Source organism: Schistocerca cancellata, chromosome 4 (assembly GCF_023864275.1).
Source record: "Schistocerca cancellata isolate TAMUIC-IGC-003103 chromosome 4, iqSchCanc2.1, whole genome shotgun sequence".
Taxonomy (NCBI): domain Eukaryota; kingdom Metazoa; phylum Arthropoda; class Insecta; order Orthoptera; family Acrididae; genus Schistocerca; species Schistocerca cancellata.
Genome location: NC_064629.1, coordinates 167611563 through 168075236, shown reverse-complemented (window position 1 = coordinate 168075236; position 463674 = coordinate 167611563). Strand labels below are relative to the sequence as shown.

Genomic DNA, 463674 nt, shown 5'->3' with positions numbered 1-463674 from the left:
CATTAATATAGGTGCACCTGAAGCAGCAGGTATAGAAGGCTGTACTCTTCTTGGTATTTACCTACCTGAAAATCTATGATGGATACATCGTACCTATTTTATATGTACCAAAATCAGTCGTTCACTACACGTAAGGCAAATGCAAAATGGCATTATGAGAACACTTTTGCCGAAAATTAATTAAATCACGAAGTTTTTACCATATTTATTTTTTTAGATATCTGAATACTATAATCATTAAATGATAAATTTTAACCAAATAACATGAAAAAATGATTGAACATCAATTACATCACAGATTTTCAGCTGCATGTTGTAAATAATAAAATGCTTTCACATGAAAAATTTAATTAAATTTTTTATTTGGTTATTTAACTGATTTCAATAATTGCGAATTATACTTAGTTTTTGATTAACAAATAATTAAAATTTCCCACCCATCTCTAGTGAGATAAAAAATTTCAGTTTAAAAATTCTATATCATATTTCTACATAATATTCATGAAATTCATCAAGTAAATTCTATACTGTAAATATCACTATCTTCATAGTAATTCATTCCTTTATATTTTAGTTTCATATGAATTTCCTCAAGATAATTAAAACCATATCAATTAATAAATTTCATTATTCTGTTTAGGCTATTAATTTTAGAATCGTTATTAATCTCTATACAAATTTTCTGCCCACATGTAGTATTTAAGTATTCACAACCAGTCATGTTATATACAGATTTAATTTTTTTGACAGATGTAGACTTCTTGAACTTCTTAACAAATGATTCAACTTACATAAAAGATTTAAAAACTGTAAGCTTTAAAAATACAGACCAAATAAAAGTTTTTAACTCTGTTTATCATTATTAAAAATCTAATAAATTTTTATCTTCTAAATTAGGACAAATAAAATCTAAATAATGCATGTGCCAAATTTAAATTTAACACAAAAATTTTTGTTGAAGAACCCAGAGAATAACAAGTTAAATGTAATATTTGCAAAAATTGTTTTAAACATTCTATTATTATAGAACATATGTGAAGTTTAAAACAGAATAATAGTATTTTAATAACAAATAGCTTGATGGGGATGAACGTCACGATCTTTAAAATTATGAATGAAAAGAATATTGAATTTACCAAAAAATAATAAAAGATTAGATATATGTTTATACAACATTTTCAAAAGTTTCAAACATGAAAACCAAAAATTTTTCTCTTAATTCAGAAATTCTCAGTTAATATTCTGTGCTGAACATCATAAATTAAATTCTTTTTTCAATAAAAAACTTATAAGCTTAAGTATCATTAAAAGTAGTGCATAACTTCATAGTAGTTTTTTGTAATGCAACAACAATTTTCTTCGATTTATATTTATAACATTAATATGACAATCTGCAATAAAACTATATTTATTATATTAAAATGCCTTTTAATTGTGTTAATTTTTTAAAACTAGAAATGAGTTACAAGCTTTTGAAAAGTTGTTTGGTAGATATAAATTAAAGATTTCTTGAGGAAAATTCCATTACCCCTATTTTTTTGATAAATATTTTTCACTTTAACACTATCAAATAATGATGGATTAACTAACAGATAATTTTTCTTTTTTTTTAAACAAAAAATGAAAAGAGACATATCAGACTGTAATCAATTAAAACTATTTCTTATATCTAATACAAAATTATTTTTAGTACACAAACCAGTGATTTCAATAATTTGTAATTCATGGGAAACTACTGGTATTTTAGGATTTTTAATCTTTATTGCTCTAATTCACATTCATATTTTGGTTCATATTTAGCAATAGGAACTGGTATTTCCATATTTTCAATAGCAATTTTACTATATTTGCACAAAGTATCTTTTATTTTGACTCCAAAATTAATTTAATCGGACCATAAAAAATAGCATAATTTGAACTCTCCCACATTATTTCCACATAATTTTTTAAAAAAAGTTTCATATTTCTAAAGGCTAAGGAACTTAATTATTTGTTTTTCAATTTACAATTATTGTGTATATTTTCTCCCATAGCTATTTCATCAGCAAGAGATGAAGTCGATCATATAAAAACAAATGAAGAAATAAAGATGTTCTATTATTGATGTAATTTGGTTTCATTTTTTATAGGTACAAAAACAAATAATTCTCCCAATAAGTTATCAATTAATATTTTTTAAGTTTACCAACATATATAGGGTAATCTACGCCATGACAACCTATAATTTCAAAACTTACATGTAAATTCGCATGAGTAAGATGATCCCATCTATCACCAACATTTATATTGGTCTCTGCGTCCTTTTAAACACATTATTTTTATACTCGCCATTGACTGCAAAGAATAAAGTTGATGGTTCTCAATTTTGTTCATATAGAAATATTTTAATTTATTAAACTTTTATTTTAAACTAATACATTATTTGATTTTAATTATTTTAATACAAATTCATTAAAAGTAATTAATCTGTGAGTATCAACTAAAGCAGACTGTAAACTATGACTACTTCATTTCTAAATTAACTGTTACAGTAGCACCATTAAAATCGAACAAGGTACCATTTGCATTACCAATATTTAGTTCCAAATCCTGAAGTTGTATATCATGAACTGGAAGAAATAAGGGATATATTGGTTTATAAATTACAGGATCATTAAGTTTTCAATAACGTTTAGAAGAAGTTTCTTGTAGAAAATATTTATCTTTTTCTACAAACCTCCCATCAGTTAAATTAAATTTTCAACTAGTTAACTGGAACTGAACAAATTTCAGTAAGTTATTGCTGATGGTTTTTTTTTTGGCTTAAATAATTTGATTGTTAGGCCTAAAAATTCCTTAATACTTTCTTTTATATCTATATATAATTTAACTTCATTGTCAATGATAGCTCTGTTTAAAATTTCGTCTTCTTATAAATTTTTCTACATTTTTAAGCTATAATCACCAATATAAATAATTATAGATTCTCCATCACAATACAGTTTATTGCTTTTTCCATTAACATTTCACATTAAAAGAGTTGAATCAAAACCAACTGCTGCAACATTTTTGTAACAACCTCCTGTAGAAAATGATAATCGTTTTTGAGAACTGATAATTACTTTTTAATTGAAGTAAGTAGCTGATTTTATATCAATAAACTTTATTTAATTGTATGTAAACTGTTTGGAAACCAAAAATTAGAATTCCAGAAATGAAATAAAAAATGCACATGGTAAACGTTTACCAAATAGTAGTGGATGTGCTATAATTGCACCAAGGTACTGTGGGAAAACAACATTAATGATTGATAATTACACTTTAGCTCTGGTATCGTTAAATCAGAATAAAATAATCATTTATTTATACATTGTAAAATTCTAGATCAACCCAAATATCTAGAATTTATAATAATGTATAAAGGAAAAGAAAAAGGGTAATGTTAGTATTATTGAAAATAATGATGAAATTATACCACTGGGGTAATTTTAAAATTTGCTTTGCTATCTGTCATATAGTTTATGTTATTGGACAAATGATTTATGTTGCTAGCTCTTTCCTTAGCCACCCACAGGTTTAATAATGGGTAATAAAGGTTATTTTTCTCTCAAGTATTGTAGGTATGGATCTCACTGTTCTTGTCAAATTGTGATGTGTTATTTATGATGAATTTCATTATCAAAAATATGTATCGTTATATCACAGTAAAATGCCTAGCTTGTTGAAGAGGTAACTGAATGACATTCATGTGTGAACAGCACATACTATTCTTACTGCTCGCTTTTGTTCGATCACTACTTTCTCTCTAAGTGGTGAGATAACCCCAGAAAATTTTTCCATAAGACTTTATTGAAAGGAAATAAAAAAATATCTCATAAGATTACTTCGTTTGTTTCCATGTTTAACAATAATATGAAGAGCATAAGTAGCTGAATTTACTTGTTTGAGAACCTCAGTAATACGCTTCTACCAGTTCAAGATTTCATCAACTTGTGCATCCACAAATTTGGACCATTCTACCCTTTTTACTTACATTTACTTATGTGCTGCATGAATTGTTGACATGACTCTATTCTTTGTACAGAGCTAAGAATAGTGTGTATTCTCAAAATTTAAGAAAGAGTTCATTTTCTGAGAACCATTTAATAATTCTGTGGAAAAATCATTTACAATTTCTTCTGTTGCTTTCTCTCTAATACAGTCTGCAAAATGTCCATTTCTGCTTGTTGAATGTTAAGTTTAAGGTCATTCACATTTATGGAAGGAATAGGGGGAACACAAAATTTAACCCTGTGGGACTCTCTTTGTGATTTCTCTCTAGTCACAAATATTTTCTACCTTTTCAACACTATTTGACTTATTCACTATAACTTTTTGCGTTGTACTTGTCTAGTATTATTCAAAGCAGGTGCTTGTATATCCATCAGTACCATAAAATGTGAGCTTTTCTAAGAGAGTAACATGATCTACATATTCAAGTGCCACATGGGATGTGGGTCACCCACAATGACATAGATGTAGTTCACAGTTTTCATGGTGCTATTGATTACCACAACAGGTCCCATGAAAGCTTAGGTACATGTCCCCAATACCAAATTGTTTACATCATCCTGCATCTATGGTGTGGAGCATGCTTTGGCATATCTAGATATGACTATTGGCCTGGTGTAACAATAAACTTAGTTCTTATGACTGGGGGGGCACATTACCTTGATCCATGGTCTTCTCACACAGGAAGTGATGAGTTTTATAGTTAGGAAGTCTTAAATCATTTCATATTTCTAGATTTCCAGAAGGTTTTTTACATTGTTCCATACAAACTGCCTCTCATCATATTGTGTGATTTTCAAGTATCCTCCCAGTTGGATTTGTGGTTTGCTACCAGAAACGTCACAATTGTTAATAATTCACTGGAATAGACAGAAGAGATACCTGGCTTTCCCCAAGGAAGTGTTACAGTCCACTGCAGTTCGTGTTCTAAATGGTATAAACGATTTAGGAGGAAACTGAAGCAACCCACATAAGTTGTTTGCAAATCATACTGTGGTTTGTTGTCTATTAAAATCATCAGAAGATCAATAATAATTGTAAAATGAGTAAGTTTAGATATATGTACACCGTGTAAAGTTATAATTGACCCTAAACAATAAAATGTGTGTGGTCCACCAGACAAGTATTTAAAGAAATCCTTTCAATTTCGGTTACAGGACAAATCACACGAATTTTAGGGTTGTCGATTCAACTAAATACCTAGAGATTACAATTACGAACTATATAAACAGGAGCCATCCCACAGCAAACGTTGTAGGGAAAATGTAGCAGAATATGTAGCAGATGCAACAAATCTGCTAAAGAAACTACTTGCATCATGCTTGTGCGTCCTCTTTGGGAGTATAGCTGCGCAGTTCAAAGAAGATCAGCGTGTTTTTTATTGTCGTGAAATAAAGGAGAATGTGTCACAGATATGATATGCAAGGTGGCATGGCAGTCATTAAAACAAAGACTTTCTTCGTTGTTGTGAGATCGTTTCACGAAATTTCAATCACCAACTTTCTCCACTGAATGTGCAGATATTTTGTAGAGCCCCACCTACACAGGGAGAAATGACAATCGTAATAAAATATGAGAAATCAGAGTTCACACATAAATATTTAGGTGTTCATTTTTCTCATGTGCTGTTCAATAGTGGAACAGCTGAGAAATACTGTGAAAGTGATCCGCACTTAAGTGTGAACTGCAGAGTAGTCATGCAGATGAAGATGCAGAATGATTCCCCAAGCATCTCTCCTTCGCTGATATACCTTACTTGCTGATCATGTGCCTGCAACACCACATGGTGGCAATAAGTCTCACACTGGGCAGTGGTAATAATGTCTTAGCTCACCATACGAGATATTTACCGACACACTGAGATGTGTTACTGACAGACTCCTTTAGAAGAAAAGCAGTAAGAAAGATATTAACAATTACTGACCAGTCAAACATGCTCCAAAACATCAAAAGGTAGGTGGTATCACCGATCCAGATGCAGCTTGTGCTAAAATTTCAAAATAATGGCATCTATTCATCTACATCCATACTCCGCAAGCCACCTGACGGTGTGTGGCGGAGGGTACCTTGAGTACCTCTATCGGTTCTCCCTTCTATTCCACTCTCGTATTGTTCATGGAAAGAAGGATTGTCGGTATGCCTCTGTGTGGGCTCTAATCTCTCTGATTTTATCCTCATGGTCTCTTCGCGAGATATACGTAGGAGGGAGCAATATACTGCTTGACTCTTCGGTGAAGGTATGTTCTCGAAACTTTGACAAAAGCCCGTACCGAGCTACTGAGCATCTCTCCTGCAGAGTCTTCCACTGGAGTTTATCTATCATCTCCGTAACGCTTTCGCGATTACTGAATGATCCTGTAACGAAGCGCTCTCCGTTGGATCTTCTCTATATCTTCTATCAACCCTATCTGGTACGGATCCCACACTGCTGAGCAGTATTCAAGCAGTGGGCGAACAAGCGTACTGTAACCTACTTCCTTTGTTTTCGGATTGCATTTCCTTAGGATTCTTCCAATGAATCTCAGTCTGGCATCTACTTTACTGACGCTCAACATTATATGATCATTCCATTTTAAATCACTCCTAATGCGTACTCCCAGATAATTTATGGTATTAACTGCTTCCAGTTGCTGACCTGCTATTATGTAGCTAAATGATAAAGGATCTATCTTTCTGTGTATTCGCAGCACATTACACTTGTCTACATTGAGATTCAATTGCCATTCCCTGCACCATGCGTCATTTCGTTGCAGATCCTCCTGCATTTCAGTACAATTTTCCATTGTTACAACCTCTCGATACACCACAGCATCATCTGCAAAAAGCCTCAGTGAACTTCCGATGTCATCCACCAGGTCATTTATGTATATTGTGAATAGCAACGGTCCTATGACACTCCCCTGCGGCACACCTGAAATCACTCTTACTTCGGAGGACTTCTCTCCATTGAGAATGACATGCTGCGTCCTGTTATCTAGGAACTCCTCAATCCAATCACACAATTAGTCTGATAGTCCATATGTTCTTACTTTGTTCATTAAACGACTGTGGGGAACTGTATCGAACGCCTTGCGGAAGTCAAGAAACACGGCATCTACCTGTGAACCCGTGTCTATGGCCCTCTGAGTCTCGTGGACGAATAGTGCGAGCTGGGTTTCACATGACCGTCTTTTTCGAAACCCATGCTGATTCCTACAGAGTAGATTTCTAGTCTCCAGAAAAGTCATTATACTCGAACAAAATACGTGTTCCAAAATTCTACAACTGATCGACGTTAGAGAGATAGGTCTATAGTTCAGTACATCTGTTCGACGTCCCTTCTTGAAAATGGGGATGACCTGTGCCCTTTTCCAATCCTTTGGACAAAGTATGCGAATCAACAGGTTATAACATCTAACATCATTATTCAATAATGTATATAGCTTATGGGTGATTCTATGTGCGTGGTTGTAACCAACATTCATATCAGTCCCAAAAATGTTTAGCTTGTCTCAGAATTTATGGTTAGTTTGATGTCTAATTTTACTGCAGACCACACATACCTGAATTTATAAGTCAGTCAGTTCAGTTTTTGAAATGGTATTGGGACATGTGAGTAATGTTTCTCGTTAAGTTTTCGGTTCAGTGGTGCAAGAATGTGAATGTGGATGCTTACAACTGCTTCATAAATTAGGAAAAGATCTTTGTCTATCTCAAGCATGAAAATCTAAGAGAGATTCTTTGACACCACAATGATCTGCACATAATCACTACCCTTTGCTTTAATCAGATAACAGGTGTCAAAACTGACCAATGACCTCATTCATGAAAGATCTTCAAAGGTGTTTATAATATTCTCTTTTGTCCAAAATTTAATCTGAGGCAGTCTTGAAGGAAGCGTTGACAGAAGATTTTGGAGGGATCACAATAAACAGAAAGGTTATTGACATCAGATATTCAAACACTACTGACGCCATAGCGGACTTTGTATTTGCCCTTCAATGGATAGAAAACCACCCAGTTCAGTGCAGTGAAAATTTCATTCTTTTTACTGACTTCTCCTGGACAAGCACCATGATGTTCTGTAAACAGGAAAACCAAACAAATATGGCAGTGAAAGGTAATACCTTTGAACAAGTGACCTCCCATAAGTACTTAGGTGGAATTTCGGATCAACAACATGACATCAAGCGAGAAACAAAATCCAGACTTCAACAGGTCAAGAAAAAATCGTCAAAATTAGAACTATCATCAAGAGGGCAGACCTCAATTTTTAACAGAAAACTAAAATGATTCGGCACTAGAAATTTTTCCGTTTTTCTTTTTCAGTTTGCAAGACGGACCTTGGATTCAAGTACTTAAAAACGATTTGAGACTGTTGGATGTATTTCTATTATCACGTTGTGTGTATCCTCAAGGTAATCGTAATATCAGATTTTTAGGTCTTTGTTTGGACGAAAAAGCAACAGAACTGCTTCATACAATAAAACAAAGAAAAAGTAAACAAGGAAAGATACATGATGAAATGTCGATTGGGGTGAAGAAGCTTGTAGCTGAAAGGCATTTGAGCATTATATGGTTGTTCAACAGAAGAAGCTCTTCATATATTCTGTCAAGATCAGAGTTAGTTACATGGAACACTAATCTCAACTGGAAAATGACATATTCAGGAAGCAGGAGTCTCATTACTTATCCTCTTTGTCGAAAGTACTGGAGAAGATTTTACATGCAAGAAGAGTGGGACAAACTGTGGTTTGAGCCTCTTTGTTAGTTCAGGTTGCAATAATTCAGGGGCAAGCATACATTCTGGGGAAAACTAGATTGATTTATAACCTTAACCTCTTGTTCTGCTGAGAAACCCCCCACCGCCACCCTCTCCTCCTCCCCCTCTACTCTGGGAAATACGTAGCACCACCCCCTCATCAATACAAGCACACTTTTGATATAATATTAATTGACTAATTAATTAAATCGATCGATTAATTAACCCATTCCCCTCTGGGAAACCCCCCCAGCCCTCCTCTCCCATCTATCAATCCCCCTCCCCTCGTCATCTGGAAACTGGTGGGAAAAGCACTCAGTCTGAGTTGCAGAGGAAGGATCTGATGATATGAAATTGAAATCAATGTCAATTACATATCATGGATTATACTGTTTATTTATAAATTCAATTTTCAGGTGTTGGATCTTCTTATTTTATGGGAAAAGCTCACATCCAGCAACTGCATGTCCTAATTACATAATTACACTTCTGCAGATTGGAAGTGTTGTCCTGTCAGAAGATTTCCCTGTATTTCCTCAGCTTGACATGCAGGGAACGACTGAGTTCGCGTACAGTGCCTCCACCAGAGTATATCCCACCACTCACCACTCGTCCCCTCCCGCGACAACACTCCCAGAAAAATTGGAGGGAAAAAGACTCAGTCTGTGTTAGAGAGGAAGGAACTGACGACAAAAAATCCAAATCTGTGTCAATAATATATCGATGCATGTTCTTTTAATCAGTTTGCGGGAGACAGGGCTGCCCCACTTGGGTAGAGCTCGTCTGCACCCTCTGCCCCGCTCCCACTTGCCGTAACATAATAACTGTAAATACCAGGGAATGGAATGAAGTGCGGTATAATGACCACCGTTTGGGGTCTCCCGCGCATGTGTCTATGGTTCGGGTGCCGCCACAGAGGTAAAAAACTGTCCAATGTCCTAAATAGAGATCATGATACTAAATGCCACTGACCATGGAACTGATATCTGGCCTCTTCGTCTCTCCTCAGAATACTGTGTTCTTATTGGTTAATGCTGGGGACAATGGGAGAGTTGATGCAATTTCGATATCAAAAACAGAGGGAAACAGTCCATTTGCACCACCCTAGCAAGTTAATTGTTTAACAATTTACAGATCTTAAATAGAACGCTTAAAACACTCACCACCACCTTACGATCTTCCTTCTTCATAACAAAAACATATTTTCAACATTTGATTATCACACACAAACATTATACAAATCGAGTAATTAAATTTCCGCCACATATAGATCGTAGTGCTAAATATCTCTGAGTTCTTGTACGTAATGACATTTGAGAACACAAGCACCCTCCTCCACCGCAACGTTTCCACTAAACGTATCATTTGAAAAAATCAAACTGCTCACACACTTGCGATCGTGAAGAGCGCCGGTGAGGAGCGAACTGCACATGTATGGACTTGCCGGCAGTTGCCGCCCATCCCCCGGCATCCACATGTCGGCACTACCGAAGTCGGAGAGCACTGTCACCAAGCAGTCAACCGATCAATTTACATGAATCATCGTCCAGCGCAGACACCCGTGGTTTTGAATCTTCTCACGCAACACACATGTCCACTTCTGTCTCCGCTCACCCAGCACACTGGTCACTTCGCTAGCCCGCGCTGCCACGGGCAAGAGCACACAGGTCAGCGCATTCTTTGTACCCAACCACCCATCACAGGCTAAGGTAATCAGTGACTTCCGGTCACCGACTCCTCGTGACCACTCCTGCCACCTGCCGCAGCACACTGCGAGACAAGCAGTAGCAACTTGGATGTATACAATAGTTCTAAGCAACCTCACACCTCCATAGACATACCATTTAAAAACAAAAAACTCTTTTCCAATCCGAGACAAGGATGTTGTTGACCACACATCTCGAATTCATCGCGCGAAATGTAGATTTCTCCATTTTGTACGACTTATTTTCGAAGACAAAAGAAATCGGGGGGTACACGCGTTTTCACATCGCTTAAGGGGCTCCGGAACGCCCTATACTTGCAATGTTAAAATAACGCTTATAAATTACATCTTTCCTCACAAAGTATTTGAGGTAGGAAGTTGAACTTTTTACAGATTATTTATTGGAATATGGGCTACAACTTAACACAGGGATTTTACAAAATTTTAGTTCAGTTATTAAAGATGATTTTTTTCAATTGTAATGAAAATTCACAACATTTTTTTGCAATTTTTTATTTATATATTCAAAAATATACAGTTTTTTGGAAAAAGGCTGTGTTAAATTATGCAGTAGGTACTGTGTAACATTTACTGAAAGTTTGAAACAAATATGTTTGGAAGATCCTTAGAAAACATGTAATTAGTATGAGAAAATAAAAGTTTTGGGAATCGAGCGACAAAGATTGGATTAACTTTTTAGTGCATTCCAGGTCCATAGGATGGATTATCTTCATCCTCTGCAAACTCCTCCTCCAGCTTCCTCTTGTTCCTCCTCCTGTTTACTCTTGCTTGTATTTCTAGACTCTTTACAGCCCTGTCTGCAGCCCGAAGGCGTTCCTTGTCTAAAGCAAGCATCGCTCGTACCATGTTAGAACCTATCTTCATTCCCATATTTCTAAATACCTTGCACCTTACAATGTTGCCATCATTGAAAGTCGCAACAGCATCATACACACCAAAGTGAAGTGTTTCTATTCCAACAAATACAGTCTTGGAGATTCTCGACCATATAAACACTATTTACACTTTCATTGGGGTTTTGAGTTTTTCCGTGAATAAACTTTTTCAACGGTTCCGGTGCTGCTAAGTCTCTGAAAATAGGTTTTATCACCTCCATTATTGCATGAGGCAGACTATGCTTATGAGTGTACACTTCACCAGTTAGCAATCCTTTGTTATATTTACACCAACTGTCTTCTTCTTTGGGACACAAGCTATGTTGGGGATTTTCATCGGTTGAAGAAGTATGAAAAAAAAGAGCCCAAACAGCCTTCTTCATTTCGTCGACACTTTGTGTATTTTGCGTAATAGCCATTCCATAATAGTTCTGTATTTTGTCAATTACACTGTCAGTTAACCTTCCCTTCCCATCCAAACCTTTACCATCACTGAGCTTTTGTTTTTTGTATGAAGCTTTCAGTCGCCGAAGTCTTGTTCCCATTCGCTTCTGTATGTGTCCAATACACTCAAATTTCTGCACTACAACATCATCACCATAGGGCTTCAGTCCTTGAACATGTTTAAAACTTTTAGAATCACCGTCACCAAGGTAATTAACATATCGCACTTTATCACACGCCTCAGAACACCAGCCACTTCCATTCCTCCACTACTGCCACTATAGTTAGCTTTGCAATTATTTTCATGTGTACCTTTATATTTTTGTGGACATCTACAATACTTTGATATTACTGCTACATCTAAAACTTTCCCTGTATACATACTGGTGGCAGGTACTACACCATGAAGAGATGTGTGTCCCCGTTTATGCCAGGTACCATCGAATGCTGCAGTCAAATCTATGTTACCATTATTTTCCATTACTGCCTCTTCCACAGCGTTCTTCATAGATTCTATACAGACATCTTCTACTTTAGACCCTATTAATTTATTATAGGTCGTAAACTTGGTTGGGGGATTTGGAAGATTCACGATGCCACAGAAAATTGCACCTGCAGTAGCACCCTTACCAACTGAAGGCAAGGAATAAACAAATCTAACGTTGTGTTTGTAGATTTTGGTACCATTTTCTTCAGTTGCAGTTACTGCAACACTGTTCCAAAAGGTGGTCATGTATGAACACTTATCACATTTCAGTTGTATTTCACTAGCAAGTCCTACGTGCTTTATTATGGAGAGTTCCAGACCAACTTCAATACAATGAATACATCTTACACAGTTTGAAAAAATTCCTTTGAGAACCGACATATCAAATATTTCATTCACATCCGATTCGCCCATAAAACATTCATAGTTTTCACTCATTGAACCAAGCTTCTTCTGTGAAGTATTTTCTTTCCCACTTTGACTGCTATGGGCAGGTGTACTTGAGAGGTTAGGTTCACTCACTTGGTTATCGTCTTTATTGTTTACAGTAATAACACATACCTTTGGCTTTCCAACATTTCTCCTTTTCTTAAAAGCCTTCAAAGGATTTCTAATAACTTTACTTTTACTCATTATTATACTTCAACAAAACAGAGACTCAAGAAACAGAATTAATTACGAATATTTTCGAGATAACGACAGAGTAAATAAACATGAAACAATCGACAATCACACCAGCGATATATATTGAACCATCACAGGTTAGCCACAACACATACTTTATCTCACATCACTAAAATGTACCTGATGAACACGGACGTTAATAATAACACCATTTGACAGCAGTTTAACAGCGCCACAGTGGGTCACACCCATGTAGAACACATTTCAAAAAAAAAATTAAAAATAGTTATAGTCTTCGGAATTGAATAAATTATATATCTATTAAAAGGTAATAGTCTGCAGATTCAGAAAACGCAAAAAAGTAAAAATTGAACTTTTCATGATTTTGAGCCTTTCCGGAGCCCCGTAAGTATCGTTACTTGTAGTAAAAATACTGTAGCAGTATGGCATAGGCTATATTTCCTCTGAGAATTCTCTCATTTGGTAAAAAAAATCTGTTCTTATTAGCTTGATGCTTGTTACGTCCTGCATCACAGGACTAGAATATTAAACTCATTTTTGGCTCATGACGGAGTGCTAAGATCTACCTCTGTCACAGGATGCTCCTCACTTTCGAACTCCTCAAAGTAACCAAATGCTTGGCCACATATGAAGTCTCTTAGGGTAACAACACAGAAGTTGTAAATATGATGTTTATACTACTAACCACTTTATAAATTCGATAATGAATCTGACTTGATTACGATGGTCATCTCTCCCTGTGCAGGCGCGAGATTGAAATTTCGTTCAAAGATATCGCCGCAATGAAAAAACTCCTGATTATCGCTTCATTTCTCGAGTCATAAAAAATGGTTCAAATGGCTGTAATCACTATGGGACTTAACATCTGAGGTCATCAGTCCCCTACACTTAGAACTACTTAAACCTAAGTAACCTAAGGACATCACACACATCCATGCCCGAGGCAGGATTCGAACCTGCGACCGCAGCAGCAGCAGCGCGGTTTCGGACTGAAGCGCCTAGAACCGTTCGGTCACAACGGCCGGCCTCGAATCGTATCCCTGGTACCCTAGCCATTGATTCCATCGGCCAGGTGGCACGTCATTGATTCAAACTGATAGGTTAATTAATTACACTGATGATGAGAGTCACTTTGCATGAGGAGTAATTTATTTATTTATTTCCTTATTTTTAGCACTCGCCAGGTAGCACAAGTGGGAATCCTTGGAGGGAAGACGACGTTCTTTTTGAGGTACACTATTGAGAAGGACATTTGAAGCTGACCTAAAAAGGATTCTGCTGCGACCAACATACATTTCGCACAGGGACCACGAAGACACGATAAAAGAAACTGGTGCTCATAGGGAGGTATATGGGCAGTCTTCTTTCCTCTCTCTGTTTGCGAGTGGAATACGAAATGGAATGATTAATAGTGGTACAGGGTACTCTCCACCACACGCTGTACGATGGCTTACGAAATAAGCATGTAGATGTAAATGTAAATTTAGTCTACCTATTAAGAAGTCAGTCCATCCATTTACAGGCACACAAAACTCACAGAAGAATGTTGTCTCTTATTTAAGGGGCTCCGGAACGCCCTATACTTGCAATGTTAAAATAACGCTTATAAATTACATCTTTCCTCACAAAGTATTTGAGGTAGGAAGTTGAACTTTTTACAGATTATTTATTGGAATATGGGCTACAACTTAACACAGGGATTTTACAAAATTTTAGTTCAGTTATTAAAGATGATTTTTTTTCAATTGTAATGAAAATTCACAACATTTTTTTGCAATTTTTTATTTATATATTCAAAAGTATACAGTTTTTTGGAAAAAGGCTGTGTTAAATTATGCAGTAGGTACTGTGTAACATTTACTGAAAGTTTGAAACAAATATGTTTGGAAGATCCTTAGAAAACATGTAATTAGTATGAGAAAATAAAAGTTTTGGGAATCGAGTGACAAAGATTGGATTAACTTTTTAGTGCATTCCAGGTCCATAGGATGGATTATCTTCATCCTCTGCAAACTCCTCCTCCAGCTTCCTCTTGTTCCTCCTCCTGTTTACTCTTGCTTGTATTTCTAGACTCTTTACAGCCCTGTCTGCAGCCCGAAGGCGTTCCTTGTCTAAAGCAAGCATCGCTCGTACCATGTTAGAACCTATCTTCATTCCCATATTTCTAAATACCTTGCACCTTACAATGTTGCCATCATTGAAAGTCGCAACAGCATCATACACACCAAAGTGAAGTGTTTCTATTCCAACAAATACAGTCTTGGGGATTCTCGACCATATTACAATATCTACACTTTCATTGGGGTATTGAGTTTTTCCGTGAATACACTTATTCAACAGTTCCGGTGCTGCTTAGTCTCTGAAAATAGGTTAGCCACAACACATACTTTATCTCACATCACTAAAATGTACCTGATGAACACGGACGTTAATAATAACACCATTTGACAGCAGTTTAACAGCGCCACAGTGGGTCACGCCCATGTAGAACACATTTCAAAAAAAATTTAAAAATAGTTGTAGTCTGCGGAATTGAATAATTTTTATATCTATTAAAAGGTAATAGTCTGCAGATTCAGAAAACGCAAAAAAGTAAAAATTGAACTTGTCGTGATTTTGAGCCTTTCCGGAGCCCCTTAACGAGAAAACAAAAGACGGAACTTGTGCTGCTGCTGTCTGTCGGTAAAAATCTTCGTATTAGCTCCTAATTTTCTCGTTGCAGTCACTTCGCGAAATGTATGTGAGAGGTTGTGATATTTTTGCCCTCAACACTTAGAAGATGCGGTATAGAGCTCACCGCTCAACTCCCCTTCCATCAGAGTATCGCTTACCTACCGTATTCTCATGAACCTTCCAGTCTTCGATATATAGCATTTGAATCCACATCAGTTCCACGAGTAGGACATGTCCCCTTCCAAGTCAAAGACCGCTGCTAATTCTCTCGAAATCCCGTCACGTTTCCACAGCACTGTTTTATTAGTTAGAAGAGTGACAGGTAGAAAGCTATCACAGCGCACTAACGTACAGGAGGAAATTGATGACCATGCTGCCCCTGACTTGACAAAGAAATTCAGAAGGGTAACACCTACAATTCATCGAAGTCGAATGACTGTCTATAGACATCACTCTGTACATGTCCAAATCTCCTTTACTGTGTTTCAGTGATTACGACGCTAGAAATACGACGTGTAACGGTGTCCAAGTCCTCGTTGACAGCACAGTTTATCTCAGTCTCTCTCTTCTCGTTATTTTTGTAACATCCAACAGAGTAAAATTACAAACTATAAAAACTTCGCTATCCTCACCTGGTAGAGAACTCAATAAGATTTTACCCCGTCTCTCTCTTCCGATACGTCGGGAAACAAATACCGTCTGTGTGTTGACATTGACCATATGTGGTGGTCCCATTAAATATATATGTATTGGTCCATTGGAGCAAGCGACCAGTGATCTAAGTCGCTTCCACAGACACGTGTGAAGTTTTTTCCACTTCTGGAGGAAGACCATATCGACTATCAGTGACAAGGAGACGGTTCTTATGTTGTTGTTTCATAAGTAGTTTGATACATTGTATTTTGCTGTAACACATCGAAGCAGTGTACAATTTATACACCTGCGTACATAGCCATACTTTTTTTTCTATCATGAGCTCGAGGTCTGTCTCAGGTGCTAAACTGCCACTAACACGAACAATGCTACTTCCAAAACACACAGGATGGTTGAAATAAAAGACAGAGGAGGTATTTTTAATTGAGAAAAACGTGGAAGGCATCGCAACATATGGAAACTGGACGAATTTGCAGCATTGTGGAGCTTTTCCAAACAGGTGCCCAAAGGCAGGCATTTAATCTCATCTTCCATAGTGATACGGCAGTAGATATCTTGGGGGTCCCGTTTCAAAGAGACCAAGATCATTGATTCCTCATATTGCAGCCATCTACACAATCACTGATTCGGGGCTGGCTGTACCTGGAAGGTGTTGCTCCCGTCAAGACTCTCTCCTTCTGAAACAAGTGGCGTCAGTCAATCATTATGTGGTAATCAACAGCGTATCAGTGGACAGGTGGGATGGAAAAGACACCATCAATATGGGTCGATGCACTGTAATAAGCACCACAGCTTATAGTGCGATCAATTTTAGTAACTGTACCATTTTTTCCGTACAATGGCAGCATGCTTCCCAATTTCTGCATCGTCGCCAAACAACCACTCAACTGCTTTGCGAGTATCATACTAGACTGCGAATGCATATAAATGACTGTACATTACATCCATTCATGGTTAATTATTGGACATATATACCAAAGTATAACAGACAGCGTCCTATGCCGATGCAGTTAAGTAATCTACATATTTCTAGCACTTCGATCATAGTGTGTAATTTACGATTACGATTGGCCATCTTTCCCTATGTGGATGGAAGTCATAGAGTATTCTCGGATTCATAGAATAAAGTTGGGGATTGAAAGATCTCCCCACACTGTCTTCCACCAACCCTCCCTGCAACAGTGTCGTCAATTTAATTTGCAACTGACCTGAAGCAGGAGGGTATTATACCCACTACACTCCATGTCTTGGGAGCGAACAAAGCAAGCTGTGTCCATAACTGCTGTTCAGTGCAGACTTTCTTCTTCATTACTTCCAAAAGTATTTGTGTAACATGTTGGCTAGCTAACTGCTACCATCTGTTATTTTATTTTTCTGTAATAACAGTCATCACATTCCTTAAACAATTTCTTGTCTTATCTTTTATCTAACGCCCATATATGAAGGGCTTATTTCAATAGTAGTTCAAGTCCATTTTTGTTCCTATTGAGATACAGATTCCTAAAGTTAAATGAGCACTGAAAAATCTGCAGTTGGGATAACATAAATATTCAAACATATGGCTTCTTGCTAGAGATGAACCTTTCTTTCTATTTCTTTGGCTCATTTGTTTCAGAAGCATTATAAACAGAAAAGTGGAGGTAATGGACTTGTACCACTATTGAAATAAGCCCTTCATATATTCAAATTTACTTTATGAATTATTAATTTCATTTATTATACAGACGTTTTCAGACTTTTCAACACCTTCTTTAAGAGAACACAGTGTTTCTTGTAATACAAGATCAGTCTTACTTCTCTGTTTGTCCTATCTACACTCCTGGAAATTGAAATAAGAACACCGTGAATTCATTGTCCCAGGAAGGGGAAACTTTATTGACACATTCCTGGGGTCAGATACATCACATGATCACACTGACAGAACCACAGGCACATAGACACAGGCAACAGAGCATGCACAATGTCGGCACTAGTACAGTGTATATCCACCTTTCGCAGCAATGCAGGCTGCTATTCTCCCATGGAGACGATCGTAGAGATGCTGGATGTAGTCCTGTGGAACGGCTTGCCATGCCATTTCCACCTGGCGCCTCAGTTGGACCAGCGTTCGTGCTGGACGTGCAGGCCGCGTGAGACGACGCTTCATCCAGTCCCAAACATGCTCAATGGGGGACAGATCCGGAGATCTTGCTGGCCAGGGTAGTTGACTTACACCTTCTAGAGCACGTTGGGTGGCACGGGATACATGCGGACGTGCATTGTCCTGTTGGAACAGCAAGTTCCCTTGCCGGTCTAGGAATGGTAGAACGATGGGTTCGATGACGGTTTGGATGTACCGTGCAGTATTCAGTGTCCCCTCGACGATCACCAGTGGTGTACGGCCAGTGTAGGAGATCGCTCCCCACACCATGATGCCGGGTGTTGGCCCTGTGTGCCTCGGTCGTATGCAGTCCTGATTGTGGCCCTCACCTGCACGGCGCCAAACACGCATACGACCATCATTGGCACCAAGGCAGAAGCGACTCTCATCGCTGAAGACGACACGTCTCCATTCGTCCCTCCATTCACGCCTGTCGCGACACCACTGGAGGCGGGCTGCACGATGTTGGGGCGTGAGCGGAAGACGGCCTAACGGTGTGCGGGACCGTAGCCCAGCTTCATGGAGACGGTTGCGAATGGTCCTCGCCGATACCCCAGGAGCAACAGTGTCCCTAATTTGCTGGGAAGTGGCGGTGCGGTCCCCTACGGCACTGCGTAGGATCCTACAGTCTTGGCGTGCATCCGTGCGTCGCTGCGGTCCGGTCCCAGGTCGACGGGCATGTGCACCTTTCGCCGACCACTGGCGACAACATCGATGTACTGTGGAGACCTCACGCCCCACGTGTTGAGCAATTCGGCGGTACGTCCACCCGGCCTCCCGCATGCCCACTATATGCCCTCGCTCAAAGTCCGTCAACTGCACATACGGTTCACGTCCACGCTGTCGCGGCATGCTACCAGTGTTAAAGACTGCGATGGAGCTCCGTATGCCACGGCAAACTGGCTGACACTGACGGCGGCGGTGCACAAATGCTGCGCAGCTAGCGCCATTCGACGGCCAACACCGCGGTTCCTGGTGTGTCCGCTGTGCCGTGCGTGTGATCATTGCTTGTACAGCCCTCTCGCAGTGTCCGGAGCAAGTATGGTGGGTCTGACACACCGGTGTCACTGTGTTCTTTTTTCCATTTCCAGGAGTGTATTTCGTAGAGTTGTCTTTTCTTTGTAATTGGTATTCTGATTCCTTGTGTACCCCAAGATTTGTTTGATGTCCTATTAGTGTCATACTCTACTTTCTCATCGGAAACCATCTATTAAAAGATGGATAGAAATGCACCTATAAATACGTTATACACCTCCCTATAGTCAGCTGTCTGTAAGGCTGTCTTGAAATTTTCTGTTGTGTGTTGATTAATTACTTTAAGTGTTTTTCAGAGTATCACTTTATTATAATCATGAAAGTTATTGGTTATGGGTAGTTGTTCATCATGCTCACAGAGACCATTCACTACTGAATAAATATTTATTTCATTTTCAGATGTACAAAGCATGACAAGATGTTTTCAGACCTAACTGACATTGATAGATATTGTGATTACTAACGTTCCCCAAAGTAGTCGAACAGTGCAAGTAATAAATGCTGCAATCTCAGATCATTATTTAAAAATAGTTGAAATACAAGGAATCAGTTTTTGCTGTGAAAAAATGTTGCTATAATTTACACAGCTGTAGCCAGAAAATTTAAGCAGATTACAAATGTTACTAAATGGATAAGACTACTTGGAAATTTACTCACCTAATGAAATAGAGGAGAGGTGGGATTATTTTTGCTCAAAATCAGGTTACTACATAAATATTGTTTCCCCACTGTATATAAAAATCCAAATATAGGGAATATTATGAGATGCATCGCATCAAACATTATAAAATCAAGTGATGAACTAATGATGACATATGAAAATTGCCCAATAAACAAACTACAGCCAGAACTGACACATATAAGGACAAGAAGAGATCTTAATTTCGAATAGTATGAGAAAGTAAGTCCAGTTTTTATTAAACTTAAATTTCTATTTGCAAAAAATTTCTGAGACTGTATGGACCCACATAAATGAGTATAGGAAAGGTTTTGGTAGGAAAGATAGCAGTAATGTAATTTCAGAGAAAGATGGGATAGAAGGCAGAGATCCAAATTAAGTCAGCGAAATTTTTAATTAGCATTATGTTGCAGTAGCGGAGAAACTTATAAAAATACCAATAACTCTAAAGGCTCAAGGAATATGAAGAACAACTACAATGTCCCAGATGTATTTTTCTGTTGCTATCAAATGAATCAGAGATAACAAAAATAATACATACTCTAAAGCCTAAAATCACTTAAGGTCTTGATTGAATAGCTAAATCTTTAGCAAAGTACTATGCTTATTGGTTGTTAAGATCTCTGACTAATTTAAAAAGCTCACCTATGGAAAATAAAACACTTCCTAGATGCTTGCAAAAGAGTAAGGTTGGCTCATTTATAAGAGTGGTGATACGAGAGATCATGCAAACTACAGGCCAAGTACTATCACACCTGTCTTATCTAAAATTGTGGAAATTGTTTTGAAAGACAGATATTACATTTTATAGAGAATAACAACATACTCATTGAGTTACAGCATGGCTCTAGAAAATGTAGGTCTACCACCACAGCCACAGCTAGCTTTGTAGCTGATGTAATTTCGGTTGTAGATGAGCAAAGAAAAGTCTATTCATTTATTGTTCAGATTTCAAATGCTTCTGATTGGGTATGTCGCAACAGACTAATGCAGAAACTAACCTGGTATGGCATCAGGGGCAAAACAGATGATATCATAAAATCATTTGTGGAAAATAGGTAGCAGTATAACATTGCTTGTATCACTCTTTATTCCCCACTTGAGGACTTAAATGTTTTCAGACTATTACTCAATATTTACATTTTATTTGACAATTTACATACATGTGTATTCCATTTTAAGTTCTACGACACACATAAGAACAAAAAGTCATGTCATGAGATTTTTCAGAACTTTTGATCAATGACAGAATTCAAAGTGGAGATACGTCCACACCAACTGAATTATTACTCTAATATTTTTATTTCAGTCTCTTGTCTTTGTCTTGTGAGGACTAATGGTTTCTTTCAAATTTTGAATGCCTACAGATCTATTAAAACAAATAAAACAAGTGCTAAGTTTGATCTTACAGCACTAATCTGGCACACATACATATGGTAAATATGCTCTAAGACAAAAAAAAGACGTACCACGTAGAAATTATTCGAATGGGACGGAAACTGGTAAAATGTGATGTATATGTACAGATGAGCAAGTGTTTAGAATTTCAGAAAAACTGGGTGAATTGTTCAAGGGAAATAGCTTCACGAATTGACCAAGTCAATAACGTGTTGGTCCACCTCTGGACCTTACGCAAGCAGTTATTCAGCTTGGTATGGATTGATAGAGTTTTTGGATGTCCTGATTGGCATGTTATGCTGTAAAAATCCCGTGGTGGTTGGAGAGCCCTGCACTTAATACTCAAAACGTTCTCAGTTGGAGAGAGAGCCAGTGACCTTGTTGGCCATGGTAGGGTTTGGAAAACATAAAGACAAGCAGTAGAAACTCTCGGTGTGTGTGGGAGGGCATTATTTTCCTGAAATGTAAGCCTAGGATAGCTTGCCATGAAGGGCAACGAAATGGGGCGTAGAATATCGTCAATGTACTACTGCAATGTAAGCGACCTGCATATGTCAACCAAAGGAGTCCTGCTATAAAAAAAATGGTACACCAGACTATCACTCCTGTTTGTTGGACTGTATGGTGGGTAAAAGTCAGGTTGGTATCCCAGCACTTTCTGGGGTGTCTCCAGACACGTCTTCAGCCTAGTATCTCATTGACTGGAGTAGACTTGTCTTCAGTGATAAGTCCTGCTTCGAACTGACCCCAGTGACCAGCAAAGAAATGTCTGAAGATGTTCCAGACAGCGGTGCAACACCAAACTGACTGTGCCTACCACACAGCCTGACAACGAAGAGTGATGGTCTGGGTGTATGGTCCAAACATGAGTGTTGCTTGGCATTGGATGACAGTGTTTTGGGAGAAAGGGAAACAGTTGTTTGGTCTAAGTTTTCTTCAGTCTTGCATGTTAATGTAGTTCTTTAGCTTATATTAGTAGCATGATAAATAGACTTTTAAAATTTCTCTTGACCAAACTCGAAAAGTAGCGCGAATTAGCCATCAAAGAGCTAGCCTTGGCGAGAAATGATATCAAAACATGTGACATAACCAAAATGTGTAATAATTAAAAATAAAATGCGACAACTTCCAAGCAACAAACCCATACACAGCAAGAGCACGAAGTGTATACTGTAACACATATAGAGGGAACATATCACAAAAACAGCAAGATTTTTTTCTAAAGCAGTCAGGATAGAATTTCATACACAAACTTCCATTAAAACAGACAACAACCAACAGATAATATCGACGACTAGACAGGAAAATTGAGTAGAGCAGTAGTATCTCTCAGTCTTCTTCTCTATATTTATGCATACGTGTTATGCGATAAATTGAAGTCCCCCACCGCAGTTCCTGTCTGTATTTTCAGGCTAATCTCAGAAACTATTGTAGGGATTTTGACATAGTTTTCACTAATAGACAGACTGATTCACTAAGAAGGTTTGTGCATGTTGTCACGTAGAGAAAGGTGTATGTAGATGAATGACGAACACTAACTTCAGTTAACGAAGGTTTAGTCAGCATTTGCACATACAAGAGCGCGGAGCGAACTGCCTCTGACCAGAACACATATGGTATATATATACAGCTACAGAACCTTCCAGTGCAATGCTTCTTGAAATTTGTGGATACTTCTAGAATGTACTCGAACGGAATGTAGAAATTAAAAATGTACAGTTCAGGTGAGTTGTGAACTCACGACCTTCCATGCAACAGTTTAGTATCACACCCCCTACACCATGGTGCGACTTAGCTTCTTCTGAGACATTGCTCCTTCCTTAAGCGAACAGCGCCTCGGTGTTACGTCGTCCTAGTCCGGGAACGAGTCATCGGTCCTGTATACTCCGACTCCCGATGACTGATGCACTCTCTGGCGGTGATCTTTTCAGAACCTCTTTTGTCGCTATGCTCTTCGTCACCTTTTCGTTTGTTGTCGGTTGCTGGAGCTTCGAATTTACCCTGGGTTGCAGGATCCTTATAGGGCTTCATTCGGAGGACGTGGACCGTATCTCTGATCTTTCGTCGTCTTGTGTCGGGATCAAAATCTTCAACTTCATAAGTAACATCAGACAACTGTCTTACAACCTTATAAGGTTCAAAGTAGCGCCTGAGGAGCTTCTCAGAGAGACCAACCTTCCGAACAGGAGTGAAGACCCATACGAGGTCACCAGGCTGGTAAACAACAGGGCAGTGGCTCGCGTCATACCTTCGGCGATCATTTTCCTGAACCTGAAACGTGCGGAGTCGGGTTAACTGCCGAGCTTCCTCAGCTCTGGTGAACACCTGGCCGATGAAGACGTCGTCCACGTTATCAGGATGTAACAGAAACACATTGTCCGTCGTCGTCGCCGCATCATGCCCATGCACCAGGAAAAGTGGCGTAAATCCTGTGGTGTCTTGTTTGGCGGTGTTGTAGGCAAACGTCACGAAAGGTAGCACCTCATCCCAGTTGCTCTGCTCAACATTGACGAACATTGATAGCATGTCGGTCAAGGTCTTATTAAGACGTTCAGTAAGCCTGTTAGTTTGCGTATGGTAGGCAGTAGTCATGTCAGGAGTAGTTTTGGACCGACGGTTTATCTCTGTCACAAGATTCAATTGAAAAACTTTCCCTCAATCCCTAATTAACGACCTTGGGGCACCGTGTTTTAATACAATGTCTTCTAAGATGAATTTAGCTACCTCGAATGCTTCGGCTGTTTTCACGGCTTTTGTAATGGCATAGCGCGTCAGATAATCAGTGCAAACAATAATCCATCTATTGCCACTAGCAGACGTTGAAAACGTCCGAGGAGGTCAATCCCAACATGGTGGACAGGCGTTTCGGCTGGTGGAATTGGTATGAGTCGGCCAGGTGGTTTCTGAGGAGATGCCATTCTTCTCTGTCACTCTCGACAGTGCGACACATAGTGATGGACACGCCTAAATAAACCTGGCCAGAAAAATGTCTTGCGGATTCTATCGTATATCTTAATAAATCCTAAATGTCTGGCCTCAGGTGTGTCATGGTATTTCTGTAGAACATCTAAGCGCATGTGTTTAGGAATCACTGGTAGCCACCTCTTTCCAAACGGACCAAAGATTTTCTTGCAAAGTAATCCATCAACTACCTTATATTGTCCTTTCACATCCTCTGACTGATTTAAGGTAAGCATAATTTGAGATATCTTGGCGTCCTTCTTCTGCTCAGCAGAGAGATCCTGGAGTGCAGCGAGACAGTCACTATCTTCACCAAAGTCTTGATGGTCTTGCACAGGGTTTCTGGAGAGACAGTCGTAATCTTGGCGTTTTCTTTCACTTTTGTATACTATGGTAATGTCATACTCTTGAAGACGTAGTGCCCACCTGTCGAGTCGTCCTGCTGGATCCTTAAGACCTGTCAACCAACAAAGTGAATGATGATCTGTAACAACTGTGAATGGCCTTCCATAGAGACACTGTCGAAATTTTACATGGTCCAGACCACAGCAAGACATTCTCTTTCTGTAGTTGAGTAGTTTCTCTTGGCTTTTGTAAGTGTCCTAGAAGCATAGGCTATAACCTTTTCTTTTCAATCCGAAATTTGCACCAGAACAGCACAGATCCACTGGCATCTCTGTGTAGTTCTGTAGGTGCTCTCTCATCAAGTACAGGGTCAGTCGTCAGCTTCTCGCATCACAGCGAAAGAATCTTGTTGAGCACCATTCCAGATAAATTTAGCATCGGATTTTAACAACTCTTGGAGTGGCCTGGCTTTGATACAAAAGTCTTTGATAAAACGACGGTAATAAGAACACAATCTGAGGAAGCTGCTCGCATCTCTAATAGTTTTAGGAATAGGAAATTCCGTTATAACTCTCACCTTTTCTGGGTCTGGCCGCACACCTTTGTTTGACACAAGGTGCCCAAGTATTTTGATTTCTTTTGTTCCAAAGAGACACTTCCTTGGGTTAAGTTTCAGTCTGACTTATTGGAGACACTTAAGAACGGCCCTCAGTCTTTTTACTAGTTCATCAAATGTCTCTGAGAACACTATAATGTCATCCAAATAACAAAGACACATCGTCCACCTCAGGCGCCTTAGAAGATTATCCATCATTCGTTCAAAAGTTGCTGGTGCATTACATAAACCAAATGTCATTACCTTAAACTCATACACGTCCTCAGGGGTTATGAATGTAGTTTTCCCACGATCAGCTTCATCTACTTCGATCTGCCAGTATCCTGAGTACATGTCCATGGTTGAGAAAAACTTAGCCCCCTTCACACAATCTAGTGTATCGTCAGTTCGTGGAAAAGGGTGAACATCCTTTCTACTTATCTTATTAAGCTTCCTGTAATTAAAACAAAAGCGCCTACTGCCATCCTTCGTCCTTCTGAGAACCACTGGTGACGATCATGGGTTCTGCGAAGGCTGAATGATGTCCTTCTTCATCATTTTCTCTACCTCGTGGCGAATTATTCGACGTTCCGTTGCTCTGTGGCTTATTGGTTGATGGTCTCCAGTGCTAATCTGGTGCTTCACCACCGATTAGTCTAATTTGCTCTTCACCTGTGGATTGAAGCATTCAGAGAACTCTTGAAGAATGACAAGTAGCTTCTTTTGTTGTTCCTTAGTGAGATCTGGTGATAGTCGAGCTAGAAGATCTTGTCTCGTAGTGGTAGCGCTAATTTCGCCCACAGACTCAGCATGGGAGGTTTTTATGATGCCCAGCTGTTCTGCAATTAACGACTCAGCGTTTGCTATACACATGCGTCTTGGAAGAATCTGCGGTTCTCGGCGACAGTTAACTATCCACTATTCACCGAATCCGTTCTTCAACGAGACGACAGAGGCTGGGATGACCAAGTTATTCTCCAGTGGTATGTTTCTCTTACATTCCAGCACAAGATCCATGGGTCGATGCAAGGCATGATACATGACAACTACCTTTCTAGTGCTGCCTGCAGGAATGAACACTTCATCCAGCATACTCGGATGCGCATCTTCCTGTCCATAGTATCTCATCTCGTCTAGCATAATCTTCGAGCGACCACAATCTATAACTGCTTTAGAAACTTTCAAAAAGTCCCATCCGAGATTGACGTCATGACTACACTCTTGTAAGACTTTGAATTCTAAGGGCTGTGTATGGCCACTTATACCCACATGAATGACACATCTTCCTGTAGGTTTTACATATTTCCCATTAGCCATCTTCAGCAGAGATGTCTTGTTGTCGAGGAATATGACTTTCTGCAAATGGCGACGGTACTTCTCCGAAAAGACTTAATATAATGCTCCAGAGTCCACAAGAGCTTGGGCTGTGTGGCAATGGCAGTGGATTCTTCTCTTCAGCGGCCTCACCTCCAAGGAAGGTCGCACCCTTTAGTTTTCCAGGTTGCGGCGGCTAGGTGATCGGCTGGAGCTTCTAAATGGCGATGGAGACCTTGATCGGCGTGTTGGGGAGCGTCCTCTCCAGCGCCTAGCTTGCAGCGATGGTGACCTACGTCGTCCTGCAAGCACACCTTCTTGTTCATCTTCGTCGTCCCGGAGTTGGGTTGGGCTACGATCGGTCTGCTGTCTTCTAGCTCGGGCGTCATCAAATATCCGCCGTCTTTCTCGACAATAGTGTACCACATGTCCCGGTCGTCCGCAGTGGAAACGTACTGGTTGGTTATCCTGGGCCCTCCAGACATCAGTCTTCCTTGGTGCCCAAACAGGTTCCTCATGTGCCATTGTAGGAACGTAACTTCGCCTGGGTCTCGACTTTTTTACCGTTTTAAGCGGAAATGAAAGACGAGAGATTGGGTTCAATTTCTGTTCCACTTCCTCCCTTATGACCTCTTGAAGCGTCTCGGTTTTTTGCTCGTCGTGCAATCCAAGTGCCTTCTGAACTTCCTCTCTCACTATCTGACGAAGAACACTTGTGAAATCAGTTTCTTCCTCCATCGCAGACATCGATACGACCTTTGGAAGCCGTTCAAACTTCTTGCGTGTAATTCTTTTTTGATGCATTGTCTCGATACACTGGCACTATTTTATGAAGTCGTCTGCTGTCGAAACCTCCTTCAGGTGTAGGGCTTGATACATGTCCTCAGCAACACCCTTCCTGAGGTGTGCAACCTTACCTTCCTCCTTCATTCGAGGATCTACTATTTTACACAGCTCCAAGACGTCGTGAATGTGGGATGTTGTCGTTTCTCCTGGGCGCTGTGACCTGCACTTTAATTTATCTTCAGCCTTGCACTTCTGTCGTTGTGTGGCGCCGAAATACTTGCCCATTTCCGCCTGGAATACTTCCCAGCTTGTGAACTTCTCCTCGATGTTCTCATACCATTGGATGGCAGTGCCCTCCAAGTAGAAAAATACGTTAGTCAAACACACAGCATCATCCCATTTGTTAAATTTTGCTGTACGCTCATATAGCTTCAGCCACTTGTTTGGATCTTGGCTATCGTCACAGAGAACCTGGAAGGATATGTCAAGGGGTGGCACTCAGTTGCTGTCATCGTGACGTCATCTTCTTCTTCCGTCTCCGACGTATTGCGATCTGTTGAATATGGTTCGAACTCAGGTTTCTCGCCACGTAAACGGCGACTCTGTCGTGGCCTGATGGGAGCCACTGTGTAGTCGATAATGTGCGGTATCACAAGTTCCAATGCCCAGCGTCTCCACCAGAATAATGTCACGTAGAGGAAGGTGTAAGCAGATGAATGACGAACACTAACTTCTCTTAACGAAGGTGTATTCAGCACTTGCACATACAAGAACGAAGAGCGAATTACCTCCGACCATAACACATATGGTACATATACAGCTACAGAACATTCCAGTACAATGATTCTTGCCATTTGTGGATACTTCTAGAATGTACTCGAACTGAATATAGAAATTAAAATGTCTCAGTTTAGGTGTGTTTTGAACTCAAGACCCTCCATGCAACAATCTAGTTTCGATTTATTGATTGATTTATTGATCCATTTTCATCTACAGCTGCACAGTGTCCAAGAGATGTGTTGGATTTTTACGTTAATATCAACAATTTTACATATAATATACCTTAGTACATAATAACACACATTAATATACCAATTAATGATGAATACTTAAAAAAATGTTGTTATGCTGTATACAGAGAGATAAAATACAAATGTTCTTCTGAATGAGACTACATTGGGTTAACATAGGAAAATTTAGTTTTGTAGGTATTCATTTACTGTGTAAAAGCAGTGATCAACAAAGAACTACTTCAATTTAGATTTGAAGTGTCCAATGTTTTGTATCTGTTTAATGGTATCTGGTAAGGCATTGTATAGTTTGATACTAGGATGGATAAGGCCATTTTGAAATAATTTTGTGTTGGCGCTTTGAACTTGTACATCCAATTTTTGTCTTGTATCATAGCTGTGTATTGTGTGATTTTGAGTGTTGAGTGGTCTTTTTGTATGTAAATTTTGCTTTATATACATTATATTTTCAACTATGTATACATGCAAGGAAGTGGCAGGATCATCCTTTTTTGAAACAATGGTCTACATGCCTTGCGATTATCTATCCCTTCCATTACGCTTATAATTTTTTTTTTTTTAATTTTGAATGTTTTGATGGCATCTCCAGAATTTCCCCAGAACACAATCACATACCAGAGGTGTGAGTGTACAAATGCATAATATACACACTGAAGGGTGTTGTAGCTGGTACAATTTTTAATGTATGTTACACAAAACAAGAAGTACTTAATTTCTTGTTCATTTGCTCAATGTGTGCTTTCCACTTCAAGTTGTCTTGTAGATGAAGTCCAAGAAATTTGGTGGAGCTGCTTTGGCAATTGTCTGTCCATATGGCTCTAGATTGGGTGATATCAGATTTTTTGTTTGTGCTGTGTGTATATACATAGCTACAGTTTTTCAGTGTTTGTTATTAAGTCATTGTCATCAAAGTAACATGTTATCCTGTCAGTGGCTTCTTTTATGTTTTTTACAAGAGTTTCTTCTGAGTTCCCTGTAATTAGAACACTTATATCATCAACAAATTGAAATATTTGCTGGCATTGCTTATGTTTAGATAATTTACATAGAGTAAGAACAGAACAGGACCCATTACTGATCCTTGTGGCACTCCATATTTAACAGTCAGTAGCTTGGAATTATATTTCCAAATGACATTGTCCCTTTCTTGATCTATTTCCACATATTGTTCCCTGTTCTTAAGATAAGAGCTGAGCCAGTTGTTAGTTGTTCCTCTAATGCCAACATTTTCTAGCTTGTGTAGCAATTTGTCATGATTTATGGTGAAAATGCCTTTGACAAATCTAAAAATATGTCCATGGTAAGTTTTTTGTTCTCTGATGCTATCAGCGCCTCTAATAGAAAGGAGTGAACTGCTGATTTGGTTAAACAGTTTGCTCTAAATCCATGTTGAGATTCTGACATAATGCCATTAGCCTCTAAGAAGTCTGTTAGCCTCTTATTGAAAAGCCTTTCTAATATTTTTGAGAAAACAGACTTAAGTGTCAGTGGTCTGTAGTTGGAAAGATCATCTTTGTTTCCTTTCTTGTATAATCGCTTTACTTTTGCTATTTTCAAACATGAAGGAAAACTTCCTGTAGCAAAACATAGGTTACATAGGTGGGTTAAGGGCTCAGTAATCAAGTCCCCACACTTCTTTATAATGAAATCAGGTATATCACCTACACCGGCAGAGTGTTTCATTTTGAGACTTTTTATTGTAACCTGTACTTCTTCTACATTTTTGGGTACAGAAACATTGATCTGCTTGTGACTTTTTTCCCTGTTTCTGTATGCTGTTTTCTATTAGAGATCTGTTGTAATAGTTTCTCTGTTACATGTATAAAATAGTTATTAAACATATTAGCTACTTCCTGTGGGTTATCAATGTTTTCCAAGCCAGCCTTTAATACTATATTATTAACTCTATTTTTCTAAGATTTGATTTCTTTCCTTGGAACCTGCCAGATTGCTTTAGTTCTGTTTGAAGAATCTTCTATGTAATTGTCATTGTCTCGTTTCTTTGCCTCTATTATTTTATTTAAGATATATTTATATTTTTTAAAGTAACTATCAAACTCCTGAGTTGTGTGTAGCTTCTTGCAATATTGTGAAGGTACTGTTTTCTAGCACAAGATTCCCTTATACCACTAGTAATCCACATGTTGCTCTTAGTGATTTGGGTTTCAATGGAAAAACAAGATCTAAATAATATTTAAAAATATTCATGAATGTCTGAAACTTATCAGAAATATTTTCTGTACTATACACTAGCTCCCATGATTCTTGTTGGCGATAATTCTGGAATGTCTGTACTGCAGTATTACTCAAAGTTCTGCCCATGTGTGTAGTCTTCCTCATATAATCATAGGATTAATTACTGTTTACACAAATGCTTATAGCCTGTGCATGATGGTCTGCCCGTCCAGCTTTAATTACAAATGATTTATATTTTGTTTTGGAGCTAATTATCATTTGGTCTATAGTAGTACTAGAATGATTCGTTTCACATGTAGGGGAGTGGATTATAGTCTCCAAATTATTGGCTATTAATATGTTCATTAGCTCAGCTTTTGAATTGCTTCGCTTATTAAAGTCTACATTTAGGTCTCTACATATAAGAACTGTTTTTCGATTTGTTACTACTTTATTTAGTGAAGTATCAAGCCGAGTGTTGAATTTTTTTAGTTGGGTATCTGGAGATCTATATAAACACATTACAATTAACTTGAATGCAGGAATTTCTATGCCTGATATTTCAAAATCTTTCTCAGTGTTTAAGGATTCAACATTGTCTAAGTTATTGAATTTGATATCTTTCTTTATTTATATGCAGTTCCCTCAATGTGTAAACTGATTTCTACAAGTTTGTGCTGCTAACATGTAATCAGTTATTTTCACTGTCTTTAACTCATTTTCTTTTAGCCAGTGTTCAGTTAAGCAAAGTATATTAACATATCTGAGTTCACTTGATAGCAAGATTTCAAGCTCTCTTACTTTATTGCTAAGTGACTGTATACTCTGATGAAGAAGAGTGACCTGGTGAGATTTTAGTTTTGTTCTGATTGTACTTGGTTGACCACTCACCTTTATTCCTGAATCTAAATTATGTGGGAAATCTTCATTCTCATCTAGAAGCGTGAGTTGGTTTTTTCCTTTGGTCATAAGAAAATGTCCTGATGGGAAAAGGGGCAGTTTTCCATCTCTCTGGTCATTTTACTTGTGTGGTCGATGTTGAGGTGGTTTCTGTTTTTGCTGCAAGGACTGCTACTGGAGGTGGTGTTGATAGATACACTAGTTATCCTAATTGGGTCTTGAGGCTTTTTGGGAATAAAAAATCTTGTAGATGACATGGTCGCCTTACATTTCTTCTCACTGGAATTGCTGAACTTCCTCCTGTTGCGGGGGTGGTAGTAGTTTGATTATTGGTGTTCACTGATACATGTAAAATTAGATGTCCTTGATGATACTTTTGAGACTGGATCTGCTGATGTCCTTAGTGGGTCTCCTGTGGGTACTGCTTCTGGTTTCCAGTGCCCAGTTCTTCTTGTTGTATCTTGAATATCTTCGTGTGTGGAACTTGGTTCTGCTGCTTTTTTTGGGTTATATGCTTTTGCTGGTATCACAGCCTGGTTTAGTCGATGGTAGTTCTGTTTCGCTGTGTCTTCTTTGAGTGATGAAGGTGTCGTACAATTCTTTTTTGCCGCTCCTCGTTTATCTTTCATAACTATCGAGTTGGATAAGTCCGTTTTTGCTGCTGATTTTTCTTGTGTTTTCAGTGTCATATGTTCTGAAAGGTCTTCACATTGTATGTACCGGTATGTTAGAGCTGGTATTTGCAGATTGGCACCTACTGCTAGCTGTAAATGTCTACATAATTTCTCTTTGCCTTCTATTCGCAAGTGAAGTCCATGCTTTGTATAATCACTTCTACTAAGGAATGTATTGACGTCCATTACCATTAGATGCTCACAATTTTTTGCAGTACTCATTGAGACTTCGTTTGCAGCGTAGATTCTGTTGTTCAGTTTTGGTACATCGTATCTCTACCGAATTGTGCACAAAATAACTTTTTTGTGGCTTGTCTTATGAAGATAATTTGCACATTTGAAATACTGAAATTTCTATGGGATGTCGTTTGTCCCACCTAGAATGACGACACTGTCATTTTCTGTACATTCTTTCGTCTTCCCGTCTATGTTACAAACCACGTCCTTTAACTGTGCGTTAGGTTTTATTACAGAAGCGATGTAGTGTTTCTGCTTTTGAGAACTGATCATAATTTTTGCACAGTGACGACCATGACTGTCAGAAAGAATTAATATGTTCTGTCTCTTGTTTTCCCTGTGTATCATTTTTTGGGGCACTGGTCGATCGCTTTTTTTACAGTTTTCATTTGTATTAACGGTGTTGGTTTTATCAGGGCACTTCATAACACAAGCACTTGAGTATTCGCTGTAGTATTTTTGCTTCTGATCCATTCATTCTGCTTTTCTTTCTCACTGTTTACAGTTTTTGTAGGTTTTGTTTTGATTGGTGCACTCGATTTCAGATAACCTAACAGTTCAGTGTTTTCATTTCGAAGTTTCGTTAGATCATTGTTTAAGGGGCTCCGGAACGCCCTATACTTGCAATGTTAAAATAACGCTTATAAATTACATCTTTTCTCACAAAGTATTTGAGGTAGGAAGTTGAACTTTTTACAGATTATTTATTGGAATATGGGCTACAACTTAACACAGGGATTTTACAAAATTTTAGTTCAGTTATTAAATATGATTTTTTTTTCAATTGTAATGAAAATTCACAACATTTTTTGCAATTTTTTATTTATATATTCAAAAAAATACAGTTTTTTTGGAAAATTATGCACAAGGTACTGTGTAACATTCACTGAAAGTTTGAAACAAATATGTTTGGAAGATCCTTAGAAAACATGTAATTAGTATGAGAAAATAAAAGTTTTGGGAATTGAGTGACAAAGATTGGATTAACTTTTTAGTGCATTCCAGGTCCATAGGATGGATTATCTTCATCCTCTGCAAACTCCTCCTCCAGCTTCCTCTTGTTCCTCCTCCTGTTTACTCTTGCTTGTATTTCGAGACTCTTTACAGCCCTGTCTGCAGCCCGAAGGCGTTCCTTGTCTAAAGCAAGCATCGCTCGTACCATGTTAGAATGTTATTATTTACAGTAATAACACATACCTTTGGCTTTCCAACATTTCTCCTTTTCTTAAAAGCCTTCAGAGGATTTCTAATAACTTTACTTTTACTCATTATTATACTTCAACAAAACAGAGACTCAAGAAACAGAATTAATTACGAATATTTTCGAGATAACGACAGAGTAAATAAACATGAAACAATCGACAATCACACCAGCGATATGTATTGAACCATCACAGGTTAGCCACAACACATACTTTATCTCACATCACTAAAATGTACCTGATGAACACGGACGTTAATAATAACACCATTTGACAGCAGTTTAACAGCGCCACAGTGGGTCACGCCCATGTAGAACACATTTCAAAAAAAAAATTAAAAATAGTTGTAGTCTTCGGAATTGAATAAATTATATATCTATTAAAAGGTAATAGTCTGCAGATTCAGAAAACGCAAAAAAGTAAAAATTGAACTTTTCATGATTTTGAGCCTTTCCAGAGCCCCTTAAAGCGTTAATCGCTGCTTGCATACTTATGATACACTCTCATAAATGTTCAATATCTGTCATAACCATTACACTACGGCGACTGCGCTGCTGACATTTGGAGTGATATCAGCTAGAAAGGAGGCGGGTATATGACTGGAAAAGCAGTAAAGTAAAAGCCAGAGCAAATGCAGAGAGCAGCAAAGCTGACAAGAATATACATACACCTGTGTTATAGAAGAAATCACTCTCGCCACATTTTTCTTTTAGTATGTGAAGGTTTATCTCAGGAACCACGGTAGGGATGTTTATACCGATTTTACTAACATATAGACTGACTAACAAGGAAGATTTGTGTATATTACTATATATTATAAACAATTATTCTGGTGCAAATGCTTAGAGCTACTTGTGTAAAGCTGGTATAGGTTACCAGTATAAAATAAAACGTTCAGAAGGTGATCAGTTTTACATAGGACATAGAGGGCCTAAGTTTCATACACAATTCAAGCACCATGTAGACAGTAATAATAAAACATTTTTTGCTACACACATAAACTGTGTGTAGCGTAAGACACAAAATACAGAAGAACGTTTGGAAGTAATACATACAGCCTCAAAGAATCGTTTCCTTTACATACTGGAGGAATTTGAAATATTCATTCATCACTTGAACTAGTGAGACATACTGCTCTGTGAACAAGTAACTTGTTAAATAAAATCTGAATATTTTACAGTGGTCCAAAAATATAAAATTCCATAAGAAGGTAATAAAGAGTCTCACATGTAAAATTCAATTTACTGTTTCACTATTTTATCATTTTTCTGGGAAAATGCTACCAGTAGCTTAAATGTATGCATGTGCAGAAATTTAGACCAAGGTAATTACTGAATCATGTATAGAGATTAAGAAAATATAGAAGACTGGAAGTTTCCTTACCTGGGAGACCAGAAATTGTCAAAAATGCACACATTTCTCTAAGGTCATTCAGATTATCATTATTTAGCACTACCCAATCGGCTAATGCTACTTTCTATATGTTATGTGACTATCACACACTTTCCCTCCCTTAATTGGTAGGTGTATGTTTAAACAGCTCAGAAAGTTATAAGTTGCAGTATAATATATGTTACTCCATAACCAGTGGAGTAAAAAATGGCGTCAAACACTATCTGCTTTGAACAAATTAAAAAAAAATTCTGAAATGTGTCCGCACACCAGAAAATGTGGCTGCAGCTCACCAGAAAATGCTTCAGGGTCCTATCAAATCAACCCATCGCCTGTCACAAGAGATTGGCATATCACGTCGATCATGCAGATGAATGCTCCACACGGAAGCGCACAAGCATCCCTACCGGGTGTCTGTTGCTCATGCGTTAAAACCAGCAGATGCTCCTAAGTGCCTCCATTTTTATTAGTGGCTGTTCACTGAGACAACATTGAATGCCCTATTCATGGATCCGTTCTTTACGTCTGATGAAGCCTGGCTTCACCTGAGTGATTCTGTCAACTCACAGAATCACAGGTAATCGGCAGCAAAGTATCTGCATAAGTTCCGTGAAACACGAATGTGTGATCAGAAAGTTGGGGTTGGTGTGCAGTATCTGCAAGCCGCATTATTGGTCCCATTTTCTTTCATCAGATGCTGACTTCTGTGTATTACATTGCCAACATTTTGAAACCATTTGTGGAAGCTTTAACGCAGAAGGGAAAGACCTACAGTTACTTCCAATAGCGTGGAGAAATTGCCCATACAACTGGCCGAATCTTGGAGCACATTTATACAATTTTCACTCCTGACAGAGTTGCTAGCAGAGGTCAGTATAATCGTGGGCGTAGCTGGCCACCCAGGTCACCTGATCTGTCAGTGTGCAATTACGTTGTGTGGGGAGCTGTCAAGTCTAATGTGTATCTCGACAACCCCCAAAAACCCTCAAGAGCTGCAGCGGAACATTTAGAATGAGACTGCAGCAATTCCAACAGCCCAACTTCAATTTGCCTTCAGAAACTTGCTGACCAGGGTCCAAAAGATCCAAGAGATGAATGGTAGTCACTTTCAACACCTGCTATAGTCAGGTTAGTACTACATTTCCTTTCCTCTGCCACTGTTCTTTCTACCCTGGAACTCTGTTCTCCAGGCCACTTCCAGTTGCCCTCCCTTGTTCATCACACAAGGATTCCCAGCTCTTTTCTACACTGTCCCCTATATACGTATCACCTGACTTTTGTGCTCAAAAAGACTTTCTAGTCTACTCAAATTTTCAAGTTTAGATTGCCTAGATTCAGTCAATATGCTGTCCTCACTTTTATATTATCTTGCAGTTCAGTTGTTTTTCCAAAATAGTCTGCAACAACAACAGTATTCACAACCAAACTTTTCGTCTGTCTGTAGGTATATCTGACAGAACATGGTCTTTCTGACACTCTCATATCTCGAAACGAGTCACCTTTTTTGAAGCAATCTGCCACAGTAAAATTTTAGATAGTACCTATGCATCTTGCTACTGCACATCAGACTCTGTGCTACCACCCTGCAGCTTTGCGCATGGGATCATTCCAGTTTAAGGTGGAACTGAGCAGAAGTTGGAGAGAGCTGTATCCACCTCATTCTGCCGGCCGTTTAGATACAGGCTAAGCTGAGTTAGTTGATAGGACCGTGTTTTGACCATTCAGTGGAAATGGGAACGTGTTTTCATAGCTCCTCCAACAGTGTATGATGTGTAAGGTCAGCGCCAAAGGAAACCCGCTCCTGCAACATGAAGTAGTACAAAGACAGTACGCACAGTTAGGGTGGTATTTCTTATTGGGGAAAATTAGTAAGACTCAACATCATACAGGTACTGCAGTCTGAAGCAGACCTGTGTACCTCAGGGTCCATTCACGTCTACCACCCCAACATTCTATCATCGTTATTCTGTACCATCCAACGGAGAAAAAGAAGAACTATAAAATCTCAGTTAACTTCATCCGATAGAGAACTCGACAACATTTTTACCACATCCCTCTCTTCCAATATGTCGAAAACAAATACCATCTGTGTGCTGGCATCGAGCACATGTTGCGATCCTATTAAATATACTGGTATTGATCCATTGCAGCAGGCGGCCAGTGATCGAAGTCGCTTGCACAAACCAGAGTAAAGTGTCAACGTCCGTACTGTAGGAGGATGACCATTTCCCTCATACTATCAGTCGCAGGAAAGGCTCCCTGTGTAGTTGTTTGAAACATTGTTTTTTTCTGCTGTAACACGCTTTGTGCAGTGCCATACATCTTGGTTTTACTGCCACGACTTCGAGGTCTGCGTCAGGTTCTAAACTGACATTAACATGTTCTGATCCATTGCCTCTCACAGAAAACTAATGTCGCGTGGTGTAAATCATGTTGTTGCTGCTGCTACCACAACACACTCACACACACACACACACACACACACACACACACACACACACACACTGAGTGGATGATTTTAAATGAAAGGCAGTCACAACATAAGGAAACTGAAAGAGTTTTGTGGTGTTGTGGAGCGTTTCCAAACTGCTGTCCGAAGGTGATTGACGACCTCTACATTTAAACTCATCTGCCACAGTGACGGGATAGCTGATGACTCTATGTTCTGTTGCGATTGATTCCCCATATTGAAGTCATGTATGTGATCACTGTTTCAGTGCTAGCCAGCCCCAGAAGGTGTTTCCCCTCCACCAAGACTATTTCTCCATCTGAAACAAGCGATGTCAGCCGATCATTATGTGCCTATCAACAGCATACCAGTGGACGGATAGGATGGGAAAGACGCCATCGATGTACTGCAATAATAAGCATAACAGTTGATAGTGCGAATAATTTTAGCAATTTTACAGTAATTTCAACACCAACCAATGATGCTTCCCAATTGCAGTACCTCCTCGACATGTGTGCATCTGGAGAAATCCTGTGCACTTGGATGAGTGCAGACTCGACAAACTCTATTGATTCACGAGACGAGGAATGTAGCGGTCTACTCCTGGTCAGCTGTAGATTAAATCGGTAATGGCGCTGCTGGGCGGGTTGGTCAAAGACAGTGCGAGGGGGTCTTTCAGTCTCTAATTTTATCCTAAGAATGCGAGAATGCCATGTGACTCTCATCCACATGGATACCGATCGTAAATAAGACACTATGCTCGAGGTGTTAGAAATATGTAGATCGCTGTCTGGTATACTTTGATAATGTATATGTTCGAGAATTAACAATGAATGGACGTACTGCACAGACATCTATCTAAAATCGCAGTGACACTCGCAAAGTAGAGGAGAGACAGTTTAGTGATGATACTGCAATTGGGAAGCATCCTGTCGCATCATTGGTTGGTGTTGAAATTACTGTAAAATTGCTAAAATTATTCGCACTATCAGCTGTTATGCTTGTTATTACAGTACAACGACGGTGTCTTTTCCATCCTATCCGTCCACTGGTATGCTGTTGATAGGCACATAATGATCGACTGACATCGCTTGTTTCAGATGGAGAAACAGTCTTGGTGGAGGGGAAACACCTTCGGGGGTGGCTAGCACCGAAACAGTGATCACATACATGACTGCAGTATGAGGAATCAATCAAAACGAAACACAGAGTCATCAGCTATCCCGTCACTGTGACAGAAGAGTTTAAACAGCAGTTTGGAAACGCTCCACAACACCACAAAACTCTTTCAGTTTCCTTATGTTGTGACTGCCTTTCATTTAAAATCATCCACTCAGTGTGTGTGTGTGTGTGTGTGTGTGTGTGTGTGTGTGTGTTGTGGTAGCAGCAGCAACAACATGATTTACACCACGCGACATTAGTTTTCTGTGAGAGGCAATGGATCAGAACATGTTAATGTCAGTTTAGAACCTGACGCAGATCTTGAAGTCGTGGCGGTGGAAACAAAATGTATGGCACTGTACAAAGCGTGTTACAGCAGAAAAAAACAATGTTTCAAACAATGACACTGGGAGCCTCTCTTGAGACTGACAGATAGTCTGAGGGATACGATCATCTTCCTATAGTACGAGCATTGACACTTTACTCTGGTCTGTGCAAGCACTTCTATCACTGGCCGCCTGCTCCAATGGATCTACATCTACATCTACATCTACATTTATACTCCGCAAGCCACCCAACGGTGTGTGGCGGAGGGCACTTTACGTGCCACTGTCATTATCTCCCTTTCCTGTTCCAGTCGCGTATGGTTCGCGGGAAGAACGACTGTCTGAAAGCCTCTGTGCGCGCTCTAATCTCTCTAATTTTACATTCGTGATCTCCTCGGGAGGTATAAGTAGGGGGAAGCAATATATTCGATACCTCATCCAGAAACGCACCCTCTCGAAACCTGGCGAGCAAGCTACACCGCGATGCAGAGCGCCTCTCTTGCAGGGTCTGCCACTTGAGTTTGTTAAACATCTCCGTAACGCTATCACGGTTACCAAATAACCCTGTGACGAAACGCGCCGCTCTTCTTTGGATCTTCTCTATCTCCTCCGTCAACCCGATCTGGTACGGATCCCACACTGATGAGCAATACTCAAGTATAGGTCGAACGAGTGTTTTGTAAGCCACCTCCTTTGTTGATGGACTACATTTTCTAAGGACTCTCCCAATGAATCTCAACCTGGTACCCGCCTTACCAACAATTAATTTTATATGATCATTCCACTTCAAATCGTTCCGCACGCATACTCCCAGATATTTTACAGAAGTAACTGCTACCAGTGTTTGTTCCGCTATCATATAATCATACAATAAAGGATCCTTCTTTCTATGTATTCGCAATACATTACATTTGTCTATGTTAAGGGTCAGTTGCCACTCCCTGCACCAAGTGCCTATCCGCTGCAGATCTTCCTGCATTTCGCTACAATTTTCTAATGCTGCAACTTCTCTGTATACTACAGCATCATCCGCGAAAAGCCGCATGGAACTTCCGACACTATCTACTAGGTCATTTATATATATTGTGAAAAGCAATGGTCCCATAACACTCCCCTGTGGCACGCCAGAGGTTACTTTAATGTCTGTAGATGTCTCTCCATTGAGAACAACATGCTGTGTTCTGTTTGCTAAAAACTCTTCAATCCAGCCACACAGCTGGTCTGATATTCCGTAGGCTCTTACTTTGTTTATCAGGCGACAGTGCGGAACTGTATCGAACGCCTTCCGGAAGTCAAGGAAAATGGCATCTACCTGGGAGCCTGTATCTAATATTTTCTGGGTCTCATGAACAAATAACGCGAGTTGGGTTTCACACGATCGCTGTTTCCGGAATCCATATACCTGTATATTTAATAGGACTGCCACATGTGCTCGATGCCAGCACACAGATGGTATTATTTTTAGATATATGGGAAGAGAGAGATGCGTTAAAAATGTTGTCGAGTTCTCTATCGGATGAAGTTAGCTGAGATTTTATAGTTCGTAAATTTTCTCCGTTGGATGGTATGGAATAACGATGATAGAATGTTGGGATGATAGACGTGAATGGACCCTGAGGGACGTGGATCTGCTTCAGACTGCAGTACCTGTATGATGATGAGTCTTCCTAATTTTCCCGACAAGAAATACCACCTTAACTGTGCGTACTGTCTTTATACTATTCCGTGTTCCAGGAGCGGGTTTCCTTTGGCGCTGATCTTACACATCATACAGTGTTGGCGTGGCTATGATATCTCCCCATTTCAATTGAATGGTCAGAACACGGTCCTATCCACTAACTCACCTTAGCCTGTTTCTAAACGGACTGCAGAATGAGGTGAATATAGCTCTCTCCAACTTCTACTCAGTTCCTACTTAAATTGGAATGATCCCATGGGCAAAGCTGCAGGGTGGCAGTGCAGAATCTGAGGTGCAGTTGCAAGATGCATAGGGACTATTTAAAATTTTACTGTAGCAGATAGGTTCGAAAAAGGTGACTCGTTTCAGGACATGAGTGTGCCAGAAAAATGATACACTAGTGGCTGTAATCATTAAAACACTTCTCCATAGGCTTCAACGCAGATATGTGGTTGGGTTTAAAGAGTTGATTCCAAATCAGAGAAAGCATTTCTACCGGAAAGTGTAGCACCAGAGATCTGAAAAGCTAGTGTACATTTCTTCTGATCTCAGTTAGCACACCATCTACTGTTTATGGTCCTTCTGAATCAACCATCATCTATAGCCCAATGGATATATCGCAGAACCTCTGACGTAGCATTGATACAGAATGCGTTACAAATAGTGGAGAATATGAAGTCCAGCTTGAGATAGTCGTAAATACTGGCTTCATACGGCGTTCCTTAGTCGAATCACTTTCTAAATTCGGTGATTTTATTACGAGCTTAAACGCGTCGGCGACGTGTAACCGCACTGTTGGTTTGATAATATACACTCTGGCGATCACCGTCTATATTCAGTGTTGCGGTATTTGTCTGTAAAAAACATCTCATATAGGTACGAAAAGGGGGCTGCTATACTTTTGACTACCTAGTTTCAACTACTTTCGATATCATCGATTTTTGAGAAAAACAAAAGGGCACATCCAGGAAAGCCACTTACAATCAGTCCTCAAACCATGATGTGTTTCTGTTCGGGCTTTTTCTTTAAAGTGTACAGATAGCTGAGAAAGGATAACCATTTCAAAAACTTTACTATAGATAGGGATAAGAGATACTGGGCGGTAGTCTGAAGCCTCTTATGTACCCCCTTCATATGCACTGACTTAATAACACTTTTTTGCCGACTACTAGGATAAACGTTTTCCCTAATACTATAGTTTATGACATAGGTTAGTGGTTTAGCTATTTTTTATACATTTATTTAACTACAGCATTTGACATCCCATCCAATCCAGCTGAGTGTTTGTTCTTTAATGTGAGGATTACCTTGCTTATTTAACTTTCATTAAACTCATCAGATTTAAAGTCCACTGTTTGACTGATGTGAGTCAGTATTTCTCGGTGCATGTCTGTAGTGCGTTTTGGATTTCCTGTTGATAGTGTGAAATACACTACTGGCCATTAAAATTGCTACACCACGAAGATGACGTGCTACAGACGCGAAATTTAACCGACAGGAAGAAGATGCTGTGATATGCAAATGATTAGCTTTTCAGAGCATTCACACCAGGTAGGCCCCGGTGGCGACACCTACAACGTGCTGACATGAGGGAAGTTGCCAACCGATTTCTCAAAAAAATGGCTCTGAGCACTATGCGACTTAACTTCTGAGGTCATCAGTCGCCTAGAACTTAGAACTAATTAAACCTAACTAACCTAAGGACATCACACACATCCATGCCCGAGGCAGGATTCGAACCTGCGACCGTAGCGGTCGCTCGGCTCCAGACTGTAGCGCCTAGAACCGCACGGCCACTCCGGCCGGCCCGATTTCTCATACACAAAAAGCAGTTGACCGGCGTTGCCTGGTGAAACGTTGTTGTGATGCCCGTGTAAGGACGACAAATGCGTACCATCACGTTTCCGACTTTGATAAAGGTCGGATTGTAGCCTATCGAGATTGCAGCCACGTCTCGATCCCTGAGTCAACAGATGGGGACGTTTGCAAGACAGCAACCATCTACACGAACAGTTCGACGACGCTTGCAGCAGCATGGACTATCAGCTCGGAGACCATGGCTGCGGTTACCCTTGACGCTGTATCACAGACACGAGCGCCTGCGATGGTGTACTCAACGACGAACCTGGGTGCACGAATGGCAAAACGTAATTTTTTCGGATGAATCCAAGTTCTGTTCACAGCATCATGATGGTCGCATCCGTGTTTGGCGACATCGCGGTGAACGCACATTAGAAGCGTGTATTCGTCATAGCCATACTGGCGTATGACCCGGCGTGATGGTATGGGGTGCCATTGGTTACACGTCTCAGTCACCTCTTGTTCGCATTAACGGCACTTTGAACATTGGACGTTACATTTCAGATGTGTTACGATCCGTGGCTCTACCCTTCATTCGATCTCTGCGACACCCTACATTTCGGCAGGATGATGCACGACCGTATGTTGCAGGTCCTGTACGGGCCTTTCTGGATACAGAAAATGTTCGACAGCTGCCCTGGCCAGCACATTCTCCAGATCTCTCACCAACTGAAAACGTCTGGTCAATGGTGGCCGAGCAACTGGCTCGTCACAAGACGCCAGTCACTACTCTTGATGAACTGTGGTATAGTGTTGAAGCTGCATGGACAGCTGTACCTGTACACGCCATCCAAGCTCTGTTTGACTCAATGCCCAGGCGTATCAAGGCCGTTATTACGGCCAGAGGTGGCTGTTCTGGGTACTGATTTCTCGGGATCTATGCACCCAAATTGCGTGAAAATGTAATCACATGTCAGTTCTAGTATAACATATTTGTCCAATGAATACCCGTTTATCATCTGCATTTCTTCTTGGCGTAGCAATTTTAATGGCCAGTAGTGTATTTATTAAATAGGCTGCATACTGCTTGTGGATCTTTTATAACATTACCATCCTGTGAAATGCATAACAGTTTGCTATCCTTAGTTGTAGAGGTTTTTCGATACTTATTCATCAGTTTCCATGAAACCTATCTTACATTAGTTGACAGTGATTTGACATTGCCTTGGACCTGTTTTCTGAGGTTTGCAAGGTCTGTTTTAAAGTTACCTTCTGCTGTGTTATATATATAAGTACTTTGAAAAGATGCAGCCTTGTTGATTTGTACATCTAGATCATGAATATTCTGGCCAAGTGTAACAAGGTTGGTTGGAAGTCTGACCTGCTATTTCTTCCAACCTAAGTGTGTTGGCCCTGTTTGCATTTCTTTAATTGAGCAGCAAGAGTCAAAGTGTTTCAGTAACATAGTGTTAAACTCATTCAGTTTGTTATCTCACCCTTCTGCGTAGTAGACTGCATCCCATCTTTTCTCAGTTAGTTTAATTTTAAGAGAGTTGATGTTACTGTTGTTCAAAGCTCCTTTCTTTTCAAAAGTTTTTATTATTCTTTTAGGAGCTGATTTTCTGTATTCTACATTTTTTGCAAGATGGCCGGAGTAATGAAAGACTATGTTACTATACTTAACAATATCTTCAGCAATTTTGTTAATAACTGCATAATCTATCGTCGTAGAACTTGGATCTGAGACCCTGGTGTCCATGGAAACTATTTTTCTAAGATTGTATGAAGTTGATATGTCTATAAGTTTCATATTAGCTATGCTACAGTAGTTTGCATCAGTGATAAGGTCTGCAAGTAAAGTAATGTCACTGGGACCAGACTGCCTAATCATGACACTGAAACTTTTGAGAAAATGGAGTATATCTGCACAGTATGTTCTATACAGTGTGAATCACCTAAAACTTATACCGCAAATATTGTGAAAATGAAAAGTGCTATCGGTGTGTAGTTTTCACAGAATGGATTGGTAGTCAGAGGCTTGTTCTATTAGGCAATCAACAGATTCTTATAAAACTTAGAAAGTGTTTTTTGTGCAAACATACACTTTTATAAATGGAACAATTCCTGTTGACATTAACAAACTAAAATTAGGGTAAATCAGAATGTCAGTGGTATTTGGTGCTGTATTTTAGTGTAAGTTGTTTACGTATTTTGAGAAGTTCCCGCACTGACACTTATACAGTACTTGTGGTGGCACACACTAAAGAACAAGACAAGTCCATATACTTAGCTATGTGGATTCTGACCATTAACGAGATAGCTGACCATCACAGATTGTGTTCAAAATGACCACCAGCAGTGGTAATATACACTTCCATTCTGTTATGGAACGACTGCTGCACATATGCTAGCATTTCAGTGGAGATGTCTGAGCAGGCTACAGTAATACATTGTGGCATATCATTGGGTGTAGTTGGTATGTCCTTGTAGACAGTATCTTACAGTTTCCCCACAGAAAAAAGTCTACAGGCGTCAGATTCAGGGAATGAGCCAGCCAAGGTACAGGTCCTCTACATCGAATCCAAATACTGAGAAACAATTGGCGAAGACATTCCGTAGTACTTCGTGCTCAATGTGCCAGACAGCCGTTGTGTTGGTACCACAGGTTCCTCCTAGTAAGCAGAGGAACGTCTTCTAGCATCTGTGAAAGATGGTCTGTTAGGAGACTGTAATACTTGTACGCATTCAGTGTTCTGCTTGTGAAGAAGGGGCCTATGAACTTTTGGTTCACTATACCACACCACATGTTTACACTCCATGGACACTGACATTCCATCTGATAAAGCCAATGGGGACTGTCGACAGGCCAATAGCGCATGTTTTGGCGATTTACTTGGCCAAGATTGGTAAATGCAGCTTCATCACTAAATAAGATACACGATATATCTGGAGTATCCTGTCTTAGTGCCAATGTACAGAAGTTAACACGATTCTCATAATCGTTTCCACACAGCTCTTGATGGAGAGAGATGTGATAGGGATGGAAACTATGTCGATGGAAAATGTGTAGGAGTCATGCCACTTCATCACGTGACTGCGCGGGAGCTAGCTTGCGAATCAACTGCAATGGCAGCAAGAACATTAATTTTCCCTTCTTCTGTCGTCACTTGTTGACTTCTGTTACGTTGTCTAGGTGTTACACTGTCACACTCACGTAACTGGTTGAAGAAATTGCTAAATAATCGCCAAGATGGTTGATGTCTATTGGGTTATCTTGCTACATACACTGTACAAGAACAAACTGCATTCTTCCTAGCCGGCCGGAGTGGCCGTGCGGTTCTAGGCGCTACAGTTTGGAACCGAGCGACCGCTACGGTCGCAGGTTCGAATCCTGCCTCGGGCATGGATGTGTGTGATGTCCTTAGGTCAGTTAGGTTTAATTAGTTCCAAGTTCTAGGCGACTGATGACCTCAGAAGTTAAGTCGCATAGTGCTCAGAGCCATTTGAACCATTTTTACATTCTTCCTACACTCTCCATATAAAACATAACAACGTCATATCTACCAAATACGCAGGTTGTAAGGCGCAAACAAGTGTCAGTGTGGAAACTTTTCAGAATACGATATCTCGTAAACGACTGGCACTAGAATCCTGCAACAGACATCACTGACACTCTAATTTACCCTACTTTTACTTTGTTAATGTCAACAGGCATTGTTACATTTAAAATGGTGTGTGTTTGTACAAAAAACACATTTTCTAAGTGTCAGTACAATCTGCTTATGGGATAACAATACAATCCCCTGACTAGCTATCTATTCCACGAAAACCGCACATCAATAGCACTTCCCATTTCCGTAATATTTGTGGTGCAAGATGTATATTCCTCTGCTATTTTATGTTTTCTATTTTGACTCCATGCTCTTTTACTTGGATGAAAATATCACTCAGTTCTAATCTTCCCTCTTCATTACACTGTTCCATAAGCGCAAGTCTCTTAAATTGAATATGTTCGCTGAGAAAGATTGTCACACCACCGCCCTTATGCTGTTTTCTACAATAACTGTTTGCCAGTACATAACCATCTGGCTTAGACTAGCTAATTTAATTATGTTTTGGTCCATGTTCAGTTAATACTATCTGCTACTTCACTTTGGAGTTCATCTTGCTCTCATTGAAACTCGTGATGCAGCTCCTTTACTTGTGCATGCAGCAGCAGAAGTATTTTCAAGCTCTTGAGGTGATTAACACAAGCTACTGCACAATTCCGTTAACAACACATTACCGATTTCTGCCAAACGATTTAGGTACCGACACAGGTATATGTGATGCCATTTTCCTTTGAAATAAATTATGGTTACTTGCCAGAAGTTATTGTCAATCACTGAATTGGTGAGTGATTTGCATTGCTATGTTCCTGTCTGCACCTAAAATAATAGATGACCCGTGCCTATTTAAACTGACTTTGTTTGTGACGCCTACATTGGGTTACTGTACAGGTAAGGTAACTCACACAGTGGCACATGAAAAATCTTTCTGAGTCACCAAGCTTAGAGATAAAGTGTGCCTGAAGCACCCATGATTTGGCTGTAATGAAGTACGATAAAATAAGATATTGTCAGCAAAGGCAACCATACAATAGTTTGTAGGGGGGAGGAGGATAAGCCTTGGAATGAAGAGAATTTTTAATATTTTTGAAGATGAATGGCGACTTGTAAGTAACTACAAAAAAGTTTCAGTTCTGACTCCATTAAAAACCTCCAAAATAATGACTTTTAAATAATTTTATTGAAAGAAAAAAATACCAGATTACATTATATTTTTAACTTTCCCTGAGAGTTAGGGAGGCCCACGGTCCCCTCTTTCCCCTTGGCATGGTCACACTTGGTGTCGTTCCTATCCTATACCTGCCACCCTAACCACCAGTACAATGTCTGACGACATTCCAGTCACTTGAAACACTGAACTGGTGTATTCCATTCGCTGTGGAAATAAGACACTTTCTTCTCAAGACAGTAGCTATCTTCATCATTGTAAAACACTGAGTACTTTTGCTAGGGTTACCATATTCTGAAACTCCAAAATAAGGACACCCTCAACAGGACTGACCAACAGGTTTTTAGGACGATTCTATTCTCGATCTCAATAAGACGGTGGAATAAGATAAACATTGCTGGTATCATATCGTACACTGCCTGGAAAGATGATGTCGATTTTGATCTGATGACAGCATATGCCATCTGGGGGATAGTGGATGTACTGATAATGGTTTCAACATCTTCCACTAACAGATAGAGTAGTGACACAACTGCCAGATTGCTGTTTGTATCTACCCTTTAATAGTGGATGCTCACAATCAGAAGGCTCAAAGTGGTGCAGGTGTGTGAAGCAAACAAGCAACCATGCCATGGAGATGCACTCATGTTTCTTACAGCCAAATGAGCGAGTTTGATAGCGATCAAAGTGTGGCCTTCCGAGTGGTGGTATGATCCTTTCGGAGCATTGCCACAGAAGTTGGACATGCTGCTTCACCTTTGCAATGATGCTGGTATCAATAGTCAAGTGGACTTTCTCAAACTGGTAGATGTGGTTACAGATGTCCATGCAGCACAGACGCCCGCCAGGATCGTGTCAAGGTAAACTGTTGTAAACCGGTTATTCGCGGCGGTGCTATGGGCATGCACCCCTCTAGCTCATCTTCCACTTATGCCACAGCACTGACGTGCACAGTTTGACTGCTTGCATCAGAGGATCACTTAGAAAATGGTATGGCACACCATGGTCTTCAGCAATGTCAGCAGATTCTGGTTGCAGGCAGGTGACGGTCATTTGTGCATACAGTGTAGACCTGGTGAGCATTGTCTTGTAGTGCATTTGTTCAAGATACGCTGGTCCCACCTTAGGCCATATGGTCTGGGGTACAATAAGCTACAACTCTCGTTCAATTTCGGTGTTTCTGGTGGGGACGCTAATCAGTGCTCGGTACATGCAGAATATTGTTACCCTGTTCTTTTGACATTCTTGCAACAGAAAGGTGATGTGTTGTTTCAACAGGATAATGCTCCCCAGACACTGCCCGTGAAACTCAACATGCTCTGTAAAAGGTGCAGATCTTCTCTGGTCAGAATCATCCCTGAACTTGTCTCCAATCGAGCATGTGTGGGATATGATTAGATGAGAAGTGACTTGTGCGAATTGTTAGCTAACAACTCTTACAGGGTTATGTGAACAGGTCGAGCAGGTGTGGCATAACATATCAGGGCAGTATTTGCGTCTGTATGATAATCTGGATGCCAGAATCGCCACTTGGATTGCTGCCCATGGAGGCTACACGATATACTAATATGAGTGTTTCAACATAGGTCGATACTTGTTACCACAGAACTGCTTGTGCCATTGATCTGTAAATGTAATCATTTCATGTACACTATATGCACTGCTGCAATAATTAATCTTAATTGAACTGGAAACCTCTAAAAGGGTGTACTATCTTTTTTACAGCAGGGTACATAGTGGTGCCAGAATGATTTTTTTTTGTTTTGCTTTAAATCAAAAGGTGTGATTGCCATAGCTCTTATCTGTAGCATAATGTAGCTAACTGGTACTACATTGCAATGTTTCTTGGTTTTAAATAGCGAAGTACGATTGTCATCAAACACTGACTGTCATCTTCATATAGAAATCGTGACTAATCCCTTTAGGACCGCACAGTGAAAGGTTATTAGCTCAATTTTATGTTGTCACATGACTATATTACATATGAAACAAACAAAATAAAAAATATTACACACATCACACATACTAACATTACTTTAGAACCAATGGGTAATGTGCATTTTTCACTGGATTAACACAGTCAAGGAATGTAGACATCATAGCAATATGTAAACAAAAAAGGTAGAAACACTGATTGTAAGCTTTATAAATCGATATTCTCAGTTCTACAAGCACAACAGATCGATTAAAATCAAATAAGAAATGATGCAAAGGCTAATTCACACTGGACGTCATAGCACCATGATGTCACATCGCAATCACTTCAAGGTGGATTCACACTGTCAGTCACGTCAAGCCAAGTTCGTGCGATCTTTGTAAGATTTTTTTTTTTTACGTGCCATGTACACATACACAATATGGTAGCTTATACACTCCTGGAAATTGAAATAAGAACACCGTGAATTCATTGTCCCAGGAAGGGGAAACTTTATTGACACATTCCTGGGGTCAGATACATCACATGATCACACTGACAGAACCACAGGCACATAGACACAGGCAACAGAGCATGCACAATGTCGGCACTAGTACAGTGTATATCCACCTTTCGCAGCAATGCAGGCTGCTATTCTCCCATGGAGACGATCGTAGAGATGCTGGATGTAGTCCTGTGGAACGGCTTGCCATGCCATTTCCACCTGGCGCCTCAGTTGGACCAGCGTTCGTGCTGGACGTGCAGACCGCGTGAGACGACGCTTCATCCAGTCCCAAACATGCTCAATGGGGGACAGATCCGGAGATCTTGCTGGCCAGGGTAGTTGACTTACACCTTCTAGAGCTCGTTGGGTGGCACGGGATACATGCGGACGTGCATTGTCCTGTTGGAACAGCAAGTTCCCTTGCCGGTCTAGGAATGATAGAACGATGGGTTCGATGACGGTTTGGATGTACCGTGCACTATTCAGTGTCCCCTCGACGATCACCAGTGGTGTACGGCCAGTGTAGGAGATCGCTCCCCACACCATGATGCCGGGTGTTGGCCCTGTGTGCCTCGGTCGTATGCAGTCCTGATTGTGGCGCTCACCTGCACGGCGCCAAACACGCATACGACCATCATTGGCACCAAGGCAGAAGCGACTCTCATCGCTGAAGACGACACGTCTCCATTCGTCCCTCCATTCACGCCTGTCGCGACACCACTGGAGGCGGGCTGCACGATGTTGGGGCGTGAGCGGAAGACGGCCTAACGGTGTGCGTGACCGTAGCCCAGCTTCATGGAGACGGTTGCGAATGGTCCTCGCCGATACCCCAGGAGCAACAGTGTCCCTAATTTGCTGGGAAGTGGCGGTGCGGTCCCCTACGGCACTGCGTAGGATCCTATGGTCTTGGCGTGCATCCGTGCGTCGCTGCGGTCCGGTCCCAGGTCGACGGGCACGTGCACTTTCCGCCGACCACTGGCGACAACATCGATGTACTGTGGAGACCTCACGCCCCACGTGTTGAGCAATTCTACGGTACGTCCACCCGGTCTCCCGCATGCCCACTATTCGCCCTCGCTCAAAGTCCGTCAACTGCACATACGGTTCACGTCCACGCTGTCGCGGCATGCTACCAGTGTTAAAGACTGCGATGGAGCTCCGTATGCCACGGCAAACTGGCTGACACTGACGGCGGCGGTGCACAAATGCTGCGCAGCTAGCGCCATTCTACGGCCAACACCGCGGTTCCTGGTGTGTCCGCTGTGCCGTGCGTGTGATCATTGCTTGTACAGCCCTCTCGCAGTGTCCGGAGCAAGTATGGTGGGTCTGACACACCGGTGTCAATGTGTTCTTTTTTCCATTTCCAGGAGTGTATATAGGGATGCTGGAGCTCACATTTGTACAAGAATGACAATAATCGCCTCAATGGTCTGCACTTGCAGGGTAGCTGGTGTATCAGAGAAGGAAGGCAGAAATGCAAAATAACCCAAAAAATAGTGTGATTCCGAGAAACGTCATTACATGGTGCAGAAGTGGAATTTCACACACTATACAACGAGCTTGAGGATGAGAACATGCATTTTATGTTTTAGAGTGTCAAAATACCAGTTTTTTTCATTTTTTATGTCAGATTGCACCCAGGATTGCTATAAGAAACAAGTGTTAAAAGTTGCCATAATATCCTGTGAAAATTTGGTTTGCTTAAGTTTAAGTTTAGTTGCCAATCAAATGCAGATTTTTGTGCAGTAACCATATCTTCCTCAGTGCCCTTCCTTTCAAGATTTATAGGTTGTCTTTACACCTCGTATCTGTTTTTTATTAGTTCAAGTGTCTCATTTGTATTGGGGTTAGCTAGTGAAATTACACTTTTTCTTGCAAAACTGTTTCATACATAATCCAGAGAGCTACTGAACGATAAATAAACCTGACAAAATGGATTTAAACAAACAAATCCAATACATTACTTATATATTTTACAAAAAAGCATTGTCACTGTTGCAATTTCTGTAGGTTTCAGTCCATTTCTTTATGGGACATTACAAATGCCTGACAACACACAAATAAATTCCACTTACTAATCATTCTGATTCTACTCACAGTACTTCTTTCACTTTAAGCTGTAGCCATATTGCAATCCAATACATTGTAAAATATTAAAAATTGTACTGGTATGTATAAAAACCTAATTTATAAATGTAATAGAGGGCAAATAATTTAGTACACTCATGTCATACGATTCAGATTGCTGCCTCACTACTCTAATTAATCTTTTATCATTTATTATAAATTTTAATAAAGGAAATAAGTAAACAAAAGAATATCTAACAAATAACAAACAATGATAACGATCATAAAAACCACGATGAAAAAAGTGGAGATGTGCACATAGCTGTATATCAGGTGGAGATTAGCTTGGGGGTCACATGACCAGCAACAGACGGGTGACATCAGCCATCAAAATTTTCTTCCCGAGAAACCTTGTATATCTGAGACGTGGTGTGACAGGATGACAAATGTGGATGGCATGATTTGAAATGCATTGTAGAATGTTTTGACATAATGTGGCATGACATGAGATGAAGACCAGTGTGAACTGGCGTTAATTCAATAACCAAAGTAAAAAGTATATATATGAATGGCTGATGATACAAGAGAAAAACAAAAATAAAAAGAAAATTTGGGCATTAGTAGAAAATATAAAAATGTATGTGTAAACTACATTTAATGTCAAAAATGTGGACATGTCTGTATAAATGCAGGTGTATGGTAACTGTGACATTAGCACGCTTCATATCTACATCTAATGTCTCTCAAAACAATAGTTTCGAAAGAAGTATTTTGCATATGATCAGACAGTGAATGGAATTCTTTCTCAGACTTTTTTTTACTGTGTGTTATTTCAGGTGTGACTACTTACTATGCTGAAATGATCTGAATTTATTCGATACTGTAGCCTAACTTTGTATATTACTACTGCCAATGTGGAGCACATTAATATGAATGCTTGTGCGGACCCTATTAGCTTGTACAAGGAACATTTTTAAACATATATTCGATTCAGACTGTGTTTGACATCTGAAGGTGGATCCACATCCAGCAATGTGTCAGTGCTGATACCTGTGCACATGCCTGTGCATGCAAGAAATCACCACAAATCTCGGGTGTCCACATGACACAGAATCAATCTCCTGCTGTCCTGCCATCTGCCAGTGCAGGAAAAAACTTTCACCAGCAGGCAGCTACATTCTTGCAAAAGATATTTCAGTTTAGAACAATCTAAATGACCTAGACAGTGGCTCCTTAGGCCACGGCACTTTTCATGTGTCAATTTACTTTGTGACTTACACAGCAAACCTGACGACTAAAAAATTATTTTCAAATGGGCTTGGAGACATATAAATATCTATTAACGCTGGTATGAGGAGAGTAACTTCCCTATATGCATGGCTTATAAAGACACTGCAAGTATGGTGGGTCTGACACACCGGTGTCAATGTGTTCTTTTTTCCATTTCCAGGAGTGTAGTTATTGCACATTCAGTTTACTTTTAACATTTATGATTATAATATCTCAGCTCTAATTTTTTTGGTTATTTTGTTTATACTTTGTTAAATTTGTCTTGTTCCATTTACCTACAATTATTTTGTCTACCATATGCACGAAATACGAGTAAATAAATAAAATAAACGAGAATCTCTAGATTGACCTAACAGCTGACCCAAACACATTTGGGGTCCAAATTTGTAGCGACCTGCTGTTCACACATTTCGATTTGTCTTCGAAGATGCTGTTTGCGGCCACAGATTTGAACCATTTTGCTCAAACGTCCAACTTTCAGGTTTTCGTACACGTGATATATGTGCGAATCTCCTATCCTCACGCTACGATTTGTCTGCCGAGATGTGCTGTTGCAGACATTTACGCAGACAAATCTTTGTGTGTGCACGTACCTAGGAATTCTTTACCCTTAGATTTATTTGGAGATGTTGGCAGTAGAGATGGGCAAACTGAAACACGTAACTGTTTCGAAACAAATGAAACCGTACAATGAAATGTTTCGATACGCTGTTTCGAAACAGTGAAACAGTTTCTGTTTTGTAATCTAATAAACCTACGCATTTTATCATCTTGAATGTCTATTGTATAAGTATGTCCATATAAACAAAAATGAGGTGCTAGAGCAATAATCATATCGCAGAAAGCTTGAAACTATCACTTAGGCGTCTTGGCAGTTTCGTATTTCCTGCAGCAAATGCGCTGCTTTCGTGTCGTGTGACTTTCATTCTTTTCAATTGGCTGAGGACAGCCATAGCTGAAGACAGAAGAACCACCACGAACGGAACTGGAGGTTGGAGCAAACTGCAGAAACAACGGATATGCTACTGGGATTCCCACATTCCGTTAGTATGGGTAATATACCCATCCTGCTAATTTCCATACGCACAAAGGGAATCATTGTGGATAATAGGCACAGTGACTACAGACTCACAAATAACGCCAAATAATTCGAATAAATAACAAAATATAACAGAAAAAAATTTGTCTTTCAAGGTGTTTCGAACCGTTACTATAAATTCACCATGCTTCCCAGTCCTTCCCGTTCACCATTACACTATCAGTAATATGTCAAACAGATTGCTTGCAGTTATACCTACATCAAATTTGTGTATGTGTCTAATAACTGCCACTCTACGCCTTTTTTTATTGAAAATGTTGTAGGCTTACTTGCGTTTCTTATTATGATTACTGTACATGAAAAGAGAAGCGTATGTTATAAAAAAAGTAATTTAACTGAATGATTTTCACATATTTGTTATTTTGAATGTGAATAGTATGCGTTGTTTTATTGTTTGGTTGGTGTTTATAATGCAGATTTACGCCATTTCGAAGTAGGACAGTCAGCTAGAAACGAAGCTTTATTTTCGGATATCTTAAGCTTCATGCTATTGCTTGTCAAAAATATTTTGACACTCTTGAAAGTGTTTCATGAAGTGGCATGTTGTGTTTCAGTACCTGTGCCGAGCCCGAATCTCGCCCGACACAGAGCGGAATGAAACACCACTGTTTCGAAACAGTGAACCACAGCCGTTGCGGAACACTGAAACAGTTCCACGTATCGATACACTGTATCGAAACATAGAAACAGTGGCCAAGTCTAGTTGGCAGTCCTGAAACAATTTTGGCGCCATAAAGTTGATTGTTGTGATGGTTAAGATTGCTAGTGGGTTTAAGGGAATTTTAAGGGAAAGAAAGGTAACTGCAATGCAGAGAAAAATTTCATTTGTTAAATTCCATCAAGTATTAACCTTAGCTCCAGAGTAGTGCTGACAAATTTAATACCAGTTCAAAAGGATTGGGTGCACATTACTGTAGTTGTAGATGGTATATTTTGTCCTTACTGATGTAAATATGGTACAATCTAAGACGTAATGTGGAACAGTAGAAAGCTCGATTACGTAAGTTTCATAGCGCAAATTACGGTTGTGCGAATATGTTGATTGGTGAAGCACATTTGGTTGTGTTGGAGCTTTAGCATTTGCGTACCGAAGTGTAACGATAGAAGCGATAGGTATCTACAGTTGGTTTTTTACCATTTACCAAGTTTTCAATTTTAGTGACATTATGCACAAATATTGTTGTGGTGCAACCGCTGGTGACTATTACTTCTGACAGATGGAAAATTTATTCCGTATTTTGCCAAGTCATATCTCCTACCATTCATGTCTAGAATCATGTAAATACTATAGTTTTAGATTGCATACGTTATGTAGCAATTAATATCAACACTAAGTAACGCTTCAGATTACAGTAACAGTGGTTGGTGCTGTAGCGTCTTGTTGATGGAGCCATCACAGCTCTTGGAGCTAGAATCATGTAAATACTATAGTTTTAGATTGCAGACGTTATGTAGGAATTAATATCAACAGTAAGTAACGCTTCAGATTTCACTAACAGTAGATGGTGCTGTAGTGTCTTGTTGATGGAGCCACCACAGCTCTTGTAGTCCTGTATGTTTTTTAGTGACATATAATAAAAAATATTATTACCATACTAGAGTACTTTTGGTCACACAACATATTTGCTATAACAGACGTGCACTGATTATTTAGCTTCACATTAATAAAAGAGATACTGACATCATAGAGGAGCATTGCTGAAGCGCCCGATTCCACCCGTCCGCTTTGCACCGTTGCACCAAGATGTCATCAGTGTGGTGGAAATGGCTAATTCCAGCATATATAAAATGTCGACAATGTCAATAAATGCGAATAAAAATAAAAATGACACGATAACATCTCACTCCAAAAATAAAATGAAACTAAAGGGACAAAAGCAGAGAATTAGGGGCTTAGGGTTGGGACAAGGTAAATATACAATAATATAAAAAAACACCGCACCATTCCAAAACAAATGTAAAAATTACCGAGGGAGGTGGTGCAGTGATTAGCATACTGGACTCGAATTCGGGAGGGCGACGGTTCAATCCTGCGTCTGGCCGTCCTGATTTAGGTTTTCTGTGATTTCCCTAAATCGCATCAGGCAAATGCAGTGATGGTTCCTTTGACAGGGCACGGCTGACTTTCTTCCCCATCCTTCCCTAATCTGATGAGACCGATGATCTCACTGTTTGGTCTCTTGCACAAAAATGCCGAACACACAAACAAAAAATAACCTTAATCTGTCATTGAAAACACGTCCACAATCCACTTTACCACACCAACTACCTAAACTCAAAATCACGTTAGCCCAATGACAGTCAAAACTCAAATGAACCCGACCACACAAGTGCAACCCATCACCTCCACATCCACCACCAAACACAACAACATGACATCTACAAACACAACCAGCTCAAAAACTCTGGGCCATAATTACGTCACACACCACAGCATTATGGAACCGAAGCAAACCTGTGGAATCAGACAGTTCCATTGACCCATAGAGGAAAGCATTTTAGTTTATTACATTTAGCATGTGAGTATTTATTACATGTATCATGTGAGTATGAAAAAAAGTATTTGCAGTGATCCAAATTTATCAGCCTGACTTTATGATTTTAATTGAGATTGTTTTTAGTAATAGCATGTTTCTAGGTGAAATTGACATTTGTATACAATATATGCCCATAATATCGATTTTCAATTATCTGGTGTTTGTGTTGCAAATTTACCCTTCAGTTTTAATTATTATGATGATAAATATGTCCAGTGTGGCAAAGTGTGTTTGTGTTTAAATATGGCATGGATTTAATCGTTAGCCTACGCTGCAGGTAATTCTGTTACTACAATCATCATCTGACTTACATTCCTTCACTGTGCCACCCGACAGTCAAATTACCACTTTTCAGCCTGGCCTGGACCTCAGACTATGCTATGGTTGGTTGGTTAGTTTTGTGTTCCATGGATCACTTTGCACGAAAGATTGTAATGGTGTGGAATGGCTCATTTTACTTTCACATCCCAAATTAAGTTTTACATATGGTCACACGTTTCTGAGGCTTTTTTTTTTTCCAAAAAGAAAAATAATGTGCTGATGTTGTGAGTTAGTAAGTCCTGCCCACAACCTTCTAAACATTACAGTAATAGAAATTTTTCCACAGAATGGAAGGAGTTGTCAAGGAGAAACTTTCTCAGTTTGTTTTCATATTTTACTTTGCTGTCTGCTAGACATTTTATATCACTGGTAAGTGATCAAAAATTTTTCTTGCAGCATTGTGCAACCCTTTTTGTGCTAAAGACTACCTAATGTGGAGTAATGAATGTCATTTTTCCATTTGGTATTCTAATTATGTACATCATTGTTCCTTCTGAACTGTAGTGGATTATTTATGCCAAACTTCATGAGGGAATAAATATACTGTGAAGCAGTATTCAGAATGCCAAACTCTATAAACAAATGTCTACAATATTATAGTGGGCGAGCACCACATATTATTCTTAAAGCACATTTTTTCGCAGTGAAACATTTCTTTCTTAACTAATTCCATATGACATTAATTCCTTGTGACATTATTGAATTAAAATATGCAAAATATATCAGTTCACTGATTTATCTCACCTGAAGATTTATGTGATTCTAAGTGTCAATTGTGGTAGAACTAAGTTGTTTTAGGAATTCCAAAATCTGACATTCTCATCAGTATGAACAGATAAGAGTTTTTAAGTTTTCACCCTATTTATTATTTGCTTGCAATATGTTACACTTATTATTGGTGTAGTAGCCCTATATGTGCAGAACTGAATATGTTTTGTCTTTTTAAAATTGGGGATGAAACCATTCATAGAAAACAACTCAATAATACTATCAAGAACTTTGCATACCATTTCTTCTGTTGCTGTATGTTTGCTTAGATTGATTGTCAGGTGCCTTAGATAGGTCTCAGAGAAAACTGACCAGTGCTATTTTATTATTTAATGCTTGTACAATCTGATGAGTGAACATGTTAATGGCATTCTCAGCAGAGCAACTCTTCTGATGCCAAAACTGTTATTTGCTGAGGGAATTGCATCATCAGCAGAACAAATGATTTTTATTTCTTCATCCCTCATTCTATAACTAGTATCATCTAATACCTCTTTATCACCTCATCCTCGACTATATTAAAAAGTAACGAGTTCAGAGAGTCGCCTGTCTAATACTGCCATCAACTGGAATACAGCTAGTTCTGGAACCAGAATTCAACTGGATGTAGTTCTTGGAGTAAATGTCATCAATGTTAGTATGTAGGAATGACTACCTCGATTGTAGAGCAGGCTTACCATGCCCCTTAACTAAATCCTATCGAAAGCTTTCAGTAAGTCAATAAAACAAAAGTAACCTGGTCTGTTGTGTTCAATGGACTTCTCTACATCCTTTGTAAGAATGAACACTGCATCTATGCATGCCCTACCAGATCTATAGGCTAACCAACTGCTCATCTGCAAGGGTTGTAAGGTTTTCTTATTTTATTACTTATTATTTTTTGTATAAATTTAAGAACTTAGTAGATTTATCCCTCTGCAACTGGATGGGCTTTTCTTATCTCCTCTTTTGTACTTGATAATGGTAATACTAGTTCTCCATTCATTTGTAATTTTGTTGTGAACTATATCATTGTTAACTAACTTGATGAATTGTTAAGTTATTGGATACTTCATTCTATCTTTCCACGCAGACTTCCTATTTTGTAACAGGCTTACAGCTTCTTGTACCTCTGTGTACAAAACAGTACCATCAACATTTACTTTTATGCTGATCTCTGAAATTGTTCCGATTTTTGGTAGATTTTTACCTTTAGATGACTTTATTAAATGTTCAACCCATTATTCCTGATTTATTTCATTCACTTTCAAAATTTCATTTAATTCATTCATCTGCTGACTTCTCATTTAAAAGTTTTGGAGTATCTTTTGTTGAATAAATAAACACTTCCAGTGCTAACCACAGCTTGTAGACCACAATTTTTGGGATCTTGATTTCATTTGTTGCTGCATGTGCCATATGAAAAATATTAAATGATTTCCTGTTTTCAGCTGACAACGAATCAGAGATCAGTGCAACATGTTTTACAATTACCAGTTACTGTGTTATGCCAAGAAGGGGAAATTCTCTGTCATATGGCTTGCAGGAAACCATAAAAAACTGTCTCAGAAACAGATTATGAGTGTGAATATTGAAGTATCATGGTAAATTACATTCTTTCTACAGATTTTTTTGTAGATAATTTTGTAGTGTTATGGCATAAATGTATGTTATCATAGAATGAACATTGTTAAACATTTTGTATCATAATGCTGTAATTTGTGGTTCCTTCTGCCTCACCTCCATGCATGGAGATAATATTATATTTTACCTAAATAAGTAAACACACCACTTTCAGACTACTGATCATAGTATTTTCAGACAACATTTTTGATTTCTTTTTTAAAAATTTTAAACTACATTTTGTTAAACAGATAAATGCTTCCAGTGATAACTACAGAAGTTACTGTTTTCCCAGCTGCTGTTGTTTGATATTGTATTGTGCTCAGTAAACCTTTGACTTCGATTGAAGACTCTGTCTCAATGTTCATCTAGTCAGTTACATATTATACTGATTATTTCCATGATGCAATGTAATGATTGGGAATGAGTCAGTTTGTATTCTATTAAACATAATTCACTCTATGCCCAAGAATTTACATTCATGTTCAGAAAAAAAACAAAACACCTTTAGGACTTTCATATTCACAGGACATGTACATTAGTATGTTCTGCAGAAATGATTAGCATTTTGGTCACCTCAGTTCAGCATGTGTCCTGTTGCTTAGTAGGCACAGGGTCCGCAATGGGCCCTGATAACTTGTTCCATGTATGATGGCATCGACGCGTATAAGATGCAAATGGCATCCTGTGGTATCCATCCTGCATCCATGCTGCATTCACCTGGTTCCAAAGTTCATCCGTGGTGGTTGTCGGAGACAAGTCTTCTGATCTGGCAGGTCAGGACAAAAGGCTGATGTCCTGTGACACCAAGAAGGCATGTGTTCGTGCAGCAACATGTGGTCATGCATTGCCTTGCTGAAAAATGGCATTTGGGTTGTTGTGCAGAAAGAGTATGACCATGGGTCACAGGATGTCATTCACTTAGGTCACACTGGTCACTGTGTCCTGGATACACACCAGCTGTGAATTGTGGTTGTACCCAATAGCACCCCACACCATAAGCCCTTGAGTTGGTGCTGTATGTCTTGTGCGAATGCAATCACTGTGATGCTGCTCCCCCTGCATAGGGAGAATCAAAATGCAGCCATCATTTTCAAACAAACAGAACTTGGATTCTTCCAAAAATACAGTCTGATTTCATTCCCATCCCCAGTGATGTCGTTCCATACACCGTTGCTGTCTAGCATGTTTCTGCACATTCATCAAAGGTAGGTGGAGAAGTGGATGACGTGCACTTAACCCATGCCATAATAAACGGTGATGGAGTGTCACCTCTGATACTGTACATGGTGTGTTCCACTATTGGGCCAGAGCTGAGAAGATCACAGAACCGTCCTGCAATGCCATTTGGATGAGGTGTCAGTCTACTAGGGGGGCGGGGGGGGGGGGGGGGTGGTCTGTGTGGTGTGCTCTGACCATTTTCGTCGTGTTCTATGGCCTTCTGTGAACCATTCTGCATACACCCATTGCACTGCCAAAACTCTTTGTCTCACATTAGCAGCAATTTCTTGGATGGATGCATCACATTCTCTCATGCCAATAACGCGCCCTCTTTTAGACTCACTGATTTGATGGTATGGTTTGTGCATACATCTGCGGGACACCCTACATATATGCTCAAGTCACACTGATCCATTACCTTTGCTTTGTAGCGACAACAAGAGCCACAGGCACATTTTACTGGTAGGTGGTGTTGCGCCGTGATATTGATGTTGACGTTGAATCCACAAGCTGACATGATTGAAATGCTAATCATTTCTTGAGAACATACTAAGGTACATGAACTGTGAATATGAACATCCTATCTCTTGTTTTTCAAGGTTCTGAACATTATAGTGTATATAGTGATGACAAGTACATCAATTTAATAATGGCAGTAGTGACTTTTGTGAATCACTTTTCTAAGCCAACATTTATTTGTTACACCTCAGTGAGTACACTGCAACATGAAACAAAAATCTGTAAGTTTACAATAAATTAAAATAACTGTCTTGAGCCACAAGAAAAGTAAAGGATTCATACCAGTAATTTATTGTACGTGCAGGTTAAACTGAATATAGGGCCATTGCTATATAATAACAAAGGTGTAGTGACTGATATATTGTGGTGGAAACCACTTATATTGTGGTGGCAACCACTGTATAGTTAGTTATCGTCTGTAGTTGTCGAAGCACAACTTCTATTACCTATTTCACAAATAGATGTTTTTGACGTGTAAAGTAGTAAAAGCAGAGAATGAGAGTGAGCTCATGGATGCTCTGGCTTAATTGGCTAGCTAGTTGCTCTCATTTAAATTGGCTAGCTGTTGGCTAGAGATGCATCGGTTTCCTTGCTGCCAGCACCCTCACCTGCCTGAGATGGAGTGAGACTTGTCAGTAATTCTGTATCTTCCATTGATATGTCTGGTGGGGTTATAAGGTCCCTCCCCTCTTTAATTGATGTAAAGGCTAGGAACAGGACGGACTGCTATGGGTGAGGATGGTGATGTGGCCATGGATGATTGCTTCAGGGAACCCCTGTTATCAATCTGGGGTGACGTTTTTGCCCCCAGATGATGGTGGACCTGGAACTAGAGGCTCCAGAGAACGCATGGGAGCTTCAGAAGCAGTCTGTGCAAATGCTGGGGCTTCTAGCCCTGGTGGTTCATCCTTTGGATTGATGTCCATGGGATCCCGTGTTGTAGGTGGAATGAAAGGACCAGACACCTGTCATCTGTGGTGAGCTGGTGAAATGGGTGGTGTGGGAGTCCTCTGTACAATGGAGAATCTGACTTGGGTCTCACAACCAAAGCTGACTGCGGCAGTTGTGCAGCATCGTGCATGCAGTAACCAGCAGAACCAGCTGTTGTCATTGTTGTGCTGCAGATACAGCTCGGGGTCAACCTGAAATTGAAATGGTGTTGTTTCCTCTTTGACTCACTCACACAGTGGGAAGAGAAGATCCAGCAGTGTCTGATGAGGATGCTCATCCAGTAATTCTGCTGGGCTATGACCATGTATGGGTGGCAACCTGTAAGAAGCTAAAAAAGACATTAAATGCTGAGTCTGATGTAGTTGACCCCAGAGCTTTTACCATAGGTGTTTCAAAAGTGGAAATGAAACATTTTGCTAAGATATTAGAACTGCATGAAAAGGCAGGTCATTAAAGGCTTAATGTTGTTGAGAGTGCAGAATCACTGGAACGTCATTGATTTCGTGAACTAAGGTCTGTTGTCCACAACTGAGGTGTTCCTTCAATGGCTAAAATTTTTGCGACATCCCAACCGCCATTGATGTTGTCTGCTGCCATCTGGCAACGTAAGGAAAATGCAAAAAATGAGTCTGCTACAATAAACCAAATTGTTCTAAGTAAGCAGCAGTCAAATTCCGTGTGGAGGTGGTCCCATGGCTGAGTGGGTGCCAGCCATTGAGTATAAGACTGTGTGTGTGTGCGTGTGTGCGTGCATGAGAGAGAGAGAGAGAGAGAGAGAGGGAGGGAGGAGGAGGAGGAGGAGGAGGGGCCCATTGATGTTCTTGGCCCCTCTGTACAGCATCTGTGTGTGACCTTCTTGCATTAGTAGCGGGATACCTTGATGAATTTGAAGTTGGTGATGTCGAATTAAGAAGCAGTGGAGGCCAGGTGGTACTGCAGGTGACATCTTGGTCATATTGGAGGACTCTCTAGAGAAGTGGGCCATTCCTGGATTCTGCTGCAACATCTCTGGAGTGGAGTGGAAAGCCTTCCAAGTATTGTTCTATTTGGGTGTCCATCTGGAGACAGACTATTTCCTGTGTGTCAGAGTATTGCTCTGGGCCCAAGATGACTGCATTTAAATGTAGAGTGGACAGACAGTGGTGTATGGAGTGCTGATAGTTGGATAAATACAAGGCCTACCAATGCAGGTGATGGATAATGCATTCTGGGAGCTTAGCCTTGAGCCTGAACATCAGTAATAATTGCTTGTGATCCATATTAAAGAGAACCTTTTTATTTTTTTTTGGGGGGGGGGGGGGGGGGAAGGTGGGACACCTAACTAACTAAGTTGTGCATGCTGAAAATGGTTGTCGGTGCCCTTTCTCAATTAGGGAGCAATGATACTGTGCCTGATTTAATGTTTTGGACACAAATGTTGTAAGGTTTTTAAATACCATTGGTAAGTTTATGAGACAGGATGGCCTCCAATGTCATCAGGTTAGGCATTCATAATCAGTCAGAGCTAATAGTAAATGAGGCTGATATGTTATTAACCAGGATTCAGTCTGAAATCATGATTCCATCTTTTGAAAAGCCTTCCATCAGTTGGTTGACCAAGGTAACGGATTACTCATTTGACATAATTCAATTGTTAGGTAAGGGAAGCCACTTGGGTTTTGTACTGCCACCAAAAGGAAAACCCATTGGTTAAAAGAGACAGGGGAAAGCACTAGTTGCTCTTACAATTTGTCTGGTGTGAATTAACTTCATCTTGGAGTGCCAGTGGAATTTGACACACTTTGAAAAAAGTAGCATAACAAAGGGGTCAACATTATGTATGTGGGCATGAAAGTTCAAAGGCTTCCTAACCCCTGTACCCACCCTTTGCTTGTATATAGTTGCCCTCTGTAGCAGCTCCTCTGCCGAAACTGGCTGAAAAGTTGGTGTTGTAATTAAGCTGTTGTCGAGAATACAGTCCACACCAAGATCACTGTTCAAACACTATAATTGCACTTTGATTTGCTGAATGAGCTAATGTTTATGGCTAGTTTGGATCTCATCTATTTTAATTGATGCGCAGATAAACAGATTGCCATGTACTACATTTGGGTGATGTCCTATAATATTGCTCGAGTGCAGTAACCTAACACTGAAGTAACTATTCACAAAAGTTCATGTATGACAAACATATAATTAATGCAGTCACTGTATGAAATTCTTAAAACACTGTTGTGAATGTAGAATGTAGTTTATTTGTCTCATAACATACAGTTACAAATCAAAGATTTTTGTACTGGAGACATGTCAGATTACTTTAAAAAAATAAGATTATATTAATTAACATATTTCAGCAGGCATTTCTGCATTTTTACACATGAATAATTTATCAAGAACATATATAACACTTATGGTCATTTTGCAGCTTGCAATACAATTTATACAATATATTATCAATTTATTATAGAATACATAATCTTAATTGTTTCTTTTCTTTTCAAATTGCCAAACTGTCCTGCATGAATTCTTCAATCGAGTAATAACATTTTTCCACTAGTGTATTAAATAACGATCTTTTTAGTGCATCAAACTCCATATTTAACGGATTTGTGTTATTATTTAATTTATTGTAAATTTTTAATCCCATTTACAGTGGTGTTTGAGCATAAAGTTTTAAATTATGAGAGGGAAGTTTGAAACAGTGTCTGTGATGAACCCTGTAATTGTGGTTAAAATGAAAATTCTCAGGTGAATTTTGATTTCTATATATGAAAATAAAAATTTCATAGATGTACAGAGTAGGAATGGTTAGTATTTTTAATTTTTTAGATAATGGGTGAAATGATTTTCTTTTTTGTACTAAACAGGAAGTAGCTGTGGTAGACTGTCTTCCTGGTGTCCATAAGGGTGGAACCAGATAAGACATTCATTGCATAAGCTAGGCTGTTTAGTTTGTTTGCTAAGAAGTCTACATGTGCCTCCCGATTTAAATTTTTGTCGAGATTTAGGCCTAAAAATTTTACATAAGTTGCTTCAGTCATTTCCTGATTGCCGTGCCGTGCTGATGGGAGATGCTGATGATGTTTTAGCACTGAACTGCACTAATTGTGTTTTTGTGACATTGAGTTTTAATCCATTTTGCTGAAACCATAATTCTAGGTTTCCCATTATATTTTCCACAGTATCATAAATTTGTTCTAAATTGTCATTTTCAGGTCTAACAGTCAAATTAGTATGAACTCTATGTGCACAGTAAGTAACTATTGGAAACAACACAGTTCTTGGCCTGATCCTATTGTCACAGTAAACATTAGCTGTTATTGAAGTTACTTATTTCTATATCTTCTTCATCTGTTCTATTAGGAAGTCAATAGGATATATGTTTACCGATGAATAAAGATAATGAAATCGGAAAGTACTCATATTTTGTAACTAACACAGCTACACAGAGTATACATCTAGTCCAGAGATGTTTTCTTCATGAGTCTGCAACTAACAGGGAAGGCAATGCTTGAGTAACTTGGTTGTGTTTGAAAGTTTCACGTGACCTAATACTTGGTCTCATGACCAAATTTTTATTTGGTTGTATTTGACTGAAAGTTTCACTTGGCCTAAAAGTGCAATCTTATGACATCCATATGCCAGTAATTTTTCATAATGTCCAGTAGTGGATCACCTATACAGAAATATTTGGACTGATCAAAACTGACTCACCAGTACCAAAGAAAAAGTCAGTGACACTTCCTGTAATTCTGCCTGTAACAGTATTCCTAGGCACTACTAGACGAACACTGTCTATAGTATTATTAATCTGAATTGGTGCAGGATGCCACCTGATACCTGTCACCTCTACAATATGCCCTTTACAAAAACACTGGGGTCATTCTGCTTTGTAATGAAGACATTAACAACATGCATGGAATATAAAATAGTCTAGACAGCTAGATAACAAATGCTAGAGAAACACTGCTACTGGTGCCTCAGAACTACAAGGGGCGGTATTGAACGGGGCTGGTGGTCAGCTGCTGGGGAAGATATGTTTATCAAATTAGGTTTTGACATGTAAATACATTTCACTGAGTCCGTTCTTGCCAGAGCCATAGTAGAAGTATCAAAATCAGAATAAAACATCAGCTGTACAGCCAGTGGGATATCAAAAGCTCATTATATGCATAACACTGCTGCTAGAGAATTGTACAGTTGTCATAAAGCCCGTAGCACATGTCTTTATCAGGGGCCAGATGGATTACCACATGTCAAATTAAAGTTTCAGGGTACGATTGTCAACATGTGCATGTAAAGTTGGACTTTCTTCTTAAACCTTGAAGATCAGTAATCCAGAGCATACTTTTCGGAATCTGATTTGCAATGATTCAAAAACTAAATGGGCTTTTGCTTCATGAGCTGTGGCAGAAAAATGTTCTAAACGTAAGGGAAAAAGTATCTGATGGGCAGCACCAATGGGTCCAGCAGTGAAGCAAACTTTTGCAGTAAGTAGTACGACTGAGGATTGGTTGACGACAAAATTGCCTGCAGATGGTCCGGACATTTCACATCACTTGTCTGAAAATGCATCGCTAACCATTTCTGGAACACTTTCAGGTCCTCAAGTACATCATTGAATGGTTGAAAGGCTGGAATAGCCGGCGATGGCTATGACCGTTGGACCATAAAAATTATCAAATGCTTTATGAGTTTCTGACGTTAATAGCGTAATAAGCGCCACAGTTCAAAAAAATACACATCCGTGGTACTCGGGTCTAGATATGAAAGTAACGCCCTTGTTGCCAATTTTGTTGCTTGCTTTTTTTAAGGCAATAGTTATTTGTTATACTGAGAGAGGTGCAATACAAAATGGAACAAAATTCCGTAAATTCTCAATAAAAGGAAATAATTGTCCAGAAACACAAGGAAAATGTAGAATTTACATAACTAATTTGCTGTACACACAGGTAAAACTGAATACAGGCCAGTGTCCCTATAGTAACACAGGTGTAGTGATACAGGTGCGGTACACTTCTTTACAAGGCAGAGTCCACAAATATACTGATGGTAGCACCCGGGAACTTCCAGAATGAGAGCAAGCATGTGGTCACTTGGGCTTAAATTGGCTAGCTAGCTGATCTTGTGATAGTTGACCAGAGATACTGCATTTTGCTTTCTGGCACCAATCTTGTCAATCATAGATGTAATGACACTTGTAGATAGTCCTAAGCCTTCCATTCAATGCCTGGGGCAGCTCTAAGATATGCTTTGTTCTTTAGCATGAAGTTGGAGTTATGATGGAAACAGAAAGTTTCTTTGGAGGGCATTGCAAGGATTTATGAAGTTTGGGTAGCCCACACAACAAATTCAGAACTTTTAGTTGAGTTGGAGTTGCGGTAACCCCTTGTTGCTGCAGGAAAAGACCACTTTTCATGAAATATGTGTTTCAAGGATACATTAAAATGCTGATCCCAACTGTATGGCATTCCAGATACACAGATATGTATTCAAAATAACATCCAAGAATACATTCTCAAGAAAATAGTTAAATTCTGTGACAAATGCCCATCTGCACACTTCATGTCATGGAGAGACTTTTATAGTCCCTTGGAAGTTAAGTTTTCACACAAAATGACTTTCACTTTTTTCCAAAGTTTAAAGAATACCTGAGTAGGTAGATGTACAGATGGTGAGATTCAAGAGGCAATGATAAAATGATTACAAGAATATATCATATATTTCTGCAACACTAGAATAAGATAACTGATATTCAGTCACTCAGAGTGTATGGGTTTTAGTGTTGATTATCTATTAAACCAACTACAGTGACATCTTGTTGTTTTTGCAGTCTTCAATCCAAAGACAGTTTGACCATCCCCCACTTCCCTCCAGCACTAAGTTGGTGATCCATTGTCTCAGAATGTGTTCCTATCACTTGATTCCTTCTTCTAGACGGGTTGTACCAACAGATTCCTTTTCTCCCCAGTTCTATTCAGTATCTCCTCATTAGTTGAGTGAGATACTCAGAACTCATCTGCTACTTTAAGTGTCTCATTTCCTAATCTTATTCCCTCAGCATCACCTGATTTAATTCAACTACACTCCATTATCCTTGTTCAGCTTTTGTTGGTATTCGTTTTATACCCCCCTTTCAAGACACTGTCCATTACATTCAACTGCTCTTCCAACTGCTGTCTGATTTCTGTACAAGTTGCAAAGCCTTTTGCTCCATATGTTTTACCCCTGCTGCCATCAGAACTTCAAAGATAGTATTCCAGTCAGTACTGTCAAAAGCTTTCTCTGAGTCTACAAATGCTATAAATGTAGGTTTGCCTTTGCTTAACGTATCTTTTAAGAAAAGTCATAGGGTTAGTACTGCCTTTCAAGCTTGTACATTTCTCTGCAATACATGCTGATCTTTCCTGAGATCAGCCTTTACCAGTTTTTCCATTCTTTGTAAAGAATTCATGTTAGTATTTTGCAGGTATGACTCATTAAACTGATAGTTAGGTAATATTCACACCTGCTTCCTTTGGAATTGGAATTATTATATTCTTCTTGAAGCCTGAGGGTATTTCACCATCCCATACATCTTGCACACCAAATGGAATAGCTTTGTCACACCTTTCTCTCCCAAGGTTATCAGTTGTTCTGACAGAATGTTGTCTACTCCTGGGACCTTGTTTCGACTTATGTTTTTCAGTGCTGTGTCAAATTCTTCTCTCAGTATCATATCTTCCATCTCATCTTCACCTAGTTCCTGTTCCCATTTCTGTAATATTGCCTGCAAGTACAATTCCTTTGTAGAGATCCTCTATATACTCCCTACACCTTTCAGCTTTCCCTTCTTTGTATAGGAGTGGTTTACCATCTGAGCTCTTTATATTCATACAGCTACTTCTCTTTTTTTCCAAAGGCCACTTTAATTTTCCTGTAGTTAGTATCTATCTTTCCCCTAGTGGTATGTGCTTCTAAATCTTTACATTTGTCCTCTAGCCATTCCTGCTTAAGAGGGGACGTAGAAGAAAATGGATATTTTTACATAATGTAACACAGTTGTTGATGTTTGAAAGATAATGGAACAAAATTTTGTACGCGAGGTAATTATGTTATGGGCTACATTCTGGAATTTTTTCAATTTTTTTTCTCAAAAAATTTGATCATGGCATTGTTAGAAATTTTCTTAACACATGCTGTCACACAAGGAACATTTTCACAAAAATTACGTTACTTACAACATTCATATTGTGGTAGGTGATTCTTAGTAAGCAGATAAGCAAACATGTGGAACAGTTTTTTAATATCAGTTTTAGAGCACCCAGAATTTATTTTAAAAATTTATGTGTATGAAACTTAGCAATTTCAATTTCACAGAAAATAAATAATTTTGACAGAAATACACTTAGAAAAAATTTGTACCACAGGAAGTTGTGTTATATTATGAACAAAGTCTGCAGAAAATTTCACTTTTCTATCTCCAATGATTCAGGGGAAAATGTTCCTTATACACTGAAAAATGAAAGTTTCGGCAAATGCACATAAAAGATTTTATAAGGATTTACACCATAAACTAGTACCTTAATGTTGACCATAACCATACATTTGGTCTTCTTGCTCTTCGTGTACCTGTTTCCTTTTTGTCTGATGTTTCTGGCATGCCCTTTTGGCTGTATCCTTCACAGACAGTTCAGGAAGTACAACACACACAGTACCTATCTTCTTCAATAGCTTCTCAGTCAAGCAACCTGCAACAAATCCTAGTCCAGGTATGGTACTTATTCTTCCAATGTTACCATCATTAAGCACCAGACATGCATCATATATGGCAATTTTAACAACAGTAGATGAGCTAAATGTTGTTTTTGGGCATCTCTTCCAAATGAGACTGTTGAAGCTCTCGTTTGGGTTTTGTGTTCCACCATGGGTACAAATCTGGATGAGCTAGAAATTGGAATGTTGGCTTTATGTTGTTTAAGACTGCCTCAGGAAGACTGTGTTTATGTGAATAGGTTTTGTTTTGTGCTTTCACCTGCTTATATTTGCTCCAGGATATATCACACAATTCATGTACTGGCTTCTCATCAGTTGACAACTTGTGAAAAAATATTTCCCACACGGTGTTCTGCATTGCCTTCAAATCTCCAGTGTTTTGCCTTATTGCTTTGCCATAATATATTTGCAATTTGTGGATCTCTTTGTCAGTCAGGCATTGTGGCCCACCCATTGGCTATCCATCTTTTAGTTTTACACCTTTTTGTTCTTGTTTCAGTTTCAGAAGTCTCTCGCCCATCCTCTTCTGAATGTGCCTCACACACACTAGCTTTCCAGTGTTAGATTCATTTCCATAGGGCTTGCTTTCTACAACAGATTTGAAAGCACTAGAGTCTCCATCACCAAGATAGTTCACATATCTAACTCCATGCTTCATTTCACTCTGATGAAAGATTAATGTCATTCCTGCTGGGTCCTGCCACCACTAGAACCATCATAATTCTTGCTGCAAATTATGTGTTTTGTTTGTCATTCTCTCTCTTCTTCCTCATTGTCTAACATCTTCCTCTGTGCACAAATAGAGCAGTATTTGGACATCACCTGCAAATCCAAAACTTTTCCTGTGTCAACACTTATAACTGATGAAACACCATGTAGGGAGGTGTGGTCCCTTCTCATCCATGTGCTATCACATGAAACACATAGATCTGTAGAAGGCAAAGTGTCATTTACTTCTGTCTGAATGTCTTTGTTGAATAAAACTGCCTCGTTCACTTCTGCTCAAAACTGCTATTGCATTCTGTTTCCAAGGTGTTCAGAAGATGATTGTTTAGTGTTGAATACGAGGCTGACGGAGATGGCATATTCATTATTGCGCAAAACAAATTGCTATTTTCCCTTCCAACACCAACACATCTCATCCCATAGCAGGATCTTATGTTGGCTTCATACACCCAATTCTTAGCAGTTGATGTTTTGAATTGAATGTCAGTTTGACAGCTGTCTCAAACAGGTGCATATTACACAAAATACTATGCCTTTCATTGCTGTCATATGATCTTAAAGACTTATTGCCACAGTTACCACATGCACATGAATTTCTAATTATAGAACACATAATTTCTAAATATATTATTTTAAAACCACTATTCACTTCGTCATTAGTGGACTGAAACTCTACACCAGTTCCAAGTGTCTTCTGTGAACTGCTCATCGTCTTAGTTTCACAATTATCTTCCGCTGAATTATGTTGACTCACATGTAGAAACTGTTTATTCACATGTAAATGGCGAACTTTAGCCACTTTCTTAAATACTTTACCACTATGTCTTGGCATTTTAAATGGTAAATCATACAAAAAAGCTTGAACACAATCATAATTTTCACACTAACAGCAGAACTGAAATGTTTATATTTCTGCACCACAGACCACACAATAACAGTTGCCAAAGATACCTAGTGGAAGGCAAAGATAACATAATGTAAACGGGTCCACAGCATTCTATACTCTTCCGAAGCTTTTATGACAGCATGAAGTAATAAAACATCGTAAAGAAGAGAGAGTGTTGTGTAGAAAAATGGGCACAGTCCTGTGCAGAGATTGAAACAATACAGCTTTTTTATCATTTGTAGTTCAAATTAATCTGTGAAAACTGGAGACAGTATTTCCGACATGCTACAGAACTACCTGACGTCAAAATTTTGTAAATCATTTTTGATCAATTTTGCCTATGTCCCCCCTTAACCATTTTGCACTTTCTGTTGGTCTCATTTTCCCTTGCGCCTGCTTCATTAATTGCATTTTTATGTTCTCTCATTTCAATAATTAAATTCAGTACCTTCTGTGCTATCCAAAGATTTCTACTAAGCCATGTCTTTTTATCTATTTTATCCTCTGATGCCTTCACTGTTTCATTGCTCAAAGCTACCCCTTCATCTTCTACTGCATACCTTTCCTCTTTTCTTGTCAATCGTTGCCTAATGCTCCCTCTGAAACTCTCAACAACCTCTGGTTCTTTCAAGCTATTCAAGTTCCATCTCATTGATTTCCTACCTTTTTTCAGTTTTTCAGTTTTAATCCACTGTTCATAACCAACAAATTGTGCTCAGAATTCACATCTGTCCCTGGAAATGTCTTGAAATTTTAAATCTAGTTTCAAAATCTCTGTCTTACCATTATACAGGGTGAGTCACAAACTATTGCCACCAAAAAAAACTTCAAAGGTATGATAGGAGCTGAAAAGTTTGTGGGGGAAAAAAGTTACACGGGACAACGTGGACCATAATATGTCATTTATTTGTTGCTAGGTGAGGTCGCGTCAGAGATATGAAGGTCAAACTTGTTTTTTTAAATGGGTTGCAATTGTTTGCTACTTATTTTCTGATAGCGGCTATCAAGGCAAATCCAATGATGTGTAACAGTAAGGTGTCAACAAAGGTCAAAAAGGTGGCATGGACATCCATTTACAGAAGATGTTCGAAGTGATGACCATTTGTATCAGTGCAGTGCTGCAATCTTCTTATCATGGACTGAGTGGTATTCCTTATCACATCGGCACTGATTGAAGCACATGCTCTGACAATTCTCTCTCGCATACCTTCAGGTGTAGTTGGATGTCTTTATAAACAACGTCTTTTATGGATCCCCACAAGAAAAAATCCAGAGGTATCAAGTCTGGCGAATGAGCCACTCACGACACATCTCCTCCACATCCAGTCCAACGATTTGGGAATTGTCTCTGCAACTCATTTCTAGCCATCAGCAAAAAATGTGCTGGACACCCATCATGTTGATACCACATTCTGTTCTTTGTTCCTAAAGGTATTTCTTCCAGTGACAGACCTAAAGTTTCTTGCAGGAGTGTGGTGAACTTCCTACCATTAAGATTTCCTTCGATGAAATAGAGGCCTATAATTCTGTCTTCCAGAATCCCACACCATACATTCACGAACCTCAGTTTTTGGTGTGCAACTTGCTGCAGCCAACATGGATTTTCAGTTGCCCAATTATGCTTGTTATGCAGATTAACATTTTCATGGTTCGTGAATGTAGCCTCGTCAGTAAATAAAACCAAATTAATATATGTGTCGTCCCTCTGAATCTGAAGTTGAGCCCATCGGCAGAATTCAATACAATGCATACAATCCATACCATTTAATTCTTGGTGGTGCCTGATATGGTAAGGATGATATTTATGGCAATGCAGAACACAAGCAACACTACTCTGGCTCAAGCCATATTCCCTTGCAATTTGACGTGAATTGACACAAGGATCTCGAACCACAGTGGCAAGAGTACCAATTTCAGTTTCCTCGTTAGTAAGTTTCCTTTGCCAGATATGTTTCTGATGCATTAAAGATCCAATTGTGTTCAATTTATCATGCAAATATTTGAATTTTATGACGTGTAGGGTGAGTACATTGAGGATATCTTTCAGTGTATAAGTCTCTAGGTCTCACTGAATTTCGTTGTCATTCTCCATAAATGGGAAGCATATCGGCTTCTTCTGCGAAGGAATACATCATTCACATTTCCTTGATTCAATGATACTAGTCTTACCATTCCTATTAGTGTTGTATTGCAAAACTGTCAAATGTTGTATACATGTCAATGGCACTTTAGATGGATATGCTGTATTCGGCGAATATTTACTATTTACATGATACACGGGAGAGAATTGTCAGAGCATATGCTTCGATAAGTGCCAAAGTGATAAGGAATACTACTCAATCCATGATAAGAAGATTGCACCACTGCACTGATACCAATGGTCATCACTTCGAACACCTTCTGTAAATGGACGTTGATGCCACCTTTTTGACCTTTGTTGACCTTCAAAGACCTTACTTGTACACATCATTGGATTCGTCTCGATAGCCACTGTCAGAAAATAATTATCAAACTATAGCATCCCATTTAAAAAAACAAAGTTGACCTTCATATCTCTGATGGGACCCCACCAAGCAACAAAAAACCAACATCATATTATGGCCCCCGTTGTCCCATGCAACATTTATCCCATAAAACTTTTCAGCTACTATCATACTTTGGAGTTTTTCTAGGTGGCAGTAGTTAGTGACTCACTCTGTATAATCAGTTTGAAACCTTCCAGTGTCTTTTCCACATGTACGGCCCTCTTTGATGAGTCTTAAACCAAGTGTTAGCATATGCTCTGTGTAAAATTCTACCAGGCAACTTATTTCATTCCTTTCCGCCAGTCCATATTAACCTATAGTTTTTTTTCTCTTCCTATTCCAAACGAAATTACAGCTGTAGTTTCCCCTTGGTTTCAGCTGTGTGCAGTACCAGCACATGACCGTTTTGTGTTGATGTTACAAAGCCAGATCAGTCAGTCATACAGATTGTAGCACCTGTAACTTCTGAAAAGGCTAATGCCCTCTTCAGGAGCAACATGTATGTCTAGCCTCTCAACAGATACCACTCCATTGCGGTTGCACGTATGGTATAGCTATTTGTATCGCTTAGACACACAAGCCTCCCACCAATGGCAAGGTCCATGAAAAATTTGAAAATATAACATTTCAGAAATATTTTGTCTACTGTGTTTAATGTCTGACTTGACCTTATTATTGTCTGTGGAACACCATATTCAGAAAATTTTGATCGTATGTTATGTAGTGGTGCAGTTTCCATGCTAAACTGTAGGTCGTCCTATAACAGTTCATCTGGCCGATTAAAGCAAGGGCATACCACTCTCAGTAACATTATGCCCACAAAGCACTTTGGTGTCGAACTAACCATTGTGAGACGTGCAGCTTCACTTTTTCTTTTCTTACAGAAATTTCTGTTTTAAGTTGACCTTGTAGCTACTTCATGTTTAAAATCAGTCATTCCAAATTGTGCCTTCTGTTTTTTTTCAGTGTGGAAATTATACAAACAGTGAAGACATCTAGTAGAAACAAAAATAAACGTTTTTCCTTATATTTGTCATCAGTTCTCATGAATGGCTTGTGCATAATAAAGAACAGACAATGTGAACTGCTCCTTGGTAATTAATTAGTTATCTTTCCTAGTCTCTCTGTAGTTACATGATTTATAGTTTGTGTTACTGATGTCCTAATTACTGACTATTCTTTTACAGACCAAGTGAAGGACTGGTTTATGTTTCAAGTGGCTGCAAAAACATTGCATGAAGAGTAAGTCAATGATTGATGTAAGCTTGTAAAATTAGACTGATAAAAGTGTAAGTGATTACAGATTTTGCTATAATTGAGGCATAACAGAGTTTAATAATTTTATTTTTGGTCTTACCTGTAAGGAAGAGTTTATGTATGTCATCTGGCACTTATTAATGAAAGTAAAATCACATGGATATCAAATGAAATTCATAACAAAAAAATATTTGTGGCAGGACTGGAGATTTCTTGGCAGGAAAGCATGTTATCTTGGGTGGAGAGTCATCAACAGATGTAGACATAACTTTAGGCATGCCGTGGGGTATTGTGTTGGGACCACAGCTGTTATACACTCATTAAGGATAATGCTGATAGATAGTGAAACAATGCTCTGGTGAACGGTTTGTGGGTTTAAATCACCTTGGGGTATGACCATGTGGTGCATTTGACCTGTGGTCATTGCACAGAGGCAGCAGTCCACAAATGCAGAGGCGTGTTGGTGCATGTCAGAGTACGGTGCAGCGAGTAAGTGTGCAGACATTTTCAGACGTGCTAATGGTGACTGTGTGTTGACAATGACTCAAAGAACACATATTGATGACGTTATGAAAGGTAGAATACTAGGGTGGCTGGAGGCTGGTCAAACACAGCAGGTCATAGCACGGCCCCTCCTTGTGCCACAAAGTGTGATCTCACTATTACGGCAATGATTCCAGCAGACAGGAAATGTGTCCAGGCACTACAGTGTGGGACATCCACAGTGTACAACACCACAAGAAGACCGATATCTTATCATTAGCGCCCGCAGACGGCCACGGAGCACACAGGTAGCCTTGCTCAGGACCTTGCCACAGCAACTGGAACAGTTGTCTCCAGACACACAATCTACAGATGACTGAACAAACGTGGTTTATTTGCCCGGAGACCTGCAAGGTGCATTCCACTGACCTCTGGTCACAGGAGATCCCATAAAGCCTGATGTCAAGAACACAGTACATGATCATTGGAACAGTGGTCCCAGGCTATGTTCACGGACGAGTCCAGGTATAATCTGAAGAGTGATTCTCGCCGCGTTTCCATCTGGAACCAGGAACCAGATACCGACCCCTTAATGTCCTTGAAAGGGACCTGTATGGAGGTTGTGGTTTGATGGTGTGGGGTAGGACTATGATTGGTGCACTTACACCCCTGCATGTCTTTGACAGAGGAACTGTAACAGGTCAGGTGTATCGGGATGTCATTTTGCACCAGTGCTTCCACCTTTTCAGGGGTGCAGTGGGTCCCACCTTCCTCCTGATGGGTGATAAAGCATGGCTCCACCAAGCTGCCATTGTGGAGGAGTACATTGAAACAGAAGATATCAGGCAAATGGAGTGGCCTGCCTGTTCTCCAGACCTAAACCCCACCGAGCACATCTGGGATGCCCTCGGTCAACGTATTGCTGCATGTCTTCGAACCCTTATGACACTTCAGGAGCTCCAACGGGACTGGTGGAAGAATGGGAGGCTATACCCCAGCAGCTGCTCGACCACCTGATCCAGAATATGCCAACCCGTTGTGCGGCCTGTGTACGTGTGCATGGTGATAATATCCCATATTGATGTCGGGGTTCATGTGCAGGAAACAGTGGCATTTTGTAGTACATGTGTTTCGGGACGGTGTTATCAACTTATCACCAATACTGTGGACTTAAAGATCTGTGTTGTGTGTGCTCCCTATGTGCCTATGCTATTAGCGCCAGTTTTGTGTTGTGCCACATTGTGTGGCACCACATTCTGCAATTATCCTTAATTTATGAGCATGAGTGTATATTAATGACTGGCAGACAAAGTTAACAGTAACCTCACATTTTTAGCAGATGGTGCCGTTATCTGTAATTAGGTACTGTTGTTGTGGTCTTCAGTCCTGAGACTGGTTTGATGCAGCTCTCCATGCTACTCTATCCTGTGCAAGCTTCTTCATCTCCCAGTATCTACTGCAACCTACATCCTTCTGAATCTGCTTAGTGTATTCATCTCTTGGTCTCCCTCTACGATTTTTACCCTCCACGCTGCCCTCCAATGCTAAATTTGTGATCCCTTGATGCCTCAAAACATGTCCTACCAACCGATCCCTTCTTCTAGTCAAGTTGTGCCAGAAACTTCTCTTCTTCCCAATCCTATTCAATACCTCCTCATTAGTTACGTGATCTACCCACCTTATCTTCAGCATTCTTCTGTAGCACCACATTTCGAAAGCTTCTATTCTCTTCTTGTCCAAACTAGTTATCGTCCATGTTTCACTTCCATACATGGCTACACTCCATACAAATACTTTCAGAAACGACTTCCTGACACTTAAATCTATACTCGATGTTAACAAATTCCTCTTCTTGAGAAACGCTTTCCTTGCCATTGCCAGTCTACATTTTATATCCTCTCTACTTCGACCATCATCGGTTATTTTACTCCCTAAATAGCAAAACTCCTTTACTACTTTAAGTGTCTCATTTCCTAATCTAATTCCCTCAGCATCACCTGACTTAATTTGACTACATTCCATTATCCTTGTTTTGCTTTTGTTGATGTTCATCTTATATCCTCCTTTCAAGACACTGTCCATTCCGTTCAACTGCTCTTCCAAGTCCTTTGCTGTCTCTGACAGAATTACAATGTCATCGGCGAACCTCAAAGTTTTTACTTCTTCTCCATGAATTTTAATACCTACTCCGAATTTTTCTTTTGTTTCCTTTACTGCTTGCTCAATATACAGATTGAATAACATTGGGGAGAGGCTACAACCCTGTCTTACTCCTTTCCCAACCACTGCTTCCCTTTCATGCCCCTCGACTCTTATAACTGCCATCTGGTTTCTGTACAAACTGTAAATAGCCTTTCGCTCCCTGTATTTTACCCCTGCCACCTTCAGAATTTGAAAGAGAGCATTCCAGTCAACATTGTCAAAAGCTTTCTCTAAGTCTACAAATGCTAGAAACGTAGGTTTGCCTTTTCTTAATCTTTCTTCTAAGATAAGTCGTAAGGTCAGTATTGCCTCACGTGTTCCAACATTTCTACGGAATCCAAACTGATCTTCCCCGAGGTTGGCTTCTACCAGTTTTTCCATTCGTCTGTAAAGAATTCGCGTTAGTATTTTGCAGCTGTGACTTATTAAACTGATAGTTCGGTAATTTTCACATCTGTCAACACCTGCTTTCTTTGGGATTGGAATTATTATATTCTTCTTGAAATCTGAGGGTATTTCGCCTGTCTCATACATTGTGCTCACCAGATGGTAGAGTTTTGTCATGACTGGCTCTCCCGAGGCCATCAGTAGTTCAAATGGAATGTTGTCTACTCCCGGGGCCTTGTTTCGACTCAGGTCTTTCAGTGCTCTGTCAAACTCTTCATGCAGTATCTTATCTCCCATTTCGTCTTCATCTACATCCTCTTCCATTTCCATAATATTGTCCTCAAGTACATCGCCCTTGTATAAACCCTCTATATACTCCTTCCACCTTTCTGCCTTCCCTTCTTTGCTTAGAACTGGGTTGCCATCTGAGCTCTTGATATTCATACAAGTGGTTCTCTTCTCTCCAAAGGTCTCTTTAATTTTCCTGTAGGCAGTATCTATCTTACCCCTAGTGAGACAAGCCTCTACATCCTTACATTTGTCCTCTAGCCATCCCTGCTTAGCCATTTTGCACTTCCTGTCGATATCATTTTTGAGACGTCTGTATTCCTTTTTGCCTGCTTCATTTACTGCATTTTTATATTTTCTCCTTTCATCAATTAAATTCAATATTTCTTCTGTTACCCAAGGATTTCTATTAGCCCTCGTCTTTTTACCTACTTGATCCTCTGCTGCCTTCACTACTTCATCCCTCAGAGCTACCCATTCTTCTTCTACTGTATTTCTTTCCCCCATTCTTGTCAATTGTTCCCTTATGCTCTCTCTGAAACTCTCTACAACCTCTGGTTCTTTCAGTTTATCCAGGTCCCATCTCCTTAAATTCCCACCTTTTTGCAGTTTCTTCAGTTTCAATCTGCAGTTCATAACCAATAAATTGTGGTCAGCATCCACATCTGCCCCAGGAAATGTCTTACAATTTAAAACCTGGTTCCTAATTCACTGTCTTACCATTATATAATCTATCTGATACCTACTAGTATCTCCAGGATTCTTCCAGGTATACAACCTTCTTTTATGATTCTTGAACCAAGTGTTGGCTATGATTAAGTTATGCTCTGTGCAAAATTCTACAAGGCGGCTTCCTCTTTCATTCCTTCCCCCCAATCCATATTCACCTACTATGTTTCCTTCTCTCCCTTTTCCTACTGACGAATTCCAGTCACCCATGACTATTAAATTTTCGTCTCCTTTCACTACCTGAATAATTTCTTTTATCTCGTCATACATTTCATCTATTTCTTCATCATCTGCAGAGGTAGTTGGCATATAAACTTGTACTACTGTAGTAGGCATGGGCTTTGTGTCTATCTTGGCCACAATAATGCGTTCACTATGCTGTTTGTAGTAGCTAACCCGCACTCCTATTTTTTTATTCATTATTAAACCTACTCCTGCATTACCCCTATTTGATTTTGTATTTATAACCCTGTAATCACCTGACCAAAAGTCTTGTTCCTCCTGCCACCGAACTTCACTAATTCCCACTATATCTAATTTTAACCTATCCATTTCCCTTTTTAAATTTTCTAACCTACCTGCCCGATTAAGGGATCTGACATTCCACGCTCCGATCCGTAGGACGCCAGTTTTCTTTCTCCTGATAACGATGTCCTCTTGAGTAGTCCCCGCCCGGAGATCCGAATGGGGGACTATTTTACCTCCGGAATATTTTACCCAAGAGGACGTCATCATCATTTAATCATACAGTAGAGCTGCATGTCCTCGGGAAAAATTACGGCTGTAGTTTCCCCTTGCTTTCAGCCGTTCGCAGTACCAGCACAGCAAGGCCGTTTTGGTTAATGTTACAAGGCCAGATCAGTCAATCATCCAGACTGTTGCCCCTGCAACTACTGAAAAGGCTGCTGCCCCTCTTCAGGAACCACATGTTTGTCTGGCCTCTCAACAGATACCCCTCCGTTGTGGTTGCACCTACGGTACGGCCATCTGTATCACTGAGGCACGCAAGCCTCCCCACCAGCGGCAAGGTCCATGGTTCATGGGGGGGAATTAGGTACTGCCTGAAAAAATTTGCACAAATATTCAATCAGATATTGATAAGATGTCAAAGTGGTGTGAATATGAGAAACTTGCTTTATAGGTACAGAGATGTAAAATTATGCACTTCACAAAATGAAAAAAATGTTGTATCCTATGATGACAGTATTGGTGAGTTGCAGTTGGAATCATTCAACTCATACAATTACCAAGGCTTGACAGTCTGGAGGAATATGAAATGGAAAGAGCACATATGCTCAGGCATAGATGAGCAGGTGGAGACTTCTGTTCATTGGTAGAATATTAGGTAAATGCGATCAGCCAATGAAATTGATTGTAGACAAGACACTCATGTGACCCATTCTGGAATATTGCATGAGTGTGTGAGACCAATACCAAGTAGAACTAATGGGATGTTTAATGTATACAGAGAAGGACAGTTGAAACAGTCACAAGTTTGTTTGACACTTGGCAGAGTGTCACAGAGATGCTCTAAAACTTGATCTGACAGATGCTTGGAAATAGACACCAACTATCCTGCCTATTTACAACATTTGAGGAACTAACCTTAAGTGAGGTATTTTAGTTGGATTGTGTTACAACCCCTCCATATCACTCCCATAGTTACTGCAAAGACAAGACAAGACCAATTACGGGGCACAGATTTTTGTTTAATAAGTCATTAATTAATTGTTTAATTAATTAATTGTTAAGTAATAAGTCATTAATTAGTTGAACAATGGCTAGTACACTCCGTCATGCACTTCAGTGGTTTGCAGACTATAGATGTACACTCCTGGAAATGGAAAAAAGAACACATTGACACCGGTGTGTCAGACCCACCATACTTGCTCCGGACACTGCGAGAGGGCTGTACAAGCAATGATCGCACGCACGGCACAGCGGACACACCAGGAACCGCGGTGTTGGCCGTCGAATGGCGCTAGCTGCGCAGCATTTGTGCACCGCCGCCGTCAGTGTCAGCCAGTTTGCCGTGGCATACGGAGCTCCATCGCAGTCTTTAACACTGGTAACATGCCACGACAGCGTGGACGTGAACCGTATGTGCAGTTGACGGACTTTGAGCGAGGGCGTATAGTGGGCATGCGGGAGGCCGGGTGGACGTACCGCCGAATTGCTCAACACGTGGGGCGTGAGGTCTCCACAGTACATCGATGTTGTCGCCAGTGGTCGGCGGAAGGTGCACGTGCCCGTCGACCTGGGACTGGACCGCAGCGACGCACGGATGCACGCCAAGACCATAGGATCCTACGCAGTGCCGTAGGGGACCGCACCGCCACTTCCCAGCAAATTAGGGACACTGTTGCTCCTGGGGTATCGGCGAGGACCATTCGCAACCGTCTCCATGAAGCTGGGCTACGGTCCCGCACACCGTTAGGCCGTCTTCCGCTCACGCCCCAACATCGTGCAGCCCGCCTCCAGTGGTGTCGCGACAGGCGTGAATGGAGGGACGAATGGAGACGTGTCGTCTTCAGCGATGAGAGTCGCTTCTGCCTTGGTGCCAATGATGGTCGTATGCGTGTTTGGCGCCGTGCAGGTGAGCGCCACAATCAGGACTGCATACGACCGAGGCACACAGGGCCAACACCCGGCATCATGGTGTGGGGAGCGATCTCCTACACTGGCCGTACACCACTGGTGATCGTCGAGGGGACACTGAATAGTGCACGGTACATCCAAACCGTCATCGAACCCATTGTTCTACCATTCCTAGACCGGCAAGGGAACTTGCTGTTCCAACAGGACAATGCACGTCCGCATGTATCCCGTGCCATCCAACGTGCTCTAGAAGGTGTAAGTCAACTACCCTGGCCAGCAAGATCTCCGGATCTGTCCCCCATTGAGCATGTTTGGGACTGGATGAAGCGTCGTCTCACGCGGTCTGCACGTCTAGCACGAACGCTGGTCCAACTGAGGCGCCAAGTGGAAATGGCATGGCAAGCCGTTCCACAGGACTACATCCAGCATCTGTACGATCGTCTCCATGGGAGAATAGCAGCCTGCATTGCTGCGAAAGGTGGATATACACTGTACTAGTGCCGACATTGTGCATGCTCTGTTGCCTGTGTCTATGTGCCTGTGGTTCTGTCAGTGTGATCATGTGATGTATCTGACCCCAGGAATGTGTCAATAAAGTTTCCCCTTCCTGGGACAATGAATTCACGGTGTTCTTATTTCAATTTCCAGGAGTGTAGATGTAAATATAGAATTGAAAAGTGGATATGGGAATTTGAGATAGACTGGAACTTTTTTTTGTTCTGTAAATTATGAATTGCAACATCACTACTAAATCAAAAGCATTGCTGTGCCCTATGCTGACTGCTGGCACTGCTAGAGCAGATACCAAATACGCTTAACCCATAGACACATGGAGTAAACCAACAAAAACGATGGCGTACAATGCCATCAGTGCTGCCAAACAAAGTGTGAGTACAGTTTTTGGTCTATCAGGGAACCATTCAAGATCCACCTGTGTGAAAAAAAACTCCTACAAATAATATGTGATAGTAAAGATATACAACGATGAATAGATGAATGCCTGAATGCCTGCTCTGATCATATGTACTATGCAATGGGTTTTTAATACTCCACTTTTTGTAATATGATCTGATTAAATATCCAGCTTTAGACTTAGTGGGATGCTTGTCTGGAAAATACACGTTTAAAATATGCTTGTTAGTGCTGTATATTGTGAAAGTATATGTTGATAAGTGATGCAAAGAAAAACAAAAATAGAGGAGTAAAAGGTATTAATTTTTCTCTGCGAAATTGTCATTTGACGCTCCCACTGCCTTCCATCACTATGGAAGCTACAAGAAAATAAATATGACAGATCCCAAACTCATATGAAGGAAGGAAGATTTGAGTTCACCATTCCATTAAGGCGAGATCATTACAGATGCATAGCCTGCCATGAGCAGCAGTATTGATTTAGTAATCAAGAAGCTCAATTGGCTGAAGGAAGAAGCCGAGGAAACAGGACTACAGATTTACTTTCACAAAACAAACTACATGTCTTATCCAGTGATGGCCCAGAATGATCACATATTATGGTAAAATTACTCAGGTTAATAAATCTAAATACTTAGGTGAGGTGATCCAGTAGATTAGGCTAGAATGAAAATGATCAGTAGTAGGAAACCAAAAGTAAATTTGACCTGTTATCTGACAAAATAATTCTGTGGTAAGAAGTTATTCAGTTTTGGAGCCAAGTTATCAAACCAGAAGGTCCCATACACATTAAATACATTGACATAATGCTTAGGAGCTAATCAGCCAGTTGATAAAAATGAGTATGCAGGATACTGGAAGATTACCATAATAATAATAATAAATTTCAAGAATACAAGAAAGAAAATGAATTTTTCGCTATTCAGTGTAATGTGTGGTGTTTTGAAACTTACTTGCAAATGAAAACTGGACTGAGACTTGAACCAAAAATCGTTCCTTTCACAGGCAATTTTCTTACTGACTGAGGTACCCAGGTACAATCTCTGACCTGCTCTCACTGCTCTTCTTCCACCAGTATCTTTCTCCTATCATCCAGACTTCACAGAAGTTCTCATACATACCTTGCAGGACTAGCTCTCTTGGAAGGAAAGATATTGTTGTTGTGACTCACCGATCATTGAAAGCGCCGCCGCACAATTACGCGCGTCCTCTACATGCGGCGCTGTCCGCCAGCCATGCAGCAGCTGTGCCACCTAAGCGGCCAGCCGAGCAGCCTCCGCTAGACTGGGACTCAGTGCTCATTCGAATGCTAACGTGTACACATGTCTTGCTTGTCAATTTACTCTGTGACTTATATGTGTTCTGTCGTTCTGAAATATATGTGTTAAACTTGATGTTATAACAATTGGCGACGAGGTAGTGGATTTTTCCTTTTCACTGTTGACCCACAGGGTTCCATGGCTACTGTTGAGCAACTATTGCAAAATCTCCTTGAACAGCAAATGCTTCCAACAGCGGCGATTCGCAATTTTGTCGCGGCGTCAAATGCGGGGCGTTTCTCGTCGTTGGCTATACCTCCTTTTCCTCCTTACGATGAGACGGCGGAAGACTGGTCTGATTATGAAAAACGTCTTCGACAGCACTTCTTGGCATTTCATGTCATGCACGAACAACCATGTAAGTCTCTGTTCCTTTCCTGGATTTCACCTCAAATGTATCGGTTGTTGTCGCAATTGGCTCCTTTGAAGGATCCTGCGTCTTTGTCCTTTGCTGAAATGTGCTCACTTCTGTCTGTCTATTTTCAAAAGCAAACGCATGTGGTAGCCTCTCGTGTTGCCTTTTATCGTTATCAAAAACAGCCACATCAATCCTATCGCGCTTGGGCTGCTGCACTTCACGGCCTCAGTCGAAAGTGAAAGTGACGTTCACAAAGAATCCTATGCCGATTCCATGGCACGGGATGCTATTATTCGGTCGGCGCCCGACGAAGAAGTTCAGCAACGTGCCCTTCAGTTGGCGAATCCGACTCTAGATGAAGTTCTCTCCATTGCGCAGTCTTTTGAAATTTCTCGCGCAAATAGAGGCATGGGGTGATGTCGAGGAAATACAACCTCTGTGCGCTGTTGATGACGCATGCGGCGCGTCCCCGCCGGCCGACGTGGCCGCAGTGCGCTCCCACTCGCAGCCTCGGCCTAGCCGTAAACAACCTGCTAAGAAACTGCAGCAAAAACCCCGGCAACTTCCTTCACGTCCGCGGTGTTTTACGAAACATTCACGCGTGGATTGTCCCCAACGTTTGGCCGTGTGTCACAATTGCAAAAAGAAAGGTCATGTGTCTTCCGTTTGCAAATCCGACCGCATACATGATGTTCATGAACATGACGCTGATTCTGATTCTGTGTTGTCTGTCAATTGCACTTCTTCCCTTTCAGGGAAGTTATTCCTCACTGTCCAAATCCTTGGTCGAGATGTTCGCATGCAAGTGGATACCGGTTGTGCTGCCACTATAATTAATTCTCAGACGTATCTTCAGTTGGGTTCTCCACTCCTGTCACTCGGCAATTACGGACGTACAATAAACAGAAGATTTCTCGCTTGGGACAGTTTAATGCTGAGGTATCTTACAAATCCGTCGTTCGCACTGTTCCCATATTTGTGGTCGACCATAGCAATGCAGAAAATCTTTTTGGTTTCGATGCCTTTCGCGTTTTTGGGTTCTCCATAGATGACTCTGTCAATATTGTCTCTGATGCTATTCCTTATGCTCAACTGGATTCCTTGTCGACGACATTTTCGTCCCTTTTTTCTCCTGGGTTAGGCCGTGCAAACGACTTTGAAGCTCATATCACGCTCAAACCCATTGCTCGGCCTAAGTTTTTTCGGGCTCGGCCCATTCCTGTGGCCCTTCGTGATCGGGTAAAACGGGAGTTGGATCGTCTCACTACTTCAGGGGTCTTGCTTCCTGTCACTTCCAGTGAGTGGTCCTCTCCTGTCGTCGTTGCTAAGCCAAATTGTGATATTCGTCTCTGTGGCGATTTCAAAGCCACTGTAAATGCTCAATGCCTCATCGACACTTACCCTATGCCCCGTCCTGAAGAACAGTTCACTAAACTTGCTGGAGGTCAGTATTTTTCTAAAATTGACCTGTCAGAAGCTTATCATCAACTTCCTCTCGATGCTGCTTCCCGGCAGTTTCTGGTCCTTAACACGCCTTTCGGCCTCTTATCAATACCAACGCTTGCCATTCGGGGTTGCTAGCGCCCCTGCTCTCTTTCAGCGATTCTTGGAACAATTATTGCTCACTGTCCCTGGGTGTATCAATTGCGTGGACGACATTGTTGTCACTGGCTCCACCACTGAAGAACATCTTCAAAATCTCCGCACACTTTTTCATGTCTTACAGACTGCCGGTCTTAAGTGTAATCTTCTGAAATCACAATTTTTTCAGGCATCTATCACATACTTGGGGTTTCAACTCTCTCAGGATGGTATTCGTCCGCTTCAGCAAACTGTCGCTGCGATCGATGCCCTTCCTCGCCCTACATCTGTTAAGGAACTGCAGGCCTTCTTGGGGAAAATAACATACTATCACAAGTTTTTACCGTCTGCGGCTTTGGTGGCTCAGCCATTGCATCACCTGTTGTATAAAAACGTGCCTTTTCACTGATCCGCGTCATGCAAAGCGGCTTTCCAGAAATTGAAGACTACGCTGAAACAGGCCCCGTGCCTGGCTACTTATCGACCTGGCCAACAATGTTCTTGCCACAGACGTCTCTCAATACAGGGTCGGTGCAGTCCTTGCGCACCGTTTTTCTGACGGTTCGGAACAACCCATTGCTTATGCCTTCAAAATGCTCACGGATGCCCAACAAAAGTATTCTCAAATTGAGAAAGAAGCTTTGGCCATTATTTATGCTCTTCATAAGTTTGGTGTTTTTCTCTATGGCTCAAAATTTCATCTTGTTACGGATCACAAACCACTTGTTTCCTTGTTTCATCCATCACCGTCACTTCCCAACCAGGTTGCACACCGCCTCCAGTGTTGGGCTCTTTACTTGTCTCGTTTCAATTATGAGATTCATTTCCGGCCAACGGCTCAACATGCAAATGCTGATGCTCTGTCTCGCCTTCCCATGGGTCCTGATCAGGCATTTGATAGGGACGAACTTTTGTGTTTCCACCTGGATGTTGCCGAGCAACGGGTTGTGGACGGGTACCCCATCACTGGGGACAGGCTGGCGGCTGCTACGGGTTCTGACCCTACCCTTTCCTGGGTTTTACGCTGTATTCAGAAGGGTTGGCCAGATCGCCCGTCCGCTAAGACTTCTGATCCATTGCAGAACTACTACACTTTGCGCTACCGCCTCACGGCTAGGGATGGTGTTATCCTCCTCTCCACTGACAATGCTTCGCCGCTTGTTGTGGTACCTGCGTCTTTGCGTGCTTTGGTCTTGTGCCTCCTTCACCAAGGGCACTGGGGTGTGTCCCGCACAAAATCTCTGGCGCGCCGTCATGTGTACTGGCCTGGCATCGACTCTGAAATAGCACACATGGTCGCTGCCTGCGGCCCTTGTGCGTCACAGGCCGCTGCCCCGAAGTCATCTTTGTCACCGTGGCCTTCGCCTGAGAAGCCCTGGGAGCGCATTCATGCCGACTTTGCGGGACCCTTTTTAGGTACTTATTGGCTCCTCGTAATTGACGCCTACTCTGACTTTCCTTTCATTGTCCGTTGCACGTCGCCTACCACCGCGGCAACCACCAGTGCTCTCGCCCGCATTTTTTCTTTGGAAGGCCTCCCCTCTAGTCTTGTTACTGATAATGGTTCGCAATTTGCCTCTTCCGAATTTGTGGATTTTTGTGCTTGTCACAGCGTTATGCATGTCACGGCCCTGCTATTCCATCCACAATCCAACGGTGAGGCTGAACGACTGGTCCCCACATTTAAGGCTCAGATGCAGAAACTTCTGCTGCTGATGTTGCTCTTCTCCAGTTTTTGGCGTCTTACTGTTTCACCCCCATGGGCGACCACAGCCCGGCTGAGCTCTTACATGGCCGACAGCCCCGCACGCTACTTCATCTTCTGTGGCCTTCCACCTCACGGCCGCGGGTGCCTTCACTTGGCCTGTTTACCGCCAATGACCTCGTCTGGGTACGGGGATATGGCAGGCGGCCAAAATGGAGCCCGGGCCGCATCTTAAGACACCGTGGCAGACGCCTGTATGAAATCAGACGGACACGGGTGTTGCAGTGCGTCATTCGGACCAGCTTCGGCCTCGTGTTCCAGCAACGCTTGTTCCGAATGCCGCTACACCACCTTTGGCTCTACCTGACGCTCGGGATCTTGGCATCTCTCAATACTCACAACGCAGCCCTCTCACTGTCATCGCAATGCCACCAGGAGACATGCCCATGCAGGAACCGGATGACCATCCTCTGTCAGAGCAAATCTACTCGCCTCCTCCTCCAACGGACGCCGACACATCGCCCATGTCTCCTGTCATATCAACTGGACTTGCCGCAACGGGCAGATTGGTGCATGGGGCCCCAGCAGATTCGACCCCTACGTCTCCTGTCATCTCGACCTGTTATCATTGGGGACACTTCCGTCCGTACGGGAAGCCTCCTCCTTGAGACTTTACGGCGAGTCAAACAACGCCTATGGAAGTTAGCCATCTCCAGGACACCTCCATCAAGACCAGTGCAAAAACTTCAAAGGGGGAAAAGTGTTGTGACTCGCCAATCATTCAAAGCGCTGCCACGCGATTACGCGCGTCCTCTACGTGTGGCGCTGTCTGCCAGCCATGCAGCATCTGCGCCATCTAAGCGGCCAGCCGAGCAGCATCCGCTAGACTGGGACTCAGTGCTCATTCGAATGCTAACGTGTACACATGTCTTGCTTGTCAATTTACTCTGTGTCTTATATGTGTTGTGTCGTTCTGAAATATATGTGTTAAACTTGACGTTATAACAGTTGTAGAGAAATGGTTTACCAGACTCTTGGAGATTATTTCCAGAATGAATTTTTGCGTCTACAGTGGAGTGTGCACTGTTTTGAAACTTCCTGTCTGCAGATTTTTTAGTCTCACATTGACAAACTGGGAAAATTACTATTTATTATCAGAAATGATACTAAATATACTGCAAAACCAGCTAAGGATCTCTGGAAACTACTGAACACAGATAGTTTGCAAGCACAAAAATTATGTTGTATCAGATTTGTTAGAAGATCTTCACATAATAAGGATCACTGAGCATAATGTAGTTATATCAGAAACGATCACCAAGGCATATAATACTACTACAAATAATTATAAAATTTACATGTTCCAAGAAATTCATAGACAGGCACAATGAATTGGAGCTCAAACATTTAATTGTGAGAGGGTTTAATGCAGAGACAAATGTTTGGCCATAAGTTTTTAGGGTATAGAGTTGTAATATCAAGCAAGTTAGCACATGAGTAAAGTATACAGGGCGTGCATAAAGTCCGGAAGCACTTTCAAATTATTTATTGCACAAGAACTAAACATTGTACAAATGTCATACATATTGCATTTTGAAGAGAACCTCTGAAAGTTTTTTTTACAAACATTTGATATGCGACTATGAGTGACCCGGCAGACGTCAATATGGTAATCAAATGTTTACCATATCCGTCCCAGCATAGCATCGTCAACTGTGGCAGTTGCTTCCCCTATTCTCTCCCGGAGCTCTGCTGCATCATATGGTAGAGGCGGTACATACACCAGATCTTTAATGTGTCCCCACAGAAAAAAAGTCACACGGAGTGAGACCTGGTGATCGGGGAGGCCATTTCATGAAACAGCTGTCCCCTTCTCTAACACAGCCGAGCCATCGATGTGGCAGCTCCATGTTCAGGTAACCACAAATTTCTTGATGAAAATGGGGTGGAGCCCCATCCTGCTGAAAGATGAATGGAGAGTCTGATTGCATTTGAGACATCAGCCACTGCTGCAACATGTCCAAGTAGGAATATCCAATGTCAGTGCTCTTGGTGAAGAAGAATGGCCAGTACAGTTTTCGATGTGATAAGGCACAAAAAACATTTACCTTTGGGGAATCATGCCCAAATTGAATGCATTCATGTGAATGCTTTGTACCCCAGATTCGACAATTGTGCCTGTTCACTTCCCCATTAGTGTGGAAAGTGGCTTCATCGCTAAAAATTAAGCAATTAACAATGCCATCCCCATCCTCATTCAATTGTTGCAACTGCAAACAGAACTAAAAATGCTCGTCTTTGTTGTCATCCTTGAGCTTCTGCACTAGCTCCAATTTGAATGGTTTCGTAGAAAGTTTCTGTTGCAGCACTTTCCACACTGTCATTGGAGCCATTTCGAGTACATGGGATGCATGACACACTGATTTCTTTGGGCTCCTTGTGAATGTCGCTTGTATGTGCTTCACATTCACTTCACTCACACTGGGACGTCCACTGCTCTTTCCCGGGCACAAGCAACCCGTCGTAAAGAATTTGTTGTGCCAGTGCTAAATGGCCTTCCTTGTTGGTGACTTCTTACTGTTCTTGGTTCTAAACATCCATTGAACAGCTGTAGCACACTTGTTTTTGACAAACTCAAACATACAGAAAGCTCACTCCGCACCTGAACTCACCATGTTTGTGACTAATGCTGACGATCATCAAATTACCAAATTACGCTGTTGTGGTATACATGAAAAAAAAACTTTCAGGGTTTCTCTTCAAAATGACACAGGTATGATATCTGTACAATGTTTGGTTCTTGTGCAATAATAACTGAAAGTCTTCCCGGACTATATGTACACCCTGTATTATTGAGCTTGGTAAAAATATCGTGTTTTGCAAAGGGAGTGGTCAATGTTTGCTATGTTCAATGCAATTTACTGAAGCTTGGTTGTGAAAGCTCTACCAAAGAGAATGTTTAAGGGGCCTACAAAGGCAGTTTTAAAAGGAAACAAAAACCTTAATACAAATTTTATAAGAAATTAAATCAGTTTTGATCCTTTCAGAGATGTTTAGTTTTCTGTAAGTCACTTTTTTTGGCTTTAAGAAGAGTATGTCTCTAAATTTATTTCCTCTTTTAATAATCTACTGTTCAGGAGTAACGGCCCAATTAATGTTAATTTCTGTTATGGTTCATGTCCATTGAAAACATCTTCTTGAACTTCTTCCTGTGTTCAGTTACTGAGTAGTCACCTTTGCTTCCAGCCTAAATCAAATGTTAAGTTTTCATAGTATAATTGCAGTAATGAGTTCTGAAACAAACTTGGCAAACTCTGTAGAAAACAGTGCGGCTGACTGCAAAGGTTTTTGTGATGACATTATCCAGTAAATTCTTTTTGGTTTATGAGGATTTTGCAGCTTTCAACAGGATACTGAAGTACATTTGTTTTCCAAGTTTTCAAGCAAATAAAATGCGTGTTGCACCATGCTGAAGACATTGCTGGCCTAAGGGTACCATGAAATAAAAATGTTCCCTGTGTTAGTGGCAATAAGGCAATAATTATGTGAAAACATACCATTTGTATGGTTTTAGAGCACGATAATGTCTCAATTAATATACTACATTAACTGGCTGATGATGTTCCCATTCAAGCAATGCCAAAATACTTGTGTTCATTTAAGAGGATATAAAATGTAAGACTGGCAATAGCAGGAATAACTTTGCTGAATAAGAGAAATGTCAGAAAATACATTGTTTTCAATAAATTTGATATAGTGTCTAATTTGCCCAGTCCACAACCACCAATCACAAATCTCCTACAACTGATCCCAGTCAGATACTAATGAATGAAACAGGAAATCACCTCAGTAGGACAAGGTTCGTGTGACGCCACTCTGCATTGTTGCCAAATTTATTCAAGATGGCGGCGATGACGTCATCCAAGATGGCGGCGTGTAGACTTGGCAACAGTGCATGACGTCATCCAAGATGATGGCTTTGGGCAGGAAAATAGGCCAATATGACTACGCCCACTATCCTAATCCCCAGAAAAAATAGCAGGAATCTTCCATTTTGCCGGAAAATAGGTCAATATGGCTACGTCCACTAACCAAACCCTCCAGAAAAAATTGGCGCCAAATTCAAATCCCAACACGATAATGGCTGCAAAAACCATACTCGTCTTTATTATTATTCATTATTATTTATTATCATTCATCATTTATTATTATTGGTCTACCTCCACTAGAAAATTGCACCAAGTTCAAATTCCAACACTATAATGTCTCAAAAACTGTACTTATAGTTTTTATTATTTATTATCTTTTATTATTATTTATTCAAGATGCCCGATTTTTGTGGCGAGAAAGCCATTTGCGTTGCATCCATAACAAAAATCTATCACATGTTCAAATCCCAACACCATAATCGATCACACGTACGAAATAGTCCACATCCTATAAACTTTCGCACTCACTTATCTTTTTTCACTGCTAACCTATCAAAATCACGTCAAATAATAAAGTGCACTTATAGTAACCTAAGTCACATCCTTTGATTTTGCAGGGGGAAAGGGACTGAAGTCTTTATTTCAAGCAGTACGGTCATCAGTTGTTCACCAACACAATCAGTACATATCTTCGAGATCGCAGCAACATCTGGTGCAGTCGCCACGACATCCGCACTCCAACTGAATTAGTTCAAATCGTTGCCACCCCCTGGCCCCACCGGCCAGTCCGTGGGCGGTTGCCATCAGTGGTCACGTAAGGCGGCTGCTCGCACGCTGGACTGACGGCGCGCTTGCGGCCAGCCTGCGCTAGCCACTAGACTAGTGATCGCTCCCACGTCGTAAACATGTTTTCACTGGACACGCTGGAACTTGCCGAGGTTGACGTTACAACGGTCCGTTGTCCGTTCACCACATGTATTCGTCACCTCTGCACGTTTCCCACTAAAATTGTTTGCATGGGAATGGAATCACACAACAGTCGGCCGTTCGGCTCAGCACGTGGTTTGACAAAGAATGCCCTGCCACACTTTTGGCACGAAAGTTGTTTTCCTGGACACGTTCAAACATGTCAATGCCGACCGTTCGCCATCCACCACGTGTCTTTGTGCGATCGAGAACGCCGTGCTACACTTTTGGCGCCAAAGTGCGCTTGAGAGTCGAATCCGCCATGACTATACAACAGCACGTTTGGCCGCCATGAGACGCCTCGCTAAGTTAATTGATCATGCGACTCTCACTATTCAATCCACATGATCACACTGCCTAATCGAAAATCGTCCCAAAAAACAAACGCCCATATACGTGAGCCATCACTCTCACCAATTTAATCTAACGCAAAGTTCTCAACTCAAATCCCTATTCAAACAAAAGTAAGAAATCACTCAATATAGTGCCCTCCTACCTGCAAGTGAATCTAACTCAAATTTCTCAACTCAAACCCATGTCTACAGAAAATAAGAACTCATCCAAATTCTATATTGGCCCTCAAATACTTAACATTCTCTTTATTCACACAAAATTCTCTCTTTACCAAGAAAAAAAAGTGCCAACAATATTCATCTCCAGACTTTCTAAATAATTTCCCTCAGCACTTACTAACGCCGTTCTTAATACTGTCAACCTCCAATTACACTTATATAACATACTTTTTAATAATAAATGCTGTCTAAAAGACATGTAGCTGTTAACATGTGATTGTTACACTGGCTGTGAAGCCGGTTTATTCGCTGTGTTTACAGACTGAAGATATGTGACTTCATCATGATGTTTACAGTCTTATTAATTGCTCCATTATTCCACTTTCAACTATGTCTAGAGTGATGTGATGTCCATATTGCATCATTAGTGGACTGTTTTGTAACCGTCACCACTTTATTAAGATCGTAAATGATGTCAAGATGTTGAAATTAAATGTTAGTTATGATGTGACAGCAGTTTGACAGTTCCATTCTTACGATGCTCTAGCGTCTGTGTGAGTGAGTGTGTGTGTGTGTGTGTGTGTGTGTGTGTGTGTGTGTGTGTGTGTGTGTGAGAGAGAGAGAGAGACAGAGAGAGAGACAGAGAGAGAGAGTGACAGTTGGTATTGCTCGAAAGAGCTGAAATATAAATTTATAAGTAATGATTCCCCCCCATGAACCATGGACCTTGCCGTTGGTGGGGAGGCCTGCGTGCCTCAACGATACAGATAGCCGTACCGTAGGTGCAACCACAACAGAGGGGTATCTGTTGAGAGGCCAGACAAACGTGTGGTTCCTGAAGAGGGGCAGCAGCCTTTTCAGTAGTTGCAGGGGCAACAGTCTGGATGATTGACGGACCTGGCCTTGTAACACTAAGCAAAACAGCCTTGCTGTGCTGGTACTGCGAACGGCTGAAAGCAAGGGGAAACTACAGCCGTAATTTTTCCCGAGGGCATGCAGGTTTACTGCATGATTAAATGATGATGGCGTCCTCTTGGGTAAAATATTCCAGAGGTAAAATAGTCCCCCATTCGGATCTCCGGGCGAGGACTACTCAAGAGGACATCGTTATCAGGAGAAAGAAAACTGGCGTTCTACAGATCGGAGCGTGGAATGTCAGATCCCTTAATCGGGCAGGTAGGTTAGAAAATTTAAAAAGGGAAATGGATAGGTTAAAGTTAGATATAGTGGGAATTAGTGAAGTTCGGTGGCAGGAGGAACAAGACTTTTGGTCAGGTGAATACAGGGTTATACATACAAAATCAAATAGGGGTAATGCAGGAGTAGGTTTAATAATGAATAAAAAAATAGAAGTGCGGGTAAGCTGCTACAAACAGCATAGTGAACGCATTATTGTGGCCAAGATAGACACGAAGCCCATGCCTACTACAGTAGTACAAGTTTATATGCCAACTAGCTCTGCAGATTATGAAGAAATTGATGAAATGTATGATGAGTAAAAGAAATTATTCAGGTAGTGAAGGGAGACGAAAATTTAATAGTCATGGGTGACTGGAGTTCGACAGTAGGAAAAGGAAGAGAAGGAAACATTGTAGGTGAATATGGATTTGGGGCTAAGAAACGCAAGAGGAAGCCGCCTGGTAGAATTTTGCACAGAGCAAAAATCATAGCTAACAATTGGTTCAAGAATCATGAAAGAAGGTTGTATACATGGAAGAACCCTGGAGATACTAAAAGGTTTCAGATAGATTATATAATGGTAAGACAGAGATTTAGGAACCGTATTTTAAATTGTAAGACATTTCCAGGGGCAGATGTGGACTCTGACCACAATCTATTGGTTATGAACTGTAGATTAAAACTGAAGAAATTGCAAAACGGTGGGAATTTAAGGATATGGGACCTGGATAAACTGAAAGAACCAGAGGTCGTACAGAGTTTCAGGGAGAGCATAAGGGAACAATTGACAGGAATGGGGGAAAGAAATACAGTAGAAGAAGAATGGGTAGCTTTGAGGAATGAAATAGTGAAGGCAGCAGAGGATCAATTAGGCAAAAAGACGAGGGCTAGTAGAAATCCTTAGGTAACAGAAGAAATATTGAATGTAATTGATGAAAGGAGAAAATACAAAAATGCACTAAATGAAGCAGGCAAAAAGGTATACAAACGTCTCAAAAATGAGGTCGACAGGAAGTGCAAAATGGCTAAGCAGGGATGGCTAGAGGACAAATGTAAGGATGTAGAGGCTTATCTCACGAGGGGTAGGATAGATACTGCCTACATGAAAATTAAAGAGACCTTTGGAGAAAAGAGTACCACTTGTATGAATATCAAGAGCTCAGATGGCAACCCAGTTCTAAGCAAAGAAGGGAAGGCAGAAAGGTGGAAGGAGTATATAGAGGGTCTATACAGGGGCGATGTTCTTGAGGACAATATTATGGAAATGGAAGAGGAGGTAGATGAAGATGAAATGGGAGATATGATTCTGCGTGAAGAGTTTGTCAGAGCACTGAAAGACCTAAGTCGAAACAAGGCCCCAGGAGTAGACAGCATTCCATTAGAACTACTGACAGCCTTGGGAGAGCCAGTCCTGACAAATCTCTACCATCTGGTGAGCACAATGTATGAGACAGGCGAAATACCCTCAGACTTCAAGAAGAATATAATAATTCCAATCCCAAAGAAAGCAGGTGTTGACAGATGTGAAAATTACCGAACTATCAGTTTAATAAGTCACAGCTGCAAAATACTAGTGCGAATTCTTTACAGACGAATGGAAAAACTGGTAGAAGCCGGCCTCGGGGAAGATCAGTTTGGATTCCGTAGAAATGTTTGAACACGTGAGGCAATACTGACCCTACGACTTATCTTAGAAGAAAGATTAAGGAAAGGCAAATCTATGTTTCTAGCATTTGTAGACTTAGAGAAAGCTTTTGAAAAAGTTTGATTGGAATACTCTCTTTCAAATTCTAAACGTGGCAGGGGTAAAATACAGGGAGCGAAAGGCTATTTACAATTTGTACAGAAACCAGATGGCAGTTTATAAGAGTCGAGGGGCATGAAAGGGAAGCAGTGGTTGGGAAGGGAGTGAGACAGGGTTGTAGCCTATCCCTGATGTTATTCAATCTGTATATTGAGCAAGCAGTAAAGGAAACAAAAGAAAAATTCGGTATAGGAATTAAAATCCATGGAGAAGAAATAAAAACTTTGAGGTTCGCTGATGACATTGTAATTCTGTGAGAGACAGCAAAGGACTTGGAAGAGCAGTTGAACGGAATGGACAGTGTCTTGAAAGGAGGGTATATGATGAACATCAACAAAAGCAAAACAAGGATAATGGAATGTAGTCGAATTAAGTCGGGTGATGCTGAGGGAATTAGATTTGGAAATGAGACACTTAAAGTAGTAAAGGAGTTTTGCTATTTGGGGGCCAAAATAACTGATGATGGTTGAAGTAGAGAGGATATAAAATGTAGACTGGCAATGGCAAGGGAAGCGTTTCTGAAGAAGAGAAATTTGTTAACTACAAGTATAGATTTAAGTGTCAGGATGTCATTTCTGAAAGTATTTGTATGTAATGTATCCATGTATGGAAGTGAAACATGGACGGTAAACAGTTTGGACAAGAAGAGAATAGAAGCTTTCGAAATGTGGTGCTACAGAAGAAAGCTGGAGATTAGATGGGTAGATCATATAACTAATGAGGAGATATTGAATAGAATTGGGGAGAAGAGGAGTTTGTGGCACAACTTGACCACAAGAAGGGATCGGTTGGTAGGACATGATCTGAGGCATCAAGGGATCACCAATTTAGTGCTGGAGGGCAGCGTGGAGGGTCAAAATCGTAGAGGGAGACCAAGAGATGAATACACTAAGCAGATTCAGAATGATGTAGGCTGCAGTAGGTACTGGGAGATGAGGAAGCTTGCACAGGATAGAGTAGCATGGAGAGCTGCATCAAACCAGTCTCAGGACTGAAGACCACAACAACAACAACAACAACAAATAATGATGGTGTCCTGGTATTACTAAAAACAAAAAAGAAAATAATTTCTTTCTAAAAATGACAAAAAATTAATAAAGCAACACCAAAATGAAAAGCCTCTTACATGTTGCTTCTCTCCATGTGCTGTTTTGCACACAGAATGGTAACTGAGGCACTTATTGGAAGAAGAACCCATCCAAACTAATGAACTAAAACGAGTTATACTTCCATGTGACACAGCTATTGCTGTAATAGAACTGCTGAGAAGGAGAACGCTAGTAGTTTACTCACATGGACAATGAACTGCATTGTAGTTTTCCAGGAACACAATTGAGGAAATTTTGAAGCTAGCTGTATAAGAGAAATTATGACTTATATGGAGGAATATAGGTACTCAGTTTTCCCTTGCTCCATTTGCACGTGAAACAGTAAGGGAAATGATTACTAGTGGTTCAACATGCCATTCGCCATGCACTGTATGGTGGCTTACAGTGTGTGTATGTAGAAACAGATAAAGAAGAACCAAGTAAAGAATCTGTACAGAGCCACTGAAATGAGGATTACAAGTTTCATAGATTGTACTTATCTAAATGAAATATTATTAGTAGGTCAGCATACACAGTGCATTGCTTAAGCATTCCAGTTTTAATTTTTATATACATGAGAGAAAAATGTTATAGTTTGAAAAAAAAAAAAAATTCCTAGCCTGTAAAAGGGAAAGGAAAGTGCCATAAGCTATGTGATGCAGTTTTCTATGTTAGATATCCTTCATGCCATGTTAGTTAAATAATCAAATACCAAGACAAAATATGCTATATCCTGTATATTAGGTGTTCTGCAGAAGTCTTAAGGCACAAAGTTGAGACATTTCTAAGTCTAACTTGAGGGTATTGATTGTGACCTGGACCTATAAACAGATGTTTAAGACACATATGTAGAGTGGAAAAGCTAACTGGGCCAAGTGTTAGAATTGGTTGGTTGGCGCTTTTTTTGCTATAGTAATCTGCATTCTGATGCCAGTACAGAACTATATGATTGAAGTAGAAAGTCATATCCATTTTCATCCTATAAGGCACCAAAAGATGGCGCCACCACTATGTGCAGAGGTACTTTACACTAACAAGATCTAAGTGCCACAGCATGAACAAATGCCAGATTTGGTATGAAATCCATCTTGCACTGTAATCTGGTTTTCTGCTCTTTAAGTTTATTGTTTTACTAAGATCTGTGTGTTTTGTAAGATGGATGTCGAAGCTTTTAGTTCATCATAAAGTGTGAAAAAGAAACAGAAAAGAAAGCTTGTACAAGAATTCAGAGTTGTTGTGAAATCCTACGTTACTTAAGAAACTGTCAATAAGAAAGTGGCAAAACGAGATGGCTTCCTGTCAGGAGTCCTGAATATCTTACACCTCACAAGTTAAAGCCATAACCTTTGTGTGTAGTGTGACAATTGCACAGTCAGTTGGAGACCAGAGTCATTTTGTTTTACATATTTGTCACTAATGGTTCCTTTGACACCATAAAACACAGGTTTCTTATGGGTGAATGCAGTGGTATAACTTTTGCTCTGATTAAGAAACATCCAAAATGTTCTGAAGTTCCAAATGTGGAAGGCCTTAAAAATATCATTATTTCTGCTAGGCCAGCTCGGCCACACAAGGTTATAAATATGGCAGGAAAAACTTCATGAATTTGGTAGTGCTTCAAGAAAATACATCTTGATGATTACTATTAACCCTGATTCATTGTTGTGTATCAGAGAAGGAAATCCAGGAGGCTATATGAAGAAAAGCTATAGTGACCTCCTGCAACGGGAGAAGTTCACTCTGATACAAGGGATCACTGTCCATCATGTGAGATCAACAGAATTTTTGTGCTTCTGTAATACAGTGGGGCGATACTGTACAAAGGAAAAGGATATTCACACTATGCTCCAATGTTTGAGCAAAGAGAAAAAGAAATTTTAATTCATTCAAAGTGCCTAACAACTTATTTAAGGGCTGAACTTAGATAACATTGGACAACTCAACATGGATGCAGATGTTAATTACTTTGAAAAATTATAAAAAGTTCCATTGGATCTAGTTATCTAAAAGTTGTTGCTGTACCTGACAAACATACAGACATATAAATATATGCAGATGTATTTAAGGAGGATAGGACAGGTGGTCTCCTTTGGCTGTGCTGAAGGTTTCATTTTGGTATTTTGAAAAACTATAAAAAATCAAAATCAGAATGGTCTTCCAATCCTGAGGCCAGTGTCATAACAAATGCACTACCACATTTGGTATATTACCTAGTGTACAATGCTGTATTATTTATACTGGCTTTATTGTATGTGTTATAAAATTAAAGAATTGTGGTCATAAGAAATACTTTTGAGACAGTAAACCCTCAAATAACTGGCATTTGTCTATTTATGAGGAAGAGATTTGACAGATGTAATAAAGTATGAGTAATTTGAAAATAAAACTGATGGGTATCAAACAAACATTCATCTAATTTTTTCATGTTTTGATGTCTACTACAACCACTCTGTATGTTCCTAATCTAGTATATTATTAATTAAATTATTATACGAATAGCAATGATGTTGTTATGAAAGCCAATGGCTTCTGAGATTGCATAATTTACTGATAATGCTTTTTTCAAATAGTAATGTAAGATAGTTTCTGAAGCTGTTGGTAATATTTATTCTTTGTGTTACAGCTTGTCTGTTCGTTGGACTGTTAGTAGGGATAAGAGGCGTAAGTAATTCAAGATTCTTCATTCATGGTTCACAGTTATGCAAGACTGTTATTCAGTATTTACACTTTTATTCTCTTCTCATCATTTTCTTAAAAAATTATTTTATCAGAAAGTAGTACTAGAATTTTATTTATTTTTTGTTTTGAAATATGGTTATAGCTATAATTTTTAAAAAAGAGAGCTGCATATAACTCCCACATCTCTTTGCGTCTAAGAAGACCGAAAATCGATTTTGCGGTTAATAAAACAAAAAAATACGACCAATGCTGTCTATCCTTCCAAGTATATCCATTATCTGGTCGTCGTGCACAGGACACTCCATGGAGTCGCCAATCAATAGAAATCCAGGTAGACAGACTTTTTAACAGTTTTAGTTATCTGCAAAATTTTCACAATGTATTACATTCCCAACAGTTGTTCAAAGTGGCGTCATTCGCCTTCTGTGCAGGCATGACACTGTTGTAATAGGTTATAGTGTCAGACTCGAACAGTGCTGGTGTTGTTTGAACAATGTCACAGGTAGTGAGAGTTATTGACAGTGGTTCTTCTTTAGCATAGTACACAAGACTTTTCATACGAGTTTACAAGAAGAAGTCAAATGGAGTCAGATCATGTGAAAAAGCTCACAATGAAACAGGACCTCCACATCTACTTCATCTTTCAGGGAATATCTGCTGAATAAGATGTTCAAAATAAGGTGGGGCTCCATCATGTTGGAGCCACATATATGTGTGATATCCTCCCACAATGTGAGGAATTTGTGTATCGGGAACCCAGAGTCTTCTGGTGCAGTTGACCACGGAGGAAGCAGATATGGGCCAACATTGACCATTGATTCCCTTATGTTCAATGACTTCTTTTCACAGTTGTGTTGTGGAGATGGCCAAATGATTTAGGCAAGATATATGTATGGTGCATAAAGTGGTGATTGACTCTATATAGTAAAATGTCAGGTCATCCACACGAGCACTATAAGGAATCTGTTAAATTTTGGCTGCATGATAAATCACACAAAGCTAAAGCCTACCAGTTCAGCTAAATATGTAGGTATTACAAATGCAAATGATTTAAGTCGAAACAGTCACACAGATAATGTTGTGGGGAAAGTGAACCAAAGGCTGTGTTTTGTTGGCAGAACATGTAGACGATGCTATAGGTCTGCTAAAGAGACTGTCTATATTATGCTTGTCCGTCTTTTCTGGAGTATTTCTGTATGGTGGAGGACATAGGAAAAGTTCGAAGAAGGACAGACCATTTTGTATTATCAGGAAATAGGAGAGAGAATGTCACACATATGATACACAAGCTGGGGTAATAATCATTAAAACCAAGACTTTTTTATTTGGTGTTTTATTTGGATATAAATATGTAACCAGTAACTTTTTTATTTTTTATATGATTTATTGTACCATTAATTAGTTTTCGAGCCACTGCAGTCCCATCATCAGATGGGGGTGTTAGAGGAACACTATCTGGACCTTGTGCAGCTAGATGCTGGGGTGGTGGCGGTGGCAAAAAATATGAAAATTTACATAGTTATTGATAATAAGAAGTTTATGAAAAGACTTTTTTTTAGTTGCTTACAGTGCACTGTTTGATAATATCCATGGCAAATCCGTTCCCATAATGCATGTGTAAGTGGACAGTGTACGTTATTGGAACATATTTACCATGGTGCCATGGATATCATGTAGCAGTGCACTATAAGTTGCCAAAACAGAACAGTGTTTTATTTCATAAACTTTTCATTATCAATAAGTATATAAATTTCCATCATTTTCGCCAGCACCATCACCACAGCGTTTCATTGCACATGGTCCAGATAATGTTCCTGTAACACCTCCATCTGGTGATGAGCCTTTAGTGGCTTTCAGACTAGTTAACAGTACAGTAAATGATATAAAAACCCAAAAAAGTGGCTGGCTGCATATTTATACCCAAATAAATCTCCAGTTTAAATCACAGTTGCAGTTCGTCATCCATAATGGATGTACTGAAAAAAAGGCATTTTTTATTGTAGTAAGATCTTTTCATGAAATTTCAATCACCAACTATCTCCTTCAAATGTGAACATATTTTGTTAACACCAACAGGGAGAAATGATCACCCTAATAAAATAAAAGAAATTGGAACTTACCCTGAAAGATTTAAATGTTCGTTTTTCCAATGCACTGTATGAGAATGAAATGGTAGAGAAATGGCGTGAAAGTGTTTTGATGAACCCTCTGCCAGGCACTTAAAAGTGTGTAATGCAGATGTAGATAGTAGATTCTCAGTGGCCTGTACATGACTGTTGTGACTATTTAGCATTCAGTATCTGCTGAAACAGATTTATCTGATAGAAAGGAAACTGGTGTTTCTATAGCATTGCAAAACTCATTGGCTCAACAGAAGTTAAAACTTGAACTTTCTCCAAATGGTCAAGATTTAGTTAGTGTTTGAGGCTGTGTATGACACCCATTTCTTACGAAATTGATCTAGTGCTGACAGAAGGTTCCTCATCCAAAGAACAAGCATGGCTTCAAAGTTGGTATGACATACAGTGGGCTGTCCTCTTTAATTTTAGTATTGTGATAACGCTTACCCTCTTTCCTGTAACTGCGTGAGCGGTTTTGGGAATATGGTGTGTGTTAAATGTCTCGTATGTGGATATTTGGCGAGATGCAACAAATGAGTTTTCCTACAGTTTCCATTTACTTGTCCATAAAAGAAAATAACACTTGCTATTTTCCTAACTATCTGTAATGCTGTTTTGAGAAGGCTAACCATTTTCACACTTCAACTCTTCAAATTGTAAACACTGACTGCAGTCCCAAAGACCCTTAGTTCTGGATTGGTTATTCAGTTTACACATCATTCCATATGAACTTCATCAGTGGAATTTCCTGGCCCCCATCCTTATGGTGTGTGCCTACATTTTGCAGAGATTTGCCTGCCCTGCAATATTAGCACTTAAGTACATAATAAATCAGTTTATCAAATAAAATAGGTGACACGTCATAGATTCTTTTATTCCACTGCAGAGCTATCCCACAACACATTCGGTTTAATGAGTTTTGATTCAGTTGTTTTCTGGCCATTGCATCTTAACTGAAACTGATACATTTGCCATTCATCACCACCCCTGAAAGTTTGTGGGGTCATCGCAAAATGGTTCCAATGGCTCTGAGCACTATGGGACTTAACATCTAAGGTCATCAGTCCCCTAGAACTTAGAACTACTTAAACCTAACTAACCTAAGGACATCACACACATCCCTGCCTGAGGCAGGATTCGAACCTGCGACCGTAGCAGACGCGCGGTTCCGGACTGAAGTGCCTAGAACTGCTCGGCCACCTTGGCCGGTGGGGTCACCACAGAAACGTGTGTGTGTGTGTGTGTGTGTGTGTGTGTGTGCGTGTGCGTGTGCGTGTGTGCGTGCGCGCGCATGTCTGTGCTTGCACATGCGCGCGTGCTGGTGCACATCAGTGCATGTATGAAAATGATAGTGTAAAACTTTCCAGCTATTGTAAATGGTGCCCCAAAGGACAGACTGAAGATAGTATTTCATGTCCAGAACCACAAACTAGTAATGCTACAAGCATAAAAACATGAGGGATAGAATCCCTACTGAAGTACCACATAACTTCCATAGATATTGTGACAATTAGTTGGTAACAATACATATTTGCAGAATGAGACAGTGTTCCTTTACGTAAAGGAAAGGAAATATAAATTATCTTCTGCAGTTTGTGACAAACTCGAAACAGATTTTAAGAAATGAGCTTTGTCTCATTACCCAGCACACCAGAAAGTATGCTCAATAGTTAAATATTTTAATGATGACACAAAACTTCACAACATAGCACAGGCATTCACAAGTACAAATCTGAAGTAGCACAACCGAAAACAGAGTTCAAGGTTACAGCAGTGTTCAGTTCAAGAGAGCAGAGTATTACTAAAGATCGTAACAGTACAAATGAGAGAGAATAAAATGCCGAGTCTACTCTGGGTTATATATTGGTGGTTGGTGTCTTAGTGAGCTGTGGCAGCATTGATAGGTGGTGGTGCATGCAAGCCTCGATGAGGCCTTGCCGCTGGCTTGGTGGTCCTGCCAGCTGGTGGACGGCCCCATGCTGAGCCTAGTGAATGCTGCAGCGGTGCCTGACAGGTGCGCCCTGTGGAAATGGAGGGATGTCCAGTGCTGGTCTGGTGGCTACCGGGCCAGCAATGTTGATTCGATTCATCCTTACACCATATGGGATAAAAGACCGACTGATTTACTACTGGCAGCAGAGGTGCCGGCCAGTGAAGGGTGGTAACATGGGTGTGTTACCACATTCCTCCTCCCTTGGGGAGGTGACAATTAGTCGGTGGAAGAAAGTCCACCATGAGGTGTGCGGCTTAGTTTCCCCTGGGAAGGTGATGTCCATGGCATTTGGGGCATAGGGCTCTGCTGAGTCTGCTATTGCTAGAAGCTCCCTGTTGGCAGAAACTGGAGTGTAAGGCTGAAGTGACCCTTGCAAAGGTGGATCTGCCTTGGTTAGAAGTGCTGCAGTTCAGTGGCAGCTGCTGGTTGTTCTGGTGTCAGGGCTGGAGTCATATGGACATTTGCCTCCCAGAAGGTGGCAACAGGAAAGTGCTGGGTGGCTCCAGCTGATGCTGTGGTTCCACTTCTTGTGGAAGGCCATCTGGATCCAGCTGAGGAAGATGGTTGTGAAGGGCTGGAAAAATCAGTTGATGAATGTTCTGTATGGGTGGGTGACTGCGCAGCATGAAGGACCAGAGGGATTCAGTGGTCAGGACGATTATTGGAGAGTTTCCAGTGCTTGGATCCAGCTGCTGGTGTGTTGATGCAGGTGCATGTGAGGAGGTGATAGTTGATCCCCCACACGGAGTTGTAGAAGGTGTTGGTGATGGGCCACTTGCCTGTTGCCCACCAGTAGTCTGAAGCTGCCATGACCTCACTGCTTGTTGATGACTGGGGATCCAGCTCTTCTACCAGCTGAAAGTGTGGGCCCATTCTAGGACACCTGGTTTAAGTCTCGGAGTGTCGGTGCTTGATGTTGGTCTGGGACTGTCATCAGTAGGTGCAGCAGGGTGCAAAGCTGGCAGCTTTGCAGCAACTCTGCTGAGCTCTTCTCTGCAATAGGTGTGTGGCTCTGTAAGTGCTAAGAAAAGAGTGTTAATGCATTCTCCACTGGAGTGCCCCCTATTAATTTTTTCATTTGAGTTCTGAATGTTTGTACTAGGTGTGTTGCCTCTTCATTTGATTGAGCATGAAACAGAGGTGCTCTTATGTATAGGACCCCATTCTTAGCACAGAAGTCTTTCAAAGTTTGAGATATGGACTGTGGCTCATTATCTGTGTCTAAGAGTGTGTGGAGTCTTTCAATCAAAAAGATCTTTGTGGCTGCTTATACAGTGTTCTCTGCTGTCGTGGAATGGTAGTAGATAATCTGCATCTACATTGATACTCTGCAATTCACCTTACGGTACGTGGCAGATGGTACCCTGTACAACTACAAGTCATTTCGGTTCCTTCCATTCAAAAATAGGGGAGGATAACGACTGTCTATATGCCCCTGTATGAGCCCTAATTTCTCATAACTTATATTCGTGGTCCTTATGTGCAATGTATGTTGGAGGCAACAGGATTGTTCTGCTGTCAGCTTCAAATGCTGGTTGTCTAAATTTTCTCAGTGTGTTCCTTGAAAAGAATGTTGCCTTTCCTCCAGGCATTTGAGTTCCTGAAGCATCTCCGTAACACTTGCGTGTTGTTTGGACCTACCAGTAACAAATCTAGCAGTTAGCAGTCCGCCTATGAATTGCTATGATGTCTTCCTTTAAATTGACCTGGTATGGATCCCAAACACTCAACCAGTACTCAAGAATAGGTCACATCCTATATGCTGTCTCCTTTACAGGTGAACCACAGATTCCCAAAATTTTCCCAATAAACCGAAGTTGACCAATCGCCTTCCCTACCATAATTGTCACGTGCTCATTCCATTTCATATCACTTTCCAAATGTTACACCCAGAGATTTAAATGATGTGACTGTGTCAGGCAGGGCACTACAAATGCTGTATCCAAACATTATAGGTTTGTTTTCCTACTCATCTGCATTAAGTTACATTTTCCTACATTTGAACTAGCTGCCTCTAATTACATCAACTAGAAGTTTTGTCTAAGTTATCTTGTATCCTCCTACAATCACTCAATGATGACACTTTATCATTCACCACAACATCATCAGTAAACAACCACAGACTGTTGCCCATCGTGTCCACCAAATCACTTATGCATATGGAGAACAACAGTGGTCCTATTGTACTTCCATATGGCACTCCTGTTGATACCCTTGTCTCTGATAAACATTCACCATTGATGAAAACATACTAGATTCTGTTACTTAAGAAGTCTTCGAGCCACTCATATATTTGTGAACCTCTTCCATATCTCCATATCTTCTTTTATTAGTCTGCAGTGGGACACCATGTAAAATGCTTTCTGGAAATCTTGAAATATGGAATCAGCCTGTTGCCCTTCATCCATAGTTCACAGTATATTATGTGAGAAAAGAGCAAGCTGAGTTTTGCACAATGCGATGTTTTCTTAAACCATGCTGATTCATAGACATAAACTTCTTGGTCTCAATAAAATGTATTATATTTGAACTGAGAATATTGTTGTGGGTTGGCAGGAGAGCCAACACTGTATTATTAGAGGAAGCCGAAAGGCACGCGTTTTAGCTCACGCAGGCTGGCGTGAGGTCTGGAACAGGACGAGGAAATTAGACTTTAGAAAAACGGACGTAGCTGGTGGAATACTTAACTTTAATCCATTAATGATGAGTGTCGCTCTTGACTGTACATGACTCAGTATCAATAGTAACTGGTAATGGCGCCTTGCTAGGTCGTAGCAATTGACGTAGCTGAAGGCTATGCTAACTATCGTCTCGGCAAATGAGAGCGTATTTTGTCAGTGAACCATCGCTAGCAAAGTCGGTTGTACAACTGGGGCGAGTGCTAGGAAGTCTCTCTAGACCTGCCGTGTGGCGGCGCTCGGTCTGCAATCACTGATAGTGACGACACGTGGGTCCGACGTATACTAACGGACCACGGCCAATTTAAAGGCTACCACCTAGTAAGTGTGGTGTCTGGCGGTGACACCACAAATATGTTCAAGGATTCTGAGCAAACCTATATTAGGGATATTGGTCTGCAATTTTGCTGGTCTATTCTTTTGCCCTTCGTGTACACAGTAGTCACCTGCACTTTCGTACAATCAGTTGGGATTTTGCACTGGATGAGAGATTTGCAATTAATTCAAACTAGGTAAGGGGCCAATGTCATAGAGTACTCTTCGTAAAACCAAACTGGGATTCCATCGGGATCTTGTGACTTATTTACTTTCTTATCTTTCAGGCATCTAGAAGTGAAAATTCTGCTAACAATAAGCATTAGGTATACTAATAACTGGTACAAACAACTTAGCTTTCAATGAAGGTCATGATGTAATACAAGTACCAAAAGAGAAATTCTTGGCACTTCATTGCACCAAGATATGTGTTGTGAACATCCACAAGAGACATGACTTGATCCCACAGCCCAGTGTAAATGAAACCTTCCCACAAACAAATTATAAACTAGCAAAGTCTTGCAAACTCTTTTGTAATAATTATGTTTTATTGTAAGCTATTTTAGTTGAGACTTGTTCACTAACCAAGGCATGCACCTAAGTAGGTCAGGAATAAGAGCATTAGATATGCTTATAAATAAAGCAATTATGGAAGAAGTCGACTATACAAAAAGCAGTGCACATAGATAGACTACATTAGACAAATGATTTCCAAAATCACAGGACAAGAACTCTTTCGTAGACAAAATTCTCTGGAAAGAATCAGTTGACGATGTCTCACCAGAATATTACAGGCTTGTATGGTATAATAAGCTAAATGGAACTATCAGTCAATATGCAAGGCGATGGAAGTATAGATCATGCCCTTGTACTACACTTCACTGAGCATCATGCTCAGCGGTGGAAGAACTACAAATACAAACTGATACTGGCCAAAAAACTTGCAGGTGAACATTACATAGAAGATGCTCCCAATATATGCAAATCAGCATGGGATTTAATCAAGAAAAGTCACAAATCCACAAAAAATGTCCAATGCTGGACCCAGAAGCAGATGGTTACTTTCTAATCTCAGTGAATAAGCTGAAAGACAAAATTAATCAAACTGGCAGCTTTAGATCGTCTTGGTACAGAACCACATAAGAGGCATGCCTTCCACTGGAATGTTGTCACCCCAAGGATATTATAAAAGCTGTGTTAGGGTTCTAAACTACAAAAGTATGTACTGCTATTGGTTCTCTAACTATAGAATTTAAAAAAAATAATACATCTCATCTGTCAGCCTCTTTCTATCATCTATAATATGTATTTAGAATCTGGAGCTTTCTCTGATGCACTAAAAATTGATAAAGTGATACCAGTCTTTAAAATGGACATAAGCATCTGCCACAAAACTACCAATCACTTTCTGTTGTTCTAATTTTCTCCAAAGTTTTTGAGAATCTAATGTACAAACACCTCAGTAACCATTTTGGAAAGCATGATCTCCTCTCCAACAGACAACGTGGATTCCAACATGATAAAAATACCACTATAGCTGTCACTGATGTTAACCAGGTGTTAACTGCATTTGAACATAAGAATCTTGTACCAGTAGTACTTTGTGATCTCAGCAAAGCTTTTGACAGTATACCATTTAACACCCTACTTGCAAAACTGGCATATTATGGCATACACAACCTATCTTTAGCTGTAATAAAGTCATATCTAAGTGACAGTTAGGTAGTTCGTATCAATTAAAAGTAGAAGCTCCTCTTTGAAGGAAGTTTGCACTAGAGTGCCACAGGGTTTAGTCCTAGGTCCCTTGCTGTGATCATTTCAGTTAACGATCTGCCTTACCATGTAGGAGCAGAGTCAGTAGTGTGATAGGCAGATGACACAACACTGCTCATTACCCACCATGACATGACAGAACTGCATCAGGCAACACAGAGAAAAAATTAGAACTGACACTGAATAGGTTTTCTTCCAATGAGCTATGTAATACTGATAAAACACAGGAACTAATTCTGGGTTTTCCTACAGTTGTGGGAAATAAATCAGTTAAATTGTTAGGCTTTCATACTGATTCAAAATTGAACTGGGAGGAGCATATAAGCCATGTCTGTAAGAGAATAGCAAGAGTATGCTATCTCATGTGGAAACTGAGAGATGCATTCCCTGGTGAGTATCTGAAGGTTGCATATTTTGGCCTATTTCCATTGCATGTTTCCTATGGCACACTGCTATGGTGATATTGCTGCTATGTCAGTGAAAAACAGTTAAATCTAAGGCACGCTGTCATTCCCTCTTTATCAAACTCCAGAGTGTTGTTTATCTGGACGTTTACACAGCATTGGTTTATGTCAAAAGCAAGGCATGTTGTCATTCCCTCTTTATCAAACTCCAGAGTGTTGTTTATTTGGACATTTACATACCATTGGTTTATGTCAAAAGCAATTTAAATGAGCTCAGTAACTGATAGATCAAGCCACAGACTCACAAAACTGCAAACACACACAAAATAACATGATTAAAACTTTTTAATAAACTTTCAATATCTGCTTGGACATTGCCCTATAATAATTCCAAAGTTAAGATATATGATTAGTTACTCAAACATCCATTTTACAAGATAGCCGAACTATTTGAAATACACGTGATTGGCATTTGCATGTAAGGATATTTCTAAATGCTATGGAACAAAACTGTAAAGCGTCTACTGTAAAAATTATTGTTAATTGTATATTTAATGTTCGAACCTCTTCTGCTGTAAGTGGCCAGTGTGAATAAACTGAGTACTGGGAAGACTTTTAATACCTGACCACAGTCTGATGCCTTCATATTGCAGGAAAGAAAGAAAAGGAGGAAGTGTAGTTATTTTTGTTAAGAACTGTGTCAAGTATAAAGCAGTTGATGTACACAGTTTTTGTTTAAAGCAACAATTTGAAGCATGTGCCACTGAGTGTTACATGAGTAATTATACCCTCTTAATTTTTGAAGTGGAATTTTTTGTGCCCATTTGACAGAGCAGTCCCAAATTAGTCTAGTGCGATGTTCATTTTGTTGATTTGTATTAACAGGGAGGGTAGAACACGAAAAGTAACCAATCCTGTAGCAGCGACAGTGTCACCCTGGTCTGCGTAGACTGCTACCGTCACACAGAAGTGCTGCAAGTCACTGCTGGAGTACTGGTTATTCTTCAGGTTTTGCTGTTTCTGTTAATATGCTTTGATAAAACAAATGATGTACTAGACTAACTTGGGACTGCTCTATTTATAGGATGCGTAAAATTCTTATTTAAAAACCATTTTGTTTGTAATAGGAAACAAACTGATGCATTCCATCAACGCTGGGTGTCATATGAAAGATGTGATGAGTAGGATTTGTTTGTACACATTGCAAAAACAAAATTGCAAATTTCTGCCAAAATTCCAGAGAAAATGCACCTGATGATTTATAGGAGAGACACCCGATATAGGGCAATATCAGGGAATGTCGACCTCTTTCTGAAGCAGCTCAGCTCACTTTTGCTGCACCAATTTAATTATAAAAGTCTTTCGTGATACTTGGAGATTTCAGTATCAACTTCCTAACACACAGTAGTGGGAAGACAGACCTGGAACATGTGATGTACACCTGTAACCTCATCCCAGTGGTCAATTTTCCCACCAGGGTAACTTGGTAACTTGAGATTTCAACACCCTAATTGACAACCTTTTTGTAGACGAAGGGAAACATGGCACTATCATCATTAGTAAAATATTAAAGTAAATGGTCTCTCTGATCATGATGGTGATGGATGTACTAGTAATAATATGAATGCTTGCAAGAGTAAAACTGAGCCTCAGTGGAAGACAGTAGGGCCCATAAATGGTAATGCCATTAAGGCCACCAAAATAAAAAAAAATTGTAGTCACATGTGTTCTAAAACAGATGTCAGTTCCAAATATAATCAGTTTAATAATGGAATTGCATCAATATTTGAAATTTCCTTTCCAAAAAACGTTTACAAGATTCAACCCAAAGGAATCACAAAAGAATCATGGATTTGAAAGGGCATAATACTATCTTGCAAAGAGAAATGCGAATTGTACATCACAGCAAAAAATGCAGGAAATCCCACCCAAGTAAATAATTATAAAAAGTACTACAAAGTATTAAGCAAAGTTAACTAACTAACAAAATTTGTATTTTAGCTGCTAAATCAGTCAGTTCTGTAGTAAAATCAAAACAATCAGGTACATAATAAGGAGTGGGACAGGTCTCAAATGTGCCGCTAAACGAATAAACTTTGTTTTAAATGTTGTTGAAAAATGTATGAGTAACCAGGAGATAATTGCAAAACCTTTCAATGGCCATTTCGTAATTGCTGTTGAGCAGATAGGCTGCAGTGGCACCTTAGAAAGTGCCATGGAAATACTGAAGCACCATTTTTCCAATCCTGTAAGTAAGGTAAGTGTATCTCTGTAAATATCACATGCTGAGTTGCAGATAGGCACAGTGAAAAAACTGTTACATGCTGAACTTTTGGCCAAAGCTTTCTTCAGAAAAGAAAAGAAAAAGAAATCCTCTCCCTTCGACCACTGCACTGTTACGTATACATGAGATGCACTTGCTTGAGTGAATGTGTGTGTGTTTTCATTTCTTTTTATTTATGAAGAAGGCTTTGGCTGGAAGCTCAGTGTACAACAGTCTTTTTGTTGTGCCTGTCTGCAACTCAGTGTGTCATCTTTACAGTGAGTAGCAATCTATCTTTTCATATATATTGTAACAATTATATATCTAAAAACAAAGATGATGCGACCTACCAACCGAAAGCGCTGGCAGGTCGATAGACACACAAACGAACACAAACACACACACAAAATTTAAGCCTTCGCAACAAACGGTCTTTCCCTCTCCTTCCCTCTTTCCTGATGAAGTGACCGTTTGTTGCAAAGGCTTGAATTTTGTGTGTGTGTTTGTGTTCGTTTGTGTGTCTATCGACCTGCCAGCGCTTTCGTTTGGTAGGTCGCATCATTTTTGTTTTTAGATATATTTTTCCCACGTGGAATGTTTCCCTCTATTATATTTGTAACAATTATATTGTTATATTACATCCTGGATTTTCCATTGTTTGTTTTCATAATACTGTTGATATTCCAACCTGGACTTTCCATTATTTGATAAGAGTATCTCTCATGACCAGAAATGAGGCAAAGAAAACCACTGCTTCACTAAAAAGCAGAGGATCATCAGGTGAAGATAATATTTCCAGTAAACTACTGAAAACCTGCTTTGATCAGGTACGCATAGTTTAGCCCACATATTTAATGCCTCTATGTATCAGGATGTTTTCTCAGATTGAGTGAAGCTTGTTATAGTGACGCTACATCACAAAAGATGTCCCACATTCTCAAAAGTCCTCAAGAAAGTGCTGCATTCCAGAATTGTGAGCCACCTCTAGTACTTTGACATTGTCAGTGATAGTTTTGGTTTCTGAAAAGGTATGTCCACATCATGAGATAAAAAAAGTGAAACCAGTTTTGATACTATGTGATCTTTCTAAGGCTTTGACTGTGTAGATCACAAAATACTTTTCATCAAAGCTTGCCACCATGACATCAGAGGGGTAGTGGAAAACTGGCTAAAATTCTACCTCAAAGATAGGTAGCAGAAGGTAGTTCTCCTTGAGAGTAGCAAAGCAGGTGAGGAGGTAGAGTCTACTTTTGCCATTAGGACAATCTCACAGCTTGGAGACATCATTGTCATAAAGTATACTTACTTTTGCTACTTCCACTCTTTCATGTGTCATGGAATTATCGTCTGGAGTAGTTCACCCACACCAAAGAAAATTTTCTTTAGTCCGAATAATGTGCAGAGTACTCCCAAGAGCCTCCTGCAGTAATCTCTTTAAGAAACTTGTATACTTTATACAATTTACAATTATATTTATTCAATTATTTACAAAGATACAAGCATATGGAATAGGTTCCCAGATATGAGCTGCTTGGGGGAACAAAATGGTAAGCACCAAATTCACAGTTTCGAGATACAGCGCATCTAAAGTTTCAATTGATCTGCAAATCTGAATAATTTTTTTTGAACAGTCCTTTTATTCTGTAGTGATTCTAACATCTATCCTTTACTATACAGACATAAATGAAAATCAGAACTGACTAAAACAAATGAAATATACAAAAATTATTACATTACCATATACTATTCCACCCAGTAAAAATAAAAGTTGCACTTCACTTCAATGTGACAGGGAAAATCCATTGTGGACAGGAGGTATGTAATTTAGGAGCGACAGGACGTCAGCAACTTTCTTCTTTTCGATATGTCTTGGCCCATTGTATTTAAGTCAAAGTGTAGGAACTGATCCTTGCCTTCCACGTTTCCTGAAGTTTATTTCATGCCAAATGTCATGACAAAATGTCTCGCTGATGAATAAAGATGATGGATATTCGGAGGTCACCTTCCACCTACATATTTTCCTTAGGTTGACATCATCAACTGTCTTCTTTCTGAACACAAATGCTTCTTTAGAGTGTCGTATTTGATAGAAATCCTCTCTTTTCATATTATATACAGGCCGACTTCTTGTTGATCTCGCACCACTGATCTGGACTGTACACATCTTGTACTTGTCGGCGAACGTAATTTTCAATTGTACTTCAGGAACATAATGGTATGTACATGCACTTACCATTATGTTCGTGAAATGTACTAAAGACAGTATATTTACAAAATAACATACCTCTGAGTCATCTGAATCATTAGGAATGTATTCTGGATCCCTCTCGAAGATATTAGTATCATTGGAAGTATATTTCTCGTCTTCTGCCATGTTCACTGTTGCCATAATCTTAGAGATGTTTTTACTTGCCGCCATTCCCTCTGTCACTTACCATTATGTTTCCGCAACAGACGGACAGTGGCGCTTACCATTAAGCTCCTCCCTGAAATCTGTTTAGTGAATTTGGAACTACTAGTAAGTTTACTGCATTGTGCATCCCACAGGTGGTGTCATTAGCCATCTACCGCAAAATACACGGCGATGGCGCTTACCATTGTGTTCCCCCGAGCAGCTCATATATGGATGGCTCGAAGACTTCTTAAGTAACAGAACCCAGTATGTTATCCTAGACAGTGAGTGTCCCACACACCTTGACTCCTGAACAAAAGCAACAGAATGTGGATGCCTGCTATGAGTTGATTGAAATGCAGAATGTGGACAATTATTTTCTGGAAAAAATCATCATGGGTGATGAGACTTGATGCCATTAATACAAACCTACCAAAAAATGACAGAATACATAAATTCACATGAAGATTAATGCTTTGACAACATAACTGATATTCAAGCCGATGTGATGTGTGAGTTGATCAACATTCTAAATAAGGACTTGTCTGATGGTTTCACATGGTTGTATGAATGTTTGTGTGTTGTACTCAAGTGGAGGGAGACTGTGTAGAACAAATGAAGCATTAAAATCATCATCTTAATGTTTCTCTAGTTCTTAGTAGTCCAGTCTTGAAACTTTTTGTGCTGATTGGGAATGGCCACCATAATAGATCAAATTGAGAAACTGTAATGTTTAAAGTAAGCTCATTTGTTATCATTTCCATTTCTATCTTTAATTCCTTTATCATCTCTTGCTATCACCCTTGCACACACATATTGTTTCTGTCATTTGTGTACCTTATCCTTGGCACCAAATGTTGTGAACTGCATTCCGTTTTTCTCACTGTGTACAAACGTTTGTGTTTAAAATAAGATTTCAGTTGTATGTGTCAGAAGTTACTGTGTAGTATTCATTAGATCTTAACTGAAATGTAGTAAATTGAGAAGAAACAAGTGTTTCTATGGTTTTATTGTGAAATCAGGACAGACTTTTCTTTCATTGTAAAATAAACATTTCCATTTTTTTATGTGTCAAAATATGGTTTCAAAGGGACCAAACGGAAGAAGAGAGAAATTGAGGAAGTAAGTGCGGACTTCGTAGCACAAGCACTTCTTGAACTACAGTCTTATCCTTCTCTATCTCCGTCACACTATCCTCAGCAAGTGGAACCAGAAATATCACTACAGCCAGAACGAACGCCAATAGTACCAACAGCACAGGTAACTACAGATGTTCCTTTCTATAATGTAATGAAAGCTTTGAAGTGTATGTCACAGAGCTTTATCTGGCATTTAGTGTGTTTCTAAGCTTTGTGGACTTGTTGACTTACGGGGATGCAGATGATTCCAAACACTGGAACAGCTAATGGGTAAATACTTGCTATTCCCATAGTCATGTATCCTAGAAGTATAACTTTTAATGCCACTGATCATATAAACCAATCTGATTCTGAACTTTATATAATTATTTGACAAGTATTAGCTTTAGGAAGCACATTCTTCTGAAACATTGGTTTCTGTTAAAGAGCTGAAACATTGGAGACATTGTTTCCTGTTTGTGAATGTAATTAGAGTATGTTTCTTTAAAGGAGTTTACAAAGATTTTCTTCAGTGCAAGTCATTTAACTTTTATAATATGCCTTGTAGTACACCATGCAGGTGCTCTGGCAATCCACTGAATGGATTGTCTAGTTGCTTTATATTTTCCTGTTGTATTTACTATGCAACACCATGAAACACCAAATGTTGTGTTATGAAAGTTGAACCACTGCCAAAGCAATCGAAAATACCAAAGAGCCTAAAGTCAGTTGATTATTCTGCAGGAAATTGTGTGTGTGTGTGTGTGTGTGTGTGTGTGTGTGTGTGTGTGTGTATTGTGGGAGTTTGCATGTACAGATCTGTCAGTTCATTGTGTTTCAGTGTATTCTGACCTTTGTGTGTAGGAATGTGTCATTTGATTTCGGTTCAAGATATTAATATTTCTTTCATTTTTTTATGTCTTAGATTAATCTGAGCTACCAGGATTGCTCAGCAGGCCTCCATAATGTACATCTACACATATAATTCACAAACCACTGTGAAGTGCATAACTGAGGGTACTTACAGTTGGACCACTTATTACATCTTGTTCGTGTCTCATTCGCGTATCGAGTGAGGGAAGAATGTTGTGTTTTGTATGACAGAGGCATGTCACATGTGAGGCTACTGCCGCCTGCTGTGTCTCGTTACTTGTCGTATCGCTCCTGCAGGAACATGAGCGTCGCATGGACAACCATCACGTCACGTGATCCGTATTGCAACATGTAAATCACATATCATATTGCCTCTATTGATGGATGTTCTGTAATGTTTTAGGGTGTTTTATTTAACAGGAAAGAGTCATTTGGTTAGTATGAGACATATATTTAATTGGAAGAGCTTCATTGAGCTGCTGGGCAACCAAGGTTTGTTACTTGCTTATTATCTTTACATTTACTGTAAGAATTTTGCAAAAGGCAATGCACAATAGAGTAGTTGCCTATTCTTCTGAGCAGCACCTATTAATCTGCTTAATTAGATGTGTCAAAGGACTTGATTTCCCTCATCTTGACAGTGTAAATAAATATTAACAGATACATTGATTTGTTTTAAAAATGAGTTATCTCATGACCTTGCAATGTATTCTACCCCGCATAGAATAGAGGAAGGCAACGATAAAAAACTGTAGACATAGATTATGTTTGGGAACTTACCAAAGACTTAACTGTTAAATGAATCATTGCATTATGGAATTGGAGATAAGACATCCCATTTGTTTTATAATTAGGTAGGAAGTGGGTTGGAGTAAATAGATCTACACTACTACATAACAGGAAATGAATTTGAACTCAAATTTAGGTCGTTGGAATGACGGGCGTGGGAGGGGAGATTTGAGGCGCCGTGCAGTAACACTGAGCATTTTTCAAGATACCATACTAATGCTACTTCTTTTTTTGACACACTATGACCTGCCTTCAACTGAAGGGCATAACTTGAAAGCAGTTTAGCTAGCAGGTGTTAAAAGCATATTTTGTTACAGAATGAGGTCAGTAACTGAATAATCTACCAGTTTGTATTCTAGAAAGAAGGAACACCTGCTTTATAGAAGTAATCGAACTCTTACTTTGGAATAAAAACCAGTACATTCATTTTCTCACACACAGTTCTGTATACACCAACAGTTAGCTCTCCTACTATGGTAGCATAACTAATGATAGTAAAGATACCAGACCTCTGGGACTAAGAAGACTAGCTGCTATTGTGGAAAATTCAATGCACAGTGGTCAAAATAATTTGTCATTTCCAGGAGACATTAACACTATTTAACACCACCTCTAGTCTTGCTAATAGCCTCAGTTTGATGAAGAAGAGAGTCCACCTAAGTTTCTTGAGGTATGCCACATCCAGCTGAAACCATTCATTGAAGATACTGTAGAACTACCATTTTGCAGGAATGTTGATTGCTACATTTCCTCTGATGTTCTAAATAGTCGTACGCATTTTCTATGCAATTTAGATAGTATGATTTAGTGGGCAAGTAAAGGTGTGATTGGGTGTTGAGCACTCGTCAGACCAGGAAATTATAGGTGCAGCTATGTGAACATGGCTGCTTTTATCTCAGAATACAGAATTGTCCACAGCAGGCGTTACAAGGACAACACTCTACTATCCTGTAATCCTCCGGGTCTCAGTTTCACTAGCTTTCTGTCCCACACACACCTCCATCCCTGACCCAGGACCCTAACTTTACTCATCTTGCACCCACACTCTCTTCCCTCCAGTCACTCTTCCTCTATTCTCTCCCCTCCCAATCCATTACTCCACGTCATCATCATTGTGCACTGCATGAACTCACTGGAACCACATTCTTATTCTGTGCACTTGATATCTCTCCCTCCCAGCCATCAACCACCTTCCCCAACCCTCCCTCCCACTCCTATCTTCTTTTTCTCCTCTCCCATCAGCCAGATGCAACCCTCACCCTAGTCGAGCTGCAGAATTGCATTTACAACACAGTTTAATTAGCTATGCAATACAGGTAGATATGTGTGTGTGTGTGTGTGTGTGTGTGTGTGTGTGTGTGTGTGTGTGTGTACTCACAAGTTCTCAGTCCCATGTGCCTTTAGATGACTCCATACCTATACTATTCAGTAAGCTGTTCGCTTTACCCGTTGAATTATTTACAAGCCACCAGGGTGTTCCATTCCATATTAATTAGTTATTCATATTCATCATACGTTGTGTCTGTAGTTTGTAGTTAGTTGTCATTTATATCACATTTTCAAAACCCCGTAATTGTGTCCCATTGCAATGCATAAGTTTGAAATTTGGCTCAAAGATGCCTACAATTAGCTGTAAGGTGGTTTAATGGTGTCACAGTGGCACCAACATTCAACTCAATTCTGCCCATGCCACCATGCACATACCACATCATGGGAAGGTTGTCACACCCCCTCTTACCCACATTTTACCACTCGTTTTGTCACCTCAGCAATGGAGGTCAGAACTGTGACACCCAGCAGTGGAAATACACGGTCTTCTTATGGGTGGCTGAGGAAAAATTTCAGACACGGCCTCTTGGAATCAACAGCAAAAGGCCACGGGACATTTAGTATGTCAATGAAAACACCTCTTTCCATAGATCGTTGATTCCCACACATTTTGCAGTTGCAAACGACATTTTGCAGTGGAATAAGTGAGAACACAATGTCCTTGCCAATGTTCGATTCTGCTGCCACCTGCAGGAAGTTTCAATGCTGCTTTGAGGACATTGTGCATTAAAACCCCACTGAATGTGATGTGACCACATTGAAGTGAAGTGCAACTTTATTTTTACTGGGTGGAACCTCTAGAGACTGTTGAAAACCATTCAATGAAATTGGAATGTGACTGAAACAGAAATATATTTTTATGCTTTTTCATTCCTCCTTTTTCACGCCCTACTATAGTGAGATCATGTGTTGGTGTAACATTAAGATGTGTGTGAATAAAATGGCAGAGGGTTCCTCAGTGCCACCCATGCAACTTAGTTAAACACCTGTCAGGAACTTGGACACACATTCTGCCTTGCAGCTGCTCTAGCACCTGAAGGCAGGAAAACACCACCTGACTGATGCTGAAGGGGTTGCCTAACCCTCAGGCATTAGAGCAGCCATGAGGCTGAATGTGTGTCAAAGTTTCTGACAGATACATTTGTAATATGCTCAACTAAGGTGCATCAGTGGCACGGAGGGTGTTGCCAAGCTAGGGGTGGGGCTTCGAGGGCTCTTTGCCATTTTATTCATGCACACCATGATGTTTCTCTCCCCTGTGACACACCATAGGAGGGCACAAAAAAAGGAAGGATGAAAAAGCATATGAACCCTTTGTTGCTTCAGATCACATTCATATTTCGTTGAATGGTTTTTAATGGTCCATAGTGATCCCAAGCTGTACAGCAGAGCAAAAATTGTGGTTGCACTACACTCCAAAGGGGTCAGATCACATTCAAGGGGGTTGCAGCCCAGTGATGTCCTTAAAATAAGGTTGAAATGCCCAGGGGGTGGCAACAGTGTCTAATTTTTTGAGGAATGTCATCCTGTTGCTCATTGCACTGTGAACTGTCGCTTTTGACTGCAAAATGTGTGAGAATACCTGAAGTGAAGGGGTGATTTCACTGATGCACTCTATGCCACCATCTGAGGCCTTTCCCTGGTGATTCTGAGTGGTGGTGTGTCTCAAATTTTTCCTTGGCCACCCATGAGGAAACTGTATGACATCAACTCTGGTTGTCACAGTTCTAACCTCCATTGCTGAGTCATCAACAAAAGTGATGAAATGTGGGTAAGAGGAGGTGTGATGACCTTCCTGTGCTGTGACATGTGCATGGTTGCACTAGGCAGAATTGTGGTGAAATTTAGTGTAAATGAGACATTATTAACCCATATTATAGCTCTCATGAACTTCTGAGATGTGCCCTTTTTTTTGCATTTGTTAAGGAGACCTTATTGTTTGAAGCGTCACCGAGACCGAGGGTGACGTTGCGGGGTGCCACGCTTTTGCACCATTACAGAGGATGATTGTAGGCTTCTTTGAGCCAAATTTCAGTGTTGGAGTGAGGGACAATTATAGGGTTTCTAAATATTACCAGAGCTTTTCTCCAGTCATCAGGAATTTTGCAGTGTTACCAGTGCATATTAAATAAGTGCAACACTCCTATTTCAGTAGTTCTGTTTTTATTATATGCAAAGCACATGCATTTCAGTTTTCCATGGTCTTAAGTTTATTTTATAGTTTTGTTGAATCTGTTTCTTCCAAAATGTTGTTATCAAACTATAACATTTCATAATACTCAATTCAATGGACCACCAGTATTAAATTTAGGTTTAACTGTTTCCTTTTCTTCTTCTTTGAAGTGATTCATTATTTTATGTGTTGCTGTTTATTGTTTACATACATCATTCTCTATTAGACTAAAAATTTGTCCCATGACTCCTCATGTATGATTCGTATAATATATTTTGAAAAATTCTGTTTTTGATTATATAGTAAACAAATGCAGTAAACAAATGAGGACATATTCCTCTGTTATTGTCCACGGAGCGAGCTCTTGTGATCTGTGGCACTCCACTGTATAATGAGTAACATTCTAAGTTCATTGCTCCTTTGAGCTTCTTTTTACTTAATGTCAATTCTTTTCCTTCTTCACATTTCTGCATAGTTTTGTTGCTTACGAGGAGAGGGAGCCAGCACTCCATGTAGCCAAATTTAAGGTTTCAGAAATATCAAGATACACATCCTTGTTTAATCTTGGCCTATTACCAATGGATCAGTCCAGTTTATTTTTCGTTTGTGACTTCTGATAATATGAAATATTGAGAGAACATCACCAGTGTCCTTTAAAGGGTAAGTCTACTACCTTGAGCCCCCAGTTTTGTCCAAGGTGTCTTTTTGGGAACCTGCTTCCTTGACTCTTCAGCACATAGTACTGTTGAGACATTATTCTTTTCTGTTGTTATGATTTTTGGCCTATTTTCCCTTAGTGAGTGCTAGTTTTCCCTTAGTGGGTGCTACCATGTGGAACCAGATGGACCCAGTTCTATGTTTAGTATTTTTAAATGATGCTGGTGCTTCTCATCCTATGCCTTCCTCATCTCTTGTGTAATGGGGTCCCAGCTTTGGACCTGCAGTGGCTCAGTTTTTCTCCTGAATATCCTGTATTTGACACTGTGTTTGCTTGTTCTTTTCACACCAGATGGTAATTCTCTACCTAGAAAGTCCCAGAGTCTTCATAGCTGCTCTGAAGAAGCTGCAAATGTTTCTAGTCATATGACCATTCTTTCATTATTTTTATTTAATTAAGAAGGAACATTTTTTCCCCAAATCAAAGCTGTGAAGACAGCTTTAGCATCTCAAGTACTGTCCCATGACTCCTCATGTACAATTTGTGTAATATATTTTGTAAAATTCCATTTTTGCATATACAGGTTATTAAAAAAAAGTATTCCATGTTTCGAGAGGCGGTAGTATGTACCAAAACAACACAAAAATTGCCAGTAAACATGGGCTCCAGAATGCATATGTTAAGAGATTTGAGCACTTGTTTATCTTGATTACTGTGAAACATGTTTTCTACTGCAAGCTCTTTGTTATTACGAACAACCTATAGAATGCAGTAAACAAATGAGGACACATTCCTCTGTTATTGTCCATGGATACAGGATGCAATAAACATCTGTTAATGTTATCTGGGTCTTATATGACTTTACAAGTGAGTACTGTTTGTGTGCTCTCTTTTATATTCTGGAGTGTACAATCTGCTTATTTTGCTGATGTACACCAATTTTGTCATATGGATGAAGAATACTATGATAAATCTTCCTGTTTTGATTCTAATTCAACAAGTAATTTATTTTCTGATAAGAGAAGGCGTTCAGTGCCTACCGTGGTGGCAGTGTTATAGTGGGGAAATGTTTATTTTTACTTTCTTGGCTCTTGCTGTTAAAGACTGTCTATCAAGTCGATTCAGCTAGACCCATTCACCAACATGTTAAGATTTTGTGACATAATTGGTTGCATTGGTCCCATAGTCCTTATCACAAATTTACATAATTGATTGCTGCATATCTGGTGTCCCATTTGGTTTGTGCTACCTCTGATGTCTATGTTACTTTTGTCTTTTCAAAAGCTGTTAGAGCACCTATGACTATAGGTTCTACAAGGAGTAACTAAAAGTGCTATAAGAAATACTAAGCAAAGTAGGTAAATATTTTTGCCTTGCAATACCACCTGTAAATTAATTATAGAGTATCTAAGCAGTCAACAACATGGAGGAGTTTACTGTTAAAATTCTGAGAGTATATGTTCCAAGAAGATTTGGACATAATATAACTTCCTCCCACATACGTGTCACGAAATGACGACAATGATGAGAAAATCTAACAAATTAGAGCTCGTACAGAGACTTATTGACAACCATTCTTCCCACAGGCCGTTTGAAAATGGAACAGGAAAGAGGGCAATGATTGAGGTACCAGAAACGTACTCCACCACACACACCCAAAGGTGGATTGAGGAGTGTGAATGAAGATCTACAAGTAGGATATCTGTAATCCTTTATGTTTATCCATGTCCTTCAGAACATCAGTGTGTTCTGTCATCATGGGTATTTCATTCACAAATGCTTAGCAGTCTATTACCAATCGGTTCTATTTAGTGCCGGTGCCCAATGATTTTAAACAGAACCCTTGTTTTTTTAACATCCTGTGCCATTTGCCATTCCTTCTTTTTTGCATCGCTATGCCCAAATAGGGGAAGTAATTTCACATATTTAAGGGGAGGTTTACTATCTTTTGGTTAAAAAATTTGATTTTTTTAAAATTGTATTTTTGGATCCATCAAAGTGTTTAGAATCCACCCCTGAAACGGGTTGTCTGAATACGGAACGGAAATGTTTGTTATTCACAGTTGAACAGAAAAATGCACCTGCATGAAATTGGCCTTTTCCTCCACCAGTTGTTTTCTTTTGGGGGACGAATTTTTGTACTGGTGCTTGGGAGGAAACACACAAAATTCCATGTGTGTTTGGAAATTAGCCCCCAAGCATTTGCATTCTGTTGCGAAGACTGTGGAGATTGCGACTTTTTTGGCAGTGAGCAGCTTCAACGAAGGGTATTCAGCAATTATGAAGACCATGACAATGATGGACGTCATCCTGGGACTCTATTCAACACAGTTTGCCAAGCATTCGGATGACAACCGGATTCAAGTGGCCGAAAACCGCTTGTTACCGGCCGTATGAAAGGCTCTGGAGCAGCGCAGGATGGATCAGATCAAGCAGAACGCCCTCTGTGAGTAAGAGGAAGGATTAGTTTATGGACCCGGAATAGCTTATTGAATGTAAGTTGCATAATATTGCATTTATATTTAGTCAAAACTTCTAACGCGTTTTTCTTGAAATGATTTTTTTTTATCCTGCGGTATAGTAACTTCAAATCTACTAAACCGATTGTCATGATTCTTTGTTTCTGACGAAGCTAACTAAATTGTCTAGGAGTTTTACCACTTTTATTCCGATCCATCAACTATAAATATTTTTACTTGGCCAACAAAGTCGAAAAATCGATGAAAAAAACCCTTTTTTTTTAAATGGGCGCCATTTTGTTTCCTGTGGTCCAAATAACTTAAACGAGGTACAACGCCAAAAGAATTTTATATACTCCGCTAACATCAACTCAATTTTTATTCCAGACGAGCCGGCTGATCTGTGGCGTACCGCGTGTGGAGCTCTACATCGAAATTTTGTTTCGTTCCAACAGCACTTCTGCCTTTGCTCTTCGACATTTCCAGTTGAAAAAATTCTAGTTTGTAGAGGATATATCAATAAACATTTTGACCAAATTTGACACTAATATCTATCACACATCCCGAGACAAAAATTCTCAAAGAACATGCTTTTTTCGGGCCAAAGATAGTAATCCTCCCCTTAACTGATGACTTTGTTCTCTTCTGTTCCCAAACCCTCTCCATCTTCTTTCGTTCTTCTGTCCAGATTCTGATGGGTCTCGATTTGTTTGCATATTGATAATTCTTAACGAATACAGATCTATCCAGTACTGTATCACCTATGATGCCAAGTTACTAAAGATCTCTTGCGTTTCAAGCAACAGAGGTTCTTAATTCTCATTGTGATAACAATACTGAGAATTCCATTAGTCAGCCTGGTACAATTAATTCTGTGAATGTGACAGAAAAATTGTAATCATTTCTTCCTGAAAATGTTGGGGATTTTTTCAGTATGGTATTATAATTCATGAGATTTCTTTTTCATTCAGATTCTACATATTCAGACTGGACCAAATTCTTCCCTTAGAATTTTTCTATCTTTCTTTTTTGTGTGTCTTGATTAGTGATCTGTCTCCAATTAACTAGGGTAGGGGGTGCATATACTGCTTGTGGTTTGATTATTGTGTTTTAACGTATTAGTTTTTCCTTGATGATGATACTGATTTTTATTATATCTGTTCCATGTGCTTCTGTAGGCTTCTGTAATTTTAGAGAGTAACACTCTGTCTGCTTGTGATTTAACCCTGATGGTTTGATGATTTGCTCCTGGTATCTGAATTTAAGAGGCTACTTTGCTGCATTGGTTTACATAGGTTGTCCATTATTATTTTAATTATGGAATTTCATTGTTGAACATTGTATTTTTCTTTGAAAATAATTCTGGATCTATTATGCTATCTTTACTGATCTTATGTCACTAGCACACAGATCCATCTGAATAAAAATTAAATAAACAAATAAAACCTATCAGTCTATCTTTTTAGACGCAAATGCTATACGAACCAGGCTAAAACTGTGACAGTTTGACTCTAGGAACACTTTGAAGAAATCACATATCTTGACTGGACTACAATGAAAATCTTTGGGACAGATGGAGACAAGGCTGACAACATCCATGCAAAATGGCTGACCTAAATAAATTTTTTATGAATGGTGTCTCTTACAAAAGTAACTTTTCCTAGGCCATTCTGTAAAAAAAAATTATATGTGTTATCAAAGTTGTTAGGAAGGTTACTATGCTATAATCAAAGTGTGGTGGCTCACTGGACTACCACCTAGGCATCAGGCAGCTGGTAGGTGGAGTCAGGGCAGATGAGTGACAGCGCATGGTGACTGCGTGGGTGCATTCAGTGGCACCTCCCACACGCATCTTTGTAGGCAACCGCCACACGGTGCTCACTCTCATTCAGCTCTGGCTCTGTGTACAATTCATTTCATCACTGAACTGTTTGTAACTGTTCTTGCCTTGTGGCATGCTGAACATAGTACTCATTCAACCTTATACTAATGATAAAAAAATCCACTTGTTCCAGCAGTGACGGTGTGATTTTATGTTGTGAGTTGCAACATTATCGGCAATTATTGTGAGCATTTTTCATATTTGTTTTGCAACTAATGGACCCTGCGCCTCAGGGTACCTTGCTTGGTGTGTTGATGGAAGTCATGCTCCAAAAATTTCTTCAACAGCAGTTAGAGGGACAGAAATGGCTGTAAGCCTTGCAGTAAGAGACACAAATGGCAAGAGGCCTTGTCCAAACTACTCTCTTGGGAGTCAGCTGCGAATTCATTACTGCTCTCACCATACGACCACCCAGTGGAACAGTGGGAGGCATATGAGAAATGCCTCCAACAGCATTTTGCTGTGTTCCAGGCAATGGACCCAGCTGTAGTCAAATCCCTTTTTCTGTGCAAATTGACCCCTCTCACGGAAGCAGCGCACATGACCTTTGATAAATTTGTGTTCCTTGTTATGTACCAATTTTTGCCACCACTGCCATGTCATTGCATTCCATGTGGAGTTTTGTCAGTGTTGTAAACAATCTAACCAACCATATTGCGCCTCGACAGCTGAACTGCAGGGCTCAGTAGGAAATGCCGTTTTGTGATTCCTGTACATAAGGAATTGTATGCTGAAATCATGGTTTGGAACACAGTTATTTGGGGGGCTCCGAATAAGGAAGTGCATCAGAAAGCTCTACAATTTGAAGACCCTTCTTTGGACATTCTACAGTTAGCCCAAGGCACGAGCCATTGGTCAGATTTTGGAGGCAAGGTGGTGACCATCGCTTCAAACCTGGAAGAGGAATTTGACCTAGCAAACCATAAAGAGCAAACACTGCTGCCCTCTGGCTCAGTCTCTTAAAAAAGGAAAGCAGTCTAGACTCCCCAACTGGCACTTGTTTCTGTCATGCCAAAAATGTTTTTGAAAACATGTCAGAGATGACTGCCTGCTAAGTGGGTACAGTGCAAGGCATTCTGGAAGGAAGGACATCTCACGTCAGTCTGTCATGCTCGACATAAACAACATGCACCATGTCAGAACTGACTGAGCATTAATGTGATTTTGTCAGAATCCTCCAACCTAGGCATGTCCCCTCAGAAACTACTCATGACAGTCACTCTTTAAGATAAACAAGTTCAGCTACAGGTCGATATGGGCACCTATGCACCTCTGTTAAAGTTTCAAACATACCTCCAGCTGGGAGCACCTCCCCTGCAATCCACAGCTCACTGCTTGGTGGTATATAACAACCAAAACAACACACTTGAAGGACAAATCATGATCGTGCAATCATACAAACAGGTCATATGCCACCTCACCTTACTTGTGGTTCACAACATGGATACAGAGAATCTTTTCAGCCTCGAGGCTTTTTCAGCTTTTGGATTTGTCATCAAGGACTCCACCGACCTAGTCTCGGAATGAATGCTGTTTCAAGAATTGGACGACTTCAGAGATTGATGCGTATTCCATTCTGAAAATGTATGAACTTTTCTCTGCACTTGAGGGGGTTGGGAGTGGGGGAGGGGCAGAATTATTGTACTAAGATATGCACCTCTTCTTCCAAAGCAAATCGATGACCACAAATGTCTTTCTTTAGGGCAGCAAATGCATGGACATGGAACTTTATGGAGGATGTGTAAGGGCTTTCCAATGAAACTTCTACAGTGGGTCCACATGTTACCAAAGTTGTTTCAACTACATCGCAAAAGTTTCATTGGGGAGCCCTTACACGTCCTCCATACAGCACCAATCTCTCCCCATGTGATTTCCAAATTTTTTTGTGCCCTGAAGAAAGTCACTCAGACATTCATGACAGTTGATTTGCTTTGGACAAAGAGGTGCACACCTGGATTCAATCATGGCTCCATAAACAACTGCAAACATTTTCTATGGAGGCACTTACCATCTTGTCTCATAGTGGGATAAAAGTATTAACAATTATGGCAATTTGTTTCCATTTTGTTTTGTTTCCATTTGACTGCTCCTTATAAAAAACTGAGTAATGCACAATGTACCTCCTTAATGTACTTTTTATGTTTCTGGTATGATTAAGTGCATATTGGATAATACAGTAGGCCAGAGTGTAATTCAGAAGTCGATTTCAGTTAAATTTATTTTTCTTATGCTAAATTTTTAATAATGTATTTTCAGGACATTACATATTTTCTTACATATTATACAGATTTTCATTTCATAAATATGTAATATTTTATGTGTTGTTATTACAAAACGTTTTTGTTTAGTAGTAGTAGTAGTAAAATTCTGAAGGTGGCAGGGGTAAAATACAGGGAGTGAAAGGCTATTTACAATTTGTACAGAAAACAGATGGCAGTTATAAAAGTTGAGGGGTATGAAAGGGAAGCAGTGGTTGGGAAGGGAGTGAGACAGGGTTGTAGCCTATCCCCGATGTTATTCAATCTGTATATTGAGCAAGCAATAAAGGAAACGAAAGAAAAGTTCGGAGTATGTGTTAAAATCCATGGAGAAGAAATAAAAACTTTGAGGTTCGCCGATGACATTGTAATTCTGTGAGAGACAGCAAAGAACTTGGAAGAGCAGTTGAACGGAATGGACAGTGGCTTGAAAGGAGGGTATAAGATGAAAATCAACAAAAGCAAAACGAGGATAATGGAATGTAGTTGAATTAAGTCGGGTGATGCTGAGGGAATTAGATTAGGAAATGAGACACTTAAAGTAGTAAAGGAGTTTTGCTATTTGAGGAGCAAAATAACTGATGATGGTCGAAGTAGAGAGGATGTAAAATGTATACTGGCAATGGCAAGGAAAGCGTTTCTGAAGAAGAAAAATTTGTTAACATTGAGTATAGATTTAAATGTCAGGGAGTCGTTTCTTAAAGTTTTTGTATGGAGTGTAGCCATGTATGGAAGTGAATCTTGGACGGTAAATAGTTTAGACAAGAAGAGAATAGAAGCTTTCGAAATGTGGTGCTACAGAAGAATGCTGAAGATTAGATGGCTAGATCACATAACTAATGAGGAGGTATTGAATAGAATTGGGGAGAAGAAGAGCTTGTGGCACAACTTGACTAGAAGAAGGGATCGGTTGGTAGGACATGTTCTGAGACATCGAGGGATCAACAATTTAGTATTGGAGGGCAGTGTGGAGGGTAAAAATCGTATAGGGAGACCAAGAGATGAATACACTAAGCAGATTCAGAAGGATGTAGGCTGCAGTAGGTACTGGGAGATGAAGAAGCTTGCACAGGATAGAGTAGCATGGAGAGCTGCATCAAACCAGTCTCAGGACTGAAGACCACAACAACAACAGTAGAAAGTCAGCTTCACATAAGATATCATTCAACTTTCAATTCCATTTTTAACCATCTTTGGTGTAAACAAAAATAGATACTTCACATGGTCTAGCACTTACAAAATTCATGTAATTTCTAGAGTAAAATCAAATTAGAAACTCCATTTCCATCTCCTGGGGAAGAAAGAAACAGCATGGGTTTTGCAAGAAGTCAGATTCATTCTTTAATAATATTTGTAGAAGTTACAGGTATAATTGCTGCAGACATATTAAGTAAATCACACTATGTATTGAAAGAATTCTCTACTCTTCTCATGTTTTTTCTGTTGGTTTTTGACCCGTTTCCTTTGAAACTATACTTTCTTAAAGCTTTGTGTGCACTCCTAGCTCTTGATTTCGTGCTTAATTGTTTGGGAGCTATGTATTAGTTCAGCTTGTTTCTACTTCACTAATCTTACAATCTCACTCTCAGCAGACGACAAATCTGTTGCTTTCTGGTTCCAACATGTACAAATAGGTGTTTGTCCTTTTAAATGAGGCATAACATGAGCTTCTCATAAACAGTGTGAATGACATACACTGTCCATAATATTTCCTTATACACAGAATGTAGATGATATTACTTCTACCTACTTTGTGCAAGCGTGCTGAAATGGTAATCATTTCCATATCCAACCATGATGTGTATTTCATGTCAGTTTGATGTGTGTTGCGTACCACATTCAGAATGTTGTAATTTTAGTGACCAGCAGGGTATTTATCAGTCCATAACCTTCTGTTACTTGTGTGTTTAAAAACACTGACAAGTTACTGCACCATCAAAACAGTACCAGAAAATCAATAATTTTCCTAGTTACGAGTCACAGTTATGTATAATTGTCTAACTGATAAATCATTCAGCATTCGACTGGTACTTTATTTCCTTTTGTGAACTACTGCAGTTTCAGCTTAGTAGTGATTTTCAAGTGATTCATTACTATCCTTTCAAAATTAGTTAAATTGTAAGCCATAAAACACATCAAGAACACAGGACTCTAACTTCAGTGCGACCTGTATGGTGTCTCAGGTCTCCAAAGTCAACATCAATCCAACTTTCACATCTGGTAAAGTTACACACATCTCATTGCTGACACAGGACTTTGATACCATGTTTTTCACACTTACTCATGTGCACTGTTATGTGATGCGCATGAAAAATAGAGTTTTTATTTTTGTTAAATTCTAATTCTTCTACACTTGTTGCAGACCCAGGAAAAGGCTATATTAATGAGCCTTGTGCATGAAGATGATGATGAAATTATACAGAAATTAGACAAAATATTTGCCCAGCAAGAAGCTACAGAAGAGGAACAGAGGTAATAGTTTCCAGGATAATCTGAGAATATAGATTGTATACAGTCTCTGCACATTCTCTACATTTCTCATGTATATTTTTTTTTTATAAATATCAGATGAGAAAGATTTAGGAGGGAATAAATGATTTTTACAGTCTGGAACTTGTTTGACCAGTAACTTTTTTTAAAAAAAAATAGTGTCTCACAGAGAAACTGTGTAGTAGCACAAAACCACTGGAAGAAATATGATCGCCGGCCGGAGTGGCCGAGCGGTTCTAGACGCTACAGTCTGGAACCGCGCGACCGCTATGGTCGCAGGTTCGAATCCTGCCTCTGGCATGGATGTGTGTGATGTCCTTAGGTTAGTTAGGTTTAAGTAGTTCTAAGCTCTAGGGGACTGATGACCTCAGAAGATAAGTCCCATAGTGCTCAGAGCCATTTGAACCATTTGAACAAATAGGATCATGGAGGGGCTGTGATTGAGACATTGGGCAATCATATTCTGATTTAGTTGACCTAAACTACTTCAAGGCAGTGTCCAGATGCTTCCATAATCATTAAATGTTCATTTGAGCTAGTGCTTGATTGATTAGTCACAGAGAGTACGAGTGCATTAATCTCGAAATTTTGTTCCATTTTTCCTTTAAGCTTTGGAAAGATAATGAAAAATAGGCAACAAGAGAGTCCCATAAGTGATATTCATAATTTTTTTTCCAAAAATCATGTATTAATCAAACTCCGCCACTTGTCTTCACTACATTTCATGTTATTAGTTCCACTGAACACTTGTGGAATCTATTGTTGAGTACTGCTTGAATATTGTGGAACCCAACAGGTGAGATTAAAGGAAGACATCAACACCATTTAAAGAGGCATGCTGTGAGATTTGTTATCAGTAGTTTCAATCAACACAAGTGTGCTATGGATATGCTCAATGAGCTCATATGGGACTCTGTGGATGGAAGGTGTTCTTTTCATCAAACACTATTTAGGAAGTTTATCCCTTTCCACACCAGCCTACACAATTCTGTGGGTTTGGTTTTATTTTTGTTTGCCGACATGTTTTCCCAGACATGCTTCCAACTGGCCTGAAGTGGTAGTGGAAGTCTCATGATACACACTTTGCTTATTTTTGTTTCAGGTCAGAGCCAATAGATGGGAGACGGTATGTTCAAACTGTATAGAGTCAAATGCATCATGTATTTGTCAGATTAGTAGCTAATATTTTCTGTTATTTACATTCTTTTAACCTGTAGTTGCAGGCGTGTGTTTGATATTATATATACAGTGAACAGCTGATGATAAAAATCATAATCTAATGTTCTTGTGTAACATGAGTCTCTACTGATCATGTGCTTACAAACTGATTTTGCTCGTTTTACTTCTCGCTTTCATACAATAATAAGTCCTGATGTACATTAGTGGTTTGTATATACGGGTTTAACAAACAGTCAGATTCATTCTCTGTTGGAGGATTTGAACCTGAGTGGAATGTCGTCAGACAAAAATCAAGAGTTTGCTTCCTCTTCAACAAAAAAATTGTACAATTTGAAGATGAAAGTAATGATGATTTCATCTCTGATGAAATGTGTGAGGTACAGAACACCACAAATTGTCTAGAAACAAAATCCAGACCAGTGATCTATCGAGAAACAAATTTTACATGCACAGACACCACAAATATATTACATTTTTGTGTAGATCACTAGCAGATAAGTGTGATTTGAATTATCCACTCCACTTCTCATTTACAGCCTATCTTAGCATCATGCTCTTTATTTCAGAAAGCTTTGTCAGTTCAGAGTCCTGCTCAGTATTTCTCTGAATATTTCAGTGAAACGTTCTTTGAAGTTGTTGCAAAGGGCACAGACATGTACTGCTTGGCAAAGAAGGGCAACTCATTAGATGCAACAGCTGGAAAAATTAAACTCTTTTTGGAAATTAATTTAATTATGTGTTGCATAAGATATCCTAGGCTACCCATGCACTGGCAAAAGTTTATTTCTTTTGGTGTAATTAGTGACAGTATGTCTGGAGACGACTTCCTAGCCCTGAGATACAACATATATTTTGTAGGACTGTAGCACCACTTCAGGAGGCCCAAATGAATAGACTGAAAAATTCAGCCAGTAACTGACACAGTAAGAAAGAGAGACCACTCTTTGCCCTGCACCATCAATTATTACATTGTACATGAGCAATTGATACAATTTACAGGTCGCATTTGAGGCCAAGTGTAGAACGATTATACTGCCACCAACGTACATTATGCATGAGGACCATGAAGGCAAGTTATGAGAAATTATGGATCGTGTGGAGTCCTAGCTGGGCAATGGATCCACTTTCTTCAGTGTGGATTTACAAATACATCCGATCTCCTGTGGGAGTATCAGGGAACGAACATGGAGGGAAATGGACAGGGACTGTAGTTAGGTGGCTCTTGATGGGAGTGTGGATCAGCCATGAGGCATGCTGAGATAGTCCGTGTAGCTGCGATAATACTGTGTCCCAGATGGTGCGGTGGTTGATGTACCTGCCTAGTATGCAGGAGATCCTGGGTTGAAATCCTGGTCCAGTACATATTTTCACTCGTCGCTGCTGATTCTGTGTAACGTCCTGATTTAGCTGACAGAGCAGTGATCCTCTCCCTTTCCTTTCCTTTCTCCCCCTCTACACCTCCAATTTACATATCGTGTAGAGGCGTATAGACTGTCATTTTTCCTTTGCTCTAAATTTCTGCGATAGTTCTTCTAAAAAAGAGTCCTATCTTCCCTCCAGTGATTCATATTTAAGTTCACAAAAAGTATTCATAATATCTGATTGAATCTATTGGTAACAAATCTAACAGCATACCCCAGAATTGCTTCGATGTCTTCCTTAAACTGACCTGTTGGGCATCCCAACCACTCAAGCAGTTCTCAAGAATAGGTCACACCAGCTTTGCAACATTATGCGTAGATATTTATTCAACATGACTGTGTTAAACAGCACAGTACTAATACTGTATACAAATATTATGGGATTTTTTTCCCCTACTCATCTACATTAACTTACATTTTTCTACTTTTAGAGCAAGCTATCATTCATCACACGAACTAAAAATTCTGTCTAAGTCATCTTGTTCCCTCCTACAATCACTTGACGGTGCCACCTTCCTGTACACCACAATGTTACCAGCAAATAGGCATAAATTGCTAGTCACCCTGTCCATCAGATCATTTATGTATAGAGGTGATAAGAGAGGTCCTGCAGATGAGTCTCTTGTTTCTGATGAATACTCACAGTTGCAGACAGCATCCTGGGTTTTAGTACTTAAAAGGTCTTGCATGTTTGTTGATATTTGGTTGCCTCTGTCTCCTAATTGACCTATTAATGTGGGTTCATTTTTCTGATATAACCCAGCAGTACAGCTGAACCCAGAGGCATATGGTGATGACGATTATTTATTTAGCTATGGATGTCTGAATATAGCATGGAAACTGCAGAGAGCTCATTTTTTGCTGATACGCTGTTGGTTGTGTCACATAATTGGCTTATTAACTTAATTCCGTCTGAACAGGTTTCAATGGCCCAATGGTACTGCCTGACAGCCACATTATCCTCAGCCCATAGGCATCACTGGATGCGGATGTGGAGGAGCACGTGGGAAGCACACTGCTCTCCCAGCAGTTGCCAGTTTTTGTGACCAGAGCTGCTACTTCTCAATGAAGTAGCTCCTCAGTTGGTCTTACAAGTGCTGTGTGCATGCTGCATGCCAATAACACTCTGCGGACCAGGACGGTCACCCGTCAGAGTGCTAGCCAACACCAACAGCACTTAACTTTGATGATCTGACGGGAACCAGTGTGACCACTGTATCAAGGCCATTGACTATTGGCTTGTTAATCAGTGTTAATTTTTTCATACAGAACACTAGACATCCACTAATATAGGTATAGTAAGTGGCATGTGGCAATGGTAAATATTTATTTAGTTCTTAATGACGAAAGAGCTCTGATTCTGTAAAACATGCAATTAAATTACCTGTACCTCATTATTGAGGGGTTCTCTGGAATGAAGACATAACTGAAATGCATTGAGATACAGAGCATCCGATGTTTTAAATTTTTTAAAATCATTTATAACTTCATACATGGACTAAATTTCAGTCAAATGTAAATGACATGGTGTTGTTTTAAAACATGTGACATGATAGTTCCATATTTAAGAATTACTGACTGATTTGAATATTAGTTAAGTTGTCGTTCCAGAGAATGCCTCTATTGTTTATGTATGATGCTTCTGACTATTAATCTTTATTAATTGCTTTTTTCATTACTGGTTATAGAGCGCTACAATTTTCCATAAAATGTGTAGTTTTTGAGTGGTCTTATGACTCTTAACAGTTTCTTTTCCGGTGTGTATTGATAGTCACATAAGGAGGGGAAGGGGGGGGGGGGGACTGTAGAGTTCAATAGCTCAAAGAAGCAGCATGTGTGTGACTGTGTCCTCTGCGGAGTGAGGTAGGGCATTGGACAGCCTCCAGTGGGATTAAGCTGTGACAGCCTTATGTGACCTAGCCAGATTTCAGTAGTATGCTCCTGTGACAGTTTGCCCAATACAAGCATAGTCTGTTAACTCTGGGCTGTGCAGTCTTGGGGGGGGGGGGGGGGACAGAATAGTTGTGTACAAGATGTTGAAAAACCAATCCATGACTAGTATTCACTGTGTCTACTATCACTGTGAGTGTGATACACTGGTCTGGAGCACCAGGTTATCCACTTCTCTTGCAGCTCCCATGTCTTCACACAGAGATTCCACCACTTTGGTCTTAGACCTTCAGATGTGTTTGGTCACACTGGAATTGTCAGTACCACCTAACCATGTGTTTTATAATGGTACATTGTTGTTACACACTTTCACCAATTCAGATTGTCATGAAATGTATTTGCAATTGATAATGTGGACTACCATCAGCTGTATAATGGAATGATGACTGTGAAAATTTATGCTGGACCAGGACTCAAACCTGTATTTTATTGTGAGTGGTTGCCTTATCATTTGGCTATCCAAGCATGACACATGGCCACACCGAAACTTCCATATATAGTCACCCTTGTGTCCACAACCTGTACTCATACATCCATTGTTTATATTCCCGTAAAGGGGAGACATTTTACTTGAATGTCTCTTGCCCAGTGTCGGAGGATAAATACATTATTGCAGTGCCTGTGTTATTCCGAATAACAATGTAAAGTTCCTTCAGATATGCATACATCTCCAACAGAACAGGTGCTGCGGTGACTACAGCCACTATGAAAAACATGAAATTTATTCACTATTGTGAATATGGAATACCATCAGCTGCATAGTGGAATGATGACAATGAAAATTTGTGCCAGACGAGGACTTGAACCCAGATTCCCCACTTATCATGAGCAGTCACATTACCATTTGGCTATCTGAGCATGACCCATGGCCAGATCCAAACTTCCATATGTCATCAACCATGTGTCCACAAGCTGCACTTGTACATCCATTCTTCTCTTACAAGGAAGAAATTTTACTTGAAAGTTGCTTGTCTGGTGTCTGTGGATAAATACATTATTGCAGTGCCTTTGTTATTCCAAATTATGATGAGCATCTACATCTGAATAGATACTCCACAAGCCACCATACAGTGCATTGCAGAGGGTACCCTGTACCACTGCTAGTCATTTCCTTCCCCGTTCCACTCCCAAATAGAGTGAGTGAAAAATGACTGCCTATATGCCTCTGTATGAGTCATAATTTCTCGATTTTATCTTCATGGCCCTTATGTGCATTGTATGTTGGCCGCAGTAGGATCGTTCGGTAACCAGCTTGAAATGCCGGTTCTCTAAATTTTCACAGTAATACTTCTCGAAGAGAATGTTACCTTCCCCCCAGGGATTCCTATATGAGTTCCCAGATCATCTCCGTAACACTTATGTGTTGTTTGATCCTTCTGGTGACAAATCTAGCAGCCCACCTCTGAACTGCTTCAATGTCTTCCTTGAATCGTACCTGGTACTACGGATCCCAAATACTTGAGCAGTACCCAAGAATAGTTTGCAACAGCGTCCTATATCCAATCTCCTTTACAGATGAACCACTCATTCCTAAAATACTCCCAATAAACTGAAGGTGACCATTTGCCTTCCCTACCACAGTTCTCACATGCTTGTTCTATTTCATATCACTTTGCAGCATTACACTCAGGTATTTAAACGTCTTGAGTATGTCAAACAACTTGGCTATGTCAAGCAGTGCACTAGTAACACTGTAACCGATTGTTACAGGTTTGTGCTTCCTACTGACCCACATTAACTTACATTTTTCCACATTTAGAGTTAGTTGCCATTCATCACACCAACTAGAAATTTTGTTTATGTCATCTTATATCCTCCTTCAGTCACTCAACAATGACAACTTTCCGTACACCACAGCATCATCAGCAAACAAACACAGATTGCTACACACCCTGTCCACCAAATCATGTATCTATATAGAGAACAACAGTGGTACTCTCACACTTACCTGGGGCACTCCTGATGATACCCTTGTCTCTGATGAACATTCACCATCGAGGACAACATATCTGTGAACTTAGTCCGTATGGTAGTACCTTTGTTAACAACCTGCAATGGGGCACCGTGTCAAATGCTCTCCGGAAATCTAGAAATATGGAATCTGCCTGTTGCCCTTCATCCATACTTCACAGTATCTCATGTGATAAAAGGGCAAGCTGAGTTTCGCATGATGTGATGCTTTCCAAAACCATTCTGATTCGTGGTCATAAGCTTCTCAATCTCAAGAAAGTTTATTATATTCAAACTGAGAATATGCTCAAGGATTCTGCAGAAAACTGAAGTTAGGGTTATTGGTCTATGATTGTGTGGAACTTGGTGCTGGGCGAGAGATTCACGATAAATGCAAGCTAGGTAAGGGGTCAATGCCGTAGAGTATTCTTTGTAGAACCAAACTGGGATTTCATCTGGAGCTGGTGATTTATTCGCATTCAGATTTTTCAGTTGTTTGTGTATGCCAGGTATGCTTATTACTATGTTATCCATATGAGTGTCTGTCCAATGATCAAATGAAGGTATGTTTGTATGGTTCTCCTATGTGTATGATTTTGTGAAGGTGAAATTTAAAACTTCAGCTTTTGTTTTGCTAACTTCAGCCGCCACACCAGAATGGTCAACAAGGTACTGAATGGAAGCCTTAGATCCACTTCGCAATTTTACATAGGCCCAGAATTTTCTTGGGTTCTCTGCCAGAATTTTTGCTAACCTGTATGGTTAGCACAATTTACAGTCTGCTTAAACTTTACCCCTAATTCGTCTGTCACCCTCTACTGGAACTAAATGATATCAATTCATTGGCTAAGTGTGATGCTAACAACTGCTTCTTTGTTCTCTCTAGCAGAAACACTTGACTGATTTATTAACTTTCATAACCAACGACATCGTGATCGCTAATCTCCATTTCTGTACTGACATTGTTGATAAGTTCTGTCCTATTTGTAGCTACTGCATCTAAAATATTTCCATTGCTTGTGAAGTGCCAAGGAAGCTGCTCAAGAGAGTTTTCAGACATTGCGTTCAAAAGTATTTCACATGACTGTCGGTCTGCACCCCCTGCAGTGAATCTGTACACGCCCCAGTGTATACTAGGTAGGTTAAAGTCACCTGCAACTAGTACTGCACGATCTGGGTAATTCCATGCTATTGATAATAGACTTCCTTTGACTGACTATAGAACTGTCACAGAGGAGTCTGATGGCTAGTAAAAACATCCAACTATTAACTTGGTTTCACCTACATCTGTTATACATGACCAGTTAACTTCACTGTCACACTCAACTTCGACCTCAATAGAGACAATATTTTTGTCAACTGCAATGAACACTCTTCCTCGTGTGGCCTCTAATCTGTCTTCCCAATACACAGTCCATGACTTGCTAAATATCTCAGAGATTTCCACTTTGGGTTTCAGCCAGATCTCTGTCCCAAGAATAATTTTAGCATGAGAATACACATTCCATGACTCGCTAAATATCTCAGAGATTTCCATTTTGGGTTTCTTAGTCCTAAGAATAATTTGAGCATGAGAACTTTACTGGAGAACAGTAAATTCAGGAACTTTGTTACAAATACTTCGACAACTACTGATAAAATTTTGGCAAAGTGTCTTTGCTCTGAACACGATCTGACTGCCCTGGCTGTGTAAAGACTGGTGAGTGTTCATCAGAGTACTTCAAACTACTGCCTAGTCTAAAAAACCATCATGTGCACTCCACAAGTACTCTGCTGCCCAAGTAGCTGCTTTCTTTGTGTAGTGCACCCCTGACCTATCGACGGGAGTCCTACAAACCCCCGAGCGATAATGCAGCACTACAAATCTACTGCCAAAACCGTCACAGATTCGACGAAGCCTATAGTCGAGACCCTCCACTCAGCTAAAAAGCCAAAGCATTCTGATCAACTCTGGAAACAATGCTGCAAATTGCGAGCTTTGCTGCACCCCACACGCAAATCTAGCAGTTTTCACCACCTCTGCCACCTGCCTGTTTGAACTGGGGATGACCCCAGAAACCATGTGACAGGCGCCGTTTGTGCCGACATGAGTCACAACTTGCAGACAACTGCATCCTGCATACTTGATAGCCACAGGCAAGTTTGCCTCCACATCTTGGATGAGGGCCCCAGCAGACATACTGAGTGTGCATTGACTTTCTTTCCAGCCCTGAATGCTTTCAGCATAAGGGGCTCAATAACACACCTAATGTTGGAGCTCCTGATGACTGGTGAACCCCTTCCCCTGTGTGCCTGCTCAGACCCTGCTGAAGGAGGGGAACCGCTGCAGTCTCAGAGGGAATGGGTGAGGCCAACTGGCCAGTCTCCACGTTGACCATCGGCCTTGAGTGATGCGAACTCATTACCACCTGCCCGTCACCCTTCTGTGAGGGCAGATCTACTGCATCGGGTGCACTCAGAAGTAGAGCCAGTGGGCAAAACAAGTGACACCTGAGGTGCCCCATGTGACGTGCAGGATCTTCGCCACTTCTACGCCCTGAGGCAGCAGCCTGAAGGTGACTAACCGTAGCCAAAAGTGCATTCAGCTGTTCGTGAATCGCAGCCAGCTCCTCTGCATCTGTACTCAGCATGCACACACCTAGTATCAAAACTAACTGAAGAAGCAAACTATGAAAACAGTTAGAGTGGTAGATATGCAACTTGCTACCCTCCTGACTTGTCATCAATGGACACTGATGTGTCATTGAGCTATTTAGCTGGTTGTTCAGTGAGCAACTAATGCAATGCAGACTGAATGAATTCATTCTTAAAAAATGCAAGATTAAACCTCTTAAACAGAGAAACAGGCATGAAATTTAGTAAATATACTACAAGGAAAACACAGAGAAAGATAAACACTTAACTGGCCACTCTTTAGATGTATATGAGCCGAGAGCAGGAGCCTGACTGACCCTGTAAAGTTCCTTCCGATGTGCATCCATGTCCGAAGGAACAGGCACTGTGGCGACTACTGCTGTTATGAAAGACATGAAATATATTCACAATTTCAAATATGGACTACTTTCAGCAGTATAATGGAATGACGACAATGAAAACTTATGCTGGACCGGGACTCAAAGCCGGATTTCCTGCTCACATGTCTTGAAGTACCATTACATTGTAATTCAGAATAACACAGGCACAGCAATAACGTATTTAGCCACTGACACTGGGCAAGCAACTTTCAAGTAAAATATTTCCACTGTACAGTAATATCTACAATGGATGTACGAGTACAGGTGGTGGGCACACGGGTAACGAAATACAGAAGTTTGGGTCTGGCTGTGGGTTGTGCTCAGATAGCCAAATGGTAAGGTGACTGCTTACGATAAGCAGCAAATGTGGATTCGAGTCCCAGTCAGGCAGAAATTTTCATTGTCATCGTTTCATTATACAGCTAATGGTATTCCATATTCACAATTGCGAGTACATTTCATGTCTTTCATAATGCCTGTAGTCACCAAAATGCCTGTTCATGGATGACGACATGTGGAAGTTTGGGTCTGGCTAAGGGTTGTGCTTGGATGGCCAAATGGTAAGGCAATTGCTCACAATAACTGGGAAATCCAGGTTGGAGTTCCAGTCTGCCACGAATGTTCATTGTTGTCATTCCATTATATGGCTGATGGTAGTCCATATTCGCAACTGCAAATACATTCAATTTCTTTCATAATGGCTGTAGTCACCGCTGTGACAGTTTACATCATAATACATAATAATGCAGGCACTGCAATAATGTAACTGAGAATATGTTTTCTAGCTTTGATTGCTTTCAGTGCAGAAAATGGATTAATGCACAATACTTCACTTTATCAATGTGCTGCATCATATTGGTTGGCTTACTCTGGTGGCATGCAACAGTAATGTGGCATGAGAATTTCATTGTGTGCCAAGACTGCAGACATGTAATAGCAAACAAAAAATTAATGATGTAATTTATTTTTCAAGGTGACACACACACACAAACCTGTGTCCCTAAATTGTGTCAGCTGGATGCACAATGCTGGGATTGCATATTGGCAGGTGGTGTGGGGAATGTGTCTGGTGGGGTGGGTTGAGGGAGAGAGAAGTGGCATCACTGCTTTACTTCCACCTCATACTTACCAAACTTCAAAGATGTTCTTCTGTATGAGTTTTGTAAGGTAAGAAAAGAGGTGCTGATGGAAGTGAAGCTGTTAGAGCAAGTTATGAGTCGTGCTCGAATAGCTCAGTTGTTCTAACACTCTCTTGTGAAAGGCAAAAGGTTATGGTTCGAGTCCCAGGCTGCCATACAGTTTTAAGCTGCCAGGAAGCTGTAGACCACATTAATGTTGTACATATTATGTGAACTGTTAACCTTGCTAATGTCCCTATCCTAATGTATCTGGCTTGGAAAGAGGAAACTGTTCATTGATGTCAAATGTTACTGGGTTCTCTTTGTTCTAAGAAGAGGTGTAGCAGCATTTCTTTTAGTACTGGTATGGTAGACAGTTATTATTTGGATGCGTCATTGAATGGAGCATTGGAGAAATGGTCGATGTGCTTCTCTGGTATGTTGAAGTGATGTTTAATGCATCAGCTGGATGTCTTCAACAAGCCAAACAATTTCCAATCCAACATTTTCTTGTTGTTTGTGCACTCATGAATGTTAGTAGGTGCTCTGCAGAAAAAAAAGTTTGTGTAGGCACAAGGATGTTGACCATACATACATCACACATAGTGTATTGGTATAAATTGTGGTGCAGTTTATGCTAAGATAGTGTGCTTGTGCAACACAATTACCTGTCCATTCGGAGTGTAATGAGGAGCTTGAAAGTCAAATTAGGTTGGAATGGGTTGGAGAGTTTACTGTTCATTGCCATACAACACTTCACTAAACAAGGTGTTTTTGACATCCACACTGTGCATATATGGGCACCCATCATCCCATGTTCACATTTATAATGGGAATCTAACTTTCAACAAACATCTTTGCTTAACATTTGGCTGACAATTGTCAATGACTTCGAAATGGGCCACACGTAGTTGTATGTAGTGAGTTCCACCACTTTGGACAATCACTTGGCATTGTTTCTTGAAGATATTTCAGTTGATACATGCAGTGAAATGTTGGCATGGACATCGGTGTGGTGCCTCAGCTCACTTATGTCACACATTGAGGCTGTATGTGAATGTGCACCTCTTGGGGGGAGTGGGTGGGTTGAGGTAGGCCAGTAGCTTGCGCCAGATATCCAGACTTCAACCCAGTTGACTATTACTTGAAGGAACAATTATATTTAAAATTCTACAATGTAAATGTAAAGGAGTCTCTGGCAACAAAGTGTTCAAGCCAATTCTAAGATGCTATGGTGTTTGCACCACTCTTATTGTTGGTGTATTTGACCATATGTACAAATGAGTGGCTCATGCTGTAACAGCATAAACTCATATTAAAAACAGAACAAATAATGTATTGATATTGGAAATCAGTATTACTTCTTTTGGTCTACCTCACACTGTCACTGTTTAGTAAAGTGCGCATCATTTATGACGGCCGAGTTTAGGTTCGTTCTGCGCATCTGACGTCACAATACACAGTCAGCCAATGAACAGAGAACGATGTTGCCAGAGCTCGACTGCAGTGCAGAGCACGGACGAGTGTCTTCAGTTTTAGAAACGTTCAGTCATAAATAAAGTAATTGAACAAAAGCAATGTCTTGATAGCAGACTCTCTTATAGAAAGTTTGGAAAAAACGTTCTTTATACCAATTGCTTCATATTCTATTAATTAATTAAACCAAACAAGCAATAAGCCTCCTAATTTAGGCAATAGCAAGGAAAGGTGTTTGTATCATTCTCACTAACCGCTTTTTCGCAATAAAGAACATCGGTAATTGTTTATTTCCTATTGTACTTCGACGAAATGGGAGTAATTCATAATCATACCAACAGTGTTTGTCGGTATTTTGTGTGACATTTTACAGTCCTCCAGGAGATATATTGAATCACAAGCTGCGTTAACGTAATGGTTAAAGTCTATGGCTGCTAAGCGAAAGGTTCTGAATTCGAACCTTGATCGGTGCTTAAAACTTTCTTTGTTTAAAAACAATATCGAAGTGTCTTACTTACTGAATTTTATTCGTTTGAATGTAATTTTTTGAAATTTCTAGTGGCAACTAAAATCGACCATATGGAAAGTATACGCTATGGACTTTTACCTCTGCAAACTCTTCAAAATTTCGTGCAATGGTTTACTACATCTAATTCTGCACCATAACTGCGTTGAACATTGAAACAAAATTAAGTCATTTATGGGGGGAAGGTATCAGTCAAGAAGATGTGTAAAAATCAAATTTTTGGGCCAAATAATTTTTGTGAAATTGAATCATAAAGTGTGTCAAAGCAGTCGAAACACCACGTGTCTGCACAGGCGAGCAGTGCAATGATGACAAAATCACGCACATCGCGGAATGCGGGGAGCACGTCTCTGTAGCAGCGAAAGGGTTAATGCGGCCGTGGTAGCTTTACTTCATAAACTGCGTGCTCCCCGCTAAACGTAAGTTTGCGAGCTATACTATGGCGCTGCTTCTCTTGGCGCGTACAACTGGCAACGCAGCAATCTCCCGCGTCTGGGCGAGCATGCGCGAACCGCCAAGATAAAATAATTGAACTATAGTACCAAAACATGAATCAGGTTGTTGGGTTCGTTATCACTTTTGTGCATTGAATGGTACAGACTCCCAGGATACTAGTTCACATGCTATGCATGACATTAGCCGAGCTGTCTAACGGCAAACCTTATATTTGCTTTCCACCTAATATAAATGTGATTTCAGTAGTAATGATGAGGATGAACACTTGCTAGAAAGGGTATCATTTCTATAGTGTTTTGCTTATCTCATAAAATTGCTTCAAGTCCATAGTAAAAAAGTTCTAGCAATTTCAGGTTTCAATCATCTGTTCACTACATGAAAAGCTTTAGTCTCCATAATATAGGTATGTCTGATAATGTGTCTTGTTATAGAGATCATTTTTGTTGGCTCACAAATATGGCTGTTGCTAAGATGGTGATTATGACAATTTTGTTTTCCTGCATGCTAATTTTTGTTGCATTTTTGTAAGCAGTTCTGAGTTGGCCACTACCTTATGGGGCTCTTAGCTCGTCACACAAAAACCACTTAAACCCTATGTTATATATATTTCCCCATATTTATTGCCTCACGATGTCTGCTCATGCATTGTTAATTATAATAAAACATCCTAATGATCTATGTTCTCTTTTGAATGTGCAGTACAGGTGTCTCTTCATTTACTATTGTTTTGTTACTAACTATTCATAACTTATTTGACTCCTCATTTATCATCTTCATCATCATTTATCCAGCACCTGTTGGACAATATATTTAAATGAATGCCATGTTTTTAATACTATCACATTGACTTTTAAATCCTGTTCATTTTTCAGGTACAGTGTTTGTTATTTTTTATGTAATTATCAAATATTAAATTCTCCCAAACTTCTTGGATAACTGTTAAGGCTTTTGTAACTGACACTGCTATGAAATGAGAAGGGAAAGACTCACAAAGGAATTGTATTCAGAGAGAGTGAGAATTTAGTTTTCCAAGTGAATAACAAAAGAATACAAGTACTGAAAATGCTGTTGTTTCTTTACGTAACTAAGTGATACACTAGATGAGATGCATTCATTATAAGATTGTTTCCAACAGTGTTTTCTTTTCATAAACTGCTGGAAGTGTCAGAGGAAGGTACTAAAAAATGGTGCACCGAAACACAACTTATGATTAAATATTAAAAGTTCATGCGTTTTATGAGATGCTCTAACTGACAACAAGATTTATGATTTGTTTGTAGATTACTGTTTCAAGGAAATGGTTCCTACACTAACAAGGGGAGTGCACTTGATGGGTCTCAACAATTTGGCTCAAACTGTGCGAGTAGAAGCAGGCAGATGATCCTTTCATGTTCGTAGAATATCTTGCCTGAGTGGGCCAAAGGGAAAGAGAAAATGTACTTTAAGGATTTTTGAGTAGAGTTTGAGCCAATGCCATAGTGCAGTAGTTAAGTGCACTGCTAAAGTGCACCGATTGCCAATTTGCTGGCTCAAGTTTGATTCTGGTTTTATCTTTACACTGTTGAACAATCACTTATAAAATTTAAATTTATTTAAACTGTTCAATTCATATACATAAAATAATATTTCAATTTTGTTACAATTACTTAAACTTAGCTAATTTATTTAAACAGTTAATTTACCTAAATGTGTGAAGTTTTTAATGAAAGTAAAAGTTCCAAAAATTTGAGCAATTAATTATGTGCTTTTGATTTATTATGAGAAGTCACATTATATTTTTCAGTGTGATAAACATTGAAGAAATATTTGAAACATAAATATGGTTCACAGAATCCACATTTTATGAAAGCATTTTTTGAGTAAAAACATTTTTCTGAAATATGCTTCAGTGGAAAGCATACTTCATTGAAATTTTTAAATGAAGGTCTTTCCTCTGTCAATTTTTATCCTTACCAAGCGTACAGAATCAGTGGGATGAAAATAGGAGCACTGAATTGATACTTCACGATTGAATGTAGTTTAATTGTATCTTCTCCTGATGATAATTATCTCTGTTGCTGTAACAATTCAGGAGCACTTTATACTCATTTAATTACATTTTTGACTTGGCATTAGAAATATACATCCCAGGGTTGAGCAAGAGGAGTACATGTGGGTGGAATGATCTTCAGAGTACACATCACTTTGCCTTACTCATTATTGAATGTCTCACCATACAATGTCAAATCTGGTAGGCCACACCACAAACCCACAGTTGAAGGAATTTGATGTTAGCAAAGTATCATTTTATTGTTTCCAAGAATTTTGCATAAAGTTCTTTTGCTAGTTTCATTGACTTGAGAGTAAGTAACAGCAACATCTAATTTCTTGATGATTCCAGCAACTGTAGGACCGAATATATTACAAACCTCTTGCGGCGTAAAAATACAAGGGATGACAGTTTCCTAGAAGCAGTTAAACTGTACTGCACTGTGCAAGAGTAGATGGTTTTGATGAGATTGAGTTTTTTCTTCAAAACGGTCTTTGCACCCTTGTAATCCAGTGTCCTGTCATACATTGAGTTGTACTGGCATGCAGACTGATCAGTGTTCATTATGCAATCAAGGCGGAAGTTCGGCATTATATGTCTTGTGTGTATACAGAATTTCTCTGCTGCTTTGATCATTTCGTCCAAAGTTGCAACACCATTTTTGCTGATGAATTTGGTAATTTTTTGCTATCTTATTGAATGTTTATAATTTTTTACTCACATATCATTAGCAATAAAGTGAAATTTATCTGACAAATATATGAATGTGACTGCCATTGCCCACAGTTGTAAAGTTCTTGTTTTCATTTGTTCATAACCAGCTTCTGCATCCTGAATTCTTTCCTATGTTTTGGAGTTGATGAATGCAGTTTAGTCATTTCTTGTGCCACCTTCTTCTATTTGTTTCCTCAAAATTTGAAGATAATTATCTTCTTCAAGATTGGGAATTGTGATTTTAAGGATGGGAGCTCCTATTTTTGATCAGCATTAGCTAATTAATGACTTTCTTCTTATCAGACAAGGGTACAAAAGTATGAGAGGAATATTCATTAGGAGTGTAATCATCATCATTCACATCTGTTTTTGAAGAAGTAACCTGTTACAAATAAAGTAGTATTGCATGCAGTAGAAGTGTGTGTGTGTGTGTGTGTGTGTGTGTGTGTGAGTGTGTGTGTGTGAGAGAGAGAGAGAGAGAGAGAGAGAGAGAGAGAGAGAGAGAATCCACATCAAATCTCCATCATCTGCTATGACATTTTTATTCATAATTTCAATAACCTGCTCTGCAATTGCTTGACCCATAGCTATTGCTACACTGTCCACAGATGATCGAGGATTGCCAGTGATCATACCTTTTTCTTTAAAAAGTACAAGAGTGCAATGAGGAGCATTGTGATTTTTTTTTTCAAATTTTCATTAAGAGTTGCTGTTTTGATGTTTTCTCTACTTACTTCACAGGTAGAAAATTCTCTTGTATTTCCATTTTACAAAACAATAAAAAGTTTTTGTGAAAAAATCACTACAGACATGGCCAGACACTGTTCACAACTGTAGAGACCATTTCAATATCTCGGAAAATAGCTGAAATCATAATGGGTCTAAAATGTATCATTTAAAATAATTCCTGTTTAAATCTATTAATTAATTTAACTAAAGAATCATAACAAAATTGAATATATTAATTTTACGTATATAAATTGAACTGTTTAAATGTATTTAAAATACCTAAATTTTATAGTTGATAGTTTAATGTTGCAAGGATTTAAAAAAGAGAGTGGTGGGGTGGGGTGGGGTGGAGTGGAGTGGGGTAGGACAAATGGGGGAGGGTGGGGGGCAGGATGCTGAGAGAATCAAACCTGACCTGGTGAATTGGCAATCAGTGCACTAGACCATTGCACTACAGCAGTGATATGTACATTGTTGTTTAAAATACCTTACACTCTGTCTAAAATCCTTAAAAAGTCTTTACTCTTCTGCTCTGGCCCTCCTCAGGTGAGATATTGTAGGAACTTGGAAGGCTCATCTACCTCCTTCTGCTCACACAGTTTGAGCCAAATTGGTGAGACCTGTCCTGTGTTCTCCTCTTGTTAGTTTTGATGATTTCCATAATAGTACTGAATTATCTGGTTGGTATTGGAAATTTTGGAGAAGAAGGTTCTACATGACAGGAATAGCAAGACAAGGACATAAAATCTTGTCCACTGCATGGGAAAATATTGGTGCGTTGAGGAGAAGCTGACTGACTTGTGAACTTCCACCATAATCTTTCAGGGATGATGAAAAAGGGTAAATGTATGAACTTGAGGCAAGGAACCCCTTTCTGGAAACAACCGAGTCAAATGTTATAAGTGAAAAGCATTTTGACACCTCTTGACTCTGGAATATACATACTGGTACTGTTGTTGTTAAGATTGTAGGGTAGACAACTTTCAAAGGTGGTAGTATGGACAAAAAAAAGTCTAGTAAACATGGATTCATCTTCAATAATGTAAAAAACATTTTTTGATTGCAAGCTCTTTGGTTTCCATGTTCTTCTTTTTTTAGTATGGACAAAAATAAGAAAAAAAAGTCCAGTGTATGTAGGCCCTACAATGCATACTTTAAGAACTATGAGCATTTGTTCTTCTTTTTTTCTGTGAAACACATTTCTCCTACCGAACAAGTGCTCATAGCCCTTATGGCATGCATTTTAGAGGCCATGTTTACCAGATATTTTTTCTTGGATGGTCCATACTACCACCTATGAAAGTTGGCTACCCTACAATTTTAGCAACAACAGTACTGGTACATGTATCCCACTGTCATAGGTATCAGAATGAGTTTTGCTTATAACTTTTGATCAGTTGTTTCTGGACAACGGTCTGTTACCTTCATCTTCACTGAAAGTTTGTAACATCATCATGGAATCACTCTGTAGAGGCATTTTTGCTATTCTACAGGATTAATATAAAATTAAATGAAGAGTGGTTACATGACACCTAAATTTATGAAAAATAGGTAATGGTGTGTTTTATAGCACTATTCTGAGTTCAAATACCAAGTGTTTTAGCACTTGATGATGAGAATATGTGAGTTTGCTCACTGTAGAATTTATTATTCTCTACAATACAACCTTTAGAACTAGGGAAAGGCCTTCCATTGCTATGTTACGCTTGAGATACAGCTGTTGCAAACTGAGATGAGAACATTTCTGTTTGAGGGTTTGTTATGAAATCGGAATGAATTTTAGAGAGGTCCAGTGCTGGAGAATCTGTCTCTATAATTTTATGGGTTATTAGCCTTTCACTGCCAAAAGATTTTGTTGATTCAACTTATCTGAACAGAAAAGATACTGGCTAGAAAATAAAAGTAAATATATGTACCCATAAAAAGTGTTACCAAAGAAACAACATTTTTGTTTTGGAGAATTTTGTAAAAGTGACCTAGACTCAAAACTAAAAGAGATTCTCTCTGGTTTATTTGACAAATTGAGATGTGTGACAGGATAATCCTCAGAGTAGTGCAAGCTGTCTTTAAGTAAACAATTCAACCAAAGTCCAGTTCTTGCAGTATCAGAATGCAGCCAGAGTCCAAAGAGTAAATACCCGCAAATGATGTCCATAGCAAGAACAAAACCAAAAGGTCAAGTGGTGCAAATTTCCATATCATCATCACTGCTGTCAAGTTATCACTGTTCAGATCAGCCCTGGGCCAGTCAATGTGCAGCATTCATAAGAGGGTGTTCCTGGTGACAAGCATCTGAATAGTGGTCCCACAGTGCCAGATAATAGTATTGTACCAGGTAATTGACTTCCATAGCGATATCGTCCAGCGCCACTACTGAAAATGATGTAACAACATGCCTGCTGCAGCTTCCAGTGCTTCTCATGTTCTCTAGTGACTAGATCACCAACTGTCTGTAAGCTCTTGCATTAGAGTCCTCGTATTAGAACTTTGAAGTTGATGGGTAGTTCACCCCTTAACTCAGGAATGGACAGTGCTGGATTTAAAAATTTTGCGCCCTTAGGCACACCATATTATATGCGCCTCAACCCCCCCCCCCTCCCCCAAAACATGTTTTAAATAATAACTATTACCCAATCACTTTACAATTGCCGTTTCGGTTGGGAGCGCTGTGAGCTGTTTCCATACTCTGCTATTCGTTGTTCCGAAGGATGCGTCAGTAGCCTAGTCGCGCTCAATCAAAATCTAGTATGGTTCCTGAACTGTACTTAGTGTATGGCAGCTGATAAAACAAACTTAAAAGTGCATTGTTTTAACACTCTCTTCTGTTGAAAGACAACAGAAATGAACACAAGGAAAATAACTTTTCTTTTATGGCCTAAAAATTCAGCAGACCGTGTAGGAGACAACGGATTTTTGTTATACATTCACTTTTAATATGTTCTTTTAAACGAAACCATTGAAAATGAAAATAAAAAAGTTGTTTTACAATCTAAAAATTGAAGCAAATGTGTCATATATTAGAAATTAATACATACTTTACCAGAGATGCATTCAAAATTAAAATTAAACTGTCGTTTTACTATCTAATAACTTGAATGTGCAGCAGAAAAAAAGAAAAAAAGAAAAAAAAAAACACATTAGGTATTAATACGTGTATCTGTAGGAAAGCGTAATAAATGAAAATGAAATAGAGATTTCAGTGCATGAACTAATAACTAAATACAGACTAACAAACACAGAACTAATTAACTTTTCATAACTGGGATTCACTGTCGTGAAATTTCTTGAAAGACATCATGTTTACACCAGTGACTGTTAAACTTTGTATTTCCATTATTGCAATTTCGGCCTTAAGCCATTATCAAGTGCAGTTGTTTTGGCTTTAAGCCATGTCTATTTTATACAAGCTGACACATTTATATGTCGTTGTCATTTGCTGTTAACAGCACAGTCTGTACATACATATGTTCGTTCCGCCATCACTAGTAACTTTTGCACTAAACTACAGCAGTGAACTACTGTTTTCAGGCTAATGGTACCCATTTTGGCATGCAAACGGATTATTGGATTTGCAATTACATAATTTTACAGACTAGTGTGGAAAAATAAAATTTGTTTTATAATCTAATAGTTAACGTGTAAAGCATTGGGGTCTGTGTAGCTAGATGCTGCATAATAAGTGTACACAATACCTTTAATCCATGTAAGGGCTGAACAGTTTTGTACTGCAGCTACTGGTCTCACCATAGCTCTTTCTAAAGGTATTAGCAGAGCTTTTATATATTTATCGACAGAACTGAGCTTTGTTATTTATTAACACTTTTTCATCTGAGGGTACTCTCTGATTACATGTATTTTTGCGATAACTATACATTTCAGCAGATGCATAATACACATCAAATAAACAATTTTTTCAGCCTTCAGTTGCAAGGTAATTTTACTCGTTTACCTAGGTTTCAATTCCAGTAATGGAATCTTCTTCAGAACAAAAAAATTAAATTATTTTGTGAGCCAAACACTCGCCAAGTCACAGATTAAAAATTAAAACAATAAAGACACATAATCATAAGATTATGTCAGTCAAAATTAAAACCATTAAGGCGAACATAGACGGAGCTACGCCGGCCAGAAATCAGGACCACACGTAAGCGGCTCGAAAACTTCTTGTATTGTTTAGTATTGTAGGGCGCCTTCGGTCACGTCTGCATGTAAACGAGGTTTAGTTCGCGTTCTGCCATTGGCAATTGTAAAATAAACAGGTAATATGTAGTTTGTAAATCCAATGAATGTGCTCTGAGTTATAATAAAATTCACATTATAATCTTAAATTTTTAAAACTAATATGAATAAATAAACAAACTCACCAGTCTGCAAAGTTTGCATCTGGCTTTGATGGCAGAAAACTCAGTGATCATATCTTCATATTTCAGATGGTAATCGGTTAGGATCTCAGCTTTGATGTGAAGAATGGACAAGGCGTTCAATCTCTCCTCATACAACGTAGAACGTAGGTACGATTTCAGTCTTTTTAAGAGCCAAAAATGAGTGTTCTGCTGAACAATTTGTAAGTGTCATACATAGAAATATTCTAAGGGCAATGTCAACATGTGGAAACACGGACTGTAACCTCTCTTTTCATAAAAATGTACTCATTTCAACTGGTATATCACTGATCTCAGAAGATTTCAAAAGTCCCGCAAAATGTACACATTAACTAGGGAAGGCAGGCTCTAAATTTGTGTCATATGACACTTGGAATTTTGCTGCATGTTCAGCAAAGGTTCTTAAGGTTACTGAAACCTGTGTAGGAGTGCAACAATGTTCTATAGCTTTCCTTTCTCCTCACTAATTAGGCATACAAGTTGTCGAGGACTGGCAGAAATGTTTCGACTCTAAATTTTTCCCTTCCAGTCAGAAAAACTTCAGAGTCCGCTTCTTCGTCATCCTGAATTTAGTGTTTTTGTGACCTATTATAGTTGCATTCATAGTCTATATCAGTCACAATCTCCATGGATCTATTTTCATAATAGCCAAACATGCCATGTATAGATGCAAAAATCCTACAAGTGATTCATATAATTCATGCACTATTTTAGTATCAATATTTACACTTTGCAATTTCAGATTTACACTATTAAATCTCTGGAGTATGTCCTTCCAAACTGTCATCTTGAATACTCTTTCTAGTCTGCTCAGTTGAGTCAATAAAGCTGAAGGCTCATTTTGCATAAGTCGTTTTTCAAACGTATTATTGGCAATATGTGTGAGGGCGTTGATAACACCCTCACAGTTTTCGTATAGACTTACACACGCTTCCTCTCTGGCTGACCAATGTGTTTTTGATAAACTTTTTACCATTTTACTTACTGGTTTCATGAAAGAAAGAAGTTTATCCCAGTGCTGTGTAGAAGCAGAGAAAAAATTATAAAGGTTTTGCACTGTGTTGAAAAATGAACATTCCTACCAACACCAGCTTGCAGCACTAGTGCTGACTAAATTCAAAGAATGTGCCGCACAAAGCACATAATGCACTTTCAGATTTTGTTCTTTAATGCATGCCTGCAAACCAGTGTAGGTTCCTGAAATATTGCTTGCGTTGTCATATGACTGGCCTCTACAGTTAGTAATATCAATAATTTGTAGACAGGACTTTTAGTATGACCTCAGCTAAGTTTTCGGACTTGTGTCCCAGGTTTGGTAAAAACCTGAAGGAAACTTTCAACAGGTTCACCATTCTCATTCACATATCTTACTTAATATGAAAGATAATTGATCAATATGTGAAATGTCTGCAGTAGAATCTACTATTATCGAGAAATATTTGGCCTGTTTTATTTCACTTATAATAATTTTTTTTTTCATTCAGAAAGAAGCTCTATTATTTCATCACAGACTGTTGAAGAAAGATAATTTGTATGCCATTGCCCTGGATTTCCATATCGTTCAATGTGCTGTGCGAGAAAAGGACCAGACTTGGCTATAAGTTCAAGAAACATCATAAACTGACCATTATCTAATGAATGGAATCTTTCAACATATTCACTTAGGGGAAGTCCATGACTTGTTAGCTTGTTCACTACTGCAAACACCCTTTTCAACACACTGCGCCAGTACATTTTTTCTGTCTCAACGCATGACTCAAAATGGTTATACGAGGGCAGTTCAATAAGTAATGCAACACATTTTTTTTCTCGGCCAATTTTGGTTGAAAAAACCGGAAATTTCTTGTGGAATATTGTCAAACATTCCCGCTTCGTCTCGTATAGTTTCATTGACTTCCGACAGGTGGCAGCGCTGTACGGAGCTGTTAAAATGGCGTCTGTAATGGATGTGCGTTGCAAACAACGGGCAGTGATCGAGTTTCTTTTGGCGGAAAACCAGGGCACCTCAGATATTCATAGGCGCTAGCAGAATGTCTACGGTGATCTGGCAGTGGACAAAAGCACGGTGAGTCGTTGGGCAAAGCGTGTGCCATCATCGCCGCAGGGTCAAGCAAGACCGTCTGATCTCCCGCGTGCAGGCCGGCCGTGCACAGCTGTGAATCCTGCAATGGCGGAGCGTGCGAACACACTCGTTCGAGATGATCGACGGATCACCATCAAACAACTCAGTGCTCAACTTGACATCTCTGTTGGTAGTGCTGTCACAATGGTTCACCAGTTGGGATATTCAAAGGTTTGTTCCCGCTGGGTCCCTCGTTGTCTAACCGAACACCATAAAGAGCAAAGGAGAACCATCTGTGCGGAATTGCTTGCTCGTCATGTGGCTGAGGGTGACAATTTCTTGTCAAAGATTGTTACAGGCGATGAAACATGGGTTCATCACTTCGAACCTGAAACAAAACGGCAATCACTGGAGTGGCGCCACACCCACTCCCATACCAAGAAAAAGTTTAAAGCCATACTCTCAGCCGGTAAAGTCATGGTTACAGTCTTCTGGGACGCTGAAGGGGTTATTCTGTTCGATGTCCTTCCCCATGGTCAAACGATCAACTCTGAAGTGTATTGTGCTACTCTTCAGAAATTGAAGAAACGACTTCAGCATGTTCGTAGGCACAAAAATCTGAACGAACTTCTCCTTCTTCATGACAACACAAGACCTCACACAAGTCTTCGCACACGAGAGGAGCTCACAAAACTTCAGTGGACTGTTCTTCCTCATGCGCCCTACAGCCCCGATCTCGCACCGTCGGATTTCCATATCTTTGGCCCAATGAAGGACGCAATCCGTTGGAGGCACTACACGGATGATGAAGAAGTTATTGATGCAGTAGGACGTTGGCTCCAACATCGACCAGTGGAATGGTACCGTGCAGGCATACAGGCCCTCATTTCAAGGTGGCGTGAGGCCGTAGCATTGAATGGAGATTACATTGAAAAATAGTGTTGTGTAGCTAAAAGATTGGGGAATAACCTGGTGTATTTCAATGCTGAATAAAAAAACCCCTATTTCAGAAAAAAAATGTGTTGCATTACTTATTGAACTGCCCTCGTACATTGTTCGAAGTGACTTTTTTCTTGTTAAGAGTGATAACTCAGAATTTTTGTATTAAAGTGAATCCTCATGATGAGATAAAATTTTAGAAATATTTTTCCAGTCTGCAGTACTCCAAACGATTTACATGGTGCACAAAAAACAGCACCGGTGCTACAGGAGTATACTAGAAAATCATGCAAAGTTGATTCACCATTTAAAAGTTTACAGTTAAATTCATTTTTGTTCAAATATAGGGTTTTGTCGCCTATTGATATACTTGAATTAGAAAAATCACTGTTACAATTTTGATTAACACCATGTTCTAAGAGAATGTTGATTGTTGATTCACTGACACGCTATTCTGCAGGATCATCGCAAACGAGGTTATTTATTTTTGTAATGTCTGGCTCGACACTTAGTTTTTCGTGAAACTCGAAATCAGCAATAATTCTTTTCTTCATTTTTAACTTTTGTTTCGTCTGTATTTACTTCTTTTACAACAGCTGCAGCGCCAGAAATATCATCCATACTACTTGAACTCGAAGCCGAACCAGTAACATTTTTTGGGAAAAATTTATCTACTCTCCCAAGCGATTTTAGGTCATTGGATTCTTGTTGTTGCCTTTCCTTCAGTAATTTCTGAAATGCTACCCCACTTAATTTTGCACGTTTGCTTTTTTCACTGTTATTCATGTTAACACACAAAATTGTCAACCAACAGTCAAAACAAAAGAAAAAAAAATTGTAAAAGGAAAGAAAGAAAGATTGTATCCAGTTTCAATTGTACTACAGTGCACATGAGCACAAAGCTTTTTAGTTTAAACATTAAGATTAAACATTAAGATTTTTCCTTTAAACATGGAGTGATGAACAGACTAACTCGGTTACTCGAAGTAACGGTGCTGTGTAAGAACGACAATGCAGAATAATTTAATTTCATTGTCGCCTGTCCCTCTGTTGTCAGTGAACAGTAGAAGCACAACTGCTGGCTGGAATTCGTCTCATAAAAAAAGGGACAGGCTTCTGTTTCCCGCATCGCCGGAATTTTAGCTGGGATGCAAATATGTTCTGAATATTCTTGACACTGTCTTTCTAATTTAAAAAGCAAATAATTTTTGCAGTATCTTGCAGTGAGGTGTGCTGGATTGTCTCTTATCCCACTTATTCTTATAACATTTTAGTGGTTTCTGTGGGTAGAGAAGACAGACTACAAAGTTTAAGCAGTCTTGTTGGCAGTTGATGTGATGTGTTATCATTTGTGTTAACACTGCTGTTATCAGAATGAGAGTTTCACTCTGCAGTGGAGTCTGCACTGATATGAAACTTCCTGGCAGATTAAAACTGTGTGCCGGACCGAGACTTGAACTCGGGACCTACATGCAAATGCACCTTTTGCTCCAACACAAAATAAAAATAACCTTTCTTTGAAGAAAATAAGCTCAGTTAAGAAGTTAAATAAATCAATTTACAGTGCCCCATACTATTTGATCGCACAGAGTGGGGACTTTGATATCGTGCAGGCTGGAGCACAAAAAATGAGACAAACGAAAGTTGGTTTCTTCTTTTTTTGCTAAAAAAAGTAACTAAGTAAATAAATAAAATTTTTAAACTGTTGTGAAGTGTATTTCACACATATTCTGCTTATGTTTTTTTTGTATAAACATGTGTTTAAAAATGTAAAACATTCCCAGTATTAACATGTTTTGTTAAACGGGTGTCATTAAATCAAAGTTCACATATTGAAAACCACAGAGCTTTCACATTAATTACAGTAATGGTGGGTTGACTTAATACTTCCCTGCAATCTCTACAAGAAATTTAAGTAGAGTCGAGTTTTAAGGTGCCGCCTCTAGGCCCATGCTTATTTGGCCTATATGTAAATCTGTCACTGGTAATGGGAGGCTCAGTATATGGAGTTTTGTCAATAAATACTTACTGGGTTAAATTTTGGCAGCTTAGAATCATTATTCAACACCATAACATGTGGCAAAATGAAGTTGAACCTGTTTGACATAACGGAGAGGTGTAGTTCTGTCTCTATATCTCCCTTGCAATGTTGATTCAAGAAAATGAAAGCATTGAAGGATCATGGTGAAAGGAATGGTGTGCATTTTCAGTTTGCACAATCACACTTGAAGAAGGTGGGACAGCAACTGCAGATCATTATGCTGGAGCATGCTTCTTAAGACTCCTGATAGAATCTAAAAGAAGCAGCCAAAGTTGGGGCTTCGTGGCATGTCTTCCACCACAATAATGCACCTGATCAGTGGGTAGTTAGGACATTCATGTTTCTGGAGAATCCCCAAGTTATATCATTCATGTACTCCTTATGGGTGTTATCCATGTCACTTTCCAGAAGTGGAATCTATCTCTTGCAGCTATTGTTTTCAGCCTTGAAAGCAGCTGCACTTGCATCTGAAGTATGAAGTATTACAGAACAGCCTTCTTCTTCTTCTTCTTCTTCTTCTTCCTGCGTTACGGCCTCTGTAGGACCATGGGTAGCCCCTTCATGGACTGCATTTTTCTCTTCTTTTCCCAGAACCTCTTCATTCTTTCTCTTCTTCTCTCCCACTCTTCTTCCGAGATCTTCAGTTTCCATTTCTCCTGTTGGCTCCATTGGTGACACTCTAATCTTTTCCTGTATTCTTCTGTCATTGATCTCCGGTATATTGGTCGGTTTATATTTGTTCTTCCAATTTTCCTTTCCTTTGACCTTGATCTCCAATTCCAACCAGTCCTTCTGAAGTTCAACAACGCACTTGGTTCCTGTCTTTCCCCTTGTCCTTCCTGTTGTTTCCCACACTCTCTTCATCATTCTGTCCATACTCATCCTAACTACATGTCCAGCAAACCTTGCCCTTTTGCGTCTGATTTCCCCGGATATTGTTCTCATGTTCCGGTACAATTCTTCCGTAGGTCTTCGCCTCCACCTCTCTCCACTTCTTTTGGGACCTAGTATTTTTCTCAGTATTTTTCTATCTTCTTTCTCTAGTTGTTCTGCCCCATTTCTTCCTAGTGTCATCATTTCAGCAGCATATAATACTGCTTTCCTCACTGTTGCCTTGTAGTGCCTTGTCTTTGCCTCTGTGGATATATTCTTTTTATTGTATATCTCTCTTGTGATGCAGAAGGCTGACCTCATCTTCTTATGTAGAAAGCTTGTCTTCAGGATTACAGTTATGGTTTGAAAAGATATACAAACATGGGTTGAAGGAAGATAATTTTGAAATAACATGAAGCTATGTTCATGAAAAAGCAGCAACCCATTGTAGTTTCCCAATACTTGCAGTATGACCGTTATGTTATGAGTGCACTCCTATTATAGCTGAGACAGTGTATGAATGAAAATAAAAGTGTTGTCCAAGAAGAAGTGAATGGTGTCTGCCATTTTTATAATAGAAAAGGCAGTGAAAAAAATGGAATGTTCTAGGTGATGTTTAAAGTTATAGCCATAAAATGAGGAAATATGTAAACTATTCCTTTAATTGTAGGAGAATTGATAAAATAGGAAGAAATAAGAAGTAATTTTTTATAAAATTTCCTAATGTGACTGCATTACATTTTTTATCCATTGTGCTAAATGGAACTCTTGAGTATTCAGCTGTATTTATTAATGATATATTTTAGACATGTGCCGGTCAACTGTCTCTATTTTTAATGTTTATATGTACAGAATGTTATCAGCTTCACAGTTAGGTAATTCTGATTCAAATGGTTCAAATGGCTCTGAGCACTATGCGACTTAACTTCTGAGGTCATCAGTCGCCTAGAACTTAGAACTAATTAAACCTAACTAACCTAAGGACATCACACACATCCATACCCGAGGCAGGATTCGAACCTGCGACCGTAGCGGTCATGCGGTTCCAGACTGAAGCGCCTTTAACCGCACGGCCACACCGGCCGGCGGTAATTGTGAAATTTATAACAAATCATACATCTTAACAGCAGAAACAAAGACAGCTGATTGGAATATGTCATACATATGTTATAATTAACATCATTAGGCATCACAAATACACTAATTAGGAAGTATAAAATCTTACTTTCTTGTTTACCTGATAACTGTAATGACTCCAGTCTAGTATCGTCTATGTTACTATAATTTCAGTATCTTTCTTTTTCTTTTCTGATCAGATTACCAGTTGGCGAAGGCTTGCTTGTTCCACGTGAAACAGATACTGCAGCAGACCTAGAAGCCCAGGTAAGGACTGCCTTGAAGTATTTTATGATTTTAGTTGATTGTCACAACGAGCATATGGAGTGTGACATACAATGATTGCAGCAGAGTGACAGAGAAAAACTTACAAAATTTTAAACTTCCATTTTAACTATGTTCCACTGATTTAAGGTTCATAAAGAAGAGATACCTTATAAACTTCTTTGACTTTTTTCGTGTTCCCTTTTTTTCCCTTTCATTTCTCCATATCATATATTTATCCACACTTACATCAAGGGAAATTCTGGCAGAATTTGCCTTTTGGTTTTAGAAAATTTAGTATTATAATGATATTCTCAGTTGAATGTTTTAACTTTCTCTGAATGTATTACAATCTTCCTCATCTGTTTTGACTGACCACTAATTTGTGAAATTAAGTCATATGTATTAGCAGATGCGGCATATGTTTTTCATCATTTTTTAAAATGTTTCACAAGAAGAGACTTATCATTTACCAGCAAGGTCATGAGTATTATGTGAATGTGTTGGGTAACATTTGTAACTAGTTTATGATTTTTTTGTTTGTTTGTCCCAAACTAATGTGGACAAATCGTATCTTGTGACATACAGAAAAGTCAAAATTAAAAGCATTGGGGGGAGTAACCAATTACTGTATGGTGGAAGTTTTTAGCAATAGACAGGCATGTAAACAAGACCGAGCATGTAGTTATTATGTGGCAGAACAAACTGCAGACCTGGCCAGGGCTCCAGCATCGTCGTGTTTATGCCTAAGAAACAGGAAGGGAAGTAATAGCATACATTTCAATAGTCATACAAGATGAGTGCTGTCTCATGCTAATGCTGTACATAACACAAAAATTAAACATTGATTGGCACTTTTGTTTGAAAATATACTAGGGCACAGCAGATTTCTAGCCAAGAAACTTAAGTTTATATGGATACCAACAAAGAGTAGGAAAAAATGAGTCCTGCTGCTAGGTAGTAGGTCACAAGTATTGTGAAGTCAAGTGCTAGTCTTAGCCAGAGGACAGAGGGAATCTGTGTGAAGATGTTGACAAGACGACCAACATATCATAGTAGATGGAGCAGGGAACAGCTTACCTAAAGACAGAAATTATAGCATTAGGATGCAGTTAAACATACAAGTGTGAGTTTTGTGGAGGTTCTGCAGTGCCATGACCAGCCTTTGGTTAACACTGCTGTGAGCCGTGTGAACAAAAGAGTTGAGCACAATGCTGCTGACTGAAGTGAAATTGAACATGAGTGCAGTGCCTATTGCTACAGTTCGGAGGTGGGTATATACTAAACAAGGCCTTCACATGAATAACATCAATCTGCTACAATATTTTTGAAAATATTCTCAGTTCGAATGTTATGGATTTCTTTGAGACAGAAAAGGTTCTGTTCACAATTCAGCATGATTTAGAAAGCATTGCTCGTGTGAAACTCAGCTGCCCCTTTCTCTCGTGATATACTGTGAACTATAGGGGAAGAGCAATAGGCAGATTCCGTATTTCTAGATTTCTGGAAAGCATTTAACAGGATGCCCCATTGTTTGCTGATGATACAAACATTTCAATAAATAGCAAATCAAGTGTAGTCTTAGAAAGATCAGCTAATAAAGTATTTGTGGACATTAATCACTGGTTCCTAGCCAATTCTTTGTCTCTAAACTTTGAAAAAACACACTACATGCAGTTCGGAACTTGTAAGGGGTGTCCCACGAGTATATGTCTAACATACGATGACAAGAAGATAGAAGAAATGCAGTGTTAAATTCTTGGGATTACGGCTTGATAATAAATTCAACTGGGAGGAGCACACCACAGAACTGCTGAAGCATCTTAACAAATATCTGTTTGCAATGCGAATTTTGTCAGACATAGGGGATATAAAAATGAAAAAGCTGGCATACTATGCTTACTTTCATTCCATAATGTCATATGGGATTATTTTTTGGGGTAATTCATCAAGCCAAGCTAAAGTTTTCAGGGCACAAAAACGTGTAGTAAGAGTTATATGTGGTGTGAACTCAAGAACATCCTGCAGAAGCCTGTTTAGGGAACTAGGGATACTAACTACTGCTTCCCAATATATTTATTCCTTAATGAAATTTGTCATTAAAAATATATCACTTTTTCAAACCAACAGCTCAATTCATGGAATCAATACTAGAAATAAGAATAATCTTCACAAGGATTTAAAGTCACTTAGTCTTGTACAAAAAGGTGTGCATCATTCAGGAACACACATTTTCAATAACTTGCCAGCAGCTATAAAAAGCTTAACAACCAATGAAATTCAGTTTAAGAGAAGCCTAAAGGATTTATTGGCAGCCAACTCCTTCTACTCCATTGATGAATTTCTCAGTAAAACCAACTGATTTGTATCTTCTGCACAATTTCAGTGCAGCAATGTGTTCATTGTAAACGTGTGTGTGTGTGTGTGTGTGTGTGTGTGTGTGGTGTGGTGTGTGTGTGTGTGTGTGTGTGTAAGTACAATCTAACTTCTGCATCATTTCAGTGCAGTAATGTGTTCATTGGATATAAGTATTATAGTAGTTGTATTACATGTTTATTACCTTATAAATAAATAAAAAACTTTTTTATTTTAAATTCAGTGCATTAGTATTTGTAAAGTGACTCTTTCATATAGTGTTCATTAAAAAATGACAATCATTCCACTTGGGACCTGTGGAATGGTACATTAGCTTATTTGTTTTAGTTTACGGATCTATTGGAATGAAGTAAATCTAATAATAAAAATAATAATAATAACTAATAAAAAGGCTGTTAATGAAGATGTGAGTGTATGGAGTAGGTTCACAGTTATGTGAGTGGCTCGAAGACTTCTTAAGTTATAGAATCCAGTATGTTGTCCTCGATGTTGAATGTTCATAACAGGCTAGGGAATCATCAGGCGTGCCGTAGGGCAGCAATTTGTGGTTATTCACTGGTGATGCTGTGATGTATGGTAAGGTATTGAAGTTCAGTGACAGTAGGAGAATACAAGATGACTTACACAAAATTTCTAGTTGGTGTGATGAATTGCAGCTAGCTCTAAATGGGGGAAAATGTAAGTTAATGAGGATGAGTAGGAAAAAGAAACTCATAATGTTCGCATACAGCATTAGTAAGGCACTGCCTGACACAGTCACATTGTTTAAATATCTAGGCATAATGTTGCAAAGTGATATGAAATGGAACAAGCGTGTGAGGTCTGTGGTAGGGAAGGCAAATGGTCGACTTGAGTTTATTGGGAGAATTTTAGAAAAGTGTGGTTCATCTGTAAACGAGACTGCATATAGGATGCTGCTGTGACCAATCTTGAGTACTGCTTGAATGTTTAGGATCTGCAACAGCTTGGATTAAAGGAAGACATCACAGCAATTCAGAGAGAGGTTGCTGGATTTGCTACTGCTACGTTTGAACAATAAGTAGTTATTACAGAGATGTTTTGTGAATCCAAATCAGAATCCCTGGTGAGAAGGCGGCGTTCCTTGCGAGGAACACTACTGAGAAAATCTGCAGAACTGGTCTTTGAAGCTGACTGCAGAATGACTGTCCTGCCGCTAACATACATTTCACGTAAGGACCATGAATGTAAGATAAAAGAAATTAGGGCTCGTGGAGAGAGCTTGTCTTCTCCGTATTTGCTAGTCGAACAGGGAAGGAAATGACTAGTAGTGGTACAGTGTACCCTGTGCTATGCAGCTTTCAGTGGCTTGCTGAGTATGTATATAGGCTACCCTCACACAGAGCGAGATCCCTGTGCTTACTGGTTTCCGAGATGTACTTTTTTATGTCAGAGTCAAGATTCAGGCACATTGATGTGAAATAAGTTAAGATAACAGAATATCCCCACAAAGAATAAACAGAAAAGTAATGTTAGCATATTTAATCATAATATTAGAGGACTGAGTAACAAAATGGTTCAAATGGCTCTGAGCAATATGGGACTTAACTTCTAAGGTCATCAGTCCCCTAGAACTTAGAACTACTTAAACTTAACTAACCTAAGGACATCACACACATCCATGCCCAAGGCAGGATTCAAACCTGCGACTGTAGTGGTCACGCGGTTTCAGACTGTAGTGCCTAGAACCGCTCGGCCACCCCGGCCGGCGACTGAGTAACAAAGTGAAAGAGTTTCTTGTGTGCTTAGAAAATTTGGAGAGCTCTGAAAAGATAGACATCCTGTGGCTATCCAAGAACCGTATAACCACAGTGTTAGAAAAGTTAAATATAAAGAATTATGCTGTAGCATCTTACTCATGTAGAACTAATATGGAAAAAGGTGGAGTTATTATGTACATTGAGACAGAACACAAGTTCAGAAACAGTGAGAGAAGTAGATTTTGTAGAGATCAGCATGTACAAGTGTATGCTTGTGGATTAATACTGAAAAATAGTTTATTTCTAATTGTAACTTAATAGATCTCCACTGGGAAATTCTGAACTGTTTATGAAAAATTTGGATTCCTTACTATGCTGTATGTAAGACAACAGCAAGCAATTAATTGTCTGTGGTGATTTCAATGTAGATTTTCTAAAGGATTTTGATAGGAAAAGTGATCTGGAAGCCTAATTTGTATCCTACAATTTAATCTCAGTAATTAACTTTCCAACATAGGTGGTTAAGGACATTGGGCCCCTGGTTGATGATGTTTACTTTGCTGAATCTCAGAGCAAGAAAATAACTGTATTACTAGTAACAAATGCTCTCTCTTATTATGATGCACAGTTAGGATAAATAAGATGGTGCCTTACAGTATTAATAGTCCTGAGTGAATAGCAGGATAATTAGTGACTCCAAAACAAATGTTTTTTAAAATAGTTTACAAGAGGATGAAATTTGTAATAAGCGAAATGCTGACACAAAATTTAATCTGTTCCATAATAAATTCATATCATTATTTGAAAATAGCTATCCAAATAAACTAAACAGCCATCTAAAAATCATGGGTCACTAGAGGTATTAAAGTATCTTGTGAAAGGAGAAGGGAAATGTATCTTTTGGTAGCAACAAGTAAAGATCCTGCAATAATTGCACACTACAAAAACTATTCAAAATTATTAAGAAAGTTTATTGCAGAACCAAGGAACATTCTTATTATATCAGAAATCAGTATATGGAATGTAGCGATATGAGAAGACAACTGTTGAAAGAACACGATAACATCTCTACCGAATTAAATGGAAGGGCTATAAATGGTGAGTCACAGGTAGCCAATGTGTTTAATTATCATTTCTTAAATCTAGTAGAAAATACAGGAACAAATAGCTCCAGAGAAATATCACAGCATTATGTCGAAAAATCAACTCTTGTAAACTACAGTCAGTGATGTATCACCAACATCTCCGTCTGAATTGAACGAAATAAATATTCTGTCAAAACTAAAAGTTCATATTGAATTGATTGTGTTTCCAACAGAGCAATATAATAATCCTTGTCTTATCTGAAATACACAATGCAACACTTAGTAAGGAATTTCTCCAGAGAGACTGAAATATTCAATTTCTAAACCCTTCTACAAGAAAGGTGATAGGAGAGGTGCCAATAACTAATGACCTCCAGAATGAGTTTTTCACTCTGCAATGGAGTGTGCACTGATATGAAACTTCCTGGCAGGTTAAAACTGTGTGCTGGACTGTGACTCGAACTCAGGAACTTTGCCTTTTGCAGGCTAGTGCTCTACCATCTGAGCTACCCAAGCATGACTCATGACCCGTCCTCACATCTTCAATTCTGCCAGTACCTCGTCTCCTACCTTCCAAACTTCACAGAAGCTCTTCTGCGAACCTAGGCAGAACTGAAGCTGTGAGGATGGGTCATGAGTCATGCTTGGGTAGCTCAGATGGTAGAGCGCTTGCCCGTGAAAGGCAAAGTTCCCGAATTCGAGTTTCTGTCTGGCACACAGTTTTATTCTGCCAGGAAGTTTCACATCAGTGCACACTCCACTGCAGAGTGAAAATCTCATTCTGGAAACATCCCCCAGGCTGTGGCTAAGCCATGTCTCTGCACTATCCTTTCTTCCAGGAGTGCTAGTTCTGAAGCTGTGAGGACGAGTTGTGAGTTGTGCTTGGGTAGCTCATATGGTAGAGTGCTTGCCTGCGAAAGGCAAAGTTTCCAAGTTCGAGTCTCGGTCCGGCACACAGTTTTAATCTTCCAGGAAGTTTCAGCTAGTGACATGTTTCACTACTTTCCAAAATTTTTGAGAATGCGATGTTTTCTAGAATAGTATCTCATCTGATTTGGATTTAAGAAGATTTTATCTGCTGAGAATGCCATGTACATGTTCACTCACCAAATTTTAAAAACATAAATAACAAAATAGCACCAGTTGGTATTTTCTGTTATTATCTAAGGTATTTGACTGTGTGAATCACAATATCCTCCTAGAGAAACTGAGGTTTTAAGGAATTGATGGTATAGCCAAGCAGTGGATAATGTTATATTTAACCAAAAGAATGCAGAAAACTGTACCTAGTAAATCAACCAATGTAATTGAGGTAGATGCTTATGACTGGGGAGAAATCACATGTGGTTTTCCAAAAGGTTCATCCGTGTTAGCTCTTCCATTGTTCCTTACATGTGTAAAGACACTAGGTACTGTAATCAATCCAGGCCCCAGCTCTCAGCTGATACACTGCTATTGAGCGGCAAGTTAATTGTTTATCTTTTCCTGTGTTTTCCTGATAGTGTATTTCTTAAACTGTGTGCATGTTTTTCTGTTTAAGAGGTTTAATCTCATATTTTTGTAAGTGTCAATTCATTTAGTCTGTAGCGCAGTTTTCATTTCTTCTGAACAGCCAGTTACATAGCTCGTTAACACATCAGCATTCATTGATGACACAGCAATAGGGTGGCAAGTTGCATATCTAGGATTCTGTCTACCTTAACAGTTTACTTCTCCAGTTAGACTTGCTATGATGAGTAGGATGTGTGCGTGCTGTGTGCGGATGCAGGAGGAAGTGGCTGCAGTTTGTGAACAGCTGAAAGCACTTTTGGCTATGGTCAGTCACCTTCAGGCTGCTGCCTTGGGGTGTAGTAGGGGCAGAAAATCTGGCACGTTGCACGGTTGTTGGTTGATATGTGCATGGGCTCTGCTACCAGACATCTGGTGGTGGATCTTGTGGTGGATCTGCCCTTACAGCAGCATGAGTGGCGAGTGGTAACGCATTCCGGTCACTCGAGGCAGAGGGCAAATGTAGAGACTGGCCATCTGGCCTGGCCCATTCACCCTGTGAGTGGAAATGTGGCCACTGCTTTATCAGGGTTTGAGCAGGCACATGAGCAGCTCCAATGTTCAGCACATTATGGAGCCTGGTAGACAGATAGCATTCAGGGCTGGAAAGAAAGCCAATGTGCACTTGGTATGTCTGTCGGAGGGCCTCATATAAGATGTGGAGGGAGCCCTGCCTGCAGTTATCGAGTATGCAGGGTACAGTTCTGCAAGTTGTGGCTCACGTTGGTACTGACAACATCTGTCGCATGGGTTCTAAGGCCATCCTCAGTTCATACAGGTGACTGGTGGAGGTGGTGTAGGCTGCTGTCGTTGCATGTGGGGGACAAGCAGAGCTTGCAATTTACAGCATTGTTCCTAGAGTTGATTGGGGTCGTTTGGTTTGGAGCTGAGTGAAGGGTCTCAACAAAACACTTTGTTGACTCTGTGATGGTCTTGGCTACAGATTTCAAGACCTGCTTTATCGAGTGGGGATTTTTAGGACTCCCCTTGTTATGTCGGAGGTGCATTACATAAAGGAAGCAGCTGCTTGGGTAGCAGAGTATGTGTGGATTGGACATGAAGGTTTTTTAGGCTCCGCGGTAGTTTGAGGTACTCTGATGAACACTCACCAGTTACTCCACAGCAAGGGAAGTCAGACTGCATCCAGAGTAAAGACACTTTGAGTTGCAAAATTTTATCGGTAAATTGTTGAAGTATCCGTAACAAAGTTCTTGATGAAACCCAAAGTGGAAATCTCAGAGATATTTAGCGAGTCATGGAATGTGTATTGCAAAGACAGATTATAGGCCATAGGAGGTGGAGTGTTCATTGCATATGATAAAAATATTTTCTCTATTGAGGTCGAAGTTGAGTATGACAGTAAAGGTGTCTGGTCGCGTATAACAGATGTAAGCTACTGATTAAAGATTGGAAAGTCTGTGAATTCATTGTGGGGGTACAGACAGACAGTCAAGTGAATTGAACATGTGTTCTGAAAAAACTGACTTGAACAGCTAGTTCAGCAGCCTACACACAGTGGAGATAGCTTTGACCTTGTAGTTACAAATAGGTCTGACTTTATCTATAACATCTATTTAGAAACAGGGATTAGCGATAATGATGTCATTATAGCAACTGTGGTTATTAAAGTTAGGAAAATGCTGAGGAAGCAGAGGCTGTTGCACTCTTGGTCCAAAGGAGAATGCACACATAACGGCTAGCAAAGATAAGTAGAGATTCATGTGTGTGTGAAAAGATGTGCGCGAAGCATGCAACAACTGACACCGTCATACCTTAGCGAAAGATCTTGCAGAGAACTTGAGAAAATGCAGGTCCTATATAAAATCACTAAGTGAGTCTAAGGCTTCTATTGATTCCCTTGTTGCCAGTCTCGTGTGGCACTTGAAGATAACAAAATGAAAGTCAAAGTTTTAAATTCTATGTTCAATAAATTGCTCACACAGACAAATTGTACAAACATACCATCATTTGACCATTGGACTGACTCGCGTATTGAAGACATAGTAATAAGCATCCCTGACATAGAGAAACAACTAAAAGACGTGAAAGCAAATAAGTCACCAGGTCTGGATGGAATCCCAGTTTGGTTTTACAAAGAGTAGCTTGCATTTATCGCGAATCACTCACCCAGTACCAAGTTCCAAGTGATTGTAAAAAGGCGCAGGTGATTCCTGTGTATATGAAGGGTAAAAGAACAAACCCGCAAAATTACAGACCAATATCCCTAATGTGGGTTTGCTGCAGAATCCTTGAACATATTCTTAGTTTGAATGTAATAAATTTTCTTGAGATTGAGAAGCTTATGTCCATAAATCAGCATGGTTTTAGAAAGCATTGCATGTGTGAAATTCGACTTGCCCTTTTCTCACATGATATACTATGAACTATGAATGAAGCGCAATAGCAGCACTCCGGGACCATCTGACCACTGTGTCATCCTCAGCTGAGGATGGGGATAGGAGAGGCGTGTGGTCAGCACACTGCTCTCCTGATCATTATGATGGTTTTCTTTGACCGGAGCTGCTACTATTTGGTCGAGTAGCTCCTCAGTTGGCATCACGAGGCTGAGTGCACCCCGAAAAGGGCAATAGGCAGATGCCATATTTCAAGATTTCCAGAAAGCGTTTGATACAGTGCCCCACTGCAGCCTGTTAACGAAGGTACGAGCATGTGGAATAGGTTCACAGGTATGTGAATGGCTCAGAGACTTCTTAAGTAATATTTTTCATATGTTTATTTATTAGCTGTTAACATGTTTACCATGCAGTTAGCTTTGTCAAAATACATTTTATATATTCATAAAACTGTAGTTGTTATTAAATTTTACATTATACATTATGCCTACATATACGTACATCTTTTTAGTAGTTAGTAATTTGTACATTCTACACGCATCATCATTTTACATTTACATAAATACATATAAATACATAAACTTCTTACTGAGCAGACGACTTCAGTAATAATCAAATGGTTCAAATGGCTCTGAGCACTATGGGACTCAACTGCTGTGGTCATAAGTCCCCTAGAACTTAGAACTACTTAAACCTAACTAACCTGCCTGAGGCAGGATTCGAACCTGCGACCGTAGTGGTCGTGCGGTTCCAGACTGTAGCGCCTTTAACCGCTCGGCCACTCTGGCCGGCTCAGTAATAATCATTATACAGTTTACATTCAATAATTAATTATAGAGTTTTACACATTTAGTTAATGATGTTGTCCTCAATGGTGAATGTTCATCATAGATGAGGATATCATCAGGAGTGACCCAGGGAAACATGATAGGATTGCTGTTATTCTGTATACATAAATGATTTGGCGGACCGGGTGGGCAGCAATCTGCGGTTGTTTGCTGATGTTTCTGTGGTCAGCAGTAAGTTGTTGTCATAGAGTGAATGTAGGGGAATAGAAGATGACTTACACAAAATTTCTAGTTGGTATGATGAATGGCAGCTAGCTCTAAATGTAGAAAAATGTTAGTTAATGCAGATGAGTAGGAAAAAGAAATCCATAATATTTGTATATAGCATAAGTAGTGCCCTGCTTCACACATTTACGTCGTTTACATATCTATAGATAATTATGCAAAGTGATTTGAAATGGAACGAGCATGTGAGGATTGTGGTAGGGAAGGTGTGACTTGTTCTTTAGTACTGCTCGACTGTTTGGGATTCGTACCAGGTTGGATTGAAGGAAGACATCAAAACAATTCAGAGGCCGGCTGCTAGATTTGTTACTGATCTGTTCGAACAACATGTAAGTGTTATGAAGATGCTTTGGGAACTCAAATGGGAATTCCTGGAGGGAAGGTGATACTCTTTTCAAGTAACACAGTTGAGAAAATTTAGAGAACTGGCCCTTGAAGCTGACTGCTGAACGATTCTACTGCTGCCAACATACACTTTGCATAAAGACCGTGAAGATAAGATACGAGAAATTAGGGCCCATGTGGAGGCAATAGACAATCATTTTTCCATTGCTTCATTTGCCAATGGAACAGGAAAGGAAATTACTAGTAGTGGTACAGAGTACCCTCCACCATGTGCCGTACTGTAATTTGCAGAGTACCTATGTAAATGTAGACAAACAGCAACAGAAGAAACAGTGTTGTTGGCTGATTTACTGTGAATGATGTCACTCAAATTTAAAAAGACATGACTTATTCAGTTCTGCACATCTAGTGGTGCAGCACCAATAATAAGTGTAACTCATTGGTTTACTGTGAATGATGCCACATAATTTTAGAAAGACATGACATATTTAGTTCTGCACGTGTAGAGGTATGGCACCAATGATAAGTGTAACTCATGGTGAGGAAATAATAAATAATAAATAGGGTGGAAACTCCAAAAATTTTAGGTATCCTTATTGATGAGAATTTAAGCTGGAAAAACACATTGTGGAACTCCTAAAACAACTTATTTCAGCCACATTTGCACTTTGAACCATTGCAAATCTTGGCAAGAGCCAAGAATCATTGCAAATCTTTGTGAGAGAGAAACAAGATAGATGGAAAAAGTAAGTAAACTGTTTATTACTTCAAAAGTAACCACCACAGTGGTTAATACATTTATTTCACAGTGAGACAAGACAGTCAGCGTCTTCAAGGGAAAATGTTTGCAGTTACCTATGGAACCATGATTGTACGCAGGTGTGCACTTTTTCTTTCAAAGCAAATTGATGACCAGGAATGTCGTGCGTTCAAGCTCAGATACCCAGAACTGTTGGCAGGTGGCTTCATTCTGTTGCAGGATAAAGCCTGCCCACATGTTTCTGGGGTTGTTCTGACTGTTGCAGAAGTTTCAGTGGGAAGCCCTTACACATCCTCCATACAGTCCCAATTTCTCTCCATGCAATTTCCATATTATTAGAATCCTGAAAAAAAAAGTGGCTGTCAATTTGATTTGGATGAAGGGGTGCATGAATCGATACGACCACTGTGCTGTAGGCAACTAGAAATATTTGACCATCTTGTCTCAGAGTGGGATAAATTTACTAACAGTTATGTCAATTACTTTTGAAATAATAATCAATTTACTTACTTATTTCCTTCATTCTCTTTTACATTTATTTAACTGACCCTTATATTTTGCATATTTTCATTCAATGATGTCATTTGGACTAGTGTTTGAGAGCAACTCATCTTTAAGAAATAAAGTCTTCATTGCTCAAAAATGTGCTGTAAGGATTCTGCCATATATAAACAATTATAAGATGAGGGTTTTACCCAATTTGTCATTCAAAAAATACAGGGTCATCTTACATTTGCAGACTGAACATTCTAACATTGTTTAATAGAGTATTTATGGGGTCATCATATATTTACCAATGAAGCTTTGGCTATTGGGGTCACATGCAAATGTATTTTGAAGGATTCAGAAGGCCAGGCATGGGCAGATGATACAGTCATTCTAATGGGCTTAAGATTTTCTGATACACTGAAGCGTGCGATACAATATAGATTTTGCTCGACCAATCATGTGACGTTTGACTTGCGTGTTACTGGTGCCAGAGATAAGCAAGAAACTTTGGACTAGCCACTGCAACAATCTATTGATCTACTTAAAATTTGACAATTTTGTGAAACACAGGAGGAAATACCATAAAATTATACCACTTTACAAACTCTTGTTGTATTTGAACAGGTTTGCAATAAAAGTTCTCGTACATGTATGGATACCATATGCAAACATTTATTTATTGTATTTTTTTGCATGGAGACACCAACTGGTGTCTTTTGCAAACATCATAGCATTTTTTTTACAAGGTTAGTGATTACACATACATGATATGTGATATATGATACAAATGTACCATTATACCTAATAAGGCACAATATTGGGTGTTACATCGTACCTATTACAAATATTCAGATTTTACACACACCTAAAAAAAAAAAAAAAAAAAAAAAAAAAAAAAAAAAAAAAAAAAAAAAAAAAAAAAAAAAAATAAAATAAATAAATAAATAAATATAAAAAAAACAAAGATGATGTGACTTACCAAACGAAAGTGCTGGCATGTTGATAGACACACAAACAAACACAAACATACACACAAAATTCAAGCTTTCGCAACCAACGGTTGCTTTGTCAGGAAAGAGGGAAGGAGAGGGAAAGACGAAAGGATGTGGGTTTTAAGGGAGAGGGTAAGGAGTCATTCCAATCCCGGAAGTGGAAAGACTTACCTTAGGACAGGTATACACTCGCGCACACACACACATATCCATCTGCACATAAACAGACACAAGCAGCAATTGCTTTAATTTTATTATCAGAGTTACTGATCTCAGACATGATACACATGCTTCTGGACTTTTTAATAACTTTTCTTAGTACCGCACAATAGTTTTTATAATATTGAACAATTTCGGGGTCAGTACTCCCTCTTGCTGTTAGATACAGTTCTCTTTTACGAATGCAAGATATTCTTATTCCTTTAGTTAATCAAGGTTTTTTATATGTTTTCTTGGAATTATGTTTAACTATTTTCTTGGGAAAACTATTTTTAAATACCCTTAAAAATGTATTGTGAAATAAGTTATATTTCAAGTTTGCATTGGGATCCTTATACACTTCATCCCACTCTAGCTGCTGTAGGCTTTCCCTAAAGTTTGCAATATTTATATTGTTAATTGAACGCACTGCTTTGAAAGTCTGATTTTCTTATTTTGTTTCTTATTCCTTGGGGTTTGGACAGGAATCCCATTCCACTCAGCGTTGTATCCCTACTGCTGTAATACGCACACCATTGGTTTACTCAACTTATAACACTTTACGTGTCACCTTTCTCTTTCTCACTGTCAATAACTTTAATCTCATTAACAGCAAGCTGCCATTGCTTTCAAGAAGGCATTTTCCACTGTCACTTTTTATGGACTGTGAGAAAACAACACCCACTACCTTGAACTGGGAAGATGGGGAAGGGCAAGGAGGATTGAAGGACATGAGATTGAGGGCTGGGGGAAATAGGGGTACCAAGTGAATGATGTAAATGTGGCTCCAGCTGTCCCACCCTGGTGCAGGTAGGAGACGTTGCATGTGGTACACAGCAAAATAAACAGCTTGTGTTAAGGGAGGGGGAACAAAGGGGATCGTGATGTTTTACTAAATGTATTTTCTGAAATTTGAAGCAGTTTGTGAGATACTTTATCAGCCAGAAAAATATATTGGGCCTGCTGTTAATGAACAGAACTGAAATTTTCAGATTCAGTGAATCAAGAGGGAGGAATCAGTAACTACAAAGTTACTATAGTATCACTGATAACTAGTGTCAAGTGAAGAGCTGAGAAAGGTAGTAACATAGTATTGATTAAGAAGTGTGATTCGAAAGTCGTTATAACCAATGAGAGTAGTTAGCAGCAACCATTCAGCTCTGGAAAGTAGAATGTAGAGTATCTCTGGCATTAATTCAGATTTATTATAGGCAATATGCTGGATTAATTTATGATTGGTAGTCGCATACAATATTCAGTATCTGACTTTGAGACATGTATTAAAAGAAATATTCTGATACTTTTGAAAGATTTGCAATGAAGTTGTCATTTCACATGATTTTGGAGACTTCTGACCTGCCAGCTATGAAGCCAAGTTCAGATTTTATTACTGTTCATACCACATTCAATTTATTTGTGTGGGTCAGAATGAATTTTTTGTGTACCATCTCTTTTACTTCCTTTATAATCTTCATGAATACAGCGTTATATTATTTATTTTAAGTTCTCAAAGTATACATTTGTACTTCCGCAGTTCATTGTGACCAGTATGTTCTGGTACTCAACATTTTTATACCACCAGTAATTTGTTATTTTTTATGGCAGATGGAAGGGGAAATATGTCATTAAAAACATGCAAACATTTCCAAGAAATCGGTCAGTCATTTTAGAAATTGTAGTGCAATGCTTCACTGGCCAATTTACAATAGAATAAGTTCATAGTTTCTTTACTGAACTGTTGTTTGAGGCATACATTTCTAATTCCTTGTTCATTTCTTCTTGGTATACCGAAAACAGTGATGAATGATCAGAAATTCCTAAATCAAAGTAGAACTTCGTTTTATCATCAAAAGTATATTCAAAATTATATTCTTAAACCAGCTCAGTAAATTCGTCTTATTCACTGCATCCATTTATTACAGTTTTTTTAAAATGGGCAGCTATCACAACTCTCATCTTTTCATCCTGCTATTTAAACTCCAGAGCCTGTTAAAGGCTGTGTGCCGTATATTTGACCTTTATGCTTGTTTGTCTACAAATATACTCTGTAGTAGAGTGTATGCTGATTTGAAACTTCCTGGAAGATTAAATCTATGTGCTGGACTAAGACTTGAACTCAGGACCTTTGCCTTTTGCGTGCAGGTGCTCTACTGACTAAGATACCCAAGCAGTACTCATGACCTGTCCTCACAGCTGTACTTCCACCAATACCTCATATCATACCTTCCAGACTCGACAGAAGCTTTCCTGTGAACCTTGCAGGACTAGCATGCCTGGAAGAAAGGATATTGTGGAGACATGGCTTAGCCACAGCCTGGGCTCTTCATTCACTCTGCAGCAGTGTGTGTGCTGGAAACTTCCTGTGAGGTTCGCAGGAGAACTTCTACGAAGCTTGTAATGTAGGAAGTGGAGTACTGGCAGATGTTAAAGCTGTTGAGGATGGGTCTTGAGGCATGCTTGGGCAGCTCAGTCAGTAGAGCACATGCCCACAAAAGGCAAGGGTTCTGAGTTTTGATTCTTTATTTTAATCTGCCAGGGAGTTTCATACTTGTTCGTTGGCTTTGCATGCTATGTATTATGTACAATATTGACTGCCATGACAGATTCTGTCATTGTAATGAAATTTGTAATAATGTATGCACCCACATTTTTGTGGTTACGTTTCATAATTATATCTGTATTTTCATCAGCACATAGATCTACTATGGAACTTCGATTTTCCGTTCTCTGATTTTACATTTTTCTCGATTCTACACCATGAATTTGTAGGCCTTGTGAAAAACACATAAGATCAATGCTCAAAGTACCCTGTTTTTACATTTGTTTCTAGTATTGTTTACTCGATTCTGTGTTCTTACTCGATGTCTCACTGAACTTTGTTCCGGTTTCTTCCTATTGACTGAATGAATAATAAGTGGCACAAAAGACAGATGGTTTGTGCCATGGCTGATGGCAGAGTTAAGGGAATATTTCTAGTTGTTGCGGAGAGGGGAGCCAAGGGAAAGGAAATACTGATGTAATCCACGATCGATATTGCCAACACAATGTGCCACGTTTAGCTTCACCGCTCAATGATGATGGGTCGAGTACAGTTCACAGGAACAGTTTGCAGGAACTGATGTAATCATGATGTGGTAGCACTGTAAAGGCAACCAGGAACAAAGATATCAATTTGTCAATTGTCATAGCATCAATTTGATATTTATGGGTGTGTTACTGACAGGAAAATCTCAGTTGTAGAAAGAACTCTTTGGGGAATATGTTTGTAGTTGTGTAATGTGGAAAATGTTTGTGACAAGGAAGAATATGAATGTTATTGCTCATTGTTTCACTTGCAGCAATTTAAGCTTTCCTCTTAGGTTCCTGCCTAACCACACACTCGGAAATTGCCACATGTTCGGAAATAAACAGCGGAGTATTTGTGACAAGGAGCAATATGAATTTTATTGCTGCTTGTTTCACTTGCATGAATGCAAGCTGTCCTCTTAGGCTTGTGCCTAACCACACTCTTGGAAATCACAACACATTTGGAAATAAACAGGAAAATATTTATTTCATCATTTGTTGTCTAACGAGACATAAATGTTCAACAACATTGAATATTGCAGAACATGTTGTATTACGATCATAACGAAGGTGATAACTAGGCTAAGTTGAAAAACATATTGGCATTTAGTGAGTTGCAGACGTATAACCTCTAATGCAGCTACCCATGATTTTAGCCATTACACTACAGCTTACGCACCTGAATTTTGTATTGTGCATCAGTTATCATAAATTCTCTTGAAGCCTTACATCGTTGATGCTACATTAATTGACATTTAATGATAATTGTGATGTATTTGTGGTATGGTACTTTCAATGCACCGTTGCTGTAAAACAGCAAACTGCACTCTTATGTCACACACTACGAAGGAAATAAATAGTCGAACTACACACAGGGGGCATTCGCAAGCACTCACAAAAGTTGGTAGTCGAAAGCCCACTAGTGACCTCACCACAGCAAAAAGTAATGAGAAGTGGGATCAGCAAAAACTAGTGTGAAGTGGCGTCCACACTGCCACTGGAAATATGTTTCTATTGGAAACATTATTTCCTACAGTGTTTCACCTCTATTTCTGACTTTGTTTGTTGTCTCTGTTTCTGTCCACACTGGCAGCAAACATTTTTCAGTGTATTTACATTATCGGCAACACTGTTTGTTGTATTGTTTTTGTATTATCTGACACATCATGTCTAGAGATGAGAAAACTGTAATATGTGCTGCTGCATTATTATTTCTTGAAAGTTCCAGCAAAAAAAATGCAAGACATCATCATTGTCACTCATTCTTTTTTATTTATTTATCGTGGCTTGTGATGTAAAGGTCATAACTACCTCTCAGCGTGGTTCATAGTTTTACAGAATAAAGTTGCATTTATCAAAGAATTTCATAATTGGTTTTAATACTGTGATATTATTTTGATGGAGAGTGTGAATAGTAGTTAGTAATGGTTGATAAAATCAGATTAGTTGTTGCATGAAATCGATTTGTTGGTTTCCATACAGTTGTCATTTTTGGTGAGTGAAAACATACTATAGAAAGACTGGTGGGAAAAACTTGTTACATATTGGAACTGATTGTGGAAGACAGCTCTAGTTTCTGTAAATTCACTTGGGTATCATCTAATGATTTTGAATTTCTGGAAAATATATCATCACTGTTCCTTAAAAAAATATACAAATTTCAGGAAAGCAGTTACAACCCTTAAAAATCTAGTGGTAAAAGCTCTTTCAATACGCTTGGTTGGATATGTTGCATTGGTAACCTGCTGGTGTGACTGTTTACCCCGTAACTTTGGTGGTACTGATCAATCACGTCTTCTACAAAACTGCCTGGCCAACAAATCCTCCAAGCAATTGTATTTTCATATCCTCTAATATACTCTTTTAACCATATTGTCAAAATTTATGTGGTCTTGCAATTTTGTGACACATTTCTTGTACCCCATAACTTTGGTGGTACTGATCAATCACGTCTTCCACAAATCTCCCTGGCCAACAAATCCTCCAAGCATCTGTATTTTCATGGGTTGTCCTGAATAGAATCCTATTATATATTATATAAAACTTCAGCAATGTATCATTTATTTTTGCCCCCAGTTTTTTATTTATTGATTTCCATACATTATCTCCATTTTGGTGTCTTCTCATATTCTTATTGACTGACCCAAGTGCAACAGGCATGAAACTCCATCCCACAAACTGACATCCGGCACCTGTACAACACAATGTATGCACATCTGCATCTGTGCATTCAACATTTTGGTGGTTACACAGGTTATTAATGGACCGGCATTTCACATTTGGAATGGTTTATCTCATGCTTACATTAACATGTGAACTTGCAGTGTTAATCACTTAAATATTCTACCTAGATAAATGTACTCCAGAAATTTCATTATACAACATTAATTATTTTTCTTGCAATTTTTCTGTCAGTGCATTTAGAATGTTTTATTATAATAATAATTAATTGTTTGGTTATAATTGTATAATAAATTGTTCATTCAGTGAATAGTACAGTGCTTTAGGATAAAGTTCAAGAATTTGCAATTATTAAATATATTTTAAAAAGGCATACATCCGAAAATCTGAGAAGTTCATGTGTTTGCAGTTAATTGAAGAACTATAATAGCAGAAAACTCTGATAGTTTTGATAACGTCCTCTCTCTCTCTCACACTCTCGCTCCCCCCCCCCCCCCTCACTCTCTCTCTCTCTCTCTCTCTCTCTCTCACTGTCTTGCTGGTTCTGTTTGTGGATTTACAAACCATGTTGTATTTGTTGTTGATATCAGGTGCAGTCCGTTTGTGTATGGGTGCCTTTATGTGGCTGGAATGTTACTGGTCTGGCTGGAAACTCATCCACCATCCACATGGTCAAACCTACACAGAAACAGTTGAAAAGTATCCTGAGTTAAGAGTTGAGAAAGTAGGGACTATGTGAAAATGTAAACATTTCTGAAAATATTTTGGGGAGTATTCATGACGTGTGCGTGCCCCAATCCCCCCTTGCATCCACAACTGATTGCTTCCAATTGATTAATGAATTGTTGAATATGCATGAAGCATCTCCTTATGTGTAGTAACTTTGCATATTATTTGTAATGAATAGTGAATTTGATTAATGATGCTAAAATTAATATTGATGTGCAGATAGAAGTGTTATGCTTAGATTTCTGTTACACAGGGATTGCCAAGAAGGACAACAGATGAGGCACTGAGTATGGAAGTTGTTCGGCACACGGAAACACCACCAGCAGTAGCAATATTTACTGATGTGCAGCAGCCATTAATGACAGAAGATCAGAGGTCTTCTTCCATATCATTAGTTCAGCCACCAGCACCACTTCTACAAATACCTGAAGCCGAAGAACATTTAGCCATCCAGTCTCTTGAAGAATCAGTTCCAGCACCAGCTGATGTTGCCCTTGCTGTAAGTTGTGATGACTTATACAATTTATGGCTTTGTAGTTTACAGATATGCTGTAACAAACTTTTTTGCTAAAAAAAAATAATTTCCAGTTGTGTGTAATCAAGATGTTACGGTTACATTTAATAAATGCCATTACTATTGAATTTTGGATGTTGAAAAGCACTAGTTTGAGTTAGTGAGTAGAAAGTGTTTGTTTGTTAACATTTAAGGACTCATTGGTATGACGAAGTGTGTGAGTCACTGAATTTTGTATTTGGGAGTCTAAAATTCCAGGCTGACTGACACGATTGAAGTTTTCTATAGCTCCCTTAAATTATACCTGCCAAATTTGACTTCCTTCCTCCAGTATTTGGGAAGTGAATACATTGATGGATGCTAATAAAGTGGAACATTGCCAAAAATGAATATTGTTTATACTTAGTTGACCAGATGTCCTGAGCTGCTTTTATCCCATTTGAGGTAATGACACCTTTTTGTAGGTCATTTTGCAGTGTTAAATATTATTTATTCTACTAATTTTGCTTTATTTGTTTGACTTTCATTGAAACACTATTCTGTGGTTTACTTTATAATTTAACTTGCATAAGATCATAAGTCTACAAGAAATCATGTATATTTTGAAATTCTCATTTGTTTTGTTCTCCACTGGATGTTGATTTCAGATCAGCAATGGAGTAAACAGGAAACATACTTTCAGTTTTGATATAAAACTTAGATTTGCTCTTTAACATTATCTCTAGTCATTATCTCATCCTAATTTTGAAGTGAATCATTATTGTGTGATCCCACTAATTTTAACTATTGTGTGTGTGAGTTTTGTTTGCATGAGTGTGTGTGTTGTGTGTGTGTGTGTGTGTGTGTGTGTGTGTGTGTGTGTGTGTGTGTGTGTGTGTATGTGTGTGTCTGTTGCATATTTTTGACAAAGGTCTTGTTGGCCATAAGCTTATTCTGTGACTGTCTTTTTGTTGTGCCTATCTTGACTCAGCATCTCTACTGTATGGTGAGTAGCAACACCTAACCTAGTGCTGTTTTCCGTTGTTACTATTTTGTAATGCATTACTATGTTCAATGTCCGCCCTCCTTTCCCTTCTTTCCTGTGTTTCTCTTGTTGCCTTACAAACCACACTGCATACTCTAGTTATGAGCCACACTGTATCAACCACCTCAGCCACACACAAGAGATGGCTACAAGACCATGCTAATTGTTGGTGCGGCATCTTCTGTCCCACATTACTCCCTGTGATATCATTAAGCCTATACCTTCAAACTGATCACTCTCCCTGCTTAATTCTTCCATATTTTCGTGTGTTATTTCCCCACCTTTCTGTTGCCACATGACCTCGTATCTCACGCTACGACTCCCCCCCTCTTTCTTCATTCTATTCCAGTTCACACCCATTAATTTCACTTCATCCAGTCACATCTGCTGTCCCCCTTCTTCACACCTATGCAACCTCAGACCTGATACCCACAGTGAAATATACATTTTTTGTATAATTTATACCCTTCATTTGATCTTATTGTAACTTCACACTTCACACCAATTGTAACGAGTTTTCGCCTTTCGCTATCATCAACTCTTTTGTTTCACAAGAATCCAGAACCTAAATAGATATAGAACACTGTCATGAAACTTTCCTCCAAAAATAGTTCACATGACTGTGAGCACAATGGGACTTAACATCTGAGGTCATCAGTCCCCTAGAACTTAGAACTACTTAAACCTAACTAACCTAAGGACATCACACACATCCATGCCTGTGGCAGGATTCGTACCTGTGACTGTATCGGTCATGCGGTTCCAGACTGAAGCACCTAGAACCGCTCGGCCACACCGGCTGGCAAACTTTCCTCCAGAAGCCTTAGCCCCACAGAAATATCAGTCCTTTCCAAAGGCCTCACCTTTTGCTGCACTCCCAAATTCAACCATCCAGGACTTTTTAAAGAGCTTCTCTCCTTCTCATGGTCCCTACAGTGGAAACACTTTTTAGCCACCAACCCTACCAATCAGACTCAATCAGGGAACATGTTGAACTCTGCCTGACCCAGTTCACCCTCCATCCAACCGTAATCCACCCCAACTGCCCCCAAATCACCCCCTGTTAACTTTCTATCCTTCAGCTTGTAAACTAACAGAAAGAATTGAAGTCCACCATCTGAAAACTGGTCCCAACCTTATAATCCTACCTGCGGACAAAGGCTCCACCACTGCTGTTTTGAACCGCAAGGATTACCTAGTAGTAGGACTCCACCAGCTGTTAGATACATCCACATACCAACCTTGCCACGGTGACCCCATTCCAGAAATCCAGCAGGATCAACAGTCTATCCTCAAATCCTTAGGCCCATCCCTGAATGTCTCCCCAGAATCCATCTCTCTGATCACTCCTACCACTCCCTGCACTCGTACATAAACCTAACCATCCCATTGTGGCCATTTACTGTGCCCCCACTGAGAGAATCTCTGCTGTCATAGACAAACACCTTCAGCCTATTACCCAGAACCTAACCTCCTGTATAAAATATACCAGCCGTTTCCTCCACCGACTCTCCACAGTTCCTGTCCGTTTACCACACGGTGCCCTGCTTGCCACTATTGACGCCACCTCCCTTTTCACTAACATCCCTAATACCCATGGCCTTACTGCTATTGAACACTACCTTTCCCAACACCCGACAGATTCCAAACCAACAACCTGATTCCTAGTCACCGTGACCAACTATATCCTCATGTACAATTACGTCTCCTTTGAAGGCATTACCTACAAACAAATCTGGGGTATGGCTATGGGCACCCGCATGGCACTGTCCTATGCCAACCCTTTCATGGGTCATCTAGAGGAATCTTTCCTAAACCCCAGAATCCTAAACCCCTCACCTGGTTCAGATTCATTGATGACATCTTTGCGATATCGATCGAGGGTGAGGACACCCTATCCACATTCCTCCAGAACCTCTAGAGCTTCTCCCCCATTTGCTTCACCTGGTCCCACTCAACCCAACAGACCACCTTCCTAGATGTTGAGCTCCACCTCAAGGATGGCTATATCAGTACCTCTGTCCATATGAAATGAACTAACCATGAGCAATACCTCCACTTCGACAGCTGCCACCCATTCCATACCAAGAAGTCCCTTCCATGCAGCCTAGCCACCCGTGGTTGTCGCATGTGCAGTGATGAGCAGTCCCTCTCGAAATATACCATGGGTCTCACTGAGGCCTTCACAGACCATAATTATCTTCCCATCCTTGTACAGAAACAAATCTCTCATGCCTTATCTTTCCAGTCTCCCATAATTTCCCAAAGTCTCACCGTCATACACAGAGGAGCAGTCCTCTTGTAACCCAAGACTGGAGCAGCTGAATTACATTCTCTGCCAGGGTTTCGACTAACTCTCATCCTGCATGCTATCCTTCCCACACCTCTCACAGTGGTATTCTGCCATTTGCAAACCTACACAATATACTCGTCCATCCCTACCTAACCCCTGCTCCCAACCCCTTATCTCACGGCTCATATCCCTGTAATAGACCTAGATGCAAGACCTGTCCCATAAATCCTCCCACCACCACCTACTCCAATTCAGTCACAAACATAACCTATCCCATCGAAGGCAGCGCTACATGTGAAACCAATCATGTGATCTACAGCCTAAGCTGCAACCACTGTGCTGCATTAAATGTGGGCATGACAACCAACAAGTAGTCTATCCACATGAATGGTCACTGACAAACTGTGGCCTAGAAACAAATGGACCACCCTGCTGCTGAGCACATTGCCCAACATGACATCCTTCATTTCAATGACTGCTTCACAGCCTGTGCCATATGGACCACCAGTTTTCTGAATTGTGCAGGTGGGAACTATCCCTGCAATATATCCTATGCTCCCATAACCCTCCTGGCGTCAACCTTTGTTAGCCATTGTCCTTACCCACCCAGCCCCTTCCCTGTTCCCATCCCAGCACTACACAGCCTTCATTCCACCATTGCACCCAGTCTTTTTACTTCTCCCCTTTTCTGCTACCCCCCCCCCCCCCACCTCCCCCCTGCCCACTGTCTAACCTCCCGACTGCATCTAGGTGCCCTACTCTCTTTCCACCTCGTCCCTGCCTGCTCCCCAGCAGCACTTCACTGTCCCTCACCACTACCTTGCTATGCCTCTGTCTTCCCACACCAGCCTCCTCCCAGTTGCCACTTCAGTTATGCACTGCTGCTGCTGCTTGCAGCATGGCTTCAGCTGCCAGAGACTGCAGTCATGTGTGTGAGTTGCATTTGCGTGAATATGTGTGTGTGTGTGTGTGTGTGTGTGTGTGTGTGTGTGTGTGTGTGTGTCGTTTATTTTTGACAAAGGCCTTGTTGGCCGAAAGCGTATTCTGTGACAGTCTTTTTGTTGTGCCTGTCATGACTAAGCATCTCTGCTGTGTAGTGAGTAGCAACTTTCCTTTTCATAATATTATTACATTCCATTGTTTAGAAGGATCTTAAAACAAGAAAGTATCTTTAAATAAAGTATCTGTGACCTGTAAGAAACCAAGCAAAAGCTAGACCTACATGTACAAATAATAAGCACTAGTATTTGCAAAAGGGGACCATTAGCTGTGATGTACTGAAGCATTGCTGCCTCATATTTAGATGATTTTAACCATCATCAGGAACACACAGAAGTATGTATGGTCTATCATGATTGTCTTGCAGCTTCAGTTCTAATTTGAGTTCCTTATAGTTTAGGATATGTGCAATTTCTCATACCTGTGGGACTGTCCATGTTGTTAACCTCATTACAAATCTGCCACTTCTGTCACAGGGTGTCATTCATTAATGTTCAAAGACAATAATCCCTTTTGCCTTTATTTATCAGCCTTATAGCCATGTTACATGTGCTGGAAAAGACAAATACCGATTTGCATATCACTGTAGGTACATGACACAGACATTAGGTCTCACATGACAGATGATTTGTTTTCTGTCTGAAAAAACATACTTGTGTTTTGCTGTAAACAATACTACTTTTATTAGTGAAAAATAAGTTGCCCTGTTTTATTGTCAGTGAATGAGTGAAGAGAAAACACACTGTTCTTTTTGCGTTATTGTGTTAAAAAGTTTCAAAATTATTACCCAAGTGATTCAAGTAGTTGTATAATGGCTAAAGAAGTTTTACACTCTCTGGTGATAGGATGTGGCATCAAGCAGAGTGAGTCACTTCATCATTTTGAGTTGCAACTCAGTGGTAGAGGAAAATTCTCTACTTAGTATATGATTTTTCTTTTCCTTTTGGATAGAACACTGAGGTGCCAAGTCTGGAAATAATTACCAGTGTCTTGTGTGCACCATGTCCCTTAGGATGCTGGCAACAACAGACTGCATTATTTTGTAACAGTCGCATGAGTTGTGTAAACAAACCACAAGTGTCGTGAAATGCAGCAACATGTATGCGCAAAGAGACAGTTCCATCATCTTTCCCGTGGTCACAGTTGTATTAACAAATTTTATGTTTTGGTAATTTGATATGTTTGCATTTCAAGTTTTGTCTTTAGGTCATGGATTTAAAGAAGTGCAACCACATCTGATTGTTTGTAATGATTACTAACAACAGCAACACAATGCCCTGATTTCTGCAGCACCTTAACTGTATCCTCCTACACTATTTATTTGATGCTATTGACAGTCTGTTATTGGTTGATGGCCACTGTGCTTTTTGTATTACACATCTGTTGCCTCTCTTCAGGTCCTTCACAACATAATTCAGTGTTTTTAAGATACATACTACTTCACCATCTAAAAGTTTGTTGGCATACTTCCAAGAAAGGCATATCATACCAACAACCAGGGTATTCTGTTATTTCAGCAGCATCCAGTAAGTAGTGGAAGGACTTCCGGAGTTGTGTTACAACCAGCATTCAGTAACCGTCGGAGTTAAAAATTGGTGCATTTATGACTAATGATTTTTTAAGATTTCAAAGAATAAATCAGTGCATTTATCCTCTGGTGACTGGTATTGGATTAGTTTCTGTCAGTTAAAAAAGATTTGCAGCCAGTGAGTCTCTCTCTCTTGAGATCAACAGGTGACTGATAACGTTAATACAGGCAAGCCAAAATTAATATTAAACATTTAACTGGTGAAGTGCAGTAGTTATGTCAGTACAACCAAGAGACAAATCATCAGTAATACATTTGGTGTTTTTCTCAGTGACGCTTATTTAACCGAAATAGCAGTGAAAAGACCAATGTGTGGCCAAAATAATGATATGCACTTTATTATGTGCAAGAGAACACATCACCACAAACACATGTGAAGCTTGTAAGATGGTAAATGCAGACAGAAATGCTGACATAAACCTATCAAAGCTTTTAAAAGTAATCTAGAGGTAGTAGCTCAAGGCAAATCTAAGTGGGAGCTTGTAACAACACTACAATGTACCTGCTTACAAACCAACCCAAGTACACGCATTTCTTGAGGTTTTATAAATCCAGACTTTTGTATTGTGGCCAAGAGAGCCATGCCAACTAATGTATATTTACACTCATAAGATGAATACAACAACAAAGCTATTTGGACTTGGATCCGAAGTACCTGGTTCCAACACACCGATATTCACTGATGTTGCACGTGACAGAGTTTTCACAAGGATGGTGTCATTGTAGCCATATTGGTGGTGAGTGGTTGTGTTTGAGGACAGTCAAGAAGAGAGGTCTCAGCAAGATAGAACCATGATGGGCCATTGGTGTAGCCAACATTGGCCCAGCATAGACAACTTGGACAAGATACAGCCGACATGTTCCCAAGATTGTTTTGAATGTGCTGCAGAAGTTTCAGAATGTGCTGCAGAGGTTTCAGTGAGAAGCCCTTATACATCCTGCACACACTCCTGATCTCTCTCAGTACAATTTCCATAGGAAGACAGAAGTGGTTATTGATTTGCTTCAGATAAAGAGGTGTACACCTGGGTGAAATCACATTTTCGTACTCTAAAGCCACCACTAGTGGTGAACATTGTTAATGATCACTTGTGATGAAGAATTATTAACATTGTGTGTTATATGTAAACCACATTTATTGTGATGACGTGAAAATTATAACAGTAGCAGTGGTAGAGAACAGAAAAAGATAATTTCAATTTCACTTTGTTGCAGTATCAGTGTCAAGGGGCAGTTAAATTTTGTTCAGATACTCTGTAAGTGATGTCCAGCGTTTTTACAGAATGAGCGAAACACTAATTTTCTTTCACTGTAGCTGATTAATCTCTGGCTACCTTGAATTCGGACATAATACTTGTCAAACTTTTCATCACATAGTTTCTTCCAACCAGATTCAATACTTTTAACATTCAACATTCTTTCACAAAACAGGCCACGCTATAACCATAGCTTAACACAGACTTTCTTGCCACATGGTTACAACATACAACCAAAGACTGACCTATGTTGAAAATGATTTTTTCAAAGAAGTTACAGTCATAGATTCTGTGACATTAATTTTGTACGTTAGCAAAATAGAGTCTCGTGTATTATTGTAAAATATAAATTCTGTTGACATTAATAATTATTTTTACCTGATTTTGTTTAAGTTGAACATAAAAATAGCTGGATGGCAATTTTTTTTAATGCTCATATTTTCATATAGGAAGCATACTGAATATATCCATAATTATCTAGTAGGATAAAGATATAGAAAAAATGAATAAATAAAATAAAATTCAGCATCACAGCGAAAACTGAGAATTATGTATCAACAAAAAGTGGCATTGAGAGATTCATTAACAGCAAGACCAGCATTGATAAGAGTCAATTTTGAAGAGAGAAAATTACCCTTGGATTGTTACAGTAGGCAACCTCAAACATTCTTCCATGAAGGCATTGAGTGTCTTTTCTCACAATGTGATAAATGTATTAACAGCAATAGTGATTACTTTTGAAATAATAAACATTTTACTTACCTTTTTCCATCTGATTTTCATTTGTCTGCCCCTTATTTATGAACACAGATAAAATTAAAACTTCACTGAGCAGACTCAAATAGATATGAGGCAATGTTGCAAACAATGTATGTCCAAAAACAAATTTTCAGTGTGTAGTTAAAAATTCGATGTTTTCACTTATAGGATTACACTCCTGTGGAAACATACTGAAAATGATGGTTGCTGGATACAGCACACTTTTTGAGTAATACTTAAAAATGTAACAATGAAGTCAAACAATGGAAAATCAAGAATGGAATAACAATATGAAAAAGATAGGTAGCTACTCATTTTGAACAGATATATTTTAACAATAATTAACTACACGACAGAATAAATATTTTGTAATGTCAGTGGGAGAATTTTCAGTTCCTATATCAAAAGTCTACAGAAAGTTTATAGAGAGGTCTATTTGCATAGAAATATACAGTGGTGGCTGCTGTGTAAGGGGACAAGAGCACGTGAGCAGTCTGACTTTCGACACCTTGCGGATTTATTGGTTATTTTTCTTTGAGTGCTGTTGAATGTAACGTAGATGCCGCAGGCTGAAAGATACGGCACTTAAATCTAGCATGCTACTGCTCTTCTAGACTCTGTGAAACTTGGACTTTAGGGTTGCAAGCACACCTTCAGTTGTGTACACCTTAAGGAGCTTTCGCCCACACACAACTTGCGTGAAGTAATTGCGTTATGGGCCAAATGCATATGGATTTGGTAAACAATGTGCATGGTTGTCGATGTGCACTGCTAGCCCTTGCCACTCAACTAGAAGTTTACGTCAGTGCCACCAGGTGGTAGCACACTGCGGCAGACTTTTATCCCCATTCACTCGGCATACATCTTGCTACATGATAGCATACTCCTCAGATATGTTAATTCACTCACTGTGTACTGTAGTAAAATTAGATCAGACATCAGTATATGTTAAAGTTGTACTGTATGTTGAAGTTGTACTGACAGTAAACTATTTTGTGGGTTTCTGAAAGAGTTATAGGATCCACAAAAACAATTCTTTCTTTTGTCAGATAAGCTATGCATCTTATTATTATTACCATTCTTATTGTTATTGGCAGTGGCTGTAAGTGTAACTGTTATATAGCAGGTGCTATTAATTTCACACTCTCAAATTTATCTGAATCTAAAAATTTGTTAACATCCAAATTGTATACTCATAAGCTGCCACTGGAAATATGGCTGTTAAAGTTCATTTTCTCTGAGAAGTATGTGTGGATATGGCTTTAATCTCCTTCAGATTTAAGCATATAATCATGTGTATTAAAATGTAACAGAAAAATAAGCCAGAATATTTGTGTTCCTACAAACATCTGAGTGTAATTTTCTTTGATAAATCTTTGAACTGCTGAAGTTAGTGCAAGGGGTACAGCAGCATGTTTATGGCTCAGGAGTTAACATTAGGTGTCCTTATTGTATGCAGTGATGAAAAGCAAGAGTATATTGCACATCATAACTTACACTGAAGAGCCAAAGAATTGACACCATGAATCCTGCAAAGCTGTCCATAAATCCATAAGAGTACGAGGGGATGGAGATCTCTTATGAACAGAATTTTGCATGGCATCCCATATATGGTCAATAATGTTCATGTCTGGGGAGTTTGGTGGCCAACAGAAGTGTTTAAACTCAGAAAAGTGTTCCTGGAGCTACTGTCTAGCAATTATGAACTTGTGGGATGTTGCACTGTCCTGCTGGAACTGCCCATATTTGTTGGAATGCACAATGGATATGAATGGATGCAGGTGATCAGACAGGATGCTTACATATGTGTCACCTGTCAGAGTCATATCTTGACATATCAGGGGTTCCATATCACTCCAACTGCACATGCCCCACACCATTACAGAGCCTCCACCAGCTTGAACAGTCTCCTGCTGACATGCAGGGTCCATGCATTCATGAGGTTGTCTCCATTTCTGTAGACGTCCATCCACTCAATACAATTTGAAATGAGACTCACCTGACTAGGCAACATGTTTCCAACCATCAACAGTCCAATGTCAGTGTTGATGGGCCCAGGCAAGAGGTGTAAAGCTTTGGGTCGTGCAGTCACCAAGGTACACGACTGAGCCTTTGGCTCCGAAAGCTCCTATAGGTAATGTTTTGTTGAATGGTTCGCATGCTGATACTTGTTGATGGCCCAGCATTGAAATCTGCAGCAGTTTGCAGTAGGGTTGCAATTCTGTCACATTAAACAATTCTTTTCAGTCGTCTTTGGTCCCGTTCTTCCAGGATCTTTTTCTGGCCGGAGTGATGTTGAAGATTGATATTTTACTTGATTCCTGATATTCATGGTACACTCATGAAATGGTCATATGGGAAAATCCCCACTTCATTGCTGCGTAGGAGATGCTATGTCCCATCGCTCGTGTACCGACTATAACACCACATTCAAATCACTTAAATCTTGGTAACCTGCCATTGTAGCAGCTGTAACCGATCTAACAACTGCGTCACACACTTGTTGTCTTATATAGGCATTGCCGACCACAGTGCCATATTCTGTCATTACGTACCTCTGTATTCGATTACACGTGCCTATACCAGTTTCTTTGGCTCTTCAGTGTACCTGAATCTAGTTGTGTGTAAATGAAAGAACATAGTGAAATAGGGACCAACCGAAAGATGCAATGCGGTTGGGGCGCTGACCTCATATTCTTGAGAATGGAGTTCACCCTGTCTGGCCATCCTTAGTGGTTTTCTGTGGTTTTTATGTATCATTTCAGGCAAATGATGGGCTGATTCCTTTATTTAGGCCATGGCCGACCTATTCTCACAAACAAATAGTTATATATTCTGTGTGTATTTATATTTTAAGCTTTTTTTATTACAATGAAAAATCAGGTATCATTGTAAGATGATCCCTAGATGAATAAATAAGTGAACAAAAAGGTCATCTGTTGTTGACAAAGATCTTGATGGCTGAAAGCTTATTTTGTGACAGTCTATTTGTTGTACCTATCTGCGTCTCAGCATCTCCGCTATATGGTGGAGTAGCAACTATCTTTTTCATAATACTATTAAATGCTTGGACAGGTACATTTCATCATTGATGGATACTATCATTTGTCTTGGTTTTTATTCCCAGACTAAGGTGTAGTTTCCACTTGCTTAGAAATTTGAATTACCATTGTTTTCCTTTTTGCATGTTGATTGGCTATGGAATTGTTATTAGTGTAGACGCTACCAAAATACCTGCACATCATATTAAATTGTGCACTGTCATCTTCGGTAGATTGCCACAATGACTTAGTTGTGTTATTATTTATCAAGAAAAGTTTCATCATCCATTAGGTAGTAAGCATTTAATAGGGTGTAGCTGATAATCAGAATAACTTCAACCATAATTTGAATTAACATGCTAAATAAGAAGAAAGTTCACCAGCGGGCAAAAATTATGAATGAACTTCATATGTTAATGTATTATGTGGCTACAGTGAATAAATTTTCGCATTAGACTATCTGATGCTCTGTATTCGAATAATGCTAGTGCCTCTAGTAGCAACTGCTGATGCTAACTTTGGGGTAGGGCCATTTGAAATCGTCAGAAACTGAAAATTGAGCTTTTTGAAACATTTAATTACATTGCTTTAAGTTATTGCTTGACTGAAGAGCAAAGAGCAGCTGCAAGTAAAATACAAGACAGTTATAGAAGAGTGGATGACCATCAGAGCTTATGATTCACTCCTTACGAGAATGTTACTAATGCTGCCTAAGTTGGTTAACTCAGACACAACATTTCAGTTATGACTTTCAGACACTTGTGTTATGTACAGAGTATAAACACTGGCAGTCTTGGTCTTCATCATTATGCTGAGGAAAGGCACTTTTTTCTCTGGTCAGATGATCACCTGCTACATTAGCTATGGCCAGACTATGACTTACCCCTCGCCTCTTACAGTAGTATTGGAGATTACAAAAAGGAGCAAATGACTCGTCAACTCAAAGTTACTAGTCAGTTTATTGGATCTGCTGACCAGGTCTCATTTTTATATACCATCAACCATGTGAAATCCACTGCTGGGTGAACTCCTGTTCTTGACAACTAAGTTGTCAGGAAAAAATATAAACGGAAGGCTAAACTGGGTTGGTCTGCTGTTGATAAAAATAAATAGAGTTTTCTGAACTAAGAAACTTCTAATGTGTTTCAAATGGAAAGTTTACAAATACTGTGTGTCACCAGATTTGGCTTATTGTAATGAGACAACAAATGAAAAACTGTGGGCTGCTCATTGTGGAATGAAGAGATGCATATAAGGAACTCTCTGTTCCAAGAGATTTGAAACTAGTTAAGAGTGTCAGGTAAAAGAATGAAGTGGAAAACATAATCAGGATTACAATGAAAATGATGTGGACAGGATGTGTAGCGAGACAAATTGATGGTAGCTGAACCAAGGAAGTTCTTTGCTTGCTGGAGACCTTTCATTAGTCTTCAACCATACACTGAGGTGACAAGTGATGGGATACCTACTAATGTAGTGTTGGATGTCGTTTTCTGTGGCATAGTGCATGAACTCAACTTGGCATGTACTCGACAAGTTGTTTTAAGTCCCCTGCAGAAATATTGAGTCATACTGCTTCTGTAGCCACTCATAATTGAGCAAGTATTGTCGTAGGATTTTGTGCATGAACTGACATCTTGATTATGGCCCATAAATGTTCAATGGGATTCATGTCGGGCAATCTGGATGACCAAACCAATTTTCTTGAATTGTCCAGAATGTTCTTCAAACCAGTCACCTGTGGCCCGGTGGCATGGCACATTGGTTTTTGTGAACATGAAGTCCACGAATGGCTGAAAATGGTCTCCAAGCAGCTGAACATAACCATTTCCAGTCAATGATTGGTTCAGTTGGACCAGAGGACCCAGTACATTGCATTTAAACATTTAGCCTAACATAACCAGAGGTCCCAGTTCATTCCATGTAAATACAGCCCACACCATCATGGAGCCACCAATACCTTCACAACTGGGTTCCATGGCTTCGTGGGGTCTGCACCACACTTAACTCCTACCATCAGCTCTTACCAACTGAAATCAGACTCATCTGACCAGGCCATTGTTTTCTCGTTGTCTAGGGTCCAACAAAATGATCCTGAGCCCAGGAGAGGCTCTGCAGGTGATGTTGTACAGTTAGCAAAGGCACTCGTGTTGGTTGCTGCTGCCATTGCCCATTAATGCCAAATTTCGCCACACTGTCCTAATACTTGTGTTTGTCATACATCCCACATTGATTATTGTGATTATTTCACGCAGTGTTGCTTGTCTGTTAGCATTGACAACTCTACACAAACGCCACTGCTCTCAGTTAAGTGAAGGCTGTCAGCCACTGCATTGTCCATGGTGAGGGGTAATGGCTGAGATGTAGTTTTCTTGGCACACTCTTCACACTGTTGATCCCGGAATATTGAATTCCCCAACAATTTCCAAAATGGGATGTCCCATGCGTCTAGCTCCAACTACCATTCCATGTTTAAAGTCTGTCAGTTCCTGTTGTGCGACCATATTCACGTCGGAAAACTTTTCACATAAATCAACTGAGTACAAATGACAGCTCCTCCAGTGCACTGCCCTATTATACCTCATGTGCACAATACTACCGCCATTTGTATATTTGCATATTGCTATACAACCTCAGTGTATGCGTCCATGTTGGTCCTCCACATTTTCTAATGTCATCTACCTATCTGCCACTAGGTCATCATATTGGTCTTTCCTTATCTCTTGGAATCTAGTACAGTATTTTCTTGGTCTAACTAGTATCAATTTAATTATTTTACCCTTGGTGGCCTGAGAACTTTGGGGCAGATTTTGAAAATATCACTAGGGAAGAAAACTGCAACCAAGCATATGAGGGAAAGTTTTACGTTATATAAAACATAGAGGTCTGCTTCATTGACATGTGACATGTTGAACCTTCATCTAGACTGAGGACAACATTGCAAGCACATGTTTATGTTTCTTAAGTTCACATCTGTACCAAACAGCAAGTTGGTGCAGTGATGAAGTACTTCTACAGCTATTGTGTGTTCGACTGCAAAATGCAGTTACGAGGTCTGTTCAAAAAATCTACACTTATCTTTTACTTGTTGTGCATGGTCTCCTTCAAAATACTCTCCTCCACAATTGATACTCTGCTTCCAACACCATTTCCACTTCCAGGAGCAGTCTTGGTACGCCTCTTTCTGGAGGGTATGAAGTGCCATGTGCGAATTTTCTTTTATCTCATCTATGATTGCAAATCTTCATCCTATCAACGGGGTTTTCAACTCCGGAAATAAAAAAAAAAGTCTGCAGTTGCCAGGTCTGGAGAGTATGGAGGATGAGCAGCACAGTGATTTCTGTTTTTGTGCAATAGTCACACACCAACAGGGATGAATGTGTGGGTGTGTTATCATGGAGCAAGAGCCACGTATTGTTTCGCCACATTTCAGCCCATTTCCTTCTCACAATTTCTTGCAGGTGGTGAACACGTCTCGATAGTACTATTTATTAAAAGTTTGTTTCTGTGGCACGAATTCATGATGTACTAATTCTTCAAAGTCATAGAAAACTATCAGTATGGCTTTGACATGTGACCTGATATTTTTGGTCTTGGGAAACCTTTCCCGACCCATTGTGAAGATTGAACCTTGGTCTCAACATCATAACCATAGACCCACGTCATATCGCCAGTTCTGATTCTTTAAAGGAACATTTTATTCTTATGTGCATGATCCAAAAGCTCTTCACACATGACGAGGTGAAGTTTTTTATGGTCTTAACTTATGAACTGTGAGATGAATGTGGCGGCAGCATGATGCATTCCGAGAAGCTGTCAGGATTTTATGACATGATCCAACTGAAATGTTACATTATTTTGCAAGCTCTCGGACAGTCAGTCTTCGATTGGCATGCACAATTTCATTAACATTCCTGACATGAGCATCGTTGGTAGTTGTTGAAGGGCATTCTGAATGAGGGTCATCTTTAACTTCTGTCCGGCCATTTTTAAACCATGTGAACCATTCATAACACCAAGTACAGCTTAAGCACTCATCACCGTAGACTTTATGCATCATTTTGTGTGTGTCTGTAAAAGTTTTCTTGAGTTTCACACCAAATTTAGTGCAGAAGCATTACTTATCTAACTATGCCATCTCGAGATTTGCAAACTGTGCGACACAATGTTCTACTCAATACAGCACTGAATAATAACTAACAGACATACAACAATGAAACTGCTGGCAGTTATACATTAAGCACAGGCATGTGCAGGGATGCCAACCACATTTCACTCCAACACACCATTGGCGCGAAATTACAGATTTTTTGAACAGTCTGCGTATTTCTATTCTTAGGACACAGACAATGCAATGGCGTTTGTGTAGAGTAGTAAGTGCTAACAGACAAACAACACTGCATGAAATAACTGCAGAAATCAATGTGGGACATATGATGAACATATGTGTTAGGACAGTGTGGCGAAATTTGGCATTAATGGACTATTCCAGCAGGAGACTGACATGAGTGCCTTTTCTAAAAGCACAATGTCACCTGCAGTGCATTTCCTGGGGTCATGACGATGTTGGTTGGACACTAGATTACTGGAAAATAGTGTGCTGGTCAGATGAGTCCTGGTGTCAGTTGTTAAGAGCTGATGGTAGAGTTTGAGTGTGGTGCAGACCCCACGAAGCCACGGACCCATGTTGTTAACAACAAGGGACTGTGAAAGCTGGTGGTGGCTGCATAATGGTGTGGGCTGTATTTACATGGAATGTACTGGGACCTCTGGTTATGTTAGGCTATTTGGAGACCATTTGCAGCCATTCATGGGCTTCATATTCCCAAACAATGATGGAATTTTTATGGATGACAATGCGCCATGTCACCGGGCCACAGTTGTTAATGATTGGTCTGGAGAACATTCTGGACATTTCGAACCAATGATTGGTCACCAGATCATCTGACATGAACATTTGTGGGACATAACAGAGACGTCAGTTCATGCACAAAATACTGCACTGGTAACACTTTCGCAATTATGGACATCTGTAGAGGCCACATGGTTCAGTGTTTCTGTTGTGGACTTCCAAAGACTTGTTGAGTCCATGCCACATTGAGTTGCTGCACTATGTCAGGCAATAGGAGGTCCGACATGATGTTAGTGGTAGCCCATGACTATTGTCACCCCAGTGTAAAATGCATCCAGTCATGTTGGTACCTATTAAAGAAAAACAAGTACCTACATTTGTAACAGTAGAGGCCTGACTGCTGTGAATGCTGCTACTTTAATGCAGCTAATAGAAGTCTTCAATCCTTGAATCAAGATAATCAAATAATGTATAGATGAAATGGCTATCAGGCACATTTTAAATTTTGTTTTGAATTTCTATGGATTCAGTATCTCTTACCTTATTTCCTATGGGTGCTTGTTGAAGCTGTGCTCAATAATACAGAACCACATACTGAACTACTGACCAAGTGGTAAAACCTACATGTAAAATAACACCTCAGCTGAAACTCATTTTCATTGTTAACAACAAATAACATTAAGAAGTAAATGCACTGCGAAGTGTGTGCAGGAATTGCAAACCCTTTGAATAGTTTCAGTTAGACCAACAGTCTTCAGACTTCAAATACAAACTTCTAAAGATCTCAAGATTTTTGAAAAATAGCCTAATTTTGATTATAAATAGAGTACACATTTAACTTGCATGAGTTTCATGAAGTCAAAAAGCAGTTGTTTAATTTCACAAGACAGCTATCCAAACATTAATTTCAGTTTAGATGTTTGATAATAAGTCTAAGTTGTAACTTAAATTTCTGACCATTAAAAGTACAGCTCCACGAAGGCAGCATGCAGCAAATGTGAAATTGGCAGAAAGTGTACTACATTTTCGGATATGGAAATTATTAGCGATTCAGTGCAATGACATGAGGTAGGTAGGAGTAATGCCATTTATATCTGTTTTTAAGGAAGGACTATGCAGTAGGTTTTTTTCTGGAATTCACATTTGAATTTTTTTGTGAGGGGAGAGAAGGTAGTGTTATTCTTCATGTAAGAAGAACTAATGTCTTTCAGAATGAGTCAGAATTCGACAGTGGCAAGAACTTTGCCTGCAGAGATCACTCTCTGTTGCCCTACAGCATTGCTGTCTGTGCTGGTCAGTGTCCAATGACTGTTGCATGAATTTGGAATCAGTGGGTCAAGAAGGCCATACTCAGTGCCATGCCAGGTATCAGTACCCTTGCAGGACTAGCAAGAGATGACATGCTTATTGTTTTCTCAATCGTGCAGGATCGTTATCTACCTTGAATCAGGAAATGGCATTATTTGCAATAACACAAGTATCCACACAGAGAGTGCAACAATGTCTGGAGCACCATGAACTGTCAGCATGGCTACCATTGTTGAAGCTTCAATTTGTATGTCAGCAGAGTCGTGCTAACAGTGGTAGGAGTAGTATGGCAGTGTCTTTTCAAATGAGTCCTGGTTTTATATAAAGGACGATGATGGAGGCCCTGAGGAGAACAAGCATTCATATTAGTAGTAAGGACTCAGCACCTGCTGCAATGATATGGGGTGCCATTGGCTACACAACTCAATATCCTTCAGTTCACATAACTGCTGATTTCGACTGCAGGCATAAGATGTGTACACACTACTCATGCTCACCAGACTTGTGTTCGTCAGACTCATCTATCAGGAGTCTTATGTAACTTGTCTGACTCACACTTGTGTTGCTTCTGTCTTTGTCCATGGTACCCCAGTTGCTTGCCAGGCTGTGATTCATGGTGATCCATTCTGTACTTGCAGTCATGACCAGTACCAGCTTCCTAATTTAAAAATGGACAAAGTGGTTATAGTAAGTGCCAGCTTCCTTGTGACATTCCTGTTAGTTCAGGAACAAGATAGAAGGAGACCCAACAAAGACCCAAGGAAACACAGGTGGTGGATGACTACAGTTTTCAGAAGCAGAAAAAGATGTAGTGGGAGTGATTTAATGGATGACTTGGATGTTGAAAACAAACATTTCTAGACATTTTGCCGTATGTCTGCATCTGATAAATTTGGTAGGACTGAAGATAGCAAAGGCTGACAGCAAACTTCGGAAAGCTATACCAGTTACTGAGCAGTTGGCACTTATGCTCAGATACCTAGTAATTGGCGATACCTACTGCAGCCTCGTTTTTTATTTAAAGTCTTCAAACAGGTGATATCAAACATTGTTCTTGGTTCCTGGAGTGTATGCAGCTCTTGCTTGCTTAGCTTTTTTTTATTTTGTTTGTGGTAGTTGTGGATATTGTTCATAAGTATTTGTGAATGTGATAGTAAAATCATTGGTTCACTCCATTTTAAAAGAAAAACCGGTGTCCATAATACAGAAAATTAAAAAAAAAAAATGAAGACCAAACTGGACGAGTGCAGAGAACTGACTGATCTAGGCTTGTCTCCATCCATACCACTAACGCAACTTGCCATGCATCCCTTTGATGTATTGACAACAGGCGGAGCCAGACAAGCCATAGGCACTGGCAGCTTGTGAACCCATCTCGTGGATAGTCCTCGGAGCCTGTAAGGCTCGCGAATCTGACAAGCACACGAGTCACATGAGTAGTGTGGACACACCTTTATGAATCTGAAATGTTAAGGCTGGTGGGTGTAACCTATTTTTGAGGTCTGTGTGTAATTACATTCCAGCAAGATGATGAAAAATCACATCTTGCTCGTGCTGTTCTGATCTATCTCAATACAGAGGGTGTTCAACTGTTGCCCAGGCCAACACATTCTTCAGATATCTCCCATTTGAATGTGTCCGGTCATGGGTTGCTGAGATACTGGCATGCCACCACTTGCAAGCCACTATGATTGTAAAACTCAGGTATGAAGTTACAGCAGCATGGAATGTCACCCAAACTCAGTTTTGCAATGTCCAGCTGGTGTTGCTGCCAGAAGTGGCAGCTCTGTATATTAAATTTTGTACCCTGTACACCCCTAAATAACCTACAAAGTTAATCACATATTCTTCCTGCTTACCTTAAATGTGCAGTAAGAAAAATTTCGTTATTTAGTGTTGTTCCTGGTGTTGCAATTTTAATTGCAGGCAGTGTACTTTGCCTCATTTGGTTTGGGAAACGAGTATTGAGTAGGACCAGATTGGAGAAAAACACTGAGGCAGTGTGTCTTGTGTACAGTACTAAAGAAATATACATAGAAAGAAACTGAAGGAAATATTCCTTGAGATGAGACGAGAATGTTGATAATTTAGACTTAATGACAACTATCACATTTTAGTATCGTACCAGTAAACCCCAGCTTCTTTAAAGAATTGAACTCCCCTGTATAAAACAGCTTCAAACATGTGATTACTTTACAAATTATTTAATGTGCTAAATACACTCCTGGAAATGGAAAAAAGAACACATTGACACCGGTGTGTCAGACCCACCATACTTGCTCTGGACACTGCGAGAGGGCTGTACAAGCAATGATCACACGCACGGCACAGCGGACACACCAGGAACCGCGGTGTTGGCCGTCGAATGGCGCTAGCTGCGCAGCATTTGTGCACCGCCGCCGTCAGTGTCAGCCAGTTTGCCGTGGCATACGGAGCTCCATCGCAGTCTTTAACACTGGTAGCATGCCGCGACAGCGTGGACGTGAACCGTATGTGCAGTTGACGGACTTTGAGCGAGGGCGTATAGTGGGCATGCGGGAGGCCGGGTGGACGTACCGCCGAATTGCTCAACACGTGGGGCGTGAGGTCTCCACAGTACATCGATGTTGTCGCCAGTGGTCGGCGAAAGGTGCACATGCCCGTCGACCTGGGACCGGACCGCAGCGACGCACGGATGCACGCCAAGACTGTAGGATCCTACGCAGTGCCGTAGGGGACCGCACCGCCACTTCCCAGCAAATTAGGGACACTGTTGCTCCTGGGGTATCGGCGAGGACCATTCGCAACCGTCTCCATGAAGCTGGGCTACGGTCCCGCACACCGTTAGGCCGTCTTCCGCTCACGCCCCAACATCGTGCAGCCCGCCTCCAGTGGTGTCGCGACAGGCGTGAATGGAGGGACGAATGGAGATGTGTCGTCTTCAGCGATGAGAGTCGATTCTGCCTTGGTGCCAATGATGGTCGTATGCGTGTTTGGCGCCGTGCAGGTGAGCGCCACAATCAGGACTGCATACGACCAAGGCACACAGGGCCAACACCCGGCATCATGGTGTGGGGAGCGATCTCCTACACTGGCCGTACACCACTGGTGATCGTCGAGGGGACACTGAATAGTGCACGGTACATCCAAACCGTCATCGAACCCATCGTTCTACCATTCCTAGACCGGCAAGGGAACTTGCTGTTCCAACAGGACAATGCACGTCCGCATGTATCCCGTGCCACCCAACGTGCTCTAGAAGGTGTAAGTCAACTACCCTGGCCAGCAAGATCTCCGGATCTGTCCCCCATTGAGCATGTTTGGGACTGGATGAAGCGTCGTCTCACGTGGTCTGCACGTCCAGCACGAACGCTGGTCCAACTGAGGCGCCAGGTGGAAATGGCATGGCAAGCCGTTCCACAGGACTACATCCAGCATCTCTACGATCGTCTCCATGGGAGAATAGCAGCCTGCATTGCTGCGAAAGGTGGATATACACTGTACTAGTGCCGACATTGTGCATGCTCTGTTGCCTGTGTCTATGTGCCTGTGGTTCTGTCAGTGTGATCATGTGATGTATCTGACCCCAGGAATGTGTCAATAAAGTTTCCCCTTCCTGGGACGATGAATTCATGGTGTTCTTATTTCAATTTCCAGGAGTGTATGTGACGTTCAGCATGTAAGTGAGAAATGTTTAGATAGGGTTTGAAATTATACTTGAAGTTTGGTGGAAGTCACTAAATGCTCTTATGCTCAAATACTGGACGGATAAAGTCTGTACATTTGCATGTCATCAGTTATGCTGCATCAGAAGATTGGGTTGTTTGGGGGAAGAGACCAAACAGCTAGGTCATTGGTCTCATTGGATTAGGGAAGGACTGGGAAGGAAGTCAGCCGTGCCCTTTCAAAGGAACCATCCCAGCATTTGTCTGGAGCGATCTAGGGAAATCATGGAAAACATAAATCAGGATGGCCGGACGCGGGCTTGAACCGTCGTCCTCCTGAATGCGAGTCCAGTGTGCTAACCACTGCACCACCTCGCTCGGTCTGCCTCAGAAGAAATTCGGTTTCTAATTGTAATACTTGCCTTACTGTGTTAAGCTTTTGGCATAAGATTATACCTCTTAATGAGTAAAATATGACATGCATTTTTAATTTTTAAATTCAGCCACTTATTACACAGAGTATTGAAAATCAAATTCTTGTTGCCCCTGGAAACTGTTAGATAGGCAACATACAACTGGTAATAAACAGCATACATCAGTAGTAACAAAATTTCATTTTTAAATGGTTAATACATGTTATTTAAACTGGCTACTCATTTCAGTTGTTGTTTGTTGCAGTGCATTGAATGTCTGACATAGTCATTATGCTCACTTATTGAGTACATCTCTTTGTTCTTTGTCGTTGTAAAGTCTGTGTATTATTTACTCTTACTTTCAACAGTTATAATGGCAGTACAAATCACTCAAAGATAGTGTTGAAGGAAGAGTGACATACAGGAGTCAATGATAAGTAGCAAGATAATCAGAAAGAAAACTATAAAATTGCCATAAAAAATGTGATAGTGGAAATTGATGGCCTTTTGAGAGGAACTGTAAGCAAAAAAAGTAGTATGATGCTGGTTTCAGAAAGTCAACGTCATTGGGTAAGATGGAATTTTTAAACATCCCATTGCCAAAAATGCTACTACTGTGAAGGACAGGCAATATTTTGATTATAAAACATTCAGTCTTGCATTTGTGTCAGCGCAGTGCATGTAAAATTAGGGAAGACTTAAGAGTCTTGCACTCTGAATTGTCTGTTTTTTGTAGTGAGGTACTGAGACATAGTATCACATTGTAATGTCAACTACATACCTGAAAGCAGAGGCGTCAATGAAATACAACACTTAGCACTGGAAGCACATTTATAACAAACACCATTGTATAGCCAGCACAGAACTGAACCACCGAATGGAGAGTGCTGCTATTGAATATTCCAGAATAACAAACATTAGAACTTTCTAGAGTCTTCCAGAAATGATAAATATTACATAACAAATAAGTGGTGGTGGTTGAGTTTGAACTGGTGACCTGCAGCATGCCAGCCAGTGACGATAAGGACAAGGTAAGCAGGACAGTTTGTGTCATTGCTCCCTCTGTTGGAGAAATGGTGACGTGCTGTTTCAGAAGTTCTCATTGGAGTCAACTACATCACCCTGTGTCTGGATCTTGTCAATGGCCACTTATTGAGTGCATCTCTTTGTTCTTTGTTGTTGTAAAGTTTGTGTATTATTTACTCTTACTTTCAACAGTTATAAAGGCAGTACAAATCATTCGAAGATAGTGTTGAAGGAAGAGTGATATATAGGAATAAATGATAAGTAGCAGTATAATCAGAAAAAAACTATAAAATTGCCATCGAAAATGTGATAGTGGAAATTGATGGCCTTTTGAGAGAAACTGTGTGGCTGCACTAGTGAATCCTCTGTTCAAGTCATCACATTCTCTTCACTATGATGAGTTTCGCAGTTAGGTCCTTCTCTCAAAGTTTTGTGATTGTCGAGTGGGTCATAAGTTTCCTTAAATGAGAATTCCCCATTGTTAATTTGCTTCTAAGGACTTTAGAAGGGTTTCATACATGGACTTGAGCGACATCTCCTCACTTTTATTTTCTTGATGAGGGGTCATAATCCTTGACTTCATATGTGACGTCTGGCGAGTGATTAATGACATCATATGGCCAGAGAAGTGCTTCAGTACAAAAACTCGAGGCTGTATTTCCTGGCTGGTGCTCGGTGTTACAGTATTTTTGGACTTTTTCCTGGGCATCGAGAGTCTGTATTTGAGCCAGCTGTCTTTCTTCTTTCATCTTAGTGATGAGGTGTTTCATGTACTCATCCTGCGTAACATCCAGTTGAAATGGGAACGGTATATCCATTGTCATTTCCCTCTTGTAACCATGGAGCAGAAAGAGCAACATGTAGTCTGTGGTGTCTAGGTGCACAGTGTTACATGCAATGGTCATGACAGTCAGTATTGTATCTCCATCTGTCTGTCGACACCAACGTTCATCGAGAGCATACCTGCAAATATCTTATTAAAGCCTTCTGTGAGGGCTTTCGTTTGTGGGTGGTAGGCAGTTTTGCTATATCCATGAGTAGCTGGGTATCAGTGAAAGTGTTAGAACCAAGCAGAGAAATAGGTGAAACTGCAAGGCGGAAGGGCTGCCTGTAAAAGAGAACACGTTAACAAACTCGAACTACTTGTGTATTTGGACTGAAATAACTTGCTGCCCATAGATCTCCATTACCATCACTGGTGTTCAAGGCTCGGTACTCTTGTAGGAACAGGCCCACACAGCTGTGCTGGATGCATAACACTGGGAGGGACAGGAGTGAGGCTCTTACAAGGGCGGCATCAGAAGATAAAGGAGGATCCACATTTGCTGCCCGTGGAGTAGCTTGACAGAACTGCAATTGTCAGTTAGTGTGGTTTGATAAGTGCTCAGAAGTGTGGTGAAAATTGACATAGTGGCAGAGGATTCAAAAGCTTTTTTCATTTGTTTTTTAAAAATCTGATTGAGATTTTCCACTTCATTATTTAACGAAGAATCCAATGGAGCATTGCAGAAATATTTTATGCCAGTAGCCTTACGAAAACCTTTGAGGTGGATGCCATGAATTGTGTCCCATTGTCAGAGACCAATGTGCAAGGCAATGCTTCGATCGCTGAAACCAGGGCCAAGGCTATGAGGCTGTAAGGGTGGGGCTGGTCTCAGTGGACATCATTTGTACATGTGGGTACTTTGAGTAAGCATCCACGGCGAGCAAGCTCATTGATCCCAAAAATGGGCCAGTAAAATCAAGATGGATGTGACCCCATGGGAGGTGGGGGTAGGCCAGGGGCCAAAAGATTATGGAGATGCTGTCTGGTGCCAGGTGCATGCCATACAGCCACGGGATTTCCTTGAAATGTTACCATTGATTCCCACTCAGTACAAATGTTGGTGAGGTAAATCCATCAAGTGGGACATCCTCCAATGTCCCCAGCGCAGCAAGCTCAATACCCATTGTTGCAGTTCTACCAGGATGACGACCTGGTACATGTCAGTCTCATTCAAAAGAAAGACATCATCTACAAATGAGAACCTGTGAGAAACATGTTCTCAGGAACTGAGCTCAGTCACCAACCAGTGGGTCAGGTAATATGGCCAACTATGGGTGATATAGTGAAGGATCTGCCGCAAGGTGGGGTCCCAGCATATGGCAACGACAGCACAAGTGGTGGTAATGGGGAAATCGTCCAATATATGTTCCCGCGTGTTATTGATGTGAAGTAGAGGAACTTCTGTCGGCTGAAATCAGGGTCTGTACCAGTGGGTAGATGTGACAATGTGTCAGCATTGGAATGCTGTGCCGTGGGCTTATACAGGATGGTGTAATTGTATGCATTCAGGAACAATGCCCGGCACTGGAGGCATTGAGCTGTCTCCCCCGGGAGGCTGGAACAGGATCCAAATAATGCCTCCACTGGCTTCCGATCTGTAATTAGAGTTAACTGCACCCTAAAAAGATAGACATGAAATTTTTTGATGGCAAACAGGTCACCAGTGCCTCTTTCTCGATCTGGGAATAGTTTTCCTGTTTGGGGTTATTGTCTTGGACGCATATGCCATTTGCTGTTCGGAGCCTGCTGCATTCCTCTGTGCTAAGACTGCCCTGATGGCATCGGCAGATGCGTTGGCTGCCAAAACCGATAGGTGACTGGAAGAGAATGATGTGAGGTAAGAAGTGGCTTTGGGAATGGTTTTCTTTTGAATAAAAGCCCAGTCACAAGCAGTGACCTATTTGTAAGGCACACCCTTATTACGTCACTCATTGAGGGTTGCACAGTGTGAACCACATGGGATGAGAAATTGGAATAATAGTTGATTTTGCCCAAAAACACTTGCAATTCAGGAAAATTTGTCAGGCAGGGTATGGAATCTATTGTGGCAACATTCCAATCAGTGGGCCTGATTCCCTCTTTGTTCAGTCAGTGGCCCAACTACTCTACTTCTGGCTGAAAAAAGCTGCATTTCTCCAAAAAACAATGCAGGTTGCATCCAAGAGAGTCATAAAAAGGCAGTGGAGGTATTGCAGATGCTCCTGGTGGGAATGTCTTGTAACAATGGTATCATCCAAGTAATTCACGCAAGCCAGAATATGCAGCATCAGCTGTTCCAGAAATCTTTGGAAATTGTAGTGGTTGAGGCAATGCTAGATGGGAGTCACTTGTACTTATGTAATCCAAAAGGTGTGTTAATGGACAACAGCGTTCTGGGATTTCTCGTCTAAGGGTGACTGGAGGTAAGCATCATTGAGGTCATTCTTGGGGTAGTATTCACCTCCAGGAAGTTTTGTGAAGAGGTCTCCCGGCCAGGAGATAGGATAAGTTTCCATCTGTGATTGGTCATTGATGGTAGCCTTGAAATCTCCACAGTCAGAGAGCACCATTGGGCTTTCTGATGATGGCGAGTGGAGTGGCCCATGTAATGGAAAACCCAATCAACATAAAGGTCTTGAAACCAGAATTGTTGGTAGCGGATGGGAGGTTAATGATAAATAACGTAATTAGCCTCGTAACACATTTATAGGCCACAGTGATCCATAAACTGTCCCTGAAGAGGAACAGAACTATCCTCCTAAGCCACTAAATGCCATAAGGGCAAGGACAACTCGGTAAACTGTAGTTGTGCATACATTGGCTGCTTTATCAAAGAAATGGTGGTCTTTGTGTCCACCAGGAAAAGGGCATCATGACAAAGAATGTGAAACGTGAGAAATAATTTCTGCATGAAGGGGTTGGCTGGAGGGACTACTGACTGCAGCACATGTACGTTGTCCAGTGCACTCATGGGGTGGGATGGGTTGCACGGCTTTGGCAGACTGAATGGAGATGCCCCTCTTTGCCACAACTTGTGCAGGACCCCCAGCGATTTGGACAGTCTGGTCAGGAGTGGGCATAAAAACACAAACACTGTGGACATGAAGGGAGCATCACCCATGACCATCTTTGAGGGTCAGCTGGAGGCTCCTGATGCCATAGAGATGTCAGACAATGACAAATCACAACATTATTGCAACCTGGGAGTTGTCCGATGTCTGTGATGCAGGGATGGAATGTGTGGTGGTGCATTAACTGACACAACTTGTGGCCTTGCTGTGAGTTGTTCATTAGGTGCCTGTGCAATTTCAAACAAAAGAGTGATGCGCAAAATGTCCTCCAATGATGGCTTATCCAGTTTCAATGCTTCTGTGCGGACCTCTGGATTGGTTGCCACTTGATCCATGAAATCATGAATCAAGGTGTCAAGCCTTGCAGTCTTGATTGGCAAAAATGAAATAACATTTGCAGCTGAGGCCCTGCAAGTCAGTGACCCAGAAATGGAATGATTGTCTGGGTTGTTTATGGTAGTGATGAAACTCGAGTCTGGAAGCAACGCAGGGAATAATAAGTAGTCAACAGAACTTTCCCTAACTACAATCATCTCTACCTTGTTTCATGGTTTTGTCGTCTACGCTGAAGTGTTTTTATAGAATAAACGAAAAAATGATTTAAATTGGCTTATTTCATACAGTTTAAGCAAATATAATTTAAGTTCGTAACATAATTGACACATATTTCCTAGTATCTCTCAGAAATTCATATGAGTTTTTATTATTAATTAAGTAAGTGTAAGTCTTAGGAGTAGAATTTAAGCAGTGTTCATTATTCCGTCTTTATGTAAAAAATGAACTCTTTAAATTTAATAACTTTCTAATTGCTGCCTATTAGGCTAAATCAGACATTTTTATAGTCAGGAAACTTGGTACTTTAAGTCAGTATAAATCAGTATCCAAGCAAAAGTTTATTAGTGCAGTCAAAATGTTTAGAGCACAGAATACAACAAAATTTTAAGCATCCAGGTCTTCTGTAAAATAAAATTTTTTCAACAGAACTAAATTTAAAATTAATGTCTGAATAATAAGGATTTAGAGTACATAGCTGGTAAAGTAATTTTGATATTTATTAGGTAATTGTTGTCTAAAAGTGAACTGCAAAAAGGAAAAGAGCTAGCATTTATTTACTTTCGGAGTGAACCCAGAGCAAATGGAGATGTTCTGGTTTGTTACATATCAGATTATGTAAGATTTTATACTACAAGCACAGTATCTACTTTTTCTCAGGTTTAGGATGTTATTTATTAAGCTGTTAATGAAAAACGATGTCTTTAAAATCTGACATAATTATTGTTCCACCTTGTTAAATGTTTGCAGCATAGACCTGAAGATGTAGATGTTACTCGGCCAAGAAAAAGAATGAAGCGTTCCTTGCCAAGAGAAAGAGTGATGCATCACGTACCAATTATAGACAGACGAACAGAATTGACTTTTACAAGACAGAATCTGTATGTAGATGTGCACAAAGAGTATGAGGTATGTCAATTTATGTAACTGCATTGTCAGATCAGATATATTTATCTCAAAAAAATTTGATTCTTGATTGTGTTTCCTGTCAGCAAAATTAATGACTCTCATTAGGGAAGGAATTTTAATTTAAATGTTTCAATTTAGTGTCTCCAGAAAACCAACATAGATTCTTTTAGTCACTCGTGATTTAGTATGAAACATAGATTTATAGTCTGTTTATTCTTCAAAAAAATAAGTGTTAACAAATACATGCAGGTCCTATGATAAATTAATTGTCAGCTCATGATATGCAGATACATCTTCTCCAGTTTTCACCTGAGTTGTAGCATCATCGTGAAGTAATGTTTCTACGATTTCTGAACCTGTCATTTCTGGGACTTGATGGAACTTGTTTGTAATGTGATGTGCATACTGATGAGTACTTACACACTCTCAGTTAAAACCTTACAATATATGAGAACACAGTTTTATTGGCAAATTTTACTAATGAAATCTTCCCAGGTTATCAGCTGAGTTGAAATATTGTGTTGAAGCAATTTTTCAACAAGTTTTCAACCTGTCATTTCAGGGAACTTGTTGAAAGTAATGCTGCCACTCATCCAGAATAATCAATTATAAAATTAGAGGATAATCAATTATCAGTTATATTTTAAAAATGGTATACATATAGAGATTACCTCGTATTTGTCAATACCAGTGTGTGTAACATTAACTTGGTTTGGTTAAACACAACATATGTGATGATGATCATCACAAATCACAAGGCCACATCTTTTCAATGTCGTATTGGAAACATCATCATCTATTTGCAACAACTTTTCATTCTTGGGGAAATTGGTGGTTTTTCAATGTTTAAAATGAGAATGTGGGATAAACTTCATGATTTTCCTTACTTCAAATAAGAATGTGGGAATACTCTTTATTTCAATAAATTTTCATATGTTACTTCTTCAGTCTACCACATCACTCTTTTTAAATAATAGAACCAATCTCTTCTCCCATATTTCAAAACTAACCACATATAATATTTCAGATAAATTCACAATTGTGAATAAGGACTACCATCAGCTGTAGAATGGAATGATGACTATGAAAATTTGTGCCGGACCAGTACTTGAACCCAGATTTCTGCTTATCACTAGTGGGCACCTTACCATGTGGCTATCCGTGCACACTCAGAGCCAGACCCAAACTTCTGTATGTTGTCGATATGCGTCTATGACTTGTACTTATACATTCATTATGTATGTTCTCATACAGGTCACGTTGTACTTGAAAGTCGCATGTCCACTTGATTGCAATATTGAATTTATCTACTGATACCGGGCAAGTGCCTTTCAAGTTCATCTGACCTGTATGGGAATATACATAATGGATTAACAAGTACAGATTGTAGATGCATAATTAACGACATATGGAAGTTTGGATCTGGTCGTGAATCGTGCATGGATAGCCAAATGGTAAGGTGACTGCTTGCAATAAGTGGGTAATCCGGGTTTGAGCCCTGTCCGGCACAAATTTTCATTATTGTCATTCCATTCTACAGCTATAGATAGTCCTTATTAGCAATTGTGAATTTATTTGATATGTTTTGTATTGGCTGTGCTCGCCGCAGTGCTCATGTCCAAAGGAACTTTGCACCGTAATCAGAATAACACAGGCACTGCAATATCGTATTTATCTGCTGAAACTGGGCAAGCAACTTTAAGGTATAATGTCTGACCTTTATGGGAATATACACAATGGATGTATGAGTACAGGTCATTGACACATTGTTGATGACATGTGGAAGTTTGGGTCTGGCCGTGAGTCATGTACGAACAGCCAAATGGTAAGGTGACCGCTCGTGATAAGCAGAAATCCGGGTTTGAGTCATGGTCCCGCACAAACTTTCATTGTTGTCATTCCATTCTACAGCTAATGATAGTCCTTATTCACAATTGGGAATTTATTTTAAGTATTATGTATGGTTAGTTTTGAAATATGAGAGAAGAGATTGGCTCTATTATTTAAAAAGAGTGAAGTGGCAGACTGAAGAAGCAATACATGGAAATTTGTTGAAATAAAGAGTATTCCCACATTCTTTTTTAAAGTAAGGAAAATCATGAAGTTCATCCCACATTCTCTTTTTAAATATTGGAAAACTACCAATTCATTCAAAAATGAAAAGTTGTTGGAAACAGCTGATGATGTTTCTAATAATACACTGAGATGATCTTCATCATATATGTTGTGCTTAACCAAACTAAGTTAATGTTACAGACACAGGTATCAACAAATATGAGGTAATCTCTATGTGTATATCATTTTAAAAATATAACTGATAATAGATTATCCTCTAATTTTATAATTGATCATTTTGGATGAAATATAACATGTAGTATGAGAAAAGACAACCATACACTGTATAGAAAGGTAATGAGCGGTGGGTAGCAACATAGGTAAGTTGTTCATGACTGCAGTTCAGCTATCAAACTTTCATTCACTTTAGAGCTCTCTCCCTCTCACACAAACGCACACACACAGAACAGTTGTGTATTGTGACGGTGAGGTCAGTTGTGTAGTCATGAGAATTTTTGTTCATTCTCACTCTGTGTGTGTGCGTGTGGGGGGTGGGGGGTGGGGGGTGTAGAGAGAGAGAGAGAGAGAGAGAGAGAGAGAGAGAGAGAGATATGATAATGCTTTCAAGGATTGTTACCCACTTGTGCAATCATGGGAAATGTAGCAACTCAAAAGCTTAACTTTGGAAATTCAGGATTTTTTACTTTCAGTGACTTTTTAACACAGGTGTAAAGTGCTAAAATGACTTACCCTTGCATTTGACTGTCAGATGTAACACAGTGTTAAAGATGCTATGTTTCCATAGAATTGAAAGGAATTTATAGTTAAACGTATATCACATTTATTAATGATATTATATTTTTATATGAGATACTAATTGTTTAAGAAACAGGATATAGAAATTTATAGAATATAGTTCAAGTAATTTGCAAAGGGATGACCAGTCACTTCACGGGAAAAAATTTAAAAGGAAAATTCCATAACTGTGAGTCCTTTCCTCTTCTTACTGTAAATGTAATTATCTTATGTAAATGTATCTTAACTAAACTTTTTTAAGACACAATGCTGACTTTGTTTTTTTTTTCATATTTATATGAGTGTTACAAAAATTATTGCGTAACATGATGAAGATATGAAGCGTAACATGTTCCAAACAACCCTACATACTATAAACCACCACAAATTTATTTCTTTGCATAACTGCAAAATCGTGCTTGCACTGTATGTGTACACTTGCCAACTTTTTCAATTCTTGAATAATTTTAGATTCTTATTTTTGTGGTCATAAAGTTCTCAATCATGATACTGTGATTCAATTAATTTTGTGTAACATTAATTAGTTCTTGAGATATCATGATTTTAAAATTTTGTAAGTTCATTACTGTGCAAAAATTTAAAAGCAAAGTTTTAATGAATTTGAGTGAAATTTTTTTTTTTTTTTTTTTTTGTGGTTCCCCCCCCCCCCCCCCCCCCCCAATTAGCATTAAACCCGTGAACAGTTCCATACCTGCTGTACCACAAGTATGTTATTTTGGAATTTCAGTTTACAGTTTTAGTGGACCACAAATGAAAGAATACATTAAGGAATGGAAATATTTCAGATGCTTTTCTGGAGAAAATTATAAATGATATATTTCTGAAAATTAATTACATGTTTCATAAATTATAATTATATAGCCTTCAGATTTCAATAGATGCTCGTATCCAGTTTTTGTACTGTAAAAATTATAACATAATTTATAAACATTCTATACCAACAGGAATCTACTATAATAATAACCAAAAGAGAGAGAGAGAGAGAATAGAAAGTTGAAAGTGCAGTGAGGACAGACATTCACATGCATGTCAACTAGAAAAATCATATTGGTGGTCTGATAAAGTGATTGCTTTAAGCATGCAAACAAACAAACAAACAAACAAAAGATGTTTCCTTGCTTTGTATCTTAGTGTACTGCAGCGTGGAAGTGTGGCTGAGTCACATGTTATTATTGCTTTCACAACTATACTTATAATAGAAATTGACATGTTTGATTGGTTAACCAGCTCTTCTGACAAGACATTTATAGTAGATCTTGCATGCATATCACAATGAATTTGCCGTTACATGAGAGTGAAAGTTTCCAAAAAGTTTAAAATTGACAGTAGGATATCAGTAATTTAAATGTCCATGCTTATATATCACCTGAGATGGACATGCCTGTTACCAGTCTTATAAATAAAGATACTCATTAATGCAGCTTAATATCTACCAACAATATGTCTTATACAATGTATGTAAGCTGTGAAGCCCCCGACACATAAGATTTTTGAGAACAAAGAAGTCAATTAATATAAGTTCATGTATTTTCAGTATTGTTATTTAGTCCTATGCTAACTCTTCAGATGTACAAAATGTATTCACTGTATAAAAGAGAATAATTCGAAAAATGTAGTCTACTTTTACATCTGCGTCTCTGCTCTGTTATCCACTATAAAGTACAGTTAGTAAGTTACATGTTCCATAGATAGTATTCACAATAAATGATATGATATGAAACATGTCAACTGAATAAATATAGAATGCACATTAATGAAAATATTAATGTGGCTACATGCTGACCATTTACTTTTTTTTCTGTATACATGCTTGATAATTATTACTCAGGAATTTCTATATAGTGCAGGAATTAATATGGAGACTGAAGTGATTGTCAATGAGTTTTGTAGCTGTATATATGTGCCAAAGTTAGATTCATTAAAGGGCAGTGCAGATTATTTTTTCCTTCTAGTGATGTGAATATCTCTCTTACTCTTGAACTCAGATGGATTGTTGGTAATAAATTGCTGAGGCTGTGATAAATATTGCCATCTACTTAAATAGATGCCTGCAAGATGTAAGTGTGTAAACCCCACACCTAATTTCAGTTACTTTCTTTTGTGCAATGGATACATTTACCTAAGTCAAATGTTAACCATGATGAGAGAATTGTAAAAGACAGTTTATGTATAGCAGATACTATTAATAATTACTTTTTAAAACTATCCAAGATAATTAGCTGAACTAGTTCAGTAGAGACAGCAAAACAATACACTGAAAAAGCAATGCAGATGACATTTAGTGAAATAAAAAATTAATTTCCCATTAACACTTCAAATACAAATTTGTTCTGTACAATATATAATGTTCTTAGTCACTTGGGTAATACCTCATTAATTCAGAGTGTTTTCCCAGACTGATCAAAATGTACCATATTTGACCATCAGTAAAAGAGTGAGTCCACAGATGTCAATGACAGCTCTCCAGTGTCATTCCTTACATCTATTTTTGAGCAGGTAATGTACTCAAGGATTGTCAGCCACTGTCCAGTAATGGGATACTTAGCCAGTCACAGGTTGGATTTTTAAAGGATTACTCTGTAGAAGCAGCTATTTACTCATTAACTGAACACATAATAAAACCTTTAAATGATAAAATATGACCAGTTGGGATCTTCTGTAACTGGAGGAGGAGACTAGTGTTTAACGTCCCATTGACAACGAGGTGATTAGAGATGGAGCACAAGCTCAGATTAGAGAAAGATGGAGAAGAAAATTGCTGTGCCCTTTCAAAGGACTGTCCCAGCATTTGCCTGAAATGGTTTAGGGAAATCACAGAAAACCTCAATCAGGATATCTGGACGTGTGTTTGAACTGTCGTCCTCCCGAATGCAAGTCCTGTGTGCTAACCAATGCGCCACATTGCTCGGTGATATTCTGTAACATATCAAAGGCATTGGATAGTGCCATTTGTATTATTCTATTACAGAAGTTAAGTTTTTATTGAATATGTAGTTCAGCACATGCCTGGTATAGCTTTTATTTAAGAAACAGTATGAGGACAGTTACCCTAGGCTGTTTGAGTAATACAAAGAGGGACACCACGTCATTAGTGTGGGGAGAAATTGCAATGGGAGTCCCATGGGCTTGGGTCATTGGTCCACTACCATTCTTGTTTTATGTTCATGGTGTCTTGTTTTATTTGAATCTGGAAGCAGACTTGGTCATGTTTGTAGATTATACAAGCATTGTTGTGAAGCTGAGAAAAGAAGCAGCAACAGAGAAAATAGTAAATGGTGTATTTGTGAAAGTTGTTGACTAGATTTGCATGAATGGGCTAACTATAAATGTTGAAAAAGGAAAGCTCATCCAGTTTTGTATTGTAAAAAATATCCAACCACCTATTAACCTACTATATCAGCAAGAAGTAATAAACAAAGTAGAAAGTTCGATTAGGTATGCTTACTGATGACAACTTAAAACAGGAAAAACCATATAGTAGACACTTTAAAATGTTTAGGTTCAGCTGTTGTTATGACCTTCAGCTTGAAGACTGGTTTGATGCAGCTCTTCATGTTGCTAGATCCTGTGCAAATCGCTTCATCTCTGAGTAACTACAGCAACCTACATCTTTCTGAATCTGCTTACTGTATTCATCTGTTGGTCTTCTTCTGTAGTTTTTACCCCCTCATCTGATCCCTTCTTTTGGTTGAGTTGTGCCACAGTCTGAAGACTGGTTTGGTTCTGTTCAGTACTTCCCCATTGGTTATGTGATCAACCCATATGATCTTCAGCATTCTTCTGTAACGCCACCTTTTGAAAGCTTCTGTTGTCTTTTTATCTAAACTGTTTCACTTCCAAATGTGGCTACACTCCAGGAAAGATTTCCTAGCACTTGAATCTATATTCATTATTAATAAATTGCTCTTCTTCAGAAATGTTTCTCTTACCATTGTCAGTCTACATTTTATATCCTCTCTGCTTCAGCCATCAGCAGTTATTTTGCTGCCCAAATAGTAAAACTCATCTACTACTTCAAATGTCTCATCTCCTAATCTGATTTCCTAATCGATTTAATTCGACCACATTCCATTATCGTTGTTTTGCTTTTGTTGATGTTCATCTTATATCCTCCTTTCAATAAACTGTCCATTCTGTTCAGCTGCTCTTCCAAGTTCTTTGCTGTCTCTGACAGAATTACGATGTCATCAGCAAACCTCAACAGTCTTTATTTCTTCTCCTGAACTTTAATTCCTGCCCCAGATTTTCCCTTGGTTGGCTTTACTGCTTGTTCAATGTACTTATTGAATAATATCAGGGATAGGCTACAACCCTATGTTACACTCTATTCAACTACTGCCTCCTTTTTGTGCTCCTCAACTCTTATAACTGCCATTACCCCTACTACCTAGTGTATTTCAAATTTCCAGTCAACATTGTCAAAAGCTTTCTCTAAGTCTACAAATGCTATAAATGAAGGTTTGCCTTTCCTTAACCTATCTTCTAAGATAAACTGTAGGGTCAGTATTGCCTCACGTGTTGCTACATTTCCCTGGAATCCATACTGATCTTCCCTGAGGTTGGCTTCTACCAGTTTTACCAATCATCTGTAAAGAATTCATGTTAGTACTTTCCAACCATGACTTATTAAACTGATACTTCAGTAATTTTCACACCTGTCAGCAACTCCTTTCTTTGTAATAGGGATTACTACATGCTTTTTGAAGTCTGAGAATATTTCACCTGTGTCATACATCTTGCAGACTAGGTGGAAGAGTTTCGTCAAGGCTGGCTCTCCCAAGGCTATAATTAATTCTGACGGAATATCATCTACCCCTGGGGCCTTGTTTTAACTTAGATTTTTCAGAGCTTTGTTAAATTCTTCTTGCAGTGTCATATCTCCCATCTCATCTTCATTTACGTCCACTTCCCTTTCTATAATATTGATTTAAAGTTAATCTTCCTTGTAAAGACCCTCTATATACTCCTTTCAGCTTTCCCTTCTCTGACTAGGACTGGTTTGCCATCTTGAGTTCTTGATATTCATACAGCTGCTTCTCCTTTCTCTAAAGATCTCTTTAATTTTCCTTTGCGGTATCTATCTTTGCTTATGTGAAATGTGCTTCTAACTCTTCCATTTTTTCAGTAGCCATTCCTGCTTAGCAATTTTTCACTTTCTGTCAATCTTTGCTTTCTGCAAAGTTCTACCAAGTGTCTTCCTATTTCATTCCATTTCCCCAGTCCATATTCACCTCCAATTTTTCTTTCTGTTCCTTTTCCTACTGTCGAATTCCAGTGCTCCATCACAACTAAATTTTCACCTCCTTTAACTATCTGTATAATTTCTTTTATCTCATCATACATTTCTTCAGTCTCTTCATCATCTGTGGAGCTAGTTGGCATGTTAACTTGTACTACTGTGGGATGCGTGGGCTTCAAGTGTATCTTGGCTATGGTAATGTGTTCACTATGCTGTTCATAATAGCTTACCCACATTCCTGTTTTCTTATTCATTATTAAACCCACTCCTGCATTACCTCTATTTGACTTTGTATTTATAATCCTGTATTTACCTGACCAGAAGTCATGTTCCTCCTGCCACCAAACTTCACTAATTCCCACTATATCTAACTTCAGTCTATCCGTTTTCCTTTTTAAATTTTCTAACCTGCCCGATTAAGGGACCTAACATTCCGTTCTGTAGAATCCCAGTTTTGTTTCTCCTGATGACGATGTCCTCCTGAGTAGTCCCTGCCAAGAAATCCGAATGGGGGACTATTTTACCCAAGAGGACACCATCATCATTTAACCATAGAGTAGAGCTGCATGTCCTCGGGAAACATTACGGGTGTAGTTTCTCCTTACTTTCAGCCGGCACACAAGGTTGTTTTGGTTGATGTTACAAGGCCAAATTAGTCAATCATCCAGACTGTTGCCACTGCAACTACTGAAAAGGCTGCTGCCCCTATTCAGGAACCACCCTTTTGCCTGTCCTCTCAACAGATACCACTCTGTTGTGGTTGCACCTACAGTATGGCTGTCTGTATCATTCAGGCATGCAAGCCATCTCACTGATGGCAAGTTCCATGGTCCATGAGTGGGAGGTTCAGCTGTTTTGCATATTTTCATTCACTGATATTTTATGAGGTAAATAGCAGAGGGCAATTTTTATTATTCCATTCATGGAAGGCATGTGGGAGGTAGAATTATAACACCTCTCTGAATGCTATTATTAGTCGCAATTTTATTTTCAAGGTCTCTAGGAGAGCAATATGAAAGTGTCTGAAGAATATTCATAGATTCCATCTTTGAGGCCAGTTTTTGAAATTGTCTAAGTAAGTTCTTGTGAAGCAGTTGACAATGCAGAGATCTATGTAGCCTTTACTGCCAGCCTGCCAGAGAGGTATACACACACAAATGCTTATAACAAAAGAACTCAGCATTTTATGTTGTTGGGTAAATACACAATCAATCCTCACCATTTCATGAACAGCACTGAATTGTATGGTGCAGCAGCCAAATGTTTCCTGTGCAGCAGGAAGACATAATCTGGACAATCAACACATGGACACCACAAGGAAAGGTGCAATGTGTGCAATGGTTAGCAAAGTTTATATCAGTAACACATGTTCAGCAATGTGCAAGAAGAGAATGGAACATGGTTCCTCCCAGACATCCATTTATCAATGGGACAGATCTCTTTGAGAAATGGGCCATTTCATTTCAGATGCTGAAAAACATCGTAAAATGCTTGGAAATGAGGAGACCATGGAATTTGTATGCGAAGCATTCGATAGAAGCTCACGTAAATCCATTAAACAACATATTTGGGAACTAGCTGTCCCCCATTCGACGGTACATGACATTGTGCACAAACGTCTCCAGTTGCGTGATTACAACCTCCAGCTTAACATCACATTAAGCTGGAGGATCATCACAGGTGATGTGATTTTTTTGTTGAAATGTTGCATCGTATAGATGTCAGCAATGACTACCTCAGTGCAGTGCTGTCAGTTATGAATGTACCTTCCACATCTTTGACAAAGGTAACTGACATAATGGTCGAATATGGGGAAGTGAGACTCTAGGAGAAGTGACTGAGCATGAAAGGGACACACTAAAAGTTAATTTGTGGTTGGGACTATGTAAACATGGTCTTGACGTGTTGGCAAACTATGCTGTTCCACAGATGCCTCCCGACATAATTTTCCAGCAAGATAGTGCTCCACTCCACTATCATGGGGATGTTACCACATTTCTCCATGAGATGTTTCCTGAGTGTGGGATGGGAAGGGGGGGGGCTCCCATTGTCTGGCTCCCTCACCTCACCTCTCCTGATATGACTCCACTAGATTTTCTGGATTTCAGTGCAAGAGGATTTAACGGAAATTGTTTGCAGAACAAAGGTTCAAGATCTGGTAGATTTAAGACAACAGATCTAAGCCACAGTAGAGGCCATAACACCTGTTATACTTATCAACATGTGGGGAGCATTGGACTACCATTTTGATATCTGTCGAGCTACAAATGGTGCCCACATTGAGCTGTACCAACACACATTAAGTGTTTGAGCTCCTGTGTATAGTGTTGGACAAATACAGCTATAAACCTTAATAGTTACTGATATAAAACAAATGTTTTTGTATACCTCTAACCTGGGCACTATGCATGTGCTTGATGTCCCCTTTTGTTCCAATATTTTGTAAAGATCTGACAGTTTGTATCTTATAACACTTCCTCATAGATAACTGCATTGTCTTTAAATGTTTAGAGATTGCTGATCATATTACTTGCTTAGTTATTTACATATAACATGAATAGTAACTGCCCTGGAGCACCCTAGAAAACATATACTAGTCTGTGGATGGCCCTCCATTCAGGATAATGTACTGCATTTTGAACCATTAGGAATATTAACATCAGATTCAATAAATTTTTCCTTGGGTGATATTTAATTTCAGTAATGTAGTTTAATTTGGGAATAATAATCATATACTGAAATACCATATTAAAAGGGTAAATGTCATCATTCTAGTGCAGTGAATCTAACTTTTCTTCTAAGAAATGAATGAAATGCAAAACTACAGCATAATGATTTACCCATGGATATGAAACGTCTTGACAGCCAATAAAATCATACTTACAAGCAGTTTGAATTTGTGAATATTTTATGGTATGTGTTACCAACAACTGAAGCAAATATGTTTTCAAATTTACAGGATGTTTTCAGCAGCCTCATGGAGCTTCTTCCTCCTATGGAAGAGCCTGTCAAGAATTTTTTACCTCTTAGTCAAGATGAAATGGTAGGTAACCTATATATAACTCCTACTCATCTGCAAACATACTTTTATGTAAAGAGCCAAGAGGGACCTCATTGTCCTCATTGTAAAAATTTAAGTAAAGACCTCATGTAACTAGGAAAGAAGGATGTTGAAAAATGTAGAAATTTTGTGGTGCATGGGCCACAAGAGTAAATTATAGACATTAATTTCTTGAGAACTAGTGGTAGTTCAATCTGTGTTATGTCAGCAGCCATAACATACTGTATATAAATTTTAAGATTATTGAGACTGCCAGGTAAAGTTGTAAAAAAAATGACTAAGATGGAAAGCAGTGGGCCTTACAGTTCTCTCATTTGGTGATAAATTTTCTTTAAATGAATATGACACATATTTCACAAAATGGAAAAATATTCTTTCCCTAAGTATATAATATTGTATAAAAATGGTAAGGCTGTGTAGGAAAAGATCTTGGTAAAGAAGATATTGTAATTGGGGCTGCAGGTAACAGTACATATAATTTTGAAGAGTACAATGGTCCATGGACCTCTCCTGCAGTGCAGAGTGAGTTACAGTTTCAAGACTGACTTTACCTTGTGATTTCTTGAAACCCCCCCCCCCCCCCCTCCCTTTTTTGTGATAGCCACAGTTGGGACTTGTATTTATTTGTGGTGTGGTGAATAGTCGGGACTTGCATTTGTTTGCAGTTTAGCGAATAGTTGGGACTTCCATTTATTTGTGGATTGTCGGAGACAGTGATTTAATTTGAACATTACTGCCCAAGACTTAGAAACTTTGGTGTTGTCTACTCTGTATAGGGGGTACAAGTGTCAGTCTAAGGACTTCAGTTTTTTAGGGGGCTTGGCACTGTACTTTGCTGATAGTGACAAGGTAGTATCCAATTTATGTTCACAGTTTGCTCAAACAGCAAATACTTGGGATATTTATTTTAATAAAGTCAGTTATTTTATTGCAAACAGTTCTTCTTAGCTCAGTGATCTGAACTAGCTTGTCCCATCATCATCTTAACACTTACTTATTATGCACCTTCAGGAAATTGGATGAAGTATCCTACTTATTGAACTGACAGCAATGGATGTGACCATCACCTAGACAACAGTAAGCTCAGGGCAGTTAACTTGCTTGAATTTTAGTTCAGAGTCCTTCTCCTTGAATGAACTGGAATCTGCCGTCTTTACTTTGAAATTTTATAAAGCTCTTGCCATGAATGATCTCAGAGTAGAACAGCTCAAGAAGTTTGGATGGATCACCCTGCAGTGGCTGCTTAAGTTCATGAATGAGTGTGTAGCTATGCTGTATATTCCCAGGCTCTGAAGGAGCATGAGTGATTGTATTGCTTAAACCTTGTAAGGAGCCTAAAAGCTTTTGTCCAGTATCATTGTTGTGCCACTGTGTGAAGACCTTCAGACACTTGTTCTTAACTGAATTTACAGTATAATTAAAAGAAATCTATTTCTCAACAAGCTGGTTTTCAATCTGGAAAATTGTGCTGCAGTCATATGAAGAACCCCACTCAGCTCATTGAATGGGGTAAGATAACTGAAGTTGTGTCTGTTGAACTAACAGCTACCTATGCCATTATCAATCACAGAAAGATGCTGAAGAAAATTTACCAGCTCACCATTGATTAACAGCTAACATCCTTCCCATGCATAATCAGGGTGTATTCGACCCGGGACAACCGGGAGATCCGGGAAAAACCTGGGATTTTTTTTCATCCGGGAGAAAACCGGGAAAAACCCGGGATATTTTTAGAATTCCGGGAATTTTTCATTGTTTTAGTTTTCAGTAACATTTTTGTAATTATGACTGGTAAGAACCGATACTCTAACACAGGATATTACTGTATCCCACTACTGCAAAATAATACTTCAACAATAAAACATAAACGAGAGAAAAAATGAAAATAACTTAAATTGCAAAGGAAATGCGCCATATACAACAACGACACACAGTGCTCATGCATGCGTTGGCCAATTGAAAATGTGTCAGAGGCTTTAGGAAGACTATGCAGTGCTTCATAACAACAAATTGCCTCCAATGAGCGTGAAGTCGCAACTGTTTACATTCGATTTGTTTTAGCAGTTACACGCGGGCTCATGCGCATGCGCAGTTGAGTCACGTTTGAGTAGTAGATTCTCCCGCTTCTGGCTACAGGAATGTGGCTGTTGGCTGTGCAAGCAGTCGCAGCAAGCAGCTAGATGGTACCGGGAAAAGGGGGCGCCAAATTCATGTACTTGAGGAAAAAAACTTGTTTCACAAAGCACCAGCATCTAGCGCACGTTTGCCTATCTATTATTCTTGATTTTGAAACATTTCCCTGTTGGTTTCTGAACATTTGTGAACACATTTTAAGTTGATTTCTGAATTAATCATAAGTTGATTTTTGAATGCGTGCACAGTGTACGTGAGGTCACTGTCAGGGGAATCCTCGTCGCATCTATAAATAAACTTTCCGCACACAAAAGGGCACGGGGCTATACGAGCTGAGGGAGTAAAGCCGAACGGATGAATGCCAATCGCTGTCTGATTATGTGGTAGATTGGGTTTGGGAATGATCAGCGTTGTAATAATTATTAGTGAAATCCATAGATTCAGACTATCATAATGGAAATAAACGACTGACAGGAATAACAGGTGAGAAAGATTACGTATTATCTTCTAGGTGTATCCAAGAAAATGAAATTTCGACAGAAAATTTTTGGTCAGATCGCTACACTAGTAAGGACCAGTAGTACAGTCCCCAGCTAGCAGCCGCGTAAGTTCTATTCTGGAAGTAACGGGGAAAACGTGTTGTTCGAACACGTAATAACGCCTAACCGGAAATAATCGCGGGATAACTAAACCTGTGATTCTGGCAGGGTTAGTGAAGTTAATTGGCGAACAAATTTTGACAGTGGCAGCAATAGCTACAGAATTGGTGATGACAAGATTGTTTGTTAGAACGAGGAAGGAGAAGAAACGGGGACATCACACAAATTATGGAAGAATTAGACGATTCCAAAGTTATATAAAAATTTCGTAATACTACTTTTCGATTTCATGCCTGAGAAGCTGGTGCTTATGAATGAAATAACATAAAGCTTTTTGCTTGTAGTAGGCCTAATAGGCATTTGATATTGGTACTTATTGGATTATATTCTGTCGTGTTATGAAAATGGCCATTTGTGCCAAAACAGTCTTGTTTATTTGGCGTGTTACAAAATTGCTGCCATATTAGAAAGGCCTACTTTGTTTTATCTAGCAGACAGTGACAAAATAGACGTAATCAGATCGAGAAACCGCACCAGTCTTGGGTATTATTTGTATTAACAGCTTTTTCAGTATTAGATAACGACATTTCGACTTTTCATTTAGCAAAATGTTTGACGAACTTTGATGAGGTAATAGATTCTTTCGCAGAAAGGAAAGCTGTAGCAAGATTAGAGAGGAAAAAATACTAGGACCTAAGGTTTGAAGAAATGTGTAATTTCTTGCTTATCTCTTGTCGGTATTGGTTTTATATATCCCATATTTAATTTTATGTCACACAAAACAGCAAGTAATTAACTAATAGGCAATGAAGAGTTCAGATTTTGTGCAGAGTTCTTGTTCTCTCGATTACCGATAATCCCATCCGCTATTAATTGCGAGATTTTTTTAAAGAGGGGTAGGCTGTCAAACCGGCCGACTGGAAGCAGGAGAGGCAGCACAGGACATTTCAATTTCCACTCTCCTGAATATAGTTTGGACGTGCGGTAGAAAAATGCTGTATGAAGAGGCGTGTCACTACACTTTGGCATACGTAACACCAAATAATATATCTTACATTCCCTCGAATACATTTGTTTTATGTTTCAGACTTTTCAGAAAGATGTGCGCTACAAGGTGAACATATTTTGAAAATTCGATTTTTTTTAGTATTTACCCGGTTCGCAAATGTCGTAGATCCGGGGCTGATGCTCAGAGCAATCTGAACTGTAGCGGGTAGTCTCCACGTGACCCGTGTTTACGTTTAGTGATTTTGCTGTTTCCCCTTCGTTTACTCTCATGTCAAATGAAAACAAAATGGATATCTGTGGCCGGGAGCTATCAAGTGAATTAAAACACATTCACATAATTACGGAAGCCTGAAATATGTCATTAGTTTCAGATTTTATTTTATTTCCACCTTTCTGACAGTCAAGCATTAATCACCTTGCGGAACAATGATGTTATTTTTGTCTGTTTGCTAAAGAAATTTGACTTATGTTAACCTTTGCCGCAGAGGCAGTCAATGTATTTGAAACGAAATGTTTAATTCCACAGTACTGGCTAGTTTCAACTGTTCGCTGCATTTCAAGTGCACGTTTTCATTTTCTAGCACGTATGGCATTATGCCATAATAAAGAACCAAACATGATATAATACAGTACTGGTGCTCCAAGAAAATTTACATCCCGAAAACCACACTGAAAAGCTTAATATTAGGTCGAGGTCTACTTCATTGGGAATCTGGACATACGAATGTGCCCCTTAAGTATGCACTTTAAATGTGCACACTTTAATATGGTTCACGAAATTCCTATGCTCTTGCATCTTGCTCCTCTGATGTCTTCTTTCTTTTATGGCATAATTTATGATCTTTAAATGTTTTGCACGTACGTACATACGGGCTTCCTACGTCATGATAGCTACCTAAGCACGGTGACGCCTGTTATCTGCGCTCTCTGACAACTGCTGAAACGAATCTATTTCTAACAGGTCACGGGAAAATATTGCGAATGGTGGTTTGAAAAGCGTGCTATGTGCAAAAATGTACCATGAATTTATTAAATCACAGAGCGTTTGACTCTCATTTAAAAATCAACTCTTTGATGACGAGCCATTTAGAAGAATTTCGAACCCTAAAGATCAGACATTTATGTCATTATTAAAAATTTTACTAGCACATTTGTGTGATATATCTTAAAGTGCAACACATGCAAAAAAGATCAACAGTATATGCGAAAGCTTAGCTTCTCTTGCACCTTGAGACCAATATTATATGTGAAAGCTTTGCTTTTCTTGTAACAACACTATGTAAATTAATTTAAACTATTAAGTTTACCTGTTGTGTGTTTGTGTTACGTAACAGTGATGTTGCTGTTGGCTGACTACATCACGCGTCCTCTGAATATCCGCTGTCATTGGCTGGCGAGATCACGTGACATGAGCTACGAACGGCTTACAAAAGCGCATCGAAATCTCGATTTCAGTGATTCGGAAAGTAACATTCGGTGTTTGGTGGAATTCCGATGTATACTTTCGTTATACGAAAATACGCAGCGTACATGTTGCTGTGCATCAAAGATATTTCCAAAACGTGTCTTTTTCCCTGAGTTTCGTTTTCTAAAGTGCCGGGAAATTGTATGCCCGTGTATAAAGCCATAACCATTCAAATAATTGATAAGAGAAAATATGCTGTAACACGGGAGAAAGTGTATTTTTAACCGGGAAATCCGGGAAAAATCCGGGAATTTTTTTTCCTTGTCCACGTATACACCCTGATAATATAAGATGTTGGGTCTTTCTCCAGAGTAAGAAGATCAGATGGTGCATACAAAAGCATGGCCTACCTCAAGGCATTGTGCTCACTCCTGCACTTTTTAATATTTACACCAGTGATCAGTCCATTTTGTAACACTCCTGGCATTTCATCTATGTTGACATTACAGCAGTGGCAGCCCAAGGGAAGATGTTTGAAGAGATGGAAGAAAAGTTAAGTTCATCGTTGGATACAGTTGGCCTTTAGAGGTGTCACCCAAGGCCAGACCCCAGTGAAACTCAGGTGCATACATTGTACTTATAGAATGGAGAAGACCAGTACAAATTGGACATCACATTGCAAGGCAGACAACTACAACATTGCCCAACATCTCATTATTTGGCTGTAATTATTGACCGTTCACTGTACTATAAGAAAAATTGCCATAACACTAGGCTGAAGGTCAGTGCAACGAATAATATTTTGAAGAAGTGCACAGCCACCTCATGGGGAGCTAGTCAACATGTCCTGTGTTGCTTAGTGCGTATCAGCTGCAGAGTACACCTCACATTTATGGAGGGTAGTGCAGCCTGTGACTCTGTCTGTTTGAATCTTGTTGGGATGTTGAAAGCCAAGTACGAATGCCAAACTGTCTAGATAGTTTGAATACACCCCCAACCCCTGTTCGTGAAAAGCCAACAGCGCAGTCGTTGCTGACGTGGAGCAAATAAAGTAGAGTAATGATTTCCATCATCCAGTGTATAATCATCAAGCTGTAGTTCTGTTGATTGAAATCTAGAAAGAGCTTCATCACTAGGACTCAACCACTTGGGAGGGGGGGGGGGGGGGGGGAGGTTGACACATCAGGGTCTAACTGCATCACCAGATGGAAGAGGTAATGAGCTATTTCTGGAATTAGAGGTGTGATGCATTTTTCCTAACGGACATAAATATGCAATAGTGCACTTACAAGGGGTGTAAGACCCATTTAACTACTTCCAATCTTTTCTAAACTTGAGGAAGTTGCATAAATTAGAAAACCATTTGTTTTTCATAATACAGTTTGTTAACTTCCTCCCACTTTAACTTTTGCTAAGGTTTCTCTGTAGAGAAAGCCATAATAATTTCCTATATGAAGTCCTAAAACAGCAAAGCAAAAAACATTGTCCTGTTGGTATTGTGTCATGAGATAGGCTTCATCTAACCAGACATGCTGGAATGAAAAATAGAAGCACCTCAGCATCTGCCAAACCTAACATGTCCTTAGCCTGGACATCCACTGGGGCCATATTCATCCGAGTAACATGTTATCCATATTGTCATACGACTACGGCTGACTGCTGAAGCTCAACCACTGCAGCCGAGTAAAATCCGACACACGGCTAGCCGCCAGTGAGTTCATGAGACAACTGAACTTCTTTGGTGGAAAATGGATAGTGATTGATTGGTACATTCCAGAAAATGCATACCTCGTGATACAAAGAAACAACTGAAGTAGAAGGGATATTGGGTTAGTCTTATACTAAGCAAATGCAATTGACGAGAAGAATTTCACCACTACCATGCAGAACTGAAGACAGAGACAAGGAAAAATTTTTCAGCTACTACATGATGAATATGGAAGCATTTCAGTGTATTCTTACAGCTATTCAGCTTGCAATTACAAAATGATGGATGTACAGGGAAACTATACAACCTGAGGAATGTTTTGGTTTAGGATAGAGGTAACTTGCACATGCATTTAATGATCACAAATTAAAAAAACTGTACAGTCTTTTAAACAATATTCCCAAACTTTATTACAAAGTAGTTTGCAAAAAAAATGTAGAACAATTGATAGCTCATTGTAGTACCTACACACATTGTGTACACAATAGATAAAACATTTTATTTAAGAGTCTGTGATGTTGTCTGAGAGATTTGACAGGTAGGTGGACACATAGGCATATGGACCACTTAATTTGCGTCAAGTTAGTGAGCAACTGTAGCATTTTTATCACTGTATCATCAAGTAGACTGTTTTTCTTAAAAAATAAAAATAATAAAGTTACTTCCAGTCAGTGTGTATGTATGACATGCACTGCTCAGTGATTGAGAAGATATAATGTACCATATGACATTGGTAAGCACAGCAGGTGGTTCTTCACCTAGAAGAGCTTGTTGCAGTTTATGATGAACTGCAAGTTTTTTGTGGATAGGTGTGTTCTTTAAAATTGTTGCAAGCTCATTAAAAACATGTAATCGTTTATTCCTTCAAAGCAGCATTGCTGCAAATGATTTCAACTTTTCCTGCTCTATTGCCAGAAATGAGTCATCATATATATCTGGCTGTGGTTTGAGTTAGTTGCTGACATTTCATGTGGACGGGTTATGCAGAGCTTCCACACTTCTTGGCACAAAAATTGATGACAAAACAATACATTGGCTACAAACCATGAGCGAGCTGTTGGAATGATGGAATATTGCTTGTTGAAGATGCATATGATGTAGCAGATGCAAGTTCTCCTTGTGATATATCAGATACAATATTGCTTTCTACTTCAAAGTCAGCATTGCATGATATCACTTTCTTGGAAGGAGAAACAACACCATGGAGCTTTCTATGTTCAATAGTGTCCTTCAGGAATAGCATAGTTTCGAAGTGTGGCCATGAGGTAATCTCCTCTACAAATGTCTTGTCTCCACTCCTTGTAGAAATTTGTTGTATTCTATGCTAAAAACATCCCTTAAGCATTGCCTTTTCTTCTCTGCCACAACAGCTGAAATAAACGAAAGTGAAATAAGTTATAGCTAGACAAGAAATTTAAAACAATACAAATAATAAGTGTCACCCAGTCACAAATAACATCAACAAGTAATAGTGTGTTACATTATTTAGCCATATCATTATTATAGAGATTGTTGGGTGTTGCATTATATGGTGTCACTGAAACTATGTAATGTTTCCATGGGCTTCTGCAGGTGATCTTCAGACAATGATGTTGGTAGTGACCTTCATCTTGTGAAGGTCATAAGGAGGTGCTCCATGAAAATATTGCATACTGTTAGTGTTACCATTCAACACAAATTGCTACAATCTCAAAAATATTTACTACACTGGGAAAAAGTCAGACAGCATATGCCTTTGTTTGTTGCAGGTACCTGGCAAACAATCCTTCTTTCAGAACACCATTATATTAATTTACAATATCAGACTTTATGGTTAGGAGAATAGTGAAGGAAACAGAACAAGTGATTTGAGATAATATGGGCATTTTCACATCTCTCTCTCTCTCTCTCTCTCTCCAAAGAAGCCAACGTCAAGCCAATAGTAATTGGTTTTTGTGAGAAATGACTGTTTATTCAATATATGTCATGTATATCAGTACCAGGGTCTAGTAAAAATTTGTCATGTACTCAGTAAATATGATCACACAATATTATGTTTTTCGCAAAGTTATGATTAGTATTTCCACTTACCTTGCATCTTCATTTCGTCTGCAACTTTCAGACCAGTTTCCTCCATAAGCTGTGGTGGTGATACCTCTAGAATTCCATATCCCACAGTGGCCTGTTCTCATTCACATTATTAACTTCTCTATGTCTGTAGCTGATGACTAAGTACAAAACATACACAGACACAGGCAGAGTTTCAAAGATGTTTTAAATTATGTGTAAAGTTTGTTGGGAGTTGCAAGATTATATTGCTTAATGAGTAGGCTAAGACAGCATTTTAAATTTTTAAATTTGGACAATAACTTCACAAAATATTCAAAATCAGAATTTTGTTTCCTCCTGTAAGAATTTAGATAGGCAACCTGCAAATGGATCTGGGTACTGTGCCCCAGGTTTTGGAATACTTGTTTAGCAATATAGATGCTGTATGTGCCTTGGGAAAAATGAATAAAATAAAACAAAAATATATCCAGTAATTGAAAGAAAGCACAGTTCACACCCACCCACAAGAAGATTACTGCAAGTAGTCCACAAAACCAACATCAAATGTCATTGACATCTCTTAGCTGCACTAGTTCTCAGCTCACATGCCTTGAGGTATCTTGAACCTGCTTACCAACATGGAAGTCATGTAAAACCCTACTGTTGCTTTTCTCATATCACATCCTGAAAGCCATGATCAAGGTAATCAGGTAAATGCTGAAAAGCACTTGACTTAGTACTACATCAGGTACAATCATATGGGGGCGCCCATACAATAGTTTGTGGTGTGTGTGTGGGGGGGGGGGGCATGGAGGGGGGGGGGGTAGGACTAGATTAGGGGCTATGGAGTATTTTTAATATTTTGGAAGACGAGTGGCAACTTCTAAGTAACCATAAATAAGTTCCATTTGCGACCCTGGTAAAAACCTGCATAATACCGACTTGTAAATCATTTTCTTGGAAGAAAAACATCTGACTACACTATATTTTTTCCTGTCCCTGAGAGCTGGGGGAGATTCTCCCTTGCCCCTGGTTATGGATGCCCTTGTACCGGGTATCAAAGAAAATTTGTGACTGGATTGAGGATTTCTTGGTAGAGATGACATAGCATGTTAGTTGGATGAAAATTCATGTAGAAGTAACTTCAGGCATGCCACAGGGAAGTATTTGGGGTCCTTGCTGTTCATGTTGTGTATTAATAGTGTGACAGACAATATTATTAATAACCTCAGACTTTTTGTAGATGATAAAGTTTTCTGTAGTGAAGCCGTACCTGAGAAATGCTGCACGAATATTCAGTCTGATCTTCATAAGATTCCAAAGTGGTGAAAAGTTTGGCAATTTGCTTTAAATGTTGAGAAATGGAAATTTCTGCACTTCACAAACCACAAAAAACTAGTATCTCATGACTAAAATAATAAGTTAAAATTGGAATCAGTCATCTCATATGTGAATGTAAAGTTTGTGGGGATATGAAATGGAATAAGTCACTTAAGATCAGTTGTAGCAAAGCAGGTGACACACTTCAGTTTATTGATGGGATACTGGGAAAATACAGTCAATCTGTGAAGGAGAATTCATACAAAACTCTCATGTTACCCATCCCAAAATATTGTTCAGGTTCGTGGGACACACACCAGACAGAAATAACAAGATATTGAATGTATATGAGGTAAGGCAGCACTAACAGTCACAGGTTTCTTTGAACCAAAGGTGAGCATGATAGAAAAAACGAAAAACCTAAGCTTGCAGGTGCTCAATGATAGATGTCAATTATTGTGCAAAAGCTCACTTAATAAGTTCCAAAAACCAATATTATGTGATGATGCCAGGAATATATGAAAGCCTCTCATTGGGACATTGAAGACAAGATTAAACTAAACACAGCTTGCACAAAGGCATTTATGCAGCCATCTTTCCTGCACTCCATAAGCAAATGGATTAGGAAGAAATCGAAATACATGGCGCACTGGAAAGTTTCCTCTGACCATGCGTTTCACTGTGGTTTGCAGGTTATGAATGTAACTTGACATCTAGAAATAAGTAAAAGCCTCTTGGAAAGAAAAACATAAAAAAAATTGACAAATACTGTACATCAACACCATGTGACTCCTCACTTCTGTCATAAAAATGACAGTGACATATAAAAGATTTCACTTGATGGACTATAATGAGAAGAAGTGCATGTCACATAAAATAAATGTATACCAATTACAGCCTAATTTTATTCTTCCATGGACCAATTTTACAAGAGTATTGAACGTGTTTTACTAACACCAGTCTGTTAAAAACAGCACAACCTCAGTTGAATGATTAGTTATTAGTGTACAATACTGTTTTGTTTATAATCCCTTGAAAAGAAGTTATTTGCTATGTAAAAAGCTAGTGCTACCCTGTTCATTCATTTATCAACTCAATGACTGTAGCCATCATACACATACTGTGATGTACCTACATGCGTGACAAGCACTCTAGGCATTAGACATTAATCAGCAGAATATTCCATTGAGATATGTGATTCATTAACTTCACTTTTTGGTACTGGTCACAGTTGCTAATTCATTGACTTAATTGTATCACTGTCCTCAAATACTGTGACCTTTTTTAATTTTTATTAACATTTTCGTACCATGGAGTGGCCATATCTCAGACTAATTTAATCATTGAGGGGTCTGCCCATTCTCCCAGTGTAAAGAGTCTTCTTTTCTTCTGTGAAACAATACTTTGTCATAGAGAACATAGTAATTTTGCAAATGCTAATGTCCCTATAGTAATTTTCCAACTGCTAATGTCCCTTTTTCCAATTCAGGATGTCATCTTATTAGTGTCCTAACTGTCTGCTCACACATCTCATCTTCTTTTCGGTTGTAACATTTTTCATATATATAGGCTCTAGAAGTGTCCTTTTAACTCATTTGTCCTTTTGCTTTCTTCCACACAGTCTGTCATTCTTAACAAGTATATGCATCTACATTGCCTTCTCCTTTGGTGTATTTAATCTATAGGACAAACTGTTTGAGAGAACAGCATCCACTGAACTAATTGACATGGAGAAGTTTGCAATCTTTTTAAAAAAGCCAAACAAAGCTCATCAATACAATACTTCAGTGGTGCCACACACAGGAAGAATGTCATCAATCTCCAAATGATAGATGGAAAATCTTTTTGAAAATGCCATAATTCTGTTTGCACCAGGTGAGGGTACAAGAATTAAAGCCTAGTTTACACAATGACATTGGATTGTGCCACTCGTTGTGTGGAATGAGTTGCACGAAAATGGTTTCATATTTGACGGTAGACACAGCAAAACCAGTATATACTTCAGCTTCATTGTTTTGTGGGTTCCTGAGTCATGTCTGAAATGAAAGTTTTGGCAGCTGCACATCGCACGAGTTGTGACAGAGTTAAAGTTCGTTGCATGGCATCGCTGCATAAGAAAAAAGAAAGAAACGTGTTTCGACTCGTGAGTGGACGAAGAAAAGTCGTCAGCTCAGTTCCTCAGTGTCCTTGTTGAAATAATTTGTAATGGAAGACCCAAGAAGTTCTTTTAATTATCTTAGAATGTCACCAGAACTGTTAATGTTTCTTCTAAAGAGAGTTAATTATGCAGTAAGTAATACAGATATTGTAATGCCTGAAGCACTGTCGCCAGAACTGAAATTACATATCACATTGCATGCGCTCGGCATGCTATAAGATGCGGTTTTAGTTGGTGATGATGCTTTTTCATTAACACCAATAATTATTAACAGGAATAATTATTAACATTAACAGCAGTAATTATTCGAAGCAGGCTGCATTAAGAAGAGAATAACTTGCAAACTACTCTCTTGAAGATAGATCTGTACAGTGGCAATATTTCTGGCAATATTTCAAAATTCAAACATTTGTGAATGGGGATCACTGCTGTGACGTTTTAAATAGATGAATATTGAATAAACAATTTAGCTTCTTGATTTGCATAGCCTTCCCTCCTGTCAACAATATTCCTTAAAAAAAAAGATTGAGCCAACTCAAATGATGGGTTTTTAGTCTTGTAGACAAGAGCGTTTCTACAGTTAGAATTACATTTGCTTGAATTTTTCTTAATTCAGTTGTATATGAGCTCCTAATTTAATAATAAATTCATTGCAACCTGTCTCAGGAGCTGCAATATGTTGCCGACCAGAGTGGCCGTGCGGTTCTAGGCACTACAGTCTGGAGCCAAGCGACCTCTACAGTCGCAGGTTCAAATCCTGCCTTGGGCATGGACGTGTGTGATGTCCTTAGGTTAGTTGGGTTTAATTAGTTCTAAGTTCTAGGCGACTGATGACCTCAGAAGTTAAGTCGCATAGTGCTCAGAGCCATTTGAACCATTTTTGCAATATGTTGCTTATTTTTGTAACCAGCATCACTGAAATCCCACAAACACCTATGCAAAGCATAGATATCCAAAAGGCAAACATTATTCTCTGTTCTGCACTTCATATTTCAGTTTGTCTACACTCTACGAACACACATAACCTCAAAACTCATGCAACTAGTGTTGCCAAAGTTGGAACATGCCGAAACTGTTTAGTATCACCAACGAGTTGCGCAAACACGGGGCGCGCATGCGCAGTGGCCGGTTGTGCAGTTGCCTGCAACCTAGTGTCATCGTGTAAACTAGGCTTAATTTTGTGAGAAGTGCAGTTAGACAACAAGTTGGGTTGTATACAGTAGGTGTTATGTCAATGATACATTCATTATATTTAATGAATCTCTTCAAGAGGTGAATAAAATGTTGATGAGACTTAAATGTGTATGCCACGAGATCAGATTTGCTATGGAACTGGAGAAACATAAGAGTATTGCCTCTTATACTTGAGAATAATGAGTAGAAACCATAGACACAAATTCAGCACATACCGCGTTTCCATGGCTCTGGATATCCTTGAAACTGCATGTTGCCAAGAAACATGTAAAAAGGCATTTTTCCATTATATACACAATGTTAAGATACCAATAGGCCAAAAAGAAGCAGATAAAAGTCTCTTGGTTATTTAAATAATTTGGTATTAAAGGAGACAGCTCATTTAACAGTGGAAACATTGATTTACTGACTGGTGCAAAAGAAAGAATGAAAACTTTGCTAGCTTTTGGGCAAATCCATTAACGAGCTAGAGTACACACACACACACACACACACACACACACACACTCACTCATCTGTGCAGCTACATTGTGCCAGCTAAACACACAATACAGTTCAGCAGGTAGACTGGGCTCAAGGGTTGTGTCATGTGGGGTAGGTAAAGGGAGAAAAGAGAAGAGGTGGGGTGGAGGAGGGATGGTTGGGAACAGGTGGCTAATTGCTCAGAGGGAGGCAGCAGGTCTGCGGTATAGGAATGTGGGAGGGAGAAGCTGCAGGTGCACGGGATAGGAATGCATCTCAAGGACACCACACAATGGCAATGACATGAGGGAGTGGATTGGGTGGAAGGACAGTGGAAGGGGAGATTGTTGGATAGAGGGTGTAGGTGCTGTGGATTAACAGTCAGAGACCAGGAGAATTATGGGAATGATGGATATGTTTCAAGGATAACTGCAATCTGTGTTGTTCAGAAAGGCTGGTGCTGAGGGAGGAGTAGTCTCCATATGACACAGTTTGTGAAGCAGCCATTGAACTCGAGTATGTTGTACTCAATGGCATAGTCTGCCACTACTGGGTAGTCATTTCTTCTGTAGGCCACAGTCTGGCAGTGGCCATTCATTCTGGTGGACATCTGGTTGGTGGTCATCAATAAAATACTGAACCGGAATTGCAGCAGGGCTGGTACATGACGGGTTTGCTATCACAGGGGGCACTGCATCTGATGGGATAGGAGAGGCCTGTGACAGAGCTGTATTAGGATGTGTTGGATGGGTGCATTGGGCAGGTCTTGCACCTGGGACTTCCTCAGATATATGACCACTGTGGCAAGGGGGTTAGAAGTGGGAGTGACACAGGTGTGGACCAGGATGTTGTGTAGGTTGCGTTGGCAGTGGAATACTACTTTAGGAGTGATGGAGAGGATTGCATGTAGGATATCCCTCATATCCGGGCACAATGATAGATAGTTGAAGCCCAAGAAAAGGACGTAATTCAGTTGCTCCAGTCCAGGATGATATTGGGTGATGACAGGTATGCTCCTATGCAGCTTGTTCTTTTACATGGTTGGAATATTGTAGGATATGGTGTGGGAAATCTGTTTCCAGACTAGTTTTGGGGGACATTGTCTGTCTGTGAAGGTCTTTGTGAGACCTTCAGCATACTGGGCAAGGGAATTTGTCTCTGCAGATACACTGTCTATGGGTGGATAGGCTATATGGGAATGAGTTTTTGATGTTAAAGGGATGATAGCTGTCAAAATGCAGGTACTATTAATGGTTAGTGGGCTTAATATAGACAGAGGTATGGATGGAGCTAACTTCAAGATAAAATTTATAGGTAGCGTATTTATCCCCCAATGTCACAATTTCTGACAGTTTACCACAAGTCATACTAAAAGACACATTTTGGAGAGATCTGTAATGCGGTGTATGTCAGCTTCCTCTCATGCATATAGTTTTTGGTATTTTCATTTCTAAATTTCAGATGTTTAATTTTCTGTGCACTCAAACCATGGTGTTTATCAGTCTGTGTGATGAAACAGTTATGTTTCCATGATATCACAGATCTTGTACTGTGATTGGCTGATGTGAGCAATGAGAGCAACCACCACGGAAATGTACAGACCATACTTGTCATATTTACTCTTATGTATTACAAAAATATGCATTTCAATTGATATAGTGCACACAGCCACTCAGCTGAACTATACATTGCTCTGTTAAAATTGAATGTACACCCTTGCAGCCACTCAGCTGAATTATACATTGCTCTGTTAAAATTGAATGTACACCCTTGTGTGGATTTACACTGTTTTTGTTCTGTTTACATTGAATCTGGTTGCACCAAGTTCCTTTACTCTCATCCTCCCAACATGTTTCAAAAATTTACCAAATAAATTTCTCAGTGAATTCATATTGCGTTGTTTTCAAACTCATAGTCTGCTGCTGTTATTTGCAAGAAAGTAAAACTTACTAAACTCATACATAATAACTCACAAAAAGAAAAATGCTAATAATGCACATTACTCGCAGTCAGCAAGCAAGGAAACTAAAGTAACGGGATATATTTCATGCAAGGGGTATATTTCATGCACTTTTTCCTGTTAGTCATTTGTGAAACTCTCCCTAGGTGGTGAGACATATGTTAAAGGCGGAAACAAAACAACTGTCTAAAACACTATCAAAACAACAATACTAAATCAGGGTGTATACGACCCGGAACAACCGGGAATTTTTTCATCTGGGAGAAAACCAGGAAAAACCCGGGAATTCTTTTGGAATTCCGGGTATGTTTCATTGTTTTAAGTTTTCAGTTAAATTTTTGTGATTTTGACTGGTAAGAACCAATACTCTAACAAAGAATATTACTGTATCTCGCTTCTGCAGAATAATACTGCAGGAACAAAACATGAACGAGAGGAAAAAAAAAAAAAAAAACGAAAATAAAACTTAAGTCGCAAAGGAAATGAGCTGTATACAACAAAACACAGTGCTCATACAAGCGTCTGCCAACAGCAAACTGTGTCAAAGGCTTTAGAAAGACTATGCAATGCTTCTTAATAACACATTGCCTCCGATGAGTGTGACGTGACAGCTGTTTACATTAGATTCGCTTTAATGCAAGATCTTTTAATGTTTAAGCCTGGCATTAAGCATCTCACTGTAACGTACACTGTTTATTGTTGTGCCCCTTTCCCCATAATGTTCTAGTACTGGACCTTGTACGTCCGAAAAAACCGTAAGCATCAGTTTTCCTGTGGACGGTTGGGTCTTGAACTTTTTCTTGCATGTCAACTTTGGATGTTTCCATTCCATACTCTGCCATTTACTCTCCAGCTCGTAATGATTTATCCATTTTCTCACCATTAATGACCCTTTCTAAGAAGTTGTTCCCTTTGTTACCACAGTGACCCAAATGTTTTTTGCAGATGTCCAAGCGCATTTGTTTATGCAACTGTGCGAGTTGTTTAGGGACCCATCTTGCACAAACTTTATGGCATCCAAGTCTCTTGTGGATGATTTCGTAGGCAGAACTGTGACTGATTTGCAGACATGTGCCACTTCGCCAGTAGTTAATCATCTGTCTAAGAGAATCATTTCACGTGATCGCTCAATGGTTTCTTCATTTGTTGTGGTAAACGGTCATCCAGCTCCTTCATCGTGCATAACACTTGTGCAACCATTTGAGAATTTTTCAATCATTTCTTAGACACTCCGTTGTGGCAAAACACTTTTCCCGCACTGTACCAAAAGTCTTCGATGAATTTTGGCCCCTGATACGCCTTCCGACCACAAAAACAGATCACTGAACATTGCTCTTCTTTGGTACAAACAGACAGTGGAGCAGCCATGATTAACAGCATGGCAGCGATAACAAAACTAACCTAGCAGCGTGAAAATTGCAATGATATAACAACAAAAAAAAAAAAAAAAAAAAAAAAAAAAAAAAAAAAAAAAAAAAAAAAAGAACAAAGCATGTGTCATCAATGTAAAACGACAGTACTACCAAAATAAACAAAAATATAACTACATTGTGGATAATAATTGACTTACTGTTATAACTTCAAGTTGAACAAATATATTTCAAGGAAGAGGCAATACATGAAAGTCACAGATCAAGTAAACAGAGTAAGACGTGTGTACACTTTAACAGTAAAATCATAACTGAGTCCAAGTCTAGTGGCCGCTGGCTAGCTGGCCACTTAGGTGGCCCTGCTGCTGCATGGCCGGCATACAGCGCCACATGTAGAGGACGCGCGTAACTGCACGGCGGCACTTTGAAAGACCGTCGATTCACAACACTTTTCCCCCCTTTGAATTTTTGCAGAGGTCTTGATGGAGGTGGCCTGTAGATTGCTAACGTCCATAGGTGTTGTTTGACTGGCCGTAAAGTCTCGAGAAGGAGGCTTCCCATACGGACGGAAGTGTCCCCGATGATAACGGGTTGAGATGACAGGAGATGTGGGGGTCGAATCTGTTGGGGCCCCATGCACCAATCTGCCCATTGCAGCAAGTCCGGTTGTTATAACAGAAGACATGGGTGATGTGTCTGTGTCCGTAGGAGAAGGAGGCGAGTAGAGTTGCTCCGACAGATGATGGTCATCTGGTTCCTGCATGGGCATGTCTCCTGGTGGCGTCAGTTCCTGTGCTGGCACCGATATGATGCTGAGAGGACTGCGTTGTGAGTAATGAGAGATTCCAGGATCCCAAGCGTCAGGTGGAGCCGAAGGTGGTGTAGTGGCATCCAGAACAGGCGTTGCCAGCACACATTGCCGAATGACGCACTGCAACACCCGTGTCTGACTGGATATCATACAGGCGTTGGCCATGGTGTTGTAAGATGCAGCTAGGAATCCATTTTGGCCGCCTGCCATATCCCCGTACCCATACAAGGTTGTCGGCGGAGAACCGGCCAAGCGAAGGCACCCACGGTTGTGAGGTGGAAGGCCGCAGAAGATGAAGTAGCGTGCGGAGCTGTTGGCCATGTAAGAGCTCAGCCAGGCTGTGGTCGCCCATGGGGGTGAAACGGTAAGAAGCCAGAAATTGGAGAAGCGCATCATCAGCAGAAGAAGTCGGGAGTTTCCTCATCTGAGCCTTAAATGTGCGGACCAGTCATTCAGCCTCACCGTTTGACTGTGGATGGAACGGAGGGTCTGTGACATGCATGACGCTGTGACAGGCACAAAAATCTGCAAAATCGGAAAAGGCAAATTGCGGACCATTATCAGTAACAAGAGTAGAGGGAAGACCTTCCAAAGAGAAAATGCGAGCTAGAGCATTGGTGGTTGCCGCAGTGGTAGGCGACGTGCAACAGACAATGAAAGGAAAGTTAGAGTAGCGTCAGTAATGAGAAGCCAATAAGTACCTAAAAAAGGTCCCGCGAAGTCAGCATGAATATGCTCCCAGGGCTTCTCAGGCGAAGGCCACGGTGACAAAGTTGACTTTGGGGCGGCGGCCTGTGACGCACTAAGGCCGCAGGGAGCAACCATGTGTGCAATTTCAGAGTCGATGCCAGGCCAGTACACATGATGGCGCGCCAGAGATTTTGTGCGAGAGACACCCCAGTGCCCTTGGTGAAGGAGGTGCAAGACCGAAGCACGCAAAGACGCAGGTACCACAACACGCGGCGAAACATTTTCGGTGGAAAGGAGGATAACACCATCCCTAGCCGTGAGGCAGTAACGCAAAGCGTAGTAGTTCCGCAACGGATCAGAAGTCTTAGCAGACGGACGATCTGGCCAACCCTTCTGAATACAGCGTAAAACTCGGGAGAGGGTAGGGTCAGAACCCGTAGCAGCCGCCAGCCGGTCCCCAGTGATGGGGAACCTGTCCACAACCCGCTGCTCGGCAACATCCAGGTGGAAACACAAAAGTTCGTCCCTATCGAATGCCAGATCAGGACCCATGGGAAGGTGAGATAGTGCATCAGCATTTGCATGTTGAGCCGTCGGCCGGAAATGAATCTCATAATTGAAACGAGTCCAACGCTGGAGGCGGTGTGCAGGGTTGTCGGGAAGTGACGTTGATGGATAAAACAAGGAAACAAGTGGTTTGTGATGCGTAAGAAGATGAAATTTGGATCCATATAGATAAAACACCTAACTTATGAAGAGCATAAATAATCGCCAAAGCTTCTTTTTCAATTTGAGAATACTATTGTTGGACATCCGTGAGCGTTTTGGAGGCATAAGCAATGGGTTGTTCAGAACCGTCAGAAAAACGGTATGCAAGGAGTGCACCGACCCCGTATTGAGAGGCGTCCGTGGCAAGAACAAGGTGTTGGCCAGGGCGATAAGTAGCCAGGCACGGGGCCTGTTTCAGCATAGTCTTCAATTTCTGGAAAGCCGCATCACATGACGCGGACCAGTGAAAAGGCACATTTTTATGCAACAGGCGATGCAACGGCTGAGCCACTGAAGCAGCAGATGGTAAAAACTTGTGACAGTATGCTATTTTTCCCAAGAAAGCCTGCAGTTCCTTAACAGATGTAGGGCGAGGAAGGGCATCAATCGCAGCGACAGTTTGCTGAAGCGGACGAATACCATCCCGAGAGAGTTGAAAGTACGTGATAGATGCGTGAAAAAACTTTGATTTCTGAAGATTACACTTAAGACTGGCAGTCTGTAAGACATGAAAAATTGTGCGGAGATTTTGAAGATGTTCATCAGTGGTGGAGCCAGTGACAACAATGTCGTCCTGGTAATTTATACACCCAGGGAGAGTGAGCAATAATTGTTCCAAGAATTGCTGAAAGAGAGCAGGGGCACTGGCAATCCAGAATGGCAAGGGTTGGTATTGATAGAGGCCGAAAGGCGTGTTAAGGACCAGAAACTGCCGGGAAGCAGCGTCGAGAGGAAGTTGATGCTAAGCTTCTGACAGGTCAAGTTTAGAAAAATACTGGCCTCCTGCAAGTTTAGTGAACAATTCTTCAGGTCAAGGCATAGGGTAAGTGTCGATAAGGTATTGAGCATTTACAGTGGCTTTGAAATCGCCACAGAGACGAATATCACCATTGGGCCTAGCAACGACAACGACAGGAGAGTCCACTCACTGGAAGTGTCAGGAAGCAAGACCCCTGAAGTAGTGAGACGATCCAGCTCCCATTTGACCTGATCACATAGGAATGGCCCGAGCCCGAGAAAACTTAGGGCAAGCAGTGGGTTTGAGCGTGATATGAGCTTCAAAGTCGTTAGCACGGCCTAACCCAGAAAAAAAAAGGGACGAAAATGTCGTCGACAAGGAATACAATTGAGTATAAGGAATAGCATCAGAGACTATATTGACAGAGTCATCTATGGAGAACTCAAAAACGCAAAAGGCATCGAAACCAAAAAGATTCTACGCGTTACTATGATCGACCACAAATATGGGAACCATGCGAACGACAGATTTGTAAGATGCCTCAGCATCAAATTGTCCCAAGAGAGAAATCTTCTGTTTATTGTAAGTCCGTAATTGCCTAGTGACGGGTGACAGGATTGGAGAACCCAACTGAAGATACGTCTGAGAATTGATGATAGTGGCAGCAGAACCAGTATCCACCTGCAAGTGAACATCTCGACCAAGTATTTGGACAGTGAGGAATAACTTCCCTGGAAGGAAGTACAATTGACAGACAAAACAGAATCAGAGTCAGCGTCATGTTCATGAAAATTATGTATATGGTCGGATTTGTAAACGGATGACATATGACCCTGTTTTTTGCATTTGTGACACACGGCCCAACGTTGTGGACAATCGTCTCGTGAATGTTTCGTAAAACACCGCGGACATGAAAGAAGTTGCCGTGGGGTTTGCTGCAGTTTCTTAGAGGCTTGTTTACGGTTAGGCCAAGGCTGCGCTTAGGAGCGTATTGCGGCCACGTCGGCCGGCGGGGACATGCCACACGCTTCGTCAACATCACACAGAGGTTGTATTTCCCCGACGTCGCCCCATGCCTCTATTTGCGCTCCAGCGGCGCTAGAAATTTCAAAAGACTGAGCAATGGATAGGACTTCATCTAGAGTCGTATTTGCCGACTGAAGGGCACGTTGCCTAACTTCTTTGTCAGGCACCGATCGGATAATAGCATCCTGTACCGTGCAATCGGTGTAGGATTCTTTGTGAACTTCAGTAACAAATTGACAGTTTCTACTGAGGCCGTGAAGTTCAGTAGCCCAAGCGCGATAGGATTGATTCGGTTGTTTTTGACAACAATAAAAGGCAACACGAGAGGCTACCACATGCGTATGCTTTTGAAAATATTCGGACAGAAGTGAGCACATTTCAACAAAGGACAAAGACGCAGGATCTTTCAAAGGAGCCAATTGCGACAACAACCGATACATTTGAGGTGAAATTCATGAAAGGAACAGAGACTTACATGTTTGTTCGTCTGCAACATGAAATGCCAAGAATTGCTGTTGAAGACGTTTTTCGTAATCAGACCAGTCTTCCGCTGTCTCGTTGTAAGGAGGAAATGTAGGTAGAGATAACAAAAAGAGACGCCCCGCATTGGATGCCGCGATGAAATCTTGAATCGCATTTGCGAGAAGCGTTTGCTGTTCTGTGAGACCTTGCAATAGTTGCCCTAAAGTAGCCATGGAAACCTGTGGGTCAACGATGGAAAATTAAAATCCCATCCTCGTCGCCAATTGTTATAACTTCAAGTTGAAGAAATATATTTCGAGGAGGACGCAATACATGAAAGTCATAGATCAAGTAAACAGAGTAAGACGTGTGTACACTTTAACAGTCAAATCATAACTGAGTCCAAGTCTAGCGACCACTGGCTGGCTGGCCGCTTAGGTGGCGATGCTGCTGCGTGGCTGGCAGACAGCACCGCATGTAGAGGACACGCGTAACTGCGCGGCGACACTTTGAAAGATCGTATTTAGGTAAGTTTTTTGAAAGCACAGAAAAAATTTCAGCTCGCTTGAATAAAAACCTTGCCTTCTTGAATTTTTATAGTGGAACTAATGGTAGATCATTACCTCTGAACCGTACCTGTACTAGAACTTGTATTAACTGTTATCTATACTACAACTCTAAAATTTGGTATAGCTGTATTATTTAGTAGGTTTTATCATCTGCTTTAACCAAAATTTTCTATCATTAAAATTAAAAGTACTTAATCCACTACGATTGGGTATATTTTGGTTACAAAATTGGTTTTCACTTAATTGCTCAAAAACTGTAAGAGGTAGCTTAACATAGTCTCTTAGTTATGATTTTTAGGGAAAACTGAAGCATAAAACAAATTTTTACGTTTCTAAGTCCAGTTTTTAGCACCTTGCATTTTTCTTAAAAACGTGGATTCTGGACGTAATTTTCATTCTTTACCTTTGAAACTTGTACCACTTATTTATGTGCTCCATAGGCACATTCTGACCAAATTCTGGCTTCCTAGCTTTATTATTTAGTGCCACGTATTTTTTTTTCTTAAAACAGCATTTTTACAGAAACTATCAAGTCTAGGTACCTGAAGATTCAATATCTAAAATGTTATTTCAATAAAATACATGTTAACAAAGTTTTAAACGTAAATTTTGACTTTTAACTTTATACTTAATTGTGGTGCAATACTTGTGTGCTATGCGTAGACACGTTAAGGTGAGGTGGCGCTACTGGCAATGAACTGGGGTAAGTCCCTGCACAATCGCTTGCCTCTGTATCTCACACACAATACAGTGCTTGTTTTGCTTCATCACCCCCTATTTATTTTTGTGAAAAAATCTATTTTTTAACAAAATTAAATATCTAGTAATGAGGGATGTAACTATTTAGTTTACCTCTTTTAAATAAAATTGACTTTTAGAAAATTCCTTATTACTACACATACAAAATAATCTTGCTTATATACATATAGAAAATACAGTATAAAAGAGATTCACAAGATCATTTACAAAATTAAGATAGAAACATTACATAAATTTTTCAATAGTTACAAAATTATTATTATTATTATTATTATTATTTCATTTATAGTAATTTTTCAGTCTTTACCTGAAAAGAAATACACATGAATTTTTCGCTTTACAGTACTCACATTTTTCGCCACAATTGTAGGCACTAAGGGGGGCATCCGTTCTACACTTTTCACTATGATTAGAAATGTGGTAGGAGAATTTACTTTTTCATTCAATTTTATTATAAAAAAAGGAAAGGGTATGATTCACCACAGTTTGGGACGTCTTGCATCCATTTCTACTACAGCTTGTTGTTAATCTTTCATGCTGCCTCCAAGTCCCTGATAATAGCCTAAGTTTCTGTTCTCAACTTACATCTAAGGGAGGATAAAGCACAATTTTTAATCTATTCCTGGCAATAGTTCTAATAATTGAGAGGTTGTCAGAAAGACAATTAGCAATAAGTTATATCTGAGAAAATGATTCCGTTTTCTTCGTAATTTGGCCTGAAGCACAAACTTTGCATTCATCCTTTTCTTTTTTCATAAATCATAGTTTTTAAGTTTTCTAGTTACCTTTATGTTCATAAATAGTGACCTCTTTGGCTCTTTGGCAATTTGTTTTATTACTTCAGATGTTGCTTTAACTCAGAAGATTGAGTAACCTTTGCAAGTTTTACTTTTGTTTGGCTCAATTATCGTATGGGTTAGTATACTAAAGAAGTCATTTGCTTAATAGTACTTACTTAGCTTTGTTGTACTCACTATGAAAAACGTTTTTATTCTCAACATGTCAATATTTTATGATCTGCATTTCCCAGCATATTTGTAGGATCCTGTCGTCTATTTTTACCAAATAAACTCACGGTATGCCTTAAGCGAGGTTAAGTGTTTTCCACTATCTTATTGAGATGTGAGGGAAATTATTCATCAATTCTCTATCATTTAATTATATATATCATCCTACTTACTTCATTTCTCCATTTTCTTCAGTTTCAAAATACGTATACTTTGCCACTTCTTTCTCCCTTCTTCTCTTTGTCAGCCTACTGACCTCATTATTTCTCTATACATTTGGTGTGATCCTCACACCAGTTCCACACATTCCTTTTAATTAATGTTAAAACGCTAGTGTTTGCCTCTCGGGGCACTACATTCTTACCCTTACTCCCACTAAAATTATTACTTTATGCAGATTCTAATTGATAAGATTTGTGCATTCCTCGCTTCAATTACATTTTATAATGCAAAGTGTCTCGCTGTTATTTATTTTTTTTCTATTTATTATTTTTCCCCCTCTTATCGGTACCCAGAATTTCGCCATTTACCTATCACATTCATTAGTAAGTCATCGTTTTGGTTTAGTCATGTCTAGGATCAATTATTCACTATGAAGACTATTCACTAGGAAGACTACTTAAAAGGAAGGCCTTATAACCTAATAGAATATATACAACATGAAGACATATGTGATTCTTACTTACTAAGATAGAACAGAAGAAGGGAATGAAACTTGAAACGCAAATAAAGTTTCATCCAGCTGGGACCACGTGGTATTCCAAACTGTGTATCCAGCATAGAGTGGCAGACTCCCTACAGTAACTAGTTACTGTTATTTTTGAATCTCTTTTCTATCTTCCTGAATGGTTCTTTTCTGCACTTGCATAAACTTCTTAGTTTTAGATCTTTCATTGGTTTTTACTGCTACTAGCTTATTAATGCTAAAACTAGTAGGAAAAGCTTTTGCATAGTGCCTTCTTTTCCTTTTTTCACTTTTTGTATTAGCACTTGGCACTTTACTACCAAATTCAGTATCCTTCTGCTGATATTCTTCATTCCTCATTACTGTAATAGGCAGTTCCCATGCTTTATTATTACTGCCTCTTTGCTTATATGGAATCTGTTCTGTTGTTACTGTATTTATATTAACTGGTATTAACACCTCGTGCTGTACTGGGCTAGAAAATTTTCCAGTAACACTTACTATTCTTAAACCACTTTCTTTCATATCAGCTAGTTTATTATCATCAGGAATAGCATCAAAGATTATTTGGGACAAAACACTTGCTTCTCTGCCACTATCAAGATTACAGCACACTGTTGCTTCAGAGATGTAAGTTTCTATAATAGGGTAGATTAATTTAGTCTGAACAGTTTCCTCACATACATCCTCTAATAAATCACTTTCAACCTGTTTCCAGCTAAAGTATTTTTGATCATTTGCAAGTACATTCACACTTAAATTTTGGGGCTCATCGATCTCTACACGGTTAGCTGCCTTTTCCAACCTGTCCACTAATTTTAAATCAAAGCACTTGACGACTCACTCTACTTCTGTTTGCTGCACATCAGCCAAACTGTCCTCTAACTCTGAGCAACTGTGTCCCTGCACAACATTGCTACTTATAATAATGTCATCAGCTTTTACCATGTGTGGCAAGTCAATACAGCTATTAGGTTCCTTGACCTCATTACTATTGCTACCCCTTTTCATTCATCAGTTCCTCCACCCTGAAACTTTACAATATTGACTCTACTTCTGCTGCTGCAACTTTAGCATTTTGAGTGCCATCATTATCAAAGATGTAAGCTTTTACCTCATCTTCGTCCATATCAGACTCAAACTCATTAATTACTTCTTCCCTAATATCTATAGTATAGTCATGTTCTTCTTTGACCCATTTCTTCAAAGTATACAATATACTTACTGTCCATGATATGAGAGTGGTTTAACACATCACTAGTGCTTTCTGCTCCTATTTTCTCATCCCTGTGTTGTGTTTGCGTGTGTTGGCTGACTGTTGTTTGTGTTTTTGTTCCTGGCTGTGGTACAGTTACCACCTGGTGAGCGCCAGTTTCCTCATAGACAGAATTTAGTTTCCCACATTCGACCTGTTGTGTTAATTTGCTACAGCATTAGATATGGTAGCATTTTGTCCTCCTCATCGTCTAAAGGGCACTGTATTTACATTTCTGCTTTCGTCATAATAACTGTTATGAAAGCGTGGTGAGTGTCTACCCCCTCTTCCTCTGCTATGGCCTTGATTTTGGTAATTAGGCCTTATATTCCTAATGTCCATACTTCTAACATTCACGTTCTCACTATCATGATTTCTGTTTTGTACTTAATTGTTAGAAGATCTGGCATTATGCTGCATCTGCTCCTCCTCAGAAGCTACTCTTTCTACTTGCTCGAGATATTCAGTGAATTTATTCACATTATCTCTAGGTGCGAAGATGATTCTTTTCTGCATGTACCAAGGCAGCTTACCTTCTAAATGCATAATAATCATATCTGATTTCATCTTTTCTGTCAGATGTGACAATCATGAAACCCACATCCTAGAGAAATATTTTACTGATTCATGTCCTGGGGCAATCATTTTACCACTCCAAAACACTCTTAGAACATCATTCTCTTTGTTGTGTGAGCAGTATTCGTTAAGAAATGCAGATTTAAATTCAGAAAAAGTTTTACATTTTATCATAACGTCAGTTGACCATCGCAAAGCATCTCCTGAAAAATGACTACTTATGAAGGAAATTTTCTCTCTTTCCGACCATGCATTAGGCAGAAAATTTTCAAAATCATTACAGAATTCTAATCGATGAATTTGTTTGTCTGGATCAAAATGTAAAAATTGTCGAAACACCTGATAAAAGTGGCGTCAACTAAAGTCACATGCTGTACCGTAGTACTACTAGAACTACCAGAGGTTACTCTGTTTTCTAGGTTAGCAATGTTAGTTGTTAGTTCTACTTGTAATTCTACTGCTTCTACCCTTTCAGAACATCTTTTGCCCACCTCTCCACAAACTTTTTCATAAGTCTCTTTTACTTCCTTAATATTTTTCTGACAGGTATCTACTTTAGTCTTTACTTCTTTTATTCATCTAGAGCAAAGTTTGGATTCATTGCCTGCTCTTTCTGACAACCTCCCTTCCAAAAGTTCATCTGCATCTTGGAAATCTTTGCGAAACTTGTCAATTTCGCATTTAACAGTGCTATGCGTTTTATTTAACTGTTGCCCTACTTTAACTTGTAGGTCGTGGTGGGTAGCATCAATTTTATAATTTAAACTATTCGATTTTAATGTCATTTCATCCTTTAATTTCTTACTGCTAGACCCAACTTTACTTTCCAATTCTTTATTACTAGAATACATTTTACTTTCCAGTTTTTTATTACTAAAGTCAAAATTTATGGTTTAATTCTCCATGATGTGACTTGAGTTTGGCAAAGAGTAATTGCATCCAATTCGTAGCCTCTACCTTGCCACTTGGCATTTCATGACCTGGCTGAGTTTGAGACATATTGAGCTCTGTTTCATTATCTGATAATGTTGTTAATTCTACCTGCTCCTTTTTTACCTTTACTTCAATTACTTCTTCATCAGAAACTGAGTCTAACCTTGCAGTATTATTTAAATTCAGATCTGATTCTACTTTTGAGAAATCACATTCCGATTTTATATTTATTTTATATTTATTGGATCAACGGAACCATCCTCATTAAATTCAGTTTCTGATTCTGATTCTGAGGATTCATGGTCAGTGACCGGTTCCTTCTTAACATTTACATAGGTGCTCGTTTTTAGTAACCTGTTAGCAGCAACTAACAAATACTTTAAATATTCTTGACTTAATTCCTTGACCTGAACAAATGGTGCCGGCACAGTGTAGCAGCAAGTATGATGTGACACATCGGGATGCAGCAGCAGCTGTGGTGGTGAGAGGACGGCTGCGGGTATCGCTGACTGCAGTAGATCCAAGGTGGGAGGGGGTGGGGGCTGGGCACCGGTGAGTGCCTGCCACAGCTTGCAGGTCTCTCGCAGACCCACGCAGCTCCATGATGATGCACCGTCTTCTCCTGACCTCAGCGCCGGTGGCAGCCGCGATGCAGTGTCGTCTTTGTTGTGGACTGGCAATGGCGCCTTGCTAGGTCGTAGCAAATGACGTAGCTGAAGGCTATGCTAATTATCGTCTCGGCAAATGAGAGCGTAATTTGTCAGTGAACCATCGCTAGCAAAGTCGGCTGTACAACTGGGGCGAGTGCTAGGAAGATTCTCTAGACCTGCCGTGTGGCGGCGCTCGGTCTGCAATCACTGATAGTGGCGACTCGCGGGTCCGACGTATACTAACGGACCGCGGCCGATTTAAAGGCTACCACCTAGCAAGTGTGGTGTCTGGTGGTGACACCACATTCCTCCCCCGCAAATCGGTGGACGGTTGTGGTATAAGGCTTCCGCCCGCCCGCCCCATGTTGGCGTATGCGACGAGGTGGGGAGCCTAACAACAGGCGAGGCTGTGCCACCTGCACCCTGCCATTCGGACTGAGGGGAGCTAGGAAATGCCTGAAAACCAGCTCCAGGGTGCACGCCAACATGTGGTGTATGTGCCCGTAGAAAGACAGGAGGGGCCGAAAGGTCGACCTCCATCGATGCCGGGGCACCCGACGGGCGAAGAAGACATATGGTCCGGAGCGGGGAAGAGTTCCGTGGCGAAGGACAACTGGTCACGGGAAGCGATCGGCGGCACGTGTCCCAGGGAGGCGCCCGGCAGTTGCAGCGACGCGTCCACTGCGGGCGTTGCCGGCGGGAGAACAGGCGGCGGCGGCGGCGGTGGCCTGGGAGGCGCCTGGCAGTTGCAGTGACGCGTCCACTGCGGGCGTCGCCAGCGAGAGAACAGGTGGTGGCAGCGCGTCGCCATGGGGCAAAATGGAAGGCAGCGTCGGTAACACCTGGGGCTGGGGCGAGCCAGTAGATGCCCCAGGGTGCTGACCGGACAGCACCGTCGCTGAAAGCAGACGGGGAGCGGCAGATCCCGTGCAACGACAGAGGAGCAGCTGATTGAGATGCCGACGCACCTCACCAGAGACCCCCAAACGAGATACATAGCACGGCCGAGGCAGCGAAGAATGCGCCCTGCAAGCCAACGCCGTGAACCTTGATAGTTGCGATAGTATACAATGTCGCCTGGGGCAAAAGCAGGTGTCTGCCGCTGCACAAGAACCTGAGGCGGTGGATGTAGCAAAGACATCAAGGTTCGATGAGGGCGACCGTGGAGCAACTCAGCCGGCGAGCGACCATCTCGGGGCTGAGAGGGATACGAGGACAAAAAGAGCAATAACGCGTCCTCCCGAGAATGCGACTCTTTCAACTTCAACATCTGTGCCTGAAAGTCCTGACCAAACGTTCAGCGGCACCGTTTGACTGTGGCGAAAACGGCACGGACGTCAGATGTTGAATACCATTGGCCTTGCAGAATGACTGAAATTCTGCGGACATGAATTGTGGGCCATTGTCGGAAACAATAGTCTGTGGAAGACCTTCAATGCAACAGATAGCGGATAACGCTTGGATGGTGGCAGATGACATCGTGGAAGACATCCGGACAACAAAAGGAAATGTACTGAATGAATCTACCACAACCAACCATCGAGCATTCCAGAAGGGACCAGCAAAATCGATGTGTACGCGTTGCCAAGGGGAAGTGGCTTTTGGCCATGCAAAGAATTTCCGCGGTGGTGTTGATTGTTGTTCGGCACACACCATGCAAGAAGAGCTCATATTCGTAATCTCGGCATAGATTCCGAACCAAGTACAGTGCTGACGAGCAAGTTGTTTCGTTCGCACTATACCCCAATGTCCTTGGTGGAGAAGCTTTAAGACAGAGGACTGTAACGAACATGGGACCACGACCCTGGACTGATCATTATCTGAACGCAACAGCAAAACACCACGTCGTACAAAAAGTCTCTCCTTGTGAGCAAAAATTCGGCGAACCAACGGATCTCCGATCCTTTACTTTGACAAGGGCCATTGCGTAGCAACAAAACGCAAAACGGTAGCAAGGACAGGGTCGGCAGCTGTGGCTGTAGCTGCACGACGAAAATCAATCGGAAACGATTCGACCACGTCATCGGTTTCAGAATCAATGAACATGCAAGCAAGTTCGGAGGAATCGAATGCTCTATCCTGAGCAACAGGCAAACGGGACAACGCATCGACGTTTCCGTGCTTAGCAGTGGACCGATACAAGATATCATAGCAGTACTGTGAGAGGAAAATAGACCAGCGAATGAATTTCTGTGCTGTACGTGGAGGTACAGGCTTGGTCTGATGAAAAAGCGATGTCAAAGGTTTGTGGTCTGTGATGATGGTAAAGTGACGACCATACAAGAAATCATGAAACTTTGTAACACCAAAAACGAGAGCCAATGCTTCTTTCTCGATCTGTGAATAATTACGTTGTGCAGACGAGAGCAATTTGGACTCAAAGGCAATAGGGAAATCGTGCGATCCATCTTTGTGCGCAAGCACAGCACCGATCCCGAAATCCGATGCATCCACCATCAACAAAAGGGGCTTCCGGGGATCGAATGCCGTAAGGCAAGTATTGGAAAGCAACGCTGATTTCAACTGGCGAAAGGCGCGTTCGCATTCCGTCGTCCAGACGAACGGAACATGCTTGCGGCGTAAGCGATGAAGCGGAGCTGAAATGGAAGAGGCGTGGTGCACATAGCGATGATAATAATTAATTTTTCCCAGCACACTCTGTAGCTGCTTCAAATTCTGCGGCGAAGGCAAGTCTTGTATGGCACGGAGGTGCTCTGGACTGGGATGTATGCCTTGGGCATTAAGTACATGTCCCAGATATGGGAAATCACGAGCAAAAAACACATATTTGTCCTTCCGCAAGCGAAGACCATTTTGTCGCAAGACCTGAAATAATGTCCTGAGATTGGCTAAATGTTCTTCTTCTGTCTTTCCGGAGATCACAATATCGTCCAGATAGTTTGCTGCAGTAGGGACCGACGCACAAACAGTTTGTAAATATTACTGAAACAATGCAGGGGATGCACACCCGAATGGCAGTCGTTTGAATCGATACAAACCAAGATGCGTGTTAACCACCAAAACGTGCTGGGATTCTTCGTTCACCGGTATTTGCAAGTACGCAACAGCTAGGTCCAACTTCGAAAAATATTTACCCGGGCACAGTTTGTCAAAAAGATCTTCCGGGCGGGGTAAAGGAAAAGTTGTAGTCACTAGTTGTGGATTCACTGTTGCCTTGAAGTCCACACAATGTCTCAATTTTCCGGAAGGTTTTTGCAAAATTACTAAGGGTGATGCCCAGAGAGAAGCCTGCACACGTTCAATTACACCTTGTGATTCCAAATTGTATAATGTTTTTGCGACCTCATCACGCAATGCGTGGGGAACATTGCGCGCTCTGAAAAATTTTGGTTGCGCATTTACTTTCAGTTCCAAATGTGCTGTATAGTTCTTAGCGCAACCAAGGCCCGGTGCAAAAATGTCAGCAAATTCTTCACATAGACGAGAAACACTGGCTGAAGGCACAGTCTGGTTCACTGATAGGACCTGATTGACTATAGACAAGTTAAACAACTGAAATAAATCGAAACCAAACAAGTTCACTGCAGAAGAAGAACGAAGGACGTAAAATGACACAAGTTTTGTTTGTCCCTTGTACATTGCAAGAAGGCTGCACTGTCCTAACACAGGGATCGCTTGTCCTGGATAACTACTAAGCTTAACATTGGCGGCATGCAACGGAGGTATGCCCAGCTGTTTGTACGTGTCGTGATTGATTAGTGAAACCGCAGCTCCGGTATCAAGCTGGAACGGTATCACTTTGCCGTGAATGTCCAAGTCCACAAAAAGTTTATTGTCCTGTTGACGATAAGAGCGACTGTCTCGTGCAACGTGAACTGACACTGGTACAGAATCACTTGCGACTCGACGGGATTTCCGGCGATGTCGACGCACACTATTTGTGGGACGAACACAGTCACTGTTAGAGATAGTAGCACTGGACGGAGTGGCGTGAACTACATGAATTTCCATGGGCGAAGTGTCGCGAGCCGGAATATCCTTGGTTCGATTCCGATTCCGGCGCGAAGCAAAGGGCCTGGAATGGTTTTGAGCTTCTGATCGGAGTTTTTTCTGGCAAACACTCTGAACATGTCTCTTTTTATTACAGAAAAAGCAAATAGCTTGGTGTGACGGGCAGTTCTCACGCGACTGTCTAGCAGCACACCGCGGGCATGATTTCACTGCATTTGCGTGTTGGCGCGGTACACGTGGCTGAGAGCCAGGCGGCTTTGGTGCGGCCGGGTGCGAGGACTGTTTACTGTTCCGTGCAGCTCGCCCGGCGGGCCGGTTAACCTGATACACGGGTGGCGAAGTTTCAAATGATTCCTGAGCAAAGTCAAGTGTGTCCTGCCGATACAATATGTCCATCACTTGTTGAAGGGAGGGACTGACTAGTTTCAAAATCTGTTCCCTTATATGAACATCAGAAACGTTCTGTGCAATTGCATCACGCACCATAGTATCTGAATAAGGGAGTCCACATTCACATTCAAAAGCACAATCCCTAGTAAGGCCTTGCAAGGTTGCAACCCACTCCTGATTAGACTGACCTGCCGTACGTTTTGTGCGAAAGAACGTATACCATTTGGCAACTACATTGACTGATTCTTTGAAATATGTGTCTAATGCAGACAAAATTTCGTCGTAGGACAGAGTTGCTACGTCGCGTCGGAGAAATAATTTGACTATCACTCGGTACGTTTGCACTCCTACTGAGGAAAGGAGATAAGGCTGCCGCTCATTACCTTGAATTCTGTAGGCGGCGAGATGGAATCCAAATTGGCGTGACCACACCGTCCAGCTTTCCAGTGCAGCATCAAAAGGACGAAAAGGTGGTGCAACTGCGTGTTGTGGCTGTGTGAGCGATGGAGCGGCAGCTGCCGCATCGTTTTGCATTGCACGTTGACCCTGGACGAGCTGTCCAAGGGCATCCAGTAAGGCCTGCGTCTGCTGATTCTGTAAGCGATAAAATTCGGACAGCACATCTGGAGATTGTGGCGAAGCCGTTACACAAGTAAATCGGGGCAGTATAGTTACGAACGCGATGTGGCCTCGTCGACAACTGTTGTGGACTGGCAATGGCGCCTTGCTAGGTCGTAGCAAATGACGTAGCTGAAGGCTATGCTAACTATCGCAAATGAGAGCGTAATTTGTCAGTGAACCATCGCTAGCAAAGTCGGCTGTACAACTGGGGCGAGTGCTAGGAAGAGTCTCTAGACCTGCCGTGTGGCGGCACTCGGTCTGCAATCACTGATAGTGGCGACACGTGGGTCCGACGTATACTAACGGACCGCGGCCGATTTAAAGGCTACCATCTAGCAAGTGTGGTGTCTGGCGGTGACACCACAGTCTTCTTCCCTCCTTCTGTCACGATCCATATTACATTAGCTGACATTCACTGTTTCACCACACTAGCATAGTTCTCACACTGGTTTCTGCCTATTTCACTTTGGTATCCTGTTACTGCCTACCAAGTTCGTCGTTTTCTACCAATCACTTTCACTGTTCAATCTCGTTGGTTTCCCAGCTGATACGCACCATATGTGGGGCAGTGGGTTTGATTTTATGATATTTTTCTATTGTTATTGTATATAGTTCGCTGTCTTTCTCACGCAAGCGTGGCAACTAATTTTGTGGTTAGCCAGAAAGCGATGGAGAACATACTGGCCTTAGTTTCCAGTCTGCATGGCCACATTTTCGTCCAGTCCACTGAAAGAAATGTTCCTATTACATCATCCCTGTGTTCTGTTTGTGTGTGTTGGTTGACTGTTGTTTGTGTTTTTGTTACTGTCTGTGTTACTGTTACCGCCTGGTGCAAATAAGACGCATTGTCTTATTTAAACCCGCCGCCCCACATATGGTGCTTATTGTCCGGGAAACTAATTCAACGAAATTAAACAGTGAAAGTGATCGGTAGGAAACAATAAACTTGGTATGCACTAATAGGATGCCGAAGTGAAATTGGCAGAAATCAGTGCGAAAAAAGTGCTTTGATTTACTCACAAGTGTGGTGAATAGACAGTGGATGTCAGCCGCAGTAACTTGGATCATGACGGAAGGAAAGAAGAAGACGACACTGGAACACAGCTGCCACTGGTACTGAGGTCAAAGGAAGATGGTGCGTCATCATGAAGGTGCGTGGGTCTGCGAGACACCTACAAGCTGCGGCAAGTGCTTACCAGTGCCTAGCCCCCCCTTGAAGCTACTGTAGTTGGCGATACCAGCAGCTGCTGCTGCTGCCTGCATTACGTCGCAACGCGTTGCATCAAAGGTTGCTGGTACACTGCACTGACACCATTCATCAAGGTCAAGCAGTTAAGTCAAGAATATTTAAAATATTTGATAATTGCTGCTAACAGGTTACTAAAATTGGATACCAATGTAAGCCTTAAGAAGGAACTGATATCTGACAATGAATCCTCAGAATCAGAAACTGAATTTAATGAGGATGGTTCCATCGAGCCAATAAATATAAAATCGGAAGGTGATTTGTCAAAAGTAGAATCCGATTTGAATTTCAGTGAGACTGCCAGGTTAGAACTTGTCTCTGATGAGGAAGTAATTGAGATAGAAATCAAAAAGGGGAAGATAGAATTAATAACTTTATCAGATAATGAAGCTGAGCTCAATATGTCCCAAATTTAGCCAGGTCAGGAAATGACAAGTGGCAAGGTAGAGGCTCCAAATTGGATGCAATTGTTGTTTGGTAAACTGGAGTCACATCAAAAGGAACTAAGGTATAGTAACAAAGAGTTGGAAAGTAAGATTGAGAGTAAAATTGATTCTACTAATAATGAGCTAAGAGATGAAATGACCTGAAAAATGAATAGTTTAAATTATAAAATTGATGCTGTCCACCATGATATACAAGTCAGAGTAGTGCAACAGTTAAATAAAATGCATATTACTGTTAAATGCGAAATGGCAAGGTTCGCAAAGATTTCCAAGAATGCAGATGAACTTTTGGAAGGGAGGTTGTCAGAAAGAATAGGCAACGAATCCAAACTTTGCTCTAAAGAAGAGAAGAAGTAAAGATTAAAGTAGATGCCTGTCAGAAAAATATTAAGGAAGTAAAAGAGACTAGTGAAAAAGTTTGTGAAGAGATGGACTAAAGATGTTCTGACAGGGTAGAAGCAGTAGAATTACAAGTAGAAGTATTGAATACTAACATTGCTAACTTAGAAAATAGAGTAACCTCTGGTAGTTCTAGCAACACTACTGTGCAGCATGTGGCTTCAGTTGATGCCGCTTTTATTGAGTGTCGACAATTTTTACGTTTTGATCCAGACAAACAAATTCATCCATTAGAATTCGGAATGATTTTGAAGATGTTTTGCCTAATGCATGGTCGGAAAGGGAGAAAATTTCTTCATAAGAAGTCATTTTTCAGGAGATGCTTTGTGATGGTCAACTGATGTTATGATAAAATGTAAAACTTTTTCTGAATTTAAATCTGCATTTCTTAACGAATACTGGTCACTCAACAAACAGAACAATGTTCTAAGAGAGTTTTGGAGTGGTATAAAGTTAGCCCCTGGACATAAATCAGTAAAAGATTTCTTTATGAATTGGGTTTCATGACTGTCACATCTGACAGAAAAGATTAAATCAGATATGATTATTATGGGTTTAGAAAGTAAGCTGCCTTGGTACGGGCAGAAAAGAATCATTTTCGCACCTAGAGATCATGTGAGTAAATTCATTGAATATCTCGAGCAAGTAGAAAGTAGCTGCTGAAGAGGAGCAGATGCAGCATAATACCAGATCTTCTAACAATCAAGTACAAAACAGAAATCATGATAGTTGGAATGTGAATGTTAGAAATATGGAGGTTAGGAATATGAGGCCTAATTATCAAAATCAAGGCCATGGCAGAGGAAGAGGGGGTAGACACTCATCACACTTTGTAATAATTACACTCCTGGAAATTGAAATAAGAACACCGTGAATTCATTGTCCCAGGAAGGGGAAACTTTATTGACACATTCCTGGGGTCAAATACATCACATGATCACACTGACAGAACCACAGGCAAATAGACAGAGGCAACAGAGCATGCACAATGTCGGCACTAGTACAGTGTATATCCACCTTTCGCAGCAATGCAGGCTGCTATTCTCCCATGGAGACGATCGTAGAGATGCTGGATGTAGTCCTGTGAAACGGCTTGCCATGCCATTTCCACCTGGCGCCTCAGTTGGACCAGCGTTCGTGCTGGACGTGCAGACCGCGTGAGACGACGCTTCATCCAGTCCCAAACATGCTCAATGGGGGACAGATCCGGAGATCTTGCTGGCCAGGGTAGTTGACTTACACCTTCTAGAGCACGTTGGGTGGCACGGGATACATGCCGACGTGCATTGTCCTGTTGGAACAGCAAGTTCCCTTGCCGGTCTAGGAATGGTAGAACGATGGGTTCGATGACGGTTTGGATGTACCGTGCACTATTCAGTGTCCCCTCGACGATCACCAGTGATGTACGGCCAGTGTAGGAGATCGCTCCCCACACCATGATGCCGGGTGTTGGCCCTGTGTGCCTTGCTCGTATGCAGTCCTGATTGTGGCGCTCACCTGCACGGCGCCAAACACGCATACGACCATCATTGGCACCAAGGCAGAAGCGACTCTCATCGCTGAAGACAACACGTCTCCATTCGTCCCTCCATTCACGCCTGTCGCGACACCACTGGAGGCGGGCTGCACGATGTTGGGGCGTGAGCGGAAAACGGCCTAACGGTGTGCGGGACCGTAGCCCAGCTTCATGGAGTCGGTTGCGAATGGTCCTCGCCGATACCCCAGGAGCAACAGTGTCCCTAATTTGCTGGGAAGTGGCGGTGCGGTCCCCTACAGCACTGCGTAGGATCCTACGGTCTTGGCGTGCATCCGTGCGTCGCTGCGGTCCGGTCCCAGGTCGACGGGCACGTGCACCTTCCGCCGACCACTGGCGACAACATCGATGTACTGTGGAGACCTCACGCCCCACGTGTTGAGCAATTCGGCGGTACGTCCACCCGGCCTCCCGCATGCCCACTATACGCCCTCGCTCAAAGTCCGTCAACTGCACATACGGTTCACGTCCACGCTGTCGCGGCATGCTACCAGTGTTAAAGACTGCGATGGAGCTCCGTTTGCCACGGCAAACTGGCTGACACTGACGGCGGCGGTGCACAAATGCTGTGCAGCTAGCGCCATTCGACGGCCAACACCGCGGTTCCTGGTGTGTCCGCTGTGCCGTGCGTGTGATCATTGCTTGTACAGCCCTCTCGCAGTGTCCGGAGCAAGTATGGTGGGTCTGACACACTGGTGTCAATGTGTTCTTTTTTCCATTTCCAGGAGTGTATTATGACGAAAGCAGAAATGTAAACACAATGCCATTTAGACAAGAAAAAGGACAAAATGCTACCATATTTAATGCTGTAGCAAATGAATATAACAGGCCCTGTGTGTGGGAAACTAAATGCCATCTATGAAGAAAACTAACGCTCACCAGGCGGTAAATGTAACATAGCCAGTAACAAAAACACAAACGACAGTCAGCCAACACACGCAAACAGACAGTACTTTGGATACTTTGCAGAAATGGGTCAGAGAAGAACAAGAATACACGGTAAATAATAGGGAGAATGTACTTAATGGGTTTGAGTCTGTTATGGATGAAGATGAGGTAAAAGCTAACATCTTTGACAATGATGGCATTCTAAAAGCTGAAGTTGAGGTAGGAGAAGTAGAATTGGTTTTGCAAAGTTTTAAAGCAGAGGAATTGATTAATGAAGGGGTTAGCAATAGTAAAGAGGTCAAGAAATCTAATAGCTGTATTGACGTGCCACACATGGTAACAGCTGACGACAGCATTATAAGTAGTAATGTTGCGCAGGGACACAGTTGCTCAGAGTTAGAGGATAGTTTGGCTGATGTGCAGCAAACAGAAGTAGAGGGAGACCTCAAGTGCTTTGATTTGAAATTGGTGGACAGGATTGAAAAGGCAGCTAAAAATGTAGAGATTAATGAACCCCAAAATTTAAATGTGAATATAATTGCAATTGATCAAAACTACTTTAGCTGGAAACAAATTGAGAAGGATTTATTAGAAGATGTGTATGAAAAAACCGGTTCAGTGTAAAATAACTCACCCTCCTCGAGTAACAGTGCATTGTCTTCTTGACAGTGACAGTGAAGCAAGTGCTTTATCCCAAGCATTTTTTGACTCTGTTCCCAATAAGGGCGAGTTAACTGTCATGAAAGTAATTGGTTTACAAATAATAGGTGCTATTGTAAAAGTTTCTATACCAATTCAGCATGAAGCTTTGATACCCATTGGTATAAGTGAAGTAATTATGGATCATCCTCGTCTAATAGTGCTAGGTTTGAGTCTTGATATGGTGATAGGTACCGTTTTCTTGTCAAAGTATCAGGAAAAAATTGATTTTGATCAGAACAACTTAGTTTTAACTTTACATGACTATCAAGTGATAATAGAGCCTTTATAAAAAGTCATATAGGTGATTAAAGTGATTTAGAATAAAGGGTACTTACTGGAAACACTGAATTCAGTAATAAGGTGCAAGATGCTAATGTTGAAGAGAGAAATATCTGAGAAGAAATAGAGGAAAAGGTACAATCAACAAATCAAATTTCTGACACACAAAGAGCAGAATTAAAGAGTGTATTAACTAAGCATCACTATGTGTTCTTGAACACACCTGGTGAAGTTAAAGGGTACGAATGCCATTTGAATATAAAGCCTGGATGAGTTTTTTCAAGAAACCTTATCAGATACATGTTTCAAGAAGACAAGCAATTAGGAATGAAATTCAACATATGTTGGCCTGGGGTGTCATAGAGCAAGCAGTTAGTGAATATGATAATCCTCTTGTTGTTGTGCGTAAGCATGATGGAAGTGTAAGGTTAGCACTGGATGCACATTGGTTAAATGAAATTGTAATCAGAGGAAGTGATCATCCTCAGAATATGGATGAGCTGATTCAAAAATTCCAAGGTGTTAGGTAGCTCACATCAATGGACGTAACTTGTGGGTACTGGAATTTGCCCCTGGCAAAGGAATCACGCAAATATACAGTCTTTTTGTATGAAGGAATGTGGTGCCAGTACAAAGTAGTCTCATTCGGATTAAATATTTCTGTGTGTGCCTTTGTAATAGTAATGGCTCATGTATTAGGGTGGGAATAATTAGATAAGGTAACTGTTTATGTAGATAATATACTGTTGGCAACTCCCACATGGGAAGAACATATCAATCTACTGGACAGGGTGCTAGAGGCTATAGAAAATCGAGGTATGAAATTAAAGTTAGAGAAGATTGAATGTGTAAAGGACACAATAAAATTCCTGGGGCATGAAATTATCAGGGATGGCATATTGCCGGATCCATCCAAATTATCAGTCATTGAAAAGTTTGAAGCACCCCAAAATCAAAAGCAACTCAGGTCAATGTTCAGTTTGTTCAGATTCTACTGACCTTTTGTTAAAGATTGGTTGTTTAATGCTCTATGTTTACTTAACTTGTTAAAGAAGAGTACCCCATGGGTCTGGACTCAAAAACTGCCAGTCTGCTTTTGAAAGACTAAAAAACCGTTTGGTTAATAGTCCGCTTTTGCACCTTCCAGATTTTACAAAACCCTTTTGCATGTCAGTTGATGCAAGTGGTTATGGGATTGGAGTAGAGTTCTTTCAGATGGAAACAGAAGGCGACCAAGAGGTTCATAAAACCATCACTATTGCAAGTCGTTCACTGCAACCTGCTGAGTGAAATTATGGGATTTCAGAATTAGGGGCACCAGCCATCGTGTTTGGTATGCAGAAGTTTGAGCACTGTTTGTTAGGGCATAAGATGATAATCTATAGTGATCATAAGGCACTTACGTTTTTAAAAGACATGCAAACTGAGACATCCAAGACTAACTAGGTGGGCCATGTACCTTCAGCAGTTCGACCTTGAAATTAATTACATACAGGGAAATAACAATCTGGTAGCAGATGGGCTATCAAGAAGTGCTGAGGTATGTAATGAATCCGAACTTCCCTTAGCAGATAGGAAGGAAGTAAGCATTTTGGCCACACATGAGCTCAGGGAGGAGAGTGCCCTGAAGAAAATATTTAAAAACTTAAGACGGGAGCAGAATGATGACGATCAATTTAAGCTGCTCAAAAGCCATTTAGGACTCCCGAATTATCCAATGGTAGCACAATATTATTGCTTACATAAAGGAATTTTATTCCATAGAAGAACGTTAGATTCAGCAGAATGGAAGGTGTATTTTCCTTCACAGCATGTGGATCTGCTGAGATTCAGCAGAATGGAAGGTGTGTTTTCCTTCACAGCATGTGGATCTGCTGATAGATTATATGCATCTAAGATATGACCATCATGGAGCTAAGAAATGCATTGCTACATCAAGTGAGAAAGTCATGTTCGATAACATGCGTCATAGAATAGCATAAAGGCTTGCATCCTGTGTTATATGTCAAAAGGTACATGCAGTAAATAGAAAAGTACAAGGAGATATGCACCGTGTAAAACCAAGTGAAACCATGGAGTTATGTGCAGTTGATCTTTTGGGAGCCCTCCCAACATCTAAAACCATGTTTTTGTGGTGATTGACGGTTTTAGCAAATATGTCAAGCTACACCCCCCCAAAAAAAGGGCCAATGCCAAAATACTTGTAGGCAAGCTAGAGAAGGAGTATTTTGTAAAGATTGTCAAGCCAAAGAATCTCTTGTCAGATAATGGTCCTCAATTTGTATCTGAAAGATTTAAGGCGTGCCTTGAAAAGACTGGAATTCGCCATATTAGGATCTCGGCATACTTTCCGCAGGGGAATATGAGCAAGAGAGTTATGCGCAAATTAAACAGACCGTGTATAACTTACTGTGCCAGGAAGCATTCAACTTGGGCTGAGCATATTAAAAATTTTGAAGAAGTAATCAATAATCTTAAACATGCTGCGACAGGTTTTGCTCTGTGTGAGCTAATGTTTAATCAGGAACCCCATAACATCATTTCAAGTATGATTGATTTTCCAGTTTTAACTCGGAGCTCTTTAGATAAAAAGAAAGCACAGGTCAGGGCAAATATACATAAAAGAGCCTTGGATAGAAAAAAAAAAAAAAGGCATGACGCAAAAGCTTCCCCCACTAGTTTTAGAATTGGTGAAGTAGATTGGTCAAGACTAAAGAAAAATCAAAGAAAATTTACTCATGTCTATCACGGACCATTCAGAGTAATAAGTAAACCTCATGCAAGTGCATACCGCTTAGAATACCCAAAGAGTGAAAAGGAACAAGGTCTATGAAATATTGTAGATCTGAAGAGATTTGAAAGTAACAGTAACTAGCTACTGTGGGAGTCTGTCACTCTGTGGCGGATAAACACTTTGGTGTACCGTACGGTCTCAGCTGAGTTTGTTGATCAGATTGTTTGGCCACATTTGACATGAAAACACCTAAAAGCCATGTGTGTGTAAGATCTGAGTTTTTATGTACTAGTTCCGAGTTGTAGCACTATAATTTTGCTGCTGGGCTATGATGTCCATCACCAAAATACACTCCTGGAAATGGAAAAAAGAACACATTGACACCGGTGTGTCAGACCCACCATACTTGCTCCGGACACTGCGAGAGGGCTGTACAAGCAATGATGACACGCACGGCACAGCGGACACACCAGGAACCGCGGTGTTGGCCGTCAAATGGCGCTAGCTGCGCAGCATTTGTGCACCGCCGCCGTCAGTGTCAGCCAGTTTGCCGTGGCATACGGAGCTCCATCGCAGTCTTTAACACTGGTAGCATGCCGCGACAGCGTGGACGTGAACCGTATGTGCAGTTGACGGACTTTGAGCGAGGGCGTATAGTGGGCATGCGGGAGGCCGGGTGGACGTACCGCCGAATTGCTCAACACGTGGGGCGTGAGGTCTCCACAGTACATCGATGTTGTCGCCAGTGGTCGGTGGAAGGTGCACGTGCCCGTCGACCTGGGACCGGACCGCAGCGACGCACGGATGCACGCCAAGACCGTAGGATCCTACGCAGTGCCGTAGGAGACCGCACCGCCACTTCCCAGCAAATTAGGGACACTGTTGCTCCTGGGGTATCGGCGAGGACCATTCGCAACCGTCTCCATGAAGCTGGGCTACGGTCCCGCACACCGTTAGGCCGTCTTCTGCTCACTCCCCAACATCGTGCAGCCCGCCTCCAGTGGTGTCGCGACAGGTGTGAATGGAGGGATGAATGGAGACATGTCGTCTTCAGCGATGAGAGTCGATTCTGCCTTGGTGCCAATGATGGTCGTATGCGTGTTTGGCGCCGTGCAGGTGAGCGCCACAATCAGGACTGCATACGACCGAGGCACACAGGTCCAACACCCGGCATCATGGTGTGGGGAGCGATCTCCTACACTGGCCGTACACCACTGGTGATCGTCGAGGGGACACTGAATAGTGCACGGTACATCCAAACCGTCATCGAACCCATCGTTCTACCATTCCTAGACCGGCAAGGGAACTTGCTGTTCCAACAGGACAATGCACGTCCGCATGTATCCTGTGCCACCCAACGTGCTCTAGAAGGTGTAAGTCAACTACCCTGGCCAGCAAGATCTCCGGATCTGTCCCCCATTGAGCATGTTTGGGACTGGATGAAGCGTCGTCTCACGCGGTCTGCACGTCCAGCACGAACGCTGGTCCAACTGAGGCGCCAGGTGGAAATGGCATGGCAAGCCGTTCCACAGGACTACATCCAGCATCTGTACGATCGTCTCCATGGGAGAATAGCAGCCTGCATTGCTGCGAAAGGTGGATATACACTGTACTAGTGCCGACATTGTGCATGCTCTGTTGCCTGTGTCTATGTGCCTGTGGTTCTGTCAGTGTGATCATGTGATGTATCTGACCCCAGGAATGTGTCAATAAAGTTTCCCCTTCCTGGGACAATGAATTCACGGTGTTCTTATTTCAATTTCCAGGAGTGTAGATCAAGATCATCTTAACTTCGTACAGTATTGTCAGGTAGTGATAATTTCAAATATTAGTAAAAATTCTGAAAAAAATATTAGACATTTCTGTTTTTAGTCTTGTGATGGAGTATTTTCTAAAATAAAATTCTTGCCAGTCATTACAAAAAAATCAGAAAAACTAGAAATTTTCAATAAAAATATTTTTTACTTTAATGTGTGCAAAAAGACATAAGCGCTAGCATATTTGGACTGAAAAAAAATGCACATTCTCAAAGTTTATAGACGCATGTTATACATATTTTATTATGAAAACATAAATCTATTTTGACGGGGAAAAAAATGCGTTAAGAGGAGTGAAACTGTTTCACCTATGTTGGTGAATTTGCATTCTGTTGCACCTCATAAAAACTTTCTGTGAGACATCATTATTCTGTTGTGTCACCTGTGAATGCAATTTATTTATGAGTGATTTCGTGTACAGCAGCACGTGAGTATTTGTATGCCACAGACAGCTTACTTTATAGGGCTGAGAATATTCCATACCTCTGGAATTTTTTTTATTTGCAGCTGTTACAGACCATTCCATGCACCATCACCAGAAATGTGGATAAACACTATGTAAAAGTAACTGTAGGTACTTTCAGGCCACTATTTCTGTTGAAGCCAAGCTAAATATAATTGTCAGTATGGTTTTGGGGAACTCAAGTTTTATCAAAGCATGCTACGAGACTTGCCCTCAGCAAACAATAAGTGTACTCAAAAACTACATTCTTGCTGCTGCAATGTCTCTGCATTCCATTAAAATTTTTTGTCCGTAATTACACTTTCTGAATTGTAAATCATGTAAATGATTAATTTTTTCACACAAATCACAGTATTTATCTAGCTATTGGATACCCTTCTTATCATAGTAACTAAGTAGGATTCTATGCAATAACTTTTTGTTAAAATTGTCAAATTCCAAAGCTTTCTGTTTTCTTGGAGATTAAATCACACATGCTCACATCTTGAGGTTCTGCCGTACTGCAATGTTAATTTTTAATACAGTCAATTTAGAAATACTGCAAGCTTTTGGCAGCAGTTATGAATTTGTACAAAATGTGCATTATTCCTGTCACCTTCACTGTTTGCCAGATCAACAAAAATATTTCAGTATGTTCAATATGTCAATTTTAGTTTGTTTTCATTTGTCTTGTCATCATTTACGCACATCGACTGGTGTAGACTATTGCTCCTTCATTGAGCTCACTGCAAGACACAAGTCAGTTATCTTTCTATGGAAGACTGAAACCACATGTGAACACAAGATATCGCATTGGAACATTGAACATAGAGCTGACACTGATGTCCATTGCTGCTGCAGTCTGTGTGTGGCAACAAAGCTGTGAACCACGCAAATCGCAGCGCTTCATGCCTGATGACATTTATGCCTCACCTTCTGTAATGCTGTATAAGTGCTTCTGTGTTACACAATTTTATATTTCTTTATTTGTGTATTGAAACCAAGACATCTTATGTTGCATGCAACAAACTTCAAATTGGTGTAAAGTGCACTACAAACTTGGATATGCAAATAGTTAGCATTTCAGCACAACCACACAAAGTAGGTAGGAGTAAAGCCATCTACCATCTTTATACATGGAAAGATTACACAGAAGATTTCTTGAAACTTTCTGGCAGATGAAAACTCTTTAGCAGATTGACACTCGAACTTGAGACATTTGACTTTTGCGGGCAAGTGCAGTTGTCCGTGAAAGGCAAAGGCCCTGAGTTCGAGTCTTGGTCTGGCACACAGTTTTAATCTGCCAGGAAGTTTCATATCAGCGTACACTCAACTGCAGAGTGAAAATCTCATTCTAGAAGATTTCTTATTCAGAAATTTTGTGTGAATGTTGTTTGTTTGTGAGATGATTGTGTTATGCTTTGTGTGAGAAGGAGTAATGTCTACCAGCACTGTTGGGTTTTGACAGTGGCAGGTTCACGGCCTATCAAAACTGCAGTTCATTATTCTGAGGCACTACTGCTCTTGTTGGTTGGTATCCTATAATTGACATGCAAATATGGAATTTGTGGATTGAGTAGAGACTTGCTCAGTGCCATACAGGAAGTTTGTGGCCTCACATAGCTAGCACCTGAGAGGAAAGATATATTCTCTACTGAGCCATGTAAGATTGTATCACTATGTCATGTTCCATGAGTCAGTGAATGGGCTTGTTTGCTGCAAGATAAGTATCCACTTGGACAGTGTGATGTGGCCTGGAGCATGTGGCATCAGCATGGCGGCCATTGTTAATGCTTCCCTTGAAATGGCAATAGAGATAAGCATGCTGGCAATGAAAAATATTAACACTGTACACAGAGGTGGCACCAAATCATCATTGAAGATGAATCCTAGTTGTGCCTACAGCATCACAATGGACGTATCTGTGTGTGTAAGGTTCACATTTGTCATTGTCATATGAGCCAGTTGCAAGCCACTGCGATTGATAAACTCAGGCATATAGGTGGTGTGCAATGTGGAATAACACACCCCTCATCATCCAAGCTCAGTTCAACTTGATGAAATACCAGGTTAGAACTGTTGTTACTGCCAGAGGTGGTGTAGCTGTGTGCACTAAATTTTACAACTTCAAATGGCACTGGAGTTTCAGATCTTGTAGAAACTAATGTCATCTCTTTAATTATCATCATCAACTATTTACATGCACTGCTGAATCAATGCATCTGCTAAACTTCTCCATAACCAATGCGTCATGCAAACCTCAGTATGTGGATTCGTTGGTCAGTATCCATCTATCTGGTAGTTTTGTAATGTTATCTACCTGTCTTTCCTTAGGTAACTATCCCAATCTATCTTCAAATCACAGTAAAGAACTTTATTGGTCCATCTACCGTCTATTTACTTGACTAATTATCACAGCCACATCCATTTCAGTTTCGTTAGTCGTGATCACTGTCTTCCACTCCATCTGCTCTGTTATCAGTTCTTAATTTTTCAGTCTCTTCGAGTAATTCCCAACAGACATGTCTCTGTTGCACAGTGGAAACGTAATTTTGAAAGTTCTGTTAGTTTATTAAATGCACTACATGTCATTTTGCACTTTCTTTTGCTGCTATAGATCTGAAAACTCATCAACTTGCTCTAGGAATTTATTATTAATTTGTGCTTTCATATTTTTCATGTATCTATGAAAAAAGTATGAATCCTTGGTATAGTGGTAATTTGTACACATTTCATAATTTTGTTCATTACTTGCAAGTGGGCTATATTCATTCACAAAGCCATCATGTTCCTTTGTTTGATTGAAATCCAATGTTTTCTCTGTGCACTTGGTGATAATTTTAGGGAATATCTGCACTTGGAGTTAATTTTAGGGAATATCTTGTACATTATGGAGATGAGGCTAATAGATGTGTACAGCCTATGTTTTGTTTGTGTCCATTTCTGTGAAGCTTTTTTTTCAGTTTGAAGAACTGCCTTCCTATAAATGCATTTGTAAATAATGTTGCTAGTTCCTTTTGTATGATATTTCCTTCAGATGTAATCTTTAATTGAAACCTGGTGCCTTTTCTTTATTCAAAGTTTGAATGGATTTATTAATGTATTTTTGCCAAAAGTTTGATCTATTTCCAACAGATTTTTTACAGTACAGTACCTTGCTGTTACATCTCACCATCTATTCCCCTTGTAGCCTGAAAAAAAACTCAATTGCATGCAGCCATTTCTAATGACCTCTTCATCATTGGAACATTAAGCTGTTTCTTCCATCTTTCATCTGCATTCAAATTACAATCATTACTGTGTCAATTACTATTGTGTCTACCAAGGTAATGTTTAGGTATCATCCATTTACTAAACATAGTTAATCAATTATTCCTTAATGCAGTATCAAGGTGAGTTATTTCATTACCAGTAACTAGATTCTTGAGAGTTCTGTATTTCAAAACAAAATCAAATGAAAAGCATGATGTCATATACACACAGGTATAATTCAGTTATTTTGTTTCATGTATATTAAACTTGTCCTGTTCTTATTTCACAGTTAAAGTCTTTTCTTTTTCATGCATAAGAATAATGATTTGCCCATAAATGATTGATTCAGAATTGTATTGACAGTTCTTTTATATCTTACTGTGAGGCATAGTTCTATTTTATTTTCTGGCTCACATTAGTTTTGTGGTTTCTTTTCCATGCACATGGTACTGACTAGATGCGAGGATCATCAGATACCCTTGAAAGATTTCAGCAGTCTATAGGTCGGAGGTATGTATGATCTGTAGTAAAAATTAAGATGTGTCATAAAGTTTGCAATTATATGTTGTGAAGGGTGTAAATATCTCAACATGTTTACTAATATGTTTAAATGAAACATTAGTTTTCTTTGAACTTAAAAATGTTGTTGTTAACAATATTTAACTCTGGTTGTGCTGTTTTGTGGACGCTTGGTTATAGTATGATAATAGACATGTGAAAGGAGTTTTGTTGTTCATCTAAATTACACCAGCAAGTAGGTGGATTGAGTGCTTCAAATTTAATTTGTGTATTACATCTGGAACATCTGTCACACATAAAGTAGAAATACGTACTGCTTTAATTAAAGCAGCTGAGGGACACAATCACATGGCCTCTTTCCTTTGCCTCCTGATTTGTTATTCAAAGCATTCTGGTCTGTGTTGTGTCTTAGTGCAGGCTCTGTACTGTTGTTGGACTTTAGTCCATCAGTTCAGCACATAGGTAGTGGCACATTTAGCTGGCTTGACTATAAAAATTATAATTTGTAGGGGTTCACATTGTCACTGACAACTGGGGTTTTATGATCCTTCCCTGTTTTGAAAAGAAGGCATCTTATTGGGGCTTATATGCAGTAGGTAACGAAGGTAATTGCATATTTGAGTTTTCTTTGCATTAAAATATATAAAAAATTGTGCACATAAAATAATTATTTCATGGTCTTTACGACAGATGGGTTAATTGGTGTGGTGTCCCAAATCTGGTGATTACTGCTATGACAGGTCTGTAGATTGCAGATTGCACTTCTAAGGAGGGATAATATCTAAAATACTTGCACAAGTAAGGGTAGAGGCGGCCTTGGGGAAAATAATAGAAATAAGTACAGCATTTCGAAACTGAGGACTGAATGTAACAAACAACATTTTATTTTAATTTTGTTAAGTAATGTCAGTCAAAATTTTAAATAATAAGGGCCAATCAAAACACAATCAAAATGTGAGTGTCAGTGCATCCATCACAAAGAAATAAAAAGTTATATTATTGTTAGAAGTGGGATGAGTTTTATGATTAGTTATCCAATATTAAACACACAATACTGTTGCATATAAATCAGCGAAAATGCATGAACATTGTAAATTAATTGTCTGTATCGTAAAAATCTTGAAAGCCATAGCTCCTATAGCATAAACATTCAATAAAAAACTCCATTAAAGTGTAAAAAATGAGAATTAATCTATTTTCTCACAGCACTAGCAGAAAATGGAAAAGTAAGACCCATGTGGGTAGTCCTTAAAACCAATTATAATAAAGCTCAATACTTAAAATGAGATTAGCTCAAGGTAGCACAACTATTATGTAAAAGACACCATATTAAGTTTAAACAAACAAACACATATGTAAACTAAATGTCCTCATAAATATCTGTGAGCATAATATCTTCCTTAATTATATTTACATAAATACAAATGATCCAACCCAATAAATGTGTAAAGTGAGTAGCATGAAGTGCAGTGGTATGCACAGCAAAATTCTTAAAACATTTGTTTACCGTTCATTAAACAACAAAAATTCAACTGTCACTTTGTCCTTTTACAGAAAACTACCTTCAACATCAGCACAAAATCAAGTTAATTACTCTTAATTCATGTGGTAGTTGTTGCTACAGCTTCACAAACAGCACAGTTAGTGAACAGAATGAAAAGCATTGGCTAAACACTGAGAAGAAATTCAAGAAACTAAATTTTCATTCCCTTTCAAGTGGAAAGTCAAAATACAGGATTCTGAGATACACATAGAGCAAGAAAATATAACAATACATGCAATAAACTGAAAAGCCATCTTAAACTCTCATTGTAAAATAAATCATATAAAAATATTCATTTCTTAAAATCCTGGGAGAAGTAACAAAATATTGAGAAATAACACTACAAACCTAGTCTCTATCTCTCTCTCTGTGTCCCGATAGCAACTCCAGGTTTAAATCCCAATCCAGCACAAATTTTCACTTGTCACTATTGGATTTATTTCAATGTCTGATTGTGATCTGATTCACGTATACCACCACAGCGTAGTTTGGTAATTTGCCAATAGTCAGTGATAGTCCCAAACATGGCAACTTTAGGTGTGGAGGGAGCTTTCTGTGTGTTGGAGTTCGACAAAAAACAAGTGTGCTACAACCGTTCAACGGATGTTTAGAAACAAGTATGGAAGGCCATTTACCACTGGCACAACAAATTCATTACGACGGGTTGCTTGTGCCTGGCAAAGAGAAGCGGATGTCCCAGTGTGAGTTAAGTGAATGTGGAGCCCGTACGAGAGACATTCATAAGGAGTCCAAAGAAATCGGTGCATTGTGTGTTCCGTGAACTCAAAATGGCTCCAATGACAGAGTGGAAAGTCCTGCGAAAGAAGCTGTCAATAAAACCATTCAAATTGGAGCTAGCGCAGAAGCTCAGTGATGACAAGAAAGATAAGCGTTTTGAGTTTTGTTCACAGTTGCAAAAATTGAACGAGGATGGGGATGGCATTGTTGGATCGCTTAATTTTTAGCTACAAAGCCACGTTTCAAACTAATGGGAAAGTGAACAGGCATAATTGTTGAATCTGGGGTACAAAGCATCCACACGAATGCATTGAATTTGAGCGTGATTCGCCAAAGGTAAATGTTTAATGTGCCTTGTCACATCAAAAACTATACGGGCCATTTTTCTTCGCCGAGAGCACTGTCACTGGATATTCCTACTTGGACATGTTGCAGCAGTGGTTGATGCCTGAAATGCAGTTGGACTCTCCATTCATCTTTCAGGAGGATTGGGCTCCACCCCATTTTCATTGTGAAGTTTGTGGGTACCTGAACATTGAGCTGTCGCTTTGATGGATCGGCCGTGCTACAGAAGGGGACAACTGTTTCATGAAATGGCCTCCCTGATCACCAGATCTCACTCCGTTTGACTTTTTTTTTGTGGGGCACATTAAAGATCTGGTGTATGTACTGCCTCTACCACGTGATGTAGCAGCGATCCGGGAGAGAATATGGGAAGCGACTGCTACAGTTGACGATACCATGCTGGGATGGGTATGGAAGATTTCAATTACCGTATTGGCGTGCTGGGTTACTCATGATTTGCCAGAAATGGTGCCTGTTCGTTCGCACATGTCTTAACTTGCAGACACCACACATATAGAGAATGACTATGTTATTAAGGTACAAGACTGTATTGCTGCTAATAAAATTTGAAACTGAATATCGAGCCTACCAACAGATATAATTATTTAATCAGGAAGGCTCTGAAGAAGTGTAATTTAATTCTGAGTGAGTGAGAGGTCAATGAATGTTTGGTCATGAAACCACAAATACCTATACTCTGTGCTCAACATAAGGTCCATAAGGCTGGATATCCCATATGCCCTGAAGTGAATTATGTTGATAGACCTGCATTAAGAATTTTTAAGTAACTTGATATCCTAATAAAAAATTATGCTTTACAAACAAAGTATACAGTTAAAAATGCCAGTGGTGTAGGTATCCAGATTAAAGAAGCAACCATACATGTGGAAAGAAAATTCGTCTCATTTAATATATAAAATTTATTCAAAAAATGTGCCGATAATAGAAACCATGGACACCATGAAAAAGAACCCACCGAAACATAAAAAACTGGAATAGATGGAACTGATGAAATTATTAAGTTGCTACAATTGATATGAACTTTCAGTTATTTTAAATTCGAGAATGAGATATACACTACTGGCCATTAAAATTGCTACATCACGAAGATAACGTGCTACAGACGCGAAATTTAACCGACAGGAAGAAGATGCTGTGATATGCAAATGATTAGCTTTTCAGAGCATTCACACAAGGTTGGCGCCGGTGGCAAAACCTACAACGTGCTGACATGAGGAAAGTTTCCAACGGATTTCTCATACACAAAGAGCAGTTGACCGGCGTTGCCTGGTGAAATGTTGTTGTGATGCCTCGTGTAAGGAGGAGAAATGCATACCATCACGTTTCCGACATTGATAAAGGTCAGATTGTAGCCTATCACGATTGCGATTTATCATATCGCGACATTGCTGCTCGCGTTGGTCGAGATCCAATGACTGTTAGCAGAATATGGAATCGGTGGGTTCAGGAGGGTAATACAGAACGCCGTGCTGGATCCGAACGGCCTTGTATCACTAGTAGTCGAGATGACAGGCATCTTATCCGCATGGCTGTAATGGATGTGCAGTCAAGTCTCGATCCCTGAGTCAGCAGATGGGGATGTTTGCAAGACAACAACAGTTCGACGACGTGTGCAGCACCATGGACTATAAGCTCAGAGACCATAGCTGCGGTTACCCTTGACACTGCATCACAGACAGGAGCGTTTGTGATGGTGTACTCAACAACGAACCTGGGTGCACGAATGGCAAAATGTCATTTTTTCGGATGAATCCAGGTTCTGTTTACAGCATCATGATGGTCGCATTCATGTTTGGTGACATCGCAGTGAACGCACATTGGAAGCGTGTATTCGTCATCACCATACTGGCGTATCACCCGGCGTGATGGTATGGGGTGCCATTGGTTACACGTCTCGGTCACCGCTTGTTCGCATTGATGGCACTTTGAACAGTGAACATTACATTTCAGATGTGTTACGACCTGTGGCTCTACCCTTCATTCAATCCCTGCGAAACCCTACATTTCAGCAGGATAATGCACGACCGCATGTTGCAGGTCTTGTACAGGCCTTTCTGGATACAGAAAAGTTCGACTGCTGCCTTGGCCAGCACATTCTCCAGATCTCTCACCAATTGAAAACATCTGGTCAATGGTGGCCAAGCAACTGGCTCGTCACAATACGCCAGTCACTACTCTTGATGAACTGTGGTATCGTGTTGAAGCTGCATGGGCAGCTGTACCTGTACACACCATCCAAGTTCTGTTTGACTCAATGCCCAGGCGTATCACGGCTGTTATTACAGCCAGAGGTGGTTGTTCTGGGTACTGATTTCTCAGGATCTATGCACCGAAATTGCATGAAAATGTAATCACATGTCAGTTCTAGTATAATATATTTGTCCAATGAATACCCATTCATCATCTGCATTTCTTCTTGGTGTAGCAATTTTAATGGCCAGTAGTGTATTTACAACCAGATAGTGTTGCAGTGGGTAGTTATGTTGCTTGCACACTGGCAGATAGTTTCATAAATCATATAAAGAACCAATCCTTTGAAAAATTTACTGATTCAACTAGCAAGATTTTATATTACAAGTGGTATGTAGATGATTCTCTTGTTGCCTTCAGTGGCTCAGTTGTTATCACTATGGAACTAGAAAAAGAACTGTCTATTTATTTTTTTAGGTTTGTTGATAAAGAATGACAATGGCACCCACAAATTCAGAATGTTTTGGAAACCAACCTATTCTGACAGTGTAATTCATAACAGTTTGTGCCACCCAGAAATACATAAGAAAGGCTTTCTTTACCTCATGACCAATCAAATCAAATCCCATTAGAAGAGAATGGCATTGCTGAAGAGTTATGTCTTCTAAAGCATATAGCAGCAAATAATGGCTAAATGCTGATATTGTAGACAACATGTATGCTACAAAATTACATAGCAAAAGCAACAATATAGATAAAGAAAACAGATTAACAAGAGAAGCAGAACCAGAAAAAATGAAATACACAACTTTACCTTATTGTGGTGCCTTATCAGACAAAATAGCAGATAATTTTCATAAAGCTAATGTACAAATTGGATTCCTTATGGAAACAAAAGAAGGGACAATAGTCAGACACACAACCCACAAATGAATGTCAACAAACTACTGAAGTACATACTGTTATTCCCATTTTAAATTGTTCTCATTATGTTGTATTATTTTTTGTAGATGCTTGAAAATGGCATAATGCCGAAATTGCAGTTATAAAACAAAACATTAACAGGTGAAAACAAGATGACCTCATTTGAAACATTTTATAAGAGAGTCTGTATACTTTAATATTTGTGCCACAATCCTGGGACTTCATAGTCTGTAGTTCGGTCAAACAATACTCTCCAACTGCTGACTGATTTGTCTGTAGTAAATGGATGAACAATGGTGTTCATAGCAACAATCTTCACCTGTGCACACTATTTGACCTGTTTTGTTCTTTCCACATTGGCAGGGTATTTGGTATATCCTGAACTTATCTAATCTGAGATCACCCTTTATGCTCTCTACTGTTAGTCAACTAGCAGAACACTGTCTTAATGTGATTTTTTTGTGGGTCCATCCAGTCTTCCTTGATAAAGCACCAATCAGTGGGAGAAACCTGTGGCCACTTCTTTTTCCTATTTTATTCTGTTGTTGTAGCTCATGCTGTCATTTGGAGTGTAGGGGTTATCAGATTTGACATTCTTGGTAACTGTTTTCTAGAACACTGTTTTCAGAGATTCTAATTCTCATTAGAGACTTTCCGTGTCCAAGAGAGTACGACCCCTGAGTACAGCGTCTTCAGCACTCTGTTCCTCTGTGCTCAGTGATGGCAGCTATCAGTGTGTAGGTGCATGCCCATGTGTGTTCTGTTTCTACGGTAATACCTCTGACCAAGCTGACAACTCTTCTTTCAAACAGGATGTCGAAAATGGGAATCACTCCATCAGGTTCTATCTCCATAGTCACTTTTGATATTATAATACCTGGAGTTGAGGTTTTTGAGGAAATCATTGAGTTTATCCTTTTCATATGGCCAAATCAAAAAAAGTATCATTCACATAACAGAAGTGAGTGGATTTCCATCTGGCTGATTACAGGACTTCTTCTTTTAAATGCTCTGCGTAAATATTTGCGACCATCTGTGAGAGTAGGCCTTTGCAACACTTCAGTATTTGCATAATAAGTCTGATGGAGGAAGAACTATGTGAAGTTTAGGACATGCCAGAAAATTAGCGGCTTTCAGATTCAATTTCTGGCCAATGAGTTACAGAGATTCTTTCTGCAGAATGTTGGTAAAGAATGAAGTGCCATCAAAGTGTACAAGTATGTCAGAGACTTTTCTGCCTATGGGGACCTCGAGGAGTCTATAAAGCCATGGTGGTAGAGGTCCTTATGGTGGTAGTTCGTTGATATACTCTTCAGGTAGGCCTAAGTTCTTGTGAAATGCGCCAGTTGTATTGTCTACATTCTTGGTGGGGCCTGTGTTGATCTGGTATGTGTTGTCATCTAGAATGCTGCATATCTTCTCTATGTAGTCATGTTGAGAGAGGATGACTGTTTCATTGCTTTTGTCAGCTGTTAAGATCACAGTGTCAGGATCTTCTCTCACTATTCAAATCACTACCCTCTCTGTATCGAGATATTGGATTTCACAGCGGGAGCACAACAGGTTTTGCACCTCACTTCTTCAGTTGCTTCAGCTGGAGTCCACAATAAATCTTCTACTGTGCTGACAATTTCCATGATCAGTGTGAATTTAGGAGTGGGTGGAATGTTAAGTCTTCACTCAGGAACTGGTACTGTGTCATTTTCCAGTTGTTTTGTCCTCAGGTTAATGGTGGTTTTGTAGAGAGCCTCCTGTTGTAGTTTCTTTGTGAGACATTCAAACTTCAATGTTTGATACCCTGTGGCCCTACTCTGTGCAGAATCTCCAGCATTCCGTGTTACACCGTTAATCCATTCTCAGGTGCAGTAGGTGAACCAGTTTTCCAGTTGTAGATGTAATTTAAACAATTTACTGGTGGGTATATTCAGGCTACAGTGGGTATCCTCTTCTGCACCATGGTTTGACATCTCATAAGAAATGCAAATCTACTTGGCAACAGAATCGTCAGTGGTGCAGCTGGTCGAATTTCTTTGTGCTGCGATACATCTCCTTTCCGTAAAGTTATGTGATGCCATTCATTGGCTTCTCTTGCTGTATTTGTTGACAGAACAGTCCAGGGTGTATTGATGTTACTTGGTGTCCAAAGGGCACAATATTTCATTGAACAACCCTGTCACTATAATCGAATATGAGTGAGTTATATCCTCTCCCTTATATCTCTGGAGTTGCAGTCTATATGCCATGCGTGCCCCAAGACACACGCTGGATGAGTTGACGGCAGTGTTTGTGCAACTGTTGCAGAGGCAGTATCAGCAGCATAGTTGTTAGTGCACCTCCCACCCCAGAAGTCATCTAGTTGCTTTTGCTGAGTAACTCATTCTTCTCCTGATAATACTGAGATTGGGTGCCCAGGTCTTGCTGAAATGTAGTGCAGTCATTCTTTATTAGTTGTTGGTCTTTGGTTTGTAGTTAGATGACTTCTTTTATAACACCATCTGAATATTTTGATGTTTGTGTTAAAATCCTCCCAAGCTATATTCTAGAATGTGTAATTTGGACAGTTCTTTGTAACCACTGAGTTGTTTGGCTGTAGTAAATGGATGTGCTCCTGGTATTCACAGTCATAATTTTTGACGTGTGAACCATTTGAGCTATATTTGTCATTTTGCATTGGCAGGGGATTTGGTATACCCCTGCCATATATATTTTGAGACCCTTTTTGAGCTTCCTAGTAGTACCCTAATTTTAGTCGATTGTGTTTTCTGGGAATTCAATCTTCCCCAATAGAGCCTCATACTCTGCAACATCAGGGCTCAAATATGCTTACTGGCCAAATGATTGAAAGATAAGCTTAGCCCTTATGTTAGCAAATGTCCACATCACATCCAAAACCCCTTCGATTCTGTACAATGCTTCAACCATCTTTAAGCTTCGTTGTTTTCCAAAGATCCATTACAAGAATCTCTGGATCCCACCCACCAGAAATTTAAACTAAAATCACCAATCATTTCAGGCATGTCTTAAAATCAGCATGTTTTCTCTTTGATGGGGCTTCCAGTAAGTAGGCTGAAGGAGTTGCCATGGGAAGTACAGTCTCACCAGTGGCTGCAAAGAGGTACATGGAATAGTTCGAAGTGGTAATTTTGTGATTTAGCCTTATGGAAGGGACAAAATCAATGACTTCCTCACATACCTCAACTCCAGACATTCTACTGTCAAATTTATAATGAAGATACAGTCTGATGGGAGAGTTCCTAATTCTGGACATCCTGCTTGGAAGAAGAGCAGATGGTACCTTGGGCCACAGGATGTATTTTAAGAAGACACATGGGGACATATACGTACATGTGAGTTGCTGCTGCAACTTGGTGCAGAGGAGCAGAGTGCTCAAGAAGCTAATACACAGTGTGTGGAAAGTCTCTCATGAGAATTACAGTGTCCAAAAACAATGTCCTCAACTTAGGCACTTTATCGGGTAAGACTGCATGATCCTCAGGAAACACCCTATTAAGATAGTATTCTGTCTGCCAACTAAAGCTAGGGCGCTTCTGGGCAGCATGTAGAATGGTCTTGGACTATGTAAGGCCAGGGTAAAGTGAATCTCACATCAATATGGAAAGAAGTACGTATGTTAGAGGGTCCACATAGTTGAAGATTGTTGCCATGAATACTATCAGCATATCTGTTTACTATGACCGAACAAGTCAGCAGTAGCAGGGCACTGTTTTTCCAAATTACATGTAATGGAATACGACCATACCAATTTCTTGGTACAAACATTAAAATGTTGGGACTATGTCATAAAAGGTGGCATCTAAATATGTACCAAGAAACAACTGATAAATTGTGACTGCTGCTACAGTCTCAGCAAGGGCTGGGAATATCCAATATATTTCCATCATGCATGGGGTTCCGTACTATCTGTTCTAGGTAGTTTTCAGTGAAGGCATTTAGCAAGGTTTCACAGGATCTCTTATCATGCCTACCACTAACAAAACTGTAACTTTCCCATCCAAGATAACATGTTTCGTTCTCCTACCAAGAAATCCTCAATCCAGTCTCAAAATAATGCTTGATGCCCCATATGGTTGTACTTTCAACAATAAGGTAGGCATGATAATGAGTCTAATGCTTTTCAAAAATTGAGACACACTGCATCTACTTGATTGCTTTGATCCATTGGTTTCAGGATGTCATGTTGACACAGTGTAAGTTGGGTTTCACATAATCAATGTTTCCAAAATCCATGCTAATTGGTATGGAGAAGGTCATTGTGTTTGAGGTATATTATTATTATTATTGAGCTTAGAAAATGTACTAAGATTTTACCACCAAATAGATGCCAAAGATACGGGACAGGAGTTTTGTGGATCATTTCTGTTACCCTTCATGTAGATGGACGTGATCTATGCTTTCTTCCATTCACGACAGTTTTCTGTTCAAAGGATGTTAAAATGAGAGCTAACCCACAAGGGACCATCCAATCCAACATGCAAAAACTTACCTTGAAATTTTTCATCAGGAAGAATACATCAAAAGAAATGAACTGTCAAAACCGTAGCTGCAAAGCCTTCTTGTGGTCGTGTGTGTGTGTGTGTGTGTGTGTGTGTGTGTAAGAATGTAACAGTAGTTTGCACAGCCCTTCCACAGCCCAGTGCGTGAATTGCCGAATAAGGAGATGCAGCTGTGACAAGAGGACATAGCACTGTGCAGCGAAGTCCAGTGGGCGCACGCATTAATTTTAAGCACTTAAATCATAGCAAAAATGTCTCAAATTATTAATTTTTTAACAACTTGTTGTTCATATCAACAGCTAAACTGTTGGAGAGATGTAATTGTTTCTTGAGTGACTAGCAGAGGAAATGAAATCTAGACAGAATATGATGTCACTTTACGGCCAACTTCCATCACTCCAAACTTTAATTTGTCGATATGAAATATTTTATAACAATTCCTGTAGCACAGTTCATATGATAATTTTTGAATATTGTATATTTTGCTAACAATGAAACAATGAAATTTTCATTCTGCAGTGGACTGTGTGCTGATACAAAACTTTCTGGCTGATTAAAACTATGTTCCGGACCAACACTCAAACTTGGAACCATTAACTTGGAAACTTTGACCTTCGCAGCTAAGTGCTCTACCAGCTGAGCTACTCAAGCATGACTCACAATCCGTCCCGAAAGCATTAATTCCACCAGTACATTGTCTCCTACCTTCCAAACTTCACAGAAGCTCTCCTGCGAAACTTTCAGAACTAGCGCTCTTGAAAGAGAGCATATTGTGAAGGCATGGCTTAGCCACGGCCCGGGGGATATTTCCAGAATGAAATTTTCACTCTGTAGCAGAGTGTATGCTGATATGAAACATCCTGGCAGATTAAAACTGTGTGACGGACCGAGACTTGAATTCGGGCCGTTGCCTTTCTTGGGCTGTGGCTAAGCCTTGTCTTCGCAATATCCATTCTTCCAGGAGTGTTAGTTCTGTAAGGTTTTCAGAAGAGCTTCTGTGAAGTTTGGATGGCGGGAGACGAGGTACTGGCAAAATTAAAGCTGTGGGGACAGGTTGTGAGTAGCTCAGTTGGTAGAGCACTTGCCCGTGAAAGACAACTGTCCCGAGTTCGAGTCTCAGTCTGGCACACAGTTTTAATCTGCCTGGAAGTTTCAACAATGAAACAGTTCCTTGTTTATACCCCTGTAGCCATCACAAAAGTGTGAAGTGCCTATTGGATGACGAAAATGAACATTTTCCCTACACTAGGCACACCCAGTAAAAAAAGTAATGCTTTCAGAAACTTCACAGTAATTACTGTTGTTTTGTTTAGATGCAGCTGGAAGGGAGTAAGAAATGGTCAAGGCCATTCTTCTGAATACTGTGCTATGTACCAAGCATACTCGATCAAATTTGTAAACTGTGGTGATGCAAACTGACTATGCAGAAAAGGCTGAAGTTTAAGAATACTGTTCCGTTGATGAACATGAATTGAAAAAGAGCTGTCAGAAATTATATTGCTCACAATTTTCTGTAAAATTATTTATATTGTGGAAAATTATTTTTGTCAAGAGTCTGAATCACAATATTAGTTACGGGTGGAAACCAAACAATATTTTGTCATCTTCCTAAAGATGGAGGTGTCATTATGTCCAGGTCAGGAGTCCAACATAAGCAATGAATCATTTTCTCCAAATGGTAAGAAGATATTTCAGATATAACATCAAAAATTATTCTCCCCCATTTTTCCAGATTTTGCTACATTGATTACAAGACTTTTGCAAGTAAACAGCCCTTTTTCTTAATTTTTGGTTCTAATTTGTCTTGATATTCTTAAAGACACTACAGAAACTCTCAAATGAAATTTTTACTGAACAACATGAACCAGTTTAAAAACAACAGTGACATTCATGATTGTAAAACCTTTAATCAACCTATCTTTGGCATAGAAAGGGGTAAAATATGCTGCTATAAAAATTTTTGACAAATTACCAGATAAAATAAAATGTCTGACAGACAGCAGTAATAGCTTAAAAAATAAACTGAAATCATATCTCCTTGACAACTCCCTCTATACCATACATGAACTCTTGAATAGGAATAAATAAATCTGTAAATATAGTATATGCATTTTGTGCCATTTAAGGGAATGGGATAAATAATAGAAATGTTAATTTTTAAGTCTGTATTGTAATATATATATTGTTTCATATGTGCATTTCTTGACACGTTCCACATCATAACGGCTACTGTACTGTGCGATTGACCGATGGAACACAGCAACCAACCTACCAACCCACTAATACTTATTGCTAGCATTGTTGTATATGCATGAGTCGTAGCTCTCATCGGCTGCAGAAGCGATTCTGTTTTCCACTCGAAATGGTAAAGTGAGGTTTGCGTGTAATCTGACTGACTGGTTTCATACGCAGCTTGTAGGGGGTAAAAGGAAGTTTGTCTTCTCGTCAGCTATGAATTTCTCTGTAGTATTAACTATTAGTGACATATCCTCTACATGTTTACTTGAGGTAATCTTCTTAATTTTGTGGCTACCTTTCCTGTATAATTTCCTGAATCTGTTTAACCAGGTTGAAGAAGACTGGAAATTAGTAATGTTCATCTCACTTGCAATTCAGAGTACCCAGTCTCCCAGATGTCCCTCAGTAATGATGCATTGACTCTCATGAGCAGTTCTAACTCTTTCGAATAGTTTTCCTTTCATACTTTTACAAGTTTCATTTTGGCGCATATTTCACACTTCATGTAAATATTTCTTCCATTTATACAGTTCATGTTCAGATTTTACAAAACAAAATCAGTTTTACTCACTGTTTAAGCATTTTTCCCTCCTTCATTTAACCAAAATATTCTCAATGTTTTCTTCCTCGCTGAAAGCTATTACTGTACATGTTTTCTTTGGGCTTGGAAGGTACTCCATTTTTGTTTTGGAATTTAATTAGCTCAATCATCATTCGAATCACAATTCATGAAATCTTCAGAGTTATTTCCTGTTTCTGATGTTTACATAATTTCTAACAAAATGTCAACACTATTGGAATGAATGCCCAACGATAATAAGTAACACATATAGATCTTCCAGAGATGAAGGTGATTTCAATTGCATACAGGTACCACATTCTTCATATTTCTTCTTTACATTGTTGAAAACATTAATTAGATTTCACATTACTGTGAAACTCTGGAAACTACACAAAGACAGATGCTATATCAAGAAATCACACAAAAATAATTCAGTTTTTATCGTGATTGTTAATACTTAAGGATACCACAAAGGCAACTGGTAATTATTATGCATCTGAACATTTGTGTCAGAGAAACTGTCAACAGAAACTTAAATTCGATATACAAATTACAATCGTGTTATGCCATGTTATTTGTTTACTGATGTCCAATCATCCAAGTACATATGCCTGCCGTGTTGTGCATGCACTTTCTGCTACAACTACGGCGGGGGTGTGCATGTTTCCAGTTGCCTGGGGAGTTACGAATTCGGCAAATTTGAATACTGTTTTAAAAATACTGGCACTGTGTCTTAGCAGCTAAAATTTTGACATCATATTTTGTGGTGTATTCTTCCAGTATAAAATATTTCAGGACAGGTTTCAACATTTCAGTTCACCAGTTACCGTGTCAGCTGCAAGTTCTGTATAGAACCTGATAGGGAAAGCATTGGGGTGTGATGCATTGTTCAATTTTAGCTGTTTCTCATTTATGTCTATATCACTCATATTTGCAGTATCGAGAGACTTTAATTGGGGCAGTACCCTTGAATTTTAATTTATAGAGGAACATTTCAAAACAGAATTCTGTTTTTGCTTTTCTACCCTCAGTTTCAGTCCCCATCTTTTCCATGAGTGTATGAACACTAACCTCGGTACAAATACAAATACAAATGTTTTATTCCACCGTTAAGCATATTTACATGGAATTGGTGTTGTCAGTGTTTTCATAATAATAATAATAATAATAATAATAATAATAATAATAATATAAATGTTTGCATGACAAATGTTATTAACTACAATATAATAATACAGGATGGATACAATACATATTTGTGTAAATGTCAATAACAACGAGAAGGGCCCTAATAGATCAATTACAAGATAAATGAAGTACATAGTTCAGTGAATTACAAATAAATAATCTTAACAATAAGTACATGAAACAGTAATAAAATAGTTGCACAGTGTGGCATATGTATAGTTTGCAGTTAATTTATAGTTCATTCTCATAAGGAAAGTGGGTCATTTGTCACATACTCAAGGAACTCTTGAGCAGAGTAAATTGCTTTACTTTTGATCCACCTTGAAAGACTAGCTTTGAATTTATGTACTGGCACTGTGTAAGCATTTTTAGGTAATTTGTTGAAGTAGACAGGACCAAGATATTTGTAGCTGTTATGTGTCTTTGCAAGCCTAGCATATGGCATATTAATTGTATGTCTACTTCTTATGTTAGGCCAAACTTACTCAGATTTTCTTTAACAAAGACAAGGCAGTTGTAAATATACAGGCCAGGCAGTGTCATTACACGTAGTTTCTTAAAATATTCTCAACATGATTCATATGGGCTAAGTTCTGCTATGCACCTTATGACTTTCTTTTGCCATTTAAACACTAATTTTGAGCCTACGGAATTGCCCCATAATAGTATTCCATAACTCGGGTGCGAATGGAAGAACGCAAAATATGTATACAACAGAAGTTCTTTACGGACACTGCTCCTCAGCTTGTACAGCAGATATATGGCACGTGCCAGTTTCCCACATTTCTTCCCTGTGTGGATATTCCAGCTGAGCTTCTGATCTATATGAAATCCTAATATTTTTACTGTTTTGTTATCATGACTGGGAGCATTCAGATTGAATACAATAGCTTCAGTTTTACTATCATTCTTCTGCAGTACATTTGCCTCAAACCAAGTATGCACCTCTCTATTGCCACTGCCATGCTGAGTTGCACATTTTCAAGATTGGTATCACATGTGATGAGTGTTGTGTCGTCAGCATGTAGCAGTGTATCACGTGATACAACTGCAGGTAAATCATTTGTATAAATAATGAAAAGGGAAGGTCTAAGAACAGATCCTTGAGGTACACCCCTTACAACTGGGAGACATTCTGACATTTGAATATTTACCTCAACTAACTGTTTTCTATTGTCCAAGGATGAATGCATTAGGCATAGAGCATTCTCTCTCACTCCGTAGTGGTAGAGGTTTTTTATGAGAATTTGTGGGAGACCATATCAAAAGCTTTCCTGTGGTCCAACAGTGTTGCACAGATAATATCTTTATTTTCAAAACAATTGTATATTTTTGCTACCATAGTCTCAACTGCTTTGACTGTAGGAAGGCTAGATCTGAAACCATACTGTGAGGAGGTGAGTATATCATTATGCTCAAAATATTGACTCATCTGTTAATGAATGCAGTATTCTATTACTTTTGATATTATGGGTATAAGTGATATTGGTTGATAGTTATCTGGTGATGCTATATCTGCTTTCTTATGTACTGTTTTAACTACAGATATTTTTAAACATTCTGGATAATTACCTTCATTTAAAATTTTGTTGATTATTTTAGTCAGTGACATTACAGTTTGATTTCTGATATATTTAATAACATAATTTGAGAGACCATAGTAATCCTCTGCTCTAGAATTACTGAGCTTAGCTGTTGATTCGTTGACCATCTTCTCAGTTACACAAGTCCAGTGAAAGCTGTCTGTCTGCTTACTGTTCATTTCTGGCAGCAGTGCCTCTGCCTTACTCACATTCTCCATTATGCTGTTATCCGATTGAGGACTGACAAAATGTGCATTTAGAATACCAAATGGAATTGGTGTCTGGTATACCTTATCATCACAGTTAGTTTCTGTTTTAATAATTTACCATGCAGATTTGCATTTATTTACTGAGTTCAGTATATATGTAACATTTGGTGTGCACTTAGTTGCCTTGATTTCAGACCACTAATAGTCTTTACATATGACCAGAACTTCTTTAGATTTTGTGAGAGATCTCTGATAATATTTTTCTGTGATAATCATTGAAGGCTTCATGCATGTCCCGCTTGAGAGCCAAACACTTTTCATTCAGCAGTTCCCCATCTGTAGTCATAGTTTTTGTTTTACACCTATCATGCAGTACTCCGTCTTTCTTTACCAGTCTCTGTACAACGATTGTATACTATCAGGGCCCCTTCCATGATGAACTGTTCCACTGGTTATATATCTGTTAAGTTCATGGTCAGCTGTCCTTCTGAACTTGAGCTGTTAGTTCTTCGACATGCTCCTTTTCCAGAGCTAAGTGTTTGAAGTTCCTTATTGTGACACAACATCACTGTCTTTTTATAAAGTTTCCTCAGTCCGACTTGTTTTACTTGTCCTTTGTACTTTGGTAATCATTGCTACTACAAGTAACTCATGGTCATTCACTGATACCAGTTGCTGTTAGATCCAGTATACTTTCATCATGAGTGGGCTGCTGAATGATCTGTACTGGGTAGTCCTCAGATAATATGTTTAGTTATGTTTTGCAGTACATCTTGCCACACCCTACTCTTATAAAACTGTAATTATTTTGATTGTTGCATGATTAAAGTCTCCTCCAGTGATGACAGTATGATTGAGGAATGCATGTACTAATCAACTTGGGCTTCCCCTGAGGTTTTTGGTTACCTCTGGAAGTGAGTCTAGTGGTCGATGGAAGGATTCAGTTGTAAGTTAATGCCCACCCTTGATACTGTGTCTTGCCCAGACATTGTCATAGTTTCATTTTCTATTTTGGTGAATTTGAGTTTCGTGTCTACTGCAGCAAATACACCACCTCCACTTACCATTAGCCTATCCTTTGCGTATACATTTAAATTTTCCTCAGAATTATCACAACTGCCAATTTTAGGTTTGAACCAGCTTTCTGTATCTAGTATTATGTAAACTCTACTGCTTTTTAGGAGCACTCCAAATTCTGGCACTTTGTTGCGAATGCTGTGGCAGTTAATAACAAGGATTTTAATATTCTCTCCTGTAGGGGGCATTTCTTTGAATCTTGTACTGACACTTCTGCGTCTCGTACAGCTCTCATTATCTGGACTGGATGGTGAGTTACCTAATCTAAAAAACTGTTGTGTACACACCACACATTGTCATCTGCCTCAGGAGCAGTATCTGATGTGTAGTGCACACCAAACCCAGCTCAGGGGATTCTACACTTTTCAACTATAAGTCCAGGAAGTCACAGCGTGGCTTGTCTCTTATATGAGCCTTCCATTTGAGAACAATGGTGCAAGTTAATAGCTTTGTTGGAACTCTGTGAGCCATTGGAATGATACAAGTATGACTTTGTAGCCCAGATGACAGGCTTCATTTGATCCAGTGTGCACCACAATCTGCAGTTGATTGCACCATGCTCCCTCAGTGACTGGTGCAATAGCCGCCTCAACATGTTGTATGAGATCCTCAGGCATACACACTGAGTGCACCTGGTATCCCTTCTCATCCCTTGCCCGCCACTTCCATAAGAGGTATCATTATTATTTGTGTGTTTGAAATGCTGTCCCTCCGTGTTTGCATCCTCTTTACACGAGATACAGCAGGTTTCTCAACAGATGAAGTGAGTCTCACTGGCCAAATTTTGGTTTCATTTGAAGACAGCACCTTGAACTTTGTTGGTTAGAAGGATGGGTATAATCACGTGGCCCTATCACTGACACACCACTCATACGCAAGTGGACAAGTAGTGATAGATGTTGTACTTCCTGTAGAGGAGACAGGATGCACAGGAAAGGATAGCACTTGAGGTACCTTTGGTGTCTCTGGTACATGACTCTTGTAGCCGTCCCAACAAATCCGTTTGCAGCAGCTTCCAATCATTTGACAGTAGTCAGGATGATTTCTAGTAACTTATGAATGTAAACTAATTCACCTGTTGTACTAGAACAGCATTCACAGTGGGGCTGCACTATGGCTGGTGCAATGTTTTTCAGAGCAGTACTCAAATACTTTAAAATAAACCTGCTGATTTTCTTTTAATTTATGAATCTGTGAAGCTAAAAGTAATAATAATTCTCTTTAAGATCTGAAGAAATTAGTACACACTTACATTCATTCCTGTTTTGTTAAGAATCTGTGGAATTATGTTTGTGCCAGTAATTTCATCTTAGTTTACTCAAAATGGACATGAAATGATCACTGAATATTTTGTAAGTCTTTAATTTCATCTTAGTTTACTCAGAATGGACATGAAATGATCACTGAATATTTTGTAAGTCTTAGAAATTTTAGAACTATATTTTTCCTTCCATGTTCCTGTGACTTTCCTTGCTCTATCCTCACCATAGTCTTTGAGATGGGTTATTGGTACTACCACTACATCTACATCTACATTTATACTCCGCAAGCCACCCAACGGTGTGTGGTGGAGGGCACTTTACGTGCCACTGTCATTACCTTCCTTTTCTGTTCCAGTCGCGTATGGTTTGCGGGAAGAACGACTGCTGGAAAGCCTTCATGCACGCTCGAATCTCTCTAATTTTACATTCGTGATCTCCTCGGGAGGTATAAGTAGGGGGAAGCAATATATTCGATACCTCATCCAGAAACGCATCCTCTCGAAACCTGGACAGCAAGCTACACTGTGATGCAGAGCGCCTCTCTTGCTGAGTCTGCCACTTGAGTTTGCTAAAGATCTCCGTAACTTACCAAATAACCCTGTGACGAAACGGGCCGCTCTTCTTTGGATCTTCTCTATCTCCTCTGTCAACCCGATCTGATACGGATCCCACACTGATGAGCAATATTCAAGTATAGGTCGAACGAGTGTTTTGTAAGCCACCTCCTTTGTTGATGGACTACATTTTCTAAGGACTCTCCCAATGAATCTCAACCTGGTACCTGCCTTACCAACAATTAATTTTATACGATCATTCCACTTCAAATCGTTCCGCACGCATACTCCCAGATATTTTACAGACATAACTGTTACCAGTGTTTGTTCCGCTATCATATAATCATAAAACCTACATCACAAAGTGGCAGTGTTGCTGGGTGTAGCATATGGCACTTCAAGAACTTTCACTTGTGTATTGAATTGCCAAAAAATACAATATGTCACAAAATGTGTATTGTATCTGTATGAGTTAATAAATTTAGAATGACTAATTTTTGAAAAATTTTATTTCAGGTTATAGTTGCTAACAAACTTGGAAGTAGTGTTAATTTACGATAAATACAAGCAATGTACACTCATCTTGGAAGGGAAAGCTAAATGTAACATGATATATTAGTTATAATATGTGCTTCAGCAACTAAATCATGAACACTGATTCACAATGAAGTATGTTGTGCACAACACTTGTAACTTCTGAAAATTCTCAAATGTGTGCCTATATTCATGTGAATGATTCTTTGAACAAGGATGCTAAGCCTAAAATTATCCAAAGCATCAGTGATGATTACAGTTGGTGCTGTAGCACAAAATATTAATTTCACGGGGCACACAACTTATGAAAATACACAGTACATCATGACACAGGCATGAGTTTTTATAGACTCAATATTAAAAACAGGTTTAAATTCTGCATTAAGTTTTAGGACCTAAGTTCTCGAGGCAGATTTACCATACATACCGTATTTACTCGAATCTAAGCCGCACTTGAATCTAAGCCGCACCTGAAAAATGAGACTCAAAATCAAGGAAAAAAATTTTTCCCGAATCTAAGCCGCATCTGAAATTTGAGACTCAAAATTCAAGGGGAGAGAAAAGTTTTAGGCCGCATCTCCAAATCGAAACAAAGTTGGTCCATTGTAATAGAAGACACAATTTAGGTCGAATGAATGACAGTACATCTACAGTAGTTTGGTTCGAGTCGTAACCTTAGCAGTTAAGCTTTACCAGGTAGCCATTGCTATGCGTCAGGCGCTCCGTCCGTATTTATACGGGTACCCTTCCTTTTTCATGTGCTTCGTCTGCTTTGAATTGATTGCTTATTTTTCTTAGATCTGAAAAGCGCCGTTTTCTTTGTTATAGGTGTTTACATCACTCTAAGCTGAAAATGCATTACTGTACTGTGTCATGCATTGTTTTTCGCATTCTGATAATGAGCGTTTAAGGCCTGTCGCCGCTCGCGGCATGTCTTGCTTTAGTGCGCACTACCACCGCTTACAATTAAAAAAATAAAAGAGAGAGGAATCGTCTCATTAGCGAAACAATGGCAAGATACTGCTATTTGTTGTTACTTACACTGCTGCTTTCTTTGATAATGATCAACAAGAACCAAATAATATACTGCGTATGATAGACGATGTTCTGAACGAGATTTTAGCTAAATTTTTTCTCCGTTTGAAAATCTTTGCAGGCGCCTCTTTAGTACATTACATTCTGGACAGAAATTAGAGTCATCTTAGATTTAAAGATCTAGTCAATTGCTGTGATTCATTTCTAACTGTATCACTATTAGCATACGAATAATACGAATATAAACATGACATGATATGTATATTCTTCCGCGTTTGCTGTTGTCTCACTCTAGTTTCGTAGTTTATTAGGCAGACAGGATTTAAATGAGATAGCAGCAAACACGAAACAATACATGGCAAAATGTTTATATTCGTATTATTCTTATGGTGAAGAGAATACTGCATGTGATTCACAATTCATAGAAGTTCCTATTGGCAACCATCTCTTCTCACAGGTAGGAAAAAATTCAGAACGTAGAGTTGGTCATATTGACAAACATTCCAAACAGTCTTGCCAGTCGGATTTTCGTAGTACATTGAAATGCTGCTACATTCGAAGATGAACAATACGGATTTTGTATTTACTTCGTTGGATAATGTATGAAAATGCAGTGGTCGGAACTCGGGGCGGAGAAAAAAAGCTCGTCTTCCACCTTTTTTTTTTTAATTTATTTACTGACGCAGAGGATTTGGTGCCAGTATTTATATGTGTAGCGCTACATATATTCGACGGCAGAAGTTAGTTGTGGCGGCACCCACCAACATTTTTCAGAACTTCCTCTTGTTTTGCACTCGATTCTAAGCCACAGGCGGTTTTTTGGATTACAAAAACCGGAAAAAAAGTGCGGCTTAGATTCGAGTAAATACGGTACATTATTTTACTCAGACAGAAAAGTAAATACCTGAAATCAGCTTATATATGTAAATATAAGTAAATAAATGTTCAAAATATATGGATTTTTCAGTTAACTGGTTTTGTGCCATCTGTTACACTTGTGTGCCAAAGATGAATAGTCTCATATTTGCTTGTAATTATTTGGAAATTGGGGTAATAAACAAATCAGGATCGCTGCATCAGCTAAACAAGCCTTATCTTCTTTACATGAACAAGGTAATCAACAAATCAGGATGGCTGCATTAGCTAAACAAGCCTTATCTTCTTTACATGAACATCTGCCACTGCATTTTAGTGACTCACAATCATAATAACACAGTCCAGTAAATATGAAATATTCGTAAATGGACAGTATTGCATACTATTTCATTCATTTCAGTTGCTGTAAAACAATTCTGTGAACACAAAATATTTTTACAGAAAATTCCAATTTGCTGTAGAAAAGCTCTCATGTTGCGTTTCAAGAGTATCGATTTCTTGCTAACAACTTTCAACTGTGGTGGCGGTCTATTGAAAATGTATGTAACAGAGTGATGTATAGTTACTTGAATGGCAGCTAACATTGTTCTCATAAGCTATATATAATTTCACGGTCTATTGTTCACTGAATAAATGCTGCTGTTCCTCTTAAACAGGTTCATGTTACTATTACATCTACATCTATACTCTGTGAACTGCATGACAAAGGGTACTTCCCATTGTACCAGTTACTAGGGCATTTTCCCATTCCATTCACACAGAAAATGTGTAAGAGTGATTGTTTAAGTGCGTCTTTGTGTGCTGTAATTGGGCTAATCTTATCCTATTCCTAAAGTCAACATTCAAAGGTGGTTCCTGAAACTTCATAAGTAGGTTTTCTTGTGGTAGTTTATGTCTGTCTTCAAGATGTCTGCCAGTTCAGTTATTTCAACATTTCTGTGACACTTGCCAGTGGGTCGGACAAACCTAGACCATTTGTGCTGCCCTTGTCTGTGTATGTTCAGTATTCCATTTTCTATCCTACTCTGCATAGGTAGAACAGTTTGTGATAACATGCACTGGTAGTAATGTAGAGACCAGTGGAATGAAACATGGAGCTCACAAAGTGAACGAATAACCAGAAAAGTTCAGAGAGTAGTAAACTCATCTTAATCATATACAACACTCCAGAAAGCAATCCAAATCACAAAGGTGTATCAGGCAAGGTCAAAACTCTACTATTCAGTGGCATGTAACTAAAGGCTTCAGTGACAATCGAGAGACTGGCTGTGCGGTATTTAGTGGAAAAATTTTAACCGGATTATATCCATTCATGGGGTGGACCAGTAGGTGGCAAGGAAGCTGGTTAATGTTTTCCAGGAGTGGGCTGTCTTCAGTACTTTGCACATCTGCGTCTTTAATGTCCTGACCATCTGCTTAGCTTCCGAATTTGATGCTGGATAGAAAGGGGCAGTGGTCAGTTGCTCAATGCCTGTGTGCTGACAAAAAACCTGAAACTCAGATGCTGTGAACTGAGGGCTGTTGTTGGAAACTAGGTTGGGAGGTGTCCCCCCCCCCCCCCCCCCCCCCGCTCCCCCCTGTTGCAAATATGATGAACAGGGCACACATACAAGCTGCCTTAGTAGTTGTAGCTATTGGGAAAGTTAGAGATGTCATTGACGACTAGAAACACCATTGCACTCTGGAATGGACTGGTTAAATTGACATGCACTCTTTGACAGGTGTGGACGGGGCATGGCCATGGGCTAAAATTCAATGTTGGGTATAACTGGTTATGGGTGCTGGTGTGACAGTGCATTCAATAGAGGCTTCAACCCCAGGCCAGTACCCTTGGCACTGCAAAATTGCCATCATTCTGCACATTTTCCAATGAGCAGCATGGAGAAGCTTTGGTATGTGTGGACAGACACATGCGATGAACTACCACCCAACGTTCAGCATAACAAAATGACCCCCAGTGATGTCAAGGCTGTCTCATAAGGTAATATGGCTGTGCCATTCTGGGATGTTATGCAAGTGCTCCAGCTAACCATGTTGTACAACAGACAACACCTTGTGGAGGAGTAGATCATGGGTGCCTTCTGCTGCTAATTTGCGTGCTGCAATTGGAAATTCATCAAGGATGTGTCACTGATTTGCTTCTAAGGTGAAACTGAATGCCTCAAGTCCATCAAATTCAGCATCTGAACCCCACCAGCATTGGAGTGCTGCATGGTAGGCTTACAGTGGATCTCATAGGCATAGTTAATTAGGAACGATGCTCACTGTTGTAGCTGCTGCACTGGTTTATCGTGAAAATTTTGGTTGGGGCATGAACAGGGCAACACTGGGCTTGTGATTGGTGATCAGGTGAAACTTAGCACCGTAGAGACGCACATGAAGCTTCTGGACACCATGTATGATAGCCAGTGCTTCCTTCTCAATTTGTGAATAATCTGTCCGTGCCACATTTAATGTTTTAGATGCAAGCGGACTAATGGTGCAACCGGATGCATCAGTGGAAAGCGTTAAACATATGGTAGGATGGCATGTTTCTAAATGGTGTGTGCGTGGGGGGGGGGGGGGGGGCACCTAAGGTACGTCTTCTGGCACATCTCTGATCACACATATTTAATACCGTTTTTGTGCAGTTGATTGTGCAGATGGGAAATGTGAGTCACATTGGGAATAAAATTGGCATAGCCATTTACTTTGCCAAGGAACAATTGTAGTTCTTTGAGGGTCTTAGGAGCCAGTAAGCTATTGATTGCATCCACATGATCCTGTGTTGGTGTGAGTCCATCTTTACTTAATGTGTCACAAGTACTTGACACTTGTCTCAAAGAAACGACATTTGTCAAGGTGGCAATGCAGACCATGGGCTTAGAGGTGCTCAAGCAATGTCTGTAGATAGCGAAGGTAGCCCGATAACTAACAAGTCGTGTAAGTGATTTACATAGTTCAGATTATCTTGGATGAGTTCCTCAAGATTCTCTGAAACATAACTGTAGCATTTGCAACCTCAAATGGCAAACTGTTATAATGATACACACTGAATGGCATATTAATCACTCAAAACTGTTTTGTCTGATCATCAACAGAAAACAGAAAGCAGGTGTAAGTGAGATTTGTCGTTGAAAAATAATGGCCCCCAGCCAGTTTTGCCAACAATTCCTCTAGCTGAGGAAGTGGATACGAATTGATTTTTGCGTGAGCATTAATGGTAGACTGAAAATCACCACAGATGTGAATTGATCCATTAGGTTTGCTACTTACAACTGTGGGCACAGCCGACTGCTTAGGCGATGCTGGGGTTATGACACTCACACTTTGCAACCTATCTATTTTGGATTTAGCAAACTTGCACACTGTGAAATGCGCCGGATGAGCTCTACGAAACTTAGGCACTGCAGATTGCTTTAAGGATAAATGGTCCTGGAACCCTGTTACACTACGTACCGTACATTCAAACAGATGCTTAAATTGCACACAAGAATGTATCAAGTTCTGTGTATGGGATCACAGTGGAAACTGGCCTTGAATTTTATAACCAAAGAGTGCAAAAGCGTCTAAACCAAAAATGTTCATTGTCATCCAGTAGTTGAGTTCGAGGAAGATTAATTGGTCAGCTACATTTTTGTACTTGGAGTGGACAACAATCTGACCCCACAATAAGATTGACTGGCATATTATGTTATCACTTTGTGCAGAGAGACTGCAACTGTGGGGGTATATGGGCAAAAAAGTCAACACAAGACATGTTGTAACACAATGAATAGCACTTCAGGTGTCATCAGGGAAGCAGCCAACAATAAGGCATTGTGAAGGACTGTGTTGTGGAAAAATTAATCATACATGTCAGACACATAATTGATAGTTAAAACAGTCTTATAGCCTATGAATCATAACTAGACACTCTTAGCCCAGGGTGTCCCCCACCGCCCATCCCCCCCCCCTCCTTGCCCGCCCTCACTGCCTGCATCCCCCCCTCCCCCCATAATCCCCCACCTCCCCCAACACACTACAGTAACCGTGATGAAACTTATGATTTTAAAGAAGTGTGTGCTTTCAAAACAGAGGGAAATTGTAATTCTTTTCTGATACTGCAACTATTAACTTGCTGATGAAGTTTTCTGTCACTTCTTGGTAGAACAATGTCATACTCAGCAAAGAATGAAAACTGTAACTAGGACTGTTCTATGTATTGGAAAAACCTGTTACAGTTTTATTATTAAACATAAGTTTAAAATATTTCATCATACTAAATACTGAATAGCTCTTTGCAGTTTTTTAATGTGGTTGTTAGAATTCGTAATTGTGAATTTATTAACTCATATAGATGCAATACATATTTTATAACATATTTTATTTTTTGGCACTTGGGTACACAAGTGAAAGTTCTTGAAGTGCCATATGGTACACCCAACAACATCGCCACTTTGTGATGTAGAGTACTGGTACCAATAACCCATCTCAAAGTCTATGGTGATGATAGAGCAAGGGAAGTCACAGAATGGTTCAATTGTCATTTGACTGATATAGAGGAAAAAGATAGTTCTAACATTACTGAGATGTACAAAATATTCAGTGATCATTTCATGTCCATTGCGAGTAAACTAAGTTGAAATTACTGGCACAAACATAATTACATGGATTTTTAACAGAACAGGGAAGAATGTAAGATGGAGTTACTGCAGACTAGAAGAAAAGAAGTTGAGGTAATAATTAATCTCTGAAATGTAGGGGTTCATATGGTTATGACCACCTACCAAGTATGATAATGTAAATGTGTGTACCATACATTAGAACTACACTCATTTACTTTAGTAATACATCTATTCAGCTAGCAATTTCCCAGATAGACTTAAATATATACTCAGGTGATCTCTACCCAGGAATGGAAAAATTGATAATGTTGATATACAATAAAGTAGTTTGCTATTTCTCTGAGTATAACTTATTGCAAGGGTCCTAGCTTAGTTTTAGGGATGAATTTTCATCTGATGTGGAAATTCACCCATTTTACACAATATAGGTGAAAGTACCAATAAAAAAACTGTAGGCATTGGATATCTTTTGTAATGCAGCAGAGGTTTTTGATTGTTTAAATCACAGTACATTGCTAAACAGATTTGAAGTTTATGGATTTATGAATGAGGTATTCGATTGATTTCAGTCTTATATGAGGAATAGGAAGCAAAACTTTGCTACACGTCCTCACAGAACAGGAAATGATTTAGTATCTTAATCAGATATCAGTTAGTGTTTCTGATCCAAGCATAATTGTCACTGCTTCTGGCAGAAAGCAGGCAACCCTTGATTCACAGCTAATAGCCTGTTCCTCAAGGATGACACATATTCACAACCATCTGTATAAGCTGAATGCAACTATCTTTGTTAGCAGAATATTATGTATGGCATGATAGTGTATAGCATGTAGACGACCAGTGTTGATGATGCTGGCTGAGGCAGCCACTTGTGAGATGCCCTGGTTTGTGGCATGCAAAACAGACGATGTCATGGAAAGGGCAGTGGTACTGTTGATGCTGTGGGCTGCAATCTTTATACAATTTGATGGCATGAATTTTGGCAATAATGGTGAAGAAAACATTACATAAGCCTCCCCTCACTTTGGGACACATCAACATCAAACAAAACACTTCCTTTTTTGTGTGTTTACTGATGATGAGTGTGGGGGATTGCCAACTTCAGCACTATCTACAGAGTCCCGTGTTGCCGGATGAAAAGGTGCTTACTAAATCAGATGATGATGTTGACTGGGAGTCCTTAGTTGATTGTGGAGCACAGTGGTGACTAATTCTATCAACAATGCTGACACCAGAGGAATTGTGAAATACAGAAGGCAGTTACTTCATGGGCTTTGGCAATTCTTAACACACACTCAGGCTGGGATTGGATGCCACAGTTTACTGTTAGAAGAGAGTAACAATGCACCCTCATGTTCAGGATCAGTAATTTTACTTGCCTTGCAGTGAAGAAAATAATGATAGAAATAGACCTCTCAACTCTTTGCGTGCCTTGTTGTCCAACTGCTGCTGTGACAACTTTTGAAACTTAGGATCCATGCCTCACTGCAGTAGGTGCATCATGAGAAAGTTCTTGAAGCCACTCTATCCCACTCAGCTTAAGTAGAAAACAGTTTATGATAACTTGCACTGGTGGTAGCATAGAGATCGGCAGAACAAAACAATTGGTGCCAGAGGTAAGTGACAGTAGAGATCATGAAGCGAGTGATTAATCAAAACAAGACCAGAATGTAGCAAAAATGTCCTAAGTGTATACAACAATCCAGAGAGCAGTCCAAATCAGAAACATAAATTAGGCAAGGTCAAAACTCTTCTATTCAATGGCACGTAACTAAAGGCTTCAGTGACCAGCAAGAGACTGGCTAGCAATAGATGGGCCTAGGTATTTAGTGGCAACACGCATCAGAGGGCAGCGCCACCTTATGTGCTTGCCATGGCAGCTGTGCGTCACTTGGATGCAAGCCGCAGGTGTCACCTGAAGCCTGAGTATCTCTGCTGTATTCTCTATATCAATACTTGGGCTAGGTGGGGACTCAGAATCACCAGGGGGTACTAAACTTCCATGGGGTACACCCGAAGTTACTTCTACATCTGACGAGGACTTCCCACCTGAGATACAATGGTGTGTCATAATTAGAAATTTCACATGGTACCCCATACAATCATACTTTTTGATAATAAGTGTTGGTACGTTACTGAGTCAAATGCCTTTCATAATTCATGCCTCTACCTGACTGCCTTGATCTGTGCTAGCCACAGATCTCTTAACTGAGTTGGTATATTGTGATGTCAGTGTAAGACTCCCTAACTTATTAATTAAAGCCTCATAAGCTTCATAAATTAACACCACATATGTTGTGAATGGCTGGCTTTAAGGCTGAAAATATTCTTACCACTGGAACTGAGTTGCCCCTGAATGTAGCCCTCACTGCTGATGACCAATATTTTGATAATAAAGATAGTTGCATTCAGCCCATACAGATGGTAGTGAATATGTGTCAGCCTTGAGAGCTTATTTTCCACCCAAAGTCCCAGAAAGAGAACCATGTCTTGAAGCAGTTAAGAATCAGACTATTATCTGTGAATCAAGGGTTGTCTCCTTTCTGCCTGAACCAGTGATAATTATGCTTGAATCAGAAACACTCACTATTATAAACCTCATTGAGATGCTAAATCACAGGATTGTATAACAACGTTTTGCTTCCTATTCCTCATATAAGACTGAACTAACCAAATGCCTCATTCCTAAGTCCATAAAATTCAAATTTGTTGAGCAATGTACTGTGATTTAAACAATCAAAAGCCTTTGCTGCATTACAAAAAATATACTATGCCTACAGTTTTTTTATTTGTACTTCCCACTATATGGTGTAAAATGGGTGACTTTCCGTGTTAGATGAAAAGTCATCCCTAAAACTAAGCTATGGCCCTTTCAATAAGTTATACTCAGAGCAATAGCCAACTGTTTTATTGTATATTGATGTAGGTGTATAGTTGTCAACATTTTCAGTTTCTCTATTCATGTGTACAGATCTCATGACTATGTCTGTATGGGAAATAGCTAGCTGAATAAATGTATTACTAAAGTAAATGAGTGTAGCTCTAATGTATGGTACACACACACACACACACACACACACACACACACACACACACACACATTTACATTTACACTATCATACTTGAAATGTGATTGTAACTGTATGAATCCTGCTTCGGGGATTAATTATTACCTCAGTTTCTTTTCTTTTAGTCTGCAGTAGCGAATCTTACATTCTTCCCTGTTCTGATAGGAATCCCAGTAACTATGTTTGTGTCAGCAATTTCAACCCAGTTTACTCACAATAGTCATGAAATGCTCCCTGAATATTTTGTACATCTTAGTAATCTTAGAACTACTTTTTTCTTACGTGTCAGTCAAATCACAACTGAACCATTCTGTGACTTCCTTTGCTCTATCCTCAGCATAGTCTTTGAGATGGGTTACTAGTACCGGCACTCTACATCACAAAGTGGCGATGTTATTGGGTGTAGCATATGCCACTTCAAGAACTTTCACTTGTATATCCAAGTGCCAAAAAATAAAATATGATATAAAGTGTGTATATAATCTACATGAGTTAATGAATTTACAGTTACTAATTCTGATAACTACACTAAAAAACTGCTGAGAGCTACCCAGTATTTAGTATGTTGAAACATTTTAAATTCAAGTGTAATATTTAATAACAAAATTGTAAACTGTTTTAGTAATACATAGAACAGTCATAGTTACAGTTTTCATTTTTTGTGGAGTATGACATAGTTCTACCAAGAAGTGACGAAAACTTCATCAGCAAGTTAATAGTTGTAATATCAGAAAAGAATTACAGTTTGTCTCTGTTTTTATAGCACACTTCTCTTTAAAATCGTGAGTATATGACAGTTACTGTAGTGTGTTGGGGGAGGTTGTGGGGTGCAGGCGGGCGGGGGCAGGGCGATGGGGGACATCCTCCACTAAGAGTGTCTAGTTCTGATTCACAGCCAATAACACTGTTTGAACTATCAATTATGTGTCTGACATGTATGATTAATTTTTCCACAGTCTTCCACAATGCCTTATTCTTGGCTGCCTCACTGATGACACCTGAAGTGCTATTCAATGTGTTCCAACATGTCTTGAGTTGACTTGTTATGCTACAGACCTTCAGTAGCATTTGTAATGACATAGATATAGAGATAGCACAGTGATTTGATGCTCAGGTCTTTTCACAATTTTGTCAGTGTCATATTTTGCAATTTGTGGCTTCTTTTGTGCCACTTATCCTTCTTCCCTTACTTTTCTGATGTCCAGTTCCCATCTTTTCAACCACTCAAGCAGTCTGGTTTTTCTTTGTTGCTCAAGGCAGTGTCTTGTGAACAGCATTGTCCTCAGTCTTTTGGCTGTTCTGGTGTATTCAGAAAGACTTGACCATTTTCTAGGCGTTTTTATTTGTAAACGAAATCAAAATGTGAGTAGGCACCCAAACCACAAAGGAAACATTATATATTCATTTTTCCTAGCAAAGGCAAAAGCAGTGTTGTTAATTTTTAATACACAAACTGAAATCAGTAAATCCATATATACAGCCAAATAAATTCAGTGTTAGTTTGGATTTACAGAGATGATATTGCACCACTTAATACAGCCACTGACATAAACTTCTGAAAATACATCCATCATCGATCAGGGGAGGGAATATTTAGGTAGGAAACTGGTGAACAATACACTACAACAGGGACCTACCAAGTGGGGCAATGCAGGTGTTAAGACAGTGATCTCATATTCACTAGGATGCATTTGCTCTGTCTGGCCATTCTTATATACAATAGAACCTATCAAAAGAAGCGAAAAATTGTTGTTAAGTTTTTAATATAGAAAGCTAAATCAGTACATCTGTATATCCTAACCATGTAAATTCATTGCTAGTTTGTGTTCGTAAAGATAAGATTGTGGCACTTAAATTCTGTCACTGACATAAACTTCCAAAAATACATCTGTCACTGAGTTAGAAAAACGAACAGTGTCATCTAATGGTTCTTTGGTGTATCATGGAACTAACAGCACCATGTATTAGTACTTAGTGTACCACGTTGTGACGATTAAACATCCGAAGTACTAACTGGAGCAGACAATTTTAGATAAAACTTTTAATGATGATTTTTTTCATGTTCTGATTTTGATGAAATAAAGCCTGTGTGTTGCCCCGTCCTGTGCACAAGACACCTGTGAAAATCCCATGAAAATTCATCTAGTAGTTTTGCACATTAGCATCTTCAAACAGACAAACAGACATCATGATTTCAGATAAAACTTTAAACCGCAATATCTTTTTTTTATGATACAATTTTGATGAAATAAAGACTAAGTTGCCACAAGCTATGCTCAGGTTACTTGTGAAAATCCCATAAAAATTTGTTTAGTAGTTCTTGAGACTGGCATGTTCAGTCAGATGAACAGACAGACATGAGGGTTTTAAATAGAACTTTGAAATGATGGTATCTTTGTTTCCAATTTTGATGGAGTAAAGCCTATATATTGCCCCAAGCTATGTTCAAGATAGCTGAGGAAATCCCTTGGAGATGTTGTTGTTGTTGTGGTCTTCAGTCCCGAGACTGGTTTGATGCAGCTCTCCATGCTACTCTATCCTGTGCAAGCTTCTTCATCCCTTGGAGATAGCATGTGAAAATGGACAGACACAACTATTTTACAGTTTCATTATTTGCATAGATTATTATCTTATTTATTCATCTAAGGATCATTTCTCAATGATATCAGAATTGTCAAGGTAAAAAAAAATACAAATAAATAGCTCAAAATACACAACACACAGAATGCATGACATACAGTGTGAGGGTGGGAAAAGTGGTCTATGAGAATAGGACAGGTGGTCAGCCGTGGCCTTGATTAAAGAACCAGAATACCATGGAAAACACAAATAAGAATGGCCAGACAGAGCAAATGCATCCTTGTGAATATGAGGTCAGTGTCTTAACAGCTACATTGCCCCACTTGGTTGTCCCCTGTTGTACAATGTTCCTTGATATACTCAAAATTTGCTTCAGGTATCTTCTGATATAAAGAACATTTCCATGTTTCACTGTCGAACACACTAAAGACTCCAGCTGGAGACTACTAGAGTGGGAGGATCCTGCTGTGTCCTTTGCACCCACTCTGGTCTGTTCAGAAAGCAAATTCCATGCCTGCACACATTCAACTATCCTCCTCAGTCCACCTGGAAAACTTAAGTCAGCACCCCCCCCCCCCACCCCCCCTTGATGAGAGGGATGTTGATGTCAGGTGAATGACAAGACATTACTGTCATACATTTTACATCTTGACACATGATTTCATTGTGAAAGCAATAAACCATGGTCGCGTATTGAAATGTGACATGGCGTTGTAGTTATTCCCTTTCATTACTACTGACTACTATGTGATATGCATTACATTTGAAGAATGTTTTAACTGCCCTTTTAAACAGATGTACCTTGGTAATCTTTTTCATTTCCTTTGGCTGTTAATTATACTGTTTTATTCCCTAATAGAAAATGCTGTTTTGAGTTTTTTGTTTCTACGTGGCAAATGTATGTCGAAACTGGCTTTTGTTCCATGATTATTTATAGAACTATTAGTGAAATACTTGACAGTATTCTGCCTGATATCACTATTTTTGCACATCTTACAGTCTGATATTTTAACTCATTAAAGTATTGAATTTAATTTTGTTATTCATCATAGTTGCTGTACTGCATCAAATTAAGTATAGCATTGCATGAAATTTTAAAGAGATTGCAGAGATTAGCTCATGCATTGCAGTGTCTGAAATGTAGATAAGAGATCAATATTCTATTTATATTTGAGAGCATAAAGATATCTAATTTCATTCTCAAGTTACTGGTTTTTATATCCAGTGGATGGTTGCGTGCGACATACCCATGTCAGTTCCTGTGATTGGAAATTATGTTGTCATAATAATCATCATACTTCATAAACAGTTCAAGATATTGAAATGAGGTCTTTTGCAAATGATAGCACACAAAGAGGCTTGTATGTTGTATGATAGATACTTGAAATGTTTCTACTCTCCGAGACATGGAAGTAACTCATCCGCAGCAATGAGAGGGTCAGCAGAATGGGACACATAAACATGTCAATAACATGTAAGGAAGACCCAGGGGCCGCTTTATACATGTTCTCAGCACCTGAGGAGCTGCGGAGCATGACGAGTTAACTCGTTACCAGCAATCAAAGAATTAAGAACAGTATTGGACCCAATACACTACCCTGAGGAACTCCTATATTAATATGTTGTCTAGTCTGACAATTGTTTTACTAAAAATGTATCTTCAGCAGATGTTTGAACTATCTCTACCTTTTGCACCTTGTTTGACAGGACAGACCTCAACCTCTTATACACTGTTCCTTTACACTGTTCCTCTTATGCCTAGTGCTTCTACATTGCTAAATAGTATTTTGTGATCAGCAGTATCAAAGGCCTTGTACAAGTATAAGAATATGCATGTAACGCAGTCATCCTTGTGAAGAACTTCAAGTACCACTTTTTTGAACTCTGTAATGGCTGGTATTGTATTTCTTCTACTTTGGAAACCTAACTGTGCTTTGTTAAAGAGGTTGCATTTATTCATGTAGCTCATTAGTCTCTCTTTCATGATTGATTCATTTATTTTTGGGGGATGAAGACAGTAGTGAAGTTGGACTGTAGTTTTCAATGCTTTCTGCATTATCATTCCATAGTAGGGGCACAACACGTGCATGTTTTTGGGACTGCCTGAAATGAAGGACTTAACTTATTATGTCTGTAAATCAGGCTTGTATGATATTTATGCATCCCTCAGAATGCAGACAGGAACCTCATCTATCTTTACTGACTTCTTATTTTTAAATTATTGCATTGTCTTCCTGACTTCAAGATGTGTTGTGAGAGACAATATCATTGTCTTTGCTGTGTAAGTCATTGTGAGTGCTACATATATGCTGACAATTATCATATTTCTGGATATTATCCAGAGTTGTCTCTTATTTCTTTCTCTACTGTTTTTCTCTTGTGTCTTTGGCTATGGTATTACAGTTTTGCTCCTTGGCCTTCAAATGTCTATAGGTGCCTGATGATGTGCTTGATTGTGAATACTCTGTGCGTATTATCTTCTGTTGTGATGTGTATCGTGATATGATGTCAGTCATTGTATGTAACAATGCCACACATAATGTGAGAAGTTGTTTGTGATGTATGTAGCAAAGAGTTGTTTTCTTTTACAGCATAATAAAACTTGTGCCACACACTTTGCAGCTGCCAAAATGTTTGTTGACAATGCACTGTATATTATATCTAAATTATATGTTTAACTGATTGCATGTCACACACCTATTCTTGGTTAACATTTTCTCATATTTATTTTTATGTGGCACAGGATAGAGTAACATGGAGAGCTGCATCAAACCAGTCTTTGGACTGAAGACCACAACAACAACAACATTTTTATGTGCTGAAGGATTTGGAAGCACAAATTTTTAGTTTATAGTTTTTCATGTTTATTTTAACTTAATGTGTGTCATGTTAACTGATTCTTCTGCTGCTTCTTGATGGAAAAACTTCATAGTTATAAATGAAAAGTACAGTATTGTGTACTAGCTGTTACCTGTAGCTGCACTTGCATAGCATTAGTTTTATTATGATGAGTGATGGTGTGTAAGTAATCTGGTAATGTATAAAGATCTGGGTGTATAGTTGTTTAGATATGTACTGTGTATGTATAAATGTATGTTTTGTCAGTATATAGGTACAATGAATGTGTTTGTGTTATTTTGCCACATGTTGAATCTTAGTTAAAAAATGTTAAAAGCTACAAAAATGTTTCTTTCTTATCAATTAGTTATTTTGCAATGTTAACACAGTTCCATAAACAAGTTTTTGATTTTGCTTCCTTGTCCAAGGACATAAAGATTTTGTGGGTTTGGCTGCAAGTGAGACTTATCCAAAAATGAAATGCTAAACGCCTCCCACATTCTACATTTAAAGGCATAACGTCTCTCTGTTTGTTGTACAGCATCGCTGTGAGTCTTCAAGTATCTCAGGAGCTATAAGAGATGCATGACACTCAATGTTTAAAATACGATGGGCAAGTGACTGTTCTAATGTGTCTATAGCTCTTTAGGTCACATTTCATTCTGCATCTAAGTTCCAGTTGTAGTGAGATTTCTCTGAGTTTTGCTGGATACGAATAACTTCCGCAGCTCAAAATCTCTTAGAACTATGCTCTAAATCAGACGTAGTTTGCAAAGCGTAATGTAAAATACATAATATTAGTAATACGTTTCTTACGGCTTTCCCAATGTAATAGTTTTAAATACAGTTCTCAGACTTATCGTCAGATTTTATTATTGTATTTCCACACTATTTGTTGCACAAGCTGTCCAGCTTTGCGAGATAGTGTAACAATTCTTTTTAAAATTTCAGAAACCACACAAGAGTAAGCATTGAATTCACACTTTCAGAGATTAATCTATAAACATTCCGCCTCCGCCTTGCTGCCCTCCATGCAAGTGTCCTCTGCCAAAATTGGTTCAGTGTTTTAGTCATGAAAACATAGCTACTTTTGCATTTATAACATTAGTATGTATGTTCTACACTACTGGTGTAGAACATACACAATACTGTGTTTTCATTTATAATTAATGTGTGTCCCTACATTTGGTGGTTTTGTGTTCTAATTTGATAATTTTGGTATTTGGTTTAACATTTTTCATGTGTAATCATGTGTATTTAGAGCTGATTTTGATTTTATTACAGATCTTCGGAAGAAAGATCCAGAAGAAAGATGAGTGGAGAAGGTAATATTTAATTAATCTTGGTTGTTCTAACTCAAATTACATTGAATATGTATCGTGATTCTATGTCCCATAATTTAAGCAAAAAAATGATTGCTCACGTATACTGGTTTGTTTATATGATCTTCAGATGTAGAACAGCCTTTTATGGCTGAAAAGAAAGAAAACTTTGGTTAGTTTAAATTTGGTACAGTACGTTGTCAGTTTGTGTAATGTATAAAATACTCTTTAAATGGATGCTGATGTATTCTGCTGTTTTACATTGTGATAAAAATGTGATATGACTTACAAATGCAATGGCTGACACAAGACCGAGCTTACCTCTCATAAAAGGCAAACCACCAACAAGTAAAATCTGTTGGCGTTGTGATGCAGCATATTGCAAGTTGACAGTGTGTAACAGGCCATTAACACACTTATTCACCTACGTGAACAATTATCAAGCATTTCGAGCAAATTAATCCTGCATTAGTGATTAGAGCGAAGAGTAAAAAGAGTGTAAAGTATACAGGAGCTATTAAAGGGAGTAGACAGCAACTCACCTAGGACAACAGTGAAAAAGAGATGTGGCAGTAGATTAGATTTGACCTACCCTCTGCTTTTGTTCAGAAAATGTGGAATCTGACTTTAGCAGTCTTCAGTGATTATTTGTGCTAGGTTGTCTTCAGCTATGTTTGTGCTCAGTCTAGCTGTTATAACCACACCTGTTTGACCACTATACCTGTAACAAATTGTATATTGGTCAGATGGGTAGGGCTATAGCAGCCACACTAACTGGGAATGAAAGTAGCTGGAAATATTCAGACCCCCATACTTGCGGAATGTACCAATGGAAGGTCACAAACAGAAAGTAAACTTAGAAGAACTCATTCATGTTGTCAGCAAAGGGGAAAATGGCTTGTTGGAAGCGTTTGAGGTCAGTAAATATTTGACAAAAAAAGCCCGATATGGTTCTAAATGATCACTGAACGCATCCCCACTCTTAAGCTTCACATCATCAATCAGTAACACACAATTATTACTTCAGTTACAATGATCACATTCATCTCTACGTCCCTCACACTTTTACTGTAATGTAATTTATACCTTATTTGTTTCCCTTACAGTTCTTAGTCTTATGCTTTTGTGTGTGTTCCACTGCTTCTCCTATTGGAATGCCCAGGCTTAGCCCTGTTCCTTCTATTGGAATGTCCAGGCTTAGTTTCCTAGAACTTACACCTCCCCCCCCCCACCCCCCCACCCCCCTGTCTCGCTCTCTCCTTTTTAAACACATTCTGTGTAGGCAATTGGAACTTGTCATACTAAGTCTATGTATTGAGTTTCAGTTATTCTTACTAACATAATGTAAGCCTATTGCTCTCTTTACTCCATTACTACACACATCAAAACAAGTTTTGCATCACCCCGGTTCCCAGAATGTCTGAAGATAGACATTGACTGTGGATATTGTATCACAGACACAGTCGCTTTGACTATTCAGAGATGTCACTAAACCCACCCGAAGATGTAAACAGCCATGCATGAGCAGCACCTATTAGACTGAGGGGGTCTGACAACCGATCAGTTCCAGTCATTCCACCAGGAAGGAGGTACACGGCTTGTGTTGTCCATAGTTCAACCATGCCTATACAATCAATACCATGGTTCGATTGTGTCCACATTGTTACTGTGTGCCAGGAAAGGCTCTCAACAAGGGAAGTGTCTAGGCGTCTCGGAGCGAACCAAAGCGGTGTTGTTCGGACATGGAGGAGATACAGAGAGACAAGAATTGTTGATGTCCTGCCTCACTCAGGCCGCCCAAGGGCTACTACTGTGGTGGATGACCACTACCTATGGATTATGTCTTGGAGGAACCCTGACAGCAACGCCACCATGTCGAATAATGCTTTTCGTGCAGCCACAGGACGCTGTGTTATCACTCAAACTGTGCACAATAGGCTGCATGATGCGCAAATTCACTCCTGACGTCCATGGGGAGGTCCATCTTTGTAACCATGACACCATGCAGTGCGGTACAGATGGGCCCAACAACATGCCGAATGTACCACTCAGGATTGGCATCACGTTCTCTTCACTGATGAGTGTCGCATATGCCTTCAACCAGACAATCGTCAGAGACATGGTTGGAGGCAACCCGGTCAGGGCAAATGCCTTAGGCACACTGTCCAGCGAGTGCAGCAAGGTAGAGGTTCCCTACTGTTTTGGGGTGACATTATGTGGGGCCGATGTATGCCACTGGTGGTCATGGAAGGTGCCGTAACAGCAGTACAATACATGAATGTCACCCTTCAATTGATAGTGCAACCATATCGTCAGTGTATTGGCGAGGCATTTGTCTTCATGGATGAAAATTTGCGCCCCCATCATGCACATCTCGTGAATGACTTCCTTCAGGATAACAACATCGCTTGACTAGAATGGCCAACATGTTCTCCAGACATGAACCCTATCGTAAATGCCTGGGATAGATTGGAAAGGGCTTATTTATGGACGATATGACCCACCAACCACTCTGAGAGATCTATGCTGAATCGCCGTTGAGGAATGGGACAATCTGGACCAACAGTGCTTTGATGAATTTGTGGATAGTATGCCATGACGAATACAGGCATGCATCAATGCAGGAGAACATGCTACTGTGTATTAAAGGTACTGGTGCGTACAGCAGTCTCGACCACCACCTTTGGAGGTCTCGTAGTATGGTGGTATAATATGCAATGTTTCCATGAGCAATAACAAGGGTGGCTGTGATGTTTATGTTGATCTCTATTCCAATTTTCTGTACAGTTTCCGGAACTCTTGGAACCAAGATGATGCAAAACTTTTTTTGATATGTGTATATTTACACTTGCCTTATTTCCATCCAAACAAATTATGTGCTTTAATGCCATGTATGTTCATTCTATATTATTTTGGTGATATTTATTCTGTAAAGTGCAATTTAACCTTCTTGTATACTTACATTAACATTAAGTCACCATCATCCTACATATTATATAATAACCTGTGCCTTTCTATTGTAAAAACAATGATAATAATTCTGTGTCAGTGTCTATTTAATACTGTCAATGGCCATGTAATATTTGTACTGAAATCCTCATGCAGGGACAGCTATTTATGTTGCAGTTTTATCTACTCTCAACCTCTATTCCACTGCATCAGACTAAGTCAGTAGCTATTGTAACATACTAATACATAACAGGAGTAATGAATACTTGATTTCACATTTCCTAACAGTGTCATGACCAAACATTCTATATGTTGCGTAATATTTTTAATTAAGATCTGATTCCTTGCACACTAATGTCTCTTATGGAGACTATTCTGTTGACATCTGATGATGGCCCAACAATCTCAAAGCAGAATGAGATTTTTCACTCTGCAGCGGAGTGTGCACTGATATGAAACTTCCTGGCGGATTAAAACTGTGTGCCCGACCGAGACTAGAACTCGGGACCTTTGCCTTTCGCAGGTAAGTGCTCTATCATCTGAGCTACCCAAGCACGACTCGCGCCCTGTCCTCACAGCTTTACTTCTGCCTGTATCTCATCTCCTACCTTCCATACTTCACAGAAGCTCTCCTGCGAGCCTTGCAGAACTAACACTACTGGAAGAAAGGATATTGTGAAGACATGGCTAGGTAGGAGACAAGATACTGGTAGAAGTAAAGCTGGGAGGACAGGGCGCGAGTCGTGCTTGGGTAGGTCAGATGGTAGAGCACTTGCCCGCGAAAGGCAAAGGTCCCGAGTTCGAGTCTCGGTCCGGCACACAGTGTTAATCTGCCAGGAAGTTTCTTAATCTCAAAGCAGTTTGTAACTTTTGTAAAAGGTGAGTTAAGAGCTAGCAGAGATTCGCCCAAATTTATTTACAACGAGAGATATAAAACAGGATACTCCTCAAAAGCTACCTTAGGTCCTTATGCCAAAACAAAATCCAGTCAACACCATATCCACAATAGTAGCACCAGAGCCAAACTGGTAGCAGCACAAGAGCTAGACGAGTTGCACACTCACCATGCACTGCATAGATCGCATCACAACTAACACAGACTGACCCTGGGCCGACTTATATGGCAGATTTTGGTGTGGGTCTCTCAGAGGGCATTCCTGATGACCAGTACTGTCTGGGTAGCGTCGTCACAGCTGTAGACAGTAATGTTGTGCCAGCTATTGGCTTTCCATGATGGTGTAAGGTGGAGCCACTGTATCCCCTTCAAGCAGCACCCGCTGTGGGAGGGGACACAGATGTTGCATGACCCAGAAGATCCCCTATGCTACTAGGAGAGGCAGCAGATCAAAGTCTATGAATTTTGCCGTGGAAGGCAAGGGCAGGATAAGGCTTGATGGAAATTGCAGAATTTGTCATGGGACCACAGGGTCCACTGAGGGGGGGGGGACGAGGGGGGGGGTTGAGAACCAAGTGGCTGCAGACCCGGATGGTGGAGGTGAAGTTGATCATTGTGGCACTGTACATTTCAGTTTTTGGGTGCCGTGATAGACATCATGGATCCTTGTTGGATGGAGATTGTCCTGTAGATCCAGGTTGGATGGCGTCCAAACTTGCAGGCCACCCTGAAGGTATCTAACCTGAAAGAAGAAGCTTCATCGATGACATGTGCTGGCAGTGGGTGTAACATTTCCAAATTGGTACAGTGAAGGCAACCATGAAGCCTCTCTGCTGGATTGCAGCCTCCAGTTGGAATGGACTTGTAAGTTGCTAGAAAGTCATGGAAGTGCTGTGCTGGACATCATTTCCTTGTGAGTAGTGACTGTGACACGATCTTCTGCTAGTTCCAGTGCATTGTCCAAGTGGTTGAAACACAAATCTTTCACAGATGATTGCCCGAAAGAATACTTGTGTAGGTTACATTCGAGATATTTTGTTGTTTGATGAATCAAAAATCCAAAACCATGAAAAGAGCTTACAGTTATTGTTCACAGTGGGGCCAGCACCCACAGAAAAAATTTCATGTGTGCTGATGGGGAATATGCTGTATGCGTGTCACAGTAAGAAATGTTTACAGCTAGGCCATGGCACTGCTGCTGACACGGCCCACTGCTAATGGTGTGGTGTAGTTGTTTTTAAGGTCGTTCTGGTGATGGAGCAGGTAAGGGCCCTGCCAGTGGTGCCATGACGTCCCACATGACTGATGATGGAGAACTGAATGGTGCGACATCTCCTTCCACTATGTAGAAATTCTGGGTTACATGAGCAGTTTCATAGACTTGAGCTACACTCCTGGAAATGGAAAAAAGAACACATTGACACCGGTGTGTCAGACCCACCATACTTGCTCCGGACACTGCGAGAGGGCTGTACAAGCAATGATCACACGCACGGCACAGCGGACACACCAGGAACCGCGGTGTTGGCCGTCGAATGGCGCTAGCTGCGCAGCATTTGTGCACCGCCGCCGTCAGTGTCAGCCAGTTTGCCGTGGCATACGGAGCTCCATCGCAGTCTTTAACACTGGTAGCATGCCGCGACAGCGTGGACGTAAACCGTATGTGCAGTTGACGGACTTTGAGCAAGGGCGTATAGTGGGCATGCGGGAGGCCGGGTGGACGTACCGCCGAATTTCTCAACACGTGGGGCATGAGGTCTCCACAGTACATCGATGTTGTCGCCAGTGGTCGGCGGAAGGTGCACGTGCCCGTTGACCTGGGACCGGACCGCAGCGACGCACGGATGCACGCCAAGACCGTAGGATCCTACGCAGTGCCGTAGGGGACCGCACCGCCACTTCCCAGCAAATTAGGGACACTGTTGCTCCTGGGGTATCGGCGAGGACCATTCGCAACCGTCTCCATGAAGCTGGGCTACGGTCCCGCACACCGTTAGGCCGTCTTCCGCTCACGCCCCAACATCGTGCAGCCCGCCTCCAGTGGTGTCGCGACAGGCATGAATGGAGGGACGAATGGAGACATGTCGTCTTCAGCGATGAGAGTCGCTTCTGCCTTGGTGCCAATGATGGTCGTATGCGTGTTTGGCGCCGTGCAGGTGAGCGCCACAATCAGGACTGCATACGACCGAGGCACACAGGGCCAACACCCGGCATCATGGTGTGGGGAGCAATCTCCTACACTGGCCGTACACCACTGGTGATCTTCGAGGGGACACTGAATAGTGCACGGTACATCCAAACCGTCATCGAACCCATCGTTCTACCATTCCTAGACCGGCAAGGGAACTTGCTGTTCCAACAGGACAATGCACGTCCGCATGTATCCCGTGCCACCCAACGTGCTCTAGAAGGTGTAAGTCAACTACCCTGGCCAGCAAGATCTCCGGATCTGTCCCCCATTGAGCATGTTTGGGACTAGATGAAGCGTCGTCTCACGCGGTCTGCACGTCCAGCACGAACGCTGGTCCAACTGAGGCGCCAGGTGGAAATGGCATGGCAAGCCGTTCCACAGGACTACATCCAGCATCTGTACGATCGTCTCCATGGGAGAATAGCAGCCTGCATTGCTGCGAAAGGTGGATATACACTGTACTAGTGCCGACATTGTGCATGCTCTGTTGCCTGTGTCTATGTGCCTGTGGTTCTGTCAGTGTGATCATGTGATGTATCTGACCCCAGGAATGTGTCAATAAAGTTTCCCCTTCCTGGGACAATGAATTCACGGTGTTCTTATTTCAATTTCCAGGAGTGTATTTGCATTACTCCCCTCAAAGAAGTATCCGATTTCCCTAATACAAGGTTTCTTACTTCTGATTTGGGGGTAAGACACACTGTCATGTCCCTGGTTAGAGAGTCTGCAGAGTTCTACCCGCACAAACATTTGAAATGGGAATTCATGCTTAATCCATGCATGTTGGTGGCCCATTCTGCATATCATTGGTTGGGCTCCTTTTCCTAAGCTGGCTGGAAAAACATGTTTCTTTGTTGAAAAACGTTGTCCCAAGAAAGAGAATATTCTAGACAACTCAACTTCATGTGGGTTCGGTAGTAACTCTAGTTTCTGTATTAGATGATACAGTTTGGGATGTATCTTTCATATTGGAAATTTGGCAGGCCGTAAAGTACAACTGGAATCATAGGCATGAGCTTCCCACTCTGCTCTGTGTTTGTTACATGGCAGGAAAATCATGAACACGGGTGGCACAGGAGAGATGCCTGCTACACTCGCTAATGCTTGCAGTGCCTGTAATATTGTTGCTGTTAGCTCATAATAACCCTGTAGGTTTATGTTAGTAGTAATTGTATGTGGTTTGGGGGGGGGGGGGGGAGGGGGTGGTGGAAGTGAGAGGGATCAATCTCTCATCTAATACAAAATGTTCGATATCCTATTTGCATGCACCTGCTCAGCTAGCCGAGAGTGTTAACACACGACTTCTGGGACATGGGGAGGGGCGCAAGCCTGATGCAAATCTAATGCTTCATGGACTAAACATGAGAATGTTGTATTTAGGCTGTTTCCAATATGCCACTAGTCAATACCAAGCTGGTGCTCATCTCTCTCCTCAGATTCATGCTACACAAACATTTAGAAAATATTCTCACTTCTTCCTGTAGGATTTATTCCAGATGCAGACAGATGAAATACACTGATTCCATCCTGGATGGAGACATAGGAGACTGATGACAGATGTTGTCTTGAAACCCATAATCAGCAGCAGCAGCTTAGTTGCAGTTGACATGGGTCCTGAGCCATTCCCACTTTTGTTAAAGATGAGTTACATGCAGTAGTGGGGACCACCCTGGTTTATTACTCAAAGACAACACAAGATAACTTAAGTTTTTCCAAAGGAAAGTCCAATCTGTGGCACATCCAAGTTTTTGCTATGAAAAATAGAGTTAACATTACAACTGACTGAGACCAGCCTTGGACTGGTTTATATGCCAGATTCTGGCATGGTCCCATCAGGAAGCACTCCTGATGACCAGCGCCCTCTGAGTGGTGGCTGCGCAGAGGCCGGCACTAATGTCAAGTCAGCTATTTGGCTTCCACAGTGACATCAGTTGGTGCCATTACAGAAATAAATAAATATTAGTGGGACAAAGTACAGTTTCTTAGTTTTTAATTCTTAAAGAAGTTCAGTCACAGTGAAAAATCTTTACCTCCATAAAATCTTTAGTAACATAAGCTGGCAAGAAGTATGGGACTTCATTTTCATATGAACACTTAATTGTGTTTAGAATGAACACTGATGTTTTGAATTGCCTCAGAAAGTTGAAGAATCTTCTAAAATATGTGGTGTTGCATGCTATTCTGTAGGTAATGGCTTTGAATTGGAATATTTGGGGATAAAGCAGCAAAATAAAAATTTATCTGAAAGAGAATGAGTACTGTTATTCAGGTGCAGAGTAGTAACAAGATTTATTGTGAAGTTATTTGTGTTCATGAGTGCAAGAGCAGTAAAAGTTACCACTAATTTTAAGACATACTGAAGTTTACAACGTTGTAAAATGTACAAAAGGAAGAAATATGTACAAAAGGAAGAAATATTAAGAGTTTAACATCCTGTCAACAGTATGGTCATTAGAGATGGTTGAAATATAAAGGCAATCCTTGCAGCATTTTGGGTACATCAGAGCGGATTTATTTTTTTCAAATTGAAACCCTTGGAGTCAAAAACTTACAATTTGAACACAAGAATTGTCAAAGGAAATGTAGGATTGTTCTGCTCATACCCATAGTTAAAAATATATGTAGATACTTTCTTTTGTGCATATAAGTGGACAGTCATTTTGTGCAGAGAACTTAATGTTACCCACTTGGATAGACTATTTGTCACATAAGACATGAGGGAGTCAGCAGCAAGGAACCAGGCTGTCTTTGAGGGCATAGTAAAGCTGATGTTTTTTAAATTATGAGGGTTGGTCATAAAATCCAACCTGGAAAGGATTCCATATTGACGAGCAGGATTCGAGAATTGAATAAACAAAGTTATTTTTTTAACTATCACCTTAGGGGTTGAATAATGCTCCCTCAGGATTCCTCCAGCGAATCTCTCTGGTGTATAACAGCCCTGCAACAATGTCATCATTGTACCTTAAATTGATATAGAAACATACTGATACATAGCTAATGGTTGTGACTGTTCTCATAACTGATCACCAACCAATCAATAATAGGTTCATATTCCCATTTATACTCTATATGTTACATTTGTTTATGTTAAGGATCAGCTGCCAGTCCTTGCATCAATATGTTACATTTGTTTATGTTAAGAGACAGCTGTGAGTCGTTGTATCAAGCTTTCAACACAGCAGAAGGTACTTCAACATCTGAAATGTAGTGCATTTAACTATATTCAGTCAGAGACATGCAAAGTAGAAAGCAGATTAGAGCTGAGCCAAATGCAGGTGAGCACAGATGTTATGTCGTACAAAACACAACGTAGCCATCATGCGTTGCGAGGTGAGCCAGGTAGAGAACTCACCTCTTACATTTCATAGATTGTTAAATGAAGCTCTCAGAGGACTGAAACCACGTTAATGCTTGGTATATCTTGATGATATAATTGTCTATGTGATTGATATGGAATAGCACATGTAATGCTTAAGAGAAGTGTTCCTGAGATTGAAGGCAGTGGATTTTGTGTTGAATAAGGAAAAGTGTAATTTTGTATTGGGAGATGTGGCATAGTAAGTAAGGATGGGATTAAGACAGACAAAGCCCCCTCCCATCCTCCTCCTCCTGCTGGAGATTGAGTAAAGCTAAATGTGAATTTTCTGTGTCTGAGTCAGTGAAGGAACTACAATCTTTCCTTGGAGTTGCAGACTAGTACTGAAGATTCGTAAAGGGATTTGGAGATGTTGCCAGACCGTCGCTGCAATTGCTGAAGAAAGGTTTAAAATTTGTGTAGGCAGAGGATTTTCAGCATGATTTTGAGAGACTGAAAGAAGTTTTAACATCAAGCCCAATCTTAGTGTTTCCATATTTCAGTAAGAAATTCATTTTGTCATGTAATGCATCCAACAATGTACTTAGCTGTGTGATGTCTCCAAAAATAGATGGCATAGAGCACCCAATAGCCTGTGCATCAAGGCAGCTGAATTTGACAGAGAGAAATTACTGCATGATAGGGTAAAAAAGAAGGATCTTGAGCCTTACCTACAGAATCACCTACTTCCAATGTTATCTCTTCGGGAAAAAGTTTTGAGTGATAATGGATCATGCAGTGATGAAATGATTGCTGGAACTGAAGGATCCATCTAGTGGGTTGACACGATGGGCAGTAAGACAGAGTGAGTTTGATTTTGGGGTCATACATAAGCCTGGAAAGAAATATGGGAACACAGATGGCTTAAATAGGAAAGTAGCAGTGTTGCAAATATGTGGCGGTGATGTGAAGGAGTGGCAGAAGGCACAAAACACTGATGATGGGTGTAAGCAATATAGTAAACAATCACAGTTTTGTATGCAGGATGGGTTGCTGTGCAGAGAAACCCAAGTTGGAATCACGAGTAGTAGTACCAGCGAAGCTGAGGAATAGATTGCTACAAGAGGCATTTGATCACATGTTGGCGGGTCATGAAGGATGTAGGTCTACCAACAGGAGAGTAGCGGAGTGGTATTGGAGGAAGGATAGCAAGATGGACATGAATCAGTATAGCAGAATTGCATACAGTGAGCACAGAGAGTGGATTTGTGTTGAACAAGAGTACCATTGCAGAGGTTACCTAAAGCATTAGCATTGTGTGTATTTATTGGGATTAATGTTTTAGTCCTTTCAAAAAACACCTGCAGGGAATAAATATGTAATCACGATTATGGATCATTTGTTGAGTTATGTGGAAATGGTCCCAATGCAGCAAAAGTAGCATAAGGGTTAGTGAAAAATTGGATTCTGAAGTTTAGGGTAACTGAAATGATAATAACGTACTAGGGAACCAACTTTATGTTGGATTTGTTTAAGGAACTGTGTAAGCTGATATGTGTGAAGAAATTGATGACAAGTCCTCTACATCCTCAATCTAATGGAAGAACAGAAAGGGTGCATAGAACCATAGGAAAGATGCTAGGACACAGTGTGGACACACACCATACCAATTGGGATGTCTATTAAGGTGCATGGTTTCTGAGTACAACTCAGAACAGCACACAAATACAGGGTTGTTGCCATATAATATGGTATATGGTTGTAAAATGCCATCATTGTTTAACATATTAAAAACCAAGGAGGGGAAGCAAAGGAGTTTGCAAGGGTCATATGAGAAATTTGGAACAGGGTGCGGAGGGCAAATACATGAGCATTGGAAAAGCAACAGGAAGCACTGAGCCATAGAGCAAGAGTGCCGCAATACAAGGCTGGCCAATGGATGATGTTATTGACTTCGTACACTCCAAAGAGGAAGACGAAAATTTTTTTACGAAGTATCAAGAGCTGTATCAAATCGTGGAAACTACATCACCAGTGAATGTCCAGATTCAGTTGCTGACGAGAATAACAACTGTGTGTGTGGGACATTTGAAACTTTTTTGAGGGGACCAGAGGCTATCCCACTAACTGGAGGGGTGGACTGGAGAAACAAGGGAGGTGCAAAGGGGCCACTGAGCGGTTGTAGGCAAAGCAACTCTAGGAAGTCCGTATCGGTTGACATAGGAGGTAAGAATAAATGAATGGTTTTTGTATGTTAGATATAGGTGTAACATAATGTTTAGTATAAGCAAAATGAGCTGCTGCAGGGCAACAATGGACTTTAGGGGGAGGAAAGGGTAATAGGTATCCCTGGGCTCAGCTGAGATACACCAGGAGACAAGATGACGTGGGTCGTAACTGAACTACTGGTCATCATCAGGGTGGAAATTGGAGTGCTATTTGTGAAGCAAGAAGATCTGGTGATTACCAATCATTGCTGGGTGATACAGGAAGATACGAAATGAGGTGAAATGGCTGGAAGAGCCTTTCATAATTTTCGAAATGGGGCAGAGAATCACAGACTGCTTAAAGGAGTTGCCGGGTTCTGTAGGAGAATACTTGGGATTTATGAAAAGTTAAGGGATAAGACGACACAGGTTTTTGGGATTATACCACATATGAGAAGGAGAAGAGGTAGGGTCCTTGTGGGAGGTCAACATATGAAAACTGTGTTTGGAACAGCTGGTGAGAGGACATTAGGAGACTGAATGACACAGTAGATGTAGTAAAACGATGGGTGAAAGGAACAAGGCAGCAAGTGAGTGCACACCATGCAGGTTACGAGTTTGGAGAAGGATGTGTTGAACAATAATGGGTTACTATATCAGCTGAGTGGGGAAGTGATGAGCTATGCCAAAACAGCGGAAGAATTGTGAATAAGAACATCAAGAGGTTGCAAACTGAACGAGAGACTTGACTGGGAAGTAGTAGTAATAAAATGGTTACAGACCTATGAGAGAAGCATGAAGAGAGGTAGCAGAGTTACAGAAAGCTATGCAGCAATCTGTGCGGGGCCAGTTGTTGTCACCAGAACAGTACTTGGAGGAGCTATGAAAAGTGTAAAATGAGCTATCATCAGAGCTTGGACTAGGCCCTCAAACCTAATTATAAAACTTTACCCTTTTATTTTAACTTAGGCACAGTAGAAGCAAGGACTGATGGGGCAAAGGTGTACATGTCAGTTTCCTTTCCAGTAGCAGGGAAGCAGGAGTGGTACCAATGTTATGTAGTCCATGCATATCCTGTTAAGTGGGGGATGCTGAAGATGTTTGTCAGTGTAAAGGTACAGTGGTGGTTATTGGTTGTGGAAGACAAGAGTAAACATGTGGAAATGAAAGAAGCGCAGTTACAAAAGTGTTACAGGGGTGTGATTACAATTTGTTGAAACAGAGTAGTGTGAGTGGGTCAGGATTCCTGTACAGTGAAGTTACTCATGGGTCAGAGAGCAGAGAATGAATGCAAGAAGGAGGTGATTAGACCTAAGTTGTACTTCTAGCAGGTTTAGGCACAGTCATTGTACTCTACCTTTGATAAAGTAATAATAGTAGCCAATTGTTTGGAGTCTTGGAAACTCATGACAGCAGAAAGGTTAGAGTTAGGTGGGAGTGGATTGTTAACAAATGGGATGCCATGTGAAATAATGGGACCTTCTTTCCATATATTTGCCTCAATTTTGGGGGGTAACTCACCTAAGCATTTCACAGCTTCAAATGTGTTGGCCAGAGGAACCCATAGAAGTACTACCAGCCTTGATTCTGACTTAATTAAACCAGACTTTGGGACCCAAGCTAATGCAGTCCATAGACAATGTTGTTAGTGAGCAGGAGGGTTGAATCTCCATGAAGATAATAATTCAGCGTGTTAGCCAGGATTGGAAGAGTCAGTACTGGATGGAAGCAATGTTGACCATTGTCATACCAACTACTGCAGTGACACTTACTCTGTTAAGCAGAATCCTCATTTACATTTACAGAAAGTGGATCACAAGACAAAGTCCAGACACAGCCATTGTTCAAATGACAGCGGACTGGATTCCAGAGCCTAGGAGGCAGCTGAGGCAGAGCTGTAGCAATAAACTGAATTGAACAGAAAATTAAGCGACCTAAGATAAATAGTGTTTAAGGGCACTGATTGGTAAAAGTAATCCTGAAAGATTGGCCCAGAGCCAGTTGAGTCAGCCACCAGGATCTGTCATTCTGGTATGAGGATAATCTATGTATGGTGACCGAGTGACCAGTTCTTGTCAAGAGAGAGGGCACTGTAGCACATCGACCATTTTGAATCAGAAACATGCAGAGTAAGAAGTAGACCACAGCCGAGCCGACCACAGGTGAGCACAGATGTTATACACTACAAAACACAACACAGGTGGAATGCGTTGCGAGGTGAGCGAGCTGGGTGAGCTGTGGAAATAGTTGACACAGCAGCACCTAAGCAGAAGAAGGCAGAAGCGTTTTCACACCAGAAACCACAGAAGTATTTAATATATGTGCTGCAAGGCATAGCAAAGCCCAAGCAAGTGCAGCTATGAGTGTACAAATACCTAGCTACTTTTGTACTCAAATATTCTTGTTTTAGTATCACAGAAATACCATAATGGGGCTCTGACACTTGAGGCACTGTGTGGAATGTGGCACAGGGTCCAGAATTTGACCTCACATCAAGGCAGCCTGCCCTGCAACACAAGACACAGAGCTGCCGCTGATGTGGTCCCCGCTAAGCCCTGGGATATAACACGCCAGCCACAGCATTCCTACAGTGGGTCACAGCTGCTACAGCATTGGAGAGATCAGTCGTGCCTCAGCCACCACTGCCTTAGCCACCGAGCTCAGAGGACGTCACTGAAATGAGCAGTGGTGTTACACTTACATTCAGCGACACTGTGCTCTGTCAGCATTGCAGGACATCAACACATGAGAGGGAGGCAACTGAACGTTTCAGCCAAACTGCTGCTGTTTGAAATGTTTCCCCACGGAGAACCATGGTTAATGAATTTGAAAGTGCAAAATAAATCTACTGATTCCAGTCCTATTTCAGAAAGTTTCTCATAACTTAGGATGACATACTAAATTCTATTTACTAGGAGGCCAGTTAGAGTTCAAAATATGGGCTGCTGGAATGTTGTCCAGCTTTGTGGCTAAACTGAATATTTCTTAGCAAAAATAGTTGAGTACGAAACAATTATATGTGACTGCTAGCCAAGAAATGTGGCGTCAACCTATGTGCTGCTATCTACTTCCTTTTGGATATTGCAGATGATAAGCGTGGACCCAGTTTCACAAGTCATTGTATACTGAGTAGATGTTGATTCCTACAGTGGACATCTCTGCAAGCATAAAGTGTGTTCTATTATAGTACAATGGATTGATGTCAGTTATACAGGTCTATAGTTATGGGCATTTGCCCACTGACTATTGTTGAAAATGTGAGAATCACCTGAGTTTTTTCCCAATTATGTACTGACCCTGAAACTTTGGTAGAGAAGTTCTACCAGGAAGAAAGCATTTTTTCACAATATGTATAGAATTGGACAACTATCCCATCATGTCCAGTGATGTACTGCTATTAGCAATCATAGTTGGTCACCAGTTCTTGCTAAATCTATCAATTCATCATTCATATGATGACCAAAAGGAGTTGTGCTGGGAGAAAGGTCAGGTGGATAGTGGTAAAAGATGGGTGGGAAAGTTGTACAAGGTGACAGCAGAATAATTGGGGGATGATTTCATAATTTAAACATTTCTCATTTTCATCTCCATTGCTTTCAATAGAAAATTTTATAGAAACATATATTTCCAAAATAAATAATTTAAGCATGTTGGTGCTTTCATTAAATGGTTCATGTTGTTGTAATAGAACAGCATTAATAGCAACAATATATTGAAAATTAATAATTACGCAGGTATGAGTCTCCACGAACTTTGATACGACTTCAGTATATATGAAAATTTTACCTTATGAGGAGATAACAACTGTAAAATACACATTTAGTAACACATTGTTTTCTTTGTATGAAATGTATTGAATTTCTCTTTGTTATGCCAAAATTTACTATGTATGTGCAATAAGTAATTTTTTTTAATGTTCTCTCTTTCCTGGTGTTGCAATGTGAGTGGCCAGCAGTGTACAAAAGATGACATATAGAGTTAAATAGATTGTAGCAGTTATTGTGCAGTGATTTATATTACTGCGTTTTTCAGATATTGTGCAACTGTTGTCTGTTTTGTTTATATTTATTGGCCTATAAAATTTATCCAAATTTAATGTGAGCTGCATGCCACCTTTTTTGGAAATGATGTATACATATATAGAAAACATATTACATGTTGTCACACAAAATTTCTCGAAAAAGCATACTACACCATCATGAACCCTTCTGCACACAAATTATGATCCCAATCAAACATAAACCAAACATCACTGTCAAACCAATAGTTGATATAAGAATTAAATTAACTAAACAAACACTGTTTTTGGCCTTGTTTCACAATTTTATTATTAATGTTAATGCAAAACCTAGGTTTCAGGTTGTAATCCCATTTTCAAGTACATTACTGATTCCCAAGCATGATAAAGCACAGATAAACATAATGACAAGGCAAAGATATCATCTCAACTTCTTAAGGTATTGATCCATAGCTTAATGTACAATTATGTTGACAACCATTTTTAACAAATTACATGTATTATTACTCATTCAGCAATTGCACTGCAATGACCGTACTAAAGTTATGAGTCAGCCAAGAGCTTTTTAACTACGCTGGATGGGGGCCCAAAGTTTTGCTTTTATCCTATGGTTGTGATCTCATATAAAAGAGGTGAATAATTGAATTGGGTTTCCTTGCTTAATAATAGGTGTGGGGATATACACATCTGTTTTTAATATCTGTAGTTTCTAATTGGTTGAGTTTGGCCCCCTTTTCCTCTGTGTGTAGGACTTGTACATGTATTGTGTATTTGTGGTTATTGTTCAAGCAATGTTCTGCAAAGGCTGAATCAGGTTTTATCAATTTCCAGCTTCTGTGGTATTCTTTAAGCCTGGTACAGTTTGACCTCCCTGTGTGTACAGTGTAGCAAGACTGACCCTCATGGCATGTGATTTTGTAAACCCCACATTTTGTGATAGCTGGTCGTTTGTCTTTGGATTGAACAAGAAACTACCTATTGTCTGAGGAACATAGAAAAACACAGAGAAGCCCTTTGCCTTCAAGATGTTACTTATGCTATTTGATGTTTTCCCTACAAAAGGTAATGTGCACCATTTCTTTTCCAGTTTTTCTGTGTTTTTCATTGGGGACAGTAGGGAATCGGCTTGCTTCTTCGTCTTTTTACCTAAAATTTTATAAACGGTGTTGAGCTCAAATTCATTACTTACAGCTATTGTTTTTATTGTGTTAAGTTCCTGGTTAAAGTCATCTTGGGACATAGGAATAGAAAGGAGACGATGGATCATGTGATGGAATGCTGCATGTTCGCAGGTTGTAGGACATTATCTTAAAGATAGAAGACAGTAACCATAAATTTGAAAGTTACCGAAAAGATTCCTACACTGACACTTTGATCCCTACTTCCTCCCAGCATCCTACAATCTACAAACATGCAGCAATCCATCTCATGATCCATCTTCTCCTTTCTGTTCCTGTGTCCCAAGATGTCTTTGATCAGGAACTTAACAAAATAAAAACAATAGCCATAAATAATGAATTTGACCCCAACACCATTGATAAAATTTTAGGTAAAAAGATGAAGAAGCAAGCAGGTTCTGTACTGTCCCCACTGGAAAAGAAATGGTGCACATTACCTTTTATAGGGAAAACATCAAATAGCATAAGTAACATCTCGAACAGATGTTAACTGTTCTCCGTTTGCATCAGTACGCTTGTGGAAATGGTGAACAAGTGAATGATGCACAAATTGTAGTGTTTCCATATATATTGCAACACACACAGTGGTAATACGTTGTTGCATATCTTCTGGTGTTATTGGGTGTTTGTCATAAACACACTCTCTCACTGGGCCCCAGAGAAAGAGGTCTAATGGTGTCACTTTGGGGGGACCATACTGGCCAGCTCACAGGACCTCCCCATCCTATCCACGTATTTGGAAACATTACATCCACAATTTCCCTGGAGACATGGGTGTAGTGTGTGGGGCATCCATCATGATGGAACCACATTGATAGAGATGTTTCCAGTCCTGTGTCTACATGATAAGCGGTAGAGTGTCTTGCAGAAATGAGGTGCACTGTCAGCCAGTTAATATACCCTGATAACAATATGGACCTATAATAAGGGTACCAGTGATGCTACACCAAAGATTAACACCCCACTGTGGTATAATAATGTACAGAAAGTTCTGGTTGAAAATTACGAATTATTTAGGTATAAAGGAGATGACTCACCAAAAGGCAGAAGTGCTGCATCATCAATAGGCATGCAAACAAAAGGGATGGAACTTGGATAGCTTTTGGAGTGTTTTTCCTTTCTCTAGCTGTAGGAAAAACATGTACATGAACACACACACACTCACTCACATGCACATGCCTGTCTCACTACATGGTGGTCAGTCAACTGCCAGCTTTTTACTGGCCAATGGTGAATGTACTGGGGTGAGAGGGAGTGTAGGGTGGGGTGGAGGGAGGGATCAAGATAGGCGTGAGCCAGGGAGGGGGTTGGGGGGAAGCATCTGGCCGTACCTTGGGAGAGAGGGGAGCCGTTTACGGGCTAGCAAGGGGTGCAGGTATAGGGGGCAGGTGGTGGAAGGCTGGGCATGCAATATCATAGACTAGGATGTGAGATAACAGAACACAACTAGCTGATGTGGGGACACAAAGTGGGCTGGGGTACTGGGGCAGGGGATGGTGTACTCTCTCTCTCTCTCTCTCTCTCTCTCTCTCACACACACACACACACACACACACACACACACACACACACTGTTGGATGGAGTGAGCAGCGAGTTACCTTAGGTTTAGCCCAGGAAGTTTACGGTAGTGGAGGATGTTCTGTAAGCATAGCTCCCATCTGCGCAGCTCAGAAAAGCTGGTGGTGGTGGGGAGGATCCAGATGGCATAGGTTGTGAAGGAGCCATGGAAATCTCATATGTTGTGCTCTGCTGCATATTGTGCCACTGGGTGGTCCACCTTGTTTTTGGCAACAGTTTGGAGGTGGTCATTCATTCTAGTTGACAGTTGGTTGGTTGCCATACAAATGTAAAAACTGTGCAGTGATTGCAGCAGAGCTGGTATGTAACATGGCTGCTTTCACAGGTCACGTGGCCTCTGATGGGGTAGGATAAGCCTGTGACGGGAGCAGAGTAGGTGGTGTGGGTAGGTGGATCGGGCAGGTCTTGCATCTGTGTCTTGCACCGGGGTATGATAACTGGCAGGGATTTGGGGGTGGAAGTGATATTAGGATGGGTTAGGATATTGTGGAGGTTGAGTGGACACTGCAATGGGAGGGGTTGGGAGTATCTTGGGTAGGATGTCCCTTGTTTCAGGGCTTGATGAGATAATCAAAGCCCAGAGGAAGGATGTGATTCAGTCATTCCAGTCGGGGGTGGCATTGGGTGACAAGTTGGGGAGCTTCTTTGTGGTTGGTTCTTGGGGTGGACGTAAGGATTGGGTGTGTGTGAGTGTATGATATGGGAAAATTTTTTTGTGAGTTAGGTCTGGAGGGTAATGCCTGTCTGCAAAGGCCTTCGTTAGGCCTTCAGCATGCTGGGCAAGGAAGTTCTCATCACTGCAATGTGTCTGCCATGTATGGCCAGGTTGGTGTGGAAGGGATGGCAGCTGTCAAAGTGCAGGTACTGGTTTTGATTGGTGGGTCTGATGTAGACCAAGGTGAGGATGGAGTCATATGAGAGGAGGAGATTGACTTCTAGAAAGGTGGCATGATGGGCAGAGGAGGACCAGGTAAGGTAAAGTGGATGAGGGAGAAGGTGTTGAGGTTGTGGAGGAATGAGGATAAAGTGTCCTGACCTTGGGTTGAGATTATAAAGATGTCATCAGTAAACATGATCCAGACCAGGGGTTGAGGTTTTGGGAAGCTAGGAATGTTTCCTCTAGGTGGCCCATGAAGAGGTTGACATAGGAGGTTGCCATGTGAGTGCTCATGGCTGTGCCATGGATTTGTATACCTTCCCTTCAAAGGTTACAGGTTAGGATGTAGTTGGTTAGGTGTACAAGGAATGAAATAGTGGGTTTGGAATCTGGAGGGCATTAGGAGAGGTAGTGTTCAGACGGAGCAAGGGCACAGGCATGAGGGACGTTGGTGTGTGGGAGGTTGCATCAGCAGTGACTAGTAGGATTGTGGGAAGTAAGGGTTTGTGGATGGTGGAGAGCCGGCGCAATGAGGGACGTTGGTGTGTGGTGTGTGGGAGGTTGCATCAGCAGTGACTAGTAGGATTGTGGGAAGTAAGGATTTGGGGATGGTGGAGAGCCAGCGCAGGAAGTGGTTGGTATCTTTAATGTGGGAGACTAGGTTTTGGTCAATTAGTTGGAGATGTTGATCAACAAGGACCAATTTTCTTTTGGTGGGGGCACCGTAACCAGCCACAATGGGGTGCCCAGGATTGTTAGGTTTGTTAATTTTAGGGAGCATATGGAAGGTGGGCGTGTGGGCTGTTGTCAGGGTATGTAGGGAGATGGATTCAGGGAAGAGGTTCTGGGAAGGGCCTAAAGATTTCAACAGGGATTGGACATTATGTTGGACTTATGGGATGGGTTCACTCTTGGCAGAACTTATAGGTGGAGGTGTCAGACAACTGGTGGAGTCCCTCTGCCAATTAGTCATTCTAGTTCATCAAAACAGTGGTGGAACCTTTGTGTGCCTGGAGGCTGATAATGTCAGGATCTGTGTTTAGATTGTGTTGGGCAATCCTTTCTTTTGTTGAAATGTTGTTCTTAGGGAGGGACGTGGGAAAGGAGGGGTGAGGCTAGGTTGGAAGTTAGGAATTCCTGGAAGGTGACCAGGGGATGGTTAAGTGGGAGTGTGGGAGGCTCGCGGTTGGATAGTGGTATGAATTTGGACAGGCAGGATTCAGTGTTGGGATGTGATTGGCTTTAGCTGGAAGGGTTGGTGGCAAACAAGTGTTTCCGCTGTAGGGAATGGGAAAAGGAGATTTTTGTCAAGTCCAGCATGATTAAACCAGGGAGTAGAGCTCAGAGAGATCTTTGGATAGGACTGCAACTTCTGTGGGGCTGAGGATTTTGGTGGAGAGGTTAACAACAATGTTTTGGTATTGTTTCGGCTTTGGATTTCTTGGAGTGTTTGTACAGGGTTTTGGGGGATGTGGTAGGATGAAAAGGTCAGCTAGGTAAGTCTGGGTGCTGTGAGAAGTTGACGAGAAGGAACACTGTGGGTGGGATGAGGGTTGGATAGTGGTGCCCCGAGACAGGAGTAGGATGTCAGTTGGCTGGATAATTGTGGAGGTGATGTTCGGAATATTTTTCTAGGTGTTAGAGTGTCAGGATTTCAATTTGGTTGATGAGGCATAGGTAGTGGTGATTGCATAGTAACAGTATTTTGTGAAGGGAGTGGAGGTGTGTTTTTTTAGAACCAGTTTTGTGATGGAAAGATACTAGTGGGATTTGAAAAGATGAAGTTTATTGTGGAAGGAAGGGTGGAATCTAGAAACAGGGAGTTTTATGGTTAGGCCATTGGGGGGATCCCATGACTTAGGCAGCATTTAAGGAACACAATATGGGATAGGGTTTTGGCTAGGGATAGGGAAACTTTTCTTAACTGGTACAGGTAAGTAGAGTAGGGTTCCATTGCGGAGGGGGAAGGGATAGAGTTGGGGAAAGAAGTTGGCATTGGAAGTGGTGAGTAAAGGTGGCAGGTGTTTGTAGGGGGAATTGAATAACATTGACGGGCGTGAGAAATGAAAGGAATTATGTGTGGGGCATGGGGTAATTTTGTGACTGGGGTATATCTGATTGCGTACAAAATAAATTTGATTGCGACTGATTTATTGGCACGCATAAGAGATAAAAAGGAAACAAGAACAGGCAAATTGGGAGAGATATGTGAGGGAGGGAAGGATTTTGAGTTGCTAGAAGTGTGTTATGCTGTTATTGGGTGTTGCATGGCACATGGAGTAGTGTGTGCAGCTGTCATAACAGACGCAGCTGATGCTGCAGGGTGTAACAAAAGTCACTTGGACCACATGTGTCGCAACTGATATGGAGTGTCTCATAAAAGGGAGTGGGAAAAAACATAAGAGAAAGTAACGGACGGACAATAGAGTTGAGCTAAATGAAGGAGACAATAATGAGGGATGGGTGACACAAGGTTTGGATGGAAGGTAGCCATTAGGCGGTATAGTTTATTAATAACCTGGACCCAAGGCCAGGACACCTTATCCTAATTCCTCCACAACCTCATCACCTTCTCTCCCCTCCACTTCCTCCACCACCCATTGTGCCATCTTCCTAGATGTCAATCTCATCCTCTCAGATAGATTCATCCACATCTTGGTCCACATCAATCTCACCAATCACCAACAGTACCTGCACTTTGACAGCTGTCACCCCTTCCATACCAAAAAATGCCTCCCATATATCCTGGCGACCCATTATGGATGCATCTGCAGTGATGAGAACTCCCTCACCCAGTATGCTGATGGCCTAAGGAAGGCCTTTGCAAACAAGCAATACCCTCTAAACCTAATTCACAAACAGGTTTCCCATGCCACGTGCTCACTCACATCTAATTCTCACATCCATCCCAATAACCAACCACAAAGAAGTGCCCCACTTGTCACTGAATACTGTCTCGGACTGGAACGAGCGAAACACATCCTTCATCAGGGCTCTGATTATCTATCATGGTGCCCTGAAGTGAAGGATGTCCTACATAAGATACTCCCAACTCCTCCCAAAGCGGTGTTCCACCGCCCACCCAACCTCCACAACATCTTAGTCCATCCCAATACCACTCCCACCCCCAATCCCCTGCCACAGGATCATACCCCGGTGCAAGACACAGATGCAAGACCTGCCCAATCCACGCACCCACCACCACCTATTCTGCTCCCGTCACAGGCTTATCCTACCCCACCAGAGGCCATGCGACCTGTGAAAGAAGCCATGTTATATACCAGCTCTGCTGCTATCACTGCACAGTTCTTACATTGGTATGGCAACCAACCAACTATCAACTAGAATGAATGCCCACCACCAAAATGTTGCCAAAAACAAGGTGGACCACCCAGTGGCACAACGTGCAGCAGAGCACAAAATATGAGATTTCCATGGCTCCTTCACAACCTGTGCCATCTGATCCTCCCCACCACCACCAGCTTTTCAGAGCTGCACAGATGGGAGCTACGTTTACAGAGCATTCTTCACTCTCGTAACCTTCCTGGGCTAAACGTAGCTCCCCAATGTCCCACAAGCTGCTAGATGCTTCCCCTGAACCCCCTCCCTGCCTCTCACCTCTCACCATCTCCACCCCCCCCCCCCCCACCCCATCCCACAGCCCCATCTCACCACAGCAGACTCAACCGTAAAGAGTTGGCAGTCAACTGAGTGCAAAGTAGGGTGATAGGCATGTGAGTGTGTGTGTGTGTGTGTGTGTGTGTGTGTGTGTGTGTTTTTCGTGTGCTTATTTTTCATATGGCTAGAAAAAGGAAGTGCATTCCAAATGCTAGCCAGGCACCATATCTTTTGTTTGTGCACCCATCAATGATGCAGCACTTCTGCCTTTTGGTGTGTCATCTCCTTCATTCCTAAGTAATTTGTAATTAACACTCCACTGTCATTGATGTGTAACTACGTGAATCCAGTGCCATTTTTGCATAGACCCATAGTGCGTGTTCTGCAGATTCAAATGACCAAGATTTGTGAACAAAGCTTCATCCATAAACAAAGTATCGCATAGGGAGTCATGATGACCTTGCAGCCACTGAAGTGTAGATTGATAGAATCAAAGTCAGGATTCAAAGCCATTCTTCTACAGTTTGTGGTGGAGTGAGACATGATACGGATGAAACATATGCAGACTACTAATCCTTATTCCAGAACCATGTGCAATGTGTTGTAAACTCACCTGAGGATTGTGCACTACAGCTGTCGGAACAGCAATTTCGTTGATAGTAACTGGGTGCCCATCTGCATGCTTCCATGACATTAGTGCAGAGGTTGGAAATGGTACTACATAAAGGACTCTGTTGATCAGGGTAGTGTTCAGGATACACTGTGACAGCTGTGGTTGCATTTCTGACACTTTTGCTGTAAACTAACATCATATCTAATTTTTCATCATTACTGAAGACCACTGTATCAACAAGATTACTGTAAGTGTCACAAGTCACACCAAACCAGGGAGAGCACTGTCCGAACCAAATGTGAAATGTGTCACAGTGTATTTTGCTGTTTGATACCGGCAGCAGTACAGTAGGCTCGAGTAGGAGACACCAGTAGACTGAACAAAGTGGGTACAACATGCGTAGTGGTAGTGGTCTGTTTACTGGAGGCTGGAGGACAGTGCAGACAACCTTTGCCTTGTGCATCATGGCAGAAACTGCAAAGCAATTGCAGTCCTTTAAAGTATAATATTTCAGAATGTATGAGGCTTAGAAGTGTGAAACTAAGTCTGTCGTATCTAATTCAACTTCTAGTGTTCATTTCTGTAGAAAAAACTTATGTGTGCCATTTCAAGAACCGTAACTTTTGTGTTAAAACTGGTATTCATTGACCTCTATAAATTACACATTCCTGCACATTGTGTGCACCCCTGACATAGGAGTGTCCCTGGCCAACTACAATTTTCACACTTGTTTCTTATCGGAAATTTATGAGGCGGCATTATTACATGGGACACCCTGCATAACGAAACATCCTGAAAGTATTTTTAAATGGACAAACTGATCTAAAAAATGAAAACTTCATCAAAATTTCTCTAGTATTCTTTGATGGCTACACATTCCTTTGTTCTGCTGACAGAGATAATAAAAATTAGAAGCAGGATTACCATATATTTCTTTAATGTATAACAAAAAATAATTTTTGAATGTACAGTAGTTGTACAACTATGTATATTATCATAACAAATACCTTATTCTGATTGGATAAATGTATATGTAAATCAAAAAATCATATTATTAAATGAATATTATGAAATAGTGTCACTGGCATACACTAGAAAATATTACATGTAAGGCAAGCCACATTACAACGAACTGAAAACTCACACATGCGTAAAACACTACTGTACACACTGTAAATTACATAGTGTAAGAAATATGTGTCTTTTGTAATACAGATACCACTGATGATAGGCAATGCCCAAAAATAAACTACTATCAACAAGTAACTATGTCAAACAATTTATTATTAATATGACATATTTCCCTTCATATTTATAATCTGGCCAAGGTAGACATATTCACTGACCTCTTCTAGTAGACTGTCCTTGACTTTCACATCTCCAGCTCGGACCCATCGACGCATCAAGCTTGGCTGGCAAGCATTTGGGAAGAATTCAAAAGTATTCAGATCAAAAATGCCAGTAAATCTGAAGAAAGCAGTATTTGATCAATGCATTCTTCCTGTGATGACGTATGGCTGCGAGACATGGACACTGAACTCACTCACAAAAGGGAAACTTAGGACAGCACAGAGCACCATGGAGAGATCAATGCTGGGCTATACGAGAAAGGACAGGAAAAGGGCAGATGACATCCGGTCTGTGACGAAGGTTAATGACATCTTAGAGAGAGTAGGTTCCTCGAAATGGCAGTGGGCTGGCCACGTTGAAGAAGAAAAGCCAACAGATGGACGAAGCTAGTACTGGAGTGGAGTCCGAGAGAGCACCGGAGGCCTAGAGGAAGACCACCAGACAGATGGGACAAAGACATCAAGAAGATAGCTGGTAACACCTGGCAGAGAACTCCCCAAGACCGTCCCACTTGGAGAAGACTGCTGGAAGCCTACCTGAATCCACGACTCGAAGTGGCCACATCATCTAATGATTGAATTGACTGATGATGATGATGATGATGACATATTTACTATTTCTCATACTTCCCTCTGATTTGACATTTCCTGACTTTTCAGTAAGTTGTCTACATTTCATCTTGTGGTGTATTCGTTATTTTCTATACTAGTTTCTTTACTACGCCCTCCAGCAGCGGTATTCACTGATCAATTAAACCTCCTCTCACACCCTACAAAAGTCACAGTTGTGACTGCTATTCAGCTAACTACATCTCTTAATGGCATTGTTGTTGATCAGATGTTAAACCATAATCTTTCTCATTTTTATGCTCAGCTACCAATGTTCCACTTAACTGTGGGATTAAATGAGACCATCAAAGCAGCAGAATTGTAAGAATAAATTTTAAGGAGGTGGTTGTATGCATAACTTTTTCTGTCACAGTGGTGTAATGAAAATCAATATGTGCTTAGGTGAGAAGCAGATGGTCCCTGCATCAGAGCTCTATCATATTAGTGAGGAAGCTGCTGTTCTTCCAGAATCTGCCGTTATGCAGGAAAGCTTGATACCAGAACCTCCAAGGTATAGTCTTAGTTTAAGAATTTAATAATGTGCTTTTCTGTTCAGTAAGTAGTATGTGGAGATTTCAGTGCAGATTTCTTAAAAGATCCTGACAGGAAAAATGAATTGGACTCATAATTTGAGTGTTTCAGTCTGCTTTCAGTAGCTAATTTCTCAATTTGTGTGCAGCAAGATAGCAGGACCCAGATTAATAAGATTTTTGTGAACAGTGCTCAGCCTGAAACAATTAATGTGTACCCAATTGTTAACAGAAATAAACTATACAGCGTCCTACAACTCTGAGGCAGGTTAATACAAAGCGGAGAGTCTTATTATGAGTACAGGGTAAAGTGTTTTAAGAGCAAGTTACAAGAGGTGGTATGGGAGAAGGAATATGAGCTTTCCTAAATAATTATCCAGAAAGTTTATTAAAAAAAGGTAAGCCCTAGATAATGAAAGGAAAGGAATTAAAATCTTCTAGTAGTGGGAAGAAAAAAAAGTAATATTTTATTAGGAGTATCATTACAATGTCCAGAAGTATGAACATCCTGATATAAATTAATAATGCAGGTAGTAAGATTAAAACTATATGGAATATTGGCAAATGGGGGACAGGACAACCAGTCAGTGTACAAGATACCATAACAATTAAACTAAATGAAAATGTTGTGGCTCATGCTTCACAAGTTGTGATTGTTTTCGACAATGACTTTCTAAATGTAGTAACAAAAATAGGATTAACTGATTCAGTTGAAGAAACAAAAGAATATATTAAAACTGTCATTCCACAAAACTTCAAGCAACTTGAAGTAGCTCCAATATCTTTCACTGAAATTAATAAAATTATAAAAACTTTGAAAAACAAAAGCTCACATTGTGTTGATGGAATTTTAAACACAATTCTGAAAATTTGTTCTGACTTAAGTAATGGCCTTGGTGATATATGTAATGCATTGCTGGTAAAGGAATTTTTTCCAGACAGATTAAAATATGCAATCATTAAACATTCTTATAAGAAAGGTGAAAAGAAAGAGTTGAATAATTATCATCCAGGTTCATTACTGATATGTGTTTTTCTTTCAAAAAAATATATAAAAAATATATTTTAAGTGTGTTCTCACATTTAAGTAGAAAAGGCTTACTTTGCATATCACAGTTTGGATTCCAGAAGGTTTGCTTGATTGTGAATGCTGTTTAAACATTCACTCACCAGATATTGCAAGCCTTAAATAATAAAATATTGCCAGGTAGTATTTCTTATGATCTTTTCAAGGCATTTGATTATGTAAACAATTTACTTTCTTAGAAAACTTAAGTTTCTTGGAACTGATGGTTTGAATCAAATTAATAAACAGAATGCAAAAAGTTGTGCTGAATAATTCCAGCAATGTTGGAAAGGTAGAAAATTTTAGTGACTATGGAGAATTCTCCCAGCATTAAAGTTCTTACTTGGCCTTTTCCATTTTCTTCATAGTAATCTGCTCATATAGTTTGTCCATTTCCTCTTTTTTTTTGCATCTGCCGTTGGCACATAAACTTGAGTAGTCAATGTATGCACAAGGTTACTGTTTAATTTCACTGCTAACATTTTGTCATTACCTGGAATAACCCTTACTGTCTTCTTGTCTAGCTGTATCTTGTGTATAACTCCCAACTTAATTTCCCTTCCTTTCCAATCCTTTGTGAATTACCTTGTATTGTCCAGATTCAAATTCTCCTTCCTACTGGACCTCATTTAGCCCTAAAAATCTTATATTATGTCCCTCCATTTCTCTCTTCATCTTTTATAATTTTCCTCTTTATTTGACATCTTCAAATTCTGTGCAGCAATTCTCAATAAAGATGTTTCCATTTTCCGCCACTTATCTTGATTTAATTCAGTGTATAATTCGCCTGGGTAAGTTCCCACTCAAAGATCTGACTGTGGGCCTATTCCAGAATATTTCTTCTCAGGGACAACCGTACTTGAGAGTGCAGCCCAGTGGGACAAGGGATACCACATGGTTCCATAATGCCTTCCATATTGTATCCTGTTGGCCTTGTCAATCTCATCTGCCTTTAGGAGTGGTTTCCCACTCTAAGGACAAGAGAGTGCCCTGCCTTCTACCTGCTCATTCACCCTCCAAGGAGGCTGCTGTCACTTGGCAGAAGGGATCTCCTTATCCCAGGAGATACTTGGTCCTTGCATTGCTAGCCGCTTCTGTGACACAAGCGTAGCCCCTCCTCTATCATGTGGAAGTGACATCAGGATCTTCCTTTCATTGATCTATGACCAAATTGCATTTCTTATAGTTTCCAGTACTTCCAGAGATGTTAAAACTAGTAGCTTGTAAAAAAATTGAAAAAAAAAAATTTTTTTTAAGAGTAAGTGCATGAGTAGCCCATATAAAATTAAAATACTAGTAGGACTAAAACAAAATGTGCTCATTAATGTTAATACTTATTGTGTATACATATCCTGTAGACTGATTCGTTCCATGGCATTTCAATAAAATACTCATTCAAGTGATCTATGGTACATTTAACTTATTAACTAAGTAAATAGTGATATTGTTCCAACTGAAAAAGTAAGTAGTGATATTGTTCCAACTGAATTTTCAGTTGTGTATCTAAATTTTACTGGCTCAAAATACACCTTTTACCTGTATTGTACTCTGAGATGCCCAGATAAATGTGTATGTAGCACACAGCTTCCACGATTTGGGCAGGTGCACCAGCTCTGGATGGAATCTCCCCCCCCCAAACAGATTAATGATGTGGGCTGATGTGCCAGTCTGGGTGTGGTTTTTAGGTGGTTTCCCACATCTGACTAGGTGAATACTGAGCTGGTACTCACATCCTCCTTCACTTGCACAATTCACAAATGTTTAGAAAATGTTCACACACTTTCATATGGCTAACACTGCACACAGACAGTTACAGTAGACAAATTCTGTCCTGGAACAAGAGGGATTGCGACAGGAAGGGAATCCAGCCACCCTCTTAATATTATCAATGCCAAATCCAATAATACCATGCTGACCTCATGTAGGTATAGGATAAAGACAAAAGTAAAAGTAGAGGAAGACCTGTATTTCACTCAGATATAGTTGGGAGTTAAACTAGATCATCATCAGATTACCAAGCTCTTCCACCAGTGATATTTGCTTACTTTAGAGGTTGTATTTAAAACACCTTTCGGGATGCTCTTCCAGTTCCGTATGAAATTTCAGGCACTGTGTTCTTTGTCTAATGATGCATTGGTATTGCTACTTCTTTCCTCATATTTCACTGCATTTGTATCAAGATATATTATTTTGTCTTAGCATTTTTGTAATTTTTTGATTATAACATTATCTTCATTACATTTCCAAAACCTCGCTATGTGTTCTTCAGTTGAGTTTTATTATTAAATGTGACAGTCTGACTTAAATTGTCTTTGCTGTGTGACCGCATTATGGATTAAAATATTCAAACGTCTCCAGCACTATTATATTTGCCTTTATCAGAGTTTTACATATAGTCCATTCACATTATGAAGGATTTTACTCAAAATGACTTGGTCAATGAAAGACCCCCACTAACACAAAATAAACATGAGACACTTTGATTCACTTCTGTAAAGTTTGGTTGCAATACTTTGAACACTGTCCAGAAGCTCGGTACTTAGCTGCAAACTGGCATAATCCTGGGTTCATAACAAAGTTTTTTGCAGTGACTTTCTTGAATACATGCTTCCTCTAGTTCTTACCATGTCAGATTTGTATTCAGTCTCAGGCCTTCAGTAACTTTCTGCATCGCCATTGTCAGGAGATTTCAGTAGCCCATTAAGTACTTTATTTAATTAGCCAAATTACACCATGGAGCCACCACAAATTCATGGGGCTTCCATATGCTAACCTGTTCATTGATCATATGAATAGTATGCACCAAAATATTGAAACCACAACTAAGATGGATAGAGAAGGAAAATTACCATTTTTAGATGTGCTATTTGAAGGAAAATCGGATGGACTGCTAGAGCACTGTGTTTAGCGGAAGCCAACACATATTGACCTATATCTCTGTGCACAAAGCTTTTTCATCATGCAATCCACAAGAAAGCAATTTTAAATGTTGTAATACATGGAGCTAAAACTGCGTGTGATAGGGAACATAGAGATCAGATGTCCAAGAAATGTATTCTTGTACTTGAGATACTTGAGTGTGTGTGTGTGTGTGTGTGTGTGTGTGTGTGTGTGTGTAAAATAGCTTTCAGGATTTGTGATCATAATACAATGAAAATTAATAGCTGAAATGTACATACACATAGAATATATGTGGGTGGTTTTACAAGGATAGACAAGTGGTCAGCAGTGGCCTTGGTAAAGAAACTGTTGCAGCTTAGGTTAGGTTAGGTTAGGTTAGGTTAGGTTAGGTTAGGTTCCCTTAAGTGATTTGGGAAACCTAAATCACAAGGCCAGACAGCAAATTCTATCCTCCTGAATATGTCAGTGTCTTAACAACTATACTGCCTCATTTGATAGATCCCTTTTGCAAAATATTCTTTTGATTATACACAATTTGCACAAAATAACCTAAATTTTAACTAATTCTGCATTCTGTATTAACTTGCAGTTGACTAAACATTTTACCTCCTTAAGTTAAGTTCAAAATAGTTCAAATGGCTCTGAGCACTGTGCGACTTAACTTCTGAGGTCATCAGTCACCTAGAACTTAGAACTAATTAAACCTAACTAACCTAAGGACACCACACACATCCATGCCCGAGGCAGGATTCGAACCTGCGACCGTAGCGGTCGCTCGGCTCCAGACTGTAGCGCCTAGAACCGCACGGCCACTCCGGCCGGCCTAAGTTAAGTACTGGTAAGCAACTATTATATAATTTGTTAAAACAGATTTCTATATGGTGTAAGGGGTCTGCAATGGCAATGCTGTTACATGAAATCTACTGGCTTTTCAGTATTATTTTCCATCTGTGTGAGCTATTGCAAATGAGATCAATGAAGTTCGCTACTGCAAAGTTGGTTCAGATGGAGGTGAAAAAGAAGACAGATAAATGCATCAGGAAGGAAAGTAGCCGGCCACTGTGGCCGAGGAGTTCTAGGCGTTTCAGTCTGGAAATGCACGGCTGCTACAGTCGCGGGTTCGAATTCTGCCTCGGGCATGGATGTGTGTGATGTCCTTAGGTTTGTTACGTGGAAGTAGTTCTAAGTCTAGGGGACTGATGACCTCAGATGTTAAGTCCCATAGTGCTTGGAGCCATCTGAACCGTTTAGAAGGAAGAAAAATAGAAGGTGGTGCAAGGACTGTGATGTTGGCCTTGGTGTCTCTTAGTGTCTCTTAGTGTCTCTAGGATTACCACACCAAAATAATTATACCACACTCATAGAAGATATTCTCATTTTGAGCTATTCAGTTGTAAATATTCCTATAATTTTTTATGAATTAAGAAAAAATAATAACTGTACTACTCAAGAGAGAGAGAGAGAGAGAGAGAGAGAGAGAGAGAGAGAGAGAGCACACATAAAACTTTTTTCTTCTCAATTGTATTTTTTGTGCTAATTATACCACTTGTCTGAAATATTTTTACTAAAATAAGCTCATACTCCAGTAATACAGTTACTTTTCATTTGTAATGATGCAACATTCATGTTCCTATCATGATGTATTTTTCAGTGTTGGTTAAAACTGAGCGAGGTGGCACAGTGATTAGCACACTGGACTCATATTTGGGAGGACGACAGTTCAAACCCATGTCCGGCCATCCTGATTCAGGTTTTCCGTGATTTCTCTAAATTGCTTCAGGTAAATGACGGGAAGGTTTCTATGAAAGGGCATGGCCAACTTTCTTCTCTAATCCAATGGGACTGATGACTTCGCTGTTTGATCCCCTCCCCCGAATCAACCAACCACCCAGTTAAAAGAAACCCAGAATTGTGAATAAATGCTTCACGGAGTTCTTGCCACACCTGATTTGTATTCAGTCTTAGGCTTTTGTCAATTTCCTCCATTATCATCAGATTTCAGTATGCTGTTAAATACTTTATTGAGCTGGCTAAATTATGCCATGTAGATGTCATGAATCATGGACTTCATATACTACTAGAGATTATGTCAATGTCTATGACTGCAGAACATTTGTAGAAATGTTGATTTCATGAATGATTCAATGTATTTCTCTATTGCCTTTCAGCATCAAGTGCCCATTTCCGTGGACCACTATGGATATGTAGCTGCTGTCCCAATGTTTTGATTTCAATGGCTTCTTTGATGATCATGTTTGTTCATGAGACTGTGTTTGGCAACAGCAGATTTGTTAAAATCAATGTTTAATGTGGTGTCAGTGCTCTCATTCTAAAATCTTTCGAATTGACTAACCAATGTAATTGTTACCACATTCACAAGATATTTTATAAATTCCAGGTACACAGAGACAAAGGCTGTTTTTTACTGGGTGCAGCACCTCTTTAATTTTTGTGGGTAGTCAGAAAAAGGATTGAATGCCATGTCTGCCCAAGAAAGACCCTATTTTATTTGTTGTAGCTCAGAAAAAAGGACGAGTGCTCTAGGCTGAAGACACCTTCTGATGATTGAGTTCCTCTGTGTTTTCATTTGTACAAGATGGCTAACTTAATATCTTGATCACTATAGCTATTCCTCCAGAATACCCTTCTTATATATCTGATCTCAGTGATCTTTGTGACAAACAGTTTCAGCTCTGTGTATCAGCATGTTTAAAACTGCTTTTTTTGGGCTGGATGATGAAAGCTTTGTGCACTAAGCTACAGGTCAGTATCTGCTGGCTTCCTGCAAACAGCCATAGCCACATATCTGGTTTTCATTAAAGCAGGAGGGAAAAAATGCGGGAAGTTGTTGGAATCCTGAGATTGAATACATTATATTTTTACTTAAGTATGACATGGTTGCTGTAGTGGTCTTCAGTCCAAAGACTGGTTTGATGTAGCTCTCGATGCCAATCTATCCTGTGCAAGCCACATCACTGAATAACTAGTGCAACATGCATCCATTTGAACCTGCTTGCTGTATTCAAGCCTTGGTCTCCCTCTGCAATTCTTTCTCCTCCCTCTCCCTCTCCCTCTCCCTCTCCCTCTCCCTCTCCCTCTCCCTCTCCCTCTCCCTCTCCCTCTCCCTCTCCCACTTCACAGTTCCCTCCATTTCCAAAATGACAATTCCTTGATGCTTCAGGATGTGTCCTATCAGCTGATCCCTTCTTTTTTTAGTCAAGTTGTGCCATAAATTTAATTTTTATTAATTATCTGCTTGAAATACCCATCTAATCTTCAGCACTCTTCTGTAGCACCCCATTTCAAAAGCTTCTGCTCCTTTCTTGTCTGAACCGTTTATCATCCATGTTTCATTTCTATACGAAGATAAACTCCAGATAAATATCTTCAGAACAGACTTCCTAATGCTTAAATTTAGATGAAACGTTATCAGATTTCTGTTTTTTAGAAATACTTTTCTTGTTATAACCAATCTACATTTTATACCTTCTCTAATTCAGCCATCATTAGTTATGTTGCTTCCCAAATAGCAAAACTCCTCATTTCCTTTGCTAATTCCATCAGCATTGCCTGATTGTATTCAGCTACATTCTATTACCTTGTTTTAATTTTGTTGATGTATATCCTATAACCTCTTTTCAAACAGTATCTTTCCATTTAATTGCTCTTCCAAATTATTTGCAGTCTCTCACAGACTAATAGTGCCATCAACAAAGCTCAGAGTTCTTCTCCCTGAATTTTAATTCCCTTTCCAAATTTCTCTTTAACTTCCTTATTTTCTTGCTTGTTGAAATGAGTGGTTAACATTGGAGATAGGCTACAACCCCGTCACACTCCCTTCTGAACTATGGCTTCCCTTTCATTTCTTCAGATCTTATAACTGTTGTCTACTTTCTGCATAAATAACTAATCACTTCCTGTATTTTATCCTTGCTACATTCAGAATTTCAAAGACTGTATTCCAGCGAGCATTGTCATAAGCTTTGTGTAAATTTACAAATGCCATAAATGTAGGTTTGCCTTTCTTTAACCTGTCTAGGATAAGTTGTAAGGTCAGTATTACGTCACATGTTCCTTCATTTTGCTAGAACCCAAACTGATTCTTCCCACTGTTAGCTTTTACTGATTTTCACATTATTCAATAACAGGGTTGCCACAAGTTCTGGAAATCAGGGAATTTCAAACGTGTTAGGGAAATCATGGGAATATCAGGGAAATTTGAAAAAAAAACACAAAAAAAACTTGTTTTTGTCTCAGTAGATGAAATGGTTTGTTTACTGAGATGCCATGCATTGTTGCTGGCTGGATGCAGCTGAGTACATGCACTGCTTCCCTACTACATCTACATCTACATCTACATTTATACTCCGCAAGCCACCCAACGGTGTGTGGCGGAGGGCACTTTACGTGCCACTGTCATTATCTCCCTTTCCTGTTCCAGTCGCGTATGGTTCGCGGGAAGAACGACTGTCTGAAAGCCTCTGTGCGCGCTCTAATCTCTCTAATTTTACATTCGTGATCTCCTCGGGAGGTATAAGTAGGGGGAAGCAATATATTCGATACCTCATCCAGAAACGCACCCTCTCGAAACCTGGCGAGCAAGCTACACCGCGATGCAGAGCGCCTCTCTTGCAGAGTCTGCCCCTTGAGTTTGTTAAACATCTCCGTAACGCTATCACGGTTACCAAATAACCCTGTGACGAAACGCGCCGCTCTTCTTTGGATCTTCTCTATCTCCTCCGTCAACCCGATCTGGTACGGATCCCACACTGATGAGCAATACTCAAGTATAGGTCGAACGAGTGTTTTGTAAGCCACCTCCTTTGTTGATGGACTACATTTTCTAAGGACTCTCCCAATGAATCTCAACCTGGTACCCGCCTTACCAACAATTAATTTTATATGATCATTCCACTTCAAATCGTTCCGCACGCATACTCCCAGATATTTTACAGAAGTAACTGCTACCAGTGTTTGTTCCGCTATCATATAATCATACAATAAAGGATCCTTCTTTCTATGTATTCGCAATACATTACATTTGTCTATGTTAAGGGTCAGTTGCCACTCCCTGCACCAAGTGCCTATCTGCTGCAGATCTTCCTGCATTTCGCTACAATTTTCTACCGTTTCTACCACTTTCCTCTGCTAGCAGTCAGTGCTGCCACCACTTCTTGCCACTAGCCTAGCAGCTGCTGACGAGAGGTAGGGAGGTGTGAGGAGAGGTTTGTTTGGATCTGATTCTCAGAGGTTGTTGATGCAGTGGCTGGAGACGGCGGTCATGTGTGCATCAGTTGTGTCTGAGTGATTGTGTGAATGAGTGTGTGTGTGTGTGTGTGTGTGTGTGTGTGTGTGTGTGTGTGTGCTCTAATTTTCTGACAAAGACAATGGCCAAAAATTTAGTTGTGATCGTGTGATTGTCTTTTCTACGTGACTGTCTGCAGCTCAGTGACCATCTTTACAGTGAGTTGCTATGTATCCACTTTAGTATTGATTCTCAGAGTATTTGTGCAAGTTATCTGTTGCATGGATCGATCGCCACGGTCTCATTTCATCAACATGGTGTCTGTGACACATGAATAGCTGGTCACAAGAGTGGATTTCCCTGATGGGCCAAAACCGCAAGCCATTTCTGTGGGTGTCTCTAATGGCTTGGGCCTGCCAATATGAAGCCCATCGTTTCCCACTAATGTGCAAGACCTGCCTGTTGTATCTACACTCACCGATCTGCCCATGGTCTGGATCTGACTCTGTATGTGACATAATTCGGTGGATTTTTGTGGTTTATCCAACGACCCAGGACTGCAGTTCTCCTTGGCAGGCCAGAGGCCACAGGCAATGGATTTCAGGAATTCTGACTGTCTCACTGCAATTACTGTCTCACTGCAATTACATTGTACAGTGCAGCATTTTATAGACATTTTATTTATTCTAGTACATTTTGGCAATCTGAAAATGATTTACATATTAGAAAGTTTTAGACCCAACATTTTATTGGTGGTCACCTATAGTGTTGGTTTACACAACTATTCCCTCCCTTATACACTTCTTTCGAGAGACCTACCTTTTTCTGAGGTTATTTCAGAAATCAGTGAAGCTTTTTAAATCTGTCTTGTGACTCAAAGGTTATGCGTATTTTTGTCACCAAATGTATTTCGTTTTATTGCAATAAAATAACAACAATGGTTTTAATGAAACACATATACCATTTTGATTGCCTTCTCCATCTAAAAACAATTTATTACAAAAGATGTTGATGTTAGTACTTAAGATTATTGCTCACATGGGTGAGAAATACAGAAGACCTTACATTTTTTTGTCAGCTTATGCCTTTACTTACCCTTGAGATCTCAAAATTTGTCAGGGAAAAATGCTAAAACTTGTCTGCAAATCAGGGAAATTTCAGAAAATTTCACTTGGGGAAACTTGTGGCAACCCTGAATATATAATTTGGGCCAGTTTTTTGCAGTGATGACTTATTAAACTGATGATTTGGTAGTATTCTCAAATATCTGCACTTGCCTTCCATGGAACTGGAATTATTACAGTCTTTTTGAAATCTGAGGTTATTTCACTTGTCTCATAGGTCTTGCACACAAAGTGGAATAGTTTTATGATAGCTGACTTACTCAAGGATATCAATAATCCTGAGGAGATGTGTATTCCAGATGCTTTCTTTGCCTTAGATCATTCAGTGTTCTGTCAAATTGTTCTCACAGTATCTCATCCTCATTTACTTCCTCTTTGTACAATATTGCCTTTATATATATTCCTTCCACCTTTCAGCTTTCCCCACTTCGCATAGTACTGGCTTGCCAAATGATCTCGTGATCGTCATGCAGATGCTACTCTCTTCTCGAAAGGTCTCTTTAGTTTTCCTATAAGTGGCATCTCTTTTTCCCACAGTCATGTGTGCTTCTGCAGTCTTGCCATTCCTGCTTTGCCTTTTTGCACTTTCTTTCAATCTCATTTTCACCTTTTTCATTTGTTGCATTTTTACAGTGTCTTCTTTCATCAGGTGAACTCAATATCTCCTCTGTTGACCAGGGATTTCTACCAGGCCATGTCTTTTTATCTATATGACCCTCTGCTGCCTTCACTATTTCATCTCTAAAAGCAATCCATTAATCTTTTATTGTATTCCTTTTCCATGTTTCAGTCTAATGTTGCCTAATGGTTTATCTAGGTCCAGTCTCGTTAATTTCCACCTTTTTCACAATTGTTTTAGTTTTAATCTGCAGCTCATGATTAATAAATTATGCTCAGAGTCTAAATCTGCCCCTGGAAATGTCTCACAGTATAAACTCTGGATTCGAATTTTCTGTGTTACCACTATAATCAGTCAAAAACCTTCCAGATTCTCCAGCCCTCTTACATTATACAACACTCATACTTGTTTGTTAAACAAGTTGTGAGCACTGATTAAATTATGCTCTATGCAGAATTTTACCAGGCAGCTTCTGCTTTCATTCCTTCCACCCAGTCCAGGTTCTCCTACTGTTTTTCCTTCTCCTCCTTTTCCTTCTGTTGATTTCCAGTCCCCCATTACAATTACATTTTAATCTCTATTAACTACCAGTAAATTTCTATTTTCTCATCATACACTGTATCAACTTTTTTATCATTGGCAAAGCTAGTTGGCATATAAACTTGTACTACTGTGGTGGGAGTTAGCTTCATGTCTGTATTGGCTACGATAATTCGTTCACTATGCTGCTCACAATAGCTTATCGGTATTTCTATTTTCTTATTCATTGCCCCTATGTAAGTTTGTATTTACAATCTTTTACTCACCTGACCAGACGTCCGTTTCTTCATGTCATCGTACCTCATTATTGCCCACTATAACTAATTTCAACATATCCATTTCCCTCTTTAAGTTTTCTAACCTACTTATCCAATTACAGTCTCTGGCATTCCACTTTCTATCCTTCAGAATGTTAGTTTTTGGTTTTTTCTTATGACAACATTTTCCTAAATACTTCCCACCAGTAGATTCAAGTGGTGAACTATTTTACTGCTGTAATGTTTTTATCCAAGAAGATGGCATCTTCATTTGACTATGTAAAAGAGCTGCATGCTTTCAGGAAAAGCTGTAGCTTTCCCATGCTTTTGGCCATTTGCAATACCAGTACAACAAGGCCATGTTACAAGGCTAGATCAGTCATTCATCAGCAACTACTGAAATGGCTGCTGCCTCTCTGTAAGAAACGTTGGTTGGTGTGACCTCTGCACAGATGCCTCTCCATTGTGGTTGCACCTAGGGTTTGGCTATCTGTATCATTGAGGCATGGAAGCCACCTCACCTAGGCAAGGTCCTTGGTTCATGGGAGACAAGTGAGGGACATACACTGTTAACCTAAAGAACTTTGAGTAAAAGTTGACACAACATTGTGAGGGAAAATTACTGGAGAATGCAGAAGCACAAATTGTGGCTGCAGTTCACCATTAAGGTGTTACTTACTCTTCAACAATTAGCAATTGTGTGGTGGAAATGTATAAGATTATTCTTCAACAATTAGTAATTGTGTGATGGAAATGCATAAGAATTATCAACAAACTAAGTACACATGGAACAAAGTTAAGGTAAAATAATATGAACAGATGTGTGAAATGAGGCTATGTTGGATGTGTATGGCAAATATGGAATGCTTTTCAGGGACCATAGTATAATGTCCCCAACAGACAATATATAAGCTATGTTGTTGCTGCAGTGCAGAAGAGTAAAATGCAAGAGGGAGGTGTGCAATAATTTACAAGATGATTCAAACAGAAATACAAATGGCTTTTGGAAACAAACAGCGTGAGAAGTACATAAGAACATAAATCTGATGTAATTTTAAAGTGGAGATGAGACGGTTATGTCTTGTCATTGGCTAACAATCTGGCTTTAAAATTTTAAACTGTTGCAGAATAATGTATTACTTTTGCAGTTCTAGTGGAGGCACGTTGCTAGATTCTGTAGGACTAACCCCAGTGGGAAGTATTATTAAAATGGTTTGTCCAAATACTAGGATTGAACAAATATTCAAAATGTTCTGTCAACAGGGCTGATATCTGTGCTGAATGAAACTCTTTGCCAAAATAAGATTGAAAGCAAGACTCTGGACATTAATACTAACATTGGCAATTTGTTTACAGTGCTCTATGGTCTTGGCTATCCAACATTGTCCTGTGGAACAATCCAGAGTTTAAGTCTGCTACTACCAGCATCATATTCTTGAAGTCTGCCTCTACCGCTGACTGCTGTATCACACTTCAGCATTCAATTTTTGTCTGAAATGCAATTTTTATGCCAGTGCACACTCCAGTGCACACTCCACTATTGAACTGAGAGATTTTATTTTGAAACTGCATCTGATTATGACTGAAACACTTTCCTTTGTAAGCTTTCTTGAAGGTTGGCTGAGCTTACAGAGATCAGGAAGAGATCCTTTGTAGAAATTGGGAAAGTATGGTACAGGCAGTGGCAGGTTTAACTCGGCGGTGCATGCACCTGGAAACAGGTCAGCAGTACATGCAGCTGGTCTCACAGACCCTTGCAGTTTCTATCTTTCTGAATTTTCATTTAGATGTATATTATGGAGGGAAGCGTTATTAAATGAAGTAATATCATTAAATATCAGTTTAGTAAATATATTTAAGGGATAAATTTAATATTTTGGTCGAAAATATTTACACATATGGAGATACATAAAATTTAGTTGTTATCAAAATAATGCATGTATTCAATCAGATATTTTGTCGATACAGTCTTGGTACACAGTAACAGAATGTTCAAGGCAAATGTATTTCTTGCAGTTCTTACAAATATATCTTGTTTTTCTGTTTTTGCTTCTGCAGTCCACACGCTGTCCTCATGAAGTCGCAGTTGATTCCACTTCAGGAATTTTCACACTGCAAAGCTCTCCAATTCTCTCAGTTATCTTCCTTGGCAATATTTTTGACATTACTGTTTGCTGAAGATGATCATGCAGAAGTGCAAAAGAAAGCTGCCTCAAAAACTCTCCTCTTCGCAGTTGTTCTGTCTGATTTGAGTTGAAAATAATAGCAGCATTTATCGCAGCTGTGTTCATGATGCTGTAAAAAACAACCATTTGCCATTTTCTTGTGTTTCTGGCTACATTATATGTTGCAGTCATTCCGTCTACAACGTCAACTCCACCCTTAGTAAGGTTATAGAAAGTGATAATTTCTGTTTTTTTATCATTTCCTGTATTTCCGTCAATATTTCCATTGTGGTGCATTGTTGACAGTAGTAATACCACTCTATTTCATTTTGGCACATAAGAGACTAAGGTTCAATTTTTCTGAAACCCAAACATAGATGACTTTTCTTGTCAGTTTTTAGTGTTAATAAATCCCCTTGGGACTTATCTCTGGTTCTTCCTTAGGGTAAGAACGATGGTCGTCTTCTTCATAATCAATGTATTTGCAAGCTCATAACTTGTAAAATAATTGTCGCAAGTTATGTTGCTGCCTGTATTCAGGATAGGTTGGCAAAGTCTCTGAACAAGTTCAACTGGTCTGTTGTACTGTCTGTAAGGGCCTTCAGCCTGTTGCCCAACATACATCTCCATGTTGAATGTGTAAAACATTCTGGCATCCACTGCTGCAAAAATCTTTACTCCATACTTGTTGGACTTATTTGGCATGTACAGTCGGAATCCGCATCTTCCACGGAGTGCTTCTAGTTTTTCGTCAGCTGTCACGTATTCAGAAACTGTATAAGCCTTCTGAAAGTTTTCAACAATTAGACTGAACACCTGTCTTATTGCTGCCATGTGATCTGTTTTCTCCCTTTCCATTCTCGTTTGTTTATCGTCGAATCTGATGCATCGAAGGACAAAACGAGATCTGTTTATGCCCATTGTGAGATGAAATATTTCAACTCCAGTGCCATCTGTTCGCCACAAATCTTGTAGACTTAGTCGATGGGCACGCCCCCAGCGTAGTACAATAATCCCAATAAGGCCTTTATTTCAGCTTTATTAGTTTGTTGTGCATCTCTCTCCCTTGAAAAGTTTCCCTGGATACTTTGAATGTACCTATTAGTACAGTCAATGAGTATGTGTATAATGTTTCATCAGAAAACAGTTCCCAGCACTGTAGAGGATTTGTAGCACTTTTCGCAGCACCTTTCACACTTGGTAAATGAGTTATGATGTTATGACAACGTGTGCGGGAGTTCTTTGGCGGAGCACGTGAGATCCATACTGTTGCGTCTTTACCGACAAACACATCACTGTCAGCACCACAATCACTGTCTTCTGATTCATCACTCGACGTTTTTTGTTCGGTGCCGGAATCATTTTTCCACTCTGGGTCCTGGATTTCTTCAAAGTCGATTTCTCCATCTTCATAATCACCAACGTCACTTTCAACCATTACTTCTTCAATCAAGTTCCTAATTCTTTCCTCCTGTGCCTTGTAAGAATAAGCCATGATGCAGTTACAACACTTACAACACACTAAAATAAGGTACAAAGCACGAAAAAATCTGTTCTACCACTAAACTAAGCAGATACTGCAAATATGCGCGCACGTGAATAACCTTGGTGGAGCTAACAATGAACTGACACCAGTGCACGCGGCTGGCCTGTGAGACCCTAGACCTCTTTGTTGTGAGCTAAGTGGAAGTGCTATTGTTGAAATATCAGATACACCACACCAAACAACTCCTATTACATTCACTTAAAGGTACTGGGTAGATAGCTTCTTGGAAACAAGTTTCAGACATTGCATTAATGTGAAAATATTCTCCTTGGTCTGACTGACCACCTGCGTGTACTGACGGGTTAAGCTTTAATTATGCATATGACACATACCTGGAGGGATAGAATGGTTGAATGCTTTTGAAAAAGGTAGAAAATTGAGTGACGTGAAGGAAGTAGATTTACTTTTGGGAGGAGGAAAGTTAAAATTGCAGTAGTACAGCCAGCTTGATTTAGGTTTTCCGTGATTTCTGTAAATCATTTAAGGTGAAGCCACAATGGTTCTTCTCCCATCTTTCTCCAATTAAGCTAGTGCTCAGTCTCTAATAACCTCAGTGTTAATAAGATATTAAAACTCTCAATTTGTTTTCTAAAGGTAGAGAGTCAGTATAAGTTCCACGCTGTTGCTGTTGTCTTGAGTCTCATTTTAGTACATGCCCAACTGCTGAGTTCATATAGGCTTAGCTCAAAAAAATTAATTATTTACACACACACACTTTTTACATGAAAGAGCCGATTAAAAAAAAAACCTAGTGAGAAATGATATATTACAAAGTAAAGTAAAACACTAATCATAATGAACCAATTAACATTAAAAAAGATATTAAACACGCTATGGCCATGTCCTTCTTTCCATGTTATTCAGTTATGCGGAAATTAGCAGGCGTCATGTAGAATTTTGGAAACTAGGAGAGAAGCAGAGCAGTTTCATGCTATGATTTATGAGACATGCATGGGTGGATCATATGATAGAGCAGTTCCTATTGAAAATTGGAGTATAAGCCTCAATTCCAGGTTGCCTTCAGCTTCAATGTTTCATTTAAGTTCTCTGTATTATTATATCATCAACCAGTGTCGTATTTTGTTAACAGTCTTTTTTTTGTGACAGGGAAGAAAAATCACTTCAGGTGCCAATCACCTATGATGAACCAGTCCCAGGTAAAAATTGTTCATAGTTTTCATTGTGTAATAGGTATTGGGGTAGTAAGTTGTGTTTGTTTCACTTCTTTGTTATAATTTTGGTTTGTTACATAAAATCTGGAAGCATTTCAATTTAAAGTTATGATCTTAAAAATCTATGTTAGTCAAATATTGCAACTGGCATTCTCTCTCTCTCTCTCTCTCTCTCTCTCTCTCTCTCTCTCTCTCTCTCTCTCTCTCTCTCTCTGTTTGTGTGTGTGTGTGTGTGTTCCAGTAATGTAATCTTTGCAGCAAATATTGATTTTGAAGGTGCAGCAAAACCAGATGACGCAGATGTGAGACCTACGAGGGATGCACAGGAAGAAAAAGCTGAGAGTATGGAAGTGCAGGCTGTTGTTGATGTACCACGATTTACAGAAAGGTACCAAGTATGACAGAAAATGTTTCTTGAAAGTAAGGATTAATAGCTTTGCAAATTCTCCCACCAGGATCACACAGTTTTTAATTTCTAAGCACTAATTATGTATGTAAGATACCTGAAGGTTTTTAAGTGCAGTAATGTTTGATACTAAAATAATATATACTACTTGAAACAAAGTGATAAGCCTAAAGAAGTATTTGTATTGGCCTGACACTGCTGTAACATATTCGCTGCTGCCAAAAATGAATTGCTACATGATACTTCAATTTATTAATGTGCTGATCCATTTTCTTGTAGCTGCTCTAGTGGTGTGCTATGGTACTGCACACGATTACAATGTGTACCAGAGGTGCAGATATGTCCGGCAAAAATAAATAAATAAATTTTGTAACCTTAATATTATGAGGTGATAATTAAAACTTTATGAGTATCCCTTCTACTGTTTTAGCCGAAACACAAGGAAAAACTTGGTTGTAAAAGAGACACAGTTTATTGGGTCATGGAGTGACATCAGCAAGAACAAATTGAAAGTAGTTTACACATCTCAAACACATTTAATAAGTTGGGGCCCAAAGGCTCATGCATGCTGTTATAAAAGACACTATCCACGTCAGGTTGATGTGCTGCACACACACATGGCAGATGTGGTGACGACAGTTGGGGACCTGGCTGCCCCTTGAGGCCGCCTCAGGTAGTTGTGGACGTACCCTTGAAATGTTGGTGGGCACTACACTTGCCGTAGTGGCCCGACTTACATCTGTTGTGGGTGGTAGGTATAGTAACCTGTGGGTTACTACACTCCTCCTTTCTTGCGGGAGTAAAACACAGCACCATCGTCCATGATGCTATGACTGACAGGATGTCTGTGGCGATGAAGGGAGCAGCAGCCCAAGGCACAAGAAGTTCCTGTTCCAACCGGACTGGGCCCACACAGATTAAAGTGATTGGAATGAGGGCACCCTCACCACTCGCAGACCCCAAGGTGACCAGAGGTCAGGACCTGTGTCAGTGGCTCTGGTAATGGAGACCTGGCTTCCTTCCCTGCTGATGGTGGCAGTTGCTCAGCCCAGTGGGAGGTGCTAGCAACAGTTGCAGGAAGTAAACCCGGGGGGGGGGGGGATGACGACAACGACTAGGCCTGCTAAACCTGTGGAGTGGCCAGGGTCAATGGAGAATGAGGCATTTGGCCCACAGCCCAAGCAGGGGGTCCTGTGCCCATTCTGGGATGCAACTGGTTCCTTGGCATGCTGTGTGTTGATCTCTGGTGCAAATCATAAAGACACAGGGCCCATGCTGGCTGAGTACAATTGCAGGGATCGAATGAGGACACCGTCCAAACATCCTGGCACAGACTGGGGTGCTAGGTGGGAATGTTGACAAAACCAGTGCCAGTAGTGGAAGCTGCCCAGCAGCAAGAGGTTGGGCAGTGTCTGTGGCTGATGGCTGTACAGAAGCTTGGTGGGACTCTTGGCTCCAGTTTGGATTGTTCTGTAGGAGATTTATTTAGTGTGAGAGCCTCCTTAGCTGGGAAATCTTCTATGTACTTGCAAACCTATGTTTGAAACATTCTTACAAGCCACTACACCTCACTGTTCAACTGCAGATGCAAGGGAGGCACTGTGACATGACAAATGCCATTGTGTGTACGAAAGTCCATTGTTCAAAACCAGGGTGCAAGGTAAGCCCTCTGTGGAGAATGTCTTTGACATGGACTTGACAGTTACATCTGCTGTCACAGATGGACAATAAATGACATAAGGAAAATTAGAAAAAGCATTAATTGCCAATAATCAGCAATGTGGACTCTTTCCCAAGGCTGTGTAGAGGCCGACCATGGGAAATAAAAAGTGTAGCACGCCGTGACAAGGTGTTCTGCCTCCCATTTGATGCCCAGCCAAAACACATGGCGGAACACCAACAGTTTAATGCAAGAGATCCCCGAGTGACTGATGTAATAAGCAGAGGACCTCCTGCTACAGAGCCACTGGAACCACAACACAGGGTGTAATTCCTTCTGTTGACAGAGGAATATCCCTGTCCAAGAGGGAGAGGCAGTGGCGCAGTGCATAAAAATTAAAGCAGTTCTGATGGCTGGCAGAACAGACAGTTGGGCCAACCATGTTGCATCGTGTGCATGACCTGCTGGAACACCAGATCCGCTGCCACAGCAGAGGCAATACAGGATCTGGTGATAGGGAAGCCATCCACCTCGCCTCTCTATTCACTTGAAAGCAAAGTAGTTTCTCCTTATTGAATGAGAGGTCAGGACCCATGGATAGCTGGTACAGAATATCTGCATTAGCATGTTGTTACATGGGTTGTACTGGGACAAGAACAGAGCCCAACACTGAAGATGATGATTGGCTTTGTCTAGTAAGGATGCAATAGGCTAAACAAGAAAACCAAGGGCTTATGGTCAGTAATTAAATTTTGCGCCATACGAGAACACATGAAATTTTTTTTGAGACATGGACAGTAGCAAGAGGTTCTTTTTACAATTGAGAATAATGTTGCTGAGCCAAGTTGAGTGCTTTTGATGCAAAAGCAATAGACCATGTGGAGCCATCTGAATGGCGACAGACTGTTTTGATGCCTTGGCCAGTTGAATCTGAATGTAGGATTTGGCTAAGTCAGTTTTCAAAAAGAATTGGCCTTCAGCAAATTTTATGAGAAACTCTTACAGGTGATGCAGAGGTAAGTGACTATGACTGCCTGTGCATTGGGAAAGGTGTGTCTGTGGCCAGGACCAGATGCTTGCTGGGTTGAAATATTGCAAAATAGGATGCAGAGTGAAGACAATCCTTAAGCTGCACAAAAGCATGGTCACAGGCTGCTGACCAAACAACAGGAGCACTTTTCCAAAGCAACAGGTGGAAGGGATTGGTGATAGTAGCTGCTCTGGGAATAAAGTTGTGATAGTGTGTCACTGTGGCAAAGAGTGCCTGAATTTCTCATAGATCAGGTGGCTGGGGCAAAGCCATAGTGATGACGATATGTCGTTCCAAGCAGTGCATGCCTTGCCAGGAAACGTCATGACCCAAATAAACAATGTAAGGCTAGAAAAAATGAGACTTATTCAGATTACATTCTAGGCCTGCGGCCTTCAGAATAGTAAACAAAGAAAGGAGGTTATGTGGGTGACTCTCCTCTGTAGCACCTGTCATGGCAGTATCATCAACATATTTAATGCAATGACAGAGATGCATCGTAACCTGTTGTAAAACACATTGAAAGATTGCAGGCGCCTCAGCAACCCAAAACATTAGCCACTGATACTGATAGAGGCAGATAGAAGCAACTGTTTTGATGCCTTGGCCAGTTGAATCTGAATGTAGGATTTGGCTAAGTCAATTTTCAAAAAGAATTGGCCTTCAGCCAATTTTATGAGCAACTCTTCCAGGTAAGGCAGGGGCTAAGTGACTATGACTGCCTGTGCATTAATAGTGACCTTCAAGTCACCACAGTGCCAAATCTGACTGGACGGCTTCATTGTGTCTTTAAGAGAAATTCAGTCTAATCACTCTCAATGATGTTAAGCCTTAACTATATGAAGATATTGTCTGTTCTTTCGGACATTTGAAGTAGATTTAATCTGGACATGTCCGAAAGAACAGATACCATCAGTGACTTGGTAAGATTGTTTGCCGTGAGTAATGAGTGTAATGGGCAGGGGCACTACGAATGCAGTGTGTGGACATTAAGTTGGGAATGTGGGTCTTACGGAGAGCGTGCAAGGGATAAGTCCCTGCAGTCGCACTATCCTCTGTGCCCTGGGTGGCTCAGATGGATAGAGTGTCTGCCATGTAAGCAGGAGATCCCGGGTTCGAGCCCCCATCGGGGCACACATTTTCAGCTGTCCCCGTTGATGTATATCAACACCTGTTGGCAGTGTAGGGTCTTGACTTGATTATAATTTCATCCTGAGCTAAAGTTCTACCCTCGTTGTATTCTTTTATCCATGTCAGGTCTTGTTGATATAGTGCTGCACATGCACAGTGGACTTAGTGATCGGTCAGTGATCAAGCCGGCCCTTGTAGCCATCTCAGGTAGTTGTGAGTGCATTGTTTGAATGTCGGTGTCCACTATGCTTGCCATAGTGCCCCAACTTATGTCTGCTGTTGGCAGTATGTGTAGAAACCAATGGGTTACTACATGTAAAACATAAGAAATAAGCATAGTTATTTCAAGCAGAGAACCAAATTTAAAGTGATAGACCCCAGTCCATGTATTAATGGCTCAGTGTGCTACAACAAAATACCAGAATCCCTAAGATCATATTGTTTGGGCTCTTTTAGAACAGAATTAAAATCATTACTTATAAATAAATGTCTGTCTATACTGAAAGAATTCTAAGAATGTTTTAGTCCCAGCTATGAAACCAAGTTGTTCCTGACAGCAGAAACGGCAAGCTATTATAAGATGTAAATTCTTGTAAAAAACAGTAACAGTAGCATATGAAATGACTAGTTTTAGATAGCAGAAACCGTAAGTTAGAGGATAGTATTAACCTTTGTCACTGAGCATTAACACAATTACCTTATCATGGAGGCTGTAATTGGTCAAAACAGCTATATTTATATAAACAGTAGTAAGCATTTAACTTTGTACACTAATACAATGTTTGAAAAAGTCATAATTTAATGACCTCATAAGGAATAAGTGTAAATAAATGAACATTGCATTTGGAAGATCTTTACTTGCCTCAAGACATGAAATTCAAAAAAAAATTTTTTTTTAAAGAAAGAACAGTGGCTTTCATAGTAGATTTAATCTGGTTTTGATTCTAATTTGTATGGCTATTTTGTTTTTTGTGTCTGGGTTGTGTTATGTCTGCATATCATTTGCTGACATTAACCACCTTATCATTTGTTACCCATAGATTTTTGTTTATGAAAGGTTATTCCATTTTTTTTCTTCACATCAGCTAGTGTTGCATGTTTCATTTTCTTCACACTAGCATATGATATTTCCTCCTTCAGATAGTATTTACCATTTTTCTAGCTTCAACCTGCACCTCAAGACTCCAGTACTCAGTTCAGAGTAAAGGAAAAGACAGGTGGCAACCAGGCAGTAGTTCTGTAATGAGACTCTGGGTTGTTGATTTTCAGCTCTCTTTTTTTCTGGCTTTCTTCCATAGATGTTGTTCTTGTTAAGAATGTGAGACATGTCTGGAGCCTAGATTTAGGTGATCAGCAGCATATGGAAGATTTGTTGGTCTGTCATTTTCTTTCTGTATGTCTCTGTGGTAACTTCTGTCTTTATATTTTGTATGATATAGCAGTACCTGTGTTGTTCAGAAGTACGGGTGATCAAAGAGTCAGTCTAAATTTGAAAACTTAATAAACCATGGAATAATGAAGATAGAGAGGTAAAAATTGACACACATGCTTGGAATGACATGTGGTTTTATTAGAACAAAAAAAAAACAAAAACCAAAGTTCACAAAATGTCCGACAGATGGCGTTGGACAGCAAAACATCAGTGACTGCGCATGACAATCGTGTATAAAAGGAGCTTAATGAGAGAGAGAATCAGATGTGCCAGCAGTCACAGCATGTTGACGTTACCTGAAAAGGCGCTTTTAGTGAAGCTGTATTATCAGAATGGGGAATGTGCTAGTTCAGCATCACGATCCTATCGCCATAGGAAGGGGATTCGAACAGGCTAAGACAGTTCAGGAAGAAACGGAGACTGTAGCGGGTTCGTCTATGCACGGGGAAGTCAGCGCTCGTGCAGTCGCATGTCGCACCAGCATTTCATACACTACTGTTTGGTTGGCAATTAGGCGTACCCTCCGATGCTATCTGTACAAAATCCATTGGCATCATGAACTGTTACCTGGCAATTTAATGAAGTGGAGGGCCTTTGCAGTGTGGGTGTTTCAAAAGATGGCGGAAGATGATGATCGGTTGAGTAACGTGTTGTGGACCAACGAAGCTCATTTCACTCTCAGAGGGTCTGTCAACGTCCACAACTGCAGAATTTGGGCTACCGAAAATCCTAGAACTGTCATGGAAACTCCATTGTAGGACGAGAAAGTCACGGTATGGGTTGGATTTACCACATCTACCGTTATCGGGCCTTTTTTCTTCGAGGAAATGCGTGATTCTGGTTTTGTAACTGTTACCGTGACAGGTGAGAGGTACGCCGATATGTTACAGAATCGCATCATCCCCAGCCTGGCTGATAAACACCTGCTGGAACGTACGATGTTTGTTCGGGATGGCGCTCCACCCCATATTGCTAGACGCGTGAAAGATCTCTTGCGCGCATCGTTTGGTGATGATTGTGTGCTCAGCCGCCACTTTCGTCATGCTTGGCCTCCCAGGTCCCCAGACCTCAGTCCGTGCGATTATTGGCTTTGGGGTTACCTGAAGTTGCAAGTGTATCGTGATCGACCGACATCTGGAAGACAACATCCGACCTCAATGCCTCACCATAACTCCGGACATGCTTTACAGTGCTGTTCACAACATTATTCCTCGACTACAACTATTGTTGAGGAATGATGATGGACATATTGAGCATTTCTTGTAAAGAACATCATCTTTGCTTTGTCTTACTTTGTTATACCAATTATTGCTATTCTAATCAGATGAAGCGCCATCTGTTGGACATTTTTTGAACTTTTGTATTTGTTTGGTTATAATAAAACCTCATGTCATTCCAAGCATGTGTGTCAATTTGTACCTCTCTATCTGCATTATTCCATGATTTATTCAGTTGTCAAATTTATACTGACTTTCTGATCACTCGGTTCAATGCGATTTTCCTTAGGAAACGCATACATATCAGAAGGAACAGGCACTGTGGCAATTGCAGCCGTTTATGAAATACATGAAATGTATTCGCAGTTGTGATAAGGACAACTGTATAATGGAATGATGACAATGAAAATTTGTGCCGGACCAGGCCTCGAACCCAGATTTCCTGCTTATCATGAGCAGTCACCTTACCATTAGGCTATCCGAACATGCTTCATGGCCAGACTTGACTTTCGATACATCGTCAGCCATATGTCTGCAACCTGCACTGGTATATCCATTATGTATATTCCTGTACAGGGCAGACATTTTAACTGAAAGTCATTTGCCCACTGTCAGTGGATAAATTTGATATTGCAGTGCCTGTGTTGTTCAAAAGTACAATACAATGTTCCTTTGGACATGCATGCATGTCAAAAGGAATAGGCATTGCGGCAACTACAGCCACTATTGAAATACATGAAACATTTTTGAAGTTGTGAAGTACAAAGCATGCACGCATGTTTGAAGGATCATTGCATTGTACTGTTGAACAACACAAGCACAACAATATTGTATTTATCTTCCGACACTGGGCAAGCAACTTTCAATTAAACTGTCTCCCCAGTATGGGAATATATATTATGGATGCATAGTGCAGACTGTAGACACATGGTTGATGACATAAGGAAGTTTGAGTCTGACCAGGAGGCATGCTTGAATAGCCTAATGTTAACACAACTGTTTCCAATAAGCAGAAAATCCAGGTTCGAGTGTGATGGTAAAGCAGCTGCTCATGATAAGTGGGACATCTGGGTTCAAGTCCTGGTCCTGAACAAATACCATTATACAGCTGATAACTATCCATATTACCAACTAAGAATACATTTAATGTATTATATGTTGTGGTGAAAGGATGCAGGTGATGGACTGATGTTGGTTGGAGGCTTCCAATAATGAAACATACCATTTGATTGAGGTGAGGAAGTTGTTTCTAGCAAATGGTACTTTCTGTCTTACAGCATTGCCATTAGCTCAGTGATGTGATCAAAGTTACTCAAAGATTCCTAGGAAGAAAAATAGAGAACCTTCTTCCCTGGATTCCACGGTTGATAAAAAATACGGCTCCTTAGGTCACAGTGTGTATTATATACAAGGGTGGTTTGAAAAGTTCTCGGAACAGAATATCAAAAAAGAATGTATATGAAGTCTTCACGGGTTGTCAGCTGAGTAGCGTCGTCGTCTTGTAGCAACATTTTGATGGAATACGTCGCCATCATCTTCAGGCAAAGTGTCGGGATATCATCGGTCGCGGGCTGATATCTCTGCTCGACCTCTCTCTGCTTTCTGCCGCTGGCCAGTCATGCACCTCCGGAAATGCCCGATGTGCCTGGAGCGGCCGGTGGTGGGCGGTGGGGGTTGGGGTTGGGGTGAGGGTGGGGGGACGCGTGTGCAGGATTCATGTCCCGGCATCTGTCACTGTCTGCTCCATCAGTGGCCCTTGGTGGAACGGAACGTTCTTCTCCGATTTTCCTGATTGCAGGTTCCCAGGCTGTGCTGAGATGGTAGCTACTGTCGCAGTTGATTAGGTTGTCGTGTAACTGTTTTTCTTGGTCTCTCTGATTACTGAGACCCAAAATCGGTTTGTACTGCATATTTTCTTTGTGTACTTCTAATACTACGTTCCACCACAGCAGATTTGTTGGTCTGACCCAAGCATACATACCTGATGTGTTCATTGTGATGCTGTGAGATGCATCTCACAGCGCCGCAATGAACACATCAGGCATGTATGCTTGGGTGAGACCAACAAATCTGCTGTGGCAGAACCTAGTATTGATGAGAGGCTACCTTCAAGGGCCACGGACAGAGCAGACAGAGACGGACGCCAGGACACGAATCCCGCACACGCGTCCCCTCCCACTACCGGCCACTCCAGGCGCATCGGGTGATTCTGCGGGCACGTGATTGACTGGCGGCAGGAAGCAGAGAGCAGTCCAGCAGAGATATCAGTCCACGACCGACGATATCCCGACACTTTGCCTGAAGATGATGGAGACACATTCCATCGAAACGTTGCTTCGAGACGACGATGCTACTCAGCTGACAACCTGTGAAGACTTCGTGTATGAAATTCGCTGAGAAAGCCTGAACTCACATAGAAAAAAAGTACTTTCATCACTGAAACTTTTTTTATTGTTCAATGTAGTCTCCTTGTCGATTAATGCCCTTTGTCCAACAAAGTTCCAGTGTCTTGATCCCATCTCGAAAATAAGTTTCCTACAGGCCTGCAGCTTAGTTGTCAACTCCAGCTATCAATTCTTCGTTTGAAGTGAATTATCATCCACCAAGAAAAATTTTCAGTTTCATGAAGAGATGAAAGTCTGAAGGAGCCATATCAGGTGAATAAGGTGAGTGTTGCAACAATTCATAACTTAGTTCCTGTAATTTTGCCATGGTGACGGCACGTGCGTGGGCGTTTTTGATCCAGCATCAAGAGTTGTGACGCCCATCTTGCAGATAATTTTTCATTTCTAATTCTTCAGTTAAAATGTGATATACCCTTTCAGATCACACTAAGCAAGTGTGAGCAATTTCATGCACTTTCACTGATCCTTCATGACCATTTTGTGCTCTTTTGCAATGTTTTCTGGAGTATGACACATCTTGTCCAACCACTGCGCGGATCATCATGTAAGCTCTCCCCACCAAATATAAATTCATTTGTCCACTTGGCAACAGTTGAATATGAAGGAGCAGAATCCCAAAATGTATTCTGGAAATCGGCATGAATGCCCTTTGCTTTCATACCTTTCTTTACGAAGTACTTAATCACTGCTCAAATCTTGATTTTTTCCATCTTTGCAAATCACTACGGGGGAACAACAACAGAACCATGTCACTGTCACAGCTCTCCTCCAAGAACACTGAGGCAACAGGCAACAGTCCAATGAATATATCGTGAACAACCTGTTGCGCTAGCACTGACCTTGTGGTGATTTCGAGAACTTTTCAAACCACCCTCGTACCAACACATACTATCCTGTATTTACAAACTGTGAACTATTATCACCCATTTCAGTGCAGTGGTGTACTGTGGACTCTCTTTCATAGAGCATGGCCTATATCGTATCCTGAAAGCTTGTCAGCAGAGCCATCCCCAACTCTGGGCTTGTTAAGAATGGGTGTACCAAGGTGCAGAGCTTCCATACATTTTGATCAGTCTGCATTAGACATCATGAGCTGTTAGAAGATATGAAGAATAGAACTAGGATGGTTTTCCCATTTTATGTTGGTGGTGTGAGATTCAAATTTGGCAGGCTATTTAAAAACCATCAAATTAAATGTGTCTTCTGGTGTGAATGTAGATGCTCCTGCCAACCTTTCCCATGCTTCACAGTGTGGACTCTGTGGCTTGTTTCTCTTTAGTGGGGCTCTGGAAGTCAACATCCCCTGTGATGACATTTAATCGCCTCCTAGTTCCTGGTGGCCGTACTTTTCTAGTAAGCATCTAATGCTAGCTTGAGAAGATTTAAAAGAGTTGTTATAGTGGAAGGCATCAAAGTGTATAACTATTCCTCTTCATTGGTTTATGCTGTGTGGCTACAGTGAATACAGCAGTTATAATATTCCAAAGTGTGAAATCACAAAATGAAGAAGCATATAAAAATCAGAAACAGAGTCTTAAAATGCTGTACATGAGGTTTAAATTGCTCAGCTTAGATGTGAGATACACAAGATATTCTGTAGGTTCCATCACTAAGAAGACCACCTCAGGACATGGATTGTACAATCATATACTTTTAGGGAAGCTTGAAGGTCTTATGAACTGCCTGTATGCCAGGGGTGTCCAACCTGTGGGCAGCATGTGGCGCGAAGCAAGTGTCAATGCGACTCCACCAGAAGTGAGCATCATACGATCGGTAAGAAAGTGCAGTGTGATATTTGTTGGTGAGCCTTCACCAGGGTGTATATAACCATACGGCCCTCTGATATAGGTGCTCTTCTGTTTTCGTATGTGCAGATATTGATTAACAGCTATTGTGTTAATTACTGGTAAAAGCTGGTGTTTCTGAAAATTTGCCGTTTTCTTTCCTGTTGAGAGTTAAAGTCTAATTATTGGATGAGTAGAGTAGCTGCTGTAACAGTTAATAACAGATTTCTATCTATTAATAACATTTTTCTAATTACACTTTCCAGAACCTCAAATAACTTGTGTTAGAGACACACTCTTAATGTGTTCTTTAACGTGCACGTGACTTCTAGTAGTAGCTGAACACTTACTAAATATTTATTATACACTCCTGGAAATGGAAAAAAGAACACATTGACACCGGTGTGTCAGACCCACCATACTTGCTCCGGACACTGCGAGAGGGCTGTACAAGCAATGATCACACGCACGGCACAGCGGACACACCAGGAACCGCGGTGTTGGCCGTCGAATGGCGCTAGCTGCGCAGCATTTGTGCACCGCCGCCGTCAGTGTCAGCCAGTTTGCCGTGGCATACGGAGCTCCATCGCAGTCTTTAACACTGGTAGCATGCCGCGACAGCGTGGACGTGAACCGTATGTGCAGTTGACGGACTTTGAGCGAGGGCGTATTGTGGGCATGCGGGAGGCCAGGTGGACGTACCGCCGAATTGCTCAACACGTGGGGCGTGAGGTCTCCACAGTACATCGATGTTGTCGCCAGTGGTCGGCGGAAAGTGCACGTGCCCGTCGACCTGGGACCGGACCGCAGCGACGCACGGATGCACTCCAAGACCGTAGGATCCTACGCAGTGCCGTAGGGGACCGCACCGCCACTTCCCAGCAAATTAGGGACACTGTTGCTCCTGGAGTATCGGCGAGGACCATTCGCAACCGTCTCCATGAAGCTGGGCTACGGTCCCGCACACCGTTAGGCCGTCTTCCGCTCACGCCCCAACATCGTGCAGCCCGCCTCCAGTGGTGTCGCGACAGGCGTGAATGGAGGGACGAATGGAGACGTGTCGTCTTCAGCGATGAGAGTCGCTTCTGCCTTGGTGCCAATGATGGTCGTATGCGTGTTTGGCGCCGTGCAGGTGAGCGCCACAATCAGGACTGCATACGACCGAGGCACACAGGGCCAACACCCGGCATCATGGTGTGGGGAGCGATCTCCTACACTGGCCGTACACCACTGGTGATCGTCAAGGGGACACTGAATAGTGCACGGTACATCCAAACCGTCATCGAACCCATCGTTCTACCATTCCTAGACCGGCAAGGGAACTTGCTGTTCCAACAGGACAATGCACGTCCGCATGTATCCCGTGCCACCCAACGTGCTCTAGAAGGTGTAAGTCAACTGCCCTGGCCAGCAAGATCTCCGGATCTGTCCCCCATTGAGCATGTTTGGGACTGGATGAAGCGTCGTCTCATGCGGTCTGCACGTCCAGCACGAACGCTGGTCCAACTGAGGCGCCAGGTGGAAATGGCATGGCAAGCCGTTCCACAGGACTACATCCAGCATCTGTACGATCGTCTCCATGGGAGAATAGCAGCCTGCATTGCTGCGAAAGGTGGATATACACTGTACTAGTGACGACATTGTACATGCTCTGTTGCCTGTGTCTATGTGCCTGTGGTTCTGTCAGTGTGATCATGTGATGTATCTGACCCCAGGAATGTGTCAATAAAGTTTCCCCTTCCTGGGACAATGAATTCACGGTGTTCTTATTTCAATTTCCAGGAGTGTATTAGTGTATAGTCTGTCACAACTTTAAATATTACTTTTTGCCAAAAGGAGATGTCTACTGCTAGTTGTGAAGAGCGTGAGACCAAATGTCAACTGGAACATGTGTGCATGTTGGCTAATGTCTTTGAGGAACCTTCTGTTTTGGCATATTTATCTATCTTCGGATTCTATATTGCCATTTGATATATTATGATAGAAAATTTTCCTGTCTGGTAGTTACCAGTAATAAAAAATAATATGGGTGAAAATGTGGTGATTAATATAAACTTCTGAGTTGAGTATAAGCAAAGCCCTCTGTGAAAGACATGAAAATTTGGCGAAGCAGACAGACAGGCTGTTAGACATTACCTGGCTGTGGACTTGGACTTTCTCAGCTCTTTCTAGTGCAGTGTATAGCTCTGTTAACATTTGATTGTGCAACTTGGACTTAGTACGCTATCATTCTTGGGAAGTAATTGCATTTTCCTCTTGCAAATACGCATTATTCAGGTTATGCCCTAATAGTACCAGCCAGTACTCCATGTGTTATTTATGATCTAAAATCGTTTCTTAGCTTCTATAACTACTCGAACAACAATAGTCTTCAACTTAGCAGCTGTAGCAACCACAGAGAAGCAAATTTTTTACATCTTCTGCCTATAGCTTCTCTTCGATGCTTTTCTGGCAATGCCCGATGAATTACAGTATACAGGGTTATTACAAATGATTGAAGCGATTTCACAGCTCTACAATAACTTTATTATTTGAGATATTTTCAAAATGCTTTGCACACACGTACAAAAACTCAAAAAGTTTTTTTAGGCATTCACAAATGTTCGATATGTGCCCCTTTAGTGATTCGGCAGACATCAAGCCGATAATCAAGTTCCTCCCACACTCAGCGCAGCATGTCCCCATCAATGAGTTCGAAAGCATCGTTGATGCGAGCTTGCAGTTCCGGCACGTTTCTTGGTAGAGGAGGTTTAAACACTGAATCTTTCACATAACCCCACAGAAAGAAATCGCATGGGGTTAAGTCGGGAGAGCGTGGAGGCCATGATATGAATTGCTGATCACGATCTCCACCACGAGCTATCCATCGGTTTTCCAATCTCCTGTTTAAGAAATGCTGAACATCATGATGGAAGTGCGGTGGAGCACCATCCTGTTGAAAGATGAAGTCGGCGCTGTCGGTCTCCAGTTGCGGCATGAGCCAATTTTCCGCGGGCTACGCGTGAAACTTGCCCGCACGCGTTCAACCGTTTCTTCGCTCACTGCAGGCCAACCCGTTGATTTCCCCTTACAGAGGCATCCAGAAGCTTTAAACTGCGCATACCATCGCCGAATGGAGTTAGCAGTTGGTGGATCTTTGTTGAACTTCGTCCTGAAGTGTCGTTGCACTGTTATGACTGACTGATGTGAGTGCATTTCAAGCACGACATACGCTTTCTCGGCTTCTGTCGCCATTTTGTCTCACTGCGCTCTCGAGCACTCTGACGGCAGAAACCTGAAGTGCGGCTTCAGCCTAACAAAACTTTATGAGTTTTTCTACGTATCTGTAGTGTGTCGTGACCATATGTCAGTGAATGGAGCTACAGTGAATTTATGAAATCGCTTCAATCATTTGTAATAGCCCTGTATAACATAACCGTTTGGTGTGCTATATTAAACGATGATGCTGGCTTTCTCCACTCCAAGGAGCTAATGATATATTTGCATTCTCTAGTACTTTTTAGGAAGTTAACAATGACAGGTTTTCAAATTGCTTCTAATTTCTTTGCATTTGGGTCAGTTTCTGCTGGTGAGAGGACATGTCCTAAAAGTAGTATCTTCTTCCTTATAAATTCAGATTTTTACAGACTGCGAGTGACTCTAGCTGATTTAAATGTAGTCAGACCTTTATCCATGTATCTGTGTGCTCTTCCCAGGAAGTAGATGCAATCAATACATCCTCCATGATATACTGTTACACTCTGCAAAAGTATCTCCCCAAGAATCTCATCCAAAATTCAAACAAATGTTGCTGATGAAACGCTTAGACCAAATGGCAGCCGTTTGAAGTTGTGGCAACGTCCGTTGTGCAAGAATGCAGTGAACTTTCAGCTTCTCTCCTCCAGCTCCCAATTGGCTATAACTACTTGTCATTTACAAATTGCTATGATAACATGTACCTATAAATATCTGCAAAATCTCTTCTATACACCTCAACTAGACATTGACATCCTTTCATCAGTCCAGGTATACTTGAAAACACCATTGCATAAGTAAAACTTCTCTCAGTTCCTCCCTATAAGAGGTGGGCAAATTACCCAAAATCATCGGTCTATTCCTGAATTGCCGGCCACTGTGGCCAAGCGGTTCTAGGCGCTTCAGTCCAGAACCGCGCGGCCGCTATGTTTGCAGGTTCAAATTCTGCCTCGAGCATGGATGTGTGTGATGTCCTTAGGTTTGTTAGGTGTAAGTAGTTCTGAGTCTAGGTGATGATGACATCAGATGTTAAGTCCCATAGTCATTAGAGCCATTTGAACCATTTATTCCTGAATTTTTGACTTGACTTTTTAATTTCTTCTTCTCTTACTGTTGACACATTACATTACATAACAACATTTTTTGGTGTTTATTGCTTAATTTGGTGATGTTGATTATGAATATGTAAGTAATTTTTCTTAAGTGTCAGTATTTTAGATGTGAAGTGGTGAGGAGCTAGAAGGTACTGTGGATGATCAATGGCACAGGCAAGGTTGTGAGCCTATGGCCCATTAAGGCACAGGTCCAGGCGCAGGAGCAGCTGGCAGATGTCCAGCGACTGATGATTTCAGTGAAGGTGTGATATGGCGCTGTCTGATGGGTAGAGTCAGTGGCAGGCATTGTGGTCTGAAATGTAGACTCTAGGGTGGTTGGCAGTCAGCCTGGAGTATAACTCATTGTTGAGGTGCTGAGCAGTGACCTAAGTAACCATCAGCAGAGGAGTACAGGTGTGGTGTATGTAGATTCGTGACCGTGCAAATGCAAATAGGTACCTGCAACTGCAGCGGTGTTTATTGCGAGTTGCATTCCATTTATAAATGTGGTATGCACCTCCACACACTGTGACAGCTGCAGGAGGCTTGGTGGTGAACACCCCAGTGAATCTTCTGTTGACAGACAACCTCCTGAAGTAAAGAAGGGGCGGGGCAACACTTGGAGTGTGGTGGCCAAATATGCAGGGGCAATGCAGGTTGCCATTGGTTTTCATAGAAGGATCCCTTTGGTTGTCATCTGCGGCACCCTTAGAGCGCAGTGTTACAGTGGCGATATTCTATGCCCTGTTTTGTTGTCCTTCATAGCAAGTCATTCTGGACTTGCATTTGTGCAATATAATGCCCACCTGCACATGGTGACAGTTTGTACTGATAGTCTTTGTGCTTGCGAAATCTAAACCCTACCTTGGCCGGCAAGGATGCCGGATCTCTCCCCAATTGAGAACATTCATAGTATTATGGGCAGGGCCCTCTCAACTGTATGGGATCTTGATGCTCTAACATGTTGATTGGACAGAATTTGGGATAATATCCCTCAGGAGGGCATCCAACAACTTAAATCAATCAATGGTATGCTGAATAACTGTTTGCATAAGGATCAGAGGTGGACCAACACATTATTGACTTGCTCAGTTTGTGAAGCTCTTTATCTTAAACAAATCATCCAATTTTTCTGAAACTGTAATCTTTGTTTGATGGTACATGTACATCACATATACCAGTTTATGTCCCATTTGGATAATTCTAATTCTTTCATGGTGTATCCATCATGAATTTATACACATTTAAAATTATTCATCGTTCCACTCATACCTGATATCTTTTGTCACTAGTAAATTTTTGGGTCATGCAAAAGGAAATAAGCCGGAGGCTGTAGAATGAGAACCACTGAAGGCATTATAATGCTATTGTGTATGGAAGAAGGTGCAGTCCCCATAAGGGCTATTATGCCTCAAACTCGCCACTGGAGGGACACTCTGTATCCAACTTGGCCCTTCTCCAATTGTTCTGAATAACTTCTGGAGTAATCTTTTCTGGCAACAGATAATTGATTGACCAGAGATTGGACAGTAGTGAATTTAAGGAATAAGAAAACAGTAGGACAGCTGGAGTTGTCTCATGCACTTCATGATTAGCAATGTTGAATGCTAAGTTGAACCAAGGCAAGAACCCATTCCACTTGGTCTGGCTGATGGCATGGTAGATCATCAATGTGGCTTTTAAGATATGGTTAACCCTCTCAGCAACGTATGGCTGTGGGTAATATGGTGTTGTAGTGGTATCAGTTATGCTGTGTTGAAAATAAAATTTGAAAAAATCCCGTAACCCAAACTCCTGAGCGTTATCACTAACTTGGAGGTCCAACAGAGAAAAAATCATCACCAAATACTGAATGCTGACGCCTGCAGTTACCCCAACGCTGGGCATTAACCAAATAAAACATGAAAAGGCTTTCAAAGCTACAAAAATATATTCATGGCCCCACTGTGTGTGAGAAAATGGTCCAATATAATCAATGAACAGCCAGTCCATAGGATAATCAAAATATCCACAGGTGTACTGCCGGTCTACAGTGTTCAACGGGCACAATATTTCGGCGATCATACATGTCACCATCATCAGGTGAACTGACGGACTGAGCTCCTGTGAATGTGCCGGCACGGAGATCCGCACGCTATGACTGCTCAGAGGGAACTGGGTTCGGTCGCAGCGGCGGTCGATTTAAATACCCTCTGCCCGCGGTGCGCTCCCTCCGCTGTCCGCTCCCCGCGCCACGGTCGCGTGGTGGAACAGATTGCGATGGCGTCTGAGATGATGTCGGTGTGATGGCTTTGTCTCCCGTGGTCGTCACAACTATATGTTTGCTCGATTTACTCTTGATTAACCCGATCGCTGATTCCCAAGCCTTCCTAAGGTTATAGTCACAGTCACGGTTTATGAGGTCGTCATTGGTGCAAATTTTGATGGCCTCTCTAACAACGCTGTCCCAGTATCTCTACGTCTGTACCAGAATCCTCATGCGTTCATACTCCATAGCGTGATTTTCCGACAAACAATGTTCAGCGACCGCCGACTTGCTCGGATACTTCAGTCGAGTGTGCCTCTGGTGTTCACGGCATCGATCCTCGATGGTACGCATCGTCTGACCAATATACGACTTGCCACATTGACACGGAATCTGGTACACGCTGGCCGTCCTCAAACCGCAATCTGTTCCACTATGCGACCATGGCGTGGGGAGTGGACAGCGGAGGGAGCGCGCCGCGGGCGGAGGGTATTTAAATCGGCCGCCGCTGTGACCGAACCCAGTTCCCTCTGAGCAGCCATAGCGTACGGATCTCCGTGCCAGCACGTTCACAGAAGCTCAGTCCGTCAGTTCACCTGATGATGGTGACACGTATGATCGCCGAAATATTGTGCCCGTTGGACACTGTAGACCGGCAGTACAACCGTGGATACTTTGATTATCAAATACACCGGGAGAAACTCAAGAATCACAGTCCATAGGATGTTTGGCGCAGTGGACTAAAGAAATCACCCTACAACTGTTAGGGTTAGGTTTGGTGATATTACAATTACAAGACTGACACTTGCCCACCAACCTCTGGACATCCTTATGTAATGATGGCCATGGAATAGCCTCTTTGATCTTATTGATGGTTTTGTAGACTCCCAGGTGTCCTTGTGCTACAGACACGTGGTATTACTTGAACATCACTGGAACCAACTTGCAGGTAAGACAGATTTTTAACCTTCCTTCCCGCCATATACAGTAACAAAGGAATCCCTTCTCTAACTTGTAGTGCAGCCCTACAACTCCTGCTGTCATATTCTGCTTAACCAGCCCTAAATCAGAGTCTTGCTCTTGTTCTCCTAAATTGCCAAACAGGGAGGGTATCTCAGGTAACACTGCAAATAAACCACACACGTCCCCTAAATCTTTAGAGGTAATGGGCTCTTCCCTCTCCTCGTCAAACATCTGACTAAGGGCATCGGCGACTACATTTTCTGACCGAAGAGTGGAAAGCCGAGATTCTCAGTGACTAATGGGTGATCTTGCCAATCTTACCTGGACCTGCAAAGACCCAAGTAGGAGCCTGATTATTCATTTCGAATGTAAACTCCTTGTGTTCCTTAATAGAATTTAAATTTGTCTAGGGCGAAAAGTACAGCAAGAGCCAACTCGTAGATTGAATACCTAGCCTCAGCTGGAGACAGGACCTCAGTGCATATGCGACTGGGCAATTATCACCATCCTGCTCCTGCAGCAGTTGGTGCATGGCTGCAGCATCCTAGTTTGAAGGATCAGTCTGAACAATAAATAGTCACTCAAAGTCAAGAACCACCAAGACAGGGGTGTTACAAAATGCTTACTTTAAGGCATTGGAAGCAGCTGGTTCAAGGGAACAGCAAATTCCACAAACATGGGTACAAATTTCCTAAAGCTGCTCATACCAACAAAATGGGCTATGCCCTTCTAGGTCTTGGGTGGTCGGAAACTATGGATGATGCAGGTGTGTGAGTGATCAATCTTAATGCCAACAGCAGAAACTAGGTGAACTAAGAAACAAATTTCACTGTAAGCCAAATAGAATTTAGAGGGCTTGACAGTGAGTCTAGCCTCATGTAACCTCATCAGGAGTTGCTGCAGGTGTTCAAAGTGTTCAGAGAATGACCTACTATAGATGACCACATTATCAAGATAGTTGTAGAATCTAGGAGATTGGAAAAAACAGTGGCTGTGGGGGATAACCCAAATGACATTCTGTTAAATTCATACAAATTCTAGTCAGTCAAAAAAGCTGTCACTGTCTTCGCAAGTTCTGCAAGCAGGATCTGATAATATAACCTAATTTAAATCAAGCGGAGTAAAATACTGTGCCCCCACAAATCAGGTAAAACAATGGTCTAAATTGGGCAGGGGGACTGACTGCAAAATGACCTTGTGGTTTAAAGCATGATAGTCCTCAGCTGCCCTATAGCCTGATGCATTCCCCTTAGTGACCAGGAAGATGGGAGAGATGTATGACAAACTGGATGCCAAATCACTCCCTTGTCCAACATATTCTCCACAAGTTGACTTAGGATCCACATCTTGAGAGGAGATAATCTGTAAGGTGACTGTGGTATGGGGATCTGATCAGAAAGATGAATGTGGTATTTTATCTTATTGGTCACTCTTAAAATGCCTGTTAAAACATCAGGAAGTTCCTGCAAAATACAAAGCCAAGCGTGCACCTCAGCAGTTGATGAATGGGTGATGTAAACCCTCCATACTTGGCACCTGGTAAGTTTGAGCAAATGATGAGCAAAATGTTCTGGCAAGCCACAACAATACAAACTCTGCTTTCCCAAGCTAAATTTTTGCAGCAGGTGGAATTTAAAATGAAATTGCCTGTCATGTAATCCAAGACTAAACCTGTATTCTGAACAAAATCACAGCCCAGCAGCAGAATAGTGTTCAGACCTTTGACTGCAATGAGATTCAGAGGCCAGGAGAAATCACCAATTTTACAATAAACACTTAATAAACCAACTGAGCATAATGGCTGACCATTGAAACTCCTGCAAGCCTGAGTAATGGATCACAAGTCAGAAAATTTACACAGAGACCAGTGCCTTAATTACCAATCATAATTTAATTAGGAAACTACTGCCTCCAAATATAGCAAGGCACAGGCCGGTTCATTGTTAAGAGAGGCTCACAGAAAGGGAAGCTTATTAAAAGCTCTGGGGAAGATGTGAGAAGAGTAACACCCTACCCTATTACAGCCTCAGTTGCTTACTGGCTTCTTCTGCTCAGTGTGACACTGATGAGCAAAATGTTCTGGCAAGCCACAACAATACAAACTCCACTTTCCCAAGCTAACATTCTTTGGTGGAGCATCTTCACTGGTCACCCCCTTCAGTTAATTCATCAGACACCTCCATCTGACTGCTTTTAGACAGTCCAAATCACCACACGTAATTGGCTTCTCAGTGAACAAAACTCACAAGTGGTCCTCCAGTTTCGTGCTTGCATAAGGAGCTATGTTCAGTCAAAACAACACTTCTCAGTTAAGGATCCCCAACACAACGGATACAAGAACGGAAAAATTATACCCAAGTAACCTTAAAAATGGCCACCTGTTTTACCAAGATTATTGGGAACCACAAAAAATTATCATACTGTTGATGGAAATGTTTTCGGCACCCTGGAACAATGTTAAAAGAGGATTCAGTAATTTAGAAAAATGATCCACCACACCACCAACAGTCTCATGCCCCATGCTATGAGAGTAACCTGTATTTTTCAATAATAATGAAAATTTTTTCTCAAGCTCCCCTAGGTTTCCACTCCACTCTAACATACTCAGTCTGATTTGTAATTGCAAGACATTACCCTCAAAATTGTGAACAGTTAATTACTACTGGGGATCACTAATAACAATGCTCAAATGATTAATGCAGTGGAATCAGTTCGAACTTACACTGTATATACCTACATGCACTAGGGAGTGCTGCCTTCTAAAAAGGAGATGTTCTGCTCAACACTCAAGGGAGAAATGGTACAAGTATTAAGAGCTGTAGTCACCACATCAACAGTGGCCGCAGTAACCTGCTGTAAAATAACAATGTCAACATGACCCGTGCTTGATTTGATTCTTCAAGTCATGTAGACAGAGTGAACAGCGTACATAAGCCTTATTGTCCTGTTCACAATTTACATTTGGTGGTTTTGTGTTGTCATTTCCTGTCAAGAAAGAGGATTCTGATCAAGAAAGTATAAACTTTGTAAGTCATTGAGGCAGCACAAAACTTTTTAAGCAGTTTATTTGAGTTGTGTAAATATCTTCCATTATGCCATTTACTCTGAAGCCAGATGGTGTATCTATTTGTTATGTACGAATTTTGTCATGCCAGATGTTTTATTCAGTAATGAGGTGTCTGTCCAAAAATAAGAATTTTCCTTTCCTAAATATTTTAGGAGTAAAGGAGACCATTCACAAATAATACAGGTTTGAGGCATCAACAAGCACACAAAAAATAATGAAAAAACATGAACTTCTGGAAAAATCCTATAATGAGCAAGAAAACACACACCTACATTGTACCAGTACAACGTAGGTGCATGTGTGTGTGTGTGTGTGTGTGTGTGTGTGTGTGAGAGAGAGAGAGAGAGAGAGAGAGAGAGAGAGAGAGAGCGTGTGCATGCATATTCTCTGGCTTGCTCAAGGATTCATGTGAAAGTAGCAATTTTTCATTCATTTTTGTCTACCTATCAATGACTCTATGCTACTATTATTCACTGAGTGATCTGTTTTGCATCAGTGACTGATCTCCTTTCCACCTAAATTATTTACATTCTACCAGAACTTCCCTTACCATAATTTTCCTATCCTTTCATGTATCTATGCCTGTGTGTAAATCATAATTTGTACATGAGACTTCCTCACATAAAGTATGTGTTTTGATCTTACTTCAAAATTGAGGAACATAGTATACAATGATTTGTCTTTATTTCTCTCAGACAGGAAGAAGTGTCTGATCTTTTGGAGAGATTATGTTTAATTGTAGGGTTGTCTGATGAAGCATACTCATTTGATGACTTATGTCCACTGTCCACTGCTAAATCAACAGCAGCTTCTGTTTTCTTGCATCTGTTAGGTAAGTAGATAGCATTACATAATTATGTTGATAAACATAATTTAATAAGCTGTTATGTAAGTAGATAGCATTACATGTAATTATGTTGATAAACATAATTAAATAAGAAAAAACAAGAAATAAAATGTGTTACAAAGTTAGTGCAATAACACATCCAAATATTCAGAATGAGAATTGATTTTGTTGCATACAACATTGCATTAACAACCACACTAGCATTCATCCGAATTGAGCTTAGTAAATTAACTAAAATGTAACATCAGCTGGTAAGAGCAGAGCACAATCCATTTTTGCCCAGTTAAGTGTTTCATGGATCATTTGCACACTTTCTATGCAAAAAATTTGGAGTGAATCAGTTTACAGGCTACATATATTTACACAATTTTTTTTATGTGTATGGTACATGTTAGCTATTACAGATACATATAGATATACAAAATTTTTTTGTGTGTGTGAGTACATGCTAGCCATTACAGAAGCACAAAGACATAAAAATGAAAAGAAACATGTTAGTCTTTGACACAACAGATGTTACTATGCTTAAAGGTAAAGTAGTAGTTTTGAATTAAAAATTCAATTATAGAATGGAAGGAGTTGTTCAGAAGAAGCTATTTCAGATGATTTTCAGATTGAAGTATTCACTCTGTAGTGGAGTATGCACTGATATGAAATATTATAGCAGATTAAAACTGTATGTAGCACTGGGACTTGAACCTAAGACCTTTGCCCTTTTCTAAGCAAGTGCTCTACCAACTTTTTTTTAAAATCTTATTTTTGTTCGGTATTGTTCGTTCTGTTTGTTCGGGGCGGATGTCCCATCACGCTTGTTCAAGTTCATCAGTGACCCATTAACTCAGTTTTTTATATTACAGAGGGCAGCTGGCTACCGTGCCGGTATTTTAAAATGAAATGGGCATATGGCGTCGTTGGCCGGGAGGCCCCATCCAGGGAAGTTCGGCTGCCAAGTGCAAGTCTTATTTCAGTCGACGCCACATTGGGCAACTTGCCACACTCCTTAAACATAATCAGATGGATGAACAGAAACTTAAAGCCAAATAGTATGAGATGTGAGAGGTGGAAAACCAGTGAGGCTATATTATAACAAGTCATCCATTTTGGAAGCTGCCATCTTGGATGCAACTCACAAATTTGAAATGTAAAATACAGGGTGTCGTATCACATATCAGACAGATGGAGAATTACAAGACAAAAACAATGGTGCATTTCATTTGAACATAACTTTATTCATTCATGAGTTATGACTGACATTTCTTTCTTCAAGTGACTTGAAAACTGATTGTGTTAACACAAGATGAATGCATTGAAATATTCTCGTATCAGGAGAAAGGAGCACCCATGTTATTGTAGAGGGTTTTACTCAATGCAATTCAGACAGACCACCCATTACCCACAATGTGGTGGTGAAACTTTCTACAGAATTTTGTGAAACTGGTCTGTCAAAGGCAAACTGTTAGCTGGCAAAAATGACTGCAGATGAAGCGAAATTGACTTCTGTACTGGCATTGTTCAGTAATAGTCCAGAATGCAGAAATTCCCACATCTTGAGGAAACTGGGGTCAGCTGTACATCATTAATTAGAATTCTGGCCATGCATGAATTTCACCCTTACAAACTGAAAATGTTACCACTCACTGAGAATGATTTAGACATTCAGGCTCAGCTTGCAGAGTGGGTGACATGCAAGCTAGAAAGAAGTAAGGAAGATTAGGAATTAACATCCTATCTGCAATAAGGTCATTACATGCAGAGCACAAGCTTAGATTGTTTCAAGGATGGCAAAGGAAATAGGCCATGCCCTTTTGAAGGAACCATCCTGGCATTTGATTTGAGTGATTAAGGGAAATCATGGAAAACCTAAATCAGGATTGTCAGATGCAGATTTGAACTGTCATCCTTCCAGTTGTGAATTCAGTGTGCTAACCACCTTGCTTGGTGCAAACTGGAGGGAAACTTTTGTTTCCTCACTGACTTATTGTTTACAGATGAAGCTAATATCTCTGTGAATAGAGAGGTAAGTAAACAGAGTCACAGATACCGACCAGATATCAACCCTCACTTGATGGATTCATTGAAGGTAGTTGGCCCCACAAAAGTGATGGTTTGGTGTGGAATATGATCTTGAATTGTTGGACTCTTCCTCATCCAGTGTACACTAAAAGCTGCAGTTGCTAGACAAAGAAGTTTTGCCATCACTGCTGACTGAAAACAGAACATTTTCAACTAACTTTCAGCTAGCTATCTAGGCATACTTGGATGTATAGTTCCTCTGGAGATGGATAGGTCATAAGGGTCCTGTGAAGTGACTGCCATGTCCCCTGTATTTTAAGTCCATTATATTTTTGTATGTTGGGACATGTGAGGGTAATTGTGTATGCGGTGACGATTTAAGAACCTTATGCACCCCAAAAAGAGGATTGTTGATGCTTGCATTTGCATTCTCATACATCCATTGTTTAAAAGTCATGAGAAATGGATGAAGCAAATAACAATAGCCTTGCAACATGCTGGGCAACATGGTGAACACATCCTGTAGCCTTTATGTGTTGTCACCAGCATTTGCCTTGCTCTGTACAAAATGCAACATCACTTGAGAATGAATAAAATTATTCTCAAATGAAAGACATCACTTTTTTCCTTGTGTAACCTCTTTCCATTTGAAAATTGAGTTACATCCAGGATGGTGGTTTCCAAAAATCGCTACGAAGTTGGTAACATGTCATCATAGATTTCTTCCCTCTTCCATCTCATACTTCCTTGCTTTAAATTTCCATTTATCCATCTGTTTTTGTTTTAGAACGTTGGTTCCACACCTACGGACCATCCTAGAGTTGTAACTATAACACTACCGGCTACTATTAAATTAATAGTATGCCAATAATGTTATTCATGTGAAAATGTATTTCTTTGACCATGATCTTGCATAATGGAAAGATATTGGACTAATTTTATTTCCCTAAAGATTTCTATTGAAGGGAAGCAGTAGCAAGATAAACAGGAATCGAACCAAGGTTTTGTTAGTACTGAGGTAAACTGTTATTACATAAAAGGAAATGTTGCCAGCCTAATTAGGCAAAGTTGTACCCAGTACTAGTATGGTTCATAAAGAAAATTAGCTATTGGGGTTGACTTTACTTGATCATTAACGTCTGTTTTAGCAAAATTTAGCAGTTAATGTACCAGTGATTTGACTTTAAATACATAGGGGGAGTATTAAAGTGTTTACGCTACAACCGGCTCTTAATAACACTTACTGTCTTGGGAAGCTAATGATAATTATAGGTAAATGGTTACCAACGATGGAGAACTGCTGATGTAGACAAGATGTTCTTTTGTCACTTTCGTTATAGGAAATTACTGCTATTGGAATAGCTATAAAGTAAGTGTATCTTTTTTACTGATTATTATTTGCATTCTTAAGGAATATTAACTTCCTTATCTGTTTAGCTGAGATGGAAGATGTGATACCTGATTCTAATATAGCTTGAATATTTGTAGCCAGTTGTTTATTCTTGATTGCACAATTTATTGACAACACAATATGGGAAACACTATTAACTACATAACACATAAAATTGTAAACACTATTGTTTCAGTAAGAAGAATCTGTGAACTGAATACTTTAAGTCTTCTCTTAGTAATCATACTTTGATAAAAATTTAACTCTCCATTTATGAAAACTGTGTGGTGTGTTTTGAAACTTATGCTCACTAAATAATTATGTACTTTATAACTCCACAAAGTTTATTAACTTTTGTTAGAGAATATTATTACTTTTGAGTTCAGCAAGTTAGGATACTCAGATTTATCATAGCTCTTGGGATAGGACTCTGTCTAGGTAAACGACTAAGGATAAAACCAGGTGGTTCAGCACAAAATTTACATAACACAAAATTGTTATTGAAAACAAAACCACATAACTGGTTCATGCAGTTATACAGTACTCAACCAATAATTTGAGATGAAGGTGGTTGTGGTGTCAATCTCCTGTGATAGTCAAAAAATGTGGCAAAATTATCCATGGCTCTTCCTGTGTAAGAAGCTTTGAAAATTCCCTTCTTAATGTTGGATTCACCCTTTGCCTTCTAGCCACCAACGAACTCATGCCACACAGGAGTCTTGCAGTTCAACTGCCAGATCCACCTTATCTATTGCCACCTAGCCAGTTCCATTGTGGAGGGACTTACCTCCAAGTTTGACATGATTACATACCTACTTTCCCTGTGCATGAGCCAGTATTACAATTAAAGTTTTAACTTTTACATTCTTCTACGGTACATTACTTTTGAAATTACATCCACACATTAAATACAATTACATAAATTATCATAAAGAATAATATAATAAAGAATAAAACATGTACATCAATGATACATCACACAGTGTAGTTATACAGAAGTCACAGTAAGTAAAAACAGACAAAGAAGTTAAATAAGAGCATTATAGGTAATATCAGTAATAGTGTTACAACACCCGAAAGTGGCATGATGAGGTAGGCTCATCAGATGACACAAATGGTTTAATTACACATATTTGAGTAGTGGGAACAATAGCAAATCCTTCATGATTTTAAGGCACAATATTTGATATAGCTACAGGTGAATGATAGCATATCATTTTGCTTCCAGATTGTTGCTACTGCCATTACTGGTTGGCTGAATAAACTCACACACTGGAAGGTGAGAGTACTCCGTTACCAATAGGACCATAATTATTAAAGCAGAAAGTTGTTCAACCCAATATTCTGGTTGATATCTGACAATGTAAACAGATGTTCTGCTATTTCTGCTAATCACCATATAAATGGGCATGACATATGTTCTCTGTGTTTATGTTCAAAGCATATTCAATAAATAATTGCTAAGTGCAGTGCTGGTTCAGTTCAAATTCTACTAAGAACTTGTCAAGAATTCCACCAAGATAAAATTAAACTGGTAATTTGTATCAGAATTATTGAAGGTTGTATTGGCTCTTACACAAAATGCTCAAACAAAGATTTACGCCACCTGCATATCTATAAATGTGTGTGGGCTTATATCCGGTAGGATAGAGGAATGAAATAACAAGCCTTAAGGAAATAAGGTGGCTGCAAATTGATGTGTAGATGTTATGTGACTGGTGGTGTGTCATGTCTCATCTGCTGGTTGGTTCATTGTGGAATTCATTTCATCTCGTGTTTATCCAAATGTTTGATATAATTATGTCTAAATGTGCGAAAAGTGGTGTGATGGAAATCTAAAATGTATTGCAGCATATGTGATGGTCATGCAGTGACACATGTGATAGCGGTGGTGTTTCTCTGTTCCAAAACTAGAAAGAAAATACTAAAGAAATTAAAATGAAATACAGCCGTGGCATGCTGAACTTCACACAGACGGTGTGTGTGGGCTGTGTGCGGGCGAAGACCTGGCCTGTCTCAACTTTGCTATGTCCTTTTTGGAAGTACCCACAACAGCATGGCACTTCATTTAGTATTGCAGTATGGCATTTTTTGTTTGTTACAACTCTCTTCAGCTCTGTTTACCTTCTGCTATTTGTTCACGGTATGAAGGACCGTCATAGGTCCAGTGGCAGTTTGCACAAAAAGAGACATTCTAGTGATCTATCATCACAACCTTTAAAACTGAATGGGACTGACAGAAGAGAGGGGTGAGAATTCCCAGTGTATCTTATGCAGTCACATAAGAAATGGGCACTACAAATTTGCTATGAGACGACATTACAGTACCATGCAGAAAGAATTTAAAGATTTAGGTGGCAATGATAGAACAATAATTTACGATGATTGTCAGAAAGGATTCCCTGTTCTGTACATCAAGAAGCACTTTGTGCTAAATTTGCAGGCATGCAGCATGTGAAAAAATTGGCAGCATGAATAGCAAAATTTTTGAAGTTGCACATATTATTCCTTTATCAGTTGCAACAGTTGTTGATGGCATTGAATGGACAATATGAAAATTTATATATTACTGCAAAGTATGTAGGTTAAGTCAGGGGACATGCTGGAATGATTTTTATTGTTGAATTTGTGAAGGAAAAAGTTGTGCAGGAATAAAAAGTAGAATGTCTGGAATGGATTGCAGGTCTTGCATTTTAAGTGGACACTTCTTTCTGATTTGATGGGGATGCAGTTAAAAAGAAAATTGTGTTATAGGAGGGGCACATTCTGACAAACCCAGCCCAGTTCCATAAGTTCACTGCCACTGAAGAAAATGTGAGGTTTGAAGAATTCACTGTGGCCTTGAAAGAATGGCAAGGATAGTTTCCTAAATATTTTGAGGACACTGCCAAATTTCCATTTGTTCTTGAACTGTTTCCAAGACTGTTTGCTGTTTCAGTTGAAAGTGTCTGTGAATGTACAGGTATAACTGATTGACCTGTTTTAATGACAAATCCTTTTACGTTAAAACTGTCCAGGATGTCTATGTTGATTTCTTCAGGTAAAGTTTTCATGTCTCCATAATGAGGTTGCAAAACTGCTACAATGTTCTGATCAACATATTTGTGTGGAAGACCTTTTTTCAATTAGGAAACTAAATAAGGCACTATTATGTGGTAACCTGAATGCAACATTCTGTGAAAATGGCTGCATCTGTCCATATGCCAACAGTTTGTACCAGAGAAAAATTATATTATGTCTTCTGTGTGCCAAAAATAACTTAATAATACTGAAAATTTGTTTCGGTTGTGATATATGTTGTTACGAAATGTGAAGGTAAGGCCAAGTTGTATGTGGTGTGACCAAACTGCCATGTAAATGTGGCACTCACAATTTGTATAACCTAAAATGTTTGCATTAAAAGCTGAATAACTTAATTATGAAATGGTGCTGATGTGATGTTCATATTTATTATTGTTGTTATTATTATGAGATCATTGGTTCAAAGACATGTTATGAATATGCATCTTAACGTAACTTTTTGAATCACAAACATACTTAATGCTGTAACTTGAACAAGATGAAATATTTAACTTTGAAACAATCTGTGGCCACAGGACTGTCTGTATATATTTGCCAATGCCACTGAGCACTAACATATCAGTCGATACAGTACAAAATAATAGTCTCTTCTTTCAGTGTACAAGGGACTGTAAACTTTGCTACACAGTTCTGTCTAATATAACTCTCACACTGCTGGCACTGTAGTAAGACAATGCTGTCATCTTCGGCAGCAGCGGCATAGAGAAACTCTTTAGGATGTACCTATGCTGGCCTCTCTCATCACACCCACAGTACAATGAGGTGTATGACAAGCATGTGGCACGCAAATTATTCTCGGGATTGAGACCTGGCTGAACCCTGAGATAGGAAGTTCTGAAATATTTAGTGAGGGTTGGAATGCGTATCGGAAAGACAGATTAGACACCGTAGGAGGTGGTTTCTTCATTGCAGTTGACAAAAATATTGTGTCTACTGAGGTCAAAGTAGAGTGTGATTGTGAAGTTATCTGGACACATTTAACAGGGCTAGGAGAAATAAAGTTAACGGTTGGGTGTTATTACCGGCCACCAGGTTCCACCGTGACAGTTCTAGAATCATTCAAAGGGAGTCTACACTCTATTGCAGAAGTACTCGGATCATGCTATATTAGTCGGAGGCGACTTCAACCTACCTAGTATAGACTGGGATGTCTATGGATTCATTACAGGTGGTACAGACAAGCCATCGTGTGAATTACTTTTGAACACATTATCCGAAAACTGTCTTGAGCAGCTAAATCAACAGCCAACACATAATGGAAATATTTTAGATCTGGTAGCCACGAACGGACCAGACCTCATCGACGGTGTCAGTGTTGAGACAGGGATTAGTGATCATGATGTTGTCATTACGACTATGGTTACGAAAGTTAAAAAGTCGGTCAAGAAGGCTAGGAGAGTATTCTTATTAGAAAGAGCAGATAAGCAGTTGTTAGCATCCCACTTAGTAAATGAATCGACTTCATTTACTTCCGGTACGATGGACGTGGAAGAATTATGGGCAAATTTTAAACACATTGTAAATCACGCATTGGAGAAGTATGTGCCAAAGCGGTTATGGACGGAAAAGACCCACCGTGGTTTAACAGCGCAATTCAGAGATGCTCAGGAAGCGAAGACAGTTGCACTCGCGGTACAAGAAAGATCGGGAGAATGAGGACAGGCAAAAGTTAGTAGAGATTTGTGCTGCTGTAAAAAGAGCGATGCGCGAAGCATACAACCACTACCACCATCACACCTTAGCAAAAGATCTTGCTGAAAACCCAACGAAAATCTGGCCTTACGTAAAATCGGTAAGGGGGTCAAAGGCTTCCATCCAGTCGCTCACTGATCAGTCTGGCCTGGCAACGGAAGACAGCAAAATGAAAGCTGAAATTTTAAATTTAGCATTTGAGAAATCTTTCACGCAGGAGGATTGTACAAACATACCGCCGTTTGAGTCTCATACAGATTCCCGTATGGAGAACATCCCTGGGGTTGTGAAGCAGCTGAAGGGGTTGAAAATAAATAAATCGCCAGGTCCTGATGGGATTCCAATTCGGTTTTACAGAGAGTACTCTACTGCATTGGCTACTTACTTAGCTTGCATTTATCGCGAATCTCTTGCCCAACGCAAAGTTGCGAGCGACTGGAAAAAAGCGCAGGTGATGCCTGTATATAAGAAGGGTAGAAATTAAAGACCAATATCCGTAACATCGGTTTGTTGCAGGATTCTCGAGCATATTCTCAGTTCGAATATAATGAATTTCCTTGAGACAGAGAAGTTGCTGTCCATGCATCAGCACAGCTTTAGAAAGCATCGCTCCTGCGAAACACAACTCGTTCTTTTTTCACATGATATCTTGCGTACCATGGATGAAGGGTAAAGGGTATCAGACGGATGCCCTATTCCTTGACTTCCGGAAAGTGTTTGACTCGGTGCCCCACTGCAGACTCCTAACTAAGGTACGAGCATATGGGATTGGTTCCCAAATATGTGAGTGGCTCAAAGACTTCGTAAGTAATAGAACCCAGTACGTTGTCCTCGATGGTGAGTGTTCATCGGAGGTGAGGGTATCATCTGGAGTGCCCCAGGGAAGTGTGGTAGGTCCGCTGTTGTTTTCTACCTACATAAATGATCTTTTGGATAGGGTGGATAGCAATGTGCGGCTGTTTACTGATGATGCTGTGGTGTACGGGAAGGTGTCGTCGTTGAGTGACTGTAGGAGGATACAAGATGACTTGGACAGGATTTGTGATTGGTGTAAAGAATGGCAGCTAACTCTAAATATAGATAAATGTAAATTAATGCAGATGAATAGGAAAAAGAATCCTGTAATGTTCGAATACTCCTTTAGTAGTGTAGCACTTGACACAGTCACGTCGATTAAATATTTGAGCGTAACACTACAGAGCGATATGAAGTGGGACAAGCATGTAATGGCAGTTGTGGGGAAGGCGGATAGTCGTCTTCGGTTCATTGGTAGAATTTTGGGAAGATGTGGTTCATCTGTAAAGGAGACCGCTTATAAAACACTAATACAACCTATTCTTGAGTACTGCTCGAGCATTTAGGATCCCTATCAGGTCGGATTGAGAGAGGACATAGAAGAAATTCAGAGGCGGGCTGCTAGATTTGTTATTGGTAGGTTTGATCATCACACGAGTGTTACGGAAATGCTTCAGGAACTTGGGTGGGAGTCTCTGGAGGAAAGGAGGCGTTCTTTTCGTGAATTGCTACTGAGGAAATCTAGAGAACCAGCATTTGAGGCTGACTGCAGTACAATTTTACTGCCGCCAACTAATATTTCGCGGAAAGATCACAAAGATAAGAGAAGAGAGATTAGGGCTCGTACAGAGGCATATAGGCAGTCATTTTTCCCTCGTTCTGTTTGGAAGTGGAACAGGGAGAGAAGATGCTAGTTGTGGTACGAGGTACCCTCCACCACGCACCGTATGGTGGATTGCGGGGTATGTATGTAGATGTAGATGAATGAGGTTTTGTATGCGGAGAAATATAAAACATGCAGCTGACACAAACGTAAGGGCTGTGATATTTTTTAGTGGAAACTAACATCAATGTTAGACTTAACTTTCTATATTTGTGTAAGATGATGAAACTTTTAATGATAAGGACCCCACGTGGACACTACAAAGATGAAAAAAGGATTATGTCCAATAGAGTGAAAAGTGTTTGGTCACATTAACTAGAAATCTTCTTGAAGGTGACGTGTGTGAACAGAGGTTGCGATTGCAAGAGTATGTAAATAGCAGGGAAAACTTAACAATGCTATGTTTCTGACCAGTGTTGTGAAGTTTTGCAAATGTGATTTCGTTTTCATGTGAGAGGATTGTTGAGGCCTTTACAAATAAGTTAAAATATTCCTTCAGACAGGATTTGAAGCATTGACCTAGGGATGACTGATTGTTAACTATTGTAGTCCATCAACTGAGCTGCCAAAGTTAGCACACAGTGTTGTATATAACAACAGTTAATTCTTCGAACTTTCACTGTGAGTTTAATTTCATTGGATGGTGCTGTCCTTCCTTGCAACAGTGGGAAAGCATATCTTGGAAGTAAATTAATGTTAACTTCAGAGTGCAGGACATTCTTAAGTTAGGGAATTTGTGCATTGGCGTTTTGGCATTTCATTGGTACAGCGCAATGACTTATTGTGCATCTTCTAATCCTTTGGGACACTCAAAAACAATTTTTCAGGAGTTTTTGTAGATATGTTTGTACAGTGCGGTGCAACACAACATTTATAACCCATTTGTTGAAACGTAACTTCTAAAACAAGATATCTCTGTGAATGAGCTTTGTGACAGTAGGAGCAGCGAGCTACCCAGTGACATCACAGGCATCACACAACTCAAAAGGAGCATTTTCGTGGGCTTTCAGATTATTTGAATTTCATTTCCATTTTTTTAAATCCTGAAATTCAAAAGGGAATAATAATGTAATTAGCACAAAATGAGATAATTAATCATTTAAAATGATTTCCAGACAACAGTCTTATACCCTATTGCTGAAGCAAGTACCTACTGCTGTAAACTTGCCGGCCGTGGTGGCCAAGCAGTTAAAGGCGCTGCAATCTGGAACCGCGCGACCGCTACGGTCGCAGGTTCGAATCCTGCCTCGGGCATGGATGTGTGTGATGTCCTTAGGTTAGTTAGGTTTAAGTAGTTCTAAGTTCTAGGGGACTGATGACCTTAGAAGTTGAGTCCCATAGTGCTCAGAGCCATTTGAACCATTTTTGCTGTAAACTTAAAATTCTACTTATCTATGGTCATAAGAGAAGCCTGCCTAGTTTGAAGGCTCAACCCAGTGCATTTCACTGTTCCCTTCACCTCTGCCTGAAGTAATTCTCATTGTGTTTTCAACAATTTGCTAGTTTCATTGCTTTTGTCATTTTTTTAAAGTTTTATGTTGATAATGAACATATATCTATTAGTTGTAGAATATTTCGGTTTATTTTACAATTTCTGTTTCTTCAGACATGAATGCATGGCTGAAGAAACATACATTGTAAAATGAACTATACGAAACATGTGTAGATGGGCAAAACAATGATAACAACGTTGATCTTGACTCCTTGTAGTCTCATTCTCCCTGTTGCAAGAATCCAAGTAATGTTGTGAGCACCAGTGAAGTATACAGTGTGGCATGTGGAGATTTGGATTAGTCTGGGAAGTGTGCGTGGATAGCCAAAGTGGTTTAGGCAACTGCTCATGATAAGTGGAAGCTCTGGGTTTGAGTCCTGTACGGCACAAATTTTCATGTTACAGAAATAGGTAGCAGGTCTATACCTAATGCAGCTGATGTCAAAGAATTCACAATCACTGAATACATTTTGTAATACATTTATTGACATCACACATCTCACTTTTTTCCATTATTTAAAAAGCTTTTACATCAAACCTATTGAAATTAACCAGTCAAAAAACAAATAACTCTGCATCCTAACAAAGTTGAAAGTTTTTCAAAAGTAAGTATTATTGTAACCTCAAATTTCTGTAAGGAAACAAAACTGCAACTGAAGACGGTTTACTGAGTGACCAGTGTGAATTATCCTTGTGTTTCCATTTGTTTACTGTAAACTCCAGGAAGTGGATGAGTTACATTACCCAGGGTACCTTGTGCTATGTGCTTGTACAGGAGAGTCAAAGTCAGTTTTGTGTTACATTTTTAATAAAATCATGTTTACTTGAATGGTAGACTGTGGCACTTTTCTAAGCAAGTCTTGAGGAGAGGAAGTGGATTATCAAATAAAAAATACAGAATACTATTTAAAAAGGATGTACTGTTATTAATATCTTTGTAATGAAGCAAAGGTACAAAAAAGTCGGTCATACTGGTTAATGTTCTCATGGTAGCTAAACCAAATTTACTTGATACATGTTACAGTTTGATTCTGCACAGAAACTTATTTGGGGTGGTCAACATACACGGGACACCATGTATAGTGTGAATACTGCTGCTTGGCATCTATGTTTGAACATGGAAGTCAAACTGCCTTCAATACAACAACAGATCTTTTACACTGTCCATATTTTCTATTGACGTGAAAAGTTGCTGTTTCACTAAATTTTGAAGGGAGTTGTACCCTTTTGGAATGTCTATACTGCAGGGACTTGCCATTTCTAGTTTAAATAACAATCTCTTTGCCATGTCATCATTAATAAAGTTCATCATTGCCATCCTATTGTGGAAGCAAGAACCTACTGCTGTGAAGACAAAATTCCACATACCTATGGTCATAAGAGAAGCCTGCCTAGTTTGAAGGTTCAATCCAGTGCATTTCATTGTCCCCTTTACCTCTGCCTGCAGTAATTCTCATCATATTTTCAACAATTTGTGTTTCATAATTAACAATTCCTTTTCCCATAATAATGAATCCATCTTCAAACTGTTTTAAATTGTAACAGAGGTAACTGTTTTATCCACAGACATCATACATCTCAAAACATTTTCACAGCAAATCGTACCAAAAGTGGCACATTTTGGAAAGATCATTAATTCTGCACATCAGTTAAACTGCATATTTTTGTGAGATATAAATATAAAAACAAAAACTGCCAAATACCGCACTCAGCTTCAAAAACACACAGATCAATATGGCATCTGCTTGGTTTGCATCTGTCAATCAGTCACAGCACAGGACAAATGACATCACACAAACATGTTTCTGGAAGTAGAACAGGACATTGGGAATGTTTATTGCAATATTTACTTGTAATTATTTTTAGTATTTTATGAAATGAAGTCTTTGGTAAGTGTGTGACCTGTAGCATAGCCAGAGTGACTGAAAGAAGCAAAACAACAAGATTCCATGTTGATTTGCATGTTCGATAAAGTTAAAGTGGTGACTTTGGTGGTTTTTGTGTTTACTGTTGTGTACTAAGGAACTTTGCAGTTTAATTAATGTACCACACAAAAGATCTCTCCAAAATGTGACATTTTTCCCATGATGTGGTGTGCAAAAGGATCAGGAAGTATGACTTCGGCAGATAAAGCTGTTACCGGCTGAGACTGCATCTAGCCATAAGTTTTTAAACGGGAAATGAATCATTGTTTTAAGATTACACATGTATCTCAGCTGTGAAAACAAAAATCAATATCAATTTTCAACACTAAAAGTGCCAACCAGTGGGCTGTAGATTAAGAGATTTTGTCCAAACAATATCATGCAAAGTTTTGTCTTCTCAGAACATTTCTTGACCGGTGAAAATATATAATTTAGAGTATTAGCAAGTAACATAATAGAAACCTTCATCTAACACAATCTTTACCCTAATACTAAAATATAAAAACTTATGCTCAGGTATATAATTTTTAATATTTTCTGCATGAAACAAAATTAAAACACTACTCGTACCTTAATTAATAGGTTTGTAGATAAAATCCATTCTCCTCTCCTTCCCTTCAGCAAAGTGGTCAATTACAAGCTCATTAAAATCATGCAGATTCGAAAGTAACAATATAAGGCAAAAGTTACATTGCTACTCCTGTAAAGATGACACATTGCATTGCAGACAGGCACAATGTAAAGACTGTTACACATTTAGCTTTCAGGCAGAGCCTTCTTCAGGAAACGCCACACACACAGTCATTCATACAAGCAAGCACACCTCACTTACACATTGACTCCAAGCTGCCAGAAATGGCAGTCATGTATACATGAGGTGTGTTTGCTTGCGTGAATGAATGTGTGTGTGTGTGTGTGTGTGTGTGTGTGTGTGTGTGTGTTTTTTGTTCCATTTTCTGAAGAAGGTTATAGCCAAAAGCTAAATGTGTAACAATCTTTTTGTTGTACTTGTCTGCAACTCCACATGCCATCTTTATGGTGAGTAGCAATCTATCTTTTTTCTTATATTGCAGATCTTCCAACCTGGAGTTTTCATTATTTGACACTCTAAAGTAAAAATGTTTTTCAAACATGGTGAGTATGGTGCAGCAATCAGTAGTATACTTGAGGTGACAAGCAGCCTAGGTTGCAGGGATGTATTTATTATTTATTTATCAATGATACATTTTGCCTGATTAAGACATGTTCAGATTGGCTGGTTGTTAGGTACATGGGATACCAAGCGTATAGAATATCGAAGCAAACAATTGCCTCATGAATTATTTGGAAACATTGTGCAATGTCCTTGTTGAGGCATGCGACGTACTCCATTGATTGCAAAACATGATCAGGCCTGATCCTATTTTGCATTATTTCCATGAACTCATAATATTTAAAACAAATAATAGTCATAAATAATTGCAAAAATTGGCGTAAAATTTAATAAATTTTATGTTAAAACTACGTACTGTTCCAGTGGCTTCATTTTGAAACCACTTTTAAAAGGAGTACTACAAATTCATATTCATGTTACAGTAACTTAGGATATAATTTCTTTTACTGTCAATAATTTTCTCAATATGGCCACTATAATAAAAAAGTTACATGTCACAGTCTCCTACAACCACACAATCTCCACACCAGCTGTTGCTTTGGACTCTGTGAGTGACTGCTGTGAGTGACTGCTTCAATGCACTACAGTCGTAAGGTACCTCAGTGTACCACCAGATGTCTGTCTTGCAACAGCATCAGTGGTTTCATGCTAAAGGCGCTGTAACTTTAAAAAAGAATTAATAAAATGATGGTTTCAAGCAGGAGTATAGTATCAGAATTGAGGAACTAATAATAAAGTTTATTAATAGCCAAAGCAAACTTCATAACTTATGTTCTTGATCAGTTTGGTATGTTAAAGTGCTGAGAAGTGAAACAATATTTCAAAAAATCAACATTTATTTGCTATCAAAAATACATACATACAAACATATCAAACAATATTTGTAACAGAATATCAACAGTGTTATGAAAAAGATAGATTGCTGCTCACTGTAAGGATGACCTGTTGTGTTACAGGCAGGCACAATGAAATGACTGTTACATATTAAATGAAAAGACTGTTACACATTAACAGTTTTTGCCTTTTTTTCCTCACACCCCACCACTCAATGCCGTGCCTGGCAGTTTCTAGTTCTTGCACGTCCCACCAGACAGTGCTCTTCTCTCTCCCACCCATACCCTGCCTTCCTGCCCCTTCACCTTGTGATGTTCCCCTGCTTTAACTGTTCATTGAAGGTCCTCAGTGTCGACGTACTGCATTGTGAGAAAAATGGAGGCTGGAAGTTCAACATTGACTACTTTAAATGATGTAACTGCTACAATAGTTTACTGTTGAATATCTGTGAGGAGTAAAAACCTAACCACGCAGTTCACAGTTCTTGCAGAATAATATAGTACGTATTGAACAGGCACTGTCATTGTTTCAACACATGACCTATTTGTCTTACACTTATTTCACTGATAAGTTGATGCATTCTTGTTGACCTAACCAGCACGGGTTTCTCGTCTGAAAATCAACCATGGACTGAATGTTGCAGGACCAAAAATCAGACCTTTATATGTCATCACAATAATAGGCTCTGAAACTACACATTGTTCAATGTTTAAGTTGCAGAAATTACAATTAAAACATAACTCATTAAATTAATTGAATACATTGAAAAATTCTGTCTTTTTAACTGTTTCTTCTACTATAAGGGTTAAGCTGTATTATTTGTTTGAATGATGAAATTAACAGATATAGGTATGCAAACAATACTTTTGATGAAACTGGTAATTACTTTGGAATTAATTAAGAGCTGGCTTTGCTGTGTTTTCGAATAAAGCCAGATAAATACATTAAGAATCCTAATGATTATTTTTCCAAATGTTTATCATTATCATAGAATATAAATGTGTTTACAAGTCAACAATAAAATTTACATTATGAAACAATTACTGATTTCACCCTATAATGAAAGACATTAACCAGGAATAGTCAAAATAAATTAGAAAATCAATTACATACATAAAACTAAGCACAAAATTAGATCTGGTGTTATATTCTTTAAAACTGAGGGACAGCCTTTCTGTTTTATGAAAATGCAGATTATACTCATGTATGTTAATAGTAATTAGTTAAAATGAAAACATGAATTTAAGGAGGCAGATGGCAAAACAAGAGGGAAGTGAAAATATCCCAGCTTGCTTCATCACAACTTCTCCATTCCATATTGTTATTCATGTGACAGTCGCATTCCGGTTGGAGCTGCCAGTGATAGCAGTGGCATGTGCAGGAAGTGTGCTTGCTTGTGTGAATGTGTGTGTGTTTTCTTTGTGAAGAAGGCATGGCCAAAAGCTATTGATGTGTAACAGTCTTCTTGCTGTGCCTGTCTGCAACTCAACGGGTCATTTATATGGCGAGTAACAATGTATCCTTTCCCTAAATTTGTTGATGTTCCAAGCTGGAGTTACCATTATCAGGGAACAAATAAAATGTATTTACCTTAACCTTTTTTCCATACTTAACTAATAATGTATAAACAAATGCCTCCATTGCCTGCCTTTAAACCGTTGAGACAGTTTACTGAGAGTTTGACAGTTGACCCATTCTAAAAATCTTGAACATTTGCTTATATGGGCTGGTAGTTGATCCATTCTAAACCAATTTATCATTCACTTACATGGGCTCACTGGTATATGAAAATTAAACACATCAGTTTGTGATTCACGATTCATTCATACTGCAACCTTGCCCCAGAGTCGTCAAGAAATAGCCACAGCCGACATTAAATAACCACCAGTTATCTATATCAGAAAACTGGTGCCTACAGATTTATAAGATTTTTAAATGGAAATGGAGAAATTTTGTAGAAGCTACCAATTTTATGTTATGTCAGTAAAAACTGCCGAATTTGAGTTATTTGTCATGTTTATGCATAATTTTCCTGTTCCTAGTTGTAGGTGTGTATTTAAAGTTACTGATGTAAAGGAATTTGGAACTTATATGTGAAGATGTTTATTAAGCATTCCGACTTTTCTCACTGGACAGTATACAACACAAGCCCATGTTCAGTAGTGCTACATGAAGCTGTTGGAATCACTGAGTGTATCTGTTCAGTAATTTGAAACCATTGAGCTAGATGCAATGAACAAGTGGTCAGATTCAGCTAGCCGTTTCCAGTTGCTCATTTTTGTAGCCATTTGTATTGTATTGTCTGTGAGAACTACACTGAGGTGACACAAGTCAAGGGATACTTCCTAATATCATGTCAGACCTCTTTTGACTGGTGTAGTGCAGCAACTCGGCATGGAATGTACTCAACAAGTCCTTGGAAGTCCCCTGTAGAAATACTGAGCAATGCTCCCTGCAATGGCCAGTTGAGGACCAACACCCACCTATCTGTGTGTTACACACATTGGACTTACGCCGGGAGTTTTGGTCTGAGATGTGATTTTGTACGACAGCAGGAGCACTCACACAGTTATCCCATGCACTCTGACTGCAAAATTGTATGTCGGCCTGGTGATTTGGCCTGTTGTGCTACCATTCATGTATGGAACACACATGGGACATCATCGGGTGACAACACCAGCATCATACAGACAGCATTAACCACCCCTGTAGTGACTGACCAAGTGCAACAGGCATGGAAATCCATCCCACAGACTGACATCTGGCACTGTACAACAGAATGCGTTTGCATGTGTGTATTCAACATTCTGGCAGTTGATTTATTGATTGATTTATTGGTTTATTGATTCATCCTGTAAATCTTTCCAGATTGTGGGATACAGAACACACACACGCACACACACTCACAAATGTTCGATATGTGCCCCTTTAGTGATTCGGCAGACATCAAGCTGATAATCAAGTTCCTCCCACACTCGGCGCAGCATGTCCCCATCAATGAGTTTGAAAGCATCGTTGATGCGAGCTCGCAGTTCTGGCACGTTTCTTGGTAGAGGAGGTTTAAACACTGAATCTTTCACATAACCCTACAGAAAGAAATCGCATGGGGTTAAGTCGGGAGGGCGTGGAGGCCATGACATGAATTGCTGATCATGATCTCTACCACGACCGATCCATCGGTTTTCCAGTCTCCTGTTTAAGAAATGCCGAACATCATGATGGAAGTGCGGTTGAGCACCATCCTGTTGAAAGATGAAGTCGGCGCTGTCAGTCTCCAGTTGCGACATGAGCCAATTTTCCAGCATGTCCAGATACACATGTCCTGTAACGTTTTTTTCGCAGAAGAAAAAGGGGCCTTAAACTTTAAACCGTGAGATTGCACAAAACACGTTAACTTTTGGTGAATTGCGAATTTGCTGCACGAATGCGTGAGGATTCTTTACCGCCCAGATTCGCACATTGTGTCTGTTCACTTCACCATTAAGAAAAAATGTTGCTTCATCACTGAAAACAAGTTTCGCACTGAACGCATCGTCTTCCATGAGCTGTTGCAACCGCGCCGAAAATTCAAAGTGTTTGACTTTGTCATCGGGTGTCAGGGCTTGTAGCAATTGTAAACGGTAAAGCTTCTGCTTTAGCCTTTTCCGTAAGATTTTCCAAACCGTCGGCTGTGGTACGTTTAGCTCCATGCTTGCTTTATTCGTCGACTTCCGCGGGCTACGCGTGAAACTTGCCCGCATGCATTCAACCGTTTCTTCGCTCACTGCAGGCTGACCCGTTGATTTCCCCTTACAGAGGCATCCAGAAGCTTTAAACTGTGCATACCATCGCCGAATGGAGTTAGCAGTTGGTGGATCTTTGTTGAACTTCGTCCTGAAGTATCGTTGCACTGTTATGACTGACTGATGTGAGTGCATTTCAAGCACGACATACGCTTTCTCGGCTCCTGTCGCCATTTTGTCTCACTGCACTCTCGAGCGCTCTGGGGGCAGAAACCTGAAGTGCGGCTTCAGCTGAACAAAACTTTATGAGCTTTTCTATGTATCTGTAGTGTGTCGTGACCATATGTCAATGAATGGACCTACAGTGAATTTATGAAATTGATTCAATCATTTGTAATAGGTCTGTATATATATATATATATATATATATATATATATATATATATATATATATATATATATATAGAGAAACATTCCACGTGGGAAAAATATATCTAAAAAGAAAGATGATGAGACTTACCAAACAAAAGCGCTGGCAGGTCGATAGACACACAAACAATCACAAACATACACACAAAATTCTAGCTTTCGCAACCAATGGTTGCCTCGTCAGGAAAGAGGGAAGGAGAGGGAAAGACGAAAGGATTTGGGTTTTAAGGGAGAGGGTAAGGAGTCATTCCAATCCCGGGAGTGGAAAGACTTACCTTAGGGGGAAAAAAGGACAGGTATACACTCGCACACACACACACATATCCATCCGCATATACACAGACACAAGCAGACATTTGTAAAGGCAAAGAGTTTGGGCCCAAACTCTTTCCGCTCCCGGGATTGGAATGACTCCTTACCCTCTCCCTTAAAACCTAAATCCTTTCGTCTTTCCCTCTCCTTCCCTCTTTCCTGACGAGGCAACCGTTGGTTGCGAAAGCTAGAATTTTGTGTGTATGTTTCTGATTGTTTGTGTGTCTATCGACCTGCCAGCACTTTTGTTTGGTAAGTCTCATCATCTTTCTTTTTATATATATATATACACACATACAGTAATTGTTTCAGCATATACATGAATTTTTAGCTTTATCCACAAAGGTTCTTTCAGTAGTTGCACTGCAAGTCTTTTGTATCTTAAATGATCTAGAAATTCTTGAAATTCTGCTTCTGAATAGAAGCAATGATCCAATAAGAATGCCCTTAGGGTTTTACGAAAGAGTAAGAATGATGATGTCTTTTACTTTATGTGGAAGACTATTGTAAATCTGTATAGCACTGTTTACTGTGAAGGTTTTATAGGCTGATGTCCTTATTGACTGGACATGAAACTTTTCCTTTTGTCTTGTATCTTGTTCATGAATATGAAAATTTCCATTTACATATTTTAAGTTCTTTCTAATATATTTACAGATTTCTAGTATATACATACAGGGAAGAAGGAGAATTGATAACTTTTGAAAGAGGGGTTTGCAAGAATCTGTTTGTCAAGCATGTGGCATTGCTCTTACAGTTCTTTTTTGAGTTAAGAAGATGGCTAAACTAAGTGGTGTATTACCCCAGAATATAATTCCGTACAGTAGGATGTTGTGGAATTGGGCAAAGTAGGACGTTTGGACAGTGCTATAACTTGCTTTGACAGAGAGTAAATGCAGACTGTAACATATTTTATTTAGTGTTCCATTAATTTTGTTTATACGTGTGTGCCATTTGAATTTATTTTGAAGCCATAAGCCTAAAAACTTTGTTTCCAGAGAAGACGAAATTTTGTTGGAGTTTATTGTCACACTGGTGCAGCATGCATCACCTTTTAAACAGAAATTTAGGAATGTTGTTTTTTTCTTGGTGTTTATCATAAGTTTATTCCCCCCAAACCATCCATTTAGCTGTTACAGCAGTTATTAATAAACAAGAATTTCACATTTGCTATGGTTTATCTCGCACTTACATTAACCTGTGATTTTGCAGTGTTTGATTAAACATGTTTCCTAGAAAAATGTATTTTAAAAATTTCATTGGCCTACATTAATTATTTTTTGGTGTTGTAATTTTTTCTCCTGTCAGTGTATTTTAATCTCTGGTATTGATTTATTAATGTGAAAATCGCCAAGATGATTCTTGGTTCAGAGCCCATGTTAAATAGTAAGCCCTTCATAACTGACTAAAGAAGTCAGTTTCATGGTCGGAAGAAGGCAAAGATGTACCACCTCCAATAGAACTATGTCTAGTTAAGCACTACTGTTAAAATCAGCCTATGGGTTGAGGACCCCTTGAGATAGTCTTCATCTGAGTCATGTGTTAAAATGTTTCTTCCACCCTGGGAACAGATGTAATGAGACTGATCTGACAGCCAAAAGATGTATGAGCTTTTGAAACATTTTTAGTCAAGTGACATTTTTAAATCATTTATCTTGTCAATTCAAAATCACCATAGTGAGAAACAGCACATCCATGCAGCTTCATTGGGTGTTTGACTGATATATCTAGGATAGTATTTCTTGACATTTGTATGGATTATCATGCAGTTGTACACTATAGATAGGAAAAAGAGACTTTTAGTCATTCTTTTTTTGTGCACCTTCATATTTTGTGATTCTTTCATGAAGTACATATGGCCTTCAGTGTTCTCTTGTCATGTGGGACTTAAGTCTATCCATAGTGTCAATCAGTTCTCCATCTGAGCCTTGAAATGTTGTGGTAGTCATTTCTGATTTAAGAATTTAGTTGATGTACAATATTGGCTACTATAGTGTACTTTGAGCAGAATTCTATCACCCATATAAAGAATTATTATCGGTACAATGAGAGCCATATTCATGAAATTGCTATCAGAGAAAATTCGTACCCAACTATTTTTGTTTTTGTGTGTACACTACCCAGCTATCAGCAACTATAAGTATTACTTAGCACCCATTTGAGAAACATCACCTACAGATTTTGAGTATATGTGAAGCACTATTTGACTTTTGATCTATGTTACAATGTAAGCTGTTTACTATTTATTTACTGTTGTAGTTGTGGGATATCGATGAAATTATTGTAGCAGCAAATAATAAGGAATTTTATTAATATATCTTTCTGTTTTAGATCTGGACAATCGACAAAGCATCACTTTAGAGCAAGATAACAGCACAGACTTTGCACCTATTTACATTACACCGACTGGTGAATTATAATGCCACTGAACTGAATGAACATGTCATTTGCATGATCCATCTCATAAAGATTTACATTGTATACAATATGTGTGAGAATTGAATTTGTTTTTAGTCACAGTGAAGATTATAGAATCATACGATTTATGGGCTCAGGTCATGGTGATAGTGAGAAGTTGCATAGTTTACTGTAGTAAGAATATGTAAAATTCTACTTACTGTAATAATTAAAAAAATCTTTTGCCAAATTACATGTTTTTGTAAGTTTGACTCACTTCTATTCTGTTGTATTTTATGAGAACATAATGTGTCCATAAAAATATAACTCTTAAAAATATGCATGATTACAAAGATTCTATCACTCTTTTAAAAAGTACACAATTGATTTTGCAGCCAGAAAAAGATAGAAAAATGGTCTGCGTACTGGGCAGTAGTGGGTAAGTAAACATAAAATGTTCAAGGGAGACATGAACATAAAGAATGAGGAGGAAATTAACAGCTACTGATTAGTTGTTAATATTCATTTTACTGTTCCTATTTAGTTTATTCTTTCCTCCATCAACACAGATATTGCTTTCTCTCTCTCTCTCTCTCCCTCCTTCTCTCTCTCTCTCTCTCTCTCTCTCTCCCTTTCTCTTTGTCTCTCTCTTCCCTTTACACACACACACACACACACACACACACACACACACACACACTCTTCCATAGCTTCACATGAGTAGATTTAAAAATATGTGCTTTTCAAGTTGCACTATACACATGCCTTGATCTTTACTTACTATCGTGCACTGTGTAATTATGTAAGAAAATAAAAGTGATTTAAATATTTATTTGTTCATGTATGTTGACTTGCTTCACAGTTTATATTATTACATAGGGCACTAGGAGACATCTGCAATATCAGATACTCAAATAATTTATGAATGACTACCCAGTAGGGTACACATTTCATTTTTGAATGAGAGATTCAGTAGTGCTGACTTCTTCCATTGTTACATTACTTTACGACAAATTATAAAATATTGACCAGTTTAACTCCTTATTTCCTTTATAAGGTCATGGAGAAGCTTATTTACCAAAGAACAGCAGTACATCTGTACTAAATAAGATACAGAATCATTTTACATTTGTATATTAAAACATATATGTGATGAACTGCGTAAAATGTACGCCCCAAACACTTCTGAAATGGAAGGTGCTATTGATGTGCTGTTTTCGTGGAAATGAAATGTAACCAATGGACCACAATTACAGCTCGCTTACAAATCTTAATAATTACTAGAATGTGATTTGTTTTTGTGGTGTCACCGCCAGACACCACACTTGCTAGGTGGTAGCCTTTAAATCGGCCGCGGTCTGTTAGTATACGTCGGACCCGCGTTTCGCCACTATCAGTGATCGCAGACTGAGCGCCTAGAGAGACTTCCTAGCACTCGCCCCAGTTGTACAGCCGACTTTGCTAGCGATGGTTCACTGACAAATTACGCTCTCATTTGCCGAGATGATAGTTAGCATAGTCTTCAGCTACGTCATTTGCTACGACCTAGCAAGGCGCCATTACCAGTTACTATTGATGCTGTAAAACATGTACCGTCAAGAGCGATGTTCACCAATTATGGATTAAAGTTAAGTATTCCAGAAGCTACGTACGTTTTTTGCTAGTCTCAATTCCTTGTCCTGTTCCAGACCTCACGCCAGCCTGCGTGAGCTTAAACGCGTGCCTTTCGGCTTCCTTATAGTTGGTTGGCTGTCTTGCCAATCCACAACAGTTTTTGAGATTTTTTAAAATGAAACCATGGCTGTTGACATTAACAGAATGAAACCACCCATAAATTAGTATGTAGATGATGTTTTTTTTTCCTCTGTCTCCTGAATTTTAGTACAAGTAGTCCATGAGAAGTCAAAGTTCAAAAATTGTGATTACTGACAGTTGTCTCCTGCATGTGTCAACACTAACTTAAGAAAACATTGAATAAACAAATCCTTTGGATTCTGAAGAAGAAAATGAATTGGCCTTCGAGGATAGTTTTCAAAATTCTGGTCACCAGCTTCAGTTCAAGTTTCCAGTCTTGCCACATGAAGATTATATTACAGATAGTGCCCAGCTGTGGGAGAAGGATGCCCACAGATTTAAACAAAATAATTTGTAGAAGCACACACAGAAAACTCAGAAAGAACACTGTGCTCTTTGACAGATAGTCAGTCCAAGGTATAATATACTATAATCAGAATTGAGAGGGTGGTGTATGCAAGAAGGAAAGCAATGATGACCGGGGCTCATCTCATATGGAAAAGCTGTTAACATGTTGACACAGCTGTCCATGAACTTCCGATGGCAGTGACAATTTTGACAGACTTTATAATTTCCTACATGGATTTGAGTGCTAACTGGGTTTCCCTCCATCTGGCTCTGGCTATCAACACAAATGGGGATGACCTGAAGAAACCATCCCCGACTGTTACTTTGCACAAGCCAAAGGAAAGCACCCACCACAGTAGGTAAGATGTGGCAACATATTTCCAAAACTGATGAGCACACCTTGTGTTGTATTTTTGGCCCCAGGCTCTTACCAAATCATATAGTTGCCCCCCTGACAGCCAAATGGGTGCCTTTCTCTCCAACTCTTACTTTCGAAACAGTTTCCCTGCACATATTTCGTACACTGCTGTTGGCTTAAATAAATGTGCCACTGATATCATACTTCAGAGGGCAAAGACATATTTTGGAGAAACTTAAAGTGACTATCTGTAGACAGTTCACTATAGTTATGTTCAATTGTCCAATTGACGTTTGGTACTCTAAAGATAAGCCTTTTTAATTAATTATTTCAAATAAAAAGTTCATTACATGCCACCAATTAATCCCTCCTATTGGCAATATCCTATTAATTTGTATATTTACATTATGTCTTTTTAAAGGGAGAGCAACTGCAGCCTTTCAGACACAGTTTGGGAACAAAGTGCTATGGTTGGATATGATTGAAGGTAGCAAAGAGAGGTGGTGTGTTAGAAAAGAACCCATAAGGTGGACATAATTCATTGGAAGTGTATACATTTGTACTTTTAAAATGAGACCAGAATGGTGTACTTAATGAAAGACTTTTTCGTGGTCAAGGGAGTCTAAAATGGCGGAATCACATTTGTTTAGGAAGCCACACTAGCTGTTGGGGAAGGTTGAGGCTGTTTCTAAATGTTTGTGAATGCGCTGAGTTAGGAGGGATTGACGTACCGTGCTGAAGATGGGAGCAAGGCAATCGTTAAGAAGAAGCTCCACTAGGAGGTTTGTTAAATTTAAAGAACAAAACAACAAGAGTACCTTACAGATCTCTCACATTTTGGGATGGAAACTATTATACAGTATGGAACAATACAGCATTGCTGGAGCTTGTAGGAAGAAGAAGGGACATTCTCTAAGTTGCTGGTAGGCAATGGTGTCACGACTAGATGCAGTAATGTATTTCCTAGGAAGTGTTGTTTTAACATCTTGTGCTTAGTTGGTGCATTAAATTCAGTTTTTAGCATTGTGTGAAAGTACTGAAAACTGGGAGGAAGGGGTGAACGTTTGTGTTGGTACGCTGGTGGACATAGGGCCTGTGTACTGGTTGAGGTTGAGATCATAGGAAGCAGTCACAACATCTTCAGAATATGAGGCAAGAGGTTGCTTTACTCAAGTTAGATGATAATCGCTGGTTGTTGTGGAGGAGAGGATAATGTGGTATATGATTTGCACCAGTGACGCAGTTGAACCTCTCGCGTACTACATAGAGTTTATGAGTAGTGTGATGATAATTTTTGTACATGCCTGTCACCAGTCCTGCGGTTTTTTATTCCCTAAATGGCACTAGAGAGGTGGCTCTATAATTGCTGATGACATTGATAATGTGACAGAGGGTCCTGGTCTCAGGTGTGAAGAAAGGGTTAATAAAATCAATGGGATTCACTTAGGAGTAAAACAAGGTATGACAAACTGCCTATTGGCTTCTGTCTCGGGTTCTTCGGCCGACGTTCATCTAATTATTTTTTCTGACGTTTCACCAGCACGAGTGATTTTAAGTATACAGGGTGTTACAAAAAGGTACGGCCAAACTTTCAGGAAACATTCCTCACACACAAAGAAAGAAAATATGTTATGTGGACATGTGTCCGGAAACGCTTACTTTCCATGTTAGAGCTCATTTTATTACTTCTCATCAAATCACATTAATCATGGAATGGAAACACACAGCAACAGAACGTACCAGAGTCACTTCAAACACTTTGTTACAGGAAATGTTCAAAATGTCCTCCGTTAGCGAGGATACATGCATCCACCCTCCGTCGCATGGAATTCCTGATGCGCTGATGCAGCCCTGGAGAATGGCGTATTGTATCACAGCCGTCCACAATACGAGCACGAAGAGTCTCTACATTTGGTACCGGGGTTGCGTAGACAAAAGCTTTCAAATGCCCCCAGAAATGAAAGTCAAGAGGGTTGAGGTCAGGAGAGCGTGGAGGCCACGGAATTGGTCCGCCTCTACCAATCCATCGGTCACCGAATCTGTTGTTGAGAAGCGTACGAACACTTCGACTGAAATGTGCAGAAGCTCCATCGTGCATGAACCACATGTTGTGTCGTACTTGTAAAGGCACATGTTCTAGCAGCATAGGTAGAGTATCCCGTATGTAATGGCGCTGAATCGAGGAAGTACAGTACATACTGACAAAACTAAAATGAGCTCTAACATGGAAAGTAAGCGTTTCCGGACACATGTCCACATAACATCTTTTCTTTATTTGTGTGTGAGGAATGTTTCCTGAAACTGTGGCCGTACCTTTTTGTAACACCCTGTATATTCATATAATATGCATGTTAAAAATATGTAACCTGTGCCCGTCTGAATGTTTATTAGAGTATTCTGTAAAAGTCTGAAATAAATCAGTCAAAAAGTCATCAAAACGCGTACTTTGAGAGCTATGAGCAATTCTTGATCTTCGATACTGTGTAATAAATCTCTTCTACTGTAAGCTCTTTACTCTCAATTTTTTGGGAAGTCATAGTATGGACCAAAAGACGAAAAAAATTTCCTGTGAAAGTGTGCTCTAAAATGCATATCTTAGAGCTATGAGCACTTGTTCATCTTCGCTACTTTGAAACACAACTCTTCTAGTGAACAAGTGCACATAACTTTTAAGAAATGTATTTTAGACCACATGTTTACAGGACCTTTTTTTCTTGTTTTGGTCCATTCTGCCAATTCCCAAAATATTGAAAGCAAAGAGCTTGTAGTAGAAGAGATGGCTTGAGAGTATCGAAGATCAAGAATTGCTTATAGTTCTTAAGATATGCGTTTTAGAGCCCATGTTTATTCGACTTTTTTGTTTCGAATGACCATTCCTTTCATATCCCTGAATACTGACCATCACGTCTGAAACATCCTGTATATACAGGGTGGTCCATTGATCGTGACCGGGTCAAATATCTCACGAAATAAGCGTCAAACGAAAAAACTACAAAGAACGAAACTTGTCTAGCTTGAAGGGGGAAACCAGATGGCGCTATGGTTGGCCCGCTAGACGGCGCTGCCATAGGTCAAACGGATATCAACTGCGTTTTTTTAAAAATAGGAACCGCCATTTTTTATTACAGATTCGTGTAGTACGTAAAGAAATATGAATGTTTTAGTTGCACCACTTTTTTCGCTTTGTGGTAGATGGCGCTGTTATAGTCACAAACATGTTGCTCATAATTTTAGACGAACAGCCGGCCGCGGTGGTCTAGCGGTTCTAGGCGCTCAGTCCGGAGCCGCGCGACTGCTACGGTCGCAGGTTCGAATCCTGCCTCGGGCATGGATGTGTGTGATGTCCTTAGGTTAGTTAGGTTTTAGTAGTTCTAAGTTCTAGGGGACTTATGACCACAGCAGTTGAGTCCCATAGTGCTCAGAGCCATTTTTAGACGAACAGTTGGTAAAAGGTAGGTTTTTTAAATTAAAATACAGAACGTAGGTACATTTGAACATTTTATTTCGGTTATTCCGATGTGATACATGTACCTTTGTGAACTTATCATTTCTGAGAAAGCATGCTGTTACAGTGTGATTACCTGTAAATACCACATTAATGCAATAACTGCTCAAAATGATGTCCGTGAACCTCCCATAATGCCGCACCATACATTAAGCCGCCAAGGTCGCTGATGTTCCACTTGTCGCAGCCATCGTGGATTTTCCGTTGCGCATTAGTGCATATTATGCCGGTTTACGTTACCGCTGTTGGTGAATGACGCTTCGTCGCTAAATAGAACGCGTGCAAAAAATCTGTCATCGTCCCGTAATTTCTCTTGTGCCCAGTGGCAGAACTGTACACGACGTTCAAAGTCGTCGCCATGCAATTCCTGGTGCATAGAAATATGGTACGGGTGCAATCGATGTTGATGTAGCATTCTCAGCACCGACGTTTTTGAGATTCCCGATTCTCGCGCAATTTGTCTGCTACTGATATGCGGATTAGCCGCGACAGCAGCTAAAACACCTAGTTCAGCATCATCATTTGATGCAGGTCGTGACTGACGTTTCACATGTGGCTGAACACTTCCCGTTTCCCTAAATAACGTAACTATCCGACGAACGGTCCGGACACTTGGATGATGTCGTCCAGGATGCCGAGCAGCATACATAGCACACACCCGTTGGGCATTTTGATCACAATAACCATACATCAACACGATATCGACCTTTTCCGCAATTGGTAAACGGTCCATTTTAACACGGGTGCCGGCCAGAGTGGCTGAGCGGTTCTAGGCGCTACAGTCTAGAACCGCACGACTGCTACGGTTGCAGGTTCGAATCCTGCCTCGGGCATGGATGTGTTTGATGTCCTTAGGTTAGTTAGGTTTAAGTAGTTCTAAGTGACTGATGATCTCAGAAGTTAAGTCCCATAGTGCTCAGAGCCATTTGAACCACTTTTTAATACGGGTAATGTATCACGAAGCAAATACCGTCCGCACTGGCGGAATGTTACGTGATATCACGTACTTATACGTTTGTGACTATTACAGCGCGATCTATCACAAAGCGAAAAAAGTGGTGCAAGTAAAACATTCATATTTCTTTATGTACTACACGAATATGGAATAAAATTGGGGTTCCTATTAAAAAAAACGCAGTTTATACCCGTTCAACCTATGGCAGCGCCATCTAGCGGGCCAACGATAGCGCCATCTGGTTTCCCCCTTCAAGTTAGACGAGTTTCGTTCTTTGTAATTTTTTCGTTTGATGCTTATTTCGTGAGATATTTGGCCCGGTCACTGTCAATGGACCACCCTGTATATTAAAAATGTGTAGTTTATGTCAGTCCGAACGTTTATCAGAGTATCGTGTACAAATTTGAAGTAAATTGGTGAACTACGTTTCGAAATTTTTGTTAAGAACCTTAAATAATTACTTATATTTATATAATAGTAAAGGTATTTTATAATAATGTTTTGTTATTATTATTACTATTTGAGATGGAAATTGTCTTTTAATTCAAAATTTAGACGTTAAAGTTTATGTAATGCGTTGAGGGGCGCATGTTTGAATTACTTGTTGCCCTGTTGGTACTTATGAACTAAATCCGATATACTTGTAAGAATTATCTGAAGCTGCAGCAGAATTGCAAACGCAGTTTCGACTACATGTGTAAAATTCGTCTTGCGTGAACCAGTCGTACTGTTATTACGAGAGCAAGGTGGAAGGCCGCAGTTTGTGATGATGTTCATGAGTCTCAATAACGTGAGATAAGTGCAACTCTGTCTGAGGAATAATTTTGATTGTAGAGCGTTTTAAAGTACTCGTAATGTGCATGTTTCATTCAGACGAATAAACTGGCTTATCATGTTGTCACAAACATTCTTTGTCTTGAAGTGCCTATCGCAGTTGGCGAAGGTGTTTGAACCAATTTGGCACTACATGTGACATATTTCTCCACCACTTCACGATAATGTTTTTTTCCACCACTTCACGCCAGAAATGAGCCAGTAATAAAAGCTGTGGGTGGAAACCAGTGTACTTGCACAGCTATTCGTTCCTAAGATTTTTATTTTTGAATATCTTGTCATGGGTAAAACAATAACTAGCGAATACTATGTAGGTAATTTGGGAGAAAATGTTGAAAATAACACGTGAGAAGAAGCCTGCATTGCAGAAGAAAAATGACAGGACAATGCACCTATCCACCAAAAGGCTGCAGTAACGGAGCAACTGAGGAATCTGAAGTACGAAATGCTATAACATTCACCTTATTCTCCAGATTTGGCAACCTTTGATGTGTACCTACTTCACCGTCTAAATAAATTTGTGGCTGGCAAACGTTTGTTAGTGCACTGAAAATATTATTGCATTCATAGATGCGTATTTTTATATCTTTCGGGATCGTAATGCAAGGATGGAATGTATTGTCCGAGGAAAACGCTAAGTTTAATTGTTTGACCTAAAAGAAGACTATGTCGAAAATTATGTACGTCTTTGGCCTAATAGTACGCTGTCTTTCGTAGGACCTCATGGTGTATACAACACTCACTGGTGCAACACCGCCGTCAACATTGTGTTCGACAGGCATACTAGGCCCTTGAAAGTTGTTTTAGTTTATTTTGCGGCTACTATAGGTGGGTAAGTTTTTCACATTAACTGTTCAATAATGAGCCTACTGAAATGACCTCATATGGGACACAATATCTCTCAACCTGTTTATTTACTGCGTATTGTCAGTCGTACCCGTCCTCGCAGTCAAGGCCTGTAAATTGTGACTACGCACTGCTACACAGTCTGAAGATACACGGTTCTAATCCTTGAACGTATATAATTTTCATCACCGGAAGTCATCTGTGAAAGTGACAGGAAGTGAAAGATTATGTGTGTCCGTGCGGTTCTAGGCGCTTCAGTCTCGAACCGCGTGACCGCTACGGTCGCAGGTTCGAATCCTGCCTCGGGCATGGATGTGTGTGATGTCCTTAGGTTAGTTAGGTTTAAGTAGTTCTAAGTTCTAGGGGACTAATGACCACAGATGTTGAGTCCCATAGTGCTCAGAGCCATTTTTGATAGATTATGCCGGCTGCGGTGGCCGAGCGGTCACTAGGCGCTTCAGTCCGGAACCACGCGACTGCTACGGTCGCAGGTTCGAATCCTGCCTCGGGCATGGATGTGCGTGATGTCCTTAGGTTAGGTGGGTTTAAGTAGTTCTAAGTTCTAGGGGACTGATGACCTCAGATGTTAAGTCCTATAGCGCTCAGAGCCATTTGAACCATTTGATAGATTACATTTTCTAATCGTCAAATGAGGTTCACAGTTTAATAGCTCCGTAGGGTTTTATGATAAGAATACTGAAGGGTTGTTTTCGAATCCTGCAAGGATGACAACTATATTTGTCAGCCGGTCATGTACTTTTCTGATAGAGTTAGACTATGAACCTGTAAGATGGTCACCTTAAAGTCTCGCAGACTTACCATCATCAATACAGACATAGAGCTGCACTATTCACGCAATCACATTGAACTGTTACTCAAAGAAAAATCTTACAATCTGCAAAGCCGCCATCGTCCGCTGGCTGAGGAAAATTTTGCAACTAATGTCGCAGGATTGTCCCTCAAGATCACTTAGCCAGTGCTGTCCCGGGGTTCTGTCACTGCAATAATCCTCAAACAGACTGGAAAAGTATGTAAAACCTAAATAGAACGCCCAGAAGGCTGGATTCACAGTCGGTTGCTCCCACAAAAGTCTTCTAGGTTTTTTTACCTGTCGCTTCTTTCTACATTTATACAGCACCGTAAACTTAAAAAAACTCATAATATTCGCTATTTTCTACCAGAATAATTCACGAAGTGCTCTCTCTTCCGTAGTAATTACAAGTACATCTGCAGTTGAAAGACCTAGTCGCAGCAGCGTTATGTGAGAGCTGAGAAACATTTACAGACTGTACGGGACTGGACAATAGCTACAGACTGGACTCGTTTTTTACGTGGAAGTAGCCTGCAATGTATCGAACTTTCTAATGCTGCAAGAAGAGAGGAGAAAGAAACGGCGGCATCTGCGGCTCGGAGCAGGATGTAACCGCGTCCAGCCACCGCCAGATCCGCTCGACTTCGCTCCGCACCGTAAGAACTGTCGGCCCACATTCCACAGTTAGCTCATCTCACAGCCGTACTCAGTTACTATGGGCTGCCGGAGCACGGACCCAACGTTCGGTTCTGGGGTGTGGGATTTAGGGTGGGGTTCAAAATATTTTTCATCATCAGCATCTATATTGGGGGTAGAGGGGACGAGGGTAACGCTTAAACCTCGTACAGACTTTTTGATGCCGTTCAGCACTTTCAGGCTTTTATAACAATAAAATATGAAATTAATCAAGACACATAGGAACTAATGAATTAGCTGCCAGTGGGCCCTGATTTAAATCAATGGACAAGTTGAAAACTTGTTTTGGACTGGAATTCGAAACCAGGTCTCCTGTTTACTAAAGACATGCGCTGGCCAATGCGCCATCCGGACACAGTGGCCATCTCAGCTGCACGCTGCTCCGACTACACTAGCACACTTCCCGTCAGACGCAAATTCTCTACTTATCCATAAACAATTAATATAGAGCCCCTCGCCCATTATCCTCATTACTCGTTGCATTTCACCGATCCCGTAAGAGTTCGTGTGTGCTTTGCATATGAACTGAAGCGACCAATTGGATGTCCTCACCTTAATTAAATAAGTGGCATCTGTTCTTTCGGACATGTCTGAAAGAACACAGTTGCGATCCCACAGCCACTATGAATCAATCAAGGCACAAAGGAATTAATGATGACAATAGCTGCCAGCGGAAACTGATTTACACTACTGGCCATTAAAATTGCTACACCAAGAACAAATAAAGATGATAAACGGGTATTCATTGGACAAATATATTATACTAGAACTGACAGGTGACTACATTTTCACGCAATTTGAGCGCATAGATCTTGAGAAATCGGTACCCATAACAACCACCTCTGGCCGTAATAACGGCCTTGATATGCCTGGACATTGAGTCAAACAGAGCTTGGATTGCGTGTACAGGTACAGCTGCCCATGCAGCTTCAACACGATACCACAGTTCATCAAGAGTAGTGACTGGCGTATTGTGACGAGCCAGTTGCTCGGCCACCATTGACCAAACGTTTTCAGTTGGTGAGAGATTTGGAGAATTTGCTGGTCAGGGCAGCAATCGAATATCTTCTGTATCCAGAAAGGGCCGTACAGGACTTGCAACATGCCGTCGTGCATTATCCTGCTGAAATGTAGGGTTTCGCGGGGATCGAATGAAGGGTAGAGCCACGGGTCGTAGCACATCTGAAATGTAACGTCCACTGTTCAAAGTGTCGTCAATGCGAACAAGAGGTGACCAAGACGTGTAACCAATGGCACCCCATATCATCACGCCGGATGATACGCCAGTATGGCGATGACGAATACACGCTTCCTATGTGCGTTCACAGCGATGTCGCCAAACACGGATGCGATCATCATGATGCTGTAAACAGAACCTGGATTCAGTGCCCAGTGCCCAGTAATCACGATACACGGATTGGAATCCCAGACTAGAAAAACTTTTCAACTTTCCCCATTGATTTACACTACTGGCCATTAAAATTGCTACACCACGAAGATGACGTGCTACAGACACTATCTTTAACCGACAGGAAGAAGATGTGATATGCAAATGATTAGCTTTTCAGAGCATTCACAAAAGGTTGGCGCCGGTGGCGACACCTACAACTTGCTGACATGAGGAAAGTTTCCAACCGATTTCTCATACACAAACAGCACTTGACCGGCGTTGCCTGGTGGAACGTTGTTGTGATGCCTCGTGTGAGGAGGAGAAATGCGTACCATCACGTTTCCGACTTCAATAAAGGTCGGATTGTGGCCTATCGCGATTGCAGTTTATCGTATCGCGACATTGCTGCTCGCGTTGGCCGAGATCAAATGACTGTTAGCAGAATATGGGATCGGTGCGTACAGGAGGGTAATACGGAACGCCGTGCTGGATCCCAACGGCCTCGTATCACTATCAGTCGAGATGACAGGCATCTTATCCACATGGCAGTAACGGATCGTGCAGCCACGTCTCGATCCCCGAGTCAACAGATGTGGACGTTTGCAAGACAACAACCATCTGCACGAACAGTTCGACGACGTTTGCAGCAGCATGGACTACCATTCGGAGACATTGGCTGCGGTTACCCTTGACGCTGCATCACAGACAGGAGCGCCTGCAATGGTGTACTCAACATCGAACCTGGGTGCACGAATGGCAAAACGTCATTTCTTCGGATGAATCCAGGTTCTGTTCATAGCATCATGATGGTCACATCCGTGTTTGGCGACATCGCTGTGAACGCACATTGGAAGCGTGTATTCGTCATCGCCATACTGGCGAATCACCCGGCGTGATGGTATGGGGTGCCATTGGTTACACGTCTCGGTCACCTCTTGTTCGGATTGACAGCACTTTGAACAGTGGACGTTACATTTCAAATGTGTTACCACCCGTGGCTCTACCCTTCATTCGATCCCTCCGAAACCCTACATTTCAGCAGGATAATGCACGACAGCATGTTGCAGGTACTTTACGGGTCTTTCTGGATACGGAAAATGTTCGACTGCTGCCCTGGCCAGAACATTCTTCAGATCTCTCACCAATTGAAAACGTCTGGTCAATGGTGGCTGAGCAACTGGCTCGTCACAATACGCTAGTCATTACTCTTGATGTACTGTGGTATCGTGTTGAAGCTGCATGGTCAGCTGTACCTGTTCACGCCATCCAAGCTCTGTTTGACTGAATTCCCAAGCGTATTAAGGCCGCTAATACGGCCAGAGGTGGTTGTTCTGGGTACTGATTTCTCAGGATCTATGCACCCAAATTGCGTGAAAATGTAATCACATGTCAGTTCTAGTATAATATATTTGTCCAATCAATACCCGTTTCTCATCTGCGTTTCTTCTTGGTGTAGCAATTTTAATGGCCAATAGTGTATGTTCAAAGTTCCATTAGATTGATAAATTCAGCAGACAGCAGAGTTGTGTTTTAAAAAACGTAGCAGTGAAAGTACTCAAACTCGCGACGTCTTATCTAATGTGCGCGACGCTTATCATTATGCTACTAGCTCACACGTAGCTACAGCACCTACAGAAGTCAATAACATTTCCTCCAGAACTTCAGCATTCCACAGTGCTGTGTGGTAATGCATATGGCCGGACCTAGACTTCTGAGTGACAGACAGTTACAGCTTTTCTATTGCACTGCACGACGTTTTCAACAAACAGATAGCGCAATAGAGTAGCTCAAGTAGAAAGGAACTCTTCCTACACTGTTGGCAGTTCTGTGTAGGTGGCAGTTACGTGATTTTATTTCGGTGATTACAAAATATAGCCGAATGTATGCAATGGGTTGCCGAGGCAGCTAGTTCATGGAGATTCGGTCAACCAAGTAAATGAATGTACTGAACATGCTGCAAACCACTACAGGGAGCCTGTATGTTACAATTCTCATCGAGTGTGGCGCAACGGCCTTACGATAGAAAAATGAGTCACAGAGAACAGCATTTGTTGGTCTGTTGGACTGATGATAGGTTCGTATACTTGTGCTTTGGGTTAGATTTCAACTTCTGACGATGGTTTTTGATAGGAAGATACAGATTCTATTCTCGTCTGGCAACGCCAAGTGAAGAAGGTATAATGGCATTGTGGTCTGAAATTCAGATTAAACATGATATTCCTTCTCTACCAAGTGGACGTTAGGTTGAACCACAATAAAGTCAGGAGTGGCGACATGTAGAAACTCTATCACCAGTAACCTTTCTTATACTAGTTAATTATTTCTAGTGACGAAACCAGTGCTATGTAGACACTTATTCCAGCTTTTATTTGAGCTTCTGTATGTCGATAAAATTTGTTTCTGAACTGGGAATGCAACTCATACCGAGCTTAACGTGGAATTTGACTCCTTCCTGACAATACAGCTCGACTACAATTTGTTGTTTGTTCAAAATTGCAGATTCCTCAACATCACCACATACTGCGCTTGAATGTGTTCGAATCCTGGCCCGGCACTAAAGTTTTCATTATGTATTATCAAGCCCTGGCATGAGAACATCTATCTGCTGGTGGATAATAATTTTGATTTTTAATGTAATTTCATTCATTGTCAACTCTTAACGATATCTGACGTTTTTGACTTCCAGTGAGACACAGAACTATTTACGAGGTCACTGTGAGTTCAAGGATGTTATTCCGAGCTGCTGATGGAGAAAACTTCGGTAGCTGAAGTCTCTTTGTGTGTAGTCAACAACGATATGTGTGGAGTTCGATTACCAGTCAGTACTGAATTCTTCGTCGTACTATTTCTAGTTCAAACATGCTCACATCTCGCTGCTGGTATAACAAACCCATATTTAACGTTAGTTTTCTCTAGAATATAACAGCTATAGGTGAAGGGTTGGAGTCCTGGGAAGGAAAAAATTAATGTTTCATCTCGTCATTTTAGTTAAAACATCTAGCTACTGCCGAGAAAATCCGATATGTCACAGTTGATTGTGCTTCGATAACAATCCTATTAGGTTCTGGGTTCGAATCCCTATCCAACACAAAGCTTTACCTCACGGCATTTCAAGTAAGTTACTTGTGAAGAAGTAATATTTAACATCTCTCGTAGTTCGTTAACAGGGGCAATAGATGCTGGGTAGGAATTCGCGTCCGTTAAAAATGTTTACGTTACGTAATTTAAAATTGATGTTTGCTAACTGATACTGTCTAAAATAGAGGTATATCACTCTCTGTATGCCTAGTCAGCAATGAGTGTTAGTTTCTGTCAGTCACGAAATCTTTGCTTAGTCTGCATGACCTGGGTTTGAATCCATATGCAGAACGAGACGGTTCGTCATTTGAAGTTCATACATATTCTCAACTAGCTGCTCGTGAATAACTTAAATTTTTAATGTCATTTTGTGTTAAATAATAAGTACGGTATGTTACTTTGAAGAGGAAATCATGAATACGACGAACTTACTACGTGCAATACCTTTCTGACGCAATAATGAGAGTGGTAACATTTAAGGTATGTCATTTATTGTAATAAATGTGAGTTTACAAGCCTTAAGGACAGCCTTATCTGTGATAAGGTGTTCCCTGATATTTGTAGTATCGTGGTATTACTTTACATCTTGAGTTATTGCCATACAGAGCAGTGTTTTCTAGTGGTGACTTGTTGGAACCATTGTCAATAGTGAAACGATTGTACTGAGGAGCGATTAGAGGACCTGCTAGACAGCTGCGTTATGCGGGTTGCATGCGAATCAGGCGAAATGCAATTCAGGTCGTTCGGATACTTTTTAGCATGACTGTACAAATCGCTGTCCCTTGTCTTACGTCACCTTAGTGTACGTATAAGGCATGTCACGTTACGAGGAATTAGAAACTCACAAATGCATAAAACACTACTACATACAGACTAAGTAACGTATTGTGAGAAATATCTTTTCTGTAATGTAGATGATGGGCAGCACCCGATAGTAGTCCGGTAAAATAAACTACTACCAACAAACAGCTTCTGTGAAACAATTAGTTATTAATATGGCATATTTTATTCCCCCCCCCCCCCCCCATGAACCATGGACCTTGCCGTTGAAGGGGAGGCTTGCGTGCCTCAGCGATACAGATGGCCATACCGTAGGTGCAACCACAATGGAGGGGTATTTGTTGAGATGCCAGACAAACGTGTGGTTCCTGGAGAGGGGCAGCAGCCTTTTCAGTAGTTGCAGGGGCAACAGTCTGGATGATTGACTGACATGGCCTTGAAACACTAACCAAAACAGCCTTGCTGTGCTGGTACTGCGAACGACTGAAAGCAAGGGGAAACTACAGCCGTAATTTTTCCCGAGGGCATGCAGCTTTACTGTATGGTGAAAATGATGATGGCGTCCTCTTGAGTAAAATATTCCGGAGGTAAAATAGTCCCCCATTCGGATCTCCGGGCATGGACTACTCAAAAGGACGTCGTTATCAGGAGAAAGAAAACTGGCGTTCTACGGATCGGAATGCAAGATACCTTAATGGGGCAGGTAGGTTAGAAAATTTAAAAATGGAAATGGATAGGTTAAAGTTAGATATAATGGGAATTAGTGTAGTTCGGTGGCAGGAGGAACTAGACTTTTGGTCAGGTGAATACAGGGTTATAAACACAAAATCAAATAGGGGTAATGCAGGCGTAGGTTTAATAATGAACAAAAAAAATAGGAGTGCGGGTACGCTACTACAAACAGCATAGTGAACGCATTATTGTGGCCAAGATAGATACGAAGCCCATGCCTACTACAGTAGTACAAGTTTATATGCCAACTAGCTCTGCAGATGATGAAGATGTTGATGAAATGTATGATGAGATAAAAGAAATTATTCAGACAGTGAAGGGAGACGAAAATTTAATAGTCATCGGGGACTGGAATTCGAGAGTAGGAAAAGGGAGAGAAGGAAACATAGTAGGTGAATATGGATTGGGGGTAAGAAATGAAAGAGGAAGCCGTCTGGTGGAATCTTGCACAGAGCATAACTTAATCGTAGCTAACACTTGGTTCAAGAACCGTAAAATAAGGTTGAATACATGGAAGAATCCTGGAGATACTAGAAGGTATCAGATAGATTATATAATGGTAAGACAGAGATTTAGGAACCAGATTTTAAATTCTAAGACATTTCCAGGGGCAGATGACCACAATCTATTGGTTATGAACTGTAGATTAAAACTGAAGAAACTGCGAAAAGGTGGGAATTTAAGGAGATGGGACCTGGATAACCTGACTAAACCAGAGGTTGTACAGAGTTTCGGGGAGAGCATAAAGGAACAATTGACAAGAATGGGGGAAATAAATACAGTAGAACAAGAATGGGTGGCTCTGAGAGATGAAGTAGTGAAGGCTGCAGAGGATCAAGTAGGTAAAAAGACGAGGGCTAGTAGAAATCCTTGGGTAACAGAAGAAATATTGAATTTAACTGATGAAAGGAGAAAATATAAAAACGCAGTAAATGAAGCAGGCAGAAAGGAATACAAACGTCTCAAAAATGAGATCGACAGGAAGCGCAAAATGGCTAAGCATGGATGGCTAGAGGACAAATGTAAGGATGTAGAGGCTTATATCACTAGGGGTAAGATAGATACTGCCTACAGGAAAATTAAAGAGACCTTTGGAGCAAAGAGAGCCACTTGTATGATTATCAAGAGCTCAGATGTAAACCCAGTTCTAAGCAAAGAAGGGAAAGCAGAAAGGTGGAAGGAGTATATAGAGGGTCTATACAAGGGCGATTGTCTTGAGGACAATATTATAGGAATGAAAGAGAATGTAGATGAAGATGAAATAGAAGATACGATACTGCGTGAAGAGTTTGACAGAGCACTGAAGAAACCTGAGTCGAAACAAGGTCCCGGGAGTAGACAACATTCCATTGGAACTACTGACGGCCTTAGGAGAGTCAGTCCTGACAAAACTCTACCATCTGGTGAGCAGGTTTATGAGACAGGTGAAATACCCTCAGACTTCGAGAAGAATATAATAATTCCAATCCCAAAGAAAGCAGGTGTTGACAGATGTGAAAATTACCGAACTATCAGTTTAATAAGTCACACGCAAATTCTTTACAGAAGAATGGAAAAACTAATAGAAGCCGACCTCGGGGAAGATCAGTTTGGATTCCGTACAAGTGTTGGAACACGTGAGGCAATACTGACCCTACGACGTATCTTAGAAAATAGATTAAGGGAAGGCAAACCTACGTTTCTAGCATTTGTAGACTTAGAGAAAGCTTTTGATAATGTTGACTGGGATACTCTCTTTCAAATTCTAAGGGTGGCAGGGGTAAAATACAGGGAGCGAAAAGCCATTTACAATTTGTACAGAAACCAGATGGCAGTTATAAGGATCGAGGGTCATGAAAGGAAAGCAGTGGTTGGGAAGGAAGTGAGACAGGGTCGTAGCCTCTCCCCGATGTTATTCAATCTGTATATTGAGCAAGCAGTATAGGAAACAAAAGAAAAATTCGGAGTAGGTATTAAAATCCATGGAAAAGAAATAAGAACTTTGAGGTTCGCCGATGACATTGTAATTCTGTCAGAGACAGCAAAGGACTTGGAAGAACAATTGAACGGAATGGACAGTGTCTTGAAAGGAGGATATAAGATGAACATCAACAAAAGGAAAACGAGGATAATGGAATGTAGTCGAATTAAGTCGGATGATGCTGATGGAATTAGATTAGGAAATGAGACACTTCAAGTAGTAAAGCAGTTTTGCTATTTGGGGAGCAAAATAACTGATGATGGTCGAAGTAGAGAGGATATAAAATGTAGACTGGCAATGGGAAGGAAAGCGTTTCTGAAGAAGAAAAATTTGTCAACATCGAGTAGATATTTAAATGTCAGGAAGTCGTTTCTGAAAGTATTTGTTTGGAGTGTAGCCATGTATGGAAGTGAAACGTGGACGATAAATAGTTTAGACAAGAAGAGAATAGAAGCTTTCGAAATGTGGTGCTACAGAAGAATGCTGAAGATTAGATGGGTAGATCACATATCTAATGAGGAGGTATTGAATAGAATTAGGTAGAAGAGGAGTTTGTGGCACAACTTGACAAGAAGAAGTGACTGGTTGGTAGGACATGTTCTGAGGCATCAAGCGATCACAAATTTAGCATTGGAGGGCAGCGTGGAGGGTAAAAATCGTAGAGGGACACCAACAGATGAATACACTAAGCAGATTCAGAAGGATGTAGGTTGCAGTAGGTACTGGGAGATGAAGAAGCTTGCACAGGATAGAGTAGCATGGAGAGCTGCATCAAATCAGTCTCAGGACTGAAGACCACAACAATGGCATATTTATAAAGTTATAAGCGTTTGACTAGTTGTGAATGTGTTGAAACTCTATTAAACAATCTGGGCATCAGTAATTGTAACTGAACTGAAAATGTATTGTCACATTACTCTAACAAGGTTCCTATCGCTATGTACATAGTCAATTATGATAAATGCCGTCTTTCATTAGATATTTCAACGTAATGTCGTAACTGAACATGTTTCGACAACGTTATGTTCACAGAGAAACTCAAAGAAGTTGGAGTTGATTTAATATTGCTCTTTCAGAACGGCACGGTTTTACAGCTTAATTAATACATTAAAGTCAATGATGTGACTGCGAGAAACATTTTAACGTTCTCTGAAGAGTAGAATGTGGTGTATAGTGATTCAAAAAGGAAGACCAGATCTCAGTTGTTTATTACAGACGAACTACAAACGCAGTAACACATTACGCACGTCCCTGGATAGAGGAAGATTCAAAGTTTAGACACACCTGCGTTGTTGTTTGTAGCAACTTTGCGACTACACCGCCAGAGAAATTATTTTATTTGTTGAAATTTGCGTGAAGTTCGAGTGCAGCGTGGATTCCGCCGTCGATTTAGAAAGAAGCCGCCTCTGCAGAAGTAAATTTATGACTGGCATACAAAATTCGTGGAAGATGGTTGCATATGCCGAGGGAAGGGCACTGGCCGGCCACTCACGTCTGATGAAAACATCGAGCATATCAGAGATACGTTCACACGGAACCCTCGGAAGTCCACAACGTAGGCAGGCAAAGAGCTTCAGCTTACCCAAACAACGGCGTGGTGCGTTCTGAAACGACGCCTACATATAAAGCATAACGAGTTGCTATTACTGTGGTATCTGTGTCCCAGCGGCCGTAACAGAAGGTACGAATTTTGCATTTGACTTCTCCAGGATATGGCAGAGGACACATTTTCTTAACCACTCATCTTTTGGGGCGAATCGGCACTTTATCTATCGGGTAAAGTAAACAGTCATATAATAAAAATCTGGAGGTCACAAAATTCTGGCGTCGTTCCAGAACGTGGAAGTGGCTCACCGAAACTGAATGTGCTTTGTGCCAGTCCTGTTTGCAAAGTTTATCGATCTTTCGTTCTTGCAGAGAAAACTGTGACATAAATATCATCTTGGACATGCTGTAAAATTATTTGTTTCCTTACCTTCACCAATATTTCAATGATTCCAGTTATTCCACCACGAAGGCGGTACACGGCTCGTGTTGTCTGTAGTTCAACCATGCCTAGACGGTCAATACCGCGGTTCGATCGCGTCCGCACTGTTACTTTGTTGCCAGAAAGGGCTCTCAACGAGGGAAATCCAGGCGTCTCCGAGTGAACCAAAGCGATGTTGTACGGACATGGAGGAGATACAGAGAGACAGGAACTGGCGATGACATGCCTCGCTTAGACCGCTCGAGGGCTACTACTGCAGTGGATGACCGCTACCTACGGATTATGGTTCGTAGGATCCCTGACAGCAACACCGCCATGTTGAATAATGCTTTTTGTGCAACCACAGGATGTTATGTTACGACTCAAACTGTGCGAAATAGGCTGCATGTAGCGCAACTTCACTCCCGACGTCCATGGCTAGGTCCATCTTTGGAACCACGATACCATGCAGCGCAATGTGTGGTTTTCATGAGCAGTATAAGGGACGGAAATGTGGTTTATGTTGATCTCTATTCCAATTTTCTGTACAGTTTCCGGAGCTCTCGGAACCGAGGTGATGCAAAACTTTTTTGATGTGTGTATATACAGAGATATTGGAGGTGACAGTGGCCGCCCCCACAAATTTTATTTAGCTGGCGTGGCGTCAGTTTATTTAAAGTTTATCTTACGAACTAAATCAGTGTTGGCCTTCACAGTAAATGATTTTGACAACTGATACACCGTTTCAAGTATTTTTCCGTAGGACAAGAGAGAGTTCAACAGTTACTTTCTTTTGTACCGTCCGCTATTGCTATCGCTCACTAGCTAATTCCTCCTCACGATCAAAACACACCCATTATCTTCTGCATACGCAGATCGTGCCACTTTTTCGTGCGCCCAGACCTGTCTAAAGAATAAAGATCAGCTCCGTAGGACCAAATTGAGGAGCAAATCTCCAATGTCATGAAACGTTTCAGTACACGAAATTACAACATAAAAGTAATAACAGATAAAATAAAATGTTAATGAACCCAAAAAAGACAGTCAATATGTTTATGTTAACGCAATCAACAATATAACACAGAAATCTTTATTTCTTCGATTATGATTGTCTTCTGCGTTTGCTCTCTATTGATAAGTTATGTTCTTCCCCCGGTCTTCTGCCTTGTTCAGCTCCCTCATGCTTGAAAATCTGTGTACGCAATAGCTCTTATTAAAATTGCAATCACTAGTAAAAGAACGATGCAACGATGTCATGATGAGTCTCTGGTCTCTGGAAGTTTCTTCATTACTCTTACGGTGATCTCCAGAGAATTGTTTCAGTCTAACTGCTTCATTAAATCGTCCCTCTTTCTGGTTCAATCCTCTCGTCCCTGTCCATTTCTTGACTCAAAGTGAACTTTCCTTTCCTTGACTGAGGCGTTGAGTTCAAAAAGGGGGACATGTCACTCAACAGCAGCTTTGAAATATTTTGAAAAAACTATACAATCTTCAGTAACATTATTCCCAAACCTTACGGTTACTCTCACGTGCATACCAAAATTTGTAATCATGAAATCAAAGCAAGTAATAGAAAACGCTAATAGAGAATACTGATGTACAGCCTTTTTGATTTAATCAACATTGATTTTATCAAAAATACGATAGACCTAAAAAATAGTAAATTTTCAAGCAACATATAATTCTTAATCGCTTCAACATGTCCATAATCACTCCTGTTGTTTGTGCCATTCACAATTAAGAATACATATCAAAATAGGCAATATAATGGGAAATCAATATGCTTTTGAGTGCTTTGCTTGTAGCATGAGAGAGTTAATTCCACACTTTTAGCTTATTAAACAACCCTGTTTATTCTGACAGACACACACGTTCATGAACGTGTCATTCTTGATCACTGTCTCAAACTTCAGTTCCAGATCGTTGTCTTCCTCTCCACCAGTCACTTTATTAACGGCACATTTCTTTAGAATATTATCAAAATACTTAGGAAACTATAAAGGGATAACGTCAGTCATGAGTGAAACATCCTGTAGTGTCCGAGGTTTCAGAGAAATGACGTCCATTTATGCTATCGGCACAGTATGAAAATGAGGAACTATCAGCGTCCTAACCAGAATAGATGCTTATTTCACAATTACAATGCTATTGGGTGAAGAAGATATATGTTTTAACTGAACTGTGTACTCAATTATTTTGTATTGAATAACAGCTCAATTTACAATCACATGTTAGTATAATGTATCTACACAGGTTGCTTTTACTTTTATATTATGTACAGAGCATACAAACAATGAACAATGTATGACAATTTACCTGCAATCTGCACCTGTTCCCCTTTTACGGACAATTTTTCCTTTCCGTTTGTTAGGCTCCAAACCCACGACCTTCTTTTCTTTAATCACATTTCTCTTCCACAGTTCAGGGAGGCGTTACTTTCTCCTAAATTCATGTAAATCTTTTCTGGACTCGTCTCAAGGTTCCATCACCGAAGCCATTTTGAAATCTCACAGCTGTTAACTGCAGCTGTGGCCTGTTGTGGGGTTGTGAACCACTGAGGGATACGGCGGGACGAAGCCTCTCCGTCGTTTCTAGGTCCCTGGCTTAACACACAGTACACAAACTTTATTGAAGTAACACCGGAATTATGCAGCCTTTGCAAAGGTTGCAGCCGTCACCTTCTTGGTCACAACCTTGAGTAACAGAAAGAAAAGAAACGAAAAGAAAAGAAAAGAAGAAAACCAAGATGGTGGAGAGTTATTTGTTGGAGGTCAAGAATCTCGGAATGATTTTCTTGGAAGCTGATGAGTGGCGGCGAAGCTTCGTTAAACACTTTTACACGTATGAGTTGAGAAGGTTTTAGGTACTTACTGCACAAGATTATGCCAATGATAAGAAGGTCAGACAACAACTATCGTGAGGCAGTACTGGCTGATGTGAGATTGTTAGTGACTTTCAGATATTTAGCTGCAGGTGAAAATATCCTTAATTGAAGTTCATGTTCTGGATGTCTGATGCTAGTATTTCGAGAAATATCTCACAAGTATGCAAAGTTATAACACACGTTCTTCGTTATTTTGCACGGGTAATTAGGAAAGTAGTGGTATTCCAACCTGCTGATTTGCTTGTGTAGCGTAACATGCAGCTCCCTAGCTCACGAGTCGTCGAGGTGATTCACATCCAGATCAAATCCAAATGACGGATTAACGATTGTGGTCTGGTACGCTAGCCAGTCCGAGTGTGGTTTTTAGGCGGTTTCCCACGCTCGTCTGGGCAAGTGCTGGGTTGATCCACAAATTCAGAGAATAGGACACACACAATGAAAATGTAAATGTCGTATGACGAGGGTCTCCTGTCAGGTAAACCGTTCGCCAGGTGCAAGTCTTTCAATTTGACGCCACTTCGGCGACTTGCGCGTCGATGGGGATGAAATGTTGATGATTAGGACAACAAAACACCCATTCCCTGATCGGAGAAAATCTCCGACCCAGCCGGGAATCGAACCCGGGCACATACACAGTTAAAATAGATAACACACAGAATGAAGTTCACATCACTCACAGACAAGTGGCGAACATGAGTTCCCTCACTTAGGCTATGCTGGCGACAGTGACATGGGAGGCTCATCTGTCCACAAAGTTAGATAATAAAACAAAATTTGCCAAAATCCTGAGAAAGCGGACCCTGTGCTAGATGGGATAATACGATCTACATAAACGATCTGGTTGATGGTATTGACAGCGGCATTAGACTCTTTGCCGATGATTCTGTAATCTACAGGAAAGTTGTATCACACGAAAGTTGTGAAGAAATCAATGAGGATTTGCAGAAAATAAATACGTGGTGTAATGACTGGCAGTTATCTCTCAATATTAGTTAATGTAACCTACTGCGTATAACAAAGCGAAAATCCCCATTAACATACGAGTACAATATCAATGCCCCGTCTTTGGAAGCGGTAACATCTGTCAAGTACCCGGATGTGACTATTCGAAATGATCTCAAATGGAACGATCAGATTACACAAGTAACGGGCAAGGCGAACCCTAGATTGCGGTTTATTGGTAGAATCCTGAAGCGATGCAGTCCTTCAACAAAAATAATTGCTTACAATACTTTAGTTCGTCCAGTCTTAGAGTATTGTTCGTCTGTATGGGACCCTTAGTAGTTGGGTCTGAGTCAAGAGATTGAGAAGGTCCAAAGAAGAGCAGCAAGATTCGTGACTGGTACATTTAGCTATCGCGAGAGCGTTACAAATCTTATAGAAAGTGTGAAGTGGGACACACTTGTAGATAGACGACGCGCTAAACGGAAGGGGCTGCTCACTAAATTCCAAAATCCGATCTTCGCGGAGGATGTAGAGCAAACATTACTACCACCAACTTTCATATCGCGCAATGATCACCATTCAAAGATAAGGGAAATTAGAGCTCGTACTGAGAAGTTCAGACAGTCGTTTATCCCTCGCGGGATCCGCGAGTGGAACAGAAGGGGGAAATGTGACTTTGGCGCGAATAGTGCCCTCCGCCACACATCGCTTGGTCGCAGATGTTAGACGGGTATTCATTGGACAAATATATTATATTAGAACTGACATGTGTTTACATTTTGACGCAGTTTGGGTGCAAATGTTTCAAATGGCTCTGAGCACTATGGGACCTAACATCTATGGTCATCAGTCCCCTAGAACTTCGAACTACTTAAACCTAACTAACCTAAGGACATCACACAACACCCAGTCATCACGAGGCGGAAAAAATCCCTGATCCCGCCGGGAATCGAACCCCGGAACCCGGGCGCGAGAAGCGAGAACGTTACCGCACGACTACGAGCTGCGGACAGTTTGGGTGCATAGATCCTGAGAAATCAGTACCCAGAACAAACACCTCTCTCTGGCAATAATAACGGCCTCGATACGCCTGGGCATTGAGTCAAATAGAGTTTGGATGGCGTGTACAGGTACAGCTGCCCATGCAGCTTCAACACGATGCCACAGTTCATCAACAGTAATGACTGGCGTATTGTGACGAGCCAGTTGCTCGGCCACCATTGACCAGACGTTTACAATTGGTGAGAGATCTGGAGAATGTGCTGGCCAGGGCAGCAGTCGAACATTTTCTGTATCCAGAAAGCCCCGTACAGGACCAGCAACATGTGGTCGTGCATTATCCTGCTGAATTGTAGGCTTTCGCATGGATCGAATGAAGGGTGAGCCACTGGTGGTAACACATCTGAAATGTAACGTCCACTGTTCAAAGTACTGTCAGTGTGAACAAGAGATGACCGAGACGTGTAACCAATGACACCCCATACCATCACGCTGGGTGATACGCCAGTATGGCAGTGACGAATACACGCTTCCAATGTGCGTTCACAGCGGTGTCGCCAAACACGGATGCGACCATGATGAGGCTGTACACAGAACGTAGATTCATCCGAAAAAATGACGTTTTGCCACTCGTGCACCCAGTTTCGTCGTAGAGTACACCATCGCTGGCACTCCTGTCTGTGATGTAGCGTCAAGGGTTACCGCAGCCATGATCTCCAAGCTGATAGTCCATGCTGCTGCAAACGTCGTCGAACCGTTTGTGCAGATGGTTGTTGTCTTGCAAACGTCCCCATCTGTTAACTCAGGGATCGAGACGTGGCTGCACGATCCGTTACAGCCATGCGGATAAGATGCCTGTCATGTGGACTACTAGTGATACGAGGCCATTGGGATCCAGCACGGCGTTCCGTATTACCCTCCTGAACCCACCGATTCCATACTCTGCTAACAATCATTGGATCTCGACCAACGCGAGCAGCAACGTCGCGATACCATAAACCGCAATCGCGATAGGCTACAATCCGACCTTCATCAAAGTTGGAAACGTGATGGTGCGCATTCCTCCTCTTTACACGAGGCATCACAACAACGTTTGACCAGGCAACGCCGGTCAACTGCTGTTTGTGTATGAGAAATCGGTTGGAAACTTTCCTCATGTCAGCACGTTGTAGGTGTTGCGACCGGCGCCAACTTTGTGTGAATGCTCTGAAAAGCTAATAATTTGCATATCACAGCATCTTCTTCCTGTCGGTTAAATTTCGCGTCTGTAGCACGTCATCTTCGTGGTGTAGCAGTTTTAATGGCCAGTAGTGTAGATGTAGATAAAAGCTATGGAAAAGAGGAAGAAGTGGTATTCCAAATTGTTGAATAGTAAATAATAGGTCACATGCCAACTATTTTCAACCTTTCTTAGTGGATGTGCGACTTTTGTTTAGCAGATGAAGTTCTTTACATTAGCAAAGGAGTGTTGTAACATGCTGTATATGACGAAGGCTGTGGTTTTAATGGAACATTTGTTAAGGTAACAATATACGGAGAGTCAGTACAGTACAGCAGTACGCTAGGTAAGGAGAATGATGGGTGTAGTGCAGGTGATCTCTTAGCCACCTCTGCTCCTCCTCCTTCTAATTGTTTAGCAGTCTTCGGCTCACGTTTTCTCGCAATTTAAACATTTTTGCAAGGAATGATGACGATATTTTGTTGAATCTGTCGGATTTCACGAGAGTATAATGCTACAAAGCCTCGAAGCGACTGCTTGATATGCATTACGTGTTCCAGCCTTGCCAGTCCTTATTTTAAATACAGCGTGTGATTCAACTGGTAGATGCACCTCACATTGACGTCCAATAGTAGATACGCAATACTTTTGATCAGACAATGTATGCAGAATGTAAAAAGCGACGATTTCCGAACTGTGATTTAACAATTACAGAAATAGAAGTGCAAGCAAATTGCGTTTCAAAATTTGGAAGACGAAAGGTGCTGTATATCGCAAAGACAGTAGTTATAATGGAGCATTTGTTAACGGCGAGAATCAAAACACTAAAAGGGGACTGACAGGTATAATGTGGACGATTTGTTTCAATTTAAATCTGATGCAACTCATATATGTTCCACGCGACCTTCGCACTGTTGTGTGTGGTAATTGGGTTATGGTGTCCCATTTTTCTGTATTTGTGCGGAGGTTATTTAGAAATTCAATTACTTATTTAAAATTATGGATCTTGGAAAAATTGGAAATTTGTGGTAAGGACTATGGGACCAAACTGCAGAAGTCATCAGTCCCTAGGCTTTGTATTGTATTCAACTGGGGACCTAGAAACGACGGAGAGGCTTCGTCCCTGCCGTAGCCCGCAGTGTCCACGAGACTCAGAGGGCCATAGACACGGGTAACCAGGTAGATGCCGAGTTTCTTGACTTCCGCAAGGCGTTCGATACAGTTCCCCACAGTCGTTTAAAGAACGAAGTAAGAGCATATGGACTATCAGACCAACTGTGTGATTGGATTGAAGAGTTCCTAGATAACAGAACGCAGCATGTCATTCTCAATGGAGAGAAGTTTTCCGAAGTAAGAGTGATTTCAGGTATGCTGGAGGGGAGTGTCGTAAGACCGTTGCTATTCACAATATACATAAATGACCTTGTGGATAACATCAGAAGTTCACTGAGGCTTTTTGGGGATGTTGCTGTAGTATATCGAGAGGTTGTAACAATGGAAAATTATACTGAAATGCAGGAGGATCTGCAACGAACTGACGCATGGTGCAGGGAATGGCAATTGAATCTCAATGTAGACAAGTGTAATGTGCTGCGAATACATAGAAAGAAAGATCCTTTATCATTTAGCTACAATATAGCATGTCAGCAACTGGAAGCAGTTAATTCGATAAATTATCTGGGAGTAGGCATTAGGAGTAATTTAAAATGGAATGACCATATAAAGTTGATCGTCGGTAAAGCAGATGCCAGACTGAGATTCATTGGAAGAATCCTAAGGAAATGCAATCCGAAAACAAAGGAAGTAGGTTACAGTACACTTGTTCGCCCACTGCTTGAATATTGCTCACCAGTGTGGGATCCGCACCAGATAGGATTGATAGAAGAGAGAGAGAAGATCCAACGGAGAGCAGCGCGCTTCGTTACAGGATCATTATTAATCGCGTACGCGTTACGGAGATGATAGATAAACTCCAGTGGAAGACTTTGCAGGAGAGACGCTCAGTAGCTCGGTACGGGCTTTTGTTAAAGTTTCGAGAACATACATTCACCGAGGAGTCAAGCAGTATATTGCTCCCTCCTACATATATCTCGCGAAGAGACCATGAGGATAAAATCAGAGAGATTAGAACCCACACAGAGGCATACCCACAATCTTTCTTTCCACGAACAATACGAGAATGGAATAGAAGGGAGAACCGATAGAGGTACTCAAAGTACCCTCTGCCACACACCGTCAGGTGGCTTGCGGAGTATGGATGTAGATGCAGATGTAGATGGTACACAACCCCACAACTGGCTACAGCAGTCCACTCACCCCACCGCCGCCGCACACCGAACCCAGGGTTGTTGTGCGGTTTGGCCCCCAGTGGACCCACCGGGAACGTCTCACACCAGACGTGTGTAACCCCAAAGTTTGCGTGGTAGAGTAATTATGGTGTACGCGTACGTGGAGAAAGTGTTTGCGCAGCAATCGCAGACATAGTGTAGCTGAGGTGGAATTAAGGGAACCAGATCGCATTCGCCTAGGCAGAGGCAGAGGAAAACCGCCTTAAAAACCATGCACAGACTGGCCGGCACACCGGACTTCGGCACTAATCCGGCGGACGGATTGGTGCCTCGCACCGGCACGCATTCCCGCCCGCAAAGCAGTGCGTTAGACCGCACAGCTAACCGGACGGGCTCCCTAGCCTTACGCACTACTTAATCTAACTTACGCTAAGGACCAACACACACGCCCACGCCCGAGGGGGGATTCGAACCACCGGCCGGAGGAGCCGCGCGAACCGTGACAAGACGCCCTTAGACCGCACGGCTACCCAGCGCGGCTAGGGATCATGAATATTAAGTGTGTTGAGAAAAGATATATTACACTTTACGCTGATTGAAGCCAGAACACCCCTGGCTGCGTGCAGTGCACTACCACAGTGCGATCATTACTCGTTTAATCATGATAATGCGGATGGAGGCATCTCAGAATCATTGGCTGTAAGAGTGGAGAGATCTATTGACTAGTTGTTCCCTACAGCTGGCTCGGCGGATATTTGTTTGTGTTATCATGTGTCCACTGGCAGTGGCCTATGACGGCTGATCACTTGCGCTGCCAGTCTTGTACAAGCAGTAGTGCTTCTTGTGGAAAGATTATAGTGTGGGTGGCAGCAGCCAGTCAGGGTGTGGCACTGAGCACTTAGAATGCACATCGGGGACCATGGAAGATACTCTCGCTGCTTTTTTACTTGTTTATAATAAAGATGTCTTAGTGTTCCTGTCCAATGCTAGTAGTGATGGCAGCACATGTGTGAGGTATTAGCGTAATTTAGCAATGTACATCAAAACGAGGATAATGGAATGTACACGAATTAAGTCGGGTGATGCTGAGGGAATTAGATTAGGAAATGAGACATTTAAAGTAGTAAAAGAATTTAGCTATTTGGGGGCCAAAATAACTGATGATGGTGGAAGTAGAGAGGATATAAAATGTAGACTGGCAATGACAAGGAAAGTGTTTCTGAAGAAGATAAATTTGTTAACATCGAGTATAGATTTAAGTGTCAGGAAGTCGTTTTTGAAAGTATTTGTATGGAGTGTAGCCATGTACGGAAGTGAAACATGGACAATAAATAGTTTGGACAAGAAGAGAATAGATGCTTTCGAAATGTGGTACTATAGAAGAATGCTGAAGATTAGATGGGTAGATCACATAACTAATGAGGAGGTACTGAATAGGATTGGGGAGAGGAGGAGTTTGTGGCACAACTTGATTGGAAGAAGGGATCGGTTGGTAGGACATGTTCTGAGGCATCGAGGGATCACCAATTTAGTATTGGAGGACTGCGTGGATTGTAAAAATCGTAGAGGGACACCAAGAGATGAATACACTAAGCAGATTCAGAAGGATGTAGGCTGCAGTACGCACTGGGAGATGAAGAAGCTTGTACAGGATAGAGTAGCATGGAGAGCAGCATGAAACCAGTCTCAGGACTGAAAACCACAACAACAACAACTATCTGTAGAAACATTCTTTCTTGGATATTTTTGATATCTCGCCGTTATTTACAAGTCTGCCATAATATTACATTCCGACTCCTCTCAGGTGCACTGAGAGTGACGTCATAATTTGAAGCCCATTGTATTTAACACACTAATAATACAGGGACACGTTCCTTACAGTAAAACGTCTGCTTGACATGTAGCACTAGCGCATTTGTTTTTAACACTTCTGTGAATGACCACTTAGAAGAATATCAGGGTTAGAAAACTGGTCATTTGTGCCGTTATTGAAAATGTTACTGGCACATATTTAATTGATGTATCTGCGAGAGCATTACATTCTAAAAACACTTCAAGCTTCAAGATTTATTTCTCATGTTCCCTTTTTTCTTTGATAGGTCACAAATTGTCGTATTGTGCGACCGTCGCAAATTCTCGCAGAAGATGCGGGTAGCCGCTCTGAAACGGTCCATTAGACGTAAGATTTTAGCTATTTCATGCAGCAGAGCCAACCGTACTGCGCAGTAATGTAGGACCTCTCATGAGAGCTGCAGATTCCAGTAGAGGGATGAGCAGTACTCTATCCAACGCGATACCAAACTGCGGCACTAGGGTGGAAGAAAGATTCAGCAATGTGTACAACTGCTGACCCGACCGTTTTATTCCTGACGTCTCGGATGTATTGGCTGCAAGTTAGACGGTGATTAGCATTACACCAAAATGCAGCACCGTGTCACTCCGTGGGACAGAATTGCCTGCGGTGCAGGGAAGACCGTTGGTTGAGTCTGGTTGCTGTCAGGCTGTACATCAGTATTGTGTGCTTATTGGATAACGTTCATGACGTCATAAGGAAGACATTGGAGTCTGTAACAAAATCCATCCGGTGCCATACCTCCGTAACTTGTCTTTTGGTGCAAGTGAAGTCACTTGTCAGTTGGCCAAGGCTTTGTAAATATTTATAAAAACTATCAATACCCAATAGAGTGCAGAGTGGAGCTTTGGCTATGCGTAACAGAAATACGTTAAGAAACAAAATTCGAGTGTTATAAATCTCGGCGTGACTACATAATGATCCGTAGTACAGCTATAGATTTGAATCGAATTCAACAGTCAAGAGATGATGAATCTAATGAATATGACTACGAATTATTAGTCATATGACAGGCAGTTTTGTAGCACGTACTCTGGTCGAGGCAATCAGCTTAATCAGAAAACTGATGAGTATACATCGGAGCTCAGAGTCATTACGGAAACTGCGTAATTATGACCATGATATAGTTGTTTAGGCGCTTGTACTTTAGAATCTGATAAGTGATTGAAAGGTAGTCAATAAATGGTTATATAATCAAGTAAATTAGCTCTTTGTTACTATGATTCTATTATACACTGTGTCACCATATTTTTGAACATATTTTCCATAATTAAGAATATAAATGAAACTAACTGACGACTTCGATACCTCTTTGCCACTCACATCGAACTAACCTTTCAGCCTAAACTAGGCCTTGGGGCACGATATATGTCGGTGTGCCACCACAGTTAGGATATCACGTTCACATCGCAGGCTTCGCCAAAACTCAACCACATTGTACTCGTAGCAATTTCATCCTTCACTTTTTCATGAGACAGACATCACAAAATCGAATCAACTCACTGCTCTGAAATCTCACTCAGCAGTGAGCAGCTCATACGGCGGCGTCAGAAACAGTGTGAAAAGTTTCTAAGGTTGTCGCAGGGTAGGTTATGCTGAGAGATAATTGTTAAGAAAAAATTCGATACGTTCTGCAGTTTCTGATTTAATTAACATTGAAATTAGCCAATCAGGTCGTTGGGCATGCAAATACAAACAGCCTGCTAAATACAATTAATGTCAGTTCCTCACAGCGTAGATGATGGCGCACGAGATCGCTTAGCCGTTAGCTCGGATTCGATGCTTACTACCGTTCCATGTCCAATTTTTGCATCGCTCTCTTGTTGGGTTTTAGGAAACCAAGGGAAGAACGTGTCTGGCAGCACCGGCTCTGGCAGGCTTCTTGGATTTTCGAGTGCAGCGACCTGATGGGCTAACTTCAATGCTAATTAAATCGGAAATGGCGCAATATATCGAATTTTTACTTAAAAACTGTTTCTCAGCATAACATAGCCTGCAACACCCTTACAAACTTTCCAGACTGTTTCTGACCACACTGTATATAAATAACATAGAATATTGCAGACATGCTTGTATTGCATTAATAAGAAAGTTCCAGAACTGTTACAAACATGAAGATGACAAAAATGACATGAGGGCATGCTGAAAAGTAATGCCTCTGAATTTTTTATTCTATTTCCAATGTCGGTTGAAGCATTACATTACTCACTCGACTTTCCCGTTTCGCTGACGCAAGTTGCAACCATTTGCCGCTAGATGGCTTCATATTGTAGCGTGTAACATGGCGGTGTGTGACTTAACTACACTCATGCTCACAAATTAAGGATAATGCTGATACATGGTAAAACAACGCACTGGTGGGCGGTTTGCGGGTTTAATCAGCTCGGAGTATGGCCATGTGGTGCATTTGACCAGAGGTGTGTTGGTGCATGTCAGAGTACGGTGCAGCAAGTAAGTGTGCAGATGTTTCAGACGTGCTAATGGTGACTATGTGTTGAAAATGGCTCAAAGAACACGTATTGATGACGTTATGAGGGGTAGAATACTAGGGCGACTTGAGGCTGGTCAAACACAGCAGGTCGTTGCACGGGCCCTTCGTGTGCCACAAAGTGTGATCTCACGATTATGGCAACGATTCCAGCAAACAGGAAACGTGTCCAGACGTTACAGTACGGGACGTCCACAGTGTACAACACCACAAGAAGACCGATATCTCACCATCAGTACCCCTAGACGGCCACAAAGTACTGCAGGTAGCCTTGCTCGGGACCTTACCGCAGCCACTGGAACAGTTGTCTCCAGACACATAGTCTACAGACGACAGAACAGTGTAATATTTCTGGCTTAGTCAGCCATCATATTAGGCTCCAAGAAGTTGTTCCTAGAGCAGTGGAGATGCAAGAAGTATATACATGACGAAATGTGGGCCGGCCGGTTGGCCGTGCGGTTATAGGCGCTTCAGTCTGGAACCGCGTGACCGCTACGGTCGCAGGTTCGAATCCTGCCTCGGGCATGGTTGTGTATGATGTCCTTAGGTTAGTTCGGATTAAGTAGTTCTAAGTTCTAGGGGACTGATGACCGCAGATGTTAAGTCCTATAGTGCTCAGAGCCATTTGAACGAAATGTGGTGTGAGGTGCCTGTGACAGATGTTAGATTTGGTACGATTCCCGTGAGAAAGACCGCCTGCATAATATTACTGCTCTGTGATTGGTTGCTGTGTTCGGAGCAAGGCCGCCAAAACGTTAAAGTACAGTTACTATTATTAGTTAAACTACTCATTGGAATGACTTCACTTTTTAATATAAATATCTCTCTACAGCTGCCTATCAATCAGTCATTTTTGAATCACGAAAAACAATTTAAATCAAAAACAAAAGACTGATGAAATTGCAGACGCAGCACTTCGGAAGCGTTGCCCCCTCCCCCTTCCCCTTTCAGATATGGCGCGCGAAGTGTTTCGGGCTGTTCGTCATTCTGAATTAGGCAGTCGAGAAGAACAGACATGTTGTCTGTCGTAGGATGTCTTTCCAATTTTTATTTAAGTTCCTGTTCGTTCACTCTGGATTAGGCTGTCGAGAAGAACAGACATGTTGTCTGTCGAAGGATGTGTTTGCCAGTATTCAGTATTAATAGATTCACTCCGGTCATGAGGCACAGACACGTGCCACAAAAAGTGTAAAGATACATTTTAGAAAACATTGTGTTTGATTATGTACTTTGCTGTATCAGAAGGTGTTGTATTAAGATCATGTATTCTTCTCGTGTGGCTATATTAAAATAAGCGAGTGGCATCCCAAAGAAGTGATACATTATTTCAGAACAGAACCTCGCTAAAAGTCAGTTTCAGCCTCAAGATACAGAACCTACGATCTGCGTGCAGTTTTCTCCGCTGGGGACATCAACTTGAAGACAGCAGGTTAGTGAACTATAACAGAACCCTCGTATTCCACAAAGTGCAGTGGAAACAACTAGGCGCCTCACGTCTTCTTCTTCTTCTTCCGTATCCTGATGCACCAATTATATCTTCCCTTCCGAGTAATTAGCAACGTAGGTTGCTTTGTCATTGACTTTCAAAATATCGTCTTTAGTGCATGTTATAGACATACACTCCTGGAAATTGAAATACGAACACCGTGAATTCATTGTCCCAGGAAGGGGAAACTTTATTGACACATTCCTGGGGTCAGATACATCACATGATCACACTGACAGAACCACAGGCACATAGACACAGGCAACAGAGCATGCACAATGTCGGCACTAGTACAGTGTATATCCACCTTTCGCAGCAATGCAGGCTGCTATTCTCCCATGGAGACAATCGTAGAGATGCTGGATGTAGTCCTGTGGAACGGCTTGCCATGCCATTTCCACCTGGCGCCTCAGTTGGACCAGCGTTCGTGCTGGACGTGCAGACTGCGTGAGACGACGCTTCATCCAGTCCCAAACATGCTCAATGGGGGACAGATCCGGAGATCTTGCTGGCCAGGGTAGTTGACTTACACCTTCTAGAGCACGTTGGGTGGCACGGGATACATGCGGACGTGCATTGTCCTGTTGGAACAGCAAGTTCCCTTGCCGGTCTAGGAATGGTAGAACGATGGGTTCGATGACGGTTTGGATGTACCGTGCACTATTCAGTGTCCCCTCGACGATCACCAGTGGTGTACGGCCAGTGTAGGAGATCGCTCCCCACACCATGATGCCGGGTGTTGGCCCTGTGTGCCTCGGTCGTATGCAGTCCTGATTGTGGCGCTCACCTGCACGGCGCCAAACACGCATACGACCATCATTGGCACCAAGGCAGAAGCGACTCTCATCGCTGAAGACGACACGTCTCCATTCGTCCCTCCATTCACGCCTGTCGTGACACCACTGGAGGCGGGCTGCACGATGTTGGGGCGTGAGCGGAAGACGGCCTAACGGTGTGCGGGACCGTAGCCCAGCTTCATGGAGACGGTTGCGAATGGTCCTCGCCGATACCCCAGGAGCAACAGTGTCCCTAATTTGCTGGGAAGTGGCGGTGCGGTCCCCTACGGCACTGCGTAGGATCCTACGGTCTTGGCGTGCATCCGTGCGTCGCTGCGGCCCGGTCCCAGGTCGACGGGCACGTGCACCTTCCGCCGACCACTAGCGACAACATCGATGTACTGTGGAGACCTCACGCCCCACGTGTTGAGCAATTCGGCGGTACGTCCACCCGGCCTCCCGCATGCCCACTATACGCCCTCGCTCAAAGTCCGTCAGCTGCACATACGGTTCACGTCCACGCTGTCGCGGCATGCTACCAGTGTTAAAGACTGCGATGGAGCTCCGTATGCCACGGCAAACTGGCTGACACTGACGGCGGCGGTGCACAAATGCTGCGCAGCTAGCGCCATTCGACGGCCAACACCGCGGTTCCTGGTGTGTCCGCTGTGCCGTGCGTATGATCATTGCTTGTACAGCCCTCTCGCAGTGTCCGGAGCAAGTATGGTGGGTCTGACACACCGGTGTCAATGTGTTCTTTTTTCCATTTCCAGGAGTGTATATGGGCAAATCAATAGGTGGTCCAAGTCCTGTATTGCTCCGCATTCACACCTATCGCTATCACTGTAGCCCCATTTAAATAGGTTTGATTTGCACCCAGTTACTCCAGTGCGCAGCCGGTTTAATGACCTCCAAGTTGTAAAAGGTAGTTGAAATCCTGCAGATCCCTCATCAAGTAGTTCCATTGTGGAGTGTGGCACCATTTGGTTCCAAAGAGATAGCCGCCTTGCGACGGGATTGGTGGCGAGCTCTTCAGTAGTTTCAATGAAACTCCTGCGGGATTTCAGCCGGATACGTTGTTTTCGGTGCATATGCATCGGATGTTGGGGATAATTCTCTTGTTCTGATCTTTCGATCTCGGCGGCTACTTGTCTGCTGATAGTGGGTGGTGCTATGCCTATGATGGGATAAATTTTGTCTTTGGGAGTTGGTTTGAGGCATCCTGTGGCAATACGTACAGTTTCGATTACGGCGACGTCAACTTGCTTAGTGTGAGCAGAGTTCCTCCAAAGTGGCGGCGCGTATTGCGCTGCTGAAATACTCAGTGCCAGACCCGTGGTGCGCAAAACGTGTGGTTGAGCTCCCCAAGATGAAGCTGCTAGCTTCCGCAGTATGTTGTTCCTGGCACAGACCTTTTTTTTTAGTGTTGTGACAGTGCTGCTTAAAAGTAAGCGCTCTGTCCAATGTTACTGCCAGGTATTTTGGGCTGTTTGTATGATTCAGCTCTACCCCTTGCCACATGACTCGGAGTTTCCGTTTGGTTTGTTTGTTCCTAAGATGGAAGGCGGATACTTGAGGGTTTGGTTTGAGATTATTGCCTTCGTAATAGGCAGCAAGTTCTGTTAAGTCTCCTGTGAGATTCTCCTCCACTAGTTCAAAGGTTTTATCCTGTGTGACCACTGCTGCATCATGGGCATAAATGAAAATTCGTGTCTGGTGGCTGATGGGAAGGTCATTCGTATAGATGTTAAATAATATTGGAGCCAAGACACTACCCTGTGCAAGTCCATTTTTCTGTGTCCTCCATCGGCTGTTTTTAGATTGTAACGTTACATAGTAGCGTTTGTTCTGTAGCATGAATTGCACGAACATAGAAAGGGTGTAGTCCTTAATGACATTATACACTTTTTGGGTATGCAACTTATGGTTAACTGTGTCATATGTGGCACTGAGATCCAGGAATGCGACCCCAGTTACTTCTCCTCTCTGATAGCCGTCTTCGGTGTACTGTGTGAGATTAAGGATTTGGCCACAGCATGATCACATGTACTGCATGCACAGAACGAATGTGCTCAGTGGCACGTCATCTGCAGTAATGCAGAGGAGGTAAAGGGGGATGATCGTTATGAACACCAACAATCAATTCATTCTTGCTTTCTTGCCGTAACACACATGGTTTATTCGCCCGGAGACCTGCAAGGTGCATTCCACTGACCCCTGGTCACAGGAGAGCCCGTAAAGCCTGGTGTCAAGAACACAGTACATGGTCATTGGAACAGTGGTCCAAAGTTATGTTCACGGACGAGTTCAGGTATAGTCTGAACAGTGATTCTCGCCGGGTTTTCATCTGGTGTGAACCAGGAACCAGATACCATCCCCTAAATGTCCTTGAAAGGGATCTATATGGAGGTCGTGGTTTGATGGTGTGGAGTGGGATTATGATTGGTGCACGTGCACCTCTGCATATCTTTGACGGAGGAACTGTAACAGGTCAGGTGTATCGGGACGTCATTTTGCACCAGTATGTCCGTCTTTTCAGGGGTGCAGTGGGTCCCACCTTCCTCCTGATGGATGATAACGCACGGCCCCACCGAGCTGCTATCGTGGAGGAGTATCTCGAAACAAAAGATATCAGGTGAATGGAGTGGCCCGCCTGTTCTCCAGACCTAAACCCCATCGAGCACGTCTGGGTGCTCTCGGTCGACGTATCGCTGCACGTCTTCAAACCCCTACGACACTTCAGGAGCTCGGACAGGTGCTGGTGCAAGAATGGGAGGCCATACCCCAGCAGCTGCTCGACCACCTGATCGAGAACATGCCAACCCGTTGTGCGGCAGACTGTGTACGTGTGCATGGTGACCATATCCCCCCCCCCACCCCCCCAAAAAAAAAAAAAAAACAAAAAAAAATGGTTCAAATGGCTCTGAGCACTGTGGGACTTAACATCTGAGGTCATCAGTCCCCTAGAACTTAGAACTACTTAAACCTAACTAACCTAAGGACATCACACACATCCACGCCCGAGGCATGATTCGAATCTGCGGACTGCAGCGCCTAATTAGCGTGGCCCCCGCGGTCGGCTGACCATATCCCATATTTATGTCTGGGTACATGCGCAGGAAACAGTGGCGTTTTGTAGCACATGTGTTTCGGGACGGTTTTCTTAACTTATCACCAATACCGTGGACATACAGATCTGTGTCGTGTGTGGTCCCTATGCCCCTATGCTATTAGCGCCAGTTTTGTGTAGTGCCACGTTGTGTGGCACCAAATTCTGCAATTATCTTTAATTTATGAGCATGAGTGTATGTTGGTGCGTGAGAAACAGCGTGCTGTAATCGACGAAACCAATGCTATGTAGACACTTATTCCAGCTTTTATTTGAGCTTCTGTATGTTGATGAAATTGGTTCTGAACTGGGAAAACACTCAGACCAACCTTATCGCGGAATTTGACTCCTTCCTGACAATACAGCTCGACTACAATTTGTTGTTTGTTCAAAACTGCAGATTCCTCAACATCTTCACATGGGTTCGAACCCTGGCCCGGCACTAAAGTTTTCATTATGTATTATCAAGCCCTAGCATAGAACATGGTGGATAATAATTTTGATGTTTAATGTATTTTCATTCATTGTCAACTCTTAACGATATCTGACGTTTTTGACTCCCAGTGAGACACAGAACTATTCACGAGTTCACTGTAAGTTCAAGGATGTTATTCCGAGCTGCTGATGGAGAAAACTTCGGTAGCTGAAGTCTCTTTGTGTGTAGTCAACAACGATATGTGTGGAGTTCGATTAGCAGACAGTACTGAATTCTTCGTCGTACTATTTCTAGTTCAAACATGCTCACATCTCGCTGCTGGTATAACAAACCCATATTTAACGTTAGTTTTCTCTAGAATATAACAGCTATAGGTGAAGGGTTGGAGTCCTGGGAAGGAAAAAATTAATGTTTCATCTCGTCATATTAGTTAAAACATCTAACTACTGCCGAGAAAATCCGATATGTCACAGTTGATTGTGCTTCGATAACAATCGTATTAGGTTCTGTGTTCGAATCCCTATCCAACACAAAGCTTTACCTCACGGCATTTCAAGTAAGTTACTTGTGAAGAAGTAATATTTAACATCTCTCGTAGTTCGTTAACAGGGGCAATAGATGCTGGGTAGGAATTCGCGTCCTTTAAAAATGTTTACGTTACGTAATTTAAAATTGATGTTTGCTAACTGATACTGTCTAAAATAGAGGTATATCACTCTCTGTGTACCTACTCAGCAATGAGTGTTAGTTTCTGTCAGTCACGAAATCTTTGCTTAGTCTGCATGACCTGGGTTTGAATCCATATGCAGAACGAGACGGTTCGTCATTTGAAGTTAATACATATTCTCAACTAGCTGCTCGTGAATAACTTAAATTTTTAATGTCATTTTGTGTTAAATAATAAGTACGGTATGTTACATTGAAGAGGAAATTATGAATACGACGATCTTACTACGTGCATTACCTATCAGACGCAATAATGAGAGTGGTAACATTTAAGGTATGTCATTTATTGTAATAAATGTGAGCTTACAAGCCTTAAGGACAGGATTACTGTGATAAGGTGTTTCCAGATATTTGTAGTATCGTGGTATTACTTTACATCTTGAGTTATTGCCATACAGAGCAGTGTTTTCTAGTGGTGACTTGTTGGAGCAATTTTCAATAGTCAAACGACTGTACTGAGGAGCGATTAGAGGACCTGCTAGACAGCTGCGTTATGCGGGTTGCATGCGAATCAGGCGAAATGCAATTCAGGTCGTTCGGATACTTTTTAGCATGACTGTACATATCGCCGTTCCTCGTCTTACGTCACGCTAGTGTATGTATAAGGCATGTCACGTTACGAGGAATTAAAAACCCACAAATGCAGAAAACACTACTACATACAGACTAAGTAGCGTATTGTGAGAAATATCTTTTCTATAATGTAGATACCGATGATGATGGGCAGCACCCGAAAGTAGCCCGGTAAAATGAACTACTACCAACAAACAGCTTCTGTGAAACAATTAGTTATTAATATGGCATATTTTATTGCCCCCCCCCCCCCCCCCCCATGAACCATGGACCTTGCCGTTGAAGGGGAGGCTTGCGTGCCTCAGCGATACAGATGGCCAAACCGTAGGTGCAACAACAACGGAGGGGTATCTGTTGAGAGGCCAGACAAACGTGTGGTTCCTGAAGAGGGGCAGGAGCCTTTTCAGTAGTTGCAGGGGCAACAGTCTGGATGATTGACTGATCTGGCCTTGAAACACTAACCAAAACAGCCTTGCTGTGCTGGTACTGCGAACGACTGAAAGCAAGGGGAAACTACAGCCGTAATTTTTCCCGAGGGTATTCAGCTTTACTGTATGGTGAAAATGATGATGGCGTCCTCTTGTGTAAAATATTCCGGTGGTAAAATAGTCCCCCATTCGGATCTCCGGGCCTGGACTACTCAAAAGGACGTCGTTTTCAGGAGAAAGAAAACTGGCGTTCTACAGATCGGAATGTCAGATTCCTTGATGGGGCAGGTAGGTTAGAACATTTAAAAAGGGAAATGGATAGGTTAAAGTAAGATATAGTGGGAATTAGTGAAGTTCGGTGGCACGAGGAACAAGACTTTTGGCCAAGTGAATACAGGGTTATAAATACAAAATCAAATAGGGGTAATGCAGGAGTAGGTTTAATAATGACTAAAAAAATAGGAGTGCGGGTAAGCTACTACAAGTAGCATAGTGAACGCATTATTGTGGCCAAGATAGACACGAAGCCCATGCCTACTACAGTAGTACAAGTTTATATGCCAACTAGCTCTGCAGATGATGAAGATGTTGATGAAATGTATGATGAGATAAAAGAAATTATTCAGATAGTGAAGGGAGACGAAAATTTAATAGTCATCGGGGACTGGAATTCGAGAGTAGGAAAAGGGAGAGAAGGAAACATAGTAGGTGAATATGGATTGGGGGTAAGAAATGAAAGAGGAAGCCGTCTGGTGGAATTTTGCACAGAGCATAACTCAATCATAGCCAACACTTGGTTCAAGAATCATAAAAGAAGGTTGTGTACATGGAAGAATCCTGGAGATACTAGAAGGTATCAGATAGATTATATGATGGTAAGACAGAGATTTAGGAACCAGATTTGAAATTGTAAGATATTTCCAGGGGCAGATGTGAACTCTGAACACAATCTATTTTTTATGAACTGTAGATTAAAACTGAAGAAACTGCGAAAAGGTGGGAATTTAGGGAGATGGGGCCTGGATAAACTGACTAAACCAGAGGTTGTACAGAGTGTCAGGGAGAACATAAAGGAACAATTGACAAGAATGGGGGAAATGAACACACTAGAGCAAGAATGGGTGGCTCTGAGGGATGAAGTAGTGAAGGCAGCAGCGGATCAAGTAGGTAAAAGTAGAAAACCTTGGGTAACAGAAGAAATATTGAATTGAACTGATGAAAGGAGAAAATATAAAAACGCAGTAAATGAAGCACGCAGAAAAGAATACAAACGTCTCAAAAATGAGATCGACAGGAAGTGTAAAATTTCTAAGCAGGGATGGCTCGAGGACAAATGTAAGGAGGTAGAGGCTTATCTCACTAGGGGTAAGATAGATAATGCCTACAGGAAAATTAAGGAGACCTTTGGAGAAAAGAGAGCCACTTGTATGATTATCAAGAGCTCAGATGTAAACCCAGTTCTAAGCAAAGAAGGGAAAGCAGAAAGGTGGAAGGAGTATATAGAGGGTCTATACCAGGCCGATGTTCTTGAGGACAATATTATAGAAATGGAAGAGGATGTAGATGAAGATGAAATAGGAGATACGCTACTGCGTGAAGCGTTTGACAGAGCACTGAAAGACCTGAGTAGAAACAAGGTCCCGGGAGTAGACAAACTGAACTACTGACAGCCTTAGGAGAGCCAGTCCTGACAAAACTCTACCATCTGTTGAGCAAGATATATGAGACAGGCGAAATACCCTCAGACTTCAAGAAGAATATAATAATTCCAATCCCAAAGAAAGCAGGTGTTGACAGATGTGAAAATTACCGAACTATCAGTTTAATAAGTCACAGCTGCAAAATAGTAACGCGAATTCTTTACAGACGAATGGAAAAACTAGCAGAAGCCGACCTCGGGGAAGATCAGTTTGGATTCCGTAGAAGTGTTGGAACACGTGAGGCAATACTGACCCTACGACTTATCTTAGAAAGTAGATTAAGGAAAGGCAAACCTACGTTTCTAGCATTTGTAGACTTACAGAAAGCTTTAGACAATGTTGACTGGAATACTCTCTTTCAAATTCTAAGGGTTGCAGAGGTAAAATACAGGGAGCGAAAGGCTCTTTACAATTTGTACAGAAACCAGAGGGCAGTTATAAGAGTCGAGGGGCATGAAAGGGAAGCAGTGGTTGGGAAGGGAGTGAGACAGGGTTGTAACCTCTCCCCGATGTTATCAATCTGTATATTGAGCAAGCAGTAAAGGAAACAAAAGAAAAATTCGGAGTAGGTATTAAAATCCATGGAGAAGAAATAATAACTATGAGGTTCGCCGATGACATTGTATTTCTGTAGCCGCCGTTGTGGCCGTGCGGTTCTAGGCGCTCCAGTCTGTAACCGCGTGACCGCTACGGTCGCAGGTTCGAATCCTGCCTCGTGCATGGATGTGTGTGATGTCCTTAGGTTAGTTAGGTTTAAGTTGTTCTAAGTTCTAGGGGACTAATGACCTTAGAAGTTAAGTCCCATAGTGCTCAGAGCCATTTGAACCAAAAAAATGGTTCAAATGGCTCTGAGCACTATGGGACTCAACATCTTAGGTCATAAGTCCCCTAGAACTTAGAACTACTTAAACCTAACTAACCTAAGGACATCACACACACCCATGCCCGAGGCAGGATTCGAACCTGCGACCGTAGCAGTCCCGCGGTTCCGGACTACAGCGCCAGAACCGCTAGACCACCGCAGCCGGCCATTTGAACCATTTTTTGTAATTCTATCAGAGACAGTGAAGGACTTGGAAGAGCAGTTGGACGGAATGGACAGTGTCTTGAAAGGAGGATATGAGATGACCATCAACAAAAGCAAAACGAGGATAATGGGATGTAGTCGAATTAAGTCGGATGAAGCTGAGGGAATTAGATTAGGAAATGAGACATTTAAAGTAGTAAAGGAGATTTGCTATTTGGGGAGCAAAATAACTGATGATGGTCGAAGTAGAGAGGATATAAAATGTAGACTGGCAATGGCAAGGGAAGCGTTTCTGAAGAAGAGAAATTTGTTAACATCGAGTATAGATTTAAGTGCCAGGAAGTCGTTTCTGAAAGTATTTGTATGGAGTGTAGCAATGTATGGAAGTGAAACATGGACGATAAATAGTTTGGACAAGAAGAGAATAGAAGCTTTCGAAATGTGGTGCTACAGAAGAATGCTGAAGATTAGATGGATAGATCACATAACTAACGAGAAGGTATTGAATAGAATTGGGGAGAAGAGGAGTTTGTGGCACAACTTGACAAGAAGAAGGGATCGGTTGGTAGGACATGTTCTGAGGCATCAAGGGATCACAAATTAAGCATTGGAGGGCAGCGTGGAGGGTAAAAATCGTAGAGGGACACCAAGAGATGAATACACTAAGCAGATTCAAAAGGATGTAGGTTTCAGTAGGTACTGCGAGATGAAGAAGCTTGCACAGGATAGAGTAGCATGGAGAGCTGCATTAAACCAGTCTCTGGACTGAAGATCACAACAATGGCATATTTACAACGTTATAAGTGTCTGACTAGTTGTGAATGTGTTGAAACTCTATTAAACAGTCTGGGCATCATTAATTGTAACTGAACTGAAAATGTATTGTCACATAGCTGTAACAAGTTTCATATCGCTATGTACATAGTCAATTATGATAAATGCCGTCTTTCGTTTGATATTTCAACGTAATGTTGCAATTGAACATGTTTCGACAACGTTATGTTCACAGAGAAACTCAAAGAATTTGGAGTTGATTTAATATTCCCCTTTCAGAACGGCACGGTTTTACAGCTTTATTAATACGGTAAAGTCAATGATGTGACTGCTAGAAACATTTTAACTTTCTCTGAAGAATAGAATGTGGCGTCTGGTGATTCAAAAAGAAAGACCAGACCTAAGTTGTTTATTACAGAGGAAATAGAAAGGCAGTAACACATTACGCACGTCCCTGGATAGAGGAAGATTCAAAGTTTAGACACACCTGCGTTGTTGTTTGTAGCAACTTGGCGACTACACCGCCAGATAAATTATTTTATTTGTTGAAATTTGCGTGAAGTTCGAGTGCAGCGTGGACTGCGCCTTCGATTTAGAAAGAAGCCGCCTCTGCAGAAGTAAATTTATGACTGGCATACAAAATTCGTGGAAGATGGTTGCATATTCCGAGGGAAGGGCACTGACCGGCCACTCACGTCTGATGAAAACATCGAGCATATCAGAGATACGTTCACACGGAACCCTCGGAAGTCCACAACGTAGGCAGACTAGGAGCTTCAGCTTCCCCAAACAACGGCGTGGTGCGTTCTGAAACGACGCCTACATATAAAGCATAACGAGTTGCTATTACTGTGGTATCTGTGTCCCAGCGGCGGTAACAGAAGGTACGAATTTTGCATTTGACTTCTCCTGGATGTGGAAGAGGACACGTTTTCTTAACCACTCATCTTTTGGGGCGAATCGGCGTTTTATCTATGGGGTAAAGTAAACAGCAATATAATAAAAATCTGGAGGTCACAAAATTCTGGCGTCGTTCCAGAACGTGGAAGTGGCTCACCGAAACTGAATGTGCTTTGTGCCAGTCCTGTTTGCAAAGTTTATCGATCTTTCGTTCTTGCAGAGAAAACTGTGACATAAATATAATCTTGGACATGCTGTAAAATTATTTGTTTCCTCACATTCACCAATATTTCAATGATTCCAGTTATTCCATCACTAAGGCGGTATACGGCTCGTGTTGTCTGTAGTTCAGCCATGCCTAGACGGTGAATACCGCGGTTCGATCGCGTCCGCACTGTTACTTTGTTGCCAGAAAGGGCTCTCAATGAGGGAAATATCCAGGCGTCTCCGAGTGAACCAAAGCGATGTTGTACGGACATGGAGGAGATACAGAGAGACAGGAACTGGCGATGACATGCCTCGCTTAGAGCGCTCGAGGGCTACTACTGCAGTGGATGACCGCTACCTACGGATTATGGTTCGTAGGAACGCTGACAGCAACGCCACCATGTTGAATAATGCTTTTTGTGCAACCACAGGATGTTGTGCGCGAAATAGGCTGCATGTAGCGCAACTTCACTCCCGACGTCCATGGCTAGGTCCATCTTTGCAACCACGATACCATGCAGCGCCGTACAGATGGGCCCAGCAACATGCCGAATGGACCGCTCAGGATTGTCATCACGTTCTCTTCACCGATGAGTGTCGCATATGTCTTCAACCAGACAATCGTCGGAGACCTGTTTGGAGGCAACCCGGTCAGGCTGAACGCTTTAGACACACTGTCCAGTGAGTGCAGCAAGGTGGAGATTCCCTGGTGTTTTGGGGTGGTATCATGAGAGCCCGACGTATGCCGCTGGAGGTCACGGAAGGCGCCGTAACGGCTGCACGATACGTGAATGCCATCCTCCGACCGATAGTGCAACCGTATCGGCAGCATATTGGCGAGGCATTAGTGTTCATGGACGTCAATTCGAGCCCCCATCTTGCACATCTTGTGAATGACTTAGTTCAGGATAACGACATCGCTCGACTAGAGTGGCCAGCATGTTCTCCAGACATGAACCCTATCGAACATTCCTGGGATGAATTGAAAAGGGCTGTTTATGGAAAGCGTGACCCACCAACCACTGTGAGGGACCTACGCCGAATGGCTGTTGAGGAGTGGAACAATCAGGACCAACAGTGCCTTGATGAACTTGTGGATAGTATGCCGCATACAGAAATGCATCAATGCAAGAGGACGTGCTACTGGGTATTAGAGGTACCGGTGTGTACAGCAATCTAGAACACCACGTCTGAAGATCTCGCTGTATGATGGTACAACATGCAATGTGTGGTTTTCATGAGCAGTATAAAGGACGGAAATGAGGTTTATGTTGATCTCTATTCCAGTTTTCTGTACAGTTACCGGAACTCTCGGAACCGAGGTGATGCAAAACTTTTTTTGATGTGTGTATATACAGAGTTATTGGAGGTGACAGTGGCCGCCCCCACAAATTTTATTTAGCTGGCGTGGCGTCAGTTTATTTAAAGTTTATCTTACGAACTAAATCAGTGTTGGCCTTCACAGTAAATGATTTTGACAACTGATACACCGTTTCAAGTATTTTTCCGTAGCACAAGAGAGAGCTCAACAGTTACTTTCTTTTGTACCGTCCGCTATCGCTATTGCTCACTAGCTAATTCCACCTCACTATCAAAACACACCCATTATCTTCTACATACGCAGATCATGCCACTTCTCCGTGCGCCCAGACCTGTCTAAAGAATAAAGATCAGCTCCGTAGGACCAAATTGAGGAGCAAATCTCCAAGGTCATGAAACGTTTCAGTACACGAAATTACAACATAAAAGTAATAACAGATAAAATAAAATGTTAATGAACACAAAAAAGACAGTCAATATGTTTATGTTAACGCAATCAACAATATAACACAGAAATCTTTATTTCTTCGATTATGATTGTCTTCTGCGTTTGCTCTCTATTGATAAGTTATGTTCTTCTCCCGGTCTACTGCCTTGTTCAGCTCCCTCATGCTTTAAAATCTGCGTACGGAAAAGCTCTTATTAAAATTGCAATCACTAGTAAAACAACGATGCAACGATGTCACGATGAGTCTCTGGTCTCTGGAAGTTTCTTCATTACTCTTACGGTGATCTCCAGAGAATTGTTTCAGTCTAACTGCTTCATTGAATCGTCCCTCTTTCTGGTTCCAATCCTCTCGTCCCTGTCCATTTCTTGACTCGAAATGAACTTTCCTTTCCTTGACTGAGGCGTTGAGTTCAAAAAGGGGGACATATCACTCGACAGTAGCTTTGAAATATTTTGAAAAAGCTATACAAACTTCAGTAACATTATTCCCAAACCTTACGGTTACTCTCACGTGCATACCAAAATGTTTAATCATGAAATAAAAGCAAGTAATAGAAAACGCTAATAGAGAATACTGACGTACAGCCTTTTTGATTTAATCAACATTGATTTTATCAAAAATACGATATACCTAAAAAATAGTAAATTTTCAAGCAACATATAATTCTTAATCACTTCAACATGTCCATAATCACTGCTGTTGTTTGTGCCATTCACAATTAAGAATACATATCAAAATAGGCAATAGAATGGGAAATCAATATGCTTTTGAGTGCTTTGGCTTGTAGCATGAGAGAGTTAATTCCACATTTTTAGCGTATTAAACAACCCTGTTTATTCTGACAGACAGACACGTTCATGAACGTGTCATTCTCGATCACTGTCCAAACTTCAGTTCCAGATCGTTGTCTTCCTCTCCACCAGTAACTTTATTAACGACACATTTCTTTAGAATATTATCAAAATACTCAGGAAACTGTAAAGGGATAACGTCAGTCATGAGTGAAACATCCTGTAGTGTCCGAGGTTTCAGAGAAATGACGTCCATTTATGTTATCGGCACAGTATGAAAATGAGGAACTATCAGCGTCCTAACCAGAATAGATGCTTATTTCACAATTACAATGCTATTGGGTGAAGAAGAGATATGTTTTAACTGAACTGTGTACTCAATTATTTTGTATTGAATAACAGTTCAATTTACAATCACATGTTAGTATAATGTTTCTACACAGCTTGCTTTTACTTTTATATTATGTACAGAGCATACAAACAATGAACAATGTATGACAATTTACCTGCAATCTGCACCTGTTCCTATTTTACGGACAATTTTTCCTTTCCGTTTGTTAGGCTCCAAACCCACGACCTTCCTTTCTTTAATCACATTTCTCTTCCACAGTTCAGGGAGGCGTTACTTTCTCCTAAATTCATGTAAATCTTTTCTGGACTCGTCTGAAGGTTCCATCACCGAAGCCATTTTGAGATGTCACAGCTGTTAACTGCAGCTGTGGCCTGTTGTGGGGTTGTGAACCACTGAGGGATACGGCGGGACGAAGCCTCTCCGTCGTTTCTAGGTCCCTGGCTTAACACACAGTACACAAACTCTATTGAAGTAACATCGGAATACTGCAGCCTTTGCAAACGGTTGCAGCAGTCACCTTCTTGCTCACAACCTTGAGTGACAGAAAGAAAAGAAAAGAAAAGAAAAGAAAAGAAAAGAAGAAAACCAAGATGGTGGAGAGTTATTTGTTGGATGTCAAGAATCTCGGAATGATTTTCTTGGAAGCTGATGAGTGGCGGCGAAGCTTCGTTAAACATTTTTACACGTATGAGTTGAGAAGGTTTTAGGTACTTAGTGGACAAGATTATGCCAATCATAAGAAAGTCAGACATCAACTATCGTGAGGCAGTACTGGCTGATGTGAGATATTTAGCTGCAGGTGAAAATATCCTTAATTGAAGTTCATGTTCTGGATGTCTGATGGTAGTATTTCGAGAAATATCTCACAAGTATGCAAAGTTATAACACATGTTCTTCGTTAATTTGCTCGGGTAATTAGGAATGTAGTGGAATACCAACCTGCTGATTTGCTTGTGTAGCGTAACATGCAGCGCACTAGCTCACTAGTCGTCGAGGTGATTCACATCCAGATCAAATCCAAATGACGGATTAACGATTGTGGTCTGGTACACTAGCGAGTCCGAGTGTGGTGTTTAGGCAGATTCCTACGCTCGTCTGGGCAAGTGCTGGGCTGATCCCCAAATTCAGAGAATAGGACACACACAATAAAAATATAAATGTCGTATGACGAGGGTCTCCTGTCAGGTACACCGTTCGCCAGGTGCAAGTCTTTCAATTTGGCGCCCCTTCTGCGACTTGCGCGTCGATGGGAATGAAATGATGATGATTAGGACAACAAAACACCCATTCCCTGAACGGAGAAAATCTCCGACCCAGCCGGGAATCGAACCCGGGCACATACACAGTTAAAATAGATAACACACAGAATGAAGTTCACATCACGCACAGACAAATGGCGAACATGAGTTCCCTCACTTAGGCTATGCTGGCGACAGTGACATGGGAGGGTCATCTGTCCACAAAGTTAGATAATAAAACAAAATTCACCAAAATCCTGAGAAAGCGGACCCTCTGCTAGATGGGATAAGACGATCTACATAAACGATCTGGTTGATGGTATTGACAGCGGCATTAGACTCTTTGCCGATGAATCTGTAATCTACAGGAAAGTAGTATCACACGAAAGTTGTGAACAAATCAATGAGGATCTGCAGTAAATAAATGCGTGGTGTAATGACTGGCAGTTATCTCTCAATATTATTTAGTGTAACCTACTGCGTATAACAAAGCGAAAATCCCCATTAACATACGAGTACAATATCAATGCCCGTCTTTGGAAGCGGTAACATCTGTCAAGTATCCGGATGTGACTATTCGAAATGATCTCAAATGGCACGATCAGATTACGCAAGTAACGGGCAAGGCGAACCCTAGATTGCGGTTTATTGGTAGAATCCTGAAGCGATGCAGTCCTTCAACAAAAATAATTTCTTACAATACCTTAGTTCGTCCAGTCTTAGAGTATTGTTCGTCCGTATGGGACCCTTACCAGTTGGGTCTGAGTCAAGAGATTGAGAAGGTCCAAAGAAGAGCTGCAAGATTCGTGACTGGTACATTTAGCTATCGTGAGAGCGTTACAAATCTTATAGAAAGTATGAAGTGGGGCACACTTGTAGATAGACGACGCGCTAAACGGAAGGGGCTGCTCACTAAATTCCAAAATCCGATCTTCGCCGTGGATGTAGAGCAAACATTATTACCACCAACTTTCAAATCGCGCAATGATCACCATTCAAAGATAAGGGAAATTAGAGCTCGTACTGAGGAGTTCAGACAGTCGTTTATCCTTCGCGGGATCCGCGAGTGGAACAGAAGGGGGAAATGTGACTTTGGCGCGAATAGTGCCCTCCGCCACACATCGCTTGGTGGCTAACGGAGTATATATGTAGATGTAGATGTACACTACTGACCATTAAGATTGCTGCACCAAGAAGAAATGCAGATGTTAAACGGGTATTCATTGGACAAATATATTATATTAGAACTGACATGTGTTTACATTTTCACGCAGTTTGGGTGCAAATGGTTCAAATGGCTTTGAGCACTATGGGACTTAACATCAATGGTCATCAGTCCCCTAGAACTTAGAACTACTTAAACCTAACTAACCTAAGGACATCACACAATACCCAGTATCACGAGGCGGAGAAAATCCCTGACCCCGCCGGGAATCGAATCCGGGAACCCGGGCGCGGGAAGCGAGAACGCTACTGCACGACCACGAGCTGCGGACAATTTGTGTGCATAGATCCTGAGAAATCAGTACTCAGAATAAACACCTCTGGCCATAATAACGGCCTTGATACGCCTGATCATTGAGTCAAATAGAGTTTAGATGCCGTGTACAGGTACAGCTTCCCATGCAGCTTCAACACGATACCACAGTTCATCAACAGTAGTGACTGGCGTATTGTGACGAGCAAGTTGCTCGGCCTCCATTGACCAGACGTTTACAATTGGTGAGAGATATGGAGAATGTGCTGGCCAGGGCAGCAATCGAACATTTTCTGTGTCCAGAAAGACCTGTACAGGACCAGCAACATGCGGTCGTGCATTATCCTGCTGAAATGTAGGCTTTCGCATGGATCGAATGAAGGATAGAGCCACCGGTGGTAACACTTCTGAAATGTAACGTCCGCTGTTCAAAGTACTGTCAATGTGAACAAGAGATGACCGAGACGTGTAACCAATGACACCCCATACCATCACGCTGAGTGATACGTCAGTATGGCAGTGACGAATACCCGCTTCCAATGTGCGTTCACAGCGATGTCGCCAAACACGGATGCGACCATGATGAGGCTGTACGCAGAACGTGGATTCATCCGAAAAAATGACGTTTTGCCACTCGTGCACCCAGGTTCGTCGTAGAGTACACCATCGCTGGCACTCCAAGCTGATAGTCCATGGTGCTGCAAACGTCGTCGAACTGTTCGTGCAGATGGTTGTTGTCTTGCAAACGTCCCCATCTGTTAACTCAGGGATCGAGACGTGGCTGTACGATCCGTTACAGCCATGTGTATAAGATGCCTGTCATGTGGACTACTAGTGATACGAGGCCATTGGGATCCAGCACGGTGTTCCGTATTACCCTCCTGAACCCACCGATTCCATATTCTGCTAACAATCATTGGATCTCGACCAACGCGAGCAGCAACGTCGCGATACCATAAACCGCAATCGCGATAGGCTACAATCCGACCTTCATCAAAGTTGGAAACGTGATGGTGCGCATTCCTCCTCTTTACACGAGGCATCACAACAACGTTTCAGCAGGCAACGCCGGTCAAGTGCTGATTGTGTATGAGAAATCGGTTGGAAACTTTCCTCATGTCAGCACGTTGTAGGTGTCGCGATCGGCGCCAGCCTTGTGTAAATGCTCTGAAAAGCTAATCATTTGCATATCACAGCATCTTCTTCCTGTCGGTTAAATTTCGCGTCTGTAGCACGTCATCTTCGTGGTGTAGCAGTTTTAATGGCCAGTAGTGTAGATGTAGATAAAAGCTATGGAAAAGAGGAAGAAGTGGTATTCCAAATTGTTGAATAGTAAATAATAGGTCACATGCCAACCATTTTCATCCTTTCTTAGTGGATGTGGGACTTTTTTTAGCAGATGAAGTTTTTTACATTAGCAAAGGAGTGTAGTTAGATGCTGTATATGACGAAGGCTGTAGTTTTAATGGAACATTTGTTAAAGTAACAATATACGGAGAGGCTGTACAGTACAGCAGTACTCTAGGTAAGGAGAATGATGGGTGTAGTGCAGATGATCTCTTAGCCACCTCTGCTCCTCCTCCTTGTAATTGTTTAGCAGTCTTCGGCTCATGTTTTCTCGCATTTTAAACATTTTTGCAAGGAATGATGACGATATTTTGTTGAATCTATCGGATTTCACGAGAGTATTGTGCTACAAAGCTTCGAAACGAACTGCTTAATATGCATTACATGTTCCAGCCTTGCCAGTCCTTATTTTAAATACAGCGTGTGATTCAACTGGTAGATGCACCTCACATTGACGTCCAATAGTAGATACGCAATACTTTTGATCAGACAATGTACGCAGAATGTAAAAAGCGACAATTGCCGAACTGTGGTTTAACAATTACAGAAATAGAAGTGCAAGCAAATTGCGTTTCAAAATTTGGAAGACGAAAGGTGCTGTATATCGCAAAGACAGTAGTTATAATGGAGCATTTGTTAACGGCGAGAATCACAATACTAAAAGGGGACTGACAGGTATAATGTGGACGATTTGTTTCAATTTAAATCTGATGCATCTCATATATGTTCCACGCGACCTTCGCACTGTTGTGTGTGGTAATTGGGTTATGGTGTCCCATTTTTCTGTATTTGTGCGGAGGTTATTTAGAAATTCAATTACTTATTTAAAATTATGGATCTTGGAAAAATTGGAAATTTGTGGTAAGGACTATGGGACCAAACTGCTGGAGTCATCAGTCCCTAGGCTTTGTATCGTATTCAACTGGGGACCTAGAAACGACGGAGAGGCTTCGTCCCTGCCGTAGCCCGCAGTGTCCACGAGACTCAGAGGGCCATAGACACGGGTAACCAGGTAGATGCCGTGTTTCTTGACTTCCGCAAGGCGTTCGATACAGTTCCCCACAGTCGTTTAAAGAACGAAGTAAGAGCATATGAACAATCAGACCAATTGTGTGATTGGATTGAAGAGTTCCTAGATAACAGAACGCAGCATGTCATTCTCAATGGAGAGAAGTTTTCCGAAGTAAGAGTGATTTCAGGTGTGCTGGAGAGGAGTGTCGTAAGACCGTTGCTATTCACAATATACATAAATGACCTTGTGGATAACATCGGAAGTTCACTGAGGCTTTTTGCTGTAGTATATCGAGAGGTTGTAACAACGGAAAATTGTACTGAAATGCAGGAGGATCTGCAACGAACTGACGCATGGTGTAGGGAATGGCAATTGAATCTCAATGTAGACAAGTGTAATGTGCTGCGAATACATAGAAAGAAAGATCCTTTATCATTTAGCTACAATATAGCAGGTCAGCAACTGGAAGCAGTTAATTCGATAAATTGTCTGGGAGTAGGCATTAGGAGTAATTTAAAATGGAATGACCATATAAAGTTGATCGTCGGTAAAGCAGATGCCAGACTGAGATTCATTGGAAGAATCCTAAGGAAATGCAATCCGAAAACAAAGGAAGTAGGTTACAGTACACTTGTTCGCCCACTGCTTGAATATTGCTCAGCAGTGTGGGATCCGTACCAGATAGGGTTGATAGAAGAGATAGAGAAGATCCAACGGAGAGCAGCGCGCTTCGTTACAGGATCATTATTAATCGCGAACGCGTTACAGAAATGATAGATAAACTCCAGTGGAAGACTTTTCAGCAGAGGCGCTCAGTAGCTCGGTACGGGCTTTTGTTAAAGTTTCGAGAACATACATTCACCGAGGAGTCAAGCACTATATTGCTCCCTCCTACGTATATCTCGCGAAGAGAGCATGAGGATAAAATCAGAGAGATTAAAGCCCACACAGAGGCATACCCACAATCTTTCTTTCCACGAACAATACGAGACTGGAATAGAAGGGAGAACCGATAGAGGTACTCAGAGTACCCTCTACCACAAACCGTCAGGTGGCTTGCGGAGTATGGATGTAGATTTAGATGTAGATGGTACACAACCCCACAACTGGCTACAGCAGTCCACTCACCCCACCGCCGCCGCACACCGAACCCAGGGTTATTGTGCGGTTTGGTCCCCAGTGGACCCACCGGGACCGTCTCACACCAGACGTGTGTAACCCCAATGTTTGCGTGGTAGAGTAATTATGGTGTACGCGTACGTGGAGAAAGTGTTTGCGCAGCAATCGCAGACATAGTGTAACTGAGGTGGAATTAGGGGAACCAGATCGCATTCGCCTAGGCAGAGGCAGAGGAAAACCGCCTTAAAAACCATCCACAGACCGGCCGGCACACCGGACTTCGGCATTAATCCGGCGGACGGATTGGTGCCTCGCACCGGCACGCCTTCCCGCCTGCAAAGCAGTGCGTTAGACCGCACAGCTAACCGGACGGGCTCCCTAGCCTTACGCACTACTTAATCTAACTTACGCTAAGGACCAACACACACGCCCACGCCCGAGGGAAGACTCGAACCACCGACGGGAGGAGCCGCGCGATCCGTGACAAGACGCCCCAGATCGCACGGCTACCCAGCGCGGCTAGGGATCTTGAATATTAAGTGTGTTGAGAAAAGATATATTACACTTTACGGTGATTGAAGCCAGAGCACCCCTGGCTGCGTGCAGTGCACTACCACAGTGCGATCATTACTCGTTTAATCAGGATAATGCGGATGGAGGCATCTCAGAATCATTGGCTGTAGGAGTGGACAGATCTATGGACTAGTTGTTCTCTACAGTTGTCTCTGCAGATATTTGTTTGTGTTATCATGTGTGCACTGGCAGTGGCCTATGATGGCTGCGCACTTGCGCTGCCAGTCTTGTACGAGCAGTAGTGCTTCTTGTGGAAAGATTATAGTGTGGGCGGCAGCAGCCACTCATGGTGTGGCACTGAGCACTTAGAATGCACATCGGGGACCATGGAACATACTCTCGCTGCTTTTTTACTTGTTTATAATAAAGGCGTCTTAGTGTTCCTGTCCTATGCTAGTAGTGATGGCTGCACATGTGTGTGATTTTAGCGTAATTTAGCGCCGTATTATCTGTAGAAACATTCATTCTTGGATGTTTTTGATTTCTCGCCGTAATATACTAGTCTACTATAATATTATAGTCCGACTCCTGTCAGGTGCACTGAGAGCTACGTCATAGTTAGAAGGCCATTGTTTTTAACACACTAATAATACAGGGACAAGTTCCTTACAGTAAAACGTCGCCTTGACATGTAGCACTAGCGCATTTGTTTTTAACACTTTTGTGAGTGGCCACTTAGAAGAATATCAGGCTTAGAAAACTGGCCATTTATGCCGTTATTGAAAATGTTACTGGCACATATTTAATTGATGTATCTTCAAGAGCATGACATTCTAAAAAAACTTCTAGCTTCAAGATTTATTTTTCATGTCTACTCTATTTCTTTGATAGATTACAAATTGTCGTGTTGTGTGACCGTCGCATTTTCTCGCAAAAGATGCGGGCAGCCGCTCTGAAACGGTCCCTTAGACGTGAGATTTTAGCTATTTGATGCAGCAGGTCCTCGGTAGGTGCAAAGCCAACCGTACTGCGCAGTTATGTAGGACCTCTCAAGAGAGTTGCACATTCCAGTATAGGGATGAGCAGCACTCTATCCAGTGCGATACCAAACTGCAGCATTAGGGTGGAAGATAGATTCAGCAATGTGTACAGCTGCTGACCCGACCGTTTTATTCCTGACGTATCGGATGTGTTGGCTGCAAGTTAGACGGTGATTAGCATTACACCAAGATACAGCACATTCCAGTATAGGGCGGAGCAGCACTCTATCCAATGCGATACCAAACTGCGCCATTAGGGTGGAAGATAGATTCAGCAGTGGGTATAACTGCTGAGCCGACCGTTGATTTTATTCCTGACGTCTCGGATGTGTTGGCTGCAAGTTAGACGGCGATCTAGCATTACAGCAAGATACAGCACCGTGTCACTCCGTGGGACAGGATTGCCTGCGGTGCAGGGAAGACCGTTAATTGTGTCTGGCTACTGTCAGGCTGTACAGCAGTATTGCGTGCTTATTGGGTATCGTTGATGACGTCATAAGGAAGACATTTGAGTCTGTAACAAAATCCATCCGGTGCCATACCTCCGTAACTTGTCTTTTGGTACAAGGGAAGTCACTTGTCAGTTGGCCAAACCTTTGTAAATAGTTATAAAAGCTATCAATACCCAATAGAGTGAAGCGTGGAGCTTTGGCTATGCGTAACAAAAATACGTTAAGAAACAAAATTCGAGTGTGATAAATCTCGGCGTGACGACAGAATGATCCGTAGTAGAGCTACAGATTTGAATCGAGGCAACAGTCAAGAGATGATGAATCTAATGAATATGACTACGAATTATTAGTCGTATGACAGGCGGTTTTGTAGCACGTACTCTGGTCGAGGTAACCAGCTTAATCAGAAAACTGATGAGTATACATCGGAGCTCAGAGTCATTACGGAAACTGCGTAATTATGACCATGGTATAGTTGTTTAGGCGCTTGTACCTTAGAATCTGATAAGTGATTGAAAGGTAGTCAATAAATGGTTATATAATCAAATAAATTAGCTCTTTGTTACTATGATTCTATTATACACTGTGTCACCATATTTTTGAACATATTTTCCTTAGTTAAGAAGAAACTCACTGCTGAGAAAGCTCACTCAGCAGTGAACAGCTCATACAGCGGCGTCAGAAACAGTGTGAAAAGTTTCTAAGGTTGTCGCAGGGTAGCTTATGCTGAGAGATAATTGTTAAGAAAAAATTCGATACGTTCTGCAGTTTCTGATTTAATTAGCATTGAAATTAGCCAATCAGGTCGTTGGGCATGCAAATACAAACAGCCTGCTAAATACAATTAACGTCAGTTCCTCACAGCGTAGATGATGGCGCACGAGATCGCTTAGCCGTTAGCTCGGATTCGATGCTTACTATCGTTCCATGTCCAATTTTTGCGTCGCTCTCTTGTTGGGTTTTAGGAAACCTAACGAAGAACATGTCTGGCAGCACCGGCTCTGGCAGGCTTCTTGGATTTTCGAGTGCAGCGACCTGATGGGCTAACTTCAATGCTAATTAAATCGGAAATGGCGCAATATATCGAATTTTTACTTAACAACTGTTTCCCAGCATAACATAACCTGCAACACCCTTACAAACGTTCCAGACTGTTTCTGACCACACTGTATATAAATAACATAGAATATTGCAGACATGCTTGTATTGCATTAATAAGAAAGTTCCAGAACTGTTACAAACATGAAGATGACAAGAATGATACGAGGGCATTCTGAAAAGTAATGCCTCTGAATTTTTTATTCTATTTTCAATATCGGTTGAAGCATTACATTACTCACTCGACTTTCCCGTTTGGCTGACGCAAGTTGCAACCCGCTGCCGCTAGATGGCTCCATATTGTAGCGTGTAACATGACGGTGTGTGACTTAACTACACTCATGCTCACAAATTAAGGATAATGCTGATACATGGTAAAACAACGCACTGGTGGGCGGTTTGCGGGTTTAATCAGCTCGGGGTATGGCCATGTGGTGCAATTGACCGGAGGTGTGTTGGTGCATGTCAGAGTACGGTGCAGCAAGTAAGTGTGCAGACGTTTTCAGACGTGCTAATGGTGACTATGTGCTAAAAATGGCTCAAAGAACACGTATTGATGACGTTATGAGGGGCGACTTGAGGCTGGTCAAACACAGCAGGTCGTTGCACGGGCCCTCCGTGTGCCACAAAGTGTGATCTTACGATTATGGCAACGATTCCAGGAAACAGGAAACGTGTCCAGACGTTACAGTACGGGACGTCCACAGTGTACAACAGCACAATAAGACCGATATCTCACCATCAGTGCCCGCAGACGGCCACAGAGTACTGCAGGTAGCCTTGCTCGGGACCTTACCGCAGCCACTGGAACGGTTGTCTCCAGACACATAGTCTACAGACGACAGAACAGTGTAATATTTCTGGCTTAGTCAGCCATCATATTAGGCTCCAAGAAGTTGTTCCCAGAGCAGTGGAGATGCTAGAAGTATATAGATGACGAAATGTGGTGTGAGGTACCTGCGACAGAAGTTAGTCCCGTGAGAAAGACCGCGTGCATAATGCTACTGCTCTGTGATTGGCTGCTGTGTTCGGAGCAAGGCCGCCAAAACGATAAAGTACAGTTATTATTATTAGTTAAACTACTCATTGGAATGACTTCACTTGTTAATATAAATAACTCTCAACAGCTGACTATCAATCAGATATTTTAGAATCATGAAAAACAATTTAAATCAAAAACTAAAGACTGACGAAAATGCAGACGAAGCACTTCGGAAACGTTGCCCCCCCCCCCTTTCTGGTATGTCGCGCGAAGTGTTTCGGGCTGTTCGTCACTCTGGATTAGGCAGTTAGGCAGTCGAGAAGAACAGACATGTTGTCTGTCGTAGGATGTGTTTCCAATTTTTATTTAAGTTCCTGTTCGTTCACTCTGGATTAGGCAGTCGAGAGGAACAGTCATGTTGCCTGTCGTGTAATGTGTTTGCCAGTATTCAGTATTAAAAAATTGACTCCGGTCGTGAGGCACAGACACGTGCCACAAAAAGTGTAAAGATACATTTTCGTAAACATTGTGTTTGATTTTGTACTTTGCTGTATCAGAAGGTGTTGTATTAAGATCATGTATTCTTCTCGTGTGGCTATATTAAAATAAGCGAGTGATACACTATTTCAAAACAGAACCCCGCTAAAAGTCAGTTTCAGCCTCAAGATACAGAACCTACGACCTGCGTGCAGTTTTCTGCGCTGGGGACATCAACTTGAAGGCAGCAGGCTAGTGAACTGTAACAGAACCTTCGTATTCCACAAAGTGCAGTGGAAACAACTAGGCGCCTCACGTCTTCTTCTTCTTCCTCCGTATCCGGATGCACCAATTATATCTTCCCCTCCCAGTAATTAGCAACGTAAGTTTCTTTGTCATTGACTTTCAAAATATCGTCTTTAGTGCATGTTATAGACATATATGGGCAAATCAATAGGTGGTCCAAGTCCTGAATTGCTCCGCATTCACACCTATCGCTATCACTGTAGCCCCATTTAAATAGGTTTGATTTGCACCCAGTTACTCCAGTGCGCAGCCGGTTTAATGACCTCCAAGTTGTAAAAGGTAGTTGAAATCCTGCAGATCCCTCCTCAAGTAGTTCCATCGTGGAGTGTGGCACCATTTGGTCCCAAAGAGATAGCCGCCTTGTGACGGGATTGGTGGCGAGTTCTTCAGTAGTTTCAATGAAACTCCTGCGGGATTTCAGCCGGACACGTTGTTTTCGGTGCATATGCATCGGGTGTCGGGGATCATTCTTTTGTTTTGATCTTTCGATCTCGGCGGCTACTTGTCTGCGGATAGTGGGTAGTGCTATGCCTGTGATGGGATAAATTTTGTCTTTGGGAGTTGGTTTGAGGCATCCTGTGGCAATACGTACAGTTTCGATCACGGCGACGTCAACTTGCTTAGTGTAAGCAGAGTTCCTCCAAACTGGCGGCGCGTAATCCGCTGCTGAGATACTCGCGCCAGACCCTTGGTGCGCAAAACGTGTGGTTGAGTTCCCCACGATGAACCTGTTAGCTCCCGCAGTATGTTGTTCCTGGCACAGACCATTTTTTTTAGTGTTGTGACAGTGCTGCTTAAAAGTAAGCGCTCTGTCCAATGTTACTCCCAGGTTTTTTGGACTGTTTGTATACTTCAGCTCTACCCCTTGCCACATGACTCGGAGTTTCCGTTTGGTTTGTTTGTTCCTGAGATGGAAGGCGGATACTTGAGGGTTTGGTTTGAGATTATTGCCTTCGTAATAGGCAGCAAGTTCTGTTAAGGCTCCTGTGAGATTCTCCTCCACTTGTTCAAAGGTTTTATCCTGTGTGACCACTGCTGCATCATGGGCATAAATGAACATTCGTGTCTGGTGGCTGATGGGAAGGTCATTCGTATAGATGTTAAATAATATTGGAGCCAAGACACTACCCTGTGCAAGTCCATTTTTCTGTGTCCTCCATCGGCTGTTTTTAGATTGTAACGTTACATAGCAGCGTCTGTTCTGTAGCATGAATTGCATGAACATAGAAAGGGTGTAGTCCTTAGTGACATTATACACTTTCTGGGTAAGCAACTTATGGTTAACTGTGTCATATGTGGCACTGAGATCCAGGAATGCGACCCCAGTTACTTCTCCTCTCTGATAGCCGTCTTCGGTGTACTGTGTGAGATTAAGGATTTGGCCACAGCGTGACCACATGTACTGCATGCACTGAACGAATGTGCTCATGACACGTCATCTGCAGTAATGCAGAAGAGGTAAAGGAGGATGATCGTTGTTAACACCAACAATCAATGCATTCTTTCTTTCTTGCCGTAGCAGTCATGGTTTATTCGCCCGGAGACCTGCAATGTGCATTCCACTGACCCCTGGTCACAGGAGAGCCCGTAAAGCCTGGTGTCGAGAACACAGTACATGGTCACTGGAACAGTAGTCCCAGGTTATGTTCACGGACGAGTCCAGGTATAGTCTGAACAGTGATTATCGCCGGGTTTTCATCTGGAGTGAACCAGGAACCAGATACCAACCCCCTTAATGTCCTTGAAAGGGACCTATATGGAGGTCGTGGTTTGATGGTGTGGGGTGGGATCATGATTGGTGCACGTACATCCCTGCATAATTTTGACGGAGGAATTGTAACAGGTCAGGTGTATCGGGACGTCATTTTGCACCAGTATGTCCGTCTTTTCAGGGGTGCAGTGGGCCCCACCTTCCTCCTGATGGATGATAACGCACGGCCCCACGGAGCTGCTATCGTGGAGGAGTACCTTGAAACAGAAGATATCAGGCGAATGGAGTTGCCTGCCTGTTCTCCAGACCTAAACCCCATCGAGCACGTCTGGGGTGTTCTCGGTCGACGTATCGCTGCACGTCTTCAAACCCCTACGACACTTCAGGAGCTGGGACAGGTGCTGGTGCAAGAATGGGAGGCCATACCCCAGCAGCTGCTCGACCACCTGATCGAGAACATGCCAACCCGTTGTGCGGCAGACTGTGTACGTGTGCATGATGACCATATCAAACAAAAAAAAAAAAATGGTTCAAATGGCTCTGAGCACTGTGGGACTTAACATCTGAGGTCATCAGTCCCCTAGAACTTAGAACTACTTAAACCTAACTAACCTAAGGACATCACACACATCCATGCCCGAGGCAGGATTCGAACCTGCGGACTGCAGCACCTAAACAGCGTGGCCACCGCGTTCGGCTGACCATATGCCATATTGATGTCTGGGTACATGCGCAGGAAACAGTGGCGTTTTGTAGCACATGTGTTTCGGGACGGTTTTCTTAACTTGTCACCAATACCGTGGACTTGCAGATCTGTGTCGTGTGTGGTCCCTATGCCCCTATGCTGTTAGCTCCAGTTTTGTGGAGTGCCACGTTCTGTGGCACCAAATTCTACAATTATCTTTAATTTATGAGCATGAATGTATGTTGGTGCGTGAGAAACAGCGTGCTGTAATCGACGAAACCGATGCTATGTAGACACTTATTCCAGCTTTTATTTGAGCTTCTGTATGTTGATGAAATTGGTTCTGAACTGGGAAAACACTCAGACCACCCTTAACGCGGAATTTGACTCCTTCCTGACAATACAGCTCGACTACAATTTGTTGTTTGTTCAAAACTGCAGATTCCTCAACATCTCCACATACTTAGCTTGAATGGGTTCGAATCCTGGCCTGGCACTAAAGTTTTCATTATGTATTATCAAGCCCTAGCATAAGAACATCTATCTGCTGGTGGATAATAATTTTGATGTTTAATGTATTTTCATTCATTGTCAACACTTAACACTATCTGACGTTTTTGACTCCCAGTGAGACACAGAACTATTTACGAGTTCACTGTAAGTTCAAGGATGTTATTCCGAGCTGCTGGTGGAGAAAGATTCGGTAGCTGACGTCTCTTTGTGTGTAGTCAACAACGATATGTGTGGAGTTCGATTAGCAGACAGTACTGAATTCTTCGTCGTATTATTTCTAGTTCAAACATGCTCACATTTCGCTGCTGGTGTAACAAACCCATATTTAACGTTCGTTTTCTCTAGAATATAACAGCTATAGGTGCCGATATATGTCATTTATTGTAATAAATGTGAGCATACAAGCCTGAAGGACAGTCTTATCTGTGATAAGGTGTTCCCTGATATTTGTAGTATCGTGGTATTACTTTACATCTTGAGTTATTGCCATACAGAGCAGTGTTTTCTAGTGGTGACTTGTTGGAACCATTTTCAATAGTCAAACGACTCTACTCAGGATCGATTAGAGGACCTGCAAGACAGGTACGGTATGCGGTTTGCATGCGAATCAGGCGAAATACAATTCAGGTCGTTAGGATACTTTTTAGCATGACTGTACATATCGCTGTCCCTTGTCTTACGTCACCTTAGTGTACGTATAAGGCATGTCACGTTACGAGGAATTAAAGACTCACAAATTCATAAAACACTACTACATACAGACGAAGTAGCGTATTGTGAGAAATATCTTTTCTATAATGTAGATACCGCTGATGATGGGCAGCACCCGATAGTAGTCCGGTAAAATAAACTACTACCAACAAACTGCTTCTGTGAAACAATTAGTTATTAATATGGCATATTCCCCCCTCCACCCCCCCCCCCCCATGAACCATGGACCTGGCCGTTGGTGGGGAGGCTTGTGTGCCTCTGCGATACAGATGGCCATACCATAGGTGCAACCACAACGGAGGGTTCCACAACGGAGGGTTATTTGTTGAGAGGCCAGACAAACGTGTGGTTCCTGGAGAGGGGCAGCAGCCTTTTCAGTAGTTGCAGGCGCAACAGTCTGGATGATTGACTGACCTGGCCTTGAAACACTATCCAAAACAGCCTTGCTGTGCTGGTACTGCGAACGACTGAAAGCAAGGGGAAACTACAGCCGTAGTTTTCCTGAGGGCATGCAGCTTTACTGTATGGTGAAAATGATGATGGCGTCCTCTTGTGTAAAATATTCCGGAGGTAAAATAGTCCCCCATTCGGATCTCCGGGCATTGACTACTCAAAAGGACGTCGTTATCAGGAGAAAGAAAACTGGCGTTCTACGGATCGGAATGTCAGATCCCTTAATGGGGCAGGTAGGTTAGAAAATTTAAAAAGGGAAATGGATAGGTTAAAGTTAGATATAGTGGGAATGAGTGAAGTTCGGTGGCAGGAGGAACAAGACTTTTGGTCAGGTGAATACAGGGTTATAAATACAAAATCAAATAGGTGTAAAGCAGGAGTAGGTTTAATAATGATTAAAAAAATAGGAGTGCGGGTAAGCTACTACAAACAGCATAGTGAACGCATATTGTGACCACATAGACACTAAGCCCATGCCTACTACAGCAGTACAAGTTTATATGCCAACTAGCTCTGCAGATGATGAAGATGTTGATGAAATGTATGATGAGATAAAAGAAATTATTTAGACAGTGAAGGGAGACGAAAATTTACTAGTCATCGGGGATTGGAATTCAAGAGTAGGAAAAGGGAGAGAAGGAAACATAGTAGGTGAATATGGATTGGGGGTAAGAAATGAAAGAGCAAGCCGTCTGGTGGAATTTTGCACAGAGCATAACTTAATCATAGCTAACACTTGGTTCAAGAATCATAAAAGAAAGTTGTATACATGGAAGAATCCTGGAGATACTAGAAAGTATCTGATAGATTATATAATGGTAAGACAGAGATTTAGGAACCAGACTTTGAATTGTAAGACATTTCAGGGGCAGATGTGGACTCTGACCACAATCTATTGGTTATGAACTGTAGATTAAAACTGAAGAAACTGCGAAAAGGTGGGAATTTAAGGAGATGGGACCTGGATAACCTGACTAAACCAGAGGTTGTACAGAGTTTCGGGGAGAGCATAAAGGAACAATTGACAAGAATGGGGGAAATAAATACAGTAGAACAAGAATGGGTGGCTCTGAGGGATGAAGTAGTGAAGGCAGCAGAGGATCAAGTAGGTAAAAAGACGAGGGCTAGTAGAAATCCTTGGGTAACAGAAGAAATATTGAATTTAACTGATGAAAGAACAAAATATAAAAACGCAGTAAATGAAGCAAGCAGAAAGGAATACAAACGTTTCAAAAATGAGATCGACAGGAAGCGCAAAATGGCTAAGCAGGGATGGCTAGAGGACAAATGTAAGGATGTAGAGGCTTATATCACTAGGGGTAAGATAGATACTGCCTACAGGAAAATTAAAGAGACCTTTGGAGAAAAGAGATCCACTTGTATGATTATCAAGAGCTCAGATGTAAACCCAGTTCTAAGCAAAGAAGGGAAAGCAGAATGGTGGAAATAGTATATAGAGGGTCTATACAAGGGCGATTGTCTTGAGGACAATATTATAGGAATGAAAGAGAATGTAGATGAAGATGAAATAGGAGATACGATACTGCGTGAAGAGTTTGACACAGCACTGAAGAAACCTGAGTCGAAACAAGGCCCCGGGAGTAGACAAACTGGAACTACTGACGGCCTTTGGAGAGCCAGTCCTGACAAAACTCTACCATCTGGTGAGCAAGATGTATGAGACAGGCGAAATACCCTCAGACTTCAAGAAGAATATAATAATTCCAATTCCAAAGAAAGCAGGTGTTGACAGATGTGAAAATTACGGAACTATCAGTTCAATAAGTCACAGTTGCAAAATAGTAACGGGAATACTTTACAGTCGAATGGAAAAATTAGCAGAAGCCTACCTCGGTGAAGATCAGTTTGGATTCCATAGAAATGTTGGAACACGTGAGGCAATACTGACCCTACGACTAATCTTAGAAAATAGATTAAGGAAAGGCAAACCTACGTTTCTAGCATTTGTAGACTTAGAGAAAGCTTTTGACAATGTTGACTGGAATACTACCTTCCAAATTCTAAGGGTGGCAGTGGTACAGAAACCAGATGGCAGTTATAAGAGTCGAGGGGCATGAAAGGGAAGCAGTGGTTGGGAAGGGAGTGAGACAGGGTTGTAGCCTCTCCCCGATGTTATTCAATCTGTATATTGAGCAAGCAGTAAAGAAAACAAAAGAAAAATTCGTAGTAGGTATTAAAATCCATGGAGAAGAAATAAGAACTTTGAGGTTCGCCGAAGACATTGTAATTCTGTAGCCGGCCGGTGTGGCCGTGCGGTTCTAGGCGCTACAGTCAGTAACCGCGTAACCGCTACGGTCGCAGGTTCGAATCCTGCCTCAGGCATGGATGTGTGTGATGTCTTTAGGTTAGTTAGGTTTACGTAGTTCTAAGTTGTAGGGGACTGATGACCTTAGAAGTTAAGTCCCATAGTGCTCAGAGCCATTTGAACCATTTTTTGTATATCTGTCAGAGACAGCAAAGGACTTGGAAGAGCAGTTGAGCGGAATGGATAGTGTCTTGAAAGGAGGATATAAGATGAACATCAACAAAAGCAAAACGAGGATAATGGAATGTAGTCGAATTAAGTTGGGTGATGCTAAGGGGATTAGATTAGGAAATGAGACATTTAAAGTAGTAAAGGAGTTTTGCTATTTGGGGAGCAAAATAACTGATGATGGTGGAAGTAGAGAGGATATAAAATGTAGACTGGCAATGAGAAGGAAAGTGTTTCTGAAGAAGAGAAATTTGTCAACATCGAGTATAGTTTTAAGTGTCAGGAAGTCGTTTCTGAAAGTATTTGTATGGAGTGTAGCCATGTATGGAAGTGAAACATGGACGATAAATAGTTTGGACAAGAAGAGAATAGAAGCTTTCGATAAGTGGTGTTACAGAAGAATGCTGAAGATTAGATGGGTAGATCGCATAACTACTGAGGAGGTATTGAATAGAATTGGGGAGAAGAGGAGTTTGTGGCACAACTTGATTGGAAGAAGGGATCGGTTGGTAGGACATGTTCTGAGGCATCACCAATTTAGTATTGGAGGGCAGCGTGGAGGGTAAAAATCGTAGAGGGACACCAAGAGATGAATACACTAAGCAGATCCAAAAGGATGTAGGTTGCAGTAAGTACTGCGAGATGAAGAAGCTTGCACAGGATAGAGTAGCATGGAGAGCTGCATCAAACCAGTCTCTGGACTGAAGACCACAACAATGGCATATTTACAAAGTTATAAGCGTTTGACTAGTTGTGAATGTGTTGAAACTCCATTAAACAATCTGGGCATCATTAATTGTAACTGAACTGAAAATGTATCGTCACATTACTCTAACAAGGTTCCTATCGCTATGTACATAGTCAATTATGATAAATGCCGTCTTTCATTAGTTATTTCAACGTAATGTCGTAACTGAACATATTTCGACAACGTTATGTTCACAGAGAAACTCAAAGGATTTGGAGTTGATTTAATATTCCCCTTTCAGAACGGCACGGTTTTACAGCTTTATTAATACGGTAAACTCAATGATGTGACTGCGAGAAACATTTTAACATTCTCTGAAGAATAGAATGTGGTGTCTGGTGATTCAAAAAGAAAGACCAGACCTCAGTTGTTTATTACAGAGGAACAACAAAGGCAGTAACACATTACGCACGTCCATAGATAGAGGAAGATTCAAAGATTAGACACACCTGCGTTGTTGTTTGTTTGTAGTAACTTGGCGACTACACCGCCAGAGATGGTATTTTATTTGTTGAAATTTGCGTGAAGTTCGAGTGCAGCGTGGATTCCGCCGTCGATTTAGAAAGAAGCCGCCTCTGCAGAAGTAGATTTATGACTGGCATACAAAATTCGTGGAAGATGGTTGCATATGCCGAGGGTAGGGCACTGGCCGACCGGCCGAGGTGGCCGAGCGGTTCTAGGCGCTACAGTCTGGAACCGTGCGACCGCTACGGTCGCAGATTCGAATCCTGCCTCGGGCATGGATGTGTGTGATGTCCTTAAGTTAGTTAGGTTTAATTAGTACTAAGTTCTAGGGGACTAATGACCTTAGCAGTTAAGTCCCATAGTGCTCAGAGCCATTTTTTTTGGCACTGGCCGGCCACTCACGTCTGATGAAATTATCGAGCATATCAGAGATACGTTCACACGGAGCCCTCGGAAGTCCACAACATAGGCAGGCAAAGAACTTCAGCTTCCCCAAATCACGGCGTGGTGCGTTCTCAAACGACGCCTACATGTAAACACTAACGAGTTGGTATTAATGTGGTATCTGTGTCCCAGCGGCCGTAACAGAAGGTAGGAATTTTGCATTTGACTTCTCCAGGATATGGAAGAGGACACGACTCATCTTTTCGGGCGAATCGGCGTTTTATCTATCGGGTAAACTAAACAGCCATAATACAAAAATTTGGAGGTTAAAAATTCTGGCATCGTTCTAGAACGTGGAAGTGGCTCACCGAAACTGAATTTGTTTTGTGCCATTCCTGTTTGCAAAGTTTATGGACCTTTCGTTCTTGCGAAGAAAACTGTGACAGGAATATCATTTTGGACATGCTGTAAAATAATTTGTTTCTTCACCTTCACGAATATTTCAATGATTCCAGTCATTCCATCGCGAAGGAGGTACACGGCTCGTGTTGTCTGTAGTTAAACCATGCCTAGACAGTCAATCCCGCGGTTCGATCGCGTCCGCCCAGAAAGGGCTCTCAACGAGGGAAATATCCAGGCGTCTCCGACTGAACCAAAGCGATGTTGTTTGGACATGGAGGAGATACAGAGAGACAGGAACTGGCGATGACATGCCTCGCTTAGGTCGCCCAAGGGCTACTGCTGCGGTGGATGACCGCTACCTACGGAGCAACCCTGACAGCAACGCCACCATGTTGAATAATGCTTTTTGTGCAACCACAGGATGTTGTGTTACGACTCAAACTGTGCGAAATGGGTGCGTGTAGCGCAACTTGACTCCCGACGTCCAGTGCTAGGTCCATCTTTGCAACCACGATACCATGCAGCGTCGTACAGATGGGCACAGCAACATGCCGAATGGACCGCTCAGGATTGTCATCACGTTCTCTTCACCGATGAGTGTCGCATATGCCTTCAACCAGACAATCGTCGGAGACCTGTTTGGAGGCAACCCGGTCAGGCTGAACGCTTTAGACACACTGTCCAGTGAGTGCAGCAAGAAGGAGATCCCTGCTGTTTTGGGGTGGTATCATGAGAGCCCGACGTACGCCGTTAGTGGTCATGGAAGGCGCCGTAACGGCTGTACGATACGTGAATGCCATCCTCCGACCGATAGTGCAACCGTATCGGCAGCATATTGGCGAGGCATTAGTGTTCATGGACGTCAATTCGAGCCCCCATCGTGCATATCCTGTGAATGACTTAGTTCCGGATAACGACATCGCTCGACTAGAGTGGCCAGCATGTTCTCCAGACATGAACCCTATCGAACATTCCTGGGATGAATTGAAAAGGGCTGTTTATGGAAAGCGTGACCCACCAACCATTCTGAGGGACCTACGCCGAATGGCTGTTGAGGAGTGGAACAATCAGGACCAACAGTGCCTTGATGAACTTGTGGATAGTATGCCGCAGACAGAAATGCATCAATGCAAGAGGACGTGCTACTGGATATTAGAGGGACCGGTGTGTACAGCAATCTGGAACACCACGTCTGAAGATCTCGCTGCATGATAGTACAACATGCAATGTGTGGTTTTCATGAGCAGTATAAAGGACGGAAATGAGGTTTATGTTGATCTCTATTCCAATTTTCTGTACAGTTTCCGGAACTCTCGGAACCGAGGTGATGCAAAACGTTTTTTGATGTGTGTATATACAGAGTTATTGGAGGTGACAGTGGCCGCCCCCAGAAATTGTATAAAGCTGGCGTGGCGTCAATTTATTTAAAGTTTATCTTATGAACTAAATCAGTGTTGCTCTTCATAGTAAATGATTTTGGCAACTGATACACCGTTTCAAGTATTTTTCCGTAGCACAAGAGAGAGCTCAACAGTCACTTTCTTTTGTACCGTCCGCTATTGCTATTGCTCACTAGTTAAGTCCTCCTCACGATCAAAACACACCCATTATCTTCTGCATACGCAGACCGTGCCACTTTTCCGTGCGCCCAGACCTGTCTAAAGAATAAAGATCAGCTCCGTAGGACCAAATTGAGGAGCAAATCTCCAAGGTCATGAAACGTGTTACTAGATGAAATTACAACATAAAAGTAATAATAGATAAAATAAAATGTTTATGAACCCAAAAACCAGTCAATATGTTTATGTAAACTCAATCAAAATATAACACAGAAATCTTTATTTCTTCGATTATGATTGTCTTCTGCGTTTGCTCTCCATTGATAAGTTATGTTCTTCTCCCGGTCTTCTGCCTTGTTCAGCTCCCTCATGATTGAAAAATCTGCGTACGTAAAAGCTCTTATTAAAATTGCAATTACTAGTAAAAGAACGATGCAACGATATCATGATGAGTCTCTGGTCTCTGGAAGTTTCTTCATTACTCTTACGGTGATCTACAGAGAATTGTTTCAGTCTAACTGCTTCTTTAAATCGTCCCTCTTTCTGGTTCCAATCCTCTCGTCCCTGTCCATTTCTTGACTCAAAATGAACTTTCCTTTCCGTGAGTGTGGCGTTGAGATAAAAAAAGGCGACATGTCACTCAACAACAGCTTTGAAATATTTTGAAAAAACTATACAATCTTCAGTAACATTATTCCCAAACCTTACGGTTACTCTCACGTGCATACCAAAATGTTTAATCATGAAATAAAAGCAAGTAATAGAAAATGCTAATAGAGAATACTGACGCATAGCCTCTTTGATTTAATCAACATTGATTTTATCAAAAATACGATATACCTAAAAATAGTAAATTTCCAAGCAAAATATATTTCTTAATCACTTCAACATGTCCATAAACACTCCTGTTGTTTGTGCCATTCACAATTAAGAATACATATCAAAATAGGCAGTATAATGGGAAATCAATATGCTTTTGAGTGCTTTGGCTTGTAGCATGAGAGAGTTAATTCCACATTTGTAGCTTATTAAACAACCCTGTTTATTCTGACAGACTCACACGTTCATGAACTTGTCATTCTTGATCACTGTCCCAAACTTCAGTTCCAGGTCGTTGTCTTCCTCTCCACCAGTCACTTTATTAACGGCACATTTCTTTAGAATATTATCAAAATACTCTGGAAACTGTAAAGGGATAACGTCAGTCATGAGTGAAACATCCTGTAGTGTCCGAGGTTTCAGAGAAATGACGTCCATTTATGCTATCGGCACAGTATGAAAATGAGGAACTACCAGCGTCCTAACCAGAACAGATGCTTATTTCACAATTAGAATGCTATTGGGTGAAGAAGAGATATGTTTTATCTGAACTGTGTACTCAATTATTTTGTATTGAGTAACAGCTCAATTTACAATCACATGTTAGTATAAAGTTTCTACACAGCTTGCTTTTACTTTTATATTATGTACAAGGCATACAAACAATGAACACTGTATGACAATTTACCTGCAATCTGCACCTGTTCCCCTTTTACGGACAATTCTTCCTTTGTAAATGTTAGGCTCCAAACCCACGACCTTCTTTTGTTTAATGACAGTTCTCTTCCACAGTCCAGGGAGGCGTTTCTTTCTCCTAAATTCATGTAAAGCGTTTCTGGACTCGTGTGAATGTTCATCACCGAAGCCATTTTGAAATGTCACAGCTGTTAACTGCAGCTGTGGCCTGTTGTGGGGTTGTGAACCACTGAGGGATACGGCGGGACGAAGCCTCTCCGTCGTTTCTTGGTCCCTGGCTTTACACACAGTACACGAACTCTATTGAAGTAACATCGGAATACTGCAGCCTTTGCAAACGGTTGCAGCAGTTACCTTCTTTGTCACAACCTTGAGTAACAGAAAGAAAAGAAAGGAAAGGAAAAGAAAAGAAGAAAATCAAGATGGTGGAGAGTTATTTGTTGGAGGTCAAGAACCTCAGAATGGTTTTCTTGGAAGCTGATGAGTGGCGACGAAGCTTCGTTAAACATTTTTACACGTATGAGTTGAGAATTTTTTAGGTACTTACTGCACAAGGTTATGCCAATGATAAGAAAGTCAGACATCAACTATCGTGAGGCAGTACTGGCTGATGTGAGATTGTTAGTGACTTTGAGATATCTAGCTGCAGGTGTAAATATCCTTAATTGAAGTTCATGTTCAGGATGTCTGATGCTAGTATTTCGAGAAATATCTCACAAGTATGCAAAGTTATAACACACGTTCTTCGTTATTTTGCTCGGGTAATTAGGAAAGTAGTGGTATTCCAACCTGCTGATTTGCTTGTGTAGCGTAACATGCAGCGCCCTAGCTCACTAGTCGTCGAGGTGATTCACATCCAGATCAAATCCAAATGACGGATTAACGATTGTGGTCTGGTACACTAGCCAGTCCGAGTGTGGTTTTTAGGCAGTTTCCCACGCTCGTCTGGGCAAGTGCTGGGCTGATCCCCAAATCCAGAGAATAGGACACACACAATAAAAATGTAAATGTCGTGTGACGAGGGCCTCCCGTCAGGTACACCGTTCGCCAGGTGCAAGTCTTTCAATTTGACGCCCCTTCTGCGACTTGCGCGTCGATGGGGGTGAATTGATGATGATTAGGACAACAAAACACCCATTCCCTGAACGGAGAAAATCTCCGACTCAGCCGGGAATCGAACCCGGTCACATACACAGAATGAAGTTCACATCACTCACAGACAAGTGGCGAACATTAGTCCCCTCACTTAGGCTATGCTGGTGACAGTGACTTGGGAGGGTCATCTGTCCACAAAGTTAGATAATAAAACAAAATTTGCCAAAATCCTGTGAAAGCGGACCCTGTGCTTGATGGGATAATACGATCTACATAAACGATCTGGTTGATGGTATTGACAGCGGCATAAGACTCTTTGCCGATGATTCTGTAATCTACAGGAAAGCAGTATCACACGAAAGTTGTGAACAAATCAATGAGGATTTGCAGAAAATAAATGCGTGGTGTAATGTCTGGTAGTTATCACTCAATATTAGTTAGTGTAACCTACTGCGTATAACAAAGCGAAAATCTCCGTTAATATACGAGTACAGTATCAATGCCCCGTCTTTGGAAGCGGTAACATCTGTCAAGTATCCGGATGTGACTATTCGAAATGATCTCAAATGGAACGATCAGATTACACAAGTAACGGGCAAGGCGAACTCTAGATTGTGGTTTATTCGTAGAATCCTGAAGCGTTGCAGTCCCTCAACAAAAATAATTGCTTACAATACTTTAGTTCGTCCAGTCTTAAGAGTATTGTTCGTCTGTATGGAACCCTTAGTAGTTGGGTCTGAGTCAAGAGATTGAGAAGGTCCAAAGAAGGGCTGCAAGATTCGTGACTGGTACATTTAGCTATCGTGAGAGCGTTACAAATTTAATAGAAAGTATGAAGTGGGACACACTTGCACATAGACGACGCACTAAACGGAAGGGGCTGCTCACTAAATTCCAAAATCCGATCTTCGCCGAGGATGTAGAGCAAACATTATTACCACCAACTTTCATATCGCGCAATGATCACCATTCAAAGATAAGGGAAATTAGAGCTCGTACTGAGGCGTTCCGACAGTTGTTTATCCGTCGCGCGTTCCGCGAGAGGAACAGGAGGAGGAAATGTGACTTTGGCACGAATAGTGCCCTCCGCCACACATCGCTTGGTGGCTAACGGAGTATATATGTAGATGGAGATGTACACTACTGACCATTAAGATTGCTGCACCAAGAAGAAATGCAGATGTTAAAAGGGGATTCATTGGACAAATATATTATATTTGAACTGACATGTGTTTACATTTTCACGCAGTTTGGGTGCAAATGGTTCAAATGGCTTTGAGCACTATGGGACTTAACATCAATGATCATCAGTCCCCTAGAACTTAGAACTACTTAAACCTAACTAGCCTAAGGACATAATACAACACCCAGTCATCACGAGGCAGAGAAAATTCCTGACCCCGCCGGGATTCGAACCCGGGAACCCGGGCGCGGGAAGCGAGAACGCTACCGCACGACCACGAGCTGCGGACAGTTTGGGTGCATGGATCCTGAGAAATCAGTACCCAGGACAAACACCTCTGACCATAATTACGGCCTTGATACGCCTAGGCATTGAGTCAAACAGAGTTTGGATTGCGTGTACAGGTACAGCTGCCCATGCAGCTTCAACACGATACCACAGTTCATCAACAGTAATGGCTGGCGTATTGTGACGAGCCAATTGCTCGGCCACCATCAGACCTTTACAATTGGTGAGAGATATGGAGAATGTGCATGCCAGGGCAGCAGTCGAACAATTTCTGTATCCAGAAAGGCCCGTAGAGGACCTGCAACATGCGGTCGTGCATTATCCTGCTGAAATGTAGGCTTTCGCATGGATCGAATGAAGGGTAGAGCCACCGGTGGTAACACTTCTGAAATGTAACGTCCGCTGTTCAAAGTGCTGTCAATGCGAACAAGAGGTGACCGAGACGTGTATCCAATGGCACCCCATACCATCACGCTGGGTGATATTCCGGTATGGCAGTGACGAATACAAGCTTCCAATGTGCGTGCACAGCGATGTCGCCAAACACGGATGCGACCATGATGAGGCTGTACACAGAACCTGGATTCAGCCGAAAAAATGACGTTTTGGCATTCGTGCACCCAGGTTCGTCGTTGAGTACACTATCGCTGGCACTCCTGTCTGTGATGCAGCGTCAAGCGTAACCGCAGCCATGGTCTCCAAGCTGATAGTCCATGCTGCTACAAACGTCGTCGAACTGTTCGTGCAGATGGTTGTTGTCTTGCAAACGTCCCCATCTGTTGACTCAGGGATCGAGACGTGGCTGTACGATCCGTTACAGGCATGTGGATAAGTGACCTGTCATGTGGTCTACTAGTGATACGAGGCCATTGGGACCCAGCACGGTGTTCCGTATTACCCTCCTGAACCCAGCGATTCCATATTCAGCTAACAATAATTGGATCACGACCAACGCGAGCAGCAATGTCACGTTACGATGAACCGCAATCGCGATAGCCTACAATCCGACCTTCATCAAATTTGAAAAGTTTATGGTGCGCATTTCTCCTCTTTACACGAGGCATCACAGCAACGTTTCAGCAGGCAACGCCGGTCAAGTGCTGTTTGTTTATGAGAAATCGGTTGTAAACTTTCCTCATGTCAGCACGTTGTAGGTGTCGCGCCAGCCTTGTGTGAATGCTCTGAAAAGCTAATCATTTGCATATCACAGCATCTTCTTCCTGTCGGTTAAATTTCGCGTCTGTAGCACGTCATCTTCGTGGTGTAACAGTTTTAATGGCCAGTAGTGTAGATGTAGATAAAAGCTATGGAAAAGAGGAATAAGTGGTATTCCAAATTGTTGAATAGTAAATAATAGGTCACATGCCAACCATTTTCATCCTTTCTTATTGGATGTGCGACTTTTGTTTAGCAGATGAAGTTCTTTACATTAGCAAAGGAGTGTTGTCACATGCTGTATATGGCGAAGGCTGTAGTTTTAATGGAACATTTGTTAAAGTAACAATATACGGAGAGTCTGTACAGTACAGCAGTACTGTAGGTAAGGAGAATGATGGGTGTAGTGCAGGTGATCTCTTAGTTACCTCTGCTCCTCCTCCTTATCCTTCTAATTGTTAAGCAGTCTTCGGCTCACGTTTTCTCGCAATTTAAACATGTTTGCTAGGGATGATGAAGATATTTTGTTGAATCTGTCGGTTTTCACGAGAATATAATGCTACAAAACTTCGAAACGAACTGCTTAATATGCATTACGTGTTCTAGCCTTGTCAGTCCTTATTTTAAATACAGCGTGTGATTCACACATTAACCTCACATTAACGTCCAATAGTAGATGTTCAATACGTTTGATCAGACAATGTATGCAGAATGTAAAAAGCGACGATTTCCGAACTGTGATTTAACAATTACAGAAATAGAAGTGCAAGCAAATTGCGTTTAAAAATTTGGAAGACGAAAAGTGCTGTATATCGCAAAGACAGTACTTATAACGGTGCATTTGTTAACGGCGAGAATCAAAATACTAAAAGGGGACTGACAGGCATAATTTTGACGATTTGTTTCAATTTAAATCTGATGCATCTCATATATGTTCCACGCGACCTTCGCACTGTTGTGTATGGTAATTGGGTTATGGTGTCCCATTTTTCTGTATTTGTGCGGTGGTTATATAGAAATTCAATTACTTATTTAGAATTAGGGATCGTGGAAAAATAGGAAATTTGTGATACGAACTGTGAGACCCGCCCCTAGGCTTTGTATTGTATTCAACTGGGTACCTAGAAACGATGGAGAGGTTCCGCCCCTGGCGTAGCCCGCAATGGTACACAACCCCACAACAGGCTACAGCAGTCCACTCACCCCACCACCGCCCCACACCGCCGGCCGGAGTGTCCGTGCGGTTCTAGGCGCTTCAGTCTGGAAGCGCGTGACCGCTACGGTCGCCGGTTCGTATCCTGCCTCGGGCATGGATGTGTGTGATGTCCTTAGGTTAGTTAGGTTTAAGTAGTTCTAAGTTCTAGGGGACTGATGACCACAGATGATAAGTCCCATAGTGCTCAGAGCCATTTGAACCGCACCACACCGAACCCAGGGTTATTGTGCGGTTCGGCCCCCAGTCGACCCCCACCTACCCCCTTCCCCTCCCCACTCGGGAACGTCTCACACCAGACGAGTGTAACTCCAATGTTTACGTGCTAGAGTAACTATGGTGTACACGTACGTGGAAAAAAATGGCTGTGAGCACTATGGGACTTAACCGCTGAGGTCATCAGTCCCCTAGAACTTAAAACTACTTAAACCTAACTAACCTAAGGACATCACACACATCCATGCCCGAGGCAGGATTCTAACCTGCGACCGTAGCGGTCGCTCGGCTCCAGACCGTAGCGCCTAGAACCGCTCGGCCACATCGGCCGGGTTGCGCAGCAATCGCCGACATAGTGTAACTGAGGCGGAAAGGGGAACCAGCCCGCATTCGCCTAGGCAGAGGGAGAGGAAAACCGCGTTAAATACCGTCCACAGACGGGCCGGCATACCGGATCTCGGCAGTAATCCGCCGGGCGGATTCGTGCCGGGTACCGGCACGCCTTCACGGCCGCAAAGCAGTGTGTTAGACCGCACAGCTAACCGGGCGAGCTCCCTAGGCTTACGCACAACTTAATCTAACTTACGCTAAGGACAAACACACACGCCCACGTCCGAGGGAGCACCCGAACCACCGACGGGAGGAGCCACGCGAACCGTGACGAGACGCCCCAGACCGCACCGCTATCGAGCACGGCTAGGGATCCTGAATATTAAGTGTGTTGAGAAAAGATAAATTACGCTTTACGGTGATTGAAGCCAGAAATCCCTGGCTGCGTGCAGTACACTACCACAGTGCGATCATTACTCGTTTAATCTTGATAATGCGGATGGAGGCATCTCAGAATCATTGGCTGTAAGAGTGGGCAGATCTATGGACTAGTTGTTCCCTGCAGTTGGCACGGCGGATATTTGTTTGTGTTATCATGTGTCCACTGGCAGTGGCCTATGATGGCTGCGCACTTGCGCTGCCAGTCTTGTACAAGCAGTAGTGCTTCTTGTAGAAAGATTATAGTGTGGGCGGCAGCAGCCAGTCAGGCTGTGGCACTGAGCACTTAGAATGCACATCGGGGACCATGGAAGATACTCTCGCTGTTTTTTTACTTGTTTGTAATAAAGATATCTTAGTGTTCCTGTCCTATGCTAGTAGTGATGGCTGCACTAGTGTGAGATATTAGCGTAATTTAGCGATGTACAGCAAAACGAGGATAATGGAATGTAGCCGAATTAAGTCGGATGATGCTG

General features: G+C 40.5%; 1 protein-coding gene across 1 annotated transcript; it reads left to right on the top strand.

Annotated features, from left to right (window-relative positions):
• Positions 1-54931: 54931 nt before the first annotated feature.
• LOC126184692 (uncharacterized) lies at positions 54932-386930 on the top strand. Its single transcript, XM_049927189.1, has 17 exons — positions 54932-55001; positions 59261-59413; positions 74961-75088; positions 75182-75236; positions 99915-99952; positions 114999-115168; positions 129810-129919; positions 158113-158179; positions 177344-177589; positions 204986-205144; positions 216214-216297; positions 263770-263822; positions 299581-299621; positions 325402-325510; positions 342100-342149; positions 342441-342552; positions 386732-386930. Exons 2-17 carry the CDS (start codon positions 59289-59291, stop codon positions 386769-386771), a joined length of 1587 nt encoding a protein of 528 aa, XP_049783146.1. The 5' UTR covers positions 54932-55001; positions 59261-59288; the 3' UTR covers positions 386772-386930.
• Positions 386931-463674: the final 76744 nt, after the last annotated feature.

Bases quoted from the DNA above. Each gene is read 5' to 3' on its own strand.
- LOC126184692 (XM_049927189.1), top strand. From the start codon at position 59,289: ATGTTTTACAATTACCAGTTACTGTGTTATGCCAAGAAGGGGAAATTC. The intron at 205,145-216,213 runs GTATGTCAATTT...TCAAATTTACAG, and splicing joins ATGTGCACAAAGAGTATGAG to GATGTTTTCAGCAGCCTCAT. The intron at 325,511-342,099 runs GTATAGTCTTAG...TTTTTGTGACAG, and splicing joins TTGATACCAGAACCTCCAAG to GGAAGAAAAATCACTTCAGG.